Source organism: Ovis canadensis, chromosome 10 (genome assembly GCF_042477335.2).
Source record: "Ovis canadensis isolate MfBH-ARS-UI-01 breed Bighorn chromosome 10, ARS-UI_OviCan_v2, whole genome shotgun sequence".
Lineage (NCBI taxonomy): Eukaryota > Metazoa > Chordata > Mammalia > Artiodactyla > Bovidae > Ovis > Ovis canadensis.
This window is the reverse complement of record NC_091254.1, coordinates 33,089,319-33,553,023: the sequence shown is the minus strand read 5'-3', so window position 1 is coordinate 33,553,023 and position 463,705 is coordinate 33,089,319. Positions and strand designations below refer to the sequence as shown.

The window sequence follows — 463,705 nt, the reverse complement described above, 5'->3', positions numbered from 1 at the left end:
AATTTATAATGAGAATAATTGGATAAAGCCTTGAGAAAGGTTAACTGTTGCTGTCCTTACTCTTGTAAAACTCCCTCAAGGTCCATAAACACCCTGGCAGGCCTCCTCTACTCACTGTCCTTTTAGAAACTCTACATCTTCTCTCCCTTTCCACTGCCTTGACACTCCGGCTGACCCGACATAACAAAACCACTGTTTCACTGTAGGACGCAGATCACATCCTTTAATTCATATTAAGGTGCCAGTAACTGATAGTGGTTTGATGTATCATCCTTCCCGGATATATTTGCATTTAAAAAATACAATTGATCCGTGCCCGTTGGTAAAAAATGGAAAATCCAGATAAGCAAAAAGAAAAATAATTAACCCCCAGTATCATCAGATAGGATCGCTATTACAAATTTAGTTTCCATTTCTCAAGCTGTTGCCTGTGCATGTATTAACATAGGTGGGAGAGGACACTTTTAACATGTGAAGAAGGGTTTTAACCTCCCCGCTCCCTTCCTCTCTCTCCCTTGCCCCCAGATTTATCATCCAGGAACTAGCAGTATAGTATACTTGTCCACACCGAACCAGCTGGATAGAATTACAGAACATGCCCCCATCCTTGAGAAATTCATGCGCTCACAGAGACTGATAGGTAGCAGTTATCATTTATTTTTGGAAACCAGTTTCCTTAGATGTTTGTGTCCACACATATCAAGTTGACATCTTAAAATATTGGATTGGCCGCCTCCCAACTCTTCAAGGGAGGGATCAAGTGTGCTGAGTGTGCTGCAGTGCAACGTTTCAGGTGTTGAATCCCTTCCCCTTTGGAAGCCTCTCTCAGTCCCCCAGTCAGAAGAGGAGGACTCTGCATTCTTGCAGCCCTTGTCTGTGTCACTTAAGTGGCCTCGTACTGTTTTGTTATTTTTGATGTCCACCTTCCCAGCTGCACATGGGCCCTTCAAGGCCACACTTAGAATCCTAGACTCATATATTGTTTAAAGGGGCCTTGAGTGGGGAGTAGGGGAAGAGGAATTGGGAGATTGGGATTGACATTTACTCCTATATATAAAATAGATGACTGATGAGAACCTACTGTATAACATGGGCAACGCAATGTTCTGTGGTGACCTAAATGGGAAGGAAATCTAAAAAATGGATGTGTGTATATATGTGTGTGTGTGTGTATATAACTGAATCACTTTGTTGTACAGCAGAAATTAACAACATTGTAAAGCAACTATACTCCAATAAAAATGTTTTAAAAGCGGGGTGGGGCCTGGGTAGGTTCAGTTCACACACACGGAGACTAAGGCTCAGAGAGGTTGGATAACCTGCCCAAGTCCACATAGCTTTTTAGTGAACCAGAACCGAGTTCACTTAAAGTACTTTTAGGGACTTCCCTGGGAGGCCATTGGTTAAGTCTTCACCTTCTGATGCAGTGGGTACAGGTTTTATCCCAGGCCTGGGCTAAGATTCCATGGGCCTCCTAGAAAACATAAAATGTAGCAATTTTGTAACAAGTTCAACAAAGACTTAAAACCCTCCACATCAAATAAGTACTTTTTCAAGTCCAACCTTGTTAGACATGTTGCCAGAAGCCTGCAAGCTATGAAAATCATTCAGTTTTGTGGATTTTTTAATGGTCAAAAAAATTCAAGCTCAGTACATTTTTGATCATCTGGGTCTATTCATTATACTTGAGGAGCCTCTCAATTTCATTGTTCTGTGTTTGCTGATGATGCATTTTAGTTAAAAAAAAATAAATATTCTGTCTTGGTCTCTCATTTCTGAGTTGCTGTTTTGTGCTAAAAGGAACCGGGCACAGATTTTTGGCATTTCTTGGTTACATTCTGGGAGTCAGACTGCTTTTGGTCCCAGGGGTGCTGGAGGTGGGATCTAATCACTAAGAACTGGAAGCAGGGTCTCACCCAGTTGAGTTGCAGGAATTGAGTGGGTCTCATGGGCTTCTGAGCGCCCACAATTTGAACTGTCTCGGTAAAGTCATTGCCTGTAGGGAGATAGGACCGCAAATTCATGCTCCCCACAACAGCGACATCTGGCGGCCGTGGGGTAATTTGAGAGGCTGATTTGTGGGTTCTGATGGGATGCCCCGATTATATTTATAATAGTAAAGCAATTGTCACTGTGGAAGCCACTGCCCTTTCCTGGGGAACCCCGTTTCCTCCCATGACACACCCACCTCTAACCACCCCACACCCAGGATGCACCTGCAGCAGCTTCCTGCCTCCTGGGGGCCCCTCTCCTCCTAGCCCCACTGGCTGCCTGGGTGCAAAGAAGTAGACTTGGGCCATCTGGCAAGGGTCAGCCGCCAGCGGCCATGGTAGGTAGGGCAGGCCTGGCCTGCATTCTGGAGCTTACAGGCCAGTGATTTACTGCCCGCTTGGGCATCAGGTGGCTGGGGTATTTTTAGTGTCCCACTCTGGAAAGTGTCAGTAGTTCACTAGCCCGAAGTTCTGTTCTGTGCAGAAAGGGTTCTGTGATCATGATCGAAACCTGTATCCTCTCATTCTGCCTGCCTTTTCTTGTCGTTCAGCCGCTCAGTCGTGTCTGACTCTTTGTGACCCCATGGACTGCAGCACGCCGGGCTTCCCTGTCCTTCACCATCTCCCGGAGCTTGCTCAAGCTCATGTCCATTGAGTCGGTGATGCCATCCAACCATCTCATCCTCTATCGTCCCCTTCTCCTCCTGCCCTCAATATTTCCCAGCATCAGGGTCTTTTCCAATGAGTCGGCTCTTCACATCAGGTGGCCAAAGTATTGGAGCCTCAGCATCAGTCCGTCCAATGAATATTCAGGGTTGATTTCCTTCAGGATGGACTGGTTTGATCTCCGTGTAGTCCAAGGGACTCTCAAGAGTCTTCTCCAACACCACAGTTCTTGCTTTAGAGCCTGGCTATTCCTGTCATCATATTAAGGGCTTTGAGATGTCCTGCAGTGGAGAAACCTGTGTAATTCCATTAAACCTAGCACCTCCCAAGCTTGTTGGACCACAGAACCCTCTTTTCAGGCCAACAGCCCTTCACAACCTTTGGAACCAGTGGTTCACAGACCCAGGCTTGGGGAGTGCTGGCCCACATGCCACAGCCACGTCGTGAGAGCTGCCAGCTGCCTCGACTCGTGGCTGCATCTGCACCCCAGATGGCATCTCCTTGGACGCCAGTTGCTCCCAAAAGTGAACCTGAGCTCATCGTGAGTCAGTCCCGCCTGGACCATTGCCCCAGTCCTAATCCCTCTCCACACTGGCTCTCCAACACCTCCCAGCCTGCCTGGTAGCCGAACCATTGGGAGGCAGCAGGGGAGAGAGGGGCCCCCCCATGCCTCCACATCTGTTGCAATCCTCTTCCTCGTGCTCTCCTCCCCGCCCCCGCCCCAGATCAGCACCCAGAGGGTGCTGCTTGCTTTGAGGCCAGGAGCCCCTTAGACAGCAATCTTCTTGCTTTCTCTTGCTTTCTGCCTTCTGAGTTCTCATCCTGTGTTCCCCAGCATCTGCTTGGAATGCCCTGGGCCTGGGAAAGAAAGTGAAAGTGTTAGCCGCTCAGTCACATCTGACTCTTTGTGACCCCACGGACTGTAGCCAGCCAGGCTCCTCTGTCCATGGGGATTTTCCAGGCAAGAATACTGGAGTGGGTTGCCATTCCCTTCTCCAGGGGATCTTCCCCACCCAGGGATCAAACCTGGGTCTCCTGCATTGTGGGTAGATACTTTACTGTCTGAGCCACCAGGGAAGCCCCTGGGCCTGGGAGGAAACTTTTATTAAGTGAATCAGTCCCACAGTCCTGACTTGGAAGACTTCAGCCCTGGCTACCCTGGCTGGAGTTCTGAGAATGTATTACCTTTTTTTTTTCCCCCCATTAAATCCAAGCAAGATGTGAACCACAGCCTTTGAATCTGTGAACTGGTCCTTCATCCCTGGTTTCCCTCCGCTTCACATCCCCAGACCCCCACGTTTTTGGTTGAGTCTCTCCCACTTGGCAGCCCCATTCCAAGCAGAGATGGTTCTGCAGGAAGAGCGAAGGTGGTTTGTTACAGGACTGAGTGCAATTAAATCCCAGAGGTCCTGCCAGCTGAGGTGCACTCCCCCTCAGCTGCATGCTGTCTTCCTCTCTGCTTTGATCAACATTGTATAGGAATCTCTAAGTCCATTCCAGAATCTCTGGCTTCCAGAACCCATTGCCTGCTCTCCATTCTTAACTAAAACCTGCTCTCAGCATAGCATATAATCCGTATGTTCACATTAAGTTAGAATCAACTGAACACCCACAAGATGGAAGAGAGTTTTATGGCCCGGGACGATTCCTGGGAGCACGTGAAATTGGAAAACCAAGGAATCTTAAGAATTCCAAGAAGCAGTTTCACGCAAAACTGAGAAGTAGCCATTACCACTGCATTTTCCCTCTCAACATCTATACGCCCCTGGCGTGACCATGTTCATGTCAGACTGTCCTCTGTACAAATGTCAAAGCACACGCCAAGTTTGTAGGACATTTGCCATCCACCACCCCTGTCTGAGGTTAGTTCTTTTCTTAACTCGTAAATGATTCAAGACTCAAGCTCTTTTTATGATTCAACCTTGGGATCCCACCCTAGAGCATTATTTTATAAACCATGAAATCATGGTATAAAACTATAGATAGGTGGTTTCCACCATTTAGTGCCTGTATCAGTCACCCAGCACTGCGGGGGAAAGACACACCATCTTCTCAGGGGCATGCAGTGGTAAGCATTGTGTTTGGAGCCCTGTGGGGGACCGGGATCTGGCTGATCCCGACTGGCCTCAGCTGGCCATCTCCGCTTGGGCTGCCGTGGCTTCAGGTTTCTGGACTACTTAGTAGGCTTTTGTTTGTTTTTAAATTATTTTGTCTTTGGCTGTGCTGGGTCTTTGCTGCTATGCTCAGGCTTTCTTCCAGTTGCAGTGGGCAGGGGGTACTCTCTGGCTGTGGTGCGAGGGTTTCTCATTGCGGTGGCTTCTCTTGATGCAGAGCATGGGCTCGAGGGCGCAGGCTTAGGAGTCGTGGTTCATGGGCTTAGTTGCCGCTTGTCATGTGAGATCCTCCCGGAGCAGGGATCGAACCCACATCCCCTGCGCTGGCAGGTGGACTCTTAACCACCAGGGAAGTCCTTGGCGGTTTTGCTCTCATGCCTCTCCTCCTCTCCTCCTTGGACAGCAGGCCAGCTGAAGCTTGTTCTTCTGATGGCAGAGTCAGCAGAGGGAAACCCCCGCATGCAAACACTATTCAAACCCCTGCTTGTGTCTATCTGCTGACAGCCCACTGGCCAAAGAAAGTCACATGGTCAACCCCAGTGTCGACAAACGGACCCTCCATCCACAATGAAGCCACAGCAAATGTGTGGATGGAGAAAGGAGTGAGGAATCGGGGCCAATAATACCACCGTGCTCGCTGGTGGCACACAACACGATAAAGGGCTTCTTCGGCCAGTTGCTGCTAGCAGCGTTTTGTTGCAAAGGTGCTTCAAGGAGCCCAGCCAGTTCTGGGAAACTTCGGAAAGTTAAACAGCTCACAGGCTCCCTGTGGTCAGAGAACCAGGTGACCACCCTGCTAAATCCAAGTCAGCTTCTAGAGGGAGAGGGCAGCCCAGGAGGCCAGATGAAGAGGGAGCAGTCAGCAGAGGTATAGAGAACAGAGCAGACAACCAAAGAACTCTTCCACAGCTCAAGGGTGCAAACCGCTATGCTCTGAGGCATTGATGCCAAGGAAAGCAGATGGCAGAGCCTCTGGGCCAGCCAGGTGAAGGCCAGCGCTAGCTGAAATATGGACAAGAAGGAATACCAAATAGGCAAGGTTGAGACCCTGACTCGAGCCCTATAGTTAGTTGGGTTTAGATGCTTAAATTAAGTGGCTGATTTTATTTGAGGGGGCTCCAAAAATCACTGCAGATGGTGATTGCAGCCATGAAATTAAAAGACGCTTACTCCTTGGAAGGAAAGTTATGACCAACCTGGACAGCATATTAAAAAGCAGAAACATTACTTTGTCAACAAAGGTCCATCTAGTCAAGGCTATGATTTTTCCAGTAGTCATGTATGGATGTGAGAGTTGGGCTATAAAGAAAGCTGAGCGCCAAAGAATTGATACTTTTAAACTGTGGTGTTGGAGAAGACTCTTGAGAGTCCGTTGGACTGCAAGGAGATCCAGCCAGTCTATCCTAAAGGAGATCAGTCCTGGGTGTTCATAGGAAGGACTGAAGTTGAAGCTGAAACTCCAATACTTTGGCCACCTGATGCGAAGAACTGGCTCACTGGAAAAGACCTTGATGCTGGGAAAGACTGAAGGCAGGAGGAGAAGGGGATGACAGAAGATGAGATGGTTGGATGGCATCACCGACTCATGGACATGAGTTTGAGTGAACTCCGGGAGATGGTGATGGACAGGGAGGCCTGGCCTGCTGCAGTCCATGGGGTCGCAAAGAGTCGGACACGACTGAGTGACTGGACTGAACTGAACTGAACTGAAGCAAAGTTATCCGTGATGTTCTGGTTGCTCTTGCCTTATTTATTATTTAAAATGTAGTTTTCATTTTTATAAAAATCATACAGGTGTCTAGTTTAAGAAGTGAAATAAAACCCAGAGGCCTGTAATGGGAAACAGAAGTCTCCTGCTTGGGGCTTCCCTAGTGGCTCAGACAGTAAAGAATCTGCCTACAATGCAGGAGACTGGGGTTCAATCCCTGGGTTGGGAAGATCCCCTGGAGGAGGGCATGGCAACCCACTCCAGTATTCTGGCCTGGAGAATCCCATGGACAGAGGAGCCTGGCGGGCTGCTGTCTATGGGGTTGCAGAGAGTCACATGTGACTGAGCCTCTAACACACACATAGTCTCCCTGCTGCTCTGCTGCTGCTGCTGCTAAGTCGCTTCAGTCGTGTCCGACTCTGTGCGACCCCACAGACGGCAGCCCACGAGGTTCCCCTGTCTCTGGGATTCTCCAGAAAAGAACACTGGACTGGGTTGCCATTTCCTTCTCCAATGCATGAAAGTGAAAAGTGAAAGTGAAGTCGCTCAGTCATGTCCGACTCTTCACGACCCCATGGACTGCAGCCTACCAGGCTCCTCCGTCCATGGGATTTTCCAGGCGAGAGTACTGGAGTGGGGTGCCATTGCCTTCTCCGATACCAAGTCTTAATTACTTCTCCCCAGAAGCAGATGTTTTAGCTGTGTCTTGTCATATTTTCTCTATATTTTCCCCCACATTTATGTTGCTGTTCCTTGATTTTCCAACCTTACACATCGTCTGTTTTCCTACCTTGGAAGAGAAGAATCTAACCCTCTCACACTCTCCCCCATGCTCCACCCACACACATATTTTCCTTCCTCCATCCTCCCACTAGAGACATTTTGGTTAAATGAATATTTTAGTACTTATATTATTATGACTTATGTAAAAACTTTTCACAACTGAGCCATTCGGTATACTATGATTATATTTCCTTTTGGTGCAACTTTTGTTTCCCCAAGAGTTTTTTTTTTTTGTTCTGTCTGTTTGCTTGGTTTTCTCTTGATAAATGCTTATCAATAATACAGCCCTAAACTGTCAGAATTGCGGATTTCACTGATGCAATCGAATAGATAAGAGGAAGCCACTGGGTTTTTTGGTAGGTTTATCTGCAACATCCTTCCGGGAACCACGCATTCTCTGGTTCTCTTCCGTACTAATTGCTCTGGAGGCCGTCACAGAGCTGGTGTTCTCAAAACTCCTCTGCTTCCCTCTGGTGGTGAATCTCACAGTGCCTGCATCCCTGATCTTCATTTCAGTTTATTCTCTTAAAGGAGCGTGATGACCAGTACTCTTCTAAGAAAAGATGCACGCATTCTTGTTTATCTGAAAATGACATTCTGTCCTCATAAATGATTGATAGCTTGATTGGGTGTAAAATTCTAGGGGGAGAATAATTTTCCCTCAGAATGTTTTCTCTTAACTTTCCACTTTGAAATAATTTTCGACTTACAGAAAATTTCGTAAACATTCCAGAGTTCTGGCTAACGCCTTTACCTAGCTTCCCCTAATGCTAACGTCTTACATAGCCGGGATGCACGCAGAAGTGTACATCAAAAAAAAAAAAAAAAAAAGAGGCAACTAAGCAATTAACTTCAGTACACTGTGTTAACAAAGTGGCAGACTTTGGATCTCACCAGTTTCAATCATGTCATTTTATTTTCCAGGATCCAATCTAGGACCTCACATTATACTGAGTTGCTAAATCTTCTTTGTCTCCTCCATCTGAACCGGTCCTCAGTCTGTCTCTTTCATGATCTTAACCATTTTGAAGAGTACTGGTCAATTATTTTGTAAAATGTCCCTCAGTTTGGATTTTTCTGATGTTTTATCATGATTCCGTTGAGCCTATGGACTTTGGGGTGAGAATGCCACCGAGACGATGTGCCCGTCTTCCTGCCTCATATCAGGGCTCCATGGTGATGCTACACTCGCTCCTCAGGATGTCCATCTTCATCACTTGGCTAAGTAGTTCATGCTAGGCTTCTCATTCTCATAATTTTTCCTTTTATAATTAGTAAAAATATTGGTAGACATTCTCTAAGATAACACAAATACCCTGTTTGTCCTCAGACTTTCACTTATCAAATTTTAGCATCCATTGGTGAATCTTACCTATAAAGAGTTATTAATATACTGTGCTTAATAGTAATTTTCTATTTGCCTCATTTCTTTTACAGTCATTAATGAAATTCTTTTGTAAGATGAAGCTGTTCCTTCTCCTCCATGCATTTAGTCATTCACTTAGTTATTTGTATCAGCATGCACTCACTGATATTTCTTTTATCCTAGGGGTTATCATACCATTTTCAATTGTTCAAATTGCCCTCTGAATATTGAAGGCTTTGTTCCATTATCCTTTAGGTTTTAGTATTGCTGTTAAGTTTAATGCGGTTCTGGTTCTTGACCTTTAGTATGTGACCTGTCATTTTTAGGATGTTCTGAAATTGAACAATATTGTGCTCATGTTTATAACATGCATTTGTATTGGGCAACTCTGTAGACTTTTTCAGGCTGGAAACTCATGTGTTCTGAAAAATGTTCTTGTTTTATATATTTATCTGATAATTCACCCCTCTTCTTTCTCACTCTTTCTGAGTTTTCTGGGACATCATTATCCCGATGCTAAACTTTGAGACTAATCCTCTAGTTTTCTTATGTTTTAATTCCCAGTTTTTCCTCCTTTATCATTTTGTTCTACCTTTTAGGAGATTTTTGCTTCTACTCTGTCTTCCAACTTTGTACTGGATTTCAGTGTAGATTTCCAAGAGCGCTTTCTTGGTTTCTAAATTTTTTTTATAGCCATCTTGCTTCATGGATGTGAGATCTTCTCTTATTTCTAAGGAGATGTATCATTTGGGGGAAGTTTTCTTTTGCTTCCTGAAATGATCTGTTTCTCCTCTTTCCTCTGAGTTGTTTTTTCCTTTCTCTCTCTCATATTGGAGACTTTTTCTCGGATGTCCTGTCGTCCTTTATTATCTGTTCCTATTTGAATAAGGCATTATCACTTCTTCACACTGGAGTGATCCATCACTCACTGCCTTCAGCTTCCCGACTAGTGAGATAATCAAGCGTTGTCCCTGATGAGATGCAGCAAGAAGTAGAGAATGTCACCTCCCTGTGTCACCAAAAACATCTGACCTGAATCTCGTCGCACCTTTAGACCTGACTTCCACTTGACAGCGTTTACAAGTGATACGGGGACCAATTAAATGACACACGACCCAGTCAGACACATCAGCTCTGAGACGCTGCTTTAATGAATGACCTGGTCCCTTCAAAATATCAACATTGTGGGGCACACAAATGGAAGGAGGATAAAGAGACATAATAACCAGATGCAATGATATTCTAGGGACAGTGCGGGAAATTTGAACATGGATTGAATATTGGAATGTACTTGGGAACTATTTGAAATTTTCTCAGGTATGATAATGCATGTGGGTTAGAGCTGATGAGGTCCTTATTCTTTGACTAGAGATACTGAAATATGTATAGGTAAAATATAATGTCTGCAGTCATCTTCAAATGGTTCAGAAATATACTATATGTACATACCTTTATCTAAAGATAAAACAAACATGCCAAGGTGTTAGCAATTGTAGTACTTAAGAGGTGGGCATATGAGTGTTCATTATAGTATTTTTTTTTCAGCTTTTCTGTATGTTTACATTTTCCATAATAAAAATGTAGGTGGAGGAAAGAGAAAGATACCAGAAAGCTTCTAGAAGCTCGTGTGAGTCCTGGCTCATGGGAGGCAGGGCTCGTCAGCTGGTGAGCCAGCTGGTTCATCCGGGGACCTTCAGATGTCAGTGTTGTGTCTTCTCTCCAGCCAGCCAGTTCCTAGAGAGGGGCCCCCAGTTCCCACCTCCCTGTGTAAACCTCCCTGCCAGCCCCTGGGAGCTGGAAGCGGGAGAGTCCAGGCAGCCTCACTAGTCCATTCACACACTTTCAAGGCATTTTTTTTAACAGATGTCTCATCTCATCCTCAACTGGTAACACCTCCAGAGAATAAACTGAAAGCATCCAGTGGTCCAGACTGAATAAAATAGCAAAGGAGTCTGAGGATATGTCTCTTCATACAGACTTTCCACAAGTTATGTTTCCTTTGTTGCTTCATGAGAACCCAAGTCCTGAGATGTCCTGGGGTTTGTGTCAGAAGGACTTGCTGTGTGAGGCTGTGTAGACCGAGGTTTCTGGGCCACACTTCTGCAGAGGTTCAAATTCTGCTGTGTGACCTGGGACAAGTTGTTTAACCTCTCTGTGCCTCATCCCCCAGATCAGGTTAGAAACTCTCACATTGTTGGGGGATTAATACACCTTGAACTTAGACCAGTGCCCAGCACAGAATGAGTCCTTCGACTGAACATACATACACACACATACGTACATATATCCCAACCCCCAACAACTTATATTCCCACTTTCTTCGGTCTGTGAATCACTTTCTATCTTCTGTAATCTTAGTGCTATCTCAAGCCTCCCAGATTCCCTTCTGCTTTCTTTGTCCCTGTGGGCTTTGGTGTTAAAAAAAAAAAAATCCCTTTATTGTCCCTCCTGTCTGTTATGGGGAGATGGTAGAGTCGTGTGTCTATGTACATTTCACAACGTGGAGCCACAGGGCTCAACAGCTTGCTTGCTTGCTTTGTCTCTCCTGAAGCAGCTCCCCCAGGTAGTACATTCATCATAGTCTGGCCTGAGCTCAGAGTGTAGCAGGCAGAGCCGGGGGAGCATACACCAGGCTTCTTACTCAGGTGTGGATCCAGCTCCTAAAGTTCTGTCTAGAAAACGCTAAGAAGCGCCTTGGGATGAACCTGCTGGTTGCATGTCCCATGAGCTCCTTTCTGAAATCCCCTGAGTCATCAACACTGACTGAGGGGAAGGAAGGGTGTGTGATGGGTCCATCCCGAAGCTTGTGTAAAAACCTCATGACCCGTGGCTGTGACAGAACCTGACAGCCAGCCAGCTTCTCCGCCCCACCACCCAGAGCTCTTGATTCCTGGGGATCACCTGATCGACCCAGAGAACTCGATCTTGTCTTCAAAGTGGTAGAAAGGGGCACCTCTGCACATGACTTCCTTGAAGAGTTTGGAATGCTGTTTTAATGTAATTTCTCCCCAGGCAGGATAGTTGTTGTTAAGTCACTAAGTCGTATACGACTCTGCAACCCCATGGACTACAGCACACCAGGCTTCCCTGTCCTTCACTGTCTCCTGGAGTCTGCTCAAACTCATGTCCATTGAGTCGGTGACATGACTAACCATCTCATGTTATCGAACCATCTCATCCTCTGTCACCCCCTTCTCCTGCCTTCAATCTTTCCCTGCCTCAGGAACTTTTCAAATGAGTTGGCTCTTCTCATCAGGTGGCCAAAGGATTAGGCCCACAGAATTTTGATCTTTTTCCGCTTGGGTCATGACGTTGTCCTTTTACACGCAGAAGCCCAGCTCAAAGAATACGATGTGCTAAGTTGCTTCAGTCGTGTCCGACTCTTTGCGACCCTCTGAACTGTAGCCGGCCAGGCTCCTCTATCCTTGGGATTCTCCAGGCAGGAACACTGAAGTGGGTTGCCACGCTCTCTTCCGGGGGATCTTCCTCCCGCTCACTCAGGACTCTCCCATTTTGGCTCAGCCTCTGCAGCGAGAGGCATGGCCTGAACAGTCTCATCATTCCTAGTGACTGACTTGCATCTGTTTGTCTGCAGGGGCGGGGGCTTCTGTGTGGGACCCCACTGGTCTTGAGTTGCCTCAGGTGGGCTCTGAAGGAAGATGAGTCTTTATCGAGGCAACTGCACCGCATGACCTGAGGTTGCAGCTGGGACGCTGCGGGTGGCGGAGGACGAGAAGGAAGGCAAGGTCCCGGCTCACCCATGTGCTCGGGAGGGGGCTGTGGCCCACTTTAGAGGACACAGCTGCCCCCAGCCCCAGCGGGAGGAGGTGAGTACGGAGATCCGTGAGGATGGACAGCCCTGACCCGAAACTCAGCAGAACCAAACCAAAACCCAATTCCCATGGTTTGTAACTTTCATCGAAGGATCGCTTCTGTCCAAAAGCGGGGGGGAGAAACATCTTCAGAATCTGAGTCAGAGGGGCTCCCCTGACGTCTCACTGGTAAAGAATCTTCCTGCCAGTGCAGGAGACACAGGTTCGATCCCTGGCCTGAGAAGACCCCGCCTGTCTTGGAGCAACGAAGCTGCAATTGTTGAGCCTGTGCTCGAGAGCCCATGTTCCACAAGAGAAGCCCTGCAATGAGAAGCCTGCACGCCGCAACTAGACAGTGACCCCTGCTCACCACAACTGGAGAGAAGCCTGCGCAGCAAGGAAGACCCAGCACAGCCACAGATAAATAAATAAAATAAAAGTCAGTGAGTCAGAGAGGGAGAAACTCAACCCGTATTCAAAGAGGTGATCGGCTCTCCAATGTGAAATAAATACCGTATACAGTATTGGCAGAAAGAAAAAATTCATTTATATATAAGAAGGCAATAGGCATGTGCTTTTCAGCCACATCAGCTCCTGCACCTCCTTACTCCTGCTCATGGATTAATGGAAGGCAGAGGGATCTGAAAGGTGTGGGTGATTTGAAACATGCAAAATACCTCTCCCATAAGGAGAATACCTTTTAAACAAGAAAATAGAAGGCATAATTTGTTTTTCCTAAGGTCCCCTGTGTTGTAGCTCTGTGGTGTAAGTACATATATATATCCACACGTGTATCTGAGCAGAAGAGCAGGAGGGGAGCCCCTCTGTCTGCCCCCTCGACGTCCCTGATGGGCTCCAGCCTGACTCAGGAGGGGAGCCAAAGGCTGAGGCCATCCAACTGGCCACAGACTGCCCCACCTTCCAGTTGTCAGCTGCCGGGAGAGTAGAATCCGCAGGCCTACCGGCCAGCACTGACCTGTTGCCACCCTTGCTTCCAGTGGGCAAGGCCAGCTACCCTATGGTCTTCAGGGAAGATTCTAAAGGAAGATGGGGTTCCACCCTCCCTCCAGACCTGCCATGGTTGGAGTAGAAGCAGGGGGAAAGATGGGAGACCTGAAGAAGGCAAAGCCAGCCACCACCTGTGTGCCTTAGGCCATCCTGGTCTCTTCTCAGCCTTTCCTGGGCCCCTGGCAGTTACCTAGCAACATGGCAGATGTTTTCCACTATGGAGTCATAAGTGTTGGGTAAACTATAGTTATAAAAAATGTTTTAATGTAGGCTATCATTGAACATTAAAAAAGTGGGGGGGAATCCAAGTGGCAGAAATGAAGGGGAAAAACCATAACCAAAGCAGTTAAGTGAAGCCTGGAGTTCAAGAGCATCTTAGAAAAGCCAAACGAAGATTCTAGGGACCAGGCTGCAGTCATAGCATCTGCATGGGGATGGGAGATATGGCCTCACTCTTGTTTGGAGGGGAGAAAATTTTGCTCTGAGCTCAACAGAAAAGCAAGAGCATTAAAGTGGCACCCCCCTCTTAAAAGGGGATTAGAAAAGTCTGCTCACCAGCTCAGTCAAGCATGTGAAAGCAAATGGTCTTATCTTGGGATATGAATGCAAAAAAAAAACAAAACAAAACAGTCGTCTGTCAGAAACTGCATCTCTGGGGCCTGGCCTGTGAATGAGTACAGAGTTCAGATTTCTAGTGCCTGGGAGGTCTGTGAGCCCCAAGCGGAGAAACTAACATAATATCTGATCTCAAACAATCAAAAGCCCCAGCATCTAGTAGACAGCTAATGGGAAACCCCTCTGTGTAGAAACCCTGTCACAACCCAGAGCACAAGGCAGTCACACAGGAAAAGCACACGCTGCTGAAGATGAGCTCACAATGAAAACAGGACAGATCACGTGAGGAGATGAGCTTCCATGAACACAAACCAGCAGATACTTCCAGAGGGTCCTGGGTGCCCCAAGGTCTACAGATAATGCCAGTGTGAATAGAGCTATAAACACATTCAGACCCAGCAGAGCCCAGCGGTTCCGACCCCTTCACAACCTGCTCCTCCCGGGTCCACCTTCTCAGTTCATTCCAATCCCACCTACCACATAGTTTCAAAACCTTGAATGTCTTCAAGTTCTTCCTCTCTCAGCCTGTTTTCTTAAAAATGGCTCTCAGTGTTCTGATCTTCTCCTCTCCTCTGTGACTGCGACAGGCATCCGCTGGGATTCCCTGCCTCTCCATTCCCAGTGTTCCCGCTTCTCTTTATTTCACCCCTACACTGCCACTAAATTAGCCTCTTAAATGGAAGCCAGACAGCTCCACTTCTCTGAGATCAACTCCTAATTATGAAAGGCTAAGCCTTCTCGTGTGTGTGTGTGTCAGTCACTCAGTCGTGTCCACCTGTGGGTGACTCCCTGGACTATAGGCCATCAGGTTCCTTTGTCCATGGAATTCTCCAGGCAAGAATACTGGAGTGGGTTGCCATTTCCTTCTCCAGGGGATTTTCCCGACCCAGGGATGGAACCTGGCTCTTAGATTCTGAACCACCAGGGAAGCCTTCTCAACTTGGATCTAAAATTTCTCTCCATTAAAAAAAAAAAAGGTAACATTTGTTCATTCATTTGGCTGTGCCAGGTCACCGTTTCAGCATGTGGGATCTAGTTCCCTGACCGGGTATCGAACCTGGGCCCCCTGCATTGGGAGCGTGGAGGCTTAGCCACCAGACCACTAGGGAAGTCCCTCCTTTCGGTTTTGTTTCCTTTTATAATACATACCACCTCTCACCCTCAACCACCAGTTTCAGTTTTTTGGTTTTTTTTTTTGCTTATTTGTTCTCCTATACTGTCCCTCATGCCTACAAACAATCTATTTCCTCTGATTAGACTGCTCCCCCATCTCATCTACCAATCAAATGTCAACCTTGGATTAAACCTCCTAGAAGCACGATGTCGTGGAGGAATGCAGGCATCATCAAGGGCTAGAACATCTGGTTCAAATTCCAGAAGTGTCACTTAAGAGCATTGCCTCAAGCAAGTCACAACCTCTCTGAGCCTCAGTGTCTAATCCTATAAAATGGGAAGGATACCCACTTGGCAGAATTAGGAGAGTTAGAGATCATCTCTTGTAAGGGACTGAGCACAGAGCCGGCCCCAGCACATACGCAGTAAACAGCAAACTCCCATCCTCACCTTTTCATGGGAATCATGTTCTCTGCTTCCCCACCCAGAGCTCCCTGAGCCTGGAGGCCTTGTTCCCTTTGTCTGCACCGTTGTACTTTCCTGTGTCCAATACAGGAAGTCTTGAAACACATCAACTGGCAAGAGGTGGAAAAAAACAGGCACATCTAAGCTGATGTTTGAAGGGGAGACTTTGGGTAGAGGGACCTCTCAGACATCAGAGGGGTGTCGAGGGCCAGTTGTCACGTGTCACTCCACAGAGGGCAGAGCCACCGTCAGGAGCTCTTAGGAGGCTGATGGAAACCCAAGAGGGAAAGAATATCCAACATTTAGAGCTGTTTAACACAAGAGCAGGTACCAAATGGAAGCAGCTTGCTATTAAAAATCTCAGATTATAGGAAGAATTCCTGGGTTGGATGAAGGCTAAGACCAGGTTGGTGCTTCTACCCTTAGGGAGTCACAGGTGCCTTTTAAAATCTAATGAAAGTTTCTGATCTTTTTGCAAATAATTTCAGGAGCTTCTTGGATCCTAGGTAAAGATCACCTCACCTGAGAACCCTTCTAGGATGCTATGTTCAACTTCCTCTTTCCCTGTAAATAGTGAGAGGTACATTGCCGCTCTTCATATCTTCAGAATTCACGCCTCCCATCTGGAGGCCCCGCTTCATATCTAAAACTCATTGCCCTTTGCCACAAATTCCATGCTCGACATACTTTTGATTAAGTGAATGAATAAATGGATGAATGAAACCGATTAATCTGATCTCTAAGGGAATCTATACACTACAAGGAGAAGGAAAACAGAAAGAAAACAATGAAGTGTTCTGGAAAAAGACCAGCACAGGATAACAAAAAGGTGGAGAAGGGCCATGCATTCGTGCATTCACACTCAGTCGCTTCAGTCATGTCTGACTCTCTGCGACCCTATGCACTACAGCCCGTCAGGCTCCTCTGTCCGAGGGATTCTCCAGGCAAGAATACTGGAGTGGGTTGTCACACCCTCCTCCAGAGAATGACTAGTCAGGGTCAGAGAAGGTGATTGCTTTTGGAAGGTCGGAACTCCCAGCCTCTGTCCAGGGCTGAGTGCCCCAGCCAACTTCTAACCCGAGATCTCTTGGAAGCAGACTTGACCCTGCTGGCCCTGACTGCTTGCAATTTAGGGGGCTACTAAGGACAATCACTCATAAGATCGTGAACACATCCAAGTCTGATATTCTGATCTGATTTTGAAACCTCTTTCCCTCTGTGAATTTAGGTCTTAATTATTCGGCAGCTACTTGTTCTGTTATTACAGTTTCTCAGTTCACACGCGGTAATGATGAGTTACTAAACAAATTCTGTTGAGGTATTTTTCTTTCTTTGTTGTTTAGTCGGTAAGTCATGTCCGATTCTCTTGCGAGCCCATGGACTTGTAGACCGCCAGGCTCCTCTGTCCACAGGATTCTCCAGGCAAGAATACTGGAGTGGGCTGCCACTCCCTTCTCCAGGGGATCTTCATGACCCAGGGATCAAACCCACGTCTCCTACACTGCAGGCAGATGCTTTGCTGCTGAACCACCTGGAACACTTAGAGTATTCATTATTCCAAGAGTAGCTGATTTCCAACACCAACACCGGTGGTAATAAGTCCCAAGACTTACATATTGTGTCTGAGCCTAGGAGGGTTCCTTGTTTAATAAACAGAACCCTCCAGGATTAGCTGGTGTTCCAGTCTGTAAGAGCAGAGAAGACAGGCTGCTCTGCCGAGATTGAGGCTCTCAGGTTTCCCGACAGCCGCCCCCTGCACTCACCTAGAGACTCGGGGGGCTGCGGTAGCTCAGGAGACGCCTCAGGCTCCCCAGGGCCTCAGGCAGCCCCTCACCGGTGAGGGCACTGCAGGCCCGCAGCTCCCAGGAGAGCCCCGGGAACCTCTGCAGGCCTAGCCTGTCTCGGATCTCGGGCAATGGCAGGGCGTGGGGTGCCTCCTGCTTGTTGGCCAGCACCAGGAGGGGGACGCCATCCAGGTGGGGGTCCTCCAAGACCTCCGTTAGCTCAGCCACTGCCTCGGGCAAGCGGGCGTCGTCTGTGCTGTCCAGCACAAACACGAGGACGGCTGTGCCCTCCAGGTAGTCCTTCCAGCTGGCCCTGAGCGGGCTCTGGCCCCCGACGTCCCAGATGGTGAGGCATGCCTGCCCAGGGGCCTCGAGGGGCTCCACATTGAAACCCACGGTGGGCAGGGTCTCCACCAGCTGGTGGCCCTTCAGTTTGTACAGGAGTGTGGTCTTGCCGGCCGAGTCCAGGCCCATCATCACCACCTGGGCTTCCGTCGTGTGACTTCGAGAACTCACAGACCCCATGGGGGCCACTGCCAGACCCTAGGGAAGAAAGGCCAGGTGCACTCGTCGGGAGGAAGACAAATCCGTGTGGGCCATGGGAGAAGGGCTTCTACACCCAAGGTAATGTCCACAGTGTCAGCTTTCAAACCCAGGTCTGGGCTTTGAAAGGGCAGGGAAGAAGGGCTGTGTGAGTCAGCATCAGCTGACCTATTTCTGGGGGTCGGGGGGGAGGGGTGCCTGCTGCAGAGAAGAGACCAGGGTCTCCCTGTGAAGACATGGAACGTCAGCTCCCATTCCTTGGTAGTTAAGGCAAGGAGGTACAACCCACTTCTGCTAGACAAACCTGGTTGAGCAGAAGTGACTGAAGGATGGCTTCGATTCTTGCTGTTCCGTGGCTTCGAGCCTCTGGTGTCCACCTGGAAGCCTAAACCCCAAGGGGAAGTTATTTTGGGGTCAGTGCACTGAGAGAAGTGGGCAGGGGGTCGGTGGTGACTTCTGCAGCCTTTGGAACCACCCCGCCCCTGCCCCACCCAGGACCAGGCTGCCACCCCTTTAACCATGCCTATTTATAAATCCTTCTGACTGCAGGCAAAGGAACCAGTCAGAGCAAAGTGGTTTCCTCCAGTGGCTTACCGACATAAATCACCTCCAGAACATTACACACGTTTTTGAAGAATCTCAAGTGTTAAGACCAAGACCTGTCCCCACGTTAAGTCCCAGGAAACCTTGGCTGGAACAGGGGAAAGGACATCTCAGGCCCAGGAATAGATTTCAGCTGTCCCGTGGAGGAAAATGAGACGCCCTCTGTTCAATCCTCAGGCCAGGGGTAGAAGCGTAAAAATGACAATTACCTCAGAGTTACTAGGGGGCGGCCGAGGCTGCCCGTCTGTGTGGTCCTCCCAGGGCAGCGGCTTTCAGTCCTGAGAATCCAGTATAGTGTGAGAGGATGGGGCCCGGTTCCCCTTTTTCTGCTTCCCTCCCGGGCGGGTCGGGGGCGGGGCCGGCTCTGAGCCCCTCCCCCGGCGCCGCCGGGGCTCCGGGAGAAGACACCCTGGGTGCCGCCAGGATGCCCTTTGCCCTTCCGCTCTGCCCTAGGAGCCTCGGCGCAGCTCCTGGGTCTCTGCAGCTCAGACTCCGTAGGCAGGAGGGCGGGCGCCTGGCTCGGAACCGGGTCGTGTTCAGCTGCTTCTCTCCTGCTCTTCCTCCCAGGATCTCAGATCCCCTCCAAGCAGAAAGCTGAGAACTGGACCTTTTCTTTCAGCTCATGCCTCCCTGTGTTTCTGGTGCCTGGAGATTCTTTCGTTTGCTTGGAACCATATGTGCTTAAGAACTGCCTAAGTAGGATTAAACAGTCTTAAAAATTAGGCCTAAAGTGTTGAAAGTAAACCAATATATATATAATATATATATTTAAATATATATAATATAAAATTATATATATAATTATATATAATTATTATAGATATATAATTTTATGGTTTACCTTATATGTGAAAGTGTAAAAGTGTTTAGTCACTTAGCTGTGTCTGACTCTTTGCAACCCCATGGACTGTAGCCCACCAGGCTCCTCTGTTCATGGAATTCTCCAGGCAAGGATCCTGGAGTGGGTTGCCATTCCCTTCTCCAGGTTTAACCCAGGGGTTAAACCCAAGTCTCCTGCATTGGGGGCAGATTCTTTACTATCTGGGCCACCATATATATATGCATATATATCTATAAATGAGTTGAGTTGATGACGGACAGGGAAGCCTGGTGTGCTGCAGACCATAGGGTCGCAAAGAGTCAGACATGACTCAGTGACTGAACTACTACTATTATGTTAAAATTAGAAGTTTAAATTTTTATTTAAAAATTATAAAGCTGTGTTAATGTAGTTAAAATTAAGGACGATTAAGCAGCTTTGTTAATTTTTTTTTCCTGAACAGTGTCACTATATTTTTCCCAGTAGAAATGATGGCCCCGAAAAATAGAATTTTCAAAACATTGGCCAGTCAGAAGCCCTTGCTTCTGCAGCAGATCCTGATTTGGATCTGGAGCGTCAGTGGTTTGGCTCTCATAATGGGTGACAACTCCGCTTTCTGGCACATTCTTTCATTAAAATGTCAGGAACCAAGCTGGGGGTTGTGATTCTCTCATCTTACCAATGAAGAAACAGGCTCAGACGGGATAAATAATTCGCTCACGATCTTGCTGAGGCTTATAATTCATCTCTTTCTCTTTTATCACGCCGTGTTACTCACCAAGGAAGTGCTTTGTAAATGGCAAGTGTCTTATTGTGATGACTGATACCATCAAGTTGCTATGTTTAACAGGAGGAAGCAACTGGGAAAACCCAGAAACCTAGGCAGCACTGTGCTGTTGAGGTTACTGTTGTTTTGTTCTTTTGTGAGTCTGTGGTTGTGGCTCCCGCGGTCTTGCATGGGCTGTGTGTGTGTGGTAAGGGGTACCACACCTTCCCTTTATCAGGAAGGAAATACTCCCCCAAAGCCTCCCAGTCAGTTCTAATATCTCATTGTCCGAGAGAATGAAATGACTTGGTTTGGCCAGGCAGGGTTCACCTCTGAACATACTGTCTGTTTCTCAACAGCTGAATAAAGTTGCACTATTCTAAGCAAGAAGGAAGTGAGAATAGTGTTGGGTGACCAGCAGCGTCTACTGTATTGCCCCAGCATTCCATGGTAGAAGGGTGTCTTCTTACAGCGCATGCTTTCTTCCAAGATTGTCCTTAATGAGAATTAACAGTGTGCGTGTGTGTGTGGCCCCGGGGCGGGGCGGGGGCGGGGCGGGGGCGGGGGGGGGGGGTTGGGGAGGGATGTCCCCAGTGTTCATACTTGGTTGCTTAGGTAGCTCGGTTGTCAAGTGCAAAGATAAGAAATCAGAGGAAATGCTGCAGTAATTCTTGCTTGCTGTCTAGCAAATGAGAGCGAGCAGAAGAGTGAGCCTGGAATCGTGAGGCAACATCATAGAATAGGAAGAAGGCAGATTGAGGAACTAGAGATCGGAATTCGAGGCCCAGATCTGCTGCTTCTTATCTGTGCTGCCTTGGGTCAGTTATTTAATCTTTCTGAACCCCAGTTTTCTAATCTGTAAGGCAAAAAGGTAGGATAGGTCATCTCTAAATTTCATTCTGCTCTAATAGTCTATAAATATGATGCGATTTTTTAAACTTTTTATTTTACCTTGGCATGTAGGTGGTTAACAATGTTGTGATGGTTTCAGGTGGACAGCAAAGGAACTCAGCCACATATATACGTGTATCCATTCTCCCCCACGTTCCTCTCCCATCGCCACATAACAGGTTCAATGCAACGCTTTATTGAGCAGCTATGAGCAGTGCTCTGTATAGTCTATCAGGTTTTGTTGTTTGTTCTTTTTTTGGGCTTTACTGCTCAGCATGTGGAATCTTGGTTTCCTGACCAGGGATCAAATCCGGGCCCTTGGGACTGAAAGCATCCTAACCACTGGACTGCCAAAGAATTCCCCAATTAAAAAAAGTAAATCTTTAAAAATGCACCTGCATGCTTTATGAATGGGAGAGGTCAACATTACTCATGCTTATGGAGACTAGGGTATCACGTAATAGAATTAGATATAGAGTATAATATTGTAGACTCTTTAAATGTCTGTATTTAGCATTACAAATAGTACTTCGAGTTATCACTTTGGCTGACTTGTGTTTTACATTTACAGCACAGCTCATCTTCCAGACCTTTTCCATGTTTCTAGTTTCCATTTTACTGAAAACACCATCTCTCCACCGTGGTGGAGCTGGGGGAAATTTTTGTGCCTGTCTCTCTTTGCTCTCTCTCACTAGCTCTGAACAGAAATAGTATCTTGGCAGTGGATCTTTGTCACTTAAAAAACACACAGGAAAAGGAAACAGCAGTGGGTGATCTGCTTTTTGAAACTGAGAAAGATCCGAAGAATGTTAGCTTCGCACTCAAGCTCCTTCAGCTTCTGCTTTTACAATATTTGCAGGAAGTTTCCTGACACTTAAGGGGGAAAAGATACAGTGGCCAGAGGCTGCCTTGTGAAAATACACAGGAAGGCTAATATGGAGGCCAAGAGAGATGCATGTGGTGAGCTTCAGCCTTGGTCTAAACAGGGAGGTTTTGCTGCTTTTCTTCTAAGGTTGTTTTAATATGCAAAGTAGGTCGTTGGCAGCAGCTGCTATTCAATCAGCCACATTTCCTGAACTGGAGAGTGTATTTTTAGTTGGCAGGAAAAAAATCACTTGATTAGGAAGGAGTGTGAAAGGTCACTTCTCAGAAACTCCAATCAGCCCTTGAGGCTTCTCCATTTCCCAGATGACTTCCTGTCACTCTGGGCAGCAAGCAGCAAAGTGTTTTTCGATTTTCTTCTTTTTATTAAAAAGCATTACATAAGTGATGATGGATATATTCTTCTGTATGAGAGTCAAACAATATAAACGTCTACAAGGTGTAGTTCCCAAGTTCAACCCCCTAATCACTACTCGCCTTCTCAGAGATCATTAGAATCCACAGTTCAATGTACATTTTTACAGTTATCCTTCTATGATACGCTTATGTATTTTGGAGCACACGTCTATTTTATTATTCATTTTTGTTTGGTTGGGTCTTTTTTTAAAAGTAATTGTGATGTCTGCAACTTGTTTATTTCATCTAACAGTGTGTCTGTGATTTCTCCATGTTGGTACATGCACCTAATTATCTACTAGTTAGTCCATATACCTAGTTGTCTACCTAATTATCTTCTGTTATTATTTTAAAGAAGAATTTATTAAATAATGAGAAGGCTGTAAGAAGTATAATACTAAAATGCAGGAGAAATTATGTGACTCTGAGATTTGCTTGTCAAAGGAGAAGAAGTGGCTTGGAATACAAATATAACAAGATTGGCCATAAATTGAAAATTGTGAAGTGAGGTAGATCAGGGGTATATGGTATTAGTCTTTGCATTTTGCATACATTTGAACTTTTCCATAGGAAAATATTAAAAAAAAGTAGAAGAGGTATAAATTATATATAAAATTATATAAGAGATATAAAACCTCCTGATTCTGCCATAGCTCAGAAGCTTCTGGGACCTTGTCACGTCTCACAGTTTTTTTCTGCAAGAATTTGCAAGTTGCCCTCTCTGGAAGCCTCTGTTACCTGGGCAGATGCAAATTGCCCTTGCTTTACCCTCATTGTGCTTTGCATGTACAACCCTGAACACACAAAGCATAGTCACTCATATACTCACACCTCAAAGGAAATATCTTCCTAAACTGAAGTTTTTTTAAAAAGAGTTATCACTGATTAAGCCCCTCGCCTGTATCATACATGATATCTACATTAGTTTATGAAACAAGCACAGATCTCACTAAGAAAGAATATAGATGAGGGCTTCCAGGGAAAGATGAGCTATGGAGTTTCTGAACCTGACTTTAACTCCCTTGGGAGTTTTGTAAGAGCCCCTTCTGGGGCAGCTGGTGGGCATAGCCCTTCTTGGGAAGCATACGGCTCACTGTGGTTGGGGTAGCTGGCAGGCCCTAAGTGTGGGCCAGTCTGGTTATCTGTGGTCACTAGGAATGGACGGCTCTGTAGTTTTAGTTCTCAGGAGCTGGCGAATCAGAATACCTCTTGGGGTATGTCCTCAGGGAGTGTCAGCTGATCCTGGCTGCGGGGCATAGAGAGAAGAGGGGAGAGACTTTATCAGCACGCATCCAAGGCCTAGCAGGTACAGACGTGAGTCTGAGCCAGGGTGGCCTGGGAGCATTTTCCTCTAGGTAAAGAGAGTGTGATGGCTGCAGAGAGCTTGATGGGAACAGCCCTCACTGAGCCTCTAAGTAACGCCACCTCAGTTGAACCTGGTCACTCTCCACTCGGTCCGCACATCCTCTGGGAGATCCCCTTGACCTCACTCCTGTGTTGATCCTCTGCTTTGGATTCTAGGTTTTCCCCTTTCTTGGGTCACTCTGTTGTCTTGATGGAGCACGTTTTCTTGGATGCGTGGGAGGTATCATTTTATGAGATCTTGAATCTCTGAAACTATCTTTGTTTTACTCTAGCAACTGATTTGACAGTGTGACGATGGATATGAAAGTCTAGGATGGAATTATTTCCTCTCAGGACTTTGTTTTTTGGGAGGTTGTTGTTGTTGTTTTGGCCACATTGTATGGCACATGAAATCTTAGTTCCCTGACCAGGGATCAAACCTGTGCCCCTTGCATCGGAAGCACAGAGTCTTAACCACTGGACCATCAGGGAAGTCCCCCTCTTTGAACTTTGAAGGCATTGCTTCTTTGTGTTCTGGCATCCGCTGTCACTGTTGAGAATCCAAAACCAGACTGACTCTTGATCCATTAAGTGTGACCTTGATCCATTAAGTGTGACCTTGATCCATTAAGTGTGACTTTTTTTCTCTCTGGAGATTCATAAAATCTTCTCTTTGTTCCAGGAATTCTAAGATTTCATAATCATGTGTCTTGATATGAGTCTCTTTTCATCCATTACACTGGAAACTTAGTAGGTCCTTCACTCCGCTACCTACTCCTAGAAGTGAGTTACTCTCAGTTCTGGGACATGTCGATTCTCCTCTCCAATTTTTATGTCTCTTGCTGGAAGTCTTATTATTTAGTTGTTGAGCTCTGACTCATTCTCTAATTTAAAAAAATGTTTCCTTTTCTACACCTTTGCTCTTTTTTTGGCCACACCACGTGGCATTGGGAATCTTAGTTCCCTGACCAGGGATGGAACCCGTGCTCCCTGAAGGGGAAGCTTGGAGTCTTAACCACTGGACCACCAGGACAGTCCCTTACACCTTTACCTTTCCACTCTACTTCCTGGAGGATTTCTTCAACATTATCTTTTAACCCTTCTGGTATATTTTCTGATTTCATCTATGATTTTTTAAAGTATTTTTAAGGGCTCATTTTTGTTCTCTGAATTTTTGAAACTAGCATGCTTATTTTGCATCATCTCTCTGAGCTTCCATGGAACCAAGCAGAATGACAACAGGAGACCCTGAATCAGAAGACAGATGTGGTAACAAGCAGAGGGGGCATGTTCTTATCTTTTGAGTTGGGGTCTGATTCCTTCAAGGGAGCATGCAGTCTGTTTCCTAACAGGGACCCTGCTTCTCCCTGGATCCTATTTGCCACTTTGGAGCAGAATGCTGTCTTGTCAGTGTGCACAGTAATTACATGCGGACCAAGTGAAGGAGCACAGAACACTCACCAATGTAGCCCATGTGGTGGGGCTATTAGGCATTCTAACATGTATACTATCATGTAAGAATCGAATCGCCAGTCTATATCTGACGCAGGATACAGCATGCTTGGGGCTGGTGCATGGGGATGACCCAGAGAGATGTTATGGGGAGGGAGGTGGGAGGGGGGTTCATGTTTGGGAACGCATGTAAGAATTAAAGATTTTAAAATTAAAAAAAAAAAGGTCTCAATAATTATAAAAGAATTGGGGATTTCCCTGGCGGTCCAGTGGTTAGGACTCTGCACTTTCACTGCCAAGGGCCTGGGTTCAATCCCTGCTCTGAGAACTAAGATCCCACAAGTTGTGCCTTGCAGCCAAGAAAAAGATGATAAAAGAATTGAAATCACACTGAGTATACTCCTTAGTGTGACCACAGGGCAAATAAGGTAGCATTCCAGGTGGCTTACCAGCCATCGTTCAATCCCTGGGTCGGGAAGATCCCCTGGAGAAGGAAATGGTAACCCACCCCGGTATTCTTGCCTGGGAAACCCCATGGACAGAGGAGCCTGTTGGGGCTACAGTCCATGGGGTCACAGAAGAGTTGGACACAACATAGTGAATGAACAACAATAAGAAAGTAATGGGCCGATACGTAGAAAAGCGCCAACCCCCCTACATTTTTGGAAATTAAACAACACACTTCTGGGACTTCCCTGGTAGTGCAGTGGATAGCAATCAGCCTGCCAGTGCAGGAGACGCGAGTCTGATCCCAGAAACAGAAAGTTCCCACACGCCGAGGAGTAACGAAGCCCCAGCGCCACCACTTCTGGGCCTGTGCTTGTGAGCCTGCAAGCTGCAGCTACAGAAGGCCACGAGCCCCAGAGCCTGTGCTCAGCAACAAGAGAAGCCGCCGAAGTGAGAAGCCCATGTACGACAACAAAGAGGAGCCCCTTCTTGCTGCAACTCGAGAAAAGCCCACGCAGCAAGGAAGCCAAAAATATATAAATGAATATTTTAATGGAAAATAAATAAATAACATACTTCTAAAAAACCCATGGAGCACCTAAGAAATTGCAAAGGAAATTAGAAAATATTTTGAGCCGAATGAAATACAATGTATCAGGATTTGTGGGTTACAGCAAAAGCCTTGGAAAATGCTTATATTAGAAAAGAAAGAAAGATGTACAAATCAATGATCTGAGCGCCAGTCTTGAGAGAAAAAAATAAAAACAGTTCAGTTCAGTTCAGTTCAGTTCAGTTCAGTTGCTCAGTCGTGTCCGACTCTTTGTGACCCCATGAATTGCAGCACGCCAGGCCTCCCTGTACATCACCATCTTCCGGAGTTCATCCAGACTCATGTCCATCGAGTCGGTGATGCCATCCAGCCATCTCATCCTCTGTCATCCCCTTCTCCTCCTGCCCCCAATCCCTCCCAGCATCAGAGTCTTTTCCAATGAGTCAACTCTTTGCATGAGGTGGCCAAAGTACAGGAGTTTCAGCTTTGGCATCATTCCTTCCAAAGAAATCCCAGAGCTTATCTCCTTCAGAATGGACTGGTTGGATCTCCTTGCAGTCCAAGGGACTCTCAAGAATCTTCTCCAACACCTCAGTTCAAAAGCATCAATTCTTCGGCACTCAGCCTTCTTCACAGTCCAACTCTCACATCCATACATGACCACTGGAAAAACCATAGCCTTGACTAAAAGGACCTTGGTTGGCAAAGTAATGTCTCTGCTTTTCAATATACTATCTAGGTTGGTCATAACTTTTCTTCCAAGGAGTAAGCGTCTTTTAATTTCATGGCTGCATTCACCATCTGCAGTGATTTTGGAGCCCCCAAAAATAAAGTCTGACACTGTTTCCACTGTTTCCCCATCTATTTCCCATGAAGTGATGGGACCAGATGTCATGATCTTTGTTTTCTGAATGTGGAGCTTTAAGCCAAATTTTTCACTCTCCACTTTCACTTTCATCAAGAGTTTTTTTAGTTCCTCTTCACTTTCTGCCATAAGGGTGGTGTCATCTGCCTATCTGAGGTTATTGATATTTCTCCCGGCAATCTTGATTCCAGCTTGTGTTTCTTCCAGTCCAGCGTTTCTCATAATGTACTCTGCATAGAAGTTAAATAAGCAGGGTGACAATATACAGCCTTGACACTCTCCTTTTACTATTTGGAACCAGTCTGTTGTTCCATGTCCAGTTCTAACTGTTGCTTCCTGACCTGAATATAGGTTTCTCAAGAGGCAGGTCAGGTGATCTGGTATTCCCATCTCTTTCAGAATTTTCCACAGTTTATTGTGATCCACACAGTCAAAGGCTTTGGCATAGTCAATAAAGCAGAAATAGATGGTTTTCTGGAACTCTCTTGCTTTTTCAACGATGCAGCAGATGTTGGCAATTTGATCTCTGGTTCCTCTGCCTTTTCTAAAACCAACTTGGACATCTGGAAGTTCACGGTTCACGTATTGCTGAAGCCTGGCTTGGAGAATTTTGAGCATTACTTTACTAGCGTGTGAGATGAGTGCAATTGTGTGGTAGTTTGAGCATTCTTTGGCATGGCCTTTCTTTGGGATTGGAATGAAAACTGACCTTTTCCAGCCCTGTGGCCACTGCCTAGTTTTCCAAATTTGCTGGCATATTCAGTGCAGCACTTTGACAGCATCATCTTTCAGGATTTGAAATAGCTCAACTGAAATTCCATCACCTCCACTAGCTTTGTTTGTAGTGATGCTTTCTAAGGCCACTTGACTTCACATTCCAGGATGTCTGGCTCTAGATGAGTGGTCACACCATCGTGATTATCTTGGTTGTAAAGATCTTTTTTGTACAGTTCTTCTGTGTATTCTTGCCACCTCTTCTTAATATCTTCTGCTTCTGTTAGGTCCATACCATTTCTGTCCTTTATCGAGCCCATCTTTGCATGAAATGTTCTCTTGGTATCTAATTTTCTTGAAGAGATCTCTAGTCTTTCCCATTCTATTGTTTTCCTCTATTTCTTTGCATTGATCACTGAGGAAGGCTTTCTTATCTCTCTTTGCTATTCTTTGGAACTCTACATTCAGATGCTTATATCTTTCCTTTTTTCCTTTGCTTTTCGCTTTTCTTCTTTTCACAGCTATTTGTAAGCAAGCTAAAGACAAAATAAGTAGGAGGAATAATAAAATAAGAATGGAAATCAATTAAATGGAAAAAACAGAGAAAATTGAGAAAGTTGAAAAGATTTATAAAGTCAATAAATTGCTGGTAAGACTGATGAAGAAAAAACAAATTTATGAGGAATGAAAAAAGAGATGTCACTGTCGATTTTAGACATTAAAAGGACTGATGAGATTAAAAAAATTTTTTTTTAATTAAAGGATAATTCCTTTACAATGTTGCGTTGGTTTCTGCCATACATCAACACGAATCGGCCATTGGTATACATGTCCCTTCCCTCTTGAAGCTCCCTCCCACCCCATCCCACCCCTCTAGGTTGTTACAGAGCCCTGGTTTGAGTTCCCTGAGTCATAGAGCAAATTCCCACTGGCTGTCTGTTTACAAGTGGTACTGTATGTTTCCATGCTTCTTTCTCCGCTCGTCTCACTCTCTCCTCCCCTCCATGTCCACAAGTCTGTTTTCTGTGTGTGCGTCTCCATTGCTGCCCAGCAAATAGGTTCATCAGTACCATCTTTCTAGATTCCATAGATCTGTGTTAATATACGATATTTGTCTTTCTCTTCTGACTTACTTCACCCTGTATAATAGGCTCTTGGTGCACCCACCTCATTAGAACTGACTCAAATGCTCTGATGAGAATATTATGGACACCCTTATGCCAATAAAATCAACAACTTAGATGAGCTGAATAAATGGTATTTAATGAATAAGCTCTCTTTTTTTCCTGGCTAACTGAAGTATCACCTCTGTCGTATTCTAATTCATATATTGACATGGAAGCGTGGGTTTGAATGTTTCTGCCTTCTGTATTCCATTCCATCATTTGATTTCTTCCAAGAGCCAGAGTTCCAGGGAACAAGTAGGCAGCTGTATCACCCTTTCTAACCCAGCCTGAGAAGTCACACTAGGTCACTTCTGCTTTTTATTGGTTACAAGCAAATCATAAGCCCCCCCCCCCCAGTTTCCAAGAGAGGATACACAAACTCCATCTGTCCATAGGAGAGGTACAAAAAAATGTGTGGCTATTTTTTTTTAATCCATGCTATCTTTAGAGGCAATACATCTAATGTTTTCATTCAGTATAATATTTTCTGTCAGTTTTGCACAAATATCATTTTAGTAGAAAATGGAGGACCTCTCAGATTAGATAATGGTCAAATGTATACATAAAAATGGTTATCATTTGTTTTTCTCATAGAGAAGTTAGCATAATTCACAGAGGATAGGTTTTTTTAACCATCTTAATTTATTTAGTCATTTTTGGCTGTGCTGGGTCTTCCTCTAGTTGGGGCACGTGGGGGCTACTCGCCAACCCTGGTGCTCAGGCTTCTCGTCTCGGTGTCTTCTTTTGTCGTGGAGCACATGTTCTAGGTACACAGGCTTCTAGGTCCACTGAGCTCGTGAGCTCAGCGGTTGGTGCTCCCTGGCTCCAGGGCGTGCAGGCTTCAGTGTTTGTGATGTACGGGCTTAGTTGCTCCGAGGCATGTGGATCTTCCCAGAGTGAGTGAAGTTGCTCAGTCGTGCCCAACTCTTTGTGACCCCATGGACACTTCCCTTGCCTAGAAGTCCATGGGATTTTCTAGGCAAGAGCACTGGAGTGGGTTGCCATCTCCTTCTCCAGGGAATCTTCCCGACCCAGGGATTGAACCCAGGTCTCCCACATTGTAGACAGACGCTTTACCGTCTGAGCCACCAGGATCTTCCGAGACCAGGGAACAGACCCTGCACTGGCAGCCCAATTCTTACCCACTCTACCGCCAAGAAAGTCCTGAACAACTTTATATATCATTTTTTTATATATCACTTTTATTTTGATAAATGCAGGAACAGGGGAGGGAAATGTCTGCCTGGCGAGTTACAACATATAAAGCTTGTATATTGCTGAAACTCTAGGAAATGGTGAACTCTGTCTAAATTCTGACACTCCTTCTTCCCAGGGATGTGTTATCCATATTCAAAGAGTCTTTAGAAATCCCCATTGCATGATCAGGAATTCTGTCTTCTAATCTGGCTCATCAATTCACTTCTGAGTCGTTGTTGTTCCCTTGCTAAATCGTGTCTGACTCTGCGACCCCATGGACTGTAGCACACCTGGCTTCCCTGTCCTTCATCATCTCCCAGAGTTTGCTGAAACCCAAGTCCATCGAGTCAGTGATGCCATCCAACCATCTCATCCTCTGTCATCCATCCCCTTCTCCTCCTGCCTTCACTCTTTCCCAGCATCAGGGTCTTTTCTGTTGAGTCGGCTCTTTGCCTCAGATGGAGTAAACTGAGATAAATATTCCTAGTTGTTAAATTTGTTGCTTTGTTTATGAACACCAAAGTAAGTAACCCTCTTGTGAGAATGCCTAGGCCACGTTTTAAAAGTTGGTCACCCCTGTAGTAGGATTAGAAATATTGCAGTGGTTTTTAGAAATGGATGAAGAAATGTATCCTGAAATTAAAAAGTACTTAAACCTATAGCATTGAGCGAGCTGAGTGTGAATTTCTTATCAAAAGCATCATCAAATCTAGGTTGGTTAAATAAACTAGAAGCAAACGCAATAAATGCATTAACAACACAGTGAAAGCATTTAACAAATGTTGAGTTTTGGCCCATACCACACGGTGGCAGGCTTACTCTGTGTATGCTTCCTGTTCATGAAGCAAATCTCAATGTTTGGATTTAAGTCCAGGAAACCACATCTTCTAGGAAGTTAACTTTTTAGAAAGAATAGCAAAAGTTGTTGGTTTGTCAAGACTATGTTTTCTTATAAAATGTTCTTTACAATCTTCCACAGGACATTCTGCCTCGAGATCTCAGTTTCTTCATCACTAAAAGTATGGGTTTGGATTACTTACAGTTCTAAAATCATCCTTTTCTTTTTTTTAAGTCTTCATTGGATTTATTACAATATGGCTTCTGTTTAATGTTTTGGGGGATTTTTTGGCCTCTAGGCATGTAGAATCTTAGCTCCCTGACCAGGGATCCAAACTGCACCCCCTTGGAAGGCAAAGTCTTAACTACAGGACCACTAGGGAAATTCTAATCAATTGCCTTTTAAACAAATTTAGATACCTTTTTTATTTTGATAAATGCAGGGAGAGGGCAGGGAAATGTCTGCCCTTTTATAACCTCTCTTAAATCTAAAAGAAAGCCTAAACATTCTTAATTTCATCCATATTGCAGTTAACTTGATAAGGAATATAACTTTTCAGTTAGATTGCCTAGATTTGAATTTGAATTTGTCATTTATACTGTTCATGGGGTTCTCAAGGCAAGAATACTGAAGTAGTCTGCCATTCTGGAAACAGTAACAGACTTTTCTTGGGCTCCAAAATCACTGCAGATGGTGACTGTAGCCATGAAATTAAAAGATGCTTGCTCCTTGGAAGAAAAGCTGTGACCATCCTAGACAGCATATTAAAAAGCAGAGGAATTACTTTGCCAACAAAGGTCCATCTAGTCAAAGCTATGGTTTTTCCAATGGTCATGTATGGATGTGAGAGTTGGTCTATGAAGAAAGCTGAACGCTGAAGAATTGATGCTTTTGATCTGTGGTGTTGGAGAAGACTCTTGAGAGTCCCCTGGACTGCAAGGAGATCAAACCTGTCCATCCTAAAGGAAATCAGTCCTGACTATTCATTGGAAGGACTGATGCTGAAGCTGAAGCTCCAAGCCTTTGGCGAAGCTCCAAGCCTGATGCGAAGAGCTGACTCATCTGAAAAGACCCTGATGCTGGGAAAGATTGAAGGTGGGAGGAGAAGGGGACAACAGATGGTTGGATAGCATCACCAACTTGATGGACAAGAGTTTGAACATGCTCTAGAGTTAGTGATGGACAGGAAGGCCTGGCGTCCTGCAGTCCATGGGGTCGCAAAGTGTCAGACATGACTGAGTGACTGAACTGACTGAACTATGTCATTTGTTAACTGTGAGATAAGGGACCTGGCCTATCAAAATTCCAGCTTCCTCCTCTTTAAAGGACTATAAATTATACTCCTATCAGGTGGATTTGTTAGGATTATATGCGGGAAAATATATGTATGGCAGAGACTGGGCAAACTGTTCATTAAATCATTCTTTTTCTTCCTGGGCAACCAGCTAAACCACATTTCACATCATCACCTGCAGTTAATTGTGGTCCTATGACCACATTCTGGCTAATGGAATGTAAGAGGAAGAGGTTCCTGCTACTTCTAGGCTCAGCTCACAAAAACCTCCCATTGTGATCCTCACTGTTCTTTCAATTTCTGCAATTTCCCTGGAAGCTACTTCTTAAAGATGGCAGAGCCATCACCTTTAGGAAACGGAAGGGAGTTTGGTGCTGAAACTGCATGGAGGAGCACTTCATGCCTATTACCAACACTCATTATGAACTTTACGTGAGTGAGAAATAAACCTCGATTTTGTTAAGCCACTGATATGTATATAATCTGGCAGCTGTCAACTAAAATAGCACTTAAAGAACTTATCACACATACCTGCTTAATTAATATTCAGTTCAATTCAGTCGCTCAGTCATGTCCGACTCTTTGAGACCGCATGAACCGCAGCATGCCAGGCCTCCCTGTCCATGACCAACTCCCGGAGTCACCCAAACCCATGTCCATTGAGTCGGTGATGCCATCCAACCATCTCATCCTCTGTTTTCCCTTTCTCCTCCTGCCCTCAATCTTTCCCAGCATCAGGGTCTTTTCAAATGAGTCACCTCTTCGCATCAGGTGGCCAAAGTACTGGAGTTTAAGCTTCAATATCAGTCCTTCCAATGAACACCCAGGACTGATCTCCATTAGGATAGACTAGTTGGATCTCCTCGCAGTCCAAGGAACTCTCAAGAGTCTTCTCCAACACCACAGTTCAAAAGCATCAATTCTTCAGCGCTCAGCTTTCTTTATAGTCCAACTCTCACATCCACACATGACTACTAGAAAAACCATAGCCTTAACTAGACAGACCTTTGTTGGCAAAGTAATGCCTCTGCTTTTTAATATGCTGTCTAGGTTGGTCATAGCTTTTATTCCAAGGAGTAAGCGTCTTTTAATTTCATGGCTGCAATCACCATCTGCAGTGATTTTGGAGCCCCAAAAAATAAAGTCAGCTATTGTTTCCACTGTTTCCCCATCTATTTCCCATGAAGTGATGGGACCAGATGCCATGATCTTTGTTTTCTGAATGTTGAGCTTTAAGCCAACTTTTTCACTCTCCTCTTTCACTTTCATCAAGAGGCTCTTTAGTTCTTCTTCTCTTTCTGCCATAAGGGTGGTGTCATCTGCCTATCTGAGGTTATTGATATTTCTCCCAGTAATCTTCATTCCAGCTTATGCTTCCTCTAGCCCAGCGTTTCTCCTGATGTACTCTGCATATAAGTTAAATAAGCAGGGTGACAATATACAGCCTTGACATACTCCTTTTCCTATTTGGAACCAGTCTGTTGTTCCATGTCCAGTTCTAACTGTTGCTTCCGAACCTGCATACAGGTTTCTCAAGAGGCAGGTCAGGTGGTCCTGTATTCCCATCTCTTTCAGAATTTTCCATAGTTTATTGTGATCCACACAGTCAAAGGCTTTGGCATAGTCAATAAAGCAGAAATAGATGTTTTTCTGGAACTCTCTTACTTTTTCAATGATCCAGCAGATGTTGGCAATTTGATCTCTGGTTCCTCTGCCTTTTCTAAAACCAGCTTGAACATCAGGGAGTTGACGGTTCACCTATTGCTGAAGGCTTGCTTGGAGAATTTTGAGCATTACTTTACTAGTGTGTGAGATGAGTGCAATTGTGTGGTAGTTTGAGCATTCTTTGGCATTGCCTTTCTTTGGGATTGGAATGAAAACTGACCTTTTCCAGTCTTGTGGCCACTGCTGAGTTTTCCAAATTTGCTGGCATATTGAGTGCAGCACTTTGACAGCATCATCTTCCAGGATTTGAAATAGCTCCACTGGAATTCCATCACCTCCACTAGCTTTGTTCATAGTGATGCTTCCTAAGGCCACTTTTCTTCACATTCTAGGATGTCTGGCTATAGGTGAGTGATCACACCATCATGATTATCTGGGTCATGAAGATCTTTTTTGTACAGTTGTTCTGTGTATTCTTGCCACCTCTTCTTAATATCTTCTGCTTCTGTTACGTCCCTACCATTTCTGTCCTTTATCGAGCCCATCTTTGCATGAAATGTTCCCTTGGTGTCTCTAATTTTCTTAGTCTAGTCTTTCCCATTCTGTTGTTTTCCTCTATGTCTTTGCAGTGATTTCCTCTATGATTTCCTTTATGTCTTTGTATTGATTGCTGAGGAAGGCTTGTTTATCTCTCCTTTCTATTCTTTGGAACTCTGCATTCAAATGGGTAGCTTTTCACAACTATTTGTTAGGCCTCCTCAGACAGCCATTTGGGTTTTTTGCATTTCTTTTTCTTGGGGATGGTCTTGATTCCTGTCTCCTATACAATGTCGTGTACCTCCATCCATAGTTTATCAGGCACTCTGTCTATCAGATCTAGTCCCTTAAATCTATTTCTCACTTCCACTGTATAGTCATAAGGGATTTGATTTAGGTCATACCTGAATGATCTAGTGGTTTTCTCCACTTCAATTTCAGTCTGAATTTGGCAATAAGGAGTTCATGATCTGAGCCACAGTCAGCTCTCAGTCTTGTTTTTGCTGACTGTATAAATCTTCTCCATCCTTGGCTGCAAAGAATATAATCAATCTGATTTCAGTGTCGACCATCTGGTGATGTCCATGTATGGAGTCTTCTCTTGTGTTGTTGGAAGAGGGTATTTGCTATGACTAGTGGGTTCTCTTGGCAGGATGCTATTAGCCTTTCCCCTGCTTCCTTCAGTACTCCAAGGCCAAAGTTGCCTGTTATTCCAGATGTTTCTTGACTTCCTACTTTTATTAATTAATTTGTTTTATTAATTAATAAATTAATTAATATTAGATATTATTAATATCATGACTCTTAATCATATAGACCAAGTGGATTCAGAGGAGGGAGGAAGGGGAAGATTCTTCTGGAAAATATCTTTTCTTGCTCGAGGAAGATGGCGGCCACCCTAGTAGCAGCTTGGGGAACCAGGCCGGCACCAGCTTGGGGGCCTGAGGCTATTGCCCCCGACTGGGAGAACCGGGAAGTTTCCACAGGGACCACTATCATGGCCGTACAATTTGATGGGGGCGTGGTTCTAGGAGCCGACTCCAGAACAACCACTGGGTCGTACATTGCCAATCGAGTGACTGACAAGCTGACCCCTATTCACGACCGTGTTTTCTGCTGCTGCTCAGGCTCAGCAGCTGATACCCAAGCAGTAGCTGATGTGGTCACTTATCAGCTTGGTTTCCACAGCATTGAGCTGAATGAGCCTCCGCTGGTGCACACAGCGGCCAGTCTCTTTAAGGAGATGTGTTGCCGATACCGAGAAGACCTGATGGCAGAAATCATCATTGCCGGCTGGGACCCCCAAGAAGGGGGACAGGTGTACTCGGTGCCCATGGAGGGTATGATGGTACGACAGCCCTTTGCCATCCGGGGCTCTGGGAGCTCCTATATCTATGGCTATGTGGATGCTACCTACCGGGAAGGCATGACCAAGGAAGAATGCCTGCAGTTCACTGCCAATGCTCTCGCTTTGGCAATGGAGCAGGATGGCTCTAGTGGAGGGGTGATCCGCTTGGCAGCCATTGCAGAACCAGGGGTAGAGTGGCAGGTACTTCTGGGAGACCAGATTCCCAAATTCACCATTGCCACTTTACCACCTCTCTGAATCCTGAGATCCTAAGATATAATGAGACACCCCATACATACCCCATTCAAAATTCAATAAACAGTTCATCAGTGAGAAAAAAAAAATCTTTTCTTGGCTCCAACACTTTGTGATATTTTAATGCTTTTGATCATGCCTATTCCTAGTTTTCTCTAATGAAATGCTGTCTATCCAGATCAAATGTCACATATTCAGTCAAAGATTTCCAAGACATCCTGGTTGGAAATGATCCTAGTTACACTGAACTGTAACAGTTATACAGATGGAGAAACAGTGGAAACAGTGTCAGACTTCATTTCTTTGGGCTCCAAAAACACTGCGGATGGTGATTGTAGCCATGAAATTAAAAGCCGCTTACTCCTTGGAAGAAAAGGTATGACCAACCTAGATAGCATATTGAAAAGCAGAGACATTACTTTGCCAACCAAGGTCCTTTTAGTCAAGGCTATGGTTTTTCCAGTGGTCATGTGTGGATGTGAGAGTTGGACTGTGAAGAAGGCTGAGTGCTGAAGAATTGATGCTTTTGAACTGTGGTGTTGGAGAAGACTCTTGAGAGTCCCTTGGACTGCAAGGAGATCCAACCAGTCCATTCTGAAGGAGATCAGCCCCGGGATTTCTTTGGAGGGAATGATGCCAAAGCTGAAACTCCAGTACTTTGGCCACCTCATGCAAAGAGTTGACTCATTGGAAAAGACTCTGATGCTGGGAGGGATTGGGGGCAGGAGAAGAAGGGGACGACAGAGGATGAGATGGCTGGATGGCATCACTGACTCGATGGATGTGAATCTGAGTGAACTCCGGGAGTTGGTGATGGACAGCGAGGCCTGGCGTGCTGTGATTCATGGGGTCACAAAGAGTCGGACACGACTGACAACTGAACTGAACTGAACTGAACTGAATCAGTTAAACTTATTTTGGTTTTTTGTGGGAGCGGGGGTTGGTCATTTTTTCTTTTTTTCATATTTGCTTAAGATGTTTTCCTTAAAAATTTTAAAAGTTATAGGTGAATTTAACATTGTATATGCATCATAAAGAACTTAGAATATTTAATTCTGAATTTGCCTTTCATCTTCAATTTGATTGCTATGTAATATCCTAGTGTGTTTTATCCTCTAAAAATTAATAATGTTCTACAAGGATTGTTTACTTAGATTTACCAATGTAATCTACTAATTTCTTTACTCTTTTTGATTCCTGTATTCAAATCCTTCCTCCTTGGTTTATTTTTCTTCTTTTTGCAAGGGTCTGTCAGTGGAAAATTCGCTTAGTCTTAATTTGAAAAGGTCTGTAGTTTTTAAATTTTATTATCTCCCTCCTCACTGTCAATTATCACCTCTGAAGGTTTAGGTGACTTACCCAATGGAGGGACTCAGATTCTCAAAACTCATGAGTTCCAGTTACTGTTTATCACGCCCTTCTCAGGCTGTACCCACTGCTCTTGTCCATTTGTTATCACAATTGCCCAGGACAGTACTAAGAGAAGTTCAAGTTGATTCTCTGGTGCCCCAATACGGGTTTTCTTGACTCCATGGGCTTCCCTGGTGGCTCAAACAGTTAACAATCTGCCTGCAATGTAGGACACCTGGGTTCGATCCCTGGGTTGGAAAGATCCCCTGGAGAAGGGAAAGGCTACCTGCTCCAGTATTCTGGCCTGGAGAATCCCCATGGACAGAGAAGCCTGGCGGGATGCAGTCCATGGGTTGCAAAGAGTTGGACAGGACTGAGTGACTAAGCACAGCACAGCACACTGTGTAACAGCTGAGCACTAGCTCCATTGCCTCTTGGTGATGTCAGTTACCCTCACCAGGACCTTACTGTTGCCTGCTGGTCCCTGACACAGGGGCCACAAGCGCCTGAGCGGTGGTGTAGCTTAAAGATCAATGAAGATGCTTGCTGTGTTCCCTGGTAGAAATGGTCCCCCTCTGGGAACCAAGACCTTCAAACCTGTGGTTATAGTTGTGAGGATGAGAAAGCAGAAATTCCCACGTGGGTCCCAGCATTGATGGTAAATAGGGACACTCCCGCTTCCACACACTGGCTCTCATTTCCAGGTTTCCTATTGAGGATAACAGCACCATATAATGGTGATTGATTTAGAGCATTTTGCATCCTGGAGGCGGTAGCAACTTGTCCTCACAGGGTGTCATCTCCAAGATGGCAATTCAGCCAAGCTTTCAACCGGCTGTTCTATTGTTTACCAGGCCATTCTCTTCTGGGTGCCATACCATGGGATAGGTCCACTGGATTCCATGCCCATGTGCCCACTGGTCCACCTCCTTGGCTATAAAGTGGTTCCTGCATTGGATTTCATATTTAAGAAGCTCCTTCATCTGACCAAGGGATTCCCTGGTGGCTCAGACGGTAAAGGGTCTACCTGCAATGCAGGAGACCCAGGTTCAATCCCTGGGTTGGGAAGATCCCCTGGAGAAGGCAATAGCAACCCACTCCAGTACTCTTGCCTAGAAAATTCCATGGATGGAGGAGCCTGGTGGGTTACAGTCCATGGGGTGGCAAAGAGTCAGACATGACTGAGCGACTTCACTTCACTTCATCTGACCAGGGACAAGGAAGCAATTCTAAACAGAGTGTGTTGGATCACTTGTATATGCAAAGGTGATCTTGTGTGGGAGTGGTGTTGACACCATGAGAGCAGCAGTCTCATGCCTGGTCTCCTGGCTGGTCCAGGGAGCGAAGCAGGTTTTATCTTTTTATGCCACCTGTTCAGCAAAGCATCTGCTTCAGCACAGGGGAAGATATGAATCAGGGGAGCCATCTCCTTCGGCCAGGGCTAAGGTGCTTATTTGTTTATTTAATGTGTTTGCGTGAGGATCACAGGGAAATCGTCTAGTTCCTGGGGTGAGGGTGAAAGGGAGTTAAAATTCTTTTCCAGGTCTCCATTACCACTCCTCTCAAGCTTTTCTCCCCATTTTATGCCATGTTTTTTCATCCCAACTGTAAGAGCAGAAATTACCCCCAAGGTAGTTTGATCACTAAGGACTGAGGTTATAGAGCTTGTTGTCACTGATCACGTTCACCTGCTTGGTTAAGCTCATTGAAGAATCTCCCTCTAGGTAAATTCTACGTTTTATTACATTTGCACAATCCTAGAAATTATGTCATCTCAAGTCTCATAAACAATGATGTTGTTTTTAAGAATGCCAGACAGATTTCCTGACTGTGTATTACATAAACAGGTAAGCAATCTTGTATAGTGACCTAAATGTTCCCTAGTTAACCATTATAAGAGTTGGTGGTCCTCTGGTTTATTTCTCTGAATCTTGACTAACCACGAGAAGAGAGAGGGGCAGAGAAGAAAAGACGGAGATAATCTGAGTGCTCCCAGCTGTTTTCCTTCTCTCAGGAGAAATAATATTCAAGTGTTTAAGGAAGTAAGTGAAATCCCTTTTAATTTTGCTTGCTGAATATCGAGAACTTCCCAGTGACCTGTGAAAGACACGTGTCTGCCTAGGGAACCTTTAGAAGACTTCCTTGGCCAAGAAAATTGTGTAAGAGGTGCATTCAGTCAAGCATTAGATAGCCCAGCTGAAGGAAGTGGGGCTGGTTTGGCTGACCCACGCCTGACCCAAATGAGACTCGGAGTAGAGGAGTACAGGGGAGGGGAAGGGCGTAAAACAAAAGATGATGTTCGGAGCTCCCATTTACCGAGAGATTGACTTTTGAAACGAAATTCTGCAGCCTCCGAGAGTGCTTAGAATGGTTCTCCTATGTCCCATCCCACCTTAAACCTTACATTACCTATATTTCATTAGTTTATTGACAGACACTTCTTATCAGCATAGCACTGTATTAGCAGGAACACCCGGATGGGGTATCCCCCCTGCCCCCACCTCTGGAGATAAGCGCCCAGTTTCTTCCTTAAAGAACTACTAGTGAATGGAGTTCTTTTGCCCTGCAGGCAAATTTAGAGGGCCCTAAGATAATCTCCTTTGGAACAAGTAATTTTGCTGTTTTTAGAAACAGTTACAGAGAGCTTTTGGAGCTGGAAAAAAAGAAATCACCCAGCACAGTGCGCAGGCCGATTTTAGGTGAAAAGACTGTAATTTGTCTGATGGAAACTTACTCAATCCAATAAATAGTCCTAATAAATATCTGATTCTTTCAAGTACCTTAATGTTAACCTAATTAGGTATCCTTTGTTCCAGGTGTAAACAAGGTCATCGAGTCCAGCTATGCAGGGTGGCTCACTTTTCCTAAGTAAATAACACTGTTTCAGAGGCATCCCTATCTTTGAACACATTGCTCTCTCTTCTGGAAGGGCTTTCCTTCCCTTCTTCATCTAACTACTTCTTGTCCACCTGAATTTGGTCAAACTTTTTTCTTAACCCCATGTCTAATTCTTGGTGCCTCATTTGTGTTCATTTAGCATTCCGTATCACACTTTCATCTTGGACTGGAATAACCAAACTACACCTTCCTTGAAACCCACAAGCATGTCTTACTAAACTTTTCATTCTCCAAGATTCTGGAAGCACAGCATCTGGCCCATGATAAGCAGTGAGTGCTCAGGAAGTACTGATGACTCAGACCCCAAACTCCCATTTTTTCCTCAAACACGTTTTACAGGAGAAACTGACTTCGGTGTCTTTGAGAAAAGTAGACCTCTTTTAGAACACTCACTGAGTGTCTGCTACCTTGGGGTCAAGCCACTTCATTCAGTGCAGATTGAGGGTCTTTGTATAAACCTTCACTAGGGTACTGAGGATCTACCACACTGATCATCACTCAGGGGATACTGAGGGCATCAAAATAAGCCCAGAAGTCTTGTTTTAAAAGAGTTTATAATCTAGGAAAGAAGATAGGGATAGAGAATTTACTTCTTACCAGAATTGAATGGAACCTTTCTGAGTACTGTGAGATTTACGTATGAGAATAGGTACACTGTCCTGGAAACTGCAGCTGACACCTCTGCATGAACTTCAGTTGCTGTTTCATCAGGTGGAGGATGCAGGGTAGGAAGACAAGAGTGGGTTTTGACCTGGATTTTGAAAGATGAGTAGGAGACTGATACGTACTGATATGGGTTGTTAAAGATAACAAGAACTCGACAGTGGTTAAGGCAGTAAGAACAAGACTTTATTCAGCAACTACCGCAAAGGGGAAAACAAACCTCACTATAAAACTGGACTCAATTCCCTTGTGGCAATAGCTTGTGATCAGAATCTGTTTTTACTTCTTTAACTACTGTTGGGCTCTGGTTTTCCTTATGGGAGGAGAGGGCATTCAGGGCATCTCAGACTGAGGCCAAAGAATGAACAAAGAGGAGTAAAGCAACTTGGGGGGAAAAGTAAGTAATCCAAAGAAAACTGAGCAGTCAAGGGAAGCAGGAATTCTCTCCAGCCAGAGCATGGAGTCGTGTTGAGTTAGCCCTGGAAGATGAGGAAAAGTAGGCATCTTTTAGTAGATTAGCTGAGCTGTTTGGTGATGCTTAAAAAATGGTATGTTTTCCTATTTAAATGGGAAAAGTAAGTTTGAACAAAATTGTTTGGAAAGTTATGTTGTGCCAAGCAGTTGGGACTTTATATTGTGGAGCCAGAGAGTTTCCCCAGAGCTGCGCAGTACTTTATAAAGGTGACTGCAGTCTCCATGCTTTCCCAGGTGGCTCAGTGGTAAAGAATCCACCTGCCAAGGTAGGAGATACGAGTTTCGGATACCTGGGTGGGGAAGATTCCCTGGAGAAGGAAATGGCAACCCACTCCAGTATTCTTGCCTGGAAAATTCCATGGACTTGGCGGGGCTGGGGTGGGGGCTACAGTCCATGGGGTCACAAAGATTCAGACAGTCTGAACTACTGAGCATGCACGCGGGCACACAAACCACAGACGTGGTCACAACGGATGACAGGCTGGATGGAGCAGCAGGTCGCATACCCACTCTCGGCCTCAGTGGTGGTGGTGGTGTTGTTTTTTTTTCATTTATAACAAAAATAAACTAATAAAGGGTCATTTGCCTTCTTAGGTCCCTTCCCATCCTGACAGCCTGCATCCGAGGTACCACTGCCTTGCTTCCATTACCGGGGCCCTGTACCTCCCTCCCTGCTTCCTTCTGATCTTGGTACAGGGGTCACTTTATTCCTGGGCCTTAGGCGCTTGTCCACCAGTAGATTAAATGAGAGACGGATGCCTGGAGCTTGGGGGGTGCAGGGATAGACATCTCTGGCCTTTTGCTCCTGGCAGCACCCCCTAAGTAATGCCCCCGTGGGCAGGCGCGCTTTGGGCCCGGGAGAAGGGTTTCCAGCCGAGTATGTCCATCCTAGGTCCCTTTCGGATGGCTGGATGGCCCCCTCCCCACGGGCAATCATCCAGAGCGGGGGCGGCGGGAGCAGAAAGGCAGGACAAAGCCGCTGCGAGTGCCGGCAGTCACCGAGCGCGACCGGGACTCTCCGCAGAGCCTGGGGGCTCCACGCGGCTTCTCAGGAAACCCCGCGCCCGCTGGCCCGGGCCGAGAGCCTCGGGGCTCCCAGGCCGGCGGGCGGCGGCGTCACGTGAGGCGGCCCGGGCCGCGTGACCCGGCGGCCCGGCCCCCGGCGCCCCCTCCAGCTCCGCCCCTTCGCCCGCCACTCGCCGGAGGTTCTCGGGCCCCGACGCCTCAGAGGTCCCGGCGGCTGGGCCTGGCGGGACGGCGCGCGGCCGCGGCTGGCCTCCCAGGTACCCCGGCGGGGCGGGGAGGCTGGGCGCGGGCCCGAGCGCGCGGAGGCCCCTTCCCCTCGCTCCGCCTTCCCAGCGGGCCCGGCCGGCGCGCCGCGTTCCTCCTGCGCGCTCCCCCCGGCCTGGGTCCCCAGGCCCCCGGTCCGTCTGGCGCTGCGGCCAGGCGGGTGATGGGGCGGCCGGCGCCGCGCCGTTAGCGCCTCTGCTAGCGTTTCATCCGAGGAGGAGGAGGGACGGGGTGGGGGAGAAGCTCTGGAAAGTTTTCCCGGCTCCCTGTCTTTCGGAAGCTGCGGAGACGACGTTTTGCTCGGAGCTGAAGTCTGGCACGGCTCTGGGCGCTGGTCTGCGCGAGAGGAGACCTCCCCGCCGCCTCTCCCCGTCCTCCCTCGGCCCTTGCCAAGATCTTCGCATCTGTTCCTAAGCCTCAGTAGGTCGCCATACTCTGCACCGTCTCCCTTTCCTCCGCAACACGGAGTCCACCAAAGGGGTTTTATTTAATAGGGACTTTGGTCCGGGAGTGCGATGAACCGAGTGAAAAGACATTTCTCTAGTCCTGCGTCGGTTAAGCTGCCTGCTCTATTTAAGATGACCGTCTAGGCGCGCTCTATTCTGCTCTTGTAAGTGACTTTTTATGTTTATTTGCACGTGAGACACTCCGAAATCATCTGCTGCAGAACTCTGCATCTGAGGATTACAGTTTTATAAAGCAGTTTCATAACATTTAAGAAAACCCAGATTCATAGTCTTATTTGGTTTTGGCTTATTCTTTTTGGAGGGAGGATTATAGCTCTTGGAGGCAAAAACTGAGTTTCTGAAGCTGGTGTGTGTTGTGGGCTAGCACATGAGAGTATCGAGGTATATAATGCTGAAAGGAATGGGGAAAATGGTTTGAACCTGACAACAGTGTGTGGTGTGCTTTAAATTTTTTCAAGTATCTATTTGTAGTGAGCACTGGTGAATTTCACCTCTTTGGACTGCCTTCAGGGTTGAATAGGTATATTTAGAGTCTGTTAATATGGCAGTTAATCTGTGGTATGGATATCTTTTAATCCATTGTGCAAATACCAGTCCATTTATTAATACTTCTAGACTAGTCATTTTTTCCTACCCTCCCCAGCGTTTCTGTTGAAGAGGAAGGGTATTCATCTTTAAAGAGATTTCTTCTGCAGTGATTTTTATGTGATCCAAACGATCAAGTTCTGAGAACTTCAGAAAGCAGGTAGCTATAAAGATCAGTGCTATCAAGTTTGCGGCTTAAAAAATTCTTTAAAATTGTTTAAAGAGTTCGCTGTGTTCTCTGTCCAGCAGAAGCTTGGCTTCATCTTAATACTCAGCAGCTCAAGCTGGGAAGTCCAAGACTGTGTCTTCCTTTATCTGAAAGTCAGAGTGGGGAAATTGAAACAGAAGGGATGTGAAAGACCTTTATTATCATTATGACACTGTTCCTTCTGTGTGTCCTGCATTGAACAGTAAGACAGGCATGGAAAACAAGGTTTGGACCCTCAAGGAATGTCGAGTGCAGGCAGACATTAAGGAAGAATGTACATCACCTGTAATTTATATCATCTAAAGAGGACAAATATTTTGGGTGTAAGTCCTTTTTTTAAAAAAAAAAACAAAACTTTTTTTGAAGTCTAGTTGCTTTACAATGTGGTGGCAGTTTCTACCATACAGCAAAGTGAATCAGCTCTATGTATACATAGATCCCCTCATAAGTTCTTTTTAAAAACAGGTATACTGGATTGCTCTGTTCAGATAGTGAGATTTCATATTGTAAAAGGTACTGTGATACTCAAATTTAGTCCATTCCTGAACCTAGAAGAGCCAGTAGCAAGTTTGAGTATTGAAGTACTTAGCCAAATCTATTTGATTCTTGAGTTTGGATAGAAAGAGTTAAAATAGCTGGGGAGACCTCTCTTTATATATATATATTTAGTATAGATATGTTTTTTAAAAATGAGATTGTACCCCTGCATACGTAATATATTGTAAGTTGTGAAATGACTTCAGAAAATGATGAATCACATCTAGGGAAGATTATACTTAGACCATTCCTGAAGTCTGATGGTCTGTCTCCATCCCACAGTCCTAGAAGAGAAGATTCCATGGCTTTTGTGAGCTTAGCATCCCAGGGGGGAAAAAAGAATATTTTTGCCCCAATATTCTTTTTGATGCTTAAGAAAAAGTTTGAGTTTTGGAAATAGATAAAGTCTGTACCCTCTCTAATGCTTCAATCCTGAATTCAAGTGGTATCTTGAAAATGTTCAGTAATACTGTCTACAGCTGTGGAAGAGTGTTCCAGAGGTGACTGCCAGCAATTTATCCCATCCCTCCATTATCGCCCCTCCTCCCCTCAAGAGATGGAGTCTGTTTCTGCTCCCTCTGAACCTAGGCTTTCCACATCACTCACTTTGACCAGTAAATGTGGTGGAAGTGCTGTGAGTCAGTTCTGGACATAGTCCTTAAGAGCCTGGCAGCTTGAGCATTTCCTCTCTTGGGGGCCAACAGCTGGTATAGAGGCTTGAGCTAGACTAGGTGGAGAAAGACCACCTGAGAAGGTTTATGTGAACAAGGCCTGGCCCGTTTCAACCCTGCTTAAGCGCCCAGTGCCTGCGATCCCAGCTGAGCCCACTTAAAACACAGCATTGAGTGAAATAACAAATTGCTGTTGTTTTAAGCCACCGAGTTTTGGGATGGCACGTTACTCAGCAACAGATAACTGAAACAGCGTAGCACCTTGTGCAGTGAAACCCTGGGTATGAATCCGGTTTGCGTATACAGCTGTCCCAAGATGGGATCCATGAGCACAAGACTGTGGTCAACATACTCAGGGGCATGCTTTAAAGATAAGTCTCTCAATTAATTACATCTTTATTTCATATTACATAGGGATGCACTAGTTGAATTAAGTACAGTTTAATGAAGGCTATGGCTATGTCTGGGCTTCCCTGGTTGCTCAGCTGGTAAAGAATCCCCCTGCAGTGCAGGAGACCTGGTTGAATTTCTGGGTTGGAAAGATCCCCTGGAGAAGGGATAGGCTACCCACTCCAGTATTCTTGCCTGGAGAATTCCCATGGACAGAGAAGCCCGGTGGGCTATAGTCCATGGGGTCAAAAAGAGTCGGACACAGCTGAGCCACTAGGCACAGCATAGCACCTGGCTGGCTATATCTTGTATTCTCCTAGATGATGGTTAAGTCAAAAGACAGTTTCTTTTGTGTAATTGGGTATTATTTGTATATATGATCAGTCTTAAGTTAACACTTGGTGATAGCAGTGTCTGACATGTTTTAGAGGAATTGCCCATTGTTGAGGTTGGATGTGTGGTGTTCCTTGAAGTTTGCCACTTGATGAACGTAGCACCCTCATGATCGTAGTCTTAAGTGCAGATGTAAGATCTGTTGCAGGGAACACAAGTCTGGGAAGTGCTTTGCTTTCAAGGGTCAAGGAGAGTGAATTGTATGCAAGCTGTCATTTCTAGTGAATATGATATAGGACTTCAAAAATCCACTGATGGATTTTTCAGGGGCAGTTCTTACTGCCTTTTAAAATAATTATTTATTTATTTGGCCATGCAAGTTCTTAGTCTTGGCATACAGGATCTTAGTTATGTGGCACATGGAATCTGTTAATAGTCCCCTGACCAGGGATGGAACCCCAGCCCTCTGCCCTGGGATTGGGAAGTCTTAGCCACTGGACCACCAGGGAAGTCCCCTTGTCTTTAAATGAAAAAAAAAATCATCTGAGCAGCTTTTCATTCTAATTCTGGTTCAGTTAAAAAAAAAATCCAAAAACCCCTCTTTTCTGGAGAAGAAAATCTCATTGGAGATCAAGTGAGTGCTTTTGTAGACTGATAGTCTCCACCTCTGCTGGACTCTGTATAACATCTTTGTAGGTTTCCCTGGTCAGTGTTCTTTCCCATCCTTCCTGGTGGCTACTTCAGTCTCCCCCCACCTCTTTTTTTTATTTTTTATTTTTTTGATGTAGACCTTTTTTTTTTTTTAAGTCTTTATTGAATTTGTTACAGTATTGATTCTGTTTTATGTTTTGGTTTTTTGGCCATGAGGCATGTGGGATCTTAGGTCCCTGGCCAGGGATCAAACCTGCACCCCCTGCATTGGAAGGTGAGGTCTTAAGCACTGGACCTCCAGGGAGGTCCTACCCTTATTTTTTATTGGTTCACTCCATCTTTTGTTGCTACCTCCCCTCTTACTCTCAGCCGAAAGCCTTCCCTCTTCGTTCACAGGGAGAATTTATGAAAGAGAATGCTCTCAGATGCAAGTCAAACCCACAATGAGATACTGCCTCACACCCACTAGGGTGATTATAATGACAAAGACAGACAATAAGATGGAGAAACTGGAACCCCCTACGTTGCTGGTGGAACTGAAAAATGCAGACCCTCAGCAGCCAAGAGAGGACAATAAATAAGGAAATTACCTCCAGCCTTTTAAATTCCTTTTCATCAGGTCTGTCCTTCACCTTTTACACGCTCTCAAACCATTGCAACCTGGCCTTATTCACCCATGGCCTCCCTGAGGCTTCTTAACAATTGCCAGTAATTTTTGGTAAACCCAACAGACCTTTCTCAGTCCTCACTTTGTCTGGTCTCTCAGCAGCATTTGACCCAGACACTGCCTCTTGCGTCCCTAGGCTCCTGTGACACTCTCCTCTTGGTTTTCTTCCTGCGCTGCCTCTTCCTCCCGCCTCTGTCATGAAGCCCTGCTTGTCCCTTTCCTGTTGGAGTTCCTTTGAGTTTTTTCCAAGACCGTCTTCTCTTCTTACTCCACACACTTTTTCCTGAGTGATCTCATGCCAGATTTCCAAGTCTCCAATACAGATCTCTTGCTTTTTAAAATTATTATTGTTATTTTTTGAACTAGAGTTGATTTGCAGTGTTAGCTTCAGGTGTACGGCACAGTGATTCGGTCATACATTTGGGTACATATCTGTACAGCTCTCTTTCTTGATCTTCAGATTTATAAATCTGTCTATTCTACATACCCACTTTGATATCCCACAGGTAGCTAAAATGCCCAGAGTAGAATTCCTCATCTCCCCCTGAAACTTGCTGTGTTCTCTCCCACCATGAGTTGTTAAGGATCCCTCAGTGCCTGAGCCGAGCGTCTGAGTGTGAGCCTTGGCTCTCCCTTTCCCTTGTGTCGCCTCCTCCTCCTGTTCAGTCAGTTACAGAATGCTTTTGAATTTGTCTCTGGGTTGTTTTCTCCACTTCTGTTTACCTGGCATAGACGTCCGTTCTTTCTTCCCTGGTTACCGCAGCCACCTTAGGCCCTGGGTGTGTCTCCTTCGTCATCCCCATCTAGTCTCTGCATTCTGTCGAAGTTTCCTTCACAGACACACATCTGATCATGCCACTTCCGTGCTTAAGTTCCTTTGGTAGTTACTTGTTGCCTTTTGGATAAACTAAGCTTTTCGGCCACCCTATGCGAAGAGCCGACTCATTGGAAAAGACACTGATGCCTGGAAAGATTGAGGTCAGGAGGAGAAGGGGATGACAGAGGATGAGATGGTTGGATGGCATCACCAACTCGATGGATATTAGTTCAAGCGAGCTCTGGGAGATGGTGAAGGACAGGGAAGCCTGGCATGCTGCAGTCCATGGGGTTGACTGAATAGCAACAAGCTTTTTGCAGCAAGTGTGGCCACGCTGTGGTTAGCATCTATTTCTGTGCCTCGAAACCACCCCCCCTGCCACCCCGATTCCATGAAGTTCTGCTGGGGGAGAGACTGGCTCTGTGTCTTGTTTACCTAGAGGACATCCAGTTAACACTTACAGAGTGAATAGAGTGTGCTTCTGCCCATCCATTGCTGGAATTGTAGTTTGGCTTTAGGCCATCACAGGGCACAGGGATACTCTTCATGCAGTGGAGAGTAGTAGGTGAAATCATTTTAGAGATGTCCCAGGAGGAGAGGTTCATGACACCAGAGATAGATTTGAACTTGGGCCCATCCATTTCTTTAACTATTCACTTGTCTATTTTTACGTGGCCTATTTTGCTAAATCTGCATGCTTGATGCAACAAAGAATAGAAGCGTAGAAAAAAATTATTTGTAGTCATGGAGATTTCTTTTCTGTTTCCTTTTGAAAATAAAAGTATGTCGTAAAAGCAGCATAACTTCACAACCCTGAAGTTATCCTCTTTTGTTGCTAGTGCCGTGTCCACTTGGGTGGTTTGCTTTGCTAACCTGGGCATGTGGCTTCTGTAAAATGATTTCTTCACTTACAATGAATGGGCTGTCAGATTCCCAGGTGTCCTAGAATTGATTGCCTCAAGCTTCTGTGCAATGACATGAATGCAGCCTCTTGGAGGATGAAGCTTAAGAATCGCTTTCTGAGGCCATTATTGCACATTGAACTTCGAATCAGGTAACCTGTTGGGTGAGAAGTAACAGTTGTCTTCTTCAATGAGTAATGGACTTGAATGAAGCTGATGAGGCCAAAGGGAATCGCAGTATGTGTGTTAGGAAATTGCAAGAGAGCAGTCATGTGGCCCTTCAATGAAGGTAGGAGGGTTACCTTGTCCCTTGCACAGAGGTGTCTTGAGGGATGGCAGAAACTCCTTTGGAGAACACTTCATTCTTAGGGTCCCATAGTCTTTGTGGAATTTATCAAGTATTCGGGGCATTCTTTCTTACTCTTTCATTCTTGAGTGAGTGAGAGTCACTTAGTTGTGTCCGACCCTTGGAGACCCCATGGACTATAAGCCACCAGGCTCCTCTCTCCATGGGTTTTCCCAGCCAAGGATACTGGAGTAGGTTGCCATTTCTCTCTCCAGTTTTCATTCTTGCCATACAGTAATACTGCAGAAAAGAGAAGTGAACGGCAGTTGCTCCAGCTGTTTCAGCACCAGTGTCTCAGCCAGTCTCTGAAACTTTGCTGCTTTGCAAGATTTGTATCAGAATAGATGAAACAGTTATAGTGTATTTTTTAAAGGGTGAAGTAGTAAAAAAGAATACCAAATTTATTATTTTATAATTGTTTTTAATTTCTTATTAATTTGACTTGAATTTTTTAGCCAGTGCCCTTCCTTTCCCAGGATCAAGGCACCTGGGAAAGGTAATTATTAATGTTTCTTATGTGTATTAAATGATTTTAAGTAACTTTTGTTTCACAGAAGTAAAAGATATTTACCAGTTTTCATCAATTAATAGCCAGACAAAAAAATAAAAGATAATTACAATTGCAAGCCATGATGGAAACATGATTAACCTAACAGTATAAAATAATTACATAACAAAAGTGTTTTTGTATTTAAAAGATTTTTGAGCTCATTCTCTGGAGGCTTGTCTGGACCTGGGAAATACATTTGGTGTCGAGATCAGTGTTGTAGCATCTGCTGGGTCTCAAAAAGCTCATCAGAATAAGTGTGGAAGAAAATAGTAAGAGTAACATGCGGCTCTTCTGTAACTTCAGAGGTTTTTTGAATTGCTCGTGTTGTAGCATAGATACAAGACACAACAAGTTATAAAACTGTGCTTCAGAAAAGTTTACCCCGAGCCCTAGAATTCCTGTTTGAAAGCCTTCCTAGAATTGAAACATAATGTACTCCAAAATAGGGAAAGATGGCCACGCTCTGAATCTCTTGTGTTCAAATGGGAACTTACACGGGCGACAAGAGGAGGCTGTAAAGAAACACTCGTTCCTGCAGGAAACCCGGATGAGCTCCACCGAGGAAATGCTTTCATGTTGCCGTACGCTGGAGGGAATTTGACTTCTGGAACTTCATATAACCGGTTTCTGGGAGATGTCCTTTTTATATAGTTGTAACTGCTGTGCACATAATTTTTTTTCCATTTACAGGTATCAGCTGGCCTGTGTTGCCGCGTTTGTCTCATTGCTTACTTAGTTATTCCACTTGTATTTGCATTTTAGCTTTCTGCTTGCTAGGGTTGACTTTCCGTTCGTCCTAAAGTTTCTCAGAGACAGGGGTCATAATTGTATCGCTTTATGCTTTTCCCCAGCATTATTGGTATGTGGGGTCAGAAGAATGAATATATATTATCATTTTGTTGACATTATCAAATGGTAGTGCTTTCTTGTAAGACATCGTAGACTTTATCAATAGCTCATTAACTGTAAATAAATCCCTATTTTAAGATGGCCTAGCAACTAAACTGATAATTAAAATCATCACCCATCCAGTTTATGAAAAGAGAGAAACCTTTACTAGGGATCTTCAGTTTATATATAAGTGCTCTAAAGATTTTTCAATTAAAAAATCATTTTTTCATATTTGCCATGACTGTTTCTGGATGTCGTCTAAACCTGGCTATGGCTGGTATGGTGCGGAACACATAGGCCATTTTAGACGGATTGTTCCAATGCTCAGAGTCCTTCCTGTTTCCTGTGAGGATGTCAGCTTCCGTGATAAAGAGTGATGCAATCTCACTTCATGCCCGGAGGATGACGCCAGCCAGGGGAGTCAGAGTCGGGGAGCTGCCCAGTTCTGCTGCTGTCTCGCTCTTATCATCTCTTTTCCTTAGGAAGCTTTCGGGTGAGCAGAAGACGGGTTGCAGGGGTGAAGTCCCATCGGTGACATCAGTCTCTTTTGTGCCAAATACATCTGAGTAGAGTTCGGGGGTTGAGGTCTCTGTGGACGCCAAGGGCTGGCTTACAAGGCAACCCCAAATTTCTGGTATCGTTTAGTATTGAGACCATTATTTGATCAGATGAAAGTTTTCTTGTATTATTTTCCTGTTTTTTAAAAATACTAAACATTTTCAAATATATTTTTGCTAGATCAGTAAAACAATGCCTTCCCCGCACCCTCCCTTAACACTCGGTTCTTAGGGGAAAGGAAAACAGACGTGCTTTTAGGGGAATCAGATGGGCTGCTGCGCACCCCTGTCTCCAGGTCTAATGCAGGTTTCTGTAATTGGAAGGTCTGTGTCTGTCCTCTTGATTGAATTTGCTTTCAGAGAGTACAATGAAACAACTTTTTCTTCCCCATGCCACCAACTCTGAGGGGCAGTGCCAGTTGCCAGGAAAAGCCAGCCAGGGAATGTGATGCAGGTCTGTGGTGCTAGTGCACACAGAGTCAGTCCCTGGCAACACGGGATGTATGTTATTTTTTTTTAAGGATGTGTTTTCTAGTGGCAGAGAGAATACAGAGATCTGAGTGGGTTGGCATATTATCCTTTGAGAGTGTGAAAGTGAAAGTGGCTTGGTCGTGTTCGATTCTTTGTGACCCCAGGGACTGTAAAGTCCTTGAAATTCTCCAGGCCAGAATACTGGAGTGGGCAGCCTTTCCCTTCTCCTGGGGATCTTCCCAGTCCAAGACCTGGATCAAACCCAGGTCTTCCGCATTGAAGGCGGATTCTTTACCAGCTGAACCATAGAGGAAGCCCTTGAGAGGGTTAAACTGTTTTCTAATCTCTGCTTCCATTTGTCTTTTTTGTTTTTTCATGTTTATTTTATATCCATGTAGCCAAGAAAACAAAACAAAACATTGATCCACCTATTAATGTACAGTGAATGATAATTCATTCTGCACGTATCAGTGCTATTTATGAGAACGTATTTCCTAAATAAAATAATGGCTAAAAATAATGTTGCCAAAAAAATCACTGTCTTGTTGAACTTCATGAGTAACTGTTTAGCATAACGGGCATGCTAATTACAGCTCATTCTTTATGATTATCAATCAAGTCCTGGAAGGACCTGTTCATCATAGCAATTAGTTTGGTCTGGTTTGAAATGCTGTATGTACTGGAAAGTTCTAAGAAGGTTGTATTTCTTTTATGAGTAGAAATGTTCCATTCAGAATTTCCCTAATCTGAGTTTGCTTTTCTGAGACAGAATTATGACTATCCTTTTCCTAAACTATTTTTCAGTTCTGAAACTCTTCTACATTTAACTTTTAAAAATACATGCTTGAGGTTATTAATACAGGCTTGATAAAAGCCCGTGGGACCTTTCTTTGATTTTTAAAAATTGTGGTTAAAACATGCATAACGTTAAATTTACCATTTTAAAACCATTTCTGAGTATACAGTTTAATGACATTAAGTCAGTCACATGGTCATGCCAGTGTCCCCACTTTCAATGTCCAGAATGTTCTCGTCATCTCTACTGAAATTCTGTACCCTATTTACTAACACCCCATTCCCACCTCCCCCAGGCCCTGGCAACCTCTTTCTACTCTCTGACTCTGTGAATTTGAGTACTCTAGGTATCTCATGTACGTGGACACATACAGTGTTTATTCTTTTGTGTCTAGCCTGTCTTACTTAGCATAATGTCTTAAGGGTTCATCCTCATCGTGTGTTAGTATTTCATTTCAAGGCTGCGTAACATTCCATTGCATCCATGTTTATTCATTCCAGTGGGTACATATTTTGTCTATCCGTTCATCTGTTGATAGACATTTGAATTTTCCATCTTTTGGTGGTTGTGAATAATGTTGCTTTGAACATTAGTGTACAGCTGCCTGCGACCCTGCTTTCAAATCTTCGGGGTATACACTAGCAGTGGGGTTGCTGCTAAATCACATGGTAGTTCTGTGTTTGATTTTTTTTGAGGAACTTCCATAATGTTTTCCATGTTGGCTGTTCAGTTCAGTTGCTCATTTGTGTCTGACTCTGCGACCCCATGGACTGCAGCACGCCAGGCCTCCCTGCCCACCACCAACTCCTGGAGCCTACTCAAACTCACGTTGGCTGTACCATTTCACATTCACACCTTCTACACTTAAGTTTATATTAAAAATTCATTTTACAGATTTGCCAGAAGCGTTCTGTCCTCCTAGGTAGTGAATTGAAGGTACAAATACCTCTTAAAACTTGTAACAGATTAGGAGGATAAACATAGTTAAGATAACTATTATTTTCATTTAAAATGCTTGTTTATTTTTTATCACAAAATATGTATTACAGAAATTTGGAATATAATTAAGCAAAAAACAAAAAAAAAAAATCACCTCTATCTTTCCAGAGAAGTACATTACATATGATACTTAAAAAATTATATTCTTTTTCTGTATACATTATACTTAAAGTTGTATTCACATGGTGCATATTGTCTTATTATATACCTAAGTCTTGCAGAGTGCTTTTGGGTTTTGTGGGTTTCCTGGTTTGTCTTGGTTTTTCTCTTGGAAATGAGCGCATAGTTTAGCTTTTGTTAGCATCTTCCCCGAGTGCACACTGATGTCGGGCAGAAAAGCACTGGGCTATCAGCCTTAAGATACCTGCTTGTCACGGTTGTTGTTCAGTCGCTAAGTTGTGTCCGACTCTTTTGAGACCTCACGGACTGCAGCACGCCAGGCTCCTCCACTGTCCCAGAGTTTGCTCAGATTCATGTCCATTGAGTCAGTGATGCTGTCTAACCATCTCATCCTGTCACCCCCTTCTCCTTTTGTCTTCAGTCTTTCCCGGCATCAGGGTCTTTTCCAGTGAGTGGGTTCTTTGCGCATCAGGTGGCCAAAGTGTTGGCACTTCAGCATCAGTCCTGCCAGTGAATATTCAGGGTTGATTTCCTTTAGGATTGACTGGTTTGCTCTCCTTGCAGTCCAAGGGACTCGAGTCTTCTCCAGCACCACAGTTCGAAAGCATCAATTCTTCAGTGCTCAGCCTTCTTTATGGTCCAACTGTCACATCTGTATATGATTGCTGGAAAAAATGATAGCTTTGACTAGACGGACCTTTGTCAGCAAAGTGATATTTCTGCTTTTTAATATGCTGTTTAGGTTTGTCATAGACAAGGAGGAGGTAATGGCAACCCACTCCAATATTCTTGCCTGGAGAATCCCATGGACAGTATAAAAAGGCAAAAAGGACACCCTGGCTAATCACCGCTGAATACTTAGCAAGGTACATTCCTATCCAGGGTGGCTTAGGTTGAGTGGACCTAGTGAACCTAACAGGTGTGAAGATTCTTCCCTATTAGTTACACATCTTCAGTCCATTCATTGGTGGAATAGCTTCACAAGTTGCTATTTGAAGCGTTTAATTTGTTTTTGAAAACTCCGGAGTGATGATTTAAAGGAAACGTAGTTAAACTATGTTTATGTTCCTCTACAGTGAAATCCATACGGTTAGATAAAAACTGTTAGCACCTGTGCTTCACACTTAGGCACAGTTGGTAGATACCACAGGACATCAGCATTGTCCTAACTAATTCCACTTTTCCTGTGATGGATCCTTGTATTTCCCAGTCATTGAAAGTCACAGGGTTCTTCAGTCTGATAAGTGCCTGGGTGCTAAGTCGCTTCAGTTGTGTCTGACTCTTTGCAACCCTATGGGTTGTAGCCCATCAGGCTCCTCTGCCCATGGGATTCTCCAGGCAAGAAGATTGGAGTGGTTTGCCCTGCCCTCCTCCATGGGATCTTCTGACCCAGGGATCAAACCCGTGTCTCTTAGTCTCCTGCATTGGCAGGCAGGTTCTTCACCACTAGCACCACCTGGTATGTCTGATAACAGGTTTCATAAAAGGTTAAGTGGTTAATTTTTAGTGATTCTGCCTGCTTTGGCTTTTTGGATTAGCACTTTTATAATTTTGTGATAGAGGGTGGAATGTTAAGTCTTTGAAGTTGATAGAATGATGCTTCTTAGTATGATTTTCTTAATAACCAGCAAAGATACCACTGCCCCCAGGAAGAAGAGTAATTCAATGTCTCACCACAGTAAAGTAACTAATGATGATGGCGGTCATTCTGAGCTAATCAGAACATTCTGGTGGTATTTCCATGTGCATTGCGCTGCCTCAGTAAAGGCTCACCAGAAGCCCAGGCTCAGGACTGATCCGTGTCATGGGCAGCACAGGACAAGTCCTGGGTTTTGATGGCTCCACAGAGCTCTTAGAGAACCTTGCTTCTGTTCTGAAGATCCCCTGTTCATGTTATCAGTTGGCCAGGTTGAGTCTAGTCTGATGAAGACCCACTCCGTGCCTTAGTCCACAACCCAAGGGTATACTTTGTGCCACATGCTCTTGTGACCTCTCTGAGGATGAAGGACACATGTAGTCCTCAAGGCCTGCCTTCTCAGTGGTTTTGGGAGAATGAAGGTACCAATGACATTCCCAAGGTTTAACCAGGTAAATCCAGACAGAGGCATTTTGGGGAATTAGGGAATGGATTTTTTTTTTTTTTGGAGGTAAATTTCTTTTATATTTGAGGCATTTGAAAAGATGCTGGTGTACGTGTCTGAGACAAGGTAAAGACAGAAGGAAGCCGTGTTGGGAGCAGTTCAGCCCTTCAAGGACTGATGTTCTCTGTAAGAAGAGTCTCAGGAGTGGGTGTTGAATCCTGACTGCCCCTGACTGCCCCGTGACCTGGGGAAGTCATTTCACCTTTGAACCTCTTTCATTACCTGGTAAGCGTGGATTATGGTCTCTTCCTTGTGAGGCTATTGTGGAGATTAAATGAAATAATGTCTGTGAAGCTACCTAGCACAGAGCAGGTCCTTGATCCTTTTCGTTTCTGACTTCCTGCTCTGGCTGGTTTCATTACCAGGAGTAAATTGCTTGCTTGGAGTAAATTGCTCTGAAGCTACCTAGCACAGAGCAGGTCCTTGATCCTTTTCGTTTCTGACTTCCTGCTCTGGCTGGTTTCATTACCAGGAGTAAATCGCTTGCTTGGCTAGTGTCGCTGCCTTTGTGTTCAGAAATCCCTGGAGCTTATTCTTTGCATCTTGAACTGTAGATTTTTGCAGAGCAGCTTTTTGGAAAACCCAGGCTTAGGACGGTTATCACATCCCATGGATTGATTAAAAGCAAACCTGGGACTAAAACCCAGGCCTCAGGGCGCCAGTCCTTTCCACCAGGCCAGGGTTATTTGGTAATGCTTTCTGCTTTTCTGAGGAGTGTGGGCATGGAAGATACATGCTTCGACTTTTTTATTGACTCTCAAGTTACCAGCGTTTGGAGCAGTATCTCATAAAGCTTCACATAATTTAGCATGCATAAACTCAGTTCGTATGATGAGCTATCATTATACACGTTAGCTTGATTTTTTTTTCTTTTTTTAGCAGATTACCAAACCCTTAGGGCAGAGCTGCCTGTAAACTGATTAATGACTGCAGAATAATTGCACTGCTGTCAGGAAATTGTATGACTTTGAGTGGTAATATCCTTTTATGTTATAATTTTAAAGGTGGTGAATTGTATTTTTGGCTGATACAATTATTCCCCCCCTCATTTAAAATGTAATTGTATATTACCATTAAGTATTAAATTTTGACACAGTTTGGTACAGGTTTTGATTTAGTTCATATTCTAGAAGAATGGTGTCTGGATTTTCTTGGAATTTATGTCCCTCCTTGTAGATATCCCCACTGTTTCATTTCTTGTGTTTTTCTCCCCTTGTTTTGTAAGAGGCACAAGGCAGACCATTTGGGGGGCATCTTTTCTGTTACTTCTAAAAGCTTTTAAGACTGTCTTCTTAGCATGCAAAGAACACTTCTAAATCAGGAACTAAGAAAAGAATGAGAGTCCAGTAGAAAAAATACTGACTTTATGTAGTGGGATGACACCGGTCTCTTAATCATATGAGACCGAGAGGTGAAGGGTGCACACACTTACTAGTTTGAGCAAGCTCTTAAAATCCCTTTGTCTCCATTTCCTCGTCTGTCAAGTGAGGATTAAATGAATTAATAAATGTAAAACAACTTGGGACAGTATTTGGCACACAATACTCAAGAAGTGTTAGCTGTTGCTATGATTGTGATTATGTAAAAAAAAAAAATTATCCCAACCTCACTCATCCTAAGAGAAATTCAAGTTTAAGCAAAGCTGAGACACGTGAAAATACACTGTGAGCGAGGGTGCAGGTGAAGGGTGGTGCCGTGCGTGGACGATTCTTTTATATGAATATATAGGTACTGCTTTAGCAGAGGACAAGTAAAAATAGCTGTTAAAGGTAAAAGAGCTATTAGATTTTGACCCTGCTGTTCCACTTTTAGGAATTTATCTTAGAAACTTACATTAAAAAGACGTGTACGTATGCAAGCAGTAGTTTCAGTGTTGTTCATGTTAGCAACAGACTGGTAGGGACTCATCTATTTCTGGTGGGAGGCGTTGGAGTTGTTAAATTCATACAATGAAATGTGCTTGTGGAAGCACTGAAGAGAGACGACGTTCATGTGTTAATGATTCCAAAGATGTCCTATTAAGGGGAAGGGGGAAGCTTTCACCCCCACACCCCCACACCTGCCATGTAAGTCTGCACTGTCTCTGGAAGGAATTAGAATCGACTGTGGTAGCGGTTGCCTTTGAAGAGAGGGTCAGGGAGGGGCTGTAGGGAGACTGACTTTCCTGTATCCTTTTGTACCATCTGGAACAGGAAAATGTTAACATGCGTAAGTGTTAGTTTTTCCGCTCCCTGAAGTCCTTTGTGTGCTCCCACCAACACACGTGTGTGCGCATGTACATACACCCTCATGCTCACTTTTCAGAACAAATGTTAGTCCAGGGGTCCAACTGTGCAGTGATAAGAACCAGCCTGTGCTGGTGGTGGTGAATGCTTACTGAATATGCGCTGTGATCCTTGGGGCATTGCAAGCATCTTACCCTTCTCATCCAAGCAGGTGCTGATGAGCAAAACCTCCCTGGGTGGTGGAAACTGAGGCCCTGGCTAAGTAAGCCCAAGACCCAGGGCTCTCCTGTAGTTGCTGGCAGAGGTGCTGGGGCCAAAAAAGACCTTGACTTGTGTGTCTGTTTTTAGACATCTGAGAAGAGAGTGAGTTGGAAGGACCGTTAAGAGTTCTGTGCCTCATTAGGAAACCCTGGATGTGTCTATCAACTCTTTGATTCTATTTTCAGTTTCCAGAGGTGAGCGCCAGAATGGAAACTCACGAGGCTTGGTAGATTTTTGTGCTTCGTGCAGCCCCCTGGAATTTCTAGAAATACTTTTGAACCCTCAGAGAATTGGAGCTATGACCAAGATTCTTTGTGTGAAACTTCTTGAACAGATCAACTGTAGAGTTTTATGGAGATTGGTACATATCTCTACCTTGTATAGGATGCTCTTTAAGCTGATTGCTACTTGCCTGAAGGCTGTAGTTATCAGCTCTGACATCATGATGAGGGTGAATTGGCTTAATCCTTGTGCGTCTAACATTTCTCAATGTGAAATGCAGTGTGGTCTGTATATATGTAGAAAAGGTAGTCATATAAATTACGCATTGAATATGGTACTTTCTTTTATGGTTTCATCCAGTAAATCTTAGGCTACTGCTTCTTAATATTTTTCCCATTCCAGGCTGTTGAGGGATGTTCCATTTCTATCAGTAAACAGTGGCTCATCCTGGGAGCAGTAGTGGAGAGTGGGAAGGTAGAGATAAATGATTCTGATTTTTATAACACACACACCCACACACACTCACACTCTCCTAGTTGAGATGAGAATTAACTCTCTTAGACAAATGAATATTGTAACCTTTAACTTTATCTCATTACCTTGGAGGCAGAAATACCTGATGAGACTGTCAGATTGCACGCAAAACATGTTCGTGACCTTTGAGCCCTGACTTGTAAGCAGGCACGACAGACAGCCGGTTCTAGCCAGTGGTTCTTCTCGTTACAGGAAAAGGCCCAGCTTCGAAGGTGGAGGAAGGATTCGACACTGTGCTGGGGAACGTGAGCCATCCATTTAACCGAGAGTAGGTGGTTTAATCTGAAACCAGCTTCCGTTTCCTCTTTATCAGCGTGGTCTTTTTCGGGTTCAGCGAGTGGCTGTTTAATCTCTTCTGGAACCCTCTCTGTTTGTTACAGCAGAGATGTCGGCTCCTTTGTAGGAATCACTTGAAGCCAGAGTCATGGTGGACGTGGGAAAGTGGCCCATCTTCACTCTGCTGTCGCCTCAGGAGATCGCGTCCATCCGGAAAGCTTGCGTCTTCGGCACCTCAGCCAACGAAGCGCTCTATGTCACTGACAGCGACGAGGTGGGCCTCTCCCAAACCCCAGAGCTTCCTTCTAGAGCTTTCCGGGAGGTTGAGTCTGCTGTGTGCAGACTGAGAAAAAAGGAGGGCAGGAGGAGAACCTGAAATCCAGAAAGATGGTGTGTCTTTGATGTAATTTGTCTTTTCCTTCAGTTTCTTGATTTAATACCCGTCACCCCTGCTGCCCTTCGAGTTTCATTGCTTGTTGCTCAGTAGCTTAGTCATGTCCGACCCCCTGGACTGCCGCATGCCAGGCTTCCCTGTCCTTCACCATCTCCCGGAGTTTGCTGACATCCGTCTCTATTGAGTCAGTGATGCCAACCAACCATTGAGTTTCATGGTACAGCCAAATACTATAAAACTTAAGTAGGCAGCAGAGGTTGGATTTTAACAGCCGTGTCAGTCTCTACCTATCTGCTGAGCGGTCAAGCTGAGCTGAAGCGCGTCTATGTTCAGGGTGGAGAAGGGACCCTTTGTGTAGCTGCAGGCCAAGTGACTCAGACAGAACTGTTTGTCTCCCAGGTCTTTGTATTTGGACTGAACTACAGTAACTGTTTAGGAACTGGAGATAACCAGAGTACACTGGTACCCAAAAAGCTGGACGCCTTATGTGGAAAGAAGATTAAGAGTCTTAGTTACGGGAGTGGACCCCACGTTCTTCTCAGCACGGAAGGTAAAGTGGCAACAAGTTCAGCGTCTTCTGTTTGTGGGAAATCGAGCGGTTAATTCTAATCTAAGAGGAGGTAGGGCTGTGCCACATACTGAGTTTCGAATGATTTGTTTAATTTCTGAGCGGAAGTACATAAAGCAGGTGAAAGTTATTAAACACTTCAGGCTCCCCTTGGAATAGCCGTCGGACGACTTTCATTTTAAGCAAACTTGTGAGGTTTTAGGCGACTTCTGTAAAGTTGTGGAAGATGAACCGCAGCAGACGAAGTGGTCCTTCAGCCCAGTTTTTCAGTGAGTTTTGTTGTAGCGTGGCAACGTCCAGGTTTTACTTGGTACGTTTTTAAAAACACAGGTGATACTGCTTTTGCTTTACTGGTGTCATTTCTGTATCTTGAATTCAAGTCTCAGTTCATTTCCTGGCATTCACGTGGCCGCCATATAGAAAAAAACTGGGGTACCTTCTTCCTGCCTCTCTGAGATCAGCAGAGAGGCCTCCGTGTTCTTCCCAGGCTGTTGATCTGTACCGTGGGCGCCCGGAACGCCCTGAGTCAGCCATGCATAACCCGGCTTCTTCCCTTCACGTTTGGGCACATGAGTTCCTGCTCTCTTGCTTTTGTTGGGTAAACTGTAGGGTGCACGGGAGTGTTTGCGTCTCTGCCTTTCTGTCTCTAGCCTGGGGAATCACGGCTTCCTTGGGTGTAACCACCAGTCTTAGTGTTGAGGTTTTTAGTTGCCTTTGACTCCCATTGGAATCCAGTTGGGTTCTCGGCATCTTCCTCAGGCTGTGAGGTCCAGATGTGAGCGTGAGTATCTAGTAAGAGTGTAACTGGCGTGGAGCATAATGAGGTGATTATTCCGTCTCTGAGTTGTGTGATCCGGCCTTCTGGCATCACATGGGCCCTTTCAAGCAGCTGCTTCTTTGCTGGCTGGCTCAGCTTGTCATCCATTGTGACCTAATGGTTTAATGTTTTCCTAACGCATTAATTTTTTAATGCGGCAGTTGACTTCCTACCATAAAGTACTGAAGCGGTTTTGTTTTTTTTTTTTTTCCCCCAAGAGCAAACTATTAAACCATATGCATGACCTTGGGGGGGTTAACTTTTGGAATTATTTTTGGAGTTCAGATCCTGCAGTTTTAAATATCTTGAATGTTATAATTAAGATATAAATAAGCAGAAAGCACAAATATAAGTAACTGATTTTCTTGTGGGAATAGTCTTTTTGTTTTTAATTCATTTTTGATTGTTGTAATACATTGTACATAACATATATGAGATATGTGATATATAGCATGTTTAATGTATGTATAATATATACATTTGTGTGTATTTTGTATCTGTTTCAAGTAGTCATATAGTTCAAACACAATTTAACACTTTAAACCATCAAATGTTGTATGACTTTTAGTAAAAACCAGCACGCAGTTTCATCCATCCTTACTCTTAAAAACCACTCCTTTTTAACTCCTTCAGGTGTGTTTTTCTGACTTAATCTCGTGTTTTTAAATTAATATGCTTATGCTGTTGGTTTTGAATTTTCATTTTAGACCTTCTCCTTGGACTTTCTGTATCAGCAGATAGGATTAGCGCTCTCTCTGATTAGCCTGATTAGCCTTCCCTCTGCTTATCCTGTCAGTATAGTGATGTCACCACGTCTCCATGTTCAGTTTCCACATTCCCAGGGCTCGAAAAGTGTTATTCTCAGCTGAGCCATTCTCCTTTCTTCCACGGCTACCTGCTTTCCTGGGCTTGCTTTTCTCTCCATCTGTCATTAGCACGAGCTGGAACTCCGCTGTATCGCAGCGTTGCTTCTGGGCACCTCTGAGCCCGTCGGGCCGCTCCAGGTCATCCTGTGCCCCGGCTCCAGCTGGGACTGGTCACGCCAGGCTGCCGCACACCTGTCGTCCTAGATCCTCATGTCACCATCATCCTCGGAAGTCCCTTCACCTTTGTCCTTCTGAGTCACCTACATTTTGTGTCCCATGTCTTCCTCCTTGGATTATACCCTCATGTGGGTGAGACACATTTTCTAGCAGCTTCCCAAGAAAGGGATATGAGAGAAGTCTTTGAGACACCGTCTTAAAACGCCTTTTATCTTCCCCAGGCAATTGGTCCGTGACTTGTCTGCACAAAAAAGACAAAACAACAACAAAACAGCCTTTTCCATTCCAGTCCTTTAATCGTGTTTTGAGCATTTGCCTCTACTGCCTGGTAGGCAGAGCTCAGTCCAGAATAAAGGGTCTCTTCCTGGTAGGACCCATTTATAGCCACTGGGGCTGCTGGCATTGTTCCAGTGTAATCCCCTTGCCAGCTCTGTTCGGGGGCATTTTCCCCATAGCCCTGTAGTCTCTCTTGTTGACAGAATGGTTCTTGTGCCTGCATTTTGTGCCTCTCAGGTGCAAGAGGAAGATGTCTAGATGCAACCTGTCTCTGCATCTCTGCAGCCCCTGACACCCACTCATTGCATGGCCCCAGGAGGCCACCCCAAGAGAGTGCACCAGACGGTCACTTGGTGGTTCCCGTCACCCTCTTGTGATGGGCGTTGACACGTCCTACTTTAATGAGCCTCTTTAATTCCCAGAGTGATCGCATAGGGCCATGCCCCATGTGGGCATCCCTTTTCCAGTCCAGTTTCCATTGCCCATCCACCTGACCACACAGCCAGGCCATTGGCTGTAGCCGGTGAGTTGGTAAAGACCCAAACATGGGGGGCTTTTCCGATTGCTCAGTTCTTGCATCACTGCTCGGAAAACAGCCTGCAGTTCAGCCACTGAGCTGATTGTTCTTGCCTCCTTCAGTCAGTCTTGCCATCCACTGGTTTTAATGTGGCCACTTTCCAAATGGGAGAGTGTCCATTTGCCTTGGAACTGCGTCTGTAAGGCCAGCAGCTCTTGGTCGCTTGGTTAGAGCTTCATAGGGCACATCTGTAAGGCAGAGGGTTCTAGCAGCTTCTCAGCTGGCTCCAGAGTTGGTCCTCAATGAACAGAGGCTGCCTGGTTCATGATATGGCAGGCACCTCCCCAGCAGCACGCCCCCTGGGTAAAACATTTCTGTTTTATTATGAAACCCTCTGGGTACTGCCTTCCTTATTAGAGTGCTTCTCCAACACCACCCAAGAAGTTGTGGATATCTCAAGTTTCATGATTATTTTATGTCCTTCAGTCACTGAGGGAATCTCAGTTACCACTCAGGCTACTGATTTCCTCTCAAACGGTGAGCAGCATCTGGGAAATTTCTGGTTTGAAATCCCAGTGGTCACTGCTGGGAGGTGCTCCAGGTTGGCTGTAAGCTCCTGGTGCAGAGTGCGGGTGGCGGATACTCTCAAGGTCATGTCTGAGTCAGTGCCTTCCCACCTTTCAGCAGTGGGAGAGCTGCCGCCCTCTGCTAACTCAGATATACCTGCTCTCATGCAGGACCCCACTCAGATCCAGCTGTCTTTTGTAATCTTGCAGATGGGGCTTCCCTGGTGGTTTAGTGGTGAAGAATCCGCCTGCCAGGCAGGAGATGCAGGTTCAGTCCCTGGATTGGGAAGATCCCGTGGAGAAGGGAACGGCAACCCACTCCAATATTCTTGCCTTGGAGATCCCATGGACAGAGGAGCCTGGTGGTCTACAGTCCATGGTGTTGCAAAGCGTCATACACAACCAAAGTGATTTAAAAAAGCCTGCTGTTAGTCCCCAGAAACCATCTGCCTTTCCCCCAGTGGCAAGCTTCAATCGTTCAGCGAGTATATTGGTCCCAGCGCCCCAGCTTGAATTACAGTGGTGAGCTCTTCTTGTCCACAGGGTGTTCTCTCTTTAAACACCTGTTTGGGCTCGGGCAGTTTTATGGGTTCCCAGCCAGCGCCCAGTTAAAACTGGCCTGAGGGTAGATTTCCATGCCTCATGTTTTAGGTAGGGGAAGCAGTCCCCAGTCAGAACTAATATCTACCCAATAATACCTTCAGGTAAGAGAGACGGGACCACCTCACACAGAGTCTGTTCCAAAACCCCAGTTTCCATCCAGACTGTCACTTGACTCCTGTCCACTGTGGCCTGTCCGCATCCTCCCGTTCTAAGCTTGGCTGTTAAGACTTTACCCGCAGGCTGTGGAAGCACGGTGCGCTGGTCCTCTCCCCCTGGCTGTTTCACCCACACAGGTGCTTGTGCCTTTGGGTGCCTGGCCAGCGGTGGGGCCAGAAGATCCTGGCCTTTAGGTCAGTGTTCATCTTGATCGTCTTCCTTATCCTCGCCCCAGGGCATTCTGGATCAATTTTCTTATCTTAATCATTACCTTCTAGCTTTTTGAAAAGTGAAAGGTTGCTCAGTCGTGTCTGACTCTTTGCGACTCCTTGGACTGTAGCCCACCAGGCTCCTTTGTCCATGGGATTCTCCAGTCAAGAATACTGGAGTGGGTTGCCATTTCCTTCTCCAGGGGATCTTTCCGACCCAGGCGTTGAACCCATTGGGATTGAATACAGGTGTCTCCTGTATCATAGACATTCTTTACCATCTGAGCCACCAGGGACGCCCTTCTAGCTTTTTAAATGCCTGTAAAACTGGGATAAGTAGAGTCGACTTGTTTGGGGCCCTTCGGTGTTGGAGACCAACATGGGGTCCCTTCGGTCCACCAGACTGGGACAGTGCCATGGGCATCCCTCGGCTGCAGTTCCATCAGCATCCCTCTTATTGACCCCGCTCGGTACTTGAAGACTTATTCTGCCGGGTTGGGTCCCTTGATGCTCTCGCTTTTGTCTTTCTCCATTTTCATAATTCCTTTCATGTTTTCTGTAAGATCCATATGAGGAAGTTGAGATAGCATATTGGATAAGGCATCTCAAGCTATTTGATTTTGTATTCAGGTGAATACCCCAGGTATCCTCAAGCCACAGTCCCACACGGCTTGCATCTCAGCTGCTTCATCTGGGATGTTCCATTTGCCATTAATAGGGGGAGCTGGGAAATCCGTCTTCTCAGGATAAACACACTACCGTGGCTTTTATCCAGTTCACCACCCTGGCAGTTTCCTTGGGAATAACCTCCTGGGTCACGCACAGCCTTGTGTGATGGTTCAGTAGAGAGCAGCGGGTCCTGCCTCAACCCACACATGCTCTTCTAGCCTGCAGCCTTGAAAACCACACACACAGCCCTTACATCAGCTGCACGCACAGCCTGTGTCAGTAAAGGCTCCTCAGGAAGCCGGTGACATCAGCCCTCAGAATGAGCCAGTTCCTGCTCACTGTACCCCCTGCCTCCTGTTGTTTCTTGGTTTCCCCTTCCCCTACGTTAACTGTTTTCTCAGTTGACCCAGAGGTATTAGAGGTACTTTCCTTTGCTCCTGCATAATTTTCTTGGCAGCTTTGAGGAAAATGGCTGAAGCTCAGATTGACCCAAATCTGAGCTTGAATCAACGTCAAGGGCTCCACCCAGCACTTAATTTTCATTTTGGCTGTTATATATGAAATAAGCAGGAAATTGTTCATTTAGTATGCTTCTTACTTTGCATTTCCTTATGTATCTGTTGAGCCAGTTCCTTAGGAGTTGGCTCTACTCCCATTTCTAAATTGCATTGATAACTTTGACCTTTAGTAACTGATCACTAAAGATTTTTGACTGTGTGGATCATAATAAACTGTGGAAAATTCTGAAAGAGTTGGGAATACCAGGCCACCTGACTTGCCTCTTGAGAAACTTATATGCAGGTCAGGAAGCAACAGTTAGAACTGGACATGGAACAACAGACTGGTTCTAAATAGGAAAAAGGAGTACGACAAGGCTGTATGTTGTCACCCTGCTTATTTAACTTCTATGCAGAGTACATCATGAGAAACACGGCTGGACGATGCACAAGCTGGAATCAAGATTGCCAGGAGAAATATCAATAACCTCAGATAGGCAGATGACACCACCCTTATGGCAGAAAGTGAAGAGAAACTAAAAAGCCTCTTGGTGAAAGTGGAGAGTGAAAAAGTTGGCTTAAAGCTCAGCATTCAGAAAACGAAGATCGTGGCATCTGGTCCCGTCACTTCATGGGAAATAGATGGGGAAACAGTGGAAACAGTGTCAGACTTTGTTTTGGGGGGTTCTAAAATCACTGCAGATGGTGATTGCAGCCATGAAATTAAAAGACGCTTACTTCCTGGAAGAAATGTTATGACCAACCTAGACAGCATATTGAAAAGCAGAGACATTACTTTGCCAACAAAGGTCCATCTAGTCAAGGCTATGGTTTTTCCAGCGGTCATGTATGGATGCGAGAGTTGGACTGTGAAGAAAGCTGAGCACCGAAGAGTTGATGCTTTTGAACTGTGGTGTTGGGGAAGACTCTTGAGAGTCCCTTGGACTGCAAGGAGATCAGCCCTGGGTGTTCTTTGGAAGGAATGATGCTAAAGCTGAAACTCCAGTACTTTGGCCACCTCCTGCGAAGAGTTGACTTGACTCATTGGAAAAGACTCTGATGCTGGGAGGGATTGGGGGCAGGAGGAGAAGGGGATGACAGAGGATGAGATGGCTGGATGGCATCACCGACTTCATGGACTTGAGTCTGAGTGAACTCTGGGAGTTGGTGATGGACAGGGAGGCCTGGCGTGCTGCAGTTCATGGGGTCGCAAAGAGTCGGACACAACTGAGCGACTGAACTGAACTGATCACAGCACGGCTGCAGTTTCATACCACGGTGACTAGGTAGCCATCCGGGAGTCAAAGTTTCCTCATTCTTTGCTCTTTAATCTCTTTGTCTTCAAAAAGCAAATGTCTGTGAGCCATTCGTGACATCAGCTAAATAGAGAGTTCTTGGTTGCAGTGTGTTTGTGAGTGAGAGACAGAGAGAGAGAAAGACAGGGAGAAAGTGTTAGTTAATTCCTAGACCCAATCTCTGTGTGCGTGTGTGTATATAGGCATTCCCACACCAAGAAGTAGTGCTTAGATATTATCAGGGTGTCCAGGAATTGCACACAGTTCTGATGCTGTCTACTCAGAGATAGAATCAGATTGCACAGGCGAGAGGCTCAGTCCTACGACACCGCCCTCCACTTGAGAGGCTGGTCTCGAGCCCAGGTTGTTCCCTGTGCTTCTGATTAACCTGCTGCAAATCCCAGGTTCCCTCTATCTCTCCTTGGGCTTTGTGGGTTTTTTTGTTTGTTTTCCACCATGCCATGTGGCATGTGGGATCTTAGTCCCTGACCCAGGGATCAAACTCAGGCCCCCTGCAGTGGAATCACAGATTCCTAACCACTGGACCACCAGGGAATTCGTGCTTTGGATTGGATTAATTTGCTGGAGTGACTCAAGGAACTCCAGAAAATCGATTTACTCACTAGATGACGGATTATTATAAAAGGATATGAATCAACAGCCTGAATAAAGGAGCCTCCGTCCTTGTAAGGCTTGGTGCCTAACACAGTGGCATGTCTAAGTGTTCTGGTTCTCCAACACGGAAACGGGGCCAGAAAACTGTCCCCTGAGGTTCTTACGGAGGCTTCCTTACATAGTCATGACGGCTAAGCCATCGGCATTGGCAGTTGGTTCAGCCTCCAGCCCTCTCCCCTCCAACCCACTTACCTTATGGTTGGTTCTCCTGGCAGCAGAGATGCCAGGAGATGATGTTCTCATTATCAAAAGACGCCCTCATCATTGTCAACTCTAAGGAGATTCCTCCGGTTTTGGGAGCTGTGAGCCAGGGACTCTGGATGATGACCAAATATACAAGAGCAATGTATTTTTGTAATATGGATGCCCAAATACACACTTCTTACAAATCACAGTGTCACTAAAAGAAGTAAAGGTTGGAACACGAGTTGTACAGAGTCTGGGAGGAAAGTTGCGGGTCGGCGGCCTCTTCTCTGAGCTGATTGTGTGTGTGTGGCCCCCCTTGTGTAGATGGAGTCGTGTATGCCTGGGGCCACAATGGCTACAGCCAGCTTGGGAACGGGACAGCCAACCAGGGCCTGGCACCCATCCAGGTCTGCACCAACCTCTTGATCAAGCAAGTGGTTGAAGTAGCGTGTGGCTCGCATCATTCCATGGCCCTGGCAGCTGATGGAGAGGTACGTGCCCTGCTCTTATGCTTTGTTTTTACTTTTTCTTATTTTTAATTTTTGGGGGGCCCATTCATCAAGGTATGGGAGATCTTAGTTCCCTGACTAGGGATTATGCTCCCTGTAATGGAGGTGCGAAGTCTCAACCACTGGACTGCCAGGGAAGCCTCTCATTTACTTCCCTGTAGCTCGAACAGTAAAGAATCTGCCTGCAATGCAGGAGACCTGGGTTTGATTCCTGGATTGGGAAGATTCTCTGGAGAAGGAAATGGCAACCCGTTCTAGTATCCTTGCCTGGAGAATCCATAGACAGAGGAGCTTGGTGAGCTACAGTCCACGGGGTTGCAGAAAGTTGGACATGACTGAGCAACTAACACACACAAAAGACATATAAAAGTTACCATCTTAACCATTTTTAAGTGTTTGGTTCAGTGACATTAAGTACATTCACGTTTTGCAACCATCACCACCATCCATCCACAGCACTCTTTTCATCTTGCAGAACTGACCTCTGTGCCCATTAAACACGAACCCTCTCCTTTCTTTCAGTTCCACCCCTGGCAACCCCCATTCTGTTTTCTAAGAATTTGACCCCTCTAGGTACCTCATATGAGTGGAATCACACAGTACTTGTCCACTGTGACCACCTTATTTCACTTAATGTCCTCAAGGTTCATCCACGTGGCAGCGTGTGGTGGATTTTCATCCTTTTTTCAGGCTGACAGTGTTTCATTGTTTATCTGTTTTGTTTATCCATTTGTCTGTTGATGAACATTTGGATCATTTCTACCTTTGGCCATGTGAAAGTGCCTTGCCTTTTTTTTTTTTTTTTCTTTAAGACCATATTTGTACTTGAACTGAATAGCATGTGAACGTAGCTGCCCTGGGTACATAGCTAAAACCACCGTGAGAACAAGCTCCTTCTCTAACACAGCCTACAGTGTGTAATCTGGAGCACTGTTTTGAAGACAGTAGACTGAACTCAAGGCAGTTGAGTCTCGGTTTTTGCTCAGATTACAAATCAGATGTGTATGACAGTGTCCTGTACTGTTGTTTTTTTAATGACCTCTACCCGCCCCCCGCCCTCCCCAGGTCTATTTTGTTTTTCAGTAAATGTAGTGATGTTATAGCATCACTACCAGCATTCCAGTAGGTTCTGTACAGCTAGATTTCCTGCCCCACCCCACCCCCAACCAAGTTCCATGCATATCTTAACTGTTACTCATCCCGAGGGTTCTGTCGCCTGGTGCTTTGTGTCATTTCATCCGTCTCCATCTCTATCACCTTAGGTCGGGCTTTGCCATCTCCTGGACTGTTGCCATGGTCTCTTCTGTTTCATAGCTTTTTTTTCTTTTTTTAAATATTTATTTATTTATTTGGCTGTGCCGGATCTTAGTTGCAGCGTGCAAGAACTTTAGCTGTGGGATGTGGGATCTAGTTCCCTGACCAGGGGTCAAAGTCAGGCCCCCTGCACTGGGAGTACAGAGTCTTAGCCACTGGCCCACCAGCGCAGTCCTCATCCCATAGCTTTTATGTTGGTCTAAATTGTGCAGTATAACTTCTCTGTCCACTGTGTCTTCTGAAATAAAATTCAGATTATGTTGTTCCCTGTTTAGACCTTCAGAGATGTTAGAGTGATTCCACTAAGTGGGGCAGGTTACAGCTGAGGAAACCAGAGCAGCTCGGTGAGATAAAGGTTTCGTGGCTGGAATGTGCTGGAGCCGGGCCTTGCGCACAGCCCTGGTGCATGGAATCTACCGTTCCCAATCTGTTTCTTGGTCAGTGGAACCCCAGTCCCCATTTTTTTAAAAAAAAAACAAAAGGCAGCTGGGTCGGCGTAGCCATGGCAGCTCGTGTCCTTTGCGCCTGTGTCCGCCGACTTCCCACGGCCTTCGCGCCGCTGCCCAGGCTCCCCACGCTAGCTGCGGCCCGGCCGCTCAGCACTACCCTTTTCGCCGCGGAGACCCGGACGAGGCCTGGGGCTCCGCTGCCGGCCTTGGTGCTCGCGCAGGTTCCAGGCAGAGTTACACCGCTGTGCCGCCAGTATAGCGACGCACCGCCTTTGACATTGGAGGGAATCAAGGACCGTGTTCTTTACGTCTTGAAACTCTATGACAAGATTGACCCAGAAAAGCTTTCAGTAAATTCCCATTTTATGAAAGACCTGGGCTTAGACAGATTGGACCAAGTGGAGATTATCATGGCCATGGAGGACGAATTTGGGTTTGAGATTCCTGATATAGATGCGGAGAAGTTAATGTGCCCACAAGAAATTGTAGATTACATTGCAGATAAGAAGGATGTATATGAATAAGATATCAGACCCTTTTTCCTCACTGAGAGAAGGCTCAGAAGATGCTGGCGAGTGTCTGGGAGTGAGAACATATTTCTGCATCACTGCTGACTTGGAGAGTAATTCTGTCTAGACTTGTATTTAAATTGTCTTAAGTGTTTTTGCCCTTTGAAAATAAATCTGTAAAACCAAAAAAAAAAAAAACCCAAAAGGCAGCTGCATTGGAAGAGAACTTGGGCTATTTGAAAAGAAGTGCAAAAGAACGACGGTTGAAGTTAGAACTTGCTAATTGCGCAGCCTCCATTCCTGGTTTATTGCAACCTTAAGCATATGCTACTCTGGGAAACTGGTAAAGATAAATATTTACACTAGCTGGTCCTGTGAATCCACTTAACAGGAAGTAATCACTTTCAGGGTTCTTTCTTTCTTTGCCTGTGAAATGAACCTGTGCCACACGTACTTTTTAAGACATCAGTGTGAGTTTCAAGACGGTCCGTGGGCAGCCTCAGACATGTGATCTTAGGTAGAGAATGCTGACAGAGGAGAGAGAATAGAGACTCATGGAAGCCAGAACTAAGGCTGTGTGAGGACCGCTTGCCACAGGCAAGTGAGGGGGCTGAGAGGGGTCCTCACAGATCTTCCTAGTGATGGAGGAAGTTATCTCCTCTGCAGCCAGCGTCTGCCCTTGGCTGATTCTTTTCTCTGGCCACACTCTGTTTGACAGGCTCAGTTAATAATTCACTTGAAGGGATTTTTCATTTTGTTTTTCATCTTTAGCTTAGAGATCCATCTGTGTCTCTCTCCATTAGGAATATGGTTTTCAGACTGTGGCTGATCACAGGCCAAAAGTAAACAGGATGCATTTGAGGGGAGCTGCTTGGAGATGACAGCCATGAGGACTCAGAAAACATTATCCAGAGCAACTCAACCTTCTAAAGCAGCAGTGCTACAGTTAGAAATAATTAAGAAAAAGAGCTTCTTAGCAACCCCATGTCATTCCTGTAGGGACAGACATCTCCTTAATACTTGTGAGTGTGACTGTGTTAGGAAGTGGAACTGTGATTAATAATTTTAGTGATGGTGGGCTTGTGTCATCAGGGAGGGTATATAGTATCGCGCACTGATGATTAATGAGATAGAGGAAAGTAAGTATTGTTTTGAAGGATTTCCATGGGGGAAAAAAAAAGACTACACCCAAAGAGTTAGGCTGATTTTTTTTCACATCACTGATACTTACGTGGCACATAACCTCGTTTCCTTTAGATGCCAGATTTAAAAACCATAAAGAGCTACTGAAATCACAGTGGCGGTGTAACAGTGTGGAGAGCACTGCTAGACTGCTTGGGTTCGTATTAGTAATAAATCGTATTTACTAGCTGTGGCATCTCACGCAAGTCACTTAGCCTCTCTGTGTTCCCATCTACACGTATCCAGTGGGGATGATACTAGTATTAATACCGACCCCAGGGTCATCTTTCATCTTTTACTGTGAGGGTTAGATGGGTTCCTGTGTGTGAAGCACTTAGGACCATTAGCACACTGTAAGGACTCATTCAGTGCGTTTATTTTTGTTTTATGATGATTATTATGTAATATGATTATTGTGTGTTAGAATTTTCACCCTTACTCTTCTTTCTTTCTCTTTTCTCCTTCTGTTGCGTAGGTATTTGCTTGGGGCTATAACAACTGTGGCCAGGTGGGGTCAGGGTCCACCGCAAATCAACCAACTCCTCGGAAAGTGACAAACTGTTTACATATTAAGAGGGTGGTCGGCATCGCCTGTGGTCAGACCTCGTCCATGGCTGTTCTGGACAATGGTGAGGTGAGCGGTCTTCACAGCCCCCTTTCTCCTGTCCGTTTCTCTGTGAGGTACGGGCTTAAATCATGGAAGGAAGAGTGCTCTGATTTGATAGCTCCATAGATAGTTAGCTGATAGAGGTGTAACCACAGGCTGTTCGCTCCTCATTATGAATTTTTAAGTTCCAAGGTTATCTGCAAGTTGAAGTTTGAATGTGTTTTTGCCAGATTCACATAGCCTGATGCTTTCAGGCATTTGTTTGTGATTTAATGTAGTAGGTGAAAGAATTTGATGTTGCCTCTTTCTTCTAATGAAAGAGGACTCTTTTTTTTTTTTTTTTTAAGTGAAAGCTGGTTTATTTAGAGAGATACACATTCCGTAGACAGAATACAGCTTGTCTCAGAAGATGAGACCAAGAGTGCGGCCACCTCAGAAGGTGAGAGGCGCTGTGTGCTCTTTAAAGTTAGCTGACGGTGTTTATAAGCACTGATGCTAATGGGCATGAAGGTTCTGTGCCTGCCTTTGTCTGCAATGCTTGCCCCCAGGAAGAAGCAACTTGCAAATGGAGAATTTTTCATCCTGATGGTTATTAGCTACTCTTAAAAAACCCACCTTTCCTCGACCACGGTCACCTTTGAGCTGATGGTGGTTTCTATAAAATTGTTCTGGTTGCAGCTTCTGCTTAAATGGACCTGTTACCACTAGTATGTGCCCCAGTGCACAAACTTTACTCCAGGACACTTCTCTGAACACGAATGTACAGCATCCTGCATCGGGATGTGAGGGTGCTGTAGAGTTTACTGAGTACTCAGCTCTGTTAGCTGACTCTCTGAATCAAGCCTGATACTATGCTGGATGACTTCTGAATTCCTTGGGATAGTCATCCAACATCCTCCATCCCAGTATTTTCCACTTCTTTATTTATTTCTCTTTTTAAACGCTTTTTATTTTTAAAAGTAAATTTAATTTAAAAATTATTATGTGATTACTTCAACAAAGGAAAACAAATAAGACACGTGAAATAAAAAGTGAATACCTTTCCCTCAGTTTTTTAATGGTTTGATTTATGTCCTTTTGGACCTTTCTCTATAAATAGTTACATACAGGTGAGTATAATTACCTACCGCTTTTCTCTGCCAGTTTGCACCTTTTTTTGCTTAACAGCATAGATATTTACCAGAATCCATTGGCAGACCATTTCTAGTTGCTCCCATTATAACAGTTGCTTAATTTTCTTGGTATGGATGTTCGTTTTCCATGACCCATATCCAGAACTCTTCTGATGGGCATTTCAGCTTTTTTTTTTTTCCATATTTGGTTATTAAAAACACTGTTGTGCTGATTTTCTGTTAGTTTGTGTATATATCTTTGTACACACATACAAGTATTTCTATAGAATAATTTTCCAGAAATAGGGTTTCTGGGTCAGGGAATATACCGTTACATTTTTGGATAGCTCTTGCCAAATTTCTCCCCAGAAGGTTCAAACCTGTTAGACTTCCGACACTGAATGTGTGCTTCTGGCCATCCCTTGCTAGCACCCTGAGGCCTTGTCCCCTTTCCCCCTTTCACCCGGACGTGGAAGGCCCTCACCCGCGCCCGCTTGCCCTGCTTTGCCCTGGGGTGTGTTGCCACCACACCGCGTGTTTCTGATCTGAGCCAGGCCTTCAGTCTGTTCCTGGCCAGGACTTCACCCTGTCCCACGCTGGCTGTTCTCAGCCTTCAACACTCGCTGTCAGACCTGTGCCCAGCTCTGCTGCTTTGAGTGGTGACCCCTCTTGCTGCAGGTGTCTGAGGGGTCCCCACATTCTCCTGTGTCTCCTCCTTACACCTCTTTCCTCTGTCCCCTCTCCCGTGGTCCTGCCGTCACTGCCTTCGCTGGACCCCCATCAGAGCTCACCTATCTGCCAATGGGAGATGAGTTTATGTATTTGAGGTCTTCCTGCCTCTGGTCTTGCTCACCGCAGTCAACCCTTCATGTTGCTGCCTGCAAGATTGCTCCAGAATACAACTTTAATTATGTTAAACTCTGCTTTGGAGTATTTCAGTGGCAGATCCATGGATGCATTTCACGTTCCTTGATCTATGTTTGGGCACTTCATCCCTTGGCCCATACTTTTCCTTCTGGTCTTTTCCCTACCGCCACCCAAGGTGGGTCCAGCCAGCCCACCTGCTTGTCTCCTGAACCTGCCTCTCCCTGGGATACCTTCATCCCCATCTACCCTTCAGCCAGATCTGAGCATCTACCTTGCTCAGATTTCTGCTATCTGAAAAAAATCTTAACTTTCTTCCTATGGCTAAGTCCTTTCTCCTCTCTGTCTGCAATGCCTTGACTATATCTGTACCCCAGCACTTGCTGTCTGGCTGCAGAAAAATTGCGTATGTCCATCCCCCTGTTCAACTGTGTCCAAAGATTTAATTCCTACTACTTTTCAAAAAATCCTGAAATACAGTAGGTGATTAGTAGTTGTTAGTGAGCCTCAGGTTCCTCTTGTAGCAAGCAAGAATTACTGACTCGCCCAAGCCTATCCAGCTAGTAAGATCTGGAGCTGTCATCCCCACACCTGAAACATCTTCTGTTTGGAGATCAGTTGTAGGACCTCATTCAGTAGAATATGAGTGTTGGAAGTGAAAGAAATCTCTCATTTGTTTAGATGGGTTTCATTTTTATCTCTTTCCTCGCACCAGCAGTTTTAAAACCCTCTTCTCCCCCTTCCTCTAAGGTGTATGGCTGGGGCTACAATGGCAATGGTCAGCTCGGCTTGGGAAACAATGGCAATCAGCTGACCCCCGTGAGAGTGGCAGCTTTGCACAGTGTGTGTGTCAACCAGGTACGTGTGGTGGGCTCCCAGCTGCTGCTCCCTGTCTGTCTTCCCTGCTCCGACTTGGACTATCTGTGAGAATTTAGATCCTGGACCAGGGATTGACCTTGTTCCTCCTGCAGTAGAAGCACGGAGTCCTAATCATTGGACCGATAGGGAGGTCCCAGAAATTCACTCTTTTAATCAGACTTTTTGAACAGTGCCCTGTGGCTTCATCTGCCACATTTAATATTCTGTCCTCCCTAAATTCCCATGATGAGAAGCAAGGCCATGGTGCTGGCGCATCGGTCTTGATAATTTGAAAAGCTACTGGGAAAAATCCAGTAGTCTCAGGTACAGGCTTTTCTAATGCTTTTTTAATGTTCCGGAGAATGTCAGTCCACACCTGATGATGAACTGGCATTCTGCAGGAGCTGGCTGTAATCTTTAAGTAGATGTTTCCCCTGCCCTTCTGTTCTCCTGTTGATGGTAACCATGTAAATTTACTTGCAGATTGTCTGCGGCTATGCACATACTCTAGCACTAACCGATGAGGGCTTGCTGTATGCCTGGGGAGCTAACACGTATGGGCAGCTGGGAACTGGCAATAAAAATAACCTGCTAAGCCCAGCACACATCATGGTGGAGAAAGAAAGGTAACTTGGCGGTACCATGTCTTGGGACTGTGTGTGCGTGGGGACTTGGGCCTGTGTGCTCTGGAGCGCTGGTGTTTGGCTTTGTAGCTCTTCCCGTCATTAACATTCTCATTGTGAACAAAAGAGTGCTGTGCCAGTCAGAGTGAACGTGAAGTTGACATGATTCTCTTGCAGCTTTCTCAGATGGCCACCCGAAATAACCACCGATAGGCATTCATGCATTTTGCTGTATTGCCTGCAGACTTCCTAGTAGGGTCTGTCACCATGTTGAAATTTAAAGCATATTATTTTCCCTTTGAGCCAACTAAACTTTTAAATAAATAAAATCTGCCCTTGAAAGGCCATTATCTGTTTAAATATTGATTTGATTTAATGTGTGTTACTGAAATAGATGCTTAAATGTTTCTTGAGCCATATTGTGAGGTCTTGCCCATTAAAGCTTTAGGATATTGACTTCTAATTCTGGGAGGCCACCTAAGAAGCATACAGAAAAATGTAAGTTTGGCTTGATGTCCCTTTGGATTGGGATATTCAGAGTCCATGACCCCTGGACCACTGCTTAATCAGCCTAATGAGCGTTCTGAGCACCGATTGGGGGTAAGAGAGAAAGTTGTATTTGTAAGGAAATGGTTTATTGACTACAGGATTTTTTGCTACTGTTGAAGCCCCCAGAACTGCCAGGACATTTTTTTCAGTGTCTACTTTCCTCATTTATTTTGGTTGCTAGTCCGTTTTCCCAGGTTTTCCTCAACATTATGCATTACCTGTCCTAACTCAGAATGAGCTCCGGGTGAGAAAGGGGCACCAGGATGAGCGTAACCCAGAGCTGATGCCCCAGTCTTTTGGTTTTGTCCGTATGACCTGACAGCTAACTTTCCTGGATCCTGGGCTCTTTGAGGTGTTCCGAGCACAAAACTTTTTATTTACCGTGTGTGGTGCGCTTGGGCTTCTGCGAAGAAAACGTAACGTGCGTTTTTCTTAAAACTTTCCAGGGTGATAGAGATTGCGGCCTGCCACTCGGCGCACACGTCGGCCGCCAAGACGCAGGGCGGCCACGTGTACATGTGGGGCCAGTGCCGCGGCCAGTCGGTGACCCTGCCGCACCTCACGCACTTCTCCTCCACCGACGACGTGTTCGCCTGCTTCGCCACGCCCGCCGTCACGTGGCGCCTCCTGTCTGCGGGTGAGAGCTCCCGGCTGCCCGCCCGGACGAAGGGCACAGTCAGCCGAGCGCCGTGCCTGCGCGTCTGCTGGCTGTGGGCTCCGTCCGCTTCAGAATGCTTTACCCTCCTTTAGCTTTAATACCCTTCCCCAAATTAGATTTGCATGATACTGTTTATTAAAATGCAATGGAATATTATATGAATTTATTATTTCCTCCCCTTGGGTGTTTTCGGTTTGAGGTGAAATTCACATACAAAAATTAACCATTTTTAAAGTATACCATTCAGAGGCATTTACTGCCTTCACCGTGTTGGGCAGCCAGCATTTACATCAAGCTCTACAGCATTTCATCACCGTAGAAGAAGACCCTATACCCATTACGCAGTCACTCCCCAGTCTTTCTTTCCCCCAACCACTGGCAGCTACCAATTTGTTTGTTTTGTTTTGTTCCTATGGATTTGCCGGTTCTGGATGTTTCCCTTAAGTGGAATCTTACCAGGTACAACCTTTTGTGTCTGACTTCTTTTACTCAGTGCTTTTGAGACCCATCGAGGTAGTAACATAATACGTGTCAGTACTTCTTTTTATGACTGAGTCCTGTTGTATTATATATATAGACTACAGTTTGTTTGTCATCTATCTGTTGATGGACATTGGATGGTTTCCACTTCTTGGCTATTGTGAATACTGTTGTTTTGAACATTCATATACAGATATTTGAGTGTGTACAGATATTCTTAAGTCCTTTTGTTATACTAAATTTATTATATAATTTAATGTGAACTTAAAAAAATGAAGAGCTTGTTAACTTTGTGGAGTTAATTCCACTTTTTTTTCTCCTTTTTTCCTTTCAACCAGTCTCAAAAGTTTTTTTCTTTCCTTGGAGGAGAGCTAAGGAGAGATATTATGAAGGATAGTGGGGGACTTACGTGGTAGTTAAGACTCTGTGCTCCCTCTGCAGGGGGCCCGGGTTCGATCCCTAGTCAGGGAACTAAGATCCCACCTGCTGCACAGTGTGGCCTGAAAAAAAATAAAAGGATAGTGGAATTGAGTTATCTTTGGTTACGTCATCTGTCCCTTTTCTGAATACTGTCTTCCTTCACGGGCCTGTTGTTGATCGAAAATGTGAAGCTGTCATCAAGCTGAGTAGGCATTAGCAGGATAATCTTAGTCTCTTTTTATTTCTTATTTGTACCTTTTAGCCAGTGTATTTCTTCTAAATTGTTCTTTTGTTTATAGTGCAGAGGGAATAAAGTGAATCATGATACCCTGTGCTTGAAATTTAATTCAGCTGTGACAGCATGGGGTTTGGACTGCTCAGCAGCTGATACTGAAGGTCTTGTAATACACATCCGGCTCAGGTGTGTCAGGTGGCTGGGGCTGTCTCATCAACAAGTGACCAGTCTTTGTGGTCATGGGGGCAAGATGTTTAGGGAAAGTAAAGCTGCTGCTCAGCTTAAAGAAATGGAACCTTTCCAGGTTCTTTAACTGTAATTCAGTGATCGCAGTGCATGTTGTGATTAGAGAAAATTTAGTTCATAGGACGGGACTCCTTGGCCGTATTCACACATACGTATAGACCTGTACACATCTTCAAAGTCTCATATACCTGTCTAACCTGGACCTGTTTATGAAAGGCTCCCCTCGGGTTCTTGCATCTTAAAATCCTCATCTTGAAAAGACATTCTTTTCAGACCAAATGTCCTACCATTTTCTACTATTAAGTTTGGAAAAAATACAGTCACTAAGCATAACTCCCAGGTGACTGCTTTTCCTGTCCACCCTCTAAACGTCAGAAGTGTTTGTTTTCTCGCAGTTTCTGATCTCAGCAGGCCCCAGCATGGGACTTGCCCTGTTCATGTAGGCCACAGGCACCCTCTTGATGGGAAAAAGGTGCAGAGCACCTTCTCAAGAGGGTCTTAGAAGCCCGGGCAGAAAAGTGAACTCAGAGAGCTTCTGCACTCCAAGGGATCAGCCTGAAAAAGAAAGGGAGAGAGAAAAAATGACATGGGGTGACCAAGCTTTGGTGAGTGAGGCCCATAACTTTATTTTCAAAAGGAACTTTTATACCTTGACTTGTACATAGAGGGAAATGAAAGATGCAAAGTCATGCAGAGTCAGCCCAAACATTACATCTGTTTCGTCTTAATCAAGGTCAGGATTTTTGTACATTATCTTCTGGCCTTGGAGGCCTGTGGACATTTTATGACCCTCTTTTGATAAAGGCTGCTTAACCAGAAAACTTATTTTCCCTTGAAGTGTTTTTTCTTTATATTTCTAATCTATGTCAGCCTCAGAAAGTATTAAACAGAGTTACATTCTCATGGAGCAAAGGTACAGTGAGTTACAACAAAGAAAGAACCAAAGAGCTCAAAGGTCTGATGTGGTTAATTCCAAGGCTACTACTGTTTTTCTTACATTCCAGCTATGTTAACTGATGCACTCCCAGGTACACAGTAGATAAGGGATATGGGAACTTGGCAGCAAGCATTGGCTCAACAATGCAATCCTACACCAGCAGTACTCTTAATAGTTTTTAACTCTTCGGAAGGCTCTATATTTTTAGAATGTTTTAGGCTTCCCGTGTCTCTCACAGTTGGGAGGCTGTGGACAATCACATGCGTAGCTGCAAGAGTCTGGATAAACCTGCCAAGCAAGCTAGAATGCCGACAGAGGGGGTTTGAATTGAAATATTCCTCTCATGCCCTAGAGACTTATTAACTAAAGCCCTGAGTTGACTTTTTCCAGACAAAGGTGGTCGGGGATAGCCCCCTGTTAATGTCAGAAGAGTTGGTGAAAGGCACAAAATAGTAAGACAGACAGATTCTGGTTTTGGGGTAGATGCTCGAGCAGGTCCAGGGGGTCCCTTGAGTCCTGATCCGCCTTGTTCGTCAGGTCTCTTCCACATGACCTTGTGAATGGGTGCCTCTGAAGAACAGTTTCTTCTCTGGAGGTTGGTACTAGTTGCCAGAAACCAAGGTGGTCCAGCCCTTAGGACGAGATGCAGGAGTTGAGGTACTAAGAAGAACTGTGCCTTGGGTATGGAGGGTGGGTAACAATCTAGGCTCTTGGACTCTTTGCCCATCTTAGTTATTTTCTGTCTTTTCATTCACTGGAGATTCAGATATCAGGATCAGGTTTTTGAGAGAATATCCACCTTTCCCCCAAAGCCAAGAGAGCTCGGCATCGTCAGGGTCGGGGGGAAGGCTGTAGATTAGAGTAACAGGGCTTAGGCAAATGGCATTTCCTTAGGAGAGTCTGATAATAGAGCTCATGGAAAGCTCGTTGTTAGGTTTCAGCCTAGCTTTTGGCAGTTGTCCCTCTGTAAGAGTTGCCCTGGTAACAGCAGCTGCTGCGAGTCTTGGGGGAAGTCCTCGTGTTGGAGGACTTGGAAATGGGTCTCCTGCATCAGTAGTGCCTTCATTCAGCAATGCCAGTGAGGGTCTCTGGAATTTTTAAGTTTTCCCGTTAGCCACCTTCTTCCTCTTTTCCTTTGTTCACACATGTAAAGCACAAGAAAGTGTTGCATGAGTTTGTACACCCGCCTTTAGTTTTCTTTATGATAACACAGTTCTACTTATAGGTAAGAATTATATGTCCTTGTATCTTTTTATCAGGCAATGTGACCACGGTTTTGTAAAGGTACTCCTCTTAAGTACACATTCCTACTAAGTAAATTTGCTCTGCTTTTAGATAGTGTGTAAGGATTATTGTTTGTGCTGCATTAATTTTTAAGGTTAAGAAGGATGTTTAGATGCCAGATAGAGAGGGAAAAGGGTCACCCTGGGAAAGAACACCACTCTAGTGTGACCACTCAAATGAGGAATGTGTTTCTTAGGACTCCTTGAGTTGAATTTACCAGCTCCTTGAAACTACCCTAAAAGCAGAGCAAAGGTGTCCAAAGTGCTTCAGTGGAGGAAAACTGATCCATTCTCAGCCTTAGATGAATACTGCTCAAACTTTTGAGAGAAGAGTTTACGTAAAATGACAATCTATAACTTTTTCTTTACAAGAAGACTTTTTTTTTTTTTAATGTGGACCATGTTTTTAAAGTCTTGATTGAATTTGTTACAACAGTGTTTCAGTTTTATGTTTTGTTTTTTTTGGATTTTAGCTTCCCGACTAGGGATCAGACCCACAGCCCCTGAGCTAAAAGGTGAAGTCTTAAGTACTGGACTACCAGGGAAGTCCACGGAATACACATTTTTAATGTCTAGCTTAGTTTGGAAGACCAGTTTTTGGCCTTTCCAAATATACATTTTTAAAATTATTTTTTATTGAAGGATAATTGCTTTACAGAATCCAAATATACATTTTTTTCTTACAGTTTATACACTTGGCGACATTTAGGTATCACCAGCTGCTGAGACTCACCTTCTCATCTCGAGATGAGATCAAAAACTATCTCCTGTGTCTGAAGTACCTTCATTCAGTGCTGACAAGGGCCCCTGGAATTTTTTGTCTCCCTGTTAGCCTGTGAAATTTAATTTCTGTGACATTGATTTTAATACTGGAAAGTTGATTTGTCGAGTAAGGTGTGAACTCATGACAAAAATCTAATGGAATTATCCATCATGCTAGTCACTATCTTTGTGAAGTCTTTCAAACCTTGAGCACCTGTGTTAATGTGCTTGCTTCCTTCAGAGCATGAAGACTTTCTAACAGTTGCAGAGTCACTGAAGAGAGAATTTGACAGTCCAGAAACTGCCGATCTGAAGTTTCGAATTGATGGGAAATACATCCATGTCCATAAAGCTGTTTTGAAAATCAGGTATTTTCTCATGAGTTTAGAGTCATCATTAACCTTACTCTTTTGCAATCTCCATTTCCTTGTTATTCCACACAATGGAGACTAATAGGAACTAATCCTGGGAGTAGGGTGAAACAGCGCACTTGATAATTTTGCATGTAGTATCAGTCCACTCATTACTGAAAAGTTTTGTGTGTATGTTTCTGTGTGTGTATGCGTGCGCGTGTACTCCTGTGCCTTTTAGAAAAAGCATAATGTGGGAGTATTTTTCTGTACTGTTTGTTAAATGAAGTAGCTCATACATAATTATTTCCATCAAAAAAATTGTAGATATGTTTAAGAAAATACAAAGGCCCATCAGTGAAAAGTGTATATGTCTTCTTTTAATTAAAACTTCCAGAGAAGGCAATGGTACTCCACTCCGGTACTCTTGCCTGGAAAATCCCATGGACAGAGGAGCCTGGTGGGCTGCAGTCCATGGGGTTGCTAAGAGTCAGACAAGACTGAGCGACTTCACTTTCACTTTTCACTTTCATGCATTGGAGAAGGAAATGGCAGCCCACTCCAGTGTTCTTGCCTGGAGAATCCCAGGGACGGGGGTGCCTGGTGGGCTGCCGTCTATGGGGTCGTGCAGAGTCAGACACGAGTGAACTGACGCAGCAGCAGCAGCAGCAGTTAAAACTTCATTTTCCATAAGCAGAAAACTTAGGAATACTGGACTTTCTGGTCCTGAGAGACATCTAATTCCCAGTTGAAGAAATATTCTCTAAATATGGTGCATGGCAGGAGTTCTTTGTATAAATGTGAGGAAACTTTGTATTTATTAATAACTGGATGATTGCTTACTGAGGCTGCCATTCAAGAGAGAGGCACATAAAATCTGACCATTGAGAGTTGAACTGGCCATTTATGAGTCTTTTTTCAAAATTTAGTTTAACATCCATTTACAAAATAACATGTTTTTAGGGAACTAAAATGCTATGTCATTCATTACTTTAAGGGAGTAAGTGTCTACACCAAAGTAGTAATAGAAAAGGGGAAGGGGAATTGTTTCTGTCTGAAGACCTGTGGTCAGCCCATCGGTCCCTTTCCTGCATAGTGTTCTGACCGAGTTTGTCTATTAACCCTTGCCTAGGCAACTGTAACTTTTTCCCTCCCAGATGAGGTAATTTCCTTTCTAATTGGAGCCATTCTTTCAGTATTCCGAATGGATATTGAAAATATATTTGTGTTTTTCTACTGTAACTCATTTTAAAAAGGATTTGTAAAGATGATTTTTAAAAAATTATGAAGTATGTTATACTTTAAGAAAATCAAATATTCAGAAATCAGTTCCTCATTTAGGTGTATCTGCACATGTAAATACAATACAAAAAGACCTATTTAGTTTTTTTCAAATATGTGACTATCCTAGTGGGTGTGCTTTACAAATAAATTGGTAACAGGCTTGGGAGGAGAAGAAGGGGAGCGGATGAATGAAAAGGAACAAAGTTGGGATGGTGGCTGTTTTGAGGATGAGTCAGAAAAGAAGGAAAGTTGTCATGTATGGGAATGGAATAAAAGTCCTTTGAACATAATCCAGTTAACTTTTAAAACCATTTTAAGAATGTGCTGATTACAAAACTGCTGATTGCAAGAATGTGCTGGTAACATACAAACATTGAATCATTTGAGTGATATTAATACGTATCAAAAGTTTGAACAGTCACTTTTGAAATTTTTTTCAATTTCATTGTTTGAAATGCCCTTCTGTATAACATCTTTTAAACAAAACAGGTAAGCAAAAACCTCAGTCTGAATGAGGTCTGTCAGATGCAAACAGTGGTGCTTGTTGAAGCGCTGGTTACTTTGAGGCTATGTGTAATTCTTACTGTTTTAATAGGCAATACCGTAAAGAATGAAAGTGAGTGTATGTAAAAGGTGAATATAAAAACCCTTGCATGTGGAATATATTTTGATTCTTGTCCGTGGAATGAATGTACTATTCAAATAGGGTAAATGTCCCTGTAATACTTGATCATCCTTGCTCTCGCCGCCTTAAGCAGGTGAGTTTTGCTGTTCTGTTTCAGGTGTGAGCACTTTCGATCCATGTTCCAGTCTTACTGGAATGAGGACATGAAGGAGGTGATAGAGATAGACCAGTTCTCCTATGCTGTGTACCGTGCCTTTCTCCAGTACCTCTACACAGACGCAGTGGACCTGCCCCCTGAGGACGCCATAGGTACCAGCCATGCTGGGACTGGCAAGACACAGGGTCAAAGACATGTCTCCTCACACTCTTACTGGGCTCACCTTGTGGCTCAGCTGGTAAAGAATCGGCCTGCAATGCGGGAGACCTGGGTTCGATCCCTGGGTTGGGAAGATCCTCTGGAGAAGGGAAAGGCTACCCACTTGGGTATTCTGGCCTGGAGAATTCCATCGACTGTATAGTCCATGGGGTCGCAAAGAGTCGGACACAACTGAGCAACTTTCCCATACTCTTATAGTTCAGTTCAGTTAGTTGCTCAGTCATGTCTGACTCTTTGCGATCACACGGACTGGAGCACGCCAGGCCTCCCTGTCCATCACCAACTCCCGGAGTTTACTCAAACTCATGTTCATTGAGTTGGTGATGCCATCCAGCCATCTCATCCTCTGTCATCCCCTACTCCTCCCGCTGTCAGTCTTTCCCAGCATCAGGGCCTTTCCAAATGAGTCAGTTCTTCGTGTCAGGTGGCCAACGTATTGGAGCTTCATATTCAGCTTCAGTCCTTCAGTGAATATTTAGGACTGATCTCCTTCAGGATGGACATGTTGGATCTCCTTGCAGTGCAAGGGACTCTCAAGACTCTCCTCCAACACCACAGTTCAAAAACATCAGTTCTTTAGTGCTCAGCTTTCTTTTATAGTCCAGCTCTCACATCCATACATGACTCCTGGAAAAACCATAGCTTTGACTAGATGGACCTTTGTTGGGAAAGTAATACCTCTGGTTTTTAATACGTTGTCTAGGTTGATCATAACCTTTCTCCCAGGGAGCAAATGTCTTTTAATTTCATGGCTGCAATCACCATCTGCAGTGATTTTGGAGCCCCCCAAAATAAAGTCTGTCACTGTTTCCATTGTTTTCCCATCTATTTCCCATAAAGTGATGGGACCAGATGCCATGATCGTAGTTTTCTGATAGTATTGAAGGGTAAAAGGTTTCAGATTTATTGATTTTTAATGTGATTTTTAAGAACGATTTTAAGTACATGCCTTTAGAAATAGTATTTAATTTGGGTGAGAGATAAACTTCCAGTTTGGGGTTAGTAGATGCAAACTATTACATACAGGATGGATAAACAACATCCTACTGTATAGCACAGGGAACCGTATTTGGTGTCCTGGGATAAATCATAATGGAAAAGGATGTAAAAGAGAATATGTTGTTCAGTCGCCAAGTTGTATCAGACTGTTTACAACCCCATGGACTGCAGCATGCCAAGCTTCCCTGTCTCATGAATATGCTCTGGGAGATGGTGAAGGACAGGGAAGCCTGGCATGCTGCAATCCACGAGGTCGTGAAGAGTCAGACACAACCGAGCAACTGAACAATGACATGGTCGAGTACATAAGTGTGTAACGGAGTCGCTTTGCTGTGCAGCAGAAATTAACATTGTAAATCAACTATACTTCAATTTTTAAAAAGTTTAGAAAGTATATATAGATATCACAGTTTATTGTGATCTCATTTTACTCTTTTAATCTTGAAGTATAAGTTGCTAATGAATTAAGCACATCGTTTTGGAAACACAGGAGAATTCGATTTTTTCCTCTTCCTTTGTACTATAGAAGAAATTGTATAAACGGAGTATAGGAGAGGTGTGTTTGGGAGGTGGGAAGGGGACGAACTTAGAGAATTTATTTAGTAAGATTCGGAGTACTGTTCCTTAAGAAGCTTCTGCTGACTTATCTGTATAAGTCTCTTCACCAAAATGAAATATGTATGTTTATAGATGATTGGAAACTATTAGAAGCTCCATTAAGCATCCCATACTTTACTTTCAGGTCTTCTGGACTTGGCGACGTCCTACTGTGAAAACAGGCTGAAGAAACTTTGCCAGCATATCATCAAGCGAGGCATCACCGTGGAGAATGCCTTCTCACTGTTCTCCGCCGCGGTCAGATACGACGCAGAGGTAACGTAAACCAGCACGCAGAAACACACACCGCCCGTAACTCCCCGTGGGCACCTTTCCCCCTTTTTTTCTCATGGGACAAGGAACATGATGAGGGACTTCACTTCTGTTTAGGGAATCATTGAATGAACTGACCCCTAAAAAAAAGAAATCTGGCTGGCTTTATTCTCTGTTCACAGTTTCAAAAATGGTCGTTTCTCCTATTTCTACCTAAGATAGGAGACTGGAGTCCCAGCAGCTCCGCTGCAGGTTGGAATATAAAGAGCCACATCTAGTGGGACTAGCAGACGGCACATGATACTCTCAAGTATTTCTCCAGGCGAGCTTAAAGTACCTTTTCTCAGGACCCGCTGTGCTTTCGCCCCATCTTTGCCCTGTCGTAAGCCGGGGCTGCCCTGTGGTTTATACCTGTGTTTGCTCTGAAGTTCTGTCGTCATCTAACTGTCACTCACGGTTATTCATGGATGAAGAGCCTGCTCTGGACTCCTTTTTGTTTGGTGGCTTTTTATACTGGATTGATTCATGGATCTCTAGAGAGTCCTTGAGTGAATGGGCTGTTGGGAGCCTGAAGCTCTTTGACTGTGTGCATTTTCTGGACGTGCAGAGCCAGGGCACCATCAGAATGTAAGCTCCCTCTGAGCAGGAACTGGATCCCGTCCATCTGTGGCCTTGTGCCCAGCACATGGGTGGCCAGTGTTTGTTGAATTGAGTGAAGGTGGTGCCGTGGGAAGGATGCATTAAGCATAGCTAGGGAACTGAAGGCTGAGATGGTTGCTTTTATGTCTTCATGGAGAATAAAAGTCAGGGAGCAATAGCTTTGGCATCTGAGGTGTCTAGCCAAGGTTTGCACCCGAAATGACAGTCAGTCTTTCATCTTATCGTCATGTGACCAGGGAGATCACCTGGTGTCAGAATTTACCAGACTCATGCAAAGATCTGCAGCCGCGGCCTTGGAGATGTGTTGGAGGACAGACTGCGTCTTTGCCACATTTGAGGATCGAAATGGACCATTATGTCTTGGGTTTTCAAAATGCATCCTATTTTTATTTCAGATTATATTATGATTATAAATATTTGATAAGGTCACATATAGCTGATTTTCTCTGTGGCCTTTTCAACAGATGGAATGATGATCAAAGTAAATAATTTCTAATAGGAAATGGATGTCTAATTTTTTTCCTGCCCTTTCTTTGTCATCAAACAGCAACGCTCTTTCTTCAGATTTTATTTCCTCCCAGTGATATAATTTTAAATTGGTCCATGACTTTTCACTTCATTTGGCGGTTGACTTTGAACCTTCTGTGTCTCCTCCTCAGTGCTAATGAGGTCTGTGTTCTTGAGGTAAGGATCTTGCTGACCAAAACCAGTCAGGACCGCCTGTGCTGTGCTACGTCGCTTCAGTCGTGTCTGATTCTGTGCGACCCCATGGACTGTAGCCCCAGGCTCCTCTGTCCATGGGATTTTCCAGGCGAGAATACTGGAGTGGGTTGCCATGCCCTCCTCCAGGGGATCTTCCCCACCCAAGGATTAAACCCGTGTATCTTTTGTCTAACCTGCATTGGCAGGCAGGTTCTTTACCACTAGCGCCACCTGGGAGCCAGGACCACTGGGGCAGCAACTCGACTCTAGTTGCTGGAAAGTTCTTCCTCACCTTCAGCTAAAATCTACCCCAGAAAGTTTACGGAAGATGCCTTATGCCTACCCAGGCCAGGTCATTCCCTTCACTAGTTTTCACTTTTCTGATATCAGGTGCATTAGAAGCTGTCCCTTGCTTGAGACCGCAGATGTGCTTCACCAGAGTCGGTCCCAGTGCGGGCGTATAGTTGGCACTCAGAAATACATGCTGAGTCAAATGAACGAATCAATGTATATGAAGCATGTCACCATAAAGTTGTACTTTAAAAAAAATTGTTAAACAGTAACTCATAATCCTGTAAATTTTATGTATTCAACGTAGAGAAATTAGAAAATAGAAGGCAAAAAGCCTTTTTTTTAGGTTGTATTATTTTTTATTCTGTTGGGAGTTATATAATTGACTAGTGTAACTTTATATTTTATTTCCTTAATACTGTAGAATGTAGAAAGTAAATAAAGCTTTAGAATATAAAAATAAAGCCCACTTACTATATCTGTTAGTTGATGGGAAGCTCCTGCTAAGGGAGATTGGAAATGAGCTGCAAAATCTGTTATTTTCAGTGATTCAGCTTAGGGACCCTACATGACTTTTCTTTCATTCTGTGAAAATGCTAGGAGAGTGGAGACTCCCTGCCTCTCATATTTCTTCTTTTTTCTGTAAAAGTTACTGTGGTTCCTCCATGCTTCGTCAAGAGAATTTTGAAGCAAATGTACATATGTTAAAGGAACAAAAATGTATTGACTTAATAGTTGTGAAGATTTTTGAAAGTAAGCTAATTGTTGTGGAACCCGTATAGATGCATTGTCAAACTTTCTGCAAGTTTTTAAAAAGTGAAGAAGGACTTAGAGAAAGAAGACTTAAGTATTCCTATAGTACAAACCTGAATAAGTGTTGATATCAGGGGAGAAAATGTGAATAAAACATTGTCTCATGATAGTCCTGATCATGTTATAGGTATAAACATTTTGAAATGCTTCTATTTATACTGTTTGTTTTCAGGAAATTTTTGTTTTCTGTGTCTGGTTGAACATTAGAAGAAACAGTTGGGGAGGTTTTATTTTGTTTTGTTTAATCAGATTAGAGGACTTTCCAGAAAATTTTCGGAGCAACTATGTCTTAAATTTTTGCTTTTGGTGGGTAGAAATAAATATGAGCCAAGAATCTAATTACAGAATTGATTTTGGGATATGATTTTTTTAAAACTTAGTGCTAATGCCAGATGGTCAGCATTTACTACTTTTCTTAGAGGTTAATTAAACGTTTTTTGTAATCAGTAGACTACAGAATATTTTTTGAGTGTATATTCAGTCACTCAGTCATGTCTGACTCTTTGTGACCTCATGGACTGCAGCTTGCCAGCCTTCCCTGTCCTTCACTCTCTCTCAGAGTTTGCTCAAACTCGTGTCCATCGAGTCGGTGATGCCATCCAACCATCTCATCCTCTGTCGCCCCCTTCTCCTCCTTCCCTCAGTCTTTCCCAACATCAGGGTCTTCTCCAATGAGCTGGCTCTTTGCATCAGGTGCCCAAAGTATTGGAGCTTCAGCCTCGGTCCTTCCACAGTGAATATTCAGAGCTGATTTTCTTTAGGATGGACTGGTTGGATCTCCTTGCAGTCCAAGGGACTCTCAAGAGTCTTCTCCAACACCACAGTTCAAAAGCATCAATTCTTCGGCCCTTAGCCTTTTTCATGGTCCAGCTTGCACATCCATACGTGACTACTGGCAGAACCGTAGCTTTGACTCTACGGACCTTTGTCAGCAAAGTGATGTCTCTGCTTTTTAAAAATCTTTTCCAATATGGTGAGACACTGAAATACTTTCTAAAAGAGAAAAAACCCACTTTGATATGGAATGTTTTTGTACTTGATGTACAGTTGATCCTTGAACAGTGCAGGGGTTAAAGGTGTATAATTTACAGTCAACCCTCCATATCGGTGGTTTGTCCAAATCCCTGGAGTCAGTCAGCCTCGGATCCTGTAGTGCAGTTAGTATGCGCTGTTGAGAAATATCACCCTGGCCGAGTAGTCCTTCTGCAAAATGTCTAAGCACTCGTGTATTTTAGCCTTGGGCTTTTAAGACTGGATAAGAGCTCCATTGAAAGCTGCAACATCATTTTAAAATGTGGGTTTTAAGACTGTCAATCTTCCATGTTTTGTTACTAAAGAAAATCTCTGGAAAGAAAAACTAAGTTATTTTCAGAGTGTGTACAGTGATTGGAATAATGCGATGTTTAAAGATGGAGAATGAATTTATAAATGTAGAATAGCAGTATTGTGTTTTGATCTTTTTCCTAATTACAACAAATCTGCTACTTGATCTACTTCAGAATCACTTTATAATAATTCCACCACAGAATGTCAGAAACATGGACTTTGCTTTCTGAAACACCAAGAATACCATATTATGAGATTCCTTGAATTTACACCCTTGCCCACTTTGATTTGATATTCCATAGCCTTGAGAAGGCACTTAGAAACTTTTTTTACCTGCTGGCCAAATACTCCTCGTCCTTCTTAGAATTTTTTTTTTTTTTTCCGTCCAGCAGTCCTGTTATAGTTGACTTGTTCGCTGGGTAAGAGTTGCATTTTTTTTCCTAGGTGATTGAAGATCTGATCATTTGCATATTGAGCTGAACAAATCATGTCGGTTCTTACACTATTTAAGAATTCTCAAGGGCATTTTTCTAATGCACATAGCAACATGAGCAGCACACGGGCTCAGGTGCTGATTGAATCTGCTTGACTGTGCAGCTCTCTGGTTCATGGAAGTGAACGTGCAGATTTTAATTCCTCCCTTCAGGTGTGTTCAGCACTTCTTTTTCTGAAGATCTGCCTTAACCATAGTTTGATTAGTTATTTAGACAACTCAGATTTAGGTTACTTTCAGTATTCTTTGGAGAAGGCAATGGCACCCCACTCCAGTACCCTTGCCTGGAAAGTCCCATGGATGGAGGAGCCTGGTGGGCTGCAGTCCATGGGGTCACTAAGAGTCGGACACGACTGAGCATCTTCACTTTTACTTTTCACTTTCATGCATTGGAGAAGGAAATGGCAGCCCGCTCCAGTGTTCTTGCCTGGAGAATCCCAGGGATGGGGGAGCCTGGTGGGCTGCTGTCTATGGGGTCACACAGAGTTGGACACGACTGAAGCGACTTAGCAGCAGCAGCAGCTGTATTCTTCAGTTAGCGTTTCAGTGTTTGAAACTATTAAACATTTGTTGAATGTGGTTGACCCTTGATCAACATGGGTTTGAACTGCATGGGTCCACTTATACATGGATATTTTTCAACAGTAAATACTGCAGTACTGTTAGACCCATGGTTGGCTGAATCTGCAAATGTGGAGGGCCAACTATAAATTATACTTGGGTTAACCCCCCTGTTGTTCAAGGATCAGTTGCACTGAGAAATCTTACTAAACTAAATGGAGGGGAAGACAAAGCAATTTGATAAAACTATTTTCATAGAGTTGTGAACTGACAATTTAGAAGCCCCATTTGTATACCTGGGGTTTCCCTGGTGGCTCAGACGGTAAAGAATGCCTGCAGTGTGGGAGACCCAGGTTTGATCGCTGGGTCTGGAAGATCCCTTGGAGAAGGGATTGGCTACCCACTCCAGTATTCTGGCCTGGAGAATTCCACGGACAGAGGAGCCTGGTGGGATACAGTTCATGGGGTTGCAAAGAGTTAGACATGACTGAGCAAATAACACTTTTCACTTTGTGTGCCTGTATTATATAAAAAAGTTCTTAAAAGTTTATATCCCAGGTAATGTATACAATTAATAAACTAAATTCACTTTTTCATTATACTACAAAGATCTTTAATTCCAAATTAGCAGATATAGAAGTGGTACGTTTTTGGGTTTTTTAAATTTTTTGCACTTCTTATTTTGTATGGGGTTATAGCAGAAGGGAATGGCAGAGGATGAGATGGTTAGATAGCATCACTGACTCAATGGATGTGAATTGGAGCAAATTCCGGGAGATGTGAAGAACAGAATAGCCTAGTGTGCTGCAGTTCATGGGGTTGCAGAGAGTTGGACACAGTGACTGAACAGCAACAACGAATAGCTGATTAACAAGCGATGCTGTGATGGTTTCAGGCGGACAGTGGCGGGACTCAGCCGTACATACACATGTATCCATCTCCCCCAAACTCCTCTCCATCCAGGCTGAGAAGTGGTATGGTTTTGCAGTGTCAGAATTTAATTTCGCCTTTGAACTTGAAATTGTGTAATTAAAATTTAAATACCTAAAGATCTATATCTGATATGTGACATGGTTTGAAGAACTTTTTATGCTGTGACTGGGTCCTTCTTCCTCAGTTATATGTAGATAAACTAGTTACATATTTTTTGATAAATTAAAAATGTGACTTTCATCTTTCTATGGAATATAATTTAGTCCCTAGAGCTGTTTAGTAACCATTGAGTTATAATACCAGGAGTGTTATATTGCTTTTTCCTGACTAACAATGTGAGAGAGAATGTTTTATGTTGTAGGGCATTCAGCTTTCCATTTAGCTCACCAGGAATCTCTTACTTTAAAACAAAACAAAGCCATGGCTCCAGAGACTGCGCTAACAATCTAAATGTGTTTTCAATTATCTGGGAATAGAGCTCTGGCAGCAGCTGGCCGAGAGACTTCAGACGTGGTTTCTCTCTTCCTGGTTATGACTGGAGGGGGGCGGTGCTTCTTTGAGCAAAGGACAAAGAGACGTGTAGAACAAGGAAGCATTTGTTTGCAGGGGTCTGAAAGGGGCATTTCTGTGTGGAAAGCAGCCTTTCCCCACCCTGCCTGATGTTCTCATTTGCTGGGAGCTGGGATGCAGGAAGCCAAGACCCTGCAGTTTAACTGTTGTTGGGATCCTGGTCTGGTAGAACCCTGAATATTTACCTTCAGTCTTGCTGGCCAGGTTACAGAAACTGAGCTGTTAGACTTCACCTTTGTGTACATTCCAGGTTACCTGACTGGTGTAATAAATGTATGTTCCAACACTTGAAGGAACAGAGGTCACAGTAGCATTTTGCTGGGGGTGAAAGCATGTCTTAGCACAGGCCAAAATCAATTCTGAAACTGTTGGTTTGCCACTTGTGTATGAGACTTGCCCTGTGAATGTTGATAGCTGGTGACTCTTCTCCTCTGATTGACTATCTGAGAAATTAGTGTGGTGGAAATTATAGTATATTATTCCTTGTGGCTTTAAAAATGAAGACATTTTTATATAGGAGAGCATGAAAGTGATTTTAAGGTCTTTGGAATTTTTATTTAAAATTTTTTTAAATTGTTTTTTTAGAATGTTTAATGTGTCCCTTTAGGTTGACCAATTCTCTTCATCATTTTTCTGTTTCTTAAAAGTCTTTTCTTCCCTGGAACCAAATGACCTGCATCTTAAGGCTTTTCTCTGATGCTTGAATGTAGTAAAACATATAATATGGACTTAAGTTGCTTTCAACTCTTTAAAACCATGTCTTTGAGTGACTGGATTATGTGATAATTGTGAAGAAACTGCACCCCCACATCCCACAACTCTGTGTGTGTGTTTTGAAGAGTCAGACTTGAGTATGGGAACCATTGCTTTTACTGTGTGATGAGAAAATAGTTTATATTTTTTCTGCCTTGTACCTGTGGTCACGTGTTTGCCGAGTTTGGGGTTTCTGGCCTCAAATCTCTTCTAGGGGAGGGTGAGAGCTTTGGGGTGAGGGATCTGGAGAGAAGTAATTCAGTCAAAGTTAATTAAAAAAAGGCCTCTTCTTGTTTTTATTTTTGTTATGTGTGTCCAGGATTTAGAAGAATTCTGCTTTAAGTTTTGCATCAATCATTTGACAGAAGTCACACAGACTGCAGCATTTTGGCAAATGGATGGCCCTCTCCTAAAGGAATTCATTGCTAAAGCCAGTAAATGTGGAGCCTTTAAGAACTGAAGCCCAAGACTGCTGGGTTTTGTGTGAGTGCTCTGGGGCTGGTGAAGGCTTGTCGTTTGTGCTCTATGGGGGATGTAATTCTGCAGGTAAAAAAAAAACCAAAACCATCACATGTCTTGCTCACATGGGGATACAGTTCTCTGTGTAGGGATATGTGAAGAGTGCACAGCTCTTCCTGAACCCGATTAAAACTATTTCCAGACGTGTGTATTTTGAATGTGACCTTAACATGGCTGGGACATTGTAAAGGGGTGAAAGTTTTGCTGGTTGGTTGTTTTTTTGGTTTTGTTTGTTTCTGATTAGAGGAACTTCTAAAGTTGGAAAGCGGATGTTTGTGGCAACTCTCCTGGCTCATGTATCAGCAGCCCTTTTGATCCCAGGAGTTGGGATAGTGCACAAATTGTGAGACGCGTAGCGGGGCCCACCCCCCACCCCCCCAGAATGAAAGGTGCTGGCTTGGGACTTGGCTGAAGAGCTGCGTTAGTTTCTAGGTCTGTAGCCTCACATTGAAGGGATAGTTAAGATCGTTTGAGGTTTTACTTGTGTTTTTTGCATCATTGATGACTTTTTTTAACTTCAAAATCATATTCAATTTAATATAAACCTATTGAAATGATAATTACGTGAAGACAAATTTCTTGGTTAGTCAGCGTTTCTCTTAAGACTTAAGTACGTTAAAGAGTAGTAATGTCGAATTATCTATGAAAAATTAATAATGGAAGGAACTTCACTTGGGTGAAGGTGAATATTTTATAAATCAGAGTCTCCACTTCTATCTAACAGTGTTTTATTAAGGCTAAATTTGAGAACCCAAATTTAAATGCCCCCACCTTTTCCCCTATAAATGGCTAATCGTGTAAGAGGATAATAGTGATATATTCAGCATTTCTTGCTTCCTAAATCATGGTTGCTGAATCATCAGATTTGCTATATCTGACTCAAATAAGTAGTTCTTAAACCCAAGTTTCTTACAGGACTTAACAGAGTTTGTTTTTATTGGTCTTTATCTGTGCCAAATACCACCATACATTTTGCTTATTTGAAGTTTCACCAGCTTTCACATTTGACTTTCCTTTTGGTTGTGTTAGGTATAATATTTAGCACAACTTAACTTTGAAGAAGGATCTAAATTACGGGGCGGGTGGTCTGGTTATAAAATGTGGCTTTGGGCGTAAGAGTGTTCAGTGTGTGTCTTTTGAGCTTGCTTCATGTGTGTCTGTTGAGCTTGCTTTGAGAACAAGGCTTTGTTCTTCTCTCTGGTCAACAGACTCATTTCTCTCTGGGGAAGCTCCCTTGGTGAACTGTTTGCTGTTTGGAAGGTCTCCCATCTGAATCGAGACTAGATACATTTTCAGACTCAAATGAACAAGAGGGTGAAGAGATGCTGCAGCTACTGTTTTTAGCAAAGTTTCTGTGTGTGTGTTGGCGGGGGAGGGCCCAGAGATGGAAATTCATTGATGGGGGCAATAAACACAAGCCCAGAAATCCAAGCCCCTTTTTCTTGACCGTGTTGCAAGTGATCAAAGCCCAGTGAGTTACTACATTAGGATTATTACTGCAGCATGATAGAATTTTCTTACTAGGTTGAGAAATGTACATTAATTTGATTATTAGCTATGATGGGTAGTATTTATAACAATCACTGTCATAGGCTTATGATCCGGGCAAAACAAGAACTTCAGTGTGTTTACTATTGCTCTTACTTGAAAAAAAACACTTTAACAAAAGCACAAATTAACGTAGTATATCCATTTCCATAGATAGTTTATTCATTCAACAAATATTTGCCGAGTTCCTAATAGGTGAAGAACCACTTCTCAGATTACTGAGTTATTTGTATGAGTATGTATTCAGTGAAGAGGACAGGAAAAAGTCCTTCAGAAAGTACTTGTGTGTATGTGTTTTTTTTTAAATTATACTCTCTTATTTTTCTACCTGGTTTTGTTAATCACGGCAGGAGGCAAAAACTATTCTTTGAGTTGTTTTCTTCATCTGACATAATTATGAAAGCCGAAGTATTCATATTTCTTAAAATAGCCCTAAAGTGTACTCTTGAACTTCTTACGGGAACATTTGATACTCTAGTTATACAGGTTGTATTTATGCAGTGTTTAGAGTGACATGTTAATAAATAAAGCAGTCTGTTAAAATGGGCGTCTAGAGTTATCTTTTCCCTCTCAAAAATCAATCATATGCAGCCTTAAAAAGGAAAGAAATTCTGACATGCTGCCGCTTGGATGAACTTTGAGGGTGTTATGCTCAGTGAAATAAGCCAGTCACAAAATGACAAGCCCTGTATGATCCCACTTACATGCGATCCCTCGAGCAGTCAAGGTAGATGGTGGTTGCCAGGGGCTGGGGGAAGGGGTCTGAGGGGTTATTACTTAATAGGTTCAGAGTTTCAGTTTAGTAAGATAAAAAGTGTCCTGTGCTCAGATGGTACACAACAATGCTTATGGACTTAATGCTGCCAAACTTAACCATGGTTAATACGGTAATGTGTATTTTGCAATGAAAATTTTTTTAAAAAGCAGTACTCTGATTCTTGGATATTATGCTAAAAGCAGGTATCACTGTGAGCATTTCCCTGGTGGCTCAAAGGGTAAGGCATCTGCCTGCAGTGCGGGAGACCCGCGTTCAATTCCTGGGTCAGGAAGATCCCTTGCAGAAGGAAATGGCAACCCACTCCAGTATTCTTGCCTGGAGAATCCCCATGGACAGAGGAACCTGGTCGGGCTACAGTCCATGAGGTCGCAAAGAGTCGGACACAACTTAGCGACTTTCACTCCACCATGAGCATGCTGTTTCTCAGCTATTTCCCAACCCCAGAAAATAGGCTCTAGTTTTATTCCTGCTGAAAGACACTACAGTTGAGCCATCACAGCGGAAAAATATTAATAATTCCGGATCCTTTGGGGGACTAATAAATGAGGGGTGAGACATAGTCCCTGTCCTCAAGGAATGTAAAAATTGTTAGGAGAGAGGAGCAAGATTTAGGAGTAAACACGGTAACAACATTTATAAACAGCTTCTCGTAAGTCATTGAGAAGAAACCCAGTCTGGTTAGTGTGAGAAGTAGTTGTTCTGAAGGCCCTGTTTGTGCGGCACGGGGGCGCACACACAGTGGCCTTTTAGCTCATTCCCAAAACAGGTGAGCGGCCCAAGCAATGGCTCAGAGGTGGGGGCTAACACGCCTTCCAGGACGTTACCGTAAGCAAGCTTGTTTGGTCAGAATGGAGAAAATAAACCAGGGCTCCTCGGGCAGCAGTGTTGGCAAGGGGAGGGCGTGTGGACACGTGTGGTGTGTGCGTGTGTGTGATGTGGATGAGAGCAGTTATTTCCCACGATGCCAGGCCCTGTGCCTCACAAATACTTGGTTTTTGTTTTGTTTTCTGGTTGTGCCGAGTCTTCATTGCTGTTCGCGGGCTTCCTCTAGTTGCGGCGCATGAGAGCCGTTATTCCTGGTTGCGGTTGCACAGGCTTCTCATTGCGGCGGTGTCTCTGGCTTGGTAGTTGCGACACTGGCTTAGTCCGGCACAGGGAATCTTTCCTGGCCAGGGATCAAACCTGTGTGCCCTGAAATGGCAGGCAGATTCTTATCCACTGCACTACCAGAGAAGGCCCCTATGTTTTCTTTTTTTAATGCCCACATTTTTGTACCATAGAGTAGGCAAAATTAGGCTCAGATTAAATAATTTTTTCAGCAGTAAGTGACTCTGCGAAAGTACAAACCCAGGTTCTGTTTTCACTTGTCCAACATCTGCCACTTGATGGCTGCCTCCTTGTTGCTCTGCTGTGCTGAGTTGCCACTGTGAATGACCAGTGAAATCTGAAAGTAAAGTGGAGGCCAGAGGGTTTTTTAAACGTCACAACATGAGAACTGTTCCTCAGATAAGCTTTGCTATAGGATGTAACATCAGGGAGGCAAGCTGAAGTTACAGCAGCATCTAGACCAGGGGAAATCTTTCTTCAGCAGGTCTAAGATGGAGTCTTGGCTTTTTTATTGAGGTATAGTTGATTTATAAGGTCTGTCTAGTCAAGGCTATGGTTTTTCCTGTGGTCATGTATGGATGCAAGAGTTGGACTGTGAAGAAAGCTGAGTGCCGAAGAATTGATGCTTTTGAACTGTGGAGTTGGAGAAGACTCTTGAGAGTCCCTTGGACTGCAAGGAGATCCAACCAGTCCATCCTAAAGGAGATCAGCCCTGGGTGTTCTTTGGAGGGAATGATGGTAAAGCTGAAACTCCAGTACTTTGGCCACCTCTTGCAAAGAGTTGACTTGACTCATTGGAAAAGGCTCTGATGTTGGGAGGGATTGGGGGCAGGAGGAAAAGGGGACGACAGAGGATGAGATGGCTGGATGGCATCACTGACTCGATGGATGCAAGTCTGAGTGAACTCTGGGAGTTGGTGATGGACAGGGAGGCCTGGCGTGCTGCGATTCATGGGGTCACAAAGAGTCGGACACGACTGAGCAACTGAACTGAATATTAGTTTCAGATATACAACATATTGATTCAACATTTTTATAGCTTATACTCCATTTATAGTTATAAAATCTTGGCTATATTGTGTATCCTAATAGCTTATTCATTATAAAACATAATAGTTGTAGCTCTTGATCCCCTAAGGTTGTGTTGTATCCAGCCCCTTCTCTCACCCCACTTGTAACCTCAAGTTTGTTCTCTGTGCTTGTGAGTCTGTTTTTTTTCTGTTACGTTCACTAGTTCGTTTTAATTTTTAGGTTCCACATGTAAGTTGAAAACGTACAGCATCTGTCTTTTGCTCTGATTTCTCTTAGCATAATACCCTCCAAGTCCATCCATGTTGTTGCAGATGTCAGAATTTCCTTCTTTTTGATGGCTATCTAGTATACACACACACGCCCCACACATCTTCATCTGTCCATCTGTTGATGAACTTAGATTTCTTCCATATCACGGCTATTGTAAATAATGCTGCTATGAATATTGGGGAATTGAACCTGGGCCATGGCAGAGAAAGCCCAAATCCTAACCAGGGAACTCCCCTATTTATGGTCTTTTTGAGGACAGCCATTCTGACAGGTATGAGGTGATACATCATGATACTTTTTGCATTTCCCTGATGAGTTAGCAGTGTTGAGCATCTTTTCGTGTGCCTGTTGGCCATCTATCTCTATGTCCTTTTTAATGAAATGTCCCTTTAGCTCTTCTATTTTTCATACAAAGTTGTTGTTTTTTTTGATGTTGAATTAGATGAGCCATTTACATGTTTTGTATATTAACCCTTTATCACTCATATCATTTGCAAATATTTTTCTCCCATTCTGTAGGTTGTCTTTTTGTTCTGTAGATGGTTAATGTGTCATTTAAGATCAGTGTTGCCTTATAGACTTTCTGTCTGGATAATCTGTCCATTGATGTAATTCAGCTGTGAAAGTTCTCCACTGTTATTGCATGGCTGTCAGTTTTTCCCTTTATGTCGGTTAATATTTGCTTTATAAACTTGGTGGTCCCATGTTGAGTGTCTCTGTATTTCCATTGTTATATCTTCCTTGATCCCTTGATTGTCATGTAATGTCCTTCTTTACCTCTTTAGCAATCTTTGTTTTAGAATCTATTTTGTCTGGTACAGTATTGTTTTCTTTTGATTTCCACTTGCATGGAACGCCTCTCCTTCTTTTAACTGTGTTTACACGTGTCTTTAGATCTGAAGTGACTCTCTTGTAGGAAGCATGTTTTTGTATCCATTCAGCCAGTCTCTGTCTTTTGATGAGAGCATTTAATCCATTTACATTTGTAATTACTGGTATGTTTGCAATTATTGCCATTCATTAATTGTTCTGTAGTTCTATTTGTAGACTGTTTTTATATTTATTTTTTTCCTTATTTTGTTCTCTTTCCCTTGTGATTTGATGACTATTTTTAGTTTATGTTTGAATTCCTCTCTCTGTGACTGCTTTTTGGGGTTTTGGTTTATGGGTACCATGAGGTTTTTGTATAGCTGCTGCTGCTGCTAGGTCGCTTCAGTCGTGTCCAACTCTGTGACCCCATAGGTGGCAGCCCACCAGGCTCCCCGCCCCTGGGATTCTCCAGGCAAGAACACTGGAGTGGGATGCCATTTCCTTCTCCAATGCATGAAAGTGAAAAGTGAAAGGGAAGTTGCTCAGTTGTGCAGTGACCCCATGGACTGCAGCCTACCAGGCTCCTCTGCCCATGGGATTTTCTAGGCAAGAGTACTGGAGTGGGGTGCCATCATCTCCTTTTGTATAGCAATCTATGTATATGTATATGTGATTATTTTAAATTGTTGATCTCTTAATTTCAGATGCATTTTAACAGCCCTACAGTTGTACTCTCCTCCCCTCACGATGACTGTTTTTGACATATATTTTGAATCTGTTTGTCTTGTCTATCCCTTAACTTCTTTTTGTAGGCATAAATGATTTTACTGTTACTTTTGTCTTTTCTGGAGAAGGGCACGGCACCCCACTCCAGTCTTCCTGCCTGGAGAATCCCATGGACAGAGGAGCCTGGTGGGCTACAGTCCATGTGATCACAAAGAGTCCGACAGGACTGAGCAGCTAACACTAACACTTTCACTTTTTGTCTTTTATCCCTCCTGCTAACTTTGTTCATGAATGATGTACTGTCTTTGCTGTATGTTTGCCGTCACCAGAGAGTTTTTTCCTTGTATAATTTTCATGTTTCTAGCTGTGTGGCCTTTTCTTTTCCACTAAAAAGTTTCCTCTAACATTTGTCGTAAAGATGGTTTGGTGGCACTGAACATTTTTGGCTTTTGCTAGTCTGTGAAACTTTGGATTTTCATCAGATCTGAATGAGAGCCATGTCAAGTGGAGTATTCTTGGTTGTAGGGCTTTCCCTCTCATCACTTTAAATACTATCGTGCTAATCCCTTCTGGTCTGCGGAGTTTCTGCTGAAAAGTCAGCTGATGTCCTTGTGGGAGTTTCCTTTAAGTAACTTGTTGCTTTTCCCTGTTGCTTTTAGTATTCTCTCTCTACCTTCTGTTTTTGCCATTGTAGTTACAGTATGTCTTGGTGCGGTCCTCTTTGGGTTGGTCCTGTTTGGGACTCTGTGCTTCCTGGACTTGGGTGACTGTTTTCTTTCCCAGGTGAGGCAGGTCTTTAGCTTCTGTGTCTTCAGACGTATTCTCGGGCCCTTTCTCTCCTCTCCTCTGGATTCTCTATCGTATGAATGTTGGTGTGATGGTTACTGCCTCAGCGATCTCAGCTGCCCTCTTTCCGTCCCTCTTTTCTGTTCGGTGTCAGTGATTCCCACTAGTCTGTCTTCCAGCTCATGGGCCTGTCCATCCGTATCATTTCAGTCTGCCATTGATTCCTTCTTGTGTGTTTTCATTTCAGTTATTGCACTCTGCATCTCTTTGCTGGTTCTTTATGTTTTCTAACTCTTTTATAAGAACTTCTAGCTTCTCGCTCTGTTCATTGATTCTGACTCTCAGTTCTTCAGTCGTCTTCATGATCATGACTTGGAACTCCGCCTCTGCTTAGCTCTAGGATTGTATCTTTCATCTGAGATGGAGTGTTTCTCTGTCACCTCATTTTATTTAACTTCCTGTGTCTATTTCTATGTATTGGGGAGGTTGGTTATGTTCCCTGACTTTGGAAAAGTGGCTTTTGGTAGGGGGTGCCCTTCTGTGTGGGCTGTGCGGGTCTTCCTGCTATGGCAGGCTCACCACTGTGGGCAGGGTGGAAGGTGTGGCTGGCCTCTGGTCTGATGGGTTGCCAGGCCCTTCCTTGGACGGAGGCAGCTGACCACTGGTTGACAGGTGGATCACGAGGCTGTGGAACCCTGCGAGGCTCGCCCAGGGGCTGGTGCTGGCTCGCTGGAACCAGGAATTGGGTCCAGGAGATTCTGGAGCTGGTTCCTGCCCCCTGGTGGCTGAAGCCAGGTCCTGGGGTCCCGCTTCAGGGTCCTGGGGTCCCAGAACTGGTGTCTGACCCCTGGTGGCTATGGTCAGTTCCTGACACAGCTGGCTACAGGGTCTGGGGTGTCTTTTTTTTTTTTTTTTAAAAGCTGTGCTGGGTCTTAGTTGTGGCATAAAGGATCTTAGTTGTGGCATGCGAACTCTTAATTGCACCATGCAGACTCTACCTCTCTGAGCAGGGATTGAATCCAGGCCCCCTGTATTTGGAGTGTGGAGTCTTAGCCACTGGACCACCTGGGAAGTCCTGGGTCAGGGGTGTCTTGAAATTGGGTTTATCTCCTGGTGGGTGGAGCTTGGGCCCAGCTAGTCCCGGGACTGGTACTGGCCTGCTGGGGGGCTGTGGTTGTCCTGAGGCGGGTGAGGCTGGTCCCCAGGCTGGAGCCGGCTCACTGGTGAGTGGGCTGGGGCTCCGGGGAGTCTGGGGCTGCTGTCTGCCCACTGGTGGACAGAGCTGGGTCCCAGGGTGGTCAGGTCTGCTGTCTCCGCACCAGGGCCTGGCCCTCTGGTGGGCAGGGCTATGTCCAGGGGTGGCTCTGGGCTTGGGGGTCTTAAGGCGGCAGGTCTGCTGGTGTGTGGGGCTCTGTTCCCACCCCAGTTGTTCTGCCTGAGGTATACCAGTTGCTGCTGCTGTTTACTCGCTGTGTCCAACTCTTGCAACTCCATGGATTGTAGCCCACCAGGCTCCTTTGTCTGTGGAGTTCTCGAGGCAAGAATACTGGTGTGGGTTGCCATGCCCTCCTCCAGGGAATCCTCTTGACCCAGAGATTGAACCCACATCTCCTGCTTTGGCGGGTGGATTCTTCACCACTACACCCCCCGGGAAGCCCAAGGTCTCCCAGTACTGGTACCGATAGGCTAGCACGGGCACGGCTCATCCTGAGGCTAAAGCTAGAGGATTCCAGAATGGTGTTTGCCACTGGTCTACCAGCACTGTCCACGTGGTAGAATGAGCTCCCAGAAACGGCCGGTCTCTGTGTTCCAGGTGAGCTCCAGTCGCCTCCCAACTCTCAGGGAGACGCTTCACGATGAGCAGGCAGGCCTGTCCTGGGCTCTTTTCAAATTGCTGCTTGTGCCCTGGAGCGTGCGTTCCTTTAAGAGTGCAGCCTTTTAAGAGTGAAGCCTCCATTTTCCCCTGCCCCCTGGGGCTCCCAAAGGCAAGCCCCACTGACCTCCAAAGCCGAATGTCCCGGAGGCTCATCTTCCTGGCACAAGACCCTTCGGCTGGGGACGCTGATGTGAGGCTCAGCCCGTCGTTCCTCGGGGAACCTCTCTGTGGGCCACTCACCCCAGGGGTGGGGCTTGACCGTATTGTGTTTTTGCGCCACGTCTGGTTATGGTTCTTTATCTTTAGTTGTAGAAAAGACTGTTGGGTACCTTCGGTCTCTTGGATCCATAGTAGTGTGCGTGTGTTCACTCAGTCGTAGTCTCTTTGATCCATAGTAGTTCTTCGTGTGGGTGTGCCCATGCTCAGTCGTGTCCACCTCTTTGTGACCCTGTGGACTGTACCCTCCAGGCTCCTCTGTCCATGGAGTTTCCCAGGCAAGAATACTGGAGTGGATTGTCATTTCCTTCTCCAGGGGTTCTTCCCAATCCAGGGATCAAACCCACATCTCTTGTTTCTCCACCATTGGCAGGCAGATTCTTGACCACTGTACCACCTGGGAAGCAAGTTGTAATTTTGGTATACTCTGCCATCTTCTAAAGTGTGTGTGTATATATATATACTTTTCGGCTTCTATAGTTTGTCCTCTGATGATTCTGATGTAGCCAAATTTGAAAACCACTGAGATTTTGCCCCCAGTTATTACTGGCTTGGGCTGGGGTTGCCATTACAGCAGGGATGGACGTGTTCTTCATTTACATCATATTCTTCAACAGATATTTTCTGAGTGTATTATGTGCCAGATACCGTGTTGGGGACTCAGACCAAACTCATGCTGAAATGTAGCACTTTTGTGGGTCAGACAGTGTGGTGAAAAGGTGGAAACATAAACGTGAAGTTTTCAGAGGTCAGACGTGAATAGGACATTAACATCTGAACTATATATTGTTAGGTTGAGAAAAACCTCCAAAGAGGCCAGTTTTAAATGTTTATTTTGAAGAGGATATTGTACTCATGTGGTGACTGTGGATGAAAAGAAATTTCAAAAGCAGACAGGTTTGGTAATGTATAATAAAATTTATTATATCAAAGAGGCATTATGGGCTGGAACTAGAATCAAAGATAAAAAGTTTATGCATTCAACATTTACTGAGCATGCTAGCTGCTGGAAACGTGACAGGGAGAAAAACAGGAATGGGAGTTTCTGCCCACAGGCTGCTTACACCCCAGTGGTCTGATGTGCGACACAGTGGCTTGCACCGAGAAGAGACGTGAGGAGAAAGGACGATCTTGGTGAAGACCTCACAGCGGAACGTGCAAAGGCCCTGGGGCGGGAGCACCTGGCAGCCACTTCGCTCACTGGAGTGGGGGAGGGGAGGAGGCCACTAAGGGAATTTTAAGAGCCATGGGACGCACGGTCTAATTTACTCGAGTAGACTCTGAGGAATATTTTACCAGTGGGAGAGAGGTAGAAGTGAGATGGCAGTAAGGAGGGGAGGCGGATGGGCTTCAGAGGCCCATCAGCAAGAACAGGTAAGAGCGGGCAGGGCCAGAGATGCCCCGCGGGCCCGGGGCTGACGGTGTGTGGCTTCACAGGCCGCTCTCCAGCTTTCACCCTGACTGCAGCTGTGCTCGACTCCTGGCTCAGGAAATGGCCCTTCTTAAGAAGACAGAGAAGAATCTGAAGTGGAACTTGACTGAAGCCCAGAGCACAAGGTTTGTTTTAAGTCCTGGAGCAGCTCAATCTCTTCCTTCAGCTGCCGTCGCCTCTCTTCAGATTCGTGAATGTGATTCTCTACTGCTGTGAGGAGGAGGTTGTTTCAGGTCATTTGGTAGTTCTATATATAACGTACCATTTCTAGCCTCTTTTCAAAGTTCTTAGTACACAGCACTGTGCCCCAGATGAACAGGGTCCAGTGTCCTGTGAGCCTTCATGCCTTTGCTCCTCTTCTAGTTCAGGATCAAATTCTAGTATTTATCACACTTAAGGCGGGTCTATACATCTTTAAAATTTTGTACACAATTAGAAAAGGTAGCTTTTGTATCTCTCTGAGGACTTGAAAGCAGCGACTGTATAACCTTAATGCTGCACATTATCCATTTATTGGGAGAGGATGTGGTTAGATTACCGAGGGTACGGCAAACCTTTCAGACAAATGCATCCTAGATTTAATGCTACAGAAAAGCTTCTGGCTTTATTTAGAAATAGGAGTGCTTTTATTGTGGCAACTTAGAAGCTACTTTAGTTAGGCTTTATGAATCTATAATAATATTCAATGGCAATGTCATTTTTTAAAAACCTGAAAATGGAAGAATATTAAAATATACATACATAATCTTTCCTTGGAGTATCTGTATATATGTAGTTAACTTTCTGGAACATTGGAAAGGCTGAATTAAGCATGAGAGTTACCCCTTGGAGTGTCAGAAATTAAATCTTCTAAGTTGGTTCTCATGCAATTCCAAATAGTGTCTCCTCCTAACAGTGTCTCTCCCTGGTGCTCACACCCCGCAAACAATACACTGTACTGCTCCCACCTGACTCACCTAGTGCTGACATGTGGTAAACGTGCCACTTTTATACGAAAGAAAAATAAACACAAACGAAAGTCAAAATACAAAATAAAGCAGGTGCTTTCAAAAAAAAAAGGTACTCCCATTAGAAGTATGCAGACATTCTCAAGAGACTGGTGAAAAAACACCACCACACCATTGTTGGTAAATTAAAAACATTTTCCTGCCAATTATAAATGTAACACAAAATTCAAACAGAAATGTGTATTATGAAAACAAAAATGAGAAAGGCTTATGCATACTGAGAGAGGAACATGAACCAATATTTTCTTCACGGGGAAAGTATTTTCTTAATACATTTGCTGGAAAGACAAATACACCTCCGGAAGAGAAAAGAGTATAGGCCATTGTTTTCAACTTCAGAGGGAGCCCTTTGCCCCAAACCCTCCGCTCCTGCCTGGGATGTGCAGGGCACAGCCTGCCAGCTGTGTGTGGCAGCCTTGGTGGAGAAGTCAGGCAGGACCCATCAGTGTGGAAACGTAGCCTCTTTCAAAGGCATCCGGAACAATGGTGAGAGGACCACTGCCCAGTGTCTCCTGGAAAAATTGTGTCTCTGTTTCCAGCAGGCTTTCTCAAAAATTTCTTGGCGGTTCTTTTTTGATGATGAACTTTAGAATCAATCACAACTTTCCCTCTCCTCCATTAGATTTGAAGATTGATGTTGGCAGAATTGAAATTTATACACGTCACACCAAGTGAGAGGGAGACGGTGGCGTCGTGATTTACCACAGCCTCACCCCTGTTCCTGCTGATGCCCAGGAATGGTGCCCAAATACTTCCATTCTGCAGTCAATTTTTTTTGTTGTTTCTACTTTTTTAAATGAGTTTTTTTCTGATGAGGGAAGTATTTTGTGTCTGTATTAAATGTGGAAAATACAATGAGCACTGAGACAAAAGAAGTTACTATAACCCGGCCACTTACAGGTAACTGCTGTTTCCCTCGCGTGCAGTCTCTGTGTGCGCATGTGTGTCTCTGTGTGTCTATGTGCTCCTGCTGGGTGTGAGGGCACATGTTTCTAATGGGCTTTTTAACTGAATGAAGCGGAATTGAACGTTCTTCTAAAATAGGACTTTCATCACCTGACTAGTGTTGTATCATTTCAGTATGGAAGTATTTATGAACTCTGCTGCTCAGTTATAACTCACATACCTGCTTGAAAGTTTACAAGTGTGTCTTCAAACAGTCTACAGTCAAAAAGTGAAGTCCCGATTTCCTCATAGTCTGGAAGGAGGAAAACATTTTCAGTTTTATACAGACAGAAACGCCTCACAGAGGAACCCCAAATAAGGAGCAGCACACACAGCAGGCACCCCCTGCCGCAGCAGCAGCCTCCCCAGGGACCCTGCTGGAAACGCAAACACCTGGCACCTTTACTGCATCAAAAAGGTCCCTGGCCCCTCCTAGGAAGGGGCCACCGTGTTAACAAGCCCCCCAGGAGGTTCACATGTGCTTGATCTAGAGACAAGAATAAACAAACAAAAGGATGTAATGAGTGATCTTTGGCAAATGTTTGCTTATAACTTCACTTTTTGGTTTTGTCCTATAGAAAAAAAATCCCTTTCAAATAATCGTATATTTTACATTGTTCCCTAAAATACAGTCAGGCCTTTCCTTTTAAGACAGCTATGCTGCTGACCTCCTGTGCCGTCAAAAATCCAGGCTAAACTTTATAGCCAGCCCCCCAAAATATGCGGTTCTTCGATCTGTGGTTTTGCATCCACAGATTGGGTAGTATTTTATTGTGTAGTATTTACTGAAAAAAAATTCAGGTATAAGTGGGCCTGTAAAGTACAAACCTGTTATTTGTCAGCTTTATTTATAATAAAGCTTTTAGGCTCCTAACACAGCTTATAAGAAGGGTATGTGGTATATACCTGTGTGTACAGATGGAAACTTAACCTGCCAAAAGAGTTGTTTCTGAAACGCATCTTTAAACCAAAATCGACAAAAACGTTAAAATTTCTTTCTTCTATGTTTTATAGTTTAAAAAAGCAACTAGGTTTTTAATGAACAAAATCTGAGTCAACTCAAACCTATAGCTTTTTAATGAACAGAATCTGAGTCAAATCAAAACTAACATCATGAATGCCATTCTCAGATCTTAGTAGTAAACATGCTCAGTTGCGGGGAGGGGGCAAGTGTCTGAGTGAATCTAGTTCTGAGCTCTTGCTGGTCACTCTCAGTTATGAACCTCTGGGGAAAAAACATTAAAACTTCCAGGGCATCAGGCTATTTTTTTTTTCTTTTACTACATTAATGAGTTTGTGAATTACTTACATTCTGTTGACTTACAGAGATCTGGATCAATAAACTTTATTAAAGAATGAGATAAAGAAGGAAAAGAAAAACAGCATAGAAAGAAAATGTGTACTTTAGGGGGGTGTTTGTTTTGTTCCCGATGTAGGTCTGTGAGACATATCTATATGTAAAAAATTTGTTATTTCAGTACCTGATTCTGCAGTGGTCTCATCCATGAGTCTTTCCTGAATCAAATGAAGTTTGTCTAATATTTCTTCAAATAAAGCATCAAGCAGCCCTGCTTCTTTACATTTCTTGAGAAAAGCAGCTTTCACAATTGCGTCTAAGAATAAGAAAAGAATTTCAGAAGGACATGGTACGTCTCAGGGCAGCCATCCTACACACACTCACTTCTTCAGACTTTCCCTAATGGTGGATGAGCGTGATTAGATAACACATACACAGCACTTTTGGGCTTCCCTGGTAGCTCAACTGGTAAAGAATCTGCCTACAATTGGAGAGACCTGGGTTCGATCCCTGGGTTGGGAAACTCCCCTGGAGAAGGGCATGGCAACTCACTCCAGTATTCTTGCCTGGAGAATCCCCATGGACAGAGGGGCCTGGCGGGCTACAGTCCATGGGGTCACAAAGAGTCGGATGTGACTGAGTGACTAAGCACAGCACCGCACCTTTATCTTTTCTGTTAATTTTTCCATAGCTCGCTCTTTTTTTTCAAGCTGAAACAATGAAATGTTATAAAAAGGGAAAATAACTTCTCTGCTTAGAATAATGATGTAAATAGAATTTTCTAAAATTTAGCTTCAAATCTTTGAGATAATAGTCTCCCTCATTTTTTTTTCTGTCACAATTGACTGTTTATCATTATGGAATATCTGTTTCCTTCACTGGACACTGGAGTGGGCAGCCTTTCCCTTCTCCAGGAGATCTTCCCAACTCAGGAATCAAACCCAGGCCTCCTGCATTGCAGGTCGATTCTTTACCAGCTGAGCTGCAAGGGAAGTCCATTTCCTTAACAGAAAGGTAAAATTACTGGCTTCAGCCTCCTGGGGTGAGGGTAGGGGATCACAGGGTGAGGGGCGGCCTGTCATTGGACTCTGAACTCAGGCAACCCTGGCTTCTATATCGGGAACTGTATCCTTTCCTAATACTGAAGAGCAGTGGGCCATCCCACCCCGTTACCTTGATCTGTTGAGATTCTGATGGAGTGGATAGTCAGGACAAAGATTCCCACTCTCACAGTTCACTACTACAAGTCCAGAAGAATAAAGTGGGGTACCAACTCTCAAATTCATGGTAATAAGTACTGTAAGTCATATTTGTTACCGAAAACTTATAGCAAACCTGTGTGTCTGCCGTCCTTTTCCTTCTTCAGTGCCATTCTCTCAGGTGGCTAGGAGAGAAGAATCAAGACTACTTTACACTGATTTTTTACTGTTGATATTTAATACAGTAAGTCCTCTACATATGAACAAGTTCCAGTCTGAGAGCGCGTTCCTAAGTCCAGTTTGTTTGTGTTCCAACAGTTAGCCTAGGTACCCAACTAACACAATCGGCTATACAGTATTGTAATAGGTGTATAAATACTTTCCACAAAAATAATACAGAACACACCAAAGAAACATTTTTAGTATTACAGTACAGTACCTTGAAAAGTACAGTAGTACAGAATAACAGCTGGTATACAGGGGCTGGCCAAGTGAAAGGAAGAGTTACTGACTGGAGAAGGGAGAGGAGGTGGGAGACGGTCTAGAGCTGAAGGGTCGGCAGCAGTAGGAGGTGAGGGCAAGCTGCAGCTTCACTCACGCCTGAGGTTGACGGCACAGGTTCTGGCTCCTTGCTGGGTTCAATTCTATCTACCCTCTTGAGAAAGCGGTCCAGTGTTGTCTGGATAGGAGCTCTCTGTTTCTCATCACAGGCGACAGCGCAGCACTGGACTGCATTCTGAACGGCTGCTGCAGCTACGTTCGGGTCCTGTGCTCGAAATAGAGACACTGTACTACTGTAGTCTCTAGTACTGTGAAGTGCACACCAGAACCAGCGCCTGTAGAGGCTGCACACAGGTGACAGTGTGCGCCAGACAAGTAAACCAGCTTATGTGACTGGACATGCTCACATCTTTGAAAGGGTGCAACTTGAAGGTTCATATGTAGGGACTTACTGTATTGCATAAAGTGAGAAATTTTATCAAATTCAGTGATATGCCTATGGTGAAAGTCATGTCTGTAGGCATAAACATCAAATGTATTTTTGTGTTGTCTAACAAAACCTTAAGAGGTGTAACAAGCCCCTCTTGTATAAAGGGTGAGAGGCGAAGGCTGCTGGCTCATATTAATTTAGCTTATATGAGCTAATGCAAATCCCCGAAACATTTTCATATGCTTTACCCATAACAGGAATCAGAAAATTATGAGTCATGTATTAGGGCAAATATGGATCCTGTAGCTGGGAAATACTTGGCTAGGTAAGGATGTTCCACTGTACCACGTGGGCTCAGATCCTCACTGATTTGGTACCAGGACACGTATTACAGGAACCATGGGATGGAGGTTATGTGCTTAGACACCCAAGACACATCTGACTTCTCTTTTGTATTCATCTTATCATGTATCACTGTGTCACCCAAAATTCAGAATGGTTTAAAAAAAAGACTATATGGAGAAAATTAAAGCTGTAATAAAATGAAGTCAAATTACCTGTACATGATGACGTTTACTTCTTCCTCTTTTTCTTTTCACTCCTGAAAAGTAGGGTGAAAAACACAAGTTATGTAGACGTTGGAATTTGTAAAGGAAAAGACTAATGCTTGACTGCATAAAGTGTACAAAGTCAAACTTGGGTATGTCAGACTTAAGACTAAATGTCTGCAAAACAAACGCCAAAAGGGCAAATTTTAAAATGTAAAAAGACCATATAAATCAATATGAAAAAGGGAGCTTAGGTAGAAAAATGGGCAAATGGGGAGCTCTGGAGAAGAGGCTTCATTAAACAGAAAAATTAGGTCATAGGACAACAGATGTAACTGATCAAAAGTAAGGGAAATACACTCAATTTCACCCAAAGTAAAGATATGCAGAGGAAAACAGAATTTTTCACTGGTCAGATTAAGATGAAGATGTTTAATACATAAAGTTTGCAAGGATTTGGGTCATTGTGTGTACTGCTGGTGTGGCCTCTAGAAGATAACTAGCCAACAGTTAACCCAGAGTTTCACTCTCCATACGCTTTGACCTAGCTATCTACTTACAGGAAGTCGAACAGTATTGTTACATACCTGCACAAGGATGATTCCAGAAGGTGGTTAACTACAGTATTTAATGTGATAGAAAAAGCTGGGAACAAGTGGTTCAGCTATACAACTGAGTAAGATACACCGTGGAAGACGATGAAGCCTATTTTAAAAAATGAAGTAAGATCTACTCACAGCCACTGACGGAAGAATCTCTAAGATACATGAAGTGAAAAAAGCGAAGTACAGTATATGTTTGTATACACAGAACACTTTTGGAAGAATTTTAAAAAAAAAGATGGTTTCATCCAGGGAAAGGATTCATTACAAATGGTGTTACAATTTGCTTTTTGAAATACATTATGGTCATCTTTTCCTGTCGATAAACATTGATTGACAGCAGTATTTTTACAGTATATCTGATCAGTTGAAAGGCTGATGGTTGAAGAATGAGGGTAGCTCTTTGGTTTAAAGAGCATTGTTTACCACCACACAGTGCAGCCGGCAGGACAGGGAGCTAAGCCTTCACCCGAGAGGGCTGACTCCCATGCAGACAGCATTCCAGATAAGTGTTGGCAAGACGGCTGTTCCAGCAGTACACAAAGGCTACCTAACTCTAGGCAGCCAGGACCCAACTGGCCTCAGAACAGAAATGCTGATCATGCATTCTTAGGGAAACTGCATTCAGAGAACATACAGCACTTTGTCAGTTTTATCTACTGAAAATTGACAGTCATTTTATAAGATGAATCGGAGAAGGCAATGGCACCCCACTCCAGTACTCTTGCCTGGAAAATCCCATGGACAGAGGAGCCTGGTAGGCTGCAGTCCATGGGGTCGCTAAGAGTCGGACACGACTGAGTGACTTCACTTTCACTTTTCACTTTCATGCATTGGAAAAGGAAATGGCAACCCACTCCAGTGTTCTTGCCTGGAGAATCCCAGGGGCGGGGGAGCCTGGTGGGCTGCCGTCTATGGGGTTGCACAGAGTCGGGCACGACTGAAGTGACTTAGCAGTAGCAGTTAGAAGACGAATAGTCATAAAACCCACAGCTTTTACCGTGTCTTGGTTTGGTCTGCTCACTGTAGTGAGAATGGAAGACACCAGACAAAGGCTTCATCAATGGTAGATCTAGTTACAAAGAGAAATTTAGTCCATTATATACTGCACACCGCACAGGGACCAACAACTTAATTTTAAAAGTATTTAACATTTTAACTCAAAAACTTGTATTTTAACTTACTGAGGCCAGTACATCAGGTTATTCCATGTCTTACCTAAATGTTTACCTTTTTTAAACTCACAACACTGAATTCTAGATACTTACCATTTTGAGGGTCAGCATGTTGTTGGCAAAACACTCTGAAAACATGAAATTTCAGAGAGTCAGATATTTTGATTTACACTTTTCAAGTATTATGCCTGTTGCTTTGTAACTTAAAAGGGAACTAACCTGTTTTTCATGAGGGCTTAACCCTAAGTATTTATTTTAAAAACAAAATTGCTGGGCTTCCCTGGTGACTCAGTGGTAAAGAATCTGCCTGCCAATCCAGGAGACACGGGTTTGATTTCTGATCCAGGAAGACCCCACATGGCCTTGGAACAGCTAAGCCCCTGTGCGCCAGAACTTAAGCCTGTGCTGTAGAGCCTGGGAGCCACAGTTCCGGGCCCCTGGGCCCCAGCTGCTGCGGCCTGCTTGCCCTACAGTCTGTACTCTGCAACGAGAGAAGCCAGCACAGTGAGAAGCCCCCGCTTGCCACAACTGGAGAAACGACCCTGCGGCGATGACGACGCAGCAGGGCCAAAAATAAATAAATATAATTATTAAGAACAGAACTGCTGGGACTTCCCTGGGTGTCGAGTGGTTAGGACTCTGCGCTCCCAACGCAGGAGGTGAGGGTTTGATCCCTGGTCAAGAAATTCAGATTCTGCATGCTACGGAGCACGGCCAAGGAAAAAAACCCCAAACAAAAAATGGCCGCTTAAGCCTGCATTCACAATTGACGCACATCAAGTGCAGATGGAGCCCATACCAGCGTCCCCGGTGCCCTTGAACCACATGGACCGTCAACGTGCTCTCTGCAGGGGTGAGTGCTGATGACATATTTCAAACAATATGCTTATTACATAGGAGTCAGTGGGACTTTACTGTATAAAGATCCCGAGCAATCCGGCAGCTAAGGCACACATTTTCATCTGACTATACAAAGTTCTGCTGCTTCTCCACAATAAGCACAAAGTTGGACTTCCCTAGTGGTCCAGTGTGTAAGAACCCACCTGCCATTGCAGGGGACACGGGTTTAATTCCTGGTCCAGGAAGACCCCACATGCCATAGGACATCTAAGCCAGTATCCCCCAGCCCACGTGCTCCAGCTGCTGAGCCCACGCCCCCAGAGCCCGTGCTCCGCAACAAGAGGAGCCACTGCGATGAGAAGCCCGCGCTCCGCACAGCCAGGGAAGAGCCTACGCAGCAGCGAAGCCCAGGCGCGGCCAGAAAGAGACCAGGAACTGAGGCCGCAGACTGCACGCAGCGATCTGCGGGGCGAGGCGCTTTCTCACTCCACAGGCATCGCCCCCAGATCTTTGATTTGAGCTGCACAAGCCTGGAATTGATCAGCCATAGAAGAGAAGGAAGAAGTGAAGCTGCAGCAGAGGAGTGCTCTGAGTGAAGGAGCTGCTCTGGCTCCATTTTTTTCTGCAGCCTTTGTTCCTCCTCTGCCCCCAGATCTGTGTCTTTAAGGTGCTGACCTCCAGATGCAGGGTCCCCCGAGCCTAGGAGAATGTATGAATTCTTCCCGTCTTACCTATACCAGTGCCCGCTCCTCCATGCAGTTCTCCCAGCAAATCACCCTCCATCCCCAATCAATATTAATCTCATCCTTCGGATTCTGGTATCTCCAAGCACTTTTGTTTGCCAGGTATACTTAATTTTTTATGGAAAATTTCAAACAGAGAGAAGTGGAGGAGATGTGATGAACTCCCATGCCCCCACCCATTTTCAACAATTACCAACTGAAGGCCAAGCCAGCTGCATGCAAGTCCCATCCTGCCACAGGCTGATAGTTCTGACCTGGCCCTCCTATGAGGTGAGTTCCTCTTTACATCATAGCACCTAACAAGGGGTCTTGTGCGTGACAGGCACTCTGAATGTTTCAGTTCAATAAAAAAATCAAGGAAAGTTCACCTGATACTTGATAGTGTTAGTCGCTCAGTTGCACCTGACTCTTTGCGACCCCATGAACCACAGCCCGCCAGGCTCCTCTGTCCATGGGATTCTCCAGGCAAGAATACTGGAGCAGGTAGACATTCCCTTCTCCAGGGAATCTTCCTGAGCCAGGGATCAAACCTGGGTCTCCTGCATTGCAGGCAGATTCTTTACTGTCTGAGCCACCAGGGAAGCCTGATACTTGATAAAAACTATGACAAAAAGGATTACTTTATGGAGTCTCTCTTCAGTGGTTCTAATATATGATCAGTATTTTTTCAGACTTTAAGGTATAGCAGGAACTTCTTTTTGTTTGACCTTGTAGCTCTGCTGATAATAGTCTTTCACAGTGGGTGTTTCAGGACTTTGGAGAAGTCATAATAAAACAAGCTCTTTGGGAAGGTAAGTAATAAAAGTGAAGTAGAATATTACAACCCATGGGTTTCTCCGTAAATCAAATATAGAAAGAATATAAAATTAACATATTCATACATTTCCTGTCTAGTCTCAAGCAAGAAAATACCTATGGAACTTGTAAAATCAGATATCAAATTATAAATTATTTTACACTTCTTGGAATGTTAGGTTTGCCCATATTTTAGCATATATGACCCCTAAGCTTAAAGAGGATGTGGTGGCAAAGAGCAAAGTCTCTGGAGCCCTTTAGCCCAGCCCTGCTACTTGCCAAAAGTGTGGCCTGGGTACAAATTACTGTCCCTCAGGGCCTCAGTCTTCTCATAATAGTACGGAAATAACAGTATCTACCTTATTGGGCTATTATATGAGTTTTAAATGAATTAACCTTTGCAAAGTACTTTGAAGTATTCCTGGCAAAAAGTAAATGGTTAATAAAGTAATAAAATAGTGTTGGAAGATTTTGATAAAATTGGGGGGGGCAAGTCTACCCTCCATATGGAATTTTAAAATATCATTTAGGAATGTAATAGATCTTATAAAAATTGTATTAAAAGTAACCCTCTGGGAGGGATAAATTAGGAGTTTGGGATTAGCATATATATACTACAAGGACCTACTGTATAACACAGGGAACTCTGCTTAGTATTATGTAACAACCTGTAAGGAGAAAGAATCTGAGAAAGTCTGAGCTGACTCACTTTGCTGTACACCTGGAACTAACACACCACTATAAATCAACTATATCTAATGATAAAATAATAATCCTCTCAGCACTGATCCTATTATTCAGACACCATGACTGAAAAAAATGTACATATCTCACTGAACTTAGAAATGTCCAGGACTTCCTTGGTGGTCCAGTGATAAAGAATTCACCTGCCGATGCAGGGAACACATGTTCGATCCCTGGTCCTGGAAGAGTCCGCATGCTCAGGGGCAGCTAAGCTTGTGCACCACAACTGCTGGGCCTGTGCTCTAGAGCCCGCGTACCCGGGGCCCGAGCTCTGCAACGAGAGGCCACCACAAAGAGAAGCCCTCTCAGCAACTCGAGAGTGGCCCCCCATCGTCACAACTAGAGAAAGCCTGTGCGCAGCCATGAAGACCCAGCACAGCGAAAATAAAATGGTTCGATCAGAATCTGTTCACATGCCCCAAAGAAGTGACAAGTGTCTGCCTTGCTTGCCCACGCTAGACCATCAGTTTCTGTTTTATTCCATCTCATAACATTAAAAAGGTCAAAACCGTTAAGACCATTATATAACTTTCTTCACCTTTATATAACATATTCTAGACCGCATCTATGTATGAAAGAGTTCACTTAAAGTGACCTGAATCAATTAACAACTGGCTTACTGATTTCCTCTGACTAAACTGTATAATGACTTAACTGACATCTTTCATCAGAAGGAAGATCAAGGTTCTCCGGGTAAAACAAATACACTTGTAGTAGACTTGAAATACGCCTCACTGCATAAAAATTAACATGACAGAATTATTTAAAGACAAGGAGCAGGATTTCAAAGCCAAAACAAGTTTTTCTTCAAGGACTTGATGTCTGATAACTTGCTGCCTAGTTTTCATTTTCAGAGGCTGTTTATAGTGAAGAGGGTGGTGACATTAGTGGGAAAATGCATCCATTTAGAGACAAGATGGGCATAGCGGGGACCTGTGACTAAGAAGGCTCCCTTCTGTTTGCAGACAAGCGAGACTGAGAACTGGTTCCCAGCCTCGTGGCCAACTGTTAGGTCACTAGCGCCCCTATGACAAGCAGCACTTTCTACCAGGAAAGACACGATGCAGGGAGAGCAAACTCCAGACAGAGCCAACCTTGCTTCTTTCCTTCCTGTGACTATTGTTGCTGCTGTTCAGTCGCTAAGTCGTGTTCACCTCTTTGCGACTCCATGGACTGTAGCCTGCCAGGCCCTCTTGTCCGTGGGATTCTTTCTCCAGGCAAGAATACTGGAGTGGCTGCCATGCCCTCCTTCAGGGGATCTTTCTGACCCAGAGACTGAACCCACATTCATACACTGGCAGGTGGGTTCTTTACCACTGAGCCACCTGGGAAGCCAGGGATGGTCTTCTGAAGTCAGGTTCCTAACTGGGCATCTCCCAAACCACATTCCTACTTGGAAACAATTTGTATAAAACTAGCTTTAAAAAATCTTCTCTTACTTCCAATCCACCCTTCCCCCAAATGTGGCTTTAAAACAGTTTTATTAAATACTTATAAATTCCTGTACGTCCATCAGCTTGCAGAACTGCGTGGTCATTCTTGGCACAGAAAAAGTGGTAATTCTTGAAACAGGATTTTAAGTCACATCCCACGGTGGCTCCTTTTTTCCCACAAAACGTGCATTTCTACAGAAAAGGAGATTTACTGAGTAAACACCTGCTTTTTCAGATTTTTATAAAAATTAAAAGGCAAGAGGTCATCAAGTGCTATTTTTAAGCTGGCTGCCCTCATGTCCTCAGTTACAAACACTGGGTCCTGACATCTGGCTGCTCGTTTTGGAATCTCAGCACAACCTCAGCTAAATGGAATGTTTTGTAATGATCTGATTAAAAGCAGAAAACTCCTGTCCCCTCTCTTTAAGAGATTTCTAAAAAGCAGGGCTGGCAACACTGCCTGGCTCTAGGCAAGAGGTTCTGCCGGTGACACAGCCTGTGGCCAAGGGCAGCTCCAGGGGGTGCCCTAACAGCTGTGTGATCTCGAGCAGGCCCCTTCCCCTCTAGACATGCATTCTTCCCTGGGGATAACAGCACGTGTCTTACAGATGCTTGACTGAGGAGACATGAGAGAGAGGAAGGGAAACCTCTTTGGCATCTATGCAGAAAGGCCAAAAATGTAAAAAAAAAACAAACATAAAAAAGCTTCTGAAGAGTAAGTTTTTTCCTTACTTCAGTTCATTTGATCTCTTGCCTCTGTATTAGTCTGTTGGCCTGATAGGAGGGTGGGGTAGAGATGGCTAGAAGGTCCCGCAAAGGTCCCGTTTGCGGGAATCTGAGCCATGACCAAGGCTGGTTTATATCACACTCTGGCTGCACGAAGTACAAGCTCAAGGTAACCACCTAGCAAAACAGGAGAAAGCTCACACAGTATCCCAAGAGCAGCACAAACAACTCTAAATAAAATGCAAATATGGGAGAGCAATTAGATTGTGCGGAAGGCCAGATGTGAAGTCAGAGTACAAAGAAGGACCATTTACCATTGGGGGGGCATCTAGAGTACATCTAGATGTACAGAAAAGAAGTAAGAGGAAGATCCCTACCTCACGATATATTTCTCAGTAAATTTCATGTGGAAAAGGCTTTATATAAAAAACAGGTTATTTTTAAAAACGTACTGAAACCTGGAAAATATGAGAAAGAAGAAAAAAGTATAGCACTGAGGTCAGGAAGGCTGTCTAAGCAAGGCAGGAAACTCAGAAGCCACAAAGAAAAGACTGATCTGACTACATAAGAGAATGTAAGCGCCACCTTTAAGGTGATAAGATACCATAAAAAGAAGAAAGGAAGACTGTTTGCTGCCCAGTTGATAATGGGTTAAGAATCTACTAACCCACAGAAAAACAGGAAGAGGCAAATCACACCAGAAATACAATCAGCTAATAAACATCAAATTAGAAGACGCTTGCTCCTTGGAAGGAAAGCTATGACAAACCTAGACAGCATATTAAAAAGCAGAGACATTACTTTGCCGACAAATGTCCACATAGTCAAAACCATGGTTTTTTCCAGTAGTCATGTACAGGTGTGGCAGCTGGACCAAAAAGAAGGCTGAGTGCTGAAGAACTGATGATTTTGAATTGTGGTGCTGGAGAAGATTCTTGAGAGTCCCTGGGACAGCAAGGAGATCAAACCAGTCAATCCTAAAGGAAATCAACCCTGAATATTCATTGGAAGGACTGATGCTAAAGCTGAAACTCCAATACTTTGGCCACCTGATGTGAAGAGCTGACTCACTGGAAAAGACCCTGATGCTGGGAAAGATTGAGGGCAGGAGGAGAAGGGGACGACAGAGGATGAGGTGGTTGGATGGCATAATCAACTTAATGGACATGAATCTGAGCAAACTCCAGGAGAGAGTGGAGGACAGAGGAGCCTGGTGTGCAATTCATGGGGTCACAGAGTCAGACATGTCTTAGCAACTGAACAACAATAAACACTGACTCACTGAAAGTCCACAGAGTAGCTGCTGACCTGGCAGGCTCTCTTCTAGGACAGGGGAAACCGGAGTGGATAAGGCACCTGCCATTATGAAGTAAACTTTGTGGTGGAGACAGACAATGATCAAATAAAGCCAACTTTAAAACAATGACATATGCTTTGTAGAGAATTAAGGCCACGTGATACAGTGTCTCTGGTTCCCTACTTCAGACTGGGTGGTCAGTGATACACAAGGCCTCCCTAAGGGCGTGACATCATAAGGGCTCCTAGTCTACATCAAAGCAGAGGTAAGGACATTGTCAGCAGAAGGCCTTGTGTTCTTGCGACAGGAATGAGCTTCCACACTGGCCAGCTTACAAGAGGGACGAGTAGTGTTGCTGGAACAGAGGGGAGGCAAGGGGGAGAGTGTGAACTAAGACCCAGCGGGTAATTGAGGGCTTGACATAGGGGCCTTATGAACCACAGTGATGAGCTGCAGTTTCATCTTCGTGCAAGGGGAGCATAAACTGGCGCATAAAGACACTGTTCTGGCAGCTGTGTGGAGGATGGGCTGGGAGGGAGACAGCGGGATGGGCACCCGCAGTGTTCAGCAACCGTCGAGAGAGCGGGGTCAGACCCCACCCTGGTGGATGGGTGGTGGTGAGAGCGAAGAGGAGGGTGCAAGGTCTATAGGGTGACGCTGATGGGCCGGATGCTGGGCTGGGGCTGCGGAGCAGATGATGGCAGACAAGCAATGTGCCGTTTGCAGAGGAGAATCGGACAGGTGTGGATGGACCGTGTGCAGGAATGTGCAGGGGGTGGAACTATTTTTTTCTGGGCCAGTTTAACGGGAGATGCAATTAGACATCCAGGTAAGTATGTCAGGCTGGTCTTCAGGGCTGGAGATAAGAGAGTCCAGGGACAAGAGTGGTCCTGAAGCCACGTGAACTGGATGAGGTCATGGAGGAAGGATGTTCAGATTGATGAAGGAGCCCAGGCCAGGGCCTCGGGCACTCCAAACCACAGAGGGTGAGCAGAGGAGGAAAAGCAGCCCAGGCACCTGGGAAGAAGCAGCCTGAAAGGTAAGACATCCCAGCAGAGTGTGCCCGGACGTGAGAAGAAAGTGCTGCAAGACGCAGGGCAGGGACCAGTGTGTGAGGGTCCTGCCGGAAGGTCACCTAAGTCAGACAAGTGACCCTGTAACTGACCAGCTTTTGGCGTATGAGGGAGGACTTTTTTTAAAAAGATGACATGATCAGTTGATCATGTTTATAGGCTGATGGGAATAATCAAGTAGAAAGAGGGGACACTGATACGAAGGGGCGGGGGAGGAAAATGCAAGGAGGGGAAATGGTCAACCTCTCCAGGGGTCAGGGAAACGCAATGTAGAACTTGGTGAGACTGGCAAAAATCAACAAGGTCTGCGACACTCATTTCTGTCTAGGACTGGGAGAAGCACTCTTTCATCCACTAAGAACAGACGTATAAAGTGGTACAGTCTTCCTGGGGGTCATTTTGTCAGCACGTTTCAAAGATTTTAAAGGGAATTCTCTCTGACTCAGCGGTTTCTAGGACTGTGCCGTACAGTACCCCTCACACCAGCACATAAGGGTAATGCACAAAGACGTTTACTACGGCTTTGTTGTTCCAGCGAAAACCAGAGTCAACTCACTATAAGGGCAAGGGAATAGCCTCACATCTTCTATTACATCTATGTAATTCTGTGAGGTCAGTAAAGAGAATGCCAGGGAGAGTCTTATGCTTGTGGTTCTATGAACACACCGCATCTTCTTTCCGGCCTTCCATAAGCTTTTGCACACCCTGTCCTCTCTCTCTGGAATTCCCCGCCTTCATTTTCACCCCCACCCCCAGCGCGGAAGGCTTCCTGAGCCCCAGCTGTGCTGAGCTGCCTGCTCACTGAGCGCCCAGAGCAGGCACATCTCAAAGTGCATCAGGTGCTGCGGAAACTGGCCCCATATATGCTGACATCGCACAAGGACTGAAAGAGTTTGCTCTGGATCACTAAGCTGACTGTGGGTTGTGGTGGTGCTGAGCGTGTCAGTGCTTACGGTTGCTGCACTGCTGACTAAGCTGTGAAGGGTGCTGTCACTGGGGGAGTCTCCTGCAGTAGCCCCGGGAGGGTAACTACCCAGGGTGCTTCCTTCCCAAGGAGCTGACCCCAGCTCCAAGGGTAGATCCTGATTATGTATGGTCGCCTCTAGCAACTGGTGCAGAAAGAGAAATATGGCCTAACTCAGCTTTCAGAAGGGCTCTTAGGCCATGCTTGGGGAAGAACTTTTTATAGACAGGAAGACGAAAACCCGATGCTTCAGCAGCTACCTGTGGCCACCCTAGGATCACCAAGGGACCAGCTGATGCTGTGGACAGCAGGGTGGAAAGGATGATAGGCCCTTGATGATGTCATTGAGCCCCTGAATCAACCAACTCTGAAGCCAGTTTTTCCTCGGGCTAAGTGAGAAAATGAGCGTTCTTTTTTTTAAAAGCCAGTCTCAGCTGGAGTTCCTTCTTTTAGCCAAAGCATTCTGACTCCTTATCTATTGATACTTTTTGCTGATGAAACACATTGTAGCTTATTTTAAAATATTAATATAGTCAATTGAATATAAGTTTCCAATACAGATCCTACTTCTTTCAGCTCTCCAAGATACATCTGTATCCCTGCTTTATTAATCAAACAGACTTTCTTTTGAAGGCATCCCCAAGTGTCTGTTCATCTTTCTGAGAAAATGATTCATACTTACCAACTTCCTTCCTCTCTTGATTTCTTTCTTTACTGATTCCACATCAAAATTTCTATCATTATTAGATGGATCATAGTCCTCACATTCCACAAGTGCAGAGGAATACAGCTGCATATTGGGAAAAGAAAAACAATCCAGATTATGTACAAAGAAATGTTGAGAGCTACAAGTCAGAAAATGGTACCAAAAAAGTGTTCATCAGGAATGGAAGCTGACAACCTTTTGGGGTGTGTGAGCAGACCTCAAGCCAGCCAGCTTTTCTCTGGGAAGAGTCCTGATCCCTGGGCATGTTTCACACTGCCTAACCGGACTTGGTCAAGGCCCAGATCCCAAGCTGGGCCAACCAAAGTTCCTATTCTAGGAAAGTTAAATAGGCTCTGAGGCTCATGGTCAGAGAAGAGAAAGTTAGTCTGTTGAGAGAGGGAAAACAAAAAATGAGGGCCGGACAGGACATCCCAGGTTCCTAAGGGCTTCTCAGCTCCTGTTTCTTGGCTGCACCTCTGGACCTGCCTTCAGGAGCCACACAGTGGCCCTGCACCTCACTACGAAGCCTCTTGCGTATTCAGGTTGGCTCGAGTTTCTAAGAGCTTCTTGAGACCAAAAGAATCCAAACTACTTCCTAATGAAAGACCAACGTTACAGTATACTTAAATCATAAAGTGCATGGAAAACATAAGAAAAACATTCTGACCTGACAAGGCAAAGATTTCTAATAAAAGCAGAAACTATAAAAAAGGTGTCAAGTTGGTTGGGACTTCCCTGGTGGTCCAGCGGTTAAGAATCCACCTTCCAACACAGAGGACATGAGAGGACAGGGATCGACCCTGGTCAGGGAACTAAGATACCACGTGCCATGGAGCAGCTAAGCCCGTGAGCTGCAAAAAAAGGCTCCACATGTTGCAACCAAGACTCAACACAACCAAGTAAATAGATAAATATTTTTTAAAGTTATCAAGTTGGAATTCATCAAAATTAAAAGTTTTTGCTCTTTGAAAGACATTGCTAAGAAAAAAGAAAGGCAAGCCAGAAATTAGGAGAAAATATTTGCAATTCATATATCTGACAAAAAACTTATATCTAGGATATAGGAAAAACTGTTGCCACTCAATAAGACAATACAATTAAAAATGGCCAAAAGATCTGGACAGACACTTCAGAGAAGAGTTACAAATGGTGAATAAGCACATGAAAAGATGCTCAAAATTGGTAACCCGCAGCCACAGCTATAATGAGAAAGCAATACACACTCACCAGATTGGTTAGAATTAAAAAGACTGAAAAATAGCCAAGTGTCAGTGCAGGTATGGAGCAAATGAAATGCTTACACATTGTTGGTAGAAGTGTAAAATAATGCAGTCACCTTTAAAGTTAAACATACACTTACTTTATGACCCAGCATTCCTCTTCTAGGTATTCACCCAAGAAATAAAAGCGTATGTCCACATTTAAAGAAGGCAAGAATATACACTGGAGAAAAGACAGTCTCTTCAATAAGCAGTGATGGGAAAATTGGACATCAACACGTTAAAAAATGAAATTTGAACATATTCTCATCATCCACAAAAATAAATTCAAAATGGATTAAAGACCTAAGTGTAAGATGGGGCACCATAAAACTCCTAGAAGAAAACACGGGCAATATTCTTTTTTATCTCCAAATGCAAGGAAAATATAAACAAAAATAAACAAATGGGACCTAATTAACCTTAAAAGCTTTTGCATCAACAAACCATCAATAAGACAGAAAGACAACCTATTGAGTGGGAGAAAATATTTGTATATGATAATGACCAGTAAGGGGTTAATATACAAACAGCTCATAAAACTGAAGATCAAAAAATAACCTGATTAAAAGATGGGCAGAAGATCTGAATGGATATTTTTCCAAAGAAGACATGCAGATGGCCAAAAGGCACATGAAAAGATGCTCAATATCACGGATCATCAGAGAAGGGCAAATGAAAACCTGAAAGAGATGTCACCTCACACCTGTCAGAATGGCTGTCATCAAGGAGATTGCACACAAATGTTGGTGATGATGTTGGGAAAAGGGAACCCTGTGCACAGATGGTGGGAATATAAGTTGGTGCAGCTGCTATGGAAAACAATATGGAGGTTCCTCAAAAAAAAAACTGAAAATAGAACTATCATATGATCCATTAATTCCACTCCTGGGTATGCATCCAAAGAAAATGAAAGCACTAATTCAACAAGATGCATGTACCCCAGTGTTCATAACAGTATTATTTACAATAGCCAAAGTATGGAAGCAGACTGCGTGTCCATCAACAGATGAACGGATAATAAAGATGTGCGGTGTGTGACTCTTTGTGGCCCCATGGACTGTAGCCTGCCAGGCTTCTCTGTCCGTGGGATTCTCCACGCAAGAATACTGGAGTGGGTAGCCACTTCAGAAGATCCCTTCTCCAGGGGATCTTCCAGATTCATGGATCAAACTCGAGTCTGTCACACTGTGGGCAGATTCTTTACCGTCTGAGCCACCAGGGAAGCTCCTATATATATACACACACATATATGTATGCATGTATGTGTATGTTTAGTAGGTATACACACACACACACACACACAAACACACGATGGAATACTATTCAGCCATAAAAAAGAATGAACTTTTGCCATTTGCAACAACATGGATGGATGTGGAGGGTATTATGCTTAGTGAAATAAGTCAAAGATAGTACATGTCATCACTTATATGTGGAATCTAAAAAAAACAAACCAGTGATATAATACACAAAAAGCATGTCTACATGAAGACACATATTCAGATGTTCACAGCAGAGTTATCTTAAAATCCCCAGGTGATGCTGGTGGTAAAAGACCCACCTGCTAATGAAGGAGACACAAGAGAAGCAGGTACCATCCCTGGGCTGGTAAGATCCCCTGAGGAGGGCATGGGGACCCACTCCAGTATTCTTGCCTGGAGAATCCCATGGACAGAGGAGCCTGGCGGGCTACAGTCCATGGGGTTGCAAAGAGACGGACACGACTGAAGCAACTGAGCACAGCACATAGCATAGCCCCACAATGGAAATAATACCTATGTCTATCAACAGACAAATGAATAAACAAATTATGATAGATCCATACAATGGAATACTATGCAGAAATAAAAAGGTACAAAATACAGAAATGAGAAACACCATGGAAGAATCTCCAAAGACTTAATGAGCAAAAGATGCCAGACACAAAGCATACACACTGCTTCCTTTCATACGAGATGGAAAGACAGGCTCAGCCTAGAGGTGCTGGGGCTAGGGGGGAAGTGGTTACAAGGAGGCATGAGAGAACCTTCTGGGGTAATAGAAATGTTCTACATCTTGATGGTGGTAGCGGTTACATTGGCAAATACGTGAATTAATACTCTCTGAACTGTACATTTAAAATGAGTGCTTTTTAATGTAAATTGTACCAGCAAAGTTAACTAAAAATAGAAAATGAACATTAAGAGTATATTAGGATAAACATCACAATCAAATAGTGTTATTCTCAAAATGGCTTAACAGCAGAAAATAAACAAACACATATCTTATAGTAACAAATTAAAAGGAGAAAACTTGAGACATGAAAACCAAACATAACCGAATCTTCTGTTATAAAGCAAATTATTAGGACACTTGAACCTGAAACCTGAGTGGTCTGAGGATCAGGTGATAGTCATATATTAATGCTAAATCCCTGATTTTGATGTTTACATTGTGATTATGTAAATATCCTTGTTTGTAGAAAAGGTGCACTGAGTGTTCAGGAAGGACATCGTGTCTCAATTTCCGATGGTTCTGTCAATGAAAATAATCAATAAACCATCTATAGTAAGAATGGATTTGAGCCAAATGAAGGCCTAGCCCGGAAGTCCATTTCCCAGATTACTCTAAGAAACCGCTCTGCAGAAGCACTGTTTCTAGTACAGTTTTATACCTTGTCAGAACAAAGAAGGTTAAACAAGTCAGCGTTATATTTCTTCAAAATTATTTAAAAAAAAAAAAAGAAGAAAAAGAACAGACCAGCACATACGCAGTGAGTCAGTATGACCTTGGTACCTGGGAAGGGAGGTTTATCATCAAAGAAGGACCAACGTTGGCATGCCAGGAAGAAAGACATTTAATCTTTATTTTTAACATGGACATTCTTTACTTCTGGTCAATGTGCCCTTATCTCTAACAAATAAACCAGATGTACAATGTATATTTGATAGGCCACAGAAAGACTATTTTAGTTAGCATAAAATTCAAGTTACCTCATGTATAAGCCAGAATGACTTTCCTTTATCTCAATATGTGAATATTTCTTTGATCAGTTCCAACAAAAAAGATTCTTTGTACTGTATGTGCAACTTTTCTATAAGTTTGAGATTTAAGAAAGTCAAAGTGTGTATGTAAAAAAAGAAAGCATCTAGCATTGTGCATGGCCAGAGAAAGAGAGGGAAAGAGCCCAGAAGAACATTACAATAGATGCAGAAAAAAGCACTTCATAATATTCAACACTTTAACTTGTAGAAAACTAGGAATAAAACGGAGCTATCTAATTTTAATAAATTGAAAGTATTAAAAACTTAAAGTAAATACAAATTTAATGATAAAACCTAGAAGCATCCCAGTAATATAAGAACAATCAAGGCTCACTAACATGCTTCTAATCACCAGTATAACACAATGTTCTAGAAAAATGTGGTAAAATAAGAAAAAGAATTTAAGAGGCCCAAAAATTTATAGGAAAAAAAAAAGTTTTCATTTATAGATGAGGACTGTCCAAATAAAATATCCAAGTAACTGATTTTTAGATGCAAGAGTTTGGCAAGATTTTTGGATGAGTTAAAAAAAAAATCAATAGTGTTTGTGTATATCAATTATGCTGTTGTCTAGTTGCTAGACATATCCGACTCTTTTGCAACCCTGTGGACTATAGCCTCCTCTGGTCATGGGATTCTCCAAGCAAGAATATACTAGAGTGGGCTGTCATTTCCTCTCCAGATTGAACCTGCATCTCCTGTCTTGGCACGTGGATTCTTTACCTCTGAGCCACCTGGGAAGCCTGTATACCAATAATAGTCCATTTTAAAAACGTATTAACAAAAACAAAAACCAACACAGGAATAGACCTAACCCAAAGTTCTGACAAAAATTGTTGGACATTTTTGAAATTCATAAAAGACCTGGCTAATATGTCTTCCCTGTTAATGGAAAGACATATTGTGAGGGTGTCTATTTTTTCCCAAATTTATCTATAAATTCCATAGAATTCCAGTTAAAATTCCAATAGAAATTTCTGTGAAACCTGATAAGCCGATCTCAAATTCAAAGTGCAAAAAAAAAAAAAAAAAAGCTAAGGCTTATTGTAAAATCATAGTAATTAAGAGCATTGTACCAGCTCAGGGATACATTAGTGGCTAATGGAACAGAATGGACAGCCAGAAAGATATCTGTGCCTATATGACAATGCTGTTAAGAGCAACAGGTAAGGATGAAGGTTCAAGAACGAGACATCTAGGCGAGAGTCCTGGCTCAGTCACTTACAGCCCTGTGACCTTGGGCAAGTCACTTAATTTCTCCGTGCCTCAGTTGTTCCACCTTTAGTTTGGGCGTAATTACAAAACCTCCGTCTTAGGGTAGTTGTGAGGATGAATAGTTAAACACAGGTAAGCTCCCACCCAGAGTATTACCTTACACACACTGGACACCAAATCATAATAACAACAGTTACCATTATTATCACTACAAATCAGTAAGGAAAGGATAGTTTGTTTTTTTTAATAACAGTGCAGGAAAGTGAAAGTGTTAGTTGCTCAGTTGTGTCTGACTCTTTGCAATCCCATGGACTGTAGCCCACCAGGCTCCTCTGTCCATGGGATTCTCCAGGGAAGAATACCGGAGTGGGTAGCCATTTCCTTCTCCAGGGGACCTTTCCAACCCAGGGATCAAACCTGGGTCTCCCATACTGCAGGCGAGATAGAGCTGGGAGAAGTAGTTAATCACATGGAAAAAACAAAAAGAGGTGAGAGTCAATTCCTAGGCAGGTTGATGAGATGTCTGGGGTACTCAAGGAGGAGAGTGGGGTCTGGAGTTCCCAAAGAGGAGAAAAGGACAAATGTTTTTTCCTACACTGCTTTGTCTTAGTCAGTGTAACAATGAATCTTGCTCAAAGACATGTTTCTCCTTAACAAGAACCTTCTGACTAATCTTGTTATCTTAAGATGTATGTTGTGGGAATGCATCTGGTAAGACCCTTTATTGTAATAAGGTATATAGCGCCCTTGCAAAGACCAGTGAGCGGGGTACTCTCCACCCCTCTTCTGATGTCTGTGTCAGAAGCTTTCTCTGTCCCTTTTTCACTTTAATAAAACTCTGCTACACAAAAGTTCTTGAGTGATCAAGCCTGGCTCCTGGTCCCAAAGCTACATCATCTTCAGATACCACGAATTCGACATTGTTCACCATAAGTTGTCAAAAGTAGATCCTTGCTTTATATGGTGATCCAGATAAATTCAGTTGCATCAAAAATATCACTTCCCTTAATTATTTCGATCTTTCCTTTAGCTTTCTAATATGTTGTTGTTTAGTAGCTAAGTTGTATCCAACTCGTTTGTGACCCACAGACTGTAGCCCAACAGGCTCCTCAGTCCATGGGGTTTCCCAGGCAAGAATACTAGAGAGGGTTGCCATTTCTTTTTCCAGAGGATCTTCTCAACTAGGGATCAAACCCACATCTCCTGCATTGTCAGGTGGATTCTTTACCAGTGAGCCACCTGGGAAGCCCATAGCTTTCTAATTTACCTCAGTCCTAAATGAGCTGTTTCTAAATCCAAAGGCATTCTTATTATCAACAAAAAACTGATTAGCATAATTTTTAAAAAAAAGCTAAATGAGAACAACACAATTTTTGAACTTTTTGGGAAACAGAAACTTAATATGGAAAAGAAATTCTTAGGGTGAAAATCCTACAAATTATAAAGGAAAATGACGAATGTTAATTACATTACAAGCTTCCATGCAACAGGAAGCACCATAAATAAAATCAAAAGCCAAATATATGATAAAGCATTGAATGTATTTTTATGTAAATAAACATATATAAGTGAAATTAAGATCTCAAAAATAAAATGTAGTCTCTGAACAGAAGTCATAGAATCAACAAACAGAACTGCATAAAGAAAGCAAAACAGAACCACACAGAAGAAGGAGGTGCAAGCCCACAAAGTCATCCAGGAACTGCAAATACAAACAAGAGACTATCGCACACCCATCTGAAAGGAAAACATTAAATTTCATAGTATCACGACAGACACCAAACCACAGATCCAAGGAGGAACTGTGAAGAGAGAAAAGAAGAGCTACAGGTTGGGGGCAAATACATAAAATATATCTGTCAAAGGACTTCTATCCAAGATATAAAGAGCTCTTAAAACTTAACAACAATAACAAGCTAATTAAAAACTGGACAAAAGATCTGAACAGACAACACCAAAGAAGATATACAGATGATAAATAAATACATGAAAAAATGTTCAAAATCTCATGTCATCAGGCCATTACTGATTAAAATACAAACAACATGAACTCACTCATTTCAGGTGGGAATGTAAAATGGTACAGCCATGTGGAGGACAGTTTGGCAATTTTCTACATAATTGCACACACTTTTACCAGACCAAAATAAATAAATAAATAAATCACACAGAATTAAGTGTTGACAAAGAAGTAAGAACAGTGGAAGTCAAACTTGGCGCAGTCCCTTTGGAGAGCAGTTTGGCACATTTCGTGAGGTTCAGAATGTACTCTTCCTGAGCCCAGCAGTGGGCCGCCCAGATCAGAGGAAAGCTCCCATGAATTAGGAGACCTATCCAAGGATATTCATGGCAGCTGGTCAGTCACACAAAAAACTGGAAAACCCCAAATGATCATTCACTTTAATAGTGATTATGGGGACTTCCCTGGGGGTCCAGTGACTAAGAATGTGCCTCCCAATGCAGGGGACTCGGGCTCGATCCCTGATCCGGGAAGATCCCACATGTCTTGCAACTAAGCCTGTGCACCACAACTGCTGAGCTTGCGCCCTCCGGAGCCTCTGCTCTGCAACAAGAGAAGCCCCAGCATGGAGCAGCCCACGTACCGCCAACTAGAGAAGCCCCTGCCTGCTGCAACTGGAGAAAGCCCAGGCGCAGCAACAAAGACCCAGCACAGTCAAAAGATAAACAAACACTAAAGAAAGAAAAAATCATTTTAAAAGATAGTAATTATAGTCATAAAATGGAATACTGTAACATTTAAAATTAAAGATTAGAGGGCCTACCAACATGGATAAGTCTCAATAATCCACAGAATTTGATAGAAATTCTGTAAAGTCCAAGAACATGTAAAACAATATCATATTATTGTTTAGAAATACTTAAATTTTGTGGTGGAAGCATAAAATTAAAAAGACAAGATAATAATAAGTACCAAACTTGTGTTGGTGAAGGAATGCCGCGAATGGGACAGAGAAGGGAGAGTCCTTAACTATCTATGTTGTTTTTCCTTTAAAAAAACAAAAAAGCTGAAGTGAGTATCATATAATATCATTTTATAAATCTGGGGTAGACATTTTATAAATGTCTATGGGTCTCTGTTATATTTGAAATATTTAATTAAAATATCTTTAAAGAAGCTTCTTCACCATAATTCCTTACATTTGATCAGTTATAAATAAAACCAAAAGTAATCAAAAAGTGTTACTATCTGACACTTTAAAAAGAGAAAAATATGCTCCCCAAATCCCCACTTCAAAGCCCAAATCATGGGCAGCCAATGTGTTGTTCTTTGTTGTATTCAAAGTACATTTGTCTATTTCGGGATGTCCTTCCCTGAAAGGACTTATGTGTGTTCAAACTTACCAAACAGTTTTCATGAGCAGCTATATTCTCTGACTGTGCAAAGTACAGGACACTACACTCGAGGTCTTTGGGGCAGAGCGCGCATATCCTTTTTTGCAACCTTTCTGCAACCTGGAAGACACCTACAAAGTAACATCCCTCGTGAGAAATGGAAAGTGGAATTTCTTGGTCTGTAACTCCTCCACCCATCTTAAAGGAGAGGGCCAGGCACTTGTTTTTAGAAGAGTCTCTCAGCTCCCGGGGAGAAAAAATTTGGGACCCAAGTAGAAAAGCACCTTTGCAATTTTTAATGGATTAATAAAAAAGAAAATGTTTTATTTAAAATGTCCAGGGACTTTCTAAAACAAAACAAAAATAAATAAATAAAAGATTGAAACATGAGGAACAATGGGGTTCCCAGATGGTGCTAGTGATAAAGAACCCGCCTGCCAGTGATGGAGACATAAGAGACACGGTCTGACCCCTGGATCGGAGAGACTCCCATGGAGGAGGGAATGACAACCCACTCCAGTCTTCCTGCCAGGAGAATCCCATAGACAGAGGAGCCGGGTGAGCTAAGAGTCCACAGGGTCACAGAGTCAGACACGACTGAAAAGCCTGAGCACATACAGGAGGAAAGCCTCTGACTAACAAACAGAAGTAGGAATTTAAATACAAAGTTCTCACATCACTTCCCTGCCCACAGGAAGCTCTCAATTATAATCGCTGACATTATAAATCAATTGTATTCAAGAAATAATGCTCTGATTAACTACCTATAAAAAAGAATTTAGATCCTTATACTATATTCAAAAATAAATTTGGGGTGAATTAGAGGTAAATGAACAATGTACTTTAATGTGATGTAATCTAGTATAATAAATTAGGAGAGTAAGATACATGATAGGAAGCAGTTTTTGTTTTTTTTCAAAGAGAAGAATGAAGAAAGGAAAGAAACAGAGGAGAGCTAGGAAGAACAGGGAAGAGTCAGAGATGGAGAAAAAAGCCAGCTGTTCCCAACATCCCACTTGGACGCACCCGGGGGAGACAACCTTTACTCGCTAATCTATTAGTTTGCTGTTAGTTTGGCCACAAGCATCCATGTAATATTTCTTTGCCCTTTCCAATGCTCATCCTCTTTATTCATCTGGTTTTCCATAGCAGAAAGCACTTTCAATTTTACCTTCAAATTTTAGTTCTGAAACAAAACTTCATTTAACGGTGGAAGGGTTCAATTTAGATGAGGTTAAACTGCTTAAGCGCGTCTTAAAAGTCTTTTTTGGTTACTCCAAAGCGTAAGATCTCTCAGCACCTCTCTTAAATTAGACTTTTACGTCTCACACTGTCCAAAGTCCTCACTTTGGAGCTAGCATTTGTTTCACATTCAGATGAGTTTCTTCTTTAACTATCATTTGTTTCCTGGATTGGAGTCCTGCTTAGTGGGGCTACAAACGAGTGATCCTCCTGCTCCTATCAACCAAGAAAACAGGAGTGGGGGAGACTGAGAGGAAACGCCTCAGATGAAATGGAACCAGCGAACTGCTGCTTTTCATTCCTCTCAAACTACCACCGAGTCGGGAGCGCCTCTTTGTACAAGAGTCACTGTGTTGAGGGCTCTACACCAGCGCTATCCGTAGAAACACCATGTGAGCCACAGGTGCAGATGAAGAATTTCTAGAAGCCTCATTTAAAAAAGCAAAGGAGGGACTTCCCTGGTGGTCCAGTGGCTAACACTCTGCTCTCCATGCAGGGTGCACGGGTTTGATCCTATTGGGGATCTAAGATTCCACATGCTACATGGCGGGTCCCCCTCAAAAGGAAGTTGGTGAAATTAATAGCCTTTATTCCATCAAATATATCCAAAATACTACCCTTTCAACATTTAATCAATAAAACAATTAATTCATCCTTTGTACTGAGTTTTGAAGTCCAGTGTGTTTCGTGGTTACTGCACGTCTCAGCTGGACAATCCACATTTTCAATGCTCCAGACGCATAGGCAGACGGTGGCTACCAAATGGAAGATATGGTACAGATGGAAGAAGGCACAGCAGAGGCTATAAAAGAAACATGAGACAGAACTGTTGCCTGCAAGAAGCTGACAAGGTAAACAAGGAGATGAAGTGGCAACTGGGAAAGTAAAATAACAGAATACATAGCACAGCGTAATGTAGCTGCTGAGTAGGAAATAAAATACATGCTATGGTCAGAGGAGGAAGTGCTCCCGGTGGGATGGGGTGCTGTCAAGGAGCCGGTACAACCTGGAGATGGAAAGGGGAGTCAAGGTGGGGGGGACGTTGCAGACAGAAGCACAGATGGGGGGAGAGGCCAAGAGGTGAGACTGGGAGACAGCTCATCAGCGGGACTGAAGAGGAGAGTTCATGCAAAGGAAGCGGGAAAAGAATTTGAGGAACAGATGGTGAAAGGCTGCCAGGAAGGATTTTTGAGGAGGGGAATAACACGACGAAAGAGTTGCTTTAAGCTCCATTTCAGTACAAGGAGAGAAATACGGTGCACCTGGACAGAAGGCTGGATGTCATAATGCTGTCTGTTCTAGCTCAAATAAGGGCAAACGAAAACATGCTGCCTGCCATCAAGCCATCAGCCACGGCAGCAATCCCCAGCCCCTAAAAATCCATCAAGCCACCAGCCACTGCAGCAATCCCCACCCCCTAAAAACGGTGTGCCCTCAGGGGGGTTCAGGATGGCAAAAACGGAATACTTGCTCTACATACTTAGGATGCACTTCTAAGGAATAATTTCCATGAGCCCAGATTCTTGCATCTTCCCATACTTAGAAAAGCTCTAAAATCATTAACTTAGCAGTAGTCTTCTGATGTTCAACCACATGTTTGTTGTCAGCAAAAACTTTATATCCTGGCTCCTCCCTCACCTCTTCAAAGCCGTTCCCCAGAGTCCGGCTCCCAGGCTACAGTCCTGAGTAAGGTCCCCACAGGAAACAAAACTTGCAGTTTTTAGGTTGTGTTTTCCTTTGGTTGGCATAAGTTTTAGATTTAATGCCATTTCAAGTTAAATCTCAAGAAGGTTATTTTAAAGAGGTTGAAAAATATATTATTTGGAAGAATAAATGATTATGGGCAGTGAACAAAACTTAGGGAAAAATGAGAGAGAGTCTGTCTGATTTTAAAACATACTATAAAGGTATAGCCGGGACAGAAAGTTAGATGACTGAGTCAAAAAATAATACAAAGTGCAGAGAGAAATGAATCATCATCTCTAATTGTGAATATAGGATATCACAAGGTGGCATCTGCATTTCTCCTCTGGCACTGACATCCTTAGCCCATTTTTCTACTGGGTTATTCACTATTTCCTGATTTATAAGAGCTGTACTATCTCCTGATTTATCCAGGCTCAACATCACACACAGGAATGACCCCCAGCAGACATGTTTGTACTAAGTGACTCTTTCCCTATGCACAGCTGACAGTCCTAGAGGACCTACCTGCCCGTCCCAGATATACAGAATTCAGAATAGAAGATTTTAGTTCAGACTGGGCTGGCTTCTTGAAGGAGATGTAAAAACCTGAGAAGCTGTGAGTGTGGCCATCTTCTATCCCATTAGCAGGAAAACTGGACCAAAGAAAGAGAAGAACAAAGCAGATATGCTGAGTGCTGTCAAAGTGTATGAAGACTTTTCAGGCCCTGGTTCCTGGCTCTTTCTGGAAAATACAACAGCATCCATGCTCCTGGGATGAGTCTGGTCTCCCTGCTTTCCAGTAACAAGCATCCCCGTTGCTTAAATGGTATCAGGTTGATTTTGCACTATTTGTAGCCAACAGGCCCTGATTAACACTGGCACTGCCATGACCTGATCTCTGTGTGTAGGCACACGTGCACCTGAGAGTGAGCTCTGGCAGCAGTGTGGGAAAGCCTTGCCCTCACTGTCTTTTATCTGGTCCATTCTGATAAGCTCATGGCCCTCCTCCTGCTTTCCCTTGTCACGCCTCCACTTCCTTCGTCACACTGCTGCCAGAGTGGGCTATCTAAAATGTCCACTGTCCGTGTTTCCTGCTAAAAACTCTTCTCTATCACCTGGAGAATAGAAGCCAAGCTCTTTACATGCAGACTCACCGGTTTCTTTAATACGTGATGAGCACCTATTAAGCATCCTTTTAGGCACTACAAGTAAAGCAGGGAATAAGATGTGAATTTCAACACTCATGAAACTTACATCCTAGTAGTAGAGATAGACCCTCAAACACATTATTTTCAGGTAGTAGTAAGTGCTATGAAGAAAAAACGAGCAAGGGAAGGAGGGTGAGACTGATGAGGGTCGGGGGAGGGCTCTTCTAAACAGGGTGGGCAGGCAAGGCCATCTGTGGAGGTTACCGCTGGGCAGAGATTTGAATATGGTGGGGGTTTAGAGGACTCGCAAGGCAGTGAGGGGTGGCAGTCATCAAGATGGGTAGGGATTGGATCAGATCAGACACGGGGTACACAGTAGCCACAGTAAGATTACTCGGAAAGCAATGAGACTACTGGAGGGCTTTGAGCAGGAGAATCACATTTGCTTTTGTTTTATAAGGTCCTTTTGGCTTCTGTGCAGTCCTGTCTGTATGACAGGCTACAGCGGAAGCCAGGAAACCCACAGTCTAGGTCTGAGATGATAGTGGCTTGGATGGTAGTGATAGAAGCGGCAAGAGGTCAGGCTCGAGATGTATTTTGGAGACAGAACTGACTGGTCTGACTAACACGTGAGGTGGGAGGCAAGGAGGAGAGAGCGGCACCGAGTGTGGAACTAGGGTCTTGGCCTGAGCACCTGGGTGAACGGAATGGGAAGGCTGCTAGCAGTTGGTTGAGCAGGTCTGGAGAATGTGGGTGTGTGCAGGCAAAAAGGAGTTTGAGATCGCTCCAAGCATTGATTAAATTGGTGATAGGAGTCTGGAGTTTGGGGAAAAGGTCGGGAAACAACCTCATCTCCAGTAACTCATCTTGCATTCTGTATGATCAGTAGTGCTAGTGTTAAGTCACTCAGCTGAGTCCAACTCTTTGCAACCTCATGGACTGTATGCAGCCCACCAAGCTCCTCTGTCTATGGGATTCTCCAGGCAAGAATAATGGGGTGGGTAGCCATTCCCTTCTCCAGGGGATCTTCCCCACCAGGGATCAAACCCAGGTCTCCTGCATTGCTGAAAGAGTCTTTACCATGTGAGCCACCAGGGAAGCCCACTAGCTAAATGCTCGCCGGCTAAAATGAAAGTCAACATGTTGCTTCACTTGTGGCTGCCACATTTGATGTTTTGTGGCTGGCGCCTTTATTCGAGTCTTCATCTCTGGACTGCCCTTTTACCCTTTCTACCCCTGGGTGACTGACTCTTGCCTTTTAAAACGAAGACAGGGTGTCCCCTGAACACCAGGCTGAGCGGAAGGAGCCCCTCATTTGTGCCTCTGTGGTTCTCAGCAGCTCACACCCGAGTTGCCTATTAGATTCTCTAGGGCAGGGTCTGCCTAGCTCATCTCTGTATTCCTGGCACCTGGTCCTGAGCATGCACTGGGAAGAAGATCTACACGGGTTAGAAGATCCACACCTGTTGAACTGCAAGAAAGGTGCCCCCTCAAGAGGCTGCTGTCTCACTTAAAGACAGGGCCACAGACTTGAACTACTAAATGGAAAGGAGGGCATGGTTCCAAAATATCGCATTCTCTGTGGAAAGTTTCCAAACTGCTTCTTAAACCCAGCCAGCCCGCCCCGACCCCTCCTCCCCGCCGGGCTTCTCCGGTGGCTCAGCGGTTAAAAAAAAAAAAAAAAAAAAAAAATCCGCCTGCCAAGATCCCCTGGAGGAGGGCATGGCTACCCACTCCAGTATTCCTGCCTAGGGAATCCCTTAGACAGAGGAGCCTGGCGGGCTACAGTCCATGGGGTCACAAAGAGTCGGACGCGATTTAGCGACTAAACAACTGATCCTGAGACCCAACTGGCCAGTTCTCTTCAAAAGGGGTCCACCTCCAGCCTAGCTCCCCTCTCCCCGGGGCACTTCTCCGATCGCATTGTTTGAGAAGCGGGCGGAGCCGCGCTGGGAAAGGAAACCCACAGGCTTTTCTTTCGCTTTCCCCAGCTGGCTGCATTCCTAGCGATGTAGGACCGCAGCGATGGGCTTTCCCATCTGCAGTGGGGAGAGGCAAAGCACACGGCAAACGGAGGCAAACGATCGCCCCTCCGAGGGGCCCCGGGTAGTGGTCTGGGCTCGGGGCCGCTGGCGGTGGACGCCCGGGGGCCGCGGGGCAAAGACTTCACCGCGGTCTTGGAGACCGGGCCGGCGACTCCCATAAGGCGGCGACCGCAGAGCGGCCCTGGGCCACCACCGAGCCCCACCCGGCCGCCCCCGGCGCGGTACTCACCGGTCGGGAGCGGGACTGTGTCCCGCGCGGCGTGGGCCTCGGACCAGCTGGCGCCGCGGGTCGACTCGGGCGCGGAAGGCCCCGCCGGATCCATGTCTGCGCGCTGCTTCCCCGCCGCCGGAAGTCCGCTTTGGCGAAATCAAGCTGATGGATTTCCCCTGCCGGGGAAGCGCACCGAGGCTTTGCAGACAGCTTCTCTACCTCCGAGTCTGAATTCGAACTGCTTTAAAAAGAAAAAACGAATCACGCCAGGCGCTCCCCACTCTGCGCCCACTTAGCCGATGGTCGGAGGGAAGGTGGCCGAAGTCCCTGGACTCAGCTGGAGAAGTGATGGGTCTTCCTGAGGGATTACCCGTTATTTTTAAAAAGCCGTTATCACGTGGGGCTTCCCTGGCGGTCCAGTGATTGAGACTCCACACTTCCACTGCAGGGGGCCCGGATTCAATCCCTGGTTGGGGAACTAAAATCCCACATGCCATGCGGCACAATCAAAATAACACTCCACACACACCCACCCACCCAAGTATTAACCGAGTGCAATGCCAGTTTCCAGTCGTCAGCCATTATTTCACTCGCACACCCCCCAAGTTTGGGCTGAACAGGTCTAGCATAAGCGGAGGCAGAATTAACTGAGTGCAATGCCAGCTTCCAGTGGTAATCCTTTATTTAGCACCCGTAGTGTACACAGCACCATACAAGATGAGGTTTCTGGCGCATGGAACAAACACACAAAACACAGACGCGGGTAATTAAATCGCAGTTACAAAATAAGTTGCTCTGTAAAAAAGAAACATGTAATAGCTGGTGGTTTGCTGAGGCAATCAAAGGAAAAACTTCTCGAGGTCTTGCTTTTTGAGCAGGTTTTAAAGAGAGGAAAGGAGGCAAATTGGGGACAGAAAAGAGAAACTGTTAAAAAGGATAACTTAGTCTTGACCAACACACATGAATTACAGCAGCAGACGTGCGGAGCAGCAAAACGAGAGAAAAAAGGGCAGGTTCTGCCAGCAGTGTTTTGCCTTCAAGCAGTAAGACTGACTCATTGCCAGGCCAAAAAGAGTCCTAAATAAGAGATTGAATAGCTCAGCTGGGCCAAGTGAAGCAGGTGAAGGGCCCCTTCCCCCACTCTCAGATCCTGATCTCAGCTTTTCAGTGTTCCACTCTTAGGGAGGAGCAGACTGCCAAGATCACTAAGGAAAGCCTAAAGCCTGAAAGACAAAGACCAAAGGAAACATAAAAGAAAACAGAAATCTTGGAGGTCACAGATACTCAGGAAGAAAATATAGGCATGAATGCCTGTGTGTGATGTACTATATAAAGTGTTTTCCAAGCGACAAGATACTGCAACCATGAACCAGTAAGTTACTACTGAAGAAAAACAAAATATTCAGAGAGCTCTAGAAATAAAAAAAAAGAGACCCTGCCCCCAAATAAACTAACAAACTGTCATGTGAGCGTATGTTCCTCAATTCTTTGTCTCATCACAATAAAGATTTGGAGTGATGGACATTAAAGCCCCCTCGGCGTGTCGCAGCTCTTAAGTCTTGGATAGACCGTGTTATAGCTCTCAGGTCTCGAATGGACCATGTTATAACTCTTAGACAAATCAGTGTTACAGCTCAGTGTTACAGCTCAATTTTATTTAGAAGATGGCAGGAAAATCCATCTTCGAGGAGTGAGGGCACGTCGATCTAGACACGAGAAGAGCGCCCCAGAGCGCGGGAGACAGCGAGCTAGCTTTGGCTCCTGTATTTATATGTTTCTCTCTCCCTGGGCCTGTCCTATATAAATTGGGCCAGCCAGGAGTGTTGTTTGTTTTACCTGAGGTCCTCACTCTGGTCCTCGGACCTTCTTTTGTTGCATTTTCACGGGCTTTTCCCTTCCTTGTCTTGTAGCCACTGCCATTTTGGACTCCTTTTCCCTGTTCTACCTACCTAACAAAACCAAAAAAACCACCACAATAGACAAATTGGAAGATTATGTTGAGGAAATCTCCCAGAAAGTAGAGCAATAACACAGAGCTGCAAATTAACAGAAAAGGTAAGAAAATCAGAGAACCAATTCTGGAGGTCTACGGTCTGGGTAACAGGAATCCTAGAAAGTGAGAATAGATGAGGTATCATTAAAGAAACACGTCAAGAAAAGTTCTCTGAACCAAAGAACAAGGTTTTCAGATTAAAGACCCCACCAAACACCTAGTATCAGGTGTAATAATAGACCTTTACTGGGAACAGAACACTGGGTCAAAGAGATTGCTGTAACGTTCGAGAAAGACTGGTCACAAATATAAAAGAGAAAGAATGGCCTCTGACTTCCAACAGTCACTCTGAAGGCCAGAGGTGAGAACATTTTCAGATTTCAAAGCAGCAACACTGGAATGTAGCATGTATGTTCAAAATTGGGTATGAAAGCTACTCAGGAACTCTCTACCCTGCCAAAACAGCAATCAAGTTTAAGGGCAAAAGAACATATTGAAACATATAGTCTCATTTTTTCCCTTTCAAAAGGTACTGGAGGATGTGCTTCACCCATAAAGTGAAAGTCATTCAGTTGTGTCCAACTCTTTGTGACCCCATGCCTATATGTGGCAGTAAATCAATCAAAGGAGAAATAAGGGGATTTAACTAGAAATAGACCTGACATCGGAGAGACAAAGGGAATCTCTAGGATGCTGACGGGAGATGACAGCTGGGAACCAGTACAGATGGAGGAGATCAAGATGTCAGATCTCTGTACAGATTTCCCATACTTTTCAAGTGTCTTCATTTTATTTCAGTGCGTTGCCTAAAATTCCTGCATCTTTACTGTGAATAAATGAACTTCTCAGCTTTGCCCATTTGTCTATGGCTGTCTGGTTACAATTTCTTGCTCCGTTTCCTAGCTCTTTGGTTTCCCACTCTCTAGCCCACCTTCAAGTTAAATTTTTATTTAGTTCAATATTTTTAAGAAATTAAACCTAGTACAAATTTAAATTCTTGTTTGAAAGGTGCTGCTGCTGCTGCTAAGTCACATCAGTCGTGTCTGACTCTGCGCGACCCCACAGATGGCAGCCCACCAGGCTCCTCTGTCCCTGGGATTCTCCAGGCAAGAATACTGGAGTGGGTTGCCATTTCCTTCTCCATTGTCTGAAAGGTAACCAAAGGTAATTAAACCCAGAAGCTGAGAAAAAAACAAACCCTAAAAAACCCAGAACTACTTCAATTACTCCTTTTTGAGCTAGTATTCCCATGCTGGTTCCAGGGGCGAGGAGAATTTCCTGACAGCCAAATGTACGTCTTTGTTTTAACTCTTGGAGACTCTCACCCCCTTTTCACTAGATGATCATGGTCAGGAAACCTACAGCAGAGTAAATCTTTCCCTTTTTCTCTAGGAAAATAATTTGCACATCATGCCCAGGAAACTCCAACAGTCTGTTTCAGACTCTTTCAACAGAATTGTTTTAAGTGAAATTCTTACCCAGCACCATCTCCTCTGGCAATAAATAAGCCATGTCTGACTATTCTCTTAAGTTTCCTTTTCTTACAGTTCTACTCTGTCTAGAACAAAAATATTTCAGCTCATCCAAGTTTCTATTCTCGCTTTTCCTGTGTTTGTATAGAAGGAGTGAAAAGAATCTGTGGAAAAGAAGTTTCATTTCAAAAAATGTGCCAAAACTTTCCCCTAGGAGAGTTTCTCTTCTTTCTCATTCAAGTGGACTGATGGGACACTATTTCATGGAGCTTATCCAATTAACTTAAAATACTTGGAAGTAATTTGCATAATATTAATATTCTTCAGGCTCTGATGCCCATCTTATGGCTCACAATGGTAAATTATTTGCCAGGAACTAAACATAAATAAATTTTGTAGGTAAAAAGGTGAAATTTGGCCCTGTGGGGCCTTGAAAGTCAAAGATAATAATTACAAAAGCAGTAAGAAGTGCTGAAATCAACTGTGACATCTGTTTTTCTGAATATATAATTTACAAATAAGTTACAAATTATACAGTGGTGTTTCATATAAAATATACACATCCATTCTACTCATGTACAGTTGAAGAGCAGTAAGAATAAAGAGATAGGCTATGCATATGAAAATGTCCCTATTTTGTTCCAAGCATTTCTAAGTAATGCAAATAAACACGCCCAATAAGGGTAAACTGGGATCTCTTGACAGATCGTAATGTAAATTAATTCCACTGGCCACAGGGATTTCTTTTGCATGGCCCTAGTTTCAGCTTGATCAGCTGATTTCATGAGCAGGTATTAACTACAGATTTATAATATTTTTTTTCTACACTTATTAACCCCACATTGGCAGAGGATTTCTTTCTCAGGCATAGTTCCAGCTTCATAACCATAATCCCATGTTAGTTCTGTTCTTGCTTTCACATACCTAGAAAGTAGAAATTTTAAAAATAATCATAAATTATCCTGAATGAACCAAATTTGATTATAATCAATTTTCATATTAACATCATTAACCCTCCTCAACAATATCGTTTTCTCTCTCCAACATCCACTACTTAGGAATGCTCTATTTGAGTTTTATTTCAAATCTACTAAAATCCCAAGTAAGAAGAAACTTGTCAATATCCACAAGGGAGGAAGTGTGTTTTTAAAAAGAATGGGCCCCAGCAAAGCACTGAGGCCCAGGGAAGTAATCAGGGGTAGTTTTGACTTAAAGATGTAGCATTCTGCATCATTTATTTTCTGAACTGAACTGGCTGAGACCTGTCATTCTTAGCCTTTTTGGACATTAATTCTAAGAGGAAATAAGAATTAAAATTTCAACTATTTAAAATTTTATTGCCTCTAAACAGTTTGGGATGACTGAGTATTCTAGGGTACCAGAGAGTTAGGGCTATAGCATATACCTTCTTTTAATATTTTTGTACTGTTATTTTTAAAGTCACAACTTCAAAATTAATCATATTAAAAAATTTTTCAAACCTGTTGGTGAAGAACGCCACCAAAGGAAAACTTCTGTCATGTGTTTCTACAAAAACATTCTGTACCAAAAGATTTGGGCAACAACTATGCTGTTAACAAAAATAGACAAACACATGTTAGATATAGCATAAACTCTGATACATTGTTCTTTGAAGCATTAGAACACCATTCTGTTTCCAACACATCTTATTTTTATTTCTTTATTTTTCTGACTAGTATGCAAAATATCATAGCTCATTACAATTTTGTTGATAGTAAGAATTCATTCAGAAAGCCCTGTTTTGACATTCTTACATCTTGCCAGTAGAAACGCAAAATAGTAAAAACTCCTATTTATCATTATTATAAATGCATTTATCTTTTGATTCAACAATCCAGTATCTGGGAGTGTATTTGACAGATATATCTGCATATATATCCATGTAAGATTATTTACTGAACATTGTTTTCAACAGTAGAGGTTTTGAAGCAATGCAAATGTCTATCTAAAGAGGATTATTTAAACTTCTGGATAGCCACACACTGGAATCATATGCACCTATAAACAAAAACAAATGAGGAGCTCGGTGTACTCATACAGAAAGATCTCCAGGGTATATTGTTAACTTAAAACACAAGGTGTAGGACACTGAATGTAATATGCTGTCTTTTAGGTAAGGGGTAGGAATAGGAACACATCCTTATGTTTACTTGTATTTTCATAAAGAAACACTGTAAGAATACACCAAAAAGTAATAAAAAATGATTTTACTATAGAGGGTGGATTGGGGGCAGGGTGAACAGGGGCAGAGTACATTATTTTTAAAATAAAACAAAAAGTTTAATATGAAGAATATGTTATGACCTGAATTTTTACATCAAACAGATCCTTTGGAAAGGGTATCTGTGTAAGTAATTGATTTCTCTGCTGAACACAAGCATTATTTATTGTTTTTCCAAGGCTTCTAACATGGTGATAACTATCTCCTATCACCACCATTTCAGTGTTATTTTGCTGCACATGAGCTGTTATTGCTACACAGTCATCTATCACCAGATTCATAAAGGGATCGAATCCCAGCAATATTCCTCAGACACATTTACCACTGTTAGATTTCAGTAATAACTTCCCATCATCCATACATTTTTTTCAGTTTGAGCCTGGTGAGCTTTACTCAGGGTACCTCCTTGGCAGGGTCACAGCTGCTGTGAAACAATTCTGTTTGTATGTATTTTCTAAGGTGTTTTATTTTATTTAAGTTTTTAAATCATGAGAATGGATTATCTATGTAGAAAATTAAATTTAAAAAGACAGAAAGGCCTTGTTTTTCTCTTCCTATAAACAACGGGAGATCCAGCTAGTGAGACCAACCATATCATTCCAGTGCAGCCACTATTCAACGTAACTGACTGGAAAGAAAGCCGCAACAGTCCTTTGCTAAGGATCATTCTTTACTGATCTCCTGGCTCTCCTGGCATGTTTAGTAGCTTCCAGCAGTTTGGCAATAGTGTAGAAGTAGTGAAAGTACAGGAGACCCAGGTTCCATCCCTGGGTCAGAAGATCCCATGGAGAAGGGAATGGCAACCCACTTCAGTATTCAGAGAGGCGTCTCTTGTTAACCAAGTATCCTTCTAACTAGGAGAGCGAAAAAGAAAAAGGCCAAACAGATTTCTCTAGCAAAGAAAAAAAGTTCTTTGGTTTCAAAGATTTTCTGACTTGAGAATACTTTTTCTTCTGATGGCACATGAATTACATTTAAAATTATCACTAAACAGCAATTTCAAACCATTCAAATGTCATATTTTAAAGAGGTGTTGAGGGAATTCCCTGGTGGTTCAGCTCTTAGGACTCTACTTTCACTGCAGAGGGTACAGGTTTGATCCCTGGTCAGTGAACTAAGGTCCTTTGAGCCAAGTAGTACAGCCACAAATAAATAAATAAATAGGTCTTGAGTTTAGCAAAGGAAATACATAAAAGAATCTTGGGCTATGCATGCTTCCCATTATTTTAAGGGAAAAGTCAAAGCTGCCCATCCCACTAACTGAACCCCACAGAGAGGAAGAAGCGCTCTGATGCAGAGCAAAGAGAAAAATTAAGGCCACATCCAGAAATCAGTGAACCTGAATGGACTTTTCCAAAGGATGTGTGGAGGTTATCATAAAGTTCCTGTCCTGCTTCCACGACTCCTCGTCACTCTCCTGGGTAGGATAAGTCAGAACAAAGTGGAGCCCAGAGAGGAGGAGGAATGCAGGTGGTTTCTGCATGGTCCAGCTGGCCAAAGACAGGGCAGTCTATACAGACACTGGGACTAGTGGCGAAGGTATTTCTCTTTTTTCCCCTGGAAAATTTCTGGGACTATATACATTCTTTGAAAAGCATGTATGATGGTAGGAGGCAGGAGAGACGAGACTGGCAGTCTGATGGGAAAAGCTAACTCCAATTCCACCCTACACAGTAGTTATGGCCAACAATGCAAAGTATCCCTCTCATCATGAAGATGCCAGGAGTCTTAAGTGTCAATGAACCTTGTGAAGTGAAAGTCGCTCAGTCATGTATGACTCTTTGCAATCCCATGGACTATACAGTTCGTGGACTTCTCCAGGCCAGAATACTAGAGTGGGTAGCCTTTCCCTTCTCCAGGGGATCTTTCCAACCCAGGTCTCCCGCATTGCAGGCAGATTCTTTATCAGCTGAGCAACAGGGAAGCCCAAGAATGCTGAAGTGGGTAGCCTATCCCTTCTCCAGCAGATCTTCTAGACCCAGGAATAGAACTGGGGTTTCCTGCACTGCAAGTGGATTCTTTTCCAACTGAGCTAACAGGGAAGCCCAATGAACCTTAAATCAGAGAAATCATAAATATTCCTCTATATAAATGAAAATAAGTCTCATTACATATATCCCAAACATACACAGAAACAGCAAGTGACTATGGCTTAGGAATAAGAAAAGAGTTAGACAGTAAAATGCAATATTCTGATAAATGTACTGGTTTTCTGTACTAAGCCACTGCTGCTGCTAAGTCGCTTCAGTCGTGTCCGACTCTGTGCGACCCCATAGATGGCAGCCCACCAGGCTCCCCCATCCCTGGGATTCTCCAGGCAAGAACACTGGAGTGGGATGCCATTTCCTTCTCCAATGCATGAAAGTGAAAAGTGAAAGTAAAGTCGCTCAGTCGTGTCTGATTCTTAGCGACCCCATGGACTGTAGCCTACCAGGCTCCTCCGTCCATGGGATTTTCCAGACAAGAGGACTGGAGTGGGTTGCCATTGCCTTCTCTAGTACTAAGCCACTAAATCACTCAAAACTTAGTGAGAGTAGTAAAACATAAGTGCTCCCAACTAAATTTTTTTAATAGAGGTATTTCTGAATAAGACATTCTATTATATGAGACACAAAAGAAAAACTTATTCTATGTGTCCCGTTGTTTTTTTGAAGGAATGCATCTTAAAAGCCTTTCAATAAATATATACGATTTTCTTATAATTTCTTATAGTTCCTTTAAGCAAATGTTTACTGTGTGCTAGATAGTTTAAGCACTTTATATATAATACATTTATATATAAATGGCCCAGCAGCAATAACTACCGCTATGGGTTTTGTATATGTGTTTTTGCTAGATGATCATTCACAACATTCTGGACAGTTATTTACTCCATATTATTGAAGTGGGAAATACAGCATGGAGAGGTCAAGTAAGATGTCCAAGCCCATGTAAGTAGAGGCCTGGCATTCTAATCCAGGTAGTGTGGCTCTGGAATTTGTCAGTCATATTTTCCTCATGATTTTGTGAAGCAGCCTGGGGGAAAAATGTTTAGATATTAGGAATCTCAGCCCATATACTCACATTAAGGAAGCGGCCCACATTTCCTTCTTTTGTGGCATCCAATAAAAACACATTCCCTTTATTGCACTTCTCTAGAGAATCAGATGAAGCATCCTTGATTTCATTTGGTAACTCTTTACCAAAAAAGACCTGCTGGTTTTGACATGCTGGAGATTTTTCCTCTTGGGGCTTTTGTATTTGAACCTCATTCTTGTTATCCAGTGTGACTGCTTGGTGACATGTGTCCCCTGGTGGAGTGTCTTCTCTACACTTGGTTATATCTATCACATCAGATTCAATCACAGGCTTGTCTTCACAATCTTCAACTTGGTTTGAGCTTGAGTCCTCTAATAAACATTTCGGAAGGAATTGTCAGGGAATATAAATGGCTGAGCAATACTGCTGAGAGTAACAATACTAATTAAGTGCAAGTTGTGTTAATTATTGCTAATCCGTACAATGTATTAAGGTACACAGTACTTCAATTTTACAAATGAAAACTCTGAGCTTCTGAAGGCTTAAGGGATTCACTCAACTAACTAGCAATAATAATGAGAAGTGGGGTAAGAAACCCAGAAATATCTGATTCTGAAGTCTACCTTCTTTCTACTACCGAACAATGGCTTTTTATGAATCTGTATACATGTTGCTTCCTGTTACTATAGTTAAGCTCTACTCCTTACAAATTGACTTCTCTTCAACTTTGTACTCTGCATTTAAATATATTCTAAGCAGCTGGAACAGAAAGGGTTTAGGGAGCATTTTAGGCCTTTATGATACCAATGAAAGGCTGGGGAGACCCTGATTAAGTTACCTGCTCTAAGGCCCAGTAGCAGTAACTACCGCTATGGGTTTTGTATACGTGTTTTTGCTAGATGATCATTCAGTAATCACACTTTTACAAACAACAATACTTTAGAAGATGAACTGCTTATTTTTCTTATCCAATAATGCAAGTAATTTTCCAAAATATTCAAAATTATGGATGCATGTCAAATGGAATAAGTAAAATTATTTATTGTTAAAAAGTCACTTGTGCCTCCTAATTCAGTGGCAGAAAGAAACTACACTTTTCTAAAATTAATGTTGTTGATGTAATCATCACTGTTTCTGGCTGCTTTTTCCTATCATAGGTTACTTGCAGTAATATTAATAGTATATAACTAATTTTGTAGTGCCTGCTATATGTACTGTAGTGGTCAATGAAAACAACAAAAGAACCAAGAGCAACAGGACTCAGATGACTTTCATGCATTAAACGGTGATATATCAGAATGTTGTCCCAAAACACACATCTTTGACATAAGAACTATTTTGAGCTAAGGGCAATTTGAGCTAAGCAGTAATACAGGAAAAGCTCCAAGTCCTCTATTTGAGCTAAGCAGTAATACAGGAAAAGCTCCAAGTCCTCTCCCCTCTCTGCCTAAAAATAGGATATAAATTTACAAAGGTGTCCTTCTATTAATACTAGGAAGGTGGGGAGTTGGGGGTGTATATGTCTAGGAACCCCAAAGGGAGAAGAGGCCACGGTCAGTCAGTTCTTCATAAAGGGTCATGTCTCGGCAACATCTCTCCCTGAGGGATATACTGAATTGCAAATAAACTAAAGCCCAGTTTTGTCAGGTTTTAACATTAAAGTGGGCTTTCCTTGTGGCTCAGCTGGTAAAGAATCTGCCTGCAGTTGCGGGAGACCTGAGTTTGATCCCTGGGTTGGGAAGATCCCTGGAGAAGGGAAAGGCTACCCACTCCAGTATTCTGGCCTGGAGAATTCCATGGACTGTATAGTCTATACCATGGCAAGACTGGTAACACTGAAAGATGAGCACTCAGGGTAGCAATATTTTCACTTTCTGCTAAGCATCCTCTGGGGCAGCACTGGCTGGAATACTGCAGGAGAATGTCATGTCTTTATTTTTAAAGGAGCCTAAACAAAGAGGAAATGGCTGCACCGGGCAGGGCTTCCAAAGCTGGAAATGGACTGTGAGTTGTCCATGCTATTCTCCTGCCCAGCATCAGGTCACGGTTGGCATCTAGACCAGGGGTCAGCCAACTTCTTCTGTAAGGGGCCAAACAGTAAACACTGTGGGCTACACCATCTCTGTTTTGAGTATTCAGCTCTGCTACTATAGTGTGCAAGTAGAGACAATATGTAAATCAGAGTGTGGCTATCTTCTGATACAATTTATTTAGCAACACTGAAATTATAATATCCTGTAAGTTTCGAGTGTCACAAAGCATTATTTATCTTCTCATCTCTTCTCAGTTATTTTAAAAGGTAAAAATTATCTTAGCTTACAGGCCATACATAAACCGGTGGTGGGCTGGTTGTGGCCCACAGATCACGGTTTGTCGACCTCTGATCTAGACATACAGGAAGCCTTGTGCTGAATGCAGCATTTTTGTAATGGTGTCTGAAAAAATTAGCTACGAGTATTGAGCATGAGAGACAAAAAGGCAGAAGAGGCAGGCAACCACAGAATGAAACAAAGCCTACTTCTCATTTCCTTGGCTTTAGAGTTCAGATGTTCTTGAGCTGGATTAAGTTCTCCATTATCTTCTGAGGTGACAGCCTCTGAGGAAGTAAATCCCTTAAAAGAAAACAAGGAAGATGTCTTCACTTTCTAGGTTAGGAAAAAGAATTTAAGTTAGCAGTAAGGCCTCTTTCATCAAGTTATCAATCTCCATAGGCTGCAGCAATTAGATTTGTTTTCAAAGACTCAAAGCTGATAGCCTGAGGAATCTCTGACACGTCGGAGCCCTTTCAGCTGTGTTCTACTCCCAAGCACTTTCGTGAGCCACAGCTATGAAAATTATAAGGACTGTCAAGACATTCTTGAGGCATTATAAATTCAAAATGAAATACACATGTATCTGTCGGTATTCCTCAATTCTGATACCAGATGATAAATTTGGCTTCCACTATAAGATGTGCAAAGATTAAAAACACTCTTTGGCTAGTTACTTGAAAGAAAAGGTTAAAGGAGCTGCCTATCTCCATGAGTTGAGGACACTGCAGTCACTTTATATGGTAATGATAACTTTCAAAAAGGGGTATTAGGTTTAGCACAATGCTTGGCACGCAGCACATTTGACCATTATTCTTCTTATCCATGTACTTCAACGGTCAACATGTGTTGAGCACTGAGCTGGGTGTCAAGCATTGTGCTACACTAAGTTTCTGACGTTATCTCATTTAACCCTCTTAATTCTGAGATAGATACTATTATTATAATTTTTCAAAAAAAGAAATGCAGACAGATGTTAACCAGCTAGTTAAGGTGCAGTGTTGGAGGGCAAACTAGGTCTATGTGATCTCCTGGCCCAATCTTCGCATAATGATGTGGTATTAAGGAGTTATCTTCTGTATGCTACTAGGCAGAGGGCAAGTATTTGTGTACCACCTACGTTAGTATTTTTCACTATGAAACTACCATTTTGTCTGCCTGTTCTGTTTCTTGCATCATTCTCTTAAGTTACAGTCTCTGACTAGTTATTCTTCTCAGGACAGACTGAAAAGTGTATCTTCAGAGGCTATCATGTAAAGCGCTGCTTTCTGGATGATCCTCTCATTAGACTGCTTCTGTTCTTTCTCCTACATCTCACAATCGTACCTCCTCAACCTAAATTACTCCATCCTTCTTTCTTATGTAATACTATCACTTCAGCTTCTTCCATGAATTCTTATACTGTATAGCTCTCAGTCTCAGTAGAATACACAGTCAGATCATGATCAACATTCTCCTTCTATATCTAAGTTGGGAACATGCCAACCATTACTTAGGATACAAAGTTATTAAAAAACATAGTCCTAACACTTTTAACAGCACCACATTACAAAATAATAAAAGAAATCCTACACATTATTAAGTAACACAAACAATTTGAATTAAATAGTAGTTAATGTTCTCAGAAGGGCACCATCTATGTTTTGCACTTTTTACCATATTTTTCCCATTGTGTTGAATAATGACCGTCTTGGTTTTAGGACTCCTAATGACTGAATGATATCGAATTCTTGCAATGCTGTTATACTTCATTCCTCTGAAAAGGAAAACAAAGTTATTCTGTAAATAACTAAAAACGCTCTTTACTGTGCCCTGAAATATAGACAGCATCACTGTTATGTAAATATTCATTAGAAATTAACCTAAGCTATAACACTTATGCCTACTCCTCACTAGAATAATCATATTTTAAGGTCAATCATTCTGGAAATATATTTAAAAAATGAAGAAAATCTAAGAAAACCTTTGCAAATAAAATGGTGATAGAAAATAAAAAGAACTGCCAAAGTCATGACATCCATAAACAATCTGATGAAAGTCAAAGTTTTTAAAGATGAAGTTCCACAGATGGAAACTGAGGAAATTCAGTATGTTGGTTAGATTTTTAAATTTAAGTGCCCTAGATTTCTCAGTGTGAAACATACAACTGGGAAGCAAATTGATATATAAGAGATCCAGAAGTTGGAGTGGAAAGTAAGAAATAAGAAAAAGAAAGAACTAGTCTTAATTGGTACGAAACAGTATAGATCAATCTTGACTGGGTTCCTATGATCTCACTCACATAATAGGCTCTTTGGTATTATTATGGAACTTAGGTGGATACTCCTGAGTCTCCATACTTCTCGGACGTGCTTCCAGTTCTACTGGGATAACTTCAACCTCACAATCTGCAACTTCTATTTTCCTCTTTTTGGAAAACATATTTTTCATAATATTCTCTTCTTTTCCATTTTCATCAATAGCATCAGGTTTCTCAGTGTCAGATCTGCTTAGTAATCTTCCTAAAAGAAAAAGTAAAAGAGCTAAATATGACAAAAAGTAATAAGTTACTAGGCAACAAAAGGGCATCTCTTCTGCTCTATTACAACGGTGTATGGTGTACCTCATTTCTAGAATGAAGATAAACATTAATTCATCCTAGAAAACTACTGTGAGAAATAATAAAAATAAAAGACCAAGAAGAGATTTCGCATCTTCCAGTACATGAAAAAACATAGGAATAAGTATTTGTCTGAAGTGGGATAATACAGAAGACAGGAGATTCAGCTACAATAATATAAAACAAAAATACAGATCAGAAAGCACTCTAGAAAATTAGAGAGGTGAACTCTAGTCTTACAATTATAGCTTTTGTGTCTAGTTATGAATGCTTTATCATTTAAAAACTTTATTTATAAAGTGATGTATTTAAATCTGTGGTGATATGTGCCTATTCTCATCTTAAGCCTTAATGTAATCAAAATGTTAGTCTGAAGTTTATGCATTTTCTTTCAAGGAACTTCAAATTACAGTTAACAAGTCAAAATTAACAGCTAGATTAGAGAGATACCCTTAGGTGCATTTCCTAGCAATGCAGATAAAGTCAATAAATGACACTTCCTGTACACCATCTGGTATTTTATGGTAAGCTAACTTTTATCAAAGAGTTATTTTGAGAAATATGAGACAAATGTCCAGGCAAGTTGTGCAGCATTTGTGTCTGTAAGTGGGATGTGGCAGGGATCCAGCTGTGACTGTTCTGAACCCTGAGGATTCTTGCCCTCACTAAAGGGAACCCGGAATTCCAGATAAGGAGGACTGCTCTGGTCCCTGCTGCCTGGCACATTTCCTTCAGACTGCCTTGAGAGCCACATTTCACCAACCTTTCTCACTTCGTGGTACACACAGAAAGTGAGGACTTTTGCCTGACACTCTGGGGTAAAAGGAACAGACTACTAGAGATGGACCTGTCTGGCCTGTGGGCTATGGCCTGAATGAATCAGTAATTTGCACAACCGTAACACACAGTGGGGAGGCTTTGCTCAGAACACGGGCAACTCTCTATAGAATCCCTGAAATGGAGAGAACTGCCTTGACTGACTTGGAGAAGGCAATGGCAACCCACTCCAATACTCTTGCTTGGAAAATCCCAGGGACAGAGGATCCTGGTGGGCTGCCGTCTATGGGATCGCACAAAGTGGGACACGACTGAAGCGACTTGGTGGCAGCAGCAGCGGCAGCCTTGACTGAATCATCACCTAAAGGTATTCATTATAACATTAACTTGCTAAATTCTAATAGCTCAAGATGTTGACGAAGACAGTCTCTGACCAATAATCTTTACCTTAGTAAATCAGTCTCTTTTCTATTTGAAAGTTTTCTTACTTTACCCCGAAGCATCTGCAGCCACAGAGACTAAAAAACACATCTCATGCAGTAACCCAAGTTTTATCCTTCAGCCTTTCTTTTCTGGAACACCTGGTACCTCCTAATGCACGTCATGCCTTCAGGGCTCGATTTCCCAGTCACTTGCCTTCCTCTGACAGTCCTCCTATACCGTCGCTCTTGTCCTTGCTATAAGATCTCGGTGGCCCTGACTAGTCAATGGAGATTCAGAAATGTAGATCTTACCACAGCGTAACGTGAAAGTAAACCTTTGCTTTACCTGAGTAAATGCAAACAAACGTCCCTCTGTCAATGTCATCTAGACAGCGCACTCCCCATCCCTTCTTCTCAGTTTTGAACACTTGTAGCCTCACTTGAGGTCCGTGCTGGACAACTCGGTTTTGACACATTCGTCGATCACACTTGCATAACAGGCTGCATTCATAAATGCTTGTCAATAAAATATACAAGAGAAAATCAATTAGACAAATTAAAAGCAAAAGCACTTTCTATTGCTACCTTGCTAATAATCACTGAGGGAGAGAGACCAAGTGTGAAGGCTCCCAGGGCTAGACTGCCTAGTTCCCATCACAGCTCCAGCACTCACTAGCTGCATGCCCATGGATTTAATCTCTTTGTGCTTCAATTTCCCATTTTTAAAAATGGGGATTATATGGTACTACCATATAACATGGATTATATGGCATAGGGTGGTTTTGTGAAGATTAAATGAATTGGGTAAGTCAGACAAAGAAAGACAAGTATCACATGATAATCTTTATATGTGGAATTTAAGAAAATGGTAAAAATGAACTTATTCACAAAGTAGAAATAGAGTCAGAGATGTAGAAAACAAACTTAAGGTTACTAAAGGGGAAAGTTGCGGGGCGGGGAGGGGGGATAAATCGGAGATCAGGGGTGACATATACACACTACTATATATAAAACAGACAACTAATAAGGACTTACTGCATAGCACGGGCACTCTGCTCAGTACTCTATAATGACCTATGTGGGAATGGAATCTAAAAGCAAGTGGATAGATGTATAACTGAATCACATCGCTGTATAGCCGCAACTAACACAACATGGAAATCAACTATATTTCAATAAAATTCAACTTTAAAAAAAGATTAAATAAGTCTATTTGCAAGGTGCTTGAGACAATGTGTGGCACACAATAAGGGTTAGCCCTTTTAAAATGTCGCCCAATGTCTAAGAAGGGAAAGTCTAGGAAGAATACTTTTCTGTTTGTCTTTTAGCAGTAACAACCTTGAAAAGAAAATTCCCAATTCTCAGACGACCTCTGCACAGTATATGTCTTAATGGGGAAACGTCTACCCAAAGTAAGCTAACCCAATAGGGCTAAGAGTCAGAGGCAAAGCAGATGAGTGTCAAGTACAATCTGCATGTTACATGTGTGTACTCTGACTTCCATTTCCAAAAATGATATACAGGCTTTTAAAAAAAATTCTGTAATTTAGATTTTTGGTATAAGAAACTAATTCCAGCTGAACTATTTAAAATCCTAAAAGATGATGCTGTTAAAGTGCTGCACTCAATATGTCAGCAAATTTGGAAACTTGCCAGTGCCACAGGACTAGAAAAGGTCCGCTTTCATTCCAATCCCAAGGAAGGCCAATGCCAAAGAATGTTAAAACTACTGTACAAATGTGCTCGTTTCACATGTTAGTAAGGTAATGCTCAAAATCCTTCAAGTCAGGCTTCAGCAGTACAGGAACCAAGAACTTTCAGATGTACAAGCTGGATTTAGAAAAGGCAGAGGAACCACAGAGATCAAATTGCCAACATCTGTTGTTGGAAAGCAAGAGAATTCCAGAAAAACATCTACTTCTGCTTCATTGACTGTACCAAAGCCTTTGACTGTGGGGATCACAACAAACTGTGGAAAATTCTTAAAGAGATGCAAATACCAGACCACCTTACCTGTCTCCTGAGAAATCTATATGCAGATCAAGAAGCAACAGTTACAACCAGATATGGAACAATGGACTGGTTTCAAATTGGGAAAGGAGTACGTCAAGGCTGTTTATTTTCACCCTGCTTATTTAACTTATATGCAAAGTATATCATGAGAAGTATCAGGCTGGATGAGTCACCAGCAGGAATTAAGAATGCCAGGAGAAATACCAACAACCTCACATATGCAGATGATACAACTTTAAAAGCAGAAAGCAAAGAGGAATTAAAGAGCCTCCTGATGAGGGTGAAAGAGGAGAGTGAAAAAGCTGTCTTGAAACTTAAAACTCAACAAAGATCAAGGCATCTGGCCCCATCATTTCATGACAAATGCATGGGGAAAAAGTGGAAACACTGACAGACTTTATTTTCTTGGGCTCCAAAACCACCGCTGATGGTAACTGCAATCATGAAATTAAAAGATACTTTCGCCTTCAAAGAAAGCTGTGAAAAACCTAGACAGTGTATCAGAAAGCAGAGACACCACTCTGCCAACAAAGTCTGTATAGTCAAAGCTATGGTTTTTCCAGTAGTCATGAATGGACGTGAGAGGTGGACCGTAAAGAAGGCTGAGGGCTGAAGAATTGCTTGAAGAATTGATGCCTTTGAATTGTGGTGTTGGAGAAGACTTGAGAGTCCTTTGGACTGCAAGAAGATCAAACCAGTCAAATCCTAAAGGAAATCAACCCTCAATATTCAATGGAAAGACTGATGCTGAAGCTGAAGCTCCAGTACTTTGGCCACCTAATGCGAAGAGCCAACTCAATGGAAAAGACCCTGATGCTGAGAAAGACTGAAAGCAAAAGGAGAAGGGGGCAGCAGAGGTTGAGATGGTTAGATGGCATCACCGACTCAATGGATATGAATTTGAGCAAACTCAGGGAGACAGTGAAGGACAGGGGAGCCTAGTGTGCTGCAGTCCATGAATTTGCAGAGTCAGAAACAACTTAGCAACTGAACAGAAACAACAAATAAGAAATTCAGCATTCAGTTCAGTTCAGTCGCTCAGTCATGTCTGACTCTTTGTGACCCCATGAACCGCAGCATGCCAGGCTTCCTTGTCCATCCCCAACTGCCGGAGTCTACCCAAACCCATGTCCATTGAGTCGGTGATGCCATCCAACTGTCTCATCCTCTGTCATCCCCTTCTCCTCTCTGCCCTCAATCTTTCCCAGCATCAGGGTCTTTTCCAATGAGTCAGCTCTTCGCACCAGGCTGCCAAAGTATTGGAGTTTCAGCTTCAACATCAGTCCTTCCAATGAACACCCAGGACTGATCTCCTTTGGGATGGGACTGGTTGGATCTCCTTGCAGTCCAAGGGACTCTCAAGAGTCTTCTCCAACGCCACAGTTCAAAAGCATCAATTCTTTGGTGCTCAGCTTTCTTTATAGTCCAACTCTCACATTAAGAACATTTAGAAGACTAAATAGGCCACAGTGATAAAGCACCCTCCTTCAAAGGTATAAACACCCTGCAACAAATCCACAGTGTATCTTACCCAGTAGGTATCTGTCTCTCTAGTCTTTTATATTTATATCCAGTGGTTATTTTATTACTTGACAAGGGGCAAGTCCTGGCATTCCTTGCTGTCAGTTGAAGACATGCGCATTTTGTTCTAAGAGGAAGACAATGGATGGAGAAGTCAGAATAAAAAAGCATCAAGTTATGAGGCTCTCCTGACAAAAGTATTAAGAATATAATTGTATTTAAAACAGTTATTTGGCTCCTGGATTGTCAAGACATCTTCCCTAAATAAAACAGACCTCTTTGAAAGACAACATTTACCAAAAGTTTATAAATAATTATAAACTGCCCTGTAACTCGACTTGCTCATTAAATAGTTAACTATATGAGTTTTAACATTTCAAAATGAATTCCTTTCATTTCCTATTCAGCAGAAGCTTCACTGTAAGAATTCTCCCAGGTTTGCTCTCCTACAATGGATAAACTTAAACGTGTCAAGCTCAAAAGAACTCACATAGTTTTGTGTATGTTTTATATTATCTCTCTCTCCAATGACATAAAAATAGATTGAGGAGACTGATGCCACATATCTGGCTGTTTTTCGTAGCGCTGCTAAGCAGTAAACATGAACACCTAAAAACAAATTTCCTCTCTAACTACTGAGATGACTACCTAACATGACAGGGACTTAACACTCGATAGGAGTAAGGAACCTGGGTATCTCAGTTATAAACCAGATGTGTGACTACTGGTTAAAAATCTCTGAATCTCATCTCCTGTGTTAAATGGCAAGTGACTTTAAGATTGTTTCCTCTATGATTCACTTCAGTATTTTTCTGTATATATACAATACATGTCAGAGTGGTAACTACCGTTTGCAACAGAAAAAATAAACAATAAATTGATTGACGTGGATTCTATTTACAGATGTAGAAATCTATTGTTGCTTTTTCAATACGAGTTTGTTTACAAAGTTTACAAAGTACAGACAACACAAACAATAACAAACACTCATTCTGACCAGACAGAATCAGCTGTCATCATTTTGTCTAGTCCTTTCTCTTATGTATATACAGCTGACCCTTGATCAGCACAGGTTTCAACTACACAGGTCCACGTATATGTGGATATTTTTCAATAGTAAATAACACAGTACTACATACATGTGGTCATGTATAGAGGTGAGAGTTGGACTGTGAAGAAGGCTGAGAGCAGAAGAATTGATGCTTTTGAACTGTGGTGTTGGAGAAGACTCTTGAGAGTCCCTTGGACTGCAAGGAGATCCAACCAGTCCATTCTGAAGGAGATCAGCCCTGGGATTTCTTTGGAAGGAATGATGCTAAAGCTGAAACTCCAGTACTTTGGCCACCTCATACAAAGAGTTGACTCATTGGAAAAGACTCTGATGCTGGGAGGGATTGGGGGCAGAAGGAGAAGGGGACGACAGAGGATGAGATGGCTGGATGGCACCACCGACTCGATGGACGTGAGTCTGAGTGAACTCCGGGAGATGGTGATGGACAGGGAGGCCTGGCATGCTGCAATTCATGGGGTCGCAAAGAGTTGGACACGACTGAGCGACTGAACTGAACTGAACTGAACTGAACATAATCTACAGTTGGATGAAAACTTGGCTGTGGAATTATGGATGCGGAACCGCTTATGTGGAGGGCCAATTATGTTAAATGTTATATTTTCGAGGGCTGGCACCCCTAACCCCTGCATTGTTCAAAGGTCAACTATAATTTACAACATATATACTGTATATATGATCTTCCTTAAAAAAAAAAAAAAGATAAAACTAAGCTCTCAAGAGGTTTGGTGAGGCATCCTTTTAAACTTTTACATACATATTTATCCACAAACAATACAATGTATTGTTTTAAAAAATTACTATAGTTATTATCCTACAACTTGTCTTTTCATTCAATATAATGCTTTTGAGATTTACCTTTTTAACTTTTCCATAGCATTTAGAATCACAATTAAACTGCTTCTAGCTTTAATACAACAATGCTGTAATATCCTTATTCTTATGCCCTGTCTAAGCATCGCTTGGGTAGCAGCTTTCAAATATTTTTGACTATGACTCACAGCAAGAAATGTCTTACATTTCTAAGAAAAGATCCTACAGAGGCAGCATATTTATATGTGTGTGTATATGTAAAGTAAGAAATAGCAGTCACATATAAGTACCTTATCACTGTACTTCCTGTACACATGGTACTTTCTGTACAATTTAATTTTTAAGATTCTAGTTACAACCCTTTAAGTGATTTTACATCCTACTAAACTTAAGAGCTTAGAAAACAATGCTCTAGTATAAAAATACTATTGCTGAAAAATAGGAATGCATATCTTCAACTGCTGTGTAATTGTCTGAATACCCTCTTAACACCCCAACCCCCCACCATATAACTGTCTGGCTTGTTACAGAATTCTAGTTTTATATTTATTTTCCTTCAGCATTTTAAGCTAATATGCCTTTTTGTCTTCTATTATTTTTGATGAAAACTGCCTTGTCAATATATTTTTTCTCTTTTCCATCTGCTAGCATATTTATTCTTTACCCTAGATACTTGCAAAGTTGCATCGTGATATATTTAGATGTACAGTTATTTTATTTCCCTTCCTAGGACACAGTCGGATACGACTGAAGCGACTTAGCAGCAGCAGCAGCAGTACACAGCAGGCTTTTTCACTCTGAGGACTCCTGTCTTTCTTCAGTTCTGGAAAATTCTCAGCTATTATCTCTTTGAATGATGCTCTCTTCTCAGAGGTATGTTGGAATTTCCCATTGACCTTTCATATTTTTCAACCTGTAAACTTTTCTTCCTCGTATTTTTATCCCTTTGCATTCTGGGAGAACCCTTTAGTTTTGCTTTGCTATTCACTGATTGTTTCTCCAGCTATACCAATGCTACCACTTAGTCCATCTACTTAGTTTTTTATTTCCATAACCATATGCTTTATTTCCCGTATTTCTAAATGGCTCTTTTACTTATATAGTATAGTTAAAAATGATCACCTCCTCATTTCATGGATATTAGGATCTTATCTCTTTGGACATTTTAGACACACCTATTTTAAAGTCTCCTTCAGTCACATTCTCCATCTATCTCTGACTCCTCAGGCGGGACCTCTGCCGTCTATGGGAACTTACGCTGCCTTCACGGTCCTGCCTGCCTGTGTGATCTGACTATGCGAGGTCATGCTTCTGCCCAGGTCACTCCTGGGCGCTCTTCTACACTGGCTGCTCTGGCTCCGACCTACGGGTTTCACAGCTCTAAGCCTGGTTGTTATCAGTACAGTTATACAACCGCAGGCCCTGTGGGTTATCAGCCAACCTCCTAGTCTTGGGTAGGTCCCTGTTTCTGCCCCCTTTCCCTGAGAGCTTGGTGCCCACTCTCCACCATGCATGGGACACGTTTAATTCCCATTCCCGTCAGGATCAGAATCCCTGGCCACAGTGCTCATGTCCAATTCCAGATTCCCGTGAGCCTCAGCTTTTTGCTTATTTTGTGACTTCTCTTGTAATTTGTGACCAAAAAACGAACATATGTGTGCTGGTGGTGCATGTTACATGGGGATTAGTTTCTATGGTCTAAGGCAAAAATCACACCCCATCAAAATTATGCTTGAAAAAAACCTTGTTAAACTAACCATAAAGTTCAGTAAACACTGTCCAACCCAACAGTTACTTTTCTCCTTTAGCATTGAAGGAGACTGGGCTTGGCCAGATGTAGACAGGTTAGAGGCAATGCTTAAAAACAACAACCTATATTTAAACAGAATAAAACTTGGCACAGTGAGAGGTTTCCTCTATGACAAAACCTAAAGGAAAAGGCAATGGCAACCCACTCCAGTGTTCTTGCCTGGAGAATCCCAGGGACGGAGGAGCCTGGTGGGCTTACGTCTATGGGGTCGCACAGAGTCGGACACGACTGAAGCGACTTAGCAGCAGCAGCAGCATAGGTTCAAATCCTGGTGCTTAAATTTGTTGACCTTACATTTGGTTTCTCAACTTCCTCATTTGCAACATGGAAATAATATTAACTACTCCATAAGACTTTGTGAGAACTAAACAAGAAAATAAATGGAAAGCACTTGTCACAATGTTTGGCACAGTTACACGGCAATAGCCCTAATTGTTGCTATCAATAGTTACAGTAACAGATTAAGGGAAAAACTTATCTCTGCAAGAAATAATTCCCCGATAAACAAAATAATAGGTGAAGAGTTTCCTTCCTACTGCTAAAGGAGAGTGCATCTATTTTCAATTCTTGATGAACTGGTTTTAGATAAGATAGACAAACTGATACACAGCAGGATTTCTTGACAAGTACCCCTACATTCAGAAGATTTTTTTTGAAATGCCATGTTCTTCTACTCACATGTCTACGCAGCCCTCAGAACAGTCACATGAATCAGTAAACATGCTGGAAAAGCTGTTTAGATAATATGCTCGTGGCCACATAGTCTTTCTGTATTTAAACTGTGGAAGTTTTCTATTGTCAATTTCATTACAGAAAGAAATGGGCACCGATTCCACTCCATTGCTAATATCCACATCAGAAACAATTTCTTCTTCCTTTGGGTAATTCCGAGTCAACTGAACATAGGTATTGAAAGAAAAGTTATCTGTAAATAGAAAGTTACACTCTGTCTCAAGCAGGTAACGAAAAACTTCCTCCATGTTTCGTAGACTCCTTCCACAAGGGGTTTTATAACTCACGTGGAGTGCTGAAGAATGAGAGTTTGTCTTTGCGTGTCGTCTTTGGAAATGGCATTTGACTGGTAGCTGCAGAGGGTTTTCCCCCTTGAAGGTAAATGGCATTTTCATCAGACAGGTGCCAGAGCACTCATGCTTTTGGTAAGATAAATTTAAAGAAGATTCTTTTTCTCTAAAGTCTGCATCTTTATTTTCCATAAGGGGAATTTCTTGGTTTTCTGTAGATCTGTTTAAAATTAATTATTTATTAGAACCTCAAATTTATAGCACAATTCCCCATATTTTAAAAAAACACTAAGATGATATTTAATTCCTATATTAGTTTCTTCTCAGACAACACGAAAATAAGCCAGACCCTGAAATAAATCTATGTTTTACAGTTATATAAAGTTACGTTTTTTAATCTTCTTCTGAGCACCAAATAGGTGGTGTTTTTTTTCTAGCACCACTTCTTCAATGAGTGTCCAATAATTCAGTTCAATTCTGGCATTATCCACCCGGAGTCAGCATCAGATTCCACAAATTAAAGGGTTCAGTCCCACAAAACTGCCCCCAATCCAGATGCAAAATGCAATTTCCAGGTCACCACACTTCCGACCAATCCATGAGTTTCCACAACCTCCTCCTCTTTGTTAATGGGCTGGAAAGACTCACAGACTTCAGGACAGCATTTTAACTACTATTACCAGTTTATAATAAAAGATGCACTCAGGAACAGCCAAATGGGAGAGATGCATGGGGTAATGTAGGTAAGAAGGGGCATGGAGTTTCCATATGCCCTCTCCAAATGCACCCCCCCTCCCAGCACCTCAAAGTGTCTGCCAACCAGGAAGCTCCAAGAGCCCTGTTGTTTTTTATAGTGGTTTAACTGCTTAAGCATGAAAGATTAAATCACTTGCGACTGGTGATTATCTTCACCTGCAGCCCTTCTCCCCTCCCTGGAGGCTGGGAGGTAGGGCTGCAAGGGCATCAAAGATTTCTTGAATGCCTGCTATGTGCCAGGTGCTATGAAAACAAAGATGAGAGCTCTGTAATCAAGGAACTCACATTCGAGGCAGAGAATTAAGTATTTATAATAAAGTATAAATGATATTATGAATAATGCCATGTTAAATAATGTTATAGAAAGACATCTTTTATTTTTCTGATTTTAAGGGTTCTAATTTTATAACTAATTTTTGGGGTTTGAGAGTTCAATTTCATCTGGAGTTTATACTGATGTAACATGAATATCTAACTTAAATTCTTCAAATGATATCCAATTGTTCTAGAGTCTTTTACTGAATACTGTCAAGAGTCCTTTCACTTAACTTTGACTTACTAGCTTAATATCTCAAGTTTTTATAAATACACAAAAATGTTCTCTTATTTTCTATACTCATTTCTTTTCTTCTGGCCATGCTGTATGGCATGTAGATCTCAGTTCCCTGATCAGGGAAAAAACCCATGTCCCCTGCACTGGGAACATGGAGTCTTAATCACTGGACAATCAGGGAATTCCCTAAATAACAAATTTTTAAATGAAAAGCATATATTTTCATTTTCTAGTTGCTGGAACCATCCTGAAGTCTAGTTTAGATACTGTGATTTCCTTCACTGGAGCTATGAGCAGCAGCACAGTGGCCCTAACTCTATCGTCTTAGCTTGAAACTCTTAACATTTCTAAAAAAACATTATAACATGGATAATCCAGAAAATATTTCTATAGTGTTCATTAAATTAATTGGTTTTCTGGTAATGGTTTCTTTTTTAAGAACACTATTCATCATTCTCTTCTTTTTCTCATCCATTTGCCCTTTTCTTCTACATTTTGGGTAATCTTATAGATTCCAGACTATACCTTTGAGTTCCTTAATAGCAACTTTCACAATGAATACTTCCTTAAAAGAAAGTTTGGGGTAAAACTGATCACTGTACTACTATTTACATTAGGTAATATTTGGAATGATCTATCCATCCTTAAAGGGATGAACAAATAAAATGTATTTTCACATTATGGAAATCCAAACAACAGTTAAAGGGAATGAAACAGATCTATAACACAGCAAGCAACATGGTTAGATCTCAAACTAATGCTGAGTAAAGTAAGAAGGTACATATATGAATATTTATGTAAAATTTAAAAACTATAAGTAATAGCACTAAATATTACTTATGGCTATGTAAATATTTTAAAAATGAACTAGAGAAATAAGTGATGACAGTGACTGCTCTTAGAAAGGCAGAGAGGAGAACAGGGTGAGAAGTTAGATATGGCTCAAAAGAGACTACAGTGTTTTGTTTTCTTTTAAAAAAAGACACTGGAAGCAAATACAATGAAATGTTAATAGCTGTTAGTTCTGGCTGGTATAGTTCTGGTTAGTATAGTTTTTGCTATATTCTTTTATATGTTTCAATCTTAAAAACTCTCAAAAAGATAGTAAAAAATATTGAATGACAATGCAGCTAAAAGATCAATGCAAATCTATCATATCCATGGACTACAATGCAATAGCACCTAATACATTAAAAACGACGGAAGGAACAACAACAAAAAAGAGGTAAGGTTATGTTTTCCCTTAAATAATTTCAATCTATTTTAGTAGTTTTTGAATAATACTGGGGGTACATTCCATAGTAAAAATATAGTCTGTAATGCATTTTTTGCTTTGTTCTTCCATTTTTCTTTGTTTTTCCATTTAATTTCTATCTTCTTAGCCTAGTCCACTTTAATAAGTTTTTGATTTATTTGTTTACTTTGGTATTCAGTATTTCCTTCTTTTTTAAAGACTGTGCCTGGAATTACTCTTTCCTTATTATTAAATGCCAAGTTCCTTTCTACCACTTTTTCTTATAAAGCATTATAGTATATTCTGAGCTATGAACACTACTATTTGTCTACCTGGGACATATATACCTTTGGTTTCATTCAGTACTTACTGAAATAAATTCTCTTAAGCTCTCATAGCTTTGTTCTTTGTTTTGTTCTAGACTAATTTACTCTTGAGTGATTTACATAGCTACAGTGTGGCTGAGAGGGTAAAGTGTCTGTCTGCAATGCAGGAGACCTGGGTTTTATTCTTGGGTTGGGAAGATTCTCTAGAGAAGGAAATGGCAACCCACTCTAGTACTCTTGTCTGGAAAATTCCATGGATGGAGGAGCCTGGTAGGCTACAGTCCATGGGGTCGCAAAGAGTCGGACACAACTGAGCAATTCCACTAGTGTTGGATAACCAGTAAACTGAGTGTTTCATTTCCCTTTTCAACTTGATTTTGAACTTTAAAACAAATAAATTATGTTTCAAGCTGGGTTCTGTGGCATTCTTTTCTACAAAATGTCATCAGTTCATTTCCTCTATTTTTGGGGAAAGGGAATATGAAATACTGATGATTCAAGAAGTTCTTTGTTATGAAGGGATTAACTCAGCATATATTCAAGAGAAAAAATTTTATCTGGGGTATCCTTAGTTCTAAAGTTTATTAAAAGATTTTATTACTTACAGATTTAACAAATAACCTATGTAGAGAATTATTAAGCTACATAAAATATACAACTTTTAAAACTTTTCAGGAAGGTCAGGGGAAATGGATAGTTAGAGAGTTTGGGATGGACAGCTATACACTGCTGTATTTAAAATGGATAACCAACAAGGACCTATTGTAAAGCACAGGGAACTCTACTCAATGTTATATGGAAGCCTGGATGGGAGGGAGTTTGGGGGAGAATGGATACATGTATATGTATGGCTGAGTACCTTTGCCGTCCACCTGAAACTATCACAGCATTGTTTGTTAATCAGCTATACTGCAATACAAAATAAAGAAGATTAAAAAAAAAAAAACTTTTCATGGGAAAGAATCCTTTTTTAATATATTTTATCTACTCTTACGTCAAATGATTAGCAACAATAAATCACTTTCTGGGAGCAAAAGCACTAACAACATAAATAAATTTAACTTCTATACATACAGATAGGTGCAGTCTTTTGGAAAGAAGTCTTCATATGATGTCGAGGGCAATGAACTTAATTTGTTTTCTTCTGCATTCTGGGTCACAGATGTATGATCTACATGAAAAAATTACAAACAAGTTAAAAATGAGTCACTGTAATATCTAAATAATAACTTCATTGACTAGAGATATAAGAAGCCCTTAAATCTGAAACCATTAAGGTTTCAAAATTGAGGCAAAAATTAGGTATCAACATTTTTAAAAATATTAAGAAAATAAGATAGGATAAAATGAGATGTAGAAGAAATTTCTAGTGCAGATATTCTAACTTGGCCCAAACTTTATCTGAATTTTAATCATCCTTTAAAGCAAACATCAGGTATCCCTATTTCCGCTTGTATTTTACAGAAAAAATAGTGTAACTCTCAGAGACTATTAAGGTCACAAAATGGGAGGCCTTCACATTTCTCTTGCTTTCTTGTTATTCTATTACTTTCTATTTTTGTAGAGGGAAAAGTATTTGGGTTGCTCTTTTTGTCTTTTCATTTGTTCCTTCATAGTTCCCTTAGTTTCCCCTATATCTTTCTGCACTTAATTTCATCTTGAACCAGGACGTCCCTGGTTCATTCTTGTCTCTGTGTTTTCCAACTTCACCTATTCTTACTCTCTAACATAACTTCACTATACAAATAAGCTATGCAGTTAATGAAAAAAAGTTATAGATTTCCTGCTCTTATTTTGGAAAAAAAAAAGTGAATAGGCAGAGTAATCTGTTTTTAAAAAAATTGTTTTTAATCATGCTTTTTCCTATTAAGTGGTGGACCTTAATAAAAAAGTGATTCTCTTCCTGCCTTATTATTAACTTGCATTGGTCCTTTAGTGTAGACCAGTCTTATTAAACAGAAAAAAAAAGTTTAAGAAAATAAAGGAATAGTTTAAGTTATAATCCAGGGTCTTGTGTGCAGACAAATGCGTCGCTTCAGTCATGTCCAGCTTTTTGTGTCCTTAGGCCACCAGGGTCCTCTGTCCAGGGGATTCTCCAGGCAAGAATACTGGAAATGAATACGAGAATATTTGCCATGCTCTACTCCAGGGGATATTCCTGACCCAGGGATCGAACCTGCATCTCATGTTTCCTGCATTGGGAAGCAGGTTCTTTACCACTAGTGCCACATGGGAAGCCCTAATCCAAGGTCATCCTTGGCTAACTGGAAAGCAAATATCCCTCTTTAGTTATGGAGGTAAAGAAAGAAGATTTAAAATCTGACAGATGAAGAGAGCTACAATAACTGATTAACAATTAGTTTCGGCCGGTGGTTAAGACTGTGCTCCCAACGTAGTAGAAGGCAAAGTTCAATCCCTGGTTGGGGAAGTAATAACCCAATGCCATATGGCACAGCCTTTAAAAAAAAAAAGTAAGTTTTTCAAATTAAGAATTTCTGATTTTTCCCAGCAAATTTCTTTGAATGAGCCATATAACGCCATACTAACAGATACAAAGATAACAAAGGTGTATAAGCAGAGTCGGAAACAAGATTTACTAAAAAACAGGGAGATTTGATATCAACCATTAGATAAGAGGAGAAAGGAGTAATAATAATTTCTTTCAAGAAAACAGTATCCAGTTCTTTGTATAGGGATACAGCAAATATTTCTAGAATTACACACAAGCAAAGAAAAATCAAACGTATATTAGTGGTTTGGGGAATTCAGGCTGGATCTGGGATGGCTTGTTTTGACCTCAACACCAAGTCCTTTTGTTTCTCCCAGTCTTAGTATTCCTTTAAAAATAAATACTAATATGAAACCTAAAGTTTAATAAAGTTACTGCTGCTGCTGCTGCTAAGCTGCTTCAGTCGTGTCTGACTCTGTGCGATCCCACAGACGGCAGCCCACCAGGCTCCCCTGTCCCTGGGATTCTCCAGGCAATAACACTGCAGTGGGTTGCCATTTCCTTCTCCAATGCATGAAAGTGAAAAGTGCAAGTGAAGTCACTCAGTCGTGTCCGACTCTTAGCGACTCCATGGACTGCAGCCCACCAGGCTCCTCCATCCATGGGATTTTCCAGGCAAGAGTACTATGAAGTGTTTAATCCCTACATTTGCTAGCAATGTCACAACATAATTCCCTGATTACTTTAAAAACATTTGCTAGCTCTACCACTAGCAAACATATACTTCTATTTTGATAAATTAATTACACTTCAGATAAACATATAAAAATATGGAACTAGAATACTCTGCATTTCTACTAATGAAATCATTACTTTAAAAGAACCAAGACAAAAACCCAACTTACTTTCTTTTACTGGGAAAGATTATTTAGAAAGAAAAAAGCTGTTTAGAATTATTTCTTCTTACCACCTCTTGCACTTATAGGCTTCTCTCTTAGAAAACTAATCTAACCCTTAAGGTATGTTGATTCTAAGTGCTACTGTAGGCTACTGGGAGAAAGACTGTTTTCTTGAAAGAATGTTCTCTTTTCTAAAACTTTACGTTAGCGACTGAAACTGAAAACATTTCTGAAAAATAAAACCTTTCTTTAAAATAAACTGATACATGTACACAATGGAGTATTACTCAGCCATTAAAAAGGATACACTTGACTCAGTTCTAATGAGGTGGATGAAACTGGAGCCTATTATACAGAGTGAAGTAAGCCAGAAAGAGAAACACCAATACAGTACCCCATATATATGGAATTAATAAAGATGGTAATGATAACCCTGTATGAGACAGCAAAAGAGACCAGTCTTTTGGACTCTGTGGGAGAGGGCAAGGGTGGGCTGATTTGGGAGAATGGCATTGAAACATGTATAATATCATATGTGAAACGAATCGCCAGTCTGGGCTCGATGCATGATACAGGATGCTTGGGGCTGGTGCACTGGGATGACCCAGCGGTATGGTACGGGGAGGGAGGTGGGAGGGGGGTTCAGGATGAGGAACAAGTGTACACCTGTGGTGGATTCATGCTGATGTATGGCAAAACCAATACAATATTGTAAAGTAATTAGCCTCCAATTAAAATAAATAAATTTATATTTAAAAAATAAATAAATAAAATAAACTGATGATGTTAAACCATATTTTCAAAGATTTAAAACTCTAAGGCTCTAAATTATAACAGTTAAAATGATTACAATCTGTTGAAAATATATGGCAGTATTAACTAAAATTTAGAAAATGTACTTCAACACTTTAGCAAATTGGTGACAGTCTAACATTTATAGGCTAGTGATTCTGATAACTTTTTAATAAAAAAAAGTTTTTTAATTGAAGGAAAATTGATTGACAGTGTTGTGTTTGTTATATAGCAATGTGATTCAGTTATATACACACACACACACACGTATGGTCTTCTTCATATTCTTCTCCATTATGGACTATTATAGCATATTGAACATAGTTCCCTGTACTATACAGTAGGATCTTGTTGTTTACCTAAAATAACTTCTCAATTTTTCTTTTTCTAATCCTAGTACATTATCTTTGTTCAATTCCTTTAAAGTTGATACACTGATGTTCTAATAATAATCTAGAAATGAAAAAAGTTTCCATCAATTTATCTATACCAAAATATACCTTTGTAGCATTGTTCTTTACACAAAGCAGGTTTACAGTGGTTTGGAGTCTTGGAATTCTGTTTGTGCTTCTTATAGGAGAACCTTTTTTGAAGAAGAGAGACATTTGTTCTTCCCGAGAGGTTTAACAGGGTGTGCATTTCCTATCTCTGGATGGGCAGGACTTTTCATTGACTAGGAACACTGATTTCCATAACTTACCTATATGGATCTTGCAGTTTTATTTTAAACTGTCTTTGCTTAACGCAACATAATTAAGGCTGGCTTGCTTCAAAGCAAGAAAACAGCAGAGAATATTCTAGGTTAGGATTAGAAATGTACATACCCTTTATCAATGTTGAATTGTGGTTTATAGTTGCATCTTTTACTAGAATCATTGCTTGGATGTATTCTGTTAAGGAAGGGAAAAAAGAATGAAAACAATTAGCAACAGCATCACCTTATTCAAGATGTCAGCTACTGTGCTATGCAATTCACTGATACATACTTTATCTCATTCAATCTTTGTAACTCCTCTGAGAGGTTTTTATGAGTATCTACTTTAAAAACAAAGAAATTGAAGCTTATAGGTTAAGCTGTTTACTTCAGATCAATCCGATAGGAAGAGGTAGAAGTGAATTCAAACCTACATGTATCAGATTCATGAAGGAATGAGAATATTAAAATGAAAGACAGTATTAATTTTGCAGACAAACACACAACAGATTAATGTCATTGAATATCCAAAAAGAATTAAGAATATCCTGGGGAAAAACAAAGAATAGGAGGGTGGACGTTTTGCTTGAAAATCATATATTCTGATGTAACAAAGGAAGTTTCCATATAAAAGTCTATATTCTACAACTACCTGGGCTGAAGACAAAGAAACAGAAAAAATAAACATGTGGATGACTGAACCGACTGCCTATGTAAAACACAAGACTTGCTTTCTGAAGACTACTAAGGCAAATTCTGTTTAAAGCAGGCAAAACGTATCCATATACATCGAAGCTGTCTCTGAAAGACTGGGTGATGGGTAATCTGTTATATTTTACTGTATGTACCAAATGTTCTACAAGAAGCACATACTGGTTTTGTAATACACCCCCTCCACCCTGCATAAAGATACAATGAGGGAGAGAAAAGTAGCCTGAGATAAAGAGATTTATTTATTCATAATTTATTATTCAAAATAATCCTCTTCATCCACTTTTACAAATGTTCATAGTATGATAAAAATGAGTTTTTATAGAAACAGAGCATATACACAAAAAAAGCAAACAGAACTGATGTCAGGTTCTTAGAAAACAAAAGAAAATATTTTGCCAGTTAAAAAAAAAAAAAACACTGGAATTAGAACTAAACTGTATTGCCAGTGGGCAATAGTTAGCATTAAATGTGTTGAAAGTTTTTATTGCTTCATACCTTTATTTGTGGCAGACCCATCTTTGATCTTTTGTTTCAGTGACTGCAGCACATTTTGCACTTGTTCAAATATGAAATCCACTTTCCCATCATCTTCCAGCTCCATCCAGAAAGTTTTTGCATCACCTAAAGAAAAAATAAGTGAATAGCCTAAGAGCTCAACAGACATAGGCTGTAACTTTCCTAAGGCACATGCTACTAAAAATCCACTTAGTTTCTAAATAAAATCAAGATTTAATTGGGCTATTACTTTCCTTCAGGAAAAAGATTTTTGTCACTGTTTCTTCTTTTCTCTTTCGGCCACATGATCTTAGTTCCCTGACCAGGGACTGAACCCAGGTCCTTGGCTGTGGAAGTGTGGAGGCCTAACCACTGGAGTCCTTGGTCACTGTCTCTTTAGAAAGAATGAAAAACAAAGATGACCTGGGCATCTCCCTTATTTCTGCTAACTAAAGAAACAGGTGTTGAAAACTGTAGTGAAACTATTTCTTGACTAGAAAACAGAAGGAATGACTTCGCTCTGGGGTGGAAGCGGGCGTACCTATGGACAACTATACATTTAAAATTTTTCAAGGACATAACCTCCAATGAGTATCAAGTGGATGATTTCAGAATGAAACATCTCAACAACCGTTGAAATAATGAAATATCTAACACTAACGCTTTTAAAAATCTTTGCTACCAACTTTTTAATGGTTATGTTGACTGAAGAAAAACAATCTAAAAGCTGCAAATTATGTTTTATTTGGGGACCTACTGAGGACTATAGTCTGGGAGAGAGCCTCTGAGATAGCTCTGAGAAACGGCTCCCAAGAGGTAAGGGAGGAGTCAGGATAAACAGTTTTTGCTGAGAGGAAAAAATAAAACATGTAATTAAAGATTGAATGATTACTGCCAATCACAAAGAACAGATGTCTCAATTTAATGATGTTAGTGCTTTTTTATGTCTAGGGAGATACAAGAGTCTGGGCTCGCTGAAATTATTCTTCGGATATGCATCTTAACTATCTGCGGTCAGTACCTAATTTTTCTACCTTTTCAATTCTCCTCAGGGAGTGCCACTGGCAGGGGGATGCAGATGTTGGCTTGATGGCAGGCAGCACTATTTTCTGAAGTGGCAGGCAATATTTTTTGTTCACAGAGACATGAGGCAAAATAATGTTTAAAGCTTTTATAAAGTTATATAGATAAACTAACATTTCAGATGCTCAGCAAACTAACACTGTAATCAAAAATTTCCATCCTTCCACAGTTGAACAGAAATATGAGAAATGCAATGAAAATAAAATGACAAAAGTCAAATCTCACACTATGTTTCAAAGTAACAAAAATACCCAAAATGTTAAACACAAATTATTTCTAAAATAGATAAGATTAATGCATACAATGCTTAAAATGAACAGGGCCTTAAGCAAAGGAGGAAATGCACTGAAGACAGGTCACTTGAGAAGCCACTGGGAGGATTAATGAGCAGACAGCACAGTAAGTTCACCAAAAAATACATTTTCCTTCATAAAAATTAAACCTAGAACCTCCCAGTTAGTAACAGTGGGGAATTCTTCAGTCTCTACTCTCCCTGGCAGTCATCTTACCCCAAGGGGACCTCTGGCTAACGAAGCGGCTGCTCTCCAGCAACCTCAGGAGGAGCACTGCTTCCCTGTTACCTCTCTGGCCTATTGTGTACTACACAAGACTAAGCCTACTTTTAATTCCCCAAAGCACAGTTCAGACAAAGGTTTCAACACTTGAAAAAAAAAAAAAACACAATGTGAAAAGGCAAAAGGGATGACAAATGTTTTAGAGAAAGGTAGAGGCTGTGACATGGAGGGCCTTGTGTGCCACACTAAGCAACCTTATTTTTATATGGAAAGCAATGGAGAGCCACTTGAGAGGCTTAAGCAGCTTATCGTTATGTCATTAATTTGTTTTTAAAAATATCACTCATGGGGCAGTGGGAAAAGGGAGTCAAGACTGATTTCTCTGTTCCTGATTTGGTCAACCACATGTACAATACTGGTATTATTTGCAACAGTGAATAAAGGCAGAGCAACAAGGGAGAAATTCAAGCAGCACAGGTAAAGTGGATACATAGGTTCCAGAGGAAGATCTGGTCCAGACAGACAAGTTAATTTTGGAGCCAATAATACAAAAATTCTTGATTGAAGCCACAGAGGAGATGTGATTAGAGAGAATGCGTAGAATGAGAAGGGTTTTCTGTAAAACATCAACATGTAAGTGATGCGAATAAGAGAAAGGAATCATGGAGACTGAGAAGGAATATAGCACCAGATACTTAAGCTGAAACTCAAATCAGTAAACGAATACTGCTGCTACTTGCCTCTAGAAATGAAGAATATCATCTTACGACTCCACTGTCTATCCAAGCTTGCTCCATTATTCAGCTAGATTTAAGATTTATTGCAAGAACATAATCATGAAGCAAGAGGTACGGCACCTTTGCAAAGAAGGAAGACAAGTAAACTATACAGTTATACTATATGTCTTCCAATCTCACATGAGATAGAGTCTTTGTAAATAGGCAACAGTCATGAATCATGTTGACCTGAGCTCATTTAGTAGATGAATATTTACAGACTGCTTACTAAATACACTAATAATGACCTAGGTACATGTATATGTATGTATTTATCTTTCTCCATCCATTCCTTGAAGAGCTTCAGGGCAGTGGTCCAGAGAATCTCTAAGACACATTTGAGCCTGTTATCAGCAAAGTACAGTTTATGAATTCTTGGATGTTGGGGCTTCCTTGGTGGCTCAGATGGTAAAGAATCTACCTGCGCTGCGGGGCACCTGGGTTTGATCCCTGGGTGGGGAAGATCCCCTGGAGAAGGGAATGGCAACCCACTCCAGTATTCTTGCCTAGAGAATCCCCATGAATAGAGAAGCCTGGCGGACTATAGTCCATGGGTCAAAAGAGTCGGACACGACTGAGCGACTAAGCACAGCATAGCACAAATCTTTTCAGACAATACACTAGGTCAAAGTATTGTTACAGTAATACATTATTTGCCTTTTCTTCCCTATATTGACATTAGCTGATGGTTCAAAAGCTCTGGTGAATAAAAGTGCTGGAGCCTTAGTGTGAATCAAGGCAGTTGCACCAAACTACCAGTTAGCCATTGTATTGTTTACCACCAATTTCACTTAGGGTTCTTGATAAGGCAACATAAATAATTACCACAGTACAATGGCTCTTTCAAGGAAAACCACTAGTGAGACCGTTTTGAGTTGTAAGATAAACTAGCTTTCTTATCCTCCCATCAGTTCAGTTGCTCAGCCGTGCCTGACTCTTTGCAACCCCATGAATCACAGCATGCCAGGCATCCCTGCCATCACCAACTCCCGGAGTTCACCCAAACCCATGTCCACTGAGTCGATGATGCCATCCAACCATCTCATCCTCTGTTGTCCCCTTCTCCTCCTGCCCTCAATCTTTCCCAGCATCAGGGTCTTTTCAAATGAGTCAGCTCTTCACATCAGGGGCCAAAGTACTGGAATTTCAGCTTCAACATCAGTCCTTCCAATGAACACCCAGGACTGATCTCCTTTAGGATGGACTGGTTGGATCTCCTTGCAGTCCAAAGGACTCTCAAGAGTCTTCTCCAACACCACAGTTCAAACGCATCAATTCTTCGGCGCTCAGCCTTCTTCACAGTCCAACTCTCACATCCATACATGACCACTGGAAAAACCATACCCTTGACTAGACGGACCTTTGTTGGCAAAGTAATGTCTCTGCTTTTTAATATGCTGTCTAGGTTGGTCATAACTTTCCTTCCAAGGAGTAAGTGTCTTTTAATTTCATGGCTGCAATCACCATCTGCAGTGATTTTGGAGCCCAGAAAAATAAAGTTAGCCACTGTTTCTGCATCTATTTGCCATGAAGTGATGGGACCAGATGCCATGATCTTCGTTCTCTGAATGTTGAGCTTTAAGCCAGCTTTTTCACTCTCCTTTCACTTTCCTCAATAGGCTCTTTAGTTCTTCACTTTCTGCCATAAGGGTGGTGTCATCTGCATATCTGAGATTATTGATATTTCACCTGGCAATCTTGATTCCAGCTTGTGCTTCCTCCAGCCCGGGGTTTCTCATGACCATGGAAAACCATTTTTACTTAAAAGAAACACTAATAAAAATTATGGTTTTCTGACTGGGTGTTTGGTACACATTTTCTCAAACTTGAAGGACAAAACTAACTGCAGTCATTGCTAATGATAAAATTCAAGCTACCAAATTAAAATTGAAAATTTAGAAAACTTTCATCTGCCATGGTAAGTTTGAAAGGTTCTCACTAATTCATCAATTTTAGATGACTGATAGCGATATTAACAAATGTAATTTTAAAATACTGTGATTAAATGTGTCAACATTTAGAAAAATCTGCATAATTCATTGCACCAATGTTTTCCAAGTGGCCAATGCATGATGTTATAAAATCATGCCTGTGTAAGAGACCCATTCAAAGTGCAAGGCAAATCAATGGATTTTAACGTAACAGTGTAAAGAAAACTCACTGATATGAATTCAGATTCCACACTATAACTAATCTTGAAGGAATGACTACTTTTTGAGTTTTGTAGTTGTATCAAATAAAAATTTCCACGATTATCTGAGAGGCTATTAAAATATTCTTCCTTTTTCCAACTTCTTGTCTGTGTGAAGCTTCATTTTCTTTATACATTTACACTGAAGCCTCATTTCACAACAGACTGAAGGCAGAAGCAGATATGAGAATCTCTCTTCTATTAAGCCAATATCAAAGAGATTTGTAAAAATAAAAAACAGTGGTTTTCTAATTTTTTTGTTTCAGAAAATAGTTCTCTCTCACGTAATTTATATTAACATGTTGGGTTTATTATTTTAAAAATATAGATCAATTACCATTTTTGAAGCTTCTCAATTTCTTAATATAGTAAATATGAACAGATATGAACCACATAAACAAAAGCTATTGAGGGCTTTAAATACTTTGAAGAGCATAAAGTAGGCTTTATACTCTTTATACTCTGAAACCAAAAGAAGGCTTAAAACCACTGGCCTAGATAACTGTCCAGTGAAATAGGTACTACAATCTGTTTAGCAATTCACCTATTACACACACGTTAAAGGGTGGTGAAACTATTCTGTATGATACTGTAATGGTGTATACATAACATTATGCATTCATCAAAACCCACAGTACTTGAAAGCACAAAGAGGGAAGAGGGAAGCTTAATGTATGCAATATCATTTAAGAGATCAGGGATCCTAGGAAGGCATGTATACACAACTTTGCTGAAGGGCTGGGTGGAAAAGATGTTGGTTGAAACAACTTTGGAAATAAGTGGACTCTGTAAAACTACAGGCAAAAGGAACTTGCACAAGCACTGAGGTTTCCCACCTCTGAATGAGTTTATACTTCTGATACTGCTATACATATATATTGGAATTAAGCAAATAAATAAGTGGGTAACAGATAATGGGAATTTACAGATAAGCAAGGAGACTAGGTTAGCATACCCATGTGGTAATGGATTAGAGCCAGAAACATCAGTATAAACTCATGTTTAACTTAATATAGTTAGAGATGGTTACATACAGAAATATTTATAGATACGTATAAATACAATTTATATATATCTTGCTCTGTCAGTTGAGAGGGCCTATAATCAAGACACCCCAAGAGCAACAAACACACCTACTGCCCAGATCTTGGTTTGTAATACCATTCTCCAATAAAAGGAACCTGGTAGGCACATTCAAGAAATGGCTCATTCTAGGAGGATGGCAGGAAATACATGAGATTAACTTGGAGCATCTTTTAGTACCAGAAAATAAGAAAGTGCTAAAAACCAAAAACAAAGAACAAAACAAAAGCCACCTGCACTGATGGAGTATGTCAAAGGGGGAGGAGACTGACTGAAAGAGCTCCAAATGCCCAATCCTGGGATAATCTGAATAACAAAATAAAAAAGTACTGGATTAGAACCCAAAATATAAAATATGTATTCACGAATCTATACTGATATAAATACATGACTGATTAAACACATATATTGGAGAGAGGAGACCAATCTCCTTTGTAGGATTTTGAATAATAGTGTGAGTATCCTACTCTCAAAGAGGAGTATGACTTTCCGCTCCTTAAGTATGGGCTGCACATAGTGATTTCCTGTCAAAGAGTAAGTAGGGAAACGGAGGGGAAAGAGAGCAGTAATGTACAGTGGAGAAATCACTGAACACAATTCAGCCAGGATCAACAGACAAGAAATCATGTTGATAACATGTACCCTTCACATCATTTGGTAAAAAATGACACTTTACCGCTATGGTCTTCCTCCCCCAAATAAACAACCCCAGGTCTAATCATGAGAAAAAAAAATATCACTCAATAATTCCGATAGAGGAGCGTCTTCTAAGACACTTGGATACAAAATCTTACAAAAACAAGAAATGTCTGAGAAACTGTTATATCCAAGAGGACCCTAAGGAGACATGACAAGTAAATGTAATGTGGTATCCTGAATGGGACCCTGGAATAAAAAAAGACATCATGTAAGGAAATAAGAATAAACTATGAACTTTAGTTAACAATAATGTGTCAGTAACAATAACTAACAAATGCATCAGTCAAATGTTAGATTTTAATCATAGGCAGAACTGGGTGCATGGAACTCTGTACCAGCCTTTCAATTTTTCTGTAAAGTTTAAAGTTTTCTAAAAAAATAAAGTATATTTTTTAAAAGTACATTTAAGTACTGACTAAGCATTACAGATACACAATTAATTATAAAGAGTCAAAACTGTTGTTCCATGAGAATAAATCCTTAATTGTAATTCAAGAAAGTCACATGCAATGAAAAAACTTGAAAATTCGACAATTCAACTTCATTAAGAAATCTATATACTTTTAAACATAAAGTTTAACAATGGTTTTTCAACCTACCATTTTTTTCTCCCATCTTTTGGTGCTGTTTCCAAACATCAAATTCTTCAAAATTAACTGTATCAAAGAACTGAATCACTTTGATTGTAGAATATAACTGGAATCCAACTGTGGTCTCTGAAATTTGCAGTACTCAGAGAAAATATATCATTATACTGTTTTAAGCCGAATATTCTTTGACACCTGAATTTTAAACTGTGCTTGAAGAAACTTTCCGAAATGATTACTAGTCCAACTTCATGATCATTCCATGAATCTTTATCAAGTGAATACGTACAGTTGTATCAAATCAACAGTATCTTTTTAAAAACAAAAATCAACTCCATCTTTTGGTCCATGAATACATGAAACATTCTGTAAGGAAAACAATAAGGAATGGTAAAAGACATATTTGAAAATAATAAAATATATCAGAAAAAGAGGGTTGTTGTAACAATAGCTCTATCTTTTAAAATAGCATGAACTATCATGAAAAAAGAATACATATTAACTGGAAAAATATGTAAAATATCAATATTAGGAATATTATAGGAAAATTCAAAATTACCTATTTAAAATATATGTTAATTAATATAAAGTATCTCCATTTCATAAACCTTTAAAAACTTTTAAATGGGGCCAATAATGTTAACTACTTCAAAAGACTGTTGTGAGGGTGACTTAATCCCTTAGAATAATACCTGGCACATTACAAAGGACTCGACGAACGCTAAGTTATTATTATTCTTTCTGTATATATACTTTAAAACCAAAATTTGAATTTTAGTATATATAAATTTTTATGATCTTTCATTGATAATACATCTTCCACTTTCTCTCATCATTACTGTTTTTCTATAATATGACCTTTTAAGTGACTGCACAATATACTTTGGTCAATAATCCATTAAGTTAAAGTATACTAAAGAATTTAAATAATTAGAATGTAGCAAGTTATTAAGTCAACCTCTATATCAGACGTTTAGATTATTTCTATTTTCCCAGTACAATGAATAATGATGGAACATACTTTACGCCTATCTCTGATTATTTCCTTAAGATACACACCTAGAGGTGAAACTAAGGTCAAAAAGAGGTCAGCAGTTTTAGTCTCAGGATGTTAATCAACGCATGGTGAATTCTTCTCCTACTCCCACACCAAATTCACAGAAACCTTAAGTTTTTAAATTAGAAATATAGAATCATGCTGAAAATAAAAAGGAAATTATCTATAGACTGAGTCTGTGGGACCTCTCTGTGGAAAGGAAACAGATGGGAAGTTGCAAAGATAATGCCAACCACAAACGGATCATGGCAAAATAAAAAGCAGATCCTCCCAGAGGAGACGAGTACGTACAACCAAGAGTCACCAAACAGCTGAAAAAAGTCACACCATGGAAGAGACTTAACAAGCCCACCAAACTCATGAATTGAACTGAATTAAAGAGAATTAACTGAGCATCCTGAAAATAATTTTAAAACAAGTATTACTGTATTTAATATCAAAGAGCTAAAGAAATAACATACAATTCTGAAAAATGATTAACTGGATATCTTGGATATAAAAGTAGTTGTTAAATAAACTCAATAATTAACGTTCATAGTAACAGATTCGGATAAAGAGCCAGGAGACAAAGTTGAGTAACTCACTCAGAATGCAGAGCAAAGAACTGGCAAAAAGAGGGGTAAGCAGAAAGAAGACAAGGCAATAATGATCAAAAAATTCTTATAACTGGACAACACATAGGCCACTAAGAGTCCATTGAGTAACAAAATAAACTTATTAATACAAACCACTAGACAAACCATGGGTAAACTTCAGAATATCAAGAATAAAGACAAAACCTCAGAAACTTTCAGAAAATCTAGATGATCTAAAATGAACATTTATCAAACTGGTAATCAGACTTCTCATCAGAAATGTCGATGCAAAATGTTAAGGGAAAATAAGTCTGAATCCAGAATACTATTTCAGCCACCTTATGTTTCAAATAGCAAGAGTTAAAAAAAAAAAAAAAAAGACTCTTACAGACATTCAAAGAGCCATCAGAGACTCTGAAAGAAATGAAGAAGCGCTTCATTAATAAAACTAACCTAGAGGGAAGTGCTGAGGTAAAAGAAACAAAAGTGAGCAAATTCAGAAATAAAACACATTAATGCCAGATAAAGAGAGATTAAAAGTGGGTTTTAATGACGAATGAAATAATGCTAGAAAATAAAACCACAGGAAATTAACGTGTTTTTTTGGAGGAGGGATGGAAGGGGATTGTTGTAAGATTACAGAAAGCAAAGTAAATCACACTAAGTTCTTTGTAGAGAGAATATCAATACGAACTAAATGTATGAATTGCATTAAAAATATAAAGGTGACACATTGTAAAGCAACTATCCTCCAATAAAAATTTTTAAACATGTAGAAGTACAGTATGAAAAAGAAAACAGAACAAAGAAAACTTGGGGCTAAGCTCATTTAAAAAGAAAAATAGAAAAATACAAGATACGAATAGAAACATGGTAAAGAGGACGCGAAAAAGGCCAATTATGTTAGTAATCACAAAAAAGGTTTTCTTCAGTAAATTTGCAGAATATTGTAAAGCATAGAGAAGAAAATTTAAATCATTCATAATTTCATCATCCAGAGACTACCAATTTAACTTTAGATTGTCACAGTATTTAAAAATTTGTTCATATTTTTCCCCCTTCTCACTTTTTCATTTTGGCAGAAAAACACCGTTTCGCTTCGATTTATGGTTCGTTTTCACCAACAGGCTTTTGTGAAACTGTGACCATTTCTTCTGCTGTTTTACCAGTGATGACAGTAATGAACATTCATTGAGTATAAACCATGTGTCAGGCAGGCTTCTAAACACTTGCCGTGTTACTGACCTGCATAACAATCACGAGGGACAAACTGTAGCATGCCTGGGTTTCTCTCACAAAGAAGCTCAAGCATGTTACACTGTAAATAGCAAAGACAAACTAAGGAACCAAGCAGCCTGGTTTCTGAGCCCGTTTTTGATCCTCCTAATCTACCGCCTCATTCGTAACACACACAACTCACTGCAGGATTCCACTTGCTGATGAGCACAATTACGTATTGTTTCTTATTTCCTACCTATTGGGAATAACTACTTACTGGGTTGTGGTTAATGAAAGGAGCTCTGAGGATCTGCTCTCAACTCCGTGATCTTGGGGAAATGATTTTACTTATTCAGCGTAGTCTTACCTGTGAAATGAGTCAGTGGATAAACCGTCAAGCTCTGCTTCTGGATTTTGAACCGCAGTTCATTTTCCGCAGCCCCCTTTACAGCTTCAGGTTCCCAGCTGCTTTAGGAATCACCTCTCACGGTGTGCAACCGGATGTCAAGAGACTGAAATGTGGCGGGTGGGAACTCAGGGCGCCCGCGGTCCCCCTCTTCAGCCCGGGACTGTATGCGGGCGAAAGGGAGATGGGAGGTCCCAAGGGGTGGGATCCAGGCGGCAGAGAGCTCCGCCGCGTTCCGTGGTCCTGGGCCGAAAGAGCCTTCGGGAGGGCCACCCACGGCAGCTCCACTAGCTCAGCTAACGGTTTCCACGCAGCCCGCGACAGCCGAGAGCTGCGCTCCGCCCGCCCCACTGGCGAGGCTGAGTTCCCCGCGGGTCGGACTCCTCTCCCACTCCACGCCGCCGAGAACCCGCGGCCTCAGGTGCCCCCTGGCCGGGAAGTACTTCACCGTTTACTAGCCCTCACCTCAGCCAACAGTTCCGCCTCGCCTCAGCCGGATAGGGAGGACCGCCCATATTTCTAAGGTCCATGAGCCCGAAATGGGAATAGAACACCGACAGCTCCCACTTCCCAGGCTCTAGCTCATTGGCTGCACACCCCTACCAGGTTCACGCCTTGGAGGTTCCGAGCGCGTACAGCCTGCAACGCGACGGCGCTTCAGCGCGCCGTTTTCCGATTGGCTGTCAGAGTTCTCGGGTTGTCTCGCGCTCTCCGACTGGACCAATGCGGATATCCACAGTCTAGAGGCCGGCATCGCTGGAGTGGTGGTTCGTCTGTTTCCTCTGGTAGGTGTTTGGCTGCCATCTTGTGTGTGGCTGGGACTGGGCTGCTGGGCCTTTGAAACCTACCTTAGCGGCTCAAGCTGTAGAGATGTCCTGAAGAAGCAGTGGAGGAAAGAAGGGGCCTGAGGAAACAGACCTGGAAGCTTCTTACCTCCCTGAAAGGGAAAGGTTTTCCTGGTCTGAGTCTCAGCCCTGGCTGGAAAGAGATAAATGATGGAGGTGATTAGGATCACAGGCTTTGGTTGGTTATTGTCATGGCTTGGCGTGGACTCTGATGTTTTAGCAGTGATCCCTTCGGTTCCAGGGAACTATTCTAGTAATCGTTGTCTGCGATTCTGACCATCAACCCGCTGTACTCACAAGGAAGGTTGTCTGATGGACTGCCTGATTGAGAAAGAAACAAGACTGGTGATGGAAGAGGAGAGAGGGAGATACGACTATCTTTACTAGTCGGAAGAGACGTCTTCGTTTTCTGTCGTTTGCGAGGGAGTGACTACTCGTGTTTTGCTTAACTTCTAAGGCCATCCTTTGAAGCGGTGCCCCAGCTTCTGGGTTAGGGCAGTTTTATTCATTAGTGTACAGCTGACACTCCTGCAGTGGTTTTTTGTTGGGGTTTTTTTTTTAAGCTAGAACATGGATGGCCTTTGCAGAAACAGTGGAAGCAAAGGAAGAATTTTGTCAAATCTTGGTTTTCCTGATTACGATCTGCTGAAGATTTGGGAATCTCAGGGTTTGCTTTGGCATGCTTGGTGGCTTCGTCCTGGGTAGGCAGAAGTTTGTGTAAAAGAAAGTGTTTTGCCCAGAGTCCGAGTCCCCAAAACTGAGAGAACAAGACATACCCACCAGTGCAAAAGCATGAAAGGGTTTTATTTCTAGCTGGAGCCAGGGCCCCCCCCACCGCAGTGGAGTGGAGCGGAGCAGAGCAGAGCAAGAGCCCCAAGCCCAGATTTACAACAGTATTTATAAGTTTAGAACAGAGACAGGGAGTTGGCAAGGGTTGATTGGCTGCAGGGGTTTCCTGGTATTTACTGATTGGCCAGTTATCATCCCTCTGATTGGCCAGAGTTATCATCCCCGGAAGCCCCGGAGCCTGACTCAGGGATTATTTTTGGCCTAGTGCACCTCTCTGAGCCTGTCATGGCTCTGGTGAGGTTGTAACAAAAGCATTTTTAACTCCCAAACTCTTTGAGATGGGAGGACGGAGGCAGGAATTACCTCTTTCTCCTCTTTATTATTTTTAAAAATCAAAGTAGAAAGCTTGCTTGGTTATTCATTTAAGGGGGAAATTATCTCGGATCCGAAAACCTAGCTAAAAGACTAGTATTTTATGATTAATGTTACCAGTTTTGATACTCATGAGAAGAAGCGAAGATACTGCCTTGAGTTTAGAAATCAAATGGCAACCCACTCCAGTATTTTTGCCTGGAGAATCCCATGGACGGAAGAGCCTGAGCAGGCTACAGTCCACGGGGTCGCAAAGAGTTGGACACGACTGAGTGACTTCACTTCACTATCAAGGTTAACTGGTAACCCATTCAAGTCAACAGTGCCTTGTATTTTGTGGCAGGAATATCAAGGAGAACAGCAGTAAAATGTAAAATAAACAATTGAAAATTAATTTTCTTTAAAAATTTTACTTTTTATCCATGAATCTTAAAAGCTTAAGTTATAAGAGTTCAAATATCATTAATTTATTATGGAGTTGATGGCTTAGGTACTAGGTGCCTAAGGAATTTTGATGTCTGTGGGGAGTTTTGGAACCAGTCCTTGGCTCTGGAGAACTATATAGGCTATCAAAGGGATTGGTGGCTAACAAACATCAATAACAAAGTACCAAAAACAAAAAACAAAAAAACAAAGTACCTGCTCAGTAAATGTTTGTGAAAGCCTTTGGGTAATGATAACACGGTAATAGTTCTTGGCATATATTCAAAAATATAATTGTTGAATGAATGAATTTAAAAATATAGCAATTGGGAGGTATGGGTATACTTTTTTTTTTTCAGTTCAGTTGAGTCACTCAGTCGTGTCTGACTCTGCGACCCCATGGACTGCAGCATGCCAGACCTCCCTGTCCATCACCAACTCTCAGAGTTTACTCAAACTCATGTCCTTTTTTTTTTTCTTTAGCCTAACTAAAAAATAACTTTTTAATCTGCTTTTCAAAAACTTGACCTTCAGTTTGTTTTTCTCTTCCAATTTATACATTAGAATAATACTAAGGACAAGTTCATAATCCTTTTTTTCTGAGGTCTGTTTATGAGATCCTACAGTAGAGATAATGAAAATGAACCCTTAAGTAATAATGCTCTATTTGCCATTTTTTTCTTGAAAGTATCCAGTCAGGGTAAATGATGCCAAACTTATTGCTTTCAGTCTCTTCTGCTGAAGAAAATTTGTTACTCTACTATTTTCTTTTTGAGACAACTTAAAGTCAAAATACTGTGTTTACATTTACTATATTGCATAAATATGTTCTGTATATAAGTAATTTTAAAATAACAAATTAGGTATCTGCAGACTTTTGTTTGAAGAACATAATTCTCTAGATTTCATAATAATCTGAAGATCCATAGAAATGTTTTAAAATAACACTTTTGTGTGAACAATGTCAAGTGATGTTAAGTAAAAGTGATTTAACTTTGATTTAACTTGTATTAAAAGTTAAAGCCCTGGTGAGCTGCAGTCAATGGGGTTGCTAAGAGTCGGACACGACTGAGCGACTTCACTTTCATGCATTGGAGAAGGAAATGGCAACCCACTCCAGTGTTCTTGCCTGGAGAATCTCAGGGATGGGGGAGCATGGTGGGCTGCATCTATAGGGTTGCACAGAGTCGGACACGCCTGAAGCGACTTACCAGCAGCAGCATATATACAAATTTAGATTTTTTTCCCATTATCAAGTGATACATAGTTTCTAAAAGAAAAAATTTGATGACACCTTTTAAATATGTTTTGTAACTGAATGTAGATTAGAATATCACAGTAATCCAAGTCTATGCCCCAACCAGTAACACTGAAGAAGCTGAAGTTGAACGGTTCTATGAAGACCTACAAGACCTTTTAGAACTAACACCCAAAAAAGATGTCCTTTTCATTATAGGGGACTGGAATGCAAAAGTAGGAAGTCAAGAAACACCTGGAGTAACAGGCAAATTTGGCCTTGGAATGCGGAATGAAGCAGGGCAAAGACTAATAGAGTTTTGCCAAGATAATGCACTGGTCATAGCAAATACCAACAACACAAGAAAAGACTCTACACATGGACATCACCAGATGGTCAACACCGAAATCAGATTGATTATATTCTCTGCAGCAAAAGATGGAGAAGCTCTATACAGTCAACAAAAACAAGACCAGAAGCTGGCTGTGGCTCAGATCATGAACTCCTTATTACCAAATTCAGACTTAAATTGAAGAAAGCAGGGAAAACCGCTAGACCGTTCAGGTATGACCTAAATCAAATCCCTTATGATTATACAGTGGAAGTGAGAAATAGATTTAAGGGCCTAGATCTGATAGATAAAGTGCCTGATGAACTATGGAATGAGGTTCATGACATTATACAGGAGACAGGGACCAAGACCATCCCCATCGAAAAGAAATGCAAGAAAGCAAAATGACTCTCTGGGGAAGCCTTACAAATAGCTGTGAAAAGAAGAGAAGCGAAAAGCCAAGGAGAAAAGGAAAGATATAAGCATCTGAATGCAGAACTCCAAAGAATAGCAAGAAGAGATAAGAAAGCCTTCTTCTGTGATCAATGCAAAGAAATAGAGGAAAATAACAGAATGGGAAAGACTAGAGATCTCTTCAAGAAAATTAGAGATACCAAGGGAACATTTCATGCAAAGATGGGCTCAATAAAGGTCACAAATGGTATGGACCTCACAGAAGCAGAAGATATTAAGAAGAGGTGGCAAGAATACACAGAAGAACTGTACAAAAAGGATCTTCACAACCCGGATAATCACAATGGTGTGATCACTCATCTAGAGCCAGACATCTTGGAATGTGAGTTCAAGTGGGCCTTAGTAAGCATCACTACGAACAAAGCTAGTGGAGGTGATGGAATTCCAGTGGAGCTATTTCAAATCCTGAAAGATGATGCTGTGAAAGTGCTGCCCTCAATATGCCAGCAAATTTGGAAAACTCAGCAGTGGCCACAGGACTGGAAAAGGTCAGTTTTCATTCCAATCTCAAAGAAAGGCAATGCCAAAGAAGGCTCAAACTACCGCACAATTGCACTCATCTCACACGCTAGTAAAGTACTGCTCAAAATTCTCCAAGCCAGACTTCAGCAATACGTGTACCGTGAACTTCCAGATGTTCAAGCTGGTTTTAGAAAAGGCAGAGGAACCAGAGATCAAATTGCCAACATCCTCTGGATCATGGAAAAAGCAAGAGAGTTCCAGAAAACCATCTATTTCTGCTTTATTGACTATGCCAAAGCCTTCAACTCTGTGGATCACAATAAACTGTGGAAAATTCTGAAAGAGATGGGAATACCAGACCACCTGACCTGCCTCTTGAGAAATCTGTATGCAGGCCAGGAAGCAACAGTTAGAACTGGACATGGAACAACAGACTGGTTCCAAATAGTAAAAGGAGAGTGTCAAGGCTGTATATTGTCACCCTGCTTATTTAACTTATATCCAGAGTACATCATGAGAAACGCTGGACTGGAAGAAACACAAGCTGGAATCAAGATTGCCGGAAGAAATATCAATAACCTCAGATGTGCAAATAACACCACCCTTATGGCAGAAACTAAAAAGCCTCAAATGAAGATCATGGCATCCGGTCCCATCATTTCATGGGAAATAGATGGGGAAACAGTGGAAACAGTGTCAGACTTTATTTTGGGGGGCTCCAAAATCACTGCAGATGATGATTGCAGCCATGAAATTAAAAGACACTTACTCCTTGGAAGGAAAGTTATGACCAACCTAGACAGCATATTCAAAAGCAAAGACATTACTTTGCCGACTAAGGTCCATCTAGTCAAGGCTATGGTTTTTCCAGTAGTCATGTACGGATGTGAGAGTTGGACTGTGAAGAAAGCTGAGCGCTGAAGAATTGATGCTTTTGAACTGTGGTGTTGGAGAAGACTCTTGAGAGTCCTTTGGACTGCAAGGAGATCCAACCAGTCCATTCTGAAGGAGATCAGCCCTGGGATTTCTTTGGAAGTAATGATGCTAAAGCTGAAACTCCAGTACTTTGGCCACCTCATGCAAAGAGTTGACTCATTGGAAAAGACTCTGATGCTGGGAGGGATTGGGGGGAGGAGGAGAAGGGGATGACAGAGGATGAGAAGGCTGGATGGCATCACTGACTCGATGAACGTGAGTCTGAGTGAACTCCGGGAGATGGTGATGGACAGGGAGGCTTGGTGTGCTGTGATTCATGGGGTCACAAAGAGTCAGACACGACTGAGTGACTGAACTGAATTGAACTGAACTGATGGCTCAACTTAATGATTGTTGTATATGAAAGATACAGTTGTAAAAATCATAAATAAAGGGAGTTAGTAAGTGAATAATTTAAAAATAGTAATAGTGTAAGACATCAAATAAATGCAAATTTTTTAGAAAGCAGGGTTCATTATCTTAGTATTAGACAAGGCAGAATTTAATTGAAAAAGCATTAAGATGAAGGATATTATAAAATATCCCTTATAAAGCTAAGGGCTATATTTACAATAAATATTTTAAAAAATATCTGTTTACCAAATGACATATCAATAGATATGAAGTAGAAACTGCTAGAGATGTAAGAAGGAACAGAAGCCTGCTAATAATAGAAAACTTTAACACGTATCTCGACGTAAGTCAGGTTAAGTAGACCAACAAAATCAATAAAGTAGCTCTTACAGATTTGTATCAAAGTGAATCCATTAATAGAGGATATATCTTCTCAAGTGCACATGCTGCTGCTGCTGCTGAGTCACTTCAGTCGTATCCAACTCTGTGCAACCCCACAGATGGCAGACCACCAGGCTCCACTGTCCCTGGGATTCTCCAGGCAAGAACACTGGAGTGGGTTGCCATTTCCTTCTCCAGTGCATGAAAGTGAAAGTGAAGTCGCTCAGTCATGTCCAACTCTTCGCAATCCCATGGGCTGTAGCCTACCAGGCTCTTCCATCCATGGGGTTTTCCAGACAAGAGTACTGGAGTGGGGTGCCATTGCCTTCTCCGCAAGTGCACATAGGACAGTTATAAAAATCTATATTAGACCACAAAGGATATCTTGGTTCCAGAATACAAAAGTCAAAATTTTGACCACACATAGTAAGTCAAGAAAATAATTCAAAAATTAAAAAAATAAAACTTGGTTCAGGGTTTCTGTAGGATGATGGTAACTTTCTAAATCCAAATATCCTTTTTGAAAACCACATAGATCTATAAGGAGAGCAAAGTAAACTACCACCACCCTTGCCTGACTAACATCTCAAATTATGGTTATGTAGGCAACTTAACACTGAGACAAAACAGCATCAGCTCTAGAACCTGTGCTCAGAATGACAAAAGTGAAGTTGAGACTTCAGAACAGAGGAAAGGGAAGCAGGACCTGGGGTCAGTAGAATGCAAGTAGAAGGGAAAAGCCTACCCTAAAGAGGAAAACCCTTGGTGTCTCAGGGGGTAAAGAATTCACCTGGGCTTCCCAGGTGGCACTAGTGATAAAGAACCCACCTGCCAGTGCAAGAGATGCAAGAGACATGGGCTCAACCCCTGGGTCGGGAAGATCCCCCTGGAAAAGGAGATGGTAACCCATTCCAGTATTCTTGCCTGGAAAATTTGGTGGCCAGAGGAGCCTGGTGGGCTATATAGTCCATGGAGTCACAAGGAGTTGGACACACCTGAGCATATATGCATATTGCAAAAACAGCCAAAAATGATTCATGTTGACATATGGCAGCACCAACACAATACTGTAAAGCAATTTCTGTTCAGTTAAAAATAAAATTTTAAAAACAGCCACAACTGATTAATTATCTTAAAAAAGCCTTTCTCACCCAAATCCAAAGTTATATAATATAGTCTATGGACTGTGTGAGACCAGCACTTTGATGCCTTTCTGGTAAGAATGCAAAAGTGCAAATCCCAGGAGGAACTTTGACAATATCTTATAGAATTACGTATGTATGTATCTTTTGACCCAGACATCTCACTTTTAGGAATCTGTTCTAAGGACACATTGGCATAAAATATAAACTGGCATTTGTATAAATTTAGTCAAACCATTACTTGTATTAGCAAAAGATTGGCAACAATGAAATAATCTCCAGGTTGATGGTATCCCTTCCAAGCCGCCCTTTTCCTCAGAAGGCATAAAGAGACTGTAGAAAGTCTCCATGCACCAATATATGGTGATCTGCAGAGTATATTTTGAAATGGAAAAAGCAAAAGCCCAGAAGAGTGTATAGATTAATCTATAAGTAGAAAGGATGGTGCCAATGATGGAGAGATTTCCCTATAACTTGTTTATATAGTTTTGATCTTAGAATCATGTATGTTTACATATTCAAAAATAAAATAAACAGGTAGAAAGAGAAATCTAAAAAGGAAATAAATTTACATAACTATAAAGAATTTTGATGACATAGCCACTCAAGAAAAGGAACAATTTTAGTAACTTTATTTTATCTTTCAAATTTATTTATAGCTGCGTTGGGTCTTCATTGCTGCTGAAAGGCTTTCTCTAGTTGCAGTGCTTAAGCTTCTCATTGCAGTGGCTTCTCTTGTTGCAGAGATGAGCTCTAGGGTGTGCAAGCTGAGTAGTTGCAGCTCATGAGCTTAGTTGTCCCACAGCATGTGGGATCTTCCCAGACCAGGGATCGAAACAATATCCCTTGCATTAGCAGGCAGATGCTTAACCACTGGACCACCAGGGAAGCCCTGATTTTAGTGACTTTAGAACATAAATTCTGGACTGTATCTTGGCCCTCTGCATCTGCAGTGTCAACCAACCACAGATCGAGCGTGTTCCGGGAAAAAAAATTCGAGAAAGTTCCAAAAAGCAAAGCTTGAATTTTCCCCAATTTATAGAGCATGTACATTGTTAAATAATGTAGAGATGATTTAAAGTATATCTGTAATGTTTATGTAAGGGATCTAAGCATCCATGGATTTTGTTGTCCATGAGGGGATTGTGCTGGAACCAGTCCCCCATGGATAACAAGAGATGACTGTACCTTAGTGGGATATACTCAGTAGTATAATTGTTGTTGCATTGCTATTTTTGAAGTAGTTTATGTCTATTGTTGGGTAAAATAAGTGTTGCAAAATAAGTGTTACAGAATATTAATTCTTGAACAGAGCCACAGTAGTTTATCAGGGCTATGACTTAGAAAATTTAGCTTGGAAAGTCCTTTGCTAGATTGAGCAAAGTGGAAATGAAGTACAAAATTACACAGAAAGACAGCTAACATAACAGAGTGCAGGTAACATGGCAGGCTTTGTGCTAGGCACTATATATATATGTATATATATAATTTGACTCTTAAGAGGTGTCCTTTGAGTTTGTGATACTATTTTCATAAGAGGGTCAGAGATGTTGAGATTTAAACCCAGATCTATGTGATTCCAAAGCCTGTGTTTTTTCTACTACATTATTGTAGGATATATACATCAAGTATTGAGAAGAAAGAATATCAAGAGCTAAATGTTCTGTTTAAACCGGTAGTTGCTGCTCAGAAAATAAAGATGCAGACCCAGAGTCAGTGGTTTATACGTTCTTCATGCAAGAGCATTATACTGAAGGAGAGAGTGTAAGTTTTCTCTTATTTCTAATGGGAAAATGTAAACATACACACACGTACACGTGTACACCATCATATAGATGTTGAGAGAGAAAAATTTTATAAAAGTTGCCATTGATGACTGAAATTAGTGAAAGATATGAACTAAAGCTATGGCAAAGCAGAAAAGAGAAAAGAATCTAGTAGTCATGGGTTTTCATGGTGCTTTTATCAGCAAAAAAACCTTTCAAAGCTTCCCTTTGATATTTTAGAGCTCTTCTAAGCTTTGCACAACTTTTTGTACATATTGAAGTTGTGTAGTTTAGAAAATACTAGTTTAGATAAAGAGGTTTTCTCCTGTGTAAGGTGAAGGCTGATAGAGATTTCAGCCGTGTTAGAGTTCCTCTCATCCATACCACCCTTTCACATTTCTACTTATTTCCCCCAATGTTAAAATATTTTTATTTGGTTCAATACTACTCTTTTAAACGTCTACCAGTTAAAGTAATCGGAGTAGGCTATTTTAATTTATTTGTATTGATCTATGGTGATATGAAAATTCAATTTATAATTCTATGTACCTGATAACAATAAGAAAAAACTGTTAAAATTTCTATAAAGATTTTTTAAATTAAGTTTTTAGCTTTTCTTTTTGTCAGAAGCTGTGTTGATCAGTGACTGTGGTGAAGGCTGAGAAAGTTGAAGCAAATCTGCAGGTGATACAAACTTCTAAGGTAAGCTAACATACTGGATTGGCCAAAAAGTTCATTTGGGTTTCTCCATATCATCTAACAGAAAAGCCTGAATGAACTCTTTGGCCAATCCAATAACTCAGTCAAGATTATAGGTGCCCTTGACAGACTTGTAGACTACCCTAACACACCAAAACAAGATTTATCAGGAATAATTATAATATCCCAATTTAAATTGTGCAAAGCAATTGCAGAAGTATTAAATAGATTTCCATTTCTGAGAATATGATAGAGAAAAGAAAGTGAAGTTGCTTAGTCATGTCAGACTCTTTGTGACCCCATGGACTGTATGCAGCCTGCCAGGCTCCTCTGCCCATGGGATTTTCCAGGCAAGAATACTGGAGTGGGTTGCCATTTCCTTCTCCAGGGGAATCTTCCCGACCCAGGGATCGAACCCAGGTCTCCTGAATTGCAGGCAGACTCTTTACTGTCTGAGCCACCAGGGAAGATCATGATAGAGAAGACATCCATAAAATATGTAAAATAGTAGATTCCATATTAAAAAATCCTTTAAAATAAATGGATGAACCTATAAGAAAACAAAGGAAACTTTCTGGGGCTAGAAACCAAGCAAGCCTATTCTGTGAGGTAAACAAGTGCTGAAATCACTGAATACTTTGGTGGCATCCATCAATTTCTGTTGGCATAGAAACTTGTACATGGAGAAAAATGGAGACTTGGAGAAAATCCTTTGCATTCTGCGAAGTGTAGGGGGCCTGTTAGAAACCATCCTGGAGCGGCATACAACTCTAGGTGGAGTTAAAATCTCCCTGAGCAATTCCTGGTTACCAGGTCACATTTACTTGGATTTGAGGCCTTATTTTATACTATTTTCATGGTCTCTAAACTCTACAAGTAGAGAGTTTTAATTTATAATAGATGTGGGTCTGTGACAGTTTTCAGAAACCATCACAAATCCTCCATAGAGAGGGTTACCAACCTAGTTATCAAATAATCATAGTCAACATTCTAAAAAATAAGCTCATACACATTTTTTTAAAATCACAAAACATAACAAGGGAGAAAAAATAAAATACATTGAGCTAGAGTCAGCAGAAACCAGAACTAAAACTTATCTACAGATATTTCAGCTATTAGAAGTATCCAAGATATAAGATAAATGTATTTAATAAAAGAGGGATTTTTAAATATAAAAAGTAACAGACTATAAAAATGGCCAGGCACACTAAAATAAGAACAAATTAGGATATCAGAAATTATAAACCCCATAATAAAACTAAGAAGTAAAGATGTTAAACCCAGCATATAAGGCACAGTTAAAAAGAGAAAGAAACTGTGGTTGACCTTGTGAATTTTTTTCAAAAAGTACCTACTACAGTACTACATGATCTACGGTTGGCTGAACCCACAGATGTGGTTACTGCAATTACAGAAAGCTAATTTTAAAGTTAAACATAGATTTTTGACTGCATGGTGGTTAGTACCCCTAACCCTCCATTTGTTCCAGGTTCAACTGTGCATAGAAGGCCATACACAAAGAAAAAAGATACAGAAAAAAATAAAAGAAACTGTGAGATGAGTTAATCAGAATAACAGGATACAATTTGTGCAAGAAAGTTAATACTAAAGTAGAAAAGATGAACTTCTCTACAGAGAAAGCATCATCCCCTTTGTAAGGGGATAAAAGAAAAAAAAACACCTAATTTCATTTAGTGAGTTCCTCAACTCATCACATAAAAGTCAGCACTTTCTCCTTGTCTTACTTTTTGATTCAAGATAAAGAACGTAGTAGAACAGGAAAGTGATTCATAATTTTAAAAAATCAGTTGTAGATTTATTCACAAATATTTGCTGAGAATAAAGCAGGATAAAGCAGTGAACAAAACACACAAATTCCCTCCCTTCAGATTAATTTATGTTCTAGTGTCCTTAAAGTCATTTAGGAAGTAAACATCAAGACAACAGCATGCTTTTTCCTTTCCTTTTCATTCATAACTTTCCTCAGCATGGGATTAGAATGGAGATCCAGGAGTCTGCAGACTTTATCATATTCAGAGGATACAATAGTGTAGAGTGTGTACATTATATGTATCAGAGCCTACATTTTTTTAAAAATGCCTATCTAAAGAGAAACATAGCTGCTACTTTTTAAAAAGTGAAACTTTCTGCTTACAAATGCTATGGTAGAAAGTTCAGTGTTTTTCTTTTTAAACTAGAACATTTATTGAGCAACTAATTATCAAAACTCTTAAGATCTACTGGATGCTGCCACAGCTGCTCTTTTGGGATTAGGTGATGTTGTTCAGGAACTCAGGCCTGAATCTGCTGTATACACCTTTTAGGTGCCTTATTCAGCTAGTGCCAGTGGCATTTCTTTTAGCCTTGGCACTCCAGTTGTATCTTCTCTTGCACTTGGCAGGGTAGTCGCATTTGCCACAGATCGGTTTATGTCAGTGATAGGACTTAGAGCTAGGACAGCAACACAACATGTGTCTTACTGTGACATATTCTGAGCAACGACGTTCCCTTCCTCACCTTGCTTCTGATTATTACAGAAAAGAATAGAGGGGAAAAAAGTAATCCTAAAAACAAAGAAAATTGCTCTAAAATTTTCGTTGTATTTCCTTCTAATTTTATCTGGATAAAAATTATATGTGTATATGGACATGCAAATGGCTGTGTGTATTGTGGTTGTTATTGTTTAGTCACTAAGTTGTGTCCAATTCTTTGCGACCCCATGGACTGCAGCCCACCAGGCTCCTCTGTCCGTGGAGTTCTCCAAGCAAGACTATTGGAGTCAATTGCCATTTCCTTCTCCAGGTTGTATGTATATATGTAATTAAAAGTGAATTTGATGTATGTATATGGGCTTCCCTGGTAGCTTAATCGGTAAAGAAACTGCCTGCAGTGCAGGAGTCCCAGGTTCAATTCCTGGGTCCGGAAGATTCCCTGGAGAAGGAAATGACAGCCCACTCCAGTATTCTTGCCTGGAGAACCCCATACACAGAGGAGCCTGGTGGGCTCTAGCCCATGGGGTCTCAAGAGTCAGACACAACTTAGTAACAAAACCACCACCACCACCATACATATATGATAGCTGATTCACTTCATTGTGCAGCAGAAACTAATACCATATTGTCAAACAGTTGTAGTCCAATAAAAAATGAATTTGAAATACTCATATATTTTATCATTTAATTTTTATTTAGCATATTTTTCTTATATGAATATATGACCCTTTCAAATGTTATTTTGACATTCTATTAAATTCTATAATAAAATGGTAGCATAGCATAATTTATTCAACCATTTCTTTTTTGTAGCTATTCTAGGCTTTCCTATCATAAATAACATTGTATAACATCACTGAATATCTGGTCATATTTCTGATTACTTTCTCATACTAGCTTTCTGTTAGTAGAAATGGTGTGTTAAAGAGCATAAACATTCTGAAAAATTGCTTCCTACAAGTATTCTTAGTGATTTTATTCTGCACAGCAGCATATGAGACTTTGTCTTACCACCTGGTGGTAGTCTATGTTTTAAAAAATCTTTCTTCTGTTCCTTAGGAAGATTCTGTTTCTTATAACAGTTATGCTTCTTTTACTAAGGTGAAAACTTTCATCTACATTTTTGTTCTGTATTGAAATGGAGAAATTGTCCACCTTTTAGTAGTTGGCACAAGAAATAGTTCACATTTCCTTTGTAAAACAAGAGACCGTGTGTGTTTATATTTATTACAGATTTTTCCCCCCTGTGGTCAGTAGTTATTAATAGATTGTAATTATTTCTCCTATTCTAGATCATGTTTTAGAAGTCTTTACAGTTACAGTAAATGTGTTTTATAAAGAAAATGGAATCCAACTATAGTTACTGAACTAATTCCATAGATTTTTCCATTCAGTGTGCATGTTTTATTATAAGTTCTATGTATTTGTTTGCTGTCAATGGATTTGTTAGAATCTGAAAATTAAATATCTTGTTTAAAAGGACTTTCCGTTATTAACAAGCTTCAAAACATAGAAAGGGATACTCTGAGACAAGTTCCCCTTGACATTTTAAACTGAGTAATTTATAACTCAAGGTTTTCTTTCTCTTCATTCAGCCTTATCTTTCTTTGTCCTTTCTGTGTTCTTTTTAAATCCTGTTTTCTCCTTGGCTCTAGAGCACCAGCTTACAAATTGTACTTTTAAAGATTTATAATAGAAATAATATGATTTTCCAACATAAAATTTTTCATGTAGTTCTAATTTCAATAATTTGTAGCAAAGTGAAAGTTTGTAAAAACTTGGAAAATTAGAAGATGACGTACTTTATAAAAAGAGCAAACATGGGCTGAGAGTTGTTTAAAAGCTATATTGTGTTCATAACTGATTCAAGAAAGAACTTTTCGTAGAAGTATCGACTGTGGAAAAAGTAGAAAATAGCTCCAGCAAAGAAGGGCAGAGAAATATGAGACTCATCACCATCTGACTCTAGTTTTATAGCACTGAGCCCATCTTTGTTGGTTATGATGCTATTGTATATTATACCTGCGGATTCCATGATTTCTTTCTTTTGTCATTCTCTGTTAGTCCTTAAATTGGGAAGCTGGAGGAATACCATAGCGTGTTTCTCACCTAGTTAGTTTTTGTGGTGCAACTGTAAGTGAAAGTGTACCATTGGACGTAGAATTTGATGTACATGAATCATAGCCTTTAGCGTTTCTTGCTACATTTATGTGTTTTTGTAACCTCACTTTTCACTCTGCCCCAGCGCACAGTCTGTTACTTCACTCTTACTCTCTTGAGCTGATTTTGAGTCCTCTTCTGAGAAAATGGAAGCAATCATGTGCTTTGTAACTTCATTCCTCTTTACCCGGACAGTTTCTTTACGCACTCTTTCTCTTCCTTTTTCATTTTAGACAAACATATATAATTCTTTGTGGGGGTTGAACTTTCCACTTATGGTCTTGATTCCATCTTCTGTTGTGGGCTTAAGACTCTTGCCTCATTAATTTCCCTCTTCTTATCTTGCATCTTCCTCCTATCTGTTCCACCCACTCAGTCTACTGACAGTTCAAAGTTAACAACAAAAAAGCAACAAAAATCCCTTCAAGCTCTCCTTCTGTTCCTTATCAAATGCTTGGAAACAGTGTGCCTTCATCAGCTCATCCTTAACCTCTTGCAATCCTACTTTTGCCCTGGACTTCTGTTGTGTGTCAGGTACTGCGAAGACTCTGACCTTTCCATTCAGTGTTCTAGGTGAGGCAGCTGAGCCATGCTACCTAGCTCTGAACCACAATTACCAGTTTCCCAGAAGGACTGGCTAGGAGTCCTCTTCCTGCTTTATGCTTTGCTATAGTGCCCACATGGGGCTTCCCAGGTGACGCTAGTGGTAAAGAACCTGCCTGCCAATGCAGGAGACCTAGGAGATGCAGGTTCAAGCCCTAGGTGGGGAGGATCCCCTGGAGGAGGACATGGCAACCCACTCCAGTATCTTGCCTAGAGAATCCCATGGACTGAGGAGCCTAGCGGGCTACAGTCCACGGACTCGCAAAGAGCTGGACACGACTGAAGCGACTTAGCACGCATGGTGCCCTAAGATCTGGTGATCGCAACCTGGCTTTTACCTCTCTATCGAGAAAAAGAAACACAAAAAGGCAAAATGGTTGTCTGAGGAGGGCTTACAAATAGCTGAGAAAAGAAGAGACGCTAAAGGCAAAGTAGAAAAGGAAAGATATACCCATTTGAATGCAGAGTTCCAAAGAATAGCTAGGAGAGATAAGAAAGCCTTTCTCAGTAATCATTGTAAAGAAATAGAGGAAAACAATAGACTGGGGAAGACTAGAGATCTCTTCAAGAAAATTAGAGATACCAAGGGAACATTTCATGCAAAGATGGGCTCAATAAAGGTCACAAATGGTATGGACCTCACAGAAGCAGAAGATATTAAGAAGAGGTGGCAAGAATACACAGAAGAACTGTATAAAAAGGATCTTCACAACCCAGATAATCACAATGGTGTGATCACTCATCTAGAGCCAGATATCCTGGAATGTGAAGTCAAGTGGGCCTTAGAAAGCATCACTATGAACAAAGCTAGTGGAGGTGATGGAATTCCAGTTGAGTTTCAAAGATGCTGCTGTGAAAGTGCTGTACTCAATATACCAGCAAATTTGGAAAGCTCAGCAGTGGCCACAGGACTGGAAAATGTCAGTTTTCATTCCAATCCCAAAGAAAGGCAATGCCAAAGAATGCTCAAACTACCACACAATTGCACTCATCTCAACACTAGTAAAGTAATGCTCAAAATTATCCAAGCCAGGCTTCAATAGTTTGTGAACCGTGAACTTCCAGATGTTCAAGCTGGATTTAGAAAAAGCAGAGGAACCAGAGATCAAATTGCCAACATCCGTTGGATCATTGAAAAAGCAAGGGAGTTCCAGAAAAACATCTATTTCTGCTTTATTGACTATGTCAAAGCCTTTGACTGTGTGGGTCACAGCAAACTGTGGAAGATTCTTAAAGAGATGGGAATACCAGACCACCTGACCTGCCTCTTGAGAAATCTGTATGCAGGTCAGGAAGCAACAGTTAGAACTGGACATGGAAGAACAGACTAGTTCCAAATAGGGAAAGGAGTATGTCAAGGCTTTATATTGTCACCCTAGTTATTTAACTTATATGCAGAGTACATCATGCAAAATACTGGGCTTGATAAAGCACAAGCTGGAATCAAGATTGCTGGGAGAAATATCAATAACCTCAGATACACAGATGACACCACTCTTATGGCAGAAAGCAAAGAAGAACTAAAGAGCCTCTTGATGAAAGTGAAAGAGGAGAGTGAAAAAGTAGGCTTAAAACTCAACATTCAGAAAACGAAGATCATGGCATCTGGTCCCATCACTCCATGGCAAATAAATGGGGAAACAATGGAAACAGTGACTTTATTTTTCTGGGCTCCAAAATCACTGCAGATGATGGCTGCAGCCATGAAATTAAAAATCAGTTGCTCCTTGGAAGAAAAGCTATGACCCACCTAGACAGCATATTAAAAAACTAAGACATTACTTTGTCAACAAAGGTCTGTCTAGTCAAAGCTGTAGTTTTTCCAGTAGTCATGTATGGATGTGAGAGTTGGACTATAAAGAAAGCTGAGTGGCGAAGAATTGATGCTTTTGAACTGTGATGTTGAAGAAGACTCTTGAGAGCCCCTAGGACTACAAGGAGATCCAACCAGTCCATCCTAAAGGAAATCAGTCCTGAATATTCATTGGAAGGACTGATGCTAAAGCTGAAATTGCAATACTTTGGCCACCTGATAGGAAGTACTGACTCATTTGAAAAGACCCTGATGCTCAGAAAAATTGAAGGCAGGAGGAGAAGGGGATGACAGAGGATGAGATGGTTGGATGGCATCACTGACTCAATGGACATGAGTTTGAGCAAGCTCTGGGAGTTGGTGATGGACAGGGAGGCCTGGTGTGCTGCAGTTCATAGGATTGCAAAGAGTTGGACATGACTGAGCGACTGAACTGAACTGATCAGCCTATATTTCAGGATTTTAGGGGAATATGAATAGGTAAAGGTCCCCTTCCTTGTCCTACTTCTTTGGATATCACTGTTTCCGCTAATACTTTTGATTTGGAAGAATTGAAAGCGACCCCTGGCAGTTCAATTACAGGTGTGCGCAGGTGCTCATCCCTGCTGCACAGTGTTCGGTACTGTTATTGCACCCTTCATATTCTTGATGCTCTGACTTTTGGTCATAGTGGCAGTATACTCTTCTGGTTTTCCTTTCCTTCTCTATGACTTCTTTAGTCACTGTTTTTTTCTACCACCACCTGTAGGTGTCCTTTAAAGGTTTGTTCTTGTCTTTCTTGTTGGTCTCTCATATTGCATTGACTTCCCAGGCGGCACAGTGGTAAAGAATCCGCCTGCCAGTGAAGGAGACATAGGAAATGAGGGTTCGATCCCTGGGTCAGAAAGATCCCTTGGAGTAGGAAATGGCGACCCATTCCAGTATTCTTTGCTGGAAAATTCCATGGACAGAGGACCCTAGCTGCTAGCAGTCCATGGTGTCGCAAAGAACTGGACAAGCGTGAGCAGTTGAGGAGCATACATTGCATAGGCAGCGTGATGTGTGTCTCTGGCTCTATTTTCTCTCCTAGTTCTGTGTGTTCAGCTGCCTCTGTAAACATCTATATCCAGAAGCCTTGCTGGCATCTCAAACTTGTTACATAAAAGCAAGTTGTTATTGTGTAAAGATTTGTTTTTTCTTCTTCGGCCCTTATTTACTCTGAAGATATTACCCATCTACTCTCACATAGGCATGGAAACTCATCATCCTGTTTGTCCTCTCCATTACCACCTACATTTATTCAGTGGCCGAATCTATTGTCTCTGACAGTCAGGTAGTCCTCTCCTTCCCACTGTGTACTTAGTTTCATTGTCATCCTGCTGCTGCTGCTGCTGCTAAGTCGCTCAGTCGTGTCCGATTCTGTGCGACCTAATGGACTGCAGCCTACCAGGCTCCTCCGCCTGTGGGATTTTCCAGGCAAGAGTACTGGAGTGGGGTGCCATTGCCTTCTCCACATTGTCATCCTGCTGCTGCTGCTGCTGCTAAGTCGCTTCAGTCGTGTCCGACTCTGTGTGACCCCAAAGATGGCAGCCCATCAGGCTCCCCCATCCCTGGGATTCCCCAGGCAAGAACACTGAAGTGGATTGCCATTTCCTTCTCCAATGCATGAAAGTAAAATGTGAAAGTGAAGTCGCTCAGTCATGTCTGACTCTTCATGACCACATGGGCTGCAGCCTACCAGGCTCCTCCGTCCATGGGATTCTCCAGGCAAGAACACTGGAGTGGGTTGCCATTTCCTTCTCCAGTGCATGAAAGTGAAAAGTGAAAGTGAAGTCGCTCAGTCGTGTCTGACTCTTCGTGACCCCATGAGCTGCAGCCCACCAGACTCCTTCACCCACAGGATTTTGCAGGCAAGAGTACTGGAGTGGGTGCCATTGCCTTCTCCACAGTGTCATCCTAGGCTAGTACAACTGCCTTTCATTTCATCTCCTCCTATTTCTCTACCTTTTTGATTCATTTTTACTCTTCTAAATTCATACTCATGAAAGAGTTTGATTACTTCATGGCTCTCCTTTGCCCACAAATTAACAGGTAAACTCAGTAGCCTAGTATTACAAACTCTTCATAATCTGGTCCCAATCCGGTTTTCTTTTTACTGTCGTTCACATAGCATTTGCTTCTGATAAACTAAATTCTTGTTTGTTATTTACATCTTGCACTTCCTAAATCCTCTGTTCCTATCTCCATGTGACCAAATGCTACCCATCATTCAGAACTGGGTTCAATGTACCTTTTCTCTGAAACCTTCTGTGATTCCTCAAGATATAAGTACGGTTTGGCTTTCCTGAGTTTTTTGGCATTTCATTAGTCTTTTCATTTGTGATTCATAACTTTTTGCCTTACACTGTAGTGATTTTTGGTACATGTATTATACCCCCTAAGAGAATGTGAATTCCTTTTCACTCTGTAGCCCCAAAGAGCATATTTTCCTCAGATGGTTGGATGAATGAATCCTATATATGGACATGATAAGAAAGTTGTAACAGGGCCTTGCCATTGTGTTCAGGGCCATTGCATGTTAATTGTATGGTTTGTCCACTAATCAAAACTCTTGGCTAGGAAAGTGAGTAAGGCCTGAAATCCAGCTCACATTCCCCTTTCCCTCCAATCAAATTACGTGCCAGGGTGGTGCAGGGTTGCATCTGCCTGAAGGAAAGAATGCTTGCTCTTTGCATGATGATGCTATAGTCTGGTTAATCTGTGCACCTGCTTGACTGCACCTGTCCCTTGTTCTGACTCTTACCAAAGTAAGCTAGTAGCAACCCTGGAAGTACTGACAGTATTGACTGAAGTTCATTATGGAAACTACCTTGGGGACTTCCCTGGTGGGCCAGTGGCTAAGGCTCCCTGCTCCCAATGCTGGGGGCCCAGGTTCAATCCCTGGTTCAGGAACTAGATCCCACATGTGGAAACAAAGATGAAAGATCTCACGTGCAGCAACTAAGACCTGGTGCAGCCAAATAAATAAATAAATATAAAAAAACCCTACTTTGTGTCACATAGAAAATACCCCAGATTTGTTTGTTGAAATGAAAGATGTGGATTAATCAAGTGTAAAAGCATTGTTATAGACAGTCTCCTTGATAATTTGCAATTAATCTCAAATTGATAAATATTCTGGAACCCCTGTGATATTTCTAGAACCTTTGAGATTTCTTGTAATATTTTACTTAGATCAAATGGCTAATATCCCATTTCCCTTTCCCCCACCTCAACTCTTATATTTTGGTTAGAGTAAATTAGACTAGACTCCAGAGTTTCTGTGCTACTGTCCTATGCTTTTTTAAAATGCTGCATCCAGGGAATTTCTTGGCTGTCCAGTGATTAGTAATCCATGCTTTTAATGCCAAGGGCAGGTTCAGTTCCTGATGGGGGAACTAAGATCCCACAGGCCATGTGGTGTGGCAAAAAAAAAACCCAAAAAACTGCATCCAGAATGTTTTTTTAATTTTAATTGGAGGCTAATTACTGTACAATATTGTAGTTGTTTTTGCCATACATTGACATGAATCAGCTACGAGTGTACATGTGTTCCCCATCTGGAACCCCCCTCCCACCTCCCTCCCCATCCCATCCCTTAGGGTCATCCCAATGCACCAGCCGTGAGCACCCTGTCTCATGCATCGAACCTGGACTGGCAATCTATTTCAGAATTCTTTTAATTGAATTATTTTGGCCTGGTTGGTGTATAAGGCTTTTTTTTTTTTCTTTTTCTTTTTTGGACTTCCCTGGTGGCTCAGATGGTAAAGCGTCTGCCTACAATGTGGGAGACCCAGGTTCAGTCCCTGGGTTGGGAAGATCCTCTGGAGAAGGAAATAGCAGCTCACTCCAGTATTCTTGCCTGGAAAATCCCATGGACAGAAGAACATGGTAGGCTATAGTCCATGGGGTTGCAAAGAGTCAGACACGACTGAGCAACTTCACTTTCACTTTCACTTTTTCTTTTTTGGACTGTGCTATGGCAAACTCAATGGACATGAGTTTGAGAAAACTGCAGGAGATAGTGAAACACAGGGAAGCCTTAGGGTGCTGCGGTTCATCAGGTCGCAAAGAGTTGGACCCACCTGAGTGAATGAATAACAAAAGTGTCATACAGGATCTTAGAACCTCAACCCGGGGTCACCCACCCTTCCTGCAGTGGAAGCACAGAGTCTTAACCACTGGACCACCAGGGAAGTCTCAAGACAAATTTAAAAGTCCTTAAACACAGAGTTAATGACTTGGTGTGTGGGTTATGTATATCTCAGGGGCTCTTACTGTGTGCATCTACTAAGTGTTTTATGAATGAGATTGACTACAAACTACCTGTGACCCCCTCCAAAGGATCTGCCTCATCTGAGAGTAGTCACAGAGAAACTTCAAGCTGGATGATGTACTTCTAGAATGTAAGAGTATTTTTTTTAATTTTATGAGTGGATCAGTGTCTAACATTTAACAGTTAACTAGATCCCAGGCATGCATGTATAGTGTATTTCACTTGATCCTCTTTAGTGCTGGAGTGTGTATGGTTGTATCCAACTTAAAGATAATATTGCTTATATACAATTTGTTTTCATTCAAGTCTGGGTCAACCTAATTCCAAAGATTCTGTGGCCTATGAAACTAGCCACTTGATATGAGAAGAATGTTCACAATAGTTTATCACATAAACCCCTTCAGAGGCTATATAGCTATATTCATTTATTAGTGAATAGATGTACGTAGAGATATATCTTGGCATTAGGGAAACAAGGTGGCCCTTCCTTAGACGGGCATGGTAGAGCTCACTGCTGAGACCTAAGTATTTCAGCTGCCACTGCAGCGCTGTACCAGCAGGGGGCCAGAGTAGTGCTCCAAATTGAGAAAAGGTCTGATGTTCTCAACTTAAAGATTGCTCCAGCGTTTAGGAAATACAGCCAGTGGGCAGGATTGTCACCTAAATTCTGTAATCCAAGCTTCCTCCTGCCTAAAAAAAGCAGGAAGAGATGGAAGCAGAGTTAGCGTGAGAACAAAAACAGACTAATGAAGTTTTGTTATCTTGCTGAAGATCTTTTAAAGCTTTCCAAATTTAGCCAAGGATTAGCAATCAATGGATAATTGGAAATGTGTTTTCATTCTATCAATTAACCCCCATTTCACTGCAGCTTGGACACCTCTAAAGCATTTCTCATCTAGCATTTCGTCTATATTCTGCTTTTATGAAAACAATTTGAATATCTTTAAGCAAGTTCCAGGGTAACAATTCTGCCTGAAATGGGAATTATGAAAAGAACTTGAGGTATCTGTGGTACGTGGATAGCATGGCAAACTCCTAAGGTAGTAAATAGATTCTTTGCTTTGGGGCTTTCTTTTTGGCTTAAGACCATTGAAGAATAAGTCAAATGTTATTCCTAGGCTACCTGAATGTGTAGCTGTGGTATTAATATTTTGTATTTATACTGTAGTCTTTCAGAAGAGAGAAAAATAGAGAAACAAAAGCATAAATGAGAAGTGAAAGGGGGGGAAACAAAGAGACAGGTAAATACCACTTAAAAAAATCTTTAGTTGCCCAAATTAGCAAAATAATAGCAATAAATTCACAATACTTGTTAGCATATTCAAATAAGGGCTTCCTGGTAGATCAGACGGTAAAGCGGCTGCCTACAATGCAGGATACCCGGGTTCGATCCCTGGGTCGGAAAGATCCCCTGGAGAAGGAAATGGCAACCCACTCCAGTACTCTTGCCTGGAAAATCCCATGGATGGAGGAGCCTGGTAGGCTACAGTCCATGGGGTCACAAAGAGTCGGACACGACTAAGTACCTTCACTTTCACTTATTCAAATATATATATATATACATATATTTTATGGTGGTGAAAGTAACAGTCATTTCTGCTTTAACACATTTTGAAAACACAGGTTTGTTCCAATATCATTGATGTATTAGGAAACATTTAAATATAATGCAGATTTCTCATTTGCTTTTGTATAGTCTCATGAATGCAGAAAGCCACCCAGCTGAACCAAGCCATGGAGAAATACACAAAACATAGACATGCACACATCTCAAACACATACCAGCCATCTCTGTATACCTCAGGTTATGTGAGTCATATTCATCCACCTTTGGTGTTACAACTTTACAGCTGATAACAGACAATCCTCCCATCCAAGTACTCAGTTCAGTTCAGTTCAGTTGCTCAGTCGTGTCCGACTGTTTGCGACCCCATGAATTGCAGCACACCAGGCCTCCCTGTCCATCACCAACTCTCAGAGTTCACTCAGACTCCCGTCCATCAAGTCAGTGATGCCATCCAGCCATCTCATCCTCTGTCGTCCCCTTCTCCTCCTGCCCCCAGTCCCTCCCAGCATCAGAGTCTTTTCCAATGAGTCAACTCTTTGCATGAGGTGGCCAAAGTATTGGAGTTTCAGCTTTAGCATCATTACTTCCAAAGAAATCCCAGGGTTGATCTCCTTCAGAATGGACTGGTTGGATCTCCTTGCAGTCCAAGGGACTCCCAAGAGTCTTCTCCAACACCACAGTTCAAAAGCATCAATTCTTCAGTGCTCAGCCTTCTTCACAGTCCAACTCTCACATCCATACATGACTACTGAAAAAACCAGTCTTGACTAGATGGACCTTAGTCGGCAAAGTAATGTCTTTGCTTTTGAATATGCTGTCTAGGTTGGTCATAACTTTCCTTCTAAGGAGTAAGCATCTTTTAATTTCATGGCTGCAGTCACCATCTGCAGTGATTTTGGAGCCCCAAAAAATAAAGTCTGACACTGTTTCCACTGTTTCCCCATCTATTTCCCATGAAGTAATTGGACCGGATGCCATGATCTTCATTTTCTGAATGTTGAGCTTTAAGTCAAACTTTTCACTCTCTTTTACTTTCATCAAGAGGCTTTTTAGTTCCTTTTCACTTTCTGCCATAAGGGTGGTGTCATCTGCATATCTGAGGTTATTGATATTTCTCCCGGCAATCTTGATTCCAGCTTGTGTTTCTTCCAGTCCAGCGTTTCTCATGATGTACTCTGCATAGAAGTTAAATAAGCAGGGTGACAATATACAGCCTTGGCGTACTCCTTTTCCTATTTGGAACCAGTCTGTTGTTCCATGTCCAGTTCTAACTGTACTAACCAGGCCCAACCCTGCTTAGCTTCCAAGATGAGATGAGATCAGGTGCATTCAGGGTGGTATGGCTATCAACAAGATAAACCCTATTTCTACTTTTGACATAATTCACAAGCTATAAATCTTTTAACATCTACCTCCACAAGCAAATATCAGGTCTTTTTCAAGGAAAATGCCATATTTATTGTGGTATTTATTTTATGTATTTGTTTATGCCATATTTATTTTATGTATTTCTTAAACCGCTTGCTGTAAAAAAAATGTGTTATTTTTATTAGGTTCCTACTTTAAGAGAAATAAGTGTGTTTCTGATGACATTATTGAGTATTGGGCTCCAACCCAATTTCCCCCACAATTTCTTTGGTTCTTACTACATGATACAGAGCTGTGTAACGGGGTGATTTTTTAGGAACACTTATCTTGTTTTGTAGTGAAACTGATTGTACGTGTTAATTATAGCATATTTGGAAAACACTAGAATATATGAATGTAATCACCAGTGTTCCAGGACTTCCCTGGTGGTCCAGTGATTAAGATTCCACACTCCAAACACAGGGGGCCCAAGTTGCATCCCTAGTCAGGGAACTAGATTCCACTTGCTGCAACTGAAAAAACAAAATTCACACATGCTGCAACTGAAGGTCACACATGCGGCAACCAAGACCTGGCAGCCAAGTTAATAAACAAGTAAATGAGAGAAATGTTTAAAGAAACTTTAAAATATATTTTTAAAAAATTACCAGGGTTCCAACTAATGTTAATACTTGGTATTATTTCCATATCCATATAAAAAGAAATGTTTGTGGAAAAATTAGAACAAAAATTGTGAGCTCATATTCTTTATTAAGCTTAAGATCTTGGATTTTTTAACTTGATAGTATGCAATAAATATATCCCCATTTCTTTAAATATTCTTAAGCAGTTTGACTCTGATAATCTGTATGGATGAATGAACTCCACTCAGTATTCAGCAGACATGCTGAATGGCCTGGGACTATGCTAGTTGTTTGTACACTTGCTTCGGTTGGTCAATCCCCATGCTACATGGAATCCAATGACTAAATATAGTCAATCACGTAGTTTTGGACTTTCTGGGGAGGGGTGTTTGCTATACATAGTAGTAATGGCTCAGTGGTAAAGAATCCACCTGCAATGCAAGAGGTGTGGGTTTGAGCCCTGGGTCGGGAAAATCCCCTGGAGGAGGGCGTGGCACCCCAGGCCAGTATTCTTGTCTGAGAAATCCAGTTTACAGAGGAGTCTGGTGGGCTGTGTGTCCATGGGGTCACAAAAAGTTGGACACAACTGAAGCAACTGAGCACCCACAGTGTAATAAATATCTCTGTATCTGCTTCCTTGCATATTTGTTATTCTTAGAATGAATTTGTAGACATTGAATTACTAAATGAAAAGGAATATGAATATTTTAATATTAATATTAATATTAATATTTTGCAGCTTATTGTTAATATCCCTACAGGGAAAAGTTATGTTAATTTACACTCTGTGTCAAAGTACTAGAGTTCTTGTTTTATTTTACCATAACCAACCTAAGAAGTATAATTAAAGCAAACACAAAATAAACTTTCTTATCTGTTTAGGTAACTAGAGTGTTACTGATCAGGAGGGAAGACTGTGAGGAAAATAGAGGCTGACCCCTTTCTGTAGAGAGTTAAATACAGAAAGATGTAGACCATGGGAAGTGGAGTGATATACAGAACTAATAAATAGGAATTTAGTTAAGTAATAAGAGGTCTTTTAGAAAAATGCATGCAAGATAAGGTGAAAGGAGGCTGTAAAATTTCTGCCTTCTTGCAGTAAAACTTGTTGGCTGACCCAATGATATAAATAAAGTAGAAAAAGAGAGAAAGTCTTATTTAAGACCTTCCAGATATCACTTCCAATTGCCAGATTTTAAGCCACCCTCCTCATAATATTGTAAATAAGCAAAGTTGCAGGTAAATGAAATGATCATAATCACTGAAGTGAAGTAATATGTGATTTCACAGCATTCTACCTGGGTAGAATTTGAGTCACAGGATTTTGAGTAAAAGATAATGAACTCATATGAGAAATCTGAGCAATTGTTTTGTGTGTGTGTGTGTGTGTGTGTGTTTAAATTTTTGGCCACACAGAGTGACATACGGTTTTTTAGCTCCCTGACCAGGGATCGAAACTGTGCCCCCTGCAGTGGAAGTGAGGAATCTTAATCACTGGACTTCTACAGAAGTCCCTGAACAATTGTTTTAGATTTATAGGGCTTCCCAGGTGGCTCAGTGGTAAAAAAAAAAAAAAAAAAATCTGCCTACCAAGGTAGGAAACATGGTCCCTGGATTGAGAAGATCCCCAGGAGAAGGAAATGTCAACCCACTCCAGTATTCTTGCCTGGGAAATCCCCCAGACAGAAAAGCCTGCCAGGCTACAGTCCATGGGGTCACAAAAGAGTCTGACACAACTGAGCAACTAAACAACAACAACGTATACCATTGCAGATCCTCTGGCACTTGCTTGTCTCATTTCAGCTCTGTGCAAACCCTCATGCAGGTACAATCTCATAGCTTCATCTCTTGTCATTCTGCAAGCCCTTTGCTACCTGCCCCAAGGCTTCCCTGTGGCCACTGCTATGAGGTCTCCTCAAGGTCCAGACCACACTTGTGCAACCCAGAAGCCCAGAGGAGTTAAACTCAAGGGTAGGGGATTTAATGCCCTTTGGGGAAAGCCTTTGATCAAGAAAAGATGAGAGCCATAGGTAAATTCTTCCCCTTCCTTTTCCACCCTCCCACCCCCAAGCCCTAGGGGTGATCCTGAAATGCACTTTATATGGCTTCTAAGAGGCTCAGTCTGATAGATTTAACAGGTGGCCAGCTTGATGAGGCATTGTCATATTGGCTGTCCTCCTTTGCTTTATTTCCCTATTCCCTCATTCCTGCTCACTGTGATTGGATTTCTTATTAAAATAACATTACACGAGCTTTTTGCTTCAGACTCTGCTTTTGATGGGGGCAAAAACACAGGCTACAAGGACAGCAGCAAAAAGAATAGTGCCTGTAACTGACTGAAGCATATTGAATATATGAAAATTTGTGAACCTAATACGATAGTGAAAAGAAGAGAAAGAATTCCCCTACCAAAAAAACCCAGTCTCTCATTTGCCGCCATTGAAAGTGAATATTATGAGCCTCCTTCTCTCAGAATTGATAATCAGGACTTTCCTGGTGGTCCAGTGTTTAAGACTCCATGCTTCCGCTCCAGGGAGCGTGGGTTTGATCCATGGATCCCACATGACACACAGCATAGCCAAAAAAAAAAAGATATTTTGCTCTATAATTATACATGTATAATAATGAAAAAATGTTTTTTATAAGCTTTAGCTTTTAAAATTCTCACTGAAGGGGTGTTACATATCCTGACCGATAGTGCTTGTATGTGATGAAGTGGGGAGGGATGGGGAGCATTTGGTTTGCACATGAATGGTATAAACCATTTTGTGTTTGTTGTTTCTCTGTTCTATGTAATTTCCTTTGTATAACTAATATTGATGCTAAATTTCAAAATATGCCATATTTAAAAAATTTTTTCCACAAAATTACATTGAAATTATGAATACTCATTCTAACACCTCCCTTGCTTTTTTAAGAATCTTCTGACCTATAGTCAGATGCATTATCCATTGCCTCACTGACCCCCCATCTCCCTTGCTTTTTAAATCTCAAGATTAAATTACTAATATTGGTGTGTTTACTTCCTACACTTTCTTATTATGACTGAAAATAGCATCTGCCCAGAGGAACTAGCATATTGGCAGATAAATCTGTTATCACTATCAACATGCCTTTGTTATTCACATTTTGAAACAAGATGGTCAGGGCAATTTAATCTGTTGACAAAACCCCATGCAAGTATAGGACTTAGAGGGGGAAAGATGTAATGAGAAAAAGATTTTGTTTATCCCTAGACTTTTTTTTTTTTTTTTTGGCCAAGAATTAAATTTGCCTCAACTTAATTGCTTTACGCACATTCTTGTGACATTGCATGATTGGGAGGGAGGGAGAGAGAGATGGAGCTGTGACTGTGTGGAATGTGTCTAAAAGCGTGCATTAGAGGAGAGGAGAAAGCACAAGCAAGCTGGTTTGACCAGAAACAGAACTGCCTGTGACAGATTAAGAGACAAGCAAGGCTGGGAATCTGAGAGCAAGTAAAGAGAGTGGAAATTTACAGCTGCCCCGTGTGAGTGTTCAGTGAGCATTTTCTGCTAACGTTTTCCGGTGGTAACTGTTACTCTTCAAAGAGAGAGACAGAAAGTCAAGACAGATCGTGGAAAGTCTTTTCTCTGCCATGCTTTGGTAAAAGGAGGCACCCTCTGTTAAATGGAAGATAAAGGCTACTTCATCTAAAGTGCTTTGAGCCCCGGAGAGAGCTGTCTTCAGCACCTCACCATGGGTCTACTTTTCGCTGCTTAGACAAGCCTGGACTTTTCTATAACATTGGGTGAGTAATCAACCAGGTTACCTATCCTGGTTCACAGAAATGGAATTAATATGATAAACTTTTCATTTAGTTGAGGTTTTACAATTACTGCTTATAAATTTGTTTTATAAACCAAGCTGTTACCTCGTTTCTTTGTGCATGATGAACTGCTGTTACTAGGAGAGGTTTAAAAAAACAACAACTACAAAACAATACTTCTCTGTTGCCTAAGGCACTTGAATCATTACCAACTATTCTGTGTCCATGGAATATCTTATTTTGGAAATGGGTTTTTATTTACAGCGTGTTTCCAAAAATAAAACAGTGGCAGGATACCATTTTTCATGTTTCTCTTTCAACTGAATGAAAATTCCAAAGTTACCTCTATCTGTTTATTGTCAGTAAATTTAATATGATCATTGTGATGTTTGATAGTATCAATTATTATAAATTGAAGCATTCTCTCATAATTCAATTAGGAATGTTAATGAGGCCATTAATTAAAGGGATATGAAATTTGAATGTTGAATGCTTCAGTTAGACTCAAAGTTCTGTAGTGAAAACAAAAATTAGATAATTTACATCTCAGACTTACCATTTGATACAAAATGAATGCAACTTTCAAATTAAGGAATAAGGAATAAGAACAATTATTTTTTTCTCATAGGTGGTACATAATATAATATAATATTGTTCTGGTGAAGAACTATTTTAACGAGTTGCATTTATGTATGTAAACAGCAGAGCAGAGAAAAAAAGAGTAAACTCTTGAAATATGTATTCATATTCCAATAAACTTTATTTTACAGTCTTAACAGAGGAGATTGTATACTAATTTTACACGTCTTTTTAAAGGCACCCATGGAAGGCATGTAATCATTCTTCTGTGGGAAGAAGGAAGTATATATTGTTAACTGCTAAAGTGAGTCATTGCTTAAAGATGCATCTTTCTAAGCAAAGTTTCTAATCTACTCTGCCAGCCTCAAAAAAGATGTCCTTAGTTACTAATTCAAGTGAGTCCTTTAAGGCAGAACAACTTAGCAGAAGTGAAAACTTAAGCAGAGTGTCAGTGAACAATGAAAAGGGTTTGTACTCAAGGTATAATATAAACTGGCTGTACTTTCTCTAATAGTTCCTGTATGTGTTCAGAAGCATATAGAACAGGTTTTGTTTCATGGGTGTGTGTGTGTGTCTGTGTGTTTTTGTTTTTTTTTTAAACCTGTTGACCTGTGTATAAGAAGAAACTTAGCTGGTCTGTGGAAACCTTTTCCAAACTAGTATCTTGTTCTTGAAGTCAAAAGTAAATCCAAAGCAATTATATTTATATCACAAACCAAGTTTTACTTCTTTACAGAATTCCCCACACTCAGTGCTTAGACTGATGGAAGAATTGCATATAGCTTCACAATCTTCAGAATAAGCTTTTATTTTGAACTAGTATTTCATTGATATTATCTTAGTAGGGGCACCATTTCTTAAGCCTATAGGAATGTAAATATATAGAAATAGGGAATAACTCATCCTCAGATTCCAAGTGTTTTGTACCTTAGAAGTTTATTTGTGAGTGGGTTGTTGGGAATTTAGGAACCATCTTCCCTGGGAAACAATTTAACAAATGATTGCTTGATTTTATTATAGTCTAAGATTATATTTTATTCACACTATAGAAAAACCATTGCCACCCTGAAAAATATCAGAAAATCAGTTATTGCAAAGATTCGGACATGACTTAGCAACTGAAAACAACAAAAAAAAGTGATGAAACTAAATCTAGAAACAATTCAGGGTTGAATAAGGCATTTTTATTTTTCCTAAATGTTAATACATGAAGGAAAGCAATATGTTTATAAATAGCATTTCTATGTACTTTTCAGAGCTTCTAAGATTAACTGCACTGTTTATGAGCCCTAATCTTACATTAATATCAGTGATTTTTCTTTTCCTTGTTACAGAAATATTTCTAGCTGATTCTTTTATACTTATCAGCCATTTCTAAGATCTAGCCCAGTATCTGGCACGTAAGTAGGTAGCTAATAAATATTTACCACATGGAGACTGAACTCTTTCTTTGGTTTACAAAAATGGAACTGAGTAGTTTTTCCAATGTACCCCAAAAAGGAAACGGGTTTAGGGGCACACAGTTTTTATTATGAGAAAGAGATGGCCTGTCAAGAATTGAATTTTAAGAAGCAAGCAAAGCAATAGTAGTACAGAATAGGCCTAACTGTTAAAAGAAGAAGAAAAGACCAGGGTGTAACTTAGTGACAACCCTGAATGAGTAGGGATGGTGATGAGGGGGGCAATTTACAAGCTTGGTATCTTGAATATATGGGACATTCTGAAGTAAGGCGTCAACTTCAGACTTATTACTTATTACATATATATTACAGATCACTCTTACTTCAACTCAACAAATAATGGCATAATAACAATAATGATGTGCTTTGTAATTTATTATATCTGGGAAGGCAATTCTAAGTTATGATTTTGCAGTAGGGAGAGGCCTATTTGGGATATAACAAATACAGGAGAACTTTTATGTGTACCTTTTTATTTTAAAATTTACATTTATTCAAATGTACCCATTTTAAGAGAATGTTTCACTGAATGTTGAGAAATATATATACTCCTGTAATCTCCATCCCACTGATTAAAAAAAAAAATTTATGTACCTATTTTTGGCTGCATCCGGGTCTTACTTGCTATGCATGGGATCTTTCAGTTTGCTCAGGTTTAGTTGCCCCGAGACATGTGACATCTTAGTTTCCTGACCAAGGATCAAACCCATGTCCCCTGCCTTTGAAGGCATGTTCTAAACCACTGGACTGCCAGGAAAGCCCCCATCCCATTGATTTTTAAAAATGAAACTTATTGGCTCAATTAGTTTCCCCCATAGATATACTTTTTCACTGCATTATTTCTATCTGTGAGTCGTGTATGGAATAAAAGATAAAAGAATGGGAATTTCTGAACTTTCCTGAAATTTTCTTTAATGTGGTTGTTTACTTTTTTTTTTAGTTGAGAGAAGGTAACTGTGACTTAAGTTTAAATTAGCAAGCTCTATGGAAGACTTTTGGAAATGTTCCCCCCTTATCGCTGATTATAAAAGAAACCTATATGAAGGGGAAAAAAAGGCTCATTAAAAAAAAATATTTTTAATGGAGGATAATCGCTTTACAGTGTTATGTTGGGTTCTGCTGCACAACAAATTGAATCAGCTGTATACTTTTATCTATCTACCCCCTCCCTCTTGCGCGTCCCTCCCACACAGCCCCCCACCCCTCGGGTCCTCACAGAGCGCCAGGCTGAACTCCTGCGCTGTGCAGCAGCCTCCCGCTAGCTGTCTAGTTTACACAAGGTGGTGTGTATACGTCAGTGCTGCTCTCTCAGTTCGCCCCACCCTCTCCTTCCCCGCCATGTCTACAAGCCCATTCTCTACGTCTGTGTCTCTATTCCTGCCCTGCAAATAGGTTCATCAGTACCGTTTTTCTTGATTCCATGTATATGCATTGATATGTGATCTTCATTTTTCTGGCTTATTTCACCCTGTATAACAGACTCTGGGTTCATCCACCTCACTACGACTGAATCAATTTCGTTCCTTTTTACGTCTGAGTAGTATTCCATCCTATATAGGTACCACAGCTTCTTTTTTCATTCATCAGTTGATGGACAGAAGATACGGTTTACCCATGGAAATCCTGAGACTTTTCTTGTCTTCAGAGAGAAATTTCCCACTCCCTTAAGATTTCGTGGAAAACGTTTGAAGTTAGAACTGTTATTGAACAGTACAGTTGGAGATTAGACATAAAGGCCTAGAAATTCTCATTAGCTATTTCAGTTCAGTTCAGTTCAGTCGTCTCCAACTCTGTGACCCCATGGACTGTGGCACACCAGGCTTCCCTGTCCATCACCAACTCCCAAAGCTTGCTCAAACTCATGTCCATTGAGTCTGTGATACCATCCAACCATCTCATCCTCTGCTGGCCCCTTCTCTTCCTGCCTTCAATCCTTCCCAGCATCAGGGTCTTTTCTAATGAGTCAGTTCCTCACATCAGGTGGCCAAAGTATTGGAGCTTCAGTTTCATCATCAGTCCTTCCAATGAATATTCAGAACTGATTTCCTTTAGGATTGACTGGTTTGATCTCCTTACAGTCCAAGGGACTCTCAAGAGTCTTCTCCAACACCACAGTTCAAAAGCATTAATTGTTCGGCGCTCAACTTTCTTTAATGGTCCAACTGTCACATCCATACATGATTACTGGAAAAACTATAGCTTTGACTAGACAGGCATTAGCCATTTATTCCCCTTTAAAATACTTTAAAGGATACCATGAGGGCATTTAAGGCCCCAAATGACCTCTTCTCCTAGCTTCTCCTTCCCCCTTCAAATGCACTCCTCTCCACTTCCATCATAAACATGTTTAGATGAGTCATTGGAGTGACTGACATTGGGTCATCTGTAGAGGCGCACACACGTAAATTAGGAATATGAAATATTTCACTGTGTCTTAGGAAAAGGAATGCTGCCAAAATCTACTAAAAGTCTACAGGGCCTGAGTTGCCTAGGAGCAGAGCTGAATAATTTTTTTTGGCTTTCTCTCCAGGATCTAAGCCAAGTACAACTCTTTAATGAAATTTCATAGCCAGAGTAACAGAAATCATTTGTTTGACTAATGCTTTGAAAAGACATGATGATCAAATATTCCACAGTTTGAACTTTAAAAACAAGGTTATTTAGGCATTAAAATTTTCATTTATGAGAAGGTGTTTCCATTGTAAATGCATTTACATGATCTATTAAAGTTTGAAGAAAAGAAGAGAAAATGTTAAGGAAGAAGAAAATTAAATATTCATAATCCAGCTACCCAGAGGCTATCATTGTTAACTTTTTAAAATTATTTCTTTCTGCATAAGTTTTGCATATTTGTGGGTTTGCTTGCTTTTATGTAGTTGTCATTATACTCTATATTATGGGATGGTTCTTTTAGCAGCCTGTACATTTTATTTCACATTCTTTGTAAACATTTTCATAGCCATATACTGTATTCCATCAAATCTAAGAAGTCATTGGTTTTAAGGCATACACTTTATGTATCACTAAGAAAGAAAACAAACAAATGAACAAAAATACCCTGCCAGTTAGTATAAGGTTCCATAAATTATTAAGACACATGCACATTTTAGAGATGTTGAAATGTGAAAAAAAAAAAAGAGTTGTAAAGATAACCATTATTAGTTTATTTTCTTAGGACAAACTGATAGAATTACTGCATCAGAGGTTTTGATATTTAAAGGCTCTAGATCCATGTTGCCCAATCCCACCAATAAGAAAAGAGAGAGCCTGTTGCATTTCACCATCAATAGCTAGAATTTTCTCGAACCAACAAAGACACTATGTTACATCATGAGCAAAATAGTCCTTCATTTTTAACTTTGCGTGTTCCCATGATAGAAAATAAACATTTACTATGTGTTTAACTATATTTCCTCCTTTGTTGCTTTCTAATATGTATACATTATTTTTTCATGATTTTCTTATTTGTTTTAGATCTCCTTTTATAATGATTTTAGCCCTCTGTCTTTCGTATTCATGTCACAGGATTCTCTTATTTGTTGTTTGCCTGTAATGTTATTATTATATCCATAAAAATAAAAAAAGTTTTAATTAAATTTGTAGCATATTTATATTAACTGATTTGTCAGTCTTTTTTTTTTTTTGAGATTTACTTTATCACTTGTAAAATTAGAGAAATTATTTTATATCCAGAAGTTTAAAAGTCACTTACAGTCAGTTCTGTATCTGGCCTGTTTTGTTCCATTGGTCTGTTTTCCTTGTCTTACTGTTTTACTTATAGCACTTTATAACACTTTTAATTTCACTCCCCCGTAAGAAATCTTCCATTTTAAAATTTGTTATCCTGTTCTTTTATATTCCTGACTGAATTCATTTACTAAAAACTTTCTTGGATTTGTGACTGGAATTGTATCAAATTATGGACTTTAGGAGTAATTGACATTTTAATGATATTTAAATATTTAATATTTGATTTTTCTGTTCAAAAACAAAATGGGTTTTTCTGTTCAGTTCCTTGCTTAGTTATACGGATTTTTTTCCCTGAAAAATCTGTTTATTGTTTCAGGAAAGAAGAAATATGCTCATTATAGGTAATACAGAAAAACATCAAGATAACAAATCTCATTCGGATAATATGAATTAACATTAATTGAGCCACATTCCGGGAATGATTCTGTGGTTGTATACAGTTAAAAAGGTGGCTTGCTGAAGCATTGAATAGATAAATAGACATACTTTGTACATGTTTAAGTACATCTTTCATTTGTTAGTTTTCTGCCTCAAGAATAGTAACTATCCTTATGTTGGATTATTGCTGTCAATTTTCCATAGTGATAGATTCTTTACTTTTAACTTTTTATTTTGAGATAGCTATAGATAAGAAACAATACCAAGAGATCCTGTGTACCTTTCATCTAGTTTCAACCATAATGACATCTTGCATGCTAATTAGCAGTTAGTGAAAGTGAAGTAAAAGTCGCTCAGTCGTGTCCGACTCTGCCACTTCGTGGACTGTAGTCCGTCAGGCTCCTCTATTCATGGAATTCTCCAGGCCAGAATACTGGAGTAGGTTGCCATTCCCTTCTCCAGGGGATCTTCCCCACCCAGGGGTCGAACCCAGGTCTCCCACACTGCAGGCAGATCCTTTACCATCTGAGCCACCAGGGAAGCCCAACTAGCAGGTAGTGAATTAATTTAATGGATAATGATCAGGACTCTTTTTTTTTTTAATGATGTAGGATAGAACAGATAGAATGGAATCTATCCAGAGTTCAGGTATTGTTTCATGAGACAATTATACGACCATTTATACACTCCTTTGCTCTGGGTCACAATATAAAGTGCATTTTTTACTATATGTCACTATTTTAAAAGGTGAAGGAGTTTCCTGGTGGTCCAGTGGCCAAAATTCCTTGCTCCCAAGACAGGGGCCTGGGTTCGATCCCTGGTCGGTCAACTAGATCTCACATGCCGCAACTAAACATCCCCCAGGCCACATCTAAGACATGGAGCAGCCAAGTAAATAAATAAAAATTTTAAAAAAATTGAAAACAATTAGAAGTCAGAGAGTGAGTGAAATTCGCTCAGTTGTGTCCGACTCTTTGCAACCCCATACTCCAGGGAATTCTCTAGGCCAGAATACTGGAGTGGGTAGCTGTTCCCTTCTCCGGGGAATCTTCCCAACCAAGGGACGGAACCCAGATCTCCCACATTGCAGACAGGTTCTTTACCAACTGAGCCACCAGGGAAGCCCACATTGTGGTATAAGTGCATGCTAAGTCGCTTCAGTTGTGTCCAGCTCTTGGTGACCCTATGAACTGCCAGGCTCCTCTGTCCATGGGATTCTCCAGGCAAGAATACTAGAGTGGGTTGCCATGCCCTTCTCAAGGGGATCTTCCTGACCCAGGGATCAAACCTGCATCTCTTGCATCTCCTACATTGGGAGACAGGTTTTTTTTTTTTTTTTTTTTTTTACCACTAGCGCCACCTGGGAAGCCAATGGGATGCTCTATAGCATGTAAGATAAATGTGAGATTTGTATCAATACACAGATCTCATAAACATAATGTTGGTGGGGGAAAGAAACTGACTTGTAGTACAATTTCTGTAATGCTTCAAAGCACACACAACAATATCACATATTATCTGTAATATTAGTAAAAGTGTGAAAGTATGCATAGCTAGGGTACATGATAAATAGATACAGTATGAGCCAGAGGTGAATGCGATCAGAGAACTGAAGCTGCCAAGGTGGTAGCTTGGGTTGTTTTGATTTTTGACCTGGGTGGTAAATACACAGGAACTTGTTACATTGTTCTCTATTTCTTCTTCCAGATGCCCCAAATATTTTATTTAAACTAAATTAAAACATCTGGGGGGAAAAACCGAGTTGAAGGGTATTTTGATTAGCTTGGTGGTATCACAAGCCGTTTGTGAGCCAATTGCTAGAGCCAGGGCGGTGGAAGAGATACTTGGCCTGCCTGGGTCATGTCCTCACCCTCTTGCTAGAGTAGGTGGGGTGGTGTGTGTGAGGTGGGGTGGGAAGGAGAACAGAAAGGTCTATCACCAGAAAAAAAACCAGGCACCCAAAGTACCAGAGATTTTCTTTTCCTGTTTTGATTCGGTTATTTCTAATTTTATTGTTATTTCCATTCTTCTTTTTCTTTGAGATTTTTGAGGCAATCTCCTTTTTGACATGAATGAATTGTAGGTTCTCACCCTCCCACCTCAAGGTTCCCTTTCAAGAACTATTTCTGGTTTTCTTGAGCTTTTGTGGGTTTGACTCCATCTCAACTTTTGGTAAAAATTTTATGAAGTGTACACAGTCTATCTGCACATAAATATGTTGGCCAGAGATTTAATTATGAGGTTATAGACTTTCCTTTCAGAACTCTAGATTTCTCCATGGCTTCATGACGTGTAGTTTTATGAAAGTCCAAAGACAGCTTAATTTTGATCCTTTTTGTTGTTACAGTCATTTTGCAGGAATGAGCTTTCAGAGAAAAGTGTTGGTTTCTTCTGGAACCGCACTGAGTTTTGTTGATGTTGTTCAGTCGCTCAGTCGTGTCCGACTGTTTGCGACCCCATGGCCTGCAGCACGCCACAGCACAGTGAGTTTGGGGCCTCATTATTAGTCTCAGCAAGAAAAATCCTTTCAATGATCGCATTTAGATCTCTTTTCTACTTAAGCTGTTTTATCTTTGTTGCTTCTACTCCATGTTTTAGTTCCTTTTGCACTTGTTGGCTTCCTCCACCTGTTTTCATTGTCATAATATGTGTTTTTATAGGATATAACACTGTATCTTCTCCATATTTCTATAATACTGGGTTGGCCAAAACGTTCATTCAGGTTTTTCCAATGCAGCATATACTACACACACACACACACACACACACACACACACACACACGAGTATCTTATCTCCATCATTTTAGTTTGAGCTTTTCTGGTGTTCTGGCAAAATCCTTCTGTGTGGCTGTGTCTCCCACTACATCGAGCACTCTCTGAGGCTTATTAACGTTTGTATTTAGTAGTGCAAGGCCTCGAACCTTATAGAAACTCAGTAAATATTTTTTGACTGAATAAATATGGACTAATTGTGTACCTTTCAGTTGTCCTCAGTCAGTGCTCTATGGGGTCACTTCTGCCCTGTGCAGATCTGGATTGCTATGCTCTGTCTGGGGGTGTTTCTGTATGTGTGTGTGTATATTATGTGTTCATCTTTTATCTTGACCAGTTCTCCTCTCTGTCTTAAGTCCTTTCCTTTCCTACCTCCCCACCCTCAGTTATCTCTGTTCTGTCTCCTAAAGAGAATTAATTCTGGAAGTTACCTTTCCTGTTGAAGTCCGCAGGACACTTATCCCCTTTTCTTGTACTGCTGTAAAAAAAAAAAAAATAGCACCTGTGTTATTTGTTGTTTATTCTGTTTAATTACTTTGTAAATGGGAAAAGTACAACAAGGCCCGTGTCGGTCATCTGGTATTTGTGTTGCTGCGTGGCTCACTGTCACCACTAACCTGGAGGGCAAGTTGATTTTCGGTGCCCCAGGGGCATTCGTCTGGGCAGTGTGGGTCTGTTGGACCTAACATGGCATCTTCTCTTGTTCCTGCTTCTTGTGTTGCTGAAATATAAGGCATGTTCTAGAAACTCTGAGGTAGAATTTATGGAAAAATTACTAGTACCATATTATCCCAAGGAGGCATCATTTTCAGAACTCCCCCTTACACCCTTTATCTTTGGCCTTGATAGATACTAAGAATTAGACTCAGAATGGGTGTGGGCCAGTGATGAATAAGAGAGAGCTCACCGTATTTGGCCTATCTAATTTGAAAATATGATGCTCTATCTTTCTTTATGAATCAACCTTACAATATAAAGGTTCCTCAAAAAATTAAAAATAGACTGACCATATGGTATGGGTACTTACCTGAAGAAAATGAAAACACCAATTCATAAAGAACTACGCACCCCCATCTTTATTGCAACGTAATTTACAATAGCCAAGATAATGGAGACAAGCTCAGTGCCCACCTATGGATGAATGGATAAAGAAGTGCTCTGTGTGTGTGAGGTGTGTGTGTGTATAGAACAGTATTATTCAGCCATAAAAGAATGAAATCTTGCCATTTGTGACAAGAAGGATGGAACTTTGAGGGTATTATGCTAAGTGAAGTAAATCAGAAAAAGACAGATACCATATGCTCTCACTTATATGTGGAATCTAAAAGACTAGGAAACAGAAGCCGAGCTTATAGATACACAGAATGGATTGGTGGTTGCCAGAGGCAGAGGGCGGGGTGTGGATGAAATGGGTGAGAGGGTCAAAAGGTACCAACTTTCAGTCATACACTAAGTAAGTCATGGGGATGCATTAAAAAATAAAATAAGGTAACTTGCTTGGTACTAACAGAATGTATGTGGGCTTTCTCAGAGCCTTTGGCAACATTTGTCCTGATATCTTCATAAGTGAGATAGAAAAAATATGAGTTAAACGTTATGACAAGGTGAATTTGCAGTTAGTTTAAAAAAACACTTATTAAAAACTTAAATGACATGTAGACAAGCATGATAACTTCTGAATCATAGTGGATCAGTTACCAAGTCAGAACTAGATTAGGATTTAAATACCTCATGTTTGTTTAGCAGATATGTTGAATGCCAGCATTATAACTCTTGATCACAAACAACAAGTACTGAAGAAAATTTTTGGAAGGATCTCAAGTAACTCACAGATTGGACAGAAATCCTAGGGAAGCAGATTTGGGGAGCAGGAATCCAGGGGATGTAGTGTTTAGAACCGTAACCAAGGTTATGCTGGGTGCATAACTGGTTAGAGTATTGCTGTCGTTGCTGTTATACATTTGTGTGTAATATTCTTCACTGATTAATTGCATTATTGTTAATAAGAAAAATATGAGGAAAAATGGAGTTGACCCAGAAGTCTTTCTATAGAGGTATTGGTAAAGTAAAATTTAATAAGAAATTACCAAATACTCCTAGTAATTATATGTCTGTATAATGGATGTTGTTGTTGTTCAGTCGCTCAGTTGTGTCTGACTCTTTGTGACCCATGGACTGCAGCATGCCAGGCTTTCCTGTCCTTCACTATCTCCTGAGTTTGCTCAAATTCATGTCCTCTGAGTTGGTGATGCCATCCAACCATCTCATCCTCTGCCGGCCCCTTCTCCTCCTTCCCTCAGTCTTGCCCAGCATCAGGGTCTTTTCCAGTGAGTTGGCTCTTCACATCAGATGGCCACAGTATTGGAGCTTCAGTTTCAGCATCTGTCTTTCCAATGAATATTCAAGGCTGATTTCCTATAGGATTGACTGGTTTGATTTCCTTGCAGTCCAAGGACTCTCAAGAGTCTTCTCCAAAAGCATCAGTTCTTCGGTGCTCAGCCTTCTTTATGGTCCAGCTCTCACATCCATACATGACTACTGGAAAACCATAGCTTTGACTAGACAGACCTTTGTCAGCAATGTGGTATCTCTGCTTTTTAATATACCGTCTAGATTTGTCATAGCTTTCCTTCCAAGGAGCAGGCATCTTTTAATTTCATGGCTGCAGTCACCATCTGCAGTGATTTTGGAGCCCAAGAAAATAATGTCTGTCACTCTTTCCATTGCTTCCCCATCTATTTGCCATGAGATGATAGGCCCAGATGCCATGGTCTTAGTTTTCTGAATGTTGAGTTTTAAGCCAACATATTCACTCTCCTCTTTCACCAAGAGGTTCTTTAGTTTCTCTTTGCTTTCTTCCATTAGGGAAAGCCTAAAAAAAAATACTATAGCCTGAAAAATACTGTTTTTAGTATTATTATATTTTGGTTTTAAAAATACATTTTTATATATAGAGAGAAAAATTAAGGAGGAATATGTATAAAAGCTGATAACAGCTGTTACCTCTGTATCACTGGTTAATGGGAGCTTTTGATTAATTACATCATATTTCTGTAATGTTTGACATATTTTTACTAATTAATGTAAAGCAAATGAATATGTTTCTCCTAACTGGAGCCTTTAATTTAGATCTTTTTCCCCTAGCATATTTTTAGTATAAATAGGGTGATAATAGCTATATTTAGCTTTTTCTGCTCTATGCAAATAGATGCAAATAGTTCTATGCAAATAGTTCTTCTCAAAAAGAAGAACTGATTTTTCTTTTCCCCTCCTCCTCACCTCCCCACTCCCACCCATCATGGTAATCCTCATTTCATCAGTGAGTATGGCCAGCTGAATATTTGAAGAGTAAAAAAAAAAAAAAGATTCTAAATAATTTTACATTGTAATTTTGTTATTGCTATGGAGTGGAATGTTTTAAAATATTACTTTACTAGAGCTTGTGGATCCTAGTCTGACTTTTGTTTTACATGTTCTATTTTATTTATCATCATTAATATCACCATCTTCCTCACTCTGTTTAGTCAAAATATCTAGTTTTAAGTATCAGCTTATTCTCTAAGAATACTCCTTTTCCTATTCTTATATAAATCTTTAATTTCTTTTATAAGAAAGATATTAAACTCTGAGTAAAAACTTTTAGGTAAACCTTTAAAAATATCTTTCTTGAAATATTTTACACTAACTTAAATTTGGCATGAAACTTAAAACTTGTTTTAGTTTAATCGATTTTAATGTTCCATATTACTGAATTGGTTGTTGAAAACATGACATTTTGGTATAACAATTTAATCATGTTAAGAATTAAAATAATAATTTTTGTTTGTTTACTTGTTTTCAGCATTCTATATTACATGAAGAGATTTCTATAAATGAAAAAATGCCTCTGTTTAGTAAATCACACAAAAATCCAGCAGAAATCGTGAAAATTCTGAGAGACAACTTGGCCATTTTGGAAAAACAAGACAAAAAGACAGATAAGGTATGAGCTGAAACAATAATGTTATTATTAAAATGCATGAACAGACCAAAAGCCAATGTAAAAGCTTAATGAAGAATCCTAAACATGGTCTGCGATGCACTCTCAAGGTCTTTGTGAATACATTTAAATTGGTTTCAGTTCTTAATGCCCTTGATAATTATTGAATCTGTTGTCTTGATCTCTTCTTTCATTTTCTAAAGCCTCAGACCAGCCTTGGATCCTCTAGACTTGAGGAGTAATGGAATATTACTCAGTCATAAAAAGGAAAGGACATCTTGCCATTTGCAACAACTTGGGTAGACCTAGAGGTTCACTATGCTAAGTTAAATAAGTCAGAGAAAGACAAACACTGTGCAATTTCACTTATATGTGGAATCTAAAAAACAAAACAACATTAAGGAGAAACAGTTATTGTCAGAGGGGAGGTAGGGTTTGGGTCGGGGGAAGGAATTGGTGAGGGAGATTAAGAGGTACAGACTTCCAGTTGCGTGGGTATGAAAGGGTGTGGAGAATATAGTCAATAACTAAGCAGTGTCTTTGTTATGGCCACAGATCGTAACTAGACTTATACATTTTAGAAATGTATAGAAATGTCGAATCACTATGTTGTGTAACAGAAACTGACATAGTGTTACAGGTCAGTTATACTTCAAAAACATATGAACAAACAAACTCAGAAAAAGAGATCAGATTTGTGGTTACCAGAGGCAGGGGTGTTGGGAAGAAGGAATTGGATGTAGGCAATCTTCCAGTTGAAAGGTAAAGAAAGTACTAGAAATATAAGGTGCAGCATGATAAATGTGATCATCACTTCTGTATGTTATATGTGGAAGTGGGTAAGAGAATCCTGAGTTCTCATCACAAGGAAAAAATTTTTTTCTCTTCTGTTTCTTTAATTTTGTTATCTGTATGCAGTGATGGATAAACTTATTGTGATAATCATTTCATGATGTATGTAAGTCAAATCATTATGCTGTACACCTGAAACTTATACAGGACTATATGTCAATTATATTTCAATAAAACTAGAAGGAAAAAATTTAGAATGAAAAAAAAACATCCGGGGTTTTACAGTTAAACATCTAATGGGTTATACTATTGATACTTATACTGTGTATAATGTTATACATGAAGGGTAAAAAGTTTGTGTTTAAAGATCATCTGACAGTTTCTACTACGATGCCGCCTTTTTTCTCGTTTTGGCCACACCACAGCACCATGTGGGATCTTAGTTCCCCAACCAGGAATTGAACCTTGTACTGGAAGCATGGAGTGGTAACCACTGCACTGCCAGGAATACCCAGTGCAGCCTCCTTTTAACATTGTTTTTAAGTCCTACCCAGCAGCACTTCCTCAGAGGAAGTTCTTTTTAGTATCTTAGATATTCCCTCAAAGGGACATTGAATCTGACATATTCAGTACAATACCTTTAAAGTGACTGGGGCTTCCCTGGGGTCTCATCGGTAAAGAATCCGCCTGCAATGCAGGAGATGCGGGAAGTGTGGTTTGATCTCTGGGTGGGGAAGATCCTCTGGAGGAGGAAATGGCAACCGACTCCAGCATTCTTGCCTGGAAAATCCCCATGGACAGAGGAGCCTGGCAGGCTGCAATCTATGGGGTCGCAAAGAGTTGGACACGACTGATCACACCTGCACCCCTGCACCGCACTGCATGCGTGCTCTAAAACCCTGCGGTTCCCTCCTAGTGTAAACTCTAGAGATGTTCTTGCACACGTGCACCGGGATGTGCTGTCAAGATCGTTCATAGCATTGTTGTGCATAGTAGCCCATCAGTGGAAACACCTCGGTGTCCGTCAACAGTGAAACCGAGAAGTTGCTATCAGTCCAGCTATCAATAGAATACTATAGAACAGTGCATTTAAAGAAGTGCCGCGACATACAGCAGAAAGAATGAGCCTTACAAATACGGTGTTGAGCGAAAGAAACAAATCATAAGAGGGTACAGGTGCTATTCCAAGTCAGCAGAACTAAGCTATGTTGTTTTGGGAAACAAACATAGATGTTAAAATAACCTGTAAAGAAAAATAAATCAGTGATTATCACCAAAGACATAAAAGGATTTACTTCTAGACTGAAAAGAAGGCATTCAAAGTGGCTTCTGGGATGCTAAAAATGTTCTCTTTTTTGACCTCTGTTTTGGCCACACAAGTGTTTGCTTTGTAATTATTCTAAACTCTATATATGTTTAAAGTAATCTTCTATAGGTATATATCACAATTTAAGAAAACTTCTTACCTTTAATAAATTAAGGATTTCTTCAGTCATATCATGAAACGTACCTGGAAATTAATTTTTAATTAACAACTACTATGAGTTAGTTTTTTATTATTTTGCTGTATTCTATTTCCTTCTTTACTTATAATGATTAGAGTACAATACTTGAAAGTACTAAAACTATACCTACTTTAAAATATTCAGCAAAGTGTTAACTAATTTGCCTGTTTGTTTTCCTTACCTATTTTTAAAAATTTTTGCTGTAATTTCTTAGTATAATTAAGATACTATACAATCTACCATTTTAAAGTGTGCAATTCAGTGGTTATTAGTTTATTCAGAAGGTTGTGTACCCATCACCACTGTCTAATTTCAGAATATTTTCAGCACCTCATTCTCCCCTCCCCAGGCTCTACTCACTGATATACTTTCTTCCTCTATAGGTTCTCCTATTATTCTTCTGATTAATTAGTTTGGCTGCACTGAATCTTAGTTGCATCACATGGAGTTTTTAGTTGTGGCAAGTGAACTCTTGGTTTCAGCATGTCGAGGGCCCCCTGCATTGGGAGGGTGGAGTACTAGCCACTGGACCACCAGGGAAGTCCCTCTCCTATTTTTCTTTAGAATGTAGTGAGATTTTTGCTCTTTTTTTTTTAAGTTTCATAGATAACAAAAAGATAATGGTTATGTGTGAGGGATCAGTGGATTGACAAAGGTTATGGGTTTTGACAATATATGATTTTGTACCTATTTCATTAAAAAAATCAGAATTATAGGGATTTGTTGAAAATCATTAACAAATGCTTTAAATAAGACTACTTGCTACTGATAAGTCTTCAACATGAATTGAATTGAATTTCCAAGAGTTAAATTTATAATTAATTACTAGCAAAGTTCACTATGAATATGATTTAAAGAAAGATCATTTCAATTATATTAACCAAGTAGAAATACTAAAGATCTCTCTTTTATAAATTAATTTCAGTAATATTTTCAAAAAAAAACAAAAACAGTGCCTACTACATGGCTTTTGTTTGTTTGTAACTGTATTGAGTTCTTTAATCATAAATAAGCAGAAAATAGGTAACTAGTGGGAAGCTGCTATATAGCACACGGGGGCTCAGCTGAGTGCTCTGTGATGACCTGGAGGGGGTGGGGGTATGGGGTTGGTGGGGTGTTGGCGGGTGGAAGGGAGGTTCAGGAGGGAGGGGATATATAGCTGATTCATGGTGTTGTACAGAAGAAGCTCACGCAACACTGTAAAACAGTTATTCAAGTAATAAAAATAATAATTATACTTTTTTTAATTTTAAAAATTTATTTTGAAAAAATTTTTTAAATTAAAAAAAATAAAATAAAACCTGAAAAAAATAATAATTATACAGAATTTTAAAAGTAAATAAATAAGCAGGGCTCAAGAAGTGGTTTTTGTTTGTTTGTAGCCTGAAATTTTTTTTTTCACTCTTAACTGTTAGCGTATATTTTGGTCCCTAGGCTTCAGAAGAAGTGTCAAAATCACTGCAAGCAATGAAAGAAATTCTGTGTGGGACAAGTGACAAGGAGCCCCCAGTGGAAGCCGTGGCCCAGCTCTCACAGGAGCTCTACAACACCGGGCTGCTGGCGACACTCATAGCCGACCTGCAGCTGATAGACTTTGAGGTACACTATCTGCCAAAGGCTGACACTTGTGCTTTTCAGTTTTTATACACATGACTACCAGTATCTGACTGTCATTTTTTCTTACTGTTGTTGTTGTTCAGTCGCTAAGTTGTGTCTGACTCTTTACGACCCCATGGACTACAGCATGCCAGGCCTCCCTGGCCCTCACTTCCTGCTGGAGTTTGCCCAAGTTCACGTCCGCGGCGTTGGTGATGCTATCCAACCATCCCATCCTGCTGCCTTCTTTTCCTTTTGCCTTCTGTCTTTCAGGGTCCTTTCTGATGAGTCGGCTGTTTGCATCACATGGCCAAATTAATACTATTTATATACTATTTAAAATCCCATTTTCCCCACTAAAACTTCTAAAATCACCTTAATCTTTAAAAAAAAAAAATCAAAAGGTATACCATAGTTAAGTTTTATGCAGCCAAGTTGTGAAGTTAATGGTCAATAATAATAAAAGATAACTTGTTGAGTGCTTATTGAATGTTGTACAGTTTTTAAGCACTCTTCTAGTTTAATTCTTTTCTTTTTAAGTTTTAAAAAATATTTATTTATTTGGCTTGCCAGGTTTAATTGGGGCATGTGGGATCTAACCCTGACCAGGGATTGAACCCAGACCCCCTGCATTGGGAACATGGAGTCTTAGCCACTGACCACCAGGGAAGTCCCTCATTTTATTCTTAAAGCAACCTGTATGTGATCAGTACTATACTATTGGCCTTGATTTATAGATGAAGACCCTAAAGTTTAAAGGTATTAATTTCCCCACAGTCACTCGGTCACTAAGAGCCTAAGCTGAGGTTCAGATGTAGTATCTCCCAGGCCTGTTTCTTTAATTAAAGCATTTATACCAATGATTTAAGAATTTTGTTAAATGCTACTAATATAGGATATTTCTCTCATTTTTTGAAAGCAGTTATACCTAATTACTGAAATAATATGTAAAACAATAATCTAGAAACATAAGGGGTGAATGTGTGTAAGCATTTTATTATCTATGATATATCTAACTTAGAACAGTGGTTTCTCAATGAAATGTGTGGTTGTAAGACACATTTCATGATGGAAATCTTGGTTTTGATTTGATTGTTGTTTTGCTACTACTGTCAGGCTTCAGATAATGTCAGGTAAGCACTTAGATCTCCATTAATTCTCAGAGATAGAAGAGAATGGAGATTTCTGAAGTAAATTGCTTTAGTTTTGTCACTGAGGAAGTGAAAGGAGACTCATTACAGTGATGGACCAAGATAAGGTCGCGGCTCTGGGGATGTGTGGAAATACTAGCTCACAGTTCTCTGGATGGCTTAGATGGAAGAAGATTTTGGCCAACTAGAGCTGAGGGGGAGGAATGCAGGGCAAGACTGCTCTGTGTGCTTGACTAGAAACAAGACTGACGGAGGGCCCCACAGGGCCCAGATTTCAACTCAGCCTTCCTTTTAGAAACCTCTGTCTTGTTGGCCATACCACTCTGAGCGCGCCCAATCTTGTCTGATCTCTGAAGCTAAGCAGCGTTGGGCCTAGTTAATACCTGGATGGGAGAAACATGTGTCTTTTTCTTCCTTCCCTCCCTTATTTGTTTCTCTAACTTTGACATTTTCTGCTCAATTATCTCCTTTCTTACTTTTCCCTCTTGCTTGGCTTGTCATTCTCCCTCCCCATCTTACTCCCTATTTCCCTTTAAAAAATATTTTTACTTAGTTATTTATTTTGGCTGCACTGGGTCTTAGTTGCAGCATGTGGGATCTAGTTCCCTGACCAGGGATCAAACAAGGGGCCTGTGCACTGGGAGTGTGGAGTTTTAGCCACTAGACCGCCTAGGAAGGCCCTCCCCATTTCCTTTTTAAAACCAGACTTAATGGAATTAAACTGTAGTTTTATCATTGTGTTTATATACTTTCATGTTTCCTTAATTTAGTTTAAAATGAGGTATTATGGGCATTTGTAGGAGCTGTGCGTAGTAGGAAAACCCTTGACTTAGATTTAGACTTGTTTATGGAGTCCCTGCTCTGCCATTTGGTAGTTAGCAACATAACCTCTTTGGGACTAAACTTTACCATCTATAAAATAGGAATAATATGAACTTACAGCATTGTTTTTAAATATTAAACTAAGTAAAATATACATACATATATGTGTTATGGAAGAACACTAAATACATATGCAAATATATAGATGCCATATTATATTCTCATCTCTCCTTCTCAAACTTAAGTTAGATATAATCTGGTTTATTTTTGTTATAACCCTTGATGTCTGTTTCTTTGTTTATTATTTTAGTTTTAAACTTGGTTGGTGAGTGACTGTAAATGGGAAACTCCCCTGCTCTTAGAATATGGTGTTAGATTTCTATAAATCTATTGTTTTGTGTGTTTCCCTGAAAGCAGCAGTGTATTAAGCTATTATCATCATTAATTTAGTTTGAGTTAGTTTATGAGATTAACCTAATCTGCAGTGGGATGCTGGAAGGACTATGACCAAGGTTGGCTATGTTTTGAAGACTGAGTCAAGGGTGAAATATTATTGGGTCCGGTGACCTTGTGAGGCCTTGAGCAACCACAGAATGGCATAGGCTCAAAGTGCTCGCCAAGAATTGAGGAGATGGGAGTAGACCAAAGAAAAACTTTGTATGTTTCACATCTTTGTGCTGCATTGACTTAGGTAACAAAAGAGGAACAGTAAGAAAGTTTACTTTAAAATTATTTGGGAATTAAGTCATTAAATTGCCTAAAAATGGACTTCTACATTATCAAGTAGAGTAAAATTTTACTCCCTAAAATCCTTGGAGAAAAATACTTATCTTTCTGAATATTTGAATTTTCCATGTAGCTGAAGATTAAGTTAACTCTTCAAATGGAGAGAGATAAGTAGATAAGTAGTACTTTTGTGGCTTACTTTACATTTTCTTTATAAAATGCATTGTAGACCTGTCCTCCAAAATGATGTACTAAATGTAATAATTTTTCCTGGTGACTCAATACTATCATTACGAAGGCTTGCTGTCATGATAATTGCAGGCAGTTTTTTTTCCCCCAGCTTTATTGAGGTGTAGTTAACCAGACAGGTCTTGACTTTGTTCATTCAGTTGTGACCTAGAACATAGTTATAAATGAACGTGATATTCAGTAGGTGAGGCTGTCCTCCTCAGTCAAGCCCACAGACAATAAATACTTATAAATGCTTCTTGGTTGAATGAATGAATGAAAAGCAGTTAAAGTTGAGAACAGTTTAGTTTTAAGCATTCCACTGATTACATACAGTATTTTCAGAAAGAATGCACCATTACGAGCATCATTAGACTACTTGCAGAAATGTACTATCCATTTCTATGGACTAGAAGTGTTAAAGATCAGCCTGCGGGCAGCAACTTTTCTTCTCACGTGTAAAGTATCCACATTAAAAAGTGCGTTTTGCTTGTTAAGTCACTTCAATCATGTCTGACTCTGTGCGACCCCCATGGACTGTTGCCCTCCAGGCTCCTCTGTCCGTGGGATTCTCCAGGCAAGAATACTGGGGTGGGTTGCCATGCCCTTCTCCGGGGAATCTTCCCACCCAGGGATCGAACTTGCATCTCTTTGCTTGTAAAATCTTCGGTGTATTTTTATAACAGGAAAGGAACATTATTTCTTTAGGGATGGGCTGCAGCTTTTGCCAGATAGCCTAGAAAGATGGAGCATTGCTTACAGAGAAAAATAGACCTTCTGTTTAGAAGACACCTACATGGGCTTTTTTATTCACTGTGAAAAGTGAGGTCTCCAGGCAGTGTTGGGAAGGAAAAGACTGAAAGGAAAGAGCTTAGATTCCTTTTGCAGAGTAAAATAGCAGAAATTTGAGAAATGTCCTCTCATTGGCTAACTTTGATAGTAGAAGGAAATAGAAGATAGGAAAAGGGAATGGAGCAAGGGGGATTGAAGGCTCCAGAACCAAGACAGAGGAAGGGGCTTAAGGAAAAAGATGATCAGAAATGCTGAGGAATCTGTAATAATAGTGATGTGTGGGATTCAGTTGGACGTTGTTTCTGCAGTGTGCTGTAATTACCCTTTGTTACCCTTAAACCCTTGATAAAAGAACTATGTACTAATAATATGTTGAATGAAGGAGAAGAGGCAGTTTTCTACACCTGAGATAAACTGTGTATAAAATAGCTGGTTGAGGAAATAACTGGTTGTAGAAGGCAAGACAATGAACAAGGGTTGAGAGGAGGTAGGAGCAGGGATTTGAACTCCAGAGCTGACAGCGGTGATGGTGGCCCAAGGCGTTGGTTTCCGTTGAGTAGCAGAGACTGACTCAGCAATCTGTGTGACAAGCCCACTTCCTTCTTCAGAAACTGGGAGGAGAGTAGTCCAATGGGGTGAGTGAAGAACTGGAAGACCCTGCTGTGATGTGAATAAGGGCTCATTAGAAGACAGACCTTTGGGTTACAGTTGTTTAAAAAGAAAACTCATTACTTTATAACCATAAATTTTTCTCTAATCTTTTAAGCCTTAAAGATGCTGACAGAAAAAAAAAAAAATACTTCAGCGTATTCTTATGAGTTCAAAAAAAAAAAAAAAAGAGTTATGGCTGAGATTGCAAGCTGTCTGCTTTATGGGCTCAGGAACAAACTCAGAGCTATGGTGTTTGAGGTTTGGCCAGTATTCAAGACACAGCCTTAGACTCTTTGATGTTTTGAAATACAGTGTGATAAGAGATCAAAGGATGAAAACGTATTGTATGTAAGAGTCCATGCATTCATTTTAAAGGCAGGTATGCCTTGCAAAAATAGGCTGGATACAGTCAACTGTTCAGGTTAAATTAGAAGGCGGCTCCAGAATGCAGAAAACTTCCTACTGTGATAATTTAATCACTAATGATTATTTCTTGCTACAAAAATAAAAAGCAAAAAAAGCCCTCTAGAATCAGCTTCTCAATAAGCCAGGTTATGGTCCTGTTTTTGAAACTTTCTATCCCCTTAAGATCTTTTTCTGTTCCCCAACCCTAATTAAAAAGTGGTCCTCAACCTTTGGTTTTATTACTGTAAAAATAGAGATCATAAAGCCTTTAGACACAAGCTTTGACTGTACTTCATGCATTTAATGATTTGAAATGCTTACTAGGTGTGTAGGGCATGGATTTTATTTGGCCTTCACTCTGATTGTTTGTTTATTTTTGTACCTATCTTTAGACAAATGAAGTCAAAGAATGCACAGGTGGGAAAATATCATATTAAATGGACTGAGTATGTATGTGTTTGTATATAAACAGCTTTTGAAATAATGTACATGCCATACAATTCACTCATTTAAACTATACGACTTAACGGATGTTTGTTTCTTTAACAGGGAAAAAAGGATGTGACCCAGATATTTAACAACATCCTGAGAAGACAGATAGGCACTCGGATTCCTACCGTGGAGTACATTAGTGCTCATCCTCACATCCTGTTTATGCTCCTCAAAGGGTAGGTGCATGCTTTCCTTTAAAGTAGGTTTGAGTTTGGAAAAGTTGTTAAAAGCGGATGGCATCAGCATCATTTGAGATATGATCAGTTCCCTTTTAGATTCATATTTGCTATGCTTGAAGGCAGCCCTCCAAATCTATGTCTCTGTGATTGTTCAGGCTGCAACAAAATGCTTTCTAAGTAAAATTCCTTCCACCTACTGCTCCTCTTTCCTCCACTTTCCTTTCTTCTCTACCTATTACATTATAGCTTACACTTCCCAATCCACCCTCTTTCTGGCTGCCCACTTACCCTCTTCAATTCACTAGTGGCTCAGATGATAAAGAATCTTCCTACAAGAGACCCAGCTTCAATCCCCAGGTTGGGAAGTCCAGTATTCTTGTCTGCAGAATTCCATGGACAGAAAAGCCTGGTGGGATACAGTCCACGGGGTTGCAAAGAGTCGAACACGACGGAGCAACTAACACTTTCACATTCACACTTTACCCTCTTTACATAAAATTGAATCCCCTCATTACACAAATATACACAGACACGAACGGATACATACAATCCTTTCAATGGTTAGCTTCTACTCAGGCGACATGCTTTCATGTGGGGATAGAATAAATATCACTGTACATATATGGGACCACAGGGCAGCCAAAAACCTAAAGTCTAGTCGGATAATGCAACTAACACTTTCACATTCACACTTTACCCTCTTTACATAAAATTGAATCCCCTCATTACACAAATATACACAGACACGAACGGATACATACAATCCTTTCAATGGTTAGCTTCTACTCAGGCGACATGCTTTCATGTGGGGATAGAATAAATATCACTGTACATATATGGGACCACAGGGCAGCCAAAAACCTAAAGTCTAGTCGGATAATAAAATCCTCGATTATGACTCTTTTGTGTTTGCTCATTTACAGAAGTTTCTTGGGCATTGTGAGGCTACTCTAACTCCTAGGATCAGGAATATGAATGTAGCAGGACTTGGGGATAGTAGCCCTTTGTCTTTGGTCTCCCCTTCTCTGTCTTTCTACTTTACCATTTTGAACTTCACATGCTATTCCATACCTAGTCCATCTCATCTGTTTTCAATTCCCAAGTCCTTGTGCATTTTAAAATATTTAATTGTATCAAAATAATACGTGCCACATACTTTAAAAACCAGATATAGGGACTTCCTTGGTGATCTGGTGACTAAGACTCCACCTTCCCAATGCAGGGGGCCCAGATTCAATCCCTGGTCGGGGAACTAGATCCCACATGCTGCAGCTAAGACCCAGTGCAGCCAAATAAATAAACCAGACACAACAACAAATAGCAGCTCTGGGCTTCTTCCTTCTCCATTCCTCAGTCCCATTTACCAACGACAACCACTTTGATTTTTTAATTTGTTCATCTGGTATTTACCTCTGTATTATGAATTAGGAGCTTTTCCTAAGTTTTGATTTGCCTATTTAAAAAAATATCTGTTAAGTTTCTCATGGACTAGGTGACAATTTCGTTTTTCCACCACCACCACCACTACTCCATTTTCCTTCCCCTCACCCTCCCAATATCCTTTATCACAATTTTTTATCTCATTTAAAAGTCACATGTATATTATTATAACTATGTAGTGTACTATTACTTTGTTTTTCCGTACAAAATATTGTTTTTACTGGAGAATTAAGTCTTTAAATTCTGGAAAGGGCAATATACTTGTATCATGTATTAGGGTAGTTTAAAATTATAAGAAACCTTAAGCTTTATAACAAATAGTCCCCACAATGTAGTGGCCTCACTACAAGATAACTGGATTTCTCACGTAATAGATGTTCTAGGTCAGCAGGGGTTCCTTCAAAGTGTGCTTCCTAAGAGCACTGTGTTGATTGCCAGTTCAGCCCACAGGAAGGCAAAAACACTTGGGAGAATCTATGAGCCAGGCCTGGAAATGGCTTGTGTTACTCCCACTCACATTCCGTTTGAGAGCACTTAGTCACTTGACCTCTGAATTCTTAAGGGAACCTGAGAAATGCAGTGAGCACCCAGGAAGACAAGGAGAAGGGATTCTGCAGACAGCTAACATTCTCTGCCCCTTAGTGTTTCTTTGAAAATGTATTCCCTTCCATATTCTCTGTCCTTACTTTCTAGACCTCCTGTTAGTCAAAGCAAAATCTCTGAGATTGATTTCTTAACTCTTCTGTTTTCTGTTTGTCTTTTTGTCTCACTGGTCAGAAGATGTTCTTAATTGTATCTTCCATTGAAGATAAACTCAACTGAACTTTCAACTACCCTATTTTTAATTTATAAGAACTCTTTTTTGTTCTCTGATTATTCCTTTTTCTGGTCTCTTGCACTTATCTCTGTGACCTTGGGCAAGCCTCTGCAGCTTTCCACCAAGTCTCAGTTACCTTATCTGTAAAGAGTAAAATTTGTAATATTACCTTTGCACAAAATAATGTTACATTATATGCATTGTCAGGCAGATTTTTGTGTACAGTCAGGGTTCTGCTATTTACGTGCTAAGACTTTGGGCAAGTTACCTAACTTCCTTAAGTCTTGATTTCCTCCTTGCAATCTGAAGACAATAATAATACCTACTTCAGTAGGTCATTCTGAGTCTTTTAGTGAGGTAGTTTCTGCAGAGTTTAGCACTGAGCACATGGTACTTTACTTGGTAACTACTAGTCTAAGAAATTATTATTACTATCCCTCTTAAGAGCTGCAGTTCACACTGAGTAAAAGTTTGAACAAATATAATTAAGACCATACATAAGTGTCAGAATAATACTGTAAAGGGAAGTGTTCATTTCCAGTTCAGGTATATCTACAAGATTTAATGGGGTATGATCCTCATACCTGGTTATTGGTGGAAAACGCTGAAATGATCCATTTTTACTCCCATCTGGAGATTCTAAAATGTTAAGCTAAAGCATTTGACATCATCCTGTAGGAAATGAGAAGCCATTGGATTGTTTTGGGAGAAAAATATCAGATTTGTGTTTCAGCAAGTGAAGACAAATTAATTTGAAGTTGGCTTGCAGGACTTCCCTGGTGGTGAAGTGGTTAAATTCATCTCTGGATTAAATTAAATCCAGAGATTAAATTAACTGCCAGTGCAGGCAGGAATCTGCCTGCCAGTGAAGGGATCCCTCCATGTTCGATCCCTGGCCCAGAAAGATTCCACGTGCCATGGAGCAGCTAAGTCTGTGCGGCACAGCTGCTGAGCCTGCACGCCCTGGAGCCTGTGCTCCACAGCAAGAGAAGCCACTGCAGTGAGACGCCTGAGCGCTGCAGAGCAGCCCGTGCTCGCTGCAGCTAGAGAGCGCCCAGGCACAGCAATGAAGACCCAGTGCAGCCAAAAATAAATAAGTCGTTTCAAGTTCACCTCCTTCAAAAAAATTAAATGGAGTTAGCTTGCAAATAAGTGATCCCTTGACAATGCTGAAATATGTTGAAGAGAAGTGGTGTGGATGGTTTAAAACGGTATCTTCCGCAATGAGGTCATTATGTGAAAGGAGACACGCACCTCCACGAACTGCATTCTCGGAGTGGGAATTATTTGTTTGGAGGCTCTCCTTTCTGTAGTTGCTGTCACTGAATAGCAGTCAGATGATGGCAACCGTCTCTATTATAATGATTCTTCCTTTATTTTGTAACCCAAACTTTAAACTCATTCCTTCACGTCCCGCTTTATAGACATCACTTATTGAGTGTTTGCTATGTGCCAGGTGTTACATTCAGTGTCTTTACTTATGCTGTTTCATTAATCCTTCTATCAATACTCTGAGGACTAGGTATTATCCTCACCATTTTACAGATGAGGAAATTGAAACTTAGAGTAAGGCTATTATTGCTCAAGGTTATATGTACAACTGAGTGACAGCCAATTTTTCAGTGCAGATCTGATTCTAAATTCCATCTTAACCACTAATACATCCTTAAAAAGACTTGAAGCCCTTCAGATAGGAAGGGAGTGGGAATTATAGAAGACCCAGAGGACAGAGTAGACAAAAAGAAGCCTTAAATGGAACCAGCTTTCCCCATTACCATTTTCTAGGTTAGCTTGAAATGCCTGGAGTTTAGCTAGACATTTGGTAAAGGTCAGCATTTTTACTGAATTATCTCTTGCAAAGTTGTGCAAAAACTTAGAACATAACTTTACTGGTGCACTCATAAATCAAATAATGATGTTATTTAGGGATATGGTAGCAACATGCTATATTGGACCTAAGTTGAACCATAAAGAATTAAGACAGAAAGAAGTTGATTCTTGTCTATCAAGGAAAATCATTTGGGTATGGGATACAAAACTTGGTAAAAGGATTTGGAGCCCAAAGTTTATGAAAAGATTATTTAAAAGGACTTTCTTACTTTAGACAAACTTTTTTCCTGGCCCATGCAAATGACATTCCAGGATACTGAGAGGATTTGAGAGTGAGGTTGCTAAACTGCTGATCCATAAAGAGCCACTGCCAGTGGAAGCTGTTCCAAGTCCAATATTAAAATAGTAAATTTCTCCTAATAATCTTATTTTAAAAATTTTATTGCAAAACTTTTTTCAACCATATACAAAAGACAGAAGAAAGAAATCCCATGTCCCAACCTTCATAACCATTGATATTTTGCTGTGTTTTTTTTTCTCTATCTTTCCAACACCTCTCCCTTATTTTTTCTGGTTTTTTTTTTTTTTTTGTAGTATCATTATGAACTAGTGGACTTAATGTGTTTTCATACATCTTATATAATTGTACTTTTAATCAAGCATCAATTTTTTAAGTACATCTATATAAGATATATAAAAAAACACTAGGAAAAGCTTTATAAAATATCTTTCAGCAAACATTTGGCCTCCTCAATATAATCAAGAAGTTTTGCTTCTAATCTAGAAACATTTGCTAACTTTAAAAATAGCAAGCTAACACTGTCCACTGAAAAGGCCTAGAAGCAGTAACGACCCAATGTTAATGAGTATCCCTAGCACTCAGATTGTAGTTTCTAAGAACCATTTCTAACTAAGAGGAGCCAGAGTCCTTTGTTCAGTTCAGTTCACTTCAGTCGCTCAGTCATGTCCGACTCCTTGCAACCCCATGAACCGCAGCACACCAGGCCTCCCTGTCCATCACCAACTCCCAACTCCCGGAGTTCACCCAAACCCATGTCCATTGAGTCGGTGATGCCATCCAACTATCTCATTCTCTGTCATCCCCTTCTCCTCCTGCCCCCAATCCCTCCCAGCATCAGGGTCTTTTCCAGTGAGTCAACTGTTCGCATGAGGTGGCCAAAGTATTGGAGTTTCAGCTTCAACATCTAGGACTGGTCTCCTTTAGGATGGACTGGTTGGATCTCCTTGCAGTCCAAGGGACTCACAAGTCTTCTCCAACACCACAGTTCAAAAGCATCAATTCTTTGGTGCTCAGCTTTCTTCACAGTCCAACTCTCACATCCATACATGACTACTGGAAAAACCATAGCCTTGACTAGACAGACCTTTGTTGGCAAAGTAATATCTCTGCTTTTTAATATGCTATATAGGTTGGTCATAACTTTCCTTCCAAGGAATAAGTGTCTTTTAATTTCATGGCTGCAATCACCATCTGCAGTGATTTTGAAGCCCCCCAAAATAAAGTCTAACACTGTTTCCACTGTTTTCCCATCTATTTCCTGGAAGAAATATCAATAACCTCAGATATGCAGATGACACCACCCTTATGGCAGAAAGTGAAGAGGAACTAAAAAGCCTCTTGATGAAAATGAAAGAGCATGAAAAAGTTGGCTTGAAGCTCAACATTTAGAAAACTAAGAGTCCTTTGTAGAAACAGCTAATTCCAGGTCTGTGTTAGGAAATGAACAGGATGGCCAGAAAGCAAGGAAGTGTTCACAAACTAGTGGGAGTGATGTCAAATGGACAGGGGTCATCTGGAAAAGACCACTTTTGTTTTTGATGCTTTTCCTAGTGCTGGCTGCCCTTGTTTCTTCTATCAGGAGCAACAAAAGTCATTTTTCTCCTTACATAATATAATCTGCATTCTTAAACTGAGATATTCTTGCACAGGATCTTTCTTCAAATCATTTTATGTATAATATTTATTGTAGCTCACCACCAGATGAGATAAGTGCTCTTATACTTTGGCTTTTATTAAATTTGAAACAGATCTTCCGTGCTATTATTTGAATAAGCATGCATATAAAATAGTGTGCCTTCTCCACACTGACACAGTTAACTATACGGTCCAGACTTCCCATGTGGTTTCCCAGATAGCTCAGTGGTAAAGAACCTACCTGCCAATGCAGGAGATGTAGGAGACTCGAGTTCAATCCCTGGGTCAGAAAGATCCCCTGGAGTAGGAAATGGCAACCCACTCCAGTATTCTTGCCTGGAAAATTCCATGGAGAGAGGAGCCTGGTGGGCTACAGTCCATGGGGTTGTAAAGAATTGGATATGTCTGAGCGACTGAGCATGCATGTGTGCATATGATCTAAACAGCAAATCAGAAGGAAGATATGGTTCAGTCCTATAAAATAACGATTTACATTCATTGGAATAACTTTTATCAGCAACGTGCCACTAGGTTAGTTGTTGTGGAGAACAGAGTGATTTGTCATGGTCCTTGTCCTTGAGACCCTTATCCACAAGTAGAGTAAAATAGATGAGGTAAATATTGATTCTTTACCAAACCTAAGGATATTAATGTTCTTGGGATTTGAAACTTAAGGTACTTAACTTACGGAGCACTTCTTTTTATAGCAAGCAATAAACTATCAAAAGGCAGTATCCTGGAGGATAGTCAGTTTGAAACATGTGAATTACAAGTTCCTTACAGGGTACTGAGGAAAATTAGGAATTTCTTTATATATCCCAATATATTCCTAACTGTAAGAAGTTGTCAGCTCAGAGGAATGACCGTTCCTCTCTTGGGCACAAACTACTAGGATGGAATGACCGATGTTCTGACCCAGAGTAGCATTTTGAAAAATGCTCTCTTGTTTCTCAAGAATACATAGTCTGTGCATCACAGATGGTTCCGATAAACTTCACCTAATGAAACAAAAAAAAGGAACTAATTATACACAAAAGTTTCGAGTAGAAACTTTTATTCTATAGTTTCCATTTGATTAGTTAAGAAATGAGAATAGCTAGAGATCATACATTTTTTCCTGTAAGCCAAAGTTTGTGTCTCATTAGAGACTCCTCATATTAAGAAGTTTAATCAGAGTTTGAAGTTTGCTAAATTCTTTATACACTTTTGTGAAAGACGTTATACTAAGCACTCTTTGGAGACTAGGGTAAAGATGGAGGCAGGTACCAGTAAATAAGACACAGATACCCCATGGAGATTCACATAGAGGAGGAGAGAAAGTGACAGGGTGAGTAGAGCATATCCTTAGCAATGAAACTGTTTGTGGTAAGGTTAAGAAAACAAATGTATAACAATCTATTGAAACAGGCCACACTGAAGAATGAGAAATGTGTTAAAGTGGAATTACAGACAAGCTATTTAGGAGTCTGAAGGAGGGGAGGCTGACTCTGAATGGTAGGTGATTGGAAACACTTCGAGAAGGAGGTGGCATTTGAACTAAGTTTTGAAAAATGAGAGAGAATCTTAGAGGTGAAAACTTACGCAGCAGGGCATTCTAGGTTGAGAGAAGGCCATACCCCAAAAAATTAAGGGAGGTGTTGGCAGATGAAATTGAAAGGTTAAGTTTAAAGCAAAATTATGAACGTCCATAAGTATCTTACTAATAAGTCATTTTAGGATTTTAATTGTGTGCCCCTTACTTTTTTCTCTAGGTCAACAGTCTTTTTTTTTTTTAATCACTTCTTCAGTGCTCTATTAGTAAATGACTGTTCTTCTCCTTCACATTTCAGAAAATGTACCCCTCTATGAAGTGGTACATCTTTAATAAAACCCACCTTATAACTCTTCCATTTCATGCCAATAGGCTGATTTTCAAATTCTTCTGATAAGAGAAATTGCTAACACTATAATTTGGCATTTTTTAATATTCTACAAAGAATTGTACCTGTCTGAATATATTAGCGTTTAATGTTGACATGAGTTTTTCAGGGAATATTCAGATGATATTTGTGAATATTATTCCACATAAAAATGGGACAAAATGAATAAATACCGCCCTGGTTTAATAACTTCTCTCAGAGACCTTTCTTTACTGTTTTCCCTGCTAATATTATCAATTGGAAGTTGCCAAGTAGCCTGTTTCCTAAATTGTGGGAAAGAGATTTTATTCTCGAGTCTGAAATTCATGTAAATATTCTTTTGTTATTCTTGAATCCTCAGTTTCCCTCAGCCCAAATTTATTCCTCAACCTACCTCTGTTGACTCTTCCCCTGAACAATATCCGTGACCTGCCCACAGTCCTCTATTCTACTTCCATCGCCCAGCCCAAGCCCCCGTCATCTAGCTGGGCTGCTGTTCCTCCGCACTAGCTAGTCTCCCTGATTGCCCTTTAGCTCCACAGCCCATTCTTTTCTGTTTTACAGAATTCTCCACAGGGAGCCAGAATGATCATTGTTAAAGTATCTGATCAGCTGTGTTAATTGCGTATGTTAAACTCCGCAGAGGCTTCCTACCACACTTACTTGGCTTACAAAGCTGCTGGTTCTTTCCTTGGACCTTTTGCACTTTCAGTTCCTTTTCCTGGAATGCTTTTCTCCTTCCAGGACCACTTAGCCTAAAGTAAAACAAATTAAGGAGTCACACTCTCTAGCGTACCTATTTTATTTTCTTCAGTTTCATCGCCCTGAAGTATATGAAATTATCTGGTCATTGTTTATAGTCTGTTTCTTCTCCCACCAGAGGCATTTTCACTAAATTGTGAATGCTAGGAAGGCAGTGACCTTGTCTGCTGACTGTTGTATCCCCAACAAAAGATACTGTTGCATCTTTTCTAATCAATTCCAAGATTTCTTTAAGTCTGTTGAACTGTGAACATTTGATATCGCTTCAGATGCCTTTGCTACTTTTAAGGTATCCCCAGCATCTGAAATAGTGCCAGGCACATTGTAGATATTTAGTAGGTATTCAGTGAGTGGTGTTTGAATGAACTGTGACAAATGGTACCTATGCTTCCATTAACAGCAGTATTGAAATGGTTCTTCTAATACATAGTTCTCTTTCTCTCTTGTTTGTGCTTTAGCTATGAAGTCCCACAGATCGCCTTACGTTGTGGTATTATGCTGAGAGAATGTATTCGACATGAACCACTTGCCAAAATCATCCTCTTTTCTAATCAGTTCCAAGATTTCTTTAAGTATGTCGAACTGTCAACATTTGATATCGCTTCAGATGCCTTTGCTACTTTTAAGGTAATTCCCTGCCCCTCCCCCCTCACCCACCCCCACCCACCCACCAGAATCAGCAGGGTTATTTAGTTTCAGTACTTAAGTCACTTGGCTCTAGAAGGCAGTTTAATTTTAAAAAGCAGAAAATTGTATTTCTTAGACCTGAGCATAGCCAACCATGTATGATATGGATCATAAGAGAATTCAGTAAACAGAACACAATCTACTAGACCCGTCTGTCACATTGTGGAAAGAGCAACTCAACGTGCTTGTCATGGGGCTTCCCTGGTGGTCTAGTGATTAACAACCCACCTTGCAATGCTGGGGACTCTGGTTCAACCCCGGTTTGGGGAAGATCCCACATGACATGAGGCAACTGGGCACATAAAAAGTCTCACCTGGCCAAACAACAGTTGTACAGTGGCTACAGATGAAGCCCCCAGGAGTCTATCCTAGAACACATGGTAAGAGGGACCTTGGTGTGTCAAATAAAAAGGACATTTAACGCAAAGGACCATTCCATTTCTTTCTAGCAAATATTTGTGCTGAAATAATTCAGGTGTTCTCTATTAGTAAGTACTGTAGTGCCTTTTTCTTTCCCCCTTTTCTTTTTTTTTTTCCCCCTTTTCTATCTGATGACCCTTCGCCATCACAGAAGCAAGTTAGTTCCTTTATTGAAAAGCCATCGATAAGACTTCACAAATAGCTGTACACCTACAGCAGCTTTAAAGAAGGGGAGAAAAGCAAACTCAATTCAGCATGTATTTCTGAAAATTTACCCAAAGATTTTTCAACATTTAATAGAATAAACAAATGTAATAATAATGTCTTAACATCATATGCTCGACCCAATTTAACTTTCACCACAATATTGAAGCACAAAGATAAATTATAGCAGTTTGTACTTGAGCATATTTTTTGTTGAACTTAAGTCTCTGAGAATCTAAGTAACCTTAAAAAAAATAAACTTTCCTAGTATGCTACTGATATTGAAAATGCCAATTTTCTACATTTTACCAAAATGCTATGGTCAATATAATGTAATGAACACAAGTCTCTTTTTAAAAATCAATTCATTAATTTATTTTTGGCTGTGCTGTGCCTTCATTGCATGTGTGCAGGCTTTCTGTAGTTGCAGCTAGCAGGGGCTTCTCTTCCTCACGGTGTGAAGGCTTCTCATTGGAGTGGCTTCTCTTGTTGAAGAGCACAGTTTCTAGAGCTGGGGCTCAGTAGTTGTGGCACACGGGCTTAGTTACTCCGAGGCATGTGGGATCTTCCTGGACCAGGGATCGAACCCATGTCCTCTGCATTAGCAGGCAGATTCTTACCCACTAGGCCACTAAAGAAGTCCCACTTTTTTTTTAAGTAACTGCTTTCAAAGGGATTTGTTAGCTTGATTGCTTGGCTGGTTTGGGCTTTTGTTTTTAACTTCCTAGGCTTAGCCTTTTTTTTTTTTTTTGACCTGTAGGATGACTGTTCTTCAGTTTAATTATTGATATTTTACCATTATTCGATTATATTTTCTCATGGCCTTGTCTGCAAATTTTCCATTCCCCAAAGAGATTCCTTACAACCACAGTCTCTTCCATGCCCACCCCCCCCCTAGGAACTGACATGCTAAAAAGTGGTTTGAATTCCATCTCTGTCTGCACCTGATTTGCTGTATGTCCTTGAGCAAGTTAGTTAACCCTTGGGCCTCATTTTCTTCATCTATGAGATGAGGAACATAATCCCCGTTTTTGCAGAGTTGTGCAGATTAGAAATAACCTATGTAAAGTGCAAAGCACACTCTCCAGCACATAGTAAATGCAGCTGCTGTGAGCTGCTGTGATCTTGAGTCCCTGCCATGGAATGTGTGTCTCTGTCATTTCACCCCGAGTTCTTCCAGGCTGTGCAGAATTCACTAAAATACCAATATCAATAATTTTTAGCATAAGACTTAGACCATGCAGAAGCTAGTCCTGTCAAAACAGAATTGTTAGGAAGTGGGATGAAAGAATACGCTATTTTGAATACTTTTTAAAATTTTTTAAAATTTGAATTTTAGTTTTCTTGGCAATTTCCTGGCTTTTTCATTTTTTGGTAGAATCCTAGCTATTTTTTCTCCCACTCAGTTCTTTGATCTTTAATAATGCAACAGCTGTATTTGTCTATGTATTGTGTATATATACATGTGTGTATATATAATATATTATATATAATATATATTATTATTATTATATAATACTTGGATTTTTCTATAATATCTCATATATGTGTGTCTGTGTATATATATTATATATTAGGAATATATATATAATATGTATTATATAATATATATAATAATTATATATTATTATATTAATAATATAATATTATTGATTATTAATTATTAATAATTAATTATTAATATTATTAATTATTAAATATTATTAATTATTGTGTCCACGGAACTGGACACAACCGAAGCGACTTAGCGCACATATATGTATGTGGGGCTTCCCTGGTGGCTCAGACAGTAAAGAATCTGCCTGCTATGCAGGAGACCTGGGATCAATCCCTGGGGTGGGAAGATGCCCTGGATATGGTACACTCCCTCCAGTTTTGCACTATTATGTGTATAAATGTGAGGGTATGTCTATGTATATATAATGTGTACACACTCACTTATTGTCTCTATCCACATACATATGTGCTGGAGGAATTTTTCCCTACCCTATTATATATTCTATTGTTGGATTTTAAAGTTATTTTTTCCCTTAGAATTTGAAGGAGCCGCTGCCCACAGAAGCCCTCCTTATTCCTCTTTCTTTGTGTAACACTAATGTAGGGCGAATGGAAAACCTTCGCAGGCAGCACTTACCTGCCAGGTACTCTTTCCGGTGTCACCGTCGTTGCAGGTGTAGGGCCTGAGGCCACGGCAGATTGTGATCCTTGTACTCAAGGCTGATGACTGGCATCACAGATGCAGAGCTCCATGGGTGCAGCCATCCAGAGTGCCTGCTGCAGCCCATGCGGAGACCTTTCTAACCTGAGTCAGCTCAGAAAACCACTAGCAACGCTCAGGAGATTGGGGACGTGAAAACTGAGCATTCCAAATATCCACTTAGAAAAAGACTAGGGACTCCAAAAGGATGCTGTGGAACTAGGAGGTCCCTGATGTAGCAACCAGTTTGAATTTTGACTGGGATGAACTCCTTAGAGGGTTTTCCCATTTTAAAATCCCAGTTCCAGAACTGTACTGTTACGTTCTCCTGGGGAAACAAGTACGTGTCTCCATTGATAGGTCCCGTGGTCAAACAAGTTGTGACGACAAGTAACAGGAAATGAAGTTAATAGCCAGTTTCATTATTTTGGGGCTTGAAAATTGTAGTGCAAACTGATGAGGACCTACCGTATATCACAGGGAACTCTACTCAATACTCTGTAATGACCTATGTGGGGAAAGAATCAGAGAGTGGATATATGTGTACATATATAACCATATATACAGCAGAAACTGACACAACATTGTAAATCAATTATATGCCAATAAAAATTTTAAAGAAGAAAACTGTAGTGCAAAGTACTTTAAATATTTTACCTTTTATTGAAATAAAAATAAGTGGGTTTTACAACCCAGGACTCAGTGGCAACCTGGAGGGGTGGGATGGGATGGGATGGGAAAATGCGAGGGAGGTTCAGGAGAGAGGGGACGTATGTATACCTGTGACTGATTCATGTTGATGTATGGCAGAAACCAGCACAATATTGTAAAGCCATTATCCTCCAATTTAAAAAATTGTTTTAAAAAGAAGTGAGTTTTACCGTTGCAGCTGCCTTCTTTTTCTCTGTGAGGTTATGTTGTGTATCTTATATATACTTTTAATTAAATTAATAGTTTTAATTAAATATGTATTAAAGCATAAGAGTTTATTTTGGAAAACTTGAAAATTCATGTTGTTTTTAATTAAATTCTGCATAGTACCTAGGCAAGGCATTTAGCCTTTAAGCATATTAAGAGGATTAGCTGGGGCTTGTTTTCTTTTGACATCAAGGTGACTTAAGGTTATAATTTAGGTGTGAATTTCCAATCAAACGTTCCTTTATGCTTTTGTTCAGTTTCCTGGGAGTTAGGTGTATAATTAGATCAGGCTACTTGTCCTCAACTTTGAAAGGGTGCATTGTGCTACTTAGTAACTGCACAACACTTCACAGCCCACTAACCCAAGCGCAGGACTAGGACAATGCTGAGATAAATGTCATTCTTGTGGGACTTCCCTGGCGGTCCAGTGGCTGAGACTCCACACTCCCAATGCAGGGGCCCAGATTCTATCCCTGGTCAGGGAAGTAGATCCCACATGCCATAACTAAGAGTTTGAATGCTGCCACTAGAGATCCCACGTGCCACAACTAAGACCCAGTGCAGCCAAATAAATAAGTAAAATAAACATAGTTTTTTAAATGTCGTTCTTGTGCTTCCGAGAATCTTACTGCTGCTGCTAAGTCGCATCAGTGGTGTCCGACTCTGTGCAACCCCATAGACGGCAGCCCACCAAGCTCTCCCATCCCTGGGATTCTCTAGGCAAGAATACTGGAGTGGGTTGCCATTTCCTTCTCCAATGCATGAAAGTGAAAAGTGAAAGTGAAGTCGCTCAGTCATGTCCGACTCTTAGCGACCCCATGGACTGCAGCCTACCAGGCTCCTCCATCCATGGGATTTTCCAGGGGGCACCTCCATTTCAAAAGTGATCAAGAAGAAAACTAAAGGTCAATCATTGAAAATCTGTTACCTTGTGAGATATGGTTTTAGTCCATTCAGTTTTTTGCTTTTAATAGTTATTAATGACATTTTAAAAGATCATCATAAGCTTTATTTGAATATTTATTGTATCATATTTACAATGTATAGTTATGGGCTTGAAGAAATATAATGTAAGCTTGTCTCTTTGGTGACATTTGTTTCACTAGTTAAATTATTTCTATAATCTAACAATGATGAATTTAAAGCACTCTTTGTTGTTTTTACCATGAAACAAATTGTATTTCACACCTTAAACTAAGAAATGGAAATAATTCTGGGATGTAAATGAAAATATTCTGAAATTGTTGTGTTTCAAATTAACTGACTTAGAAAATCTTAGAAAAAAAGAATAGATTTGTAAAATTTATTACCTATAATAATTTTGTTTCATTGACTGTTCTTTTTCTAGGATTTACTAACCAGACATAAAGTGTTGGTAGCAGACTTCTTAGAACAAAATTATGACACTGTAAGTAGAAGTCATTTTTAAGTCTCTATCTCCTTCTTCCTTTCTCTCTCTCCTTCTTAGATCTCTTAGCCCTTACTTCTATTTATGAGAGAAGTTGAAACCAACCATCCACCCCCTTGGTTTATTACCCGGAAGTCAGATCATTGAGAAACTACGAAAAATAGAGGATAGCAGGAGATCAGGGCGTCCTTGTTTTTCTTATCTCTTCCTGTTGTGCTCTGGAGCTCCAGGAAACAACTAGCACCAGCTCACTTTGACCTTGACTTAAGAGCATCCATGTTTCCCTTAAGAAGCAGTGTATATGTATGTGCCAAGTCCCTTCAGTCATGTCTGACTCTGTGCAACCCCATTATAGCCCACCAGGCTCCTCTCTCCATGGGATTCTCCAGGCAGGAATACTGGAGTGGGTTGCCATGCCCTTCTCCAGGGGATCTTCCCACCCAGGGATCGAACCCATGTCTCTTATGTCTCCTGAATTGGCAGGTGGGTTCTTTACCACTAGTGCCACCTGGGAAGACCCAGAATACTGGAGTGGGTTGCCATTCACTTCTCCAGGGGAATCTGCCTGACCCAGGGATCGAACCCAGGTCTCCTGCATTGCACCAGAGGCTTTACCATCTAAGCCATATAGGGAACCCCACCCTTAATAAAATGAATCCTTTTACATGGTTGATAACTAGTTTCACTGACTAGTAGAAATACCAAAATATACATCTGTCTTCCAGCTCCCTTCTCTAAGGGTGAATCCATCTCATCCTTTTGATAATCAGCTATCATTGTTACTGACCAAACTTACCCAGCATGCAGCAAAGCCAGTCTGCTGACACCGGGTTGTGGTGAAGGAAAGTCCAGCATTTACTGCAAGGCAATAAATGCTCAAAAGACTCAAATCCTGAATAGTTTTCCAGGAAGAGGTGATGGTTGTGAGTGGACCATCTTCTGACTGGTTGGTAGTAAGGTGACAAGGTGGTATATCAGGGGTTAACATCATCAACCCTTTCGTTTCAACCAGTATGAGGTCTTCATACGTATGGTCAGTATATGGTTAACTTCTTCCACCTGGTGGGGATTTCAGTCTCTCTTAAACAACTCAAGGGTATGACTCAGGATATTATCTATAGACTTTATGGAGGAACTGAAGATCCCTGACTTTGTTTTTGGCTAAACTATTACTGTTTTGTCTTGCTTGACTGTTGTCCTTTGTTTCTGCATTTTCTCACGTCTCTGATTAAATTTGCTCTTGGAATCTGGGCCTTGAAGGGTAAACATTTCCTAGAAACAAGAAGTGGGAGACTCGGGAAGGTACATCCCCGGGATTGCCCGCAGGGTCCTGCTTGGTTTCATCATGTAGCTCTTCTAGGAAGCTTTCCCTAACATACACTCTAACCCCCTCACCCCCAAACACACACAAACACACACACACTCTCTCTCTCTCTCCCCCTCCCATTCTCCTTCTTTCTCACACGTTTCCCACATTGTCTAATATTATTATGGTGTGTCTTTATATCTTTCTGTCTGGTTCATAAGCTCCCTGGGAGGCAGGAATCTTATCGGTCAAACACAGGGGTTCAGAATGCAGTACAGATTTATGTCCAGTTGCTTTGCTGCAGAATCCTGCTGTATCTCTTACTAATTATGATTCTGGACAAGTTATTGTGCCTACTAAAAAATGCGGATATTAATAATAGCTACTTCATAGGGTTGTTGTAGGAATTTGACAAAATTTAAGGTTTTTGGGATAGCACCATGGATTAATTTTTATCATGATTACTTACATCCCTAATACCTAACTCAGTACCATATATTTGGTGGTGTTAAATGAACATTGAATAAGCATACCCAACCAAGAGCTGCTATGCTTTTGCTAAGTGTATCGGCAATAGAAACAGCATCCAGTTCAGTTCAGTTCAGTCTCTCAGTCGTGTCCGACTCTTTGCGACCCCATGAACCGCAGCACGCCAGGCCTCCCTGTCCATCCCCAACTGCCAGAGTCTACCCAAACCTATGTCCATTGAGTCGGTGATGCCATCCAACCATCTCATCCTCTGTCGTCCCCTTCTCCTCCTGCCCTCAATCTTTCCCAGCATCAGGGTCTTTCCCAATGAGTCAGGTCTTCGCATCAGGTGGCCAGAGTATTGGAGTTTCAGCTTCAACATCAGTACTTCCAGTGAACACCCAGGACTGATCTCCTTTAGGATGGACTGGTTGGATCTCCTTGCAGTCCCAGGGGCTCTCAAGAGTCTTCTCTAACACCACAGTTCAAAAGCATCAGTTCTTCGGTATTCAGCTTTCTTTATAGTCCAACTCTCACATCCATACATGACCACTGGAAAAACCATAGCCTTGACCAGACAGACCTTTGTTGGCAAAGTAATGTCTCTGCTTTTCAATATGCTGTCCAGGTTGGTCATAACTTTCCTTCCAAGGAGTAAGTGTCTTTTAATTTCATGGCTGCAGTCACCATCTGCAGTGATTTTGGAGCCCAGAAAAATAAAGTCAGCCACTGTTTCCATTGTTTCCCCATCTATTTCCCATGAAGCAATGGGACTGGATGCCATGATCTTCATTTTCTGAATGTTGAGCTTTAAGCCAACTTTTTCACTCTCCTCTTTCACTTTCATCAAGAAGCTCTTTAGTTCTTCTTCACTTTCTCAAATTATCCAAAGACTAATAGCTACCAGCAAGACTACATAGATGCATTTCTTTAAAAATGGCATAAAATGAGTTATTCTGCAGCTTATTAGATGAGTTAATAGATGCTTTCTTCAGGACTTCCCTGGTGTTCTAGAGTTAAGAATCTGCCTGCCCATGCAGGCAATATGGGTTCCATCCCTGGTCTGGGAAGATCCCACATCTGAGGGGCAATCAAACCCATGCACCGACACTACTGAGCCCATGCACAGCAACAGAGACCCCACACAGCCAAAAATAAAATAGATGTTTTAGTCAAAGTGATTTATTGGGAGGACTCAATTACTCCAATTTTCTACTCAATTTCTAATTTGCAGAACAGAGGGAAGCATGTCTCTGGTATCACCCGTCTCCTCGTCCTCCAAGTATCTCTATGAGTAAGTGAGGATGGAGAAACGGGGAAGCCTCCCAGTGGACAAAGGCAATCCGCCCAGAGATACACAGCACAACCGCTGGGCTGGGCTGAAGGACTAGGGATTTACTTCTGAAGCAAACAGACTTAATGCAGAGAAATCACTGCTGGGTTTCCATTCTTAATATTTCTTTTCTTTTCATTAGATTTTTGAAGACTATGAGAAACTGCTTCAGTCTGAGAATTATGTGACTAAGAGACAATCTTTGAAGGTAATGTCAAATTTCTTTAGGTTAGAGTCTCCAGAAGTTGACATTCTTGTTCCTAAATAACTGGTTTAATAGTGGACAAGTAGGAAATTCTCTGGTGGTCCAGTGGTTAGGACTCTGAGCTTCCACTGCAGAGGTCAGGTGTTTGATCTCTGATCAGGGAACTAAGATCCCTCAAGCCATTCGGCACCACCAAAAATCAAACCAAAAAATAGTGGGCAAGGAAATACAGAAAAATTATTCTCTTTTTTTTTGTAACTTGAGAAGCATTTTCTATGTTATGATCGTGTGTATTGGTCACTCAGCTGTGTCTGACTCTTTGTGACCCCATGTAGCCAGGCTTCTCTGTCCATGGAATTCTCCAGGCAGGAATACTGGCTTGGGTTGCCATTTCTTTCTCCAGGGGATCTTCACTCAGAGATGGAACCTGGGTCTCCTGTATTGCAGGTGGATTCCTTACCATCTGAGCCACCAGGGAAGCACATGTTGACAGTACTTTGTAGCAAAACAAGCTAAGTGCCCTGCTTCAAATACTTTTTGGAAGTAACAGTAAAATTATTATGTACAGCATAAGCACAGGATGAGGAGTCTGTGTTTGTATGTAACCAAACAGCATTTGTGATATGAGATTCTGTCCGATGAGATGCCTGTAGAAATGCCTGTCCCTCATCAGACAGGGACCCGGCAGAGTAGAGCCATATCCGTCTATGAGGGATCTCCCCTTCCTCAGTGGAGAGGTGCCTGGAGGCAGTCCTTTTGCCCGCATGAAGAGGGACAGCTCCTGAGGGAGTGGGCATTGGCTGGAACTGTATCTCTGCCCTTCAGATCCTACTCAGAGCTTCAAAAGAAAGTTTTTGGCAGATAATAATTTGATGTCTTTTGTCAAGCCATTTATATGATGCTTGAGCTTACTCAATATTATTTTATATTATTATTTTATTTATTATTTCTAAAATATATTATTTTTATATTATAAAACAGTGCATTTATTTCTAAATGTTGGATATAGTTTTAAGCTCAACATATAAATCTATATAGTATTACATATTAATATTCTATATAGTATTTCTAAACTATATTGTTTTTACATATTGACATTATAGAATAGTACACTTGTTTCTAAATATTGGATGCAGTTTTAAGCTAAAGCAATAAATTAAATCTGCCTTGTAGCACACATTTGTCAGTTCACTGTCCCCGTGGCTATATCAGCCTTGACCATGCTCCCCTGTACCTGCGCCCTCGCTGCTCCAGCTTTACCTGTTGAGGGGGAGATCAGGGGACTATTTCCAGCCAGTCATTCAGCACTCTTTATTGAGTTTCTCCTTGTGGAAAAACCCATACATTGTGATCCACATTGAGAAAAACATACCATGGGTACGCTGCTGTCTGTACTGGAGGTGAAGTAATGAGACGGAACTTCAGGCAAAGGCCATCAATGCTGTGTTCTCCCATGTCCAGAAGGCTTGTTAAAAGCAGTTGAAGGGGCTTCCCTGGCAGGTCCAGTGGTTAAGAATCCACCTCGAAGTACCGGGGACATTGGTTCAATCCTTGGTCAGGGAACTAAGATCCCACATGCTGTGGAGCAACTAAGCCTGCACACCTGCAAGTACTGAGCCCACACTCCGTACCTAGGGTCAGTGTGCCACAGTGAAAGACCTTGCACGACATAACTAAGACCCTATGCAGCAAATAAATTAATTAATTAGAAATTTTTTTTTAAAAGAAGCAGTCAAAGATGAGAGTACATCCTGTTGGCATAGCCATGTACTGAAAGAGTCAAGCCAGGGAAACTCTGTGTTGCAGAGGTGGAGGACTTTGGAACAGGAAACAGAGGTGACAGTGCTCTAAAGGGCCAATGTACAGCTAATCTCTCATGAATTTTCCAAGTCCTTCCTCTTTTCGATGGGCATCTGTCAAATACTGGACCAAAGTAGAGAGGTTGATGTGAACTAAGATGCTTGAACAAATTTGGATCAAGAAAGCTGGGGTCATGGGCTTAGAGTTGATCCTCGCACCATTTCCCACAGTGATGAGAACTTGTGGCAGATTTTTCAGAGATTGACAGTCTCTAGGGCTTTAGGCAAAGTTATAAAGCTGACATTTTTTTTACCCAGATATCTCCCTTCTTGGACTTCTTCCTGCTTTTCTTTCCCACTGTCCTGTCTTCCCGTTGTACACATGTGCCCTCATTCTCTTCTCAGGATGTTTTCAACCCCACCTGGTCCTGTTCCCTTGTTAATATTTGTAAAATGGTTAGAGCAGAACCCATCAAATGGTAAGGGCTGGATATATTTGCTAAAGAAAATTGAAGTAAATTTCATTAATAAATATTCTTCATCATTGTCCTCAGAGTTCAGTCTCTGGAAGGCACTGATCTATTCTAAATAAATAATTGGGACTAGGGTATGAGTTAGAGGGCTTCCCAGGTGGCTCAGTGGTAAAGACGCTGCCTGCCACAGCAGGATATGCATGAACAAAGCTAATGGAGGTGATGAAACTTCAGTTGAGCTGTTTCAACTCCTAAAAGATGATGCTCTGAAAGTGCTGCACTCCATATGCCAGCAAATTTGGAAAAGTCAGCAGTGGCCACAGGACTGGAAAAGGTCAGTTTTCATTCCAATTCCAAAGAAGGGCAATGCCAAAGAATGTTCAAACTACTGCACAATTGCAGTCATCTCACAAGCTAGCGAAGTAATGCTCAAAATTCTCTAAGCCAGGCTTCAACAGTATGTGAACTGTAAACTTCCAGATATTGAAGCTGGAGTTAGAAAAGGCGGAGGAACCAGAGACCAAATTGCCAACATCCATCGGTCATCGAAAAAGCAAGAGAGTTCCAGAAAAACATCTATTTCTGCTTTATTGACTATGCCAAAGCCTTTGACTGTGTGGATCACAACAAACTGTGGAAAATTCTTCAAGAAATGGGAATACCAGACCACCTGACCTGCCTCCTGAGAAATCTGTATGCAGGTCAAGAAGCAACAGTTAGAACTGGACATGGAACAACAGACTGGTTCCAAATTGGAAAAGGAGTACATCAAGGCTGTATATTGTCACCCTGCTTATTTAATTTATATGCAGAGTACATCATGAGAAACGCTGAGCTGGAAGAAGCACAAGTTGGAAGCAAGATTGCTGGGAGAAATATCAATAACCTCAAATATACAGATTATTCACCCTTATGGCAGAAAGCAAAGAAGAACTAAAAAGCCTCTTGATGAAAGTGGAAGAGAAGAGTGAAAAAGCTGGCTTGAAACTCAACATTCAAAAAACTAAGATCATGGCAGCCAGTCCCATCACTTCATGGCAAATAGATGGGGAAACAGTGAGAGACTTTATTTTGGGGGGGCTCCAAAATCATTGCAGATGAAATTGAAAGAAGCTTGCTCCTTGGAAGAAAAGCTATGACCAACCTAGACGGCATAGTAAAAAGCACAGACATTACTTTGCCAACAAAGGTCCATCTAGTCAAGGCTATGGTTTTTCCAGCGGTCATGTATGGATGTGAGAGTTGGACTATAAAGAAAGCTGAGTGCCAAAGAATTGATGCTTTTGAACTATGGTGTTGGAGAAGACTCTTGAGAGCCCCTGGGACTGCAAGGAGATCAAACCAATCAATGCTAAAGGAAATCAGTCCTGAATATTCACTGGAAGGACTGATGCTGAAGCTGAAACTCCAATACTTTGGCCACATGATGCAAAGAACTGACTTCCTTGGTAAAGCCCCTAATGCTGGAAAAGACTGAAGGCAGGAGGAGAAGGGGATGATGGAGAATGAGATGGTTGGATGGTGTCACCGACTCAATGGACATGAGTTTGAGCAAGCTTTGGGAGTTGGTGAGGGATAGGGAGGCCTGGTGTGCTGCAGTCCATGGGGATGCAAAAAGTTGGACATGACTGAGAGACTGAACTGCACTGGGTTTGATCCCTGGGTCAGGAAGATCCCCTGGAGAAGGAAATGGCAACCCACTCCAGTGTTCTTGCCTGGGAAATCCCATGGACAGAGGAGCCTGGTGGGCTATACTCTGTGGGGCCGCAAAGAGTTGGACATGACTGAGTGACTGATCACACACACACACGTGTATGAGTTAGACTTTTTCCTACCAGGATGCATTTGCATTTAAAAATCCAAGCCTCTTCACCCAGTAGATGTATGATTAGTACAACCCATAATATACATTTGGTGGGTAACAAAGGTGAGAAAGACACATTTCTCACCACCCTGCTCTCCATCATCCAGCTTCTCTTCCTCTTTTTCCATGGTTCTGCAGCTGAAGACCTCAGCACTGTTCCCAGTGACTCTGGCAAAGAGCATCTGACTTTGTACAGTATCTGGTATAGAAAGTCTCCTTTAAACTCTCCCCTTTTCGGAACTTCCCTTGCTGTCCAGTGATTAAGACTTTGCCTTTCAATGCAGGTGGTGCAGGTTCGATGCCTGGGTCAGAGAGCTAGTTCCCACATGCTGCAACTAAATATCCTGCATGCCACACAAGACCTGGCACAGCAAACAAAGGCATTAAAAAAAAAAAAGCTCTTTCCTTTCAAACTGATTGTTACCTGCTTATTTACAGATGCCCCAGCCCACTCATAAGGTCTCTTTCTTGTTCATTATTAATCTACCCACACATACTACATGAGCCACCATTTCTGCCTAAAATCCTTTACAGCTGACTGTCTCACCAATATTTGACTTACAACGTAGTAAAACCGAGCATTGGTCAGACATTGAAAAGCGCTGGTAAAAGGCAGATAAAGCATATCAAGAATGCAAAAATTGTTCAAATCATTATTGAAGATATCCTTTTTGAATGCTAGATTCTAGGTAGAGGTATTGCTTAGATGGTCTTGTATCACTCTATTCAAGGAATGAACTCCTTAAATATTGTTTGCTCTTGTCTTCAACCGAAGAACATGGTTCTGGAGAATTCCCCCATGCGCTGGTGGGTTTTCCTTTGGGAAATTAGATATGTGGTAGCAGTGTGTCCTGTTTTGATGTAACAATGTTTATATCTCTGGATTCTGTAGTATTCTGTGATATTTCATAATTTTAGAAAACAAGAGAGGTTAGATTATTATAAGTATAATTTACTCACAGTACCGTGTAAGTAATAGACTGAAAACTAGGCTATTTTCTGATTCCAAAGTATTTGCTACCTGCTGCTTATTGTTAATCATATTCTAAATTTTTTGAACTATCTTGAGGTGCTTAGATTCTTGGTGTCAATAAAAAGAAATTAACAGAGAAATTCCTTTCACTCAGGTGACACAGCTTAGGATTTATTTCTTATCTTCTTCAGAGGCCTGGTATTTAATTACTAGCAGGAAAGATTATAATTCAGAAGAAGCTTGGTGGAATTTTGGATTTGGGGATGGCTCTGATATAAGCGTCTGAATGCAGAGTTCCAGAGAATAGCAAGAAGAGATAAAGCCTTCTTCAGCGATCAATGCAAAGAAATAGAGGAAAAGAACAGAATGGGAAAGACTAGAGATCTCTTCAAGAAAATTAGAGATACCAAGGGAACATTTCATGCAAAGATGGGCTTGATAAAGGACAGAAATGGTCTGGACCTAATAGAAGCGAAGATATTAAGAAGAGGTGGCAAGAATACACAGAAGAACTGTACAAAAAAGATCTTCACGACCCAGATAATCACGATGGTGTGATCACTCATCTAGAGCCAGACATTCTGGAATGTGAAGTAAAGTGGGCCTTGGAAAGCATCACTATGAACAAAGCTAGTGGAGGTGATGGAATTCCAGTTGAGCTGTTTCAAATCCTAAAAGATGATGCTGTGAAAGTGCTGCACTCCATATGCCAACAAATTTGGAAAACTCAGCAGTGGCCACAAGACTGGAAAAGGTCAGTTTTCATTCCAATCCCAAAGAAAGGCAATGGCAAAGAATGCTCAAACTACTGCACAATTGCACTCATCTCACACGCTAGTAAAGTAATGCTCAAAATTCCCCAAGCCAGACTTCAGCAATATGTGAACCGTGAACTTCCTGATGTTCAAGCTGGTTTTAGAAAAGGCAGAGGAACCAGAGATCAAATTGCCAACATCTGCTAGATCAAAAACATCTATTTCTGCTTTATTGACTATGCCAAAGCCTTTGACTGTGTGGATCACAATAAACTGTGAAAAATTCTGAAAGAGATGGCAATACCAGACCACTTACCTGCCTCTTGAGAAATCTGTATGCAGATCAGGAAGCAGCCGTTAGAACTGGACATGGAACAACAGACTGGTTCCAAATAGGAAAAGGAGAATGTCAAGGCTGCATATTGTCACCCTGCTTATTTAACTTCTATGAGAAACGCTGGACTGGAAGAAACACAAGCTGGAATCAAGATTGCCGGGAGAAACATCAATAACCTCAGATATGCAGATGACACCACCCTTATGGCAGAAAGGGAAGAGGAGCTAAAAAGCCTCTTGATGAAAGTGAAAGTGGAGAGTGAAAAAGTTGGCTTAAAGCTCAACATTCAGAAAACGAAGATCATGGCATCTGGTCCCATCACTTCATGGGAAATAGATGGGGAAACAGTGTCAGACTTTATTTTTTTAGGCTCCAAAATCACTGCAGATGGTGATTGCAGCCATGAAATTAAAAGACGCTTACTCCTTGGAATAAAAGCTATGACCAACCTAGATAGTATATTCAAAAGCAGAGACATTACTTTGCCGACTAAGGTCCGTCTAGTCAAGGCTATGGTTTTTCCTGTGGTCATGTATGGATGTGAGAGTTGGACTGTGAAGAAGGCTGAGCGCCGAAGAATTGATGCTTTTGAACTGTGGTGTTGGAGAAGACTCTTGAGAGTCCCTTGGACTGCAAGGAGATCCAACCAGTCCATTCTGAAGGAGATCAGCCCTGGGATTTCTTTGGAAGGAATGATGCTAAAGCTGAAACTCCAATACTTTGGCCACCTCATGCGAAGAGTTGACTCATTGGAAAAGACTCTGATGCTGGGAGGGTTTGGGGGCAGGAGGAGAAGGGGACGACAGAGGATGAGATGGCTGGATGGCATCACTGACGCGATGGACACGAGTCTGAGTGAACTCCGGGAGTTGGTGATGGACAGGGAGGCCTGGTGTGCTGCGATTCATGGGGTCACGAAGAGTCGGACACAACTGAGCAACTGAACTGAACTGATCAATTTTATTAAAATATAAAGTTTTTATTTTTAAAGCTCTTATTACTTCTACATGGTTTCACTGTGTACTGTTAAGCCTGTAACATGAAATTTAAAGAAACAGAAATATGAATCTTTTGCCATTTACTTAGTACAGTATTTCTTTATAATGCTTTGTATTATTATGAAATGGAACACTTTTACTTACTATCAGTATTAATGAATAGACTAATATCTAATGACTAAAAGACTCAGTGTTTTTGGCCAAGTGGTTTGACACAATTGCTTGCTTCTGAAAAGTAGTGAAATTATATAAGGAGGATAGATTGATAGAATTTATATGTAGGCATCCCCATGTAATAAAAATTGAAATGACTTTACCTGAACTTAACTCATAAATATCACTACAATAAATTTTTATTGAATGTGTGTGTGTGCACAAATTTTAAGTTTTTTAAATGAAATTTCTCTGTGGTCAAAAGACCTTTTGATATGTGTAGGAGTATATGATATATGTGTATATATTATACATATTGTATTTAAATAAATATGTATCTACATAGAATTTATAGTTACACAGAAGCTATATATTCATATGTGTGTGTGTGTATGTGTGTGTGTGTGCGTGCTCAGTGGCTTCAGTTGTATCTGACTCTGTGCGACGCCATAGACTATAGCCAGGCTACGTAGCCCGCCAGGCTCCTCTGTCCATGGAATTCTCCAGCAAGAATACTGGAGTGCGTTGCCATTCCCTCTCCAGAGTATCTTCCCAAGCCAGGGATAGAACCTGCATCTCCTGCACTGCAGGCAGATTCTTCACCACTGAGACACCAGGGGAACCCCTAAGTGTGGGTATATGTGCAGATGAATATATGTGTGTGCATATCTGTATGTATATCTTTAGAAGCTTCTTGTCAGTTTTACAACCTAGAATAATTTTTTTGAGAGTCTGGGAGCCGTCCCCCTGGAATGTGAACATCTAGGAAGATAGCACTCCTGCCTCTCCATCACAGGAGAATTTAACCTTGGTCCTGCTCTCCAAGCTGTAACTATTTGCTTGTCAGAGTGATAAGAAGATTTATTATCGTCTTCATTAGCTGGATAAAAGCAGCTAGGTAAAACAAATGGCTACTTCCATGGCTGGGTGAATTCAGAGTGGACTATGAAAGGGTGCTGTCAAGCCCTCTTATAGGAGAAAGAAAGGAAAGTGAGGTTGCTCAGTCATGTCTGACTCTTTGTGACCCCATGGACTGTATGTAGCCCGCCAGGCTCTTCGGTCCATGGGATTTTCCAGGCAAGAATACCAGAGCGGGTTGCCATTTCCTTCTCCAGGGGAATCTTCCCGACCCAGGGATCAAACTCAGGTCTCCTAAATTGCAGGCAGACTCTTTACTGTCTGAGCCACCAGGGAAGGTCTCTTAAAGGGGAGTGACCAGTTATCTTTCATCTTGAGCATATATGTATGTACTGGATTATAACTGTTTGCCTGTATAAATGAGGCAGGATTGTATATCTTTGTAATGTCTTCTGTGTAGAGTGCCTATAGCGTCATGCTCTGGATACACGTATTCAGTAATAAAACTGCTTTCTTTCTTTTTACACTTTGTGGAGAGGATTCTGTGTTGTTTGGCCTTTATTTCCCCAACAGTATCCACACACCTCACACAAGTTGTCAAGGCTACTGACGTGAGCAGGATTTGATACATGCCCTTGTGAAGCTTGTATTCTAAATAAGTTTACCAGTAACTCTGTTCTGCAAAGCAGAGTAAGTACAACTAGGAAAAAGCAAAGAGCACAAAGGCAGGAGGGGAGAGTCAGCTGGGAGAAAAGTTGAGGTTGAGCTATAGAAACAGAAGGTAGAATGGTGGTTATAGGGTGAGGGGCAGGGGGATGGGAGATGTGGGTCAAAGGGTACAAGCTTCTGGGTATAAGGTGAATGAATTCTGAAGATCTAATGTACAGCATGATGGCTATAGTTATTAATACTGTATTGTAGGACTTCCCTTGTAGTCCAGTGGTTAGGACCCAAGTTTTCAACACAAGGGGTGCAGGTTCCATCCCTGGCGAGGAACAGTGATCTCACATGCCACGCTTACAGCCCCCCAAAAAAAAAATTCATAGTAATATTGTAGTGTATGCTAAAAAGTTGCTGAGAGTAGATCTTAACTAGTCTCACTGCAAAAAGAGGAAAGGGTAACTACATGAGGTGATGGATGTGTTAATTCAACTGATTGTGGTAAATATTTCACAGTATGTACTCGTATCAAATCTTCATGATGTACACTTTAAATGTATGCAGTTTTGTCAATTACACCTTGCTAAAGCTGGGGGAAAATTGGAGCAAGGGGAGTTATGCCACAGAAGCAGAAGAATGAGAAAAAATAAGTGAGGTAGTGGAGGGAGGGATGGAATAGCAATGAGTCCAGTCACAGTGGGTTTTGTTTTGGGTTGTTAAAAAATATTTTTATTTGTTTATTTCGCTGAGTCTTAGTTTTGCTGCCACTATGGTGAGTCTTAGTTTTGCTGCCACTATGGTGAAAATAAAAGTTCAGCTATTTCCTGCCAGAGGGTCTTCAACTATTCCCGCTTTTGGCATTTTTATTTTGTTTTGAAGTGTCTTAGTCTGTTTGGGCTGCTATAACAGAAATACCATAGACTGGGGGACTTAAAGAACGTACATTTGTTTCTCACAGTGTGGATGCTAGGAAGTCTGAGATCAAGGGGCCAGCAGCAAGAAAGCTCCCGGGGTCTCTTGTGTATTAGCACCAAACCCATGCATGGTGGCTCCACCCTCATGTCCTGTTGACCTGCCAAAGGCCCCACCTCCTAATACCATTGCGCTGGGGATTATGATTCCAACATATAGACTTACAGGGACAAAAACCTGCAGTTCATAATGCAGAGTAATGCTGCATTTTAGGAATTATTATCCCCAGAAAATGTTCTGTTTTACTTTTTGATAAAAACTTGCTATGCGTATTAAATTTCATATGGACTCAGGGTCAATGAATTTTTTCTCTTCTGCCTCTATATCAGGTTTTGTCATAAAATTTAGGGAGAAGGTAAGAGTCACTTAATATTATCTGTTTTTCCAGCACTACCAAAGTATATTTATTCAGATAAGGGAGAGATCATTGTTGAGTCAGTTTTATTATTCTTATCCTATCTCAGTGCCTAAGGAGCAATACATTAGTGAGAATCACATTAAAGCAAAGAATAAAAATTAGAAACTAACTTCTGGCTAACTTGATGAAAGCTGCAGAGGGAGCTTTCTGTTTGTCTGCGCTGGGCCTTCGTTGCTGCGTCTCTCTAGTTGTGGCGAGGGGGAGCTGCTCTCTAGTTGTGGGAGGTGGCCTTCTCGACGCGGTGGCTTCTCGTTGCAGAGCACAGGCTCTAAGGTGTGAGGACGCAGCTGCCACTGAGCATGTGGGATCTTCCTGGACCAAGGATGGACCCCGTGTCCCCTACTTTGCAAGGTGGATCCTTAACCACTGGACCACTAGGGAAGCCTGAAAGAGCTTTTTTTTAAGCTGCAACAATGAATGGCATAAAAAAAAAAAGACTCAGAAATGGATTAAGCACTGACTTTAGCAAGACTATATGAAAAGTTTAAAAATAACAAGGATGACTACAGCTTCCATGCCTGCGCTTTAAGATGCACTTAAGGACTCTGATTTTTTTTTTTCTCACGTCAACATTCATAACTTACATTTTGTTTTCTGGTGAGAAAGGAGTGGGATATATTTTGAATAAGAGGACTCTCAGATTCTACTTTGGTTTTGTGTTTTTCTGTAGCTGCTAGGTGAACTGATCCTGGACCGGCACAACTTTGCCATCATGACCAAGTACATCAGCAAGCCAGAGAACCTCAAACTGACGATGAACCTCCTCCGGGATAAAAGCCCCAACATCCAGTTTGAAGCCTTTCATGTCTTTAAGGTAAACAGCACCCTGCAGAAATAATGTGGACATTCCTTTTCCAGTTTCAAATGGCAAAATCCCTATTTTGGACCTTCCTTTTGACTTGAGAGAACATGAACTAAGCAATCTGTCGGTTTTGTGTGACTTAGGTGAGATTCTAGAGTTATTTGAATGGATGCCCATTTGTTTCAAAAAGATTTGCTGATGAATCTATATCTCGAAATGTTTGCATCTTTTTCAGTAAGAAAATAGGTGGATATTGTTTCCCAGAAGTTACTAAGATAATCAGTGATTGAGCTAAAACCCAAACCCTGAGTGTCAGAATTTGAATGTTTCACTTCTGCCTTAAGTGTTCCTTTGAACTTTAAATGAAACGGAAAGAAACACAGTGTACTACTTTTATTCCTTGCTTAGAAATATTTTAATGCATTTTAAAAGAAAACTAGTCTATATAATACCTACTTTTTCGAATATTTTTTCTGTGATGTAAGAGTAATAAAATCATCTCCTAGAAACTTTAAGCAGTAGATTTGTTTAAAAGTAGAGTGGGGGCTTCCCTGGTGGTCCAGTAGTTAAGAATCCACCTGCCAGTGCAGGGGACATGGGTTCGATCCCAGGTCGGGAAGATCTTGCATGCCAAGGTGCCGGGGGCCAGCGTGAGGAATTCCGCCCATGGCAAAGGTCATGAGGAAGGAGGCTTGGCATACGAAAAGGCATGATCAAGCCTCAGGAAACCCCCTGTTCCCGAGCATCTAACCCCAAAACCAGAGTCTGTTTTATGCTCTCACCTACACCTCTGACTTTACGGGGGGCTCTCCCCCATAACCGTTTCTCTTGGAGAAGGAGTAAGCGTGCAGCTCCAAGGCGACAAAAATTCTTGGGCGTGACAAGAGTGTTTCAGCTTACGGACTCCTCTGAAGGTTATCTAGCCCACTTGTATAGGTTTGTCCAGCCACATGTGATTGTTTACAGCCTCCCAACCTGAGAGGCATGAGATGTTTTAGACTTACTAAAGGCAAAATCTTTTGGGGAGTTGGAAATTATTAGTATAGTTGGTTAGGAATTATATTGGTGAAGGGTTCTTCATTTGTTGTGTCAATAATTGCTGCTAATTCTCTGCTCTGGGTGGGACAAGGATGTCTCAGGTCAAACCTCTCTGCTGACAGACTAGCTTGTGTGACAGGATTATCCATACTGCTGCCACTAGGCACATGATTGTTTACTACCTCTTAACCGTAAACAGCACAGAGAGTTTTGGAGTATTTTGAGAGTCTTAATTAGCATAGGACTTTTTCTTCTTGTTGAGTCAATGACTGCCTCCATATCCTTAGGCACTTGAGAATATATTAATCAATGTATTTGGAATATAGTAAAGGAAATGTAGTAGTTTGATGTTAGCAATACTAGACTTTTTGAGTTAATGGATTTTCTCTTTTGTAATAGATCACTGTACTTTGTTATAAATCACTGTGTCCTTGCTATCTAAAAATGTAACTTTATCATATCTTAAGACTAAATAGATCTTAAGGGGAGCATTGGTGAAAGGATTTTCATTTGTTGGGTTGATGTTTGCTGCTAAATCTCCATGTTCCCTACCCTTATAATGAATATAACTAGCATATAGGAAGAAATAAGTATTAACCTTTAAGCATATAGGAGAAATAAGTATTAACCTTTAAGACTAATCATGTTAACCTTGGGTTGAATAAATTCCTTTCTTGATTGTAACTCACTACACCCTCACCCTATAGGAATGTAACTTTATTTGGAGGGTGGTGCCTGGTTTAAGAAAAAACACCCTTGGAAGAAATAAGTTTTTTGGTTATCAGAAAGAAAGGATCATAAAATGTCAGCAGGTCTCACTCATGGCCAGAAGATGATGTAATATTCCTAAGACCTTTTTTATACATTTATGTGAAGCACCTGATTTTGATAAAGGTCAGGACTGCTGACCCCCACGTGACTCTGTATTCATCCCTATGTGTAACAAAAGGTATATAAGCAAACCCCAAAATAAAGAAATGGGATCAGTTTCCGGAAAGACTGATTCCCCCATGTCGCTTCTCTCTTGCTCCCGGTTTTTCTGGCTGAATTCCCATCTGGAGCATGGATGCTATTCCACGTAATCCAAGTTATTCAGCCTCCTTTTCTCCACTAATCTTCCTACTACACTATCCAGTTCTAATCTCTCTCTATCTGTGATTAAATATGTATTTTTCCAAAGACGCCGACTCCGTCCCCACCTTCGAATCACCCTGGATCCACCGGGGCTGGACCCCGGCACCAAGGAGCAGCTAAGCCTGTGTGCCACAACTGCCAAAGCCAGGACGCCCTAGAGCTCGCGCTCCACAGAAGAAGCTCCTGCAGTGAGAAGGGCGTGCACCGCACCTAGAGAGTAGCCCGCTGCAATTTGCGAAAGCCTGTGTGCAGCAGTGAAGACCCAGCACACCCCAAAATAAATTAAAAAAAATCTTTTTAAAAGAGTGAAAAGAAAGTGACATCACTTAGTCATGTCCGACTCTTTGTGACCCCATGGACTGTATGTAGCCTACCAGGCTCCTCCATCCATGGGATTCTCCAGGCGAGAATGCTGGAGTGGGTTGCCATTTCCTTCTCCAGAGGATCTTCCCAACCCAGGGATTGAACCTGGGTCTCCTGCATTGTAGGCAGATGCTTTACTATCTGAGTCACCAGGGAAGTCAAATCTTTTTAAAAATAAATTAAAAAAAATAAAAGTAGAGTAGGTGAGAGAAATCTAATCTGTAATCCACTAACTATGACTTAACTCTTGTAAAGATTTTAGTAAATTTTATTTTCCTGTGCACATATGTAAACGTTTTTTTCTGCAGCTGAATTCACATTGTACGCAATATTGATACACTAATTTTATCACTTAATGCTATACCATATGTGAACACTAATTCATTATTGTTATATATAGCTTTTTAAAAGAGTCAATAGTTTTACTGGTATCATAGTTTTTCACTGAGTATATTTAGTTTTCTTAAATATTCCCCTGTTGTTTATAATTAGGCTGTTTTCAAGTTGTAGCTACAATGAGCATTTTATGTTTCTAGCTAATTTGTTTCCAACTTTAGGATTATTTTCTTAGGATCAGTATCTAGAATAGAATTAAGGGTTGAGAGAGTTCCAACCTCTTTTTCTTTTTTAAATCTTTGTAAGGTATATTCTGTGATTGAATTTACATATATAAGTCAGAGACACAGCAATTTTTAAGGTGTGTGATTGTTGCTTTGAAAGGTAAAAAAAATTTTAGTCGATTTTTCAAGCCACCAGATCTTTATTGTGCAAAAAACCACTAGAGCCATTCAAATCCCATATTAATTTATAAATTCTATTTAATTGCAGTCAGAATCCTAGCAAGTCTTTTTCTGGAACCTGACTAGCTGATTCTAAAATTTGTATGATAGAGCAATGGCCTGGGATTATCCGTGACAATTTTCAAAGAAAACAAGGTAGAGAAATCCACTCTACTATATATTAAGACTTCCTCTGGGATTTGTCATAAGTGGAAATAGTACTGTATTGGCATGGAGACAGATAAATAGAGCAACAAAACAGAGTAAAGCCCAGAAGTGAGCCTGTGCAAATATGAAAATTTGATATTTGGTAGTGGAGAAATTATAAATCATTAAAGAAAGGGTTACTGTTTCTTAGTTCAGCTCAATCACTCAGTCATGTCTGACTCTTTGCGACCCCATGGACTGTAGCACGCCAGGCTTCCCTGTCCATCACCAACTCCTAGAGCTTGCTCAAACATGTGTCCATGGAGTCAGTGATGCCATCCAACCATCTCATCCTCTGTCGTCCCCTTCTCCTGTCTTCAGTCTTTCCCAGCATCAGGGTTTTTTCAAACAAGTCAGCTCTTCACATCAGGTGGCCAAAGTATTGGAGTTTCAGCTTCAGCATCAGTCCTTCCAACGAATATTCAGGACTGATTTCCTTTATGATTGACTGGGTTGATCTTTTTTCAGTCCAAAGGATTCTCAAGAGTCTTCTCCAACACCCAGTTCAAAAGCATAAATTCTTCGGTGCTCAGCTTTCTTTATAGTCCAACTCTTACATCCATACATGACTACTGGAAAAACCATAGCTTTGAGTAGATGGACCTTTGTTGGCAGAGTAATGTCTCTGCTTTTTTAAATGCTGTCGAGGTTGGTCATAGCTTTTCTTCCAAGGAACTAGCATCTTTTAATTTCATGGCTGCAGTCACCATCTGCAGTGATTTTGGAGCCCCCCAAAAATAGTCTGTCACTGTTTCCATTGTTTCCCCATCTATTTGCCATGAACTGATGGGACCTGATGCCATGATCTTAGTTTTCTGAATGTTGAGTTTTAAGCCTACTTTTTCACTCTCCTCTTTTCACTTTCATCAAGAGGCTCTTTAGTTCTTCTTTGCTTTCTGCCATAAGGATGGTGTCATTTGCATATCTGAGGTTATTGCTATTTCTCCTGGCAGTCTTGATCCCAACTTGTGCTTCATCCAGCCCGGCATTTTGCGTGATGAACTCTGCATATAAGTTAAATAAGCAGGGTGACAAGATGCAGCCTTGACTTACCCCTTTCCCAATTTGGAACCAGTCTGTTGTTCCATGTCCAGTTCTAACTGTTGCTTCTTGACCTGCATACAGATTTCTCAGGAGGCAGGTAAGTGGTCTGGTATTCCCATCTCTTGAAGAATTTTCCACAGTTTGTTGTGATCCACACAGTCAAAGGCTTTGGCATAGTCAATAAAGCAGAAATAGATGTTTTTCTGGAACTCTGTCTTTTTCGATGATCCAGCGGATGTTGGCAATTTGACTTCTGGTTCCTCTGCCTTTTCTAAATCCAACTTGAACATCTGGAAGTTCACAGTTCATGTACTTTTGAAGCCTGGCTTGGAGAATTTTGAGCATTACTTTACTAGCATGTGAGATGAGTGCAACTGTGCGGTAGTTTGAGCATTCTTTGGCATTGCCTTTCTTTGGGATTGGAATGAAAACTGACCTTTTCCAGTCCTGTGGCCACTGCCTAGTTTTCCAAATTTGCTGGCATATTAAGTGCAGCACTTTCACAATATCATCTTTTAGGAGTTGAAACAGCTCAACTGGAATTCCATCACCTCCACTAGCTTTGTTCGCAGTGATGCTTTAAGGCCCACTTGACTTCTCATTCCAGGATGTCTCACTCTAGGTGACTGATCACACTGTCATGGTTATCTGGGTCATGAAGATCTTTTTTATATAGTTCTTCTGTGTATGGTTCTAGGATAAAGGATTATTAATATAGAAAACTCCCATCCACTATATTCAGAAATAAATTATCAGTAGAGATCTACACTTGAAAAGCAAAACATCTTTTAACTTTTATTTTTTTTATTTTTTTTTCCAACAATAATTATATTTATTTAAAGTAATACATTTACAGCCCAAATAGTTCTACATTGTACGTTTCAGGTTTAACCAACTTCATAAAAATACTTGAGAACAGCTGAATTATTTTTTTGCCCATTCTTCTCTCTCTTTTCTTTCCCAAATAACCTCTTTCAGATATGGTTCAAGGTAGAATTTATCCTCCTCATATTTTGTCCACTGCTCTTTAGGCAGGATCTGCTGCCTCATGCTGAGGTCCAGTGCTCTCTTAATGCGAAACACTCTGTCATTATAAAGGTTCTCAGGAAGCCTTCTTATGGCTTCTTTTACATCGTCATTCTCATGTATTGTGTCATCTCGCATTAAGCCCAGTTTATTGAACCCGGCAGCGTTGTAATACCATTTTCGAATACCCTCCAGCCACTTGCTTGATGCTGAAACAGCTGGCCGGCCCGCCATGTTGACCTGAAAACTCTTTTAACTTTTAAAAGAGAAAGTAAACCTTTTATGATGTTGGGGAAGGAAGAATTTTTAAAAAGAATTTGAAACCACAAAGCATAAAAGGAAATAATATTTGACATTTAAATTTAACACCTATTTGAAAAGACATCATAAGCAGAGAGAACAGGACAGAATGTGGTACAGAGAGTTGACAAATCGTTTAGAAAAAGGCAAACAATTAAACAGAAAAATGGGCAAAGGATACAAGTTGGTAACTTGCAAATGAGGAAACCCGTTTTTGTTGTTGTTTGTTTAGTCACTCAGTTGTGTTTGACACTGTGACCCCATGGGCTGTAGCCCGCCAGGCTCCTCTGTTCGTGGGATTTCCCAGGCAAGAATACTGGAGTGCGTTGCCCTTTCCTTCTCTGGAGGAAACCTGATTGGCCAACAAATAAGTAAAGATGCTCATCTCAGTGGCAGTCATGGAAATGGCCATTAAAATATCAATGAGATGTCACGTTACATTTTTCATATTGCCAAAAATGTTTAGGTCTGACAAGATCAAATTGTGGTAAGGTTGGGGGAGCAGTCAGTTTGTACACTGTAAATTAGTATTAATACAAGCACTTGGGAGAGCAGTTTAGCAAAATAAAGTACTGAAAGTGTCCATACTCCTGATTCCTATAATCTCATTTCCTGAACAGTCTTGCTCACAGGCATAAGGAGTTATGTACCAAAATGTTTATTGCACATTGTTTAGCATGAAAATGAAAAAAAAATGGGTATCTGCAGAAATCTAGGACAATAAATTGTGATATATTTATATAATAGCATATTAGTAATGGGTTAAAATTAATAGAGTTATATGGAATCAATGTAGGTAAGTCTCAGAAACACTGAGTGGAATTAAGCAAATATTAAAAGGATTTTATTTATTTAAAGTTTAAAAACATGAAAAACTATACTATGTATAGATTCATACATATGTAGTTAGTGTCTAGGAGAAGGCAGTGGCACCCCACTCCAGTACTCTTGCCTGGGAAATCCCATGGACGGAGGAGCCTTGTAGGCTACAGTCCATGGGGTCACTAGGAGTTGGACACAACTGAGTGACTTCCCTTTCACTTTTCACTTTCCTGCATTGGAAAAGGAAATGACAACCCACTCCAGTGTTCTTGCCTGGAGAATCCCAGGGACGGGGGAGCCTGGCGGGCTGCCATCTATAGGGTCGCACAGAGTCGGACAGGACTGATGCGACTTAGCAGCAGCAGCAGCAGCAGTTAGTGTCTAAAAACCTGCATGGAAATGATAAATACCAAATTCAGGATAGCAGTTACCTCACAGGAGAGAGAATAACATCAGGAAAGAGAATGACATCAAGAAGTGTCTAATGGCCTTTAATTTTATCTGTAATGTTTTATTTTATTCAGATTCTGAAGGCACATATGGCAAAAATGATAGAGCTGATGGTGGGAACTTGGAATCTGCAGTGTTACTGCTGTGCTCTTCTCTGTATTATTTCATAAGGAATAAGCACAAATTGGATGGAATAAAAATAGGCTCTTGCAGGACAGGAAAATGCCTGCACAGTATAAAATGATAGACCCTCTTAAGATCCTTCCTTTTTGACTGAGGAAATTATAGAAGGCTTGCCATTGTTTTGTCATTCCAGCTCCCACAGAGTTTTACTATGCCATCCTAGATGAAAACATGCTTCATATACTTTTGTTCCAAAATGCAGTATTGTAGAAGTATTCAGTGGGTGGCAAAATAGAAATAACCTACTTCCATCCTGTGAGATCAGAATTTGGATTGTCTCATTATTGGACAGAGTACTTGCATGTGTATAAACTGGATGTACCCCGGACCCTGACTTTCTTCCTTCCACTGAAGTGCACACTGAATTACTTGCCAAAAATAATACTTTGTTATTTAGAAAAATAAAGTTATTTTTCACAGGTGTTTTTCAGTTCTTTATTAATAGTCTCTTTCCCCAAGTACCTTCCATAAGATATAGAAAATGTGGTCTAAAAATGTCTTCACCGGATTATTAATGGCCAGTTTTCATTAGCTTGCTTGAATCTTTCAAAGACTTGAATGAGATGCCATTTCATGTTTTCTCTGCTATTGACAAACAAGATTGTATGATGGGAAAGGACTGGCCAGAACTCAAGAGACCTGGGTGTTTATTGTGGCTCAGTTGCCATCAGGGACTTTGGGCAAATCCATTTGGATCTGTATCTTCACTTGCAAAATGTTAAATTAAAAAAGTTGAAGTTAGGGACTTGCCTGGTGGTCCAGTGGCTGAGACTTGCACGCTCCCAGTGCCCTGGGCCTGGGTTCGATCCGTGGTCAGGGAACTAGATCCCATATGCTCCAACTAAGAGTTCACATACCACAATTAAAGAGCTAAAGGTCCCATGTGCCACAACAAAAATCAAAGATACCACGTGCAGCAGCTAAGACCCAGCACAGCCAAATAAATAAATAAAATTTTAAAAATGTTTAAAAGGTACAGTTAGATTAAAATGAAAAAAATCTGGACAGGGTGGAAGGGAGGCTCAAGAGGGTGTGGATGGATGGATGTATTTATACACAGAGCTGATTCATCCTACTGTACAGCAGAAATAACAGAACATTGTAAAGCAGTTATACTCCAAGAAAAAATAAATAAACATGCAGTATTTTTTTTTTAAGTGTAATTCCAGGATACTAGGTTCAGGAGACCTTTGTCTCTATGATCCTGCCTCTTCCAAAGAGGCGCCCAATGTGAATTTAGGAATCCACTATGAGCTGGTATCTCTTTCCTTTCCCTGTTAGCCTCCTTAATAGCAAAGGACCCGACTGCCACTTTCTACTAAGCCATGTAGAGGATGGGGGTGGTCAGTGCCTTTCAGCTCACCACTCTCAGAGCTGCTGGAACTTGAGCATACGTGGTGCGTGAGTGAGACGTCGCTTCAGTCGTGTCCGACTCTTCGAGACCCCATGGACTGTAGTCCCAGGCTCCTCTGTCCGTGGGATTCTTCAGGCAAGAGTATAGGTGTGAGTTGCCATGCCCTCCTCCAGGGGATATTGTGGACCCAGGGATTGAGCCCCTGTCTCCTGCTTTCCTGCACTGGCAGATGGGTTCCTTACCACTAGCACCGCCCGGGAAGCCCAGTTTTGTCTCAATTATTACATTTAGCCATATGCACAGAAAAAATGGGCTTCCCAGGTAGCTCAGCAGTAGAGAATCTGCCTGTCAATACAGGGGACATGGGTTCAATCCCTGTGTTGGGGAGATACTCTGGAGAAATAAGTGGCAACCCACTCCAGTATTCTTGCTTGGAGAATCCCATGGACAGAAGAGCCTGGTGGGCTACAGTCCATGGAGTCGCAAAGAGTGGGACATGACTAAGCATCTGAGCACACAGCAAGCACTAGTCTCGCGGTTTTCATTTGTGTTTCCTAGTGACCTAATGATGTTGAACTTTTTTTTCACATGCATATTGATAATTTATATATTTTCTTTGGGGAAATGTCCACTCAAGTCCTTTGCCCCTTTTTAAAAAGCATTGTGTGTATTTTTGTTGTTGCATTAGAAGAATTATTTATATATTCTGGATAATAGACACTGGTCATAGGCACGATTTATAAATATTTTCTAACCTTCTTTATGTTGTCTTTTCACTCTCTTGATAGTATCCTTTGATGCACAAATGTTTTAAATTTTGATGAAGTTCGCTTTACCCATTTTTTTCTTTTCTTGATCATGCTTTTGATGTAGCTATGAAACCAGTTAAAGGTCATGAAGATGTACCCATATATTTTCCTCTAATATTTTTATTAGCTCTTATATTTAGGTCTTTGATCTGTTTTGAGTTAATTTTTGTTTATGGTGTGAAATAAGGATCCAACTTAATTTTTTTTTTTTGCGTGTGGATTTCCAGCTGTCCCATGTTGAGTGTTTGCTTTTTTTTAATTACTATGAAAAGGTATTGAAGTTTGTCAAATACTTTATCTGCATGTGTTAAAATGATCATATGGTTTTCTTTCAATGTAATCATGTGTCATATTGACTTCCTAGAGCTGGTTTAATGAAGTTCCATAGGCTAAGTGTCCTAAAACAACAGAAAGTCGTGTCTCTGCATTCTCCCAACTAAAAGTCCAAAATCGAGGTGTCGGCAAGCTTGTTTTCTTTTGGCGCTTTCAGGGAAAATCTGTGCCTCTCTCCTAGCTTCTGGTGGTTGCCAACAGTCCTTGGCACTCCTTGCCTTATAGATGCATAACCCCAGTCTCTGTTTCCATCTTTTTTGTTTTTCTTTTTAATTCAAGTTTATTCATTGTATCTGAAGTAAAGCTGATTTGGCAGCATTCCTGTCTGTCTCCATCTTCACATGGCATTTTCCTCTGCATATGTCCGTGTGTTTCTGTGTCCAAAATTTCCTCTTCCTCTAAGGATACTGGTATTAATAGTGGGATTCAGGCCCAGCCTAGCCCAGTATGAACTCATCTTAATTTGATTACATCTCTGCTTCCAAATAAAGTCGTATTCACAGGTACCGAGGGTTAGAGCTTGAACATTCATCTTTTGAGAGGATGCAGTTCAGTCCAGTACATGTGGTGTATTACATTGATTGATTTCATTATGTTGAGGATGCTTGTATTTCTGGGATAACTCCCAATTGGTCATAGTGTGTAATCCTTTTAATATTATTCTGGACTTCATTTGCTTGTCTTTTGTTGAGGATTTTTGTATCTTCATTCATAAAGGATATTGATCTGTAGTTTTCTTGTGGTAGTTTTGTCTGGCTTTGGTAACAGGGTGATGCTAACCTCATATAACGAGTTAGGAATTATTCCCTTCTCTTTTATTTTCTGGAACAATTTGAAGTAGATTTGTGTCGATGTTTCTTTTAAAATGTATAGAATTTACTGTGAAATCATCTGGTTCTGTCTGGACTTTTGTTGAGAGGTTTCTGGTTCCTGATTCAACTTCCTTAAAGAAATAAAAGATCACAAGAGAATACTACAAATAATTGTACATCAATAAATTAGGTAACCTAGATGAAATGGACAAAATCCAAGGAACATACAATCCACCAAAAAAGAAAGAGAAAATCTGATTCATGGACTCTCATTCCACCTACACCTTAATTTTCTTCTGAAAGGGAGTAAAATCTCAGGCTTTCTGTGTTCAATAACTCAAGTAACAGATGAGACGCGGGAGGGACCCGTGGTTTCCAGGTGTGCCCCCCTTGACCTGGGTGTGTGTTTCCCCATGTTTCAGGTGTTTGTGGCGAGTCCTCACAAAACACAGCCTATTGTGGAGATTCTTCTGAAAAACCAACCCAAACTCATCGAGTTTCTGAGCAACTTCCAAAAGGAAAGGACCGACGATGAGCAGTTCACCGATGAGAAGAACTACCTGATTAAACAGATCCGTGACTTGAAGAAGGCGGCCCCTTAAAGCCCCACCGAGATTCCTGCCACCGTCGCTGTCTCATTTATTCCGTTCGTGTGACAAGTGTCATTTCAGAAAGTAGCCATTCTTGGGAAGGCTGTGGAGGTGCCTGCTTTTCCTCAATCTGTCATTCAGGGTAGGTGGGATATAATCATTTTAATGAAAAAAATTAATTTAGAATAATATATTCATTGTAACCTGTGATTATTTATATGAAATCAGAGCCATCGTATTGGGGAATTGATGAAAGCAACTTTAACACTTTCTTAATGGAAGGCAGCAAGGCTGTGGGCTTGCAGATGAGCCCTCAGTCACCACGAGCCACCAAGTGCTGGGAACTCGAAGGGTGGATGTCACCCAGTCCTCAAGGAGGATTAAATTCTCAGAGGAGAATTGGGAGTTGGGGCAAGAGGCACAAAACTGTTTTGCCTATCTGCCCATTTGCCCACAAATTTCTTAAGGCACTAAGAAAATAAGATCCAGTATTTTCAGCCATTCCATATTCTATTCCCTGCCCACATCTATTAACCATAATCATTCATTCGTAGCTTCCTAGGAAACGGCTACCCTCCTTTCTGCTTATGACCCCACATTCCATCTCAATGAATCTCCTCTGCACACCTGACTCATGGTACACACACGCACACATACACCCTACTCTGACCAGATTAGTATGGAACCAACTAGGTATAAACAGGATGGTCTAACAAGGATCACAGGCATGGAGGACCCACTGGGGTAGGATCTGCTCACTTGAACACTTGTAACCAATGGTTAAGAACCACAACTCTAGCAGAAGTAATTGCTGTTTCACAGACTTCTATAGGGTTAGTGAATATTTGGGATATTTCATTCATACTTCTTAATTTGGGAAAGAAGTTTTGTGGTGAAAGTGTTTTTCAGAGTAAGAATCATTGCATCGAGATGCCTAGTGTGTGTAAAACCACAGGTCCAGAGGTCACACAGGGCTTTAGACCACTTATACATAAGGGAACACTGCAGTTGGGAGGGCAAATGATTACATGCATGAAACGTCCTCAAAGGACTAAAGCAAATTTCACTCTAATTTCTGATCTGTCATGGTAATTTCACATCAGATTCTTCACTGAAAAGGTTTCTGTGAAAATGTTGGTCTCAAGTACTCTCTTGCATACTAGGATGATTTAGGAATTAATTTGTGTGTTTTAAAATAAAGGTCACGGTTTGTTTTCAGACATCAAGTGTACAAAATGGAATTTTAAAGCTATATTTACAAGACATTAAAAGTACAATTGTTAGTCTGTACTTTTTTTTTAATGATTCTTGTTTCCAGATCACGAATTAGTGCCTTCCATAGGAATCTTCACTTTTTACAATATAGGGTACTATGTTCTTGAACCAGATATTTCTCCAGCCAGAGAGGGGAAGATCCCTCTCCAGGATCCACACTCTTGTAGATTTAGCATCTGAAGCATTACCTGGCGTGGTTTCATCCTTCTTGGCTGCGTTTATCCTCGCCCCCAGCCCCAGCGTTGAATTCTGAGGCAGATGCTATTGGATCTGCTGGAGATTCTTGTAGCAGCACTGACCAGTGCTGGACCATCTGATGGCCTTCAATCTTGCATTGCTGAGGTCAGATTATTTTTATAACATTCCCTGACAGTCCAGAGTCTCTTCGAATCTGACTTTTCTGGTTTTGTTTGTTTAAAAGAGATGAGTATAAATATTAAAAAAAAAAAAAAAGGAAGAAAGAAAGAAGGCACAGCAATGACTATTGGAAATTTATTTCTTTGCTTAAATACTGTCCCACACGTCATGGGACACGTACTTTCAAGTGGAAAGCAAAGCCTTGTTAGAGTTCTTTTTTTGATAAGTAAAACATATTTTATTTCCCCTGAGCTTGAATTAGCTCATTCCTAGCAAACCCCCGTAATAAATGAAGTAGCTGGGGTTTTGCTGTGATACAAATTTGTAAATTGTTAACGTGAGAAAGAGGGAGCCAAAAGCTCACAGTTAAAGTATGTTTGCATAAAAGTCACTGTAAATATTGTGAGATTTGAGTTTCAAAAAGGTCATATTTAATAAGCCATTTCAAAAGCACACATTTAAATAAAGACTGACTAAATGAAAAGGTGCCACATACTCCTTGGTTGGTTTCGTTTCTCTCTGCGTGTCCCGCCCCTGTGTTCTTGTCACCGCTCCAAACAGGGAAAGCACCGGCTGCCCGGAGGCCCCACGTCCCCCCGCCCTGTGAGGCTCACTGCCCTTGACCAAGGGCTGCCTGTCAGGCAGTAGACATTTCACGGGTGCTTCACTACAGCCAGAGTCATTCCCATTTTATATTTGAGGAAACCAAGGCGCTAAGGAGTTTACCCCAGACAACATGGACCAGAGCTGGGGAACAAAGCCACGGTGGCCAGAGGCCAAACTCCTACTCTTATGCTTTTTTTCATCCCCAGGGCTGTGAAGGAGGGGCGGGCCTGGGGGTCTGGACTCACGCTGTGCCCTCCCCCACTGCCGCCTGGCAGGCTCCCAGGGGTGAGGGCTCCAGAATGAAGCCAGGATGGATAGAGTTCATATTGTTTTTGGACGGGGCTCTGGCTCAAGCCAGGCGTTTGCCCAAATTTTAGGATTATTACCGTGGGAGGAAAGGCCAAGAGGCACGCGGTCTTTGAGCAACCGTTCTGCCAGCCAGCCTCTGTGGCTGCCCGTCTTTGGGAGGCTCTGGGGAGCAGTACCTCCTGGAGGGGGGTGGGCAGCGAGCTTCCCAATGCCTCTGTCAGCAACCGCACTTGCTGGTCCATGTGACACTCAGCTGCTCTGAGCCACGGTGCGATCTGGAAACGACATACGACCTGAAAGTGACTGGAATCATGTGAAGGAAAATGAAATTCAAAAATCACTAGGATTTTTAAAATATGAAATGATGGCTGTTTTAAAGTAACTCGACGGGTCTTTCTAGTCTTAGAGGCACTTGAGATTTATATCTTTTACTTTTTTTCTGTGTTATCCAAAAGAATATTGCATGTATGGGTGAATCACCACCATCTTTTCATGCCTGTTCTTTCAGGAAGGTTTGGGCTATTTTAATGAGGGCCCATAATTAGATAAAGCCCGAAACAGAAAGAGACCTGGAAAAGCTAGACTTAGTCTTCCTAAGAAGATTGAAAAGACAGAAGATGGCTGTGAACACAGGTGTGATTTTGTATTTTGGGTGGTTTTTTTTTTTACATAATTTATTTTTGGCTGTGCTGGGTCCTTGTCGCTGCAAGCAGGCTTTCTCTGGTTGCTGCAGGCGGGGGCTACTCTAGTTTCAGTGTGCGGGCTTCCCACTGCGGCGGCTCATGTGGACCAAAGGCTCAACAGCTGGGGCACTCAGGCTTAGTTGGTCTGTGGCACGTGGGATCTTCCCAGACCAGGGATCAACTGCATTGGCAGGCTGATTCTTTCCCACCCTGAGCCACTAGGGAAGCCCGTGATTTTATTTCTGACGTACAGAAAGTGCTGGTATGGGGCTTCCTCGGCGGTCCAGTGGTTAAGGCTGTGCTTCCAGTTCCAGGGGCGTGGGTTTGACCCCTGGTTGGGGAACTAAGATCCCATATGCCATTTGGGGTGGCCAAAAAATTAAAAAATAAAAATACTAAAAAAGTTATTTTAAAAAGAAAGTGTTAGTACATGACTACCTAATGAAAGCAAAGTACAGCAAAATGAGCAGCCTAGCTGACGCTAAGCCTCTTCAGACACACCTTTGTATCAGTCCCAGAGGTGATGGAGGAAAGCACTGACTCACAGAAAGGGTGAGTAACTTCACCCGATCAAACAGCTGGCAGCAGAGCCAGGATTGAGGGCCAGGTCTGACCCCAGAGTCCAGGCTGCACGCCTGGGCCGTCTCCCTCCAAGCCTGCTCTTTAGCTCCACCCCCAGGACAGACGCATCCTTCATCATGGCCCCCAAGGAAAAGAGGAAATCCTGCTGAAGGAGAACTCAGCAGGAAGATTTCAAAAGCTAGCTTCACTTCAGGGGGTAGCTTTGCTCCACGTGGTTGTCTGATCTTGGAAGAAGGCATTAGATCTACACGTGGGACAAGAGATTCCATCCTGAACTTCTGGATCCTTTGGAGCAATCTCTTGCCTCTGAAAAAAGAAAGTGAAAGTGTCAGTTGCTCAGTCCTGTCTGACTCTTTGCGACCCCATGGACTGTAGCCCACCAGGCTCCTCTGTCCATGAGATTCTCCAGGCAAGAATACTGGCATGGGTTGCCATGCCCTCCTCCAGGGGATCTTCCGACCCAGGGACCAAAACCCGTGTCTCCTGTGTCTCCTGCATTGGGAGGTGGGTTCTTTACCACTGGCGCCACCTGGGAAGCCTATGGTCGACTGCAGGATGGTGCAATTCACTGTAGAGCTGCCTTGGCTGAGCCCAGATTTGGAGCAGCTGAAGGAGAGGGTCCCCGGGGCCGGGGGGGGGGGGGGGGGGGGGCGGGGCTGGACCCCGACAACAGGCCCAGCCAGGAGGCCTGACCTGCCATGCCTCCACCTGCCCAGTGAAAGGGTGGCTGCCACCTCACTTCCATTTGCAAGGCTGCCAACTTTCTTTTGAGCCCAACCAAGCAGGAGAGGAGACCCTGGAAGCCTGTTGCAGCTCAGTTAAATGGACATGTTCAAAACTCCCCGTGTAGGTGCTGTACCGGGGGCTGTGTTCTCACATCCTCTTAGCATCTTACCCCCTTGAAGACCTCTGGCTGGTTTTCCCTCTTAAATGACACCAAAGTGTTGTGTGGAGTTGCTGGAACTACACAGACAGTGGGGACAACCATACCTGGACTTCATCCCAGCTCCACGACAAGGATTCGATCTTGAGAATCACTCACCTTCATTTTCCTAACCCGTAACATGACGGGGAAAGAGAAGCTGCTTCACGGAGAATCAATGAGATAAAATCTGTGATGTGCCAACCCAGGGTCACTCCCATGTTGACTCCCAGCTACCCCTTGGGGTTCACGGCCAGTGGGGGAGGGAATCACACTCCAGTGTGGAGTCCAGGTGGAAGGGGCCACAGGCATGAAACACATGTGCAGAGATGACAGGTGTGTGCCCTGAGTACTGAGCGTGAGGACACGGGGAGGGATCTCGGAGGGGAGCCTTCAGTGGCACCTCAAGGGTTTAGGGCCATCATGGAGGCAGCTGGCTTTTCAGTAGGAAGTGACCTGCATCCTGCCTGTCAGAGCAGTGTCAGTCTGGGGGGCAGTGGCCTGGCCTGGGGAGTGCTGAGCAAGGGGGTGCAAGACAAGGAGGAGGCTCTAAGAGCAACTGTGGCCGATCTGAGCCTTCTCTAGGTTGACCCGATTCCAGGTGCTTCACAGACACTAAACTCAAACCTTAGAACCTCCTGTGAGGAAGAGCTCTTACGATCCTGACTTTACAAATGCAGGAACTGAGGCTCAGAGAGCGTGGGTCACTGGCCAGGGATTGTCCGGTAAGCACATGGTGGGGCAAGATTCAAACCCAGGGGCCAGAGGCAGGAGCCTTGGAATCTGTGAAATAACTTAGGACTTGACATTGACTGGGCTTAGTTCCAAATCCCTTCTCAAAGATCAGGGCATTAAGAGCACGAGAAACTTGGCTAAAAGGATTCCTAGGAGATGGCCCCTCAGGGGACAAGTAAGAGACTGCTGTTTGAAGTGACAGTGAAGAGGAGGTTCAACTTGCTAGTACAACTTCTTGGACCGTCAACCCTCCTCCAGGAGCTTCTTTCCAGAAAAATATCTCCTCTAAAAAGTCACAATCACCTGGCACAATGTGCCCTGTGCATAGAGATGCCATGTGAAGGACCCCACGATGCCCAGGTCAACTGGAAAACTGCAGCTTTTATGGAAGATGACAAATGACCATCTAGCATCATACGCCTTCAGGCTGGTTTGTTTGGGCTTTGGGACATGCCCACATGACACAGTACACTTGGATAAACATAAAAAATTCTCCCCATGAACCAGAGATGCCGGTGTTCGATGTCAAGAAGACAACACGGTCAGATGACTTGCAGCTTCTCTTTATTCCTGCTTCTCATCCAGTCAATTCAGTTCAGTCACTCAGTCGTGTCCGACTCTTTGCGACCCCATGGACTGCAGCACGCCAGGCCTCCCTGTCCATCACCAGCTCCCGAAGCTTGCTCAAGCTCATGTCCATTGAGTCCATGATGCCATCCAACTAACTCATCTGCTTCTCATCCAAGGACCTGCTGTATCTAAACAGCACTTACCTGGCTTCAGTGCCAACCACCCCCCCCCCCCCCCCCCCGCCACACACACACCAGTTCACTGGTTTCTATAAAAATAAAAGGAGATATGGTCTCACTGATCATCTGCTGAGAATCACATCAAGTTACGTCAGCTCTGATTTGATGACTTGACTCAGCAAAACTTAACAAAGGCCATAAAGCATTCAGAGTCAGCAAGTGCCTCTGTCTGAACAACGGCAGACCATTTCATACCAAAGGAATGTATCTACCAGGCCTTCTCAGGCCCATTAGACAATATAAATGATGGGAAAGGGGAGAATTCCAGTCATTAGCCCCCCATTAAACATGGTTCTGCGGCTAATATTACAGAAAAGCTGCCAGCACTTGAGTCCAATTATCCATTTGCTTCTATTACTGTTTCCCTGATAGCTCAGCTGGTGAAGAATCTGCCTCCTAATGCAGGAGACCCTGGTTCGATTCCTGGGTCAGGAAGATCCACTGGCGAAGAGATAGGCTACCCACTCCAGTATTCTTGGGCTTTCCTTGTGGCTCAGCTGATAAAGAAACTGCCCACGATGCAATAGACCTGGGTTCGATCCCTGGGTTGGGAAGATCTCCTGGAGAAGGGAAAGGCTACCCACTCCAGTATTCTGGCCTGGAGAATTCCATGGACTGGAGAATCCAAGTGCATGGGGTCGCAAAGAGCTGGACACAACTGAGTGACTTTCACTTTCTTTCACTCTGTTACTGTAATGGGGCAGCAGGAGGGATCCCTCGGCCCTTCCTTGGGTTTCCCTGGGGGTGGTGTTTGCCCTAGGAACCCTGAAGGCAAGGCGCAGTCATAAACTTTCAGGAACTGTATCGTTTTAAGAGATTTTTTTGATGTGGGGCATTTATTGAGTTTGTTACAAGATTGCTTCTGTTTTGTGTTTTGGTTTTTGGGCTCCCAGGCATGTAGGATATTAGCTTGGCGACCAGGGTCAAATCTACACTCCTGCACTGGAAGGCAAAATGTTAACCACTGAATTGCCAGGGAAGCCCCATGAACTGTAACTTTTAAATGCTCTCGGCTGGGATAGAGACCCTTTGGTGACTAGTAAAGCCACCACATCTTAGTTTGTCCTGCTTACCTGTTGCCTTTCCTTATCATAAACACACACACATGCACACACATGTAAAAAAGGGGGGTTCCAGAGCAGGTCAGGCTTGTCTTTAGAAAGCCATCATCACTAGAAATACAGGCCACTGCTTAAAAGAGACCCTCATATTAAAAAAAAAAATAGAAGTTTCTTCATTTTTGATGACTACAGAAGTCATTAAAACAAGTCAGGGCTCAGAGTCTAAGAAAGATATTACTATTTGCAGCCTGGTTTAGTGCAGTGGTTCTCATTTCTAATACAGTAAATATTTTTATTTCTTATATAGTAAACATTGATAGGTGGCTCAGACACTAAAAGAAACAGCCTGCAATGCAGGAGACCTGGGTTCGATTCCTGGGTTGGGAAGATCCCCTGGAGGAGGGCATGGCAACCCACTCCGGTATTCCTGCCTGGAGACTCCCATGGACAGAGGGGCCTGATGTGCTGCAGTCCATGGGGTCGCAAAGAGTTGGGCACAACCAAGCAACTGAGCAGCAAACATTAATAGATTTAACCCAAATAAATGAATCATTTGGGTCTTTAATAATTTTAGAATGGTTTTATTTATCTATTGGCTGCGTTCTGGGTCTTTGTTCCTGCACGGGCTGTTCTCTAGTTTCCCAGAGTGGGGGCTATTCCCTGGTTGCTGTGCTCAGGCTTCTCATCGCGGTGGCTTCCGTTGTTGCAGAGCACGGGCTCAAGAGTTGAGGTGCACGGACTTAGTTGCTCAGTGGCATGTGGGATCTTCCTGGATCAGGGACCAAACCTATGTCTCCTGCACTGGCAGGACTCTTTACCACTGAGTCACCAGGGAAGCCCGGGTCTTTAATAATTTTTGAGAGTGTAAAGAGGTCTTGAGACCAAAAATTTGACAACCTTTGGTTTGGCTGAAGAACGGTACATTTTGGAGTAAAACGATTTTTAAGTTTGTTTTATCTCCCACTAGCTAGGAAACCTTAGCTGAGAAATTTAACCTCTGTGGCCTTCCATTTTCTATGGGTCGAACTAATTGCCCTTGTAATTATCTGCTCAAGCATGTTTCCCTGATTATGTCTGTAAGGTTCCTTCCATAACCCTAGCACAGCACATTGCATGATACAGGACAGGGCCTCAGTAAATAACTATGAACTGATCAGTTGATCGGTGGGACAGATATGAGGATTACATGGGGCAATATGTGCAAAGTGCTGCGGAGGTACCTGCCTGCAGGCACGCTAAGTCATGTCTGACTCTGTGACCCCATGGACCATAGTCCACGAGGTTCCTCTGTCCATGGGATTCTCCAGGCAAGATTACTGGAGTGGGTTGCCATTTCCTCCTCCAGGGGATCTTCCCCAGCCAGGGATCGAACCCAGGTCTCCTGCATTGCGGGCAGATTCTTTACTGTCTGAACCACCAGGGAAGCCCCAAGGTACCCAGCACGAAGCAAGTGTCACAGATACTCAGTAAATGTCAGATCTCTTTCCTCACCACAAGGCTGTTCTCCGTTAATGCGCAGTTCACCTAAATAAAGTGAATATATAAAGCACTGGGTCTCAAAGTGTGGTTCCTAAACTAGCAACAGCAGTAGCACCTGAGAAATTGTCAGAGATACAAATTATTTGACTCTCAACACTAGACTCATCCAGTCAGAAACCCTGGAGGTGGGGCCCATGGATCTACATGAAATATTGTTGGAAAGTATTCTAAGGGAGGAAGGTGGTTAGGCGGCTGAGAGGTGGAATCCCCCTGCAGCAAGCCCTGGGACCGCACAGAGCCTCGCCTGTCCCATCTCGTAAGAGTTGGGGGCCAAAGTTCTCCTAGACTAAGCGGCTGCCAGCAGCTCTTCCTAAAGACGAAGGCGAGGCAGTTGGGGCGGGAGAGTCAGAAAAAGTGAAGTGAAGTGAAGTGAAGTGAAGTGAAAGTTGCTCAGTCGTGTCCGACTCTTTGCGATCCCATGGACTTATACAGTCCATGGATTATCCAGGCCAGAAGTGTCTGGTAACCAACTCCGCCGCTTCGCGGAGAGGTTCCACCAACCCCATCCCTGAACCTAGCGGTCGGAAACCGCCGGTGCTCTGGCGCCCTCTAGCGACCCATCGCTGTGGGGTCAACTCTCCGCCCTCCCTCCTGCCTCGGTTCTCAGCCCGGGGCCCGCTAGGGGCTTTGAGCACCTGCCAGGCTGATGCTATTCCTCCTCTCCCTCTAAGTGCAAACAAGCGTCCTGAGGAGGTTTAGGATCTCTTGGAAAAGGAAGCTCTTTTAGTCAATACGCTTTAACCCTGAGAAGGTGGGTTTAAAGGCTCTATTGAAGGCTCTAGAATGAGCCTGCAATACTGTGTTTTCCTCCCGGTGTTTGCAAGAAGAAACAGCCCAGAGTGCAGTGTGCTTGCTGGCCCCTCGCTGACAGCAGCCTCTGGACATCAGGGGCCCAGGAAAGGCCCCGTCCCCCCTCTCACGGCAGCGCCCTGGCTTCTAACTCCCAGCCACGAGGCCTGGGCCTCTCCGAGGGACCCTGACGCGTGGGATCACCATGGCGCGTGGGATCACCATGGCGCGTGGGATCACCATGGCGCGTGGGAAGGTGGAGAGAGTGAGGGCTGGGCACCTGGCCTGCATCAGCTGTGTGACCTGGAATCATTTCCTGACCACTCGGTGCCTGGCTTTCCAAGCAGGACACAGAGGAGGCCCTGAACCAGAGAGAAGAGTCAGTCTCCCCAAAGAACCTCCTTTCCCACGGGCCCCAAGCCAAGCACAGGTGCCACACGTCATGAGCTGATGTGCGACAAGCCAGGGAACGCAGTCCAGCGCCCCGGCCCCCGGCCCTGCCTGAGGGACCCTCCTTTCCCTCTTCGGTGACAGCAACTCAGAGCCGGTCCCAGCGTCCCGGGATGTCTGAACTCCTCTGGTGTGGCCTGCTCCACACAGCTCGGTTTCCAGGTCATTCCGACAGGGAACAAGGGCACCTGCCCGGTGTTTTAGCTGCAAGGCCCCGCTTTACAAACTGCTCTGTGACTTTTGAGGTTGGGAGATGTGAACATAGAAGCCTGAGACCAGCGATCTTATACATTGATGATGCAAGTAGAAACTGGGGTAACCTCTTTGAGGGTACTTGATAATATTCAAATTTTAACTTCTGGATATTATTCCACAGATATCCCTGTGAAATTATTTTGACGCACAAGATATTTGTGCAGATGGCGAAGGTACAGGACTGGAAATGACTCACATTTCCATCAACAGAGACTGATTCAGTAAATTATGACAGGGCCATAAATTCAAATACACAGTTGTATTACATATGTGTATGTGTAAAATATAAACACATGTATATATTTTAGTTTTGCACCATGTGAATGTACTACAGATTCTAGATATTAGTTTTCAAAGTACAAAGCATCACATCTACCCTTTTAGAATGGAAATTCTAAAACTGAGGAAAAAGAGATAAATTATCTGCTAGTCTTAAATAGGATATGTGCACAGAACTCAAAAAACTGTGTGTGTGTGTGTGTGAGTGTGTTTGTGTGCGTGTGTGTGTGAACTTGCCTACATAGAACTGTGCTCTTAAGAACACTTCCTGGTACTTTCCTGTGAAATGAAAACTGTTATCTTGCTGATTGAGCTAATGGGGGTCATGGGATTTAAGATGACTGATTTAATCAAAAGGGTCACTTTGATTTAAGGGGGCTGATTGATCGAACGAATTTTGTGAAGAAAAATTGCTCATGCGCAGTTTTAGCTTTCTCTTTCAAATGTCACAGCTGAATCAACCAAGTCCACAGAGAAATTGCATGTATTTACATTTCAAAGGATCTACAGGGGAATCTTTTATTCTATCTTCAATGAAAGATCCATTCAAAAAGAACAAACTTTCTAAAGTGTTAATTTTACAGTCCTGGCTCAAAACATCAAAAATACATTATAACTTTGTATTTTTAGCTGTGTGTTTATTTGGCTCTATTGGGTTGCGGCACAGGGCCTCGTCACTGGATAATGGGGGAATCTCTCATAGCTGCCCAGAACTCTCTAGTTGCGGCACCCAGGCTCAGTAGTCCCCTGGCATGAAAGATCTTAAATCCCCGACCAGAGCGCAAACCTTCATCTCTTGCATTGCAAGGCGGATTCTTAACCACTGGACCACCAGGGACGTCCCTAACTTTATATTTCTTACAACTTGGAAAACTAGAGCTCTTTCTCCTTGGAAATACATGGAGAAAAATAACAATATTTCAGGCTCATGCTTGAAACCACCTTCGCAGGGTCAAGGTGTATTGACCAAAAAAGCTTCCTTCTCCAAGAGATCCTAAACGTCTGTAGGGCACTTCACGGCGCTTAGAGAGAGCGGAGGAGCGCAATCAGGCTGGCAGACGCCCAAGTGCTGGGGATGGAAGGCAGGAGGAAGGGCCGAGCGTCGGCTTTAGAGAGGACGGCCTCTAGAGGGCGCCGGGCACCAGCGGAGCCCACCTGCGGCTCCCCAGCCAGACCTCCAGGCTGCGAGACGCGGCTGGTGGAAGCCCAAGGATGAGCCCAGAGAGCAGAGGTTGGTTCCCGGGCGCCTCTGTCTCTCCGGCCCAAACTGGCTGGCCCCACAGAGGCCCCTTCGGCATCCGATGGGTCACTTCCCCTCTGATCGGGTGGCTCAGGGGCTAGACAGGCTGACGGGCTGTTTCTAAAGAGGCAGGACTCTGGACCCAGAACTACCTGGCTTGACTCTGGGACTTGCAGCTTGCCTGCGTGGGTGTTGGCATTTGGAAAAGGAGGGATGGGGGAGCGGCGGTCCTGAACCAGCAGCCTGTAAAGGCGGCGGTATTTTGGTGGGTGGGCTGTGCTCATCCCTGCGCCCTTTCTCTCGAGAGATCCCCCTCCCCCCCGCCCCGCAGACTTCTTTCTTTTCCATCTGAGCCTCTCTCCTGTCCCCACACCCCTTCTTCCCGCAGCAGAAGGGTCTCACGTATCCATCTGTTGCCCAGTCACTGATCCTAGACCTGGCGTCAAAAGCTATGTGAGGTGCTGGGATCAAGGAAGAGTTCCCAACTTCTGCAGTTGCAGGCTTAAGGGGCAGACGGAGCGGTGGAGCTGGGCCACGCGACTAAAAGCCGCCCACTTGCCCTCCGTCCCGGACACCTGGCGTTTAGCGCCCGGGGCGGGGCGGGGCCTGACAATAGAGCCTGCAAGCGACTGGGGGCCGAGCGCCCCGCCGCCCGGAGTGGAGCGGGGGGTCACTGCGGAGCCCGAACTCCTCGCGCCGCGACTCTGCCATCCGCCCTCGCTGAAGCCCAGACCGCACCTGGGGCCGCCCGCCAGGTGCGCTGGCCCGGACCCTGCACCGCGTGGGTCGGGGTGGGGGTGGGCGGCGCGAGGCCGACTTTTGAGGCGCAGGGGGTTCGCTCCGAGCTGCGGCTGCTCCTTCGGAAGAGCGGCCCCGCAGCACCTTCCGTTCAGTTCAGTTCAGCTCAGTCGTGTCCGATTCCTTGTGACCCAGTGGACCGCAGCACGCCAAGCCTCCCTGTCCATCACCAACTCCCGAAGTTTACTCAAACTCGTGTCCATTGAATCGGTGATGCCATCCCACCAACTCATCCTCTGTCGTCCCCTTCTTCTCCAGCACCTTAGCCCAGGGGAATTTGGGTCTCTCTTTTCGCCCCTTTGCCCTCTGCCCGGCTGGCTCGGCCCCGCGTGGAATCGGGGAGGGGGCGGGACAGAGTCCGGGCTGGAGTCGCAGAGCCCCCTCCTCCTGTGGGCCGGAAGTGTATGCGGGTGGGTGTGGGGGTCCTGGGTCTGCACCCCCGGGGGCGGGATTCAGCCTCCTAACCTGCCCTCACCTTAGACTGGAATTTGCGGTAATACTTAATTGCTTCTCGAGTTCTAGGGCTTAAAATTGATCCATAGATTCGCAAGTCCCTTAATTTAGCCAAGTGCCTCTGCGCTCTTTCCGCTGTTAGATCAAGTACCAGCGGGGAGGGGACAGCAGATGCGACTGGAGGGGCCCCTGAAGCCCTGGGCTCAGCAGACTAAACAGGTCAGAGCCGCGCGGTCATAGACGGCCTTCGGGTGGTCGAGGATGATAGTTAGCTGTAAATGGAATTATTTTATTTCTTTCTAATATTTGGTCACTATTGTATTCTGATGCTGGCAAGATTGAGGGCAGGAGGAGAAAGGGGCGACAGAGGATGAGATGGTTGGATGGCATCATCCACTCAATGGACCTGAGTTTGAGCAAACTCCAAGAGATGGTGAAGGACAAGGAAGCCTGGCGCGCTGCAGTCCATGGGGTCGCAGAGAGTCAGACACCACTTACCGACAGAATGATAAAACAACAGATTGTATTAATGTAATGCAGCTGACTTTTGTATGTTGATTCTGTATCCTACAACCTTATTGTACTTACTACTACTATTAATAACATTTGGGGCGGGGGAGCCATATATAAGGTCACGTTTTCTGAAGACAGAAGAAGCTTTATTTTTTCCTCTCCATTTTGGATGCCTTTCTAGTTCTTATTTTTCTGTCAAATTCCTCTGCTTAGGACTTCAGTACTGTCTGTAATAAGAGTCGTGAGTGTGGATAGCCTTATCTTGTTCCTGATTTTACAGGAAAAGCTCTGAATTTTTCACTTGGGACAGAACCCGGGTCTCTGGCATCTCCTGTATTTGGCAGGCAGATCCTTTACCACCACACCACCTGGGAAGCCCATAAATCTGTTAGGGTTACTTTTCTAAGGCTTCCCTGGTGGTTCAGTTGGTTAGGAGCCTGCCTGCAAGATGGGAGACCCGGGTTCGATCCCTGGTTGGGGAAGATCCGCGGGAGAAGGAAACGGCTAACCCACTCCAGTACTCTTGCCTGGAGAATCCCATGGACAGAGAGGTCACAAAGAGTTGGACATGACTGAGTGACTAACGCTTTTTACTTTTAGAAAGTGTTATGCAGGTCAGTGTTTTTCATTAATTTTCTGCCTGGAGATCTATCCCTGTTTACAGATGGGATATTGAAGTACCTTGCTATTCATTACTGCTCCTTTGTATGTAGTTTTGTTCATATTTGCTTTAAGTATCTATATGTTCCAGTGCTGGGTGCACATATATTTATACTTGTAATAGACTCTTGATAATTTGACCCCTTTATCACTGTAGGGTAACATTCTTTGTCTCTTGAGACTGATTTGGATGGAAAACATGTACTAATTACAGTTACTCCTGCTGTCTTTTGGGCTGCTATTTGCATGGAATGTATTTTCACATCCTCTCACTTTAATCTATATATGTCCTTATGTTGAATTAAGTCTCTTGTAAACAGCATATTGCACGTTCTTTTTAAAATTATTGTTTTATTTTGGACATGCCGCTTGGCCTGCAGGATCCTTGTTCCCCAACCAGGGATTGTACCCAGGTTCCCAGCAGTGAAAGTACAGGAACTTAACCTCTAGATCTCCAGGGAATTCCCTGTAGGTTCCTTTCTTAAATTAGTTATCACTTTGTGTCATTTAATTGGAGAATTTCATCCATTAATGTTTAAGTTGTTGATAAGGATTTTCATTGTTTTCTGTTTGTTATTGTTGTTGTTCTGAAGGAGGAAACAGAACAGGCTCTATCTTGAATGCAGGACTCCATCTTGGACTTTGAGCTCTACGTATAGTATCCATGGAAACAGCATACCAACTGGAAAACCAGGCCCCCAGAAGGAAGTACCCATTGCCTAAAAGAATACCCTAATTATCTGTGTAACCAAATAGAATCATACATTCTATTATGCTTATTGGGGTATGACCACAGGCCTATTGATAATTGTCCTCCGTTAACTACCTAGGCTTAAGGCATATGAATCATGGGTTAACTTTGATTTTATCTTTCTTTTTCCTTTGTTCAGACTAGTTTCGGGGAATTTGGGGTATGTAAGGTTTTCACAAAAACTGGCCAGGGTCCTTGGCTAAGAGGAGACTCTGCCTTGGGCCAGCGGGTGTAATAAACTGCACTCCACTATCTGCATTGTCCTTCTGAGTGAGTTTGTTTCTTGGAAATTGTGGCTACAACAGTTCCTTTAGGTTTTTTTTTTTTTTTTGATATGGTATGAATTAATTATTTGTCTTTTGTGTAACTATAGTAATTTTTCCTTTGTAGTTTCCATGAAATGTATATAAAGTATCTTGTATGTAAAATGTGTTTAAGTTAATAACTAACCTTTAATTTCATAAAATATTTCATGTAAACCATAAATTATCCTCAGAAAAATACTTGTATATATGTTTGTATATATATATACACACACACAGACATACACAAATATCCATTACACATTTGGATATTGGTATATTTTTCTTTACAGGTAAGATTTCTTATTATATTTAAGGAAGTCGTTTTTTCCTTTTCTTCAGTTATTTTTTCCTGTACTATCTATATGAGGAGTTCACGATAATTTTATTCATATGAGCACTTTCCACATGTGGTATTAGATTTATTTTTATTTTCTTTTATACTTTTAAACTCACAGCCTCCCTTTTAATAGACCTTTTAACTAATGTGTCTATGTGAACTGTGGACTACATACTTATGCTATGCTGCTGCTGCTGCTAAGTCGCTTCAGTCGTGTCCAACTCTGTGCGACCCCATAGATGGCAGCCCACCAGGCTCCTCTGTCCCTGGGATTCCTCTTAGGCTATAGTCTTTAAAAATATTTTGTCTTGGGACTTCCCTGGTGGTCCAGTGGTTAAGAATTCACCTTCCGTTGCAAGGGGTGCGAGTTCAATCCCTGGTCAGGGAGCTAACATCCCACATACCTTGCGGCCAAAAAAACAAAAGCAATATTGTAATAAATTCAATAAGGACTTAAAATAAATGTATTTTGTCTTATTTTCTGTAATGAATTTCCACTGGTTATTCGGACTTATTACATACAGATCCACATGCTCTACAAATGGAGATGATTATTTTACTACCCAAAGTGTTGTTAGGGGTTCATGTCTACTAGTGATCTTTCTGACAATTACAGGAAATCAATGTATTATTTCTCTATAGGTGAACTAGTGTGGGTATTGGAGATTTCTTTGGGTACATAAGCGTTAAGATCTCTTTTATTTTTAAAAGTGTTCCCTGCAATATTCTACCATGCTACTTTGTGTCTTTCAAGTGGATCACATGCTTTTCCTGAATTTATAAGTCAATTAGTTATATTTATATATTTCCTAATGTCACGCAAGTGTATGTTCCTCGATTTGTCTCGTCACAACAAAGATTTGGAGTGACGGACATTAAAGCCCCCTCGGCGTGTCGCAGCTCTCAGGTCTTGGATAGACCGACCGTGTTATAGCTCTCGGGTCTCGAATGGACCATGTTATAGCTCTTAGACAAATCAGTGTTACAGCTCAGTGTTACAGCTCTATTTTATTTAGAAGATAGCAGGAAAATCCATCTTCGAGGCGTGAGGGCACGTCGATCTAAAGACACGAGGAGAAGAGCGCCCCAGAGCGCGGGAGAGAGAGAGAGAGCTGGCTCTGGCTCCTGTATTTATATGTTTCTCTCTCCCTGGGCCTGTCCTATGTAAATTGGGCCAGCCAGGAGTGTTGCTTGTTTGACCTGAGGTCCTCACTCTGGTCCTCGGACCTTCTTCTGTTTCATTTTCACGGGCTTTTCCCTTCCTTCTCTGTAGCCACCACCATTTTGGACTCCTTTTCCCTGTTCTACCTACCTAACACTAACCACCAAAACATTGGGTTCTTTGGTGTTGAACTCACTTAATCTTGGTATAAATTTTTTCCTAAGTTAGCTTTGAAAGTGAATATCAAAGTCACTCACTAGTGTCTGACTCTTCGTGACCCTCATGCACTGTAGGCCACCAGGCTCCTCTGTCCATAGGATTCTACGGGCAACAATACTGGAGTGGGTTGCCCTGCCCTTCTCTGGGGAATCTTCCCAACCCAGGGATCGAACCTGGGTCTCCCTTATTGCAAGCAGAAGCTGTACCATTTGAGCTACCTGGGAAGCCAAAAGTTAGCTTTATTAAGGAATTATTCATTTCTTCAAGTCTAACTGAGAAAGGCAATGCAAAAGAATACTCAAGCTACCGCACAATTGCACTCATCTCACACGCTAGTAAAGTAATGCTCAAAATTCTCCAAGCCAGACTTCAGCAATATGTGAACCATGAACTCCCTGATGTTCAAGCTGGTTTTAGAAAAGGCAGAGGAACCAGAGATCAAATTGCCAACATCCGCTGGATCATGGAAAAAGCAAGAAAGTTCCAGAAAAACATCTATTTCTGCTTTATTGACTATGCCAAAGCCTTTGACTGTGTGGATCACAATAAACTGGAAAATTCTGAAAGAGATGGGAATCCCAGACCACCTAACCTGCCTCTTGAGAAATCTCTATGCAGGTCAGGAAGCAACAGTTAGAACTGGACATGGAACAACAGACTGGTTCCAAATAGGAAAAGGAGTATGTCAAGGCTGTATATTGTCACCCTGCTTATTTAACTTCTATGCAGAGTACATCATGAGAAACACTGGGCTGGATGAAGCACAAGCTGGAATCAAGATTGCCAGGAGAAATATCAATAATCTCGGATATGCAGATGACACCACCCTTATGGCAGAAAGTGAGGAAGAACTATAAGAGCCTCTTGATGAAAGTGAAAGAGGAGAGTGAAAAAGTTGTCTTAAAGCTCAACATTCAGAAAACTAAGATCATGGCATTGGGTCCCATCACTTCATTGCAAATAGGTGGGGAAACAATGGAAACAGTGGCTGACTTTATTTTTCTGGGCTCCAAAATCACTGCAGATGGTGACTGCAGCCATGAAATTAAAAGACACTTACTCCTTGGAAGGAAAGTTATGACCAACCTAGACAGCATATTAAAAAGCAGAGATGTTACTTTGCCAACCAAGGTCCATCTAGTCAAGGGTATGGTTTTTCCAGTGGTCATGTATGGATGTGAGAGTTGGACTGTGAAGAAAGCTGAGCACCAAAGAATTGAGCTGTGGTGTTAGAGAAGACTCTTGACAGTCCCTTGGACTGCAAGGAGAGCCAACCAGTGCATCCTAAAGGAAATCAGTCCTGGGTGTTCATTGGAAGGATTTATGTTGAAGCTGAAACTCCAAAACTTTGGCCACCTGATGCAAAGAGCTGACTCATTGGAAAAGACCCTGATGCTGGGAAAGATTGAGGGCAGGTGGAGAAGGGGACGACAGAGGATGAGATGGCTGGATGGCATCACCGACTCGATGGACATGGGTTTGGGTGTACTCCGGGAGTTGGTGATGGACAGGGAGGCCTGGCGTGTTGCGGTTCATGGGATTGCAAAGAGTCAGACACGATTGAACGATTGAACTGAACTGAACTGAAGGTCTACAGCATAATGATTTGATGAACATATATCAGGATTATCCCAATCAGTTTAGTGAACATTCAACACCTCATATAGGTATAAAATTCAAGAAATAACAAAAAATTTTGAGATAACTCTTATGATGTACTCTCTTGATAACTTGCATCTATAACATAAAGGGGTGTTAATTATATTAGTCATGTTGCACCTTAAATCCCTAGCACTTATTGATTTTATTACTGGAAGTTTGTAACTTTGGCTGCATTCCTCCATTTCCTTCTCCACCCATACACTGCATCAGTCAATCAGTTCAGTCACTCAGTCACGTCTGACTTGGTGACCCCATGGACCGCAGCATGCCAGGCCTCCCTGTCCATCACCAACTCCCAGTTCACTCAAACTCATGTCCATTGAGTTGGTGATACCATCCAACCATCTCATCCTCTGTCATCCCCTTCTCCTCCTGCCTTCAATCTTTCCCAGCATCAGGGTCTTTTCCAGTGAGTCAGTTCTTTGCATCAAGTGGCCAAAGTATTGGAGTATCAGCTTCAGTATCAGTCCTTCCAATGAATATTCAGGACTGATCTCCTTTAGGATGGACTGGTTGGATTTCCTTGCAGTCCAAGGGACTCTCAAGAGTCTTCGCCAACACCACAACTCAAAAGCATCAATTCTTTGGCACTCAGCTTTCTTTATAGTCCAACTCTCATATCCATATATAACTGGTAGAAAAACCATAGCTTTGACTAGATGGATGTTTTTGGCAAAATAATGTCTCTTCTTTTTAATATGCTGTCTAGGTTGGTCATAACTTTTCTTCCAAGCAGTAAGCATCTTTTAATTTCATGGCTGCAGTCACCATCTGCAGTGATTTTGGAGCCCCCCAAAGTAAAGTCTGTCACTGTTTCCACTGTTTCCCCATGTAATTGCCAAGAAGTGATGGGACCAGATGCCATGATCTTAGTTTTCTGACTATTGAATTTTAAGCCAACTTTTTCACTGTCTTTTATCAAGAGGCTCTTTAGTTCTTCACTTTCTGCCATAATGGTGGTGTCATCTGCATATCTGAGGTTATTGATATTTCTCCTGGCAATCTTGATTCCAGTAGTTTGAACATTCTTTGGGATTGGAATGAAAACTGACCTTTTCCAGTCCTGTGGCCACTGCTGAGTTTTCCAAATTTGCTGGCATATTGAGTGCAGCACTTTCACAGCATCATCTGTCAGGATTTGAAATAGCTCAACTGGAATTCCATCACCTCCACTAGCTTTGTTCATAGTGATGCTTCCTAAGGCTCACTTGACTTCACATTCCAGGATGTCTGGCTCTAGGTGAGTGATCATACCATCGTGATTATCTGTGAAGATCTTTTTTGTATAGTTCTTCTGTGTATTCTTGCCATCTCTTCTTAATATCTTCTGCTTCTGTTAGGTCCATATTATTTCTGTCCTTTATTGAGCTCATCTTTGCATGAAATGTTCCCTTGGTATCTCTAATTTTCTTGAAGAGATCTCTAGTCTTTCCCATTCTATTGTTTTCTTCTATTTCTTTGCATTGATCGCTGAGGAAGGTTTTCTTATCTCTCCTTGCTATTCTTTGGAATCTGCATTTAAATGGGTATATCTTTTCTTTTCTCCTTTGCTTTTTTTTTCTTTTGATTTTCACCCTGCTTTTATTATTTTTACTTTACAATATTGTATTGGTTTTGCCACAGATCAACATGAATCCGCCATGAGTGTACACGTTTTCCCAATCCCGAACCCCCCTCCCACCCCTGCCCCCCACACCATCCCTCCGGGTCATCCCAGTGCACCAGCCCCAAGCATCCTGCACCCTGCATTGAACCTAGACTGGCGATTCATTTCTTATATGATATTATACGTTTTAATGCCATTCTCCCAAATCATCCCACCCTCTCCCTCTCCCACAGAGTCCAAATCTCCTTTGCTTTTCACTTCTCTTCTTTTCACAGCTATTTCTAAGGCCTCCTCAGACAGCCATTTTGGGTTTTTGCATTTCTTTTTCTTGGGGATGGTCTTGATTCCTGTTTCCTGTACAATGTCACAAACCCCCGTCCATAGTTCATCAGGCACTCTATCAGATCTAATCCCTTGAATCTATTTCTCACTTCTGTATAATCGTAAGAGATTTGATTTAGGTCATACCTCAATGGTCTAATGGTTTTCCGTACTTTCTTTAATTTAAGCCTGAATTTGGCAGTAAGGAGTCCATGATCTGAGCCACAGTCAGCTCCTGGTCTCTTGTTTTTGCTAACTGTGTAGAGCTTCCCCATCTTTGGCTGCAAAAAACATAATCAATCTGATTTCGGTGTTGACCGTCTGGTGATGTCCTTGTGTAGAGTCTTCTCTTGTGTTGTTGGGAGAGGGTGTTTGCTGTGACCAGTGCGTTCTCTTGGCAAAATTCTGTTAGGCTTTTCCCTGCTGCATTCTGTACTCCAAGGCCAAATCTGCCTGTAACCTGGAGTACACTGCGTCTGGTAACCACAAATCTGTTTTACTCTGAGTTTGTTTGTTGAACTATAATTGGCCTATGACACTGGTAGTTCTGGTTGCCCAATGCAGCAATTAGATATTTCTGGACATTTCAAAATGATCAGCACAGTAAGTCTGTGTATGTCATCATACATAGGTAAGGATCACATAACTATTAACTACATTTCTCAAATCTCATACCCAAGACTGTTTATATTTGTTTGCAAGTATGTACTTCTTGATCTCCCTCACCTGTTTCTTCCCTCCTCCCACTCCCCTCCCTGGTGACCACCTACTTTTTCCTCTGTATTTACAAATCTGTTTTGTTTTGTTATCTGTTCATTTGCTTTGTTTTTTAGATTTTACCAATAATTGAAGTCATACAATCATTGTTTTTCTATCTTATTTTCACTTAGCATAGTACCCTCTAGGTCTATTCATGTTGTCTCAACTAGCAAGCTTTCATTCTTCTCTATGGCTGAGTAATAACCTGTTGTGCATATGTATGTATGTATAATCTTTATCCATTAATGGGCTCTTGGGTTGGCTATTGTAAATGATGCTGCCGTGATTGTAGTGGTGCATATATATTTTCTGATAATTGATTTTTTTCAGATAAATAACCAGAATTGGAGTTCCTAAAATATATGGTAGACCTATTTTTAATTTCTTTTTGGAAATAGCCATACTTTTTTTTTCCAATTTTTTCCACAGTGACTATACCAATTTCCTTCCCACCAAGAGTGAACAATGGTTACCTTTTCTCTGTTGTCATCTGTTATTGTGTTCTTGAGAACAGAATATTCTGACAGCTCTGAGATGGTATCTTCTTGTGATTTGGATTTGCATTCCTCTGATGAGTGATGCTGAGCATCTTTTCATGTGCCTGTTGATATCTGTATATTTTCTTTGGAAAATTTGTCTCTTCAGATCCCCTGCTCATTTTTTTAAGCTGGGTGCTTTGTTCTATTAATGTTGACTTTTACGAGTTCTTTGTATATTTGAGGCATTAACTCTATCAGATATATACTGTGCAAGTAAACTTGAGCCGGAACCACCTAGTGGGCCAATTCCAGCAGATGTTTAATATGAACCAAAATACATGGTTAGCCTGGTCACGTATTTTCTATTTTCAAGCCTTTTAAAATATACAATCAGAAATAACAAAAAGAAAGACACTCAAATGCTATAGTGGTGTTGAATAGATTTTAATTCTTTATCCCCAAAGATTGTATTTTAGAAAATCTGTATTTTTCAGGTATTCCTTCCTTGTCTAAAAAATAGCCCTCAGCAGAAGAACACATACTCCTCTGACACAGTATCTTTGGGGCTTATCCCCAGGGGAAAGATACATAATATTAGGGAGTGGCTATACTAAATGGGCTTCCCCAGTGGTTCAGCAGTAAAGAATCTGCTTGCAATGCAGGAGACGTGGGTTCGATCCCTGGGTTGGGAAGGCCCCCTGGACGAGGGCATGGGAACCCACTCCCATGGACAGAGGAGCCTGGAGGGCCCCAGTCCATAGGGTCTCAAAGAGTCAGACACAACTGAAGCAACTGAGCCCGTTTATACTAAATACATTATTTAAAATGACTGCAGGAAAGAATTTCATGCTTAAAGCCAAAACACTGCAGAAAATATGAAAATGGAGAAGTGAACAAACATATTAATTTACCTGTTTATGCCCCTGAAATCATAAAACGAGAGTGAAGTTTTTTTTGGCTTTCTCTGTTTTAAACATAAGCTCAGGACAGACAGAACGGAGGACTCAGTGAGGACAGTCGGATGCTCTGCCTGGGAACGTGCTGCGGTGCACGAGGCTGAGCTCTGCTCTATACTGTCCTGAAAGACGTTGCCCAGCAGCCCTCGCTGAATCTCGTGAGTCTGACTGACAGCCCCAACCTTGAAACTCACTCCAGTAGTGTACCCAGGATCAGGAAAGAAGGCCTTCAGAATTCTGAGGCGGGGTGCAGGGAGGGTCCGGGGTGGTGGTTATTCCCAGTCTACAATTCTACATCCAACAAAGTGTCTAAACTGAGGGCAGAATAAAGACATTCACAGATACTCACAGTATTGAAACTGCTCCCCATCTACAGTCATCTTACCACCATGTACCTTTTCTCAGGGACCTTCTGAAAGATATGCCCGCCCAACTGAGAAAAGTCTGGATTCTGGGGGTTCCAGCTCAAGAACGTGGAGGATGCCTCTGTCCCTGCCCTCCCCGACCCCAGGAGTGCCATGGAAGGAGAACCTGGGAAGTCAGCAGCGCAGAAATTCCAGTGACTGATCAGCCCAGGCTGGAGGTGGTCAGAGGCTCTGGGAGGCACTTCTTCAATAAGAAAAGCTTTTTAGGACACCCAATGTGCTTGAATACCAAAAGAAGATTACACAGCTGGGAGAAGGGTTTGGTTACAGCTTAGCAATAAAATATACAAAATCAATGTCCCCGCAGCCCCGTGCAGAAAAGACAAATTTGAAATGCACGAAAACACATTTTATACAGAAAGTCATCACAGTACATAATGTGATAAAGCTGTGAGTAAGCACTTAAAGTCATAATACCAAACAATGAATACTGATGCAATCAAATTGAAAGAATATTAGGAGGATGGGGAGATGGAAGTGTGTGCTGAGGAGAGGGAGGAGAAAGAAAGCCCTTCCATGATGGAAATTCAAAAGAAAATACCTAAAACTGAAACACTATTAAGAAACGTGATTTGGAGACAAATACAAAGTAAATCAGCTAAAATCCTTGAGCCTGGTGGCCTCTGGGGAGCGGTGATACAGAAGACAGAGTGGGTCTTACTGTTTCAAGAAAGGTTTATAGATTATTTTGCTCATTTTTAATGTGTAGGTGTAATTTTACTTAAAAAATGACTTAATTTACAACGACAGAAGTCTTTTATTACTGTCACATACATGTTAAAATCAGCTAATACGTCAACAGGTACAGGACAAATGAACACTGATATTAAAAACAAAACTGAAAATGTAAAGAGAGAAAAAAACCAAAGCTGATACTGATTTAGGCCCTTGTGACATCCTGAGCTAGACTTTAGGAAATCATTCACCTTCTGGACACTGGTGTTTCCAGTTCTGCAGAGGAATATTCTAAATAGATGAGATCTAAGTTCCTTTGAAATCTGAGTCTGTTTAAGTGCAGTAGTTGAATAGGGTAAACACATTTTATGGATGCATTTCTAAAGGGTATTCCATTTTAAACAGGCCTTGTTTTCAACTAGTACTGATTAATAGGGCTTTTCACTTTTCTTATATGTAATAATTTTAAATGATCACAGAAAAACCCCTTAATATGACACATGAAATGAAGGTTCTAAACTGTTCCTTGACCTTAAGAAGCAGTAGTAACAGCCGCAGCTCAATGCTAAGCGGCCACTCTTGGCAATACCAGAACTTCAAAACATAGCTCTAAAGTGGGTTAGAAGCAGACTGCTGTGGTAGATCTGAAAGCTCAACTGTTCATGCATAAACCGAGGAAGATTTATGAGAAGGTATATTCTCAAACTCATTAAGTAACTGAGGAAGAGAAACCCATGGAAAAGCCGAATAAAAGAAGAAGCGTTAGCAGTGATTAGATACAGGTAAACCCTCACACACCCCACCTGACAGCCGAGCGCCGCCGAGCCAGGCCTGCACTCACCCCACCTCCAGTCAGCATAGCTGCTGTCCTTGGCAGTAAACAAATGCAGAGCTCTGTTTCAAATTATGCATTTACTGTTGCCTTCCCAACCTTTGAAATTAATGGTGATGTATTTTTAAGGGCAAGTTCCGATTTCTCAGCCTGAGGGGTGAGCCCTCTTGACTGTGGGTGACTAGGTTTTAGGCAGTACTGTTGCTGCCCCAGGGGGCTCCTGGTACAGGTTAGCAATCTTTGCGTGAGTTCCCAGTCACTTCCCTTTCCTGCTGCCCGGGGTGACCACCCATCTCCATTACTTTCTCAGATGTTCATCTCACCCTCACTGTTCAGCTGCCCGCTCCCTGCAGTCCCTTCAGGACCTCCACTTCTACGGGGCCTCCACTTCACCCGAGTGCCTGCCTGTCCTCCTGTGTGTTCCTTCCACCACTGTTCCTTCAGTTACATCCACAGGGCAGTTCTCAACCTTGAAGGTCCTCAGAGGCACCTTCAGGGGATGCTGGCCCCAGCCCCGGAGTTTGATTCAACAGGTCTGGGGTAGGGCTTAACAATGTGCACTTCTAACAAGTCCCCAGATGAGGCTAACGCTGTTGGTCCAGGGACCCCACTCTGAGAAGCATTATTATTAATACGTGACTTTATGCTTATGTCTGTCACTAGACTGCAAGCTTCTTGAGGTCAGGGAGCATTTCTTACACGTCTCATCTCCAGGGTCTAGCCGGTGTCCAGCAGTCATTTAGTCAACAAATATTTATTGAATGCCTGTCACGTGCCAGACACTGTTGCAGGCACTAGATTCAGCAGTTTAAAAAAAAATTTACACACACAACACAGGCTAAGCAGGCTGCTGTCCAAACAGGGGCACAGGCCAGCGTGCGGGGTGGCCTGTGCACTCTCCTGAGAGTGGCAGGAGGCCCTGTGAGGATACGAGACGCCCCAGGGAGAAAGTGGGCAACAGCAGAGGTGAAGCTGACTCCCCGCACAGAGTCCGTCGAACCCCAGGGCTGCCCATGGGCCACCGGCCACACGGCTCCCTCCCTAACTCCAGGAAAGTACAAAGCCCATGCCTTTATCTTTGGGCTGATTTTCTGAAAGTTTCCTCACAAATAAAAAATGAGAGGACTCATGAAGAGCAATTTGGAAAACAACCATCATGTTCACCGTCAAGACTTTCAGTATTCTTAAGGTTTGCAAATGTTTTTATAAGGCCTTCCATTCAAAGCCCTGAAACGCTCTCTGCTAATTATATGGAGGGGATAATGGGCAGCATTTATGAATGGAATTCTAGACTAAAATATTTCTTCTCTTATTAGTGGTTTCAAGAGTCAGTGAGATCAGAGAATAATATTGTCCGAGAATAATGCTGTCTTCCTATTGCTACCCTGAATCAGTGATGTAACACCAGAGTCCAGCAAGTGATCATGTTTTACACACTGAAAGACTGAAAAAAAAAATAACCTTGTTAGGAACACACTTTTATAATGGAGAGCAGGTCCACCAAATTCATTTTTTATGACTCCAGGCTAATAAAGTAAATTCTGATTACCAGAAAGCTTTGGGTATAAATGGGGCCTTTTGGTGAGTCACACATTGACTTAAAAATGGTCAGGTTGCTGTTTATTTCCATGGAGTAGATTACTAATTATCACCTTCATAATCCAAAGGGATTAATATTTCTGAAAAGGTGTGTACTTCTCTCTGAGATGTGACCTCCAATGAACCAGCCCCTTTCAGACTGGATCCCCTAAAGCTAAGACCAGGAGAAATCAATCCCTGTAGCCGACTGAACTGGTCTCTTGAAATGACTGACACCTGCTTCAGTGTAAAAAAAGAACACACCACTATACTCTGGAAAACATACAAATAAATCTAAATAAAAATATTCTCCTTAGTATCATTCATATGCTAATAATAAATTAGCTTCCTTTAAAAAATTTTTTCAACTATTTACAAAATCCATTCTTATTTTCTGAGTTAACAAGGCTGGATTTTAAAAGTGCAATAAAAATTCTGGAGGGCTTCACCCCTTATTCAGACAAGACTTAGTGGTTTGCAAGACGCAGCTTCTTGTTCTGGTGTGGTTCTTCATCCAGGGGTACGGATCCCAAAACGCCATCTGATGGTCAAGAATAACTTAACGTCAGGAAAATGTTACTTCAAAGAAATGAGCTTTGTCACTTCAAAGAAAATGTCACTCCAAAGTCAGAGGCTGTAAGATCAAAACAATGCTTAAGCTAAAGAGGAATATTTTAAAAATAAAAATGAAAAAGGGCATATTGATTTTATCTTTAAAATTCTCAACTGTTAAAGAACAGATTCTAGATAAGTCATTCACAGGTGACACAATGTATCTGACCTTTTACAAACTGGATTCATCAACAGTGTACAGACAACAATTCACAAAACTTTTTCGGGGGAAAAGTTATTACTGTTAGGCTGGAGGAGACAAAAGGACCCGTCTGTTGTCCAGGGAGAAAAGGAAGTCGTCTGTGGGGCAGTGAGGTGTGAGGGGACACACCCCCCTCCCATTGGAAGGCAAGCAGACTCATCACCTTGGTCAGGTGGGAGACGGGCCTGGCTTACAGCTCGCCCCATGACCTGATTTCCCTGGCTTTCCTGGGACACACACTGTGTGCGTGTAAAGTGCACAATGTGATGGGTTTCAACACAAGCACACATCTGAGAAACCACCACCACACTTCAGATGGTAAGTATACCCACCACCTCTGAGAGTCTCCTTTTATCCTGCTGCTTTCTGTCTTTCCAGGGATCTGCCTGCCCTCCAAGCCTCTGTGCTCGCCTCGCTCTTCCTAGTCTTGAGGACACTTGGATCAGGGTGCAGGGAGAACAGAGCTGGAAAGCTTTCTCTCTCTCTTATTATGTAATATTGGAAACATTAAAAAAAGAAGACTGTGTGTGATACAGATGGGAGTCCTAAAGCCTAATAATAAATTAACACTCAAGAACCTACTTGGTCGGTGTTCAGTCCCTAAGCCGTGTCCGACTCTTTCACCCCAGGCTCCTCTGTCCTCCACTCTTTCCCAGAGTTTGCTCAAGAATCTACTACCCAACCCCCAAAACTGAGGGAGGGGTGTGAAACCACCCCCAAAACCACCTCTCAGGTGCCCCCCAGTCCAATCCCATCCCTCTGTCACCCTTATTCAGAGGTAACCACTGTGCTGAATCGTTTATCATTCCATTGCTTCTTAAAAATAATTTTGCCACAGGTACTAACCAATACACTATCTGCCTTCTTGTTGAACTTTACATCGAAGTTGCATTATAATGTTTTTAGTCTTCTGAAACTTGGTTTTTTCATTCAGCATTATATTTCTAAGATCCTTCCATGTTTAAGAAGCTGTAATTCAGTTTACTTTCACTGCTTTATAATACTCCACTGTAATATTTTAATTTCCAGAGATAAATTTTTGTGCTATTTTCCAGTTTTTGCTTTTAAGAGCAATGTTGCAATGAATTATCTATCTCTGTCTTTTCTACGAAACATGTAAGAATTTTCCTAGGGCATATGCTTAGAGGTCAAATTGCTGGGTCATGGAATACACACATCTTCAGTTTTACAAAGATAACCTTAAACTGCTTTCCCAAGGTGGCTGTATACATTTTTAGTCCAACCAGCAATATACAGAAGTTCCTAACGATCTACCTCCTCACTAGCACACTTGGTGTCGTCAAACTTTAATTTTGCAACTCTAGTAGGTACAGCAATAGGGGTGTAAACATTGTTGCAGTGATTTTAATTTGCATTTCCATGACTGCTAATGAGCTTGAGCATTTTTTCATGTGTTTATTAGATGTCTGTGTTTCTTCTGTTGTGAAATACCTGTAACTATCTTGTACCCACTCTCAAATGAACTCAACCGTTAATCAACTGTATATAATTGGCAGCCATGGACTACTTCATCCAACAATAGCAGAATACACATTATTCTTAACCTCACATGGAATGTTTACCAAGAGAGACCACATTCTGGGCCATAAAACACATCCTAATAAATTTAAAAGAATAGAAATCATACAAGATCTGCTCTCAGACCACAATGTAATTAAACTAGAAATGACTAATAGAAACATAACTGGAAAATCCCAAAATATATGTGGAAGTTAAATAATACATTGCTAAATAACAAATGAGTTAAAAAAAACAAAACACCAAAAAACTCAACATAAATTTTTAAATATTTTGAACTAAATAAAACACAACTTATCAAAATTTGTAGCATTCTGTGGAGGAAATGCTAGACAGAAATTTATAGCAGTGAATGTATATATGAGAAAAGAAGAATGATCTAAAATCAATGGCCAGAATATACGAATCCAAATAACCAAAGTAGATTCGTGGTAGCCTGGGGCTGGAGGTAGGAGGAAACAGGGATGACTAATAAAGGGGTAAGAGGATTCTTTTTGAGCTGATGGAAAATTCTGAAATTAGGCTGTGGTGATGGTTACACAACACTCTGAATCTACCAAAACCCACCCAATTCTGTACTTTAAAAGGGCAAATTTATGGTATATAGATTATACCTCAATCAAGCTCTTATAAAATTTAAAAAGAGATAAGGATATTATTTAGTGATATAAAAATACAAAAAATACATATTAACAATTTTTTTAAACAAATATGTATTTGTTAAAAAATACATACAAAACACAAACCTGCATTTCAGTGGACAATCATAAAGCAAACATTTAACCATCACCCAGGGCAAGAAATAAAGCCTTGCCAGCAAAAACGGAAGCACTCCTCTCATCCCCTCGCCATCCCGACCCCTCCTTCCCCTCTCAGGACACCCCCAACAGCACGTGTAGTGATCCAGGGACAGGGAATCCTGGCTACAAGACTCTTGATTGTAAGTGGCAAAAATCTCCTCTTTCACGGCTTGCCTTTGTACTCTTTCAGTGCTATCTTCTGACAAACAGATGTTCTTTATTTTAACACAGATAAATGTTTTTTATGTTTAATGCTTTTTTGTGTCTTCTCCCTAACAACAGGGAATTATTAACTCACCCCCCTCGAACACGATTATTGAGTACATAGTCTTCAATCAGATCCATATTTTTTCCTTTCCTTTTATCTTTAACCACCTCCCCCCAACTGATAAATTTTTAAAAAGAAAGATGGAGTGGATATGTACTTTTTTTCCAGACTGCAAATTAAAATTTCACTACTTGAATAAAATAAAGCTAAGTTAGAACACAGAAAATCAGGATATTCACATAGACATTATTTTCATAAAGACTTTCATATTTGCTAATTTTTCAGAGTAATCAAATCATTATTATCAAGAAAATTTTACTTATTATATTGAACTTCTACTTACCTTAAATCCAAACAGAAAGATAACAATACTTAAAATAATATTGTATAATAATAATCATATTCAAAATAATATGCATGAGGAATTGCAAGGTCTCCTAAAGACTATATTGCTTTAAAAATATGTATTAATATATAAACAGTAAAACTCTGAATACTAGTAATTCATTTATGGTAACTGTGATGACTCTTATCCATTCTCTGGCCAATCTGAGCTAATGTGGCTTTACTCAAACAAGAATGTACATAGCCTCATAATTTGGCCCTGGTTCCATCTGTATTAATTAGATGTATTTTTCCTTTCTAACTGTCCAAGAGGCTTTTGTTTTGGTACAGAAGAGCACTGTTGCCTATAGTCTCATATAAATTTAATTTATAAATTCGATTTGTGCATGATTATTTGTATTAAACTACAGAGTCCATAGGACTAGTCATTAATAAGCACTTCCCATGACATCTAGCATATAGTCGATACACAAGTGTTTGCACAAACTGAATGCAAAAATCTAATCTGCAAAAAGAATATGATCTCCCTCCAACCACAGCAATTTCCAACACCTGATCATTATAAGTTACTATTTTTCTTTTCTTAGCAACAAAGTCAACCTCAATAAAGGACTTGTAGATACTTACTCTCTCTGCTTTCAGGCTCATTTTGCTCAAGAACACCAGTTCTTGATGGATTCAGTTGCCACTATAAAAGGAAACAAACATTTTATGTATGTGTTTAAGAAGGTTTTTAAAAATGGCATTTCAGCATTGTGCCTTCAAATATAAAGACAGCTTAAAACAGTAAGAACAGTTAGTGTGCCATACCACCCAAGCCCTAATAACAACTTTGGATGGCCCTGAATGATATGACTGCTGGATTAAGGATCAAGATTCTTAGAGAATCTTATATATATGGTTTAGTAAGTATTTTTTAGGTGCTTTACATGTTCCAGGCACCCTGGACACAAACAGAAAAGTCAAGTTGAAATCTATAAACAGTACTATTATATCTTTTGTACTTACTGCAAACTATAGCATATAAAAGTTATATTAAGTGCCAGAATTATCACTAAAAAGCAACACATGATTCTGGACAGGATCCTTTTGCTATAAAGAACTTTATTGGGACAACTGGTAAACCCTGACTGAACTCTGTGGATTAAATGGTAGCAATATATCAGTGAAAATTTCCTGAGTTTTGTGGTTGTAGTGTGGTTATGTAGGACAACCTACTATTTGAGGAAATACACAAGAAAGTATTTAAGAGTGACTTGGCATCATCGCAACAACTTAACTCTCAAGTGTTTCTGGAAAAAAATTCTTCTAGTGTTTTTGTAACTTTTCTGCATGCTTGAGATTATTTCTAAAAAAAGAAAAGTTTTTAGAAACCAGAGTAGTTAAAGAAAAATCATGAGGCATTAAAGTTCTGAGTTTTCCACAAAATAATTACCACCTCAGCAGTTCTTTGGAAATATCAAATACTAATTGCTTCTAATGTTTTCCTGATTTTTCTCATGAGAAATGCATGTGTGTGTGTGTGCACACGTGTGTGTATGTGTCCCCTTCCTTTTGTGTAATCTTAAACTTTAAACTATGTTCACCTCTGCTGCTGCTGCTGCCGCTAAGCCGCTTCAGTCGTGTCCAACTCTGTGCCCCGTAGATGGCAGCCCACCAGGCTCCCCCGTCCCTGGGATTCTCCAGGCAAGAACACTGGAGTCGGTTGCCATTTCCTTCTCCAATGCATGAAAGTGAGAAGTGTAAGTCGCTCAGTCGTGTCAGACTCTTAGCGACCCCATGGACTGCAGCCCACCAGGCTCCTCCGTCCATGGGATTTTCCAGGCAAGAGTGCTGGAATGGGGTGCCATTGCCTTCTGCAATGTTCACCTCTATCTACTACTATATACTATTGAATTTAAGTTGGCATAAAGCTCAACATTCAGAAAACTAAGATCATGGCATCTGGTCCCATCACTTCATGGCAAGTAGATGGGGAAACAATGGAAACAGCGGCACACTTTATTTTTTGGGGCTCCAAAATCACTGTAGATGGTGACTGCAGCCATGAAACTTTAAGACGCTTGCTCCTTGGAAGAAAAGTTATGATCAATCTAGACAGCATATTAAAGAGCAGAGACATTACTTTGCCAACAAAGGTCCATCTAGACAAAGCTATGGTTTTTCCAGTAGTCATGTATGGATGTGAGAGTTGGACTGTGAAGAAAGCTGAGCACCGAAGAATTGATGCTTTTGAACTGTGGTGTTGGAGAAGACTCTTGAGAGTCCCTTGGACTGCAAGGAGATCCAACCAGTCCATCCTAAAGGAGATCAGTCTTGACTATTCATTGGAAGGACTGATGCTGAAGCTGAAACTCCAATACTTTTGGCCATCTGATGCGAACAGCTGACTCATTAGAAAAGACTGTGATGCTGGGAGGGATTAGGGGCAGGAGGAGAAGTGGATGACAGAGGATGAGATGGTTGCATGACATCACCAACTCAATGGACATGAGTTTGAGTAAACTCTGGGAGTTGGTGACGGACGGGGAGGCCTGGCCTGCTGTGGTCCATGGGGTGGCAAAGAGTCAGACACAACTGAGCGACTGAACTCAACCACTGAATTAAAAAAAGAAGGCTGTGGGAAGAGGTGGATCAAGGACTTTCTTTTGTTAGCCACCAGATGGCACTATAGAACCAACTGATTCAAGGTCTCTAAGGTCAAGTTCTTCCCTGGTAGCTCAGCTGGTAAAGAATCCACCTGCAGTGTGAGACTTGGGTTGGATCCCTGGATTGGGAAGATCTCCTGGAGGAGGGCATGGCAACCCACTCCAGTATTCTTGCCTGGAGAATCCCCATGGACAGAGGAGCCTGGCATAGCACAGCACAAGGTCAAGGTAAAATTCTCTCTCTAGAGATATATATTCATAAGGTAGATCCTAAGCTGAACATTTGTGACTAGGCAAGTGCTCGCACATAAAAATAAACTCAATGATAATATTTTGTTGAAACTCTTTAAAAGGGCAAGAATCGCTAATTTAAAATATGCAGCAGAGTAACGGAACAACATGGGCTTCCCAGGTGGCTCAGTGGTAAAGAGCTCACCTGCCAATGCATTTGATCCCGTGGTCGAGAAGATTCCCTGGAGGAGGAAATGACAACCCACTCCAGTATTCTTGCCTGGAAAATCCCATGGACAGAGGAGCCTGGTGGGCTATAGCCCACGGGGTCACAAAACAGCTGGACATGACCTAGCGACTAAACAGCTATCAACATAATACAAAGTATATTTGAAAACAATGTGTATCTACTTACTGTAAACTTGCTGACACCTTCAAGGTCCCCAAATCTCATGTAAGAGATGTCTGCCTTCTTTTTTCCAACATCTACATCCCCTGCATAGATTTGTTTTATGCCTGCACCTTTAATTAAAGGTACACATTCATCACAAGGGCACTTGGTCACAAAAATCATACTTCTTTCTTCTGGTTTTATTTCTTGACACCTACAAAAATACATATACACATGAAAAAATTAGGAAGGTAGTTTCTAAAAGGGTAAGTTATGTTTTAGAAAAATCTTTAAACAGAGTCATTTTGGAAACAGATTTACAACATTATACACAATAATGATCAAGCCTTATTCTTGCTGAATTAGTCAATGCCAAGATTTTCAGTATTTAGACTACAAAGGAAATGAAAACAGAGGGAATAATGCTTTCTAAGTAGGAAACTCTTTATAAAGCCAGAATTACGGGCCAGAACTAACGCCTTCCCTGAGAATGTACCATGTGTGATTAGACATTAAGTCATCGTGGTAGCCAGAAGATCTGGTGCCTAAGAGATATTTAATAAATGCTTACTAAATTGACTAATGTTAGAGTTCTGTTTTGAGTTATGGTTCCCTTACTGCTTTTACCTCACATAGGATAACTTAACAAACACTTGGCTTTGAAAAAATGAAGCAAGTAAATCTGTAATGAAGAGTTCAAGAAAAAAACCTGTGTAGTAAAATTCTGCACGCCGGGGTAGTTTAGGACTGAGGATAGAGGAGTTGCACTTCCAGGTTCTGTGGTTTACAAAGCTCTCAGTCGTATGCTCCCCATCACCAGCCTTCCGCATCCATGTCCTCAGTTGAGTCTCATTCGCTTCCCCTGGACCAGGGAAGCAGAATTGTATGCATCTAGCGACTTAGCAGCAGCAGCAGCAGTCTGTTCAAACTGTACACCTGTACCCTAAGTAATCATTACTGTAGCTCTGTCAATGTCTTTCCATTTGTCCACTACTACCAAATGAAGTCTAAACTCGAAGTACTCCCTTGTCAATCCCAAGCTAGCCCACGGTCCAGCCTAAATGGAACATCTACGTTCCTAAACACACAAGCATTTTCCTTCTTCTAGCCCACTGCTATGCCTCAGGCAAGAATGGTTTCCCTTCAAGTAAGCATCTTCAATTGCCACAATCCTACCAAAGCTTTAAAGCTCAGCTCAAATGCCAGTTTCTCCATAAAGGTTTTCCCTCACACTCCCTCTCCATCTATTGCAGCCCCTGAATTTCTACCCACTTTGTGCTGACCCTTCCCACACAACTGGCCATGTTAGGTTGAGTACAGTCTTATATCCCACACTGGACTATAAACTCTTCAGGACAGAAACCATGACTCATACAGATTTGAATCTCCCAAGAGCACCCACTAAATGGTAAATGCTGAGAAATATTTGTGGAAATTATCTAAATTAACATTAGAAGGAGGTAATGCCAGTGATAAGCTCTAACAAAAACTATGTTAAAGCAATTTATGAATATATAGATTCATAAATACATGCTCAGAATTTAGAAAACAAAGGTGATCTTATGATGCAGAAATATGCAAGACCCTAAGAACACACTTCAAGCAGTTTTATCCTGGAGAGAGAAGGAAGAAAGGAAAAAAGATTTGCTCAATAAATCTGAAGGCCTGGAGGATCCCTGACAGTGGCCTCTGGTCACGTAGCAAAAACCACATACGACTAGAGCTATACTTCTGAAAAGGATATTTCTTGGAATTTTTAAAAAGGCAATAAATTACAGCAAAATGAAAGCTAATTTCAATTAACCCTTGCTACATTTTATACAAAATACACGCAGACGGATTTCATACCTAAATGTTAAGGCATTCTGTTCCGCATGTACGATGTATCTGAATTTCCTTATTTCTCTGTCTTTCTGTTTGTCATCCATGTGCGGGAAGTCAGCATACTCAGATCCAACAGGAAAAGCATTATAACCGCATCCTATGAAGTACATGGCGCCTGTCCCATCACAACTTCTCTATGGAAAGTGAGCAAACCAACAAAGCCGCGTTCAACATTCTGAAAAGGCATCTTACATTCTATCTTTAAAGCCTAGCCTCACACTTTGTATAATGGATTCACTTTTCCATAACACACTATAAAGTTATGGCAAACCTAGATAGCGTATTAAAAAGCAGAGACCTGGCTGACAAAGGTCCATATAGTCAAAGCTATGGATTTTCCAGTAGTCATGTACGGATGTGAAAGTTGGACCATAAAGAAGGCTGAGTGCTGAAGAACTGATGCTTTCAAATTGTGGTGCTGGAGAAGACTCTCGAGAGTCCCGTGGACAGCAAGGAGATCAAACCAGTCAATCCTATAGGAAATCAATCTTGAATATTCATTGGAAGGACTGAAGCTGAAGTGCCAGTACTGTGGCCACTTGATGCAAAGAGCCGACTCATTTGAAAAGACCCTGATGCTGGCAAGAATTGAGGGCAGGAGGAGAAGGGGACGACAGAGGATGAGATGGTTGGATGATATCACCGACTCGATGGACATGAGTTTGAGCAAACTAGGGAAGGGCAGGGAAGCCTGGAGTGCTATAGTCCATGGGGTCGCAAAGTGACTCAACAATGAACAACAGTGATACACTGAGCCATCAGAAAAATACAGTACTGGATTTTCCTTCAGCAGGGTGATCTTGCCAAAGTTAAATTTTAAGCAGGCTAATCATCTCTAGTATATAATATCAAGACAGTCCTTCATTTAAGCAGTTAGTTAAATACTAGCTTAATTCACACACTGTTTCACTTGACTCAGACATCTCTCCCTGATCGGTTATAAGATCCTAGAGAACAGAAACCATGTTTTATACTGTCTTTCTGGCCCTTAAAGCACACCTATTATAGTGGTCCACACAGAGCAGGTACTCTATATTATTATAAATTATTGTTAATTTATTATATGCTCTGTGCTGTGCTACTGGTTAGCAAGTCACAAATTCCAAAAATATTTTGAGCAATTTCTGTTTGGGGTTAAAAATGTGCTATTATGTATACAGTTGGAAAATAATGTATTTTCCTTCCATCTTTATGTTTACTGAGCCTCTATTGTGTGTGTGTGTGTGTATACATATACATATAAATAATAGAACTTCCTACATAAGCGGCATGTTTCTTACTCCTGGTCAGTGGCATATTAGGTGTTAATATGAATGCTTTATCAACTCTAAGAGTAAAATATTTAATAAACCAAACCTGTTCAGAATAGTTTGGAAAATGCTATGCTGCTGCTGCTGCTGCTAAGTTGCTTCAGTTGTGTCCGACTCTGTGTGACCCCATAGACGGCAGCCCACCAGGCTCCCCCGTCCCTGGGAGTCTCCAGGCAAGAACACTGGAGTGGGTTGCCATTTCCTTCTCCAATGCATGAAAGTCAAAAGTGACAGTGAAGTTGCTCAGTCGTGTCCAACTCTTAGCGATAAACCTCACTAAATTTCAATATATTAATAATTACTCATGTGATAGTATCAACAGTATCATATTTACTGTCTCCTAGTTCCATTCCTTCTCAACACATCCCCATAATTTCAAGTCTTCATCATCTCTTTTCTTAATCTCCCTACTTCCTGTCTAGCCCCACTTTAAAATGCAAATCTGATCATTTTCCCGCTTAAGATGTTCTTGGACTGCACTGTCCAATACAGTGGCCATTACACGTGGTCAGTGCGAACTGAGAGGGGCCAGAAGATGCCCCGGGGAAGGGAACGGCAACCCACTCCAGGGTTCCTGCCTGGGAGACTCATGGGCAGAGGGGCCCGGGGGGCCACAGTCCATGGGGTCGCAGGACAGTCTGACACGACTGAAGTGACTAAACAACAGCAAACAAGTATAAACACACACACAGAATTATGACGACTCAATACTCCCCTCAAATGCAAAATGTTTCATTAAAAATATTAACCAATATTTTTATATTGGTTACATGCTGAAATGGTAATATTTCTCAACAGGTGATTAAGTATATTCCTAAAATTAACTCACTCCAGTGTTCTTGCCTAGAGAATCCCAGGGATGGGGGAGCCTGGTGGGCTGCCACCTATGGGGGTCGCACAGAGTTGGACACGACTGAAGCGACTTAGCAGCAGCAGCAGCAGCAAAATTAATTCACCTGTTTCTTATTTTTTTTAATGTGGCTCCTAAGAACTTTAAAATCATGTATGCGGCTTGCTTTTCATTTCTGCTGGTTAGTGCTATGCTCGGGTATCCCCACTGTCTAAAAGATAAAGTCTCAACTCTCCATGGTATATGAAGTTCTTCATGGTGCAGCCTAATCTTTTTGCTATTCTACTAGACACAGGACTCTGGACGCCAATGTGCCAAATCACTTGCATTTCCCCATATTCTTATGCGCTACCTCTGCGTGTTGCCCTGAGTCCCACTAACTTGCTCTGCTGATGAATTCCTCCTCATTCTTCAAGACTAATAGCACCTGACCTCCTCCAAGAATGCTTTAATTTCTCTGAGCTGAGTAAGAGGCCTCCTCTATGCTCTCATGGCGTCATGTTATGATTACAGTTATATGCCTGTCTCTTTTTCACCTCTGTCTCCATCAGTAGACTGTGTAAGGCCATGAAGGGTGGAATATGTGGCCCCACTGTTCACAGGGGCACAGAGTCTATCCTGTCCTGTGGAAGCTGTTGAATGAAGGTTTACTAAATGAATGTATCTATCTAGAAAACTGCTGAAAGAAAGCAGTTTTTCAGTTCAGTCAGTTCAGTCGCTCAGTCGTGTCCGACTCTTTTCGACCCCATGAATTGCAGCACACCAGGCCTCCCTGTCCATCACCAACTCCCGGAGTTCACTCAGACTCATGTCCATTGAGTTAGTGATGCCATCCAGCCATCTCATCCTCGGTCGTCTCCTTCTCCTCCTGCTCCCAATCCCTCCCAGCATCAGAGTCTTTTCCAATGAGTCAACTCCTCGCATGAGGTGGCTAAAGAACTGGAGTTTCAGTTTTAGCATCATTCCCTCCAAAGAAATCCCAGGGCTGATCTCCTTCAGAATGGACTGGTTGGATCTCCTTGCAGTCCAAGGGACTCTCAAGAGTCTTCTCCAAAAAAAAAAAAAAAAAAAAAAGAGTCTTCTCCAGCACCACAATTCAAAAGCATCAATTCTTTGGCGCTCAGCTTTCTTCACAGTACAACTCTCACATCCATACATGGCCACAGGAAAAACCATAGCCTTGACTAGACAGATCTTTGTTGGCAAAGTAATGTTTTTAGAACTTAATAAATACCCTAATAAGAAATATTAATCCCCATGGGTCAACAAAATGTCATGCACTTAAGATCAAAATATGTTAAACAAAATCAAGTGTAAATGGTTATAAAGAATTAATTTCACACTTACAGATTTTCCTTCCGCCCAGATGACTGCCCCGACTCCTGTTTTATGATCCTCTGAAAGATACATGGCATGTGACTCAGTGAAAACCAATGATCTGTTAGTTTCAGAAATAGACTGTTTTTCCAAAAACAATAAACATGTATTTATTGAAATATACTTCATAAATGTAGTGGCAATCCTTGACAACCTCACTAATTAAGGAAAAGTATGAGAATACTGTCAAGCATAGACTAGGGGAGCTAGGTGTGAACTAATTATAGACAGTGTCACTACCAACCCAGGCACAGACGATGCGTGTGCAGAGATCACTGCAGTAACAGTGCCCACGCTCACGTGACTTCAAAGCTGTGACTAGACTTTAGGGTAACTTTACTGAATCTCCACCAAGTCAGTTTTTAAATACCTATTTCTAAGAGATGATGAAAGTAAGACAGAAGTTTCTGAACTAATGGATTTGGTGTAATATAATAACCATTCACAACAATCAAATCTGTCTTCTCCTAGCATTTTTTGCACTCTCATCAAACAACATACATTTCATGGATGTGTTCTTGCTATGAAAAAAGTTCAAACTCATAAACATATATCCTTATGGGCCCTCACATACATATATATATTGCTGGAAGGTACATGAAAGGAATTTTAATTTACACAAAATGATGTCCTTTCCCTGACCTTCAGAGTTTACCTTGTGGGGAGAAGAATGCCAAGTTGTTGACATGATGCTCGTTTCTAAATCAAGTGGTAGAAGTTATAAATATTAGATTAAAATTTCCCTGCAGAACCAATTTAATTACTCTGCAACAAGCAAAGCTGTATTTCTTTAAACTATTAACCTTAAACAGAAAATACAAAACCAAAATAGAAATTCTACATATTCAAATTAAGTGATTAAGATTTAGATCTCTTCACCCAATCTGCTTGCCTTCCTCTGACATGAAGAATTTCGTAACCAAGACTTCCCTTTACTGAATACCTGAGTCCCTACCTCATGAAGCTCATGGTCTGGTGTGGGAGGAAGGTGGTAACAAGAAAGAGTCTAAAAGCGAAGGCAGCGTGCTGGGCTATAAGGGAAAGGAACATGATACCGAGGAACAATGTGGCAGCAACGTACGTTAGAGGTGGAGACTGTCAACAAAAGGATTTGGGGATAAACAAAGTCTTGTGCCTTCCAAGATCTTCAGAATATAACATGGTGAGAAAAGAACATAATTGTGGCTTTATGCTCATTTCTAAGGCAGGTAGCAGAAGCTAAAAATGAAAACCTCTAAGTGAAAGTGTACTTAATACATGCATAAATCTGGAACAAAAAATGAAAAACTCATGGAAATTCTTCAGATCCCAAGTTTTTAATTTTAAAAGTTAAACATATTAACTTTATCTAGAGAGCTCAGGGCAGTGACTAACATATGGTAAAAGCTCAAAAACCGTTTGCTGAATGAAAAAAACAGAATAATATGATTTTAATGAAATAAGAACATCTATTTGCTGGGGGGGGGGTAAGAAATTCTTCATATCAAGTCTACTTTTCCTACCACTGACACTAAGTATTCTTCATATTATTTTTAAGTCCAGGAGCCACCTTTTCTGTTTCAGTCTAAGGACAGACTAAATCTTGTCAAGAGGGGAAAAAAATGTGGTGTTTTAAAAAATTTTCTTCTTTTTTTTTTTAGAATTTTATTTATGGCTGTGCTGGGTCTTCGATGCTGTCCAGGTTTTCTCTAACTGCGGTGAGCGGAAGCTATTCTCTAGTTGCCGTGCGAGAGCTTCTCATTGAGGTGGCTTCTCGTTGCAGAGAATGGGTTCTCACCTAGGTCGCCCAGGCTGCAGGAGCTGGGGCATGTTGGCTCAGCAGCCGCAGCTCCCGGGCTCTACAGCACAGGTTCAACAGTTGTAGCATATGGCCTTAGTTGTCCCAAGGCATGTGGATCTTCCTGGATCAGGGATTGAAGTCGTGTTCCCTGCACTGGCAGGCAGGTTCTTTCCACCGAGCCACTAGGGAAGCCCCCCAGAATATGATTCCTAAGCTCCACTATTTAGCTAAGGTTAGCTTCACCAAGAGAATATACTTTACTACATGTCTTTTGAAATCGGAATAAAATTTCATCCATATACAATGGAGAAGGTTTCACCCAGCCCTCAAGGTTGGGTGACGGATGAGGTAATTTCTCAAAAAGCTTTTCACATCTGTAATTTTTATGTAAAACTTCTTTTAAAAAAATCTTTCATGTCTATAAATTGCTACCCAGGATCTGCTCATTCACAGGGTTTTCTCTGTATACCCTTGAAGGAAAGGTCAACTTGTAATCACTGAGCCAAACTCCTCGGACCCTTTGATCACCGGAAGTCAGAGGACTCCTTGTGCTATTGTTCTGGCACACAAGTGTGGCTATTTTCACTCCCAATACTGTGGTCACATCAGGGTTTGTCCAAGTGTGGTCCACAGACCAACTGCATCAGAACCATTGGACGCTTGTTCCAAAGGCAGACTCCTGACTCCCATGGAAACTCCCTGAATTAACCTCTCCAAGGGAGGCAGCAGACTTGGGAACCTAGACTTCTCATGAGCATCGCCTCAACTGAAAGTTGAGAACCGCTGAGTTATGATTTGAAACAGTTGAGCTTTTTTGGCTATGTCACCCTACTTTCATCATCAACACTGTGTGGTTCGGGAGGAAGGCATAATTGTCAGCTTTGGAAAACACCTAGTCTAATGGAAAACAGGACATAAAAAGAAATCAAAATTCACACTTAAACCAGATAGTTAAAATTAGATGCCCTACAGCGGTTTGGCATCATACAGTTTGTGCCTGTAGTAGAATCAAATTCTTTTAAGGTGATGATTAACCCTATTGAAATCCCTTGCAGAATTCTAAAAATTCACAGGCCTAGGACACACCTCTGACAGGGACCAGGCTTAGTGGGTCTGGATTAGAATTTGAGCATTTGTACTTAGAACTTCCCTGGTGGCTCAGATGGTAAAGCATCTGCCTACAATGTGCGAGACCCGGGTTCAACCCCTGAGTCAGGAAGATCCTCTGGAGAAGGAAATGGCAACCCACTCCAGTATTCTCGCCTGGAGAATCCCATGGGCAGAGGAGCCTGATGGGCTACAGTCTATGGGGTTGCAGAGTCGGACACATGACTGTGACTAAACTTTCACTTTTAATAAAAGTTTCTATGGTGATCCTGACAAGCTGCCTTTTGAAAACCTCCATTTTACTGAAATCACTTCAACCCAGGGTCTCTGTTGAGCATGTACTGCAGACCAGTGCATCGGTATGGACTCTTTCTGAAGATTTTCTCTATCCTCCTTCTCTTCTTGGGATAAGTTTTAAAATTCCTACTATAGCCCACTCACCAGGCATTCCTCTGCTGCTCCTCCTGCTGGCATTTTCTTTTCCCTATTCCAAAGTCACATTTTAAAAAGTGATCATCATTCTACTTTCAAAAATGTTATGTCTGGTAAGATGTAAAAACACTATTCTGTAACTGGAAATATAGATACCACCCTTTATCATGGTAAGGTAAAATTCCCAAGTAATATTTTCCTTCTTCACATACATACTCATGTACAACTTAATAAAGTTAACACTATTTGATTTCTCCCCTTGCTGTTTGAAAACATACCAGAAATTGGAAGAATCTGCCAAATTTCCTTCGATTCTACTGGTTATTTGAAATTCATATTTTTAAAGATTTTTCTACGTTTTTACTAAATATTGAATAGATATAGAATATTTAGTTAAAAAAGAGGAATAATTCTGGTTCTCTCTCTTTCTTTTTGTCCTTTCTCTATTGGAGGGCTCATTCAACTGGGAAATGATAAAAGCAAGAAGCAGAAAGGGCTGAATCAGATTCTGATTTAAAAATGCAGCATCCAATATAGGCCACAAGAAATCCTAAAACTGCTCTAAGAGATGTCTACTCAAAGGTCTCACTAACTTCTCCATATTGGTATGAGCAGCAACACTTTAGTATCTAAGAGTCAATAAACGCTACCAGAAGTGAAATGAACACCACTTTATGTCTGACACAAATACGACCCCATCAACCCCGATTTAGGAACTAAGCATGTAACTCACCAGTTCGATATGCCAGTAACCTGGCCTGAATCATGCAGTGCCTTGCAATTTCTTGTGGCAAACTTTGATTGTGAATTTCATTACTGTGTTCGGTGTTGCCACAATAAAATCCGTAGTGTTTAAAGTTGGGCACGCTGGAAGCTACTGCGGCCAGGAGAAGGACAAGGTCTTTCATGTTCTGCCTTAGATTGCTAAAATACGGATTCTCACACAAGTTCTCCAAACCTATAGTCATCAGTATTTGCTTATGCATTTCTTCATTGGAAACCAAAAATATCATTTCATATTCTTTTATTCTCTCTTGTTTACATTCAGAATAAAAATCAAAGTTAGTGTCTGGCAATGTTTTGGAAATTTTTTGAATAAAGTCACATTTGTAAGAGGTCTCCTCTACAAACTGCACCATGTAACACACCAAAGGCTGAAGTAAGACACACACGTGGGCCCGACTGTTTGACTTCAGTCTTTCTACTGCTTTGGCATCTAACTTTGCATCTTCAAAACTGGAAGCCTCAGTGAGCAAACTTATTTCTGGGTCAGCAGGCCAATATGAAATTCGATTAACTCCAGCTGAAATAAAAAAATATGAAAGGTAGTTAGCAGACGCCTGCTGAAATTAAGGGTTTTCTTGATAAATCTATCATATCATTGCAGTCGATCCTGAGGTCCCAATGTAATAAATGTCTACTACCAAATCACCAGTAATATAGCCCGAGTGTTGGCAAACTATGGCCACAGGCCAAATCTGTCCCGTTGGCTACTTCTGTACAGCTTGCGGGTCAAGAATGGCTTTCACAGTTTTAAATAGTTGAGAAAATGAAAAAAAAAAATACTTGTAACACAATGAAAATTATATAAAATTCAAACTTCAGTGCCCGTAAAGATTTATGGGAATACAGACATACCTAATCATTGACATAGTTTCATTGTTTCTGTACTATGATGGATTAGCTGAGAGATGAACAGCTGTATGAATATGATACAGCCTGTAAAGCCTAAAATACTTACTATGTGGCCCTTTATAGGAAATGTTTGCTGACAACAAAGCCAGTGGGAATCAATGGTTTTGCTAAGTGTGGTCCCAAAGCCCAGAGCTAGGAAGATGTACCAGAGTACTCCAAGTAATGAAATGGCTGCTTCTAGAAATAGTACGGCATAATTGATATTGACTAGAGTTGTGAACCTAAAATAAACAATTTATCCACGCATGAAAAATGTACTGGTACTTTAAACTCTTTTCTCTGGGAAGCTCATCTAAGAAAATATTTGAAGTAAAGACAAAAAATAAAAATTCATGTACTTGTATATGTTTAGTGCAGCACATTGTTTAAAACAGTAAAAATTGAAAAAATCTAAATGGCCAGAACAGGGGAACAGTTTAACACATTACAGTCCTCCTCATAATAAAATATACAGTTATCCAAAACATCCATAAAGAATTTATAACATGACGGGAGCAGGGAAGCAGGGGGAGAGGAAGAAGCGTGAGCTGCTTTTACGAATACAAAATCAAAGACAAAACAACAACTACAAGGAACATTCTTCAATCAATGTAGCAGAGGAAAAGTTAGTCATTTTAATATGGGCTCCTGTGCTTAGCGGCTCAGTCGTGTCCGACACTTTGCAATCCGATGGGCTGTAGCCCGCCAGGCTCCTCTCTCCATGGGATTCTCCAGGCATGAATACTGGAGCGGGTTGCCATGCCCTCTTCCAGGGGGATCTTTCTGACCCGCATCAAACCCAGCAGTACTGCAGGTGGATTCTTTACCACTGAGCCACCAAGGAGTCCCATCTTTAACATACAGAGACCGAAATTCTTGAGAGCACGTGTGAATTGACGAGAGAAAGTAAATTTACCAAAGAGAAAGCAAAACTGAATAACAAACATGAAAACAGTTTTAAATTTGTGTTTGGAAATGAACAACAAGATGCCTGATACAGAATTAAACACATAAACGTTCATCAATTAATTAGTATTTAAAACAAAGAAACCTCTTTGCTCATGTCTCATATAATTTCCATTAGAAACGGCATTTATTTTTTTATCATTGTGCCCAGAGGTGAATAGACAGATGGCCCACAGGTTTTCTATATTCAAAATAATAAACATCTGAGTTGAACAAATGCACATTTCTATCTACTCCTTGCTACTACAGACTCTTACTGTGGCTTGGGCTATAAGGTAATTGTGGAGGCCTCCTTTGAAGGAGGCTCTAGCCACGTGACCACTTCTTCTGGAAGTGCCTATAGCTCAAGGGAACTCTCCTTACCGTCAATCTGATCTTCACTCTCCTGCATTGGCAGGCACATTCCTTACCACTAGCCACCCAAGACGCCCATGTAAAAGATACACCATTTTTTAAATAGGAAAAATGGTCTGGATACATACCTAGGTACAAAACAGAATCATAAACACAGATTAGAGAGGAGCCCAGTGTGAATAGATAGCTATACATTAATTCTTTGTGCTCCTCCTTTCGAGGGGTAGAGTAGTCACTGGGAGGCAGCCACCCAGCTAGGAATTACAGTTCCCACAATGGACGAGAACAGAAATGATGTCTGCGACTTCCAGGCCAGGGCTTTTAAGAAACAGGTATGCTTTCTCTTGCTTTCCCTAGTGGTTCAATGGTAAAGAATCTGCCTGCCAACACAGGAGACCCAGGTTCGATCCCTGGGTTGGGAAGATCCCCTGGAGAAGGAAATGGCAATCCACTCCAGGACTATTGCCTGGAAAATCCCATGGACAAGAGGAGCCTGGTAGACTACAGTCCATGGGGTCGCAAAGAGTCGGACACTACTGAGCGACTTCACTTCACTTTACACTGAGGGTCACCTAACTAGTTAGTGATACAGCTGAGAGCAGAATACATGTTTTCCGATTCTTCTTCTTACAGTATATCAAACTGTCTTCAGATACATATGTATATTTTTAAATTATATTAGACAATTTGACTTGTTCTCAGATAAATGCTATTAATCCCCAACAAAGCCTTATAAGCACTTACCATTTACAATCATTTTCAAACAAGCAGAACATGGCTTTCTGGAAAAATAGAGATCACAATTTTTCAGCTTTGACCCATGTTTTATCAGAGCAATTTTCCCAGCATGTAAATCTTCACTTGAACAGTGGAGACCAACAATTTTCATATTTTTCACCACCACAAGACCAGTTCTCTTCACCTATATTAAGATATAAAGTAGTAACTTATTTTATAATATCTAATGATCATCTCATGGATTATACTTGATTTATGAATAAAACAAAAGTTTAATTCTTCATCTGAACATAGTTTGAACAAATATACATTTCTCATCAGGTCCAAAAAATTTTCTGAAGGTTTAAAACGTTGACTTTATACCAGAAGTTTTCTAAATCTAGGCTTTCTTAACCAAACAAGCATTTAATTATCACAAATTTATCCTAGTAAAAAATGAATTACTTTTTACCCTAGTAAAGGGCAATAATGAAGTTGATTTGACTTGTTTCTTATAGCATCTAGCCTAAGACTACTTAGTATTAAGGTTCTAGATAGTAAGAAGGAAAAATTTGGCAAACCCTGTGATTTTACACATGGGTAAGTGAAGCCCAGAAAATTTACATGACTTTCTGAAAGACTCACAGATGGTAAAAGCCAGAACTAAATCACAGGTCATCTTAAATTTAAAAAAAAAAAAAAAAATTTTTTAATTGCAGTATAGTTGATTTACAATGCTGTATTAGTTACTGCTGTAAAGCAAAGTGATTCAGTTATACATATACACATTCATTTTTTTATACATTCTTTTCCATTATGGTTTACAATAGGATACTGAAGATAGTTTTCTCTGCCATATAATAGGACCTTGCGTTTATCCATTCTATATAAAGTTTACATCTACTAACTAGAAATGTTCTAATTGATCCTATTTTACTTTTTATTCTCGTTTATTTACTTATTTGGCTTTGGCATGTGGGATTTTAGTTCCCTGACCGGTGGCTGAACCTGTGCCGTCTGCACTGGGAGCACGGTGTCTTAACCCCTGGACCACGAGGGCAGTCCCTAAAATATTTTAAATACTGACACTCTCAACTTCTTTCTAACAAATGATTCTACTAATTTTTTTTTTTTTTGATTCTACTAATTTTTAAGACTATGGCAGTCTAGACTAATGTGGTTAGGATTCACCTCCCACAAATATATAGGTTATTTATAATTTTTAAAATGTTTTAAAATGTATAGTCAAGCTCAAGGAAAGAAGACATAACCTTGGGTGTTAGAAAGAGAGAGAACTCAAGGCAAGAGCACTCAGCCACAGCCGTCTCAGCAGTCTCCCGCCCCCGGTAAGGGGCTGGGCTGACTTTTATTTTTCAGTCCCAGAAGCTGGGCATGAGCTGGAGGGCCAAAGAGTGGTTCCTTTAAACCTAAGGTGATCTAATTTATACAGATACTAATCAAAAAGGCAGCTGTAACAATATTACATCAGATAAAACACATTGAGGTTAAAAATCAGTTCTGCATGTGCCACAAAATAGCTGTTTTCACAGCAAAAAATTCTGAAGGGACATTAAAACTAATCCTTGGGTTCATAAGGGATTTTACAATATGAGGGGGACTTGGGCTGAGAACACAGTGTCCATTATTTCCTATTCCCTTTCAAAAAGATTTTGCTCTAAAGTTATTCTCAAGAGGACATGTTTGAAATCACTTTCAAGATGAGATCAAACTAAAAAAGAGCCAAGTTTCGGTTTCAGTTATGAGTATAAATTTCTGTAACGGTGGAAAATGAGACTCAGTGGAATATCTAAAAATCATTCTTTAAAAATGAAGCATTACTCATCAATTAACTTTTTTATTGGAACAATCTTTTAGGCCACATTTATCACTTTTTTGTTGAGAGTACTTTTTACTTTCGAAAATATCTTTTTTTTCTTCCCATTCTGTTTCTAGCTAGGGCCAAAACCTCAAGTTTGAGACCAGGATTCTTCCATCCCAAACTTAAAGCCAATAAAAGCCTCTGTTGCATTCCATTCTGGGACTTCTGCTTACTCCAACTGCCAGAACTAAATCTTTGCAGTGAGCCACTGTTCTGGATACTGATTTTGCTTCACTTCACTAACATCTTGACAAGTCGTCTACGTAAACCTAATTGCAGAGTTTTACAGTAAAACAGAAGTGAAAGAGGACAGTCTGTTGTGTATACGTTCACTACTTTTTTTCCTTTTGCATTTCTTATAATTAAAAACATCTAAATATTCTAAAACAAATTATTTCTATATTCTTGTTGGGCATTTTCGAGACTCACTCTCAGAAATAACCAGAAGTCTCCAGGAATGTACATCAAGGCAACTTTTTTGAATGATAAAAATGTACAAGGTAACTTTTTTCAAAATATGAATGTTTTGTCTCCTCTCCACACCCAGTGAATCACAGAGTCTCTCTGGAAAACCCAAAAGATTAAGATGGCAAGGAAATACAAGGCATATCAAAAAGAACAAGGCTCATCTGGTCAGGTCTGGGCTTTGATGTTACTCTACTTATAAGCTAGTAAGTTGGCCTGGTGCTGTTCCATAGATGCAAGCAGAAGACAGACTACATCAGAAATGACTATGGCTCCCGTACAGCAAGCAGTGCAAGCCTCACGTCTGCGACGGTCCCCTTGCCCACCAGGGGTCACGCGGACGGGCCTATATGGATTTCTAGACACAGAGTGAGCTAGCTGCATCCCAGGAGAGGAACACTGTGCTCGGGAATTCTGCTGTGTTTTATTGAGAATGGTGAGCAAGCCTGTTCTATGTCCCAGAGAGAGACATTACTTCAACCCTCAAGGTTACCTGCTGCAAACTCAACTCCTGAGAAATGGCCTGGGCAGAGCACAGCGAGGGCCTTGCCTTCTTGGCAAGACGAGCAGGATATGTTGGAGTTTGAGGGAATATGGAAAAGGGGTTTCTCAACACATTCTCTGTGAACTCACATGGGAAGGTGATGAGAGTGAAACTTGAAAATGTTAAAAAAAAAAAAAAAGAGCAAGACGTAGGAACAGATTATAGATTATATAACCCCATCTGGTCTCATCTCCCCACCCCCAGCCTTTGGAGAGACATACATAGTCTTATAAATGTATGATTTTTAGAAGGATACACAAAAACTCTCCTGGAAATGGGAATGGGGAACTTGAATATAAAAGAAACTTTTACTCTACTTTGTATCATCCCTTTTGCTTTGTTACTATGAACATGTCTTCTTTAAAAATCATAAAAATGCACCTGTTTTTTGTCAGCAGATACTCTGGCCATCTCTTCATTGTCTCCTAGGGGTCCATGCTTTCCTTCTTCCTTTTCCTAATTAAAAGCAGATTAAGGGGGCAAAAAAAGGATTAGTACATAAAATGTGATTAATTCAATATTTCCCATGTAAAGAACAGGAAGCGGAGGAAGTAATGATGTTGGTAATGAAATGATGGGGGTGTGGGTGGTGGTAGTGGTAATGCTGACTATATGTATGATGATAATAATAATTCCCAACAGTTACCATGTATCTGGTCCTAAATCACCTTCTTTAATTTTCCCAGCTTTTACAAAGTAGCTATGATTATTCTCATTTTCCAGATGAAGAAATTGTGGATAGAGATAAAATATTTCAACCATGGTCACAGAGCTAATAAATGGATAAGCAGGGATCTGAGCCCCTAATCTACTGTCTTCACCATTATGCTACATTACTTCTGTCCTGGAAAAGTATGTGAGGTCTTTCAGCATAAAGATAAGGTCCCAGAGGACACCATGGGAAGAGCTGGGAGAGGAAGACAATACATGATGTATAGAGAAACATGGGGGAACAATGCAATTATTCTAAAGTTTTAATGAAGTAATATTCGGGAAATTTTAGATAAGTCTTACATAACTGAAATTTAAAACTATGAGCTAGTAGGAAAGATAACTATTTTTAAGTGACAGCCATGTTCAATAGTATTTGATTTCTATTCCAGAATTTTTTTTCAAATTTATTTATTTTAATTGGAGGCTAATTACTTTACAATATTCTGGTGGTTTTTGCCATACATTGACATGAATCCACCCCGGGTGTACATGTGTTCCCCATCCTGAACCCCCCTCCCACCTCCCTCCCCATCCCATCCCTCTGGGTCATCCCAGTGCACCAGCCCCGAGCATCCGGTCTCATGCATTGAACCTGGACTGGCGATCTATTTCACATATGGTAATACACAGATTTCAATGCCATTCTCCCAAGTCATCCCACCCTTGCCCTCTCCCACACAGTCCAAAAGTCTGTTCTATACATCTGTGTCTCTTTTGCTGTCTCGAATATAGGGTTATCATTACCATCTTTCTAAATTCTATATATATGCGTTAATATACTACACTGGTGTTTTTCTTTCTGGCTTACTTCACTCTGTATAATAGGCTCCAGCTTCATCCACTTCATTAGAACTGATTCAAATGTATTCTTTTTAATGGCTAAGTAATATTCCATTGTGTATTATTCCAAAATTTTAAGTACTTATGGGTTTTTTTTTCCCTCAGAAGTCCCACTCATTTATCTAGTTTTAGACTGGATAATTAAAAATTCTTATTCTTTATACTATGTATACTTTGCTGAACAAACCTCAAGACACATTCATACAGTGTAAATATTTGACAACACAGAAAACTCAGATAGCAGTTAAATTCAGAAATGGTTGTAGTTAACAATTCCCTAAGGTTGGCAAAAATTATAATTTAAATATCCAATAATAAGGAAACAGACATGTTACATTGATAGAATGGATTGTTATGCAATCATTACGATGACAAAAAATGATAAAAACCTAGAAGAAAACAGGTGGTAAGCTTCTTGACATAGGTTTTGGTAATTTTTTGAATCTGACAGCAAAAGCAAAAGAGCAAAAGCAAAAATAAACTGGAAATACAACAAACTAAAAAGCTTGTGGAGTTGGAGAAAATATTTGCAAATCACATATCTGACAAAAGGCTAATATTCAAAATATATAGAACTCACACAACTCAACAGCAAAAAAAAAAAAAAATCAACAAATCCATTAAAAAAATGGGCAGAAGCTGAACAGACATTTTTCCAAAGATATACAGATGGTCAACAGGTAAACAAAAAGATACTCTACATCATTAATTATCAGGGAAGTACAAATCAAAATCACAATGAGATATCACCTCCCACCTGTGAGAATGGCTATCATCAAAGAAGCTAGAATTGACAAGTGTTAGGGAGGGTGTGGGAAAAGGGAACTCTTATGCACTGTTGACTTCACTTTCACTTTTCACTTTCATGCATTGGAGAAGGCAATGGCAACCCACTCCAGTGTTCTTGCCTGGAGAATCCCAGGGATGAGGGAGCCTAGTGGGCTGCCATCTACAGCATCGCACAGAGTTGGACACGATTGAAGCGACGCAGCAGCAGCAGCATGCACTGTTGCTGAGAGTGTAAATTGGTTCAGGCACTATGGAAAACAGTATGGCGGTTCTTCTAAAAATTAGAAATAGAACTATAACATGAACCAGCAACTTCACTTCTGGGTATTTATCAAAAGCAGATGAAAACACTAACTGGAAGAGATATATGCACTCCCAATGTTCACTGCAGCATTATTTACTTACAATATCCCAAATATGAAGACAACCTCAGTGTCCATCAACAGATGGAGAAGAAACACTGTGAGTCTTCAGTACACACAATGGAATATTATTTAGCTATGCCACAGAATGAAATCTTGCCATCTACAACAACATTAGGGGATCTCAAGGGCATTATGCTAACTGAACTCAGTCAGACAGAGAAAGACAAAGACCATATGATCTCTCTTATATGGGATCTCAAAAGAAACAAACAAAAACCCCCAAGTTCATAGACACAGAGAACAGAATGATGGTTGACAAAGACAGGGGTGAGGGTGGGGGAAATTGCTGAAGCACTGGCTACTCCGAAAGCATTAGACTAAGTCACCATTCCAGTGTTTATAACAGTATTGCAACAAGAGCATTTTCAATGTTGTTAAGTCAAAAGGGCAGGATCCAGAATTAAATGATATCCAGTGAATAAAGGAAATAGAGCAAAAAGGTTGTGAAACAGCACAAAAATGTTAGTAGTCTCCAAGTGGTGCAATTATGAGGGATTTTTTTTCTTCTATTTTGTAAATAAAAAACATGTATTATTTTTGTAACACATAAAAATATTTTATTTTTAAAAAAACAAAGACTTTTAGAGTGTCAAAAGCAGGGTTTCCAATACAAGTACATATGAAATTGCATCTTAGAGTTTCTGTGGCTTACTTTCTATAGCAAAAGCAGGATAAAGAATTTAAGTGAAATGAATTTATTACCTTAGCTTAGAGAACATTTTTCTTATTAGGAAAAAGATCTTATCAACTTTGTGAACATCATGTGCAATTAATAGTGGAATTATTTATATAAATTAATGTGCCTGTCTGATGAAAAAGAACAAGATATATTTTGGTGTGTGTGTGTGTGTGTGTGTGTGTGTGTGTGGTGTGTATGAATGAATTAAAATGATACCAAATCTTTATATTAAAAAAGGTTCTTAAAAATTATTACTCAATTTGTAAAAAGCCCCGCTTTTAATTAATGTTTAATTGAAATACATTTGACATATAACATTGTAAAAAATCAAGGTGTACATTACTTTGATACATTTGTATATTATAATATGACTGCCATTATAGCAATAATTAGCACCTCAATCTGGAGAAGGCAATGGCACCCCACTCTAGTACTCTTGCCTGGAAAATCCCATGGACTGAGGAGCCTGGTAGGCTGCAGTCCATGGGGTTGCTAAGAGTCGGACACAACTGAGCAGCTTCACTTTCACTTTTCACTTTCATGCATTGGAGAAGGAAATGGCAACCCACTCCATTGTTCTTGCCTGGAGAATCCCAGGGACAGGGGAGCCTGGTGGGCTGCCATCTATGGGGTTGCACAGAGTCGGCCACGACTGAAGCAACTTAGCAGCAGCAGCAGCACACCTCAATCATATTACACAACTATTCACTTCTTTTTAGTAGCTGGAATAATCATGTTACACAACTATTATTCACTTCTTTCTAGCAGTTGGAATAATTAAGTCCTAATTTCTTAGCATGTTTGATGATTATAAAACAGCATTGTTTTCTGCACTCCCTGCGACTGTGCACTAGATCTCCAGGGCTTATTTACTACTCATAAGTCTGTACCCTTAAACAACATCTATCTCAGCCCCCAGTAACCACCATTTTACTCTCTCCGAGTTTGGCCATACAGTCTTGTCTCTCTCTGTCTGACTTACTCATTTTGCATAATGTGTTCAAGGTCCATTTATTGTGCCGCAAATAGGAGGATGTCCTTCCTTCTCACAGCTGAATAACACTGTAATGTAAAGTCCAGCTTTTAAATGCACTTTAAAAGGCTTAAATCTTAAACATTTGCTTCTGTCTTTTTAAGACAAATTCCATTAGCAAAAAAAGATCCCCAAACCAAAAAACCCAACAGCTTGGCAATTCTTCTATTTTCATAAAATAATACTAAGCTATTAACAACTAGGGAGAATAAAGGACTTCAAAAGCCATGAAAAAATGAAGAACTTTCTCAAAGCCAGTAACAGTAAGTGGTTGAAAAATAGGAAATAAAAATGCACAACATCTTAAATAATGTTTTATTTATAAAACATTTCACATAGGTATTGGGAGAAAACCACTCCAAGAACTATCATTTTATCATGAAGTAAATTTCCCATCTACACACAGACCTTACACTCTCCTCAAAAATTAACTCAAAATGAGTCACAGACCAAAACTATAACACTCTTAGAAAATAACCATAGGAGAAAACCTAGATGATTTTTTGAGTATAGCAATGACTTTTTAAATACAACACCAAAGGCATGATGCATGAAAGAAGTCAATGGTAAGTTGGACTTTATTAAAATTAAAAACCGCTCTGCAAAAGACAATGTCTCAAAAGAATGAGAAGACAAGTCACAGACTAGGAGAAAATATTTATAATAGACACAGCTGATAAAAAGACTGCTCTCCAAAATATACAAAGAACTCTTAAAACTCAACAATAAGGAAACAGATAACCTGATTAAAATGTGGGCCAAAGACCTTAACAGCCAGCTGACCAAAGAAAATACCGATGGCAGTCTGAGAGGGTAACTGCTAATATTCTATTTTTAGTCTGGAAAGCGAAACCGTCACAGCTATGAACTACAAGCATCACACTAAATCGCGAGGGTGTTTTGCAATTTGAAGGCTTGTTGAGTTTGTTTTTAAGTGTGACCGAAACTAGAGCAATAAAATCAGATTTTAGACCATCGCTTGCCTAAAGGTTGAAAAACTATCTATGAAACAAATTATACCTGAGATTTCTGTCTTTGGGTTTTCACTGCTGGGAAGAGTTCCATCCAGAGACTGAGCAGAGTGAAAAGGTTGACTTTAGAAAGCCTTGGTATTTCACCTACAAAAAGAGAGGGCAAACACTTAAAACTTTTACTGATGATGAAAATCAGAACTAAGGTCACTGCCACTTGGGTGCTACAGCCTTGGCTCCGCTGTTTTAGCAAGAGGCAGAGAAAAAGGATTCGTGTGCAAAAGAATCAAAGCACTTTCTTATCAGAAAGTTTCAGCCTCCTTAAGGGCAACCTCTTCCAGCACCTTCCGAAGTTGGGCCCTCTTTCACCCAGCAGGCAAAAAAAAAAAAAAAGTACAAGTGATGCACATAGCTATGGGAATTATTTTTTTTAAGTTATGAAAAGTCCTTGCATCGGAGATCACGGTGGAGCAAGCTTTACTCTGAACTGTGATGAGGCGCTGCAACAAGGGCAGGGATTAGAACATAGAACTAAAAATACAGTGACCTTAAAAGGTAAAGGAGCTGAAATACAGGAAAGCGCCGCGTGCGGTTAATTTTGGAATCAAATTGAAAACAAAACAAAACAAAACACGATTTAGGGAATTTTCAGGCTCGCCGATCCACGTCCTGGGAGAAAAAGTAAAGGGGAGTGAGGAGTGCGCACAACTTCAGAAGCCAGTGCAGCCGGGCCAGGAGATCCCGGTGACGGAGGCCGGGACGCGCCCGGGGCAGGGATGGGACACCCGAGAGCAGAAACGCAGGCGAAGAAGAGCAAGAGGAAACCCGGAATGAAACGGCGGGAGACTCGCAGAGCAGAGCGAGAGGCTGACGGCGGGAGCAGGATTCGGGGCACTCACCGGTCATGCTGCCCGTCTGGGTGCTGACTGACCGTCCGGCCCCCGCGCTCTCCAGATTTTGCATCTGCCCCACTTCTCTCATCCCCAGCCTAGCGGCCTCTGCAGCCCAGGAAACCTCTCGCTGTCCTGCATGATCTTTGCCCCAGCAACCCCACCTCTCGCCTCCTCCTAGCAACCGACAGGACGGCGACGGCCAACTCGGCGCGCTCAGATGACGCACGAGCTCGGCGGCCATTTCCGGGCGCCCTGTGTGACGTCACGGCGAGGCGCGGCCGCGGTGGCGTAGGGACTATTCTTCCCGCGGCGACCCGGCCAGTAGTAGAGGACACGGGGCTGTGAATCATTTGACGCTTGTGTTTGACTACGTTCTTAGGGTTTGCTGAATGAAGTCTGCTCGCTTGAGGATGTCTTGGCTCGAAGTCCCAAGTTGCGCACACTCGGCGAGGGCGATGAGGGCTTCGCTTACCTGAGAGTTGGCCCGAGAGTGAAGGAGAATTGAAGTGGAAGTCAGTGTTAATGACTCAGTCGCCTCCCACTCTTTGCGACCCCATGGACTGCAACCCGCCAGGTTGCTCTGTCCGTGAGATTGTCCAGGCAGGAATACTGGAGTGGGTTGCCACTTCCTCCTCCAGGAGATCTTCCCGACCCAGGGATCGAACCCAGGTCTCCTGCATTACAGGCAGATTCTTTACTGCCTGAGCCCCCATACAGTTAGCGGTCAGGGTCTCAGAGAGTTTGAGAAGCGAAGGAGGTGGGAGCTGGGCAGTCCCAGGTGGTTATCCTCTAAGATTGGCCAGTCCGGGGCAACTTAGTGCCAGGGACTGCCACAAGAACATTCTGCTGCTTCTTAAACACATGAAGACATTGAGGGTAGAACTGTCCTCAGGAAATTGAGGATGGAGGAAGTGGCCCTTGGAAAATCTGAGAGGTACCAGACATTGTGGATTTGTGCTCAGTGCAATTTAGTTTTATTATTTTATGTGTCCTAGGCATGACTCAGAATGAAGCTCCTCCCTCCCCCCAGTGACTCAGCCCATTTCCCATCACTAACCTAAGCTGTTATCATAATCTGACATATTTTAAAAAATAGGCACAAAAAACGCTCCAAGACTATGAAAGCAAAAGCCAATATTATGAAAGTACATTATTTTGTAAGAGACTGAAGAGAATTTTCAGTGATGATGGAGATGACTGTGGTTCATTAATCGTCACTGCTGTATAGTATTTCATTGTAGCTATACACCACAATTTATTTACCCATATTTGAGTCAAGAGACATTTGCTCTATCTCCAGCTTTTTGCTATTGCAAGCAGTGCTGCTTTAAATTTTTTTTGTATATTTTTTTACGTTCATATGGATGAGCTTCTTTAGGGACTACACTTACGAGTAGAATTCTTGAGTTGTCAAGTTTTCCAGATACTGCTGAAAAGTTTTCCAGAGAGATTGGACCAATTTACGTAGCTCTGTATCCCCACTAATTCTTGGGTATTGTCAAACTTTTAATGTTTACCAATCTGGTTGGCATAAAATGATATCCTGTGGTTATGATTTTCTCTGGTTTCTACTTAGGTGCATTGGCCATACATATGTCCTCTCTATGAAATACCTGTTAAGCATTTTTCTATTTGGTACTTATTTCTTATTCATTTGTGAGCATTCTTTATACATCCTTGATACTCATTCTTGGGTGGGAATGTGTATGGTAAATATCTTCTCATTTGTCACTTGCTTTTTCACTTAATTATTTTTTCAGTGCATAGTTCTTTATTTTAACGTGCCAAACGTACGAATAATTTTCTTGGGTGAGTTTTGTATCTTTTCAAAAAGCATTTTTATCTGTTTATAAAGATATCTTTTGTCTGTCAATTATATCTCAGTTTTTTTAACAGTAGCTTTTATATTTCCACTAAAAGCCATAAATTTTTCCTTTCATATTTATATCATCATTCATCTAGAATTTAGTTCTGTGTATGATGTTAGGTGAAGAAGGAAATGGCAACCCACTCCAGTGTTCTTGCCTGGAGAATCCCAGGGATGGGGGAGCCTGGTGGGCTGCCGTCTATGGGGTCGCACAGAGTCGGACACGACTGAAGCGACTTAGCAGCAGCAGCAGCATGATGTTAGGTCAGGATCCACTTTCTTTTCCACTTGGATAATCAGTTAGCCCAGCATTATCTCCTTATTGATCTGCAGTGTCACCTCTGTCATATCAAGTTTCCATATATATGTAAATCTGTTTCTGGGTTCTATATTATTGGTTTATTATACCTCTGCCCCCTTGACTCCCCCCACCCCCACTAAAAAAAGCCACCTTATTTTCTTCAGGAGTATCTCGGTTATTCTTGACCCTTTAATCTTCCATGTACATTTTGTTTTATTTATTTATTTTTAAAATATTTATATATTTATTTGGCTGTGCTGGGTCTTAGTTGTGGCATGTGGGATCTTCAGTTGCACATGCAAAATATTAGTTGTGGCAAGTGGGATCTTAGCTTCCCAGCCAGGGATCAAACCACACCCCCTGCATTGGAAGGGCAGAGTCTTAACCACTGGACCGCCAGGGAAGTCCTGTTAAATGACTTTTTGACCAACTTATTCAGAGAATGGGGAAAGAAGGAGGGAGAGACAGATGGAGGGAATGGAGGAAGGAGGGAGGGTTATTATGTTTATCACAAGTTTTCTTAAAAACTCAATGATCCCAGGTAGCGCAGTGCTGGTAAAGAATAGGTGCTCAACATCACTAAATAGTATCCTTCCCCGCTTTGTGTTTCATTTACTTATTCTTTGTAGATAACCCGGGTCTCTTCCTTTTATTCTAGGTCCTGTTGATTGGGAACATTGGTCCTAGCAGTGTGTGTATTTGGATAGAATCCTCTTACAATAAAACAAGCTGAGGTGTCTGTGCTGGATTTCTTGGTACTGGTGAGGTTCGGCAGAGACCGAATACCTGGCTTGTAGAAGAAAACCTACCTCACCCTCTGTCTTGCTCGGGTGTGTGGAAGGCACACCAATGACCATGCCTCCTGCACGCCTGGAGACAAGGTCGCCGCAGGACTGACAGGGACCCCTGCTGGCCAGTGCACCCTTGTACAAAGGATCGGCCCTCATGTGGTCATTTTAGGCAAGGATGTAACCATAAGCACCACCCTGAATCCAGAAATTGAGGTTTCCTAAAGAGTTCTTGGAAGGCAGTTCCTGGCAGCACTTCAACCTCAAAGAAGCAAAGAGAAGCCAAAACAAAGTCCAGACGCCTTTCATGGCACATTTGCTTTGTTATGGAGGGCAGTGCTGCCAGAGAGAAGTCACTTCTCAAGTTTTCCATATATTGTCCCTACTGGTGTCTTCAGAAAAGTAAACTTGGTGCCACATAGGTCAGTGTGCTACAAAGTAAGACTGTCCAAGGACTCTGAGGACATCTGTGCCCCACCAGGTAGGAAGGACAGGCAGGCCCGCCTCCTGTGATGTCCTGGGGTTCTCTGCCATCGGTGGCCTGGGAGCAGGCAGGCAGTGGGCCTGGCACCATGGTCCATGACCATGCTTCATAAGGGTCCCCATGTGTGCAGCACCGTCTGGACTGGGTTTGGTTGTTTCTGAATCAGCAGCCTGAAGAGGTTCTCTGATGATTCATGTTAGAAGTCAAGGGACTGGAGGGAGGGATAGGAATGAGAGGACAGGTAAGACAGGGAATAGGGAACTCATGCTGGTGGAACAGCTACTTGAATCAACTTTACAACAATGATAATGGTAATGATAATGGTATCTTACAGTAGAGAGCGTTTTCTACATTCCAGACTCTGTTCTAGCCACTTTGCATGTGTTCAGTGCTCAGTCGCTCAGTCATGTCCAACTCTTGTGACCCCGTGGACTGTAGCCTGCCAGGCTCCTCTGTCCATGGATTTCCCAGGCAAGGATACTAGAGTGGGTTGCCATTTCCTTCTCCAGGGGATCTTCCTGATCCAGAGATTGAACCCACGTCTACTGTGTTGGCAGGCAGGTTCTTTACCACTGAGCCAATTAGGAAGCCCAGCCCCTTTTACATATTCATTTACTCCTTCCAACAACTGTATGAAGTATGTATTTTTATTTTTATCCCTACTGATAGGAACTGAGACATTGAGTACCTTGATCAAGCAGACATAGCTTGAGAGGGGTGGGAGAAAGATATAAATGCTCATCACTTCATTTAATACAACATCTATGATGCAAATTTTCATCATCTCCATTTTACAGGCAAGGAAGCTAAGGCCCTTGGACCAGCAACATCAGCATCATTTAGGAGCTTATTAGAAATGCATAACCTTGGGCCCTACTTCAGACCTACCAAAGCAGAATCTGTACAGAACCACTTTTTTTTTTTTAATCACCTGAAATTCTGCAGGCCTTTCTGATGTCAGTGCTTTTATTGGCCTGTGAGCTGAATCTTTGGTTAGTCTGGATGATACAGTCATACATTTCAAGGCCAAAAAGGCCATTCAAAAGTCGAGATGATTTCAACCCCATAACATGGACTAATGTTTCTACAGTATTTTGTCATACACTTTGCTCGGTGAGTATTTGTGCAGTCAATTAATGAAACACAAACTCTTCCCCAACGTTGGTACCTCACTTGAAAAAAGCTGGGGGGCTCAGAGAGCTCTTTCTGGGGTCATCGAGAGTTCCCAGTCAGGGCTTCCAGGACACCATCCGCAGGGCAGAGGGAGGCCCAGGACTGAAATCACAGCCACCCATCCCTCTCCAGTGACCCTTGACTTGAGACCCACGAGGCCACTCCTCACGTCGTTCTATGATGTCTCTCCCCTTTACAGCTAGTGGTTAACGTGAGAGGACACTTTCTGCTGTGCTAGAGAACACTTTAGGGGTTCCCAGGTGGTGCTAGTAGGAAAGAATCCACCTGACAATGCAGGGGACATGGGTTTGATCCCTGGGTCAGGAAGATCCCCCTGAAGAAGGAAATAGCAACCCACTCCAGGATTCTTGCCTGGAAAATCCCATGGACAGAGGAGCTTGATGGGCTACGATCCATGGGGTTGCAAAAGGTTAGACATGATTGCTGCTGCTGCTGCTGCTGCTAAATCGCTTCAGTCATGTCCAACTCTGTGCGACCCTATAGACGGCAGCCTACCAGGCTCCCCCATCCCTGGGATTCTCCAGGCAAGAACACTGGAGTGGGTTGCCATTTCCTTCTCCAGTGCATGAAAGTGAAAAGTGAAAGTGAAGTCGTTCAGTTGTGTCCGACTCTTAGCGACCCCATGGATTGCAGCCCACCAGGCTCCTCGGTCCATGGGATTTTCCAGGCAAGAGTACTGGAGTAGGGTGCCAGTGCCTTCTCTGTAGACGTGACTAAACACAGAACAATTTTAGACCTTAGAACAACTTTTCAAATATTTTTGACTATGACCCACAATGAGAATACATTTTATGAACCATGAAATATACCAACCGATATATAATTGCAACAAAAGTTTCACAACATAACAGTTGGCCTTACTACAGATACACTGATTAATCTATTCACATTCCAATAAACATGTCAGACTGCACTTATCTCACAATCCACCAATGGATGAGGTGGGCGTTTTGAAAGCAGGTGCCCAGCCATCCACAGGAGCGATGGAATTCAGAGACTCCATCTCAGGGACCCAGTGGTAAGGAAGGCTGATGCTCCTTGTGACACCTGGAAACACACCTCTGTCACAGGAAAGTGTGATGCAGATCCCTCTTTTCTAGAATCCGAACAAGAAAGCTCAAAGGAGAGCTCTTTGCTTCTAAACTTTATACCATAAATAAAACATAAACAAACACATAAAAGCATTATACTATAAATAATGTATCAATTCTTAGCCATGATTTTCCATAGGGAAGAAGCCACTTCTGAGTGCCCCAGAGAGGAACTCCCATGAGAAGAAAGACTGCGTGGTTGCAGCTCCAGCACGTGTCCACTTAGTGCCACCAGACAGACAAGTGGCGGAGGCACAGGGCTGTGCCGAGAGCACAGTGAGTCCCCCAATCAGTGTCCCCAGCAACAGCTTCTCAGAGCCTCCGACATGCTCTTTTGTGTTGTGTAACTCTTGGGAAGGTGGGTACAGCATGCAGTGTTTTTCTATCATAGCTGACCACAGAATCCTTTCTTGAAATGCTCTCTTAAAACCTGCAGAATACAGTTTAGAGACCGCTGCCCTCAGTGACCAGTATGCCTCTTCCACTAGTTGCAAGAAACACAGTGTAGATGGGAGGCTTCCTCGCTGCTGTATGAGGGCAGGGCCAGGGTGTTAGGACGCTTCAAGCAGACTTGAAGGCATCACGTTTATAGCTAATCACATGAAAAAGGACCTGGTCAGCATGTGGAGCAGACCCTTGTTTATGGAGTCACCACTGTAGCTCACAGCTGAGCTAGTTGTATCCTGCCTACCTCCAGGGGCCACCATTCATAAGACCCTGGCAGTGGCTGAGGCCCTTTGGAGTTCCCAGAGGCAGCAGCAGCCCTCTAAAAACAGGTTTATGTTTCAAACTGTAAAAAACAACGTCACACAGTTGTTGGCCAGAATATCCAGTACAGTCTCTCTCACCCCGACTGCATCCATCGTTGTTGCTCAGTCACCCAGTCCGCCTCTTTGTGACCCCATGGACTGCAGCCCACCAGGCTCCCCTGTCCTTCACTGTCTCCTGGAGCTTGCTCAAACTCCTGTCCATTGAGTCTGTGATGCCATCCAACCATCTCATCCTCTGTCGCCCCCTATCTTTCCCTTGACTCCTGTTTTTCTGTAAGTGTAGCTTCTCAGGGTGGAAGTGGGTAAGGCTCTTAAGAGATCAGACTCAGACCTGAGACTTGAATCCATCACTACTTATCCCACCAAGCCAAGGCGAATAAGGCATATTAAAGCTCTTATCAATGTGATCAGCAGTCTCTTCGTAGAAGCCAAGTCCTGCTGCAGCTCCCTGCCCTCAGGCTTCAGTGACTAGGTTCTGAACAGAGGGTACTGTGCCTAAAGTAAATGATTTTCTCCAAGCCTGAGAGAGGTGAGACCCCTGATCACTTGACTCTACCCAGAATTCCTTTCACTTGTTTCTAAACATTTTTTACTGCCATATGGAAACATTAAGTAATTTCTTGAATCAAACTCTCATTATCCTGGATTCCTTGTAGATGCACCATCTCATTTATCTAAAGCATAAAACAAAAACAACACATAACATATATCTAAAACAAAATACACCTCTGACCTCACAGGTGACAGTTTTTATGGCAGCATCTGTCTGGATTACTTGTTAACTGGAAAATGAGTGTCATATCCCAAGAATAGGAGAGTGAGGACTTAGAAAACCTCCCCAGAGCACATTCTGTGATGTGGGATTTTAGGAGGATGAAATGAACTTCCCCAAGGAGGTACATGAAAGGAAGGCCAGAGAAATTGGTACAGATACATCTCATACCTTTGTTTACAAAAAAAAAAAATTCATGCTAAGTTGCTGACAAACTTGCAAAACATCAACCACTCTTTCTTGTTGTTTAGTTGCTAAGTTGTGTCCGACTCTTTGCAACCCCATGGACTGCAGAACGCCAGGCTTTCCTGTCCTTTACCATCTCCTGGACCTTGCTCAAACTCATGTCCATTGAGTCAGTGATGCCATCCAACCATCTCATCCTCTGTGGCCCCTGTCTCCTCCTTTCCCCAATCTTTCCCAGCATCAGGGTCTTTAACAGTGAGTCGGCTCTTCCCATCAGGTGGCCAAAGTATTGGAGTGTCAGCTTCAACATCAGTCTTTCCAATGAGTATTTAGGGTTGATTTCCTTATTGCAAAATGTCAACTACTCTTTCCAGTTCTCCCTAACAGTATCCGTTCCCCCTTCCCGATTCTTTCCTCCCTACAGACATGTTTTCCCTTAAGTCCCAGAGCCATGGGACAGGGCGCCAGTGTTGGTTGCTGACTTCTGCATGTTGGCACTGTTTTCTGTGCAGCCAGCCCTGTTTCCGGCGGGGTTCCCTTTGGCCTCCCTGCTTCTGCAGAAACCTCTCTGTCTGGACCGCCTGGCCAGCAGCAGTTTCCAGGCCGCTGCTCTATACTTCTTTGAAATGAGGTTGTAGAGGATGGGGTTGATGGAGGCGCTCAGATAGAAAAGTTGCAGAGCAACGATGTTAAAGTACTGAGAGAAGTGCATCATCTGGGAATCCTCAGTATTTATGTAAATGATTCTGCCAACGTGGAAAGGCAACCAGCAAACTATAAACGCCAGAACCACCACCACTGCAAAACAAAACACAGGCACCAGAATTAGCTAAAGCATCTGAAAACAAGAGTTGCCACTGAAGCAATAATTAACAGCAGGATAAATAAAACTCTTGCCTAGCCAGATCCCCACCCCAGAAAAACTACCAGGTTACAGGCAGCATCCATGTTTGGTTTGAAATTGAATATTTGAGAACAACCAACAACAACTGAACATTCGGCTCAAAACTAGAGAGAGTGATTTCTACTAACAAGTAGAAATCGTTTCTTTCCACAAACCTATTTCAGAAACATGTTCTCTGTTTTCCGTTGAAAAGAATTATGCAACCTCTGTACGATCTTTATTTATTTATTTATTTTTTGATATGGGCACTATTCACTTTAGTCCTCAGGATAACATAACATTTAGTAAAGAAACTTTATCTTAACGTGAGGTATCCCGTCTTCTCCAGGGTTCTGTGAATAATTCCACATTTGCGGCATCTAACGGACACAGGCAGTGGGCTTAAGAGCCTGCAATCATTCATCTTGGATCAGTCTAGCTCTCTGCTCACAGAGGCTTTGGAAAATAATAGTTATTTACCAGACCCGGATATCCCACCGTTAGGGGGGCTCCCTGGGTGACACAGAGCTCCTAGAAGACGGGAGATGGTTTTCTACGGAGACTGGGGAGACAAGCTGGGGTCGAACCGCAAAAGGAAGCGTGGCCAGAAGGGGTGCTGAGGGCTGGGAGATCCGGGGAAGGGGCACCGCGCGGTCGGGGTGTTTGGAACAGAGGCGGCGCCACTTACGCAGGACGCGGACCGTCTGCCGGTGGCCCTTCTCCCGGCCGGAGGTGGCCGGGCCTCGCAGCTGCCCGCGGCTCCTCCACAGCTCGCGCCCGATGAGCCCGTAGAGGACGCTGAGGCATAGGAAGGGCAGGAAGAAGTAGGCGGTGGTGACCCACAGCATGACGCGCAGCGCACCCAGCTGCGCCGGGCTCGGCCGGCACTCCCGGCTGAACAGCGCGGCGGCAGCTGCTTCGGGCCCCGACGGCGGGGACCGCGGGGAAGCCTGAGAGGGCCCCAGGAAGGGCGGCGGCAGCGGCGGCAAGGGGGAGGGCCGCGCGGTGCCGTTTAGGTCCCGGAGCGCATCGTGGCCGGCGTCCTGCTCGACGCCCACCAGAAAGAAGAAGGGCCCGGCGGAGAGCAGCGCCACGGCCCAGAGCGCGGCGATGAGCGCGCGGACGCGGCGCCGGGTGACCAGGACGCGCGCCCGGAGCGGACGGCAGACGGCCAGGTAGCGCTCCACGGCGAGCGCCGTCATGTGCAGCAGCGTGGCGTAGGTGCAGCCCTCGCCCACATAGAGTGAGAGGCGGCAGAGGAGCTGCCCGAACACCCAGGGCCGCGAGCGCCACAGGCGGTACAGGTCGAAGGGGAGCCCGAGCAGGATGAGCAGGTCGGACACGGCCATGCTGCCCAGGTATAAGTTGGTGGTGGTCCGCATGTCCCGGTAGCGCCCGATCAGCAGCACGGTCACCACGTTGCCGCTCACCCCGACTGCGAACAGCCCCAGGCACACGGCGGTCACGGGCACCAGCGCCCCCAGGGGGAAGGGCGAGCAGCGGCGCTCGTCGCACGGCAGCAGCGCGGCCCACGGCGGCTCCCCGGCGCCCCGCGAAGCGTGGCTGCGGTTCCCGGGGCTGCCCATGGGCGCGGCGCGCTGGGCGGACGCACGGACGCTCGCGGGGTCCCCGGGGCAGGGCCGGGTGCCTAGCGCCTGGCCCCGCAGCGAAAGCGCTTCCTTCGGCGGTCGGCGTGCGCAATGCGCGTGGCGCTCCCGCCGCCCGCAAGGCTCGAGCCCCGCTGCAGCGCGCGCCGGAACGCGATTCCGCGGTGTCCTCTTTGAGGGCTGCCGAGCAGGTGGCGCGCAGTCCCCGCCCCCGGCCGCCTCCCTGCCGGCGCCGGCCCCGCAGGCGCTCCCGCTCCCCGGCCCGTCCTGTTCCAGGCGCTTCCCTCCCCAACTGAGCGCGGGAGGCGGCCGCCCCGGACGACGCCTGCCCCGACGCGGGAAAGAGATTTCTGAGCCCCCAACCACGTCGGTTACCGCACCCAGCGGAGTGCGGGCGCTTTTTTGGGGTTGGGTTCTGAGAGGGACCTTCCGAGGGACCTTGGCTCGTGGCTGCGTCTTGACGGCTCGGGAGGGAGCCGCAGGACCAATAGCGGGAGAGGAGCTTAGACCAGAATCTAGAGCCCCTCCTGGGTTCTGGTGGTGGCTCGACAGCCGAGTCTTCTCAGATCAGCCCCAGCCTGAGGGGGCAACAGCCAGTTCTCCTCTTCTGTAAATTTTCAAATGGTGATGGAGTTGACCAAGTAATCTGAACTATCTCTTATTACTGAAATCTATGGACATGACCATGTCTACTCATTTTAAGGGGCTTCCCTGGTGGCTCAGACGGAAGAATCTGCCTGCAATGCTGGACCCCTGGGTTCGATCCCTGGGTTTGAAAGATCCCCTGCAGAAGGGAATGGTAACCCACTCCAGTATTCTTCCCCGGGGAATTCCATGGACAGAGGAGCCTGGCGGGCTGCAGTCTATGGGGTTGCAGAGTCGGACCCCACTGAGCGACAGTCACACATGAAGGACTAATATCCTGGGGGAGAGACTGAAAACTGAGTCCTGAGTCCATTCATTGTGGTCTTGATGACAGTAGCTGACGCCGAGAGCTCAGGATGTGTCCGGTGCTGTGCTTTCCGTTTAGTTTTCGAGTCATTGGAACTGAGTTCTTTGTTTGTGGATGGACACCGTCTAGCGATTTTTCCATCCTTCCAACCGTGGTTTAAATCCTCGACTTCTTTTCCCGAGTTCCCTTCCTCTTCCTGGAACTGAAAGCAGGCTTTGCTCTAGCCTGGCTTCCCCTGCTCCGCTCAGCCCTCCGGAGGAGGGGTACCGGTCACCGCTCTCATCATCACTGTCCCCGTCGTCCTAAAACCTATCTTTAAATCTCACCTCCTCACACTGTGCCCTCTCCAGCCCCTCCCACCTCATTCCCCCTCATTCTTAAGAATTTTGCTGTCTGACCTTCATTTTCTCAAGAGCTCCTGATAATAATAAAATTCACACCCCTACACAATTCCTCTGCCTCTCCTTTCTATCCGTGGTCTTGTCCTCCACCCAGTCTCAGGCAGTGGCCCCTGTGAAACACATCCCTTATGCCTTATTGTTCCCAGGGGCTTGCCTTCATCTCAGTTTCAGCCACCCCAGATTCTAACCTCCACCCCCTGTCTGTCTAGCTCACTTTCTCTGATACCTCCTGCAGTTCTTCAACTGCAGGAGTTCAGTGGGACCTGCATTCTCCCTCTGCTCCACCCTGTCCCTCACGAGCCCCAGGTTCACACTTCCCGACTATAATGAATTTAAACTCCAAGAGCAATACTAATGGCTTCCAAGAAAACACTCTCAACGCCTGTGCTCTTTTCTTTCTGGTCTCTTTGGCCAGAGTAACCCTGGTGAAGCTAAACTCTCTGCTTACTTTGTGCAGACTTCCAAGTACCTTGAGTAGAGTTGCATCTCTTGAAATTTACAACCTTTAGCTGGGGGCTTAGTTTTCTCCCACCATCTTCATCCTTATCCTATTTCATTTGCTTTTCCCACCCTCCAGACCACTCTGTACATCCTCCTCTCTCCTTGATCCTCAAGACTTCTTTCCCATCCTCACGCTCAGGTGGTGACCTTGTACTTTAATTCCTGGGAAGAATAGAAACAGCTGGAATAGAACTACATGCTCCCATCACCACAGCCACCATCCCCCCAATCCCCAGACAGATGAATGAATGGATGTTGTTGTTCAGTCACCCAGTCTGCCTCTTTGAGACCCCATGGACTGCAGCACTCCAGGCCTCCCTGTCCCTCACTGTCTCCCAAAGTTTGCCCAAGTTCACTTCCATTGCATCGGTGATGCCATCCAGCCGTCTCATGCTCTGACACCCTCTTCTCCTTCTGCCCTCAATCTTTCCCAGTATCAGGGACTTTTCCAATGAGTCAGCTGTTCACATCAGGTGACCAAAATACTTGACCTTCAGCTTTAGCATCAGTCCTTCCAATGAGTATTCAGGATTGATTTCCCTTAAGACTGACTGGTTTGATCTCCTTGCTGTCCAAGGGACTCTCAGGAGTCTTCTCCAACATTACAGTTTGAAGGCATCAATTCTTTGACACTCCGCCTTCTTTACGGTTCAGCTCTCACAACAGTATGTGACCACTGGGAAGACCATAGCCTTGACTGTATGGACCTTTGTTGGCAGAGTAATGCCTCTGCTTTTCGATACACACACCCCCGTCCACTCCCTGGACAGATGAATGAGTGGATGGTACTTGTACCTGAACTCAACTCTGCCACTCGGCACTTCATTCACCTCCTCAAAATCCTAGAAATCACTCTGGAAGTTCTCTCTCACACGCGTCATCAGATTTTCCTCCCTTTTCTGGATTGTTTCCATGTTTTCAGCAAAACTCAAAAGAGTGTCTGCATCCACCGTCTCCCCTTTTCCTCCCTTCCCCCTCCCTCTCTGCCTAAGCAGCGAAAATATAATTTCTCCATCTCTAGTTGATCTGAACTCTCCCTTACTCCCTCAGGTAGCAAGAAACAATTATCTAGCCTGCGTAAAGCATTGTCCGGTTGAATGAATTAGACAGCCCCTCTCAGCAGTGCTCGGCCCTCTTCTCTCTGATGGCTTCCTGCTTCTGCCCCGTCTTTCCCTAAGAGGGCCCAGGTGGGCGGGAAGCGAAGGTCAGGTGGCTTAAAGGGCCTTAGGAAACCAGGGAGGGAGGGGGGTGCCTAGCTTTGTGTTGGTTCCTAGGGGGCTGGCATTTGCTGGACTCCAACTCGTCCAAGGGTCCTCGTCCCCCTTGGTCACCAGGCACTCTGCTGACCTGAAGGCAGAGGTCTGTGGCTCGTGAAACTGTGGTCTTTTTCTTTGACTCCCGTGATGCTCCCAGGAGCACGTAGGTACCAGCTGGTAGGTACCAGCTGTCGGCTGTCACAGGTTACAGCCCCCCCAAGTCTCTGTCCTTGGGTCCTTTCTGCTCCTTGGCCTGGTGGTCTGCCCATGTCTGCCAAAAGGCTCCCTCACCCATCTCCGCCACATGACAACTCTGAGAAAGACCCACTGGGGCTCAGAGCATGTCTGCACATCAGGCTCACAAAAGCCAACTCTCCATCTCGTCTGTACTGCACAGCTCCGTTCAGACCCTCCCCTGCGCTGCTATATTTTCTCTGTGGAGCTTATGACCAACTGACCTGCTACTGAATCTACTTAGCTGTTTGTTATCTGGCCCCCTCCATCTCCTGACATCACATGCTCCGGAAGACAGGATTTCATCTTTCCCTAGTGCCTGGTACCAAGTGAGAATTCAATAAATATTTTTCAATCTCAGAGCATGAATAAGTCTTTCCAGAATAGGGCACCATATTTTCTTTACAATTCCCAGCAGTTGAGAACCGTACTCTGATTACAGGGGCTGTTCAGCAAGCACTCCTTGATAATCTGGTTGGAGATAGAATACTGATACGGAGAATTAGATTCATGGACAGGTTTTTATTATGTTTTAGTATGACTTGGCCTCTGGGGCAGATCTGAACCCTATTATGATGGCTTGGCCTTCCATGTTTTAGGAAGAAATGGGACCAGATACCTGAAGAATGACTAAATCCTCTTTCTACTTTGTATTTCTGAGCCATCCACCAGCTCATGACGTTGTATTTCATTGGAGGAGAGGGAGAATTTTCAGTAGTCCAGGTGTGTGGCTACCCTCCTCCTCTACCAAATGTGAAGTATCTACCTTCACATTTGCTGCTTGTGTGGGGCAAAACCGAGCCTAGGTCTGACCCAGCTCTCCCCCTGCTTCCCTGGAAGCTGGTGTCCTTAATAGGCATTTTGCCCCTGGCTGGAAGCCTCATAGGCTGGAATGTTCTGGAAGAAAAAAAAAGCTAACTTTGTGCTATGTGTGAGGCGCATTTTCAAGTACCTGCATATGGTAACTCATTGAGTCTTTAACCACAGCCTTTTGAATGGGTGCTTTCAGTATGTCCATTTTACAGATGAGGAGACCAAGGCACAGAGAAGCTGCCTTAGGTCACGCAGCTGGTGAGCGTCTGCTTCCCAAGGCCGAAGGCACGACCTCTGAGCCAGGGCCTCTCGCTTGGTAGGCCATAGCACGACCAGTCTTAGGAATGGTTCCTGTGATCAGCTTCTGCTCGGAAAGTATCTTTTAGTTCGTATTCTATAAACCAGATTTTTGTGGACAAATGGAAACAGAAGGTTTTTTGTTTTTTTCAGTTGAAGTATCGTTGATTTGGGGTCTTCCCTGGTGGTTCAGCAGTAAAAAAAATCTGCCTGCAATGCAGGAGACTTGGGTTTGTTCTCTGGATGGGGGCAATCCCCTGGAGAAGGAAATGGCAACCCACTTCAGCATTCTTGCCTGGGAAATCCCATGGACAGAGGAGCCTGGCGGGGTATAGAGCAGGGGGTCACAAGAGTGGAACATGACTCGGCGACTAAACCACCACCATAGCTGATCTACCAGGCTGCGTTAGTTTCTCATTTACAGCGCCATCTCCCGTGCTCCTGGAGCCCTTGTAGGGTTGAGTCATCACTGAGCAGGCTCCTGCCTCTCACCTGCACCTCACTTGGGAGCTGCCCTTGGGCTGTAGCCTCTCCCATCTGCACAGGTTCCTGGAGACGGCGCCACAGCAACCCAGCCTGGTCCTCAGGCAGAGTGAGGGTTCGGCTTGAAGGTTTTCCACCCGGCTGCAACAGAGTAGAACCTTTGTATTCTGCTGCTGCTGCTGCTAAGTCGCTTCAGTCGAGTGCGACTCTGTGCGAACCCATAGATTCTCCAGGCAAGAACACTGGAGTGGGTTGCCATTTCCTTCTCCAGTGTGTGAAAGTGAAAAGTGAAAGTGAAGTTGGTCAGTTGTGTCCGACTCATAGCGACCCCATGGGCTGCAGCCTACCAGGCTCCTCCGTCCATGAGATTTTCTAGACAAGAGTACTGGAGTGGCTTGCCATTGTCTTCTCCATTTGTATTCTATTACAGGTTAATCGCTAAAGAGATGTTGCCTGGAAACGTAAATGGCCCACCTCTAAGGAGCCCTGCCTCCCAGGTAATGAGCATTAAGCTAAAACACCTTTGGGTAGCTGAACCACCCTGACCAGGCCCACCTGTGAATGACTCAAGGGAGGAAGAAATGAACACATTCCCTTTGGAGGCTCAGCTGGAACCGGACGTATTTGTCTTTACTTCCTACACTTTTAGCTAAAGAGAAGCCTGAATTCTGACTCGGGCAAGATGACTCCCCGGCTTCTTGGTCAGCTGGTTTTCTGAATAAAGTTGCTCTATTGATTTGGCCCGTCGTGTGGCGAGCAGTACCAGCTTGGACTTGATAACAAATTTTGGTGCAGTCAGCCAGGAGCCTTGCTACTCATGGCTAGCTGGTCCCCTTTGGGGAATTTTTGGGTAAGGCCCCTAGCAGCTGCTAGGACCGCTTATCTTGAAAATCTTCCCCTCAAAATGCCCCAGAATGGCTCTGGCTGCCCCAGCACTTGGCAGCTGGGGCAGGGAATCAGCATTTGGAGGCCGACAGGCTCCATATGGTAGGGTGAGTTGCTCTGGTGTGTACAGCCAAAAAATTTCTTTCCTCTGCGTTTGGGGCCTTTCTCCAGAATAAGCCAGTTTGTTTGTATGTGAGTGGGGAACCCTGTTGGAGAAAGGAAAGCTGTTGGGCTTTTACCTGTTTTGTGAGCCCCTTCATTTGTTTCTTGGGGTGCTAGTGTTCCTACGTGCCGTTTGTGCTTTTTTTTTTTTTAAAGTTACTCACCTTTTAATTGAAGGATAATTGCTTTACAGAATGCTTTATTTGTCTTGAATTTCTGTCTTTCAAAACGGAGAATGTTTCAACTATCCCTGAAGAAAGTCCTCTGAGGTGCATTTTGGATCTGATTACAGCTGTGAACCTATGAGTGAGAGGAAGATATTTTATTGAAACAACGTGTGGCCACAGTGCCTCTTAGGATCTCCAGGAGGGGTTGAGGCAGGGTTATCTGGGGACCCTGGGCACCTTGTACTGCTATGCTTGTGTTAATTAGGTCATTTAGGGTCTCCTACGTCACTGGCATATGTAAAGCCCCCAAGACCAAAATTGAGGGTTTATTTAGATTTTCTGATTGTCCTTTGGGTTTTTTTTTTTTTTAATTTTGCATGATACTGTTTCCCCATTTATAGCCAGCCCGCTTTTGTGATATTTAAAATTTTTTTACTGATGTCAAGTGGAGGTAAGGAACAGGAAAAAAAAGCAAAGAGAAAACAAAGTCTTTTTTTGTCCAAGAGTGGGATATTCCCGGGAAGAAGAGAAATCTTCCACTTGGTTCCTAAAATTACTGAAAGCTACAAATAGAAATAGATGTGTCTTTCCCAAAATATTAGTAAGGGGTTTTGCCGTCTAGACAGATAGGATTTATTCTGACAGAAACCCAGCTTGAATCCACTCTCTTTTGTAACTGATGGATTATACAATGTTATACCTGATTCATGACTGAAATTTTGGAATGGGAACTATGTTTGTTTGTACATGTTATAGATGTCTGGCATTGCCAGAATTAATTTGTAAAAGAATTTAATTGACCTAAAGGAATTTAGGCTTCCCTGGTAGCTCAGCTGGTAAAGAATCCACTTGCAATGTGAGAGACCCTAATTTGATTCCTGGGTCGGAAAGATCCCCTGGAGAAGGGACAGGCTACCCACCCCAGTATTCTTGGGCTTCCCTGATGGCTCAGATGGTAAAGAATTTGCCTGCAATGTGGGAGACCTGGGTTTAATCCCTTCATTGGTGAAGATCCCCTGGAGAAGGGAATGGCTACCCACTCCAGTATTCTGGCCTGGAGAATCCCCATGGACAGAGGAGCCTGGTGAGCTGTTCGCAAAGAGTCAGACATGACTGGGTGACTTTCACTTTCAAAGGAATTTAAGTGCTTAAATAAATACTCAAATGGTTTTTTTTAAAACACTGGCCAGAAGGAATTTCAGGTTCATGTGACCTAGGAAATATTCAGTATTGAATTAATGTCTGGTATTAAAGTTAGCTTAAGCTTGTTGGTTTGATTAATACATGTTTTAGGTCATCAACATCAAATATATTACTTTTTATTGTGCCTAGGTTTGCTAGAAATCAAATACTGAAAGACCTTATTATTCCTATTACAGCAAGAAAAATAATAATATGACAAAGCTTTTAAGTAAATAAAATAGAGATAAATGAGGTAAGAGTAAGAGGTAAACACTACAGAAATAGCTGGGGCTTCCCTGGTGGCTCAGACGGTAAAGTGTCTGCCTGCAGTACAGGAGACCCGGGTTTGATCCCTGGTCGGGAAGATCCCCTGGAGAAGGAAATGGCAACCCACTCCAGCACTCTTGCCTGGAAAATCCCATGGACAGAGGAGCCTGGAGGGCTACATACAGTCCATGGGGTTGCAAAGAGTTGGACATGACTGAGCGACTAAGCACAGCACACATAGCTATGTTGTGAAGAAGCAAGATTTCATCAGGTTCAAATAGTTGTAGATAAAAAAAAAAAAGGATTGATTAGAGATTCTAAGAATACTCATCACCTCCATTCAGTAAGAAATAGCCTGAACCATCTTCATCCTTTTCCTCACAAGATTCTGGAACTGACATGACACTGGAGAATTTTAGTAGGGAAGAACCTTTGTATTCTATTACAAATTAATCACTAAAGGGATGTTGCCTATAAGCTTAAATTATATATAAATGGCTCATTTCTGGGAACCCTGCCTCCCAGCTAATGAGTATTGAGGTAAATACCTTTGTTCAGCTCACAGGAAACATCCTGACCAGGCCCACCTGTGAATGACTGCAGGCAGGAAGTAACTAACAAGTTCTCTCCAGCGGCTGGCCGGAACCAGGCAAGGTGTGACTTTACTCCCTTCCCTTTTAGTGTAAAAGAAGCCTGAATCCCAACTCAGGCAAGATGGTTCTTTGGGATACAAATCTACTATCTTCTTTCTTGGTCTGCTGGCTTTCCAACTAAAGTTGCTGTTACTTGCCCCAACAACTGGTCTCTCAGTTTACTGACCTGTCGTGCAGCAAGCACTCCGAGCTTGCACTCAGTAACACAATCAATAGGCTGACACCCCAAAGGCTGGGAGACACCTGGGGAATGGCATCGCTGAAAGCTCATTCTCTCATCGTCTGGCCTGGATCCAGGAAATTTGAGGACAAGGGCACCTGACCAGAGTACCTGCATTATTTTGCACTTTGTCATTTAGCTCAATGAGTCATCTTGGTGCTCTTTCCAGATCAGTCAATAGGAGGCTACCTTAATCTCTTTTGCTATAGCTACACATGGTATTCCATTGCATTGGGTGTACAATTTAACCAGTCTCGCACTGTTGCTCATTTAGGTCATTTCTGGTCTTTTGCTGGTACAAATAGGTCTGCAATGAATGGTGCTGTCCAATGTGTCATGTCTGCAGATAAATATTTGTTAGTGGACTGCCTGCTCAAAGAGTGTAAACAGAAATTTAATTTCCCTTCATAAGGGTTGTATAGCTTAAGCTCCACCAGCACTATCTTATTTTTCTACCGTTATCAATGGTGTGTAATCAAAGCTTTGCATTTTTGCCAGTGAGAATGAAAATGGTGTTTCTGGGTTTTTATTTTATGTTTCTTATTTCATTTCCATATTTCGGAACTGACATTTTCCTTATTAGGAAGATTAGATTAGCCCTTTTCTGGGATATTAGTGCAGATATTTCCTGGTTGGCTATTGGCTCTAACTATTTTTATTTGTTTGTTTACTGCTAATACAGAAGTCTTTATCTTTATGGTGTTAAAATGATCAGCATTTCTGTGACTTCTATATCTTGAGGCATAATTTGAAAGGCCACCACAAGTCCAAGATTATAAAGGAATTCTCCCATATCTTATTTATTTAGTTTCATCATTTATATTCATTTGGAATTCATCCTGGTATAAGGTATGAGATGTGGCTACCCAGTTGTACCGATATCATTTGTTTTGGTGGTTTAGTCGCTAAGCTGTGTCTGACTCTTTGGGACCCCATGGACTGTAGCCTGCCAGGCTCCTCTGTCCATGGAATTCTCCAGTCAAGACTACTGGAGTGGATTGCCATTTTCTCCTCCAGGGGATCTTCCCAACCCAGGGATTGAACCTGTGTTTTCTGCTTGGCAGGCAGATTCTTCACCCATCGTTTGTTGACTTGTTCATTTTTACTCCACTGATTTGAGGTGCCACCTTTATTAAGTACTAAATTCTTCTATGTACTTGGGTCTATGGGCTTTCTAGTCGGTTCCAAACAACTCTTTTCTGCTGGTATTATTAAGGCTTTATAACTTAGTGCACCTAGTCCCCTCTCATTGCTCTTTTTCAGCATTTTTCTATTTTTGTTTTCCCAAATGAATGACAGTTTACTTATTTACAGGAGATTTATACTGTCTTTTAAAATTTGGTGTCCCTTTAAAATGTTATTGATGATATTGTCATAAACTGTGTGTGCTCTTTCTAGAATAATGTGTACTCCCTGGATCCTTTGTAGTTTCGTACTTGTCACCCCTCTGGGGTAATTAAAAAAAAAACTTTTTGGTTAATTAATTAGACTGCTTCGCATCTCAGTTGTGGCACTCTGATCTTCATTCTGTCAAGTGGGCTCCAAAGTTGTGGCATGCGGGCTTAGTTACTCCTTGGCACGTGGAATCCTCATTCCCCGATCAGGGATTGAACCCGTGTCCCCTGCGTTGCAAGGTGAGTTCTCAACCACTGGATCACCATGGAAGTCCCCCTGAGGTCATTTTGAGCCAGATTTACAATGATTGGAATCCACGTTCTTCATAGCATGACTGGATACTAAACTTCATGCTGGTTTTAAAGGTCTGAATCACATTTAGAGAATCACAAATTAATTCTATGAGTATTAGTCCTTAAAAAAAGTGGAAGTCGCTCAGTCATGTCTGACTCTTTATGACCCCGTGGACTGTAGCCTACCAGGTTCCTCTATCCGTGGAATTCTCCAGGCCAGAATACTGGAGTAGGTAGCTGTTCCCTTCTCCAGGGGATCTTCCCAACCCAGGGATCAATCCTGGTTCTCCTGCATTGCAGGCAGATTCTTCACTGTCTGAGCCACCAGGGAAGCATTAATACATGCATTTTCCTCACATGATTTTTAGGTTGCTTTTCAGAATACAGGCTGTAAGGAAAAAGGTCTTATGCTACCCTGTATGAACTTCTTACTACACAGCTACTGTCATTGGTAAACTGAAACTGTAAAGCGTAACTTCCTCTCCAACATCACTGGGTCATCCTAGAAATGTTAAGAGTCAGACAGAGCTGGTAACTAGTGGGCAGGCCAAATCATTTAATAGCTATTAATGACACCCATTACATCATGAGAAACGCTGGACTGGAAGAAACACAAGCTGGAATCAAGATTGCCGGGAGAAATATCAATAACCTCAGATATGCAGATGACACCACCCTTATGGCAGAAAGTGAAGAGGAGCTAAAAAGCCTCTTGATGAAAGTGAAAGAGGAGAGCGAAAAAGTTGGCTTAAAGCTCAACGTTCAGAAAACAAAGATCATGGCATCCGGTCCCATCACTTCATGGGAAATAGATGGGGAAACAGTAGAAACAGTGTCAGACTTTATCTGGGGGGGCTCCAAAATCACTGCAGATGGTGACTGCAGCCATGAAATTAAAAGACGCTTACTCCTTGGAAGGAACATTATGACCAACCTAGATAGCATATTCAAAAGCAGAGACATTACTTTGCCAACTAAGGTCCGTCTAGTCAAGGCTATGATTTTTCCTGTGGTCATGTATGGATGTGAGAGTTGGACTGTGAAGAAGGCTGAGTGCCGAAGAATTGATGCCTTTGAACTGTGGTGTTGGAGAAGACTCTTGAGAGTCCCTTGGACTGCAAGGAGATCCAACCAGTCCATTCTGAAGGAGATCAGTCCTGGGATTTCTTTGGAAGGACTGATGCTAAAGCTGAAACTCCAGTACTTTGGCCACCTCATGCGAAGAGTTGACTCATTGGAAAAGACTCTGATGCTGAGAGGGACTGGGGGCAGGAGGAGAAGGGGACGACAGAGGATGAGATGGCTGGATGGCATCACTGACTCGATGGACGTGAGTCTGAGTGAACTCCGGGAGTTGGTGATGGACCGGGAGGTCTGGCGTATTGCGATTCATGGGGTCGCAAAGAGTCGGACATGACTGAGCGACTGAACTGAACTGAATGACACCCATAAACGACTCCGTTTTACCAGGCACAACCCACCAACTAGAGGGAGTGGGAACACCCAAGGACATCAGGGAAGTTGGAAAAGGAAGTGAGAAGTTGGTCTGTGTCCTTAGAAATGTGGACTTAATGACTAGGTCAATTTAATTGACTCGATGTCCGGGATTCTCTAGTTACGTGCTATCTGTGTATCAGTCTTTAGGAATGTCTTATAGTCCCTTCTAGAGGTAAAAAAGTCACTGAAAATTAACCATTTTAAAGTGAGCATTTCAGGGGCTTTTATTTATTTGACTGTGCCGGCTCTCAGTTGCAGCATGTGGGATCTAGTTCCCTGACCAGGGATCGAACCCGGGCCCCCTGCATTGGGAGCATGGTTTGAGCCACTGGACTGCCAGGGACTTGTAGTATAGTCACAATGTTCCACAACACCCACCTACTTCTACCAAGTTCCAAACCATTTCCCCAATAGAACACCATACACAGTAAGCAGTTACTCTCCATCTCCTTCTTCCAGCTCCTGGCAACCACTCATCTTTCTATCTATATGGATTTATGTAGTCTTGATATTTCCAGTGAATAGAATCACACATGTGACCTGCTGTGTCTAGTTTCTTTCACTCAGCCTGTTTTCAAGTTTCAGCCACATTGTACTGAGTTGATCAAAAAGTTCGTTTTTCTGTAAGATGGCACAGAGAAACCCAGATGAACTTTTTAGCCAACCCAATAGCTATATTCCCTTTTTGAACAAGTGAGCTTATCTCACCTGTGGATGAATGAGTGTTTAAGAGAATGAGTTAAACCTAGGGCAGGGTGGAGGCTCAAAATGGGAATCAGTGTATCCAAGGATGAAATTTTGTTTTTTGTTTTTTTTTTTTGTTTTTGGTTATTGGTTTTTTTTTAATTAATTAATTTATTTTTTTTAATTTTAAAATCTTTAATTCTTACATGCGTTCCCAAACATGACCCCCCCTCCCACCTCCCTCCCCACAACATCTCTCCGGGGCATCCCCATGCACCAGCCCCAAGCACGCTGCACCCTACGTCAGACATGGACTCAAGGATGAAATTTTGGAGGAAAAGAAATTAGAGCTTTGTTTGGTCTGAAATGCCTGTACCAGATTCTCTATGTACTTGGGACTACGAGCTTTCTATTTTCTGTGTATGTGTGTGGTGGTATTATAAGTTCCTAAGGCTTTAGAGTTTAGTGCAGCTAATCCTCTCTCATTGCTCTTTTTCAGGGTTTTTCTGTTTTTGTTTTGTACCAGATTCTCTTAGTCTGATTTCTTTCTGTTCAGTTTTAAGAGGACTGTGAGCTGCTTTGGATGTGGTGAGGTGTTCAGCTTGACATTTAGGAAGTACTCAATAAATGCTATCATAAATGCAATTAAAGTCAATTATTATCTTGATTCCCTTGAGTTGAGGGCTTCTCTGGGAGACAGCAGAGGATAGTGGTCAAGTTCGGGGGCACTAGAGCAGTCACATGGATTCAAATATCTAATCTTGGGTTTCTCACTTATTAGCCGTGTGATCTTGAGCAGATAATGCTCTGTGCCTCAGTTTATACTTAATGGAGCAATTAAGAGGACTGTGAAATAACTAAGGTAACACTGAATATAACACCTTTAACACACTGACTGGTCAACAGATGCTATTACAATTTGAATGGGTCATGTGGCTTTAAAATGTTTTGAAACTTTTCTCTTGGCAAATTTCCCACAGCATCGTGTTATCTATAAGATGAAAAATAGTCCTTATATCGTCTAAACATTTGAAGGCACCAGTGCAGACACTGTTTTGCTGACCCCAACTATTAAAATCTTAGTTCTTCTTTCAACTTCTCCTTTAAGAGAGTCAGGGAGAAAACAAATGAGTAAAGGGACACATACAGATTGTTCTCAATCTGTAATATTAAAGGCTTTCTGGTGGCTCAGACAATAAAGAATCTACCTGCAATGTGGGAGACCCGGGCGTTTAAAAAACACAAAGCACTATGGTCACCTATGTTGATGGTAGGTGTTTAGATTCTAGGATGACAAGTGTTAGGTTTGGGAGACCCATTTCCTTTTTGCAGCCTCTTTGCGTAACTGAGCCACCACAGACATGGGATCCTCCTGCAGAGAATCTGTTGATGATGTTAAGGTACGTACACGTGTTGGAAACCAACCCACAAAATGCTTAAGCACAACATGTAACATTCCTATTTCCAATCTATAGGAAAAAAAAAAAAGGTGCTGTGGAACGGTGACTCCAGTATCCTATCATTCTCAAGGGTGGATTCCAACTCAGTGGCTTCCATGCAGCAATGTCCCTACGTCCAGTTTCTCCTCTTCCACAGCCTAACATTTTAAACTTTCTCATGGTGCCTACAGTTGCAGCAATTACAGATCCACTTGGATTTTAAAAAGCAATGTATCCCTGGACGAGGTCTGTGGGATGGAACTTTTGAGATAAGCGAGAAGGGATGTTGAATGTCCTGGTATGTGTGAGAACTTTATGGTATTAAGCAGGAGGGCATGTTGAACCTTCTGGTGGAAAGCAGGCCTGGCTCTGGGCCCTGTAGGTGGGAAAGAAGGCAAAGAATGCAGGACAGGTGAGGAGAGGTCAGACTTTCTTTCCAATGGGAAGTTTACCTCAGACCCATCTTTATTCATTAGATATCTTGTTTTCTTTATATATAGATATATAATGAGTTGCACAAAATCAGCTCACTAGGATAAAACTTGACCTTCTTGAATATGGATCCTTCTCCTGTTGAAGATTTAATTATTTTGAGAAAACTGTTGTAAGCCAATTGCAAGAGGGAAAAAAACATTTCATTCTCCAAAAGAGGCAGCAAATAATGTTTATGAATACAATAAACATATCTCAAAAGAAGAATGATACAACTTTTATTTTCCATGGATTTTAAAGATATTTTTGCTACATAGTTTATGTATTTTTATGAGATTATATTTTACCATCTGTATGAAGTTCATCCTTACACAATTTTAAGGTGATATGTTTGGTAGTGTGTCTATAATCTTTAAAAAGTTTAGAGTTTTTGGAATGTACAGTATATGAGGTAAAATCAAGGTGACATTAAAAATTGTTTCTCCTCTGCACGCGTTTTGCAGTGAGGCTCGAATGGCAAGCACACTATTAAATGACATTTACTATCAAAAATAGGAGTTCATTTGAGATACTATGAAAAACATAAGCCACTGTAACTGCCACAGTGGCACATTTTACCATTTTAGACATTCAACTATATAGAAATCTCTGGGCTATTACACTCAGACTCATTTGTACTGCCAAATGTGGCACTTTTCAGAAGTTTCTAGAAAACAATCACTGTTTCGGGGGACGTTATCAGCCTACATATAAGAGATTAAATTTAAATAAAATGTAAACATACAGTATTTTATAGTGACAGATCATTCTTACCACTTGGGAAGGCCAAGTTTATCCATTTCTTTTTTGAACAAAAGTTAATGTTTTTTTCTACAGCACAGATCATTTGACATAAATCAATTACAATACATGCCCATTCTAATAGAAGAAATTCTTCAGGGATCTTCAAAGCACAAAACATACGTCCTTTTTTTCAAAGACTGACAGAAGTGCTTAGTAATCACTAAAATGCTAACCTCAGCAACTAAAAATTAGTGATTCACTATCCTAAAATTCAAATAATAAATTAAAAAGGCTAGTTACAAGTGTTTTACAGATAACAGATGTGGTAAAACAAGAATTTTAGATAGTTTCATTACGAACTGTATTATTACTGGCAGTCATGGACATCTATGCAAGATGTACAATGTGATACTTGACAAGATTCAGTCTGATCATCCAATAACTCACAAATGCAAGCTCACAAAACATTAATGAATTATGTAATTGCAAAGTGCTCTAATGCAACATTAACCACATGCAATCAACAACTGGAACAGTATCCAAACAGACACTACATTAAACATTAGTTTTTCAAGAAAGAAAGCAGCTTGAAGTTTACTGGTGCAAATTAATTTTGTCTTCAGATTTGGTGCCCCAAACAAAAAGGTTAGGTTTGATTATGAATTCTGATGGTGATGGCAGTAGTTATGGGAGAAGCAGCAAAACTTACGGGAGTTCTTCAAAATTAGCCTATACCAGATAGATGGAGTGAGAGTGTCTGTGTGTGTATATTATATATATATATTTCTACACTTGGTATATATATAAAGCCATATGTACGTGCATGTCCTTATACACACACGTAGAGTTCAAAGGCTCAAAAATAAAGTAAGTCTGAAATTCAGGATTGATTATGAATTACTTTTAAAAAGTTAACTATCTAAAAGCCCTCTGTTCTTTTCCATGTTTTCAAGACCTGAAGATGTGTTTCTGAGTAAACGTTAAAATATTTTTAGGCCAAGTAAACTGTCTGTGCTTTCTTCAAGTGACTTATCTGTGAATTCATGAATATATACTTGTAATGAAGAACTCCACATTTATCAAACAAGAAGCTTTTTTCCATGCATATTCTTTCATCCAGTTTTTGTCTGCTAAGCCCCTCCAGTTATTCATCATAATCCCACTTACCAAATTAAGACAAATGAGGAGGTAGAAATATAGCACTAGATTGCTTTCACAGCATCATCATACTTTAACATTTTTATATAGCATGTTAGTGTGAATTTTAACCATTCTGAATTTTTCACTAGGTAATAATCTTTAGAACAAACAGATCAGGATGTCACTGTTACACTCATGCCGATTGGTCAAAATATCAATTATATATTGTATTGTTGCCTCTCAGAAATTTTGTTTCACAAGAAGGCATGTCAAAACAAGAAAAAAAAGCAAGAAAGGAAAAAAAAAAAAGAGCCCCAACCAAACAAAAAGCCGAAAATTGCTATTTCTGTGGCTTGCATTCTAATAAGGTGCCAGCCTCTACCTAGCAATATAAAGCATTAAAAATGGCCAAAATGATGTACTAGAGTCTCAATGCCAGTGCTTAATGCCACTGTTTTTGTAAAAGCAATACAGAAATAATTTTAGTACATGACAAAATAAAATGTAATATTAAAAATAAAGTTATATTTTCACTTGATTACAAAGTACTGAATGATAAAGGCAATCAAAATGGAAAAGAACGCAAAGAGCACAAGGATGACGGCTGCGCACTGCTCGTCGCTGAGCGCCCGCCCGCTGCTCGTGCTTTCCACAGTGTCTCTGCTGGCGCTGGCTGGTGGTTCAGTCCTCTGAGAGATGAAGAGCACTGTCGTGCTGTAGGGACCGACGAGGTCCTGATGCCCTGCAGGGTCTTGGCACTGGCGAATGGCACACACGCGGAAACGATATTCACAGTTCAGCTGAAGGCTTGAATACCGGAATGAAGAGTCAGGACCTCTGTAAATCTGATGGCAAGACATGGGGAAAAGGAGAATTGCATGTGAAGGCTGGGTAGAAAATCTATGTTAAGACTGGCTAGGTTTAGAGTTATTTTTGACATGGAAGCATGTGATAGCCACCGCCTGGCTCTTTTAAATGAGATTTTAAAATACCTATATATTAAAGAACTCAACTGTTTGCTGTGTAATGGCAGGGGAAATCTGAAGAGTCAGGGTGTGCCATCTCCCCTCACAGAGCTTACAGACCAGCTGAAGAGGGAAGATGTGCCCCCAGGGTAGCTACAGAATAAGCACAATCAGTCCACGGGCATTTCTCTGGTTTCACCAAATGTAAGAAGTCAAACTTGTGTGAAGCCATTCCATGAAAAGAGGAGCAGTGTCTCAGCTTCCTCTCCCATGGTGTCTTCGTAAAACTGGTTTTCTGTAATGTTTCAAACAGATGTGATGAATGAAACAATAAAAAAGGAGAGCTTGCTACAGGTGTCTGTGGCAAATCATTTTATAAACTTTAAAGTGAGAGATCACTTAGAACCAAAGAATTAGATCTTAAAACCCACTCCTCTGCTCAGTCCCCCAGAAGGGCAATAATAGGAATGGAATTCCACAGATTTTCAAGGCAGAGTGCTAGTGACTGTAGGGACTGGGCTCCGAGCTCTGCTCTACCCCTGCACACGCCGTGATGGTGTGACAGCAGTCATCCTGTATGGAAACTAATCTGTTACGGCGCTTCTTAGCACAGTGCCCAGCATACAGCGAGTGCTCAATATATGGAAGCTCTCACTTCCATTACTGAATCCCTTCACTCATTCTCTAAATGAAAAGACCAAGACTCAGTGGCTTCCCAGTTGAGTTTCCCCAGCTAGCTGGTGGGTTACAAGTAAGGTCAGGCAATTTTGGCTGCCTTATTTGTATCTGTGTTATAAATCTAAATTTTTACATACTGGTTTGCTCCCAAAGGAGCAAGGTAAGATCTTTCCCTCAATTCTGTGTCTCTAGCATACAATAGGTACTTGTTAATAAAAGGCCACTATATTAGTATTGACTATGTATATATCAAATGTATATTGGTAGATACTGAAAAGATATAAATTTATAAATTCATTCAATAAATGAATTTTTATTGAAAAATGAATCTTTAAAAAATGCTGAATATGCCTTAGTCCTGAAGAGGCAGATGAGCATTTCAGGAAGTGGGAATATAGAAATGATTTATGTTTCAGTGATGGTAAAAGGATGAAGTTAAGTAAATCAGAACACTGTATTAGAAAGCAGTGTGAAACAATATACATACAATGGGTCAATTTAGTAAAAGTTAAAAAATATGTATTTGTCCTACAGGTACAGTAGATGATACTCATTTTTGCCTTTGAAATTTTCTTTACTTTCCATTTGTCTCCAAATGATCACGGTAAAATGATTTGGGAAAAAGCCTCAACAAATGGCATGAGGGTGACAGGTGAGGCGATTTGACACCGAGAAGAAGAGCATATTACTACACTAACTGGAAACTTAGGTCTAATTCCACAGGGGCTTTACTGTGCGCTATTTAAACAGTGTCTAAGGAATCCTGATCGTAAGGTTGAGTGAGGGATTGAGGGAATTGGGCATGACAGGGCCTCCTGGTGATAAAAGCACAAGGTTTCAAGTGAAAGTGTTAGTTGTTCAGTTGCGTCTGACTCTCTGCGACCCCATGGGCTGTAACCCACCAGGCTCTTCTGCCCACGGAATTCTCCAGGCAAGAATACTGGAGTGGGCAGCCATTCCTTTGTCCAGGGGATCTTCCCGACCCAGGAATCGAACCAGGGTCTCCTGCATTGCAGGTGGATTCTATACCAGCTGAGCTATCAGGGAAGTGTTTACAGATACCGAAGTGTTTATGATAGTGATAAATTAGGAGGAAGCTGGAGAGAAGAGACTGGGAAGGAAGATGATAAGATCATTTTGTTTCAGATGTTGGGAAGATGTCTAAACAGGGAGACATCCTATAGGTAACTGTAGATACAGGATTTCGCTGAATATGAATAAGCAAGAGTTCCCCATGGCAGGCAATGAACACTGAGAGAAACTATGTCCCTGATGACTGCACTAAGCTCCTGGATCAATCTGCCTACCTACAGGGTTTTCTCTAAGAGGATTTATACTTTATACACCAATTTGAATTAATTTTCCTGGTACTTGTAACATTAATGAGCTTGGTCTCAGATACAGACTCCCAAATGGGAGTTATCTACTTTGAAGGTGGTTCTACTGTCCCCCAATATTTTTACTTCACCCTGTTATACCAATTGAAATGCTGCTTTGGTTAAAAAGCACTTGTTTAAAAAATGTATACAATGCTGGGAGGATCAAAGAGCCAGTAGACACTTGACTTTTGATATGAATTTTTCCAAGCAAAAAAATTTTCTCCCAATGCCCATAAGGTCAGTTATCCTGTGGAGATGAGAGTTACAATGTATGTGAGGGAGGGAGCAAGAGTCAGGGCAAGAGTGTAATTTTAGGGAACTAGGCCAGGCCTTGGCGAGGTGCTACAGAGTGGGAAGTCTGGTCAAAGCCAATGACTGATCAACCAGGGCGGAAAAGAGAAGAAGATAAAGAACTATACGTGTGGTCTAGGGTCAGAAGTACTAGTTGCTGCCACGCTAATTAGCTTTCAGATCCCCCAAACCAGCAACACTACAGGTTAAACAGGTTTTTATAGGCTCACCTAGAAAGTCAACCACCAACTTAAAAAAAAATAATCCCCTTCTTAAAAACATCAACAGTTCCTACTGCTGTAGAATAAAGACCCACCAAGACCTGGCCTCCTCCACTCCACACTCCATTCTTGAGCCTTACTCAACTCACACCTGAGAGGTCACCAGCTCCCTCAAGAGTCCCTTCAGTGATAATCCTTTTGGAAAACATTCTAAAATCCGGGGGTGGGGGTGGGGAATCATTCCTTTTTATAAAGTGTTTTATCTTTATTATGACCTTTTATTTGTTTGCTTACATAAAATGTCAATTATAGTTATTTCTGCTTGCTTGCTAATGTGTAATAAATGAAAAATAAGAACAGTAATATTAATAATGTAGCCTCAGTTTCTTCATGTGTAGTATTTAATACATGTGTGTTGAATATCAAGTAAATTTTAAGTAAAATATTAAATTCCACGAATGAGATCAAACTCTTAAAAAATGACCTTCAAACTTTTAGAATATAATTTGTCAGTAAATTATAAAATTATATAAACATTTAAGAGATTTAGATGAGCATATGTACATGCATATATATGATGAAGTTCTAAGGAAATCAGTTTTACAGTGTGCTTACAATCTAAAGTAAGAGTGTTGATGGGGATAATTTAGCTTTTAAATTACAATTAGCACTGCTGTTTCATGTAGTGATGTGTTCACATACTGCTCAAATGTCGGATCCCTATTTCCTTTAAACATGTAATGCAATTACATTTTCTTTAGTATTAATTTGATTTCCTCCTTGGAAGGAAACCTGCTTATCTGTAAATTATATTCAAATCCAATTATCATGTCAATTTGCCGATGACTTAATAAAGAAAACAACCACATTCCAAATTTAATCTGACCCTTTGGGGCCTTCTGTTAATTTTGGTTAAGAAATTATGCTTCCATATTTAGCAAAACTTGAAGGAAAAAATTATACCTATATTGAGAAGTAATCTATTATTAATAATTACAACAGCACAAGAGTGAAATAAAACAGATGAATGACTGGTTTTTCTACTGAGAAAAGAAAATACAAGGTTAGATACTAAATTGAAAACAACCCAATTTAAAAGCCCTCAAAAATCACGAAGTTTGACAGCAAAAAGGGAGAAGCAGATGAAATGCCTAAAAGAAAAAAGGCTTTTGAGCACCATAAAGACTTCTTTTCTAAGTTATAATGAACACTGACAGCTCCTCACTTCATTGGCTATTCACTCTCTATCAGGAATCCGTCTTTGAAATTTCTTGGCTGGGAAGGTGACACTTCCTCTAGGCTTCCATACTGCAACTCTGCACTCTGACTAGGGCTATTACCAACATTGTCAAAGCCTCCTCAGTGGTGTCTCTGCATCTGTCCTCATCCTACTCTAGTCACAATGACCTTGTGTCTGATCATGTGACTACTCTGGCTACAACCCGCCACTGGCTTCTCATTTCACGTGGAGTAAATGCTGGAGCGTGGCCTGTAACACCTTGCATGACCTCCATGCCACTCACAGACCCTCTATGATTAACTCCCTGACCTCATCTATTACTCCTCCCTTTGGTCACACTGCCCCAGCCACAGTGACTTTCTTCTTGTCCATTAAATTTAACAAGCATGTTCCTACCTCAGGGCCTTTGCACCTACTGTTCCTGCTTTTTGGAACACTCTTCTCCCCATATTCACCTCCTTTGAGTCTCTGTTCAAATGTTACCTGCTGTCCTGCATGAAACAGCACTAGCTATCCCTTGCCCTAGTACTTTCTACTCCTTTTATCCAGTTTTATTTTTTTCTCCATTGTGCTCATCACTATCTAACACTGATACAGTGATGTGTTTATCTGCTTCTAGTATCTCTTTTTTTCTGTTAGAATGTAAGCTGCACGAAGCCAAGGACTTTTTGTTCCGTGCATATCCTGAGTGCCCGGCACAGAGTTCAATAAAGCCTATCAAATGAATGAACACTCTGTTTAAGTACAGCTCATACCTAAAAGATTTTGAATCCTGATATACTGTATAGTTACTAATCTTTGGAACACAGTAAGCACTGAACAAACGTTTCTGAATTAGGAAGATAAAGGTTAGTCAAATCTTGTACTGAAAATATGTTAAAGTGAAAAAAGGTAAAAACATGTATCTATAGAATTATATTTTGACACATACCTGTTTGAACTCTGAATCTTTTCCCACCATAACTTGGAGACTGTAAATAACTGGATCACCTTTCATTGGCTGTAAACACTCCCATGTAATATCACAAATGTGATCATTCACTTTCTCTATTTTGGGGGCTGTAGAGAAGAAATACAAATAAAATCTGCTTGACTTGATTTTTCACTTGGCACATCACACGGACATTTGTTTTAATCAAAATCAACAGACTTTAAAACCTAGTTATAAACTTGAAGTAAGCATCAGTGAATGTTTGAAATCTGCCGAGAAATGGTCAATGGCTAACTCTTACCATCCTCCAGAACATGCAATCTATAACATTACAATGCAGACTCATCAAAAGATCTGTCAAGAGAAGCACTGTTTTCACTCAGCTAAAAAGCTAGTGGTAGTTCTACAACGTCTTTTATGGTGGTACTTCAAAGAGCATAACCAGGACATGAAATTTTATAATTTAATAAATTTCCTTAGAGAATGAGTTCAAAAACACCCCCAACTTCTTGGCCACACATATGACTACCTCACTCAGTAGTGAGGTAGAAGGTGTCAAAAGCAGTAATCTTCTTAAGGTTCAGAGACAACTAAACCAGATGAAGGAACAGGAAAATAACTCCGTGAAAGCCATCAGCATTACTAGGAGGAGTATTCCAGAACAATCTTGCCGTTATGGGTCCGGTTAACAGATGGTACACTCAAGTATATGATCCAGGACACTGTACTAGATGTGTTTGTGATTTGTCCCCAGAGGGACAGGAGTTTTAGTTTTTTCCTTGGCTAAATGCACAAAGTACAATACTTGCCAGGGTCATTTTAAAATAAGAACTCTGCTGAAATTAATCTTAAATATATATTACATGCACAAATGTGTGAATATGTATGTAAATTTGACTCAAAAATTCAAATTAACTTAGTACTCAGGTTTTGCTGAACAGATGACTTGACTTTCCTCCTGAAATCCAAATAAATGAAATAGCAATGACTCAAAACAACAAGGATTGTGATTTTTTTTTCTTTAAATAACAACAGTGAAAACAGTAAATGGCCCTATTAGAAAACCAGCCTGTCTATTCAATTTAGTACTTTTATATTTATTTAAAAGATGAGTGACAAAAAACAGCACTGATTATGCCAGATAAAATAGCTTTTATTATTAAGTGAAACTCCCAGTAAGTAGGCTTGTCTAGCTCATTTCCTTTTTATAATTTAAATGTTAGACACATACTAGATGATAAATTTTAACTGTACAAAAAGTACATTATGAAAGAGCATTTAAAATTATAATTTATTATTAAAGAAAGTAACTTGAAGATGGAGAACTTACCTTTCAGGGCAGCTGGGACAGATTTTGGAGTAGTGAAAATATATTCTTGGGAAAGAGGACCTTCCCCTGCTTCATTACAAGCTTGAATACAGAATTTATAGGACGTCGACTCGTTAAGTCTTTGTACTTTGTATGTATGACATGGACCTCTGTATAAGGATACAAACCTAAAATGGAAATGACTCTTATGAAAAATAAACCTTGACGACCTTATGAAAAATGTTTAAAAACTGCTAAAAAAGAACAGCTCAGACGTTATTTAGGAGCAGTAAGTTACTCCTAGAATTTAATGCCACAATGGTTTGTCACTCAATAAACCCTTATTTTTCATCAGATGAAAATCACAGAATGAGTTAATTTCCCAATTTGCCATAGTTTCCTGAAAATTTATTGCAAAATTTTATATACCATCACAGTAACTGTTTCTTTTCAGGCTTCTGGTATAGCTTTGCTTCTGACTGCTGTTTTTTAATGTATACATCTTAAAAGATACTCAGAACATCCAATTTTCATTATCAATTATTTCTAACTAGAGTTACAAGCATACAGTTTGTCATATAAAAAAGATAATTCCCTTTCCTAGGCATAACTTTAATTGATTTAGTGAGGTTTCCTTAATATTTCCCTAGCAGTATGAGATGACACTGTGTACAGTTTCCCACAGATCACCCACTTGAACTGTCCAATGGAAAGTTAAGTGTCTTATATGTCATACACATGCTGAGTGTTCTCCACATTTTTAACTGGCTGTTTTAAACATTTTTGGAGAATGAATAATGAATGCTCATGTAGTTCTAATAGTCTGAAAATTGTAGTTAGTCTAAAATGAAGGAATACTTAATGATCATTAGTAACACTGTTTCCAAGAAGTAGTAATTGGATAAGCCTTGCCTTTTGAATCTACATTTTTTTTTTTTTAAACTGAGAGGATTAAAAAAACCAGTGGCAAAGCCACTGTTGTAAAAAGCTGAACCATGATAAAAAACCTGTGGTCAGGGAACAGATAAGGTAGCATTCCAAAACAATCCCACAACAAATGTGAAGAGTTGTGAAAAATCAAAGGAAAGTAACTAAAGATATTAAATTGATTTAATTCATGAAATTTATGTGGTAAATTTACAATATCATAAAACACTTTAATTTCTTTATTTTCCACAAAGACCATAAGCCATACCCATACCCTGCAACAGTTCTCTAGCTAAACATTAATCATGCTTAAAGTTCTACAATATAGAATAATATCTACAATAATATCTAAATATAGACTAATATCATCTCTACTTCATAGAATCTTTGTTCTATTATTTTTCAACCAAATACCAATTAAATCTGTTTCTAGTAAATCTTGCACAACCCTAAATATGAATAAATTAATTCACCTAACAATAACAACATATATTAAAGATAAATAGCTATACAAAAATGTGCAGCAAGGCAAAAAACTTCCTTCCAGATATAAGATTACAAAGAGTACACAAAATTCTGCCAGGAGCAAAGGCTAACATTCAGAGAGGCACAGATTTCAGGAAATAAATGATCAATACTATTTGCTCTGTGTAATGCTCTTATGATTGATACAGGATGTTTAATTCTGTATGCTATTTTAAATGTATAATTATTTCTGATAGGGAGTACTGATATACAAGTACCTTGAGTATTCCATTATTGAATATTTGGCTGACATACAAACCCAATACAAAAAAAAGTAACCTTGGGAAAAACTGTCACTAATACTCTGAATCTATCAAACATACAAATTTATTTCTAACAAATTGAGTGAAACATAAAAAACAAAAACAAAACAAAATTCTTAAAAGATTAAAGTATCAACTGAGGAAGATATATGGCATTGTTTATTTTGGTTAAATTTAATATCAATTTACTACCCCAGATTGGATTTTGAATAATTTATACTAATTACTTTGAGCAACACTGTAATTCAAATGCATGTTTTAGTGGAATAAAACGGCACGCATGTAACGAGATGGCCAAGGACAGAACAGAGAAGAACCGGAGCAGCCGGGGGACTGGACTATGCGTCAGAGCGCCTAAGATCTGATGGTGAGGAAGTGCACTCCTGCATTCACGTGGTGTTCACGCTGTGAGTAAGGAGGAGGGTGAGACATAACCCTCAGGATCTCAAAGGTCTTATGCCAATCAACCGCTTACTGTAAAAACTACCTCTTGCTGGAAATCAGCACTGAAGAACTTATTTTGCAGTAAAGATTGCTCCTTTTACTAGCTTGAAGAGAGTGAATGGGTTAGAGAGCCAAAGAACAGCTCCCCTATTTTCTCTCTTCACTATGTCTTCTGATGTTTCAAAAATGGCATACTTAAAAAAAATTATTTCTTATGAGACTTCTGCTTTTGAAAACAATTTATTTTTAGTGTTAAAAAAATTTATATACAGAAGACCTAAGAAACTATGTAAAGAAGCAATTAGAAACACCCACCTTCCATTCTTATCCTCCATCTGAAGGTGGTACTGAACCGAATCTGTTGACAATGTCTTTGGGGTTCCTTCTCCCCACTTCAGTTTAAGGTTCTGGTGGCTGAAGGCAACGCATTCCAGACGAGGTGGATCAGGAGGGAGAGGTTTAGTTTTTAATTTTATCATGTGGCTGAAAGGACCAGCTCCAAGGCTATTCAAGGCTTGAATTCGTATTCTAAGCGCCATGTTAAAAAAAAAAAAGGTTTAGTTTATGATTATTCTATTTAAAGTGTCTCTCTGGTCTAGGCAAAAATGAAGATAGTTTTTACTGTGTACCTGTATGTTGTATCTGGCTGCAGATTGTCTAGGATGTAGTTTGTAATCTTTCCCACTGTCAAAGGCTGTTTATCTCCAAAGTCTATGCTATAGGCAAGGATTTCTGAACCATGATCACAAGGCTTTTCCCAGCTTATTGCAAGGCATGTAGATGGTGAATAATTGGGATTTTCTATATCATCATCACTTATTTCTTGAAGACAAGTCACAATAGCAGGAACTGATGGTGGAGTCATACAGGCTACTACTTCACTAAAAGGGCCTGCACCCACAATGCTCAGAGCCTACAAATTAACAGAGCCCCAAAGTTAAAGACAGAATTATGCAAATACTCACAAAACACAAGACTCTAGAGTGTCAAGACCCTGACCATCTTTACCTGGACTCTGCAGTAATAGGTGGTTGCTGGTGAAAGTCCTTTTAGTTCGTAACTGAGACCGGGCCCGCAGTAACATATCTGCATACTTCCTTCAACTCCTCCCCATTCCAATCGATATTCAGTGACATCAGTTCCATTACTCAAAGGGACCTTAAAGTTAAGAAAAGGGGATAAAGTCTTTTGTCTTAAGTTCTGATAATGATTACATAGTTTTGGGGCAAAAATGTCATTTCCCCAAGCACATAAAAAACTGAACTGTTTTTGGATTTCTAAAAGAATGTTTAACAGAACACAAACTGTTTAATATTACATTTTTATTCATTAAGGCCACCTGAATTAAAGATATAACTTTGTTTTCAAAAAATATAATTGTTTTCAATCAGACATAGAAATATGATTCAGTCACTTTAGAAAGAGTATCTTAAGGTAAAAAGACAATTTGAAATAATTCTATTAAGTAATATAAATGTTAAATCATACAAGGCTATTTTCTTTGTTAAATTTCAAATGAAACAGAAAATGGAATTATCATTATTGATTACTACTATATGCAGTAAGTATACTGGAGATAATAAACATAAGAGAAATAGTATACACTAATTTCCATGAATGTTTGTTCTGAAAATTAAGTGCACCATGGCTAAATATCTCAGTACTGAGATGGGGCACCATCATGAATAAGAATATAAATACTTGTAAACATATACCTTACTTAAATACTGCAGAGAGAGAAAAGAATTTACTTTTTACCAAGTGGATTTAACTAGGACTTAACTCTTTTTATAATTTATGGAGATGAATAGTATCTTCATTCTTTTATGTAAAATTATTTTAATCATTTAAAGCAAATATATGTGAAGGAAATTACAATACCTCCCAATTCACTTGTGCACAAGTTGCAGATCTGCACGTCACTTGAGGGGGCTTACACTGATCTGGTGGTCCAGGGGCTGTAGTAATATCATGTTTTTCTGAAAATGGCCCAAACTAGAAAAACAAATATTAATCAGTGTTTTCATTTTTCACCTACCAATTGCACAGCTCTCCATAAATATTCACAGATAATTAAATTCATCATCCCTTTCCTTTAAGACTAATTAGTCATAATAAAATTCTCCTAAAAGAAATCACAGAAAGTAAAGATTTAATTAATGATCATGGAAGTAAATATGTGAGGTTATTTTAAAGTTTCTTTTACTATGGTTTCTTCCCTTGCCCCTTATTCTTTTATGAATTGATTTTTTGTAAGAAGGGAGGGGAATTTAGGAATTAGGTCGAATAAAAGGAAGAAATCATGTCAGGAGTGAAGAAATGAATACCAATCAAAGGCACAAGAGATTGTAGGCATAAATTATAACTTAAATAACAGCTTTAGTAGGGTGTAAAAATGCATTCTGTGAAAACATAGGGAACAAATATTTACTTGAGATGATTCTGATAAGTTATCACAAACCTGAAAACCCAGATTATAGACACTAGTATTAAAGATGCTACCCCATGTACTGCAGCCTTGAGGGGCTGCCAAGATCATCAGGGTTTACTAAAATCTGACATAATGGGGAAAGACTTGTCAGCTTAATTTCATGAAATTTTAATTATACTGTAGTTTTAAGAAACACAGTGCTAACTCAAAGTCAGAAGTGACTGGTTGGTCCTCAGAGAACTTTTAATTCAGAGAGATGAGAGATGTCACAGTTGAGCGGAAAGGGTTTTGGCTCGAGTCGGACAGAGTGACTGATGTCTCCCACTTTTTAGTGTGTGTGACTGCTGAGGCAAGGAGTTGAGCTTTCCTGGGCCCCAGCTTCCTCAGCTGTAAAATGGAGATATCACCTATTCTGTCCATTTTATGGAGTTATACAGATACAGAGATAATTAAAAACAAAAACAAAAAATACACAAAACCAGAAATGCTTAGAATGTAAGTTTTTTCCCTTAGGCAAAAAAAATGAATCACGAGTAGTTGTCAACTGGAAATAAACACTGCGTACAACCAGCCTCAAAACACTTACTCTTAAGTATTTCATCTTATGATCATGTTTCTACTCTTCTTACCAAGTAAACTCCATTAGCACTGCCTGAAAGGCTCAGCTCAAGTTCAAAGTGTCACATATTAGTAACTGGAGTTTTAAAGTACTGATATTCTGTAACTGTTAAGCTATGGTACATACTGAATTCTCATTTATCAATAGAGGCTTATTAAAAATTGTAAAATTTGGAGTCACATGTTGAAAGCAAAATGGTCAAATAATGGGCACAATGACATGCTACATGATATACCACTGGGATTTATAATTCAGTCAGCTTCGTTTTCCTACCCCCATTTTGTTAGCTGCACGTAGTCTGAAGCTGTAAGTCTTTCCAGGAAGAAGGTTGCTCACTGTACATTCTACTTCAGGACCTTGGTAAACTTCTCTGGGTTCATCTCTTTCTGCAGGAGACATTTCCACCCCATAGCAAGAAATGGGTGATCCACCACTGACCAGAGGGGGTCCTAAAGGTGGAAAGATTCACGCAGTTAAATAAGAGGAATATATTTAGTACCGACTTAATTATAATTTATTACCAAAATGAAAATTACCCCATCGTAACTGTATTTCTTTTGCTTTGGGTCTACCCTGTAATCTGGGAGGGAGGCATGGGCCAGGAGGCACAGCTGGAGTCTGCACAAGTAAAGATTCAGATACCTGCCAAAACAAAAGCAAAAACAAAACAAAAATGCCCCAAGCCAAATAATCAGACTGCTTTTGTTAAAGGAAAGTAAGACGAACACAAAGACTGCACCAATAATTTGCATCTGAGTATCAACAGAAAAGGAATAACGTTTTGAATAAAATCAAATCTAATTAAATCATTAAAACACAAATTTTATACAGGCAAGTAAAATAAGGACAACTATTATGTACCTACTAGGTACAAAGTTACCAGGAAAAAAAAACAAACCCCAACAAAGAACTCTCTTCTTCCTTCCATAATTAAAACAAAAAACTTCCCTCATAACCTAATGGACATTATTTTTGGTGTCCAAATGGATCTACAAATCTCTTCTAAAGAATGTTTTAACATTCTATCAATGCTGTTTGCTGTGTTTTTAGGAGGTTTAGACTATTTTGACCACTTGACTGTCTTTTCCAACCTAAACGCTAATTTAATATTAACAACAAAAAAATCTTTTCTTTTACCCTAAAACTAATTTAAAAATCAGGTAAGTGTTCTCAAGTATTTAGCATCTTTTCCAGGTAATTGGTATTACTTTTCATTTCTATGCTACTAAAAAAAACTTTTATTTTAAAAGACATTCTCTTAAAAGCACTGACACAAACTCAGTGCTATATTCATTATCTGCACAGTATTAGGGTTTATACTTAACATTTTATAAACAGTACGGCTCATGCTTAAGATTTCTTATTAAAGAAAATGAAGCAATTGGATCCAAAGCCTGTTGCACAGGACTTGCAACTCAGCTTCACTGTACTCTCATTTTCAACAAGATGCTAATTCATTAAAAAAAAAACTACTTTCATTGCATTAAACCTCATTTGAAAAAAGTAACAATTATGAACGCTCTAAGATACATTATTGGTTGAATTCATTAAAAAATCACTCCTATTAAAAAACATTATACTTTTCCAGAACATTACAAATGTCTCATATATAATCAATGGCACATTTAAGTCCATTTCTGTCTCTAGTAAGAAAATAATTGCCAGACTTTTCTGAAATAAGTGTATATTTAGAATTTGTGTTTAAATAATGATTTTGTTTCTATTTCTGTTAGGGAGGGTTAATTGAGCATCATCCTAAAATTTATCTTTATAAAATTTTCTGCCATGTTTTTCTAAAACCTATTTTTTCCAAGGCTAAACAGCAACCAGACAACAGATATTCACTACAAGCTAAATACTACATTAGGCTAGTCTGGTCACTAAAAATTTAACCACCTGGGTTATACACTTTATGGATATATTTCAATATTTGAGGTGGCATCTGATGATTTCATTTCATTTGACCAAACTTGAGAAAAAAAATCTACACGTAAGTATTACCGCACTCTGTCCTCCATCACTGATGCAGTAAACTCGAAAACGATAGAAACAGCCTGGATTCAGTCGATCACAAAGATGTTCCCTAGTAGCGCCACTGTATATCATATCCCATTTGTTTCCTGTAAGATGGAAGAATTATGCTCCATCAGCGACAAGGTAATGGTTAACATTTTGGTATCAAGGACATGGCAGGTATCCTAGCTTCACTTCACTAAGTAAGCGTTTATGTAATTTGTCAGAAATGATTTAAGCCTGTTTTTCGAGTTTCCTGGAAATGATGTAATTTTCTTTATGTGTACAGCTTCTTAGACAAATTTGCATGGCTCTGTTGAAGTAAAATATCTCTGTAACTCTGTACAGACTCTGACTTAGATCGATAATTTGCTTTTAATTAAACATTTTAAATGTGTTTACTGGCCCAGGAATAACATTATAACACACAAAGAATAGAAAAAACCAATACCATAGGAAGTTTAGTCTTAATTAAAAGACATCTTTATTTTTTGCAAGGAAATAGGCCATTTGATATAAAGATAAAAATGTGTGATTCAAGAATAAAGTTCACTAGACAAAGAACTTATTACTAAAACTACTGTAAGTTAAATTTTAGAAGATTTTTCTGATACATCTGGGTATAAATCTGAGTGAGCTAACCTTCAGAAGACTTTAGGTATACTGGAATTGAGCAATGCAAACCAATGAGAAAAAAAAAGAAAATGTAATAATATAAGTATACAGCAGTCTTACATTTGAGTCACTGTATATCTGGAGATTACAACTTAAAGTGGATCATAACAGGCAAAATCTTATCTGCTACAAACAGGAAAAAAATCAAGAGGAAAGAAAAGACATCATGTAAAATTTAGAACCATGAAGACTAAAGGTAGACTGACTGGTATAGATTATCAGTTTTAATAGTTATTCTTACCGTTAGAACCTTCTGCCATCTCTACTACATATTTATTGATGGCTGCCCCTCCATTGTCTTTTGGTGGGTCTATCCAAAGAAGCAAAAGTGGTATTAGGCAGAGTATATACAATTCAAAAAATGACATAAACTCATAATAAACAGAACACCACACTCAAGATTGCTCTAAAAGAAAGAAGAATCACCTGCAATGACTTTTTAAAAATTAATACCAGCACCTTCTTTACTCTTTTGTTTTTACAGAAGCAGATTCTCAATACATTTTTGTTTTAAATGAATAAGCGATTTTAATTTCTCATGAAAACCAGAATGAGCCATGAACACTTTAGCTATGAGTTCAATAATCTTTCATCTCACACAGGCGGCCCCTGCTCAGAGTTCTACAGTTGACCCCAAGTTCTTCCTCCATCAAACCTGAACTTAGTATGTATGAGTACAATGCTCTCCATAAAGCAGATCATCAAACAGTGAGTCTCACATTTCTCACTGACCTTCCCTGAGCTAACAAATCTACTCAAGTGTCTTAAAAATGATCTAAATATTCAAATCATTTAAATCAAATATAAAAGTAGTGACATACAAATATGCAAAATATCTTACCCCAGGTTATTTTAAAACTATGTGAATGTATCTTTCCTTTAACTGAAGGCTTTACAGGGACTCCGGGTTTATCAGGACAGGTCGTAAACTCTACGACTTCACTTGGACTACTTTTACCTTCTGAGTTATAAGCAATAACCTATGATGAGAACACAAAGACATAATTAATGTCTGATACTTAATGATACTGGCTTAATGAACAAAGTGATGGGAGACAAATAGGGTCAATCAAATGATTTATGTGAGAACTGCTTGTCTTCAAAAGGAACTCAGCACATATGAAGAGAATTAAGGTATTCAGTCAGTCCTAAAAATACAAGTGAGTCTAATATTTTGATACTAAATAAGAGTCATCACTGGAACAAGCTATATAATCTGATGATACCTGGCGAGGCTTGATTTAACTTATTCTTTTAATATTCTTCAGGGATTTAAAAAAATGTCAGATTCTCTGAATTTCCTCTCTTTAAAAGATAAAGGTTTTAACTCCTCCTCCTTTTGAATTGTCCTTAATAACTTGCTTCTAACAAAGTGTGTAGCAGAAACGATGGTGTGTGTAGCTCCCCTATGGAGAAGCCCATGTGGTGAGGTTTTATAATGATAACTGAAGCAAAAATGCAATCCAACATCGTAAGAGGAAAACTGGAATAAATCTATGTATTCCTCAGATACTTTGTAAATTGTGTCAATATAAAAACTGTATTTGAAAATTAAAATGACCCAGTGCTACCAGAAGTCTTGAAAATGAAGCTAGTATACAAAATAAGTATTGCAGGCATACTCCTTACTGTCTGAGCCACCAGGGAAGCCCCAAAATAAAACATAACAGATATAATTATGCACCACATAAACAAATTTCCTGATATCAGTAAAATTTTCTTTCTTAGGTTCTCAAGGAGTAATAAAACTTTTCTTTTTAATAGTGAAAACACTTTACAATGGCTTCTATCATTTATTGGGAATAATTTGTTTAAACAAACAATGGTAGGAAAATTCAAATGTTGAATTTGTCAACTAGTAAGCATCCTGTTACCTTTTTGGGAAAACCTCTGTACGAAAATGAAGGCTGGCTTATATTAAATTGTATATTAGCTAATTCAAGGCCCTGTCTGCCAAGCAATAGCAATGTGTATCACTGACCAAGTCAAAGATAGACTATATCCTAGAATGGACGCTTGGAAAGATTCAGGATTTCAGGAGAATCCTAAAATGCTCACAGGAGAATTTTCAAAGCTTGCTATTGCTTCAAGTGAGCAAGAATGATATGTAGAATCTCCAGGCCTCCAACGAGCAAGAATGACATATAGAGTATCTCTACTTTCCTAAAATAATTAAGTCTGAAGGCCATCAGATGGGACAGTGAGACAAGCACGGGTGCTAGGGGATGGATGAAGGTTGGGTGGAGGCAGCAGCATTCACCCTGCACAAACTCAAGTGCTCTGGATAGGACTTTAGGGAAGGCTATGAGGGCAAGAGGGGTTTTATCCAGTAAGTAAAATACTGTGATAAACAGGGAAGAGTTTCTCACTGATGATGATGGCAGTTAGAAATAAGGACAGCGGGAAAATTAGAATTAATCTGTGGCACTAGATCAAATGGAGGTATAGAGTGCAAACTCATGACTTTTAAAAATAGATATGTATGTAGAAATACGTGTTCCTGCATGTAAAGGGTCTATGTGTGTCTACACACATACACACACAACATACACACGTACATCTAGTTCTTGGCTTTGTCCACTGAGAGGAGGCCTAGGAGTAGCAAAATCCTATAGCATTAAGTATACTTACTACCCAGATCCTGACTTCTAAACACCACTGTCTGCTTAACAGTGTGTTAAGTGTCTGCTTAACTTCTTAACACCACTGTCTCAGGTGCTCTGAGAAAGGGTCAATGTCAAATTTGAAGGAGAGAACTACATGATGAGAATGTAGTATCATGTGCCAGAAAGGAGGGGCTCAAAGAATGATGGGGTGGGGACATGTCAAAAAAACTAGAAGTCAGCTTGACAAGGGCTCCCAAAATCTAAGACAATTTGAACCTCATAACTGATAACCACAGTAACAAAATATACCCCACTCAGTAAACAGGAATCCATGAGTTCATACTAATATAAATGAGAAGAGAAAGCTTTTCCTTTTAGTATAATGCCAAGTAATCAATGTAGAAGAAATTTTAAAAACCAGCACTTGGCAACCATTAATCATAGTTACTGAATGATTTAGGGCAAGAATTATCAATGGATGTTAAAACTAGTGGGTGAGACTTTGATGAGGAACAAGATGTCTATACAGTATTTGCAAAATACTTATTACAAAGGGAGAAAGAACAACTTTACAGCAAAGAAACATGGTAGTTATCTTATCACCTTTATAGCTACTAGTAAGTGGACCACCACTTCAAAGAGCATAACAGCATTACTTTTTTCTGATATACCTGCCAAAAAAGCATATTCTGACTATGTTCAATGACACCCACATTTTAAAAGATGTTTTGTTTACATTTTACAGAGTCTTGTTAAACATTAAGACTGCTTTGAATTTAAATACATAAAGTTTGAGAAGCATTATATAGTAAGAGAGTAAAACAATAAAGCTCATTAGAAAAGGCCAAAATATTTAAGATTTAAAATTATGAGAATAAGGCATGTACTTGGTTTTAAAACAGAACAGTAAGAACAATAAACCTTTCAAGGGCTTTCAAAGCTTACCTTAAATTTATACTTTGTACTACGTCTGAGATTTTTCACTGTGTAAGCAAGGTCTTCTCCATCATATTTAGGCTTAAAACCATATCCCTGGAAAGGGAAAAAAAGTCTTTATTAGATGCCTTACAGCAGAAATACGGGGAATAAGCAATATGTGAAAAGATTCAGGTCCTCTTCATCTTCTGCTGTGTGCAATGTGAGTAATGCCTGGTTGACTGTAATCTTCTCCTTGATGTTTCTATCTTGAGAAGACAGATCAAGAAATGCTACTGACCACTTGTAGGAGGATGAAGACCCCCACTTATTCTCAGTAAATACAGTAACCAAGAGAAGATCTTCGTGTTGAGGGAAAATCAGAGACAATGGTAACATCACCATCAGTAAGCTTATCCCTAGAACTAAGGTGAATTTCCCAGATGGACGTTGCAAGAATTAAACAAAACTATAACTATTTAACATATTTAATTCTCCGTGCACACACACTTGTGTTTAGGTGAAAGATGAATGATTGGTTGGGCTGGCAGGTTGAGATGTTATTTAGATTTGGCATTATTATTTCTAGCCCTAGGGACAATGCTTCACTACTTTCACAATGTTATTTTTAAAAGTTAAAAAAAAACTGAGACATAATTCACAAACCATGAAATTCCCATTTTAAAGTATAAAATTCACTGGTTTACAGTATGTTCACAAGCTTGTAAAGCCATCATTTAATTCCTGGTTCCAGAATAAAGCCTAAATAAATAAAGTACCTTTATTTTCTGGTTAGCAGTCACTTCCTCTCTTCTCTTGTACACTAATATACTTTCTGTCTCTATGAATTTGCCAATACCTATATAAATGGGATCAGACTGCGCTCTTTTATTTAGCATGATGTTTTTAAGGCTCATTCATGTGTGGCATATGTCAGTACTCTATCCCTTTATATGGCTGAATGATATTCTACTATATGGATATGTTACATTTTGTTTATCCAATTATTAACATTAGTTGACGGACATTTCAGTTATTCCTACTTTTTGGTTATTATGATTAATGCTGCTATGAACACTGGGGTACAGAGTTTTGTACAAACATATTTTCAATTCTTCTGGGTATATATCTAGGATGGACCAAACTATTTTCAACTCATATTGCTTCAAAGTAACTCTGAAAAGCTATGGAGCTATAGGTAACTAACGGGACAGTCTACCGCTTGTTCAGCTCAGCGCTGTCTCACCGGAGACGAGACACTGCAACTGGACAGTATCACGTGAGGCTCATCGTCTCTGTGGCACCTGGGGAAGCGGCGGTTGCACACAGGTGGAGAACGCAGACACGCTCTTTCTTATCTTTTAGAGTTGCTTGGTCTAAGGCTGTGATGATCTTGCCCTCTCTTTATTCTCCCCAAAACAGATATACTTACATGGGGTCCGTGTTGTTCCCAGGCACAAAGTGCAAATATACACACACACATAAAAAACAAACCCCCCTCCAACATATTGAGAAAGCAAAAGACTGAGCTGTTCCTCACTTCCAGTCCTTTCCAAACAGTAACCAACCAAGGTTTCAAAGGGTCCGGGGAAGGAGCTGGCTATTGTGGCGGTATTTAGTGTATCAGGATTAATGTCACACTGAAATATTCTAAATACCCTATTTAAAATACATATACTTACTGAAGTTTCTTCCTCCATCTCTAAAATGTAAGAAATTCCTTCATCTGATGGCGTTCCTGAGGGTTTACTCCATTGTAAGGATAACCAAGTAACCCCAGCTTTAGTTAACACAGGACTTGCTGGCATAGATGGGGCACAGCCTGAGGTGTAATATAAGACTTCTTCACTAAAACCGCTGTCAAAACAAATGGTTTTTAAGAAGGAATGAAGAAAAGTTAGTTTTCTAAAGCCAAAGAACACAGTTTTGATAAATGACATTTTTGGTGAAAATGATAAATTTGATAATGAATTATAATCCAGGAATGTATCTTTGATGTGATAATCTTTATGGTAACTAGGTCAGATACCTAACAATCAATTATTCTTCTTTTAAAACTTCCATTTACATAATTAAATTTCTCTCATAGCTTTTGCTAGGTTAGTAACACATCTTAACCATATCAACAAAGTGATAATAAACTAAGGCAGAATTTTTAGTGGTTAATTTGGACTGTAAATAATTTATACAAATGAACAGTCTAAAATACCTATATTAAAATGTATCTTACCTTGTACCATAGTCATTTTTGGCTGATAGTCTAAATTTACAACCCATTGCTGGTGACAGTTTAGTAATTTTAAATTGCTTCTGTAAGCCCATATAACACTGACAAAATTCTCCATTCCCTTTTCCCTAAAAGAAAGTTTTTAAACATCACTGTACATTAATGTAAAACGAAATCCACATTAATTCCTGACAGTAACATATTAGCTAGTATACATTTAAAGTCATCTTCGTTACATACATGTCATGAATCTTAAGAGAAGGTTGAGATAACACATCCTTTATACGACACTCGTTCATTAATGCAAAATTAAAAAATCAAAGGGTAGGCATCTCTGTATAGCTTCTTGAACTAAACATCCCATTTTAGAGCTGATGCTAAACCTCTGGCTTTTAATAAAAGAAACTCTTTCTGGGTATGGACCCCACAACTCTATGGGGGGACTGGTAGTGGTAGAAATAGGTTGATCTTCAACATGAATATCTGGCTGCTCTTCATAACCTATGAAGTTCTATGCAAACAGTTTTAGAAAAGGTCCCTCCTATGCATCTTCAAACCACCTAGACAGCTGCTCAACATCCTTAAAGTAAAGACTGATGCTACTACTGATTAGATTTATCACTGAAAAAGTATAAATAGATAGAAAAACTCCATTATATGTATTAAGATGGGAGAGAGAAAAGTCTGCAGTTAGGACAAGTGAAGAGTTTCAGAAATTTAAGTGTTATATAAAATCGACAAATTTCTTATTTTCTACCCATTTCTCTATTGTGTGGTAGAGGTAAAGGACAGGGCTTCCCAGGTGGCGCTAGCGGTGAAGAACCCGCCTGCCAGTGAAGGAGACATAAGAGACACGAGTTCAATCCCTGGGTTGGGAAGGTCCCCTGGAGGAGGGCGTGGCAACCCCAGTATTCTTGCCTGGATAATCTCCTCAACTGAGGACCCCTGCGGGTGGGCTACAGTCCACAGAGTCACAAAAAGTCTGAAGTGACTTAAAACACACACACACACACATGCACATACATACACGTAAAAGGTTACAGTGACCTGTCAGAAAATCTTTAGTCTGAATTTGGTTGCTTTATTTAACTCTAGTTTTAATAATGTTTACAGTGTATTCTATTGAGTTATCTAAATAGAAACTCATATCATCTCTAAACAATGATAATTTTGTCCCCCAGGCCAGGCACCATAGCTCTACTTCTTTTTTTTTTGATACTGTTTAGCTATAATTTCCTGAGGAATGTCAAATAAAGGTGGGAAAAACTGGTAACTTTGACTTATTTTTGTCTGGCTAGAAATGCTTTTATTGTTTACTGATAGTACTTCTCTTAATACAAAACTATCAAATAAGGGATTACCCTTTTATTCCTAATTTGAGTTTTAAATGAAACTGGTAATAAATTTTATCAAATACTTGTCATAATTAATCAAGATGATATGGTTTTTCTTCTCAATTACTCTGATACTGCAATAGACTGTCTAATTCTGTATTCACTTAGAACTTCTGGAATAAAACTTCCTTGGGCTGCGCCTCATTACTGTTTTAATATATGGCTGGAATTTCTTCTACCCCCTCTGGCCCCTCCTCTTTGCTGCAGTGAAGCAGCAGGGCAAAAGAGAACATGGCAAATGACAGTAAAACAAAGTACTGAATAGTAGAGCCCAGGATGCTTGCTGTGGTAGGCCCCCAAAGACACCCAGATCCTGCACCCTGGAACACGTGAATGTGACCTCAGATGGCAGCCGAGGCTGTATAAATGTGGCGGAAGTCAGGCTCCTGAGAGTGGAGAGATTATGCTGGGTCATCTGGGTGCCTCCTTAATGGAATTACAAGTATCTCTTCTAGAGGAAGGCAGAGAAGGACCTGAAGATGACCATGTGATAAGGGCAGCAGGGGGAGAAAAGGCAATCTGATGTGGCCATGAACCAAGCAATGAGGAAGCCTCCAGGAGCTGCAAAAGGCAAGGCAATGGGTTCTCCTCTAGAGTCCCTGGAGTAAGCAGGGCTCAGGTGCCACCCTGATTCTGGCCCAGTGAAAGCCAGTTTGGATTTCTGATTTCCAGAACTATAAGAATAAAAGTGTTGTTTTGAGGCGCCCAGTTTGTGGTAATTTGTTAAAGCAGTCACAGTAAACAAACATGCTTGCCTTTAAGGCTGATGTGAAAGAAAATATTCCATCAAGTTAATTAACCAAGTGATTGCTTTGACGGTTGGTTTAGTTGGAAGAAACTAAAACATCAGGAGGTCTGGTCAGTAACATTTTCTAGGAACACCATCAACTGACTCAAGCACCACATGAAATCATTCATATTGTTTTTAAAGAGGAAAAAATTATTAAACAGAAAGGTATTTCTGCCTGAAGGTACACATACATTTTAGGCTAATTTTAAAAGTTCAAATGTACTTACCTCATCCCATTCTAAAATAAAACTTTGGATTTTAGAGCCATTGTCACTAGGTGCCTAAAACAAACACCAAAAAAACCCCAAATGAGTACAAGTTAGTACGTTTATAAAAGGTATTGGTGATGATCTAATCTAAGGCACCTATTGTGCTATAGATGTTCTCTGGGATTTAGCCCCGGAAAAATCTGCACAGAGAATACAGATAGAGATGTACATCCTATAATCCTTTTAACTGCCGGAAAAGAAAACAAAGCAGGAGGCTACTCAGATTTTTTAAAACTCTGAACAATCTCTTTTATCAAGAACTATCTTTTATCAGAAGGTTTTATCATCTTTAAGCTTCTGGGTTAGATAGATCCTGTCATTTTCATTAAAACTCAACTTATCAATACAATCTGCAAGTGATACCATGTAATACACTAAAAAGTAAAAGAGCAAGTGTGCTGAGAGGAACTCCAAAGGCGCATATTTTCTGGATCTCCACTTCTAGGCTCCATGTGTTGATTGCCTAAGACTGTTAATTCATCAATGTGTTAAATTTTCAATGGTGAAAATTTTAGTTCTAGTCATTTCCCCCAGGATTTGGTCACTCTAGAACTAAAGAATTTCACCTTTATTTCAGAACAAGGAAAAATTGTATTTTTTTCTCCAGGACATTTTTTGAGAGCCTATGATAATTAAAATTTTTTGTGTTTCTTTTTCCATCCTCTTTTTGGTAATTTCTTTAAAATTTATTTTTAATTGGAGGATAATTGCTTTACAATATTGTATTGGTTTCTTCCTCTAGGATTTCTGAATGTATTCCTGGATAGCCATATAGATGAATATCTGTTTATAATTATTATAGCCTAGAACTTGATTCCATTTTCCAAGGTATCAGTGGTATAATTTTAACAGTGTATTCCCCTAAGTCCAACTACTATGCAACTTGGGAAAGACTGTACTTAATTTTATTCAGAAATTTACCAAGACCTATGTTATGATTTCAGAAAATCATGTCACCAATGACAACAATGCCTGTTCTATCTGGGATCCAATTCTGTCCAGTGTCTATCCACTTTATTACATCTTCTTGTGTAATACTGGGTCCAAATATTTATACACTAAAAAAATATAAAGAAACTGCCTGTTGATGCAGGAAATGTAAGAAAAGTGGGTTTGATCCCTAGGTTGGTTAGATCCCCTGGAGGGGGGCCTGGCAAACCACTCACTCCAGTATTCTCGCCTGGAGAATCCCATAGACGGTTCATGGGGTTGCAGAGTCAGACATGATTGAAATGACACAGCATGAATTCTATTAGAAATAATTTCATTCCTCCTTTACGGCATCATATTAATATTTGGGTTAAGTTATTATGAATCTCATTTTAGGATAAAATTCAGGATATAAAGGTGTTATTACAAAATACAGAGAGCAGCAAGTTTGAGAAACACACTGCAGTGTCAGCACACATTCAGTGTAAGTACTGCTAATTATAAGCCAATCTTTTCCGTTATACTTATGTCACACGTATGTTATACTTTTCTGTTTCTGTTATATACATGTTATACATAACATATATTTTATGTTTCTGTCATAAAAATGTCATAAATATATATCTGTCATAAAAATGTCATAAAAACATATTTTATGTTTCTGTTATAGATAACATATATATATAATTTGTAACAATGTTTCTGTTACATTTATGCTACATTTATACTTGTGTTATGTAAGAAAAACTGTTAAGAGTGTTATTTTAGGATACAAGGAAAAAAATGCCTATTTGATATATGTGAAGAGCAAGAGCAAGTTAGCTTAAACCTCCTTTTGTCTCCGAAAACAAATGAAGTTTAATAGTACAGGGGAAAAAAAAAAAAGGAAATAAATGTCCAGTTGGAAACACTCTATAGTCTTACCTTCCACTGCAAAGTAAGTGAATTTTTGGTCCGATTGGCTATCCTTGGTGGATTAGGTATGTCAGGTTCACAGCTCAAGGTGGTAAAGGTTTCAGCTTCGGAAGGAGTTCCCTTTATAGAATTGTATTCTGCCTGGACTCTATGGTAATAAAATAAGTTGTAGTTTTATCCTGCAGAATCACTGTATCCTACCATTCTATAGCATCACCTTTAAGTATCTTCAAGTCAGTAAAGTGCCCTCTAAATGTTCTATCGAGAAACACACATATCAGAAATAAAGGGTAACCTTTAAAAAAAAGAAAAATAGAATAAACCAGCGGCTTTCATATTTTTCTAACTGCTCAAAGTAAGAAATACATTTTCAACTATGACTCTGTCTCTGCAATATGTATTTATACATACACACACATATATGTCATCCACACAACAAAAGTAGTATTCTGAAACAATATCCTTAACTGGGTAATATACTGATATTTTCTATTCCATTTGAGTATATTTAATTAAAAAAATTCTGACTAGAACCCACAAAATTACATGATTCAATAGCGGTTACAATCCACATTTTGAAAAATATTAGGTTGGATAATACTTAGGGTTCATCCACAGGGAGTATAACTGAAGACAGTTTAATAGGATAATCTCAAGTACAAGTGTTCTTTTTAAAAATAGGTGACTGAATAAACTGTTATACGAGTCCCAGCTGGAGAGGCCCTATAGTCTAAAAAATAATTTTGTGAAATCACAATAGAAGAATTGTGCAGAGTAAAACAGTAGTATCTAAGCTATCCCAATTAAATGTTACCAAATTCTAAGAGTTTTAATATTCCAAACTCTTACAAATTAGGCTGGAATAAATATACATAAGTGGAAGTTATTATTTATGATTTTGCTTTGTAAAAATTTCAAAAGCTGGCACAGTCTTCCAGTGCTAAATCAGGTATTACAGATATAATATACATATGATCTGTCAGTTCAGTTCAGTTGCTCAGTCGTGTCCGACTCTTTGTGACACCATGGACTGCAGCATGCCAGGCCTCCCTGTCCATCACCAACTCCTTGAGTTTACTCAAACTCATGTCCACTGACTTGGTGGTGATATATACTCATTCTAATCCCTAAGTTGTACAAACCAGGCCATTTACCCTTCAATATAACATTTCAGATAAAAGTTTTTCTGGGGAATGTGTTGATAATTATAGCAAAAGAAAAATCAAAATCCACAAACTCCGTGTTTTTAATCCAAAATTAATATTGAAATTATAGTCTACACTTTAAGGAAATCATTAAAAACAAACTCTATGCTATAGTATATCACATAAAAGTAGCATATAGGAATTCCTTACTTTGCATGGTAATCTGTAGCTGGTTTGAGATCATTTAAAGTGACACTGGTTTCTTCTCCTCTGGGGGGAAAAAGGTTAACATATCATTATTTGATAAATATAGCATTTTTAGAGAATGTGTCTTATGTATACTAGTTTGTGGAATTTTATGAAATTATACTGCTTCTTACTTTCTTACTTGAAATTATACTTACTTCTTACTTACTTTGTGGTTCCCAACTGTAACCACATTCAGACTGTATCAATAAGCAATTTGCGTATTTAGGATACATGCCACACTTAGGTATGTCCCTGCATAACACTTGAAAACAAAAAGGTGTGCTAAGTAAATGGACTGTATAAGCAAGACTGTGTGTGTGTACGGTGTGTGTGTGTAGTTAGGGTAGCTATTTAGCTTAACTGAAGAAATGGAACCATTTTCAATTACTGGCATATAGTTAAAATGCTAAGTAACACATGAAATCAAAACTGAAATCAAAACTATCAAATTTTTACAAGGAGTCTGCCACTATTGGATTTTATTTAAAATATAATGTGGAACTTTATTTAAAATGTTACAATTTAATGAGCAGGTTTCTAAAAAGTGAATCACAATTTAAGGTAAAGGATATTTCATAGCCACTATTACATTTTCAAATATAATAGCACATATTTTCTTAAATAATTATTTGCTACCACTATTATTTGGGCATGTAGCCAACAAGTTAGCCTATTTTCTCTTCCTTTTCTTTTAAATCACTGTTCTCTGTTCCATTTCCTTCAGTCAAGTTTCTCTCCTCTCCACTTAATGGACTTCTTCCTCCCGTCCCCCTCCCACTTTCCTTCCAGGTACCCTGTTTCTCAAATCAAAGCCAGTGAACAGCATGAGAAAGGAAACATGTCTCACTGATGGAAGGACACCTTACTGAACTGGGGCAGTTGTAGTAGCAGCCTCAGAAAGAGACTTTAATTGGTGCAGGATAACGAGATGACTGAGGCTGACTAATGTCCCCCTTGTGCTCTCTGGTCAGGCTGCAAATGGAGATAAATTCTTTCCCTTAGGAAGCAGTCATATCAAACTAGAACAGCCATTAACACCAAAAAGAAACCTTTATGTTGATGGTCCTTTACTCTCTATTTAGCCCGTAGGTAGGTTTGCTCTTTTAAGAAAATGAAATAAAATACACACAAGGGAGTCTCAACAAAGAGGAGGAGACCTTGTTACTAGATGACAGTTACTGAAGCAGTTTCACATTCCTTTCTTCCCCATACTTTTTTTTTTTTAAATACACCAAGGTTGATTTATCCAGTGTTTTGTGTTAGTAATGATCATTCAAATGGCTAACCATGTCCTCCTTTACAATCTTCCTGATGAAGTTATATAACAGTTACCAATTTTACTCTTTTTCACCAGAATAAACAATTTCTATATGAACAAGAACAGAAAAATAATTTATTTTACAGCTGTCAATCACAAAATCACAATTTTAGCCACTGACACTTTCTAAGGCTTGCTGGAGTATAACACACTTTTGAACCTAGAAAAGAGAACTATGGCATTTTCAACACACAAATGAGGAGCAAGGGTACTAAATTCATTTCACAATAGGACATGAGGTTGTATATGTAGGAATGAAATCCAGCTCCCTAGAGGAGCAACACTGCATGAGCTCACAATGTAAGACTTCTCCATTTCTGGTCCTGGCTTCTACATACTACAATTTATATTTATGTCTCAGGAATATGTAGATAGTGAAATATCTGTTAGGGAGCCCCTATTGAAAAATAAAAAAGCTGAATGTGGCCAATGAAAGTGAATTATTCCAAGGGAGTTGTAGACAGAAATGTGAACCAGCTGGCATGTGGACTATTTACATTGAAATCAGTATCACCGGTCAACTTACAGATTTAAAATAAAAGCAAGAAGAGAGAAAACAGCACAGAATTAGTATTAAGCTCTTTATGATAAACCATTAACTTATATAACGGGAAGGAGTAAAACAAAACAAATACCTACGCAAAAACACTTTTGTATTTCCCATCTTTTCCAGTGCTTGAGACCAGAATTTCATAACCATAGAGCTCTGGTACAGCCGTCTCATCTGTTTCACCATTTATGAGGCTGGAAGGCGGTGACCAGGTAAGAACTACTGTCCTTGCCTGGATGTCGGAGGCCTGCAGAAACATAATATTTAAAAGCTCTCTGAAACAACTGTAATGTGCACAACAAACAGCACAAAATCTAATAGGGTTTCAAGATTAAATAAAATGTATCTGTAGTTACTTACATAAAATGACTCACCAATAGAAACCTGCCCATTTGTAAATGAGATACAATCTGCCATGAAAGGGTAGATGGGATCGACAAAGTTCAAAGACCATTTTTTTTGGCTGTTTAAAACAATTACTGTAAACATCATATACAGTTGAAAGAATGGCAGAAAAAACTCACTTGTAACATACTTGAAAGGTTTCATTTCCTCACTTTAGAAAGTGTCTAACAATAAGAAAAAGACCAAAACCTTAAGAGAAAAATGAGCAAAAGACTGGGACTGTCAAAGAAAAATAACTGAATCATATTTAAAAAACAAAATATATCTAACTACCTTCATAATTAAATAATCTATACATAGCATAACTTTCTCTTCTTTTCATTTGTGTAAGTTTTTTACTGAAAAATAACACCTCACCATTTCAGAAAAGTTTATTTTTCTTTTAATTACTAGTGAAGAACCCTTTGGGGTCCTTAATGGGTCTAAAAATTCAGTTTGTATGAGCATTTTACTTAATATTAAATATTAATCTTTTATCTGATGGAAATATTTTTCCTATCAGAATGATAGCCTTTATTTAGGCTATTTTAAAACATACATTAGCTTTCCAGATGGTGCTAGTGGTAAAGAACCCGCCTGCCAAGGCAGGGATGCAGGTTTGACCCCTGGGCCAGGACGATCCCTGAAGGAGGGCATGGCAACGCACTCCACCATTCTCGCCTGGAGAATCCCATGGACAGAGAAGCCTGGTGGGCTATAGCCACAGGGTTGCAGAGTTGAACACGACTGAAGCGACTTAGCACGCATGCATGCAAAATACCCAGAAAATTTTATGCCACCAGTTTTGCTGTCATACATTTTTCTGCTTTCTTCTATTACATCTGCACACAAATAGGACTGGGGAATATTAACCTTCTTCTATGGTTTGATTTTAACTCTTTTTGCAACTGGAGCTATTGGATTTATTTTATATGGAAATAATTTTCTTTTTTTAAATGATTATCAGTTGTACCTACACTCTTCATTAGATCTTTGCCTGGTCCAGTGATTTTGAATGTCATTAAGCGTATACTAAAACCTTGTTTTAAAAATGAATTGCTGGTTGAGTATTCTGCCACACTGATTAACAGCTTCGCTCTCCTTATGTCAGATCTGTATTGATCTATTATTACTGATCTCACATTCCTTACATATAGTTAAATTTTACGTAAGCCCTAAACCTATCAAAATCCTATGTGAATATACTAAATGTAAATGTCAAGAAAATACATGTGATACTTACCACTGGTTTGACAATGTTGGAAAGAAGTGCTTCAAAAGCTTTAGTTTCTTCATCTTTTTCTTAAAAAAAAAAAAAAAAAAAAGGAATAAAAAAACCCCAACTTAAATGCAATCATCCTGCTCCCTTTACAATATGTCTTCTAAAACATGTAACAAGAGGTTGGTATTTGGGAATTTTATTTCCTAGTTTTTACTCCTTAGTTCATATTCAGCAGTTTGTGTTTTTTTATAGAGTTCTTCTGCCTCAGTTTCTATTTCCCTTTTAACCATAATAACTAGTTATAGTGCCACTATATACATCCCTTTAAAAAAATAAAGTACTCTCTCTTAAAAGCCCTTATTTGCCAATCTCATACCTCTTAATGACAAGTTAATAAGCATTTGTTTCATATATGCCTTAATCGTGGCTCCCAAATAGGAATATAATTGACCTGACGATAACTTAAAACCACCACTGAAGTATTTGAAACTTTAGCTTAACTCCTCTGAAACATCAGTGCTGAAAAGAATGATCAGAAGGTCTCAAAAATATGGGAGAACATTTTAATAAATGTTTATATTACAAGCCAAGAGGCTATGAAAGCACTAAATTGATGGGAAATAGAAATTTTAGAGAAAAGGAAGTAGTTCTCAGATTTCTTATGGTGGAAGCCACAGGTTAGATGAAGGATCTGAGGGAAACAGAAAAGAACTTTTGAACAAAGAAATGGAAACGACTCTGTCCTAGCTTTAACATTTATAGAGTATATAAATGGATTGGTGAACTACATAACTGGTTGCTATCAGGGACTTGTATAAGAAGAAGCTGGGAAGAATAAGGGTTTTGATTAAAAATCAGTTTAGCCTTATTTAGATTCAGGAAGAAGGAAGGAATCTGGATGAACTTTGAGTTTTCCTATCAAACAGAAATTTCTCAAGGTTAGTAAAATTTGTGATATAGGTGTATTAATTGAGCTTTCCCAAAATGTAAAAAGAAATACCCTAGTAACAATTCAGGTTCTAAAACTTACCCCTCACATTTAGACCGTGTTATGCTATTAACCTACAGTTTATGTGAAGCATGATGAAATGACTGAAAGGTCAGACTATATACTTTTAGTAGGTTAAAAGATGATAAAAAGACAATAAGAATATATTTTAAATAGTTACCTTCTATTTCTGTATCAATTTGCGCACCGCCTTTCCCCTTTCCTGACTTCTTCATTGATCCTGTGTTTGTACCACTAGCATTCTGCCCTTTTGTAAGCCCATTATGTTCACTTATAGGAGAAGGGCATTTCTGGGGTGATGATGGTGGACTGCTCATCTTATCTTTCTGTGTTCCTTGGCGATCCTTTAATTTCTTCTGCAAACGTTCGTATGTTTTACTAGATCTTTCATCTCTAAAGTTGGACCTTCCATGTGAAGAGTGAGCATCTAAGAAGAAATAAAGTAAAAATCATTTAGAAAAGGTTGCTTTCTCTAAACACATTTATGGCATGAGAAAAGAGTATGAAATAAATCTATCATTATATTATATAAAACTTATAATTCAAAGAAAAATCTTGCACAACACAAAGCTATTTCTGTGTCTCCACTAACTGAAGAGAACCAAGCTTTATGACTTGATTATAATTATAATCTTACAGATATTTTTTTCCTTCCTCTTTTCTCAGTATTAATCTCCATAGAAACAGCTTGGTCCTAAGCTATGACTGTCACAGGAGGGGAATAAGACCTGAACTGAGCTGTGTAGAGTTCTTTTATTCTACGTTAATTTTAGCCCCTCTTTCAACTTCAAACATCTTCTCTGAATAACAATGGCTTCTAACAATGTAAAACAGTAGTATACTGTAATAGTTAAGATTTTTCTTATAATTTTCTCACATTTAAGAAAACTAGGTCATAATTAGGAGTAAAAAAAATGAGAAAGACTGATTTGTAGTATAAACTCTTGCTATCAAAAGTATGTTCATTGGGCTACTGCATGAGACTTACCTGGGAATTCGTTAGAAATGCAGAAAACCAAACCACGCTCAGATCTACCGAATTAATACACATTACTTGGGCAATAGAAATAAGTTTGAAAAAATGTAATATATGACATGTAATATATCTACGACTTACAGGCTGTGTTGCATAATTTAAAATTTGTATTTAGAGTTATTTCTTCTACAAATTTACTAAGCTTGAATGACAAGTACTGATTAAGTGCAAGGAAAACAGTGATGAAAAAAACAGATTCAGTTCTTCAGGGCTTTACAGTTACATAAGGGAAAAAGACTTCTAAATAAACAAAAATAATCAAGTTGTGTTCAGTTCTGTGAAAGAAACAGGTTTCAGAGACTGACAAGGAAAGGTTATGGGAAGATCTCTGAAAGCTAAAATCTAAAGCAAAAAAAAAAAAAAAAGAAAAAACCCCAAAGCAGCAGCAGCTTACATGCAAAGCGGGGAAGAACACTTCTGGGAGAGAGAACATCATGTGTAGAGGCACTGAAGCAAGAAAGAGCTTGGTTCTGAAAAACCGGAGGTGGGGTGCGTACATGGGAACAAGACAGACCAGGCAGACTGAGGCCACAGAGCAGGATCTTGTCCAAGGCAGTGGTTGGCAACCAGGCCCAACTGTGGCCCCAGGAGTCATTTGGCAGTGTCTGGAGATACTTCTAGTTGTCACAGCTGGGTTGGATGAGGGTGAGGGGTGGAGTTGTGTGCTACTGGCATCTAGTGGGTAGAGGGCAGGGATTCTTCTAAACATCCTACAAAGCCAGTTCTGTCCTCCACAGTAAAGACTCATCCTTCTTCAAAGATCAAAAGTGCTGAGGTTGAGAAATTCTGGTCAAGGGGACGGGTTTAGGATTTTATTCTAAATGCAGGGGAAAGTCACTGAACTCTATTAACTAGAAGAATGGTCTGATTTACATTTTAAAATGATTACTCTGGCTGAGTGTGGGTGGCTGTGGGCAGGAATGACAGCAGAAAAGCCACTGGAAGGCTGTTGCTGCAGGTGTCCTGGCCAGAGGTGATGGTGGCCTAAGTCTGAGTAGCAGTGGAGAAAAGCAGTCATATCTGGGAATCTTCTGAAAGTAAGACACCCACTGATGTGGGGGTTGAAAGAGGAGGAATCAAATTTGGTCATCTGGTTTTCACTTGTGCAAACTGAGTAGACAGTGGTACTGTCCATGGAGATGAAGATGACACAGAAAATCAAGTTCCATAATTACGTTTTAAAATACTATTACTGAGATATATGAGACACTTAAGTGGAGTTATCAAGAAGGCAGTTAGGGAGTAACCTGGTGGCCTAGTGGTTAGGATTCCAGAGTCCAGGCTTTTAATACCACGGCCTGGATTTAATCCCTGGATTGGGAATGCAGCACAGTCCAAAAAAAAAAAAAAAACAAAAACAAAAAACCCACAGACAGAAATAAAAGCCTGGGGCTCAGAGGAGAGGTTTTTGACTGAAGATACAAATTTAAAAAAAACTGTCAGTCTATGGATGGTATTTAAAGCCACAGGAAAGAGTAAGATGATTATTTTGTGTATATGTAGCTTTCTATTCTTCCCAACAATTTATTAACTCCCCGAGGGCAGAGATTATGTTTTGTTTTTTTTTCCCCCCAGTATCTTATAGAACCTAGCAATGTTAGTTAGTGGCATCAGAGGCTTCAGAATTTAATAGTAGCATGATCATTCCTAACTAAAAAGTTTCCTCAGAGAGCAGCAGGACAGACAAGTAGACCCCTGGTTTGAATGTGTCCCCAATGGAACGTTGCTGCACGATGTAAGTTACTTTCCCTTTCTGATTTTCAGTTTACTCACCTGCCTTGAAGGGTGGGCATGAAGATGAAACATTTAACCTATTTTTTAAAGTTTAATTTTTACTGGAGCATAGTTGATTTACAATGTTGTGTTAGTTTCTGCTGTATAGCAAAGTGAATGGGTTACACATATACATATATCCACTCTTTTTTAGATTCTTTTCCCATATAGGTCATTACAGAGTACTGACTAGAATTCCCTTAACACAGTGTTTGAGTGATAGAAAATTATTGGGATAGTTACCATTTTTTGGCTTCTTTTATATAAAGTGATAATAGTACCTATTATACCCAAGCAAAGACCAGCCAACTCCATAAAACAAGAATGCTTTCTAGATGTCTTACCTACATCTCCATATACTTGTGAAGACTGATACTGCGGCATATACTGCGTTGCCATGTCTCCGGCTCCGGTTACCGGTGAGTACATGTGGCGTGGTGGGGGGGGCATCATGGTTGGGACAGGAATGAAACCAGGCAGAGGAGGGTGTGGAGAGCGGTGGATGACTGTGTGACCACCAGGATGAAACTCTGGTGCCTGAGGAACCACAACAACTCGTCGAACACCATTGTCTTCAATAACCTATAAAATGAACAACAGATTAAACGTTTCTTCCATAGGACGTTACAGATTTTTCCAGATATGTGAAAGTAAGAATTATTACACCAATTAGAAGTTAATTAAGAAATTTTACAGAATCAACATGAAAATATTTTATTAAATACATTATATACATATGAATTAGCACTGAACAACATATGAAGTAGTTTTGTTACACAATTGAATGTAAATCTTAAAACACAAGATTGGCTAAATAGTAAGATACACAGTGAGTTAGGATATTCAGTATTTATCTTAGGTGTGACATGCATTTAGTGATACAGTTAAAATGTAGCAATGGGACCAAGTGTCTCAAGGGACCTTCTGGTTTCAATATACTAGGGTCAGGAATTTCTTTCTTTTTGTGGGGTAGGGAAAAAATAAGATGTGGAAAGAACAGAAACTGTGAAATAGCAATGGGGAAAAAAACTGGATCCAAACTCCCCTGATCAATTGTATACTGAACTTAGGCATAAAACTCTTAGGACCATGACCAGAACAATTTTAACAGCTGAAGATCATGTCAAGGTAGGCAGAAACACTCCCAGTTAAGGAAAATATCTGTGGCTCTAAGTCTTAGAAATCACACATTTCCACATAGGGGTCACTCTGTGGAAAAATATTTTTAAAAATGACAGATTTCCCTTTGAACCTCACTGGAACAAGAAGAACATACAGGAAGGACTAAAAAGATACAAGATTTTACCTCAAATTTAGAAATCCTTCTACGAGAAGAGTTTGTTATCTTTTAGACTTTAATAACAGAAAATGATTAAAATGTAAAGCAGTACCTTAAAGGCAAATGGGAGGCCTGGCGTGCTGCGATTCATGGGGTCGCAAAGAGTCGGACACGACTGAGCGACTGAACTGAACTGAGTATTTTCACATTTTATTGTGGAAGAATAAGTTTTACTATGCCTAAACAAATAGCAAATTTTGTTTATAAACATACGTGCTTGGTAAGGATGTTAAAAAACACAGTACTTGGATACAGATAAGCCTAAGTTACAAATAAATTACTGCTTTAGCAAGAATACAGTTGCTATTAAATAGGTTATTAAACTTTCCCTGATGAAGTGTGAGACGACTTGTGAGAAAACACGGAACCAGAAGAGCAAATGAATCGCTGTCTTCATACACTCGGTGAAGAGTACGTTTGTTTCAGCACAGTGGAGACTGCATATCCCATGTCTCCCTATTTAACCCAGTTCTGGATTCAAGCCTGGACAACTGCCTATGACTGGTGGAAACAACGTCCTATCTGGAACCATAGCTGAAGATAATCCGGAACCTGTTTACCATTTTCCAGCCTCTAACCTACAGGATGGGACCTGAGAGCCTACAGGATGGGACCTGAGAGGAAGTCTGAAATGGATTCTGAGTGAGCCAAACCACAGTGCCTGCCATTAACATGCCACTTTCACCTTTATCACCATCTGACTCATAAACCTTAGATGACCCCCACTGCTGACAGGATTGCATGGTACATACTTTTCAACCTAGCATTCCATCTGGCTCCAACCTCTCATTATGGCTGTTATCTTTCTTCCACACCAAACTCTGAACCCTTCATTCCAGCCAGGCTGGTATACTAGAACACCTATCTTCACACTTACCTGCATATTTCTTTATCTTGTACTTTGGCTTATGCCATCTTCCCTCTTCATTTTACTTTTCCCCAGTCTACATCTATGAAAGTCCCATCCATCCTTCCAAATCTAGCACTAACCACACCTCCGTTCATTAAAACAAAATTTGTTTTTGAACAAAAAGATAGTGGTAATTTAGGAGAGAAAAAACCAGTGACATGTTTGTGTGGGCACACACTAACAGGGGCAGACAAACATGGCAGCAAAAGTAAGTTATCTAGCATGCTGCACGGCGATAAACACCATGGACAAAACCAACACACCAGGTGGGGGGGTCAGAAGGACCGCGAGAGGGGAACAGTTGTAGTATAAAAGAATGATCAGGATAGGCCTCATTGGCAAAGTAAAATTTGAGCAGAGATGTGAAGGAATTGAAGGAATTAGCCACGCAAAAATCTGAAAGACTGTTCTGGGAAGAGGGAACAGTCAGAACAAAGCCTTTAAAGTAGGAGTGGCTAGGAGGAAGCCAGTGTGACTGGATCAGCGTAAAGGAGGAGAAAAGACAGAAGCGGATGAGATCAACAGATACAAAATGGTAGAGATGATGGCCAAGTCAGGCAGGTTGTACTGTACAGGCTATTAGGGACTATATGTACTCAGTGAGATGGAGGACCATCCAGAAACAAGTGGTTCTCATCGAGGGGTGATTTTACTCCCTAAAGCAACAGTCTCCAACTTTTAGGAGGACTGGTTTTATGGAAGACAGTTTTTCCATGGACTTAGAGTAAGGATGGTTTTGGAATGATTCAAGTGTATGACATTTATTGTGCACTTTATTTCTATTATTATTACATTAGCTCCACCTCAGATCATGAGGCATTAGATCCTGGAGGTTGGGGACCCTTGCTGTAAAGGACATTTGGCTGTACCTGGAGTCATTTTTAGGGCTTCCCAGGTGGCGCTAGTGGCAAAGAAGCTGCCTGCCAATGCAGGAGACGTAAGAGATGCAGGTTCAATCCCTGGGTCAGGAGGACCCCCTGGAAAAGGGCATGGCAACCCACTCCAGTATTCTTGCCTGGAGAATCCCCATGGACAGAGGAGCCTGGTGGGCTACAGTCCATGGGGTCGCAGAGAGTCGGGCATGAATGAAGCGACTGAGCATGCTTGGAGTCATTTTTGGTTGTCACCCCTGGAGTTGGAGGCACTAACTATTTAGCGAGTAGAGGTCAGGGATGCTGCTAAATGCCGTACACCACAGAGGACAGCCCCTCCATACCGGAGAATTACTGGCTTACACTGTTTATGGTGCCAAGGTTGAGAAATCCTGATACACCCTTACACTTACTAGGGTTACTCTGGCTGCTGAGTTGAGGACAGACTGTAGGGCAAAGCCAAAAATGGGGAGGTCATTCAGGAAGTCATTGTAGAAATCTAGGCAAGAGATGGTGGTGGCGTGGGCCACAGTGCAGCAGTGCAGGGAGTGAGAAGCTGCCCACAGTCTGCGTGTCTTCAAAGGCAAAACAACAAGCTTAGCTGATAATTCCATTGGAGAAGTGTGAGAAAGTTTTGGAATGATGGTATTTCACCAACAGTGAGAGGGAAAGCTGTAGGTTAGAACAAGCTACTTCAGCAGAGTTGGGAGAAGGTCTGGAGTTTTAGGTTTTGCACATGTAAGTCTGGTAGGTCTGTAAGTGGAAATGTTGAGTAGGCAGTTAGAGAATAGTGGCCTGCAGTTCCACAAAGGCAGGAAAGGACAAACAGGTAAGGCAGGAAGAAAACTTGAGAGTGTGGAGTTTGGTTAAGTATATCAGGGAGAATGGACTGATTTGTTAAGTGTTGCTGATAGGTTCAATAAGATGAAGACTTAAGAACTGACCATTGGATTCAGCAATTTGGAAGTCATAGGAACCTTGATGAGAGCAGTTTTAGCATAATCATAGGGGCAAAGCCTGAGTGGAATGGACTGAAGAGAGGAAGTGGGGAGGAGAATTAGAGAGCTAAATTTCCTCACAATTTTGAAAAGTTTTCCTGTAGAAGGGAATATGTAGGGTGGTAACTGACAGCAGAAGAGTCAAGCAGCTTAAAAAATCTGTTGCTGTTTTTAGTGGGAGCAATTACAACAAGCTGATATACTAATGAGCATGATCCATCAGAGAGTAAGAAACTGATGATGTAGGGGCGAGAGAGAGAGAGAGAGCTACAGTAATGTCCTTGAGCAGGCAAAAGGAGAAGACAGGACTCCAGCTGGGGCGCAGGATTTAGATAGGAGCAGAAAAGTCTGTCTGATCTAGATGAAAGAAAAGTACGGATTGATGAGATGAGAAGGTAAAGAATGTAACTTCAGATGCCGATAGAGATGCGGGGTTAGGCGTCTGTAGCTTCCTTGATTGCTCTCTGTGAACCCTTCCCTAGATACCAGAATCTCAGTGTTCTCTCCTTCCTAACAATTCTATTACATTTATTCTCTAGCATCTGTTTGGTATCCCTAACACTGCAGTATTTGTTAATTTTCCAACATGTCTTACTCTATAATTTAACTCTAAGTTTCTCAAGGGACATGTGTTAACTATTCAATCCTCAAAACAATGCTAAAATAGGTACCATTATTATTTCCATTTTTTTTTAGACAGGGAAACTGACGCATAGAGATGTTAAAGAACTTGCAACGTCACACAGGCAGTAAGTGGAGGAACTAGTAACTGAACTCAGGTAAGCTGGCTTCAATTCCATGTTCTTATTCACTTTGTCAGCACAGAATCCACAAATAACTGCCTCCTAGTGCCCTTTTAAATTTCACAAACACAAGTGAGAGCTCATCAGTTAAAAAAGAAATGGCTAAATTGCTTATGAAATTAAAACCACTTTTCTGCTGAATAAGAACATTTCAAATATACAGATAAGCTGAGGGAAGGGAGACTGGGGAGTTAATTGTTTTAAAAGGTTGTGAAATGAGATTTCAACAAGAAACCTGATTTAAAATAGTCTGGAAGCCCTGAAGAGGGGGAACTCTCATGCACTACTGTTTGCTGTCTTTTGCAGACTCTAGCAGGAATCACATACCTTGCATTTCCCAACCAGAAGGAAGCTTACTTTTATACCCCAGCTGGAGGAAGGAAAATTTTTCTCCTTGCTTAGTATGGCCAATGAGAAGCTACCACAACTAGCCTAATCAGAAGCAGCCATAACCCTCAACTCTCTTTCCTCCGATGGACTTTGCTCAAAAACCACCCCTTCCCAACTCCCCTCTTTTCTTTAAGAATGGTCCTCTTCTTTGTTTTGGGAACTTGCCTATGGTTTGCCATAGTTTGCATGTCCTGCACTGCAATTTCTCTGCTATTCCTGAATAACATCATTTTGCTGTTAACTATGTATTTTATTTTTAAGGTTGATAAGGTACAGAGTTCAGTTTTGCAAGAAGAGTTCTGGGGATGGATGGTAGCACAACAGTGTGAACATACTTAATACCACTGAACTGTACCTTTAAAACTGTTATGGTATATTTTTAATGTGTATTTTACAATTAAAAGAAAACAAAATAAAACTAAGATACAGAGATTAAAAAAACTAAAGCCAGATCACGATCAAGAGGGTGTGGAGAACTCCACCACTTCAAGAAATCATCTGAGCAGCCAGTAACTTCAGAGTAAGGCCAGAGACCTCAAAACTATCCGCCTAGTCTCTAGCTGCCAAGAAATAGCCAAGACACTGAACTTTACACCAACAGGGTACAGTGATGGCAGAGATTAAGATAAACAAGTTCTGAGAAGGAAAAAAAGGTAAAATATAATCCAAATTAGTCTATGTTAAAAAAAATTAAAGACAATGAGATAAATGGAAATATCAACACAGTCTGACTACCTAACCACATACACCATATAATATCTAATTAGACAAAAGTCCTGTTTTGTCTCCTTCACTGAACACAGACGTAATTGAGAGGGGCTGCAGAGAAAGGAGGTTGTGTTTGCTATCTGATATTTTATATTGTGCTCCAGAATGGACATTCCATGACAGATCTGTTCTGTATTCTATTTTCTCCCCAATAACTGGTACGGTACATGTAGTGTATGACAGATGCTCAAAAAATATGTTTGATGACTGATATGACCAGAAATAAATGCTATTAGTTCTACTCAAATGTCCCACCCCTCTTAACAATAGCTAACTACTAGGGTTTTGTGACTTCTTCAATACCTACCACCTTTGCTTCCCTGCTACTTCTAGCAACCTACTTCTACTGCATCATTCTGAACTACTCCAAATTTAAGCTACTGAACAGTATTACAGATATTTCTGGCCATTCATCTAACAGATTCACCCAACGTCTAATCAAGCACACAGCAACACAAGCGACTACAACCTTTCTGTCCAGCTCTTACTGTGTCTCTTCAGCCTCATTTAAACCTTTCAGTCTCTTATACTGCTGTCCATCTGTTTTGGTTGTTCCTTCCAGGAGAGACAAAGACTGAGATCAGACTTGTTTGTACACTCTTTGAGAGATTTACTAACCTCACTGCTGTGTGCTGACATAAAGACACAGTGAAATACCAAGTCCAGCTCAAAGGAGTAATCTGAAACTTCATGAAGCTGACACAGGCCCTTTCCCCACATTATGAGATCTACAATCCCCTCCCTGTTAGGTACCCTGTCATCACCATAACAACCCACATTCCATAAAAAACAAGGAGCCATTACAGAAAGGCAGAAGGGGGGACCTTTTGGTATTACCTTTTAGGAGTCCCATTCAGGTTAAGTCTACACTATTTTCTTGATAATTCATTAACTTCATCACTAAAATATCAAGTGTGATTCTGAGCTGCAATACCCTTAGGGACCACAAGTTGTTATTATTTGCCAGGAAACTAAGTACCTTCTACACCTGTTACCATATGCTTTCTGTGCCATTTGTTTTCACTGCTTTTGTTTACTGTACTGTTTCTCCCTTTGGTGTCTGAGTTCAGCTGGCACATATTTCTGTCTATGCAGTATGTCAAACCGCTCATACATTTCCCTTTCTTATTTGTTAAACTGTAATAATCAAGTTCCTTAAGGTCATGTCTAAAATTATGTCTGTAATTAGAGAAAAGGCTAAGGGGAAACATACTTAATGTTTACAGAGAGTATCTCTGGGTTATAACACTCAATGGAATTTTTTCCCTACCCTTTTACATGTTTTCCAAATAATAATGATCAGAAAATGAACAACTATATTTGTTCTTTATCACTAAATATATTTCCCATTGGCTTGCTAGCAAAATTAATATTCCTTGACATTTAGGCTTCTGGTGAACAATGAACATTTTCAGTTCAGTTCAGTCGCTCAGTCGTGTCCGACTCTTTGCGATCCCATGAATCTCGGCACGCCAGGCCTCCCTGTCCATCACCAACTCCCGGAGTCCACCCAAACCCATGTCCATCGAGTCGGTGACGCCATCCAGCCATCTCATTCTCTGTTGTCCCCTTCTCTTCCTGCCCTCAATCTTTCCCAGCATCAGGGTCTTTTCCAATGAGTCAGCTCTTCATATCAGGTGGTCAAAGGACTGGAGTTTCAGCTTCAACATCAGTCCTTCCAGTGAACACCCAGGACTACTTTATGCATAAAATTTTAATGAACTTTAGGTTTCCCAATCATATTGCAAGCACCTGATGATTAATAAAAAATTTTAGAAAATGATGATCCATTTTTCTGATCCAACAACAAAAGCTATGCAACTAAAAAATTAAGACTGACTATTCTCATTACTGCTAAGTAGAATGCTGAAGTATCAGAGAAATAAGGTACAAATATAAATTAACAATATTATAGAACTCTTGGATAAAGCAGCAAAGAAAGTATAACAAAATTGGCAATTTTAACAGCAACTCTGGGCTTTTCAAATGGCAAATGAGAAAAACAGAACCAACGAATCCCCAAATTACCTAACATGTAATACCCTGTCTGTTATTCTCAAAAATCAAGTTAAAATATATGTGAATTATTGATAAGTGCACTTCTGAAGAGCTTCTAAACTTAATGGCATTTGTACAAACATAAAAAATTTAAAGATTGATTTATCCTGGGTAAATCATGATTTCTTTATTTCTACTTAAGTTCTTTGTTAAATCTCGATCTTCATCTAAGATTATTTATCTTTTGAATCTTTAATTTTTCCGCCTCAATATGCTCTTTGATTTGTAGCATGATTGCTTCCCCAGTGGTAGAGCTAGAGAGTCCCAACATTGGATTTTAATTTTTTTAAATTAAATTTATTTATTTTTAATTGGTGGATAACTGTCTTACAACATTGTGTTAGTTTCTGCCATACTGGATTTTAGTTTTTGCAGTCCTTGCTTGTCTGACCAAATGTTTTAGGATATTTACATTTGCTGAATATTTACATTTAGTGAATCCTGTTAGTATTATGTACTGAATTACATGATGGTATAGCAAAAACATTACTTGACCTTCCTTCGATCACTGGCCTTCAACAACAGATACACAGAAGGCAGGGATGGAGTTGATTAAACTGCTGCCCCAAGGGGAGAACGGTGTACAGAAGTCTAAAGAGACTGCAGGTGACGGCTATTCCTGGATTTAGTGTGTGTGCTCCTTTAGCTCCCACCGAGCCAAATCCAACATGCAACTTAGAACAGCCATCTACGTGTCTTAATGTTTGGTTCAACTCCCGGCTTCTATCTTTGCTAATATAATTATGTTTGCTTATGCGTTAAATTTTGGATAATTACCAAGCTCTTAGCTGTGCTGAGAACTTGGCTTTTGGTAAGTATTTTCTAACATGAGAAATTGTGTATGTCAGGCAATAGGGTGATGTCAATGGTGATGTCAAAATGTTAGAATTCATTCTTACACACTAGGTACTTAAATTATTTCAATAATGATGAGAATAGATTTTTGTCTTTGGATTACCGTTGTGTGATTTTAAATGATTACATTTCCTAGAGACAATGATTACTGTTAAAGTTCATTCTCTTATTTGACAAATATTTATGAAATACACACTATATTTGAGTTACTACAGAACAAAAATAAAAAAAGGTACCTCCATACACTCAAGGAATTTAAAATCCCATTTAAGGAGAATATATAGACACATAATTATAGTATCAGGTATGCATATGTAACTAAAGAATGGTACAAATAACTTGATCTAGGTTCTCAAAGATAGGTAGAATTTCAAAACGCAGAAATGAGGGAATGAATAACATTCCCTGGATAACAGCATTAAGAAAACCATGGAGAAAGAAGAACATCAAGTGAGCATGTGAGTAGTCCTGTTTGGCTGAAAAAAATAGATAGGTGATGACATTTATCAAGAGAAGGCTACAGAGACAAACCAGAACAGAACTATGTTAAGGCCTTATGTGTCAAGAAATCTAGACCTCACTGAGTGGCCAAGCCAACTAATGAGCACAGAACTGAAAAAATTAAAGAAGTTATATAGGAAGATTTTTTTTAGTGGCTCTAGCCCTAAAAATACAGCACTTTGGACTTCCCTGATGGTCCAGTGGTTAACACTGTGCTTCCAATGCAGGGGGTGTAGGTTTAAGCCCTGGTTGGAGAACTAAGATTCCATATGTTATGTGGCATGGCAAAATAAATTTTAAGAAAGATACAGAATCTCAACTTGGATGATTATTTGATTGATTTACTAGTATTTACTGAGCCCTTAATACATGACAGGCACTGTACTCAGCACTGAGGAAATAAAGATGAATGAGAATTCTGTATGGTCTAGTCTTATTATCTCTCTGACCTCACTCTTTACTATTATTCTGCCTTAAGGACTCAGTCAAGCTGCAACGGCCCCCTTGTTCCCAAGCATGCTCTCACGTTAGGCCTTTTGCACCAGCTGTTTCTGTTCCCAGAATCCTCTTTCCCTGAATAAATGCATGGCTAACTCCCAACTGTTCTTCAAGACTTGGTTCAAAGGCACCTTTCCAATGATGCCTAGTCTGACTACCCTATCTTAAAGTGTAACTAGCTCTGTTTTCTTTCTTTTCCCCCCATTTTACCACCGAATACATTATATATAATTTATCCATTTATTATGCTTATGTTTCCTTTTGCCCACAAGAATGTTGACTACAGAAGTACAGAGGTCCTTGCCTCTTTTTATTCAAGCACTGAGAGAGTCCCTAACATGTAAGAGCACTCAAAACATATCTTTTGACTACTGTTAAATACAGGAACTGTATGAATTCATAATCTTCTCTTCTCAGGAAAGAGAATTTATTAACTAAACAATGTGAAAAATTTGTTAAAAGAGGGATATACATAATGTGCTATGAGAACCCAAATGGAAAGGCAAGTGAAAAGGTTCAAGGAAAGTTAATTCTAGAAGGTTATAATTGAGTGAGTTGAGAAGAATAGAAATTTGCCATAAAAATGAAAGGTACTGTTAGCTGAGAGAACAGCAGAATACCTACAATTGCCTTTGAATAATCTGTCTTAATCACCGTTATGTCACTAGCACCCAATACAGAGCTTGGCACATGATGCCATTCAACATGTTTGTTAAAATGAGCTATGCTAGAGAGAGAAGATGAGGTAATCCTCTTTATGGAGACGGAGAAAGGTCTGAAAAGGAGCACACAGAGAAGAAGGAAGAATCAGGATAGCATTACTTCAAGAAAATCTGGGGTAATCTGGGGTAAATCATATCAATGTTGTTTAGTTGCTAAGTAGCGTATGATTCTCTGTGACCCTACGGACTGTAGCCTGCCAGGCTCCTCTGTCCATGGGATTTCCCAGGCAAGAATACTGGAGTGGGTTGCCATTTCCTTCTCCAGGGGATCTTCCTGACCCAGGGATCAAACCCGAGGCTCCTGCATTGGCAGGCGTACTCTTTTACCACTGAGCCACCAGGGAAGGGTCAAATGTTCAGAGGTCAAAAAGGACTGTTGCTGTTCAGTCGCTCAGTTGTGTCGGACTCTTTGCAACCCCATGGACTGCAGCACACCAGGCCTCCCTGTCCTTCACCATCTCTTGAAGCTTGCTCAAACTCATGTCCATTGAGTCAGTGATGCCATCCAACCATCTTGTCCTCTGTCATCACCCCATTCTCCTGCCGTCAATCTTTCCCAGCATCAGGGTCTTTTCTAATGAGTCAGTTCTTCACACCAGGTGGCCAAAGTATTGGAGTTTCAGCTTCAGCATCAGTCCTTCCAATGAATATTCAGGATTGATCTCCTTTAGGATTGACTGGTTGGATATCCTTGCCATCCAAGGGACTCTCAAGAGTATTCTCCAACAACACAGTTCAAAAGCATCAATTCTTGAGTGCTCAGCCTTCTTTATGGTCCAACTCTCACATCCATAAATGACTATGTTTTTAACAAATATTTAGAGGTCAAAGAGGATTATGCTGGAAAAAGGGCTTTGGTTTGGTGTATACCAGAGAGTAGTTTTAGTATGGTAAAAAAGGCAGGCAGGCTAAGGAGTCAGTGGGCTAAACAGAAGCAGAAATAATGACCAGATTATTCTTCTGGAAAGCTTACAAAGTACTTTCAAATATGAAAGAAAGTTAAAGTATTAGTCACTCAGTTGTGCCTGACTCTGCAAACCCATGGCCTGTAGATCGCCAGGCTCCTCTGTCCACGGGATTTTCCAGGCAAAAAATGGAGTGAGCTGCCATTTCTTTCTCCACTTTCAAGTATGTCATCTCATATATGTTATCATCTTATCTTACAGTGAGGACACTGAGGCTCAAGGAAGTTGATTTGTCCAAGGCCATGCAGCCAGCAAGTGTTTTAAACATGATATGGATCCAGCTTTTGGACTCTAATTCTCAACTATTTCCATTCTCCCCAGCATCATGGTCCTCTTTTGCTGTCATTCATATAGTGGGGTAGGCTTCAGATAGTGGGCAGTGAATCTACCACAATAGCCCACCAGTATTTTGGCATAATCAGGGAGGATATAAGAGAGGCTCCGAAGAAAAGTCTAAGTATACGGGCTTCGCTGGTGGCTCAGTGGTTAAGAATCTGTCTTATTATATAAAGATATGTTATATCTTAATATAATTATTATATATTTAATATAATCAAACATACACTAATTATAATTAAATATATATTCAATATATTAATATATTATATTATATTAAGATTCTGCCTTATTATAATGCAGGGAACATGGGTTCCATCCCTGGTCTGGGAAGATCCCACATGCTGCAGGACAACACGTGCAGCCTGTGTGCTGCAACTACTGAAGCCTGTGTCCCTGGAGCCCAGGAGTGGCAACAGGAGAAGCCACTGCAAGGAGAAGCCCACACGTGGCAACGAACAGCAGCCCCCACTCACTGCAACTAGAGAAAGCCTGCGAGTAGCAATGAAGACCCAGCACAGCCATAATGAAGACCCAGCACAGCCATAATTTAAACAAATAAACACATCTTAAAAAATTTTTCAAGTACAAACTCAGTGCTAGGATAAGAAACTGGCTATTTCCAAACAGCTTTTGAAGCAATGAGTGCTGACTACGTAGAATCTCAGTAGCAGATATCGACACCTATAGATTTTATAGTTTTACTAAGTTTGCCTGTGCAAATAAGTAAGCTATCCTTTTTTCTTTAAGTCAGAGCTTTTCAACTTGTATCTAAGAAAGAGCTACAGGTGTGTGGTGATACTGATCCCCTTAGCCCTTAGAGTTGCAGGTCTACAGGTCTAAATTCTCTTGTATAGACCACAATGTGCCATCCAATGATCATGGACCCCTGTGAATGAGTGTAAAAAAGAAGCTGGACGCACTGGCTTGGATTACTTTTAAGTAAATGGTTAATTTTAAAATGTTAGCATGGGTGCCTTTAAACCTTATGATATTAATTATATTATTCACATATCCCAGGAGAAAAAAACTCTACAATTAATTCTTTATTATAATTCAACACCCAAAAGACAAGGCCAAATGATGAGTGCTACTAACTTAATTTTTCCTCCTTTCCAAATAGCACTGATTGTGCTAAATTTGAAATAGATTCACCAAAGATATACTATACCGGGTAATAAGCTTCGGCATCTAAATTTTGTTTGCATTAAATAGTAACATTACGATCACTAACATACACATATATAGACAAAAGTAACACAAAACATACCTGTGGGGCATAGCCAGGAGGCACGTAAATTGGAGGCACAGAACCATTTGGGGACATCATTGGAACCTGAGCAGGACCTGAACAGATCACAGAAATCATCTATTAATCCTGGGTTACTTAACAAGCAAAAATTGAAAACAATTTGAATTACATTTTGAATTCTTCATTTTAAACTAAACCCTTAAATTAATAGTGTATAACCATGAAAGGAAATTCAGATGCTTCACCTGCTAAAATAGAAATGTTTATCTTGTAAAGGGCACTGACTGCTCTTTACCTACAGTTATGTTTTTCAAACCTGCCTGGTGATCGTAACAGTCGCCTGGGGAGATTTTTGAGCACACAGGGACTTCTCTGACAGTGCAGTGGTTAGGACTCTGCACTTCCACTGCAGGGGCTGCGGGTTCAATCCCTGGTCAGGGAGCTAGAGATTCTTGTTTAGTATGCTTACAGTAAATGGGGGTCTTGAATCAGTGTACTTACAGATGTCCCAGGTAATTCCTGTGCAAATTGTGCAAATTAAGAAACACTGACCCAGTGGAAAATCAAACCAAACTTTGCATATAAAATCAATGAAAAATACAAAAGGCAAAATTTGAAAAAAACAATAGGAAAAAATCAAGAAAAAGTCAAGAGAAAGAAGCAGTAAGAGGAAGATTAGTTAGAAATTTGGAACTTGTTTTCTTAGGGTTAAAAATCTCTTTTAACCCTGTAATGCATAAGTCATGCCTTTGGGGGCTTGAGAACGTTAGAAAAATGGAATACATGAGTATTTGCCCAAATAAAGGTTTTTTTGTTTCTTACACTGAAAAGTCCTTTTAAAAAAAAGAAAACTCAGCTAGTCTTAAATTCTACATTTCCTTTCATTTTAATAGTGATATCATTTCCCAACAACTTTTTAAAAAGTTGTTTCATATCTAAGGATATATTTCTACTATGTATTTAGTAAACACTAAAATATTATGTATTTTTTAACAACTGATGTAATGAGCTTTAAGAAATATGCTCTGATGCTTCTAAGGACAAGTAAGGCCTTCTTTATTTTCATATCCTTGGAAAACAAAAACAAAATTTTCCTACATCTAAGTCAACATTACCTATAAATTTACTAAACAATACTTGTGACATGCTTTACAACTCTAGGCAAGAGAGGCTTCATCCAAAACTCACCTTTCAACTTCAATATGCTGGACTCAAGAAATGACAGCAGTTTTAAAGTTATGCTGGTTTACTTCTGTTAGCTAATTTATAGAAAACTATGGCAAGCTAGCTTTCTGAATCCTGAGATCTGGCTTAGAGATTATTCAGAATGTGTGAAATATTGCTGAGAACCAGAAAGAGAATTCACTGAAAACTATTATATATAATTTTAATAAAGGAAATTACTTTGTTGTGTTTCTACTGTATGTGCCAGAGACTGGTACCTTGCATACGTGGTCAAGTTTAATCCCTATTTCAAGTTATCAGAACAAGCTTTTGTTTTTTAGCCATCAGAGTAAAAAATAAATTATTACCGATTACATTTAAACTTATAAAACTACATAACTGCTTTGGGTTGCTCTTCTTTCACTAAAGATATGAATATATAAATACTAACTAGTTGCAATTCAAACCATAATATTCTTTGAAAGCTGCTAAGTGTTTGTAATTTAGTAGTACAAAATTCTACTTTATTCTTTAATTATAAGTGTGATTACTGAAGAGAGCACAAAACAAACCTAATCTCAAATAAACCAGCAGTAAACCCATAACTAGCTGCAGTCCAGGAATAATCATTAACTCATATCCCTATGAAGTAATCTTTTCACTTTAGCAAGTGAATTTTCTTACCCTGAGGGAAAATGGTACAAGGTTAGATTTTTTTTCTTTAAAACCAAACCAAACCAAACCAAACCAAACCACACACTTCATGTATAGCATTATTTAATATCTAAAATACTGGTGTGAAGTAACATGCAACACAACCTATAAAACTCCCATTGTATAAACAAAATAAATACAGGTATTTATTTTGTTGCTTAGAACTACAATATTTACAGCACCATTTCTGTTGCTATTCCTGTCTATAGTAGCAAAACTCCAAAACCTCGCATACTTGATGATGCAGAAGTTCCATCACCTCCTTAGTTCCAACAATATTTTGAAATTTAGGAGGTACGAAAAGATTAACTACAAACTCTTGATTGAGGGCAGTGACGGAGCTCCTGTCTCAGTGAAGAAGCTAAGTCTGTTACAGACTGTACCATTAAGCACATCTGGCAGGAGAGTAGCTGTATCTGAACCACTGTAGATCCACCAGCTAACTCCTTAATAATATATACGATTTGAGCAAAATCTACCACAAATCATATACCTAGATTTTTAAGGGCATATTTCCTTTTCTAAAATCTTGCATAAGAGTAAACAGCTCTATTTACCAATTGCCTTAAGAAATCTGAGAAGCCTAAATTCCTTAAAAATTGCCATCAATGATTCAGTAAAGACGGTATTTCATCTAGTAAAATGTCAACTCTTTTTAAATTTTTTCTTTATTAGCAGATATGAGCAGACATCTGATTAAAAAACAAAACAAAACGAGAGATCTGTCTGGGTTCAAATTCGTAACAGGCAACGGGCTGCTGACGTGCCACACATTCTCCTTACAAGCAAGCTTTCACAATGGCTTCCAAATAATCTGATGCCAGTTTGCAGATTTTAGTTGTAAAAAGAAAATCCTAGTAAAGGCTCTGGAAAGGAATATTCTGTGGAATATAAAATCAACCCAACTCTAAACAGAGTCTAATCTTTTTATAACTACATGGCCACAATGTAAAATTTTTACAGCGACAGATCTGGCATCTATTGAAAAAACACACAGCATGACTTTAGAGTAATACAATACTTGCTACGTTTTAAAATAAAAGCAGAATGTTCAAAACCAGTAAATCTTACCACTCATTTTGTTTTTACAGTAGCAGAGAACAAGAAAATCCAACAAGGAAACAGCGTAGTACACGTTAGCAGCTTTAATTGGAGAATCGCGGTTGCTGCCTTTTTTTTTTTTTTTTAGCAAAGCTACGAGGAAAAGATCCTTTGACCGAGTCACGTGATACTAACCACGTGACCTGCAGTGACCCGCGGAAAGGGAAGGGGAAAAAAAAGCAAGCGTTCCTGCTGGCAGTGTTTGGCGTACAGTAAATGATTAAAAGATTTCTACTGATTCTGCCCTGGATTTGAAAATTTTCAGACTCCTTTATGAACCAGCTCAAAAGCTCATCAAGATATTCATGGAAACATAGATATCTGATGTAAAAAAACTCCCTTTGTTCTCATTTTCCTCTGATAACTAATAGGCCTGTGTGCTAAGTCGCTTCAGCCATGTCCGACTCTGCGACCCTATGGATTGCAGCCTGTTCTGCTCCTCTGTCCATGGGATTCTAAAGGCAAGAATACTGGAGTGGGTCGCCACGTCCTTCTCCCAGGGATCCTCCCGACCCAGGGATCGAACCAGCGTCTCATTAGTCTACCTGCATTGGCAGATGGGTTCTTTACCATTAGAGCCACCTGGGAAGCCCTACATACTATCTACTAATTCAAATTTTATTACCCCAGCCGGCTGCTTTTCATTTATAAATTTTAGGACACATATAACACTAATTTAGAAGCCTCACTCTGAAATGTCCTTGTGTAACTTGATGCACTCTCCATACTCATCCCTTAAAATTCTTTTGTGTATTGTGGGCAACCCTTAAGGAAAGCCCACAGTACACAAAAGAATTATCTACAGAATACAGGCTTCATCAACTTGTTCTTTAAGCATGGGATTTCTATTTCAGACAGGCATTTAACATCTCAAGTTAATAAACACTATCTTTTTTTTTGTATTATTATTACTGGTTTTACTTTCTTTTCATCTGATTTTTTCTTGTTTCTAAAGGTTTAACCTGGACACTAATACAGATACTGGGTAGATGGTATTCTCACTCATGCTCATGAAATCTGAAAAGACAGGTCATGATTGGGGCTTAAAGTACTTTACTCAAGCAGGTGTAGAGACCAGGAAGAAGACTAAATGTTCAGTTATAAGAGAGGGTAATAAGACTGTAAGAACTTTGGAGGGCTTTTCATTACTTTATGGTGCTGTGTAGTTAAGGACATTTATTTATAGCTAATACAAATATACAGGTAATGATAATGAATGTGATTTGTAATAAATTGAACAGTGGAAAGAAAGTGCATTTTCGTATTAAAAGATGTAAGTTTTAACAACAGCATCAATATTTATTAGCAAGGCAATTTACTGCTCTTCTGTGACTCAGTTTCCTTCTATAAAATGGTTAAAACAATCAACTTCATAGCATTGTTGTGAGAATCAAACTAGATAAATTTAAAGTACCAAGTACACTGGCTGCCACCACTCAATAAATGATAGTTATTATTATAAGAATGGTCACTATGGGGCTTCCCACGTGGCTCAGTGATAAAAAATCTGCCTGCCAATGCAGGAGACAAATGAGACATGGGTTCAATCCCTGGGTCAGGAAGACACCCTGAAGTAGGAAATGGCAACCTGCTCCAGTATTCTTGCCTGGAAAATTCCATGGACAGAGGAGCCTGACGGGCTACAATCCACAGGGTCGCAGTCAAACATGACTGCGCGCGCGCGCGCGCACACACACACACACACACACACACACACACACACAATCCACAGGGTCGCAGTCAAACATGACTGCGCGCGTGCACACACACACACACACACACACACACAATCCACAGGGTCGCAGTCAAACATGACTGCGCGCGCGCACACACACACACACACACACACATATCTGAGAAAGTAATGGACAGGGTACTATTCAATGTTTTACATGTGTTAACTCAATCCTCGAAATAACTGAAATAGGCATCGCTTATAGGTAAGGGAATTGAAGCAGAATGCAATAAAGTAACTTGCCAAGAGCACACAATGAGGCAAAGCCAGGATTATTTTAACAATAAGGCAATATTTTAAACATATATAAACCATGTTCAAAGACTTGGTCTTCCAAAAAGCTGGAGAAGAACTGGCAAGGGATAACCTGGAGGTTTCAATAAATACATGCCAGACATTTCAGAGGAGATAAGACACTGAAGTATCATTCTCACTAGTGAGGAAGGGTAATTGTTACCTTCTAAGTCTCACTAAAAGGCAAAGCTGCCCTGAGGAGCATAGCTTAATACCTAAAAGTCTCCTGGTCTCAACAGAATCTTCTCATAAATGTTGGATTCAGGCTCCCAGTAAATCCAACCATGCCTCTGATCTTTAGCCCCTAAACAAAAAGCAAGTCCCAGCAGCCCACTTCCTCATTTTGGCTCATGTTCTCACACAGCTGTGTTTCCATTTCTTGACTTTCTTTAACGGATGATCTTCTCATTTCTTCCCATTGTGCTCACTGGAACATTTTCCTTGTTATAAATTCCCCTAGATCCTCAACCTTTTCACAGAACACCTGCTGATGGGCTTTCTTTAAATGAAACCCAGCTCGCCTCCAGGACAGCTCTTCCAATAGCTGCTGGGAGCAGCAGCTTCTCATTCTCTCCTGAGGCAGGCTCCAGACACCCGAAGGGCTGCTTCTCAGCGCCACTACTGTTGCTGTTTCATGCTTCAGCTTCTTGTTCCTCGAGATCACGCCATAGTAATGCATGGTGATACAGCACCCTCTGCCCCTTCTCACTGCCATCATTTATTGAGAGCTTCAGCACCATGTTCACAGTGTTTTTCCCAGCTCTTGCCTATCAGCAAGACGACTTCCGTGTCCAAGAAAACCTAACATACCTTTCTTGAACTCTTCTATTGTTTTTAGTAAAGCATGTTCAGTGATATATCTTAGAATTTATCACTCAGAATTCCACTACAGAATCTCGTCTTTGAAATGTTAAAGCTCTCATGTTTAAATCTCCGGTCACTGTATCTAGCATCTCACTAGTTCTTTCTTCTGCGACATTAGGTCTTCCTCATAGTGATCTCCTGTTTCTCCTGATCCACCTGTGTCTTCATAGCCTGATCTTTTTTCCCATCCATGTCTTCCTTTTACCTTGCCTTCACTAAAAATACCAATTCTAACAAATCAGATTTAATTATCTTCTCATAGACCTGAACTGTAGAAATCAAATGTTATGTGGATTGGCATGTTTATGAATTTAATTATATCCAACCTTAACTCAGCCATGAGCACTGCCCAGGAATCCTTTCAGGAATTTATTCCTGGATAATAAACTTATATCCTGTTTTCTACAGGGATTATCAGAGATCCCCACCACTCTTTAAGGATATCCCCCAATTCAACCTCAACTACGTATCTCAGCATAAAATTGAACTCTTTCAATGTTGTTTACAAACTCTTCTCTTTTCAGAAGAATCATTGTCCTTTCACACTGGATTAAAGCTATCTCCCCCCCTTTCTAGTCTTGAGCTGATCTCTACTTCCTCCTCTACTGGGGTCTGCTTCAGTTCAGTTCAGTTCAGTCGCTCAGTCGTGTCCAACTCTTTGCGACCCCATGAACTGCAGCACACCAGGCCTCCCTGTCCATCACCAACTCCCGGAGTCTACCCAAACTCATGTCCATTGAGTCTGTGATGCCATCCAACCATCTCATCCTCTGTCATCCCCTTCTCCTCCTGCCTTCAATCTTTCCCAGCATCAGAGTCTTTTCAAATGAGTCAGTTCTTCCCATCAGGTGGCCAAAGTATTGGAGTTTCAGCTTCAACATCAGTCCTGCCAATGAACACCCAGACTGATCTCCTTTAGGATGGATTGGTTGGCTCTCCTTGCAGTTCAAGGGACTCTCAAGAGTCTTCTCCAACACCACAGTTCAAAAGCATCAATTCTTTGGCACTCAGCTTTCTTTACAGTCCAATTCTCACATCCATACATGACCAATGGAAAAACCACAGCCTTGACTAGACAGACCTTTGTTGACAAAATAATGTCTCTGCTTTTGAATATGCTATCTAGGTTGATCATAACTTTTCTTCCAAGGAGTAAGCATCTTTTAATTTCACGGCTGCAATCACCATCTGCAGTGATTTTGAAGCCCAGAAAAATAAAGTCAGCCACTGTTTCCCCGTCTATCTGCCATGAAGTGATGGGACCGGATGCCATGATCTTCGTTTTCTGAATGTTGAGCTTTAAGCCAACTTTTTCACTTTCATCAAGGGGCTCTTTAGTTCTTCACTTTCTGCCATAAGGGTGGTGTTATCTGCATATTTGAGGTTATTGATATTTCTCCTGGCAATCTTCATTCCAGCTTGTGCTTCTTCCAGCCCATTGTTTCTCATGATGTACTCTGCATGCAAGTTAAATAAGCAGGGTGACAGTATACAGCCTTGACATACTTCATTTCCTATCTGGTTTACCATTAGCGCCACCTGGGAAGACAGGGTCTGTCTTCAGTACCCTCCTAACAAGATTCAGCTCTATCCCCTCACTATCCTCAACTATTTCCACAGCTGCGACACTTCTAATGCCCAAGGTTAGTGTTAGGATCCATATTTTCGAGGACTTTTCAGTTACAATAGAAAAATAAAAGTTAAATTTATTTCATGTTTTCTAAAGATATGTTAATTTAACAATGTGCATCAATTTTTCCACAGAAATAAAGAGAGAGAATGCATTGAGAACACCACAATTACAGGAAAACATTTTGCAGTGGTGAATACATTTTTCATTTTCCCTTTTGTACCTGATTATATGACAATTTTAACAAACAAAAGGCTCCTGGTTTTTATTTTCTCAACACTGCCTCAAATGTTCACAGAGGGTTACTGGAGGCCTGATGACACCAAGTGGCCATCAGGGGCATGAGCATCACATACTGCCGTGGCCACCGGCAGGAGACTGGAAAGAGTTCTGCCCTTAGCCCTCCTTATCAAAGAACATTCTGCTCTACTGCTAAGTACCTTAACTGCCATGCTTGACTTGCTTCTGACAGGGGTCAGGAAAAGAGAAACGGTTTATTCTAGTTGCCTTTAAGTATAATCACAGGTTAAAGTAAAAACAAGAGATAGACAAGCTGCTTAGAGGAGATCATGGCAGAAACTAGCAACACGAAATGAAGGCTGATCAATACATCAGAGCTTATTTTAATGGAACTATTAATTATACTCTGTTAAAAAATGAAAAGTCTGGAACAAATGTTAAACCAGTCAGATATCAAGATGAGAGGAATAAACTGGGATTGTCCTAGACAAAATGGGACATAAGGTCACCCTATTAATAAGCGATGCTTATTTGTTCAGGTTACAAAACACCTGATAATTTTTATTTACATGAGGCTGGTAATCAGCACAAGCCTATATAGTCTTGGAACTGAAATGAGTTAGTCTATTGTAATTTGATTGTATGTATTTTTTTTTAATCATATATTTTTATTAGTGTATCTGAAAGGTCCTTGAAAGTATGGACTCTAACACTAATCCTGGGCATTAGAAGTGTGTGACAACTGTAATTTGGGAAAAAGAATGAAGTAGGAGATTAAAGAAAAAAGATCAAGGTAATTATTATTCACTGCTTTAGGGGACTTTCTTTTCCTTGAAAATTTATTATTCCTTTTTAAGGCTGGATGAAGTAGACTATTAAAATCAGGGGTCTATGGATGATTTAGAATTATGGGTAATTTCATTTATCTGTGTACAGGTAACTAGAAATTTCTATAATCAGACTTGCTAAGCATTTAGATGTATCAATGACAAGCATATCAAGTAGGAAAAGGATGAAGAATGACTATCATACTACGGTTAGAATCTATCTTTAGCACTAAATCAAGCTGTATATAGATAGAAAACAGTAGATATGTTTACCAAGCAAGCACCTGCTTCTAAACAAGAGTTATTTTTAGGGCTCTTGTTTAGAAAGCTACAAAGGCTCTGATATTAATGTGCGTGGATGCAGCAGATTGTAAACATTACTATTTTTAGTACCAGTCCAATGTGAACAACCACGAATCATTCTTTGTTATTCTAGTAGGAAATGGTGCTTGGGATTTACTACAGCACATGCGGTTAACTAGGTCTCACTAACTGTACACCCACATGCTGACATCACACAGGCAGTGATATGGATCAGTGACGCAAATCCCGTCAGGATCAAACATTAAGGCCACAGAGGTTAAAAAAAAAAAGTGCCTGCATGGCAGGGCAGACCCGTCATCCAACATGTACAGACTGGATTAAATCAGTACTGCTGCTGATGAAGAGGCTTGTGTTAGGTCCTTTTTATACAACAGTTTAACTTTATTTTAATTATAGATTTTCCACATATAGACTCTATATTTATCTTTATGTTTCTTCACAGCTTCTGTGGTTTAAGGTCTGGACCTTTAAAACATATGTTAAGGCTCCGCCGGCCACATGAGTTATCTGGAAAATGGCCTCCGCAGCCAGGCTCTTTGGACCCATCTTCTGAAGACTACACCACCAGCACTGATTAAGTATTTTATGTAATGTATGCTTAGCAAACAATAGTCAGATTTAGATCTGGAGCACTACTCCGATGCCTCAGCGTTTGCTGCTCCCTCAGTTTTCTTCCCACCGTCACCGTCCTCTTTGAGCAGTTACTGTTTTTAGTTTTATTGGCATCAAAATATTAATTTCTTATGGTTACAGATGGATTGGAAAAGATAGCTTATTAAGAATAACCATGTATCAGGTTTCAAAATCCCTTCTCTTTGAATTATGCGTACCCACCTGGAATCAGAGATTTCATCTCCTGTAACAGGAACAGAACCTATCCCTGGAGATGTGCCACAGGACGTTCAGGTTCTTCTGAAAAGGAACTTGGTCTCTACACTTAAAGCATCACCCTTCCTTCTCATTTCTCACATTCTACTCAAGGACTATCACTTCCCAGGAGAACTGGAAGGCCGGAAGGAGATGAGAGCTGGAGGTGTTTCCTTCTATCACTGTTTGACATAATCAGGCTAACATGAAACCACGTCTTTCCCAAGCTTTCAGGCACCTGTTTTCATGTTGTTCCCTCAACTAATGGTGCTTTTTATGAGAACGTAAAAAAGGCTGGTGAGGTGTCGTTGTTGTTTTAGTATTTACTGGAGTATAACTGATTCACAATGTTGTGTTAGTTTTGCGTTTATTGCTGAATAGTTGGTTAACCATGCTGTGTTAGTTTCGAGTGTATAAATCTTAATAGAGGTATTTAATGCATACAAAAGCAATTATGTGTCTACTCTTTTAAAAACACAGGTGACAGTATACTACACACATTGTTCTGCACCTTAATAATATAGTTTGCTTAGAGAGCTTTCCATGTGAGTACATGCACAGGCTGCTCCAATCTCTTAATGGCTGCATAGTATTCCACCATAACAATGTCCCATAATTTAACTATTTCCCTATTGATACTCAACTTATTTTCAACATTTTGCTGTTACAAACAATGGTGTAATGAACATCTCTGCACAAACATAATTCATAGATGTATCAGTATGTCAACAGGATAAATTACTAGAAGTGAAATAGCTATTAGCTATATCAAAGAGAATTTGTTTTTCAAGTTATCAAATCTCAGAGTTTGTATTTATATTCTTATCAACACACCCTTACCAGCAGTTATCAAACTGGGACTTCCTGGAGAGCCCTAAGACACATTACAAACCTTTCTTATGAGAAAGAGCTATAAAACCAAAAAGCATTTTGAACCTAACATGCTCAGTAATAAATTAATCATCTCTATCCTTCTACCCAAACCAATTTTTTTTCTCTTCCTTGTATATGTTGCAGCACAGCGAAAGATACTGTCATTTATCTTTACGCTCAACTGACTATGAAATCTGTAAATCATTCTAGTTTCTTCTTACCCTCCACACTGAGTGCCCAGGTCTTATTATCCTTATTACTTATTTGCTTTTGTTGTTGCTATTTTCCTGCTTCAAGTGAATCCTTCAGTGGCTCTTTGTTCTTTTTCAGGGAACACTTGAACTGTTTAGCATGCTATAAAGGTATTTGTAACACACCCTATGGGGCTTCCCAGGTGGTGCATTGGTCAAGAATTACCTGCCAATGCAGGAAATGCAAGAGACGTGGGTTTGACTTCTGGGTTGACTGAGCACCTATGTTTCCATTTTTAGTCTCATTTTCAGATACTCCTCAGTGTATTCTGTTTTCCATTATATTTCTTTATTCATACCTTTTCAGTCTCCTCTAATTTCTCTGTGCTATGCATTTGCACATGCTATTCCTTCTACTTCTAAGATATTTCTTGCTTATTTTTCCTCTTGGCTAAACAACTATTTCTTTAACCATCACCTTTTCCTGCACATGCATGTCTGTGTCCTCAGTCACTCAGTCGTGTCTGATTCTTTGGGGCCCTAAAGACTGTAGCCCACCAGGCTCCCCTGTCCATGGAATTTTCCAGGCAAGAATACTGGAGCAGGTTGCCGTTTCTTCCTCCAGGAGATCTTCCCTATCCAGGGATCAAACCTGCATCTCTTGCGTCTCCTGCACTGGTAGATTCTTTACCATTGTGCCACCTGGGAAGCTTTTTCCAGCACATCTGTGTGCCCAGCCGCTCAGTCATGTCCAACTCTGTGCAACCCTTTGGACTGTACTCAACAAATATTCCTAGCTGGGTTAGGTATGTCTCCTCTGGCCTCCCACATACATCTGGGCACACTTAATTCCATCACAGTACATATCACTCTCTCGGTTTTAACTGTAGATTACTTGCCTTTCTTCCCCACTGTGCTGTGAGGCAGGGTCTAAGTCTTTCAAATGGCTGTCAAGAATGAGTCATCCTTCAGAACAGTTACAGACTGGGGCAAATTCTCTTTCCAGGAAGAGAGTATGCATACACTTTTAGGTATCATGTCTTCTGTGTTCCGGCAACACCCAAGCATGGGAGACTGAGTACAGGATGGGGAGAAATTCCAACATATTAAGACTAAAAATAAAGTAAAATTTTTAAATATGATCTTTCACTGTAATGGTTTTTCCAAAACATTGAGGGATTATATGATAAAATGAAGCAGAAGAGGATGTCAAAGACAAGAGAACTTTGCTGATCCATAAATAATGGGAATGGGATTTGACTAAAGTTCACCTTCTAAAAGTGAATCAACATCCTTAAATAATGTTACTGCACATATTTTGAGATCAGAGTCCTATGTTAAAATTATGACTCTGGCAGACAGTAACTTTGCCTCTGGAGCCTCAGAGAAACTAAAACAGACATGCAAGGAAAACTTCTACCACCACCTTTATTATGTTGTGGCCTGACTCTTATGGTTAATGGGAGCGTGTTCGGATGTGCCTTAATGTAACACCACAACCACAGTCAGAGGCAAAGTCATACTTTTATAAAGATAAGAAGGGTCTGTACTAGATATGAAATTATGCTCGTGTTAGCTGCTGTGACACAGGAAGATAAGAACTGTGAAAGAATGATTTTTTTCAGCCCTTTATTATCTAGGTAGGTACTAAAAATCACATTCAATATTGTTGCCATATAAAGAAAGGAACCAGAAAAGATCTTTTTTTCCCTGGGACAGTCTTTGCAATAGGTAAAAGGATATATAAGTCAGATTATATAATTAATTCATGGTAGTCTCTTTATAACTTTATATAAATGTTCATGGAAGATTGTAGCCTTGTGTTGCCCCAGCTACACTTTGGGGGGAAAAAAACAGAAATGTTTATGCCTAAGTTAGACTGCTTAATTAACACTTCCCTGAGTTCAAATTCGTGGTTGCAGTCACTACAGGGCTAAAATAAGATAACTCTCTGTATCAGTTTGTATTCAGTTGCTCTTCTCACCAGGAGATCCTTCCAGTGATACTAACTTTAGAGAGTCTGGTCTTTATTTTTAATAAGGAAAGTGATCTTTCTAGACATTCTGACATAAGGTTAAGAAAAAGAATGCAAAGCACAAAGTAGGTTTGTAGTAAATACTTATTTCTTTTCTAGTATCCCTTCACAGAATGATTTGGTTAAATAGAGGGGATCCAAACAAACACTTCTTTCATAAATACGGACTAGCTTACTTACACTGGTATTTTTTTGGGGCTGACAAAAGTCCTCAACATCTAATGGTTTTTCCCTGGGTTCATATCTGTCCATTTTAATGTCAGAATTCTTTAAGCCAGTTCTAAATTATGGAATCAAATTTACACATTTCTTTTTTCCACCCCCTTGATTTCAAAAATTGTCAGACTATTATTAATATTATATACTTGTAAGCTTGGTATGTCCCATATTTTTAGCTTTCACTAGTTAAAAAATCACTTATCTGCACCAAAATGGTCCACCATTTTCCTTAATAAGCTCAGGGTCTCAGCTTAAAAAAAACTCAAACTCTAAATTTTATAAAATAAAATCAGGACTAAATTTTAAAAGAGTTACAACATTTATATGGTTATTTAAGCAATTAATATTGATTAAAATTATCAAGTTGTACAGAAAACATAAAGAAGGAAAGAGATTCCTATAATCTTACCACATAGGGGCAGGCACTTGAAGGAAATGTGCTCAAATTAGTTGTGATGCATATATACGCATTAAAAGTAATATTTTTCCTTATTACAAAAAAGCTAATTATGTTGATACCCTCAGTAATTTATAATCAATAAAGAGTCTTCAAGATTCAAGCCCTGATTGAACAAAACTACTAATTAATAATCTTTTTAATCTTCCATTTGGGGGAAATAAAAAGTAAAACCAGAGTTTATCCTTTGTGTGTCCTCCAGGACATCTTTCCTAGTCCCTGGCCTGGTTTGGATGTTCCTACCAGAGCTTCTATAGCACCCTTCCTGTTTTCTTCCTTTTCTCATGTTACTGACAATCTTCCCTACGAGATCACAAACTTTGTGAAGGGCAGGGATAGGGTCTATCTTACTCACCAGTAAATCCTCAGAGTTTTGGAATAGTGACTGTTCATATCGAGTTCATAATAATTTGCTAAATAAAAGAATGGGTTTTTAATGAAACCTAATATCCTAATCTAGACTCAGCAATTTACTCAGCAACTCAATCTTCTAAACAATCTGCACTATACCACCATAACAATCAGTTTTAATGCTTATAATGATTTAGGGCACTGGAAGATTCTAAATTATGTTCAGTACATTCTGTTCACTAAGGCTAAATTTAAGTGTTTATTTTGTAAATATTTTCAGTTACATGATTCGGAAAAAGATTTTCTGGTTTTCAGTTAATCAGAAAATATTTTAACAAGAACACCTTGCCCCAGGTTAAAGTTTAAGGCATATACCTTATGCCGTACTAAGTTAGACTGCTTAATTAACACTCTAATAATATCATCTTTAGCAAAAACACTTAAATCCAACTGATGAAAATTTCTTCCCCAAAAGATGAGGAGGTAGAATCGAAAGATACAAATCTTCCTGTAGACCATCCCCATTATTTTAGGGTAATAAAAATTAAGATCTTTCTCAAGTATAAATGAGCAAAGAACCTTTTCAAATTCTAACATTTAGAGCGTTTGAATTCGCTCAGTCGTGTCCGACTCTTAGCGACCCCATGGACTGCAGCCTACCAGGCTCCTCTGTCCATGGATTTTCCAGGCAAGAGTTCTTAGGGTATAGTAATTTGGTTTTGGATCTTTTGAAATAACACACTCCCATTTCTAGAATAGAATTTTGAATGACTTGTAGTAAATATGTGAAAATATTTTGGAAAAAAGTATGTGGTTGAGAGAAGCTAACTATTGTTAAGTCATGAGTAGAATGCCATCTCAGATACTTATGTTTGAGAAATGGCTGTAAAGCGTGGATTTTGCAGCCAGACTACCAGAGTTCAGGTCCCAGCTCAGCTGTTCAGTCACCCGAAACTGGGCAAGTTATTAACCTAGGTCTCAGTTTTCTTTGTCCATAAAATGAAGACAGTAATAGCTATCTCACAGGGGTGATACGAGAATTAAATAGATTAATTACATTCAGAATGTTTACGAAAGTAACTGCTACAGTAATTGTTCAATAACCATTAGACAGTATCATACATGCTAATTAAATTATAAGTTACTTTCTGCCCTTTTCCCCATTACTTGCAGTTCTATAAAGCACTGGTTTTGCAGTTAAAAATAAGTGCTGAAATAAAGACAACTTGTTGCTTATTCCTAAAATAAGTCAATTAACATTTGGAGTTTCTATAAATGCAAGGGACAGTTCCAGGTGCTAATGGAGAAGGAAAGGAGATCTAGACACAATATGGTCTGTACCATACTCATTTGAGAAAGGCTAATGTGGGTCTAGACACCTGCATGTTTAAACCTCCCTGTTGAGTCTGATCCCTTGGTGGAGGGATAAAAATTATAATCTTTACAGTCAGAAAGACCTTCCTTTGAGTCCCAGATCTTTCAGTAACTATCTATGAGACTTTAATGAACCTCAAGTTTCTCACTCTGTTAAGGTTTAAGTAAGATTAATTGTACACACCACAATGCTGTCAGACAATGAGAACTCAATTACATTATTAGTGGTGGACTCTAAAATAGAAAAAAGAGAAAAACCAGTAAGTGACATATAAACCAATAAAAGACATGCCAAGTTAGAGATAAAGGCCAGACAATGAGTGCCAAAGGAAACGGAGAAGCACTTTTTAACCCTGGGGTGGTCAGAAAAAATCTCAAGGGATGGGGAACTAGTTTGTACTGTGTTTTGAAGAATTGCAAAAATTCAGAAAGCTCTCGTGTGTACACATGTGAATGCATACTCTTGTGTAATTTTTAATGAAGGGGCAATGTAAACAAAGGTAAGAGAGGGGTCTCTGTAAGAAATATATGGGGACTGGTGCTGTGCTTAGTCCTTCAGTCGTGTCCAACTCTTTGCGACCCCATGGACTGAAGTCCACCAGGCTCCTCTGTCCATGGGGATTCTCCGGGCAAGAATACTGGAATGGGTGGCCATGCTCTCCTCCAGGTGTAGAAACTGGAGTATCTACTAATTCTGGTGTATCTGGAGTAGAAATTTCTGAAACTAAAACTAGAAAGAAAGACTGGAATGAGTTGATGGAGTGCCTAGAAAATGAGGCTGAGTCCTATGCTGTGTGAAATGAAAGAAGGCAAGGTTTTTTAGTTTGTTTTTAGCATAGTAATAAAAAAAGTCATGCTTTAGGAAGGCCAAACTTGTAGTTACAGAAACAAATATGGAAAATAACATTTCTGTAAAGAAATTTGAATCCAAATCAATGTGGGACTAATGTGCTTATTAAAAGACTTCCCTGGTGGCTCTGCTGGTAAAGAATCTGCCTGCAATGCAGGAGACCTGGGTTCAATCCCTGGGTTGGGAAGATCCCCTGGAGAAGGGAAAGGCTACCCACTCCAGTATTCTGGCCTGGAGAATTCCATGGACTCTATGGCCCATGAGGTTGCAAAGAGTTGGACATGACTGAGCGACTTTCACAGTAACGTGCTCAAAAGGGCATGAAACTACTCAATTAGGTATAATACATACTTACACAGATTTCTGTGACAAGTTTTAATCAAACCCAGTTAGAAAGTATAGCTCTCTAATGTGGCTATTTGTGGAAAATTCCCCAGTTTATCAAGGGCTTTCCTGGTGGCTCAGATGGTCAAGAATCTGCCTGCAATACAGGAGATCCGAGTTCAATCCCTGGGGGAGGAAGATCCCCTGGAAAGGGAATGGCAACCCCACTCCAGTATTCCGGCCTGGAGAATTCCATAGACAGATGAGCCTGGCGGCCACAGTCCATGGGGTTGCAAAGAGTTGGGGACACAACCGAGCGACTAACATTTTCACTTTCCCCAATTTATATGGCTAGTCAGATTCATTTGTTAAATTACAGTATCATCAGCCTTGGTTTCCTCATTTCGGAAGGAGCTGCTGCATACAAACAATACTCAACTTATTAGAAAGTCAACTGGCAAAATAGATATTTCAAACCCAGAATGTACTACTCCATGCTTTCAACTTTATAAATGGTAGTAAGGCTCTGCTATAATTAAAAACTCACAAAATAAATACTGATATGGCCTATAAAGTAGTTAAAATATTGTGCATGTGCAATGACAACAGAGTAGAATGACCTTTTCCTATTACTGTAAAATACATCAGAATGTATCAAATACTTAAAAATACCTTATATACTTCAGGTATATATATATATATATGTATATGCAATGTATATACATACATACATACATATATATATATATTTGACATGGCCTCCACTCCAAATGATGAAAATCTCAAGAGGGACAAGGAGGAACAGTGGAGAAATACTAATCACATTGGGACAGGTAAAATGTGGCTGAGGGAAGGTAGACAAGTATCTCTTGGGTAAAAAGAAAGGCGGGCGGTTCTTATATACAACTCTTATATTTTACAAGATTCAAAAACGAGAAAGTATAAAAAAGAAGAGAAGAAAAACTTCCCCTTCATCCCTGTTCCCAATTTCATGCACCAACACTCCATAAGCAAACACTGTAATTATTTTTAGAAGATCTTTGAATATTTTCAATTATTATTATTATTTAAAATAGCCTGTGGCATCTATCAGTTATTTTCTGGTATTTGTTCTTCACTTCTTCCATAGTAATAATCTTCTGAATGTTAGCTGGATCCATGGGCACCTCATCCAAAGGCAACTTTTAGTTTTCTTATTTAGTTAGAAGTGATCAGCTAAGCTATGGCCAGTGAGCACAAGTTACCTGTATAGTCTCCAAAGTATGTCCTTAAAGAAAGAGGGCATATCTTTTATCTCTTCTTCTCTTCCTCTTTTCCATTCTGTCTGGGACATGAACATTGGTGGTGAGCCACCACGGCTCATGCAGACGAGTGTAATATTCTAGGGATGGCAGATCAGGATGGAAGTAACCTGAATTCCTTTACTACCTATGGGGCAAAGAACTCCATACAAGTACTAACAGACCTCTGAACATGACACATGAGAGAAAAAATGTTCATGTTATAATTGTCATAGTTTTCTATTGCTTTGTTAACATTTGCACAGACTTAGTGGTTTTAAGAAACACCCATTTATTAGCCCACAGTTCTGTAGTTCATAAATCCTAGTGTTGTATAAACTGGGTTTTCTACTCAGGGTCTCACAAAGTGAAAAATCAAAGTACTGGCTAGGGTGTGTTCTCATTTGGAGGCTGGAGGCCTTTTCCAATCTCATGAGGCTGTGGCGGAATTGAGATTCTTACGGCTCTAGGACTAAGATTCTCATTTCCTTGTTAGCTATTTTACACAATTATATTTCTAGATCTTACATTGCTTTTACCATCACCACTCATTAAAAATTGTTTGAGATTTTTATCACTTAGAAAAAAACAGAACTCACTGAACTGGTTGAGATTTCCTATTTTCAAGAGAACAACAATGATATTTTATTCGTTAGGAACATAAAGAATTGAAGACAACTTAATTTGCCTGAATTTTCCTTTTTAGCATAAACATTGCAGTTTTCTCTTAACTAAGTCATATATAACACAGTTTGTCTTGAAAGGTAACATTTAATAGCATTTAGGGACAATCTGGGACTATTACACAAAGTACTCAAGATGAATCATTCACTTAACCTAAAATGGGCTGAATTTATGAATGGATGATCCATTATGTTTCATTTTCAAAAACAAGACTCATTAATATTTCAAAATGAGTCTTTTGAGCCTCTCTAGAGAAACTGATGTTTTCATTTTAGAAGGAAAAATGTAGAGGGCAAATTTTTAAATAATGGATTTCCACCACATAGTTACTTATGCTTTTAGAGTATTTCCTAAGGGTAGTTAAGCTTTCCTAAGTAATGTATGCTGCTGCTGCTGCTAAAGTCACTTCAGTCGTGTCTGACTCTGTGCGACCCCATAGACGGCAGCCCACCAGGCTCCCCCGTCCCTGGGATTTTCCAGGCAAGAATGCTGGAGTGGGTTGCCATTGCCTTCTCCATGATTTAGTTTATTAAATTATGAAAAAAATATAATAGCTAGTCATATGGGGAAAAGACTACTACATATGGTTTGGACTTGAGTTAATTATAATTTCCATATACCTTAAAGAACTTCATTTAGTTCAGTCATATTTGTAGTAAAAAAAAAAAGTCCTTAGTCCAAAGATTATCAGTGGTCTTTAAAAAAATTCTCGGAATACTGATCTCAGTCCAGTTCAGTTCAGTCGCTCAGTCGTGTCCGACCCTTTGCGACCCCATGAACCACAGCACACCAGGTCCCCCTGTCCATTACCAACTCCCGGAGTTCAATCAAACTCACATCCATCTAGTCGTTGACGCCGTCCGGCCATCTCATCCTCTGTCGTCCCGTTTTCCTGCTTCCAATCCCTCCCAGCATCAGAGTCTTCCAATGAGTCTTTTCAACTCTTTGCATGAGGTGGCCAAAGTACTGGAGTTTCAGCTTCAATAAGTCCTGCCAATGAACATCCAGGCCTGATCTCCTTTAGAATGGACTGGTTGGATCTCTTTGCAGTCCAAGGGACTCTCAAGAGTCTTCTCCAACACCACAGTTCAAAAGCATCAATTCTTCAGTGCTCAGCCTTCTTCACAGTCCAACTCTCACATCCATACATGACCATTGGAAAAATCATAGCCTTGACTAGAAGGACCTTTGTTGGCAAAGTAATGTCTCTGCTTTTCAATATGCTATCTAGGTTGGTCATAACTTTTCTTCCAAGGAGTAAGCACCTTTTATTTTCATGGCTGCAGTCACCAATTGCAGTGATTTTGAAGCCAAAAAAATAAAAGTCTGACACTGTTTCCACGTCTATTGGCCATGAAGTGATGGGACCGGATGCCATGATCTTAGTTTTCTAAATGTTGAGCTTTAAGCCAACTTTTTCACTCTCCTCTTTCACTTTCATCAAGAGGCTTTTTAGGTCCTCTTCACTTTCTGCCATAAAGGTGGTGTCATCTGCATATCTGAGGTTATTGATATTTTTCCCGGCAATCTTGATTCCAGCTTGTGTTTCTTCCAGCCCAGTGTTTCTCATGATGTACCTTGACGTACTCCTTTTCCTATTTGGAACCAGTCTGTTGTCCCATGTCCAGCTCTAACTGTTGCTTCCTGACCTGCATATAGGTTTCTCAAGAGGCAGGTCAGGTGGTTGGGTATTCCCATCTCTTTCAGAATTTTCCACAGTTTATTGTGATCCACACAGTCAAAGGCTTTGGCATAGTCAATAAAGCAGAAATAGATGTTTTTTTGGAACTCCCTTGCTTTTTCAATGATCCAGCGGATGTTGGCAATTTGATCTCTGGTTCCTCTGCCGTTTCTAGAACCAGCTTGAACATCAGGAAGTTCACAGTTCACCTATTGCTGAAGCCTGATCTACTTATTATTAAAATAAATTTAAGATATGGCATAAGATATTACCATAATTATGAATATCTAAAAAATTGAGAGTTGGTAGAAAATTGTTGAATCTAATTCACACTAGCGCATCCTCATTTCACAGATGTGCAAAATAATGGGCAGAATTTAAGTAATCTACTGAAGGATATAGAATCAGAACATTTTAGACTTGTGAAGAACCTTAAAAGGCATTAACTCCAACCATCCATTGAAGAGAAATTAAACCTGCTAATGGCACCATCAAGTGAAGACTCAGTACATGCATTACCACCTACAAAGGCAGATGGGAAACTGATTGCTCCTGAGTCTCTCTGACAGCTCTGTTTATTACAAAGTTGTTCCTCATATTAAGCTAAATTTGTTTTCCTTTAACTCCCACCCACTAGTCTCAGAACCCAGGCTGACCTACTCCCAGACTTGTACCTTTAAAAATACACCATTAAGTAATTCATACATTTTGTTATTAATATTTCTTTAAAGTTTTATTGTGAATTTAGTAAGAAAAATTATATTTCATTCTGCAAGTTATAGTAATTATAGCAAACAATACAGTGACCGTGATATATAAAACAGACATTTAACTTCTAATAAATTTCAGACATTTTTAATATCAAAGATCTGATATATCTAACAAGATTCATGGGGCCTAAGGTGTAGTTTGTACACGTCTCAGAGATTCTAGGATATCACAGCAGGTCACTAGGGGTCCTAGTTGGATGAAATCTTCCTCTCCCATCCCCAACAAAGACATCCTGGGAGAAAATGGCTCTTTTTTAAAACACGAATATTTGCAACCATTTAATTTATGTTAGCCAAAATCTGGAAACAACTCAAAGGTCCCTCAACAAATGATTTAACAGACACAATATGGGGGTGTTCACACAATGTAACACAACTCAGCAATTAAAAATGAGCGAACTAATGACACATGAAAACATGGATGGACCTCAAACTTGTTATACTAAGTGAAAAGAAGCCAAACAGAAAATTCTGTATATGCTTTCATTTATGAGCTACTACTAGCATAGGTAAAACTATAAAGACAAAAGCATTCTGAACAGACCTAACGAGTACAAGGATTCAGACTAGAACACAGAGGCCGGAAGTGCTAACATTTGGAGTGCAGAGAACTCACTCTAGGGTAACAGAGTTGGGATAACTGGGATACAGAGCTTGTAAGTATTTAACAAAATGTTGTTTTACTAAGGACCTAAATGTCATGTGGCTCAGTTTAGGAGAGACTTACTAACAAAATGCTCTGCAAAGGAGACGGCAAATATGAAAGAGCTGACCACGTGTGTGCTTATCCTCACCATGATCCCCAAACACATGGAGAACAGAGTGGTACTTACTAGCGGGGACAAACCTTCCCTAACTTCAGAAGCCCCTATAAAGGCAGGGAGAGTCAAGATCAGGTGTATGAGAAGATAATGTGAGAGCAGAAAAGCAGTAATAAAGAGCAGCAGCAGTAAAGGGAAGACAAACAGGAACAGAGGTGCTGACAGTAACCGCCCCAGGAGCAACAGTGCTGGTCGCTCTCTGAGTTAGATGACAGTGGAAGCACCAAGGGTCCAATAACCTCCCACTGGCAGACTAGAAAGTGACACCAGCAGCAACAATGGTGAAACACACATCAGTAACCACTGAGAAGCTGGTCAGAGCTACCTGGAAACAAAAAGGAAAGCAGGAAGATTTAGAGGCAGAGGTAGTATCAATGGCACACTAACTGTAGCGGGTCAAGGGGCGTGGAATCAACACACTGGGGAACTGTCGATTAGTTCATGACTTCTCGAGGTAAGGTGAGCTACTGCTTTCAACAAACGTGAATTTACTTTAACATTTTTTTTTTACATGTGAGAGTCAAATCATAAAAAAATAGCCAGAAATCCAGGATTTGGCTAAATGATTGACATCTAGGCATTACTTATGGCTCACTACATTTATATTTTTATATTAAAATTTCCATATTACCATGCAATCTTAATTGGTGCTCATATTGAAAACTCTAAGGCACTAAAATACCTCTGAGTATAAAAATATATTTTCAGTACATAGTAGTTACCAAGGCAAACAAGCCTACCAATATACTTAAAAATATTTTAGCAGTTAGTTTTAATAAATATCAACAGCACACCTACTAAGCAAAAGGCATTATTTTAGCACAGAGAATCAAAAGTAAAAATGACACAGTTTTTGTTGTTAAGAAATCAAAACAGAAGGAAGCTATTACTCCTTGAACATTTTTATTAAGTAAGGTTTTATGTACCAAGCTAAAGACAGTATCATTATTTCTGTAAGTTTTGAAGTTTAGTGGAAATTTCTCTTACAAGTGTTTATTTCATTAGGAATTTGAATTAGTAAATTAGCTAGTGGGCATCCTATTTATACAGGTCTATTAGGAGCAATAACTATTCATTAGCTTGATTACTCTTTGAAATGTGCCTCTGCATAGGTATACTTGTTAAATTTAGGACTCTCATTCAGAGCACTCACTTCCAAAATTAACTAAGATTTTAGTTTAATTAACAGGTTACTTTGGAATCAAGGACTCTTTAGTTAGAATGAATGCTGGAATTTACACAACCAAAATTCTTTTACTACACAAGAATTATGTAGTTATTCATCCAACCAGTACATGAGTACACATAATGATGGGTCTTTATAAAAAAAACCTTTTAAAGATAAGATCTGAGCTCAGTCTGGAAGCACTTGGATAGGCTGGAGGTAGTGGTGATATGGGTAAACTGTAGATAAGAAGAACAGTACAGAAAGTATTCAAATAAAAAGGGTTCAGAGAGAGCAGATAAGCCAACTTAGCAAGACTAAAGGAAAATAGTATTGAAAGGAAAGTGGAAAAAAAGCAAGCGAGAATGATGAAATGATCTTTCAAAAAGACTAAAGAAACTGAACTGGATTCACCGAAGATTTTTGAGCAGGAGACTGACATGAACAACATTATAGTATATTAACCAAGAAACCCTGGGAAAGAGACTAATTAGGATGCTACTACAATAGTTAAGCCATAAAGTATGCGAAGTTCATGCCTTGGTGTGGTGGCAGTCAGAAAGAAAGGAAGAAACCACAAACATAGAACACTTTTATGTTACCATAAACTTTAGTCTTGTCTCAAAAGATAATAAATTACCATTCTTACCTGTAATACACTGAAACTGTCCATCTTCTCTTCTTATTGTAAATGCTTCCCCTGGGTTAACTTGTACCAGAATAACCTTAAAATGAGGGGAAGAAGTATTAATTATAAGAACAGCAGATCAAATCTGCATATCAAGATATTAAATGTTGCAAGTTAGAGAGTAGATGTATGCTATTTAATAGGGAAGGAAAATGGGGACTACACATTTGTTGAAAAAATTAATTACTTCACTTTTCTGGAGATCAGACTTAAGCCAAAAGTAAGGGAATAAAAACAAGACACTGCACTGCTGACCTTCCAATTCCTAACCCCTCTAAAAAAACAGAGTTCAGATCTGACAGTTACACTACACTCTGTAAAATTACTGAATAGGTTCTCTTCTCCACTCAGCTTCTTTCATTTCTTACATCCTCGTATCCATGCTGCCGTGCTTAAGACCTCACTCAATTCGCAGGACAGATCAGCCAGGCAGTTTTCTTTTGTCATTCTTTACAGAAAATGCTTTTAATGCCTGATTTCCGTTAATACTGTCAACAGGGGATGAGTGGACAACTGATAAAAGGAATTGCCTGAATATTTGCCAATAGTTAACTTCTAGCTTTCTTAGCATTTTGAACAGAGACACATACAGCTATTGAGCATTATGCATTCTGAACTTAAATACTCATACTACTAATATTTATATTACTTCCTGAATAACAGATAAAACATGTTCTTTAAACATATGTTTTGGATAAGATGGCTACCACCAAAGGGCAGATTAAAGTTGACAATGACTATAAATAATGCCATATCACGGAGACTCTTAAATTATTCTTACAAGTAGGCAATGATGATACATGGGCTTCCCGGGTAGCTCAGGGGTAACAAATCCACCTGCCAACGCAAGAGATGTGGGTTCAATTCCTGGGTTGGGAAGATCCCCTGGAGTAGGAAATGGCAACCTACTCCAGTATTCTTACCTGGGAAACCCCATGGACAGAGGAGCGTGGAGGGCTACAGTCCATGGGGTTGAAAGAGTCAGATACAACTTAGCGACTTAACAACGTGATGACACACGCAAATACTAATAAAAAATGTTACATAAATGTAACATAAAGAGGTGTAATGAAAATGTCCCTGATTAAAGTTACAACCATGCTTAGTATATATACTAATGAAGACTAGAAAAATCTAGAAAAATGTGATTAACACTTAACATTTCTTAAATTTCCTAAGAAATAATAATTTAAAAAATACAGTGGCTTGCTGAAGTTATGGAAGAAAACAGATAAAATTTAAGAGTATCAAATATAAAATTATTTTCTTAAAGAAAGAAATAATTTTCAAAAAAAAGCAAGACAGAAGAAAAAGACATCTCTGGAATGAGAAGGAAAGAGAAGGACCAAGATGCATAGACAGATAACAGAAATCAGCAAGCCTGACATGAATACCTCTAAACAAACAGGGCATACAGCCTGGGGAAAGTCAGAGCTAAGGAAACCCGAGATATCATTTAGTCCAACACAGATTTATTTCTTTAAAAGTACAATAAGAGATTATCGTTGTTACTGAAAAGTTACTTCATTTTATAAGACCATTCAAACAAACTTTCCCTTAAGGTAAACTCCCAGTGCAGTGGACTTAAAACTTGTTAGCTAACTATTTAAAGTGAGGCAATTTCAAATGAACATTTACCACCTTGGAATCTGAACTACTACATAAAAGTGCCTAACTTTATCCAAATGTCAGGGCATAATTATTTATTAGTAATATCTACATATATTTTAAAGGAAACACAATAATGAGTGAACAGTTTTTTATTATTTTTATCAGTGCAGATCTGTTGCTTTAAGGATATGCTCTCTAGCGTAGGAGAAACGCACAAATTTACAGGACAGAGAAAGAACATACACAGGACACACTGTTTATAAGATTTCTCCTGAACTGATGCTGGACACCTGCCTGCCTCTTACTTTCCATATTTTCCTATACTGACCACCCTATAGCTTTTCAGCTATCTGTCTGCTCTATTCCGTTCAATCTAATATTCCATAGTCAGAAGTTTCATCTTCATTTCCTGGCCTCTGATTTATTTACTATTCTCCAGCACAATCTGATTCACACTTGACTTCTGCTGACGTTTTCCTATGAGGAAGTACTTCTCTCTTCAAGAAACGCTACTCATCCTTCAACAAGCTGACCACCCTAAAGCACAGTTAGGTAATTCCTGTATTAGAGACAGCACTTTGTATATCCTTCTATTAAAATACTTGGTGCATGACTGTATTCACTTGTTTGCATGTTGTCAGCTCTGCTACAACACACACGAGCCCTTTACTTCAGTCTATTTACTTTTTTTTTTTTTTAGTCTATTTACTTTTACATGCAGAGACTACAGAAGGTGAAGAAATGTTTGCTGAATTCACTAGTGTTCAGTCTCTAAATAGCTCCTAAATCTTTCCTTCTGGCTTTGAGAACAAGGCTAGCTGATAAAACTTTCTGTGATGATAAATGTATTCTATAATGGTGCTGTCTGATAATAGCCTCTAGCTATATTTGGCTATATATGGCCTGAAAATGTACACAAGCGCTACTGAGCATTTGGAATGTGACCAGTGAGAATGAAGAACTCATCTTCTTTAATCTTCTTAATTTTAATTAAATAGCCACATGTAGTTAATGGCTACTGAGTATAGCTCTAGATTCCCCAAACTCCAAAACTGTATTTCCAACTAATTTCTGGATTTACTTACCTTGATAAACTACAGATACCCAATCTTATTATGTCTAAATTTAAACTCATTATATGATTTTCCTAAGAAATTAAGCCAGGAAATTGATTTCACAAACAAGCATGAACTACTTAAACATCAAAATGTTATTAAGCTGACTTCACTATTAACAACTTTGAATCATGCTTTGTTCTTCACTGGATGCTGTCAATCTGTAGGGGGGGCGGCTGATGTAACACATTTCAGCTGAAGTCTACATAGAGATTAATAACTGTAAATAAAGGGGCAGCTATCAAACTAATGAATTTGAGTTTAATTCTTAGTCCTATGAAGGAAAATCATTTTCAAACTCAGGTAAGAATACCAGCATATAGAGAAACAATTGAGATCTGTTAACAAGTAATTAATGAGCAAATACTAAACGTTAGGCATGTTTTGCAGAGCTGAGGGTATACGGATGAATCATTAAGGGAAATTAGTTACAGCCAATTACAATGCTAAGCTAGAAAAGGTATGCAATATAAAATGTGATAAACAGAAAATACTTTCTATTAGGGTCATCTGTCTTCACAATCGCTTTTTTAGAAATAAAAGCACTATAATAGAAAAATATGAATTTGGAATCAGACAATTCTATACTGAAATTCTGCTCTATTGCTTAATAAATGTGGTTTTTAGACAAATTATTTAAACTCCAAGAACTTTAGTGTCCTCTTTTCTAAAATGTAGTGTTTTTGAAGGATTAACAGAAACACTGTATGTAAAGTGCCAGCACCGTGCCTGATATACAGCAGACCCTCAAAAACAATTAACTTTTCCTTTAATTAGGATTCTTTTTGTTTTGCATTTAATCTTTTATCTAGACTGTGGAATACTTCATTACAGTTTATGGCAGAATAACATTTCACTGCATCACATTTTGTTTATTCATTTGTTGATGGACATTTGGATTGTTACCACCTTTGGGCTATTAATAAAAAGGCTGTACAAATTTTTATATGGACATATGTTTTCACTTCTCTTGAGTAAATACCTAGAAGAAGAACTGCTGGGTCACATCATAACTGCATTTTGATTGTTTGGGGAATTGCCAGATTGTTTTTAAAGTGGATAGACCAATTTACATTCTCACCAGCAGCGTATGAACGTTCCAATTTTTCCATGTTTTTGTTAACACTTGCTACTATTTGACTTTTTTATTCTAGCCATTTTACTGGGTATGGTTTCATTTGCATTTTTCTAAACATTAATGATGACATTAATTAAATTAACTGAACATTAATGCCAAAAAGAAAGAAAGTGAAGTCACTCAGTCGTGTCCAACTCTTTGCGACCCCGTGGACTGTAGCCCACCAGGCTCCTCCGTCCATGGGATTCTCCAGGCAACAATACTGGAGTGGGTTGCCATTTCCTTCCCCAGGGGAATCTTCCAGACCCAGGGATCAAACCCAGGTCTACCTTTTTTGAAGGCAGATGCTTTAACCTCTGAGCCACCAGGGAAGCCCCTAATCAAGGCTATGGTTTTCCCAGTGGTCATGTATGGATGTGAGAGTTGGACTATAAAGAAAGCTGAGTGCCAAAGAATTGATGCTTTTGAACTGTGGTGTTGGAGAAGATTCTTGAGAGTCCCTTGGACTGCAAGGAGATCCAAAGTCCATCCTAAAGGCAATCAGTACTGAATATTCACTGGAAGGACAGATGCTGAAGCTGAAACTCCAATACTTTGGGCACCTGATGCAAAAAACCGACTGTTTTGAAAAGACCCTGAGGCTGGGAAAGACTGAAGGTGGAAGGAGAAGGGGATGACAGAGGATGAGATGGTTGGATGGCATCACTGACTAAATGGACATGAGTTTGAGCAAGCTCCAGGAGTTGGTGATGGATAGGGAGGCCTGGCGTGCTGCAGTCCATGGGGTCACCAAGAGCCAGACACGACCGAGCGACTGAACTGAACTGAAACATTAATGATGTTGAACAACTTTTAATGTACTTATTGGTCATGGACATAGCTTCTTTGAAGAAATGAGCATTCAAAACCTTTGCCCAGTTTTTAATTGGGTTGTCTTTTCATTGCTAAGTTCTAAGAGTTCTGTAAATATTCTGAATACAAGATCTGACAGATTTACAATGTTGCATCAGAAGCTCTTTGGAAAAAAGAAATGTGTTTATAGTTAATTTTTTCCTAAACTTGTGGTGTATTTTTCATTTTTGTTCAATATTCATGTTTGTATATATCTAATATTAGTACTGATACATAACTATTGATTTGTAAGGCTTTTTCTTTTCCAGTTTACGTCAGTGGCATCATTATAGTAATATAATGATCATATATAATATCCCTTTCTAATTTGCTGTTTCATGCACCCTTTTACTTGTTAAGATTTAGCCATAGTATAGGTTCAGACAATGGAATACTGGTGATCATATTCTAGCATTCCATCATATGAGGCTTCCCAGGTGGCACTAATGGTAAAGAACCCACATGCCAATGCGGGAGACAGAAGTGACACATGGTTGATCCCTGGGTCGGGAAGATCCCTTGCAGGAGGGCATGGCAACCCAATCCAGTACTCTTGCCTGGATAAACCCATGGTCAGAGGAGCCTGGTGGGCTACAGTCCATGGGGTATCAAAGAGTCAGACATGACTGAAGTGACAGCACACACACAGGCATTCTATCATATGAATCCTCTAAATCCTATTCATTTCTCTACTGTTAGATATTTATACTACTTCTTGTTTTCTTGTTATTACAAAGCAATGAACAGGCACGCACATGTGCCCTTGTATACATGTATAAGATTTTCTGTAGGATAACTACCTAGAAGAATATTATATTAGATTTTAGGTCTGCATCTTTTCTTTATTAAATATTGCCAGGCTACTTCCAAAAAGACTTGCACCAGCAGTGTATGAAGGATTCCACTGCTCCACAGACTTACTATATTTCAGGTTTCTTAATATTTACATTATCACTAAGGTTTTAATTAGCATTTCCCTTCTTCAAAACAGTTCCAAACTCCTTTTTCTCCCAAAACCCTTAATTAGTCCAATGAATCATCCCAAGAAGATAGGGTACTTTGTTACATACAGGCACTTTGTTGCCAACTTTGCAGCTAACATGAAATTCTTTCCTTATACACTAAGCAGTCATTAATGTGCCAGTTAAGTTTACCAGTGGTTTTAGTTTTAAAACATCAGTTTTTATATTACATAGGCATGTGTTAAGTTGCTCAGTAGTGTCCAACTCTTTGTGACTGCATGGACCGCAGCCCACTAGGCTCCTCTGCCCATGGGGTTCTCCAGGGAAGAATACTAGAGTGGGTTGCCATGCCCTTTTCCAGGGGATCTTCCTGAACCAGGGATCAAGCCTGGTTCTCCTCCGCTTCAGGCAGACTCTTTACCGACTGAGCCATTAGGGACGCACACATAGGTACACAGACCAATAAGTGGTCAATTGTATGTTCACAGATACTTATGACACACTGGAACTGATGTTTACTAATAATAGGTATTTTATTCAGATATTCCCCAAGTGGAGGCACATCTATTTTTGTTTCCACAAGAGGCATGTGGATATTTCCTTTAAAATTCAAATAGTATATATATCTATCATGATAATAGATAAAATGAAACAAACAGAGAATTCCAAATGTTGATTTGACTGCAGAGCAATAGCCAAAAACATACTGCTTGTGGAACTGGTGCTGTCTCTTTGCAAACCTTTTTTTTTTTTTTTTTTGCCAATAGTATGACAGGAAAAAATAATCTTACCCTAGAAGGAAGCAGCAGCTATTTGGGGAAAATTATAGTCCTCTACTATAAGGAAAAACTGAAGCAGCAATAAAAGCTTGGTGTTTGAGGGAATATGAGAAGAGTTCAATTGTATTTGAGGTATTGGGGATGTATAACTAGAAATAAACTAACAAAAATAACAGCAGTTACTACTTGAACATATATTAATATATTCCCTATGACCCATGCACTCCATTACCAGGTATATACCCCAAAGAAAAGTATACACATGTGCAGAAGTTGTGTACAGGAATGTTCTTGAAGAAATCACTTGTGGTAAGCAAAAACCGGAAACAACCCAATTTTCCATCAACAATAAATTGAAGCAACTGAGGCATATTTATAGGATGGAATATTATACAGCAAATACTATGAACAGCTATGAATGGTAACAGGAATGAATGTTGACCAAAATAATGCATACTGTATAATTCTACTTATGTAAAGTTCAAAGACAGGCCAAACTAATCTTTGGTTTGGGGAAGTAAAAAGGGATAGATAATCTTTGGGAGAGAGGGAATACTTCTCGGAAGGATTAAAAGCATAATCCTTCCCAAGAGACTTCTTGGGATTGATTACCTTTCAAATCCTTCCCAAGAAGCCTCTTGGGGGTGCTGGTAAAGTACTACTGCTTGACCTGAGGATGGCTACAGGGGTTACACTCCTTTTAGTTTTCTTAATTGGCCTGTACAGAAATGATTTGTGCACTTCTCTGACTTATGTTGGTTTTAAATAAAGACATTCTTAAAATCTTAAACATTTCAGATAAAGCAAAATTTTAACCTCTTGCCAACAAACTCCTCTTTCCTAAGAACTACTGTTAATAAATGGATATGTATGTGTACAGAGCTTTTCTTCCTGTGATATATGTGTATGTACACTTGGAACTGCATAGCTTTTTACCTTTTTCAAATTGTTAGAACTTTTTTTTGTTTAAAAAGTAATAAATCCACAAGAGTAAAAAAATACTCAAACAGTACAAAATGTTGTATAAAATGTAAACTCTTCTACTGGGGTCAGTCCCTGCTTATAATTTCTTGTATAATTTTCTGTCATGTATTTATATACGTGTGCATATTTGTCTGATTTTCAAAATGTTCTTTTTTGAAATATCACATAAATGCATTTCAGGAATTTGAATCCTGGGCGTTCTATCTGGCACTAAGTAGATATACAACAGCACTTGAATATAAAACAACCATAAGTTTATTATTGAAAGGGAAACATTATGAGAACTGAAAAAGCAGAATTCAACTTCTAGTTCTACAAACATCTATATAGTTTGTGACAAAAAAAAATCTCTATTTGTATTAAGCTAACGTAAGAACATACAAAAGATCATGGGGAAAATCATCTTTGTAAGAAGCCTCCTTTTCATTTAATGTCTCTTATTACAGAAGTTTATAATCAGATTCACTTTAAAGAATTTTCAGTATCCCATGGATAAATTTCAGTTGAATGCACTTCCTTATTTATTTAGTGCTGCTTACCAGTTATTCTTTACTTCTTCCTCACTTCAGTCCAACTTACATTTCTTAAAAGTCAACAATTCTTACATGATTCTGGGGCACAGGAGCTGACTAAGTACAGAGTTCCTTAACTAGAGAATTAGGAATTATTCTGACTGTATACTATCCAGGAGTTAATTTAATAGAATATCTATTGTTTTTAGATCAGAGTCCATCAAAATTCCATGACCATTATGCTTTATTTCACTAAGATGCTGTTCCCTTTAGATTTGATGATTCTGTCTTCCACAACAGGTTTAAGTGTGTGTGTATACTCATAAATATTTCACTAAAATAATGTAAAAAATTTCATGTTTCAAGTTATAGAAACAGCTAAGCGTCAATACATTGCAGGGCTGGAGCAAGGTTTCCTAGGAGGTGGCATATGCTCTAAATTGGTGTCCAATATATGTTGCTGTTTCTCTCATAGCCAGTCCAAGTCCAAGAGTCAAGGGATAAAAATGGGAGGGATACCACTCTCTTGTAATAAAAATATAATAAAAGATTATTATCCTGCAAGGTTACTAGATACTAAGCAATATATAAAAATAAGCTGTGTTTCTATTTACCAACAACAGAACATGATATTTCATATACATGCATACAATTTATAACAGCTTAGATATACCAACTTGAACTTTAAGGACTAAAAGGTTCGATACTGTAAAGATGTCAATTCTTTCCTAATTTGATCTACAGATGCAAAGTAATCCAAATCTGAATCTCAGAAGGCTGTGTCTGTGTGTACTGAGAGGCTATTTCTAAAATTTGTATGTAATGCAAAGGCCAAGCATGTCAAAACACTCTCAAAGAACAACAAAGTGAGACAGTTTGCCCTACCAGATTCCAAGACATCATTTAAAGTATTGGTGTGTTCTTGGCACAGGGATAATCAAAACAGATCAACAGAATAGAATTAATAATTCAGGAAAGATTCCACAGATTTATGGTCACTTAATTTATAGCATAAATATCACTGTGAAGCAACAGGAAAATGACGGTTGTTTCAATAAATGGTGTGAGATAATTAGATATATATATGGAAAAATAATCAAATTAACACAATTCACAGAAGAAAACTCCAGTGAATTTTTGAATAAAATGTTTAAAGTAAAACCATACTTTTTAGAAGATAATGTAGAAAAGCATTTTCATTACCTCAGTGTAGGGAAGAATTTTTTAAACAAACAAAAAACACAAATAGATAAAAGAACTGATAAATGTGACTACATTAAAATTAAGAATTGTTCATCAAGATACTGAAAAGTGTGGTTACAAGGATAAGAGAAAACATTCACTACACTGCTGCTGCTAAGTCGCTTCAGTCGTGTCCGACTCTGTGCGACCCCAGAGACGGCAGCCCATCAGGCTCCCCCGTTCCTGGGATTCTCCAGGCAAGAACACTGGAGTGGGTTGCCATTTCCTTCTCCAATGCATGAAAGTGAAAAGCGAAAGGGAAGTTGCTCAGTTGTGTTCAACTGTGAGCGACCCCATGCACTGCAGCCCACCAGGCTCCTCCGCCCATGGGAATTTCCAGGCAAGAGTACTGGAGTGGGTTGCCATTGCCTTCTCCAATTCACTACACTGGTGCCTGATAAAAGGTTTATATCCAGAATATATACAAAGGGTTTTGACAAATCGAAAGAAAAAAAACAGCAACAAACTAGAAACTGCCTAGATGTTCATCAAGAATAGAAGAGATAAGTGAATATACTGCTGTAAATCCATACATGGAATCCTATACAGCAAGGAAAAGAACACATTTCAGCAACATACAACAATAAATGAATCACACTGTTGGATAAAACCAGGAAGACACAAAAGATCAGCTATAGTAAAGATTACTTTAAAGGTCAAGAATAGGCAAATCTAAACCATTATTGCTTAGTGATATGTACATACATAAAACTATAAAGAAGAGTTTGGCAGTAATTCCCATAAAAGTAAAGATAATGGTAACCTCCAAATATAGAGGGTATTGTGAGGTAGAAGGAACACACAGGGGATTTCTAGGATGTTTGCAGTTAGTCTGGCTGGCAGTTATAAGAATTTATGTTTTATAGTCATGTGCTATATTATATCTTTGTTTTATGTACTTCTCTATCTATATAGGTTATAGTTTACAATTTAAACATGTTTTGAAAAGAGTAAGCTGAGGGCATGTTCCCTGTTTTCTTAAATTCTCTTCCTGGCATCTGTTTATCACAGGACCAATTACTTTAACCATATTTTCTTAGTTTCTGTGTTCTTGATGCTTTGGCATTTATGGTTGAGCTGGGTAGGGAAGAGACTGCCCATCCCAGGACTAACCAATTCTTAGAAGTGGCAAAGGGCTCAGTCAGGAGCACACCCCTCATATGCAAACCAACCAATTACAAGTCTACAACTAACCCCCTTACTGAACTCTTACAAGCCAATATTTCTAATGCTCTAAATCATCCCAGGGCCAAGTAACAGGCAACTAAAGACCACCTGTATAGCCCCAAATCTGCCAGAATCATTTTTTTATTAATATTGATATTTAATTGACAAAACACTGTATTGGTAGTTTTAAGTGTACAGCATGATTTGATATGAATATATTACAAGGTAATTACCACAGTAAGTTTAGTTAACATCTACCACCACACTGTTACAAGCTTTTTCTTGTGATGATAACTTTTAAGATCTACTCTCTTCAGTTCAGTCGCTCAGTCGTGTCCAACTCTCTGTGACCCCATGAATCGCAGCACGCCAAGCCTCCCTGTCCATCACCAACTCCCGGAATTCACTCAGACTCACATCCATCGAGTCAGTGATGCCATCCACCTGTCTCATCCTCTGTCGTCCCCTTCTCCTCCTGCCCCCAATCCCTCCCAGCATCAGAGTCTTTTCCAATGAGTCAACTCTTCACATGAGGTGGCCAAAGTACTGGAGTTTCAGCTTTAGCATCAGTCCTTCCAATAAACACCCAGGACTGATCTCCTTCAGAATGGACTGGTTGGAGCTCCCTGCAGTCCAAGGGACTCTCGAGTCTTCTCCAACACCACAGTTTAAAAGCATCAATTCTTTGGCACTCAGCTTTCTTCACAGTCCAACTCTCACATCCATACATGACCACTGGAAAAACCATAGCCTTGACTAGACAGATACTGGTTGGCAAAGTAATGTCTCTGCTTTTCAATATTCTATCTAGGTTGGTCATAACTTTTCTTCTAAGGAGTAAGCGTCTTTTAATTTCATGGCTGCACTCACCATCTACAGTGATTCTGGAGCCCCCCAAAAATAAAGTCTGACACTGTTTCCACATCTATTTCCCATGAAGTGATGGGACTGGATGCCATGATCTTCGTTTTCTGAATGTTGAGCTTTAACCCAACTTTTTCACTCTCCTCTTTCATCAAGAGGCTTTTCAGTTCCTCTTCACTTTCTGCCATAAGGGTGGTGTCATCTGCATACCTGAGGTTATTGATATTTCTCCCAGCAATCTTGATTCCAGCTTGTGTTTCTTCCAGCCCAGCGTTTCTCATGATGTACTCTACATGTAAGTTAAATAACTAGGGTGACAATATACAGCCCTGACGTACTCCTTTTCCTATTTGGAACAGTCTGTTGTTCCATGTCCAGTTCTAACTGTTGCTTCCTGACCTGCATATGGGTTTCTCAGGAGGCAGGTCAGGTGGTCTGGTATCCCCATCTCTCTCAGAATTTCCCACAGTTTGTTGTGATCCACACAGTCAAAGTAAGTAAGTGTGTCAGTCGCTCAGTCGTGCCCGACTCTTTGCGACCCCCTGGACTGCAGCCATGAGATTTTCTAGGCAAGGATACTGGATTGGGTTGCCTTTTCCTCCTCCTGACAAAAGCAACTTTCAAATATGGTGCTGCTAACTACAGTCATTCTGCTGTACATCGCATTCCTAGGATTTATTTATCTTATAACTGGAAGTTTGTATATTTTGGCCATATTCACCCTGTTTGCCCACCACCCTAATTCCCCACGTCTGCAATAACCAATCTGTTCTCTGTATCTATGAGCTCATTTAAAAATATATTCTATATAAATATTACTCAGCTATTAGAAAGAATGCATTGCATCAGTTCTAATGAGGTGGATGAAACTGGAGCCTATTATACAGTGTAAAGTAAGTCAGAAAGAAAAACACCAACACAATATATTAATGCATATATATGGAATGTAGAAAGATGGTAATGACGACCCTCCCAGTCCATCCTACAGGAAGTCAGTCCTGAATATTCATCGGAAGAACTGATGCTGAAGCTGAAACTCCAATACTCTGGCCACCTGATATGAAGAACTGATTCATTTGAAAAGACTTTGATGCTGGGAAAGACTGAAGGCAGGAGGAGAAGGGGATGACAGAGGATGAGATGGTTGCATGGCATCACTGACTCGATGGGCATAAGTTTGGGTAAACTCCGGGAGCTGATGATGGACAGGGAGGCCTGGTGTGCTGCAGTCCATGGGGTTTCAAAGAGTCGGACACAACTGAGCGACTGAACTGAACTGAACGGCCCTATACATGAGACAGCCAAAGACACACAGATATGAAGAGTCTTTTGGACTTAGTGGGAGAAGGCGAGGGTGGGATGATTTGAGAGAACAGCACTGAAACGTGTATCACCACATGTGAAACAGATCGCCAGCCCAAGTTCAATGCGTGAGACAGGGCACTCAAAGTCAGTACACTGGGACAACCCAGAGGGACGGGATGGGGAGGGGGGATTCAGGATGGGGAACACGTGTACACTGAGGCTGATTCATGTCAATGTATGGCAGAAACAACCACAACTATAAAGTGTGGTTACCACTACTGTAAAGTAGTTAGCCTCCAATTAAAATAAATTAATTAATAAAAAATGTATGTTCCATATATAAGTGAGACCATACCATGACTTCGCTATTGCAAATAATGCTGTAACAAACACAATACAGGGGTACATATATCTTCTTTGAGACACTGACTTCACTTACTTCAGATAAATACCAGAGGTAAAATTGCAGGATCATGTGGTAGTTCTATTTTTAATTTTTTGAGGAATCTCCATATTGTTTTCCATAATGTCTGCAACAATTTACATTCTTATCAACAGTGAACAACAGTGCCCTGTTCTCCACAACCTGATCAATAGTTATTTCTTCCCTGCCACAATTAATGAACAGCCAATCCAAAGCTGTTTACCCTGTTGTGTCTTTCCTGAGAAAGCACTAATTAATGGCTTTGGTCTAAGCTTTCTGCCTGTTTCTGCTTCTGCTTCCGGACCAAAATCTGGTGTTTTCCCTGTGGCCCAACATGGCATGGCATGCTCTCTTCTTTCAGGAAATATAAGTAACATAAATTTAGTCTCTCTATGTCATTACTCAAGTCACCTCCATAAATTAAAATCCTACAGGGACAAGTGAGATAAAATAGTAATGGAGATTTATAAAATAACAATTAATAAATTAATGAAATAGAGAAGATTCTGATAAAGACACTAGATAGGCACTGAGTTTTGAAAGACCTTAACCAAAAGTTTCCGTTTAGTTCAGTCGCTTAGTCGTGTCTCACTCTGCGACCTTATGAACTGCATCATGCCAGGCCTCCCTGTCCATCACCAACTCCCGGAGTCACCCAAACCTATGTTCATCGAGTTGGTGATGCCATCCAATCATCTCATCCTCTGGTGTCCCCTTCTCCTCCTGCCCTCAATCTTTCCCAGCATCAGGATCTTTTCAAACGAGTCAGCTCTTTGCATCAGGTGGCATAAGTATTGGAGTTTCAGCTTCGACATCAGTCCTTCCAATGAACATCCAGGACTGATCTCCTATAGGATGAACTGGTTGGATCTCCTTGCAGTCCAAGGGACTCTCAAGAGTCTTCTCCAACACCACAGTTCAAAAGCATCAATTCTTCAGCACTCAGCTTTCTTCAAATCCAACTCTTACATCCATACAGGACTGCTGGAAAAACCATAGCCTTGACTAGACGGACCTTTGTTGACAAAGTAATATCTGCTTTTTAATATGCTGTCTAGGTTCGTCATAAATTTCCTTCCAAGAAGTAAGCGTCTTTTAATTTCATGGCTGCAATCACCATCTGCAGTGATTTTGGAGCCCCCAAAAATAAAGTCAGCCACTGTTTCCATTGTTTCCCCATCTATTTGTCATGAAGTGATGGGACCAGATGCCATGATCTTAGTTTTCTGAATGTTGAGCTTTAAGCCAACGCTTTCTCTCCTCTTTCACTTTTATCAAGAGGCTCTTTAGTTCTTCTTCATTTTCTGCCATAAGGGTGGTGTCATCTGCATATCTGAGGTTATTGATATTTCTCCTGGCAATCTTGACTCCAGCTTGTGCTTCCTCTGGCCCAGTGTTTCTCATGATGTACTCTGCATATCAGTTAAATAAGCAGGGTGACAATATACAGCCTTGACATACTCCTTTTCCTATTTGGAACCAGTTGGTTGTTCCATGTCCAGTTCTAATTGTTGCTTCCTGACCTGCATATAGGTTTCTCAAGAGGCAGGTAAGTGGTCTGGTATTCCCATCTCTTTCAGAATTTTCTACAGTTTATTGTCATCCACACAGTCAAAGGCTTTGGCATACTCAATAAAGCAGAAATAGATGTTTTTCTGGGACTCTTGCTTTTCCCATGATCCAGCAGATGTTGGCAATTTGATCTCTGGTTCCTCTGCCTTTTCTAAAACCAGCCTGAACATCTGGAATGAACTTCACAGTTCACATATTGCTGAAGCCTGGCTTGGAGAACTTTGAGCATTACTTTACTAGCGTGTGAGATGAGTGTAATTGTGCGGTAGTTTGAGCCTTCTTTGGCATTGCCTTTCTTTGGGACTGGAATGAAAACTGACCTTTTCCAGTCCTGTGGCTACTGCTGAGTTTTCCAAATTTGCTGGCATATTGAGTGCAGCCGTTTCACAGCATCATTTTTTAGGATTTGAAATAGCTCAACTGGAATTCCATCACTTCCACTAGCTTTGTTCATAGTGATGATTCCTAAGGCCTACTTGACTTCACATTCCAGGATGTCTGGCTCTAGGTGAGTATGAGTGATCACACCATCATGATTATCTGGGTCATAAAGATCTTTTTTGTACAGTTCTTCTGTGTATTCTTGCCACCTCTTCTTAATATCTTCTGCTTCTGTTAGGTCCATAATATTTCTGTCCTTTATTGAGCCCATCTTTGCATGAAATGTTCCCTTGGTATCTCTAATTTTCTTGAAGAGATCTCTAGTCTTTCCCATTCTATTGTTTTCCTCTATTTCTTTGCACTGATCGCTGAGGAAGGCTTTCTTATCTCTCCTTGCTATGCTCTGGAACTCTGCATTCATATCTTTCCTTTCTCCTTTGCTTTTTGCTTCTCTTCTTTTCACAGCTTTTTGTAAGGCCTCCTCAGACATCCATTTTGCTTTTTTGCATTTCTTTTTCTTCGGGATGGTCTCGATTCCTGTCTCCTGTACAATGATATGAACCTCTGTCCATAGTTCATAAGGCACTCTGTCTATCAGATCTGGTCCCTTAAATCTATTTCTCACTTCTACTGTATTGTCATAAGCGATTTGATTTAGGTCATACCTGAATGGTCTAGTGGTTTCCCCCACTTTCTTCAATTTCAGTCTGAATTTGGCAATAAGGAGTTCATGATATGAGCCACAGTCAGCTCCCAGTCTTGTTTTTGCCATTGACGTTCACTCTTGTCATCTCCTGTTTGACCACTTCCAATTCGCCTTGATTCATGGACCTGACATTCCATGTTCCTATGCAATATTGCTCTTCACAGCATTGGACCTTGCTTTTATCACCAGTCCCATCCACAACTGGGTGTTGTTTTTGCTTTAACTCCATCCCTTCATTCTTTCTGGAGTTATTTCTCTACTGATCTCCAGCAGCATATTAGGCACCTGCTGACCTGGGGAGTTCATCTTTCAGTATCCTATCTTTCTGCCTTTTCATACTGTTCATGGGGTTATCAAGGCAAGAATACTGAAGTGGTTTGCCATTCCCTTCTCCAGTGGACCACACTGTCAGACCTCTCCACCATGACCTGTCTGAGGTGGCCCCACATGGCATGGCTTAGTTTCATTGAGTTAGACAAGGCTGTGGTCCGTGTGATCAGATTACCAAAAGTTTACATGCATTCAATATTTTTGGAAGGTAAATGAACAGAAATTAGAGAAGGTAAAGTTAAAATAGGAAAGTGCTGAACCACACAAGAAACCAAAATATCTGCACTTTCATTTTGTTGGTACCAATAGTGACTAGAACTAAGAGCATATTATGTACTTTAAAGCTCAAATTCCCTAAAGCACACGTGTGGGTTCTAACAGGGTAGGAGGAGCACTCATAAGGGCTTTACCAAGAAAAGATACAATCTCAGATCAAGCACATGCCTGAAGATGTGAAATGACATAGCCACTCTGGAAAACAGCTTGTTAGTTTCTTATAGAGCTAAACACAGATTGAGCAATGATGTTCCTAGATATTTATCCAACTAGTTGAAAACTTATGTCTAACCAAAAACCTACACATAAATGTTTAAAGCACTTTTACTTATAATTGCCAGAAACTACAAACCACCAAGCTGTCCTTTCATAGGTAAATGAATTAAGCAGTACATTCATACAATGAAGCATCATTCATATAATGTATTATTCATACAATACAATCATACAATGTTGATACAACAGTATCATTCATACAATAATAAAAAGAAATGAGCTACTGAAACAGCCACAAAAAGAAACTTTCTAGATCATATTGCTAAGGGAAAGAAGCTGGTCTGAAAGGCTACATACTGCATGATTCAAACTATAAGATATTCCGGAAAAAGATAAAAACTATAGCAACAGTAAAAATACAGCTATTTGCCAAAGTCTCAGGGGGTGGGGAGTGAGGGAGGAATAATGGAGCACTGGGGAGTTTTAAGGAAGTTAAACTGTTCTGTATAATACTATAATAATGATACATAGTATTACACATTTCCCAAAACCCACAGAATTGTACAATGCCAAGAATGAACCCTAATGTAAACTGTGGAACTTAATAATGTATCAATATTGGTTTATTGATACAATAATGTATCAATACTGGTTATTATTGGTTTATTTATTGGGCTTCCCTGGTGGCTCAGATGAAAAGAATCTGCCTGCAGTGTGGGAGACTTGGGTTTGGTCCCTGGGTTGGGAAGATGCTCTGGAGAAGGGAAAGGCTACCCACTCCAGTATTCTGGCCTGGAGAATCCCTGTGGACAGAGGAGCCTGGCAAGCTACAGTCCATGGGGTCACAAAGAGTCAGATACAACTGAGCAGTTAAGCACATTGGTTTATTAATTGCAACAAATGTTCCTATAAGATGTTAATAATAAGGGAAACTGTGTGTAAGATGTCAATGAGAAAACCTCTCAGCTCAATTTTTCTGTAAACCTAAAACACTCCAAAAATTTTTAAAAGATGAATTAAATTTTTCAAACACAAAAAACAGTTCAGGTGCTGCCAGTCAAAATGAAAGATAAATGTCTATCATAGCTTCCCTAAAAGCAACACTAGCAGTAATGATGTCAGGAGTGATTCCTTCCAGTGCAATTCATAAGCCAAAAGACCCACTATGTATGTGACATTGTATAAAATGCATTTGCTATAAAAAAGTAAGAAAATATTGATGAGTATTTTAGATAATCTGGATGGTCAACCATAAGAAAATTAATTTGATCTCAAGAGGCGGAACAGAAATCATCTCATATTCCCAAGAAGAAACAGAATGATATTCCCAAGACAGTAAAGACAAAGGACAACCTGTCTGTTATCCTAAATTGTTAACATCATGCATGTACACAAGACTTCCTTCTGTCAGGAACTGTCTTCAGCTTGCCTCTTTACTCTGGGCACCAACCAGGTGGTGTCATATCACTACAGGCAAGCTGTTAGTTTGGCCATGCTTGGCATAGCACTAAGTTCCTGAGTTAAGACAAAGAGATGTGTGTTGTCAGTTGTTACCTACTTATTGTTAGCTTCAGCTCCTTACAGTCTACCATAGCTATTGGTCTATTTTGTTACACTTATACTCAGTATCAGTCATGATTATTTCTCAGCTTACTATAACTACATCTGTTGACTTAAGTCCTGACTGACATACCTATAGAGTTTCTTCAGTCTTTTAAGCATTCACTGAGTGCTTCAATTTAAATTCAGAAAATATTTACTGAAGCTCATTTCACCCTCAAAGGTACACCTACTGTAAGCAGTTATTATTACCTCTCTCTCAGAAAGAAGTTAAATTATTTGTCTTAAGTCACCCAAATCAAATCTATCGACCAATCCTATGCTTGTTCCACTCACTGATATCTCTCCCCTAACTAGCAAAGAGTGCTAGTTAGAATTTAAGGCTTTATTCCACCTCTTGACACCTGACTTCAAAGCCTACCTAAAAACCTGTCTTCTAGAGCTACTGACTCCACCTGATCCTTCAAATCTTGCTCTAGTATGCTCTTCTATTCCCAGCTCCTTTCTCTGTATCCGTCTACACAATCACTACTATATGCTAGCCATGGTGCTCTTAAGATCTCAAGAAAAATTCTGCCAAAAGAATCTCCTTTTGAAAGAAAAGAAAGAAATAAGTCTTAAGAGGGCATGCTGGTCTTGTTTCAGCCTATTGTCTTCCCTTTAACAGACTATACACTATAGGAACTACATCAGTGTACTGTAATTAACAGCTTCAGATTCTTTCTTGTATTACACTATAAACAACTTGAAGCCAGTGATTTGCCTGAGGCAACAATGATAAAAGGCACTCCCAGAGCCTTGAAGTAAACGAATATCTGCCACATCTATTATTTTTAAGGGAGGAAAAGCCTGTTTAACGGACTTGAATTTTATCATAAAAAGCAACTTTAGTGAAATGAAGTTGTTGCTACAAGCTATCAGAGCATGCGTGAAAATAAAAACCAGTGTATACTTTTCATACCACGTTTATTCAAAACAGAAAAATGTAGAACACAAGCTCATCACTCAATTTTTCAATAGCAAAGTGAACAAAGTAGTTCGTTATCTGGTAAGCAAATAATTGCCCACTGTAGATACTAAGTTTATAAAATAACAAAATATGATTATATTTCTCTTAGTTTCCCAAGGAAGCAATATGAATAATGGAGCAAAAAAGCTTTGTGTGATCTTGGGCCTTTCTGAAACTCATTTTGTTTCATCTGCAATAGGGACAGGATTGCTGAAAAAATTAAATAAGATCATAAAGTTCTTAGCGCATGTTTTTTCCCATAGTGAGAAGCTGAATTGTTCCTTCTCTTCCCTCATTATTATTTATTATGTCCTTAATCTTTGTTTCCTTACTCACAACATTAAAATCCAGACCATACAAGGTAGCCGTGAGAATTAAGTACATAGCTTGGCACATCACAGGTACTTATGAAAGCCCATCATTCTCACCCCTTTAGGATTTCTGAGGGAATGAGGCATCAACGAAATAACAGAACTTTATTTATAAAGCCCTGGGAGAAAAACACACCAGGAATTGTGTGTTTGCTTTTAGGGGGGAGAGGGATTCTGGTGAGAAGAAAATATTTTATTATAATATAATGCAGGCAGTCATTTAATCATATAATTAAATCATGATTTCATAGTGATTTGAAGTAATGATCTATAATAACCATTGAGGCACAAGGTTAAACTTAGTTAAAAAACGTTCAGGGACTAGCATACTGTTTGCCTAAAGTAAAATGTTAAAAACAAGTTCAGTGGCAACTAAATAGAAACACAAGAAATTTAACCATTAATTAGTGAGACATTTTAGAAGCAGCTTCAAAAACAGTCTCATTTCATTTTCCTATGAAACCAGAACAACAGTGTGAACTGGATTTTAAAATATTAACAGGAACCCATTGTTGTGATGCTGCATTCTGTTCTAAATTTTGCATTCTTCTGAAAGAAATACATGTGTACTAGATATTAGAAAATAAACATTTCAGTTTCCTTACCTGTTGTGTTCCATCTGCACTTACAATAGGGGCAGACAGAAGAGAAATATCACTACTTAAAATCTGAGTTGTATCCAGTAGTGGTGGATGTTCTGCCATTATCAATAAGACATTAATATACCGGATAACCCTCCAACTCTGAAAAACAAAAATATATAGCCATTTGTATGTACATCCTTAAAAATACACTAAAATACAATGCATTCAAGATAAAGAGATATTCTGACTCTTTTTCTGTCAACAGATCACTTAAGGAAACACATTTCTTGTTTACCAACCATCTGTCAATGTAGACAGCAAATCAAGATATGTTATCAGGAGCTTCTATTTAAATTCCATGTCTGTCTGTCTATTCCTTCCATCTCTACATACCATTTATTTAATTTAACCACCACTACACTTTAGCTAAACCCTGGAATAAGAATTAAAATGCATGACTGAGTGAGGCAGCTCTATCACTGATTCTTTTTACTTGAGCTGAGAAGGTGTTTATGAAGAAACAATTAACTCTCATCACCCTATCAATCTCTAGGAACTACACAAGAACTACAATCTTTTATTGATTCCTCAGACAGAACAAAATGGTAGAAAAATTCCCTCAGGATTAGAAAAAGAAACTTCAAATTTTAAGTGTTAAGTTCTGGCTTTGGTCTTCTGTCATTCTGGTTTTATTGTTTCTTCCTAAGAACCTTACAATAAGCCAACTCATTTCAGTGAGAAAAGCTCATACATTTAGAACACTTTAACTGTATACACAGTATCACCTGTTATTTATTTTAATAAAAAGCAAAAGATTTGAGGTAGTATCAATCTACCATGTATAACATCAACCAATGTCAGCAAATTACATGTCAAAATGAGCACAACTGAGGTCAATCATAAATTTTATCAAATCTATACTGAAAGGTAAAATAAACATTGTTGGATGCTTGTAGTAGTCTACAATTCAGTAGGGTCAAAATGTTTAGCTTTTTTAAATGGAATTTTGTTTTTACTTATTCATCTTGGCCGTGCTGCACGGCATGTGGGATCTCAGTTCCATGACTGGTATCAAACCCTCGCCCCCTACAGTTTTCTTGGATTGCTTTCTTGTATGGCCATATTCACACTACATGCAAAGCAGCTGGTTTTACTTCAGCTTGCAAACTGGAAACTTCAGTCATGCAACTAAAATGTTGCATCTGGAAACCTAAAAGTTCCTTTCATTCCTGCCCAGAGAACTGTCAGCTTCTTTCAATCAATTTCTTTTAATTTTGCTATTACTCAGTTCCTATGTTCTCATCTTGTGACCACAAATACCCACTTGTTTTATTTTCTATTTTTTTTTTTACTTTACAATATTGTATTGGTTTTGCCATACATCAACATGAATCCTATGTATCTATTTTCACTTAAGTAAATTTGATATGTGAAAAAAAAGAGAAGTGATTTGTCACACTTGCTAATTTCTATGGAATGAATACACATTCCCCCACAAGCCACCATGGTTTAAAAACTGACCTGAAAATGCCTGAATTTTGAACAATCACTTTTGTACATAAGTACAAGATGGCTCCAACATATCACTCTCTATATCTATGTATCAATATTTGACCGTCTATGTGATAGTAATTTAACATCTAGCAAGTCTGGGTGAAGAATAATAGCTGGATATCTTTGTACTATTGCAAATTTTTTTTTCTAACTAATGTCAAATTAAACAATGTTTAAAAAATTGATGCCAGACAGACTGCATATCTGAATGCAAAAGGTAAGACAAAAAAGCTGCTAAAGATAACACAAAAGAAAATCTCATAACTGTGAGACAGAGAAAGGTTTTTTAAACAGGGTATAAATTATGTTTCTTAAATCATAAAGTAAAAGAATGACATACTGAACTTCATCAAGAACTATGATTCACTTAAAAAAATCTTTAAGAGAATGAGAGAGCAAGCCACAGAATGAAGGATATTTACAACATATATAACTGTAGAAGAGCACATATTTAGCAAATTCAGGCCTCCTAACAAATTGAGTTTTTTAAAAAAAAGAAAAATGAGATGAGACCTGAATACACTCTTCACAAAAATGGAAATTCAAGATACCAATAAACATATGAGAAGATTCTCAAGTTCATTATTGGGAAAAAGTTAATTAAAATCACAATGAAATGCCTACCACATACTAGGATGATAAAAGTGGAAAAGACTGATGGTATCAAGTATTAGCGAAGCTACAGAGCAACTGACACAATCATAAGGAATGTGAATGAAAACTCATAAAAATCACTTTGGAAACCAGTTTGATATTATCTACCAAAATTGAACATATATGAATATGCTATGACCTGGCTATGATTCAGCTATTAGACTCCTAGTATATGCCAAAAAGAAATGCATGAGCATGTGTATCAAAAGATAAGTACATGAAGGTATGTATGGCAGCATTCATCTTTAATAGCCATCTATAAGTAATCTAAATGTCCCTCAACAGTAAATGGAACACTGTATCTGATTCATCCAACTCACTACTATACAGCAATAAAAATTAATGGACTAGTGATACAGAGAACAACAAAAATGAATTTTATAAATACAATGTGAGTGAAAAATAGACACACAAAAAAAGAGTACATACTGAACAATTTATAGAAAGTTTAAAAACTAATTAGATTTGTCTGGTATTAAAAATCAGGTAGTGATTACCTTTGGAAAGGAAGAAAGGATGGGGACCGGGAGGGGCACGAAGGCAGTTTTGGGGCTGCTGCTACTATTCTACATCTTGACCTGGGAGGCTGTTACATGGTAATTACTAGTATGTTATAAGCTTCCTGGTGGCTCAGAGGGTAAAGAATCTGCCTGCAATGTGGGAGACCTGGGTTCAATCTCTTGGTGGAGAAGATCCCCTAGAGAAGGAAATGGGAACCCACTCCAGTATTCTTACCTGGAGAATCCCATGGACAGAGGAGCCTGGCAGACTACAGTCAATGGGGTCACAAAGAGTCAGACATGACTGAATGACTTCACTTTCAGTGTATTATAAATTTAGCTTTATACTATGTATGTACTTCTCTGCATATACTTCAATAAAATTATTTTTTAAAGTTAAAATGAACACATGATTACCTCAATTGATGTAGGAAAAAAACACTTGATAAGATTCAACAACTTTCATGATAAAAATACTCAACAAACTAGGAACAGAAAGAAACTACTTCAACGTAATAAAGGCCATGTGTGAAAACCTGAGTCAACATTATACTCAGTGATGAAAGGCTGAAAGATTTCTTCTAATCAGGAAAAAGGTTAGATGCCCACTCTCACCACACCTATTCATAGTATTGGACACAGTATTAGAAGTCATAGGCAAAGCAATTGGGCATGAAAAAGAAATAAGAGACATACAAACTGGGGAAAAATAAGTAAAACTATCTTTGTTCACAGATGACAGGATCTTAAATGTAGAAAACCTTAAAGATTTTTTTAAAAACTATTAGAACAAATAAATTTGGTAAAAATACATGACATGCAATCAATGCACGAAGATCAGCTGCATTTCTATAAACTAACTGAAACAATCTGATATCTGTTTCATGTACTTTTAAAAAGAATAATTAGGAATAAATCTAACCAAGGAGAACAAAGATTTGTATTCTGAAACCATGAAGTACTGCTAAAAGAAATTAAAGAAGACCTGAATAAATGGAAAGATATCCTGTGTTCATAGTTGGAAGGCTTAATATTGTTAAGATGTCCATAATACCCAAAGCAATCTACAGACCAAATGTGAAAGTGAAAAGTGAAAAGTGAAAGTGAAGTCACTCAGTCATGTCCGACTCTTTGCAACCCCGTGGACTGTAGCCTACCAGGCTTCTCCATCCATGGGATTCTCCAGGCAAGAGTACTGGAGTGGGTTACCATGTCCTTCTCCAGGGGATTTTCCCCACCCAGGGGTCGAACCTCGGTCTCCTGCATTGGAGGCAGACGCTTTACTCTCTGAGCCACCAGGGAAGATCAAAGAGCAAATGTAATCTCTATCAAAATCTCAATGGCATTTTTTTTCCAGAAAAATTCAGATGTGAAGAACTGACTCATTTGAAAAGACCGTGATACTGCGAAAGATTGAAGGCATGGGAGAAGGGGATGACAGAGGATGAGATGGTTGGATGGCATCACTGACTCAATGGACATGAGTTTGAGTGAACTCCAGGAGTTGGTGATGGACAAGGAGGGCTCACATCCTGCAGTCGCAAAGACACACGACTGAGAGACTGAACTGAGACCTGAGAGGAGAGAAATACATCCTCTCTCTCTTAATGTGGATGATGAAGCAGAAAGATACTGGCCACCATTTTGCAATAAGTGGACTGACTCACAATTAAGTTGCCGTCACTGAAGTGAGGAGGCAGAAATTTCAAGCCTGTTTAAGTGAACGTTTTACTTGGGAACTCCTAAATGGTACAAACTGCCTTTTGATTTCAGTGATCAAATACCCTTCCTTTTGTTTATGTCATGAAAATTCTTTTAGTAGTCCAGTGTTCCCCTCTGGGGGGCTTTATTTTATTGTTCTTTTTCTGACTTCTTGAGTAGCATGCTTAATTCATTCATTATTTTTGGTTTCTGATATTTTCAGTTAATTCCATAAAATTTCCTGTGAGTCTCACTTTGGCCTCATTAGATATTTGACCTCATTGTCATTCATTTCTATATTACTTTTTAATTTCACGCTGTATTTCTTACTTAACCCAAGAGTTCTGTGTGTTGTTTAATCTCCTGACAGATAGTTTGGGAAAGGGATAGGAGAATTTATTGAGGTTTTCTTTGTGCCTAGTATTTGGTAATTTTTATTGAATATTTCGTATGTGTGTGAAATAAAATTATGTGTTTTGAAACAGAAAAAATAAAAAATAAAAAAAAAATAAAAGAAAATATAAAGTATATTTTCTCTAGAAATCCGTGTGTAGCAAAAAGTCCAGAAGTCCTCTCCTTAAGTTTCAAAATAAGTGCAATTAAATAAGGTATTTGATAAAAAAAATAAAATAAAATAAAATTCCTATGGAATCTCAAGAATCCAAAACAGAAAAATAATTTCAAAAAGTACAAAGTTGGACGACTCAAGCTTTCTGATTTCAAAAAACATACTACAAAGCCATAGTAATCAAACAGTGTGATAATGGCATAAAGACAAATACACCAATGGAATAAAACAGACAGCCCAGAAACAAACTGTCATGTATATGGGCAAATGATCTTCGACAATGATGCCAAGACCAGTCAACAAGGAAGGGCAGTCTCTTCAACAAACAGTGATGGGAAAACTGCATATTCATATGCCAAAAAAAAGAAAGTTAAACCCTTATCTTGTACACCACATTCAAAAATTAACTCGAAATGAATTAAAGGCCCAAATGTGAAACCCATAACTCTCCAAGAAGATAACAGGGGGAAAGCTTCAAGACACTGGACTTGGCAATTATTTCTTAGATATAACACCAAGAGTAAAGGCTACAAAAACAAAAATAGACAAATAGGACATCAAACTCAAATACTTTTGTGCGTCAGAGGACACACTGAGTAGAGTGAAAAGGCAACCTATGGAAATGGAAAAAAAATACTTGCAAACTTAGCTCCAGTTGCTACGAAATACCACAGATTGGGAGGCTTAAACAACAGACATTTATTTCTCACAGTTCTAGAGGGTAGGAAGTCTAAGATCTGGATGCCAGCATGGTCAGGTTTTTGGTGAGGGCCCTTCTCCCAGCTTGCAAAGGACTATCTTCTTTCTGTACCCTCACATGGCCAAGAGAGAGAAAGCTCTGGTCTGTCTTCCTCTTCCTGGACTTAAAGGGCACTAATCCCATCATAGGAGCTCCACCCTCATGAATCACCTACCTCACAAAGGCCCCACTCCTTAATATCAACACATAATGGTACAGGGTTACATATGAATTTTGGAACGACACAAACATTTAGTCCATACTAAATTCTGCCCCTGCCCCCCCCCCAATTCATATCCTCTTTTCATGTAAATTAAACACACACACACACACACACACACAAACAACACATTCATTCCATCCCAAGAGCCACAAAAGTCTTAACCCATTTCAACACAGAGTCTAAAATTGCATCTAAATCAGATTTGGGTGAGACCTGAGGTACAATTCATCCTGAGACAAAATTCCTCTCCCACTGTGAACCTGTGAAACCTGTTAAGTTTCATGCTTCCAAACTACAACAGTAAAACAGGCATTAGATATTCTCATTACAAAAGGAAGAAATCAGATGCAAAGGGTGACAGGTCCCAAGGAAGTTCAAAATCTAGCAAGGCAAATACCATTAGATTTTCAGGCCAGAGAATAAGAATATCTTTGGTTCCAGGCTCTGCCCTCTGGACCCTAAGGGGTGTGCCATCACTTCCAAAGACATTCCTTTCGCTTGGCAGAGTCTTACCCATGTGACTCTGCAGGGCAGAAGTTCCATTCTGTGAATTCAAGGTGGAGGTACCCTGCCCTTCAGGCCTGTGCACTCTGACCCTGTGGTACTAGCAGCCCTGATGACCCTGAGTCACCTTTGGGATACTTCTCTATTCTTGAAGAATAACACATGTTTAAAGCCTTCCTTCATTGCATTCTCCTTGCTTCCTTGAGTCTCACACCTGGCCCTTTAGCCCCACCTGGCAGTGTTTTTAACGGTATAATTCCATCTCTTCCTAGCTTCTGTTGAGATGCTGATTAAGTCCTTGGCTCAGGTCCACACTAATATCCTTATTAAATGGTTGGTGAGCCACACTCTTGGTGTTTTTCCTTCTGAAGGTGCTTTCTCATTTTTGCAACCTGGATAGGCTGATAATTTTCCAAATACTTTTAACTTCTGGTTCTTTTCTGCTTAACAAACCCTTCTTCAATTCATTTCTCTTCTTTCACATTTTGCTATACACTGTCAGAAGGAATCAAGCCACTCCTTCAACACTTTGGTTAGAAATCTCCTCAGTTAACTATCTGATTTTATCACTCACAAGTTTCACTTTCCACAAAATGTTAGAACATGAACACAACACCGCCTAGTTCTCCACTCCTTTATAATAGGGATCACCATTTCTCCATTGTCCAATAACAAGTTTCTCATTCTCATCTGGGACCTCCTCAGAATAGCCATTACAGTCTATATTTCTACCAACATTCTGTCCATGATCATTTATGAATTCTCTGAAATGATGGAGCTTTTCTCTTCCAGCTCTCCTCTCTTCTTTCTAAGCTCTCACTATTTGCCATTAGCAGTCCCTTAATGACAATTTTGGGCTCCCCTGGTGGCTCAGTCGGTAAAGAATTTGCCTCCAAAACTTAGTCAACTCTCCATGAACTTGGGAGTAACTAGTTAGTGCAGTAGTTCTTGGGTTCCTCAGACTCAGAGCCTACCTTAATATAATCACATATTTTGAGATATCCCTTTCCTATTCTGAAATGAAATTCACAGGTAATGCAATCTAACTATACAGATAAAAAATAAATGTGAAATACCACCTGTCATATGAAAGAGAAATATAAAGAATATAACCTGATATGTATATCAACACATACATGGCTAAACTGGAAGATAAATTCTACAAATTTCCAAAACACTTCATGGGGAGGAAAACTAAGCTGGGTGAGACCACTTAGTGCTCTATTCTCCCTGGTGCTGGATGGTGCAACAAGTGATTGACAAGTAAGTTCTTTGTGACTTAGAGCAGGTTACTTTTTTCTCTGAGCTGGAGTGTCTTCATACTGAAATGAGAACACCGCTTACTTCACAGGAATGCTGCCTGTATCACTTTTTTACACACAAAGCACTCAGGACTACATCTAGCCCATAGTAGGGTCTCAGTGCATGTTGATTCTCATCATTTCTTTCTTGGAGGAGTCAAAGTTACTGTGGGTCCAAGGGTTATTTGTCCTCTTTGCAAGGGATACCTGATTGGGTTTAGTGTTCTTCTACTGGGGGAAATGAGAAGTGGGAGTAATTCAAAGACCAAAATGTTAAAGGAACAGTGACTTTTACTGCTCTCCACTGCTCCCGCCCCTTCTCCAAGTAGGTGAAATTAACATGGGTCAAATACATGGGTTAAACTGCCGTTCCTTCTCCCCAGCCCAGTCTTTTCATGCTAGGGACCTTAGTTCCATTCAGTTGCGTTCAACTTTTTGCAACCCCATGGACTGCAGCACGCCTTTTCCTGGCACATACATCAAGTTTGTCCAGCCTCTACTCATTCAGTTCAGTTCAGTTCAGTCGCTCAGTCGTGTCTGACTCTGCGATCCCATGAATCGCAGCACGCCAGGCCTCCCTGTCCATCACCAACTCCCGGAGTTCATTCAAACTCACGGCCATCGAGTTAGTGATGCCATCTAGCCATCTCATCCTCTGTCATCCCCTTCTCCTCCTGCCCCCAATTCCTCCCAGCATCAGAGTCTTTTCCAACGAGTCAACTCTTCACATGAGGTGGCCAAACTCTACCCATCACCCAGTTCCAAAGCCACTTGCACATTTTTAGATATTGCACTCTACTTATCATACCAATTACTGTCTTAGCTTGTGCTACTGGAACAAAATACCACAGACTGGGTGGCTTAAACACCACACATTTATTTCTCACAGTTCTTGGAGGCCGAGAGTCCAAGATCAGGTGCCAGCACAGATTCTTGGTGAGGGCCCTCTTCCTGGCCTGCAAATGGCTACTCTCTTGCTGTATCTTCTGTGTCTTATAACAATTAGTGAATCCATCATGAGACCTCCAGCCTCATGACCCCATCTAAGCTTAATAATCTTCCAAAGACTCCACCTCCAAAAACAATCACATTGAGGTTTAGGGCTTCAAGATGTGAGTTTGTGTGGGTGGGTGGGGGGAGGAGATATTCGGTTACAACACTACTAGGTTTAGGAACAGTACTGTTTTCTCACTCAGTCCCTGTCATAATTCTGAAACTGTACCAGTTTCCTTGTGCATACATTTTACCAAAGTTTCTCTTCCTAACCTTTTTATTAACAGCCATCCATTCTACATGAACTTGTTCTATTTTAATGATGCTGCTGTCATAATGATAACAGTCGAGACCTAGAAGCCAAGGTAGATAACTCATGGAAATAAGCTTGGCCGGGGGTTTGAAACTTCAGCTCTACTTGTTCAAAAACTATGTGGGAAAATACAAAGAAAGATCCTACTTGGATTACAGCCAGAGTGTAACTGACAGACACATAGGAAAATTATGTACATTTATTAATATATTGAGAAATCCAATTTTTTTTTTGGTCTTTTGCCTTGTCTAAATCAATGAAACTAAAAATTATAGGATTCCAAGGCCACACATGAAACACAAGGCTTTTATACACTCCAAGGTAGATTTAGTACATTTAAATCTACATTTTAGGATTACTTGAAAATATACATATGAAAAAACATTAGGTAAAAATATTAAAATTACAGTAGCAACTATATTAAGATAGTGGAATTACAGTATTTTTTTCTCTATTTTGTCAACTGTTTTGTAATATGGCTATGGTTTTTTCACTTTTATCAAAATTCTGATTTAAAAATGAACGGTCTTGAGAAGCCACAACTTCTCAAGGCAACTACAGAGTTGCATCCAGCTGTAAAAAACTACCTAAATATCCTTTAGGGAAATTTCAAGAAATTCTGCTTGAACTTGGACTTTTATCCAAATTACTAATTCATCTTATGAACTGATATCCTAAAATGTACTTTTCCAATTTAGATCCTTTTTTTTTTTCAAATGTCTCGATTTTTTACTTTCTAAACTTGACGACATTAGATTAAAAAAAGAGGAGGGGGAGCATTTTAAAATCCCCCTGCAGTGAAACTTACCGAGATGAAAGTCACAGAAACCACTATGCAAAATCATCTTATTATTTCTTACCAGCACCCCAAAACAAACATTTCACAGATCTGGCAATAAGTACATGATGTTAGATTATATTTTTCCTAAGACTAATTATAATTAATTCAATTACCCTGTTTGATGTTAATGGTACTCCAGAAGAGTGACTCTTAAAAAAAATTGATAGATATAGCTAAACTTCTACCCTAAAAAGACTTCCTTGGTGGTCCAGTGGTCGAGAATCTACCTTGCAACGCAGAGGATGCAAGTTCAATCCCTGGTCAGGGAACTAAGATCCCACATGTGGCAGGGAACTGAGCCTATACATGGCAACTAGAGAGTCTGTGCACCACAAGTAAAGATCCTGCAAGATGCAACTAAGACCTGACACAGCCAGGGCTTCGCTGGTGCTCAGCGGTAAGGAATTCACCTGCCAATGCAGGAGACACAGGTTTGATCCCTGGTCTGGAAAGATACCACGTGCCATGGAGCAACTAAGCTCACGTTTCCTAACTACTGGGGCTGCGGTTTACAGCCTGGGAACCGCAACTACTGAAGCCTGTGCACCAGGGTCTCCTGCTTGCCAGGCAGATTCTTTACTGCTGAACTACCTGGGAAGCCTGTATGAGGTTTAGGGGAGTGGTTTATTTATTTGTTTATTTATTGTTGGGGGAGTGGTTTAAATATAACTGTGTAGACTGGTGAGTGTCTTGCTTTTTCATGTAAAATGTCTTAAGAGTTTTCTAAAGAAGTATATCTGTATCTACTTCATCCTTTTTCATGACTGTCTAATATTCTACCAGGAGGGTACACTATAATTCCAATGATGAGCACAACATGCTTTCATCTTTCTTCATGTATTTCCCTTTCTTCAAGGAAAAATCATGTAGTATTCTCTATGAAGCTATGATATTATTTCTGTATTACAGATACACAGAAATGAAACTTTTGGTTTAGAAGTACACACTTTTTGCTCAGCCATGTCTGACTCTTTGCGACCCCATGGACTGTAGCCCACCAGGCTCCTCCGTCCATGGGATTCTCCAGGCAAGAATACTGGAGTGGGGTGCCATTTCCTTCTCCAGGGGATCTTCCCAACCCAGGGATCGAACCCAGGTCTCCCACATTGCAGGCAGACGCTTTAACCTCTGAGCCATCAGGGAAGCCTTCAAAATTGATAGATATAGCTAAACTTCTACCCTAAAAAGATAAAACTGTTCATACTCGAAATTCAACAGTTTGAGTGGCTACTTTCCAATCTGATACTTAGCTGAGGTTTTCCAATTTTTGCCAATTAACAAAGATTTAAAAACATCTTATCTCATCGACGTTTTGAATTTCTCTTATTATTGGTGTGTTTGAGTATCTCTTCAAAACTGTGTAGGCTATATTTCTACTTCTATGAATTTCCTACTTACATCCTTTCTCATTTTCTACCAGGTTGATTTGTAGGCACACCTTATATACCTTGAATATTACTTTGTCTATTACATGTCAAATATTTTAGCCCAAGCCACCATGCTTGTCTTTTTTAATGCCATTTAAGTTTGACATCTCATTTGAAATGGCTTTCACTGCCCTGAAATTTTTTAAAAATTTATTTCTTCCAAAATTTTTGCCATTTTATTTTTTACTTACTGAATGTATTTAGTCCAGCTGGAACTTAGTTTTGAGAGTGCCACAAAGTGAGTACTTAAATTATCTTTACCTCAACAGAACAGCCAATTGTCTGGCATCATTTATAGACTAGCTCTTCCATTACTCACTTGTTTACCATATAATAAATTCTTCTGTAACCATGGAGCTCCTCCTGAATTCCTTATTCTGTTCCTTTGATCAACATGCTCATTCCTACTCCAAACTCTTATTAATAATTATAATTTTACGGTATGTTTTTTTATCTTTGAAAACAAAAGGTAAATTCCCTTTTGTTATGCTTCATATTGAAACGTATCTGTCCATTCTGGTGCACTTTTTAAAAAATGTAGATTTATTTTAATTGGAGGTTAATTACTTTACAATATTGTATTGGTTTTGCCATACATCAACATGAATCCGCCACAGGTGTACACGTGTTCCCCATCCTGAACCCCTCTCCCACTTCCCTCCCCATACCATCCCTCTGGGTCGTCCCAGTGCACCAGCCCCAAGCATCCAGTATCATGCATTGAACCTGGACTGGCAATTCATTTCATATGATATTATAAATGTTTCAATGCCATTCTCCCAAATCATCGCACCCTCTCCCTCTCCCACAGAGTCCAAAAGACTGGTGCACTTTCTCAAAACTTGAAACATCAGTTGGTCAAATCCCATTTTAAAAATTCTGTTGGATTTCTAATTAGGATTACACTGTCTTTACTGATTAACTTGGTAATTAAGTTCTCACAGTCAGGAATATACTATTATTCTATTAGTTTAAGATCTTCTTGTACTTTTTTTCTTCAGATGGTGCAACATATTTCTAAAAATTTCTTAAGTATTTTACAATCTAGGCTTCTACTTTTCTTACTGTTTTTCACAGTTGGTTATTGCTGGTTTATAAGAAAGCTAATGAATCTTCTAAGTTTATCTGATAGCCACTTGGTTTACTGAAATCTCTTTTTGATTTAAATAATTTTCTGTTGCCTGTCTTACATTTTCTAAGTAGATAATTGTATCAACTGCAAATAGTAACTATAATATATCCCACCTCACTCCTCTTCCCCATTATTTAGAGGTTATTTTTCTTGTTTCTTAATTACTGGCTACTTTGACCAATGTTCCCTTCTTTTAATGAAAATACTTCTAATAGTTCACTATGACATTTAATACAGGTTTCTGGTAGTCTCTTTACAATATTATTTTTGGTTGATAAAAAGTTGTCAGGGATAACCAAATTTTAGAAAATGATTTCTTTTTTTAACATCAAAGAGAGAAACATACACTTTCCTCCATTAACCTATTAATATAGTGAATTACATTAATATATTTCCTAATACTGAATCAATATTACACTCCTGGAATTCTACGTATCAGAACTGGTATGATTCAAAGCTAGGCTCTGGAGTCAGATGCCTGGGTTCAAATCCCAAATCTTTCACTAACTAGTTATATGATTTTAAGCAAGTTATTTAACTTCTTTGTGCTTCAGTTTCTTCATTTTATAAATGATGACCATAATATCTACCTCAAAGAGTTGTTTTAAGGATTAAGTAAACTAATATATATAAAGTTGTTTACAACAGTATACAGAATACAGAAAGCATTTAATACATAAATAATTGTTACCATTTACTGAGTGCCTTACATTTGCCAGCCAAAAGGTATGCAGCATTACAGGGGTCAGCAAACTAAGACCTGTGCACTGAATCTGGCCTCCTGCCAGCTTTTATTGGAATGCAGTTATACCCAATATTTATAATTTATCTATGGCTATTTGTAAGGCTCCTAAACCACAGTTAAGTAGTTGCAACAGAGTTCATATGGCCACAAAGCCTAAAATACTTACTGTCTGCTCCTTTACAGAAAAAAAACAAAACAAAACTGCCAACCTGTGAAGTACTCTTCAAACTCACAGAGTTCAGTCTAACAGGTGAGACAGTCAAGTTAAAATATATATACACACATATATATATATGCTACAGGATGTTACGTACACAATCATGATATTCTGAGCATACTGTGGAAACATACGGCAGTTCAGTACTAAACTACAGAAAGGATTCACACGAGAAGAGAGATAAAAGAAGAGGTATTTTATTTACTTTTCATTTTAAAATATTTTTATATGCCTTTCTCTCTTATCTAACTGTGTGAATTGCTACACAAAAGGAATACAATGTTGATTTCTGTGACATTCATATTCTAAGTATCCAGAACATTTAAGCTTTTTAACAAATGATAGATATATAAGTGAATGGTGAAAACAAGAATTTGGATACCTAACAACGATTAGAAATGCCTATCAAAGGTCTAGATATAAGTATCCCACGGCAAGTATTTTACTTGCCATGTTAAATAGGCTCTTTTTAAATCCCTGTAACAGCTAATTCTAGGAGACAGATCCCTGTATTACCCCTCTTTAAAGTAAGGAAACTAAGGTAAAGTAATATGTTCATGTTCGTAACAGCCAGTAAAGGAAGAAGTCAACAAAGAAACCTATACCTGCCTAACGTAAAATACATGCTGTTTATACTACAAAGTTGGCAAGTGGTGGGAAATGGATATAGTCAAAGAATTGTTGTTGTTTTGTTGCTAAGTCATGTCCGACTCTTTGAGACCCCATGGACTGTAATCGGCCAGGCTCCTCTGTTCATGGGATTTCCCAGGCAAGAACACTAGAGTGGGTAGCCATTTCCTTCTCCAGGAGATCTTCCCAACCCAGGGACCAAACCTGCATCTCCCGCATTGCAGGCAGATTCTTTACCACTGAGCCACCCGAGAAGTCCAGCCACAGGATATCATCAGAGTACAAACTCTTAAGATAAAGACAGAATACTTTATAATTGACACAGCAGGAACTGTAGTGTAGTTTAATTTCTAAAACTGAGCAATGATTTAAATAAATTTGTATTTTTGAAGGAATAGTCTGGAAGCAGCCTGAAGATGAACTAGAGGGACAGCTGCCCACACATTCTACCCAAAGTCTACTCTGTCACACACATTAGACCAGTTTTGGTCAGGTTCAAGTAATTGATAAAAAAAATATGATTCTAGCACACTATGGAATTTGAAGAATAATGATCTGAAGTACTGGCAAGAGCTAGTTCTAATACAGAAGAAACAAAAATATATTTCATAAACTACTAACTAAAATGTAAGGGAAAATATATATTGCAAGTGAAAATATTACATTAAAAAAATTAAGTCTAAGAATGAAACTGTGATTGAGAATGGCTGTCACAAGAAAGACTCACAGACTTAAGAGAATGAATTTATGGTTACCGAGGGGAAGGATGGGAGGGAGAGATACAATGGAAGTTTGGGATTGACATGTATACACCGATATATATAAAATAGATAAACACCAAGGACCTACTGTACAACAAGGGAACACTGCTCAATACTCTGTAACAACATAAATGAGAAAAGAATTTGAAAAAGAATAGATCCATGTATAATTGATCTCTCTGCTGTACACCCGAAACTAACATAGCATTGTCAATCAACTATGCTCTAATTAAAAAAAACTTTGGAAAACAAGAAAGTATGGCTATCACAAGCCAACCAAAAAATTTAGAGAATGAAAACATAATAAAATCACAAAAAATTACATCTTCACTTTTATTTTCATTTACGCCAATCTAAAGACAAATGGATTTTGAAGTAAATGAAATCATTACTCCCTTCAAGCTAGATCTCAACAAAAGTACACAGTTGTATTTGACATCTATTCCTGCAAAGAAAGCATATAATTACTTTTTAAAGAAATGTCTTAACTGTGCTTTAAAATGTACTTAAACATCTGTTTAGAACTGCCAGAGAAGTAGGCAGATTTTTTTTCCTCCTCACTAGGGAATTGGATTTCACTAAGAAATCACTTAAATTGTTTAAATTGTTCTGTTCAAATATATGTTAAAATGTGGATTCTAAAGAAGGAAAGCAGAACACGGTAACTTTCAGACATTTTTGATAGAGTCTGATTAACAATCTATCAAATGCAGAGATCTTTTACACCGAGGTTTATTTCAAAGCACATATCATACTTACTTTGTATTTCTAACAACTAGCACATAAGCAATCTCAAGAAGTGAGGCAGGAAGAGATAGAAGTCAATCAGAATAGCTTCATCTATAAAATGAGAGTACCACCACATATCTGGCAGTCTATATGGGATTTAAAAAATATAATCAACTTTCCAGTCAGAGTTCAAGTGGATCTTATTACTATATATACAGAAATAGTCATCTACTTGAGAAAAAAAAACACATAAGGAATTCACTTTTGCATATTTCTATCCCACTGTGGAAAGACTAGCTGAATTTCCTTGGAATAGATCAGTATTCTCCTGCAAAGAGGAACACAGGCATTGGATAGGGACAATGAAAGATTAATAAGAATGGAAAGAAAGCTTTTAAAATGTGCACTCTCTTTGCCAAGAAGGCAGTTAAAAGTTTTGAGTAAACTAAATGTTTACTGGAATACTATTATTTACAGAACTTTGGAGGATAAAGCTTGAACTCATTTCTGGTATTACTAAAAAAAGGTTGCATTGCTTGCAATGTAAAAACATATGGTACATTAATACCATCATGGTTTCCAACATCTCTTTGGGTGCTCACGATATTTCTGTGGGGAAAATAGGATATATATTACTCTCATTTTAAGAACTGGGAACCCAAGACTGAAAAATAAAACACGTAATCTGAAATCATATGGCTAATAAGGGTAAAGTTGGAACTCAAATCCAAAGTACTTTTATCTCCTATCTAGGAAACGGAAATAGCTGGAATAATGAAGCTGTTTCAAATACTGACAAAAGTGGGGTGGCAGAGTGAATTGTTAATTTCTCCTTAAAGCGAAATTTAAAAAGCTGAACTTTTATTATGTAGCAATTCATGAAGGATTGAAATTTACTTCAAAAGGTCTATAATGCCTTAAAACTGAAAACAGTAAACACATACACAAAGTATGGAAAATGCTAGTACAAGTAAAAGGGCAAGAGTTAACTTCAGTTTGGGGGTTTTGTTGGTTTGTCTGCTTTCAATGTCTTTAACAGGGAAAAAAGAAACTCTATTGATTTTACCCAGACAGCTCTCCATCTTATATATCTTTACTTTTCCCAACACCCAATGCTATCTCTAACATACAGAATGTATTCACTAATACCTACCCGATTCAAATAAACTTCTCATGATATATTCTTACTTTCTTGGTAAGACAAAATACAGAGTAACCCTAGCCAATTTTATTCATGCAACCATAACCTGAAGTACCACTATTTATCTGGTAATGGTACATGAAACACAATGCGCTGAAGGAAACAGAACTGCCGAAACACACACCTATAAATTTAGAAACTTCAAAAGATATTTCATGTAGAGGAATTTTCAAAATAACTGATACTTACCCTTTAAATCACTGTAACTTATCTTTAAACAATCACAATGAAAATATTTTAAAAGAGATTTCTAGGTCTTTTTTCTCTGCCTCAATCTACATGTGATACAATCTTTTCTTGATGACTCAAGCTCATCAATGTGAATGTCAATTATGTGACTCTCGGAGTTACTGAGGGACGTTGCAACTGCTCTTCTCTTTACTAACTCCTCAACTACTTTTACAGACACTGCTTCCTGCTACGTGTTCCCCAGTTGTCACAGGCCACCAGCATCCCACCCAAGGCTTCTACAATGACAGCTGTAGTTTAAAAAATGTACAACCTGAATAGGCAGTTGATATACTTAACCTTATACAGATTCTAAATCAAGCCCTGGAGTAGCTATTTTCACTGCTCTAAGGACTAGCTCAAAGGCTTTTCTTCTTTCACTTCCTAGTTCTGAAACTCAGTCTAGGCAGTTGCTAGAAGTTTGGTCACAAAATAACAATTACAATAGAAGTTATTTCTGCCTGTTCTCTTTATTTTTAACATATGGAAAAACATAAATGATACTCAAAACACACAAAACAACCATGTAGGCAAATGATGTAAGGCAGCTCACATTATGTGCTATATGGACAATTAACTAGCCAATTATTAGCCAACAGTCAGCAAAGTAGGCCCGCTGGTCAAATTCTGCGATTGGAAGAAAACAAATAAAAAAGGATATTCAACAGAGACTATAAGTGGCCCACAAGGCCTAAAGTATTAGCTATCTGGCATTCTACAGAAAGTCCGCTGATCCCTGATCTAAGCTATAATAAACACACACATATAAAATATATAAGCTATTCCTCAAACATAAAGCTTAAGTTATTAATATGTCAAGGTAGATGCAGCATTCTTCCAGTGATGGCTTCACAATGACACAGGCAAACTGTCCTGTCCAGCCCTGCCTATTCCTTTCTTGACCATGTTATGGCGCTTTTAGCCAAAATCTTGACTTGAACCTTCTTTTCTTCTTCCTCCTGATACTTACCCTCTCAGACTGGTCTCCTTGAATGTCCTTCCTTTTGCTTGATCCCAAAATCCTTCCTAAGATTCAAGTCTGACTTCTTCTGAATGCCTTCCAGGATCATTCCTGCCCTCAGTAGCCTCACTTTCCTTTAAATTCCAGTTCTTGCCACATAATTTAATAAGGCCATCTTGTATTTTTTGTTAAGGATTTCTTGTGTGTTAGTCTAGTATCCCCAACTAGTCTGTAAACTACTTGAAGGAAGGAAACACATCCCATTGCTTTTGTATCCCCACTCTAATAGCTCACCATCCTCTGAGCATGTCATCTCTCCAGAGATGACACATTCAACTCTCTATCTTGAGAAAAAAAAGCCCGAGGCCTGGTAATGGATGATAAGTGATTGGAAATATCAAAGGAAGACACATACAAAGGAACTTGATGTAAGACCATAGATTACACCACAAACTTATAAAGTATATGTGAAAGGTAAGCAAAACTACCACAGTGGGAGGGTGGAGATAAGATCAAGGGATAAAGAGGCCACAGCATAACACTCTGAAATAAAATGAGGCCAAAATATTAAGAAAATAGTAAAAGCTCCCAAAACAGGTTAAAAAAAAATTGTCTGTCACCATTATTGGTCATTCATTTCTTATTAAGCAAGCAGCTCTCGACACTGATATCCACAGGGGCCATTTTTCTTTTTCTTTTTGCAATGTGATAAACAGAAGCACTGAAAAAGACTCAGTGGAATTGCAGGCAGAGCATTCTAAACCTTTGGATTTACAATATTGTGAATTTATTTGAAATCTGCTAGAGACTGCTCGGGGGAAAAAAGCAATCATTTATCTTTTGATCACCTGGCTAATAAAACTGGAAATCATATGCATAGCCCTACATCATTCTCAAAGACATCACCTAGACTCATTTTCATAGAAAAATGCCCCAAGAACATTAAAGAAAAAAAAAACCTTTAGGTTATCTCATCAAACTGTATTTTAAAAATACAGGCAAAATAGATGCACAAGCCTTGGGTATATACATATTAAAATAGACAAATATTTTTTAAACAGACATAACTATTAACCATCAATCTAAACTAAAATTATAAATTAAATGCTCTTCACCCAAGTAAAGCTACAAAAGATGATGAGAATATTAATCATGCATCCCTGTTCTTTCCTGGGTTTCGTAGCCTCTAAATCCTGACCTCTGCCTGGCTGGTTAGAGAAGAGGAAGAAATTTTTTCTTAGTCAGTAATAAAATATGTTCAATAGTATACCATAGAACTTAAAAAATTAGAACATAATTATTAAATGCAAGAGAAAATAAATCAGCTTTCAGTTACTCATATAAAGGGGGAAAGTGATGACACAGACGACATCAAAAGGTAATTCTAAATCTGTTTTTTTGAATGCATATCATTAATTTAGGAGAAGTAAATTACTCCTATGTTTGATTGAAACCAATGTTAACTAGCAGTTAATTTTTCCTAAACAGTCAATGACTTTTGAAGGTTCAGACAAAATGGAAAAAGAGGGAGTTCATTCAGAAGCATACAGGTGGTTAAAAGCAGCCAGCCTGAGATAAAAAAATTTTCAGTGAACCTACCCAAGAAAACTGAGAGAGGTTCTCTGAAAGGAAAAAAGAAAATTTCATAAAATTTACTATGATAGTGCTAAAATTCAGAAACAAAATTATTTATAAAAATTTTAACAAATTTTTTTCCCTGTCAAGTCAGTATCCTCTGTTCCCACTAACTGGTATAAGCGGTGATGGCAAGAATTATCAGTGGGTTAAGAAGCTGAAAGCAAAATTTTAGGCACTACATTATAGAAGATGTGTTACAACCAATCTCTTTTATCACTGTTTTAAGTCCACCATCTGTCTCAGTGTGCACTTTTATCTCATTACTTGAGCAAAATCAAATGAACCGAGAAAATATCAAAAAGGCAGGAGACTCATTTCTCTGGACTATTTTTAGGTGATTTAAAAGCTTACACGATGGCAAGAACTACAGATTTAGCAAATACACAAAAACTAAATATTTATCCAAATACAAGATCATAGCCATAAGACTCAATTAGTTTCTGCCCAACATATGGCTCCAACTCCTGGGTGGCATATGTTTAGCACTAGTGCTGGTACTATCATGGTGATAAAATATTATAGTAACAGTTCAACTTTTCATTCTTATAGTACAGAAAAATACCAATTTTGCTTTCTAGAACTAAAAACACGGAAAGAAGCAAAATCGTTTTGCCGCTCAATTTCGAGTCCACAAACCTACATGCACATGAGCTTTACATTCAAAAAAAAAAAAAAAAATCCTGTCAGCCTGATATTCTTAGTTAATAGATGCTCAGACGCAAAGGTGTCCAAAGGAACTTATATGAAATTTCACAAAAGAAAATCCAGAATTTACGATTCCTAGCACCCCCACTATCCACCCCCTACCCCTACAAAAAAAAAAAACACCCAAGGTTTGTTTTTTTTTTAACGCTAACAATTTAATAAAAGAACGACTAACAAACATTAATTAAAATAACCGCTTTTCTGCCCGCGATTTTACGGTTAAATTATGAGTTCATTTTCCTTTACCTAACACATGACGTCCTTCCACCGCCGTGTCAGAAGTTCAAAGATCCAGGTTGTTTAACAGGGCGAGGACTGCAGCCTGGAGTCCAACCCCCCGCGACTGAACAGGTGGTTAACTCAGCCCGCTGAGGAACGGCCAGGTACCGGCACCAGCCAAACAAGATCAAACACACCGGGCCGGGTTTTCGAGGTTTGAACCCCAACAGGCGCGGGGGGAGAGTCTCTTGAGAGGGGCGTTCAAGTTCGGCGGCCGCCGGGCGGCCACAAGCCCGGGCGCTGCGGACGCTCGGCGATCCTCTCCGGGAGGGCTCCGGCACTCGACCCCCGCGCCGCCAGGAGCGGCGCTGCTCGCCGCGGGCCGCCGGCCAGGGGGGGCGGAGGGAGGACCGCCCGCGCCCCCGCGCCGCCTCCGCGGGCTGGTGGCGGGGCCGTGGCCGCGCCCCCGCGAGCGCCTCCCGGAGAGACTCGGGCCCGGCAGGTGCCCGACAAGCGGATGCGTCCCGCCCGCGGCCCACTGCCCCCGCTCGGCAGAGCGCGCGCCCCCAGGACGGGGTGGGCCGCGCCCCTCGACGGGCCCGAACCCCCGCTCGGAGCCCCGGCCCTTCACACTCAGCCTAACGGTTTCCGTGACGCCTGCCCCGGGGCGCGACGGGACCGGGACGCCTCAGTCTCGCCCGCCTTTCCCGAAGGGAGCGCCCGCGCTCTCACCTCCGAGTCACGCCGCTCTGAGGCGGAGGAAGGCGGCTACCCCGGTGCCTCTTCTTCGGGTTCCTGATCGTCCTCGCTCCACCTCAGCGGCAGGGCCAGCTCTCGGGGCCGCCGCAGCCGCTGGCGCACTGACTGTTGGGGTGGTTTCCCGGCAGTGACGGCGCCGCCTCAGCCCCGCTCCTCGCTCCCTCTCCGCGTAGCTCCCGCTTTCTGTTTCACCCGAGGGACCGCGAACGCCGCCGCCGCCATGCTTACTACGGAGCCGGGAGGAGGAGCCCGGACTCGGCTCGCCGAGTGCGGCTGCGCGAGCCCCGCCGACGGCGCCCCCGGCCGGCCCGGACCCCGCGTCCCCGCCCCGCGCCCGCGCCGGCCGCCCGGCGGGTCTTTCCTCGGAGCGCCGGGCGGCCGAGTAGCCCCACCTCGCCGCAACCCGGGACGCCCACCGCCCTCTCGGGCTCCGGGCTCTCTCCCGAGGCCCGACTGCGCCCGAGTCGTCGTAGCCGCCGCGGCGGCCAGGCTGCTGGCGACACTAGGGAAATGAGTTAATAATGGGCGTTCCTGGGACCACTCACACAATTTCTCAGTCCAAACTCTAAAAGACTCCTTGTGAGGCGCACCGGGTCTGCCTCTTTCCGAAAGCACAAAACTTGATGCCGGCAGGTGCTTTTAAAGACACTCCCCCAAGGAACAGGAAGCCAACCGAAGTGGGCTTGGATGTTTTCAATTCCAAACGCTTTAGTGCCCGGGATCTCCTCAGCAAGCAAAAACACTTAGATATTTACTCCAGTTGAAAATGTGGGGGTTAGTTTTTTGGCCTCTTCCCCAGTCAAATCGCATGGAATCCCATTACCTTAATTTGTGCAACAGCCCGAAGACCTGGAAGGGAACGCAGCCGAGATTTCCCTGAACCTCCAGCGACTGGGGGCGCTGCAATAATGCCTGAGGGCTGCCCTGGGCTGCTTCCTTTTGCGGGTTCTAGGGGTAGTCCTTGGGACAGGGAGTCTAACCCAGGAACTGACCCTTCAGAAACAATGGCGATGTAACCAGGCTTCTTTGTCTGGCTTTATTTCGGTTTATTAATTGTGCTGCCTTTCAAAAATAACAGTGCTTTTTTCCTCCACCTTTTAACA

General features: G+C 40.9%; 7 protein-coding genes, 1 non-coding gene and 3 pseudogenes across 60 annotated transcripts; 4 read left to right on the top strand and 7 right to left on the bottom strand.

Moving 5' to 3' along the window:
- Positions 1 to 12,964: 12,964 nt before the first annotated feature.
- Positions 12,965 to 19,090, bottom strand: ARL11 (ARF like GTPase 11). The gene is made up of 3 exons (XM_069601434.1): positions 18,781 to 19,090; positions 18,273 to 18,353; positions 12,965 to 17,968 (listed from the first exon to the last, which is right to left on the bottom strand). The coding sequence occupies exon 3, from the start codon at positions 17,948 to 17,950 to the stop codon at positions 17,405 to 17,407; it is 546 nt and encodes a 181-aa protein (XP_069457535.1). The 5' UTR covers positions 17,951 to 17,968; positions 18,273 to 18,353; positions 18,781 to 19,090; the 3' UTR covers positions 12,965 to 17,404.
- Positions 19,091 to 24,089: 4,999 nt separating this feature from the next.
- TRNAR-CCG (transfer RNA arginine (anticodon CCG)) lies at positions 24,090 to 24,162 on the bottom strand. The gene has a single exon. It is a non-coding gene; the product is annotated as a tRNA-Arg (tRNA).
- Positions 24,163 to 35,277: 11,115 nt separating this feature from the next.
- On the top strand, positions 35,278 to 36,087 carry LOC138446758 (proteasome subunit beta type-6 pseudogene; annotated as a pseudogene).
- A 6,371-nt stretch (positions 36,088 to 42,458) lies between these two features.
- Positions 42,459 to 95,574, top strand: RCBTB1 (RCC1 and BTB domain containing protein 1). Of its 24 annotated transcripts, none has more exons than XM_069601382.1 (14): positions 42,577 to 42,666; positions 59,207 to 59,282; positions 59,395 to 59,564; positions 60,084 to 60,234; positions 68,086 to 68,252; positions 72,200 to 72,358; positions 75,058 to 75,165; positions 75,649 to 75,791; positions 76,784 to 76,974; positions 81,600 to 81,726; positions 83,775 to 83,926; positions 85,735 to 85,865; positions 93,284 to 93,447; positions 94,692 to 95,574. In XM_069601382.1, exons 3-13 carry the CDS (start codon positions 59,439 to 59,441, stop codon positions 93,422 to 93,424), a joined length of 1,596 nt encoding a protein of 531 aa, XP_069457483.1. In that variant the 5' UTR covers positions 42,577 to 42,666; positions 59,207 to 59,282; positions 59,395 to 59,438; the 3' UTR covers positions 93,425 to 93,447; positions 94,692 to 95,574. The 24 variants fall into 24 exon arrangements, 22 of the variants coding, with proteins under 22 accessions (XP_069457474.1, XP_069457473.1, XP_069457486.1 ...); XM_069601384.1 differs by having other exon boundaries at positions 42,578 to 42,666; positions 59,398 to 59,564; XM_069601383.1 differs by having other exon boundaries at positions 42,578 to 43,283.
- Positions 70,056 to 70,740, top strand: LOC138446511 (acyl carrier protein, mitochondrial pseudogene; annotated as a pseudogene).
- A 7,956-nt stretch (positions 95,575 to 103,530) lies between the features above and the next one.
- Positions 103,531 to 179,135, bottom strand: SETDB2 (SET domain bifurcated histone lysine methyltransferase 2). 19 transcript variants are annotated; one of them, XM_069601354.1, is made up of 27 exons: positions 178,923 to 179,131; positions 178,329 to 178,418; positions 175,214 to 175,567; positions 174,149 to 174,221; positions 168,268 to 168,393; positions 167,189 to 167,254; positions 163,299 to 163,395; positions 159,353 to 159,575; positions 159,012 to 159,229; positions 154,652 to 154,768; positions 151,454 to 151,623; positions 149,591 to 149,810; positions 148,966 to 149,065; positions 147,519 to 147,612; positions 145,046 to 145,371; positions 141,222 to 141,310; positions 136,294 to 136,513; positions 121,066 to 121,173; positions 116,382 to 116,515; positions 111,862 to 111,896; positions 111,594 to 111,665; positions 110,001 to 110,044; positions 109,111 to 109,278; positions 108,649 to 108,697; positions 107,498 to 107,629; positions 106,198 to 106,269; positions 103,531 to 104,274 (listed from the first exon to the last, which is right to left on the bottom strand). In XM_069601354.1, exons 3-27 carry the CDS (start codon positions 175,250 to 175,252, stop codon positions 104,135 to 104,137), a joined length of 3,132 nt encoding a protein of 1,043 aa, XP_069457455.1. In that variant the 5' UTR covers positions 175,253 to 175,567; positions 178,329 to 178,418; positions 178,923 to 179,131; the 3' UTR covers positions 103,531 to 104,134. The 19 variants fall into 19 exon arrangements, 16 of the variants coding, with proteins under 16 accessions (XP_069457455.1, XP_069457457.1, XP_069457451.1 ...); XM_069601356.1 differs by lacking the exon at positions 174,149 to 174,221; XM_069601350.1 differs by lacking the exon at positions 174,149 to 174,221 and having other exon boundaries at positions 159,012 to 159,575.
- On the top strand, positions 178,953 to 271,934 carry CAB39L (calcium binding protein 39 like). 7 transcript variants are annotated; one of them, XM_069601403.1, is made up of 12 exons: positions 179,180 to 179,242; positions 187,857 to 188,006; positions 188,636 to 188,710; positions 207,197 to 207,396; positions 220,196 to 220,336; positions 224,065 to 224,229; positions 229,551 to 229,669; positions 238,814 to 238,982; positions 244,130 to 244,189; positions 247,439 to 247,504; positions 258,432 to 258,575; positions 269,640 to 271,934. In XM_069601403.1, exons 5-12 carry the CDS (start codon positions 220,235 to 220,237, stop codon positions 269,817 to 269,819), a joined length of 1,005 nt encoding a protein of 334 aa, XP_069457504.1. In that variant the 5' UTR covers positions 179,180 to 179,242; positions 187,857 to 188,006; positions 188,636 to 188,710; positions 207,197 to 207,396; positions 220,196 to 220,234; the 3' UTR covers positions 269,820 to 271,934. The 7 variants fall into 7 exon arrangements, with proteins under 7 accessions (XP_069457508.1, XP_069457507.1, XP_069457504.1 ...); XM_069601405.1 differs by lacking the exon at positions 207,197 to 207,396 and having other exon boundaries at positions 187,922 to 188,006; XM_069601404.1 differs by lacking the exon at positions 207,197 to 207,396 and having other exon boundaries at positions 188,639 to 188,710.
- On the bottom strand, positions 263,922 to 264,392 carry LOC138446513 (cytochrome b-c1 complex subunit 7 pseudogene; annotated as a pseudogene).
- A 21,504-nt stretch (positions 271,935 to 293,438) lies between the features above and the next one.
- Positions 293,439 to 325,166, bottom strand: CDADC1 (cytidine and dCMP deaminase domain containing 1). 2 transcript variants are annotated; one of them, XM_069601370.1, is made up of 10 exons: positions 324,915 to 325,166; positions 324,065 to 324,162; positions 318,946 to 319,020; positions 315,704 to 315,881; positions 312,699 to 313,268; positions 308,617 to 308,666; positions 305,074 to 305,243; positions 303,250 to 303,439; positions 300,583 to 300,643; positions 293,439 to 296,823 (listed from the first exon to the last, which is right to left on the bottom strand). In XM_069601370.1, the coding sequence occupies exons 1-10, from the start codon at positions 325,147 to 325,149 to the stop codon at positions 296,789 to 296,791; spliced, it is 1,662 nt and encodes a 553-aa protein (XP_069457471.1). In that variant the 5' UTR covers positions 325,150 to 325,166; the 3' UTR covers positions 293,439 to 296,788. The 2 variants fall into 2 exon arrangements, with proteins under 2 accessions (XP_069457471.1, XP_069457470.1); XM_069601369.1 differs by having other exon boundaries at positions 293,439 to 296,730.
- A 7,631-nt stretch (positions 325,167 to 332,797) lies between these two features.
- On the bottom strand, positions 332,798 to 334,830 carry MLNR (motilin receptor). Its single transcript, XM_069602485.1, has 2 exons — positions 333,933 to 334,830; positions 332,798 to 333,159 (listed from the first exon to the last, which is right to left on the bottom strand). The coding sequence occupies exons 1-2, from the start codon at positions 334,828 to 334,830 to the stop codon at positions 332,798 to 332,800; spliced, it is 1,260 nt and encodes a 419-aa protein (XP_069458586.1).
- A 14,489-nt stretch (positions 334,831 to 349,319) lies between these two features.
- On the bottom strand, positions 349,320 to 463,215 carry FNDC3A (fibronectin type III domain containing 3A). Of its 5 annotated transcripts, none has more exons than XM_069601345.1 (26): positions 462,576 to 463,215; positions 441,381 to 441,518; positions 421,382 to 421,457; positions 397,916 to 397,992; positions 384,975 to 385,212; positions 381,982 to 382,248; positions 380,834 to 380,892; positions 379,296 to 379,453; positions 377,300 to 377,359; positions 375,954 to 376,092; positions 374,058 to 374,111; positions 371,650 to 371,774; positions 371,102 to 371,276; positions 369,450 to 369,536; positions 366,740 to 366,878; positions 366,140 to 366,208; positions 365,212 to 365,330; positions 363,747 to 363,852; positions 363,484 to 363,659; positions 362,042 to 362,155; positions 361,169 to 361,318; positions 360,790 to 361,073; positions 360,476 to 360,688; positions 358,023 to 358,189; positions 356,693 to 356,820; positions 349,320 to 351,832 (listed from the first exon to the last, which is right to left on the bottom strand). In XM_069601345.1, the coding sequence occupies exons 2-26, from the start codon at positions 441,477 to 441,479 to the stop codon at positions 351,518 to 351,520; spliced, it is 3,594 nt and encodes a 1,197-aa protein (XP_069457446.1). In that variant the 5' UTR covers positions 441,480 to 441,518; positions 462,576 to 463,215; the 3' UTR covers positions 349,320 to 351,517. The 5 variants fall into 5 exon arrangements, with proteins under 5 accessions (XP_069457446.1, XP_069457450.1, XP_069457447.1 ...); XM_069601349.1 differs by having other exon boundaries at positions 441,381 to 441,394; positions 462,564 to 462,848; XM_069601346.1 differs by having other exon boundaries at positions 461,871 to 462,844.
- Between the last annotated feature and the right edge of the window lie 490 nt (positions 463,216 to 463,705).

Bases quoted from the DNA above. Each gene is read 5' to 3' on its own strand.
- CDADC1 (XM_069601369.1), bottom strand. From the start codon at position 325,149: ATGGCCGCCGAGCTCGTGCGTCATCTGAGCGCGCCGAGTTGGCCGTCG. The intron at 315,882-318,945 runs GTGCATTTTTAT...ATCTTAATATAG, and splicing joins TATCTGCTGACAAAAAACAG to GTGAAGAGAACTGGTCTTGT. The intron at 308,667-312,698 runs GTGAGTTACATG...TGTATCTTTCAG, and splicing joins GTTACTGGCATATCGAACTG to AGGATCATAAAACAGGAGTC.
- RCBTB1 (XM_069601382.1), top strand. From the start codon at position 59,439: ATGGTGGACGTGGGAAAGTGGCCCATCTTCACTCTGCTGTCGCCTCAG. The intron at 59,565-60,083 runs GTGGGCCTCTCC...TTTGTCTCCCAG, and splicing joins ATGTCACTGACAGCGACGAG to GTCTTTGTATTTGGACTGAA. The intron at 81,727-83,774 runs GTATTTTCTCAT...GTTCTGTTTCAG, and splicing joins AAAGCTGTTTTGAAAATCAG to GTGTGAGCACTTTCGATCCA.
- CAB39L (XM_069601407.1), top strand. From the start codon at position 220,235: ATGCCTCTGTTTAGTAAATCACACAAAAATCCAGCAGAAATCGTGAAA. The intron at 224,230-229,550 runs GTACACTATCTG...TTTCTTTAACAG, and splicing joins TGCAGCTGATAGACTTTGAG to GGAAAAAAGGATGTGACCCA. The intron at 247,505-258,431 runs GTAATGTCAAAT...GTTTTTCTGTAG, and splicing joins CTAAGAGACAATCTTTGAAG to CTGCTAGGTGAACTGATCCT.
- FNDC3A (XM_069601345.1), bottom strand. From the start codon at position 441,479: ATGGCAGAACATCCACCACTACTGGATACAACTCAGATTTTAAGTAGT. The intron at 371,775-374,057 runs GTAAGTACATTT...ACTTTCTTTTAG, and splicing joins TTATTTTAGAATGGGATGAG to GGAAAAGGGAATGGAGAATT. The intron at 365,331-366,139 runs GTAAGAATAACT...TCCATCTTACAG, and splicing joins GATGGCAGAAGGTTCTAACG to GAAACAAATGGGATATGATA.
- ARL11 (XM_069601434.1), bottom strand. From the start codon at position 17,950: ATGGGGTCTGTGAGTTCTCGAAGTCACACGACGGAAGCCCAGGTGGTG.
- SETDB2 (XM_069601350.1), bottom strand. The intron at 121,174-136,293 runs GTGAGTACCGCG...CCCAATATGCAG, and splicing joins CACAGTCCCGCTCCCGACCG to CTGTATTCCTCTGCACTTGT. The intron at 106,270-107,497 runs GTACTGAAATAA...TCCTCCTTCCAG, and splicing joins TGAGACCACTGCAGAATCAG to ACTATGAGGAAATCGGGACT.
- MLNR (XM_069602485.1), bottom strand. From the start codon at position 334,830: ATGGGCAGCCCCGGGAACCGCAGCCACGCTTCGCGGGGCGCCGGGGAG. The intron at 333,160-333,932 runs GTAAGTGGCGCC...TTTGTTTTGCAG, and splicing joins GCAGACGGTCCGCGTCCTGC to TGGTGGTGGTTCTGGCGTTT.